The 576,716-nt window shown below is 39.9% G+C and overlaps 3 protein-coding genes, 4 long non-coding RNA genes and 1 pseudogene across 29 annotated transcripts; 5 read left to right on the forward strand and 3 right to left on the reverse strand.

Annotated features, from left to right (window-relative positions):
- Positions 1-9,091: 9,091 nt before the first annotated feature.
- Positions 9,092-78,763, reverse strand: SLC17A5 (solute carrier family 17 member 5). Of its 12 annotated transcripts, none has more exons than XR_011522501.1 (12): positions 78,530-78,761; positions 69,758-69,954; positions 67,794-68,027; positions 57,949-58,036; positions 55,933-56,019; positions 55,050-55,168; positions 46,819-46,977; positions 42,886-43,018; positions 41,129-41,276; positions 40,574-40,686; positions 14,276-14,366; positions 9,092-10,470 (listed from the first exon to the last, which is right to left on the reverse strand). XR_011522501.1 is itself a non-coding variant. In XM_070558940.1 (12 exons), the coding sequence occupies exons 1-11, from the start codon at positions 78,624-78,626 to the stop codon at positions 14,292-14,294; spliced, it is 1,404 nt and encodes a 467-aa protein (XP_070415041.1). In that variant the 5' UTR covers positions 78,627-78,739; the 3' UTR covers positions 9,092-10,470; positions 14,276-14,291. The 12 variants fall into 12 exon arrangements, 9 of the variants coding, with proteins under 9 accessions (XP_070415041.1, XP_070415042.1, XP_070415049.1 ...); XR_011522502.1 differs by lacking the exon at positions 78,530-78,761 and adding an exon at positions 70,489-70,659; XM_070558940.1 differs by lacking the exon at positions 40,574-40,686 and adding an exon at positions 15,385-15,451 and having other exon boundaries at positions 78,530-78,739.
- On the forward strand, positions 13,708-24,971 carry LOC139073601 (uncharacterized). The gene is made up of 2 exons (XR_011522506.1): positions 13,708-13,815; positions 19,982-24,971. It is a non-coding gene; the product is annotated as an uncharacterized lncRNA (long non-coding RNA).
- Positions 70,815-72,929, forward strand: LOC139073599 (uncharacterized). The gene is made up of 3 exons (XR_011522504.1): positions 70,815-70,948; positions 72,083-72,198; positions 72,484-72,929. It is a non-coding gene; the product is annotated as an uncharacterized lncRNA (long non-coding RNA).
- CD109 (CD109 molecule) lies at positions 78,764-273,819 on the forward strand. Of its 12 annotated transcripts, none has more exons than XM_070558925.1 (35): positions 78,806-79,096; positions 80,134-80,183; positions 84,686-84,939; positions 129,488-129,660; positions 147,944-147,972; positions 154,000-154,230; positions 159,942-160,067; positions 181,793-181,832; positions 184,364-184,448; positions 197,354-197,450; positions 197,718-197,859; positions 198,532-198,641; positions 200,212-200,436; positions 201,275-201,376; positions 201,464-201,526; positions 202,137-202,313; positions 211,745-211,897; positions 220,659-220,733; positions 221,250-221,310; positions 225,531-225,672; positions 226,556-226,673; positions 228,200-228,313; positions 229,777-229,995; positions 230,754-230,898; positions 233,516-233,692; positions 242,864-242,945; positions 245,463-245,691; positions 246,729-246,894; positions 248,441-248,631; positions 249,086-249,241; positions 250,280-250,345; positions 253,119-253,261; positions 265,863-266,010; positions 267,106-267,208; positions 269,286-273,819. In XM_070558925.1, the coding sequence occupies exons 3-35, from the start codon at positions 84,800-84,802 to the stop codon at positions 269,459-269,461; spliced, it is 4,404 nt and encodes a 1,467-aa protein (XP_070415026.1). In that variant the 5' UTR covers positions 78,806-79,096; positions 80,134-80,183; positions 84,686-84,799; the 3' UTR covers positions 269,462-273,819. The 12 variants fall into 12 exon arrangements, with proteins under 12 accessions (XP_070415034.1, XP_070415035.1, XP_070415036.1 ...); XM_070558929.1 differs by lacking the exon at positions 269,286-273,819 and adding an exon at positions 267,659-268,656; XM_070558927.1 differs by having other exon boundaries at positions 78,814-79,096; positions 84,682-84,939.
- Positions 144,624-145,064, reverse strand: LOC139073598 (small integral membrane protein 30). Its single transcript, XM_070558949.1, has one exon. The coding sequence runs from the start codon at positions 144,920-144,922 to the stop codon at positions 144,743-144,745; it is 180 nt and encodes a 59-aa protein (XP_070415050.1). The 5' UTR covers positions 144,923-145,064; the 3' UTR covers positions 144,624-144,742.
- Positions 163,733-164,166, reverse strand: LOC139073597 (small integral membrane protein 29-like; annotated as a pseudogene).
- Positions 273,820-283,952: 10,133 nt separating the features above from the next.
- On the forward strand, positions 283,953-285,141 carry LOC139073600 (uncharacterized). Its single transcript, XR_011522505.1, has 2 exons — positions 283,953-284,082; positions 285,006-285,141. It is a non-coding gene; the product is annotated as an uncharacterized lncRNA (long non-coding RNA).
- A 98,867-nt stretch (positions 285,142-384,008) lies between these two features.
- Positions 384,009-420,420, forward strand: LOC139073602 (uncharacterized). The gene is made up of 2 exons (XR_011522507.1): positions 384,009-384,195; positions 418,845-420,420. It is a non-coding gene; the product is annotated as an uncharacterized lncRNA (long non-coding RNA).
- The last annotated feature ends 156,296 nt before the right edge of the window (positions 420,421-576,716 follow it).

The raw sequence follows: 576,716 nt of genomic DNA on the forward strand, positions 1-576,716 counted from the left end.
CCTTGGGAAGAAATGCCAAGTCAGTCTGGAACACAGGCTAGTTCCACTTCCCCCGTGACACTTGCTAACGTTGCTTCGCTGATGTCCACAGAAATTGTTGCAGTGTTTACAAATAAATCTCCAAATATTTAACAAAAGTGGTGCAAAATACGCTAACTAGGTCTCAGTGTTCTTAACGAAACGGGACATTTTTCCAAACGCAGTGCTGAATTGGGCTTTGTTTCTTTTTAAAATCGCTTCACTTCCTCCTTCCTTCCGTTTCACCGGCAGAGTGTGAGGGGTCAAGAATGTTTTGTGAGTTTAGATACATTTAGATAAATTGCTCAAATCGCCCAAGGTGACCCTATAGACTAGTATCCTGGTTCGCCCAGACAAGCGTCCCGCTGCCGTCAGCGCGCGGTTATGAACAGCATCCCCTCGCTCTTAAAGGTCTTGGTGTGGACGGTCCACCACCTCGTACATAGGAAAAGGAGAGGCACCTGCACGTGGCGGCGTATCTGGAATCGAGGTGTTAGTGTTTGGGGCTTCCTGTGTTCTTGGAGGCGGGAGGGCGATTCAGCGGGCGACTTTCGGTGCGGATGGCCTCGGGCTCCCGCGCGGGCAGAAGACTGCCCTGGACGGGCCGGGGCGCCGCTCCCGGACGGGCCGCTCCTGCCGCAGCCGCGCCCGCGCCCCGAGGCAGCTCCCGACGCCGGCGGCCCGCGGGCTCGGCCGTGTCCCCGGGGCAGACCCGCCCCAGCCGGAGGCCCGGCCCCCGCTGGCAGGCCGCGCCCCACTGTCCGCGCTGGACGGTAACCGGAGGACCTAGTTCCGCATCTTAAGTTAAAAAGCAAGAAAAAAGAGTTAAGAAAGAGTCACTTTTTTAAAGCGCCCGTGCTGCAGCAAGCTGCGGGCAGCCCCGCAGGAGTAGATCCCGCGGGGCGGAGTGGACGCTGGGGGGGCGGCGCGGTCCCAGCCCCTCCTCCGCTCCCGCGGCGCGCAGCCGGGCGGCGTGCCAGGCGGCTGCGTCCCCGGACGGGCGGCATCCGGTCTCCGAGTACCGACTCGCGAGGCGGCGGCCTCTGTCCCGAGAGCTCAGCGGTCCGCTCCGCCCCTCCGGAAGGCAAGTGCCCGCAGTGCGCGTGTGGCCACCAGGCGGCTTCAGCCTGCAGGATTTCTCGGGGTCCGGGGCAGCCCGGGCCGCGCGCGGCGAGCAGCTCTGAGGGTCGAGCACCGCCGCGTCCCCCGCCCCTGCAGACGGAGCGGCGGGCGTGCGCCTGCGCTGTGACGTCGGGGCGGCTGCCGCGGTTGACGACAGACGCGGGGCGGCTACGCAGGGCTGGAGGAGGCGGCAGAACTGAATGGCGCCCTCCCCGAGGCCTGGGGTCTTGGCGCTTGGCACGGCCTGCGGCCGACCTGAGAGCCGCCGAGGGCCGCTGTGTGCGCGCAGGAGCCGCCCCCGCCCGGCGGGCGGTGCCCTGGGGGGCTCGAGAGCTGCGGCCCGGGCTCCAGCGCCAAAGACCCTGGATTCGAGGCTCAAGAGCCAGAGCAACAGTCAGTTCTGGGGCTGAACCTGAGTCTTTTTCTATTTTTTTAAACAGTGTGTTTTTTCCTGATTTAAGAAAATCAAATTTTATTTTCGAGAATTTAAAATAAATAAAAAAGCTCGAAGGAGAAAAAGTTTAAATAATCTATTATCCCAATATCCAGAAATAACCACTGTTAACATTTTGGTGTATGCAGTCAGTTTTTTTCTACGCATGTTATATAAACAAAAATGGAGTCACTGTACTCACGAGAAGTGAAAAGATAGACTCACCCCAAAACACCCGCACGTGCACGTCCACTGCAGCGTTTTTCCTAATTGCCCCAAAGTGGAAAGAATCCAAACGCGCCGACACCTGACTAGTGGGTGAAGGAAGCCCAGGGTGTCCATTCGGTGGAATATTATTCGGGAGAAAAAAGAATGAAGTGCTGATACACGCTGCAACACGGACGAACTTTGAAAACGTGATGCTAAGAAAGAAGCCAGACACCCAGGCTGCATGGTGTATGATTCCATTCCTAGGAAATGTCCAGAATGAGCACATCTATAGAGACGGAAAGTAGATTAGCGGTTGGCAGGGGCTGGGGGGCGGGAGGGGGGAGAAATGGGGAGCGGCTGCTAACGTAGATGGGTTTCTTCTTGGGGTAATGAAATGTTCTGGAATTAGATATGTGATAGTTGCACGACTCAGTGAATATACTAAAAACTACTTAATGGTACTCTTTAAAAAAGATGGATTTTATGGTATGTGAATTATGTCTCAATAAAGCTGTTATTAGAAACAAAAAAATAAGACACTGTTGGTGGTGGTGCCATCAGGAGGCTTGCGACTCCTAGTGCCCTGTGCAGGGCACAGTGGAGCCCTGTGGCCTTTCTGCACCATACTTTCCCCTTCCTGTGCTGTCTCAGACATGCTCTGCTGCTAGTCATGGAGTTTTCCTGGCTGATTTTTTGGAACTGGGTGGCCAGGTCAGGTCCTTCTTCCTCATCTGTCTACTCTGGAAGCTTGGATGAAACCTGTCCACCATGGGTGACCCTGCTGGTGTTTGAAATGCTAGTGGGTGGCACAGCTCTCAGCATCCCAGCGACAGGAAGCTGCCACAGTGTGACAGCCCACAGACGGGGTGCGGTTCCCTTATGGGGAAACGAACCGGGCCGTGCCGGTGAGAGCACCAGATCTTAACCACTGGACCACCAGGGCTGGCTAGCACACTGTACCTAGTAATACATTATGAATATTTCCCTAATATTGCCAATAACTACTCTTCTGCAACATTTTTATTTTTAATTATCAAAGTAGTACACATTCATTATTAAAAAACACAAAAAATTAAATACTGCAGGAGTGGAAGTTAGAAAGTAAAGTATTTCTCCTCCTGCCCAACTTCAACACCTTCAGAATACCCGCTTTGAAATTATTTTGATCTCACACTCTTCTGTTCATAGAACCTTATGTTCAGTGCAAGCCCACCGTCTTGTCTTATTTTTGTTTTTCCTCTCCCCTGTCTCTACTCTCATTCTCCCCTGCGTTGGCACTTACTCTAATGTCTTTGTTATATGTTCTAAATTACAAAAGTATCCTTGGAAAACATTACATTTTTTTTGTATGGGTTTTTAATTTTAGGAAGTGGTTTTGTGCTATAAATCTTTTCACTTAATAATTTTTGAGGTCTGTTCATATTCCAGAGTGATCTTATTCCATAGTACACATCCACCACATTTAACTTGTGCATATTCGTAATGCGGGACATCTGGGTGCCTCCAGCTGTGTCACAATGAATAGTGTGGTGTATACACTGCCTTAGGTACTCGAGCAAGGATCACTCTGGGACATATACCCAGGTGTGGGGCATTATATGGGGCCAAAGACATATTCCTTAATTTAAATACAAACATTTTGCTTTGGGGATGGATATGCCAGTTTATATTCCCTCCTCTTCCCTCGTGAACAAGAATTTTCATCTTCCCACATCCTTTGCTGACACTTGGTAGCATCAAACTTTCTAATTTTGGCCAATCTGATAGGTCTAACATAGCATCTTATTATAGTTTTAGTTTGCATTTCTTTTTGTTTCTATAATTACCAGGGAGTGTGACCATCTCTTCATGTACTTGTTTGACATCTGGTCTTCTGTTAAGTGAATTGTCTATTCACTGTTTGCTCATTTTTCTGTTGGGTTTTCTGTCTTTTTCTTGTTGATTTGCAAGAACTCTTTGCATATTCTAGATATTAACCTCTTATACTGACAAGATGTTGCAATCTCTCTTCCAGTCTCTCATCCGTTAACTTTGAGTGGTATCTTTTGCTGAACAGAAGTACTTAAGGTAGTGAAATCCATCTAATTTCCCTCTACTCCTAGGCTCTAAAGATATTCCCCAACTTTTTTCCTATTCACTTTCTAATTTTACGTTACTACTATTAACAGATCTTTTTCTATATATATATCAACACATACATAATTTGTTTGTTAACAAAAATAGGATAAAATAATGTATATTGTTAGGGAACTCTTTTTCGTCCTCCAACAAAATATATGGACATTCTCCTATATATCTCTCTCAGGTCTTTCTCACTTTTTAATGGCTGGATATTCTTCTCCTTTATGAATATGCCATAACATTTAACAATTTCCTTATTGATGGAAAATTGACACTATTCCAAAAAATGCTTTGTGCTTGTTCAAGTATTTTTTAGGCTAGACAACCATAGGTGGAATTGTTGGTTCAATGAATATATTTACTGACTGACTTACTGCCAAATTACTCTCCAAAAATGTTGGAATGATTTTTATTCCCATAAACAGTGTTCAAACATGATTTTTAATGGAGGCAGTATAGCACAGGACTAAAGAGATTCTGCTCTAATGTCAGAGACACCTGGTTTGAATCTTGTGTCTGTCACTTAGCTGTATGATTTTCTCAGTTTCCTCATCTGTAAAATGGTGGTACTGATAGCTCCATGATGGGGCTGTGGGGAGAGTTAAATAAACGTTAAATGGAGAGCCCTCATACAGTACCTGGCACCAATTCTCTACTCTGGGAAATTTATAAATATTGTTACTTATAATAGTATAATACTAGACACTACAGCATCCAATTTTGAACATATCTTTACTATTTTCTCATCTAATTTAGTTTTTATTCAGTTGAGAGCCTCAGATAGTCCTGATTCAATCCATTCCATTCTCCTCTTCTTCTTTCCAACCTCCTTAGACTTACCGCGGAAGAATGAGGACTCCAAAGATTTAGTAATGTGCACCCCACATCTGCTTGCATCTCTGGCCAGTCGAAAGCTGGTAAGGGAAACTCACCGTTGTCCCTCGTCAACCTCGTCAGGTCTGTTTTACTGTGCGGGTCAAAAGGCAAGGCGGAAAGAAGGACTGGTGCCTGAGGAAGGCTTCCAGGAGGAACAGAGAGGCCAGGGGCTCCGGCAGCGACTCTGCAGCTACCATTCCTGCTATCAGCAAAGACTGAAGAGGGGTGATGGGAGAGAGGCCCGCGGCCGCCACAGAGCAAGGAAACCAGAAGGATGGTGGGAGGGGAGGTGTAGAAAACACAGTGAGGTTTCTCGACTTATTTTTCTCCTGCCTTCTGAACATTCAATTCCCACTGGGAACTAAAGGTCCTCTCCCCAATCCTTGCTTCCCATCCCACGAACTGAAATAACAAGGTCCGTGAAGCCAAGGATGGGATGGGACAGCTCCTCCGAAGGAGCTCATTTCAGTAACAGCGCCGAGTGGGAGGGCCGGTCTTTTGTACTTCACCAAAGTGTCCCAACTGTTGAAAATTTCAAACTGGTCCGTTAGTAGAAATAATGAGTTAAATTTTTTCATGGAAGCAACTGAATTGTGTACTGGCATGCTTAGGTTTATAGAAACGACAAAATTTATTGTCCTCTAGAATAAACATGGAATAATTAAATACCCTGAATGTCCCCCATCGAGCTAAGGCGGTGATACAACAGTCCCCGCCGGCGTTGCTCTGAGGCCCAGGGCTAATACTCACCAAGGGAGAAGTAAAAGCCTTGCGTGCCCTTGTGCACAAGGCTGCTTCTAGGATTTCTTCTAATTAATAAGAGACGGTTTGTCCTTTGAATAATAGTTTGATTCCGTGCTGGGGACAGATGTCGTCAAGGGATTTCCTTGGCTTAACGTGGTGGTCTGAGCCAGGGGCTTCTTTGGCAGAAGCTGGCGCTGGGAGCCAAGGTCACTGGCTGGGTCTCTGTAAGGCAACGACCTCTCCATCAAAAGCCAGAGAACGTCTCTCTGATCCCAGTTTCAAATGGGTCTTGCTTCCTGCATATTCAGGGTTATTGTTACGTGAGGAAATGTATGTGACCGTGCATGCAGGCGCTGTTATTTATCACTTGTTCTCTGTAGCTGGTGGTGATGAAAAAGAACATCCTGTGGATGCCCCGGGATAAACTTCCTGCCGCTGACGACAGAGCAGCTCCAAGCACTGCAGACATCTGACGCCGCTTCTCGGTGTTAAAAAGAAAAAGTGCATGATAACAGATGTTGTATAGGTAATTTATACAATATACACACTTAAATTTTCTCTAATAGCATCCCAATACTTCACACGAAACACTTCTTGAGCATTAAAAACAGCAGAATAAATCCTATCAGGTCGCTGTCAATCTCACCCACAGCTGCGTGGGGCGCGGGGGTTGCGGGCCGCCCGGCGCGGGAGCTCCCCCCGCGGGGCCGGCTCTGCGCGGCCGGCGCTCGGCGGGACGCCCTCTGCTGGCCGCGCCGGGGGACGCGCTTCCTGCCGAAAGGAGCCCGCGGGGCTGGGGCGGCCGGCGTGTGCGGGGACGCGGCGCCTCTGAGCCCCCCCCTCCCAAACGCAAGATGCAGTGAGAGGAAGCAGGTGCTCGGAACGTCCCCGGTGTGCTTCGCCATCGACCACGGGACCAAGGCGCGGAACGCTGCTCGCGTCGCCGTCCTCCTCGGCCGTGCCCGTCCTCGCCGCTTTGCACGGCGGCGCGCCGAGGCGGTTTCTGTGACCCCGCGCGCAGCACGGGCTTTGGGATGGGCTTTTCTGCTAGGGTTGCTCTATTGGCTGAGGCATCTGAAAAGGCTTTGTGGTCCATCTTAGTTTACGTTCCTGTGAGAAAAATCATGTATTCTTCAGCCGAAATCGGACCTTTGCCCCCCATCTGTTCCTCGGAGGCAGCGACGTGCTTTTCCTGAGCAACCAGGCCATGGCCAAGTGCCCCTTCTGCCGTCACACGTACATTCTCTATCGGTATTTTCCTACTGCAGGAATTTTATTCTGAACAGTGATAAGCTGCGCGCAGACAGATTAGATTATTTACTTTACAACAGAGTCTAAGTTCAAACCTGTCGTTCTGATTTCTTGAAAATGAAACAAAGGCGGAAGTAAGGGCACCACGACGGCTCACGGGCTGCTGACCGCGGCGCTGGGCTCCTCTTCCTCCCTGACCCTGACTCTCAGGGTCAGCCAGCACGCTCATTCCCACTGGGTTTGCTTGTTGGGTGGATAACGACGTTTCACATGGAAGGTTTCAAAGGCTGGCGCCTCTGAAGCAGAAGGTTTGATAACTCAGAATGTGAGCTGCATGAGAAAAGCGGTTTGCTTTTTTTCACTGCTGTATCCTGGGCACGGGAATGAAGCCCGGCTCAGAGTCAATGCTCAATAAGTATTTGTGGCATAACTGGCAGGAGAATTATTTTGCCCATAAAGAAGTAAGCTATTCTCAAATACTTTCAAAACCGCTTACCGATAACTGCTACTTCTTTTGAGTTTAGCGTATCATTTCTTCATTGAAAGATATCCGCACATTCTTTTGAGAAGAAAAAAACATTGAAAAAATATGAGACAAAAAATTCAATTTATAGTCCATTTAACCAAAGGGATATTTACTAAATATTTATTAAGCAACTAAAACATTAAGACAAACACATGCTGCTCTGAGGTGGGCAGGACCCTCGTGGTGCCTCTAACAGGGAGACAGACACACACGTGTTCACACGTGTTCTTAAGAGAAGGTCATGGGGAGAAGGGAATCGAAGAGCCTGACTGAGCTCCAGGGAGCCCTCGGGAGGGGAAGGACTGTCGAAGGCATCTCTGTACCCTTATTACCTAGCAAAGAGTAGATGTTCACATTTGTTGAATGAATGATTTCTTCCTCATAACTGAGCTTGAGCCCTTGAGTTTAAGATAAACACTCAAAATAAATAACGTGGTGTTTTAGTGGGTCAAAGGAGGAGACCACATTTAGATCATGGAGAGTGCAAGAAATCAAGGGTCATGAAGGAGGTGGAAGGGTCATGAAGGAGGAGGATGAAGAGCGACCTTTCAGGCCCAAGGAATGACATGAGTAAAGGAAGGGGGCAGGGAAAATGAAGAGCTGGTGGGGAAGGGTTGAGCAGCTTGATGCAGAGGCAACAAGGTGTGGCGGGAGATGGGGAGATTGGGAGCAAAGGAGTGCAGGCTGCAGGTAAGTTTCATTGGGTAGGCAAAGGGAAAGCAGGGGGCTCGCCTGAGGGAGCATCCTGATCAGGGAGATGGGGTGTATTGGAACTGACAAGCCAGCACGGGTAGGAAGTCGGACAGAAGAGGACCAGACTAAGGCACTGAGACCACTTAACTTTTCTATTCCAGGTGGAAACAAAAGCCACAAAATTTTATTTAGATGGCAGAGGAATTAAAAAAAATTCCAGAGACCTGGAAAAGTGGAATGGCAAAGACAGGTAGTTCCTTACACACAGGGTTTGGGGTGGGGTGGGAGACTAGGGAGGAGGAAGAATGAAAAATGACTTCAGGTGTCTGCCTGAGTGACTGGGGAAAGGAACTTTTAACAGGAAGACAGAAAGTGGCAGAGACAGCTGGCTTTATTGGGGATGAGAGTGGAGGAGTGAGGCCAGATTTAAACAAGTCTTAGTGCAAAGAAGACAGCGGCTGGGGATGCCCTGCGGGCAGCTGGAAACCTGGTGGTGAACACGTGGCAGCTTGAGTGACAGCTGTTTCGCTTTGCTTTTGTTTGTAAACGTTTTTATTTGAATGGGTTATACTGCCACATGTGGTGAAGTGAAAAATCACTCTCCTTCCTACCCTGGCTGCCTGTTCTTCTCCAGAGGTAACCCTGTGCCCAGTTTCCTGAGCATCATTCCAGAGATATTCTGTATATACATAAGTGTTTTTACGTTCCCAGGAGAGTTTTGTATTTTTGTTTTCTAAAAGCTAGAGAAGACTCGTGTGTCTTTGCGACAGAAGGAAAAGAACGAGAAGAGAGGTAGAGGTTGAAGAAGCAAATTACTGGAGGAGTCACTGGAGTGAGGTCGTAGAGGCAGTGGGAGAGGATGGGGCTGGCGACGTTGCTTCAGCAAGAGGAGTGGACCTGCTCAGGGCTAGGAAGGGGGCAGCCTGAGGGCAAGAGAGATTTCTGATGCTGCACCGCTCAGACGGCCCAAGTGCCCTCAGCCTGGTGCTGGCAGAGATGCGTGTAGGGGAGATGGGTGGCTTGAGGAGGATGGCAGGATGATGTAAAATTGCCACTGTGGACGCTGGAAAATACCACAGAACTGTCAGAGCCAAATATCCATCCAGAAAGGTTTATTTTGATGATTTGTAAAAGAAATATCATCATACCAACTTAAAGCTATTTACAAATTAAAAAATAATTTTACAGAAACGTATTCATGTCATATTACATTAAATAGTTTTAGTTAAAATGGTACAGGTAGTGTTGAACAAACACAACAAAACATAAACCAAGTTCTAAATCACATAAATGCCTTCAAAGTGTGCTTGAAAACCACTTAAGATGCTCCAGGAAAAACCTGGAAAAATATGATTTCGGGAACCAGCGGTAAAGAGATCACATCACTGGGTGCAGGTGACGTGGCCGACTAACAGCCACTTGAACCTTGAACTGCAACCAGGAGCTCAGACGCAGGCGGAAAAACACCTAAGAGTTCTTCTTCAATTTACTTAGTCTGGTGTAGCTCACAGAACACAGGACTTGGAAATTTACACTCTGATCCATGTGAAGGTAGTTTTAATCAAGGAGGATGTTATTTGTGGCTAAGTGGGCATCACACTCTTTTTTTGCAGGCTACCTGCCAATCTCTGTTCCAGGGAGCCGGATGGGGCAGCCCTCACGGCGTGGAGCCCGCTGCTCCTGCCCGCCCTGCTTTAGCACACGTGAACGGCCCCAGGGGAAGAACGCCGTCCAAAGTCCGGGTGCTGACCTTGCTCTCGGATGCGGCCTCTGATCAACACTGGCGCTGTCCCCGAGGCCAGGGCCGGAATGCCTGGCAGCTGCCCGGGCACGCTGCCCTCAGTGCAGTTGCCAGGCCACATTACGCAGTGGCCAGCAGCTCCGTGGAGATGCTAAAGTTTGAGACCTGAGTGTCAGGGATTGCTGCTGACAAATAATTTTTATGAGGAAAGTGAACAAAAACAGGTGTTTACCGAGACCTGAGAATTATTATCTACTTTAATTAAGCAAAGGTACAGAGAGAGATCTATTTCAGCTCATTCCTTTAAGTATGGCCCTTAAAAATAAACAGAACTCCCCTACTTCATATTGCCTGACTTGCAGCCAGGTATGTGACCCTAAAGTGTAAGTCCCAGCATACATGTCATTAATAATTAAAAATAGCCATTTTTACTAATCTGGTAACTAGTGACATTTCATGATTACAAGCCTTAAAAATTTAATACAAGTACAATTTTTTCTTGTACACAGAATGCTCACACATTAAAATATTGAAGGCACTTTTAGGTTACATGATAAACAAAAATACATCAATAGAGAGGACTGTTTATTGGTTCCTTCAGTTTCTGTGTCCATGGTAATCGCTGAGAGCCCAGTTCTGTACTTCACCTTTGGCGAACAGTGTGAAGAAAATGGCACCAAATACATTGATAGCAGCAGCGATACAGAAAACAGTTTGCCATTCTGCAATAGTGTTCTATAGAGAAAGAAAAAACCGCAAAGGAAAAAAATGTTTGTTTATAGTCCACTTTATAAAAAAGACTGTGTCACAAGAATGTCACAACAGCAGCATTATTCATAAAAGCCTCAAGGTGAAAACAACACAAATGCCCATCAACAGTGAGACTGTCGTGTATTTGCTCAATGGAATACTATACAGCAATGAGAATGAATGAGCCACAACAACACAAATACATCTCACAAACAAAAGGGTAAGCAAAAGAAGCCAGACACAAAAGAGTACATGCGGAATGATTCCACTGATATAAAGCTGAAAATTAGACAAACGAATTGATCCTGTTAGAAGCCAGGACTGTGGCTCCTCTTGGTGAACGAGGAGTGCTGGGGAGGGACACCTGGGGGCTTTGCAAGGAAGGCACTGTTCTGTTTCTTGATTGGGTACATGGATGTATTAACTTTGTGAAAATTCATCCAGTGGTATACTTAGGATTTGTGCATTTTTAAAATACACATTATACTTCAATAAAAAGTTTACTAAAAATAAAACACATGGCATGTCCTGGAATCACGTGTTAGCAGGAGAGTATTATGCTCACACATCATCTCCCAAGTCCTTGGGTGGGAGGAGTCAGGTAGATAAGTAAGGAAGCATGGACTTTGAAGTTCAAGCCTGAGGCCCAGCCTGAAAGATTCCACAGGACTCTTGAATGGCACACAACACAGGACACATGTGGGATTTGTCAATAAGAGATGAACAAAACACAGCCGTTCAGTGTATAATCCAGTGGTGTAAAAATATTAAGCAGTCATCTAATTTCTGGGTCACAGGACTAATTTTAACAACCATTTTTCAGATTTTTACAATTTCAATCTAATCAGAGGGCTACATTTGCAGCATTTGAAAAAGAAAAAACAAGCAGTAGAATTGGCAATGAGGAAGGATAAGGAAAGGCTCTAGGAAGCTAGAATGAGGCCGCTCACTCAGGAAGAAAGGAGAGCTCTGTGGTTGTTGTTACACTTATCTGAGATGGACGTATCGTGATGAAAAAGAAAATCTTACAAATCATCTTAAATTTTAGGAACTGTTTAGATACACTAAGAATGTGTCACTGTTCTAGAGGAGGAGTCAGGCAATGATTACTTCACGGACCAGAAAGGAATGTTTAAGACAGCTTCTCATAACCCCTAAGACAAAGCTGCTCTGTGTGCCCTACAGGATATAAAACACCTCAATGTTATTTGGAGGCAGCAAGGGACTTAAAATCAATCAATTGTACCAGAAATCTTGCATAACTCCTAGTTTGTTTTTTAACGAAAATTCTACCAGTTTTTAGAGAATGCTGTTTTGTAATAAAATAGACTCTCAGACACACTTTGATTTTTTTTCTTTTCTGAGGAAGATTGGCCCTGAGCTAACACCTGTTGCCAGTCTTCCTGTTTTTGCTTGGGTAGTGTGTAGGTCCACCCTGGGATCCCAAGCTGCTGCTGAAGTGGAGTGCGCCAAACTTAACCACTATCCCATGGGGCCAGCCCCGCACTTTGACTTTTAATTATTTCATTATTTATTTATACTCTGACTCATTCCACAAAGTTTTTGAGGTACTGCAGTAATTCTAATTGTAAGAAATTACAATTATAAAGGCGAATGTGTTTCTCCTTCTTAAAAATAAGATCCTTTTACTAACATTAAACAAATGCTATGATAACATATGCCAAATCCAGTTCAGTTCCCACTTTACAAACACTCAAGACGTTAATTTAGGAATCCGTATTTCCCTAGCAGAAGTGCTAGGATTATGAATAATAAGTAAAATTAATACATAGTGATGTGCTGTCTTTGGTTCTTGCATTGCCACAGTGCTCCATGAAGATAAGGCTAAATATTTCTTTTCTTTTTCTTCTTCTTCTCCCCAAAGCCCCCCAGTAGATAGTTGTGTATTTTTAGTTGTGGGTCCCTCTGGTTGTGCTACGTGGGACACCACATCAGCATGGCCTGATGAGCGATGCCATGTCCGCGCCCAGGATCCAAACTGGTGAAACCTTGGGCCACCGAAGCGGAGCGCGGGAACTTAACCACGGGGCCGTCCCCGAGGTTAAACATTTCTGATGTGTCCATATTTGAGGCATAGGTTTAGAAAAAAACTTTCCCAACATCCCTTCCTATTAAATGAGAGAAAATAGTAATGAGGAGGCACTGATTCATTTAAGGAAGCAATTAGAAATGGCGGAGAAGAAACAGGAACACCATCTGTGGTGAACACATCCATGTCTGAAGTCAGTATATTCAGTAAATAAGAAACTTTGTAAGCATATCCTGAAATTCTAAGGATTAGATAGTGTTCATTTGATCACAGAAACAAAACAAAGAGAAAATTAAGTCTCTTTTAGAGGTTTAAGTCAGCCTTTTAAAGAATATATTTCACCAGTCCTTGAGTTTTGTTTTTTTTTGGTGAGGAAGATTAGACCTGAGCTCACATCTGCTGCCAATCTTCTTCTTCTTCTTTTTTTTGGTGAGGAAGACTAGCCCTGGGCTAACATCTGTGCCAATCCTCCTCTGTTTTGTAGTGGGTTGCTGCTACAACATGGCTTGACAAGTGGTGTAGGTCCACACCCAGGATCCAAACCCACAAACCTGGACTGCTGAAGCAGCATGCTGTACCTAACCACTAGGCCACGGGGCCACCCCGAGATTTTTTTAAACAGTAGAAAACTGGAGACGGGACTCTAAGGTGATTTACTTTGATTTCTTTTTTTTTTTTTCTTCTTTTTCTCCCCAAATCCCCCCAGTACATAGTTGCATATTTTAGTTGTGGGTCCTTCTAGTTGTGGCCTACTTTGATTTCTTATATAACTAGGCAGCCTTTGAGACTGCCGAGCCTTTGCTGACTGACCTGGTCCCGTGCCGCCTTCCAGCTTCAGGCTGGCCTGTCCCCAGCCCAGCCTGCTTCTCAGGGCTCAGTGCCCGGCCAGGGCAGCCCTTCCCACACCCGGCTCACTCGTCCAGGGCTCCTTCTCACAAGCGGTGTTCTCTCCTCTGGGCCATACTCTGCACACACTTCTTGTGCAGCGTTTGTCACATTGTACTTTATTGGATTACATGGAGTCTCTAAATGATGAGTTTCTCAAGTGTAGAATAGTCATTTTGCCTTGGAATCCTCAGTATCTAGCATATTAATAAGCACTCAACCCATGCCGGTTGAACACGTTTGACTACTTCAGGGCTCACTGACTCATGAGGCAGCCCATTCTATATAGAAACAGCTTTAAACCGAGCGCTCTCCTGTTGTCCCCTCATAACTCCCTTCTCTCTGTCTCTGTGGAACTGCCGAGGAGCCCCATCTTTCACGTGGCAGTCCTTCAGGTATGTGAGGACATCCCCGTGTCTTCTCACCCTTCTGATCCTCTAAGATTCTCTGTTGTATCAACTGTTCCTTATTCATTCTCACAAGATTCCCTGATGCCTCTCTTCTGTGGATCCACTTCTGGAATAATTTTACATTGCCAGTTTTTATTCGCTCAAACCAAAGACACAAGGTACTTGTCTGGTATAATATAACAACTTTTAAGTACTTGTGTGGTTTCAGCTACAAGGTCTTCATGTAACTGAGTTCTCTGGTTCTGTCTAAAATCTAAAGAGTGTTCTTTGAAAACAGACTCTCCCATCCATTAAGGCACTTAGCTTTTTGTTGCTATAAGGAATTGCATAGGAATAAACATCCGGAATTTTACCCCAATTAAGAAATACTCAACTTTGACACAGACGGGCAGCTTCAAGTGAACTGTTTAGACCTTTTCAGTTTACAAGCAAATCATCTACTTACGCCAGGTGTCAGACTCTTAGCGATGACAGGCCCAGCCATCCCTGGAATGGTGGCGAAGGTGTTGGTGATGCCCAGGAGGATGCCGGCGTACCTGCGGAAACAGTGCCACAGAGCTCACAGCTTGCTGCACATTTAAGCGGCTTCCTTCAAAAGACAACTGTACCACTGTCTTCTTGGGACATTTTATGTCTAAACGAAACGTCTTTTTGACATAGGACTGAATATTTAGCTGGTGAAAACCCTGCATTTCAATTGTCAATTAGTGTTCTAACGTTATCTAGGGGAACTCGGCCACTGAAACGATCCCTTTCGTAGTGATGTAGAAAAGTGCTGGCATAGGACTTTCACAGGCGACTGGATCTAGACAGGAAGCCTGATGAGTCTTAAAATTCTTTTGAGTTAAAATAAAGAATTTATTTCCTGATTACAAAATTTATTTCATTGTTGAAAATTGAAAAAAATAACATTAAGAAGAAAATAAAATTACCTATAATTGTTCCATATACTATTAACATTCTGGTAAATATCCTAATTATTTTTGTTTATATGTATATCTTTCATTTTTAAATAGGCTTTTTTTTTTTTTTTTGGGTGAGGAAGATTGGCCCTGAGCTAACATCTGTGCCAATCTTCCTCCATTTTGTATGTGGGATGCCACCACAGCATGGCTTCACAAGCAGTGTGTAGGTCCATGCCAGGGATCTAAACCTGCAAACTGTGGCCCGCCGAAGAGGAGTGCACAAACTTAACCACTATGCCACTAGGCTGGCCTTGTGTTTTTCTTTTTTTTTTGGTGAGGAAGATTTGCCCAGAGCTAACATCTGTTGCCAATCTTCCTCTTTTTTTGCTTGAGGAAGATTAGCCCTGAGCTAGTATCTGTGCCAGTCTCCCTCTATTTTGTACGTGGGTCACCACCTCAGCATGGCTGACAAGTGGTATAGGTCTGTGCCTGGGATCCGAACCTGTGAACTTGGGCTGCTGAAGTGGAGTGGGTGGAACTTGAACCACTCGGCCACAGGGCCAGCCATATATTTCTAGTATGTTATCACAGAAATGAGATTATATTGAACATACAATTTCACAACTTCTTTGTTCCACTTACTACATACCTGCCTGTAGCTAAGTCCTTGCAAACTGGCCGAGAAATAGACAAGGGGGGCTGCATCGAGTGTGTGTCTGTATGACAAAAAGCATTTTTAATAAACTCAGAAAAAGTTCTCATTTATTTTAAGGGTAAATCTTAGGGAAGTGGGATATTCCTATCTATGTTTAGATGCAAATCTTTAAAGCAAGAATTCCCGCCTGTATTTGGGAAATGCTAATGATCTGTTGATTTCTCCAGTACCTGAGAAATATATGCAGACGAAGGAAGGCTACCCTAGCCAAGATCTTAGGTACCATCCTAAGAAGAAGGAAATGCTTATCATTTTCTATAAAGAAGTCTGACTGGACTGGGAATCGGAGACCTAACAATTTCCGACCTACCTCCACCGTTAACCATCTGCGTGACTTTGGGCAAGTTAGTGATGGATTATTATTTCCCTTATCATTTATGGGTCATAGATGGATACATGTAACATATCTGGTGGTCCCAGCTGAGCTCCTCTACATCCCAGCAAGGATACTAAAAATTTTTTTTGAGTGTAACACACATATTGAAATGTGCACAAATTGTAACCGTACAGCTTGGTGAATTTTCACCAAGTGAACACAACCATGCCCCTAGCATCCAATCAAGAAACAGAACCTGCTCGTATAAACATTTTAAAGGACATTTTACACACCGTTGAACTGCCTCTCAGTAGTTATAAACTTTAATTTGAATAATCCTAATTTTGTCAGGTCACCCCTACTCAGAAACTGCCATGGATGGTTTAGTGCTCACACTAAGAAGGTGCAATCTTTTGCCTGGCTGCGGTGGCCTGGCCCGGGCCCATGTGCCCAACCTCATTTCCTATTTCTGCACAACGCACTTCAGATCCAGACAGCTTTATTCCAGCTGCTCACATCTGGCTTGCTCATTCCTGCCACTTGTCTTTATTCACACTATACTACCTGACATCCACACCCTTTCCATCCAAACCTCTTGCTTGGCACCTCTTCCATGAAGTTTTCTCTGTCTAGTTCAGTTCATACTGAGCTCTGCCTTCTCAGGATCTTTACTGTTCTTCAAGCTTGTATCACATTTTCTAAGAGGAGACTGTTCTCTAATTCTAACTCTGCAGTCTCACTGCAAACCCACTTTTACTCCCCTTTATTACTTCCAGCGGCCAGTTCAACATATATGCTCATTCAATACGTGCTGACGAGAGAAGTGGCACGTGGCCCACATTTATTCTAGGCCCCAGGCCTGGACTCCTGGGGCTCTGGTCACACTGACTGCTGGAGCTCTGTCCCATGAAGACTAGCACCTCCCTTGGGCACTGGCTCCAAAGGGTGCCGATTCCTGATCAGGAATTTCATATAAATGGAATCATACAGTACACAACCTCTCGGATTTCATACTAGGGTCACTAAACATCGTTTCAAGTTGTGTGTATCAACAGTTCATTCCTTTTTTGTTGCTCTCTCTTTTAATTGAAGAAACTGTGATTTTTGTCCTGTAGATAGTCCTACATTCTGGATTTTGTAGATTGCATGTATGAGGCATCATTTAACATAATCTCGTCCTCTGTATTTCCTGTACACTGGTAGTATCTAGACTCTAGATCCTCAAGGGTTCATTAGATTTAGGTTTGATATTTTTAGCAAGAAAACTTGGGGCCAGCCAGTGGCCGACTGATTAAGTTTGCATTCTGCTTTGGCAGCCTGGGGTTTGCCGGTTTGGATCCTGGGCGTGGACCTACACACCACCATCAAGCCATGCTGTGGCGGCATCCCCAGAACCAGAGACTTAAACTAGGATATACAACCATGTACTGGGGCTTCGGGGAGGAAAAAAAAAGGAGGAAGACTGGCAACAGATGTCAGCTCAGGGCCAGTCTTCTTCATACACAAAAAAAGTTAAAGGTGGTAGTGGAGCTAAAAATTACTTAACCAAGTAAACGGCATTTCTTAATTTATTTTTCATAAAAGTCACTAAGACATATACAAAGTTCAATTAGAACTTTTAATTTTTCATGAAATAATCAGTGTTATTATAAAATAAAATTTCAGTCAAAATTAAAGAAGCTTAATGTTTATTGTCCATATAGTCTTATTGTGGGATAATACTATTTCTAATAGGGTGTAGGATCCTCAATACCTTTGCTGTGGACTACTGATCTGAAATTCCTCTTCCCATTTTGGATGTGGAAAAGTGCCTGCTAAGGACTGAACTGTGTCCTCCCAAAATTCTTATGTTGAAGGCCTAACCCCAATGTGACTGTATTTGGAGAGACGACTTTTAGGAGGTAATTAAGGTTAAATGAAGTCATAAGGGTAGAGTCCTAACCTAACAGGACTGGTGGCGTTACAGGAAGAGGAAGAGAGAGACTGCTCTATCTCTGTGAGCATGTACCAAAAAAAGGCCCCCTGAGGACACAGGGAGAAGGCGGCTGCGTGCCAGCCAGGAGGAGAGGCCTCAGCAGAACCCGACCCTGCTGGCAGCCTGATCTCAGACTTCCAGCCTCCAGAACTGTGAGAAAATAGATTCTGTTCTTTAAGCCACCCAGTCTGTGGTATTTTGTATGGCAGCCTGAGTGGACTCACACAGGGTCTAAATAAAAAATCCTGCAGAACCTAATTCAGTTATCTATAAACACCACAAATTTTTATGTTCAAAACTCACGCATACAGGATGCAATAACAAAGCCAGCAGCACAGATCTTTCCGGCTTGTGCCCTTTAGGGAGTGTATCTTAAACTAACCAAGCTTGGCAGAACTGTCTCTCCTTTTGAACCATTAACACCTTGGCAGGAGGAGGAGCCGACCGCACTGTGGCAGCCTTTTCAGCGGCAGGTGTTAACGCCGCCGATGAGTGCTGTGAACTCTGAATGTCAGCACCAAGAAGCTCACTCAGGCATTCACACTGCACTTGGCCAGGAAGGGCCAGGAAAGATTGATGACTGCTCAGAGAAAAACATGTTGTACCGACTCAGTCTGGATTCCGTGCTACTGGAGTACTAGAATTCTGTGGGACTAACAGTTAAAAATCTATCTAATACCCTTGAATCTGGGCAACAAAATTATCCATAGAAAATCCCCACTTTAGTCTATAGAAGAAAAGGCTTAGAAAATACCATGTACACATTTATATGTTAATAGGAACACTGACTGTTTATTAAGAAACATTATGTCAGGCACGGATCTAAGTATTTTATGCATATTATCCCATTTTAATAGTAAAATCAACCCCCTGAGGTAGGGATTATTATCTTCATTCTATAGATGAAGAAAGAAAGACTGTAAAATGTTACCCAATTTGTCTGAATCCAAATCGGTATTTAAGAATTTAGTTATAATCTATAACTCTGCCTTGTTAAAAACATAGTCATCACTGAATTCAATCTGTAGGAAAGATCAATTTTCTCATGCTTAATTTTTCACCAGAGGCCTCATTGCTGAATGCTTAAAGGTCTGTGGTCCCTGAATGCTTGTGTTCTGACCGGCAGAGTGTCACCCACTGCATGGCACTCTGGTTACCAGAGACAAAAAGTGCCTATGCAACAACACAGTCATGAGATCTGTAACCCCAGTTACTCAAAGATACAGGGAACTAGAAACAACTAGATGCTTTGAACCAAGAAATGCTAGTTGGAAAATAAAAACTGAGAGCTCATCTGAAAGGTTGAATCAAAATATAAGGGAGACAAATAATTTTGACTTTGACTAGCGTATCTTACATTTGTACAGCTGTATAATTTTAAAAGTTACGTATGCTGTTCACAGCACACAGACACACGTTGACCACAGCCAGAAGCCTGGTGCCTTATATGGCACCACTCTTCCTCTGAGGCACACAGGCACCACCCACTCTCCTAACTTCTACAACCATTTGCTGGCATCACTTATGTCATTAAGTTTGGCTTCATATCCTATCTAGATAACTGTCTTTTTTACTTATAATACTCACACAATGTCAGGGCTGCACCAGGATCTTTAAGATGTAGAGTTCAACCACTCAGCTGATGCTTAAAACCTAGTTGCAGGATCCCGCCTAGTACTGTCCAGGAGATGCCTCTGGACATGGCCGGATCACCCTCCAAGCCAGCATAAGCTTGCACAGATGCGAGCAGGGACCACGCTACTTTTATGATTGTCTTAACATTTGCTACTTACTTGAAAGATCTTAAAAACTGCTCATCGTAGATGCACTAGTAGTTATTTTGAGAACTCAGGGAACAGAACTCATTGCAGAGAACGGACACATACTCTGGCTGCCTCAGTGAACGTGGACCATGCAGCTGGAAGACGGGAGTTGAGACTTAGGTCTGCCATGTACTAGCTGTGACTCTGGAAGTCACGTAACTCCTCCGTGCTGGAGTTTCTTCCTTTCAAAATAGTCCTTTGTGTTCAGATGTTGAACACAACCTCCTGTGTTATCTTCACATGTGGTAGTGGATGTGACTGACGGCCTCCTCAGCAGCCATTCCATGAGGTTTGAGGGGCACTGGCTCGTTCACCTCTAACTTGAGGGGTGGGTGCTGATCCCCATAAAGTCAAATGGTATTCCCTTGGATATGTGACAGTTTTTTTTTTAAAGCAAATTTATTTTATTTTTTTCAGGAAGATTAGCCCTGAGCTAACATCTGCTGCCAATCCTCCTCTTTTTGCTGAGGAAGACTGGCCCTGAGCTATCACCCGTGCCCACCTTCCTCTACTTTATATGTGGGACGCCTACCACAGCATGGCTTACCAAGCGGTGCCAAGTCTGCACCCAGGATCCGAACTGGTGAACCCGAGGCTCCGAAGTGGAACATGAGCACTTAAACGCTGCGCCCCTGTGACTCAGTTTGGTTCGAGAATGAAGCCCAGGACTTATTTCCACATTGGGAGAGGAAAAGATCCTTTTCTTTCTTGATTGATGTGAATGCAAAAGCAGCTAACTCTTGTCATTACTGGCAATCATTTCATTGTGTGATTTTACAAGCAGACCCAGCCTTAGGGTAAAACCAGCATCATGAAAGGCAGAGTAGAGAGTGGAAAAGAAACAAGTCTTTGGTGATATAAGTGGACAGCTGGACAGCAACTCTCGCCTGGAGCCTCTTGTCTCTGGACTTCACACTAAAGTGCATCCGTAGGTCAGGCTGCTTAGCAGCTGACAGGAGGATTTCCATCACTTCAACTAAAGTGTCTAGGAGACAACACCGCCTAGAGCTCTTTTGTGCCAAATTTCTCAATTCCCACATCCCTCTGACTGTTCATCAACCTTAAGCGTGTTAAAATCTCAATGCTAGATCAATCCAACAGCATGTTTTCAGTCTCCCACTTAGGGTACTGAACACCACTGAAAGAAGTAACTTTGTAAAGAGTGAGCGTACAAAATTAATTCCCACTTCAGCTTATCCTCATCGATGCCAACAATCCCTTCTATGAGTTCTTAGTGACGGTTTTTCTCAGTAATCATCTTGAACCTTTACCATTCTCAAGTCTCTTACTCCGCCTATCCTCTTTCCCATGCTCAGCAATGAGCCTGACTCCCACGCCAGAGGTATCAAAGACAAACAGTTAAGATTCTTCTTAGATATTGCTGCATAGTAAATTACCTCAAAACATAGCAGCTTCAGAGAACAAAGACTGATTATCTCACAGGTTCTGGGGGTCAGGAATACAGGAGTGGCTCAGCTGGGTGGTTCTGGCTCAGAATCTCTCATGAGGTTTCAGTCAAGATGTTGGCCGGGGCTGCAGTCAGCTGAAGACTTGACTGGGGCAAGAAGAATCCACTTCTAAGCTCATTCATGTGGCTGCTGGCTAGAGGCCTCAGTTCCTCCCCATGTGGGCCCTGTCACAGGGGTAGGTGTCCTCACTACATGGCAGCTGGTGCTCCCCAGTGTGAATCACCCGAGAAGGACGGAGAGCAAGGAGGATGCTGCTACGCTTACTATGACCTTGTCAGACACAATCACTTTTGCCACATTCTGTTCATCAGGAACAAGGTGCTGGCCCAGCCCACGCTCAAGGGGAGGGAAAACAGGCCGCCTTTCGAAGGGAGGAGCGTCCAAGAATGAGTGGACATATTTTTAAACCACCGCAATTCTAAACAACTCATCTCACCTGAAAACTTATTCAGCTGAACCCACCTGACTCTCTCCTTCCTCAGTTGAAAGCTAATCCCTCCACTTGGACTCCGGATCTCATTCCTTCCTGCCTTCTACCAACCAGTAATTTTCAATTCTTTCTTTCAGCTTTAATCTCTCATCTTTTTTAAAGATTTTATTTTTCCTTTTTCTCCCAAAAGCACCCCCAGTACACAGTTGTGTAGTTTTAGTTGTGGGTCCTTCTGGTTGTGGCATGTGGGATGCTGCCTCAGCATGGCTTGATGAGTGGTGCCATGTCCGCGCCCAGGATTCAAACCAGCGAAACCCTGGGCCGCCAAAGCCGAGCACACAAACCTAACCACTCAGCCACGGGGCCGGCCCCTAATCTCTCATCTTTTATTGGCCTTCCTTTCTCAGCATATTAACAGCTTGGGTCTCTTTCATCTTAAAAAAAAAATCTTTCATCAATATGTGTCTATCATCAGCTTTTTTCCCTTTCCTTCATAGTTTTGAAATAGTTGTTTATTGGCAGTGGTCCTCTAATTTTAATGTCCATGAGAACCTGGCAGAGCAACAAAATGCAGATTCCCTTGCCCTATCATAAACGATTCTGCTTTTTTTTTTTTAACAAGCACTCCTGATGACTTTGATGTGGATGGGCTAAAGATCACACTTTCAAAGTCACTGCTTTTGCTGTCTCCATTTCCTCATGTTTCCATTCATTCCTTATGCCAATGCAGCCCCGCTTCCTTCTCGTTGCTCCACCAAGATGTTTAATAAACTTCTCCCTCTGGTTGTCCAACCCAAGGGACATTTTCATTTCCACTCTACTTGCCTTCTCTCTGGCATCTGACGCTGCTGATCAAGCTCTCCCTTGGGGGAATCCCAATTCTCTACTTATTCCCTTCTCCTTCTCCTCAATTATCTCTGCATCAGGCTCTTCTTTCTCCTAATGGATTCCCAAGGTTCTCATCACAGTTTGCTGAGTAATTTTATCTAATTCTGTGGCTTCCTCTACTACTTATATGTTGATGACTCCTAAATCTTTATTTCTCATCCAGATCTCATTCTTGAATTGGAGACTAGATAGTCTTGGCTTCCCTGATACCACATTCTTGATTTTCCTTCTATCTCTCTGTTACTCCTTTTTAGTTTCTTTGTCTGGTTATTTTCCCTCCTTCTGGTCTCTAAATGTTTGTCAAGATCCAGTCCTGAGACCGCTTGTCATTCTACCTTCTCTCCCCAGGAAATCTTGAAGAATTTTGCTATGTGGATTACTATTCTCTCATTTTCCCTTCCAGTCAGACTGCTTTTCTGAGTTCCAGATCCATACATCAAACAGCCTACAACGGCTGTTTTCTAGATGTTTCCCCAAATATCTAAAATTTAACATGTCTGAAATTTTTATCTTCCCCCAAGACTCTTCATCCTTCAGGCATCCCAATTCCGGTAAGTCCACCACTCAGGTGCCCGTGCCAAATACCTGGAGATCATCATCCTTGACATCTTCTTCCCTGTTCAGGTCTAATCTATTGCCAATTCCCACCTACTGTATTCACAAGACATCTCAAATCTATCTACTTCTTTATACTCCATCCCCTCTTAACTAGGTTACTGCAATAGGTTCCTAATTGGTTGCTTCTACTTGTACTCTTGTCCACACAAGAGTGATCTTAAAATACAGAGAATGTCATTTCCTGCTTGCTCTGGATACAATGTAAAATGCTTACCATGGGCTCCTGCTTACTCCCCAGTGGCTTTCTTCTCTGCATCTCAGCCACAAATGACCTACTCTCAGTTCACTAAAATACACTGTTATGGGGTGAATGTTTATGTTCCCTTAAATTCCTATGTTGAAGCCCTAACCCTCAGTGACTATATTTGGAGAAAGGGTCTCTGAAGGTGATAAAAGTTAAATGAGGTCATAAGGGAGGGGCCCTGATCTGACGGCTGGTGCCCTCGTAAGAGACACCAGAGCTCTCTCCCTGTCCACATGCACACACACACTCACGCCTGTGTGCACACCGAGGAAAGGCCACGCGAGCACACAGCAAAAAGGTGGCCCTTCTGCAAGCCAGGAAGAGAGCTCACACCAGAAACCAACCTTGCTGGCTTGATCTTGCACTTCTAACCTCTCAAATTGTGAGAAAATAAATTTCTCTTGTTGCAGCCAGCCGTCTACAGGATTTTGTTATGGCGGCCCAAGCAGGCTGACACACACCGATTTCTTTTTCCACTTGTGTAAACTCTTGTGTCAGTAATATTATTCCCTTTTTGCCTGGCTAACTTCTTACTCATTCTTCAGGCTTTAGCTGAAATATCACTTCCTCAGAGAGACCTTCCCGTACTCCCTGACCTACATTATATCTCCTTATTATATTTTCTTACTTTTTCTTCAAAAAGTTGGTTTCTATTTGTGTGATTCTTTTGTGTCTACCACTCTAGACTAAGAGCTTCGCAGGCCAGGGCTGTATTGCTGGCACTTGGCAGGCATTTGATAGTACTTGCCAAAAGAATGAATTATCGCAATAGATTACAATTGTTTACTTTTTTATTGTTTCTTTCCTAAACTAGGTTATCTCCTTGCAGCAGAAGCTGGGACTTATTTGTTGTAGTGTCATATCAGGGCAACATGTATAGGAGACACTCCATAAATGCTTGTTGTGTGAGTGAGAGACCAGGGCCTCGCCTTGAACATGCACAAGAACCACATGAGGATCTTAACATGAGAATTCTGGTTCAGTAAGTCTGTGGTGACGCCTGAGATTCTGCATCTCTCACAAGCTCCCACACGATGCTGATGCCACTGGACTCTGGACCAAGCACACTTTGAGTAGTGAGGGATGAGATTACTCTAAATCCTTCCTAGTTCCAACTTTCTATGATTCTAGAGACTACATAATTGGACGATGTCATCTATTTAACTGAGTTCATGTGCAATCTTTTCTAGATTCCTTTTCTAATCAAGAGCATAAAGGAACATATTTCAGTGCTGTAATTATTTGCTATTTCCTTGGATCCTCTTTTGGGTACTCAGGCTTAGTTTCCACTTTGCAATCTCAAATACATTTCTCAAGTCCCTGTGCAGTGACTGGTTCACATTTCCTCCTGTCCTTGCTCACAGAAATGGCTTCTTGTGCCTTTATTCCTTCAACTTTAAGGGGATCTTTATTATATCAATTATGTCTGTATCAGATCTTTCAAATTATCACTAAATTTAACAAAGTTTTCTTGAATTTAATTTGCCTTTCAAGTATGCTTCTTTTCTTTCCTCATTATGTTAAACTCCATCAGTTTTTAACTCACCAATATGTATACTCAATAAATACTTCCTAGCTTGTAAGGCTCACAAAATTCTTCCCTCTAATTTCTACTTGACAAAGTCTCTGGTATATTGTAAATACTTCCAGTGCTAGACATTTGGTCTTTGTGATTAAAACCAGAGGTTCATTCATTCAACAAATATTTACTGAGCACACGATGTGAAAGGTACTATAATAAAACTTTCATGCATGACCAATCTTGGGATGTGAAAACATGATTATATTGCTACATAGGATAAGAGATATATTAGAAGAGTTTTTTGATCACAGTAGACTTCTCATGTACAGTGTAAAATTTTTATTATTCTGATTATCAGAACCTTATGCTTTAAAAAATCTAATTCAGCCACTACATCCATATTGAAAATATGAAAGGTTTTATATTTAACAAGGATTAAGGTAAACATGTAGTTTAAAAATAAAAATCATATAAAACTATACAAAGAATGGTTGAACTTCAAAATGTAAACACTTCAAATATTTTAGTAAGTTTAATAATTAATCAAATCTATTTCTGGTTCTGAAAGTTTAAATTCATTTTAACTATATGAAACACTATGAAGATAATAACTCAAGAAGGTACCACTCTCTCTATAAAATGAGTGGCTCTTTGGTAGTCAGTATACAAGCAATTATTGTTCCTACAAACGTCAAATTACTAAAAAAAATATTACTGTTTAAGCCAAGTAGTTATCATTGTCAGATGAGCAACTGCCAGATTCCTAGCCACACAGAAGACCGATAGGCTCTGTGGGCTTCTGCAGTGTAACTTCTGTGGGAATTCTGAATCTTAGGGGGCCTTTCCATCCCAAGACTGTGATTACATTGGCAAGGCATAAATTACTGAGGTGAAGTAATATGCAGTCATGTGTCATTATTAATATAATTAATTCCACAAAAGAATTATGTGAAAGTAAATATATATGTGAAAAGTGAATATATAACATAATATCCATAGACTATGGCTGAATACTAAAGTATGTCTATTGAAATTGTTTTGAGATTGGTACAGAGTAGAGAAGTTGAGAGGGCAAAATATCTTAATGAGATTGCTGAGAGGATGGTGGCATAGATGTACTCTGAACTCATCTCCTCCTACAGACACAACAAACTGACAATTACTCTTGGGACAACTAACCCTGAGAGAGAACTGGAAACTGGATAAAAAGAACCCCACAAGAAGTGACACAGCTAACTTGTAACGAGGGGAAAAGGCAGAAATTCCTTGCTGGAGAGAACAAAGCCACAGTCTAGCTGCAGTGCTTCATGGCCAGGAGCAATCCCAAGGTACGAAGCCTTCCCTGGAGGAGTAGGGGATCTGAGCAGGAGAGCTAGACCAGAATAAGCAGCTTTTGGACTCAGCACAACTGAGAAATGTGTCATAATACCTGGCTTTGCTGGCTATTAACAACAATGGGAAATACCCCCAGAAAAGCTATCAAACATAAGAGAAGGAAAAGCCTGCTCTTAAAGGGCTCACGCACAAATTCAACTGTTTCTGAAAGCAACCTAAAATCACTAGAGAGAAAGGTGCACGGTCCTTTTCTTTGGTGAAAAGAGACTCACTTGACAGACTCTGGGTGCATCTTGGTGCGAGGTGAGACCTCCCAATGCTGAGAACACCTCCCCAGGGACTGAGACGTTGGTGGCAGTCATTATTGTGACCTAGTACAGGCGTGCTCACATAGATGCTAGCAGATGCCACTGGAGTCCTTGCCCTGGCCTGTTGCCACGGGGGTCTGCCCCAGCCACCAGAAGACTGATTTAATCCAGCTCAGCCAGGGAAGGCAGTCCACCCTAGGGACTGGTCCCACCCAACAGCAAGCCCTTGGGCAACCTGTGGGCCTGCATAGACGGTGTGTGTGGGGCCTTTGCTGTGGGGCGAGTGGGGGTCCACTTCAGTAGGTCAGGGCGTGTGCATGGGGCAGGACAGCGTTGAAGGGTGTGTGGCCCTGAGGGTGGTGGGGCTTGTCAGTTGCAGCAGACTTGTGCTTCTCAAAGAGCCACATAGGAGATCAACCGCACCTTCCAAAGCCTGAAACAACTGCGTGCTCCCACACGTGGGGCTGGCCCCAATCAGCTGCAATCCTGAGAGAGCTGACAACAGCCTTGCATGCTGGAGGCCTACAGCAACTGTAAGCCCCTGAGCCTCGCAACCAGCCACACTCGGAGCCTACTCACTTGACAGAAAAACTGCAGCAGAAATGTAGTATTAGACCTTGCAGCCAACTGTGTTGGGGCTCCCTATGCCTGAAAAAGTGACTGAAGGGTCCATAGCAGGCCCTAATAGCTGAGCATTACAACCAGCTGGCCAGGGGGACAGTCTAGACACCCTGGGCACCTGCAGCAAGAGAAATCCTGCCACAACAGAGGGACACATGTAGCCCATACAGGGGACACTCCTGGAACGTTTGGAACTGGTGACAAGAGGGAAGCACATGGCTGGGCCTCATAAGGCATCTCTTACATAAGGTCACTTCTCCAAGATTGGGAGCCATAGCTGACCTACCTAATACATAGATATAAGCACAGAGAAAGAGGCAAAATGACGAGACAAAGGAATATGTTCCAAATAAGGGAACAGGACAAATCCTCAGGAAAAGAACTAAACGAAACAGAGATAAACAATCTACCTGACAAAGAGTACAAAGTAATAGTCATAAGGATGCTCACTGATGTTGGGAGAAGAACAGATGAACATAGTGAGAACTTCAACCCAGAAATGGAAAATATAAAAAAGAACCAATCAGAGCTGAAGAATACAATAATGGATTGAAAAATTCACTTGAGGGACAGAAAGTAGATGATACAGAAGAACGGATCAGTGAGCCGGATGAAAGACTAGAGGCAATCACCCAAGCTGAATAGAAAAAAAAGCACTGAATGAGGACAGTCTAAGGGAAATATGGGACATCAAGCACAGTAACATCCATATTATAGGTGTCCCAGAAGGAGAAGAGAGAGACAAAGGGGCAGAGAATCTATTCAAAGAAATAACAGCTGAAAACTTTCCTAACCTAAGGAAGGAAACAGACATGCAGGTACAGGAAGCACAGAGAGCTCCAAACAAAATAAACCAAAGAGGCCCACACCAAAATACATTACAATTAAAATGTCAAGAATTAAAGATAAAGAGAGAATCTTTTTAAAAAATTATTTACTTATTTATTTATTTTTTGAGGAAGATTAGGCCTGAGCTAACATCTGCTGCCAATCCTCCTCTTTTTGCTGAGGAAGACTGGCCCTGAGCTAACATCTGTGCTCATTTTCCTCTACTTTATATGTGCACACCTGCCACAGCATGGCTTGACAAGCAGTGTGTAGGTCTGCACCTGGGATCCGAACTGGCAAACCCCAGGCCACTGAAGTGGAATGTGTGAACTCAACTGCCGTGCCACCAGGCCAGCCCTAAAGAGAGAATCTTAAAAGCCACAAGAGAAAGGCAAGTGACATACAAAGGAAACCCCATATGACTATCAGCTGACTTCTCAGCAGCAACCCTATAGGATAGAGGAGAGTGGCATGATATATTTAAAGTGCTGAAAGGAAAAAAACCTATAGCCAATAATACTTTACCTGGCAAGGTTATCATTCAGAATGGAAAGAGAGATAAAGAATTTTCAAGACAAAAAACTAAAGGAGTTTATCACGAGGAAACCAGCCTTACAAGAAGTGCTAAAGAGACTTAGTTAAGTGGAAAAGAAAAGACCACAAATAGGAACAAGAAAATGATCCAAAAACAAACAAAGAAGCTAATCATCAGGGAAATGCAAATCAAAACTACACTAAGATATCACCTTACACCCGTTAGATTGGCAAAAACATCCAAAACCAAGAATGACAAATGTTGGAGAGGTTGTGGAGAAAAAGGAACCCTCATACACTGTTGGTGGGAATGCAAACTGGTACAGCCACTATGGAAAACAGTATGGAGATTTCTCAAAAAGTTAAAAATAGAAATACCCTATGACCCAGCTATCCCATTACTGGGTATCTATCCTAAGAACCTGAAATCAGAAATCCCAAGAGTCCGTTGCACCCCTATGTTCATCGCAGCATTATTTACAATAGCCAAGACGTGGAACCAACCTACATGCTCAGAAACTGATGACTGGATAAAGAAGATATGGTATATATACACAATGGAATACTACTCAGCCATAAAAAAAGACAAAATTGGCCCATTCGCAGCAACGTGGATGGACCTCGAGGGTCTTATGTTAAGCGAAATAAGCCAGTCAGAGAAAGACGAACTCTATATGACTCCACTCATAGGTGGAAGTTAACATATTGACAAGGAGATCTGATCGGTGGTTACCAGGGAAAAGGCGGGGTAGGGGGAGGGCACAAAGGGGGAAGAGGTGATCCCACAACATGACTAACAATAATGTACAACTGAAATCTCACAAGGTTGTAATCTATCATAACATTAAAAAAAAAAAAATGAACTGGAAAAAAAAAACAAACAAAGAAAACAAAACAATAAAATCACTGGTAAAGATGAATATATAGTAAAGGAAGCTATCAACCACCAATGAAATTAACACAAAGGTGAAAAGACAGAAGCACTAAAATTATCTGTTTCCGTGATAAGAGTGTAACAGATACACACACACAAAAGAGGTTATAGATGATATCAAAAACATAAAATGGGGGAGGAGAGGAGTAAAAGAGTACAGCTTTTAGCAAAAAGTCAAACATAAGAGATCATTGACAATATAGATTGCTATTTATGTAGGTTATTATACATGAACCTCATGGTAATCAGAAACCAGAAATCTATAATAAATACACAAAAAATTAACAGAAAGGAACCCAAAAATAATACTTAAGAAAGCCATCAAACCACAAGGGAAGAGAGCAAGAGAAGAAAGGAACAGAGAAGAACCACTAAAACACCCAGAAAAAATGTAACAACATGGCAATAAGTACATTCTTATCAATAGTTACTTTAAATGTCAATGGACTAAATGCTTCAATCAAAAGACACAGGGTGGCCAACTGGATAAAAAAACAAGACCCATATATATACTGCATACAAGAGACACACTTCAGACTTAAAGACACTCACAAACTGAAAGTGAAAGGATGGAAAAAGATACACCACACAAATGGCAAGAAAAGAAAGTGGGGGGGTAGTAATATTTATATTAGACAAAATAGACTTTAAAACAAAAACTGTAACATGAGACAAAGAAAGGCACTACATAATGATAACGGGAACAATCCAACAAGAGGACATAACACTTGTAAATATCTATGCACCCAACACAGGAGCACCTAAGTATACAAAGCAATTATTAACAGACATAAGAGGAGAAATAGATAGTAACACAATAATAGTAAGGGACTTTAACACTCCACTTACACCAATGGATAGATCATCCAAACAGAAGATCAATGAGGACACACTGGCCTCCAATGACACATCAGACCAGAGGGACTTAGTAGATATAGAACATTCTGTCCAAAAACCACAGAAAACACACTCTTTTCAAATGCACAGGGAACATTCTCCAAGAAAGATCACGTTAGGCCACCAAACGAGTTTCAACAAATTTAAGAAGACTGAAATAATACCAAGCATCTTTTCTGACCACAACAGTATGAACACAGAAATCAACTACACAAATAAAACCAGAAAAGCCACAAATATGTGGAGATCAAACAAAATGTAACTGAACAACTACTGAGGCAACGAAGAAATCAAAGGAGAAACCAAAAAATTCCTGGAGACAAATGAAAATGAAAATATGACATGTCAAAATTTATGGGATATAGCACAAGTGGTGCTAAGAGGGAAGTTTATAGCAATATAGGCCTACCTCAAGAAACAAGAAAAGTCTTCAATAAATAATTTAACAGCACACCTAAAGGTACTGGAAAAAGAAGATCAAACAAAGCCGCAAAAGAGTAGACGGAAGGAAATAATAAAAATCAGAGCAGAAATAAATGAAATAGAGACTAAAAAAACAACAGAAAAAATCAATGAAAATAAGAGCTGGTTCTTTGAAAAGATAAATAAAATTGACAAATCTTCAGTCAAACTTAAGTTTCCTTAAGGCACTGATCTTCAGAGAAGGTGAAATGGCTTTAGACAGCTAAGATTAGAATGAGAAACCCATTCAACATCACTATGAGGGCAATGCAAACCCAAACTACAATGAGATATCACCTCACTCCAGTCAGAATGGCTGTAATTAACAAGACAGGAAACAACAAGTGTTGGAGAGGATGTGGAGAGAAGGCAACCCTCGTGCACTGCTGGTGGGAGTGCAAACTGGTGCAGCCACTATGGAAAGCAGTGTGGAGATTCCCCCCAAAATTAAGAATACAGTGATGTCAGCAACATGGTGGATTGAGCTATTCCCTTTGTCTCTCCCCCTTTCGAATCTCAACTAAACGGACATTCACTGACCAACAGAGGAAGCCCACACAGTACAACAGGATGCCTGAGAGACACATGCAGCTATAAATCTGAGGGTGGAAGGACTGGCCCTCTGGGAAGTGGCAGAGAGAGGTGAGCACTCCCGGCCCCTCCCCCGGTAGCCCTGTGCACATGCATGAACACTTTCCAGCTTGGTGCAAGTGCCCTGAAATTGGGAACATGCACTGGATTGACTGTAGGAAGAGGTGGTGGCTGCCCTTAGCCCACTCGTGATTGCTTTCCTGGTGGTGGGGAGGAGCCCACTGTGCCCGTGTGGGCCCAAGGAGGGGCCCCAGCTCAGTGTCAGGGAGGAAGCCCCACCTACCAAGCACAGTGGCCGGCAGGACCCCAAGCAGAAACCACAGCAGAGGTATATGCTGGAGCAAGTGCACTGCAGGCCTGCGTGAGCACTCACAGTACTACTGAGCCCCAAAAGAGGGAATGTGCCCCTGGGGTGACTGTAAGAAGAGGTGGCAGTCCTTAGCCTGCTCCTGATCGCTTTCCTAGTGGGGGAGGAGCCCACTGGGTCCCTGCAGCCCCGAGGAGCAGCCCGAGCTCCATCCTGGCAAGGAAGCCCTGCCCACTGAGCACAGCCCACACCAGCACCTGAACGCTCCCCTGGAGGGTCCAGCACTCACAGTACCACCACAGCTTCCAGCAGATGAGGTTGCACCCGAAACACTGCTCCTGCTCCCACCTAGCAGCAACAGGTGGAATGTGCGACCTAGTACTGCCACAGATGCCCCAACAAAAGACCAGTTCATCAAACACCACGAGAAACTGCAGCAACAATTCAGGCCAGAAGGAAAAAGACGATTCTCCAGAAACCAACCCTGAAGGCACAGACATTTACAACTTAAATGACATAAATCAAAACAGCTGTCATAAGGAAACTCAACGATTTACAAGAGAACACTGAAAGATAGTTCAATGAGCTCAGGAATAACAGGAATCTCTTCAACAAGGAGATTGAACTTATAAAAAAGTATCGAGCAGAAATTCTGGATATGAAAAACAATGAAATAAAAAATCATCTACAATCTTTAAGAAATAGAGCTGATGTTATGGAGGAAAGAATTAGTGATTTACAGGATAAAAATATAGAAATTCTACAGGTGGAGGAGGAGACAGAACTAAGACTTAAAAAAAATGAAGGAATTATCTGAAAAATATCTGACTCAATTAGGAAAGGCACCATAAAGATTATACGTATTCCAGGGGGAGAAGAGAGGGCAGAAGGAGCAGAGAGGTTGTGCAAAGAAATAATTGCTGAAAATTTCCCAAACCTGGGGAAGGATCCAGATTTACAAATGCATGAAGCTATTAGAATGTCTAATTACATCACTGTCAAAAGACCTTCACCAAGGGATATCACAGTAAAACTGGCAATAGACAATGACAAAGAAACAATATTAAGGGCAGCAAGGCAGAAGAAAATAACCTACAAAGGAATCCCTATTAGGCTTTCAGTGTATTTCTCAGCAGAAAACCCACAGGCTAGGAGAGACTCAAAATACTAAAAGACAAAAACTTTCAGCCAAGAATACTCTATGCAGAAAAAATGTCCTTCAGATATGATAGAGAAATAAAAGCTTTCACAAATAAACAAAGGCTGAGGGACTTCATCGCCACTAGACCTCTCCTACAAGAAATGACTAAAGATGCCCTCACACCAGCAACAAAAAGGAAAGGTCTACAAAGCTCTGAGCAAGGAGACAAACAGAGAGACATGATCAGAAACCTGCAGCTCTCAACCAGAACAGGGAGGCAAAGGCTCAATTACAACTTAAAAGAGAAAGGGAAAGAAAGCATCAAACATAATGATAAACACTTCAACTCAGCCACAAATGCACAAAATTCAAAACAGAACAATTTCTAACAGCAGTTACTCAGAAGGGGAAGAGGAAGAGGATAGAACCTGCTTAGGTTAATAGAGATAAGAGGCTACAAGAAAGTGGACTATTTCATCTATGAGATCTTATATACAAACCTCACGGTAACCACTAAACAAAAAATCAAAGCAGAGTTCACAATTCACAAAATGAGAGAAAACTGAGAAAACCTCCTCAGAAAACCAACAAAATGAAATAGCAGTCAGAAATACAAAGGAGAGAAGCAATGGAAACATAGAACAACCAGAAAACAACAGATAAAATGGCAGTATTAAACCCTCATATAACAATAATCACTCTAAATGTAAATAGATGGGGTTCGCCAATCAAAAGACACAGAGTAGCTGGATGGATTGAAAAACAAGACCCAACAATATGCTGCCTCCAGGAAACACACCTGAGCTCTAAAGACAAACACAGGCTCAGATTGAAGGGATGGAAGACAATATTCTAAGCTAATAGCCAACAAAAGAAAGCAGGTGTTGCCATACTTATATCAGACAAAGCAGACTTCAAGTTAAAAAGGATAATGAGAGACAAAGAGGGGCAGTATATGATGATAAAAGGGACGTTCCACCAAGAGGACATAACACTTGTTAATATATATTCACCTAACACTGGGCCACCAAAGTACATAAAGCAATAATTAACAGACCTAAAGGGAGAAATTAACAGCAACACAATAATAGTAGGGGACTCAACACCCCACTTACATCAGTGGACAGATCATCCAGACAAAAAGTCAACAAGGAAATAGTAGATTTAAACAATACACCTGATCAGATGGACTTAACAGATACATAGAGAGCATTCCATCCCAAACCAACAAAATACACATTCTTCTCAAGTGCACATGGGTCATTCTCAAAGACAGACCATATGCAGGGAAACAAGGCATGCCTCAATAAATTTAAGAAGACTGAAATCATCTCAACCATCTTTTCTGACCAGAATGCTATGAAACTAGAAATCAGCTGAAAAACTAGGAAAGTCAGAAATATATGGTGACTAAACAACATGCTATTGAACAACCACTGGATCATTGAAGAAATCAAAGGGGAAATAAAAAATAACTGGAGACAAACGAAAATGAAAATACAACATACCAATTCTTATGGGATGCAGTAAAAGTGTCATAAGAGGGAAATTCACAGCAATTCAGGTGCATCTAAACAAACAAGAAAAATCTCCAATAAGTAATCTTAAACTGCACATAACAGAACTAGAAACAGAACAAATGAAGCCCAAAGTCAGCATAAGGAGGGAAATAATAAAAATCAGAGCAGAAATAGAGACTAAAAAAACAGTAGAAAGGATAATGAAACTAAGAGCTGGTTCTTTGAGAAGATAAACAAAATTGACAAACCCTTAGCCAGACTTACCACAAAAAAAAGAGAGAAGGCCAAACAAGTAAAATTAGAACTGAAAGAGGAGAAATGACAACAACAGATATTGCAGCATACAAAGGTTTATAAGAAAATACTATGAAAAATTATATGCCCACAAATTGGTTAACTTAGAAGAAATGGGTAAATTCTTAGACTCATACAACCTCTCAAAACTGAGTCAAGAAGACATAGAGAATCTGAATAGAAAAGTCACAAGAAAAGAGATTGAAACAGTAATGAAAAATCTCCCCAAAAACAAAAGTTCAGGACAAGACAGCTTCTCTGGAGAATTCTACCAAACATTCAAAGAAGATTTAATAACTATCCTTCTCAAACTATTCCAGAAAATTGAAGAAGACAGAATGCTTCCTAACTCATTGTATGAGGCTAATCTTACCCTAATACCAAAACCAGACAAGGAGAACACAAGGAAGGAGAATTACAGGCCAATATCACTGATGAACATAGATGCAAAAATCCTCAACAAAATATTGGCAAACTGAATACAGTAATACATTAAAAGGATAGTACACCATGATCAAGTGGGATTCATTCCAGGGATGCAGGGATGGTTCAACATCCGCAAATCAATCAATGTGATACACCACATTAACAGAATAAAGAATAAAAACCACATGATCATCTCAATAGATGCAGAGAAAGCATTTGATAAGATCCAACATCCATTATGATAAAACCTCTCAATAAAGTGGATATAGAAGGAAAGTACCTCAACATAATAAAGGCCATATATGACAAAGCCACAGCCAACATCATACTTCATGGTGAAAAACTGAAAGCCATCCTTCTGAGAATAGGAACAACACAAGGGCGTCCTCTCTCGCCACTCTTATTCAACATAGTACTGGAGGTTTTGGCCGGAACAATTAGGCAAGAAAAAGAAATAAAAGGGATCCAAATTGGAAAGGAAGAAGTGAAACTCTTGCTGTTTGCAGATGATATGATTCTATAAATAGAAAACACTAAAGAATCCATCAGAAATCTATTAGAAATAATCAACCACTACAGAAAAGTTGCAGGGTACAAAATCAACTTACAACAATCAGTTGCATTTCTATACACTAATAATGAACTAGCAGAAAGGGAAATCAAGAACACAATCCCATTTACAGTCAAAACGAAAAGAATAAAATATCTAGGAATAAACTTAACCAAAGTAGTGAAAGACCTGTACACTGAAAACTATATAAGACATTATTGGAAGAAATTGAAGAAGACATAAAGAAATGGAAAGATATTCCAAGCTCATGTATTGGAAGAATAAACATAGTTAAAATGTCTATACTACCTAAAGCAACCTGCAGAGTCAATGTAATCCCAATCAGAATCACATTCTTCAGGGAAATAGAATAGAGAATCCTAAAATTTATACCGAACAAAAGACCCCAAATAGCCAAAGGTATTCTGATAAAAAAGAACAAAGCTGGAGGTATCACAATTCCTGACTTCAAAATATACTACAAAGCTATAGTAATGAAAACAGCATGGTACTTGCACAAAAACAGACACACAGATCAATGGAACAGAATTGAAAGCCCAGAAGTAAAACCACACATCTATGGACAGTTAATTTTTGACAAAGGAGCCAAGAACATACAAAGGAGAAAGGAAAATCTCCTCAATAAATGGTGTTGGGAAAACTGGACAGCCAAATGCAAAAGAACGAAAGTATACTATTATCTTGCTTGAGTTAATACAAAAATTACCTCAAAATGGATTAAACACTTGAAGGCAAGACCTGAAACCATAAAACTCCCAGAAGAAAATATAGGCAGTACATTATTTGACAGTGGTTTTACCAGCACCTTTTCAAATATCATGTCTATGCAGGCAAGGGAAACAGAAGAAAAAATAAACAAAAGGGACTACATTAGGCTAAAAAGCTTCTGCAAGCAAAGGAAATCATGAACAAAATGAAAAGACAACCCACCCACTTGGAGAAAATATTTGCAAATCATTTATCCAACAAGGCATTGATCTCTAAAATATATGAAGAACTCATACAACTCAACAACAACAAAACAAAAAACCCAATCAAAAAATGGGCAGAGCAGGGGCTGGCCCCGTGGCCGAGTGGTTAAGTTTGCATGCTCCGCTGCAGGCGGCCTAGTGTTTCGTTGGTTCGAATCCTGGGCGCGGACATGGCACTGCTCATCAGACCACGCTGAGGCAGCGTCCCACATGCCACAACTAGAAGGACCCACAACGAAGAATATACAACTATGTACCGGGGGGCTTTGGGGAGAAAAAGGAAAAAATAAAAAAAAAAATCTTTAAAAAAAAAAAAAAATGGGCAGAGCATACTAACAGACATTTTTCCAAGGAAGATATACAGATGGCCAATAGACACATGAATGATGTTCAACATTCAGCAATTATTAGGGAAATACAAATAAAAACCACAATGAGATATCACCTTACACCAGTCAGAATGGCTATAATTACTAAGACAAAAAAACAACAAATGCTGGAGAGGATGTGGAGAAAAGGGAACCCCCATACACTGCTGGTCGGAACGCAAACTGGTGCAGCCACTATGGAAGCAGTATGGAGAGTTCTCAAAAAATTAAAAACAGAGATACCATATGATCCAGCTATCCCACTACTGGGTATTTATCCAAAGAACATGAAATCAATGATCCAAAGAGATTTATGCACCCCTATGCTCTTTGTAGCATTATTCACAATAGCAAAGACATGGAAGCAACTGAAGTGCCCTTCCATGGATGAATGCATAAAGAAGATGTGGTGTATATATATATATATATATATATATATATATGCACAATGGAATACTATTCAGCCATAAAAAGAGAAAATTGTCCCATTTGCAACAACATGGATGGAACTTGAGGGTATAATGTTAAGTGAAATAACCCAGAAAGAGAAAGATAAATACTGCATGATTTCACTCATATATGAAAGATAACAAATACATGGATAAAGAAAACAGATTAGTGGTTACCAGAGGGGAAAGGGGTTGGGGTGAGCAAAAGGGATGATGGGTCACAAATGTATGATGATGGAAAAATTAGACTACTGGGATGAGCATGATGAAGTGCCTTCAGAAATTGATAATAATGTACATCCAAAATTACACAAAGTTATAAACCATTATGATCTCAATACAATTACTGGGGAAAAAATCAAGAATAGAACTACCATACAAGCCAACTATTCCACTGCTGGGTATTTATCCAAAGAACATGAAAACACAAATGCATAAAGATACATGCACCCCTACGTTCATTGCATCATTATTCACAAGAGCCAAGACTTGGAAGCAACCTAGGTGCCCATCAAGGGACGAATGGATAAAGAAGATGTGGTATTCATACACAATGGAATACTACTCAGCCATAATAAATGATTAAATCTGGCCATTTGTGACAACGTGGATGGGCCTTGAGAGTATTATGCTAAGTGAAATAAGTCAGAGGGAGAAAGTCAAATATCATATGATCTCACCCATAAATAGAAGATAAAAACAACAACAAACAAACACATAGATACAAAGATTGGCTTGGTGGTTACCAGAGGGGAGTGGAGGAGGGAGGAGGGCGAAAGGGGTGACTGGGGACATGGCTATGGTGCTGGATAGTAATTAGTCTGTGGGTGGGCCACATGATGTAATCTATGCAGAAATCGAAATATGATGATGTGCAGCAGAAATTTATATAATGTGATAAACCAATGTTACCTCAATTAAAAAAAACGGGAGGAAGCAATCAAAACAAATAGGTAAATAAACAAATCTTAATGAGTAAAATCTCATTTAGATGTACTATTTCCTTTGGACTCCTAATCTCTGCAAATACCACATTTTTGACTTCAATCTCAATTTTATTGTTAATATAAACTTACATAGTATTCTGTGGAATTCACTATTATGTGTTACTTTTAACTGCTATTTAAATACATATACATGTGGCTTATATACAAACTCAGCTATTTAACTCATCAATTTCTCTAATTAATAACTGTGGTTATAGAAATGAAGAGATAACTAAACAAGTTTCATATTTCATTTACTAGAAATAGGAAATAATGACATAATAATAAAAGTAATATTCATTTAAAGCTGTCATCTTTACTAATTTTGTAGAGAAAGGCATCACTACAATTCACTTTAGGAAGATTTACATGTCTACACTGATAACTTCATAATTCTATGAGGGACTAAAGAATCACTTTTCAAAATCCCAAAGCTAGGAAAAGTGGAAACGCGCGTGTGTGTGTGTGTCTGTGTTGCGGGATATTTTTTGAGAATAAAGAGTAGTTTAGTTCAGCTGGGGCAGAGAATACACAGAAGGCAAGGCAGGGGAGGCAGAAATAAAATTATAAAGATAGGTTGGGGCCATAATGTGGAGGATTTCGCAAGTTGGCTAAAAATTATGTATTTACATTTAATAGAGAATACAAAAATTGATTTTATTATACATGAATAGTAAAGAAAGAGCTTTAAAGAAAAGTGTTAATATAATAAGATCAATACTCAAATAGTTTTTAGAAAGAATTTTAACATGGTACTGAATAAGAAAATCTATTTTCATTCCTCCATTCATGCACTTGACGGAGCACCGACCATGGCCCAGCACGTGGAGTGAGTGAGACAGACTTGGCCCCTGCACTCTGGCAGCTTACCATTCCAGAGCTTTTGCTTAGATTACCATTTATTTCAGATGGTTTCTTGGTCCGATGCCTAAGTGCTACTGGTTTTCTTTCCTTGGTTCCCCATTGTGAAGGGACATGTAGCACTGAGGCTCCTACTTTTTTGGTATGATCACATAGCCACTTGACAAGTATGGACCGGGTGTGCCTCTCCTTGTGCAGAAGCTGTGATATGGATGTATAAAATGTCTCTGTCTGAGGGAGCTTACATCCAAACTGGGGAGATAGGAAAGGTAAGAGTCACCTTTAGAAATGATTACATATCAAGGTAAGGTAGTTAATATGAATGCATCTAGCATAAAATTATAAATGGAATGCATTGAGAAAAGGAGGAGAAAAAAGCAGGCAGCAATGGTGTGGAAAGGCTTAATGAAGAACTGAGGGAGTTGGCCCAGTGGTGTACTGGTTAAGTTCGTGTGCTCTGCTTCAGCGGCCCGGGGTTTGTGGGTTTGGATCCCGGGTGTGGACCTACACACTGCTCATCAAGCCATGCTGTGGTGGCATCCCATATACAAAGTAGAGGAAGAATGGCACAGATGTTAGCTCAAGGACCATCTTCCTCAAACAAAAAGAGGAATATTGGCAACAGATGTTAGCTCAGGGCCAATCTTAAGCTCTGTTAATTAAAAAAGCAAACAAACTAGGGTGTGACCTGGGGAGGACTCAGGGATGGAGAGGAAGAGGCACTGCCCCAGGGGCCGAGAACGGGCCTCAGCAGACAGCACTGCAGAGTGGCAGACGGGACTCAGCCAGGAGCTGAGCACACTAGGACTTGAATCCCGTAGAACCTTCTTGGACTTCTTACATAAAATGAGAGACTAGCCGAGAATGATTTCAAAGGTCTCCTCGAATTCTGTGACAGTCAGGTTGGAGGAGCTTATCTTGAAGTGCTGACTGAAGGGACGGAAGACTGGGGATTAACAGAAATCAGAAGGATTCTGAGGTCATCTAGGTGTAGGGCAAAGATAGGACACCACCTGTCTTTTCTCCAAAAATACATTCATATCTATCATCTTAAAAAAATTAAGTGTGCCAAGTCTTCTGGGTTAAACTATTTACACAGTTTCCTCTTCTACCTTGTCAACTGGCACAAAAGAATTCTTAGAAGTATGTGGCCCAAAGAATATTTTCATAGAGCTAGCTGTAGGAGGAATTCTGGGCTTCAAAGAATTTTAGGTTCAAGTTTTGGCTCTGTCATTTATCAGCTGTGTGGTGTAAGGCAAATCACTTAACTTCTCTGAATCTGAGTTTCCTTAGTCATAAAATAGGTCAAGAACACCTTTCTCATAGGAATGCTTTACAGATAAAACATGATTACGTTTGTGAAAGTGATTTGTAAGCTTTCAAGCGCTAAACAAATATGTGTGCACATAGGGAAGACAATAATTGCACAAATACCTGGGTCTGGTCTTGGACATTCATCCATCCACTAAATGCCCACTATGTGCCACGAGTCATGGTGAGCCCTGAGGAGGGGAAGACAGTCTCTGCCTTCAGAGTTCCCATTCCAGCTGGGTGGACAGACACAAGTTATAATGTGTTCTAGGTAATGTGTTTATGGAAACACTGTGTACAGAGGTAATGATAGTTAAAAGTTTAATTATAAACAACTTCATGCTTTAATTATCATGTAAACTGAAACCTTGTTTAACAACTTAAAATCATTCCTAGAGCAGTGGAATTCAGAGAGAGAAAGTACAGTGGTGGTTGCCAGAGGCTGTGAGGAGGGATGGGAGCTAGTGTTTAATGGGGATAGAGTTTTCCTTGGGGAAGACGGAACAGTCTGGAGATGGATGGTGGTGATGGATGCAAAACAATGTGAATGTACTTAATGCCACAGAACTGTACACTATTTTAAAATGGTTAAAATGGTAAATTTTGTTATGTATATTTTACCACAATTAAAAAAGATGAATTTAGTCAATCACAGCCAATCTCTACATGAGTACTCACGAGGGTGCAATGTCCAGATGGTTGATGCTGAATCCAGAAGAGCAAAAGCCCCCCAGCGCTGTTGATATGGTCAGGAATGCAACAGCCAAAGAATAGTCACAACCAATAAATCCCGCGGCTACCAGGAACACCGCAGGTCCAATCATTCCTGGAGTGAAGAATTAGAAATGAAAACGAAGCCCTAGCATTAGCATTTGCTTGCTCTACCTTAACAGAGTATAAATCTGAGATTTATTATTACTGCCACCTACCGTAGAAACATTGTACTGCCTAGAAGACTCTAAATTTAAATTATGTAGTTTCATGAAAAAAAAACCTGCCAGAAAACATATAGGCATAATGCAATATAAAAGTAAAAGGAAAATTTCATTATGCAATGTTCCTAAATCTACATGTGACTAGAACTCAGCTAAATGTCAGAGAACGAGGAAGACGAGAAAAACATGGCTCTTGAGAGAAGCAACAGTTGATACACAATGTGATTTAAAATCTGTATAGCGAAAGAAGATACACTAAATAATAAACTCTGTTGGATAAAGTTAGAAAAACACTCCATCTAAGATTTGACAATTGACAACAATAAGCATAGTTTATTACAGGCAGTTAGGCATGAAATACAAGTCACAGGAGGGACTGAACCAGTAGGCTGCGTGTCAACAGCAGTGGGATCCAACAGCTCTCTGTGATGATGGACATAGCACTGCAACTGAAGAACTTAACTTTTAAAAATTTCAATAGCCACTTATGCCTAATGGCCAATATACTAAGCAAAGCAGGTCAACAGGAAGCCAAAAAGGAGAAAATTGGATTGAGTCTAAAGGGATTTATTTCAGTTCCAAGTGTGGAAAAATTTCTTTTTTGAAGTGAGCAAGCAATGGAACAGGACGGCACCTTTGAGCAGTTGGTGCTCAGAAGGTGTCTGCAGAATTATCACAAATAGGGTCCTTTCACAATGTAATTACTCAAGTCCAGCCATTAGCGACTTTCAGGGTCTCTACTCACTCAAGATCTTTTAAAAAACTGAATAGTTGTCCTAGATAGTCTTAAAATTTGCCTTTCTGAAAGCAGAGTCTGCAACACATAATTATTTAAGGTTCCTTTGAGTTCTCTGATTTATAGCTCCTCATTTGATATAATGATGTTAGTAAATACTTTTGGATTGAAATTTAATATGTATTCACTTAGAAAAGGGATGGAGAGGGGAAGGGGGGAAGGAGGAGGGCAAAAGGGATGATTAGGCACATGTGTGGTGATGGATTGCAATTAGTCTTTGGGTGGTGAACATGATGTAATCTACACAGAATTCTAAATCTATTACGGTGTACACCTGAATGTTATATAATGTCATAATCCAAGGATACTGCAATAAAAAATAAATTAATGAAAAAAAGAAAAGGGATGGATCTTAAATAACACAAATAAAATTAAAATATTTAAATTAAATAATATTTTATTTTCATTGCAAACCTAGAGCTGAAAACAAAATGATTTTTAAACTTTGGGAATGATATTCTACAAAGCAAGCCATTTTTTAATAGTTATGAGACTATGGTGGAGATAACAGGATATTATAAATCTTAATTCTCAATATGCGTGGCTCAAAAAGAATCTTGTGCAGAAATACACTACGTGCATTAAAATATACTGTTTTGATATGTGAACAACATAAATGACTAATATTACCACTTTTATTTGCCTTGTACTATAAACATAGTAAACAACTGTAAACCAAACAAAACCCGATTCACCTCATTTACCTATAAGGGTAAAAACTCTTCGAACACACACAGTTGAAACATTCCATTTTGCCCTTAAATTGTCAGCAGCTTGACCAGACAGGATCATACATAACCAACAGCCCAAATAAGGCAGTGCCGATAAAAACCCATTCTGGAAAGAATAAGAAGATACAGGATTAATTATGGTGGGAGGAAGAACCAAAACAACACACACACATCCACTACCACTCGAAAACAAAGGAAACACACAGCAACACACTGCGGACGTCCACACGGTCCAGTCGGCTCGAGGTCATCTGGAACGTTATTCTGGGACTTGGGCTGTGGCCTCAGTGGGAGAAGACAAGCATTTCTATTCGCCTATGGATTCTCCCCAAGGAACAGTTTTTGTCTTCCATTTTTACTTATTTATTTATCCTAAAAATATTTTTTATTATAAAATAAAATATAGATACAGGAAGCCCCACCAGTCAAATGTACAGCTGGATGAATTATCCTAAAGTGAACGCCATGTGGACGAGGCGCCTGGTGATACGTGAGAGCAGAGGACGAAGGCAGCGAGGAGACAGGGCGCTCGATTCTTCCCTCTTCTCTTCCTTCATAAAAGTTACCACCCAAACAAAATGAGACCACCAGAAGATACGGAACAGAATTCATAGTGGAGATGTGTTATTTGCTTTGTAGAAAATGATTTGAAAAGTCAGCTTTTTAGGAAACCACAAATTCTGCAAAACGAAGAACACATACTACGAAAAAAAGAGAGACATTTCTTTTTTCTAATCTTTTTCCCCAGCATAAACCCCAGGTGCCAAGACTAAATGGCCTAATTCTGATAAAAACAAATGTTTTTAAAGTCTAAGAGAGATGGGTACACCTCTTAGCGTTTTTCAAACACACAAAAAATATAGAAAGATATTTTATCAGTGATATTTAAATCTGGTAATAATTCCATCCGTGTCATTAATGGTAAAGACCAGCAAAATTTGTTAATACTTAATTTAAGTGTGCTTAAGAAAAGATTTAATTTTTTCCATCACAGTTTGTGGTCCTCTAAATTCAGATGTTGTATGCTTCCAGTTGTCTTTCTGTAGCTGAAGATTTTTGTTTCTTTTTGGCATTAAGCTCAGTAATTTCCTCTTTAAATTTTATTCCATTTAGACTTCTGCATAGTGGGATCACATCTATAATTATTTGTGGCAGAATCCTACACATGAATAAACTGCAGCAAAGAGAGAAGTAAATTTTCTGATCTTGGTTTTGTTCCCTAGTGGGATGAGACTCATAATCCCTCAGTGTTAACAAATTTTTCCACTTAAAGTTCCAACGTTAAAAACTCGCTCAACAACATAAAACTATTGAAATCTTCAACATCTATGCATCCATGGGCATCTTCCACACTTGTTCTGCTTTCTGTTCAAGTATATGATTCCTTGCTTTTAAAAATTATTTAAAAATTGATTACAAAATATTAACATCCAAAATAGGTAACAGATATTTCCCCAACCTTCACTGAGCTGTAAGAAATAGGGACACTGGAATTGGAAAAAACTAGGAGAAGAGAAAAGTGAGGATAACTAATGAAACTAAGCTTATATGAAAACGAAGCTTATAATGAAGGATCAGAACCTTAAAATTTTAAATTAATGAAATTATAATTTTAAATACAACGCTTCTCAAAGCAAGCTTTATTTCGAACAAAGACCATTATATGAATGTAATATACTGATCTTCAAGAAAAAAAAATCCATTTTAAAAACAGGCTTCCATACAACTAGGGGATTATTTTCAAACTCTATTCACATTTCTCTTAATTTTGATTCAAAAAGAAAATGCCTTTTTTGTATGAAAATAAAAGATTCTAGTTTTATAGTCTCTTATTATAGAACTTAAAAAAACAATGAAAAATACATGAAAGCAATTAACACTAATGACCAGCCAGCTGTTGATATTTCATTCTTTCCATAGTTCTTCGAGGATGGTCTCAAACAGAGACGTCAATGGAATGAGCTTTAAGTGTGCACGCAGTTCACTGCTACATCGTACACTACATCAGGCGTCACTCACAGAGAGCTTGGGGAAAGCAAGGCTGCTCACAACGAAGCCATTGCCAAAGCCCCATTTCAGTGTCTGCCGTCAGTGCAATTCAAGGCTCTGTTTCAGTATAACTGATCTTGGTGTTCAAAAGTACCCAGATGAGCTCTTCACAGCTTAGCTGCCTGGATGAAGTTTAAGGCTCAGTTCACCTGGCCAATGTGTCTAGCATGCTTTGAAAGGTAGGTGACTGAGACTGACTGGAACGCTGCTGAAAGCTGAGTCCACGAAGCCCACGCAGCTGTGCAGCCATCCTTGCAGTCTTCAGGTGCGCCGCCCAGGCTGCTTCTCCACCTCTGGGCTGTCCATCACTCGTGGCTGAGGAACATTCCACCATAGGACAGACCACATTCTGCTTATCCATTCATCAGACTTTTAGGTTGTTCCCACCTTTTGGTTATTACGAGTAACGATGTTGTAAACACTTGTGTACTTGTTTTCATGTGGACACATGTTTTCAATTCTCTTGGGTACAGACCTAGGAATGGAATTGCTGGGTCATATGATAACTTTATGTTGAACTTTTTGAGGACTTGCTAAACCGTTTTCCACAGAAGCTTTACATTCCCACCAGCAACGTATGTTCCATTTCCTCTACATCCTCACCAGCTCTTGGTATTTTCCGGTTTTTTGGATTCTAATAGGTGTCAAGTGGTATCTCATTATGGTTTTGATTTGTATTTCCCTAATGACTAATGATGTTGAGTGTCTTTACATGGGCTTATTGGCCATTTGTATGTCTTCTTTGGAAAAATGTCTATTCAAATCCTTTGCCCATTATAAACTGGGCTGTATTTTTATTATTGAGTTCTATGAATTCGTTATTCTGGATACCAGATCCTTATCAGATACATGATTTGCAAATTTTTTCTCCCATTCACTGGGTCTTTATTCTTGGCCTAATCGTTAAGTTTGAACGCTCCACCTCAGCGGCCTGGGGTTCACGGGTTTGGATCCTGGGTATGGACCTACACACTGCTTGTCAGGCTATGCAAAGGAGGTGTCCCACACAAAAAACAGGAACACTGCCACGGATGTTAGCTCAGGGACAATCTTCCTCAAGAAAAAAGAGGAAGACTGGCAACAGATGTTAGCTCAGGGCCAATCTTCCTCACACACACATAAAAAGTTTTAAATTTTGATGAAGTCCAATTTACCTATTTTTTTTCTTTGGTTACTTGTGCTTTTGGTGTCATACCTAAGAAACTGTTGCCTACTCCACGGTCACAAAGATGTACACTTCCTAAGAGTTTCACTGTTCTAGCTCTTACATTTAGGTCTTTGATCTATCCTTCATTTTGAAGGCAAAAATACCACCAATTTTCCCTACAAACTGTGCCTCTTTCTTTTTAGGCTCTTCCTCAATCACTTTAAAGACAAAATCTGTCAAGGTAGAGATATTAGGAACAGCCTCAATTTGATGAGTTCAGCAGGAACAGGCAGTTTCAGGAAGGCCCTTTTTATCTAGCTTTACAACCATAGCTCTGCCCAGGCCTAACTAGCACCCGCTGCAGAGGAGCTCTGCGCGAGCGCCCGCGCTGCCCGCTCCCCACGCCGAGCCCTCTCACATGGGACACTGTACCACTTGAATCTGTCATCTGATATCCGGGCATGTTACGAGGGACTAGTAAGACCGTTATGGTTAAAGGGGATACCTGCCAAAAGATACCTTGAATCAAGAGTTAACACACACTGAGAAAAGGAACAACTGTGAGGCCAAAAAGAGAAGTCTCTAGAATTTAGTTTATCAGAATAAAATGGAAGACACAAATAACTGTATTTCATACAGATAAAAACAAATACTGTGTGCAGTTTAAAATGTACACTCTCTATAAGAAGCAGATGATTACTTTTTCTTACCTCTTGAATGTTGAACCTTAGGATCTCCTTCATATAAGTAGGCAATAACGTCAACAAAGTATAGAAAGTCCAGTTGTAAGAAAAATGTGCCACTACAATAGCCCAAAGTGGCAGTGATTTTAGCATGGGCACCCATGGCACTGACTTCTGTGAAGAAAGCTGAAAAAACAAGTACAATTAGGATAAGCTACAGCTATGTTTAGATCTATGCCTTTTCAGCTGAACTTCCATCTAGAACATGTAATCAGACTTGATTAGTAAATTCTAGACTTTTAAACCAAGTCTTTCGAAATATTAAATGTCAATAGAGTCCATGATTCAGATTAGAAGAAAAAATAGAGATGCAATCTTAGAGCTATCATGTCAACCCTAACCACTCTTCATGAACATCTGCAGTCACCTGCAGTATTAATTTGTCCATCTAGAAGATAGAGTTTCAGAACCAAATTCAGAGATTAACATAAGTGAAAAGGAAAGAGACTGGAAGTCCTACTAGAATTCATATTTCATTATCCAATCTTTTGAAATTAAAATGATTTATAAGAACTGTGTCACAGCAGGTTTTGGGCAGCCATTTGGAATGATGGTCTTCAGAGTCAGGTATGAACACTCCAGAGGGGTGTAAGATGACCCACTGAGGTGAGGGAGACAGACTTCCAGCTATACTCACTTTCATTCTGAGAAAAGAAACCAGGCTTCATGAATATTTAATAAACAGGTTGTTCCCTGAGTATGCCAGACAGTCACATACGGTACGACCTCCCCAGTGCAGGGGGGTTAATGGCACCCTCACCTGTTGGTTTGCCTTCAGTGCACTGCAGCATGTTACAGTTTATACGGACCTTTTCAAGTGGAATAATGGATTTTATTAGCCAGTTTTAAATAAAACAAATTTACAAAATCAACAGTGTCTTCAAAAGATTCTTATAGAGAAAGTCAAAAGAAGAGAATTCTAATAACGTAAGCATTGAGAAGATAGTAGAGCCGACACTTCCTCACATGAGTCCTCTGTAAGCTACCTCATCAAGCGAAACAGTGGCAGGCTCATCAAATACAACTATGAAAACATACTGTTCCCATTAATTAACATCATTATTACTAATTTTTAAGTGATAAAAAGGTTTTCCTATTAAAATTTATGCATACACTGTTTAATCTTATTCACTCTTTAACAGTCTATTTTTACATGTTTTATAATGTATGTAAGTACAGTAGTAGATAACCATGAATAAATACACATATGTTCAGATCGTTACCCCCACCTTTTTATTGGTGCATGATTACGAAGGACACTGGTCTAGGGCATCAGATTATTACACTTCCTAAATCCTAAGGCTCTGCGGTTTCTTTCTCAAACGCTGGAGAAAGCGGTTTCTGCCTCCAGGGTTCACTGTTATTTCAAAAAGAGGAAGAACCAGCATCAACCTTCTTGTGGCCTTTTTCCTAGAGACTTTTCAATTGACTTGGTAGATATGCTCGTGTGTTTTCCACTATGTATCAAAGATGTAGGGGACATGGCGGGGAGAGAAGGCGAGGGAACATTCATTTTTTTTTTTTTAAAGATTGGCACCTGAGCTAACAACTGTTGCCAATCTTATTTTTTTCTCCCCTAATCCCCCCAGTATATAGTTGTATGTTTTAGTTGTGGGTCCTTCTAGCTGTGGCATGTGGGACAGCGCCTCAGTGTGGCCTGATGGGGGGTGCCATGTCAGCGCCCAGGATGGAGCGTGTGAACTCAACCACTTGGCCATGGGGCCGGCCCCGGAACATTCATTCTTATATAGCAGTGGTTCTCAAATCCAGTTATGTTTCAGAATCACCTCTGACACTTTAAAATTACAGAAAGCTATGCTCTACCTGATGCTACTGAATTGAAAACAAAAACAAAACCTCTGAGTGTAGGAGCAAGGCGTCTATTTTAAAAGGCTTCACTGGTGAGTCTAGAGAGCAACAGTTCCCAAAGTTTGTTACACATTAGAATCACCTGGGAAGCTTAAAAACCTTGAGGCCAAGATCACACTCCAGGCCAATTAAGTTAGGTTAGGGGTGGGTGGGGGGTAGGTGGTAGCAGTTTTTAAAGATCTCCAGGTGATTTCAATGTGTAGCAAAAGTTAGAACCCATTGCTGTAGAAATTAAATAAATCTGCAGCCTCCCCCCCCACCCTCCTTGCTTGAAAAGCTGAGGGCAAAGTGGAAGGAAAAGAGCAGTCTAGAGATTTAGAGTTTAAAGGAATTTGGCACAGAGCCCTTTTTATGCAGCTTTGAAACCCACAAAGGAGGTGAAGTCACACTTGTACGTTGAGACGTACGGGCTTAAACGGATCTCATCTCTGAAAACTAAATTTACTGAATAATGTACCCCTCTCCTGGGACATAAACTTTAACCTGAAATATGTAATAATTTTGAGATTCCTGCTATATGTATTTACACTTATTGACGATGTTTCAGAAGAATGTATGGCTCTGATAATAGCTTTGTAGCTTTTCACCAGCATTTAGGCATAATCTTATTTGTACAAATGAAGCAAATTTAGCTAAACTGGCGTATTTTCACAGCCTATAAATATCAATTGAATTTTTGATAACCTGAGGTTTTTGGAACATCCTCCAAGCAAGAGCAGCTATATGTGGAGAGTGACATCAGCAAGACAGCGGAATAAGGTGTCTCCGGCTTGCGTATCTCCCCACCCCTAACCATTGGGCATCCATCTACAGACAAAAGTTCCGTGGGAGTTGTGGGATCTGGCACCACATGCCAAGGGGCCTTAGAGGAGTCTTGGACCCTGCGCACTGGCAAGAAGACACTGAGACCTCGGTCCCATGGGAACCCGAAGTGGCTGTGAATCAGGTCTAACCCCTCTTGGCCGAGGTCTGGGAGCCCAGAGAACAATGTCTTAGACAATCAGCCACGGAAAAGGAAATATACCATTTTCAACAACACGGATGGACCATGAGGGCATTATGCCAAGTGAAATAAATCAGAGAAAGACAAATACTGTATGATGTCATTTACATGTGGAGTAAAAGAAAATGGAACTCAAAGAGACAGAGTAGAAAGGTGGTTGTCAGGGGCTGGGCAGGGGTGTGGGGGAAGTGCAGAGATGTTGGTCAAAGGGTAGAAATTTTAGTTGTAAGATGAATAAGTTCTGGGGATCTAATGTGCAGTACAGTGACTAAGTTGCTAAGAGAGTAGATCTTAAATGTTCTCACCACAAAAAAGCAATAGTAATTATGTGAGGTGATGGAGGTATTAACTAACCCTGCTGTGGTAATCATTTCGTAACATCTAAGAGTATCAAATCATTCCATTATAAACCTAAAACTCACACAGTGCTATATGTCAATTATATCTCAATAAGGCTGCGGGAAAAAGAGGCCAGCTTTATGTCCCACACATAAGCCTGACATGCGGCAGGTTCTCAATCGCTATTTATTGCACGAATACAAGGCCCACAGAGTTGGCGGTCTGGGAAGACGAATAGGATATGTACACGTTATGGCTTAGTGTCATCTGTAACCTGGGTTACAACAGTTTTCTTTTCTCCCAATAAGAATTGTGAGATCAATTTATAGTATTTCCACATTATAAGTTATATTTTGGGGCAAAAAAATCTTCATTTATAAAAACATTCAAGTTAGAGATGAATTTTTAAATGTTACTAAGAGAAACTATCCAAGTATCCAGCAGACATTAAAAAAATCCTTTAAGGTCGTAAGGCAGCACTGTCTAATAGGACTTTCTAAGATGATGGAAATGTTCTATTTCGGCATCGTCTAATATGGTAGCCAGTAGCCACATGTGCCTATTAAGGCCTTGAAACATGGCTAGTGTAACAGGGGAACTGAATTTTTAATTAAATTAAAATTTAATAGCCACATGGGCTAGTGGCTACCACAATGGACAAAATAGGCTTAAGGTAAGACCTTAATAAAGTACAAACCAACTTTTTTCCTGATATTCTAGATCTAGAAATTATTCTCTTGCTATTGTTTCTAAAACATTACTGTCAGAGATGACTTGCCAATCAAGCAATATCCACGCACTCTCCATGGCTTCATTATACCTGTATGTTGGCAAAAACATTATGAAAGTTCTTATCAGAGCTCTAAATTCTTTGAAAATGCCACGCAATTTTTAAATTGCTCAGATCATTTTCCCAGCCAACATTCTGAAAGCAAATTTTCTTTAGATATTTGAATGATGAGAGAATTTCTGAAGGGACAATCAATGAGGTCTTGAATCTTATATAGAGAATGTATCCTTAAATTTGTAATAATAGCTCAATCAGCTTGTTTTATTACAAGTTGAAACAGAAAAGGAAAAACTACAAAAAATTATTTGTTGTCAAATGTGTGAAATCGTCTAGAATATAGGGAAGGTAAGGTCATTCAACAAATATTTGAGCATCTTCTATGTGCAACTACACAAAAAATGTTTTCCTGTCAAGTGCAAGTAACAGCAAATTGATTTAGAAAAAGTTGCATGCAATAAGCGTTCTTAATTTATGTCAACTAAATATTCAAACCAAGGCCCCCATTTCCTTCATAATGTTGCAAAATTGTGTACTCTTTCTAAAAGGTATAAAAGAGAAGTAAACAGTTATAACATTTGCTGTGTTCAAGAATTAAGTAAAGAAAAAAACCAACACCAGATCTCTGGGAAAGAAAGCTTCAGCGGATGGAGTGGTAGTGTCTTTCAGTTTATCAGAGAGCACCAGCACAGAGTAGCAGCTGACAATCTCAGAGCACTCACGGCTGCAGGCAGCCTGCCCACGAGCTCAGCCTGAGCTGGCCCTGTGAACTTACCTGCCGAGTGCCCTGAAGATTTTATTTCTCTTTTATAACAATTTCTGAGTCAGAATTGGAACTAGATATGCTGTCACAAATGTAAAATCTACTTATTGTAAGAATGAAATCACATTTCTGCCTCTAAGTATTGACTTTTTCTTAGCTGGATAACCGAGGGAGCATTCTAACTGGAGCACCTGCTTGTTTGGCTGAGGTTTTCCCTCCACATAGCTGTGGGCACAAGCTTTCTACAATGCAAATCTCATTCTGTCGCCTCAAGCTTACAGCTAATTCATGGTGTTCCAGCGCCTAGAGGATGAAGTGTAAGCTCCTCAGTGGACCTCAAGAGCCCCACGGGCTGACTCGTGCCTACCCCTGCACCTCCTGCGCTGTCTGCCTGTCTTACGTTTAGCTGTTCCTCACTGCTCACTCCCTGGCAGCCTTCACTCTCTCTCCTGTGCCTTTGCTCACCCCATGTCCTTGGCTGAAATGCCTGGACGTCTCTCACTCCCCCAATTTGGCTGGTTCACTCTAATTCCCTTTCAAGACTATTCAGATACAGCTTTTACCACTGAGAAAGAAAAAAGCAGCCGTTGTCACCTGAGCTGGCCTAATTCTAGTAACTGGGCTGCGGTGCTCTCCCTCTGAGCGTGAACAAAGCCACTCTATCAGCTTGAGGATCGGGACAAAAAGTAAGAGCCCTCCATAACCAGGGCCGAGGGCAGACAGAAACAAGAATGCTCTACACCACAATAAGGGGCACACTTCCTCTCGCCGTGGCTTCTTCACCACGAGAGCTCCAGCTTCACCTTCGGGATCAAGAGACTCAATCCTAAATTGCTACTGCTTCTGACAGCACCAATTCCAGAGCAAAACTCTGGTTCTTTACAGTCTCCTCAGGTCTAAACTCCTCTCAACTCCCTCACTGAGATGCCCAGTGGGTCCTCAGGGCGTGCCTTCTCCCTCACTGCAACACGCCAAGGACCCCGCCTTTGTTCAAGCACAGATGTTCCTTATGGTCTTTGGCTGGAGGGCGTCGACACCAGAGGGCTTTCCTATCTGCTCCCAGGCTGGCTACACACCTTGCCTCCTCTGTTCCAGAGACGCAGCCTGTATTACATTGAAATTCTGTTCATCCATGCCTGTCTCCCTCTGGAGATGATGGGTCCCACAGGAACCAAGTCTTGTTCATTTTCTTTGTCTTATTAATTTTTAAGTCCTCAGTACCTGACAAAGAACCTAGGGCATAGGAAGTTCTCAGAAAGTGTTTACAGAATGAATGAAGTACGGCACACACTGCACATTACTCGCATCCAGGATTTAAAGAATGAATGAAGTACGGCACACACTGCACATTACTCGCATCCAGGATTTAAAGGTGGAGCTTCATGTAACGCATCATCATCTTATGACATTTTCAACTACAACCTCATCTGGTTAAAGAATGCAGTCTCGGGTTCTATGAGACCTAGTCCTACTCATCCCCTTGCTTCTGAATATTCCATTTTCTGAAGCATATGGGAAAACAAATTAACCTTAGCTTTGGAGAATGGACAGATTTAGACACACGTCAAGGTAGAAAAAGCTTTTGAAAAAAATCTAAACAAACTAAAAGTTTTCATAAGTCCATAAAAATGATGATAAAAATGCAGTATTGGAAGAAGCAAGCTGTTGACCATCAACACCGAGGAAAAGAGACAAAACATATCAAGTTTTACACGGCAAGACCTGTTCACAATGCATTAAATTCTTTTTCTCTGTTCCTTAGGGGAAAGAAGTGCATGACTCATTTGATTAACATCACAGAGGACACTAAGACCTCAAAGTAACTTTCTATATTGCATGGCTGATTTCCGCTAAGTTTTTGCCAACCTTTGACAAAAACCAAGAGTGGCTGTATTTTTTAGACTTCAGCAGCTTATAGACATTTGTAGCAAAATTTAAAAACTTAAAAAGAAATGTGAATGAGTAACTATTTAATTACTGCCCGGTTATACTATACATAAAAATTAAAGGGGCAGCCCCAGTGGCCTAGTGGTTAAGTGCAGCGTGCTCCGCTTTGGAGGCCCGGGTCTGGTTCCTGAGTGCGGACCTACGTCACTCATCTGTCAGTGGCCATGCTGTGGCGCCGGCTCACATAAAAAAGAGAAAGATTGGCAGCGGGTGTTAGCTCAGGGTGAATCTTCCTTAGCAAAAAACAAACAAACAAAACAAAAAACATTGAAAATATCAATAAAGTAACTTAATGGGCAAAAAGTTTTATGCAAAATATTTTATGTTCTTAAACTAATAAAGTGACTATGAAGCTACTGCCAATGCTAAGAAAAGACTGTATATATTTTAATTTTTCCTACTGTTCTCATCTTCTTTCTGTTATTCCTCCTAAAAGGCAAATATTTTATTTCCATGGCTTGAAAATTTACTATATTAAATATACTAGATTTTTACTTCTGACTTGCTATTGTGCTTAAGTGATACAAATCTAGCTTTAATAAGATATGTTTTTTAAAGATCTACTCTAGAGGAGCAAACAGGTATATATCATATACTATTATATATAATAAATGTGCTGTTCTCCTCATTAAATTATTCTCATTTAAAATACAGATAAAAACACACTAGTTAGTTTTTTAACAACTAACATTTACAATGTAACTATAAGATTCCTTTCATAAATAACATGTTTTATTTTCTACTAATTAAGAAGAAAAGACAAACCAGACTTACTTGATAATTATTACTCTACAAGGTTTAAAATGACTTAAAAAAGTAATTTTTCAGGGCTGGCCCTGTGGCCCAGTGGTTAAATTCGCATGCTCTGCTTTGGTGGCCCAGGGTCTTGCTGGTCTGGATCCTGGGTGCAGACATGGCACTGCTCATCAGGCCATGCTGAGGCGGTGTCCCACATAGCACAATCAGAAGGACCCACAACTAGAATATACAACTATGTACTGGGGGGCTTCAGGGAGAAGAAAAAAGAAAAAAAAAGAAGATAGGCAACAGTTGTTAGCTCAGGTGTCAATCTTTAAAAAAAACAAAAAGTAATTTTTCATAGATTTCACCTAGGACAAACGGAAATTTCTTAGACAAAACAAACCAATACTTTGTGCATTTATTTCATTGGCTTGGTCTACTTTGCCTGGAACATGCACAATAGAAATACGTATTAAAAAAATTAGTATCTTAATTCTGAAGAAAAAAAGGTTCTGAAATTATTATCTTTTTTTTTAGAAAGACTGGTCCTAAGCTAACATCTGTGCCCATCTGCCTCTACTTTGTATGTGGGATGCCGCCACAGCATGGCTTGATAAGCGGTACATAGGTCTGCACCTGGGATCTGAACCGGCAAACCCTGGGTTGCCAAAGTGGAGCACATGAACTTCACCATTACACCATTGGGCTGGTCCCCTGAGATTATTTTTAAGATGTGCCAAAGTCCATACCTGATTTCTTAATGATGAAAGAATGTATTCCTTTTCATACTGGGAGATTCTCATGTGAGTTTCTGGTGTATCACTGACTAGTGAGATCCATAAAATAAACCAAATGATTCCAACTATACCTTAAAATAGAAAAATAATAGTTAAAATTAAAATGCAACAACAGCAAGTTTTACATGCCTTGAAAAAATTATGCAACAATACACTCATTGTAAAATTGGTTTCAGCTTAGTTTTCATTTCAAGTTCCTCTCCAAATTCTTTAATAGGATAACTGCTATCTGTATTGTTTCCTATAAATTTTGAAGAGAACAACTTTTAACCACAAGACCCTGTCTATCAGGGTCTACCAGACAAATCTTTAAAAAAATAAACTTCCACAATCTATTATTTCCACAGGGACCTGTTTTTGTTTATTGATTTGTTTTTTGTTTTGATTGCAGATACAGTTCTGGCATGAAATGTCTATGTGGCAATCTAATTTACTAAAAATGTGTACCATCCTGCTAATGAAATTGAGAAACGAAGGCCCTGGGACTAAATACAAAGAAAAAAAGATTAAAACTACCAAGTGAGAGCACCTTACTTTGCTCGAGAAGAAATATTTTCAAAATACACATTTTAATAATATTCAACATAGTAATTTATTCAGTAGCAATTTCTATTGAGAAATATTCCAAAACTAACACCAGGTCTAACTCAGCTAGAGCCTTTCAACCATATCAAATTTAAAAACAAGTTATCAGTAAGTGTTTTAGAGCTTTGTGGTTTAGGAGGTGGTTATTTCAGTGAGTTAAAATATATATGTTTTTAACCAATTATTAGGCTACTATTACATTTTGGGTTTGTTACATTATAATTTAGGTTAAATTTTTGAATAAACTTACCAAAAAGGTAGAAGACATAAGTCCAATTCATATACAAGCAAATTATTCCAGAAAGAGGAAGAGAAACTACTGTTCCAAGCTGTGCTCCTAGAACAACAACAAAGACTTCATAAACTTTGGAGAGAGAGGAACAAAGAAGGGGCAGGTCTCCTGCTAAAAGAAGAAGCTAACAGATAATGGAGAAAAGAAAGAATGAATCAGATCCCACAGGAGGTGAATTAGTCACATGTAAACATAAACAATCCATTCTCTTAAAGGATTATTAAAAAACTCACAATACATAAAACATATACATTAATAAGTAGTTACCTCAGTTACAACTATGTAGCTATTGATGAATTAAAAGGCATCAATCAGTATAAGACCTCCTACATAATATGAGCTAGTAAAGCACAGTAGTCGTAAATGTGTTAGAAATCAGGTGTTTGGGGAAAGGTTCAAAGATGGTCTCTAAAGCTGATAAACATAACCTGCAGCATACTTGATGAAATAAGAATGAAGCTTCCAGTAATCTGATTTGCCCCAAATATATTACAAACAATTATTTCAGATAAACGAATAATAAAATTCATTTTAACCACCAAACACAAGACATCTTAGTAGGTACAGTGGGAGCTAAAATAATCAGACATTGTTTCTAGTCACAAGTTTTAGTCTTACATAGGAAATAAATATAAACAAATAATTATTATGTGTTAAGCGTCACTGAGCAATACGGAAGTTCAAACACGGGACAGATTTCCTCGGACTTCCAAAGGTCAGGGAAGGATCTCAGAGGTGGCAGCAGACTTTGAAAAGATGAGTAAGATTTGGTCTCATAGAAATAAGGTAAGAAAGAAGACTCAGAGGCAGATGTAACAGGATGAGCACAGGAAAGGAAGTAGGAAAGAGGGTGGGTTTGGGAATGTCACTTGGGCGCAGGAAAGGAATAGAAGGTAAAGGCTGGAAACATAGGTTGGATAGTTACTGAATATCTACTCCACGTCAGCCACTGTGTGCCGGGACCAGACTAGCTGAAACCAAGCAGTGAAGACTATAAAGAATCCTGGCCCCTGATTCATGCTTCGACTTTATTCAATATGTAAAGGGGGACCACAGATGGTACCTGTTCTTGGACTTATCATCACTTTCTCATGTCAATCTCTACATAGCTGCAAGAAGCACCTTTTTAAAATGTAAACTGGGTCGCGTCTCTCTCTTGATTGAAACCTCTGAAGCTCCCCCATTGTATTTTGGAAACAAAACACAACTACATTCCTTCCTGTGGCCTGAAAGGCCTGATATAATCTGGCTCTTGTCTGTCTCTCTAACCTCATCTTCTGCCATTATCCTCTTGATCCGTGATGTTCTAGCCACCCACAGTGGTTTTCACTTCTCTGAGACCTGTGTTATCTCCTGCCTGGGCCCTTGTACATGCTGTTCTGGTTGGCTGGAATGCTCTTCTCTCTGCGTAACTGGCTCCTCCTTATCCTTCAGATTTCAGTTTAGAGTCACCACAGAGAGTCACTGTATCTAAAAGTAGTCAGGTCAAAATATTTTCATTCAGTCTGTGATCTGGGAAAATTATAAATTCACATGTAAAGCTCATGCTATCTCACCCATAGATCAAAATGACGGCAAATAAATGCACAGGAAAAAGACGTATGAAGAGAGAGGCTGTGAGCCATGATATGCTCACTAAACAATCAAATTTAATCACAATTTAAGGAAAAAAGTGTTCAATTTTCCAGCTGTTGGACCAAAAAAAACAGCATCCTCTATACCAATATACGAAAATGCAACATGTTTTGAAACAAATGATGATGGACGGAGGAAATGAAATTAGTCAATTAAGCCACATTGCCCTATGTCACTGAGCCAAAGAGAAAAATTAATAAAGTTATGCCCCCAAAACCTTATTTTCCCCCAGAGGAGGCATCTGCCATTGCATGATCTGGTGTGCAGACACTTCTTCCCCGAGGCTGATATATACATAACAAGTTGTAGCAAACACTCTTACAAGAACAGTTATCTCACCTGCATATGAAATGCTAAGAAGCTTGCTTCTCTCAAGCGGGGGAGCCCAAGAAGACCACATGGCATGCATGGCTGGAAAAGTGACACCCTGAGGAGGGAAAAAGATATTTTTGATGAAATACAAGGTAGTTTTGTTAACGTTTTAAGTTCAGTTGAGTATTTTGTTGCAAGAGACATTTCTGGATAAAAGTCAAACTAGAATCAGGTTCCATGAAGTGAGATGTCTTCACACTGCTGAGTGAAAATGCCGCATACCGAAGTACTTTCCAAGTACCATAATGAAGCACTTTGAAAATCTGAACAAAGATCTGTGGATTCTCTCAACTGGTTTGAAGACTGCAAGGTAAGGGTTACAGTAAATCTAAAAGAACGTTACTCATTCACTTTATTAACGGCCTGAATGAAATGGGAATGTCACCAATACCTAACCTACTGAGCTAATACTTTGGGAAGCCAGTCCTGGTGGTCTAGTGGTTAAGATTCGGGCTCTCACCTCCACAGCCTGGGTTTCTTCCTGTTCTGCTCAGGTAACCACACCACCAGTCTGTCGGTTGTCATAGTGTGGCGGCTGCACGTTGCTGTGATGCTGAAAGCTGTGCCACCAGTATTTCAAATACCAGCAGGGTCACCCATGGTGGACAGGTTTCAGCGGAACTTCCAGACTAAGACAGACTAGGAAGAAGAACCTGGCCACCCACTTCTGAAAAAATTGGCCATGAAAACCGTGTAAACAGCAGTGGAGCATCATCTGATACAGTGCTGGAAGGTGGGAGGATGCTGCAAAAGACCAGGCGGGGTTCTGCTCTGCTGGACACAGGGTCGCTAAGTGTCAGAATCCACTCGATGGCACTAACAACAACACTGTGGGATACTGGAATAAAATTCAAATTGACCTCAATCAACAGGAAAAATGGTCCTACCAAAAAAAGGGTGAATTCAATTGAGTGTTTATAGTCTTTTTTTGTTTTTTCTAGTGATAACTAGCCTAGTAAATGCCAATTACTCATGTGGAGAGGCAATGGAGCAGTGTGGGCAGGGAGGCTCAACGAGACTTGGGAGAGGAGCAGATGCTGCAGGAGTGGAAGGAAGAGGTTTTGGCAAATTCGAAGCAGAGGTTCGTAGCTCTCCTCGGCCGCTCACTAACTGTGGCTCAGATAGATTAGTTACCTTCCTTGAACTTCAGGTTCTTTATCTGTAAAACAGATAATACTCTATCTTGCATGACTGTCGTAAAGATAAATGATGGGAAGTGCTATCATAAATGGAGAGAATAAGTGCTTTAATACTTTGTACTTTCTGCTGATTCTTTCAAAAACAAAAAAAGAAAAAAGAAATACTAATGGAAGGCAAAAATGATTTAGGCAGCACTGCAACTCGATAAGAATCTGTATCATGGAGCATCCACAGGATGAGTCATTAGAGAATAAAGCATAAGATGTTCAGAAATGTCCACAGAGATTCTGTTGTTTACAGACAATGCAGGCATATTTATGATGCTAGTGATGAAAGTGATGAGTTAGATGCTAGTGATGAAAGATGCTGACCTAAGTTCATGAATCAGGCGATGTACATGTGATACATACTGGAAGAATGGAGAAAGATGAAAGAACCGAAGAATAAACACAACTTAAATTCTATTTGGAAATAAAATGGTCACTTGAGATAGCAGTTGTAATATAATCAACATATTATAATGCTAAATTAGTGGCATAAACAGGAAGCTAAAATATGGGAATACATTCAGCAAGGAGATTCCAATATCTGGGTCAGAGAAAATATACTACAATTAAGTATATTTTACTCAGGTGAGAAGAGGAAGCTGGTAATAGAGGGGTTTTTTATCTTGTAGTCAAGAGGGTTTATTTAGTACACCTCTGTTTGGTAAGGACAAAATAAGAACGTTCAGATGAGTGACCAAAGCTTAAATTGAAATAGCACTTGGCAATTTCCAAAGTATTCTAGCAATCCTCACCCCACCTGAGCTGGGACCGAGGATGCGGCAGGCGCTTAGTCCCAATTTTAAAACTGACAGAACTGAGGTCTAGAGACTAGGACCCACCTAAGCTTTCACCCTTACATACAGTGGAGTTATTACTCAAACTCTGATTTTATGACTCCAGTCAGTGTTTTTCCAACACCGCACGAGACCCTGTTACCTAAAATAATCTTGCTATACACAAAACCCAGAGGTCACTATCTTGCTTGGGTAAAGAAATGTTAAGAGAGAGCAAAAGAAACCTACGGCTCAGTTTCACGGGTAGAAGTTCAAAGTTAGAAACAAAAAAAGATCATTATTTAAAGATGGAGGTACACACGATGAAATGCAAAACAGAAGTGGAAAGGAAAAGAAAGATAAGGAATTTAAAACATTTTAAATAAAAATCTTAGAAAGAGAGGAAAAAGAGATAAAAATGAATAAAAACAATTCTAAAAGCAGCAGAAAGGCCAGAAGAATCACAGAACTAAAGAAAGACAGTTACATAAAATGACAAATTGTTTGTCTCTAGGACCAGAAAAAAGAACAAATGATAAAGAAGAAGTTCTATGAATAACAACAAATGTAAAGGTAAGACAAGGCAATTCAACAATCTATTGTGTAAATATGTTTAGATCTGAGCAATCAATGATCGAGCAGAGATAAACTGTGACAAAAGTTCAAGAGGTTAAGGATGGTCTCTCTCACTATTTTAATAGGGGCTTATTTTCTTGTCTCCTGAGGGAGGAAAGAGTAGGGAAAGCTGTGAAGTGTTCCCTGGAACATGTTTGCTCTAGTCTTCCAGCAAAGCCTCCAACTTTGGGGTGCTCCTGATGTGGATCAAGGCTGCCCCAGGTAGAGAAGCCCAGGGCATCCTCACCTACATGCCAATCTATATGACCCGATGGATTTTATGGTGTGGATTAAGGCTGCCCCAGGGAGAGAAACCCAGGGCATCCTCACTTACATGCTGATCTATATGATCAGATTCATATCTAAAGTTATATGACCGCACAATAACCAGACCCCATCTGCACTGAAATCATTTAATGACTTTTTACATCATCTTTTCTTTTTCCAGTAAAAATAAGTCACGTACCCCTGCCTTATAAATTTAGCCCTAACCCTCAACTCAGGGCAGCAGCTCTTTACTGCCCATGGGTCTGTCCCCACGCTATTCCACACGATTTTCTAAATAAAAGAGCACTACTGGCAGACCTTGAGAGTCCAAGAAATCTTTCTTTCGATTCTTCAGCTTGCCGTCCGCACATCATTTCTGGTGGCCCGAACGGGGATCTTGCTTCATCGGCTTGTGAGCTGGAGTTCTGGTAAGTGCCCTTTTCTTCCTTGTGCCTTTCTCTTTTTCAAGGATGGATCTAAATTCACTTCTTCATTGGGAACTTTCTTGGACAGCTGTATGAATCCACGTTTGCTGCCCATGGCTACTCTATGGGACAAATCGTGGCATTCAGCTTGAAGAGAATCAGTACCTTAAGCCTCAGGGTGATGTAGAATGAATTAATCCATTCCTTCCTGACTCTGTCTCTAATATATAAATTTTACGTGGGCACGGGTCAACCACTTAAGTCATTAGGATGGTCGCCAATCTCCAAGATTCCTGTGGAAAGTTTCTTTTCCTAAGGCTGGATTGGTATCCCTCCCTATGCTCCTGACCACATTCTGAACTGCGGGAAAGTCCCAATTGGGATTACGGTTCAAGGAAAGTACCAAACTCTAACCTTTGCTTGAGTATGGGAACCGGTTCTTGGGAGAATGGCTTCAGGCTGCAATTGGGTAGAATGTCCCCCAGACTGGCGGAAAATTCCTCACTGTTTTTCTCTATCCTTTTATCTTGGGGACCATTTACCAGGCACCTATTACTGCCAGGCAGAATAGGGAAGATGTTCAAGGGATGCCCCCATCATCCCTTGCTACAGGAACCCCACTGGGGGGATTTTCAAGGTAATGGTTCCTTTTCTCTCTGGGATGATTCACCAGGCACCTATTCCTGCCAGGCAGAATAGGGAAGATGTTCAAGGGATGCCCCCATCATCCCTTGCTACAGGAACCCCACTGGGGGGATTTTCAAGGTAATGGCTCCTTTTCTTTCATCTCTCTTAAAGTTCTCCTTTTCTCTCGGGGACCATTCACCAGGCACCTGTTACTGCCAGGCATAACAGGGAAGGTATACAAAGGATGCAATGCCAGGGGACGCCCCCATCACCCCTTGCTATAGGAACCCCATAGTAGGAACAATGGTAGGACGCTGCCCTAGGTTCGGGGGGATTTTCAAGGTAATGGACCCGTTTCTTTCATCTCTCTTAGAGTTACAACGGCCATTTTGGTCTCCTTTTGAGCTTTGCAACCAGGAAACAAAGAAATCTTTAAAGAGTCAAAGGCTCCACCCCTGGGAGCCCCAACTTTGGGTTTCCGGGCCTGATCACCCCGGTGACCCCAAGTGGGGTGCCCTCTCTTGATGGTTGACTCAGAGTATTTTAGTCAACTACTGAGTTGGCTATGAAGGTAGGAGACCTGTGATTTATTCTGTGAACTGTCATGCTAGGATAGTGTGCCCCAGCATGGGAACTGTTGTGTGAGTCTTATCTTGATAACCCTCAGGAAGAGGCCATGAGGGTGAGGTCTGATCTCTTCTTTTCCTTTCTTTGTCTGTTTTGTTTATCATCTCTGTTGTTACCAAGGCAAGGTTAAGTTCAGGCTGGACGTGACCAGAACCTGGACCTTCTGTAAAATCGAAAACTTGAGAACATTTTGTCAGGGACTTAACTCTCAACCCTGGCACTGGGAGCCCCGGCCTCCAGCCAGTTCCAGGCCTTTGCCTCCTGCTTCCCTGCCTCAACCGTGCTGGCTCAGGGACAAAGTGCCCTGGCTAAGTGGGACTTGACTAAATCTTATAACTATGTTGACACCTGCAATCGGGCTCTGCACCCTTCTCCAGTCCACTGTCAGTCGGACACTGGCTTTACTGCCATGAGGAACGCCGTAAGCATCCCCAGAGACTCACCACTCGGGTGCATTCTAACTAATTGGAAACACTTTCAATTGCATGGGTTATGCCCCAGAAACTCCAGCCGGGAGAAAACTTGAGGGGTTTCTCTGTGCCTTTACGATGTAGTTGGACAGGTAGATCAACCTAGAATGTCATTCAAGTTACAATCCAGTTTCTAGGAAATCAAGAGCAACTGTCCTTAAAAATCCTTTCAAGACTGGAAATACAGCTCTAGAGGCAGTTCAGATTCCACCCAGTTCCTTTATCTCGAAAAAGGATTATCATCTCCCCTCTCTAGGAACTACTACCTAGCCCATCACTAATTCCTAAGACTTAAAAAAAAAAAAGGGGTGGGGAGGAAAAAAACAGCCATAAGTGTGCCCTTGCCAAAAAATCGAGCATCTTGAGTATCTTCTCCACAAATATTGGTAAAACAATAGCCGTGCAGTCTCTGTATACGTGTGTCTATATGTATGTTATATGTGTGATATTTTACCTCGGGATGGTATGGCCAAAATTAAGAGCTCTGTTTAATTGGCTTAAAGTAAGTGCTTACATAAATTCTAAATGTAGGAGAAATTAATCCAATGTCCTTCAAGTTAACGTGATGTGAATTAATCTTTGGTAAATGAAAGTTTGTTTAAGTTTGTTGGTTTGATTGAAAATAGTCTTGCTGTCAGAGCTGCTGGTATTTGCATATGATGCAGGCATGCAGCCTGGGTTTACTAGTCAAATAAGTTCACGTTGTCTGTTAGAAATTTGTAAGCAAAATAATAGCTTTAAATGAGGACCAGTTTTGTCTAATGTCTCATGACGTTTTCGTAGGTAATCTGAACATAATTGTTGGAAACAAATAATTTAAATAGATAAAAGTGGGTACAATATCTGTTTTATGGTCTGTATACTTGGGGGGAAAAAAAGAGCTTCCAAATTCTTTTTGATAGCAATCTTGAGTTTTGCCAAGTTAAGTTAAATGATAAAAATCTGAGTATCTGGGTCATCTTTGGATTGGATAGAACACAAACATTATTGCTAAACATATCTAAGTTATCTACTTTTGGCTTCTTATTGCAGAGAGGCTAAAAGTCTTTGGGTCTGTTACTGTAAAGCGGCGTGTTTCCAGAAATTATGAAGTGTTTAGAATGCTGATATAAAAGACAATTCGTAATTGCTTACCTTTTTAGCGTCCACTAGGGTCTGTTAAGGGTTAAAAGTTCTAATTAACATATATAACTGAAGCTACTGGAAATTAATAAGGAAAACAGCTCTGTATTCAAGGAAAGTTAAAATGTATGTTTTCAGTAAGGAGGGTATAAAGAATGGAAGTATTTTTGTTTGTTGGGTTAAGAAAGATAAATTTGTCCTAATGTACTAGAAGGGAAGAAAGCAAGCATGGGACAAATTCTGAAGGCAAAAGAAAGTTGAGGAAGGTTTGTGAAAGAGAAATTCAGAAAGGAGTTTTACGCCTGCTCAAGTAGACTAAGATTAAAGTAAATCTAATTAAGTAAATGAGTTTTAATGTTAAAAATAAGCTGGTGCAGAAATTAAAATTTGGTTTTCTCTCGAAGGATAATTTTCTTGAACTTTTGGCCTGCTCTAACTCTACCTAAGAGATAAAAATCTATGTTTTGTTAAAATAATTTCCTATATTCAGAAAGAAAGAGGTCTCTCCTAAAATTTTTTGACTGTGTTGTTTGCTCTTGACTGTTTCTGTTGTCTCTTTGAATGGATACCTGAGCATTGTTTCACAGTGAGTGTTGTTTCCTATCTGAACGAGTGTTTTAAAAACTTTTGATATTTTTGACAAGCTTCTCCCTCAAAAATATTCACATTCTGAATGAAGGCTTTCTTTTGACCTGGTGGATGGAAGAAAAATTTCTCTGAGGATTTTCAGAGGGCCCCTGAGACTTCTCAAAGAAATTTGTTCTCTCTCTTTCTATAAGGAGGAAAATACTAAACTAATTAGGCTTATTTGGTCTATTAAACTACATGGGAAGCATTGTCAGATAAGTGATGATAAACTTCCTTAGGTGGTATTATGTGGGTAAATGCTATTAATACAGGTGTCTTAAAATTATATAGCATTCCTAAAATTCTGATCTGTCCTGGTTATCAGTCATAATTCTAGCTATTATCTAGAAGTGTTGTATGTCACAGAAGTAGCTAAGTTTCTTTGTCAATTGCCCTTTTGAGTCTTTTGTCATTTGCAGATAGTTGCTGTTTTACTCTGATGCTTTTTGCTTTTGCCAATATTTTTTGTCTTCAGAGAAATTCCTGGAAAGGATTCTGACACAAGGTTCTAAACTACAGGTTTATGATAAACTTTCAGATTATAAAACTGAACTGGGTAAGAAATTAGAGAATTCTAACGGAGAAACTGAGCTCATAGACCTGCTAACAGAAGATTAAGTTCAAGAATTGATTATACAGGACTGTGTGAACTGATGAGGATGATTATAATTTTTTTATGACTTCTGTTGGAAATATTGTTGAGTTTTGATTTCTCAGATTTAAGGAAATCTTTTCTCTTATGCTAACTATGACTTACAGCAATTTAGTGAAATTATACCTTTATGAGCAAAACTGAAACATTTATCTTTTTCTCCCTACCTGATCCCTCCAGAATTTGGAAACTCTTTGTGAGTATGATTATTTCGTGGTAAGATAGTTATTGCATAAGTTCACTAAGAATCTGTTCTCCTTATAACAGGACACATTGGTTATCTTACCAAAGCTTTGACTGGAATGTCATATTTGAGAGAAACATACAGGCTCAGACATGACAAGACAGCTTTTCAGGAACAAAGATTGGACTTTCTGGAAATAAAGCCACTTGGAAATATGGGCCTGGTACCTTGTTTACAGAGATTCTTGCAATCTTGCCTGGTAAGTAAGGAAGCTTGCTTATCTGGCAGGTGCAAGGAACCTCAGAATATTTTGGGGGACCTCGAGAAGAGAGGAGTCCACCCAAACTTGTAGGTATTGCAGGCAAAATCTGATGGCAAGTCCTTGGCTTGGCTTTTCTGGCCTCGAGAGGCCTTTACAGTTCAATCTGAGATTCCTCATAAAAAAATTCCAGCAAAGCAGATTTAAAAGAGCCTGTATAATCAATTGCTATTCTTGCTGCACTTATGTAAATACTTGGATCAAGTTTTATTGAAACTACACTTATTTTGCAAACCAGTTAATCTTAATTTGCCTATCTTTTGTAAAAATGAGGGTGATTTTAGAGAGAAAAAATTATGTTTCAGCAGAAGCTATAGTACGCATTCATGGATATTAGATTCTAGCTCTTCTTTTCTACAAGATTCATCTATTACTAATCATAATGTCTCCTTGTGGCCATCCATCTCTGATACCTGGGAGCTCCCTGGCCACAATCAAACCTTTTCCTTCAATACTACTGCCCAAATACTAACTAGATTGGCCTTGTCACAGGTGGATCATAAACAACAAGTTCCAAAGGTAAAGTCCCCAACTTATCGATACACACAGGATGGACTATATCAAATTTGGGACGAATATATTTGTCTCACTCCTATTAGTGGTCAACTCAGTCAAAAGGCCACTCTATGTTGGGAACAAACCAATCACACCTGTGACACATGGCCTAATAGCACCTGACCTATGGGGAAAATTCCCCGTTACATGTGTTCTCATATCATAGCCTTAAAAAAATACTGATTGGTTTGGGCCTGACTGGGATAGGCGGCCCAGCATACGTTGGTTAGCCCCTAATGGCACTCAGTAGTTATGTGGCTCCCACTTATGGCCTTGGCTACCACCTGGATGGATTGGACGATGCCCCCTAGGCTTCGTCTGGATGCAGGGTAGAACTACATTTACTATATCTCCTCCTGCTAACCTACCCAACCTGCAACAGCACTGGACCTGCTCTGTCTTCCACTGTTTCACCTCCTGGACCACCTCTCGTCAAACGATTCTCTCGTCTCCAGAGGATCTGTACACCTTGTCAGCCTTGGACTCCACGGGTGCAGCCTTCCGGTCCTCTGAACCTCCTTCCTATACCTATGGCCCCATTTAGGGACAGCTCTACGACTTTGTACAGCCGGAAGTAGTTACAGAAGATTGACCATCATCCATATCCCCAAAAGATTTCGGGGCCAAATGGGTTCAGGGGGGATTTTATGATGTGGATCAAGGTTGCCCCAGGGAGAGAAGCCCAAGGTGACCTGGCCTACATGCCAATCTATATGACCCGATGGATTTTATGGTGTGGATTAAGGCTGCCCCAGGTAGAGAAGCCCAAGGTGACCTGGCCTACATGCCGAACTATATGACCCGGTGGATTTTTATGTTATGAATTAGGGCTGCCCCAGGGAGAGAAGCCCAGGGCATCCTCACTTACATGCTGATCTATATGATCAGATTCGTATCTAAAGTTATACGACCGCACAATAACCAGACCCCATCTGCACTGAAATCATTTAATGACTTTTTACATCATCTTTTCTTTTTCCAGTAAAAATAAGTCACGTACCCCTGCCTTATAAATTTAGCCCTAACCCTCAACTCAGGGCAGCAGCTCTTTACTGCCCATGGGTCTGTCCCCATGCTATTCCACACTATTTTCTAAATAAAAGAGCACTACTGCCAGACCTTGAGAGTCCAAGAAATTTTTCTTTCGACTTCTCGGCTCACCGTCCCCGCATCACTCCCACTTGAGACTTCACTGACCACACACAAAACCTACTTGGGTTATTTTCTAGTTAATCATTTTTCTAATTAAAGAATAAATCCCTGTTATCCTCCAATGTCAATTTTAGGTTCATATTCGTACCAAAGAATGGGCAAGGAGATGATATAGGGTAAGAAGAAAAACAAAAGAGAGAAAAAAATTACCTCTCCAAGTCCTTCTAGTGCTCTGAGCACAACGAGAGCTCCAACTCCAAAATCTGCGGCAATGGGCGTGAACAGGGTGAAGACAGCAGTGCCAAGGATCCCAAACCCCAGCAGCCGCTTCCCCCCGACTTTGCGAGCAATGTAGCCCCCGGGAACCTGCGTGACGATGTAGCCGTAAAAGAAGGAGCCGAGAATCCACCCCTGGGTCTCTGCATCCCACTGGTACCTTTTACCCTAGAAAGAGCAGCAGGAGAAAAACCAGCTTTTAAGACCTTTACTAAACAGCTTCTTTCTTTCACTGGCATGTAAGTACACATACACGCAATTCTGAAGCACCGTTTTAGACTGAAGCACGTGCAAACTTTCCACTCGGCAGGTAAGTCACCATGACACAGACATGCAGTTTCCAGGACTGAATGGGGAATAACTGAAAGCTATAAACCTCAGGAAGGCCTGCTATTTTATAAGCTAGGCTATCAAATGAGTTGTAGAGGCTTTGTAGGGACCACGACCAACAAGCCTCAAACAAGAGGGACAGGCTTAATGCAGAAAGCTACTAAACAGGGGACTGAAGTGGCTGAACCAGGCTTGTGAGACAGGCCTGGGTTCAAGCCCAGCTCTATTCCTTACTGGACTTGTGATCTGGGAAGAACAAATGACAAAGGCACATGAAAGCAGGCCTGACACACTAAGGGTTCACTTAATGTTGGCTATTAGTATGCATAGATATAGATCATTAATATCTCCCCCATTTCAGACCCAGCACTTGAAGAAGCATATAGAACAATACAAAAGGGCAAGAATTTAAACAAAGCCATAAACTTCCCCTGACTAGGAAATGTCCTTGAATTAGCAGCAGCACATACTAAGGTAATAGTGAAGATTTAGGGACTGATCTGAATATCTGACATCTTTAACACCTGGAGCTGTATAATCGAGCCAAGGTGTCAAGAACTGTTCCAGGATTTCTTTCTATTGTTGACACAAGGCAGGTGAAGAAAAGGAGCTGGATCAGCAAAGCTCTCGCCAAAGGGAGAGACACAAAGCAAATCCTTAATTATCCTTGTTTAGCTACCAATTTGTGGCTCATCCGTAGTACTCTAGGACTGCATGAACTGTCCAGCAATTACAGGTCACGGGGTGGAGTGGGGAAAGTGGGTGACATGCACCCAAATATGTATTCAGCTACGGTACTGAAGTCAGACATAAGCATTCTTGACAAGTCATTATTTTGTCTGTGTGCTCGTCTGGGAGAAAACCTCTTCCCTGCCTGACGCTCTTGTTTGTAAAGGGCGGAGGAGACATGCCCAAGTGTGATCCATTCCTCTGCAAGCACCCACAATGGACGAAAACAGACTCGTAACAAAGGACACAAGTCCTTCTCTCTGTACTGTCTCCTCGTGTGATAAGCAAAATAAAATACTTCAAGATTGTAAAGTTCAATTTTGAACAAATGATAAACGCACACTTATCAATTCCACTATAACATGAGGCAGGCAAAATGATTTAAGTAGCTTAGGTTCGGCATGTGTAAATTTTGGAAAAGAATGCCCCCATTCTTATCTTTCATTCTGCAGTTGAGATGATCTAAGCTGTCCTTCCACAGGAATCTTGTAAGTAAAACAGGTACTAAAATAATAGTCCTACAAAAACTATTTAGCAACATCTAAAACAACCCAATTTTCTGGTTATGCCAAACAGGTTTTTCCAAATTCTCTTCAAGGATGGTATGTTAATAGAAGAAAGTGAAAAACAACTTTCAAAATGTGCGTTACAGCACAGCCACAGGAGCTATAGTGACAAGTTACTGTTCAACCAGATGCCGGGAAAACACAAAAGACAGCGCCTCAGAGGGGACATGAAGAAAGTGTTCGTGGTTTCTGGAGGATACAGAAAGGCCTTTCAATACCTTTACTTGGACGTATTTTAGGATTAAGATTGTTTGCTTAAAAAATATCACTTACCGTTTGCCTACGAAGGATTTTCACGGGAGCAGAATGCTCTGCACACTCCTTGGAAGTTACGTTATCTGCTGAAGTCGTATTTGAATCGACCATATCCACCAGCGCAACACTCAGATTCACACGCAACGCGTAGAGAACAAAGAACCCAAAAAAGGCCAAAACTGCTAAGTTGTAACGAGCAGAGCAGCACACCGGAGCTGAAAGAAAGATTAGGGGAAAACTCTCATTAAAAGAATAACAGATGATACTCTCCAAATCACTGAAAGATGACCTTTCAGAAGTGCACAAATTCATAAACCATGAATATTTTTCTGAGAATATTCTCAGATTAAGCATATCTAAAAACATTTATCAGAGAGAATCTGTTCCCAGTATCTGTAGTTTTGATACACATTTAAGACACGAGAGCCTGACCTGTAAGACAGTTTCTTAAAACTAGGAGGCAGGAACTTTATGAACTCTGCTCAGAAAAATCTCCATTCCAGAGTCAAAACTGAATCCCCAGTTTCTGTTGGCTGGCAAAATATGAGAAAGTAGGTAAGGGGGTTTAATGGCATCATTATTTCTGAAAAACTCTCTAAAACATGGCCAGTAAGTACTCGAGTGCTCACTATAGCACAGCACGTGTACTGCTGACCATGGGTTGGTGGCCAGCCCACCATAAACATAGCACAGCACACAAAATGCACAGCCGAAGCTAGCGCACGAAAACCCTCTCCACAAATTCTTACCTTGAAAAGTATCCTCAGAGGCTGGGCTTGAATCAGAAGCCATGATTAATAGTTAGGGCTCTCCTAAACTAAATGTGTTTAAGAATCCAGAAGCAAACTTGCAGAATCTACGACAGTTGCAACTTCTGTGACAGTTGCTCAGTTGATCATGCTTAAAGGGCCCCGAGCAAAAAGGAAAATAAGGGAATGCACCACAACAATGGAAAGGGGAGGCAGAGCAGGCTGGAGGGACCAATGAGAGAAGGACCACGTGAGAGGAGGAGCCTGACTTATTTTTTACTCTAAATATAACTTTAATCTTATGCATATATTTTCTTTTCTCTTCTTTTACTGAGTTGCAGAAATGACGAGGGGATGGGACTTCAGGAAGCTGACTAGTGTGACAGACCCCTTAGTGACAAAGAGAAAGCGGCTAATCCAGGGTCTTACACCTTTAAGTGTGGTAAACACAGAGTGTTTGGTAAGTAGCTGTTGAAAGGTACGAACACCTATTTCATTTAGTAATAAGTTAAAGTTAAATACATATATATGAATATATTTGTGCTTTTATTTGGAAATGACATAGTAACATTATACATGTGTGTTCTCTCCTACTCAGGAATCCTTGTGATTTCACTCGCCCAACCTCAAACATGAGTACATTTTTCAGAGTACAAAGGTCTCGGTAACCTTTCAGACTGAAGCGTTAATGAATAAGGCACAACTATATTTAGGGATATGTTAATATACTATGATCTAACTCACTTTTCTACCAACCCTCACACACTTAACAACTGCTGTCACTGTTTCCCCTCTGTGCCAGATTTACATCTTTAACAGAGAACTTTTCCTCTGGCACTCTTGACTTCTTCCTTAGCGGGGCGGCTATCAGAGTGACGGCACTATCGCCACAGTTAGGTCCAGGCCTGTGAGAACAGGGTTTCTGAGGCTCTATTCACACTGTGTGCGTTATCTGAATCTAGACACATTTGCTCTCTGCTCCAGCCGAATGGGTAGCTGTCTAGTTCAGGACAGTCCGGATACTGCAAGGCATGCTTTATAGGAGAGCACAGTTCTTTATCATCGCTCTGTGTCAGACAATAATGCACAGAGTGTGGTCTGGGGTCTCACAATCTTGGCAAATTTGGGCACTTAAAATGTGTTACTTTGAGTAATTTGGAGCAAGAAAAATCCAGATTTACACACCGTCTGCTTCGCTAAGGTACTATTTACAAAGCTCATTACCTACCTCAGCAGAGGAGTGATGAGAGATTTTTGGTGTCAAGAGCTTCTCTGGGTGCTGCGTGGAGACGACAAAGGGGGAGAAGTGTGACAGGCGGTGGGGGATGCAGACCCAGGGAGATCACTTCAGCGACTATTGTAGTTTTCCAGGTCAAGACAAGGGTGGCTTAAACTAGAATGAGGCAGAGGCCATGGAGATAAATGGGCAGATTTGAGATAAAATTTAAAGGCAGAACTGACGGCCTTGCCTACATATTAGATGTGGGAGTAGGTGAGAGGGAGGGGTGGAGTTATCAGAAATTCTTTTTCTAAACACTTTATTTTATGCTACTCTGACTTGAAAGGTTTTACTCCATTCTGTCCCTATTTGCAGTGACCTTGTTTTACTGTATGCTATCAGTTTCTCCCCATGTGATGCTTGATTTGGACTACGATATGATTATCATGTGAATAGGATGTGGGGCTAGAAGCTTGAGAAGCGAAGGGAAGGTAAGCAAAATGATGTCAATTACTCGTGATATTACCTGAAAGTCTCACCTAGAAAAAGCTATGAATTGGGCAGCTTTAACTTTTTGGGGCACAGTCAAAAATCAGAAAATAAAAAGCCAATATAGATGTCAAAGTATATGACTATGCGGTTTCAAGAAATATTAAAAATAAATGACTTCTAGCTTTATAAGAATGGTTGTTGATTACAGATCAGTCAGAAAGATTTCATTTCAAGAAAGTATGGTGACAGAGCAAAACATGTCTGACTCTGGATCATGTTTGCAGTTGGTCCAACATAAGCATGCTTGCGTGACGAAGAGAACAGCCATTAAGCATCCGCCACATTGAAATCGAGTTCAAAGCAAAACCATGCTTGCGTAACGAACAGAGCACCCATCCAAACATCAGCTGCTAAAATATGGTATAAACTTAGGAATGTGGAATGGGCGTAGCTGAAAGGACACAGGCTAATTTCGGGTGAAGCAGGCCCAGGAGTGAATTTCAGTTCTAACTTTCACTGGCAGTGTGTCTTTGGGGAAGTGACTTACTACTTTTCACTTTCAGGTTGCTCAGCTCTAAAGTGAGGCGACCAGCATCCACCTCACTGGGTTGTGGTGGATTAAATGAAATGGTGTAGGGCAGTAGAGTAGACACTCAGGAAAGGGAGTTCCTTTCCTGTTCACCCTGGACAAAGTTATACCAATAAAAGAAGCTGCTACATACGTGTCTAACAAGGGACAAAAGAGTCACATTAATTTGCCTGTGTGTGTGTGTGTGTGTGTGTGTGTGTGTGAGGGCCTCTTGGAGAAAACATTTGCACAAAGTCTTCATCAATGAACGTGAAGTGACCAGGCAGGTGAGAGGAGGGAGAGCAATACAAGAAAGGCAGCAGCAGGTACAGAAGGAGGGAAAAAGAAAGATGAGCCCAGGAAGAGTGGGAACTCCAAGATCTGATGTGGTGGGACTGTGGTACTGTAGTAAGTGGCACAGTGGGTACTGAGTTTCCTAACAAAAAATTAATAGCTAATATTTATTGAGCACTTATTATGTGCTCAGTATTAGTTCAAGCATTTTGTCAATAAAAGGGGTTATTATAAGGATTAACTGAGTTGGTACCCGTAATAAGCCTTCAATAATTGTGAATTGTTATTATTATTGCTTTTTCTGGATATTAGGAATTGAAGTAATTTGTTAGGAATTGAGGTTCTCATTCGTGAGAAATTAGGAATTGGGAAAAGAAGAAAGAAGTTGTTGAAGAGAGTGGGGGTGTGAAGTTCCCAGTGAAACATATCGGATTGCTGAGTGAGTAGACACCCAGCCCAAACTGGTGGGCACAATCGGCCCTGGTGTGTGACCTTGAACCACTGCATGCCTGTACTCAGAGGCAGGCACTGGGAAAGCAGACAGCTGGCAGTGAGATGATGTGGTGACGAAGCAGAGAGCAAGGAAATTTAGAGTATGGACAAGAAAATACTGTAATTCCAACCCAAGAAGAAGTAAAATGGAAGGGGCTAATGGTTTGGGAAAATGAGCACTAGAATACAAAGGCTCAGGAGGGCAGGAGCTCTTCTGTCTTGCTCACTGCTGTACACCTCCAGTGCCTAGAACTGTGTCTGGGAGGGCTGGTATGCAAACATTTTGGAGGCTTAAAAGTAGAGAGGTGTCACTTGATTGAAATCCACAATTCTACCTATGAAGTACTCTTTTTTTTTTTGCCTCCCCAAATTCCCCCAGCACGCAGGTGTGTATTTTAGTTGTGGGTCCTTCTGGTTGTGGCATGTGGGATGCCGCCTCAGCATGGCCTGATGAGCGATGCCATGTCTGCGCCCAGGATCCAAACTGGCGACACCCTGGGCTGCCGAAGTGGAGCGTGTGAACTTAACCACTCAGCCACGGGGCCAGCCCCTGAAGTACTCTTGACAATAGATAAAAGAGAATTTTCTCTCTACTTTTGTATACGTGTGAATCTTTCCACAAAAAAATGAGGAGTCAGTGGGTGGAAGGTCCAGATGAAGTCAGAGAGTGGTCAAAGTAGAGTAGTTATGCAGAGAAGTAGGAAGGAAGCCTAGTTGTACTTAAAGCAATTATGGGAGACGACAAGGTCCAAGGGGTGACCGAAGGAGGCAAGCAAGTCATTAGACATGTAGGAGTCCAAAGAACTGAGGGGACATGGTGTTGGATGAGGAGTCACTCAAGATAATGGCAGGAATTAGAGTGTAGAAGATGGCAAAAAGAAAAAGTGTGTCTGCTGGCAAAGCCTTTAATGAATGAAGCAAAGTGCCAGAAGTGGGGAGAAGATGCAACAATGTAGGGGAAAAGTGGTCTAGTCCAAAGGCACCGAGAGTGGAGGGGTAATTATTGGAAACCACATGGACTAAGAAGGAGTCAATCCCATCAAATAGCACAAGGCAAGAGAAAATAATCACCGCTGGTGACAGCAGTGAGAGTGGTATGCCCAGAAGGCCAGGTTTCTGTTGAAGCAAGGAGGTGCAGGCAGTGAAGGGAGGCTGATGAAAACCTGAGGATGTCAGGCATTAATTCACTGTGGAAGGGTTTGGCAGTGGGGAGGAACGCGCCTGGGTGAGGAGCAAGGAGGTACTGAGCAGTGAGAGGCTGAGACTGAGGTGGAAAATCAATGGTTAGGGGCACAGACCTACACAAAGATGACGACCTTCTCCAGAGGTGGGGCACTGGATTGTGAGCGCCCTTGGCCAGGGAATTGCATTAAACAGATTTCCTATCTAAAATGGATAAAATAAGTTCTGCTTTTAAAAAGTGTAATATTCAACTAGTCTTACCCTGCCTTATGCATAATTAATTCCTGATAAACCCTTATATGTTCCTAGCTCCCAAATTAATACCCCTTTATGTAAACACCAAATTCCCTTAAAATGGACTCAGTCACTTCAGTATTAACACTGACTACCATAACATGTCCCAACGCCGTTTGCTTTCATCTGTAATACGGTTGGTTGCTCTCTACCAGCACTTCATACTGTAGTGTAAATCTATATACACGCACACAAAGCATATTTGTGAAACAATGCTTGTGTAACCGAACCTTGACTGCAACCCCCGTAATGGAATAGTAGAGGCAAAAAACAAAACCAATGAAAACAAAGCACAGGATGCACGACTATAAGCTAGAAAATCACAAGTTCCAATAGCGTGTGACAGTGAAGAAGGGGCCTCATTCTGCGGTGCCCAGCTTCTCTGGGAGATGCACAATCCAAGTGTCTTCACTGGTATGATGGTCACTGACACTTACTGCAGGCCCGTCTCTATTCTAAGCACTTTCCACCAGCTCATTTCATCCTCACAACAAGCCTGTAATCTGGGCACGTTACGCTCCCTGACTCCTTGATAAGGAAGCATAAAGAGGTGAGGGAATGGCTCACTCTCACACAGCCGGCCAGCTGGTGGAGCTGAGTTTGGCAGGTAGGCACTTTGGCTCCAGATCCCCGCTCTGCCTTTAAACACAAAGAAATGTCTCAGAAGCCCTAAAGCTGATTTCTCCTAACACGAATGAGCACATGTTTGATGCAACAGTATTTTGAAAATCCACTTAACTGAATACAAGACTCTTCTCATTCATACAAAAGTAAACCTTCAAATGGTGGAAAGTGTGAGGGTGAAAATTTTTATGTGTGGGAGGGGAAGTTTTGCTCTTCCTTGCCCAATCCCCGCCCTTTCTCCTACCTAAATTAGGCACAAAAATCTATAGGTTTCCTATTGTTTATCAGCATGAAGCCACCCTTCCCCCATCATTTTAGGATCCATCTCTGAAATTCACCAAGTTAAGTAAAAGCAAATGCTTGACAGGCAAACCATAGTTGCGTCACTGAGAATTCTGTCCTATTCTATCAACTTGAATTAAAAATTCATAACTAACACGAAAGAAACATATCCTAACTTTAGCTCTCTTAATAAATTAAACTATGCATAATTTAAAACCGTGTCCTCTTACTCATGGTGGAGTGGGGAACTTTCAAATTTGTGAAGGATCAAGTAAAAATGATTAAGCATTTTGCAAATAGGAATTTCTCAAATATAACACAAATATGGCAGGGTTGTGTCAAGGAAGGAGGATGGGACAAAAATCCATAACTCTCAGGTTAGTTCTTAATATGGCTACACGCAATCTTTGGGAACTTAACCTCCCCGGCCGTCTGTTGTCTACGTATAAAATGATGCGCCACCAGATGGCAGTCAGTCTCTGTGCTCTTTTTACTGCTGTATAATTTTATGACTGTCATTTTATCAGCCTTCCTCTTCTGCAAAACAAAATTATACACTTAAGCACAGATAAGGTACAGCTAATTTCATATTGGTCCGTTCCAGAAACAAATACACAAGATAAATAAAATGAATACATACGTATGGAAAGAGAAGTTTTAAAGACTGCTAAAGATTTACTCCTTCAGGCACTAAAATTTTTAAAAACTAATTCTGGATGGAAAGGTTTTTTTCTTAAACACCCACACCTTCTTAACTGTGCAGTGAATATACAGAACATAATTTAATTAAAAATATAACCAAAGGTCTTGTTTCCCCTACTAGATTGGACATGGTAGACACTATTACTAAAGCTAGGACATGCACAGTCAATGAGGTAACCCTTGGCACCTCCTATCAAGTTGTTAAACCCATCTTTATCTTCGCCATCTCTCTTCTCCTAGTGCTCCTCTCATGTCCTCCTGCTCACAGCACTCCAGACACAGAGCAGAATTTTGTGCTTTATTATGGTGGCTTATTTTGCTCAGTGTTTTTTTGAGATTCATCCACATTGTTATGTGTATCAGTAGTTTCTTTTTATTATTGACTAGCATTCCATTGTATGGATATACCACAATTTGTTTACCCATTTGCCTGTTGATGGATATCTAGGTTATTTCCAGTTTTTTACTGTTATGAAGAAAGCTACTAAAAACATTGTGTGGTATTATGGCAATGTATGTTTCACTTTAAAATAAATTGCCAAACAGTTTTCCAAAGTAGTTCCACCATTTTACACTCTGACCAGTAATGTATGGGACTTCTAGTTATTCCATCTCTTTGCCAACATTTGGTGTCTTCAGCCTTTTTAATTTTAGCCATTCTAGTGGGTGTGTAATGGCTCACTGTGGTTTTAATCTGCATTTTGCTGACAACCAGTGATGTCTAACATTTGAGCTAAAATTTGATTTTATATATATTTTTTTCCCCCCAAATTTCAACAGAATATAATAGTCTCTAGGGAATATCTTTATCATGGCATTTGTTTCTGTATTTCCATAGTAGACTATTTTACAAAAAAGATTTTAGAAATCTAACACTATATGCCATAGGAAAAGATCAGTTTACAGAACTAAACACAGCTTCCAGGTATAACGTCACCATGGTACGGTATTTACATTGGGCGTCCACTAAAATAAGCTCCCAGCTGCCGGATGGGGCTAAAACGTTGCCACCTCCACTCCCACCATCCGGTAATGTTAAAAACAAATACAAAAGATACCACAGGACTACGCACACTAGTTTTGGTCAGCAAAAGTCAAATTTCTAATTCAACTCTTTTTCACGCTCACATCTTTAAAACTGACTTATTCTTCAGGTTTAATTACTTTTACAGAAGTTACATTACACAAGCATCAAATAGCAAAATATTTTAATCTTCCCAAATTCAGGGAAGATGAGTTGCGAAGTACCTTCTCTCCGATCGCAGGACCTCTGGCAACGTACCGTAGAGCTCTAGAGATATCCCACCTTGAGGATAACCAAACCGTTTCCTAATTTAAATCGGAGAATGCTATACGAAAAAAAAAAATCTGTGCACTACTTTTAATCTTTTACTGCACAATTTCAAGATATTCGCTGGGTTATGCAGTAATTGTCCTCCCCATACTCACAAATGTTAACTTCAGTCCTTTTTTGTCCCCCCTCCTCGCCCAAGGAGCACCAGATCACGTGCTGGCGGACAGGCACTGCGGAAACCCGGCGGTGACAAGGGGAAGAGCCAGCGGCTCCGTCCAGCCCTTGGCCCACCGATTTGGAGATTCTGCCCCAACTGGTTCTTCCACGAGGTCCCCCGCTCGCTCCGACCGACCGACCGAAGATCGCCAGGAGCCCAGGCCCGCGGGACTGCGCCTGCCGAGGCCCCACCCGAGCCTGCAGCCCGGCCCGCGGCCTCGCGGACCCCGCCCGGGCCCGCACCCCGGGGCAGGCGGGGCTGAGAGGACCCTGACTGGGCTCCCCTCCCCGAGCCCCCCGCCCCACGGCCCAGAGCGCAGGTACTCTGGCCAGCCGCGTACGGGGACCGCGCGCCCGGAGCCCCGGGCCTCCGGCTGCTCACCGCCTTCCGCCGGCCAGGCGCCCTGCAGGAGCGGCGTGCTGTCCGAAGCCTCCTCGCCATCGCTGGGGGCCGGGTCCCGACCCGGGGACCTCATCATGCTGCAGAAGAGCAGGTGCGCGACGTGTCTGGCGGAAAGGAGAGGTCCTCCCGGACAGCCCAAGGCTGCCGGCGGAGCTGGCGCCGCCCCCGGCCCGGCCCCGCCCCGAGGCGGGCACGCCGACTCCGCCCGCCGCCATCTTAGGTTAGGGCAGCTCCGGGGAGGTCGGGCGCATCGGCGGAATTCTGGGAGCTGCGGCCGGCGCGTGCCGTCGGGCGCCGCGGCCTCAGGGGCAGTGCCGCCCGCGGCGGTTCGCGCTCCGGGGCGGGGTGAGCGGCAGCCTGGAGGCGGGCAGGGCCCGGGCGTCGCACAAGCTGCGGGGAGGGCGCGGATCGAATCTGGGCGGTGGACGGGGCGCAGCCGACGCGACGCTCTGTTATCCGTAGTAAAGTGCCGTGATTATTGGCAACCTGGCACCGTCCGCCGTGACTGCCTGTTGTCCCTAGAATCGCTTTGGAGGAGGAAAAGCAGTAAGTGGAAGCGTACTGCCGAGGCCTATGAAATTGCCGCTTTTGGAGGTCACGACAGCCTAACCTGGGCACTGTCACCTGGTTCAGCCTTCAGAACCTGGGGTGTGTGCGTCTCCGCAGGCCTCCCCCTGCGCGCCGCCGGGCCGGACCCAGGAGGAGCCGGGGAGGAGCGGGAGGAGCAGGGCAGGACCCAGGAGGAGCCGGGGAGGAGCGGGGAGGAGCAGGGCAGGGCTCAGGAGGAGCCGGGGAGGAGCGGGAGGAGCCGGGGAGGAGCGGCGAGGAGCAGGGCAGGACCCAGGAGGAGCCGGGGAGGAGCGGGAGGAGCAGGGCAGGACCCAGGAGGAGCCGGGGAGGAGCGGGAGGAGCAGGGCAGGGCTCAGGAGGAGCCCGGGAGGAGCGGGAGGAGCCGGGGAGGAGCGGCGAGGAGCAGGGCAGGACCCAGGAGGAGCCGGGGAGGAGCGGGAGGAGCAGGGCAGGGCCCAGGAGGAGCCGGGGAGGAGCGGGGAGGAGCAGGGCAGGACCCAGGAGAAGTTGGGGAGGAGCGGGGAGGAGCTGGGCTGGACCGGACCCAGGAGGAGCCGGGGAGGAGCGGGGAGGAGCCGGGCCAGACCCAGGAGGAGCCGGGGAGGAGCGGGGAGGAGCAGGGCAGGACCCGGGAGGAGCCGGGGAGGAGCGGGGCGGAGCCGGGGAGAAGCGGGGACGCCGCGGGGGAGCCGGGGAGGAGCGGGGGGGGGGGGGGGGGGCCCTGGGCGGAGCGCGGAGGGGTGGGGCCGCCGGGGAGGATTTCGTGTTCTTGGAATAAATACCCAGTAGCGGGATAGATGGGGTTTTGGGGTATTTCTCTTTTTAACTTTTTGAGAAAGCTCCATACTGCTTTCCATAATGGCTGCACCAGTTTGCACTCCCACCAGCAGTGTGTGAGGGTTCCCTTTTCGCCAAATCCTCTTAAACACTTACTATTTCTTGTCTTATTAATTATAGCCAATCTGATGTATATCACATCTTCTTTATCCATTCTTCCCTTGATGTGCACCTAGGTTGTTTTCAAGTCTTGGTCATTGTGAATAATCCTGCAGTGAATTTAGGGGTGCGTACATTTTTATGCATTCGTGTTTTCATGTTCTTTGGATAAATACTCAGAAGTGGAATAACTGGATCATATGGTATTTCTTTTTGTAATTTTTTGAGGAATCTCCATACTGTTTTCCATAGTGGCTGCAGCAGTTTGCACTCCCACCAGCAGGGTATGAGGGTGCCCTTTTTTCCACATCCCCTTCAACACTTGTTTTATCTTGTTTGGTTAATTATAGCCATTCTGAGGGGCATGAAGTGACATCTCGTTGTAGTTTTTGCCTTGCATTGCCATAATAATTAACTGATGTTGAACATCTTTTCATGTGCCTGTTGGCCATCTGTATATCTTTTTTGGAAAAATGTCTAACATCTTCTGCCCATTTTTTGATTGGGTTATTTGTTTTTTTGTTGTTGAGATATATGAGTTCTTTGTATATTTTGGATATTAAACCGTTACCAGATAGATGGTTTGTAAATATCTTCTCCCAGTTGTTAGGTTGTCTGTGGTTGTGTGTGTGTGTGTGTGGTGAGGAATATGCACCCTGGGCTAACATATGTTGCCAGTCTTCCTCTTTTTGCTTGAGGAGGATTGCCCCTGAGTTAACGTGTGCGCCAGTCTTCCTCTATTTTTGTTTTCTATGTGGGACGCCATGACAACATGATTTGATGAGCGGTGTGTAGGCCCCTGCCCAGGATCTGAACCTGCAGACCCCATGCTACTGAAGCAGAGTGCTCAAACTTAACCTCTACACCACTGGGCTGACCCGGTTGGGTTGACTTTTTGTTTTGTTGATGGTTTTATTTGCGGTGCAGAAGGTTTTTAGTTTGATGTAGTACCATTTGTTCATTTTTTCTTTTGATTCTCTTGCCTGGTCAGACATGGTACTTGAAAATATGCTAAGACCAATGTCAAAGGATGTCAAGGAGTGTACCCCCAATGTTTTCTTCTAGAAGTTTTATGGTTTCAGGTCTTACATTCAAGTCTTTAATCCATTTTGAGTTAATTCCTTTATATAGTGTAAGATAGTGCTCTACATTCATTCTTTTGCATGTGGCTGTCCAGTTTTCCCAACACCATTTGTAGAAGAGACTCTCCTTTCTCCATTGGATGTTCTTGGCTCCCTTGTCAAAAATTAGCTGTCCATAGATGTGTGGGTTTATTTCTGGCCTCTCATTCGGTTCCCTTGATCTGTGTATCTGTCTTTGTGCCAATACCATGCTGTTTTGGTTACTGTAGCTTTGTAGTATATTTTGAAATCAGGGAATGTGATGCCTCCAGCTTTGTTCCTTTTTATCAGGATTCTTTTGTAGTTCCATATAAACTTTAGGATTCTTTGTTCTTTTTCTGTGAAAAATGTTGAAACTTTGATAGGGATTGCATTGAATCTGTAGATTGCTTTAGGAAGTATGGAAATTTTAACTCTGTTAATTCTTCCAATCCAAGGGCATGGAATATCTTTCTGTTTCTTTGTGTCTTCTTCAGTTTCTTTCAAGAATGTTTTATAGTTTTCAGGGTATAGACCTTTCACCTCTTTGGTTAAGTTCTTCCTAGATATTTTATCCTTTTTGTTGCAATTGTAAAAGCGATTATATTCTTAATATCTCTTTCTGCTACTTTGTTGTTAGTGTATAGAAATGCAACTGAGTTTTGTATGTCGATTTTGTATCCTGTGACTTGACTGTATTCATTTATTATTTCTAAAAGTTTTTTAGTGGATTCTTTAGGGTTTTCTATATGTAAAATCATGTCATCTGCAAATGGTGACAGTTTCACTTCTTCCTTTCAAATTTGCATCCCTTTTATTTCTTTTTCTTGCCTGATTGCTCTGGCTAGGACTTCCAATACCATGTTAAATAAGAGTGGTGAAAGTGGGCATCCTTGTCTGGTTCCTGTTCTTTGATGCATAGCTTTCAGTTTTTCTCCGTTGAGAATGATACTAGCTGTGAGTTTGTCATATATGGCCTTCATCATGTTGAGGTATTTTCCTTCTATACCCCGTTTATTCAGAGTTTTTATCATAAATGGATGCTCTGTCTTGTCAAATGCTTTCTCTGCATCTATTGAGGTGATCATGTGATTTTTATTCCTCATTTTGTTAATGTGGTGTATCACGTTAATAGATTTGCGGACGTTGAACCATCCCTGCATCCCTGGAATAAATCCCACTTGATCATGGTGTATGATCTTTTTAATGTATTGTTGTATTTGATTTGCTAGTATTTTGTGGACGATTTTTGCATCACTGTTCATCAGTGATATTGGCCTGTAATTTTCTTTTTTTGTGTTGTGCTTGTCTGATTTGATACAAGGATAATGTTGGCTTTGTAGAATGAGTTAGGAAGCATCCCCTCCTCTTCAATATTTTGGAAGAATTTGAGAAGGATAGGTATTAAGTCTTCTTTGAATGTTTGGTAGATTCACCAGGGAAGCTGTTTGGTCCTGGACTTTTACTTTTTGAGAAGTTTTTGATTGCTGTTTCGATCTCCTCACTAGTGATTGGTCTATTCAAATTCTCTATTTCTTCTTGATTCAGTTTTGGAAGATTGTATGATTATAAGATTTGTCTGTTTCTTCTAGATTATCCAATTTGTTGACATATAGCTTTTTATAGTATTCTCTTATAATCTTTTGTATTTCTGAGGTGTCCATTGTAATTTCTCATCTTTCATTTTTGATCATCTTTACTTGAGTCTTCTCTCTTTTTTTCTCGGTGAGTCTAGCTAAAGATTTGTCAATTTTGTTCATCTTTTCAAAGAACCAGCTGTTGGTTTCATTGGTTTTTTCTATTTTTTAGTCTCTATTTTATTTATTTCTACTCTGATTTTTATTATTTCCTTCTTTCTACTGATTTTGGGCTTTGTTGTTCTTTTTTCCAGTCCCTTTAGGTGCACTGTTAGATTGTTTATTTGGGATTTTTCTTGTTTGTTGAGGTAGGCTTGTATTGCTATAAACTTCCTTCTTAGAACTGCTTTTGCTGTATCCCATGCATTTTGGCATGTCGTATTTTCATTTTCACTTGTCTCCAGGTATTTTTTGATTTCTTCTTTGATTTCTTCATTGACCCAATTTTTGTTCAGTAGTGTTTTGTTTAATCTCCACATATTTGGGGCTTTTCTGATTTCCTTCCTGTAGTTTTCTAGTTTCATAGCTTTGTGGTCAGAAAAGATTCTTGGTATATTTCAATCTTCTTAAATTTATTGAGACTTGTTTTGTGGCCTAATATGTCATCAGTCCTGGAGAATGTTCCATATGCGTTTGGAAAGAATGTGTATTCTGTGGTTTGGGGATGGAAAGTTCTATACATATCTACTAAGTCCATCTGGCTTAATGTGTCATTTAATGCCAGTGTTTCCTTATTGATCTCCTCTTTGGATGATCTATCCATTGGTGTAAGTCGAGTGTTAAAGTCCCCTACTATTATTGTGTTACTGTCTATTTCTCCTTTTGTGTCTGTTAATAATAGCTTTACATGTTTAGGTGCTCTTATGTTGGGTGCATAGATATTTACAAGTGTTATATCCTCCTGTTGGATTGTTCCTTTTATCATTATGTAGTGCCCTTCTTTGTCTATTGTTATAGTTTTTGTTTTAAAGTCTATTTTGTCTGATATAAGTATTGCTACCCCAGCTTTCTTTTCATTACCATTTGCATGGAGCATCTTTTTCCACCCCTTCACTTTCAGTTTGTGAATGTCTTTAGGTCTTAAGTGTGTCTCTTTTATGCAGCATATATATGAGTCTTGTTTTTTTATCCAATTGGCCACCCTATGCCTTTTGATTAGAGCATTTAGCCCATTGACATTTAAAGTAGCTATTGATAAGTATATAGTTATTGCTATTTTGTTACTTTTTCTGGGTGTTTTAGTAGTTCTTCTATATTCCTTTCTTCTTCTTGTGCTCTCTTCCCTTGTGGTTGGATGACTTTCTTTAGCATTGTTATACCCAGGATTGGTACAAACATTAGAAATAGAACTACCATTTGATCCAGCAATCCCACTTCTGGGTATATCTCTTGATTACTTGTCTATTTATTAAAGGTTTCTGGTTTGTGATTACCATGAGGTCCATATATAATAATCTATGTATATAGCAATCTATATTGAGTTGATGGTCTCTTTAGTTTGATGTCTTTCTAAAAGCTCTACTCTTGTACTCCTCTCCTCCCACATTTTATGTTTTTGATATCATATCTAAACTCTTATTTTGTGTATGGGTTTCTATTACCCTCGTATCATTGATATAGGTAATTTTAGTACTTTTATCTTTTGACCTTCATATTATCTTCATAGGTGGTTGATCTACCTTTACTGTACTTTTTTACTGTATTTTTTTGCCTTTTTGGGGGGATAATTTTCTTATTCCTATTTGTGGTCTTCTCTTTCCTGCTTAAATAAGTCCCTTTAGCATTTCTTGTAAAACTGGTTTCTTGGTGATAAACTCCTTTAATTTTTGCTTGTCTGGGAAATTCTTTATCTCTGCTTGGATTCTTTTCTTTTTTCTTTTTTTTTGAGGAAGATTAGCCCTGAGCTAGCTGCTGCCCATCCTCCTGTTTTTGCCGAGGAAGACTGGCCCTGAGTCAACATCCGTGCCCATCTTCCTCTACTCCACGTGTGGGAAGCCTGCCACAGCATGGCTCCCCAAGTGGTGCCATGTCTGCACCCAGGATCTGAACTGGCGAACCCTGGCCTGCAGAAGCAGGACATGCGAACTCAACCACTGCACCACTGGACCAGCCCCTCTCCTTGGATTCTTAAGGATAACCTTGCTGGGTAGAGTATTTTTGGCTGTAGGTTTTTTCCTTTTGGCACTTTAAATATAATGTCCCACTCCCTTCTAGCCTGTAGGGTTTCAGCTGAGAAGTCAGTGGATAGCCTTATGGAGTTTCTACTGTCATTTACATTGTAAATTTCTATGACTTCAGGATTGGTTTCTGGAGACTTGTCATTTTCCTTCTGCTCCGGAGTGTTAATGTATTTCTTCATGGTGTCTGAAGAAGTGACCTTTTGCCAGTGCATAGTGGTAGTATCAGGTTGCAGATTCCACCTGCCACCCCTGGGGGTAGGGGGAAAAAGCTGTGTTTTTTGAACCCGCTTTGTCTGCTGGAAGTTGTGCTGATAGGGCTCTGTGTTCTCCTGCTGATCACAGTTGCTTGGCACGTCACACATACACACAGGCACGTGCTCTGTTGTGGATCTGTTCCCTTGGCTGGGGATCAGCTGAGCTGGTCCGCTATGTGGGGCTAGGGGCTCTTTCTTTTCACTGCTTGCCTGCTCTACGTTAATGGGTGGTTCACTTGGGCTGCTGCACTGGGTGGGCGTGCCCATGTGGTGGCTGTGCTGCACAACTTGGTGTGGAGCATTCCCATGGGATGGGCTGCACTCCGAAAGTGAAAGCATTCACATGCACACCTGCCTGCTCCCCTGCCTCCTCTTACAGTCACGTACCACCTGCTGTGTGAGCACCCGTGACCTAGACCGCTGCTGCTGGGGATGGGGAGGGGATCTACTCACCTCCTTCCACTCCTTCCTGGGGATCCAGTACCCCATCCTTCAGATGTGTGGCTGCATAGATCTCTCAGATGTCCTACTATGCTTTGTAGGGAATCCTCTGTTGGTTAATGAATGTCTGTTTGGTTGTAACTTAGCGGGGAGAGACTAAGGAAACAGCTCACTCAACCGTGATGCTGAGGTCACTCCAAGAGTTGATTTCTTCAGGTTAATTTCTAAATTCTTTGTCATTTTATGGTTTTGAACCTCTAGGATTAGTAACTATTTTCTTTATATTATATCACATTATTATGTGGAAGAAACATTTCACTATTTGGACACCTTTTCCTCGCAGAATTTTTTGGATTAAATTCTAATGATCAGTTTTTTCTCATAGTTTCTTTGTAACTTAGTCAGTAGTATTAGTGAAAATATTTACGCAGAAAATAGACTTATGCAAAGAAGAAACACTAAAACTTGTACCATACAGATTAGCCTAACTAAAACAATGAGCTAATGTACTTATGTAAGGAGAAGTGTTAAAATATTTCAAAAGGATATGATTGACAGGAAAATTTCCATTAAGCCTAAGGTTTCTCTCTACTCTTGTATTCTCCTTGCAATATTTCTCCTTTTCAGGCATTGCTATGCCTGATTTCAACCTTTATTACAAAGCTATAGTAATCAAAATGGTATGGTACAGGCATAAAAATAGACATAGACCAATGGAACAGAATCCAGAGTCCAGAAATAAACCCACGATAGTCTAATAAATGGTGTTGGGAAACTGGATAACTACATGCAGAAGGATGAAATTGGATCTCTATCTTCTAACACTTGCAAAAATTAACTTGAATAGATAAAAGACTTAAATGTAAGACCAAAAACTTTAAGTCTACTAGAAGGAAACGTAGAGAAAAAAGCTTTTTGATATTAGTCTTGGCAAAGATTTTTTGGATCTGACATCAAAAGTACAAGCTAAAAAAGCAAAAATAAACAAGTGGGCCCTCATCAAATTAAAAAGCTTCTGCACAGCAAAAGAAACAATCAGCAAAATAAAAAGGCGACCTATGGAAGGGGGGAAAATATTTGCAACCATCTATCTGATGAAGGGTTAACATCCAAACTATATAAGGAACTGATACAACTCAATAGCAAAATAATAAAAAGTCCAATTTAAAAATGAGCAAAGGAGTTAAGCAGACATTTTTCCCAAAGAAGACATACAAATGACCAACAGGCACATGAAAAAATGCTTAACATCGGTAATCATCAGGGAAATGTAAATCAAAACCACAATGAGATATCACCTCACACCTGTGAGAATGCCTGTCATCAAAAAGACGAGAACAAGTGGTGGTGAGGCTGTGGAGAAAAGGGAGTGTGCACTGCTGGTGGGAATGGGAATTGGTGCAGCCACTGTGGAAAACAGTGTGGAGGTTCCTCCAGACGTTAAAGATAGAACTACCGTTTGATCCAGCAACCCCACTTCTGGGTATATATCTGAAGGAAATGAAAATACCCTCTTAAGAAATATCTGCATTCCCATGTTCATTGCAGCATTTTCACAATAGCCCAGACATGGAAAGAACCTAAATGTCTGTCTGTCTGTCTGTCTGTCTCTCCACCCAAATACACATATGTATACAATGGAATGTTATTCAACCACAAAAAATAAGGAAATCCGGTCTTTTGTGGCAACCTGGATGAACCTTGAAGACGTTACGCTAAGTGAAATGTCAGACAGAAAAAGACAAATACTGTGTGTTCTCACTTATATGCAGAATCTAACAAAGCTGAACTCATAGAAATAGAGAGTAGGATAGTGGTTGCCAGGGGCTCAGGGGTGAGAGAAATGGGGGATTGTCAAAGGGTACAAACTCCTAGTTAGAAGATGAATACGTTCTGGGCATCTAATGTACACCGTGGTGACTATAATTAACAATACTGTATTATACTGTATATAACAACTTGGAAGTTGTTAAGAGAGTAGATCTTAAATGTTATCACCACACACAAAAAGAGGGAGATGTGAGGGGATGGAGGTGTTAACCAAGCCTATTGTGGTAATCATTTTGCAATGTACACATGTGTCAAATCATCATGTTGTAAACCTTAAACTTACATATGTTATATATCAACAGCTCAATAAAGCTGGAAAAATATTTCCCCTTTTCCCTGTTAAAGTATCATCTACATGTACCTCAGTGTTCTCTCTCTAAAATATAGACCTGATGCTTTAACCTCTCTTTAAAAACCCTTTGATGGTAGCTTATTACCAAGGTCTTCACTTTTTTTTTTTGGTGAGGCAGGTTGGCCCTGAGCTAATATCTGTTGCCAAACTTCCTCTTTTAGCCAGACGAAGATTGTTACTGAGCTAACGTCTGTGCCAGTCTTCCTCTATTTTTTTTTTTTTTGTATGTGGGACACTGCCACAGCATGGCTTGAGTGATGTGTAGGTCTGCACCCAGGATCCAAAACAGCAAACCCCAGGCTGCCGAAGCAGAGTGCATGAGCTTAACCACTGAGCCACAGGCCTGGCCCTTCTTCACGTTTTTTGATTGTGTACTCCATCAATAAAGATTTTGACTGTGCAGCCAACCATCCATGTGTATTTTTCTTTACAAATTACACACACACACACACACTATACTCAACAAATATTTAAAGTTAAGAAGGATGAAAAAGATAAGTAGATGTTCTGATTTTTCTCTAAATCATTTTGCATATGCTCTTGAGTGAGTGCACCCCACTTTGGAGACTACTTGTCTAGAGGATAAAATCCAAATTCTTTCGTATAGAACACAAGACCCTTACAAACTGGCCCCAGTGTTTGTCTCATCTTCTACCACTTCCTGCGCCTGCTCTGTGCTTCACACATGGACACTCACTGAACCTTATATGCACCGTGTTCTCCCTGTGCCTTTTTGCTTCTTTTGTGTGTGGTGAGTTCTTATTTGTCCTTTGAGACTAAAATGTCACTTTTTCTTTAAAGGTTTCTTGTCAATCTATTTTCCATGCTCTCGTGTATATTGTACATACCTTTATTATAGCACATTGGGTTACAGATATCTAAGACATTGTCACAGTGTGTGAGTCAGTCCTTGAGGATAGGAACCTTGATTTACTTATCTTCCATTCCTAACTCTAAGCAGAGAGAACAGCTTTAAAAGGATTTATGGAGCCTCATGTTATGGGTGAGGCCCTGTCCTGGTTGCTATGGGTTATACAAGATATATAAACATGGTTTCTGCCTTCAAGGAGTTTATAAGTAAAATGTATCTTCAAGGAAATATTTCTTAGTTACTGTCCAAGGAAAGTATAAATATTCCTCTAGCAATTATGAAAGGTAGAGGACACATTTTTATTTATATTTTCTAGAGAGCAAGTAGTATATGATTAATGTATTCCAAAGGAAGAGCAATAATATATTTAGGAAGGAATTTAAAAAATGAGTAATCTGAACATACTTTTCCACATCCTGCTTCCTTTAGGTGGCTGTGCTGTTAGGGGTCCTCAGACTGGTCAAAATATAAAGATAGGTCAATGTGCACAGTTTGCTGGTATGCTTATATGATAGCATGCACTCGATTGTTTTCATGGCAGAGTTTAAATTTCCTCAGTGCTTTACAGCTTAACAATCGGGTGATTCTTGTAGCAGTAGTAGTATAGCCGTCCTACAGAGGGGAACAAACAAATGACAACTGAATGCAGTGATCTGAGGTCAATGAGAGCCACTATTACAACTCAGATCTATTGCCTTTCCTAGTATTCGCATCCTACGATAGTGCTTCTTCATAATTTCCTTAATTTTGTACACTTGATATGTTACAAAGTTTGCATCTTAAAACTTGAGTCATTTCAGTGGTAGGTATATAATATGTGAAGTTGTCAATTGCTGATTAAAAATTATATGGCATTTCCCTTGTCAATTTTTTTCATTTACTTGCTGTAGGGGAGCTGAGAAAGCAGTCACATTAAAAAAAGGATATAAGTAATGTTGCCTTTGTGAAAAGCCTGGAAGAGGCTGATATGTAAAATTTAAATACCCTGGAAAATTTAAGAAGATATGTCATAGTTTTATCTTTTCAACTTCAGGGAATTTAAAATAAATTTTTGCAAATGTGAAATATCAGTGGAACAGATAGTAAATAACCTGAGAAAAATCAACAAGAAGCATAGGACACAGAATGACTTTCAGAAATAAGCTAAAAGTGCATGCAAAGCAACTAAAAATTGAATGACTCAGGCAGATTAGAAGATTAGGGTTCATATCTGTTCTAATATGTGAAGCCACAGTGCTGTTGAGTCAGCCCTTCCTGTCTTTGTTGGTCAGAATTCTGTCCACATACATTTTCTGACTAATGAAAGATATACTGGGTTAGAAACAAGTTGTTTCATCACAGAAAAGACCTTCTGAGGTGAATAGAATCTTGGTATTAGAAAGTGTTATGGCATCGTGATAACCTGCCAATTAATACAATACCACCTTATTTTCCAATGGATGTGTTCATAAAGTTTTATATAAATTCAACCAAATTTAAGATGACAAATGAGAGTTTGCTATTTTTAGAGAAGCTATGAATAATCCTTTTGTTGAGGGATAGCTGAATTTTCCTGTTTTAGGTGTTCTTTTAATGGGACACATTTACACTGGTTTTCTCTTCCAGCAATTTAAGTGAAAAGAAAAATGCAGAACTAATTGAGTTCCTCGGGAATAAAAATTGCAGTCTTATAAATCGTTATATGCTAATAAATCAGAACAATTAAAATTCAATTATTTTACATTAAAGGAATCAAGAGTAGTTTAATATTAGGCAATCTATTAAAATCATCAATTGGCCCAACAAAAATCATATGATGATCGCAATATATTGTATAAAAATGAGTAAATTTTAACAATTATTCAAGGTTTTTAAAAAATTAGGAACATTATGACATTTTTCCTATGATAATGATCTTTATCTTTTAAGAAAAATTTTAACTAAATCCTTTTTGTAACTGAGGTAACATTGGTTTACATTATATAAATTTAAGGTGTACATCGTTATATTTCAATTTCTGTGTAGACTGCATCGTGTTCACCACCCAGAGACTAATTACCGTCTGTCACAGTACACATGTGCCCCTTTACACCCTTTTGCCCTCGTCCCTCCCCATGCCCTAACGTAACTGCCAATCTAATCTCTGTATCTATGTGTTTGTTTGTCATTGTTGTGTTTATCTTCCACTTATGAGTGAAATCATATGGTATTTGGCTTTCTCTGACTTATTTCGCTTAGCATAATTCCCTCAAGGTCCATCCATGTTGTCGCAAGTGGCAAGATTTCATCTTTATTTTTATGGCTGAGTAGTATTACATTGTGTGAGTGTATTTATATATATGTATACATACCACATCTTTATCCATTCATCTACTGATGAGCACTTAGGTTGTTCCCAAGTCTTGGCTATTGTGAATAATGCTGCAACGAAGATAAGGGTGCAAATATCTTTTAGACTTGATGTTTTCACATTCTTTGGATAAATACCCAGAAGTGGAATAGCTGGATCATATGGTGATTCTGTTCTTAATTTTTTGAGGACTCTCCGTGCTGTTTTCTATAGTGGCTGTACTAGTTTATGCTCCTACCAGCAGTGTATGGGGGTTCCCTTTTCTCCACACCCTCTCCAGCACTATTGTTATTGCTTGTCTTGTTAATTATAGCCATTCTGATGGGCATGAGATAATATCTCATTGTAGTTTTGATTTGCATTTCCATACTAATTAGTGATGTTGAACAGGTTTTCAGGTACCTGTTGACCATCTGTATATCTTCTTTGGAAAAATGTCTGTTAACATCTTTTGCCCATTTTTTGATTGGGTTGTTTGTTTTTTTGTTGTTGAATTGTATGAGTTCTTTATGTATTTTGGATATTAATCCCTTATCAGATATATGATTTGCAAATATCTTCTCCCACTTGTCAGCTTGTCTTTTTGGTTTTTTGATGGTTTTGTTTGCTGTGCAGAAGATTTTTAGTTCTGATGTAGCCCCATTTGTTTATGTTTTCTTTTGTTTCCCTTGCCTGGGGAGACGTGATATTCAAAAAGATAATGCTAAGTCCAACGTGAAGAGCATACTGCTTATGTTTTCTTCTAGAATTTTTATGGTTTCAGGTCTTACATTTAAGTCTTTAATCCATTTTGAGTTAATTTTTGTGTATGGTGTCAGATAATGATCTACTTTCATTCTTTTTCATGTGGCTGTCCAGTTTTCCCAACACCAGTTATTGAAGAGGTTTTCTTTTCATCGTTGTATGTTCTTGGCTCCTTTTTTTTTTTTTTTTAGTTGATTGGCACCTGAGCTAATAACTGTTGCCAATCTTTTATCCCCCCTGCTTTTCCTCCCCAAGTTGCCTAGTACATAGTTGTATATTTTGGTTGTGAGTCCTTTCGGTTGTGCTATGTGGGACACCATGTCATGGCTTCATGAGTGGTGCCATGTCTGCGCCCAGGATCCAAACCAGTGAAACCCTGGGCTGCCAAAGCAAAGCGTGAGAGCTTAACCACTTGGCCACGGGGCTGGCCCCCCTTGGCTCCTTTGTCAAAGATTAACTTTCCACAGATGTACAGTTTTATTTCTGGCCTCTCAATGCTGTTCCATTGATCTGTGTGTCTGTTTTTGTGCCCATACCATGCTGTTTTGATTACTATGGCTTTGTCGTATATTTTGAAGTCAGGGATTGTGATGCCTCCAGCTTTTTTTCCCCCTCAGGATTGCTTTGGCTATTCAGAGTATTTCGTGGTTCCATATAAATTTTAGAATTCTTTATTCTATTTCTGTGAAAAATGTTGTTGGGACTTTGATAGGGATTGCCTTGAATCTGTAGATTGCTTTAGGAAGTATGGACATTTTAACTCTGTTAATTGTTCCAATCTATGAGCATGGTCTTTGTGTCTTCTTTGATTTCTTTCAACAATGTTTTATAATTTTCAGTGTACAGGTCTGTGGTTCACCTCTTTCGTTACATTTACTCCAAGGTATTTTCTTCTTGTTGTGATTGTAAATGGGATTGTATCCTTAATTTCTTTTTCTGCTATTTCATTGTTAGTGTGTAGAAATGCAACTGACTTTTGTATGTTGATTTTGTGTCCTGCAACTTTGCTGTAGTTATTGAATATTTATAATAGTTTTTTGGCAGATTCTTTAGGGTTTTTTATATATAAAACCATGTCATCTGAAATAGTGAGAGTTTTACTTCTTCCTTTCCATTCTGGATCCCTTTTATTTCTTTTTCATGCCTTATTGCTCTGGCTAGAACCCCTAATACTATGTTAAATAAGAGTGGTGAAAGTGGACATCTTGGTCTTGTTCCTGTTCTTAAAGGGATAGCTTTCACTTTTTCACCATTGAATATGATGTTAGCTGTGGGTTTGTCATATATGGCCTTTATTATGTTGAGGTACTTTCTTTCTATGCCCATTTTATTCACAGTTTTTATCATAAATGAATACTGTATCTTGTTGAATGCTTTCTCTGTATCTACTGAGATGATCATGTGATTTTTATTCTTCATTTTGTTAATGTGGTGCATCACATTGACTGATTGTGGATGTTAACCATTTTTGCATCCTTGGAATAAGTCTCACTTGATCATGGTGTATGATCTTTTTAATGTATTGTTGTATTTGATCTGCTAGTATTTTATTAATGATATTTACATTAATGTTCATCAGTGATATGGCCTGTAATTTTCTTGTTTTGTGTTGTCCTTGTCTGGATTTGGTGTCAGGGTAATGTTGGCCTCATAGAGTGAGTTAGGAAGCATCCTGTCCTCTTCAATATTTTGGAAGAGTTTGAGAAAGACAGGTATTAAATCTTCTTTGAATGTTTGGTAGAATTCACTGGGGGAAGCCATCCAGTTCTGGACTTTCGTTTTTTGGGAGATTTCTGATTACTGTTTCAATCTCCTTACTGGTGATTTGTCTAATCAGATTCTCTATTCTTCTTGATTCAGTTTTGAAAGGTTGTATGACTTAAGGATCTAAGAATTTATCCTTCTCTTCTAGATTATCCAACTTGTTGGCATGCAGCTTTTCCTTGTCTTGTTTTATAATCCTTTGTATTTCTGTGGTGTCCATTTTAGTTTCTCCTCTTTCATTTCTGATTTTATTTATTTGAGCCTTATCCCTATTTTTCTTGGTGAGTCTAGTTAAAGGTTTGTCAATTTTGTTTATCTTTTCCAAGAAACAGCTCTTAGTTTCACTGGCTTTTTCCCTTGTGTTTTTTAAATCTCTATTTCATTTATTTCCCCTCTCATTTTTACTATTTCCTTCCTTCTACTGACTTTGGGCTTCATTTGTTCTTTTTTCTAGTTCTTTCAGTTGTATTGTTAGATTGTTTATTTGAGATTTTTCTTGTTTTTTGAGGTAGGCCTGTATTGCCATAAACTTCTCTCTTAGTACTGCTTTTGCTATATCCCATAAATTTTTGTATGTTGTATTTTCCTTTCATTTGTCTCCAGGTATTTTTTGATTTCTTCTTTCTTTGTTGACCAATCATTGTTTTGTAGCATTTTGTTTAATCTCCACATATTTGTGGCTTTTCTGGTTTTCTTTTTGGAGCTGATTTTGAGTTTCACACCATTGTGGTCAGAAAAGACGCTTGGTATTATTTCAATCTTCTTAAATTTATTGAGACTTGTTTTATGGCCTATTATGTGATCTATCCTGGAGAATGTCCATGCACATTTGAAAAGAATGTATATTCTGTGAATTTTGGATGGAATGTTCTGTATATATGTACTAAATCCATCTGGTCTAATGTGTCATTTAAGGCCAGTGTTTCCTTATTGATCTTCAAATTGGATTATCTATCCATTGATGTAAATGTAGTGTTAAAGTCTGCTACTATTATTGTGTTAATATCTATTTCTCCTCTTGTGTCTGTTAATAATTGCTTTATATATTTAGATATTCCTATGTTGGGGGCAAAGATATTTACAAGTGTTATGTCTTCCTGTTGGATATTCCTTTTATCATTATGTAATGCCCTTCCTTGTCTCTTGTTACAGTTTTTGCTTTAAAGTCTATTCTATCTTATATAATATTGCTATATGAGTTTTCTTTTTGTTTCAGTTTGCATGGAGTATCTTTTTTTTTAAAAAATTAACTGTATATTTTTATATTTAACAAAACTACCCACATTTTATTCTGAAGTAGGTTCAAATCTTCTCAAATAATCCTTTTCTTTTTTAATTGAGATTTGCAGTAGTTTCCATTGTACATTATTTCTTGTCTGTCACCACACAAGTGCTCCCCTTCACCTCCTGTGCTGACCACCCCCATCCCCTGCCCCTGCTAACCACTGAACTGTTAACTCTGTCCATATGTTTGTTTATATTCCACATATATGTGAAATCATATGGTGTTTGTCTTTCTCAGTCTGGCTTATTTCACTTAGCATAATACCCTCCAGGTCCATCCATGTTGCAAATGGGATGATTTTGTCTTTTCTTTTTATGGCTGAGTAGTGTTGCATTGTATGTATATACCACATCTTCTTTATCCAATCATCAGTTGATGAGCACTTGTATTGCATCCATGTCTTGGCTATTGTGAATAGTGCTGTGATGAACATAGGGGTGCATATGTTACTTTGGATTGTTGATTTCAAGTTGTTTGGGTAGATATTCATTAGTGGGATACCTGGGTTGTATGGTATTTGTATTTTTAGTTTTTTGAGGAATCTCCATACTGTTGTCCCTAGTGGTTGCACCAGTTTGCATTCCAACCTGCAGTATATGAGTGTTCCCTTTTCTCCACATCCTCTCCAACATTTGTTGTTTTTTGTCTTGGTAACTATAGCCATTCTGACTGGTGTAAAGTGATATCTCATTGTAGCTTTGATTTGCACTTCCCTAATGATTAGTGATGTTGAGCATCTTTTCATGTGTCTGTTGTCCATCTGTATATCTTCCTTGGAAAAATGTCTGTTCATATCCTCTGCCCATTTTTTGATTGGGTATTTTTGTTGTTGTTGAGGTGTGTGAGTTCTTTATATACTTTGGAGACCAACTCCTTGTCTGATAAATGATTTACAAATATTTTCTCCCAGTTGGTGGGTTGTCTTTCCATTTTGTTGATGGTTTCCTTTGCTTTGTAGAAGCTTTTTAGTCTGATATAGTCCCATTTGTTAACTTTTTCTTTCGCTTCCCTTACCCGAGTAGACATGGTATTTGAAAAGATGTGGCTAAGACCAATGTCAAAGACTGTACTGCCTATATTTTCTTCTAGGGCTTTTATGGTTTCAATTCTTACATTAAAAACTTTAATTCATTTAGAGTTAACTTTTGTGTCTGGTGCAAGATAATGGTCTACTGTCATTCTTTTCATGTAGCTGTCCAGTTTTCCCAGCACCATTAATTGACGAGAATTTCCTTTCTACACAGTATGTTCTTGGCTCCTTTGTCAAAGATTAACTGTCTATAGATGTGTGGTTTTATTTTCGGGCTTTGAATTCTGATCCATTGATCCGTGTGTCTGTTTTTGTGCCAGTACCATGCTGTTTTGATTACTATAGCTTTGTAATATGTTTCAAAGTCAGGGATCATGATGCCTCCAGCTTTGTTCTTTTTTTCTCAGGATTGCTTTGGCTTTTCAGTGTCCTTTGTTGTTCCATGTAAATTTTTGGTTCTTTTGTTCTATTTCAGTGAATAATGTCATTGGGATTTTGATTGGGATTGCACTGCATCTGTAGATTGCTTTAGGTAGTATGGACATTTTGACTATGTTTATTCTTCTGACCCATGAACATGGAATATCTTTCCATATCTTTGTGTCTTCAATTTCCTTCAATAATGTCTTATAGTTTTCAGTGTACTGGTCTTTCACCTCTTTGGTTAAGTTTATTCATAGGTATTTTGTTGGTTTTTTTGCAATTGCAAATGAAATTGTATTCTTGATTTCTCTTTCTGCTAGTTCATTGTTAGTATATAGGAATGCAACTGATTTTTTAAAATTGATTTTGTACCCTGCAACTTTGCTGTAGTTGTTGATTATTTCTAATAGTTTTCTGGTAGATTTTTTACGGTTTTCTAAATATAGAATCATATCTACAAATAGTGAAAGTTTTACTTCTTCCTTTCCAATTTTGATCCCTTTAATTTCTTTTTTCTTGCCTAATTGCTCTGGTCAATACCTCCAGTACTATATTGAATAGGAGTGGCAAGAGTGGGCACCCTTGTCTTGTTCCTATTCTCAGACGGATGGCTTTCAGTTTTTTACCATTAAGTATGATCTTGGCTGTGGGTTTGTTGTATATGGCCTTTATTATGTTAAGGTGCTTTCTTTCAATATCCATTTTATTGAGAGCTTTTAAAATGATAAGTGGATATTGGATCTTGTCAAATGCTTTCTCTGCACCTACTGAGATGATAATGTGGGTTTTTTCCCCCTTATTTTTCTCCCTAAGTCCCCCCAGTATATAGTTGTATATTTTAGTTGTGAGTCTTTCTAATTGTGGTATGTGGGACGCCACCTCAATGGCCTCAAGTGGCCTGATGTGCAGTACCATGTCCGTGCCCAGGATCTGAACCAGTGAAACCCTGGGCTGCCGTAGCGGAGTGTGCAGACTTAACCACTGGGCCATGAGGCCAGCCCCAATCATGTGTTTTTTATTCCTCATTTTGTTAATGTGGTGTATCACACTGATTTGCAGACGTTGAATCATCCCTGCATCCCTGGAATGAATTCCACTTGATCATGGTGTACAATTCTTTTAATGTTTTGCTGTATTTGTTTTGCCAATATTTTGTTGAAGATTTCTGCATCTAAGTTCATCAGTGATATTGGCCTGTAGTTGTCCTTCTTCCTGTTGTCCTTGCCTGATTTTGGTATCAGGGTAATGTTGGCCTCATAGAATTGTTAGGAAGCATTCCATCTTCTTCAATTTTATGGAATAGTTTGAGAAGGCTAGGTACTAAATCTCCTTTGAATGTTTGGTAGAATTCTCCAGAGAAGCCATGTGCTCCTGGACTTTTGTTTTTTGGGAGATTTTTCATTATTGTTTTACTCTCTGTACTTGTGATTGGTCTATTCAGATTCTGTATTTCTTCTTGATTCAGTTTTGGGAGGTTGTATGAGTATAGGAATTCATCCATTTCTTCTAGGTTATTAAATTTGTGGACATATAGTTTTTCATAGTATTCTCTTATAATCCTTTGTATTTCTGCAGTATCTGTTGTGATTTCTCCTCTTTCATGTCTAATTTTATTTATTTGAACCTTCTCTTTTTGCTTGGTGAGTCAGGCTAAGGATTGTCAATTTTGTTTATCTTCTCAAAGAACCAGCTCTTAATTTCATTATCCTTTCTACTGTTTTTTTTTAGTCTCTATTTCATTTATTTCTGCTCTGATTTTTATTATTTCCCTCATGCTGACTTTCAGCTTCATTTGTTCTTCTGTTTCTAGTTCTGTTAGGTGCTGTTTAAGATTACTTATTTGAGATTTTTCTTGTTTGTTTAGATGTACCTGAATTGCTATGAATTTCCCTCTTATGACACTTTTACTGCATCCCATAAGAGTTGGTATGTTGTACTTTCATTTTCATTTGTCTCCAGGTATTTTTTATTTCCCCTTTGATTTCTTCAATGATCCGATGGTTGTTCAGTAGCATGTTGTTTAGTCGCCATATATTTCTGACTTTCCTAGTTTTTTCTTGTAGTTGATTTCTAGTTTGATAGCATTGTGGTCAGAAAAGATGGTTGAGATGATTTCAATCTTCTTAAAGTTATTGAGGCTTGCCTTGTTTCCCAACATATGGTCTGTCTTTGAGAATGTTCCATGTGCACTTGAGAAGAATGTGTATTCTGTTGGATTTGGATGGGATTCTCTCTCTATATCTGTTAAGTCCATCTGATCAAGTGTTTCATTTAAATCTACTATTTCCTTGTTGACTTTTTGTCTGGATGATCTGTCCACTGATGTAAGTGGGGTGTTGAGGTCCCCTACTATTATTGTGTTGCTGTTAATTTCTCCCTTTAGGTCTGTTAATTATTGCTTTATGTACTTCGGTGTGCCTGTGTTAGGTGCATATATATTAATAAGTGTTATGTCCTCTTGGTAGAGTGTCCCTTTTAATCATTATATACAGTCCCCTTTCTCTCTCATTGTCTTTTTTAACTTGAAGTCTGCTTTGTCTGATAAAAGTATGGCAACACCTGCTTTCTTTTGTTGGCTATTAGCTTAGAGTATTGTCTTCCATCCCTTCACTCTAAGCCTATGTTTGTCTTTGGCGCTGAGGTGCGTTTACTGGAGGCAGCATATTGTTGGGTCTTATTTTTTTTTTTTTTAAAGATTTTATTTTTTCCTTTTTCTCCCCAAAGCCCCCCCGGTACATAGTTGTGTATTCTTCGTTGTGGGTTCTTCTAGTTGTGGCATGTGGGACGCTGCCTCAGCGTGGTCTGATGAGCAGTGCCATGTCCACGCCCAGGATTCGAACTAACGAAACACTGGGCCGCCTACAGCGGAGCGCACGAACTTAACCACTCGGCCACGGGGCCAGCCCCTGTTGGGTCTTATTTTTTAATCCATCCAGCTACTCTGTGTCTTTTCATTGGAGAATTCAATCCATATACATTTAGAGTGATTATTGTTATATGAGGGCTTAATATTGCCATTTTATCTCGTTTTCTGGTTGTTCTATATTTTCACTGTTTCTCTTCTTTTGTATTTCTGATGGCTGTTTCATTTTGTTGGTTTTCTGAGGAAGATTTCTCAGTTTTCTCTGTTTGTGAATTGCAGGTCTCCTCTGATTTGTTGTTTAGTGGTTACCGTGAGGATTGTATGAAAGATGTTGGAGATGAGATAGTCCATTTTCTTACAGCCTCTTCTCTCCATTAACCTAAGGAGGTTCCTTCCCTTTCCTCTCCCTCTCTGACTAACTGCTGTTACAAATTGTTGTGTTTTAAATTTTGTTAGTTTGTGGCTAAGTTGAAGTGTTTATCATTACTTTTGATGCTTTCTTTTCCTTTCCCTTTTAAGTTGTAATTGAGTCTTTGCCTCCCTGTTCTGGTTGAGAGCTACAGGTTTCTGATCATGTCTGTCTATTTGTCTCCTTGCTCAGAGCTTTGTAGACCTTTGCCTTTTTGTTGCCAGTGTGAGGGCATCTTTAATTATTTCCTGTAGAAGAGGTCTAGTGGCGATGAACTCCTCACCTTTTGTTTATCTGGGAAAGCTTTGATTTCTCTGTCATATCTGAAGGAAAGTTTTGCTGGAGAGAGTATTCTTGGCTGTAAGTTTTTGTCTTTCAGTATTTTGAATATATCATTCCATTCTCTCCTGGCCTGTAGGGTTTCTGCCAAGAAATCTGCTGAAAGCCTGATAGTGGTTCCTTTGTAGTTCATTTTCTTCTGCCTTGCTCTTCCTAATATTTTCTCTTTATCATAAACTTTTGTCATTTTTACTATTTTATGCCTTGGAGAGGGTCTTTTAGCATTGATGAAGTTGGGCGTTCAATTAGCGTCATTTATTTGTAAATCTGAAACCATCCCCGGGCTTGAGAAGTTCTCAGCAATTATTTCTTTGAACAAGCTCTCTGCTCCTTTCTCCCTGTCCTCTCCTTCTGGAATAGCTATAATCTTTATGTTGCTTTTCCTGATTGAGTTGGATATTTCTTGAAGAATTGCTTCATTTAAAAAAAAATCTTAGTTGTCTCCTCCTCTACCTGTAGAATTTCTATAATTTTATCCTCAAGAAGACTGTTTCCTCCATAAGATCGGTTGTATTTCTTAATGATTCTAGATTATTTTTTATTTCATTAATTGTTTTTCATATCCAGAATTTCTGCTTGATTTTTTTTATAGTTTCAATCTTTAGCCAAGAGATTCATTTTATTGTTAAGCTCCTTGAATTGTCTTTCTGCATTTTCTTGTGAGATATTGAGTTTCCTTATAATGGCTATTTTGAGTTCTCTGTCATTTAGGTTGTATATTTCTGTGTCTTCAGTGTTGGTTTCTGGATAATTGTCATTTCCTTCTGATCTGAATTGTTGCCACAGTTTCTCATGGTGTTTGACGAGCTAATCTTTTGTCAGGGCATTTGTGGTGTTCTTAGGACACAGATTCCCCCGTTACCTCTAGGGGGAAACAGAAGCAGCATTTCTGGCCCCACCCCATCTGCTGTAAGCTGTGGGGGTGTTATGGGTACTTGCCCCAGCCTGGGGTGCATTCAGGCACTTGTGTGGACTGTCCCTATCAGGTGGGGCTTCCTCGCTGGGCTAGGGTCACTCTTTGGCACCTCAGGGGCACTCTGAGCTTCCCCACCCCACCAGAAATTGATTACCAGTGGGCTCAAAGCTAATGCGCCTATTCCCACAGCTGTCCGGGACACGTTCCCTCACACACACTCCTGGGAAGCGTTTGCCCCGGCACATAGCTCTGCTGTGGTGCCTGTTTACAGTTCACGGTCCGTGGGGCCACTGTGCTTGGTGGGCAGGGATTCCTAACTGGAACCCGAACCATGGCTGCTCCTTGACAGCACTGGGTGCGGTGGGCTCCCCCCCTCCAGGAAAGTGAACCCAAGTGGGCTCAGAGCTGCTGCATGTATTCCCACAGCTGCCTGGGACCCATTCCCTCTTGGGGGCTCAGCAGCACTGAGCGCTCACATGCATGCCTTGGCAGCGTTTGTCCCAGCACGTAGATCTGCTGAGGTTTCTGTTTATAGTTTGTGGTCCACGGGGCTGCTGTGCTTGGCGGGCAGGGCTTCCTCACTGGGACCTGAGTTATGGCTAAACCTTGGTGGCACAAGGGCACACTGGGCTCCCTCTCCCTGCCAGGAAAGTGAACCTGAGTGGGCTCGAAGCTGCCCCTTCTATTCCTGCAGCTGCCCAGGACCTGTTCTCTCTTTGGGGGCTCAGCAGCACTGTGAGCACTCACACGCGTGCCTGGGAAGCATTTGCTCCAGCACGTAGACCTGCTTAGGTCTCTGTTTATGGTTCACAGTCTGTAGGGCCACTGTGCTTGGCAGGCAAGGCTTTCTTACTGGGACCTGAGCTATGGCTGTCCTTGGCAGCACAGGGTCACTGTGGGCTCCCCATCTCCACCAGGAAAGTGACCATGAGTGCAGGCTAAGTGTTACTGCTGCTTCCTCCTTTGGTCACCCCGGTGCACGTTCCCACTTTGTGGGGGCTTGCACCAGCTTGGAAAGCACTCGTGTGCAAGCACAGGGCTACCAGGGGAGAGCAGAGAGTGCCAGTCCATCTACCCTCAGATGTATATCTACATGTGTCTCTCAGACATCCTGTTGTGCTGTGTGGGCTTCCTCTGTTGGTCAGTGAGTATCCATTTAGTTGTAGTTCAAAAGGGAGAGAGAGAAGGGAACAGCTCACTCTGCCATGTTGCTGATATAACCCTCCATGGAGTATATTTTTCTATCCCTTCACTTTTGGTTTGTGACTGTCTTTAGTTCTCAAGTGTGTTTCTTGTATGCAGCATATATATGGGTCTTGTTTTTTTAATTGGCCACCCTATGCCTTTTGAGTGGAGCATTTAGTCCACTGACATTTAAAGTAGCTATTGATAAGTATGTACATATTGCCATTTTGCTACTTTTTTTCTGGGTGTTTTAATAGTTCTTCTTTGTTCTCTTCTTCTTCTCTTGCTCTCTTCCCTTGTGGTTTGATGGCTTTCTTAAGTATTATGTTTGGGTTCCTTTCTCTTATTTTTTTTGTGTACTTATTACAGGTTTCTGGTTTGTGATTACCATGAGGTTCATATATAATAACCTATGTATATAACAATCTATATCAAGTTGATGGTCTCTCAAGTTTGACCTCTAACTGAAATCAGCCCTAACTTTTACTTCCCTTCCCTGACATTTTATGTTTTTGATATCATGTTTAATCTTTTTGTGCGCGCACGTGTGTGTGTGTGTGTATCCTTTAAACTTTCATCATGGAGATGGATATTTAGTACTTTTTTCTTTTGATCTTCATACTAGTTTTGTAGGTGGTTGATCCACTACTTTTACTGTATATTTGTCTTTACCACTGACATTTTTCTTTGATGATTTTCTTATTCCTATTTGTGGTCTTTTCTTGTCCACTTCAATACATCCCTTTAACATTTCTTGTAAGGCTGCCTTAGTGGTGATAAACTCCTGTAGTTTTGCTTGTCTGAAAAACTCTTTTGTCTCTCCTTCCATTCTGAATAATAACCTTGCCAGGTAGAGTATTCTTGGCTGTCAATTTTTCCTTTCTGTACCTTGAATACATCATGCCATTCCCTGCTAGCCTGTAAGATTTCTGTTGAGAAGTCAGCTGATAGCCTTACGGGGTTTCCTTTGTATATAATTTGTTGCTTTTCTCTTGCAGCTTTTAGGATTTTCTCTTTATCTTTAATTCTTGACATTTTAATTAAAATGTGTCTTGATGTGGGCCTCTTTAAGTTTATCTTGTTTGGTGCTCTCTGTGGTTCCTGTACCTGGATGTCTGTTTCCTTCCTCAGGTTAGGAACCTTCCCAGCTATTATTCCTTAAATAGGTTCTCAGTCTCCCTTTCTCCTCTCCTTCCTGGACACCTATAAATCAGATGTTAGTGTGCTTGATGTTGTCCCAGGGGTCCTTTAGACCTTCCTGGTTCTTTTTATTTTTTCTTTTTATTTTTTTTCCTGGTTGCTACAACACGTTCTTCAGAATTCTTTTTTAAAAAATTTTTTTATTGAGTTTATGATAGTTTACAACCTTGTGAAATTTCAGTTGTACATTATTCTTTGTCAGTTGTGTTGTAGGTGCACCACTTCACCCTTTGTGGCCATCCCTCACCCCCCCTTTCCCCTGGTAACCACTAATCTGTTCTCTTTGTCTACGTGTTTAACTTCCACACGTGAGTGGAGTCATAGAGAGATTGTCTTTCTCTATCTGGCTTATTTCACTGAACATAATACCCTCAAGGTCCATCCATGTTGTTGCAAAGGGATGATTTTATTCTTTGTTATGGCTGAGTAGTATTCCATTGTATATATATATACCATATCTTCTTTATCCAATCATCCATTGATGGACACTTAGGTTGCTTCCATGTCTTGGCTGTTGTAAATAATGCTGCCATGAACATAGGGGTGCATGGGACTTTTGGAATTGCTGATTTCAAGTTCTTTTGATAGATACCCAGTAGTGGGATGGCTGGGTCATATGGTATTTCTATTTTTAATTTTTTGAGAAACCTCCATATTGTTTTCCATAGTGGCTGCACCAGTTTGCATTCCCACCAACAGTGTATGAGGGTTCCTTTTTCTCCACAGACTCTCCAACATTTGCTACTTTTTGTTTTGGTTATTTTTGCCACTCTCATTGGTGTAAGGTGATATCTTAGTGTAGTTTTGATTTTCATTTCCCTGATGATCAGCGATGATGAACATCTTTCCATGTGCCTATTAGCCATCTGTATACCTTCTTTGGAGAAATGTCTGTTCATGTCTCCTACCCATTTTTTTGATCGGATTGTTTGATTTTTTGTTGTTGAGTTGTGTGAGTTCTTTAAATATTATGGAGATTAACCCTTTGTCGGATATGTGACTTGCAAATATTTTTTCCCAATTAGTGGGTTGTTTTTTTGTTTCAATCCTGTTTTCCTTTGCCTTGAAGAAGCTTTTTAGTCTGATGAAGTTCCATTTGTTTATTCTTTCTATTGTTTCCCTTGTCTGAGAAGACATGGTATCCAAAAAGATCCTTTTAATGCTGATGTCAAAGACTGTACTGCCTGTAGTTTCTTCTAGAAGCCTTATGGTTTCAGGTCTCCCCTTTAGGTCTTTGACCCATTTTGAGTTTATTTTGGCAAATGGTGAGAAAGAATGGTCAATTTTCATTCTTTTCCATGTGGCTTTCCAGTTTTCCCAGCACCATTTGTTGAAGAGACTTTCTTTTCTCCATTGTAGGCCCTCAGCTCCTTTGTCGAAGATTAGCTGTCCATAGATGTGTGGTTTTATTTCTGGGCTTCCAATTCTGTTCCATTGACCTGTGCCCCTGTTTTTGTACCAGCACTATGCTGTTTTAATTACTGTAGCTTTGTAGTATGTTTTGAAGTCAGGGATTGTGATGCCTCCAGCTTTGTTCTTTTTCTCAGGATTGCTTTAGCAATTTGGGGACTTTTGTTGCCCCATATGAATTTTTGGATTCTTTGTTCTATTTCTGTAAAGAATGTCATTGGGATTCTGATTGGGATAGCATTGAATCTGTAGATTGCTTTAGGTAGAATGGACATTTTAACTATGTTTACTCCTCCAATCCATGTGCATGGATTTCCATCTCTTAATGTTGTCATCAATTTCTTTCAGGAAAGTCTTGTAGTTTTCATTGTATTGGTCTTTCACTTCCTTAGTTAAATTCACCCAAAGGTATTTTATTCTTTTTGTTGCAATTGTGAATGGTACTGTGTTCTTGAGTTCTTTTTCTGTTAGTTTGTTATTAGAGTATAGAAATGCTACTGATTTATGTAAATTGATTTTATATCCTGCAACTTTGTTGTAGTTGTTGATTATTTCTAAAACTTTTCCAATAGATTCTTTGGAGTTTTCTATATATAAGATCATGTCATCTGCAAACAGTGGGAGTTTCATTTCTTCCCTCATTTGGATTCCTTTTATTCCTTTCTCTTCCTAATTGCTCCGCCCAAGACCTCCAGTACTATGTTGAATAAGAGTGGTGATGGAGGGCATCCTTGTCTTGTTCCTGTTTTCAGGGGGATGGCGCTCAGTTTTTGCCCATTGAGTATGATGTTGGCTGTGGGTTTGTCATGTATGGCCTTTATTATGTTGAGGTAATTCCCTTATATCCCCATTTTGTTCAGAGTTTTCATCATAAGTTGCTGTTGGATCTTGTCAAATGCTTTCTCTCTATCTATTGAGATGACCATATGGTTTTTATTCCTCAATTTATTGATGTGGCGTATCATGTTGATTGATTTTCGGATGTTGAACCATCCCTGTGTCCCTGGTATGAATCCCATTTGATCATGATGTATGATCCTTTTGATGAATTGCTGAATTCAGGTTGCCAAAATTTTGTTGAGAATTTTTGCATCTATGTTCATCAGCAATATTGTCCTGTCGTTCTCCTTTTTTGTGCTGTCTTTGTCAGGCTTTGGTATCAGAGTTATGTTGGCCTCGTAGAATGTGTTAGGAAGTGTTCCATCCTCCCTAATTTTTTAGAATAGCTTGAAAAGGATAGGTATTAAATCCTCTCTGAAAGTTTGGTAGAATTGCCCAGGAAAGCCATCTGGTCCTGGGGTTTTATTCTTTGGGATGCTTTTGATTGCTGTTTCAATCTCTTTCCTGTGATTGGTCTGTTCAGATTGTCTGCTTCTTCTTGACTCAGCTTCAGGAGGTTGTAAGAGTCTAAGAATTTATCCATTTCCTCTAGGTTATCCATTTTATTGGCATGTATTTTTTTCATAGTATTCTCTTATAATCTGTTGTATTTCTGCAGACTCTGTTATTTCTCCTCTTTCATTTCTGATTTTGTTTATTTGAGCTTTCTCTCTTCTTTTCTTTGTATGTCTGACTAGGAGTTTGTCAATTTTATTTATCTTCTCAAAGAACCAGCTCTCTGTTTCACTTATGCTTTCTACTGCCCTTTTTGTTTCAATAGCATTTACTTCTGCTCTGATTTTTATTATTTCTCTCCTTCTGCTGACTTTGGGCTTTGTTTGTTCTTTTTTCTCTAATTCAGTTAGGTGTAACTTGAGATTGCTTATTTGGGAGCTTTCTTGTTTGTTAAGGTGTGCCTGTATTGCGATGAATTTCCCTCTTAATACAGCTTTCTCATATCCTATATGACTTGGTATGGCATGTTATCGTTTTCATTTGTTTCCAGATATTTTTTGATTTCTTCTTTAATTTCTTCAGTAATCCATTGCTTGTTCAATAGCATATTGTCTAGGCTCCACATCTTCATCCCTTTCTCAGCTTTTTTCTTGTAATTAATTTCTAGCTTTATAGCATTATGATCAGAGAAGATGCTTGTTAATTTTTTAAAATTTATAGAGGCTTGCCTTGTTTCCCAACATATGCTCTATCCTTGAGAATGTTCCATGTGCACTTGAGAAAAATGTGTATTCTGCTGTTTTTGGATGGAGTGTTCTATATATGTCTATTAAATCCAACTGTTTTAGCTTTTCATTTAATTCTACTGTTTCCTCGTTGACTTTCTGTCTAGATGATCTGTCCATTGAAGTGGATGAAGTGTTGAGGTTCCCTACTATTATTGTGTCATTTTTAATATCTTCTTTTATGTTTGTTAATAGTTGCTTTATGAACTTTGGTGCTTCTGTGTTGCATGAAGAGATATTTATAAGCATTATTTCTTCTTGATGGAGGGTCCCTTTGATCATTATAAACTGCCCCACTTTTTCTCTCTTTATCTGCCTTATCTGAAATCTACTTTGTCTGATATAAGTATTGCGACACCTGCTTTCTTTTGTTTGCCATTAGCTTGGAGTATTGTCTTCCACCCCTTCACTCTGAGCCTGTGTTTGATGTATGAGGCCTTAATGTTGTCATTCTGTCACTTGTTTTCCAGTTCTCCATTTCCTTTTTATCTCGTCCTGTGTATTTTGGTGAACCCATTGACTTCTGCAGTTTCTCATGCTGTGTTTCTTCCTTATTTATTTTTTGTATCTCTGTTCTGCTTTTTAGTTTAGTGGCTACCCTGAAGTTTGTATTCAGAATCTCGTGGATAACCGTCCATTTTCTGATGGCCTCTTACTTCCTTAGTCTAAACTGATTCAGTCCCTTTTCTCCTCCCCTCCTATGTTATTATTTTCATATCTTATTCCAACTTGTGTTGTGAGTCTGTGGTTAAAGTGACAAGATTGTCTTTGTTTTTGGTGTTTTCCTTCCCTTTACCCTAATGCTATAGTTAAATATTTGCTATCCTACTCTGATTCTATTTGTCTCCTTACTCTGTATTTTGTGACCCCTTTCTCCCTTTTTTTCTTTTTTCAGGTATGAGGGCCTTCTTGAGGATTTCTTGTCAGGGGTGTGTGTCTCGTGGCTATGAAGTCCCTTAGCTTTTGTTTGTCTGGGAAAGATTTAATGTCTCCCTCACATCTGAAGGATATTTTTGCTGGATAGAGTATTTTTGGCTGAAGATTTTTATCTTTTAAAGTTTTGAATATGTCATTCCATTCTCTGGTAGCTTGTAATGTTTCTGCAGAGAAATCCACTGAAAGACTGATAGGGGTTCCATTGTAGGTTATTTTCTTCTGCCTTGCTGCCCTTAGTATTCTTTCTTTTTCATTCATTTTTGTCAGTTTTACTACTATATGCCTTGCAGTAGGTCTTTTTACATTGACAAATCTAGGAGATCTGAAAGCTTCCTCCACACACATTTCTCTCATTCCCTAGATTTGAGAAGTTCTCTGCTATTATTTCTGAATGCGCTTTCTGCTCCATTCTCCTCTTCACCTTCTTGGATACCTATAATTCTTATGTTGCATTTCCTCATTGAGTCAGATATTTCTCAGAGATTTTCTTCATTTTTTTTCAGTCTTAGTTCTCTCTCCTCCTCTGTCTGGTTCATTCAACATGTCTATGTTTGATTATGCTGGTTTGCTCCTCTCTGGTGTCCACTTGAGCATTCAGGGAATCCGTATTTTGTTTTATCTCTTTCATTGTGCCTTTCATCTGTAGTATTTCTGATTGATTCTTCTTTATAGTTTTAGTCTCTTTTGTGACAAAGGTCCTGAACTCATTGAATTGTTTCTCTATTTTCTTTTACCTCATTGAGTTTTTTGACGATAGCTATTCTGAATTCATTGTCATTTAGTTTACTTATTTCTGAGTCCTCAGGTCATAACTCTGGGTATTTATTGTTTTCCCTCTGCTCTGGAGATTTGATGAATTGTTTGATGCTGGAACTATGGATTTTCCCCATTGTGATATTATTTGGTTTCAGTTACTGCCTATCACCAATGGATGGGGGTCGAGAGCCAAGTATTCTGTGCCCTCTGACCTTGGCCAAGATGGCGTGTCACAGCGTGTGTTGGGGAGGCGCTTTCTCTTGCGTGCAGTCCCGGGTTTCCTGATCAGCTCTTGCTATCTGGTCTCCTGGGGTCTTGGCTTGATGAGGTCACCCCACGTGAAAGCTTTTGCCCCGTTAGACGGCTTCCCTCTAGGCTGTGAGGGTGCTAGGGAGTCCTGGGTGATCCTGCTGATGCACGACCCCTCCCCTACTCCTTTCCTCATGGAGCCTCCCATGGCAGTGACCCCACTCTTTAGGGGAGGGAGCGAAGTTCTCTCTTACCCTGTTCCGGCTCCTCTCAGGGCCACTCCAGCCTCTCTGCCCTCCATCATTTGGCTGCTGTGGGTCTCCGAGGATTCTTGTGGTATTAGGATATTTTCTGTTGGAATATGGTTGCTCCTTTTTGTTGTATGTTGGAGGGGAGGGAGTCCTGGGCAAGCTCACCCCACCATGATGCTGACATCACCCCTCTTCCTATTTCTTTTTAATTCTTAATTCTTTTTTCTTTTTTCTGTTCAGCCAGGGTGGTTTCCTCTACTCTTTAATCCAGATAACTGATCTGTTCTTCTGTGTCATCTGTTGCGTTGTTGATTCTCTCTAGTGAATTTTTCATTTCTGTTATTGTATTCTTCAGTTCTGATTGGTTGTTTCTTATATTTGCCTATTCTTTGTTGAAGTCCTCACCGTGTTCATCTATTCTTCTGCTAAGATCAGTGAGTATCTTTATGACAATTAGTTTATACTCTTTATTAGGTTGATTGTTTATCTCTGTTTCATTTAGCTCTTTTTCTGAAGATTTGTCCTGTTCCCTCATTTGGAAGATATTTCTTTGTCTCCTCATTTTGCCTACTTCTCTGTGCTTATATCTATGTATCAGGTGAAGCAGCTATGTGCCCTGATCCTGGAAATGTGGCCTTCTGTAAGAGATACATTATGGGGCCCAGCAACGTGCTCCTCTCTCTTCACCCATTCCAAATGTTCCAGGATTGTCCCCTGTGTTGACTACGTGTGCCTTTCCATTGTATTGGGGTAGCTCTTGCTGCAGGTGCATGGGTAAGCTAGGCAGGCCCCCAGGCCAGCTGGTTGTAATGTTCAGCTTTGTGCAGCTGCTGTGGTCACTTTAGTCACTTTATGGTGGGCCACCCCCTGCATGGCTGTCTGCAGGGTCTAATAGCACATTCCTATTACTGTTTTGCTGTTAAGTGAGGCCACCAGCAAGGCTAGTTGCTAGGCTGAGTGGCTCAAAATTGCTATAGGTCTCCAGCCTGCAAGCCTTTTGTCAGATCTCTCAGGAGCACAGATGTGTGGAGCCAGACCCAGGCATGGCAGCACACATTCATTTTAGGTGTTGGAGGGTGAGGCAGATCCCCTGTGTGGTTGTTGGAGATGGCCAGTAGCACAAGTCTGCTGTGGCTGAAAGGTCCCACCACCTGAGGGCTCACACACCTTGCCAACAAAGGCTCACCCCTTGTGTATGCCCTGCTGGGCCCACTTGCCCTGCTTCAGAGGTCCTACAAAGCCATGTATGCAGGCCTACAAGTTCCCTGCTGGCTTGCTGGTGGGTGGGGCCAGACTGTAAGGCGGACTGCCTGCCCTGGCTCCATTGGATTAAATTGGTGTTCTAGTGGGCAGGGCAAACCCCTGGGTTAGCATGCTAGAGGAAGAAATCCAACAGTATCTTCCAGTTTCTATGTCAGCATGACAGTAATGGCTGCCGCCAGTGTCTCAGTCCTTGGCGAGGTGGGCCCAGCCACCTCCTGCCTCTCTGATATGCGTTCAGAGCTAAGCAAGTAAGTCTTATGCCAATGGACTATGCACTTTTCTTTCTGGTGTTTTCTGGAATGGGTGAATCTGTGCATAGGCCCTTTAAGAGCCAATTTCTTTCTGTGAAATTTGATGGGTTTTTTTTCTCTGAAGTTTGATAGTTTTTCTGGCGGTATTCCTTATTGGCTTTCAAAGACAGCAAAGCCAGGTATTATGGGATCTCATCTTGATTGAACTGAACTCAAAGGCTGGGATGTCTACTGTGGCACAGATCCCCTGCCCCAATCCCCATTCCTCTGAGAAAAGCTTGGTACCTTTAATATTGCTCCTGGCCATGAAGCAATGGGTCTAGGATGTGGTTTTTCCTCAGCAGAGGTGTATTTCTGCCTCTTCCACCTCTGTCAGTGTTGTCCCTTGTTGTGGGGTTCTTCTTATCCAGTTTCCAGATCTCTCTCAGAGGTGACTGTTCCACAGGTAGTTGTGGGTTTGTTGTGTCCGTGGGAGGAGGTGAGTTCAGTGCTCCTACACTGCCATCTTCCAAACTCCCTCCCAATCCTATTTTTAAAAATTCTGTCCGAACTGGTTACATTCGTTGGTGAGAAGACTCTGATCTCCATCAATAGACCCCTTTTTGTTGAAACAAACAAACAAGCACCAGAGAATAGAAGTCCAACAACAACAAAAATTCAATCTAGAGAATGTGATTGATTTATCCCAAACCCCAAATAAAAACAGGTAGTAGTAAGATACACAATTAATGGTCTGTAATGACATCCTTGCATATAAAGGAAGGCACTTAAAGTAGGTCTCTAGTTTAATTTACAAGATGTGGCCATGAAATAAGAAGACTGTGTGAAGGAGAGAGGTTTAATAGTTGGCTGTTAAGAGAGTTTTAGGAGGAAAGTTCCAAAAATATTTTGAGGGATAGACAAATAGGAGAAAAGATATTTAATCTGTTAAAATTTGCATTCTCTTTTATATTAATTTATGTTTATTTGAAAAACCCCAATAATCTACTGCATTTTTGTCTCTCGTGTAGCCAGGCTGCCAGCTGAGCTACAGTGATGTCGACAGAGGCAGATCCCACACAGCATTTTTCATAGAGAAGAGCATTAGTTAATTGATACAGAAAAAAAGATCTTCTATGGGGACTACACGGTGGGGCTGTGGCAGGCCCTTTACCTGATGGAGAAAAGATGATCTAGAGTAAGGCCAGAAACTAAGGTTATTAACTTCTTCTTTTTTAAAGATTTAATTTTTCCTTTTTCTCCCAAAGCCCCCTGGTATGTAGTTGTGTATTTTCAGTTGTGGATCCTTCCAGTTGTAGCATGTGGGACGCCGCCTCAGCATGGCCTGATGAGCGGTGGCATGTCTGTGCCCAGGATTCGAACCCGCAAAACCCTGGGCCACCAAAGCGGACTGCACGAACTTAACCATTTGGCCACGGGGCCAGCGCCTGGTTATTAACTTCTTAAAAGAACTGTGTGCCAGCAGTGCTTGTAAGCTTAGTTTATATTGTGGTTCACTCTTTGTGTTGTACAGTTCTATACATTTTGCCAAATGCATTATGTCATGTATCCACATTACAGTGTCGTATAGAATAGTATTTCTGCCCTAAAAATCCCTCGTGCTCCATGTAGCTACTCCTCCTCCCTCTTCCCAACCCCCCTGGGATCTATTTACTGTCTCTGTAGTTTGGCCTTTTCCAGAATGTCACAGAGTTGAAATCATACAGTATGTAGCCCTTTTGGATTGGCCTCTTTCCTTTAGTGATACGTGTCTAAGGTTCCTCCATGGCTTTTCATGGCTGCACGCTCACTTCTTTCTGTTGCTGAATGCTAGTCCATTGTATGGATGTGTTGTAGTTTATCCGTTCAGCTAGTCAAGGACATCGTGGTTGCTTCCAGGTTTTGGCACTTATGAGTAAAGCTGTTATAAACATCTGTGTGCATGTTTTTGTGTGGACATCAGTTTTCAACTCATTTGGGTAAATACCTGGGATCACGATTGTTGGATCATATGGTAACAGTATGTTTAGTTTTGTGAGAAGTCACTGACATGCCTTCTGAAGCAGCTGTACATTTTGCATTTCCAGCAGCAATGGCTGAAAGTTCCTGTTTCTCCACATCCTTGCAAGCATTTGGTTTGGTCAGTTCTTTGGAGTTTAGTCATCCTAATAGATGTGAATTAGTGTCTCGTTGCTTTTTAAGTTTGCAATTCCCTAATGACACACAATGTTGAGCATTCTAGGTCTCTTTTAACCTATAACACTTTTATACTTTTCTTCCCTTGTCATGCCATTTGTTTATTAAAGAAACCAGGCCATTTATTTTGTAGAATTTCCCCCATTCTGATAGAATCATGTGTAAGGTCCATGCCTTTCTGATAGTTTTAGTATCATCATCTTCATGTTTAAAAGAGAACACAAAAAGACCTTATTGGTTGGAAAAACCTTAAGACTCCACTATATTTTACATATTAACACTTAAATTTAATATTTTAAAGTATTTTGCCTGCATAGGATAGACAGGCATAACATTCTTTTGGAATTTCTTACACATTTCAGATGACAGGTTTCTTACTGTATAATGTGTCTGATTTTATGTTAACTGATAGGATAAAAAACCTCTGGCCAATGCAGAGTTGAGGCTCTTCAATTCTGCTGAGTGGTGTCTATTTCTAGGACTTTTAGTGCACATTAAAAAATATTCTGAAAATATTACTTTCTAAAGATGCTTTAGGGTAAGTATATGTTTTGGAGAAGCCATGTTCTAGCTCTCTGCAGGAATAATGAGAACTCAAGGAAGTACCTGATTTAGAATAGATTCAAGGGGTTGTATTAGAGTGTTTCCTTTCTGATTTATAGTGGATGTCTTGGCCATGATGTTCCTATCCCTTGAGGCAACAAGTTTTAGTAAATGGTGTACTAGTCATTGGTTTCTTACTCTTTCAAGTCTGGTGTTTTAAATGGTAATGTGGAAGAAACTGTTACTGTTGTTGATGATCTATGGACTTACGCACATAACAAATTGAAAGTTAAGTTATGAAGCAAACTTTGTGTTTCTAAAAGATACACATTTTGTTTGGACGCAACAAATTACTTAAAAAAATGAAGATTTCACTTAGTGAAAACCATAAAATATAATGTATATTGTTATCGCTAAACTTCCCATGTCATATATATATTTTGGGATTGACAATTTTTATCAAGACGTCTATTATTTCTTTGGAGACTGTCCTTCATTCAGAAAAAAACTGCTGGCACCACTCAGATCCATTTTTGCACATTTGGGGTCTCTTAAATTCTTTACGCCATTGCAAATGATGGAAGCAGTTCATTCTGCTGTGTTCTGACCAGGGTTGTGTATGTTAATTCATTTGCACTTAAGAATTTGGACCCTGTGTAAGTTCAAAAGGGATACTTACTGTGTAAGCACCAAAGCATTTCACAGAAATATACTTGGGACTCCAACACTGCCTAAGGCAAGCTGCATTTCTATAACTGGATCCTTACTTAGCAGTGAACGGACTTGCTGGAGATGGTTTTAGCTATCTTGAGGGAACAGGATCACACTAGTGATAATTTCTTCAAGTTTTAGGAACACTTAACACTTTCTGACAGGAGTTGGGGAAAGGCAGAGGAAAGATAAATCTTTTCCTTTTTAATAGTTCATTATAAGCCTAGTATATGTGAAAAAACAAAAAACCCACAAAAAACCTGGGTCACTTGAAAGTAGATTTTAGAAATGCACTAACATTTCATTTTATTTTCTATAGTAGTCAATGGAATGATAGCTGTTATGGTTTCCAACTCTAATTGTAGATTTTAGACATTTATTCTTCTCTCTTTTTAAAAAAGTTATAGTGAATTTAAAGCAATTTAAAACTGATATTTTTATCATCTATATAAACAGGATTAATATCTGGCTTCAATTTAATAGCTACTACAGTTTATTGTGTGGTTGTTCTGTGTCAGCCTCTTTATTTCATTTAATCCTTAAGGCTCCCTCTGAGGTATTATTTCCATTTGACAGGCAAGGCCCTTGAGGCTTGGAGGTGGTGAGCAATTTGCTTACGGACACAGATGACACCATTAAACACCAGGGGAAGGATCTGAACCTAGGTACTATCTTCTCAAGTTCCTAAATTTTTCTGAAGGTTTATGTAATACACAAGTTGGCAAAATGCCTGGAGCATGGTGGTATTCCGTTAATGTTGATTTGCTTCCTTTCTTTTCCCCTTAGACTGTGGGGAGGAGAGAGGTCTCCTTCATGTGTATTTTTCTCTCCCCACTGTTTTGCACTTAAACATGTAAGATCAGTTTGTTACTGAGAATTATCCTACAGTGGGCTTATTTTAATAGTGTACGATTTCCAGTCAACAAGAACTGAAAACTTTTTCTAGCCTAAAACTAAAACAATAAAAAAAAGAAAACCCCCAATACACCCAAGGGTAGCACTGATTAATAACAAGTCAGAGATAACACTGTCATGGAGTTTTGGGTTGATGATGCCTTTGAGTGCATACAAACTAGAGGTGAAGCTATGAATGGGCCATGAATGGTCCCTATGATGGATACATTTTCATGTAAAGGGCTCCAAATTTAGGTCCTGGGCTCCATATTGTTACTCAGTACTGCTCCAGAGTCAGCCTAGGGGCTTGCCAGCCTCCACAGCTCTGCTTCTGGAGATAACTGAAGCTGGGAGATCATTCAGGTCTACCCTGAGAATCCTTGGTTTTTGCCCAGAGTAGCCACTTTTCACAGCAAAGATATAAATACAATGGAAATTATTTTAAAATAAGTAACATAGTCTTACTTTCAGGTCCTGGAGAACGTGTAAAGTAAGGAAGTACAAGAGAAAGTTATTTTTAGGATGGGTGGCATTTATGCTAAGGTTGAGCTTGGTACTGAGTTGAGGTTATCTTCAATTTTTATTAAGGGAAACTGAAATTCTTTTGTCCACAGTGATGTCTACAGTGATGAACACAAGGCTATTCACGATCAGGGTGGTGATCCTGAATCTCTATGTCACTTTTATGCTGTTCCTAGCATTCTGCATGACTGAGCCAATCATCCAGCTGTGGTGTAAGCTGAGGTTATTGATGGTCTGTTTCCCTCATGTTTAAGCAAGTGACACTGAAACCACTGTCTTAGATAAACTCCTAATTATGTAACAGATATAAGAAATATATTTCTTTATAATTGGAAGGATCTTTCATAAAAGAATTTTATCAATAACTATTATCATTGTCACATTGTAACAGGAATGTCTACTCTCCTCTCCTCCTTGGTTTTACCTTGTAAACGTTGACTCAGGCACAAAAAAGGATGAGGCTATATAGTACATAGATCATGTGGTGACCCCTGTAACACGTTGCATCAACTGTTATGACCACTAGGTGGCAGGCTGATGCAGAATGGCGGCACCCTGGGAAACTGGACAGTGTTCTATGTCTGGCTTCTTCTCTGGGCACTGGCATGATGATAACTACCATTTGCAGCAGGCTTTTCCTAGATTCACAATGCAAGCGGGATGAATCTAAGCATCTGCTGTCTTATGAACCTACAGTCCCAGTTAACATTCCTCCCCATTTCTGCCTTTAGACCTTCGAACACAAAAGACTAAGGGTCCTATTCCACATAATAGAGCTATTTCCTCACTACCTTAATGTGATTCCAGGGCCCCCTAGGATAGAAATCTAGAACTCAGAGGAGTCACAGTTTAAAATTTTGAGTCCTTTCTGAAAACTCATATAACCCTGTAACAAAAATTTAAAAACACCAAAGAAGCCAGAAGTGGAGATGGAAATTGTAAAGAAAGGTTTATTAACGACAGTCCCTGCAGCCCAACAAAATTACCTTCCTTTTCAGGGTTTATGAGAAGTCAAAAAGTTTCAGTCTGAATTGGCTGCCAGTGGTTCATCCTTGGTTGGAATCCAGCCCTTTTCTCTCTCACTGTATTCTTTCCTGCTCTGCAGTGGTGTTGACTCCAGTAGTAACATTCAGTATCTCAACTAAAATAAAGCAACTTTTGTTCCCGTGTTTCTTCAGATTGGACAAAGTCTATTTTTGGCCCAAACTGATCTGCCTTAAATGATCTCCATGGAAGTGATGTTGTCTGGTTCAGTTACTGCCTCTGATGCCTGAATCTTTCTAGACCCTCTGCTACCCTCCCTGGCTCCACCCCAGCTCTTGTGTTTCACGGCCCTACCTCTGGCTCCACTAGTAGCATAACCTCCCTGAGATGTGCTTGCTTGTATCCTTGTTCAGAATTCCAATTCTGCCTTTCTAGTCCCGTTGCCACGTTACTGATTAGGCTCTACCATTAGCACCCAAACTTTTTGCCTATACTACTTGTCTTCTCTCACCATCAAGTCAACTCAACTCTATTTTCTTTTTTTTTTTTTGAGGAAGATTAGCCCTGAGCTAACTGCTGCCAATCCTCCTCTTTTTGCTGAGGAAGAGTGGCCCTGAGCTAACATCCATGCCCATCTTCCTCTACTTTATATGTGGAACGCCTGCCACAGCATGGCGTGCCAAGTGGTGCCATGTCTGCACCCAGGATCTGAACCAGTGAACCCCGGGCCGCTGCAGCAGAACGTGCGCACTTAACCGCTGCGTCACCGGGCCAGCCCCACAACTCTATTTTTTTCCCTCTGGTTGCTCGATGGAAACCTATTAAGAGACAATTCAAGAGACTCGAAAGATAAACTCTTAGAACTAATAGGAGTTCAGCAGGGTTGCTTGATACAAGATTAATACACAAAAATTAATGGTATCTTTTATACCATCAGTAACTCGTTAGGTAATGCAATTAAAAAATACCATTTACAATAACAGCAAGGACTATAAATCTGACAAAGGATATGCAAAACTTTACGGAGAAAAACTATAAGCCATCATTGTAGAACATAAAAGCATAAATATACAGCCATTACCATGCCCATGTATGAGAACATTCAATTTCATAAAGGTATTGATGCTCCCTAAGTTAATACACAAGTTAAATGAAATTCAAATAAAAATGCCATCATGCTTTTCCCCATGGAACTAGCCAGATTCTAAAGTTTATATGGAGGAGTAATAGTCTAACAACCAAAAAACAATTCTGAAAAGGAGCTAGGAGAGATGGTATGCCTATTACACCTCAAAATTTAACACAAGACTATACTAATTGAAGTATGTGCTGTCTGGCCCAGTGAGAGACAAATAGATCACAGGAAAGAAATGAGAGCTCAGAAATAGTCTGACACATTTATGGCAAATTGATATAAATGTGATATATTAGAATTTCTTTCTGTGAGAGACAGAAAACTCAAAATAGCAATCGCTTAAACAAGATGGATGTTTATTTCTCTCTCACCTGCTAGTCCAGAGGAAGTCTGGCACCTAAACTTCTATCTTTTTTATACTACTGTGCATGGCCTATTTTTCTAAACTCAATTAGTAGTTCAGGATGGCTTCTCCAGGTCCAGCCAACATGTCGGTGTTCCACCAGAGGGAGAGAAGTTAAGGAAGGGAAGGGGCATGCCTCCTTTCTTTGGGACATTTCCTGGAAATTGCATACACCAGTTCCACTAATAACTCCTTGGCTGGAACATAGACACATTCAGCTGCAAGTAAGGTTGGAAATGTAATTAATTATGGATGCCCATGCTTCCAGCTAAAAATTCTGTTGCTATAGAAGAAAGGCGAGATAGGATATTGAAGAACTAGAAGATTCTGCTACAGGTGGCAATACAAATCAATGAAGAAAGATTTATAATTTAATACAAGTGTTGAGACAGCAGATTCATATGGAAAAGTAAAATTAGATGTCTTCCTCACATTGTACATAAAGAAAAACTTTAGATGGCTTAAAAACCTAAAGGTGAAAAATAAAACTTGAAGACTACTTGAAGAAAATGTAGGAGAATATCTTTATGACCTTGCAGTAGGAAGAGATGATTTTTAACAGAAGACACATAAAGCACAACCCATCAGTAAAAATATGATAAATCAGCCCTAATCATAATTAAAAACTCCTGTACCACAAAGGTCAAAATAAACAATAAACAAGACACCGAGGGATATATTTGGAGCATATCTTACAATAGCATTTTAGAATCCAGCACATATAAAGTTCCTACAAATCCGTAAGAAAAAGACAACCTAATACAAATGAAGATGTCATAAGACAGTTTATAGGAGATGAAAATAAAACGGCAGTTAATACGTGAAAATATACTCAACCTTACTAGTAAAAGTATTGAGTGGAAGGATGCATTCTAAATTACAATGGTGGTGGCTTCTGGACAGGTAATATCAAATACTTAGTGAGGGAGAGGACTGGGAATGGAGAAGAGAACAAAGCGGAGTCTAACTCAGTACATAAGTCCTAGTCTTTAAGGTAAAAAAAGAAGGAACAAAGCCACACCACAATGCCCTCTCCAGGAGGCTCCTCTCAGTGTCATTTGCCCACTCTTGGACGAGGCCCACTGAGGTCTGCTCATCCATTATCCCCTGTCTGCACGACAAAGAAGAGAAGGGACACTCAGAAGCGTGTCAGCCCTCTCCCTCCGTGATGACAGCATTTGTCCCAGCCCTTTCCAAGGCCATGGCTGAGGAGGGCGGCCCACCATTTGTGCAGAAGCCTGTGGCTCTAATTCTTTTTGCTCCCATATCTCTGTGAAGGGAAACGCAAGGATCTTGTCTTGACTTCGAAGAGGACCCCTGCTCGTTCCTTAATCTTGCAAAAGGAAGAGATGATTCATGCCCTTTTCTCTGCCATCTTCAATAAGCTTCTGTTACTCTCTGACTCTTGTGCGTATCCAGGATACCTGAATCAATTTGTTCTCTCTCTTGGCAGGCTGTCTTCCTGGCTAAAGCCCAAGTATTCTTCCTTTTTTTTTTTTTTTTTTTTTTGAAGAAGATTGGCCCTGAGCTAACATCTGTTGCCAATCTTCCTCTTTTTGCTTGAGGAAGATTGTTGCTGAACTAACATCTGTGCCAATATTCCTCTATTTTATGTGAGATGCTGCCACAGCATGGCTTGACGAGCAGTGCTAGGTCTGCATCTGGGATCCAAACCTGCAAACCCTGGGGCCGCTGAAGTGGAGTGTGCGAATTTAACTACTATGCCATCGGGCTGGGGCCCCAAGGTATTCTTAATAAAGTATTTGATGGCCCTTGATCCATGGCTTGTGCCTAGATAATTGAAAAAAATTAAAAGGGAGTATGCAATCATAAATTGTTTCAGTCATTGAAAGAAGCATCTGAAATGCAGTCTTCATTAATACATGATTTATTAAAGTATCTAAAACGAAAACATCATCTTCCTGTGAGAGACCACACACAAGACTAGTTTGGTGTTGGTGGTGGTAGTGGGGTGACCAGCCCTCTACGAATCAAAGTGTGTATCTGGTGCCTGTGAAAGCAAGGAGCTGAGAACAGCAACCCTGTGGATCTAGGGCAAGCTGACCCTGGGAGGGGAGCAGAAGCCAAAGTGAGCTAAATGTGCAGAAATGAACACAGGCTCAGGACTGCCTGGCACAAACAAACCAAGCCAGGATGGATGAGATACCAGAATTGAGTCTAAGACCTGGAGGCAGGTGACCGAGGCGAGTAAAACTGGGGACCACAAAGCCAGGGATGTGAGTGGATTCATGATTCATTTGTAGTTTGTTTGTTACCATTTCAAGTCATTTTTATTCTTGTACGTTGACTATTTGGTTTATATTCTAAATATATTAGTTACAGATGTATGTCAGTAATTTTACATTGTTTTTTATTGTTTTTCCTTTATACAATTCCTTTTTGCAAAAACCTGTGATTTGATAGAAGTCCCACAAGCAAACATATTAGCACATGGAGGTAGACATACTCTTACAACAGCCCCTGAAGCTTGATTGGATGATACTTATGACCAAAATATGACAGTGGAAGGGCATGCCATACTCAAAAGAAAAAATGTTGAAGAACGGGTTGAGAACTTGCCCTCTATGCTAGGAAGGCTTAGCTTTGGTGGAAAGCATTGACCTCAAGGGTGTGCTGTATTTTGTGGGGGCAGATGGGAGATGAGCAATCAGCTTTCATGTTCTGCACAGGCGGCGAGAGGGAGTGGCGGTGGAGAGCTTAGTGGGCCTGCCACGCAGCTTGGCCAGCTTGCCCACGCGGAGGGTCCCCGGTGGGAAAGGCCTGAAGTGGGGCACTGGCTCAGGAGTCTTCTCCCACCAGGAGCTGCACTGATGCCCCCGCGGCACTTGGAGCAGCCGAGGGCTGCTACATCGGCTCTCCATCGCTTCACTGAGATCCTAACTAGATATCCGCTTAGGCTGTGGTAATGTGGGACAAAATTTTGGGTCTTAATTTTCATCTTCTCTGTGATAAAATTTTTTTCCTAAGTATTATTAGCCATTTATCTGTTTTAGTTTTTTTTGAACTAAATTTTCTTGTATCTTTGTATACATTTGTTTTGGTACAAAAAATAATTTTCATGATGGAAAATTTCAAACATATACAGAAGTAGAGAGAAGAGTACAGTGACTCTCCATGTACCTATTAGCAGCTTCAACAATCATCAACTCACAGCCATATAATTCCAGCTCTACCCCATGTGCTTGTCCCCTCCTCTATTATTATTATTTATACTAAAATATATAACACAAAATTTACCATTTTAACCATGTTTAAGCGTATGGTTCTGTGGCATTAAGTATATTCACATTGTTATGCAACCATCACCACCATCCATCTCCAGAACTTTTTAATCTACCCAAACTGAAACTCTGTCCCAATTAAGCCCTAACTCTCCATTCCCCGCTCTCCCCAGTCCTTGGCAACCAGCAGTAGGAAGCACTTTCTATCTATGAATTTGACTACTGTATGTACCTCATATAAATGGAATCATACAATATTTGTCCTTTTATGACTTGATTATTTCACTTAGCATAATGCCTTCAAGGTTCAAACATGTTGTAGCATGTGTCAGAACAGCCTTCCTTTTTAAGGCTGAGTGATACCCTCTTGAATGGATATGCCATGTCTGTTTATCTGTCCAGGGGCACTTGGGTTGCTTGCACCTTTTGGCTACTGTGGATAATGCTTTTATGTACTTGAGTGTACAAATATCTGTTTGAGTTTCTGCTTTCAATTCTTTCAAGTATATACCTAGAAGTGGAATTGCTGGATCACATGGTAATTCTATGTTTAATTTTTTGAGGAACTGGCATACTGTTTTCCAGAGTGGCTGCCCCACTTAACATTCCCATCAGCAGTGCACTAGGGTTCCAACCTCTTCACACCCTCTCCAACACTTGTTATTCTGTGTATGTGTTTTATAGTAGCCATCCTAATGGGTCTGAGTTGGTTCCCGTATTATTTTTCAAGTAAATCCCAGACATCAGAACATCTTACCCACAAATATTTCAGTATGTATTTCTAAAAGATAAAGACCCTTTCAAAAATATAACTCCAACTTAAATAATTAATGAAAATCCTTTAGGTGCCGCCCCCATGGCCGAGTGGTTAAGTCTGTGTGCTCCGCTTCAGGGGCCCAGGGTTTCGCTGGTTCAGATCCTGGGTGTGGACACGGCACCGCACGTCAGGCCACGCTGAGGCAGCGTCCCACATGCCACAACTAGAAGGACCTACAACTAAAATATGAAACTATGTACTGGGGTGATTTGGGGAGAAAAAGAAAAAAAAATAAAAGGAGATTGGTAATAGTTGTTAGGTGCCAATCTTTAAAAAAATAAAAAATAAAAAAATTCTTTAATTTCATCAAATATCCAGTCAGAATTCACAATTTCAACTGTTTGAGATATGGAATAATTATTTTTTTAGTTTTCTCTTTGGATCTGGAGCCAAATAATATTCATAAATTGCTATTAGTTGTTGTCTTTTAAGTGTCTTTATAGTTTCCGTCAATTCTCTTTATTTTGCCTTGCCTTTTATATGTTGAAGAAATTGAATTGTTTGATAAAGTATCCCACAATCTGGATTTTACTTACATCCATGTGATATTTTCCCTATATTTCCTTGCACATTTGTAGTTGAATTTGGAGGCTTGATCAGATTCAGGTTCAATGTTTTGGGAAGACTACTTCTTAGGTGATGCTGGATTCTTCTATCGGGAGACATACATTATCTGGATGTCTCCTTTTATGATACTAGCAGCCATTTATGATGACTGTTTAGGTTTGTGTGATCCCATATCTATCAGTATTGGTACTATTAGTATAGTATCTATTAGTAGTAGCTACTTAAATTTAAATTAGTTCAAATTAAATAAAATAAAAAATTCAGTTTCTCAGTTGCACTAGCTACATGTCAAATGTGCAATAGCCACATGTTGCTCATGGCTACTATATTAGGGCAGGTATAGAACATTTCCATCATCACAGAAAGTTCTATTGGAGGGCCGGCCCCATGGCTGAGTGGCTAAGTCCGCGCGCTGTGCTTCTGTGGTCCAGGGGTTTGCTGGTTTGGATCCTGGGCACGGACCTAGCACCGCTCATCAGGCCATGCTGAGGCGGCATCCCACACAGCGAAATTAGAGGGACCTGCAACTAGAATATACAACTATGTACTGGGGGGCTTTGGGGAGAAGAAAAAAAGAGGAAGTTGGCAACAGATGTTGGCTCAGGACCAATCTTTTAAAAAAAAGTTCTATTGGACAGCACTGGTCTGGATCTATTAAGTTATTAAGGGTTGTGATATGGTGCTATTTCCCCATATGTATTATTTGGTTATCGGTCATACAGTTCATGTAGGAAAGGCAGGATAGAGCTTAATTCTTTCCCTTTAGTTAGATTGATTCTAAAAGTTAAAAACCATGCTTACATCAACTTGATTATGTAACTCTTCTTCACTGCAGAGCCAACTAATGAATTATAGTTGTGCTTCCTTTTTTATTGTTTTTTCTTTTCCCTTGAGTTTCTAAATTCTCTTCCCTTTCATCACACTATTTTACACTATCATAGTCTCAAAATCTTCTCCCCTAGTTTTCCATCATGTTTATCCATTTTATTAAGATCCCTTTTCCCCTTGAGGGCTTATTGCTGGAATTATTCTTCCTGTTAGAACTGCTCTCTTCCTTGTCCTCTGGGGTTATATATACTTTTCCCCAAATCTTATATCTTCCTTTTTCTTGGTTTATTTAATTGGTTTGCCAAATAAGTTCTAAAATAACTTCCTAAAAAGAGTTTGTGGAAGGCAAAGTTTCTCAGCCATTCCATTTCTGAAAATGTTTTTATTCTATCTTCACTCTTGTTTGATAGTTTGGTTGCACATAGAATTCTAATTTTAAATTCTGTACTCTTATAAAGAAAGTTAAGGACAAGCCTCATTATTGTTATTTCTCATCAATGTCAATATCATTCCTTGTCTTCCAGTGGCAGGAATTTCCTCCCCTGCCCTTGGGTAAAAATGATTCTCAGGGAATATTCTGGTGTTCTGTGCAGGATTCTATCTAAATAGTTCTCAGATAGATGATGCATGCAAGTAGACAGTAATTTCATGCATAATATTTCTGAAATGTTACAGAATTTGAAGGTGTAAAGATCAAACAACAGATTCGAGGATGTGGTATATGATTTAAAGCAGTAACTGATGTTTCTCTCAAAGCCAGCTTCACTGGTCTGAGAATAAAAGGGTGGAAATAAGAGGGGTTCCTCTATTACCCCTAAGTGATCCACTACTGAAAATTTTGTTTCCTGTCCCGCAACATCAGGTTCTGCTGGTAGAGGTCTCAGTTCCAAGAGAGGAATAGTTCCACTAAGGAACACAGCAATGGTTCAGGTGAACTGGCAGTTGAGATTGCCACCTGGCCACTTGGAGCCCCTCATGCCGGTGAATCAAAAGCCAAAGAAGGGGTTACTCTACTGGCTGGAGTGATTGAATGATCCTGATTGTCAAGGAGTTGCCACTCCACAAAGGCAGTACGGAGTATTTCTGGAATGCAGAAGACATACTGGGGCATCTCTTAGTCCTCCCGTGTCTCATGATTAAAGCTAACAGAAAACAACAATACAATACAGGGAGGACTACTAATGGCCCAGACCCTTCAGGAATGAAGATTTGGGTCACCCCACCATGCAAAGAACCATGACCAGCCTAGGTGCTTCCTGAGGGCAGAGAATGGGTAGTGGAAGAAGGTAGTTATAAGTACCATTTACGACCATGTGACCAGTAGCAGAAATAAGGACGGTAATAGTTATTTGCATTTCCTTCTTGTTTTGCTATAAATGTCTTTGTGTATATATTAACCAGTATTTTGCCTTCTCCTCATTCTGCTACCATCTAACAGTGTTAATAGTCGCTAACTTTACACCTCAGTACTGAAGTTACAGGGTATCAAAGGGAGAATGGAATTCAGCTGGAGGAGGTCTGTGTAGCATCCACAGAGGGCACAGGGACTTTGTACCCTGTTGTGGAGCGAGGGTGATGTTGTTTTTGGTTGCACGAGGGATAGTTACATCATGTTAGGTGAAACCATGATTTTTCTATTGCCTTTTTTTGAAGTTAAATATGTTTAAAAAGGGTCTACACAGATGCCCAGTTGATGAGGCATGGACTTCTGTGGCTTTGTGCTGTGCCAACTTACCTAAGATGGAGCTAAATGTCTCCGAATTCTCCTCCCTGTGGTTCTGAGTTGCTGTTGGCTGCAGGAAACATTTTGTGTGGATTTGGAAGCCAGCAGTGAAGCAGAAGCCTTATTCTTTACTCTGTGAAGGTAGGTACAGGGTGCTAGGGAGGTGCGCTGCTTGCCACTATTGTTACTGACCTGCTTGCTCACTTTGTAGGTGTAGGGCGGCAATGGGGCCCATGGCTCCTCCAGTTGTGGGAGGATTTCCTCCTTGAGCTTTTCCAAATTCTGGGCCAAGTGGGTATGTGGCCCTTGGGGAAAGATAACAGCTTCTCCTGCAGATTACCCATGACATCCAAGCTGGAGGTGCTAAGAGGGACATGGGTTCCAGCTCTCCCTTGTATTTCCTTGTTCTTGTCCATATTTAGCTTTGCTCCCCCAACTGACTTAGGGCAATTTTAGGCTCAACACTAGATGCAGAGGCACTAATGACTGCTCCAGGAGCTCCCACAATTGTGGAGGATCTGTCTCACAGTGGTTCTGCTTTTCTCACTGAACTACTCTTCACTGACAGGTTGGGAGGGACACGGGAACAGTGAGGGTTCTTATGCCGAAGGCCATTCAGACTTCACGGGAGCAACACAGATAATTTTTTTGGTATCGAAATTCATGAATATTATTCAAAAGAGTTTCTAAGATGCTCCCTTAAAGACTACTTACTAAAACAATACCATTTTAGTTGTTTTCTTCTTTTTTTTTGAGGAAGACTAGCCCTGAGCTAACATCTGCTGCCAATCCTCCTCTTTTTGCTGAGGAAGACTGGCCCTGAGCTAACAGCCATGCCCATCTTCCTCCACTTTATATGTAGGATGTCTGCTGCAGCATGGCTTGATAAGCCGTTCGTAGGTCCACACCCAGGAGCCCAACCCTCGAACCCAGTGCTGAACTTAACCACTGCACCACCAAGCTGGCCCCATGTTGTTTTCTTCTTAAAGAAAAAATAATATATATATTCATTGTAGAAAATTCTGCAGATACAGGTAATTACTGGGATGCTGATAACATTTTGGTGAATATCCTTAAGTCTTTCTTCAATGCATATATCTAAAATGTATATGTACACATTAACACACTGTATTTTTATAAAAATGGAATCACATTTACATTATGTTTTATAAAATAGACTCCCCCTCCAGCAGTATATTGTGAATATTTATCTCTAGATAATTAAATAGTCTCCAATTCAAGAACGTAATTTTTAATTACTTTACAGTGTTCTGTTGCATGGGTAACCATAATTTATTTAATTCAATCTCTTATTGTTAATCTAAGGCTATTTTCAGTTTTTCTTAATTTAAAAAACCCCTAACTCTGAGATGATCATTTCTCATTAATCCTTTTAACAAATTTATCATCAAATAGCTACTTTGTGCCAGGTACGTAACACCTTTATCTCTATGCAAATCCACATGGTTAAATTTCTGCAAATTTTTTTTTAGATTTTTAAATTCTTCCTTCTTCTCCCCAAAGCCCCCGGGGAACATAGTTGTCTATTCTAGTTGTGGGTCCTTCTGGTTGTGCTATGTGGGACGCTGCCTCAGCGTGGCCTGATGAGCGGTGCCATGTCCGCCCCAGGATCCGAACCTGTGAAACCCTGGGCCACTGCAGTGGAGCAAGTGAACTTAACCACGGGGTCACGGGGTCCGTCACAAATTTCTGCAAATTTAAGCTTTTGGACAAGTGTGTATTGTGAGAAGGAAGGCATAAACATGGAGGTGCATCAATTTAAAATCTGCACAGATTTAACTTTATAGAAGTACTAGGAGGTTGTAAACCTTTCCAAAGGTCTTCCTGGAACGCAACATTTGGAGTCCCTCTTACATTTGCTTGCCTCTACAATAAACCTGAATTTATTGATCCAGCTCTATGAAGCAAAGCTTGAAAAGAATTTTCTCCACGTTCCCATTCCCTATTCTTCCTCAAAGTGTCCCAAATTGCCTCTACCTGGAGACCCCGTGTGGCCCGCTGTAAGCCGAAGTAAAGCAGACTCTCCGTGCCCCGCAGACCTGCCGAGTCAGCGTCTGCCTCTCAGGGTGATTCTCCTACACATTAGACTTTGGGAAGCTCTGATGCAGACCTGACGCTTCGCCCGCCCTTGACCCTGGACCTCCTCGCCGAACAACAGAGGTGAGGAGCCCAGGCCAGCATAACGGCTGTGTGAGGATCTGTGCCCAAGGCCGTCTCAGACGCTTCTCCCTGTGCCAAGCCCTGCCTGCACAGGAAGTCAGCCGCTAAAGACAGGCTGCCTGCAGGCGGCAGGCGCACGAGGGAGCTCTGCAAGGCGCAGCAGGGTGACAAGGGTGGGACAGGAAAGGCGGGAAAGCACAGCCCACGGTTTGTCCAGCGGCTGCTTTCCCCTTGTTTAGCACATGGCTTTGTCATGACACATCCCTTTGCTGACGTCTTTTTCTTTTGCATTTTGCCCTGTATTAAAAAGTCACCATCTAAAACTTTTCAGTTAGAAAGTTTAAGTTGTCAGGGACTGAATGTGCCTGTTTTCCAACAGTTCCTGCTTTCACGGTGTAGTCATGGTGAAGCCTGAGTCATCTGAAGAGGGTGGCGGTGCCAAAGAGCTGGGAAGGAGCTGTGGCCAAGCCAGGACGGTGAAGCCGGGGCTCAGGAACTGCTGGGCACTGCGGCCACTGACCGTCCTGGGGGCAGAAGAGCGGCCCCAGCCCTGACTGCGCGCGTGCGAATTGCTCCCAGCCGCGCAGCTGTAATGAGGTCTTTCTGGAGCAGTGTGTTTAGAGAGGGCCAAAAGGACAGAGCGCCTCCCGGGATCCCTGTTCCTCAGAGTTCCAAACAGCAACACCTAACTTTTGCGTGGGCCAGAGTTCTTTTTTTTTCCTTCTTCTTTTTTTAAGCTGAGAAACCACAGCATTTTCCTGCAGAGCCAAACAAAAGACCTCAATTTTTGTTTCAAGGACAAAGTTGTTCTCCCGTCCCATCCGCACGCATTAGCCAGCCCGCTGGAAAACACGCCCCCGGCCGGCGCGCGCGCTCCGCGCCCTGCCCGCGGCTGACTCACCGGCCGAGGGCGGCGGCCTGCGCTCCCTTCCCACGCCGCTCCGGGCCCCGCACGGACGGGCCTGCGCGCCGGCTCTCGGACCCGGGTCTGCGGCGGGCGCGGCGGCCGCGGGACGCGCGGGGAGGCAGAGCCAGCGGCGCGGAGACCGGCGGGGCGCGGGAGGCGGCGGGGCCCAGCCCGCGCGCATTTCCCCCGTGCAGACGGTCGCCCGGGCCGCCGCCGCGATGCGGGGCCCGCGGCCGCTGAGCGCCGCGCAGCTCGTGTGCGTGTGGACCGCCGCGCTGGCCGCCGGCCCCGGGTGAGGCTCGGCGGGGCGGCTGCGCGGGGCCTGCACCGGGGGTCTGCACCGGGGGTCTGCGCGGTGCGGCTGTGCGGGGGGCTGCACCGGAGGTCTGCGTCTGGGGTCTGTGCGGGGCGGCTGCGCGGGGGGATGCACCGGGGGCCTGCGCGGGGCGGCTGCACGGGGTGCTGCACCGGAGGTCTGCGTCTGGGGTCTGTGCGGGGCGGCTGCGCGGTCGTGGTCGCTTCGGCGGGTTCCGTCTGGGACAGGAACTTTCTCCGTCTGTGACGTTCTTTAAGCGTCTCTTTGGCTGTAACTACTTTCGGGAGAGAGTCATTTTATCTTTAGTCCACGTTGCCTCTGCATTTTCCTCAGCTTTTTGCTCCGATATAATGTGCCTTCTCGCAAAGACGTATGATACATTTCTTCTAAACAACGAATCTTGACTTTGGCGTTGGCCAAGTGTAGCTGAGGTGACTGAAGTATGGGTTCAAGGGCAGACTCTGTAGCAAGATGACTAAGGAGACACCCCAAAATGGAAAGTGGCCCACTCCTGAAGGTTTTTGAGGTTGAGCCCTAACTCCTGGCTTGGGCACAGAAAGTGCTGTTTTAGCGATGTTTATGCTCTACATCTGGAAATTTCACCACTAATAGTTTAATTTCAGCGGGTATATTTCCATCAGTGATACTGGTTAGATGATGTTTTCTTGTACAGATGCCCAAGCATAAAGGTTTGACTAGGAAACAGGCAAAATCCTAGCGTTTGTGTGAATGTCTGTATTTACACCAAGAGAAAAACCCGAATGGGATGAGGCATTGTGTAAAGGAGAGTTGAGAGGCTTGTGCTTGTCACTAACTTATGCATGCTGAGTGTGGTTTATAAAATGGACATAACAACACAGGCTCTCCTCTAGCGGTGCATGAATTACTGCATTAAAATTTATTTATGGAAATTATTTTGTTTCAGTAGCATTTCAGTGCAGTTGCTAAATGGAGCAGTGGGGCAATGTTAATTGGAACGCTTGCAATTGGCACAGTGTAGGGAGTCAGTCTCACTATCTTGAAATTTCAGGTTCACAAAAGAGTGGAGATGTAAGGATGAGAAACTTTGTTTTTCCCTTTTTGGGAATTCTTTAGGCCCAGGTTTCTAGTGACAGCCCCAGGGATCATCAGGCCTGGAGGAAATGTGACTATTGGGGTGGAGCTTCTGGAACACAGCCCCCCACAGGTTACTGTGAAGGCCGAGCTGGTCAAGAAAGCAGCAAACCTCACCGTCTCCGTCCTGGAAGCAGAAGGACTCTTTGAAAAAGGTAAGACAAACAGCATAGAGTCTTACCCTTCTGTGGTAATAATTGGAATATGTTAATAAAGCCATGTGTTAGGGTAACAGAGAACCTTCAAATTTGCAGTGGCTTACATAATACACTTTTAATTCTTAGTCACGTAAAGTCCAAAATGGTGTTCTGGATGCTCTTGCAAGTGGAGATTCACAGACCCAGGTTCCTTCCACTTTGTGGCTCCATCATCACAACATGTGGCTTCCAAGTCTGTAGGGGAGGAGCGTGGAGTTTCTCCTGTGGGAGGTTTATGTGGCTCACAGCGCTTCTGCTCCTCTTCTGATGGCCACCTTTAGCTGCAAAGGAGGCTGGGAAGTGTAGGCCAGTGTGTGCCCACAAGAGTAAATGGACACAGTCAACAGTCTGACACAAGACCATATTTACCTATGATTTATATAAACTGTGTATAACCATATTTCTTTATATTTATTGGGTGCAGAGGATTTTACTAAATAGGACTGTAGGAAGGAAAAGAAGAGCTACACAATAGTTAAAATCTAGTTTTATGGAATATTTCTTAATTTTTAAAGTAACAGGAAAAGAAGAAAAGTAATTTGGCAGTAGGAGCCATTTGTAAAAGAACTCATGTTTTTTGTTTTAAGTTTGGGTCATAACCTGGCCCAGGATTAAATTGGGTGAATGAATGTGTGTTCTTTTTCAATACTAAGGGAAAAATAACTTTGGGGGGTAAATACTTAAATGCTTAAACTTTTTTTCCATTAAAATGAACACATTGTATTTTTTTCCTAATCGAAAGAGTAACATATACTCAGTGCTTACAGTCTGATAAACACTGGAAGTAAAGGAAATAAACCAAAATCGCCTGTAATCCTATCACCTAATTAGGAACACTGTTAACTAGAAGCACATTTAGATGTTTAATTAGAGACCAGAAATTGAGACATAAATTCCTATAATGTTGAGTTATCTTAACAAGAAATGACTTAAGGGCCCATAGTGAGTGGGATTCCACAGTAGTTCGTTATATAAATGTTCTCTGCCAGCATAGAGAAATGAACGTTGTCATGAAAGGAGATAAAATCACAGTTTATCTACTTCCATGGTTCTTTGTCTGCAAGCTGCCTGACTGGGCGGGTGAGCTGGGGCAGGAGCCAGGAAGGAGGGATGTGTGTGGGGGACAGGCCACTTTGTCTTTCATGGGAGCAATGTCAGGAAAGTGGGAGACCTTGTGCCCTGGAGAGCAAATGCGGGTCGGTGCTCAAGATCTGAGATTGAGTCTTGGCGCTAGTTGTGTGATCTTGGGCAGGTTACTTAACTGCTCTGAGCCTCAGTTTTCTCATTTGTGAAATGGGGGTAATGAAACTTACTTCCCAGGGCAGGTATAAAGTTGAAATCAGCATCTAGCACCTAGCAGGCACTCAGTGAACAGCAGCCGCTAATGTCATGAGTCGTAGTGATAACACTGAAGAAGAAGATGCAGGGAGCATCGTTTCCTTCTTCATGGGGGCAGACCTCAACTTTCGTTATTGACCTATGATTTCTGAAAATGAGTGAATCCTGGTCTTATGATAATGGCTAAAGAAGATATTGAAATACTGAGTCCTAGCAGACAATACTTGCAGGTAGTTCCACATTCATTATTTATTCATTAAGAATGATCATTTTGACTCTATTAGTGTGACAGTTTTACTGCAATGCAGAGGTCCACAATCACATGGATCATTTTGGTAAATATTTGCTCTTTGCTTAGATGTTTGCATACTCTTATTTTAGAACTTCTCCTGCATTGTCTCTTCTGTAGTCTCCTTTATCAGTCGCCTTTTTTTCTGCAAACAAATAGTAACAACATTGGGGGTGTGTGTTATTGTGACTTGGTTTTTAACTTTATTTTTAGATTTTTCTTTTGGGAGGAGAGCCTGTCATATGCCTCTCGGAAGGCTAAAGCACTCAAGACTGGGTCAGACAACACTATCCTGGGAGCAGAATGGATCTCTTTTTAGGGGCTGTTTTTGACTCTGTTGACGTAGAGTTTCATTGAAAATACCATTGCAGGGAGCACTCTCCCTCTTTCAAAGGAGAATGTCACTCTGTCATCAGAGGCTGTGAGTCATTGTTCTCAGAGCAGATGCTTCCTGTAGTGTTAGGATTTAAGGATTAAGACATTTCTCCCTCCTTATCTTCACATCCTTTGCTTTATCTGACTTCTCCAGTTGCAACAATATGTAGATAAACGAGGACTTCTAAATCAGAGGTCTAGATCTTCCTAGAACTTATTTTTTTCCTTGCCACAAAAACAAACAAATACATACATTTTAGGTCTGATTATTTCATAACTTTCTTATGAGAGCCTCCAAGAAAAGGTTGGTTTTAATAAAGATTTATCTTCTAGCAGAAGTGGATAAGGAGGGCGACTGTTTCTGAGTGGCTATTTCTAACAGTCTTGATCATCTTAGAAATCCTTGGGGCAGGGCAGTTTTTCACCATAACCAGAATGCATTCCTAGCCTAATTTTTGTCAGAAATAGTAATAGCTAGAGGATTCAAATTGCACGGTAGACTTTAATAAAGGCAGCAAAGTATGGCTTGTCCTCAAGGAAGAGTTCATTTATTTGACAGACAATGGGGAAAATTTTGTTTACATTTTTTCCTTGAAGCCAATAGCATTGATCACATTACAATTAGTTTATTCATTTTTTAGTATATTAATTCTACATTTATTGGGTAATCAATTATGGGCTTTTTTGGGTGTGTGTGAACAATAGCCCTTTAGCAAAAGTCTTTCTACTAAACTTTGTGGAGTTCTTTAAAAGTGTATTAATGCCTCTTTAGTGCTAAGATGCAGACATTGAAGTGTACTTGTTCTTATCACTCACCACCATCATCACTACCACCACCATCACCATGATCACCACCATCACCACAACCATCATCACCATCGTCATTATCATCAGCATCACCATTATCCTTTTTATAGTGAATAGAACTAAGTTCATAATCTTATCTTCATTGTATGAAAGTTAGTAAAGTAAGCATAATTGACAAAACATGGTAAAAGTTCAGCAAGTAGTAATTCCCAGAGGAGAGAAGATGGAGCAACTACTGACATTTGAAATCAAGTCAGACTATATGTTGGGTGGAGAGTGAGCCTGTCCCCTTATTTCTTTTGTTTTTAGTTTTTATCTCTTCGTTTACTATGATATGGCCCTGGAGTTCCATACCAAATGAAGAAAAAACAGTTAAGAACATTTGAATTCACAGGTCATAAATGAGAACTCTCTTCTCATCTGTTAAGGCATGTGGGAATAATCATTTCTGGTGTCCTTGAAACCATCATTTCTGCTTTATTCCTTTTCTCTTTCTAAAGTTTGAAGTGTTCATTTGTAAGCTTTCAGTGTTTTTCTTGAGTGAGATTTGCTTCAAATAATGAAGAATACACACTTTCCCCCCATTAATGAGTTCATTGTCACCGGTTTCACATAAACCTGATTTAAGGAAAAAACCTAAATACAAAATGTCACCTGCAAACGTAGGTGCTGTGCAGAGCGTCTGGTGAGCGCCTGCCTTCCGGAGGCACCGTTCAGTTATTGATGGTGCCAAGCCTGTTTCCATCTTCCCACTGAGGTATTGGGGTGAGACATGCTCTGTGAGTGTGTCTACATCCTTTAATAACTTGCTTTTTCTTTTCGTCCTACAATCTTGGAGAGTCATTGGGGTGTTTACTTTCTATTTTTAAGAATTAAAAATTCTTTTTGGTGCTTGTCTTTCTCTCTTTCTCACATTGCCTATGAGTATTTTATTTTTCATCTTGGTCCCATAAGGGTGGGAAATCAATATTCCTTAAATTTGAGATAGCTGAAAAACTTAGAAAAAAATCATCCAGTTCAGTTTGGGTGGCTTTCTGTGGAAACAAAGCTCCTGAACATACGTTTCATGCCTCGTAGATCAAAATCAGTCCCACAGTGTTTATGAGAGTAGATTAATTAGTGTAGTGTGTGGGCGTGTTTCCACAGGCAGCTGTGCCTGTACAACTCGGTCTGAACTTGTAGTTACATGAGAATTGTTTTTAAAGGGTGTGGGCTCTCCATTCATGTGTCTTTGCCATTGTGTGTGATATATATAAATAGGTAGGTGGCGCTTGAGGAGAAAGGGCTGTAGTGTAATCACTGTGTGCCTGGGCTCTGTAGCCAGCCTACCTGAATGCCCTTCCTTTAGTGGTTGTGGGTTGTGAGCAGTCATGATCCCACCAGCCTTCAGTTTTATCATCTAAAGAATAGTGGTTCCTGCCTTATGCAATTACATGGTCATTGTGAGGATTAAATGAGGTAACATGTTTAAAGCACTTAACACATGAGAATTATTCAAGAAAATGGTAGCTATTGTTATTAGAAGAGAATAAAAACCATTGTGTCAAAGATGATTATTAATCCCCTACTGGGATGATCCTGAACTGGGAACTCTATAAAAGGCGCCTCACTGGGAGGGAATGGGAAAGAATTTAATGTATTAAATATTGAGTCCTTAGAGTGCCAGGGGCTTTATGGACAACATGTAACTGCAGTAACCTATGAGGAAGGCGCTGTCGTCTTCATTTTAGAGGTGAGGAAACTGGGGCGAAGACAGAATGGTTAATTTTCTGAGTTAACACAGTGAATGGTAAAGCCTGAATTTGAGTTGGTTGTGTTGCTTCTGAAGTTGAAGGCTTTCTACTGCTTGGAAAAGCATGAAAATATTTTTTGTTTGCTTTGCTTTTGGATGTTGATGCAGTGTGGTACCAGTCCTCTTCCTCAAAATCATTTTCACGTTTACTTGTGGTAGTTTAGTCAGGGATCTAATGAAATCTAATCTGGATCTAAAGAATCCCAAGATGCAATGCTAGCTCTCCTCCTAATTTACTTTGGGCTTCATAGAATTCTGGAGCTGGATGGGACCGCAGAGATAAGCCAAACCTTCACCCAAGTGATGGCTGCGGAGACTGAGGTGTGCTGTTTGGCGACTTGCCCAAGGTGAAATTGCTTATTGGTGGCAGAGGTTGAATTAGATTGCAGGTCCCCAAATTTGGAGTTCAATGCTATTTTCATTATACTCTAGAAAACTTTCCTAACATATGGAGAACTGTGTGTAAGACCTTGGATATATTTGTACATGTTGATTTTTCTGATATGGAAGAAAATAAGGCTAACTAAGGAGTTTAAAAATGCTTACCTGCATATTTGTGCAAGTTTCCTATTTCAGCTCAAGGTGGAGTTGTTCTTTATGGCCTAATGGTTCTGCATCAGGGGTGGGGGTGGGGCTAGGAGCCTCATGGATCTTTTGAAAACTAAATTCTGTTGCTGTGTTTCTCAAAGTGGGAGTGTACTTATTAAAAATGCAGATTCATGGGCACCCCCTCAAGATATGGGTAAGATCTAGGAATCTAACTTTATTTTAAGTGGTCTTAGCCACACTAAAATGAGAACAAGCGCCCTTTAGTATCTCACGATTGTTCTTGACTAAGTACTGGAAAGCCTGAGAGTGAGAGGCATGCCTTTGCAAGTCTGCGATGACTCATGGCCGCTGGAGAAGGCTCCTCCCGGACTTCCCTGTCTGCCTTATGGGCAGCCCCCAACCTGACACTGGTGTTAATTTTAAGCAGTGGAGAAACGTGTCTTGGGTTTGATTATGAATCAGCGATTGAATGAAGTTGAAAGTGAACATACTGATTCTTTAAACTCCAAGTTTGAAGGTGCTGCTCACCTTCTAACACAGAATGAGTCACTCTCCAGTGGCTCACCGAGGGTTTGGTGGGAATAGAAATCAGATCCTGTGAGAATTTGGGCTGGGTTACTGTTTGATGCTTTCTTATCGTAAAAATCCTGAAACTGCCGGTTTCCCCTCATTAGTTTATTATTTATTGATTATTTGCTGTATGTGAAATGTGAATAAGTGTGTGTGGGGGAGTGGAGAATAGGAGGAAGGCTGGCATTAGAGGGAATCAGAGGTTCCAGAGGATAAAATATAATATTAAAAGTGCAGAAAGCTGGAGAGTTGTTATTTCTTGTTTGTATAAAAAGTTCAATGTGGTTTGTAAATAGTGCTTCTTGTGCGTGACGCTGTGTCTGGTACTGTTGCCTTTAACATCAGGAGCTATACAGATGTCCATTTGTAAGTGTTCCACCTCCTCTGACATGTTTGGCATTCAGTAGAAACAGTCATTTCCCCTCCTGGAGGAGGGCAGGGGGTGCCGGGGGAAAGAGACCGTGGCTGGGAGTGGCAGTCCCGAGACAGAGCAAGAGGTTTGCGTGTGTCTTTTCTGAAAAAATGTTGTTTTCTGTTTTAGATATAAGTTTGGGGGACATCCAGATGGAGATGTCCAGCAGATAGTTTTGAAATTGTAGCCAGGGGCAGAGTGTAAGGCATCGTTTTCATGGGGGCAGACAATATTTCAAGTCTTGCTGGGAATGCATGAGATGCACAAGAGAGGCAGAGCTTATGGAAGGGATAGGACTGATGATTAGAAGCTTGAGAGGAGGAACATCAATGAATGAAATGGGTGGACCATGAGCATCCAGAGACAGGGTGTACTGAAGACTGTGAGATGTCTCAGAAGCCAAGGGAAGACAGAGTTACAGGCAGGAAAGTTTTAATAGCACCAAGTGTCCCAGAAGGTCAAAGCAGAGAAGATGAAGACAGAGAAGAGGGCATTGGTGATCCTCAAGTGAATGGTTTTTAAGTGTTGGGAACAAAAGCCAAGTTTTAAGTAATAATGGGTGGTGAGAAAATATAATCAGAAAGTGTAGATCATTCTTTGCTGAAGTTTGACAGTTGAAAAAAGAGAAGTAGATGGTCTCTTAAAAGGCACAGTAGAGAGGTAAAAGTCGTTGATGCAAAGGGGAGGGGTGGATAATTCATGGGTAAGAAGGGGTGGGAGCAGGATCAGGAGCACAGGAGAGTGGATTATCCATAAAAAAAAAAGTTGTGCTTTTCCTTTGATGTAAGAAATAGAAGAGAATGAGTAAGGAGAGAAATATTTTGAGGTATAAACTTGAAGAATGAAGTTGAAATATGGTTTTAGGAAAACTTTGCCATAGTTATCTCCCTGCCTCTAATTTGTATAGATACAGTCATCTCTTTATAAGAAGTGGGGATAAACGTTAAATGTAGTGGCCCATTGGAGAGAGAAGCACAGAATTGGAGCTATTCCCTGGTGGTGCCCTAACCTGGGTCACTGCTGGACTGTGGGATATCGGAGTGTAAGGATTGATACCTGTGTTGGTATCAGGAGAGGGAGCACAGGAGAACAGAGAAGACAAAGGGGCTGTTTATGGCGGTAGCATGCCTCACTTGAAGCTTGAGGACTGGGATAGAGTTATTTTATTGTTTGCCGTGGTTGCCAGTGTGAGTAAGAAGTGGAATTATAACTCATCGTCTCTTGGTCTGGGCTAAGATGACCATCATGCCAAAGGCGCAGTGACAAAACTTGAGGAGAAAGAAACTATAGTGGTGCCTGGTCTTGCCCTGTCTCTTCTGTTTTTCACTTCCCTTAGGAAAATGCCGTGACTTGACTTTCTTCCCTTACAAGGACGAGGGTGGAATTGGTCAGGATCTGGTGGATGGAGTTGAGCAGGGAGGTAGCGGGCAGGTCTGTGGGTCTTTAGTTCTGAACAAATGAATCGTGTTGAAAATCTGAAAACCAGAGTGGTAAAGAGCTTGGAAACAAACGGGGAGCAAAGATTTTTAGAGCGCCTAGGAACTTCCTTGTGGCAGGGCAATGTTAGGAATTTACATTTATGAAAATGTAGCTGGCAGAAATGATTTAGTATTATAAATTTTAATTTTACTGCAATAAATGTTAAGTCTCCTCAGGAATATAGTTAAGACAGGGCGTTTACTATTTTGAGAATTCCAAACTTTGATTAGGCACCAAATTGTATATGGCGTAATATTGGGGAGCATAAACGTTTGGTGACCACATAAAGTTCTTGTCTCTGTGCTCGTCACAGGGAAGCAAAGCAGGTTTCATTTCAACTCGAGCTGGTGCTTGCAGTGCTGTGTTGATGGATTCGTGGTCAAGTCTGAGTTTACTGGAATAGAGTACAGATGGCTTGGCTGTGTGTGCATGGGCATGGGAATGGAGAGATGCAGATGGGCCTGTTGCGTTGAAGAGGGAGGGTTGCCCACAGGACTACATGGGTGCTTGAGGTGATAACAACATGGATAAGAGAGAAAAGATGGAAGAGTCGGTGTGTCCACAGACTCCCATGAGAGTGCCCTAAGCTCCAGAGGAGGGACAGGGAGGGAATATGAGATTTTGTTTGGACTAATATTTTGGAAAGAATAGCTGGGTCTGTCCTGTACAGTTTGAGAGACACATTGGGTCAGAATGGGGGCTCTGGAGCCACATTGGAATCGAACCCTTAGCCCCACCTCTTACTACTTATGTGGCCTTGGGCAAGTCACTGCATCTCCTTTGGTCTCAGTTTCCTCATTTGTATAAGGCAGTAATACCAGTACCTACTTCAGAGCATTGCTTTAGAGTCGCACTGTCCAATATGGTGGCCACTAGCCACATGTGGTTTCTGAGCACCTGAAATGTGGCTCGTGGCAATTGAGATGGGCTGTGAGTGTAAAATACACACTGGGCTTTGAATACTTAGTACTAAAAAAATGCAACAAAACTCATTAATTTTTTAAATTGCTTATGTGTTCAATGATAATCTTTTGGATATATTGGGTTAAATAAAACATGTTATTAAAATTAATTTCACCCATTTCTTTTTTCTCTTTTTAGTATACTGCTTTAGAACATTTATCACAGTGCCTGGCACATAATAAACACTGGAGAATGTCAGCCGTGTTGTACCTGGCATTTCCTAGTGTCAGATATTAGTACAAACGCCTCCCTCCTGAGCACAAGCTTGTGGCATGAGGCTGGGTCTCTCTGTTGATGGTTGTTTGATTCTGACTCCAGTGGGCCTTCCACCTTATTCCTTATCCCTTGAGAAAGGAGGAAGTCTCCCTAAAAAGCAGCGCCATACCACAGGGGTTGGTAAGCTTTTCCTGTAGAGGACCAGATGGCAGACATCATAGGTTTTGTCAGCCTTATGGTCTGTTGTTGCAGCTGCTGGAGTTCAAGTCTGTGGTGTGAAAGCAGCTGTAGACAGCGCCTAACAAATGAGCATGCTGTGTACCAACGGAGCTGTATTTATGGACCCTGAATTTGGAGTGCATATAATTTTCTTGTGTTATGAGATATTATTATTTTTATTTTTTTCCAGCTTTTTAAAAATACAAAACCATTTTTAGCTCATGAGCTGTACAAAAACTGCGTGGGGCCGCCTTGGCCAGTGGGCTGCAGGTTGTTGGCCCGGCCATAGTGTGTGCCCGGACACTGAGCTCCCCTGGTGGGCTCTTGGTTTTCCATTTGTATTGAACCTAACATTTAGTTTATACTGTACCATTTTATTTATTTTGCCTTTAGTGGGTTTTTGATTGACCTACTTTATGCTCACTGGTCTAGGTGGAACAGAATGTTGTGTATGAAACTCATATTTATTGAGATATTTGTAAGCAAGTGGAGGCAGAGAGAGAAAAATTAAAGGAGTATGTAAGGGACCAAAGGAAATTTTTTTTGTTTTGTTTCGCTTATAATACTTGTGTTTTCTATATAGATTGAATTCACTGAAGAGTTACTTAGCTTTGAAGTGACATTAAACTATGAAACAGACGCATTATATTCTAAGGTTTTGTCTTCCACAGTTTTGTGGTGAACCCCATTTCTCACTTTGTCCATCTGCGATCAAAGAAAATGCTGAATAATCAGAATATTTAATAACGGGAAAGTGGTAAAAATTTTCAGCTAAAAAAGTAATATACTTAAGTTTATTACTGTATATCGCTGAATAGCAGAGAGCTGCCAGAAAGAATTAGGCAGTCAGTACTAAGTCAGGCATATATATGGTGGAAATCCATGTTCTTTTATAGAGAATATTTCTGCCCCTAGCTGGACTTCCAGTTACACACGACTCCTTCCCTTCCGTGACTCTCCGCTGAGCTATTTGGTGAGCACAGATGTCAGAAGAGGCAGCATATGGTATTATAGAGTGTGTTTGAAAAGTTAAGGAAAGGTTAGTTTTTGTGTATGCTTATTATACAATTTAAAAATAGCTTTGACTCTATTTGTAAATCAAACGGCCAGCTCTGAGGCCTGTGCCAAGCGTGAAGCCTTAAAACAAGGTTTCTTTTGAGTGGCTTCAGTGGTGTTGGGAAGGAGAAGACGTCTGAAAGGGTTTTAAGATTGGCTTCCTCTGGTTCAACGTAAAGCAGCATTCTGAGCTTTGCAGTTGTCTGCATTAACGCTGAGAAGGCCTGTGTGTCTCAAGTCAGAGGGTGCCTTACGGTTTGCAGAGGTGGGGACTCTCTCCTGAGTCTAAGCGGAGCCTCTCCAAAAGGGATAAAAAATGTTCACGCCAGTTTGCAAATACTATTTAATCCTCAACCTAGCAACAGCAGAGAAAGAGGCTACTATTCTTCATCCACACTCCCACCAGCCCACACCCAGGGTCATGTTTTGGCGGTGTAAATTACTGCTAGAATGTTAGGACTTTCAGATGAGACTTAATAAGTGCCTAGGAAATTCCTAGCTGCATTTGTAAATTTAGAGGGAAGACAAGTCGAAAAAAATGTTAACCTTTTAATGAGGACACTGGAGAGCTGTGACGGGCCTTAAATTGAATCTCTCTGCATATTCTCCAGCGTCCCGCCCAGAGACGGCCGGAGTTAGGGGTGGGCGGGCTGCTCTGCTTCGGGTACAGCTTCTGTTTCCGGCTCTGGGTCTTTCCTGGGTCTTCGAACGGACATGGTCACACGTCAAGCAGTGGGACGTGGACATGCAGTCACCCCCTCCTTCCAGTTTCTCTCTAATGAGGACACCCCTCAAAGATTTGGCTCTATTAAGAGCTACATTAAAAAAAAATAAAATTTCTACTATGAAGTGGGATTTCCTGCATTTCAAATCTGGGTAGCTTGTTTTGAATTGCTAAAATGCTTGCCCTGCACTTAATCAACCTACTGGATTTACTTGGATTGTACAGTCACAGCTGCCCTCCACTTTCTCCTTGTTTGGTGTTACTTAGACAAAAATAAATTATGTCTGTGACCGCCCCCCGCCGCCGCCGCCGCCACCACACACACTCCATCTGGTGGGTTTGCCGCTGGTGGGAGGTAGGCTGTGTCCGCCGCGCTGGAAAGGAAGCACATGGTTTCCTCCAGTCACTGGACTGACAAAGGAGGCAGCCCCGTGACTTATCCTGAAGTGAAAATGAGTAACTCAGTAGTCAAGCAGGCAGGTTTGTTGGGACCCAGCTCCCTGCAGTTCGGTGTTTTTGATTGCACCCGGCGTGGACTTCGTGGTGGCGGCGGTGCCGTGCCGCCCAGACGCAGCCTGCAGGCTCGACTGACGCCTTCCCGAGCGGCCGGGCGCTGGCGGCGCCCTGGAGACGCCCCGCTGGAGACGCGCCGCCCGGGGTGGGGGTCCGCCCTGCCCCGCCCCGCCCCGTCGAGCGCCTGGCTGCGGCCCCCTCCTCGTCCCCGGCCGGCCGCGCCCTCCCCCAACCCCGCGCCGGGAGCCAGCCTTCGACGGAGGGGTTATGGGTTAACTTTCCTTTGGAGAGGGATTTTTGAGAGCTTGAAATTAACCTGAAATGTGTGAAAACTGTAGTGTGAAGACCGGCGATCTCACCGCCCGGCGGCCGCAGGGTTGGGTCTGCGCTCGGCCGCGGTGCCCGGGCTTGGCCGGTTCGGATCCTGGGCGCGGACATGGCCCCGCTCGTGAGGCCCTGACGTGGCGTCCCACACGCCACAGCCAGAAGGACCTGTAACTGGAATATACAACTATGTATTGGGGCGGGGGGGGGCTTTGGGGAGAAGTGGAAGGAAAAAGAAAAATCTTTAAAAAAGAATTGCGATAAATGAGTTGGGAAATTTTCTAGTTTTCTTATCCTTCTCAGGAGTTCTTGTATAACATGAATTATTTTAAAACTAGCTCTGGGGCCGGCCTGGTGGCGCAGAGGCTAAGTTTGCTGGTTCGGATCCTGGGTGTGGACATGGCACTGCTTAGCAAAAGCCATGCTGTGGCAGGCCTCCCACATACAAAGTAGAGGAAGATGGGCATGGATGTTAGCTCAGGGCCAGTCTTCCTCAGCAAAAAGAGGATTAGCAGCAGATGTTAGCTCAGGGCTGATCTTCCTCAAAAACAAAACAAAAACAAAACTAGCTCTGCTGCCGCAGCGCTTCCGGTATTACTGTAAGGCTGGGAGAAGCGTTCTGGTGGTGACTGACGCAAAGCTGAGGAGGGCGGAGGGTCTGAGAGTCTGAGCCTGTGCGCCTGAGGGGTGGCGAAGTCGGCCTGCACAGAGAGGCCGCCCGGGCTGTGGACTGTCACACTAATCCACGGTGGGAGTGAAGGAGCAGAAGTACAGCCCCCTTCAGGTGCTGCAGGCAGTGCAGAGCACTGGTCCAGAGCTCGCACCCCAGAGCCGGGTGTCTGGGTTAGCATCTTGGCTCCGTTACTTCCTTTCCCTGGGACCTGGGCAGGTCACTTAGCGTCTCTGTGACTGAGGGTTTTAGTTGTAAAATAAGGGTAATAATACTTAATAGGATTATGGCGACGATTAAACCAGGTAATATATGTTAGCTTTTACAAAACTATATGTAGTATCTATAATTATTTTATTTACAAAATTTAAAAATTACGTGCAGTCCAATCTCTTGTTTTATTGCTTCTAAGCAAAAGTTTGTCTTCCATCCTCTAAACCAGCACTGTCCAACAGAAGCACACGATAGTGTTGCCACATATGTAATTTAACATTTTCTACTAACCACATTAAAAAGATAAAAAGAAGCAGGTGAGGCTAGTTTTAATACTGTATTTAACCCAATAATTCATAATATTATCAGTTCAGTGTGTAATCAGTATAAAATTATTACTGAGAGAGTTTGCGTTCTCTTTGCTGTTTTGAGTCTAAGCAGCATGGGGTGTGTTTTACGTCTGCAGTACATTTCAGTTGCTCAGCAGCCCCTCGTGGCTGGAGGCTTTGCTCATTAATCTTTTTCATTCCAAAAGTGTTCCATTTATCGATCGCTGTGAATGAACCACTCCAAAGCTTAGTAGTTTAAACAGCAACGGTTTATTATTTCTCACTAGTCTCACTCACCCAGCTTGTACAAACAAGATTGGTGATTATTGCCTGAATCAATTATTACCCTGATAGTTATAACATTTTCTAATTCCGTGATTCCTTCTACATTTATTAGTTGGAATTCTATGGTAAAGGAGAACTTTTCTTTCTCCCTCATTTAGTCGTCTATTTAATTAGACAGTAGCATGAATTTATAGATTCTTGTTTTGTTCAGTAGGTTATTATCCATAATTTATTTGAGTGTTCAAGTAGTCTGACCAATGGTCATTATGTATATAATAGTCAGACAACTTGAACTTTCAAATAAGTAAAATATTTTATTTTTTTTGCAGATTTCCCATATTACCCCTGCCACTATGCATGCATAGCCTTCCCATTATCAACATCACTCACTAGAATGGTACATTTTTTTTTTTTTACCAAGGATGAAGCAATATTGACATCATAATCACCCAAAGTTCATAGTTTACCTTAGGGGATTCACTCTTGCTGTTGTACATTCTATGGGTTTTTGACAAATGTATAATGACATCCGTCATTATAATATACAGACTATTTTTCACTGCCCTAAAAATCTTCAGTGCTCTGCTTTTTCATCTTTCCCTGCCACCTTCCAGCAACTGCTGATCTATTTATTGTCTCCATAGTTTTGCTTTTTCCAGAATGTCATTTAGTTGTAACTATACAGTATGTAACCTTTTCAGATTGGCTTCTTTCACTTAGTAATATGCATTTAAGGTTCCTCCACGTCTTTTCATGGCTTGATAACTCATTTCTTTTTAGCTCTGAATAATATTCCATTGTCTATATGTACCATAGTTTATCCATTCACTGGCTGAAGGACATCTTGGTTGCTTACAAGTTTTGGCAATTATGAATAATAAAGCTGCTGTAAACACCTGTGTGTAGATTTTTGTGATTGCTCCAAAGAGCGTAATTGCTAGATTGTATGGTAGAGGTATGTTTAGTTTTATAAGAAACTACCAAACTCTCTTCCAAAGGAGCTGTATCACGTTGCATTCCACCAGCAATGACTGAGAATTCCTGGTGTTTCACATCCTGGCCAGCAGTTGATGTCCGTGTTTTGGATTTTGGCCATTCTAATAAGTTGTTGTTTTAATTTGCATTTCCCTGTGATGTGGAGCATCTTTTCGTATGCTTATTTGCCATCTGTGTATCTTCTTTGGTGAGGTGTCTGTTAATTGCTTTGGCCCATTTTTTTTTTTTTTTTACAACATAATGGGTTTATATTTAATATAGTATTTCTCACTATGGAGATGTTAGTTAATATAAAGTTTTTTTAACATTAAATCGCTACTCCATTTCAACGTCAATATAAAGTATTTTTTTTTACATTAAATCTTTTCTCCATTTCACTGTTAGATACACTGAATACATTTTTTATCCTTCTTCCCACCAAAGAAATAAAATTTTAATTTCTGTCTGACTGTATGTCATATCTACGTACAATATTAACTTGGGAGATAACAAAAACAAAAATATAATAAAAATATGGAGAAAAGACTCCAAAAAGATGCAGGGGGCAGTGATTACAACTGAACAGTGGTGATTTCCTAGGATTCTGGGCCAGAGCTTCCTTCTTCCTATTTCATGTGCTTTGAGAATTCTGAAACTAAGAAATGTTACATATGCAAACTTCAGCCCTCTTACTTTGATCCTCTTTCTAAGCAGCAAATACAAATTATAGACTGCATTTGTCAGTACATCATTTGTTGGGAAACTTTTCTTTCCATTTAACATATATCAATTTGTTCCCATTTATAGTGAAACAGTTAATTAAGAATGTGAATTTACCCTATTCACTATTTCTTGGGAACTTCTAGACACCAAAGCTCTGTTTTTAGCCTCAACAGCACAAAGATTTTCAGGGCAAGGTTTGATTTAGGAGGCTCTTCAAAGTCACATCTGTCCATTTCTCTTTCGTGCATATATCCCCAAACAAGCACAAATGCCTGTAACGCTGAGTACCACACCTAACAAGAGAGCAACTGCATCTCCAGTTTCTACTGCTTCAACAACAGGCAGCACCAAAAGCAGTGAAATGAGGACTAAGAACACTTGAGTTGAAACTGAGGTCATGATGCTGGGGTCTTCAAGTGGCTGGATCTTGAGGGCTGAAGGTCTCAAAGAAACGATATATGTCTAATTCTATCTGACTTGAAATACTCCTTTCTTGGGGCTCCGGATGCTGAGACTAAGAGCTTCTGCGTGACACCGCCTTCCACGAAGCAGCCATTACAGAAATGGCGAGGAGGGCCGCTTTGGCCCATTTTTTAATCAAGTTGTTTTCTTATTGTTGACTTATGAGTTCTTTGTATATTTTAGATTATAGTCCTTTATCAGATGTGTCTTTTGCAAATATTTTCTCCCATTCTGTGGCTTTTCTCCTCATTCTCTTGACATTGTCTTTTGCAGAGCAGAAGTTTTTAATTTTAATGAAGTCCAGCTTATCAAATCTGTCATGAATTGTGTCTTTGGTGTTGTATCTAAAAAGGCATCGCCATACCCAAGGTCAGCTAGGTTTTCTCCTATGTTATCTTCTAGGAGTTTTATAGTTTTATGTTTTACATAAAACACCTTAAGTGTTGATCCGTTTTGAGTTTGTTTTTGTGAAGGATGTAAGGGCTATGTCTAGCTTCATTTTTTTGCTTGTTGATGTCCAAGTCCATCAACATTTGCTGAAGAGACTGTCTTTGCTCCATTGTATTTCATTTACTCCTTTGTCAGATATCATTTGACCATATTCATGGGAGTCTATTTCTGGGCTCATTATTCTGTTCCGTTGATCTACTCGTCTGTTCTTTTGCCAATACCACACTGACTTGATTGCTGTAACTTTATAGTAAGTCTTGAAGTTGGGTAGCATCGTCCCTCCTACTCTGTTCTCCTTCACATTGTGTTGGCTATTTTGGGTCTTTTGCCACTCCATGTAAACTTTAGAATCAGTTTGTTGATATTCATAAAATAACTTGCTGAGATTTTGATTAGGATTGCCTTGAATCTATATATCAAGTTGGGAAGAACTGATGTTGTGACAATATTGAGTTTTCCTATTCATGAACATTGAATATCTCTCCATTTCTTTAGTTCTTCTTTGATTTCATTTATCAGACTTTTCCTCATACAGATCTTATACACATTTTGTTAGATTTATACCTAAGTATTTAAGTTTTTGGTGTGCTAAGGTAAATGTTATTGTTTTTAATTTCAAATTCTACTTGTTCATTGTTGATATACAGTGACCATAATATTTTTAATTGAGAAAATACTGTCTCTGCATGAGCTGAGGTACATGGTAAGAAAAGAGCAAATTCTGCTATATGAAGGATATTCTCTGTTCCATTTTTTTCCATGTTAAAAGTAATGTTTCCATGTTAAAAGTAAAAATGTTTCAGCTCAAACATTTTACAGGATCTGTCTTTTTGCCTGCAGAGTACCATACCTATCTTTAACAAGTATTTTTGCAACACAAAACTTGTCAAGAAAATTGTCTCTATTCATGGTTCTTTTGAATGTTTCATTAAATTTAGTTGCTGCAATATCACAGGGTTTCTCAGTTTCACTTCATGTCAGTATAGACTATGCCTATCCCTTAAAAAATACTAACTTAATGAACAGAAGTTTGTTTCTACAAATGAGATATTTCCAAAGCATGATTACAAAATTTCCAAGTTAAATCTAGGGCAAATTAAGCCCATCTCATGTTAATATTTTGCTAAATCAAAAAAGATCCAGGAGAGGCCTGCCCAGTGGCATAGTGGTTAAGTTTGCACTCCCCACTTCGGCAGCCCGGAGTTTGTGGGTTTGGATCCCAGGTATGGACCTACACACTGCTCATCAAGCCATGCTGTGGTGGCATCCCACATACAAAGGAGAAGAAGATTGGCACAGATGTTAGCTCAGGGACAATCTTCCTCAAACAAAAAGTGGAGGATTGGCAACAGATGTTAGCTCAGGGACAATCTTCCTCACACACACACACACACACACATGATCCAGGACAAAAGCTAAATCAGGATGCTGGGATAACCTGGGACAGTCCTGGCAAGGGCTCACCCTCTGTAAAAGGCCTTTCATGATCTGGTCCAGCCACATTTCTACTACCCTCTCCCCGTCTGTGGTCTTGTCTCATCCAGCTCTTTGCTTTGGTAGACTCATGTTTACCTCCACTCCATAATTACTAATGTATTTTATGGATGAAAGACTGATCCTGGAGAATCAGGTAACTTGTTCAAGGATGAGAGTAGTATGTGGCTGATTCAGGGTGGAACCAATGTAGTCTGACTCCAGAGGCCCCTTGCTTGGCCCCTGTTCTGTACTGTGCTGTGCTCTGGTGCCTGTCTGCTCCCATGGGATAGACACATGTGGCCTCCAGGAGGAGAGGGACTGTGTCTGCCTTGTTCATTGTGGTAACTTTAATAAATATTTCTTAAATGAATGAAGGAACTGAGGGCCTGTCACCACCTCTGAATTCATGTCACTTGAGTGGGACCTTTGGATAAGTACTTTTTTATTTTTAATTTGAAACATTTTTTCCCTTGAAATAAATAGATCTGATGAGAAATTAGCATGAGTTAAATTAGCAGTTCTATATTTAGAAACTTTGCGTGAAAAGAAGTCCGCATCACTCTAGTACTGACGAGTCAGTTGTGAGTCCCAGCTCCCCCTGTCGTGGCTAATGCCTGCCTTTTCTCCCTTTTTCCTGGGGGTGTGACAACAGGAGAAATAATCTCAGGTTCCTTCTGTACACTGTATGAAGTGTCCCTCAAACGTGTATAACCTTAAAACAGCAACAAGAGCGGCAACAACATTGACAACAAAAATGATAGTAGAAAAGAGAAGCAGAGGTTAACTGATTTTGGGGGCTTCGCCTGATAGCCTTCCACGTCTGCCCAAGTTTTCCTTAATGCTTTAAGACAAGGATATGTAACAATCTCTCAGGTGTTTTGGGCTTTAATAACATTGTTTTGGTTTGACCAACTAAGTTTGTCATTCTTTAAGTCTGTGATTCCCTGTATGTCTGAAAGAGTATTAAGAGTTTTGTATTAATGTCATCTTATTCGAATTATGACTCTGTTTTCTTCCCTGTTCTCCTTTTAGGCTCTTTCAAGACACTTATTCTTCCATCAGTAAGTATCCCTTTAAAAAAATTTGGTTTCAGATATTTTGTTGGCTTTTCTATCAGTGTCTATTTCTTGTGAGTTTGGCTCAGTCCCATCTGCAGGTTATTTAAGAATGATATTACTTCAGGGAGCTTGCATCAGCCTCCTCAAACTCATAGCAAGGTTTCCTCTTGTAAAAAGGAGATCTTCACTGAGGGAAACTGACTGGACCATCAGCCAGGAGCCTGGGCCAGCTTGGTCCTGCTTCTGCCTTCTCGAGCCTGACTGCCTTGAACGTGGAATTAACAGTCCGTGCCTCAGTTTCCTTCTTGAAAAGGAATGCTCTGCTGAGCCATGTGGGAGCCTGAGGCAAAGGAAACGTCAGTGACGCTGATCTTGTCTTTGTTTAAAATTTTGATTTTTTTGTGCATGATTTAATTTTTCGCATTGCTTTTGCTACTTTAAAATATTTTAAATACTAAGAGAATTACTTATCTTGATTACTGACATTTTTGGTCCTCTGTTAAATTTTACACTTGAGGCAAGTGTCCTGGCGTTGGAAAAGGGGATCAGGATGCTGTCTCTGTTTCACAGGGACACCCTGGAGGTGAAAGGAGATGGGAAAGAATTTGCTGTAGAAGTGGAAGGTGTTATTATTTTGTTGAGAGAATCATAAAAACTGGTTATTCAGTGTTGTTTGTGAACCAATCCTATTTCCCATGGCTTTGATTTGGAAGTTCATACTTTTATTCTTGTGTTCTGTTTTGGAGCTTCACACATTTCATGTACAATAGAGTCGACACAGCATCCAGCAGGAGATGTGATCAGACAGACTTTCCTGAGAGCAGCTGACTAATGGCTCTGAGCCGACACGCCGCGTCCTTATGTAGGACCTGCGCTGCCTAAGAGGCCATTACCTCTTGAAGGTTCCTTGTCAAGCACATTCGGAAACCATGTTCATTTTAGGGGGTTCTTAGAGAATAGAGTCCTTTATAAAAATTGCTTATGTTCCATAGCTATTATGTTTCTTGCCTATTATGTTTGTACTTCCCTTACTAAGAAGTACGCTGCTGCTAACAATAGAAGGTGGGGGAAAAAGGCAGGAGCAGGCAGACATGGGGAAAACCCCAGTCCTAACTGATGATAAAGCATTAGATTGCTTAAAGTTAACGAGAATGTGTGTAATTCTATTGAAAGAGTATTCCAATGAGAAAATTAAAATAAATCCTCTGTGATATAGTTGTCCTAGAGCAGAAGGGGGTGAGGTTTAAGTTCAGGAATCGCAGCTTAAAGCACAAAACCATCTGGTTCCCTCAGAGCACTCTGCAGGTGCACAGGCTGGAAGTGGAGGCCAGCTGAGAGGAGAAGGCATGCCGTGGCCAGGGCCACCTGGGCTCATTCCAGCGATGCTCGTGCAGACTGTCCTCACCTGAACTGTCATGAGCTGGAAATTTGGCTCCTATTATTCTTTTAAGTCTTAATTATATGAAATACTAACTTCAACATCTTATATCTGTCTTTAATTTAATGCCATTTCTATTGTATGTAGATGTAGCAATTATTTATTGAAAGCTTTACTAGAGATTCTATTTAGGACTATATCCCTTTATAGTAAAACAAAATTTTAAAGACTTAGTCATAAAATGTCTGGGAAAATTTCAGTGTTTGGTGAGAATAAAAGGTTCTGCATTTTTATGAGATTTCAATTAAAATAGACCCAACTTTCAAAGTGTGCTTACATTCTGTTGTTTGTAAATGTAATACTTTAAATTATTTTGTAAGGTCCGTGTAAATTTTTTCTGTAAAGTATGAATATTTTGACTGCATTAGAACAAGTGTGGTTTTAATATCTGATTAGCTCATCATTTGTACTTTTAATACACTAAAATCAGCCTTCAATAAGAAGTAAATAAAAAGCATAATTGATGCTTAATGTGAAGATTATTTTTTGTACAAAATATATTAGAAAAAGCTTTTTCTTTTCTTTGTAAGTAAATCCAACTTAAAACAAGGGAGTAGTTTTTAAAATTAGAAATGTTTTTAAAGTTTATTTTAAGTAAAATTACTAATATATTTTTAATAGAAACTGTCATCTTAAATTTCTCATTTTTATTTTTTGACATTTCCATTACTTTTAGTAATTGGGGTTATTAATGAGGTAAAGGAGATAAATGCTCTTACGTTATCTCTGTTTCCTTAAGGCAATTGATCTTTCAGAGGAGGTGAAATGGCTTTAGACAGCCCAAATTAGAATGAGAAATCCATTCAACATCACTATCGGGGAAATGCAAATCCAAGTTACAATGAGATATCACCTCACTCCAGTCAGAATGGCTGTAATTAACAAGACAGGAAACAAGTGTTGGAGAGGATCTGGAGAGATGGGAACCCTTGTTCACTGCTGGTGGGAGTGCAAACTGGTGCAGCCACTATGGAAAGCAGTGTGGAGATTCCTCAGAAAATTAAGGATAGATCTACCATATGATCCAGCTATTCCACTGCTGGGTATTTATCCAAAGAACTTAAAAACATGAATGTATAAAGATACATGCACCCCTATGTTCATTGCATCATTATTCACAATAGCCAAGACTGGAAGCAACCTAGGTGCCCATCAAGGGACGAATGGATAAAGAAGATGTGGTATTTATACACGATGGACTACTACTCAGCCATAAGAAATGGTGAAATCTAGCCATTTGTGACAATATGGATGGATCTTGAGGGTATTATGCTAAGTGAAATAAGTCAGAGGGAGAAAGTCAAATACCATATGATCTCACTCATAAGTAGAAGATAAAAACAACGACAAACAAACGCATAGCAACGGAGATTGGATTGGTGGTTACCACAGGGGAAGGGGGGAGGGAGCAGGGCAAAAGGAGTGATTAGGCACAAATGTGTGGGGATGGATTGTAATTAGTCTTTGGGTGGTGACCGTGACGTAATCTACACAGAAATCGAAATACATAACGATGTACACCTGAAATTTATATAATGTTATAAACCACTGTTACCACAATAAAGAAAGAATCAAAAAAAAAAGAAAAAAGAATGAGAAATCCATTTATTGTCCACCAAGGACCTTTCTGAGTGGGGCTTCTTTATGAAGCCTGGCAGAGAGCTATCATCTGCTTAGAGAGTTTGCATTTGTGTGCACAAAAGACACTTAGTGTAACTGAGAATCAGCCATGCTCAGATGCTGATTGATATTTTCTTGCTCAAAGCCCTTCAATATTTTACACCCCAGCCTGTTGTCGTGTGCCAGACAGGCTCCAATTGTGGGAAGTACATCTTTCTCTATACCTGTGCCCTCAGCGCAACATGTAGGAGTTCAAACTCTCTGAGTTAAATAATTGGTCCTTGTATAAGAGATATGGGAGTCTCTTATCAGGGATCTCTTTATTACCAATTCTGGGAAGCCTTTTCAGTAATTGTGGCTGGCAGAAGGCAGTCGACCTGCAGAGATTCAGGAGCTTTTGTAACTTTCTGGTGTCCTCTCCACTCTGGGAAGCAGGTTACAACCTATTCCAGGTCTGGCACAGAGTGAAAATTCCATAAAGATGGCTTAAAATCCACAACATTTTCTCCAGTCTCCTCCTCATTGTGTCTCTCTACCATTAACAGTGGAGGCCCAGGGTCCACACTGACAACTAGAGTCTGGGCGACGCTCCAGGCCATGTGCTGATGCCCCATGGTTCATGGAGGTGCCCCAGGACTACTGATAATGCCACATCCATGCTGTCAGCTCTGACTTTCCAGCACTGAGATTAGCACTGAGGCTTTGAGGATCCCAAATTACCTAAATTTTACATATGGGGAGGCAAGGTTTCTAATGGGAGAGTTGAAAAAAAAAGTTAGGGACACAGAAAGCAACAGAATGATAGTGGATGCCGTCTCCCCTTGAGGCAGTGTCACACCCTGAAGGAGGATGGAGTAGGGGACAGAGTGAATGTTTTTGGACACGTTTGTGTTAATTCTAATTCTCTTAACTCTTTGACCACCTCATGGTTAATAGGCGTCTTCAGTTTCGGTCCTCTACAGCATGAATTTGACATAAGTCTTCAGTCTACTATCGGTTCTGGGGTCTCTGTGCCACTAAAAATGACCAAACTATATCGTCGTCATAAAGAGCAATCCCATCAAATATCGTATTTTTAAACATGAAATATTTATAAATCTTTGCCATATATAAACATGAGATACGCTGTTTTCTGACATATATATTTTCCTGCTTATAGTGTTAAGGAATCTGTTTAAAAGAATCTGAGGACTTGAAGTATTACTTGAGAAAATAGAATCTAAGAATGCAAGTTGCAGGCTGGACTTTCTGCCCCGCTGGGGCACACATCTTTGGTTCACATTGTATCCCAGAAGGTGCTCAATAAATATCTGTTTATTGAAGAAAAGCAAAAGTCAGCACTAGAGGTCATTTGAAGGTGACGTTACTGATTTTTTTCCTAATATTTTATTATGAAATTTTGAAATATACAAAAAACTTGAAAGAATTTCACAGTGAACAGCACTTGGAATCTGCCATTAGCATTTTCCCGTCCTTACTCTGTCACGTGGCCTCCAGCTACCCATCTCTTCATCAGTTAGTTCTTGTTATTTTTAAAAGGCATTTTCACGTAAGTTGCAGACATCAGTACTTTTCTCCCTAAGTATTTCCTGCTGACCATTTTATTGGAGGTTTGTTACATTTCCTTCATGTTCTTATCCATGTTGCCAGCTTTATGCTGGTCGCTTTTATTGGAAAATCCCCTCTGAACTTTCTGTGGACAAACCTTATTTGCAAAAAGGAGTCAGAATGTAGTTTCAGAACTTCAGGTTTATTAGTCTGAAAATGAACTAAAAGTCAGGTGTGCTAGTTACTTGTTGTGTAACCTGTTATCCCAAAACTTTGGTGTAACAGCAATAACCCTTTATTGCTTCTCACAGTATCTGTGGGTCTGGAGTGTGGGACCCACGTGGTTGGCCGGGTCTGACTTTGGGTCTCGTGAGGGTGCCATCAGGATGTGAGCCAGAGCTGCAGTCGTCTGAAGGCTTCCCCAGGGCTGGGTCCTCTGTCAGAAGGTTCATCCCCAGGGCTGCCAAGCTGGTGGTGGTGTTGGCAGAGGCCTCATTTCCCCCGCTGTGGGCTTCTCCATACCCTTCCTGAGTGACCTCATCATATGGCGGCTGGCTTCCCCCAGAGATGGATCCAAGAAAGAGAGAGCCAGCCAGAAACAACCCTTTTTATGATGCAGCCTCATTCTGTTTTTGAGAAGAGAGTCACTAAGTCGGGGCAATTAGGCTCTGTGTTTTGAACGGACAAGGGTCAGAGAGTTTTTGGACATATTTTAAAACCACCACGTGAAGTCTCTTGATAGTAGCATAGCTCATCTTGGGTTTGAATGTCAGCTGGTGACCTGGAACAGCTTCCTCAACTCCTCCAAGCCCCAGTTTCCTTGTTTGTAAAATGGTGTTAGTGAGAGCACCCAGCTGAAGGGAGGTAAAATGACATAGGTGTGCAAGCTGCTGAGGTGGGCTTCTGGGCTGTTCGCACGAGAAGGCGGCGTGTCTACTCATAATAGAAACAGGAAGTAGCGGTGCCATCATCTCTACCAGGGCTGTGACAGGTGATGAGCGAGATGCAGGAAGGGAGTGCACCACAGCAAAGAGCTTGGGAGAGCGGAGTGAGGACGCCCACCTCGTGCAGATGTGCCTTTCTCCGGCTGACCGCATCGGGGGGCAGGTGTGGAAGGGGATGTGGGGATGTCGGATGCTCTGACCACGAGGACCGTGAGGGAGGAGCTGGCACGTGGAGCAGAAGATGACAAGGCATCTACTGCTGAGAGAGCTGTGTGGCGTGCGTCCTGCGGGTTAATCTGAGAGCAAACCACAGGCTGTTAAGAGAGAGACAGTGAATTGTTTAACTTTGGTGCCTCAGAGGGGCAAATTTTTCAGCAATTACTTGTGATAATACTAGGTATTTAAATTTTCTAACTTGTAAGTAAGAACTTTTTCGAGGTAAAATAATGAGACCTTGATATGTCTGATCTTTTTTTCCAGCTACCTCTGAACAGTGCAGATGAGATTTATGAGCTACATGTAGCTGGACGTGCCCAGGATGAGATTTTATTCAGTAATAGCACTCGCTTATCATTTGAGACCAAGAGAATGACTGTCTTCATTCAAACAGACAAGTCCTTATACAAGCCAAAGCAAGACGTGAAGTTTCGTATTGTCACACTCTTCTCAGATTTTAAACCTTGCAGAACCGCTGTGAACATTCTCATTAAGGTGAGTGCCAGACAGACGTGATCCGGGAGTTTGGGCCGCCTCACTGCAGCTCTCTTGGAAGTCCTACTCACGTTCCTGATGCTGGAATACCTTAGAAGTCCCTGTGGATGAGCTTCCCTCCCAGCATGGGATTCTCTCTGGAAAGACAGACGGTGGAGCAATAGGTTAAGACCTCAGGCCCCAGAGTTGGCCTGTGGGGTCCAGTCCTGGCTTCTTTGTTGACTAGTTCATTTGTGGAGCATTTATGGAACTTCTGTGTTCTAGGTCCTGGGATAGGCCAGTGAACAGGACTGATTAGGCCCTTGCTCACTCTGACCTTATGTTTTAGTGGCTCCTGGGGAGATGGACAATAAATATACACACAGATGTCTATATAACAGGATTGGGGGGGTCTGTGTGTGTGTGAGAGGGAGAGAGTGGGAGTATTTGTGTGTGCTGTTTTCTGTCGGGTTGTTCGGGAGGGCCTATGTGAGCAGAGACCTAAAGGAAGTAAAAGAAGGAGCCCACGCAAAGCGTATGCAAAGGACCTGAGGTGGGAGCGTTGCGTGTTTGGGTAAACAACAAGCTGGCCATGCACTGGAGCACAGGAAGTGAGAGGACAGTGAGACGAGATCAGACACAGGAGGGCATGTTGGGGGAGGAATCATAGAGGGTCTTCTTGGCTGTGATGTGGACTTTGGATTTTACTTTGAGTGAAATGAGAATTCACTGGAGAATTTTGAGGCTAGACATGGTGTGACATAACATCTTAAAAGGATCACTGTCTGCTCTGTGAAGAATAGATGCCAGCTGTCAAACCTTGAGGAAATTAATTAACCTCTCTGAGCCTCAGTTTCCTTATTTGTAAAATGTGTAATAATAATACCTCACAAAGGTTTTTGTGAGGATTAAGTGAGATAATTCAGGTGAAGCACTCAGAGCCGAGCCTGGCACACAGCCCATGCTCACTAAATATCAGCTGTCATCATCCTGGGACCCTCCTGTGGCAGGGAGTCGTTTGGCCTCCACTGCCTGCACGCTCTGGTGATCCAGATGCAATGTCGTTAGCAGACGAGTGCTTTCTTGTGAGAGCCAAGTTGAAGAAGGCTGGGATTCGGCTGGACGTGGTTTCTACCTTCGAGCTGAGGGGAAGACTAGATGCTCGAGCCTGCCGGGGACATAAGGTGACCAACTCGTCCCGGTTTGCTTGGGACCTGAGAGTCTGCGGTCCTGGGCACCCCTGGTCCTGAGCCTTCAGTCACCCTCGATGTGCTGGTGGATGACGCAGAACGCAAGGCAAACGCAGGCTTTTCAGTGCAGGATCTTCCTACTCTCCTTAGCTTCTTTGTTGTTATAAATTAAAGAAAGTCGAGCACACAAACATGTATACATATGACTTGAAGCCGAGATGTGTTGTAGCAAGTGCGGCGTTGGCTGGCCTGTGCTCCGTGTGTAGTGCTGGGCTGCGCTGTGTCGCTTCGGAGTGTGCAGTGTCGTGAGTTCCTGTCCCGCTGTTGATTGCAGTGTCTGTGCAGCCAACTGATGTAGGGAGCAGCGTTTCTACGTTCATGTCAGTCTCCAAGCACGGTTTTATGGACTCCATTCATACCATCCTTCATCCTTTATCCACATGTACTGAGAAGTTACTGTGTGCCAGAAACTGTGTGTAAAATGGAGGATTTAGTAGTAAATGTCTGCCTGTCTCTGGCTGTTTATGTTCAGTCTGCCTCCTTCTGCCTCACGCAAATGAAAGGCAGCGCTGGATAGATTGCATGTTGTAGGCATTTACCCAGAGCTAACCCTGCTGATTCTGGCAGCTGGTCTGTGCATTTGTATAATTTTGCGTCTCTGTAACTCTGCTTTAGTATCTGTCTTTGAAACCTGTCATTTATAGATTCGTTGGGCTGTTCTCTCCAGTTTCTGGCTTGACTTCCCACATTCGGCTTTACCAGAGTACTGAGAGCCCTTCCTCTGCTGCCTCTGGTCCTGAGGGCACTACTGGCCTGGCCACCATGTGGCCCTCTTGGCCAGGGGAAGGGAGTTTAAACTAAAATTCCACCTGGAACCCAGAGCGTTTGGGATCGGTGAATGGGGGTGGCCGCCTTCTGCTCCCTGTGGCAGCAGTGAGGCTGGGACCTGAACTCAGGGGCAGCTGCCTCCTTCCTTGGAGCCTACAGAGGCCGGGTTGAGCACTGTGCAGACCCCCACGGCTGTGCTTCCCACCCGAGGGCAGCCATTTGGGCCGGGCTTCCCCACACGCTGATGTTTTCTACATCTGTCAGGGTGGAATAGCTGGTTTCTTAGAAAAACCTCCCAGGAAAAAGTGGGCTTTAGTGTGACAGGAGCTTGGACTCGGACCGAATTGTGCTTCCAGCACAGCAGCACCTGCAGGCTGCTGTGGAGAAGTGCGTCTGAGAGCGAAGAGGCCAACGTTTTGGGACCTTTTTGGGTCTTGCCCAGCCAAGAATGACTGCAGGGCGTGGCTAAAATATTGACTGTCACAGCATGTTCAGGGAAGTGCAGTGTGTTTTTGGGGGAGCGTTGGGTAGTATTCGTTTTGCCTGCGCCCAAAATATGCCCTGCCTCTGCTCTAATTCTGACCCTCTCCAGCTGCCTGGCCTCACACTATGGAAGCTGCCGACGCTGTGATGGCAGCTGGCTCGGCTGGCTTCCGCCCTGTCTTTTCTTCTTGGAGAAACTGTTGCTCCTGGTACAGGTGAATGACCTTGTGTTGGAACAGGCATTGTGGGCTTATTTGTGCCCTGCGATTGTGCCTTGACGCTCAGGCCTGGAGTCGTGCTGGCAAACCCAGAACCTCAGCCCTGGCTGGGGGAGGGGCTGCCTTGGGTAAGCAGTTTGACTTCTCTGATTCTACCTGCTGGACAGATGCCTTCTGCGTGATTCAGGGCTCCAGGGAGCGGCAGAAACACTCCTTGCAGACACGTTTTCCAGCTGGGGAGTGCACTACAGGAGAGTCTGGCAGAGGTGGGAGGCAGTGTGCTGTGCTGAGGCAGCTGACGGTGATCCAGAACCATCTAGAGGTGACCCAAAGGGTCCCAGGGCCCACATTTCCAGCGTCGCGGCATGTGGCTCTTCTACTTATGACAAGGGCACTTGTTTGCATTGTCTCTGGCTGTCCTGTGTGCGTCCCAGTGGGAGATGACCACATGAGGATGCTGGGCTCTGCTGTGATGTCACCGTGCATGGCCCATTCCACTCCTGATGTGCTCTGTAAAGACTTATGGTGTTTCTGCGTTCTCTATGTCTCTCTTGTTGGTGACAGGCCTAGGTCCAAGACAGGCTTGGGAAACCAGAGGGATTATCTTGTTCATTCTCAACCCTCCAGATCATCCAGGTGCAAAGTCATCAGACTTCAGTTCGGACTTCTTTCATTTGAGGGCCATGGCACCCCCTGGGAGAAATGGGCATCCTCACCAAAATAATACATCAGAAGAGTATGAACATTTTCCCTACATTTTAAATAACCCTGGGAATTGTCATTATTATTATTTTTTATTTTTGTCGGTGTGACAGAAGAAAAATGGTATTTCATTGTTTTCATTTGCATTCCCTTAATTATTAGACAGCATATATTTATTAGCTATTTGTGTTTCTTCCTTTGTTTTGATCCTTTAAACTCTGTAGCCCTCCCTGTTTCATGCTGTGGCAGGCATAGGAGAGCCCACTGCTGCTTACAGCGCCTGGCCCTGGAGTTGGCCAAGGACAGTGGCCTGCTTGGTCTTGACTTGCTTTTGGTCTTTGGTTTTAACAATTAGTTTCTGGCTTCCTAGACTACCCGCTACTCAGTTCTTAGCATTGTGCTTACCTCTGACTCATATTCTCCCCCGCTTGGGGAGAAAGGCTTCTTCTGGCTTCTAATAACTGGGCTAACCCACTACCTCTGGTAAAAGGATAAAGAAGAAGAGTAGGGGAAAATATTTGATCCCCTCCCTCAGGAATTCACAGTCTAGTTGGGGACAAAACCCCCCACATAACCCATGAGTACTTAAGCAGTACTGTGTCCTCAGGAGTGGTGAACTTGCAGGTGTGTTAGGGCCTCTCCAGGAAGGGGTCACTTCTGCATGTAGGAGGCATGTTCAGAAGGCCAGAAGAGGGGGCTTATTTTCCCTGTGGGTCAAAGAAGGGAGGGCCTTCCATGCAGCAATTCCAGAGGCTAGATGGCTTTTGGGGTGAATCGCAACAAATCTGCATGTTTGGAGGAAGATGAACCTAGAAATGTAGATGGGGTCAGATTACTAAGCCTAATAAACTATGCGAAGGAGTGTAGACCTCATTCTGTACGCAAACAAAAGCCATCGTTACCTAGTGGTCCAGCATAATGATGAGAGCCAGTGTTTATTCACTGATGTTCTATGCCGGGGACAGTGCCTAGCGTTTCAGCCACTTGGCCTCAGTCTCAGATGGGTAACACTGTTAGCAATGGGGAAAATGTGTCAGAGGGCAAGACCAGAGGAGGGAGATTAGGTGCAATAGTTAGAAAACAGGACATCACGTGGATGTGAGGATGGAAAGAAGGAGGCAGATTGGAGAGATGTTAAAGAGACAGAGTTGACAGAGTTGAGGATGTGAGAGGAATCTGAGATGACTTCTGACTCGGCTTGGATGAACGTTCGTGAAGGGATCGTTGTCTGGGAGAGTATAGGAAGACCGAAGTGTTTTCATTTCCTTGGTTTAACATCTCTATGATTCACTTTTTTCTTTTTTTTTTAATTGAGGTTACACTGGTTTATAACATTATATAAATTTTGAGTGTACATCATTATACCATCATGTTCACCACCAAAAGCCTAGTTTCATCCGTTCATCTGTCATGGTATGCATGTGGCCCATTAATCGTTTTGCCCTCCTCTCACCCTTTTCCCCTCTGGTAATCACCAATCTGTTTTCTGTAGTATGATACACTTTTTTTTTTTTTGCTGAGAAAGATTTGCCCTGAACTCACACCTGTTGCCACTCTTTCTCAATTTTTTGCTGAGGAAGCTGCACCTTGAGCTAACATCTGTGCCAGTCTTCCTCTATTTTGTATGTTGGTCACCACCACAGCATGGCTGACAAGTGGTGTAGGACTGCACCCAGACGCTGAACCCAGACTGCTGAAGTGGAGCATCTGAACTTAACCACTAGGACGTGGGGAAGGCCCCCTGATAAACTTTGGTTGAATTAAAAGACACATGGGTTTGAATCCTGTATTCTGTCACATATTGGTGCTGTGATACTGGACCATGCCAACTGCTTAGAGTTGAGTGCTTACCTAAATTTCTCCAGGCGTCGGTTTTCTCTGCTGTAACGTGAGCAAAATCCTGCCCTGAAGGAGAGTGGTGATGCCTGAGAGATGTGCGAGCTGTAATGATGAGGCAGAGTGCCTGGCACTAGAGGGCTTTGAATGCTTTAATAATCGTGGGGCCTGTCATGTCTACAGCAGCCTTTTCTTTTAACAATAACAGCGTAGGTTTGGTGATGTACACATTGTAGTGTTTTCCATGTCAAGAATTAAAAGGTGGAACAGAATAAAGATGTTCTCAGGAGAATGCGAAAAGAAGAAATTTTGATTTGTCTTCTTCAGTGGTGTAGAGCTGACATTTTCCAAAAACTTTCTTGGTGCCACATTGTGGATGTGCCTGGGAATGCTGCAGGGCACCCCTCATAACCAGATAGGATGGACGTGTACATGGGCAGTCTTTACGGAGCTAACGTGTGTGGTTTCATTGTAGGACCCCAAGTCGAATCTGATCCAGCAGTGGTTGTCAGAACAAAGTGATCTTGGAGTCATTTCTAAAACTTTTCGGTTATCTTCCCATCCAATACTTGGTGACTGGTCCATTCAAGTTCAAGTGAATGTGAGTATAAATATATTTTAAAGGGGAATTTTAAAAGGATTTAAATAGGTCAAGTGGGGAGATATCTCCAAAGTCATTTATTTGATTAACAGAAAAACATTAATCTGAACATTTAGATAAATTGAGTGGTTTATTTTTAATTTACTGTGTTTATCTATGGGTTAGCCTACATTATAATGTATTAGAGTTTTAATCATTACTGTTTTTTTCTATAATATAATGTTTGAAGGTTAAAACATTTCACATTTTAGTATAAAATTGATTAAATGTTTATTTCACTTAATTATTGCATACACAGAGAATTTGAAAACTGAATAAGGAATACATTACCTATTATTTTGGCACATTTTTATGTCTCAGAATAATGACTCCTGATGAGATTGGACTAACCTACTTTATCTTTGTTTTAAAAAGCACAGTGACTTTCAGTAGTGTGTCAGTCTTCTGTTCCCCCGTCCTTCTTTCTCCCCTGCTCCTCCACCTGCTTCCTTCCTTTGCTGCCAGTTCGGGCAGCTCTGAGATCTGACAGGGCAGGGCGTTCAGGTGCCCGTCTGTCTGCCCCAGGTTTCTCCTGTGCATCACTGTGTGATGTTTGAAGATTCATTGAATATTTTCCCATTTTTTTCTTTGAAAGTTATTAAAATATATATAAATTCACAAATAAGAGCTTTAAAAAATAATGCTACTAGAACAGGGCTTCTCACTGTTGACATTTTGGACAAAAACTCGATGTCACGAGGGCTGTCCTGTGCACTGTAGCATGTTTAGCAGCATCTCTGGCCTCTGCCCACTAGATGCCAGCAGCAGCTCTGCTTCCCTCCACGTGTGACAATCAAAAACATCTGTCCCTTGGGGGAAAATACCCTCCCCCCTCCACTGAGAACCACTTTATTAAGAAGGAATAATCATTCATTAGCATAAGACCTGAGGTAAGAGAAAGGTACCAAGTACTTAATAAATTAAAAAGAAATTTTTCCTTTAGTTAACATTTTTTGGGGCCATATCCTAAAAGCAGGACTAGTCCACCTTGGTCAGCACATGTTTTTTGAGCATCCACTAAAGAGGAAGAGCGTGCTGGGCTCTTAGAGAGGTCGTGCTACAGAGGGGGAGACAGACAGGAAGTGAGAAAGGGTAGAGACATGCACAAGGAGTTATGGGAGCCTAGAACAGGAGGTGGGGAACTCTGGGGAAGCCAGATGTTTGAGCTGCTAGAGAAGGACGGAGGGGTGGATGTTTGTGAGCCTTTGGAGAGAGAAGGGTTTGTGTAGAGGCTGGGAGAATGGAAGAGAACCTCGTGGGCCGGAGCATTTGGGAGAAGTTTGGAGTTACTGGAGCATGTGGAGAATGATGGGAGCTGAAGATTAGGAAGCGTATTGTGAGTTTTAAGGAGTTAGGATTTTATTCTCAATTCCCACTTTTTGATTTCATTATAAATTTTCCAGGAATCAGTTGTCCATCCGTTGGTCCGTCACCCATCAAATATGTGTTGAGGTCTTATAGCGCTGTGATGGATTCAAGGAAGCTAAAGATATGGTCTCTGTCTTCAGAGACCATTGTTGCAGTGACATGAATAATATGGCAACAGTTAAGTGACACAAGGGTGACTGAAAAGCACAAGGCGGTGCAATAGCAGTGGAATCGTAAGGCACTGAGTCAGTGAGCCTGTCAGGTGCGTCCAAGGGTGGGGTCTTACTCAGACCACCTTTGGGTAGAAGGTTTATGGTAAGGATGAGCGCTGACGCTTTTGGGGCCAGCTGCTCCGTTGTCTCTCGTAGGCTGCTCCATTTTCTTCTCACTCTTCTGCCAACCTTTAGGGTGTTCTGTAGTCTGAATCTAGACTGGGCACATTGGCTCAGCTAAATAGCCCTTATCTGCAGAGCCCTCCCTGCAAGCCTCTGCGTGGGTGGCTGGCGGCTGTGTGGGTCATTGGTCAGGTGTCTGTGGTTGGTTCATTCAGAGGCCACTTCTGCACAGTGACCAGGCAGGGCATTCTTAGCTGGGAGCAGCCTCTGAGAGGTTAATTTCTTCGATGATTGGTACACAGAGCGAGTACTGGAGGAGAGAGGAGAATAGAGTAGTGGAAAAAGACTGTAGGAGATGTGAGATTGTAGGATTTCTCATGTAGTAGTTTGTGAACTTGACCTGTTGTATTGCTTTGGTAGGAAAAAAAGATAATGCTCTTAAGGAAATTTAGGTGCTTAAAAAATTAAAAGTCTTCACAAGATCTGTCCCTTGCTCACTTCTTCAGCCTTGTGAAGTACCACCTTACCCTTGAACTCTAAGCTTTAGACATATGATATCCTTTAAGTTTCTTAAACTCACCAGTCTTCTTTATCCCAGAGCCTTCCCCTGCTGTTCCCTCTGCCTGGAATGCTGTTTTTCTACTGTTATTCTAGCTCCTTCCTATTATCCTTCAGGCATCGTCTAAAATAGCCTGGCCCCTCTACATGTTGCCATGGCACTCTGTGCTTCTCTTGGTTCATCCGTGTCATTTGTAATTGGTGGGACCTAACAGATTGTGGTGTTTATCAGGGCTCCTTCACTCCTGTGTCCCTGGGACCTAGCACAGTGCTTTGCATACAGGTGGAAGTCAATATTTATCAAACGTATGTACAAAAGCTACGTGATAGTCATTTGTCTATATGGATGAAATATAGTTTTCCCCTTTTCCACGTTCTATAAACGTCTTTATCCTTTTGACAAGCATATTGATCAGGTACTTATTATTGGTGGTATAATGTCCCCCCCCACCCCCCAGCTTTATTGAGGTATAGTTGACAAATAAAATTGTAAGATATTTAAAGTGTACCATGTTATGATTTGGTACACATTACCCTGTGAAAGGATGCCTCGGGTGATGTAATGTTAAGGCATACAACTAAGGAAAAATAAGCCACTTTAATGAAAAAAAAGAAAAAAAGAAAAAAGAGTCCTTCAAGGGCCACCAGGGGTCAGTATAATCAAAGAAATATGAGAAGCACACCCGGACCCAAACTTTGTCTCTGGTTTTATCTTTCCTTTTCTCCTGCACAACATTCAAGGACTGTATGTTGCTTACTATTAAACTCCTTTTCTTTTAGCAGTGAATAATGACTATGGAGGAAATATATTTATTATTTAAATAGTCCACCATTATAGACCATATTTTTATTTTCCTAAGGCAGCGAGCATTCTCACTATAAATCTCAGGGAGGGGAAAATACTTGTTTTCAGGAGAATGTGTTGAAATCCTATTTTGTGTCTAGAAAAAATATGGAATGATCCTAGTATTACTACTGAAGGACACTGTATTAAAAAATATAGGACTGATCAGAGCTTTGATTTGTACTGACTATATGGATAATCAGAGTGGTGCTTTTTATTTTTTATTATTTTTCGTTTAAAAATTTTTTTAGCCATAAAGCATTTTATTTACAAAATGTGTATACTGAGTACTATACATCAGGCCCTGCCATCATGGAAACAACCCCAAAGCCAAATCAGGGCGAGCTAGAGAAAGGGCCCCATGGAAAGGGCAAAGCTCTGTTTCCCACCACCTTTCCACCCCGAAAGGAAAAAGTTCCCATTAGCGCCTGGGAGTGGGTGGGAGTCCACAAAGGACTGAAGGCCTGGGGGGAGTGAGGTGATGGTAGGGACCAGCTGCTATGCAGGGGCTTAGGAAATGGGAGCCACTGAGGACAGATGGGAGGAGGAATGGAGACGCAGAACCCAGCAGGAGCTGGGTGAGCACAAGTGGGAGGGGAAGAGGCAGACCACGGGGCCCCACGGTTCTGAAGATCAGGGCAAGGGGGTCAGGTCATGTCTTAACATCCAGCCAGGGCATCCGCTTGTGCTGGTAGCAACTCTGCCAGCTGTGTGCCACCTTGGGGACCCCCGACAGAGTAGCTCCTGCTCAGCCTCCTCTTGCTCCTCAGCCGGGTCACAGCTGTGTGGGGAGCAGGTGATGGCGAAGCCCGTCCACCCCCTTTTTCTTCTGGACATACATTGCCACAGCCGCAACCAGCCCGACCGAGGGGATGAGGAAGAAAGGCCCCAGCATGTAGCCCACCGTGGAGTCTCTGTTGACCCGGAGGGCACTGGGAACTGTGCTGTTACTCATGACCTCGCAGCAGGGGCAGTGGTGCCTCGGGAGAGCCTCCACTGGGCTCCCTCCCGCCGCTGCAGCTTGGGCGTGACACCCTCGGTTGACTCCCGGGCAGAGTGGTGCTTTGTGATCACCCTCTCCACTGGGTCAGGAGAACGGTCCTTTAGGGCAAGCACACTCAGTGGCTCCTTGGCATTTCCACAACTGCAACATGTTCGTTTATAGAATGCCATTTAGCATACTGTTAACCTTTCTGGATTTCTTAAATTGCTTTCTAACTTCTAATATTGCTTTTCACCTTCAGGATTTTTTATGATGAGTAATTGTTTTGATCTAGTAAAATTTCTAGGTCTTTATTCTTATTTTTTATCTGCTTTATTGTGCAGTATATGATGGTGCAGCCCAGTAAGTTCCTGTGTCTTCATAGACTTATGTAGGTTTTACAATGCTAGTTTAATTAAATTGCAAAACAACCCTTGATGGTTATTATTTTTCAGCCCTCTTAAAATTGGTGAAATTTAATTTAACACTGACCTTTTTTGTATGCTCCTTACGCGTATGCTGAGTTTGTGCTTGTGTGGCATGTGGGTGGTTCTTTGCTGCTTTCAGGGTTGTGCTTCTGCTTTTGAAAGAAATGCCCTCCTCTCTGTGTCTCCTGCACTTTGCTCCCTTCCTCTCTCCCAGCCCTTTTCCATCGCTTCTTACTTACCTTGCTGGAGCACAGGGTCCTCCCCGCAGAGGGAAGAGGCTTGTTCCAGCTGTAACACCTCTCCACAGGCGTGTGTTTACAGGGCTGCTAGACGTCGGCTGCGTTACAGGTCGAACGGGGAAATGTGCTCCAGTTTGATAATCATCTCACAAACACACCTTGGCAAGGTAGTTTGTTTTAAAACTTAGACATTGCTTGTATTTTCATTTCTTTTGCAGTATTTCTCTGGGTGCTTTATCTCTGGGTATCTATCTCTTGACTGTATCCTTGGCCTTCCCAAAGAGTTACAAATTTTTCTTTTCAATTTTTATTGTGGTAAAATGTACATAACATGAAATGTGCGATCTTAACTATTTTTAAGTCTCCAGGTCAGTGGTATTAAATATATTCACATTGTTGAGCAACGATTGCCACCATCCGTCTCCAGAACTCTTCGTCTTGCAAAATTGAAACTCATACCCATTAGACAATAGTTCTCCATTCTGCCTTACCCCCTGCCCCTGGCAACCTTCTGTCTCTGTGAATCTGGCGCTCTAGGGGCCTCATGTCAGTGGAGTCATACAGCACTTGTCCTTATGTGACTGGCTTATTTCACTTATGTCCTCAAGCTTCATCCATGTTGTAGAATGAGTTAGAGTTTCTTTCTTTTTTAAGGCTGAATAATGTTCCATTGTATGTATTTACCAGACTTAGTTGCAAATGTCCTTGCATTTATGATTTTAATATTATATTCCAGCTTACTAGAAGGCAATTTTAGAGGTTCTTTAAAAGAAAGGCTAATGCTGGTGTTTGAACACCAGGCTCCTGAGAGCTGGGAGGGATCTGGCCACACCAGCTCTCTCCCTGGGGTGGCCCACGGCCAGAGTTCCAGGCCTCCGGGTGACCCAAGCGTGGGTGCTCACGTTCCTCTGAGAACCTGAAGGAAGAGCAGAGTCACCGAGAGGGCTCTGCTACTTGATGATTGCAGCCCTGTGTCCTCTCTCTTCAGTGGCGGAGGGGAGCCTGTCTTCCCTCCCAGAGTGGCGTATGCGGCTGAGTTTATCACCTGAGGCTCTAGTTGCTAGAAGTTACCAGAGGTTCTCAAACATCAGTGTGCCTAAGAATCAACTGATGGGGAGCTTGTTCAAGATGGACAGTCCAGGCCCCACCCCTAGATTGCAAGTCAGTATTGCTGGTATGGGACTTAGGAATTTGCATTTTAAGAGGCACTCCAGGAAATTATGTTTGTTCTCCAGACCACATTTTGAGAAGTGCTGGTATGTGCCCACAGCCAGGCATCTTTAGTTTCTGTCTGTTCCGTTGAGAGGCAGTCTTGGGCACTGGAAGAGGTGCGGAATGGGGAGGCCCTGGCTTGTTCTTTGAACTCCCTAGTGGTGAGGCTCAGCTGTGCACCTGCCCAGATGACCAGCCCTGTAGAGCTCCCTGGCACCCTAGACTTACGAGATCGGGTTGTTTGGGACAGTCTCTATTTTTACAACAGCTTCTCTGGTCATTCAGATGCACTTCCAGCTTGGGAACCACTGAACTAGATAATCTTGTAGTTTGTTCAGCTGTAACTGGCTGTAGTTTCTCAGCCTTGTCTCACCCTGAAGCCAGTGTTGGGTGGGGACAAGAAAGAGACGGAGAAAACTCCGCAGCCCTGACGCTTGAACTCACTCTTTCGGAGCCCCTCATAACATATTGTGGGCAGCAGATTGCCATGTAATTCCGAAGCAGTCTGCGTTGAATCGTGCCTTTGTTTATACAGTTTCATCTACTTTTTCTCCAGGTAGTTGTTGTGGAAAGGTTAGGTAAAGGTTACCAGCACCTCTCCACTTTTATAGCCTTCCAGAATGCTCCTTATCTTTCTGTTCTTGCTGCCCAGCTGTTGCCTGAGTCATTGCTTTGCTGTGAAGGTCTGTCTGGAGCCGTTTGTCCTTTGCAGAAGAGCACGTCTTTGTTCGGACAGTTCCCGTCCGTGAAGCGCTCCACAAGTAGCATCTGGTAACCCCGGCTTGTGATGACAGCCTAACAGAAAGCATGGCGCAAACCCTGACAGCTCGGAAAACAGGCATCCTCTCTGGAGTGTGGGTGTGTCTTCCCAGATACTTTTGTTGGCCTCTGCTTCAAAGAAGACTGCTTTTTTGGGAAAGACCTCAAGTTCTCACTTCCATGTGCAGTGGAAAAGGGAGGGAGGAGTCGGTGTTTGAATTTTGAAGTCTTAGTCCGCTGACTGGCAGAGGTCAGCACCTCACTCTCCATTCTTCCAGGGGCCTTGTACATGCCTCCACCACAGCACTGACCAGTGTCAGGGGTTTTTTTCTTTTCTTCTTTTTTGCGGTATGAGATACATAACATACAATTTGCCATTTTAGTGTATATAGTTCAGTGGCATCAAGTACATTCATGTGCAACCATCAACACCATCGATGTCCAGAATTTGTTTCCTCTTTCCAAACTGTGATCAGTGTAGTTTTTAAAAATATGACTACCTTACTAATTAGACTGTGAGTTCCTCAAAGACAGGAGTTCTCTTTTATTGATTTTTGTATTTATTCTGTCTAATATAGTATCTGACCTATATAGGTCAGATTGTTGTAGGAATGCTTTTGGGATGGAAGATGGAGTGAGCGGAGTGAATGCACGGTTCCCCCAGACTCTTGCTGTTGGTTGTCATGCTTTGTGATGGTTCACTTTTCTGTATGACGCTACAACTTAGTAGAACCATGTTCATGTATTTTCACTTTTGGCAGTTTATGTAGTCGCTGTATTTGATGCACCTGTGGGCCAGTGGAAAAACAGGCGTTTTGGATTAATGTGCTTAAGTTTCTGGTTTTGAAAATTAAAAAAGATTTCAGCCAAGAACTGAATATCCTAGTCTCTTATGAAAGTCCTGATGCGCTCACAGGCTTTGCGCCATATTATTCCTTTGACTTGATTGAGTCATTTGATCTGCTCTTGTCTGTGCATTTTAGTTTCTGGACCCTAAGCTAACTTTTGTGAGGAGTTCCTTGACTTCTTCCTCCCTGCAGAAGCAGCCCTTACACTTCCCTTCCTTTCAGGTGTCTCTTACCTACCCCTCCCTTCAGGTATATCTTTTTGGCATCAGCCAGATAACTTTGGGATTGGACTTTAGCGTGTCCCGATCGTCAGTGAAACACAGGATCTGAGGAACCACCAGCACGTATCGTAGGATGTCAGTGCTGGTGAGGAACTTAGAGATTGCCCAAATCCATCTCCTCATTTTATGGAAAAAGAATCTGAGAGAAGAGACATGACCTGGTTAGGCTCACACCATCCTGTGGTAGGGTCAGGCTAAAAGCTAGGCTTCCTGACACTTTCAGCTCTATGACGGTAAATTATTTATTATGTGCAGCACTTGCTGTTTCAAGATGGTCACTTTTGTGGTTGAATTTAGATGTCAGCAGGGCTTGCTGTCTGCGCTGGTGGAGAGGATGCCCACCTCCATTACCTGATTTGAGGGTGCCGTGTGGACCACTCCCTCACACGTGGGGTCATTTTCATTGTCTCAGATTCGAGTGCAGCAGTGGTGGCTTTGGATGAGGGTGTGAGTCCAGGACACACATGTTACAGCTTAGAGGTTACCCGGTAGGGGAAATATGCTAACATCCACTAATAGATTACTAAGGGTTAGCTTGCTGTCACCTAGCAGACTGTGTAATCTTGTGATATGAACCAGAAGAAGATTAATTTTTAAAATAGCTTTTTATTTTGAAGTAGATTCACAGAAAGTTGTGAGGATAGTACAGAAAGGTCCCGTGTACCCTTTACGGAGTGTACTCAATGGTTATATTTTATGTTATTATACAGTCATGCGTCACTTAACAACAGCGATGCATTCTGAGAAATGCGTCATCAGGTGCCTTTGTTGTTGTGGGAACATCATAGACTGTACTGAGGGGAACAAAATTTGCTACCTCAAAGTGTATCTCTTTAACATGAAGATTATTTTAGGCTGATAATTATTGTTATTTTTTTTTGGTGAGGAAGATTGGCCCTGAGCTAACGTCTGTGCTAGTCTTCCTCTATTTTGTATGTGGGTTACTACCACAGCATGGCTGACGAGTGGTATAGGTCCATGTGTGGGATCTGAACCCATGAACCTGGGCCACTGAAGCAGAGTGTGCCAAACCAAACCACTATGCCATGGGGCCAGCCCCCAGGCTGATTATTTTTAAGAAACAAAAGACTCAGAAAGTTTTTCTTGTTACCTACCCCTTAACTGCCTATAAGAGTTCAGATAAAAACACCCGTCTCAGGAGCCAGCCCTGAAGGGCTAGTGGTTAAAGGTCAATGCACTCTGCTTCTGCAGCCTGGGTTCGGTTCCCAGGTGTGGAACCACACCACCTGTTTGTCAGTAGCTGTGCTGTGGCAGTGGCTCACATAGAGGAACGAGAAGAACTTACAAGTATGCACAAATATGTACCGGGGCTTCAAGGGGGAGAAAGGGGGAAGATTGGCAGGCATTATCTTGGGGTGAATCTTCCCGTGCAAAAACAAACAAACAAACAGAAAACCTGTCTCAGGAAGCAGCTGTCACCTTAGCATCACGTGAACCAGGTGGTGGACAGGGAGGAGCCTAGAAAAGCCTGTTTCCTGGGCTCCCCTCTGTGTCTTCTGTTTCTTCCAAAGAAACCGTTATTTTCCAAACGTTTGCTGCTTTTCTCCTCCCTGTGAACTGCCTTCCGTCGCTCTGAATTCCCTGACTCTCTCCACCCACATCTTTGGACTTTAGCTGAGGATGGTATTTGAGGTGAGGGCTTCAGCCATTTTGGTGAGTTATTTGATTTTCCTGGGTTTCTCCCACCTACACATGTTGTTAATCTTTTGTTTGTTTTCTCCTGTTAATCTGTCTCCTGTGAACTTAGTTCTTCGACCAGCCAGAAGAACTGAAGGGTAGAGGAGAATTTCTGCACACCCAGACTGTAGGCGCCATCTGGCGGGACCGCGGTCATGTGCACGGTCTGTTGTTGGCCGGAGCGCCATGATGCAGTGCGTGACTGTAGTGCACTGTCAAAAGCAGGGACTTGATCCTGGGGTGATATGTGCATAGTTTTATATGACACTTAGTTTTCAATGACAGGGAGTTTTGGGAAATTATAACTTATTGGACTCTGACTGCTGGTGGTAGTGCTGGGTATCAGGGTGGGGAGCTGAAATGAGTTCTTGTCCTGGGTGGAGTGAGAAAAGGAGAACTGAGCAAGAAATAGAGTTATTTTGCCTCAAGGGTAACTTTCCCACTCAATGTGAAGCTGTAGCTACACTTCTGCTTTTTCCTCTTGCTTGAGATAGGTGCCCAAGAACGGTGCTCATGTTTCCTGTCCTTAAAAACCTAATTCTTCCCACTTTCAGTAGGAACACAGAAGGTTAAAAGAGTGATTTTTGTTTGTTTTTAAAGAGAATGTCTACTTGTTAGTACTTTTCTACTAAGAAAACCAGTTTGTCCCTTTTATAGCATAATACACTTGTACTGCAGGTGGTAAACTTTCCAGAAGTATGAAAGTACTGGTGGTATTGGATGCCTGGCCTTCTAGCTGGAGCCTGGTGTGGTCTGTGTCTTGGTTATTGGTTAGACCCATTCTTCCCATGTCCTATCACCATGAGTAACTATTGGGTATAGAACGACTTCAGTTCTTCAGATGTTTACTTCCAGTCTTGATGAGTACTAGAATGTTTGCAGTTCTTTCTAATGAGAGAAGGGATTCAGGAAAAGCTATCTCATGTGGAGATGGTCCCACCGTCATCACCCTCAGTGGATAATCCCCTTTGCTACTCCATAGAGAAAGCAGAAGTCATCAGATAGGAATTTAACCTCCTCTGCCAGATTTGCACGTCTTCTTGGGTCTGCACCCGTCTCATGCTTCTCTTCTTCTTTTACAGGAAAGATGTAATTCCTCATATCTAAGACCAAACCTCTATCTCTTCACTGGCTTCTGCCTTCTCCTACTTTCTCAGAAACCTTACAGTATCGATCATCTCTTCTCTCTCCTGACTCTGCAACTTAGATCGCTCTTTCTCTCCTTGATCTTTCCACAAAATCTAATACACTCAAATCTTGCACATTAAAAAAAAGGGGAAAGAGAGTGAGGAACTTTGAACATTGACACCACTTTCCCCTCCAGTGACTTCACTTTCTTTATCTTTCCCATTCTACCCAATCCTCTAAAAAGAAAATGTTATCTATCTCTCTGCCTACCGCTTTCCCTCCTCAGTCCAGTCTGCCACCTGGATTTCTGTCTGCATGCCTGGATTCCTCTCCTTGGCCCCTTTTGTCATTTATTCTCTCTTACATATGGGCGTGTTGTAAGGTTTGGTTTTAAGTTTCCTTCATTTCTCACTCTAGGCAAGTTCATCCATAGACATGGTTTCATTTTCCATCTATACACTAATGACTCTCAAACTTGCCTCTCTGAGAGCCCAGACCTCTGAGTTCCAGACCTATATAGTGTCAAGGAAAATAATCCATAACCAATCTATAAATGAAAATTTGGGAGAGTTTATTCTGAGCTGAAATCTGAGGACCATGGCTGGGGGCTTTTCTTCCCAAAGGAAGAAAGGGCACCAAAGAAATGAGGTGTACAGAGTGGTTATATACCCACAAACAGGACGTTTCACATATGATTGAAATGTCCCTCCTACAATAGTCACAAGATTGCCCTGTCAGCACAGCGCTTGATGGACACAGCAGGTAGTGGGGTCTGCTATCTCAGAGGGCGTAGCAGGAGGCAAGTCTATTGTCTCGAGCTGGGTGGTCACAGGTGAGCGCAGCAATCAGTTTCTAGCCTAAGGAAAGATGCTTATTGCTTGCCATTTTTATTTGTCAATAGCCATCTGCCTGATGCCTCTTAATGTCAAGTTTGTATGCCCATGTGCAGTGAGCCAGTCACTGAGACATCACTGCTCAGAGACGGAGAAAGGTTTATCCCACTTGGCCAAAACAAGAAGGTGGGAGCATAGGTTCTCTCAAATCTGCCTTGACAAGAGCAGAAAGCAGGGGGTTTTATAGAGCTAAGGGGCTTGGCAGGAGGAGTTTCAGAGAAACAAAAGGGATAGTCCGTGTTTTATTCACTCCTGAAAAGTCCCTGGGCAGTCTGACTTCGGGGCATCAATGGCAGCTAGGGGCTGGTTATCTGGTGATCCTCGAAGGCACTCCTTTTCTTCTGTGAAACAGGCTCATGAGTCCTTGTGACCCTTGAGTCACCCCCCAGGTTAAACAAGAAAACAGTAAACTGACAAAGGTAAATTCTTTTCATAACAAGGTCAAAGGGTAATCTTATTGAATATTTACAGTAACCTTTGGGTACCTGGATTCATGCCCACTTAACTTCTCTACTTTGATGTTTTTAAGACATCCCAAACTCCTCATGTCCAATATCATTCTTATGGTCTTCCCCCACCACACCTGGCTCTTCTGAAGCAGTTCTTTTTTTTTTTTTTTTAAATTTATCTTATTTATTTTTATTGAGGCAACAGCGTTTTCTATCTCACTGAACTACTCCACTATCTATCAGTTGCTCAAGGTGAAAACTTTGGAGTTTTCCTTGATGTCTCATGCTCTCTCACCACGCATATCCAGGCCTTCACCAATTCCCATAGATTTTATGCTTAAATATATTTTAAATCCATCTACTTCTCTTATGCCCACCTCTACCTTCTTTGTCCAAGCCATCATCATATTTTCTCCAGATATTTGCAGTGTCTCTTAATGGAGCACGCTAAATTTACTGTTTTCCCCTTGCAAGCAATTCTCTACACAGCAGCAAAAAATAATCTAAACATCAAACTAGATTAAGTTGGCTTAAAACTCTCCAAAGGCTTTCCATTGACCTCAGAATAAAATTCAGATGTTTTACCATGGCCTATATAAGGCCCTCCCCTATCTCACTCTACTTTTCCACCCTCACCTTCAGATTTCGTAATTCCTTATAAATGTAATTCACAGCTTTTATCATCATTTGTAACTATATACTTACATGTGTGGTTATTTGATAAATATCTTTCTTTCCACTAGATCAAAAGCTCCATGCTGGGAAAGTGCATCCCTGCCATGCAGCACATGCCTGGCGCTTGGGTGCAGTGACCCTCTGTGAGCGGATGGATGAATGAGTGCGCTGGTTATGTGTGGCTTGTGGCCTTGTTAATTCTGATTCAGTAGTTCTGGGGTGGGAGCTGGGTATCTGTATTTATTGAACCTATCACAGTTGATCCTGGTGTTGAAATCAGGTTGGAAACCTCTAGAGAAATATGTTGCAATTGCAGTTCAGGCCACAGATATTTAGACTAAACAGGAAAGGAAAGAACAGTGTAAATGTCGGTAAACATTCTCAGTCATTTTCACATTTACCATTTCTCTAAGTAGGTCATATACATCTGCTGACACTTCTACTGGATGATGTTTACATGCTGATTTCTTATTAATTTTAAGTTCTTTGCTAATTTTTTGGTAAAAATAAGAGAGGGAAAAAGATAGGATATTACTGATAGGATGATTACTGTTCTGTAGGTATTATGGTTAAGCATAGGAACATTAGTAGGGATCTGAATAAAGCTAAAAATATGGAACTTTCCTGTTGTGTGTTAGGTGGGAAGAAACACCAGTCAGTAAACATCTAAAGATGATAAGACACAGACCCTACTTTTGAGGAGCTTACAGTCAGGGAAGGCTTCAGGCAGTAAATGCAAACAGCATTAGATTGGGAGTTACCAGACCTGGTTCCTAGTGCTCTTGTCGAGGGACTGTGGGCCTTCATTTCAGGTCTGAGTCTTCATTTCCACAGCTGTAAAAAAAAACGGGGCTTGGATCAGAGAACTTAGAAGCATCTTCACATCTTTAAAATTCCGTGTTTCAGCCAGATGAGGGTGGAGGGCTCTGGCAGACTGGGATGGGGACCGGTGCGGGTGGGGTGGGGTGAGGCTTGGAGCTGGGTGACAGGGCTGCAGTCAGGATCAGGCGCTTGCCTGGAGTGGAGGCCTTGTAGAGAGTGTTTGTTGGAGAGAAAGTTGGAAGAGTTTGTGGGTCAAGCTGTGGAAGGTATTGGCTGTCAAGCTAAAGTTCTAGATTTCATTTTGTGAGACGGTGGGGAGCTCTAAAAACTTTTATTTTAGTTTGAATGTCAATTAATATTATAAATTTCATATGAGACTTCTGAGGACAAAGAAAGCCAAAATTATGTGAACGAGTCTCTCAAATTCTAAAATATATAAAAATTATACTTTTATTATTTTCCTTTGATTATAAAAGTGATGCATGTGCAATGTAAAAGCACCCAAATGTTATTTGGTAGAAAGAATGACACGCTTATGATAAACCCCTGAACAACAAAAAAATCATCAATATTTGCCTTGTTGTTGATTTTTGTAGAAAGTTTTTAGACAATAGTGTGACATGATTGCAGTAGTATTTTAGGAAGATTGTGGCATGTAGGCCAGTTAGAGGGAGAGGAAGTGGAGCTGGGGAGATGGTGAGGGCTTCACAGTGTTGCTGATCAACTGTGTGGCTGCCTCTGCATTAGGCTGCGGCGGTCCGGGTGGAGGGCAGGTCCAGGCGGAGGGCAGGTGGGCTTGCTTTAGAGCAGCACAGACTGAAGAGGGATGAATGGATTCAAGACACTTCGCAGGAAGAGTCATTAGGATTAGTGACCGACTGGATCATGACTGGGGCAAAGGAGAAAGAGGAGTAAGAGGTATTAAATTCATGAAACTAGGAGGCCATTAGACTGACATGGGTCTAATGCTATGGTGGCCTACGTAAGCAAACCAAAATCGAAGCCGATAAATGCCTCAAGGTTACGAAAATAAAATGCTAAGGACAACCAACTGCAAATAGTGAACTAGGCTTTAAGCTGTAGCCAATCAATAATTTCCTTACTTTGCTTCCCTCTTTTCTCTATAAAATTCTTTCCCCAAGCTCATGTGGGAGGAGTGTTCCTAACCACTGCTGGGTTGGTGCTGCCCAATTCTAATAGTTTTTTGTTCAAATAAACTCTTAAAATTTTTAATATGCTTCGGTTTATCTTTTAACAAAGATGCCTCTGGATTTCAAGTGTGGCCTTTGGGAGAATCACCCATTATAAGCTCTCGGGAAGTCAGGGCTGAAAGCTTGGTTTCGGGGAGACAGATGAGCAGGTGCTGTTTGGACTCATCTGTCAGAAATCACTCCATTCAGGAGCTAAGAAGCGGAGCCACTGAAAGCAATAGAGAAAGAACAGCCAGGCTTGGAAAGAGAGAATCAAGAGAGCGCAGGCACAGAGTGGAGGGGAAGGCATTCAGAGAGGGTGAGCACAGCGTCAGGTGCTGCGGAGTTCTCCAGGAGAACAAGACCCCAGAGAGGTCATGGGCAATTAGCAGAGGCAGGTGGCCATCACTTACTGAGCACCCTTCTGTGCCAGTGAAACAGTGGAGGCGGAATCCAGATCACAGGAGTAATTAAAGAGTATAGATAGATTGTTTACAACATTTGTTCCTAAGAAGGAGAGAATTAATATGGTATCTAGTAGGGACAACAACAAAGATACCATATATTCATTCATAGTGTGGATTGAGTAAACTTCGGTGGATCAGTCTAGAGCTCTCACTGTAGCTGTTTCGGTGGGAAAATGTCTTGAGTCAGAAATGTGGGTACCCTCTGCATCCTCAGCCTTTCTTAACGTGATTGGTTGGCCAGTTTGGTGTGCCCAGTTATTTGCGTGTAACTGTGAGGTTGAACACGTGTTACTTTTCAGGTGCAATAAAAAAACCACATTATTCTTTTGCCATTTAGTCCTATTCTTTGGGACCAATTCTTTGTTACTTCTTGGATCAAATGTAGGGCAAATCTCAGCATTTTTCTGGTTATTCCTTGGTAATAAAAGGTCCTGTCATTTTTGGTTGCTTGCACACATACAAAACAGTCTCCAATCAGTAATAATATGTCCAGTCCAATAAAATCCAGTGCCCTCTTCTCTCAGCGTGGGTCTTCTCTGGTCTGGCTGCTTGTTCCCAACCTACTAGCCTCGTTCAACTCCCCCAGAATTGAATTAGGTGGAAGGAAGGAAGGTGAGGGGTAAAACATTCTTACTTGATGTGTAAGGATGACACATAGGAATTTGCCAATATTTGTCCTACAGAAATTTGTCCTACAAAAATGGCAGTTTAGTATTACATTGAACCACAACGTAATACTGTTGTCATCTGGCATCAGAGCTTTCTGGGCTTGGGAGGTATTTAAAACTAATACCTTTCCTTCTTACAACTCTTTTGTGGGTTCTTTGGAGCGTCCCTACCATTGGCTGGGAGTTATCTCATTCAAAGTGTCTTTAATGCATTTGAATCTGTCTCCTCCAACTAGCAGCTCCTAACTCCATCTTCAGCTCCTGGGCATCTACAGTGTACCTCCAGCTTCCATCTCCTGAAGTTGCCTTACCCCTCTGGTGGTTGGTTTTGGTCAGGATGGAAGGCATCCCTGTGCTGGCTTTCTCTTTTTGCATATTTAGTTGAAGGAAAGTGCTCATGCTTTCTTTGCTCCTTGACACTCAGCTGGAGCAGACTACCCCCAGCACAGCACACGCTCTTAGCTCAGCCGTCTGCACATCTGGTCAGTAGCAGTATTTTGCTCTTCAGGTTGTTCAGGCATGTCAAGTGCCTGCCCACTGGCAACTTGAGGACGCTCCTGGGGACACATAGCCAGCTCTCTGGGTTGTCCTATTGAAATCCCATTCTAAGGCTTGAAGTGATGGGCAGACAATCTCACCTGAACCCTGGGGTGGGGCGTGTGTGACGCCTAGCACATCAACACTTTCTCTTAAAATTCCTTTCTAGTTTATTTTCTTCTCGACCTTTTTGGTTAAGAGTTGCAAAACTAGTTTTTGGAAACCTCCTTTGCCAGTCCTGCATGGTAGTGTTGTGCCTGCATTTGGAACGTGGATGTGTTTGGCATCTGTTGTCTTGGGGAACAAAGCCAGAACTGAGTCTGAAATATTTCCATTTAAATGTCCTGTTATGTTTGGATTTAAAAAATTTAATGCTTTTCTTAATCTTTTTAAAAATTTTTTGAATTTTTTTTAAGATTGGTACCTGGGCTAACAACTGTTGTCAATCTTTTTTTTTTTTCTGCTTTCATCTCCCCAACACCCCCTTGTACACAGTTGTATATCTTAGTTGCATGTCCTTCTAGTTGTGGCATGAGGGACGCTGCCTCAACGTGGTCTGACGAGCAGTGCCATGTCTGCGCCCAGGATCCGAACCCTGGGCCGCCACAGCGGAGCGCACGAACTTAACCACTTGGCCACAGAGCCGGCCCCTTAATCTTTTTTTTAAAGATTTTATTTTTCCTTTTTCTCCCCAAAGCCCCCAAGTACATAGTTGTGTATTTTTAGTTGTGGGTCCTTCCAGTTGTGCATGTGGGGTGCCACCTCAGCATGGCCTGATGAGAGGTGCCGTGTCCGTGCCCAGGATTCAAACAGGCAAAACCCTGGGCCGCTGAAGTGGAGCGTGTGAACTTAACCACCTGGCCACGGGGCCAGCCCCTTAACCTTTAAATAAAAATGAAATCCAGACACTGGAGATCAGTGCTGAGGCAGACTTCTGGGAAATTGAAATGATCGGAAGTGAACATAAAAGGATAAATGAAACAGTCCACCCTGTGCCTCAGTTCTGTTCCTGGCATTTCTTCCTATTCCAGAAGCAAGAATTGGAAGAAGCTGACCTGCATTTTAAAATATATATATTTTAAGTGGTCATGTAGTGTGTCACGTTCCTTCAAGTTTCTTAAAATAGAAACCCTCTCAAGACTTGGAGGGCTTCATGGTTAGAGAAGGGAAATTCTGTTGCTTGAATAGATGGTTTTGGTAATTCACGTGTCTCCAATTTGCACTCTAGTCATACCATATTGCTAAGGAAGGTAGTAAAAATAGTGTGTTTCCTCTCTTTCCCCTTTCATTTGATCAACTTCCACAACCTAATACTGTCACAGTGAACTATGGACTTAGGGATGAGGAGATAAGGAAATTACAGAGATTACTGAGAATACCTCCTTCTTCTTGTTTTACATTTCTGTTTAGAAGTTGCTTAGAAAAGCTAAGTGAGACAGGCTTACATGTGACGCAGCTAGAGAGTGAATTTGTGTGCCGAAGGGCAGGTTTGCTAAAGGAGCGCTCCCCCACTGGGACAGCGACCATGGGGGTGGGGGAAGGCAGAGCTCGGAAGAGGGCACTGAGTTATGTGTTGAGTTATGTGTTCTCTCCCGGGAAAGGTGTTTGCTTAGAAGACCTGCTGCCCTCCCCAGCTGCTGGAGTGAGCAAACGTGCGCTGTACTAGAGGAGCTGGAATAAACCTAAAAACTTATTTTGAAGCAGATTGTTCCTTTGAAATTAAAGGAAATTTGTTTAGTAAATGAAACTTGTACTTCCTACAAAAGGCCTGGGGTTGTTTTTGCTCAATGTTTTTAGTTAAGTTTAGTCAAATTTAGTTAAGTTTAGTCAAATTTAGTTTAGTTTAGCTAGAATTAACATAGAACAATTTGGAAATGAATTTTATTTTTTAGACCAGGGATCAGCAAACCCTGGCCTAAAGGCCAAGTGCAGCCCGGCACCTGTTTTTGTCAGCGGAGTTTTCCTGGAACGCAGGCAGCCTCGTTTGTTCCGGTGCTGTCTCTGGCCACTTTGGCACTGCAACGGCAGAGTTGAGTCGTTGTAATGAGGACTATATGGCTTGCAAAGCCTAAGATCCCTTATAGAAAAAGTTTGCAGATCCCTGTTCTAGAATAATGAAAGTACTTAGTGTGTTGTGGTTATATGTGGCATAAATTGCTACTAATTCTCTGAATTTTAAATATTTAAAATTTTTAATATTTAAATTTAAAATATTAAAATATAAATATTTAAAATTAGTATTAAAATGCAGTATATTCTGCTATTCTTGATTATATATTTTGTGAAAATATTTTTTTAAAATAACTAAATTCGCTGTGAAAGTTGGTATGGCTTGATTGCCTAATGGGCAATATGTTGAAAATTACAAAACTCATTTCTGCTTTTCAAACCCCTTGGACAGTAAAATAATTTATTTCTTGATTTGCATTTCACCACTTATAAATACCCTGGGAAAACCTCGTCTGGCACAAGACACACTATCAGCACTCACTTACAAAATGATTTCTTGATTTACGGGAACAATTTAAAATGACAGTGAAAAGAAGCACTTTGTTTCTGCTTTTTCTTCAGTTTTCCATGATGTCTGGCTTCTTCTAATCCTTGACATTCACATTCTTTCCAAGTGCAGGGCAGAGACTCAAGGTTATTCTGTGGGTTGCTTGACAGATGGCCGTGCCTCTTCAGGGGAGTGTGATTCTGGTCGTGAGAAAGTTATTTCAGTTACTTGCAGGAGATTCTGTGTGATGACTGGGGCTAATCTGATGAGCCCTGTAAGAACCAGCCTGGGGACAAGAATCAACTCGTTTGTTCCTTTATACCTGCATTCATTTAACAGACATTGAAGGCATGCTGAATTAGCTGCTGTGATCCCAATGATTCCATAGTCTGTTACAGGAGGTGGACACAAAGCAGATAATAATAATATGTTGTATTAAGTAAAACAATTGAGTTACATACAGATTACAGATTATTATGGGAGAGAAGGGGCATCTAATCCAACATGGGGAGATCAAGAAAAGGTCCCTGGTGGAGGCTAAATCCAGATACAGAAGTCCAGGACGTTCTATAGGACATTCAGGTGGAGCTGTCCAGAAAGTGGGTTTGAATCTGAATCTCTGGGTTGAGATATGGGCTAGGGATAAAGATTTAGGAGTCTTTAGTATAGAGACTAGTTAAAACAATGAGAGTTGATATCTCACCTAAGGTTCTAAAGAGTGAGAAGAGCATTGGGCTCAGGATGGGAAGGGCCAACATTTCAGAATTTGAAAGAGAGGACAGTTAAGGAAACAAGGAAGCAGTCAGAAAGATGCTTAAGAGTACCAACGGAGCGGGACTTGAAAATGTTTGTAAACTGAAGGGGAAGGAGACAGTGAACAGAGAGAGAAGATCCAGGAATCGTAAGGGGTGATTGGTAATGGAGGAGGCAGGAAGGGAGAATTCATTTAAAACATCACCTAATGTAACAGCTTATGTGTTAAACAAATAATTGCCTAAAATTTGTTTTCAAGGCTGTTGTTTAAAGTAGGCCCACACAAATTAGTTGATTTCCTACATTTGTCAAAGCTGGTAATTTTTATTTAATCTGAAATGTATTTATTGAGCCCTTTTTTTTGGGCATCAGGCACTCTACTGTCACCTCAAGGGATAAACTATGAAGGATAAAAAATGATCCCATATGGACCTGGCCTTCAAAGAACTTGCAGCAAGATAAACCATATACCTAAATACTTATGACAGAGGGTAAAAAGTGACCAAGAAGGAAGGACTAAAGTGCTTGGAGGCAGAGAGATTACTTTTAGATTGGGGATTCAGGGGAGCAGTCATATTTGAGCTCAGTCTTGGAAGATGGGTAGAGATGGGAGTATGTGTAAGTCCAGCGTGGGGGAGAGGAAGCAGAGGCCAGTCATGAAACTCAGGATGCTGTCCCTCTCACATTGTTGCTCTTGGCTCTGTCTATCTCCGTCTCTAGACTGCCCCTCTGATGCTGAGGGCTGTGGTTACTTACAGAGCCTCATATGGTGTTTCGCAGGTGGTCCTTACCCAGTCTTTGCTGTCTGAATTTAACCTGACAGAGACATCATCATGTCAGATTGCTTATTCCACAGCCTTACCTGTGCTGGCCTCAGAAGTAAAGCAAAAACTAATTTAAAGACTAGAATTCTGTTTATCAGTAAAACAGGTAATAAGGTAGATCAACCTCTTGATTTGGTTTTGAGGATGACAAATTAAAACTAATAAATGAATCAAACATGTAATTTATAACATTCTTATACATGACATGAAAACAGTTTAAGATAGAAGTCACAAATATGGAGTTTCTTAAAGACCGATCAACACAATTTTTTTGGGATCTACTTTAAATGACAACATTGAAGCCAAGTTTTAGACAATTATTTTGTTAGCATGATAGCAAATGTAGTTACATTTGTTTTATACTTTGAAATGAGCTATATCTTTCTTTTCGGATTAAAATAACTTGGTGTACAGTTGCTTTAGACTAATCGAGGGTGATTTTTTAAAAAGCTGATGTTTTGTAGCTGCATCTGTATTTGCTTTGATAAACGTGGGGAATCAGAATTAGAATACAAATTTCACTAGTGGAATTACTTAGCTATTTTGAAGTGGTTCTATTTAAAGTACTACGTATGAGTTAGAATGGACAGATAGAAAAAGGAGTTAGAAAAAAAAGATATAGTAGGCCATATGTTTTCTTGTTGGTCTTGGAAAAGGAAATAATTAACAATATCTGTTAAAATAGGGTACTGTATATTGATTTAAGAGTTACGCAAGAAAATAATTCAAGGAATTAGGAACGTAGAGGATGTTGGTCCATGATGATTTTGTATCCTTGATTATCATAAATGTTTGAATTATGTGTAACTTCATTTTCTCCGTTGTTTTTTTGATAGTGATATCCAAAACAAATTTGAAGTCATTTCCTGTTTGTTTGACATGTGTTATTCTTGCTTTATAAATTCCTAAATTACTTAATTTAACCTGGTTCTCATTTCACAAATGATGGGAGTCAGATTAAGCAGTTTGTTTAAATATCTGCGGGGAATTATATGGGCAAGTCACCTTTTATGTTAGTGAGTCGGCAAGAAAAACTCATGAAATCTCACAGACTGCATGTTGCAAATGACTAAAAATAAACTTCTACAAATTAAAATAAACCGTTTTTTCATTAAATCCTATAAATGTAATTAAAAAACTTTTCTAAATCTTTTTGTGAGTAGGTAAGCGAGCAAAATAATTAAATAAGAACTTAATATATTTTCTTGTCTTTTTTTCTTCCTCCCAATAGGACCAGATGTATTATCAATCATTTCAGGTTTCAGAATATGGTAAGAGTTGTTCAATTTATTTTGAAAGAAAAAACATTTATTGCCTTTTACAGAGATAGGAGAAATTTTCAGGAGATGTGTTATTTAAAGTAAAACTCCCAATTGAGGTAAAATCCTGGTGTTTCTTATAGGTCTAAACCTTTTTTATCTTGTAAAAATGAAAGTTATAAATAAAAGGTCATTATAAAGAATAGTGAAGAACTTCCTAGAAGAGGGAATAAAGAAGAATTTCCTCCTTCTTTGTTGTGATCATAACGTCTTTAAGCTTTTGCACGGTGCCTTTGGAGCACAGCTCCGTGATTCCCGTGTCTGCATTTGCACAGCACTGGTGGAGGCGGTCCATCTCACTTGTGTCGTCCTCGTTCTGCAGGTGCTCCCTGAAAATGTCACAGTGAGAAGCACGTAGGGAAACAGTGTCACCCAGCTGTCTCGTTGGGTCAGAGAAAGAGAGGAAGGAAAGATGGTAGTGAAAGCTTGGGATCTCTGTGTTAGTTACAGTCTGAATAGCTATTTTGAGGTTATACACGAGATTTTTCATTTGATTTGTATCATTATTTTGAGATTGTGTCTCATTTGGGCAGTAGGAATTCTGGAAAGTAGTTTGCTTACACCTTTGTGGCTCAGGATCCACACTTCTCATACAGCACCATCATGTGGAGGTCTCATGATCAGCTAGAACAGGCATCAGCAAAATTTCTTCCTGTAAAGGGCCAGATAGGACAGTGCTAGGCCCTGTGGGCCAGTGTCTCTGTCATAAGTACTCAGCGCTGCCATTGTAGCACAGGGCAGCCGTAGGTAATATGTAGGTGAATGTGGCTGTGATCCAATCAAATTTTATTTATGGACACGGAAATGTGAAGGTCATATAATTTTCACATGTCATGAAATATTTTTCCTTTTACTTTTTCCAACCAGTTAAAAATACTAAGACCATTGTTAGCTCATGCTGGTCGTTGTTTACTGACCCCTGATCTGAAACTTTGTGGTCCAATTCGGGGGTCACTCACCATGTGTGGCTATTGAACACTTGAAATGTGACTAGTCCAAATGGAGATGTGCTCTAAGTGTGTAAAATTTCAGATTTTTAAAACTTGGTGCAAAAAAAAAGAAAGAAAAATAGCTCATTAATAATAACTTTTTATTTTCATTACATGTTGAAAGGATAATATTTTGTATATATGGGATTAGGTAAAATATAAAAATTAATTTCACCTGCTTTTTACTTTTTAAAAGTGGCTACTAGAAATTTAAAATACACCATGTGGCTCACGTTTTATTTCTTTTGGGCAGCCCTGATCTAGAAGAATAAATCAGAGGCACCGTGGTTTTACAGGCTACTTTCATTTCCCATCCAGGTGGTGCTGGGTGGTGGCATGATGTTGAATGGGGAATAGCGGAGCTGGAGGGTGGATTTCTAGCCTATGATGTTTGAGGAGGGAACGTTTGAATTTTCTTGTTCTGAGGGAATTCTACCTCTGAGTGGCCCCTAAGTTCTGTGCTGGTGGAGGACCTAGTAGGAGGGTCAGAGTTGACCCATATGGCCTTTTTGGCCCTCCAGTCCTATCTTGTCTAGAGCAGGAGTATCTTGGCACATCAAGGGTCTGTAGCCTGGTCTGGAGCAGAGGTCTACCCTGTATTGTTGACCCCTTGGCCTTCTCAATACTTCTTGTGTGTTAATTGCATGGTGAGATGCCTTTTTATGAGACTGATCTCTTTCTTTGTTCAGCGAAGTTAGACAAAAAACATTTCTTTAGACTGCAAGTAAATAAATTTTTTAGTTTGGTGGAGTGCTTTATATCAGATAGTATTAATATTTACAAAATATTTCATATCTTAATTGTATAAAGCTGACCCAAATTGGGGTTTATATTTTTGGACTTCCCTGCCAGTAGCTGCCCTGCAAGAAAAAACATCATTACTTTGCAGCCGTGTCTTAGTTATTAACTAGGAATCCTACTACACAGCTTCCTCTTCCTAGCACTCCATTATGTTAGGCTGTCACCAAATTTGCCTTTGATGTCTCAAAGGACGAGGATTTGCCATGACTGCTTGTAAGGCACCATGCCGAAGAAGGAGCATCTTGGCGCTCCCAGGTGTGCTGTCAGCAGCCACAGTGAAGAAAGGCCTGGGGGAGGGTCTGCTCTGGAAGCAGCTCCTCACAGGGATGTGGGAGTGTTTTGACCAGTGGTGAGGCCACACTGGGCGGCAGCGAATGAAAGCCTGGCCTCCATGGACAGGAGCCTCTGCATCTCGGGTTCTGGATGCAGTAGTTTCCACCCACTGGTGAGAGTGTCCGCAGCAGCTGCCCCCGCTGTTGCTCTCTACTCAGCAGCCTTGTTGGGGTGTCTAATTTTGAGTGAAACGAAGTGCTTTTCATCTATATGTTAATGTGTATTTGGATCCTAATGAATCTAAGTTCAAAAAGTACCAATTATCAACTCCTTTAGAACTATTTGTTCTGTATTTTGTTAAGCTGAAAATGATAGTAAAAAAGATTCTTTAAAATATTTACCCATGCTTTTCTTTTGCAGTATTACCAAAATTTGAAGTTGCTTTGCAGACACCATTATATTGTTCTTTAAATTCTAAGAGTTTAAATGGTACTGTCATAGCAAAGTAAGTATAATTTTTCTTTTTATGACTGTAAACTGTTATAAAAATATATAACAAAGAGCTCATTATATACTAATATAACATTAGTCCAGAATATTAGCACATGTTTTGATTATTAAAATTCCAAATGGGCAGGAAACAAGTATCTGTAATAAATTAGTAAGCATGGCACATGTCTGCACCGGTCTTTGCGTCCATCTCTCTGTTTCTAGGCTGATCCAGTCCTAAAGTATTTCCTACGAGCTTGTATCTTTCTAAGACTAATCAAGGAATTTACCTTACAGATTGTGCCAGATTGAAAAAGTGTTATATCTTTATTTATTCCTCATTCAGCTGATTTGGATTGAGGTGACTTATCACTTCTTAAATCCTAATTTTTTTCTCTGTCAGTAATGGAGGTTGAATTTTGGGTGCGGGGGGGGGTGGGATTTGGTTGTCTTATTGCAATTAGCAGCTAAGTAAATACTCCACATTCGTCATTCATTTCAGCATATGTATGCAGAGACGTCCATTCCACCCCGTGTAACACATGTATGGTGGCTCTGATGATGTTGATCACTGGCTTGGACAGCATAGCATTTTGTTTTACTGAGGCAAAAGGCATCCTCAGAGTTCCAGACTAGCTAGTTCCAGACTATGTCTCAAAAGTATAGGCTAGGGGGTGACGTCAGTATCGTGGCAGAATGAGTGTTCCCAGTAATCTTCCCTTTCCACCATACAAGGAGAAAGACATTCACACTCCAACAGAGGACATCCAAACACAACACAAAAATGTCTGAGAGACCCACACAGCCATACAGTGGAGGGTGGAGAGGCTGGAGCCCCCCTAGGAGGAGGTGGAATGGGGTAAGAGAAATCTTCACTCCCTCCCTTAAAGACTGGGATCTGGGACCACGGATGGCCTCTGAGAGGGAAGGAACGAGGAAGGGGATGTTTGTTTGCAGGAACATCAGAGCTCCTGAGGCCCTTGCAGCCTAGAAGAAAGCCCTTACTAAGGTGAGAGCTAACGCAGGGGTGACCTCATCAAGCCAACACCCCAGGAGAGCAGAGAATGAGAAAACCCCAAGACCACGCAGGAGAAAGTGCCCCTCCCCCCACCAGCTCAGCCAGGCTCCAACCCCTGGGATTTTGGCTGAAGGCAGAGGGCTCAGAATACTCAGCTCCTGATCCCCACCCAGTGGCGAAAGGTGGTAACTGTGACCAAATAATACCACGATGCGCAAAAATAGAGCCACGCCCTCTGGCAGTATCAAAAATTATATTAAATTTACAGCCCAGAGAGAAAATGACAAGTACCCAGAAACCAGTCCTGAGGACACAGAAATATGTAATCTAAATGACAGAGAATTTGAAATAGCTATCATCGAAAAACTCGATGAGTTAAAAGAGAAACAATTCAATAAGTTCAGGAGCTACTTCACAAAAGAGATTGAAACTATAAAGAAGAATCAATCAGAAATATTAGAGATGAACAACACAAGGGAAGAGATAAAACAAAATATGGATTCCCGAATGCTTGAGTGGACATCATAGAGGAGTGTGTCAGCATAATCGAGGATAGACATGTTGAAATGCTCGAGACAGAGGAGGAGAGAGAACTAAAACTAAAAAGAAATGAAGAAAGTCTCTGAGAAATATCCGACTCAATGAGGAAATGCAACATAAGAATTATAGGTATTCAAGAAGGTAAAGAGAAGGAGAATGAAGCAGAAAGTGTGCTCAAAGAAATAATAGCATAGAACTTCCCAAACCTAGGAAAAGAGATGGATATCCACATGGACGAGGCTATCAGATTTCCTAAATATGTCAATGTGAAAACACCTCCTGCAAGGCATATAGTAGTGAAACGGGCAAAAGTGAATGACAAAGAAAAAATACCAAGGGTAGCAAGGCAGAAGAAAATAACCTACAAAGGAACCCCTATCAGGCTTTCAGCAGATTTCTCTGCAGAAACCTTATAGGCTATGAGAGACTGGAATGATATATTCAGATCTTTGAAGGACGAAAACTTTCAGCCGAGAATATTCTATCCAGCAAAAATATCCTCCCGATTTGATGGAGAAATAAAAACTTTCTGAGATAAACAAAAGCTAAGGGAGTTCATAGTCACAAGACCCTCCCTACAAGAAATCCTCAAGAAGGCCTTCATACCTAAAAAAAAAAGGGGAGAAAGGGGCTACTAAGCACAGAGTAAGGAGATAAATAGGAAGACAAAATCAGGAAATCATAGCTTTATGTCAGAACAGATTAGCAAATACTCAAGAATAGCACTGAAGATAAAAGGAAGGAAAACATCAAATACAAGGATAATCTTGTCATTTCAATCACAAGCTCACAACACAAGATGGAATAAGACGTGAGAAAAACAACTTAGGAGGGGAAGGGGAATGGGACTGAATTGGTTTAGTCTAAGGAAATGAGAGGCCATCAGAAAATGGAGTGTCTTATCTATGAGATTTTGAGTACAGACCTCATAGTAACCACTAAACAAAAAAAGCAGAACAGAGACACAAATAATAAATAAGGAGAAAACAAAGAAACACAACATAAAAAACTACATAACTCAATTGATAGACCAAAATACACAGGGCAAGAAACAAAGGAAATGGAGGAGAACTGGAAGACGAGTGAGAAAATGCAGCATTGAGCCCTCAAATCTTAATAATCACCTTAAAGGTAAGTGGATTGAATTCTCCAATAAAAAGACACAGAGTGCCTAGTTGGATGAAAGAACAAGACCCAACACTATGCTGCCTCCAGGAAACACATCTCAGCTCCAACGACAAACACAGGCTCAGAGTGAAGGGATGGAAGACGATACTCCATGCTAATGGCAAACAGAAGAAAGCAGGTGTTGCAATGCTTACATCAGACAAAGCAGACTTCAAGGTAAGGCCGGTAAAGAGAGACAAAGAGGGGCAGTATATAATGATCAAAGGGACGCTCCATCAAAAAGGACTAACACTTATAAATATCTATGCACCCAACACAGGAGCACCAAAGTACACTATTAACAAACCTAAAAGAAGATATTAATAATAACACAATAATAGTAGGGGACCTCAATACTCCATTCACATCAATGGATAGATCACCCAGACAGAAGATCAACAAGGAAACAGTGGAATTAAATGAAAAGCTGGACCAGTTGGACTTAGTGGCCACATATAGAACACTCCATCCAAAAACAGCAAAACACAAAATTCTTCTCAAGTGCACATGGAACATTCTCAAGGATAGACCATATGTTGGGAAACAAGGCAAGCCTCAATAAATTTAAGAAGATTGAAATAATAACAAGCATCTTTTCCAATCACAATGCTATTAAGCTAGAAATTAATTAAAAGAAAAAAGCTGAGAAAAGGACAAAGATGTGGAGACTAAACAACATGCTATTGAATGAGCAATGGATCATTGAAGAAATTAAAGGAGAAATCAGAAAATATCTGGAGACAAATGAAAATGAAAACATACCATACCAACTTATATAGGATGCAGCAAAAGCTGTATTAAGAGGGAAATTCATCGCAATACAGGCTCACCTTAACCAACCAGAAAAATCCTCAATAAGCAATCTCAAACAACACCTAGCTGAATTAGAAAAAGAATAACAAAGCCAAAAGTCAGCAGACGGAGAGAAGTAATAAAAATTAGAGCAGAAATAAATGCAATTGAAACAAAAAAGGCAGTAGAAAGGATCAATGAAACAGAGTTGGTTCTTTGACAAGGTAAACAAAATTGATAAACCCCTGGCCAGACTTACAAAGAAAAAAAGAGAGAAAGCTCAGATAAATAAAATTAGAAATGAAAGAGGAGAGAGAACAATGGATACCACAGAAATACAACAGACTATAAGAGAATACTATGAAAAGCCGTATGCCAATGAAATGGAAAATCTAGAGGAAATGGACAAATTCTTAGACTCTTACAACCTCCCAAAGCTGAATCAAGAAGAAATAGAGAATCTGAATAGACCAATCACAAGTAAAGAGATTGAAACAGTAATCAAAAGCATCCCAAAAAATAAAACCCCCGGACCAGACGGCTTCCCTGGAGAACTCTACCAAACTTTCAGAAAGGACTTAATACCTATCCTTCTCAAGCTATTCCAAAAATTAGGGAAGATGGAACACTTTCTATCACATTCTACAAGGCCAATATCACTCTGATACCAAAGCCTGAAGGACAACACATAAAAGGAAAACTATAGGCCATTATCACTGATGAACATAGATGCAAAAATACTCAAGAAAATTTTGACAACCCGAATAGAGTAATACATCAAAAAGATTGTACATCATGATCAAGTGGGATTTATACCAGGGACACAAGGATGGTTCAACATCTGCAAATCAATCAACGTGATACACCACATCAACAAACTGAGGAATAAAAACCACATGATCATCTCAATAGATGCAGAAAAAGCATTTGACAAGATCCAACAGCCATTTATGATAAAAACTCTGAACAAAATGGGGATAGAAGGGAACTACCTCAACATAATAAAGGCCATATCTGACAAACCCACAGCCAACATCATACTCAATTGGCAAAAACTGAGTGCCATCCCCCTGAGAACAGGATCAAGACAAGGTTGCCCACTGTCACCACTCTTACTTAACATAGTACTGGAGGTTTTGGCCAGAGCAATTAGGCAAGAGAAAGGAATAAAGGAATCCAAATAGGGAGGGAAGAAGTGAAACTCTTGCTGTTTGCAGACGACATCATCTTATATATAGAAAACCCTAAGGGATCCATCAGAAAACTGTTAGAAATAATGAACAACTACAGTAAAGTTGCAGGGTACAAAATCAACTTTAAAAAATCAGTTGCATTTCTATACTCTAATAACGAATGTACAGAAAGATAACTCAAGAATACAATTCCATTTTCAAGCACAAGAAAAAGAATAAAGTATCTAGGAATAAATTTAACTGAGGAAGTGAAGGACTTATACAATGAAACCTATAAGACATTATTGAGAGAAATAGGTGATGACATAAAGACATGGAATGAGATTCCATGCACATGAATTGGAAGAATAAGCCTAGTTAAAATGTCCATACTACCCAAAGCAATCTACAGATTCAGTGCAATCCCAATCAGAATCCCGGTGACATTCTTCATGGAAATAAAGAAAAGAATCCTAAAATTCATATTGGGCAACCAAAGACCCCGAATTGCTAATCCTGAGAAAAAAGAACAAAGCTGGAGGTATCACAATCCCTGACTTCAAAATGTACTACAAAGCCACAGTAATCAAAACAGCATGGTACTGGTACAAAAACAGGCACACAGATCAATGGAACAGAATTGAATACCCAGAAATAAAACCGCACATCTACAGACAGCTAATCTTTCACAAAGGTGCCAAGAAAATACAATGGAGAAAAAGTCTTTTCAATAAACGGTGTTGGGAAAACTGGACAGCCACATGCAAGAGAATGAAAGTAGACCATTATCTCATGCCATTCGCAAAAATAAACTCAAACTGCATCAAAGACTTGAAGAGTAGTCCTGAAACCATAAAACTCCTGGAGGATAATATAGGTACTACACTCTTTGACAGTGAACTTAAGAGGATATTTTCAAATACCATGTCTTCTCAGACAAGGAAAACAAAAGAAAAAATAAACAAGTGAGAGTTCATCAGATAAAGAGCTTCTGCAAGGCAAAAGAAACTAGGATCAAAACAAAAAGACAACCCACCAACTGGGAGAAAATATTTGCAAATCATATATCCGACAAGGGGTTAATCTCCATAATATATAAGCAACTTACGCAACTGAACAACAACAACAAAACAAACAGCCCAATCAAAAAATGGACAGAGGATGTGAACAGACATTTCTCCATAGAAGATATACAGATGGCCAATAAACACATGAAAAGATGTTCAACATCACTAATCATTGGGGAAATGCAAATCAAAACTACACTAAGATACCACCTGACACCTGTTAAAATGGCTATAATCAGTAAGACTAAAAATAACAAATGTTGGAGAGGGTGTGGAGAAAAGGGAACCCTCATACACTGCTGGTGGGAATGCAAACTGGTGCAGCCACTATGGAAAACAGTATGGAGATTCCTCAACAAACTGAAAACAGGAATACCATAGGACCCATCTTTTCCGCTACTGGGTATCTACCCAAACAATTTGAAACCAACAATCCAAAGTAACATACGCACCCCTATGTTCATTGCAGCACTATTCACAATAGCCAAGACATGGAAACAACCCAAGTGCCCATCGACTGATGATTGGATAAAGAATTTGTGGTATATATATACAATGCACACTACTCAGCCATAAAAAAAAAGACAAAATCATCCCATTTGCAACGTGGATGGACCTGGAGGGTATTATGCTAAGTGAAAATAAGCCAGACTGAGAAAGACAAACACCAGATGATTTCTCTCATATGTGGAATATAAACAAACCCACAGACAAAACAGTGGTTACCAGGGGAAGGGGGGTAGAGGGTTGGCACAGGGGGTGAAGGGGAGCACTTGTGTGGTGACAGACAAGAAATAATGGACCAGTGAAATCTCACATTGATGTAAACTATTATGAACTCAATTTAAAAAAGGATAGGCTGGGGTTGCCCTCAATTAATTCCAGGACTGATCTCTTGTAGCTTTTATTTTTGATGTGTCAATGTCTGTGCTTTGGTTTCTGAAATCTAGTTAGTTTGAGAATTTATTTGCAATAGCTGATAAAAACTGGACTCGATCTCGCTGCTGTCTCATCATGACATCCCTCTCCTGGTGAGGGTTTGTGGTGGCAAGTGATGGGCAGGGAGTCTCCTGGTGGACCAGAGTGTTCCGAGAGCTGCTGCTTCAGATTCTGTTTGGTAGGAAATCATGTGAAACCCATCCACCACAAAGGCAGAAATGTGTCCACAATTCGTAGACCAAATTTGTTTTCTACCCGTGTTCAACTAAGAGGTAGCTTCCAAAATGACTTGGGCACTGTGGATGAATTTATGGTTTAGAAAGCACATAAATGCCTGCATTTTAGATAATTAGTATCCTGCTGATCTTAGCTGAAGGTGAAGCATTGTGTCTGGGTTTTACTTTGAGTTGTTTGACTAACGCTTATAAAGCTCAGTGAGTGTGAACCCACATAAGCACCGACGTGCGCAGGGGTTAGGCTGAGTGTGGAGGCCTTCTGAGTGTGACTCTGCATGAAACCTGATGTCCACAGGGGTTAGTCTGAGTGTGGAGGCCTTCTGAGTGTGACTCCGCATGAACCCTGATGTCCACAGGGGTTAGGCTGAGTGTGGAGGCCTTCTGAGTGTGACTCCGCATGAATGCCGACGTCTGCAGGCTCAGGCTGAGTGTGGATGCCCGCAGGGTTTGGCTCTGTGTGGACACCTCCTCTGCTTCTGCTCTTAGTTTTCAGGGATATCTGCAGGATTAGGCTGAGTGTAGACGCCTTCTGAGAGTGACTCTGCATAAGTCCCGATGTCTGCAGCATCAGGCTGAGTGTGGACACCTTCTCTGCCTTTGTTCCTAGTTTTCAGGGATTTAATACTATGAGTTCAAACAGTGGTTCTTCAACTCTAGTAACTCTGCAGAAAATTTTGTATACACTTTTAGGTGGTGTGGATTCCCTGAAGCCACAACATCGACACCCTCTTCCCCTTTAGCTCAGTAAGAACCCTTGGAGTGTCATCCTGCTTCTCATTTGTAATACTCATGGCTGAGAAGGCTGTGACAATTGTGATGGCCCCTGGCATTTCTTCAGTGCTCACCACATTGTATTCTCGTCACTTTCCTTAGTCTGTGTATCAGTCAAGTTTCAACCAGGGAAGCAGAACCAGTAGGAGATTTATATTAAGAGATTTATTGCAAAGAGATGGTGTACTTGATTGTGGGGCCAGCTAGGCAAGTCCAGTCTGTAGGGCAGGCCATCGGGAAGGGCAGGCTGGAGCTCTCAGGCCTGAGCTGAAGTTACTTTCCACAGGCAGAATTTCTCCCTCTTCAGGGAAGTCTCAGCTTTGCTTTTAGGCCTTTCAACTGATTGAGTCAGACCTACCCAGAGTATCTGGGATAATCTCCTTTGCTTAAAGTCAACTGATTATGGACTTTAATCACATCTATAAAATACCTTCACCTCAACACTTGGATTAGTGTTTGAATAAGTGACTGGGGACTTTTGCCTAGTGAAACTGACACATCAAAAAGAGCAGCGTTCTTAGGGGCCAGCCTGGTGGCACAGTGGTTAAGTTCACATGTTCTGCTTCAGTGGCCTGGGTTGCCGGTTTGGATCCTCGGTGTGGACCTGTGCACCGCTTGTCAAGCCATGCTGTGGCAGCGTCCCACATATAAAGTAGAGGAAGATGGGCATGGATGTTAGCTCAGGGCCAGTCTTCTTCAGCAAAACGAGGAGGATTGGTGGTGGATGTTAGCTCAGGGCTCATCTTCCTCAAAAAAAAAAAAACACCTTAGTCTATTTGGTTTGTTGTGAGTAGTCAGCCTCCTTATAGCCATTTAAAGTTCTCGGATCTGGCTACTTCTGATGTTAGTCCATTCCAAATACTTCCTTCCTGTTACTTCTCCTTCCTTCAGGCTTCAGTTGCCCAGGGATGATGTCAGTGGTCACGGCAGAGGAAGGTAGTTGTATCCTGGGGCAGTGCAGACCTGTGTGATTTCAGGGAATCAACACCGACATCGCCTAGGCCCCTTTCGCCTGAGGTCCTCCACCCCCACCGTCATGAGTTCTGGGCCTACTAGTGCATTTCAGTAGGGTCTGCGTTCATTCAGACGGAGGACGTAATGTACAACTTTGCAACAGATTAAGGAAGTATTTTGACCAGCGGGGTCTTTTATCAGTCTATGAATATTGGCCTGGACCCCTTCTAGAAATGCTGCATCCCTGAAGAGATGGAAATGCTGCTGCTGCTCATCGTCGTCATCCTGTGTCTGCCATAGTTGAAGGTGCCGTCTCCTCTCCGCAGAGGCTGAGCCCTCCACGTGGACCTTGGACTCTGTCTGCTGTCGGAGCATCAGAGTCGCACTCCTCTCTCATCTGTCTCAGAGTGTCTCGACTTCTTCTGTTTGGTATCTTTAGCCTTTTGCTCATTAGTGGCATCTTCACTCTATGTTTAAGCATTTCTATGTTAAAAGAAACAAGCCCTGCTTCGACCTCCATCCCTCATCCGAGCTACTGCTGTCTCTCACCTCTGCACAGGCAAGTTAGAGTCGCATTTTTGACTTCTTCAAATTCCACTCATTCGTTAGCCCATATACTCTGCCTTTCACTCTCACTATGCCATTGAAGCTGCTTTCACCACGGGCCTTCTTGCTTAGTCTCAGGGGTACTTTTTTAGGCTTTTACAATTTTTTTCCCTTTGCAGCACTTGACATTGTTATCTTCTTCCATTGCTTTTCTCGTTTTTCTCCTTTCCCTTTGGCTACTTCTTTGAGACTCTTTGCAGGCAACTCTCTTCTGTCCATCTTTAAAAGTTTTGTTCATCAGAGCTCCATTTTTGGCTCTTTTTCCTTCTTTCTTTATACATTTACTCAAGAGTTTTCTTCTCCATGACCAGAGCTTCTGCTACTGTTTATAATTTGGTGACACCTAAGTTCATATCGCCAGCCCGCATTTCTGTTTTGAGAATCAGATCGCCGTGTCTCGCTGCCCACTGGCCATTCCCCACTGGGTATCCTACAGATATTTTAAACTAAACATCTTGTCTTCCCTCAAGCCTAATTCTTCTGTGCATCGCTGTCTTGGTGGACTGTACCACCATCTGGCTAGCTGCCCAAGTCAGCTGCACTCTTCCCACCCCCTCAATCCCAACATCCAACCAACATCTACTGCTACTGGTTCTGTCTCCTTAGCATCTCTCAAATCCATCTCCATGGCCACTTTCTTGATTCAGGCCAACATCATGACCTTTCTCTCCTCAACTACTGTTGTAGTTCCTTAAAAATTTTCTTGACTCCAGTTTTACCTCTTCCAATTTTTTCTCTACACTGTGTCTAGAATATTTTCTCCTCCTCCTTCTTCTTCCTTCTTCTTGCTAGGCAAATATGATTTTATGACTACTTTGCATAAAAATTTTCAGACTATCGCCTTGAGGATGAAGTTCAAATTCTTTTTTTCTTTTGGAGGAAGATTAGCCCTCAGCTAACTACTGCCAGTCCTCCTCTTTTTGCTGAGGAAGCCTGGCTCTGAGCTAACATCCGTGTCCATCTTCCTCTAGTTTATACGTGGGACGCCTACCACAGCATGGCTGCCAAGCAGTGCCGTGTCCACACCCGGGATCCGAACCAGCGAACCCCGGGCCGCCGAGAAGCGGAACGTGCGAACTTAACTGCTGCGCCACCAGGCCGGCCCCGAAGTTCAAATTCTTTAGCATATCTTCTAGAATTCTTTTCTAGTTTCGTGTCTTTGGAAACATCCCACCCAGCCCCTTCTCTACCCTCCCTAACTCTACTCCCAAATTTTACTTATGCTTCTAAGAATGCAGAATGCGTTTTCTGACCAGTAGGCCCTTACATAGACAATTTCAAGGTTTGACCACTTACCCCAACCCTCTATGCTATACCTCTCATAGCACTAGTCATGTGGTGTTGCTGTTTGCTGTCCACCTCTTTGAGGGTGGGTCTGTGTCTTGTTTACTACATACCTTGGTGTCTGGTACCGTGCCAGCCATGGAGCAGGCATCAGTAAGTACTTATTGAGAGAACAAATGGATAAACAACGTGATCTCTAAGGTTTCAGTTCCGAGCTGCATGTAGCATGGCAACGGTCTTCATACTCCATCAAAAGCCTGCTATTTGGGGTGAACCAAATTAAGTTGTATGGGCAATAGGCTTGGTGTTTGTCACTGAATTAGGGATTAGAGGGTAGGACTTGAAGTCCACTTGTTCCTTGGGTGTACTTTGAAAGATGAGTTCTGTTGTCTTACCACTTGGATAGTTGTTTTTAAGTTCTAGGGATGATTTTTAAATATTTGTTTCATATTAGCTATTATAGTCATCTCTATGAGTGATGGTAGACCATTTAGGTTACTCTTTTGCTGGTAGCCATCTGTCCCATCAAGACGTAGTTAATAAGCGGAGGATTGCTGGAAATTTCCCAGAGAAGAAGGTTAACAGTCCTTTTTTAGTTCTGAAATCTTTAACTGAGATGAATAAAAATCAGCATTTCTTTATTAGCTTTGATGTGAACGTCTCACTATTCCCACTTCATTAAAATAAATGATAGACTTTTTCCCACTAACCACAGTGGGTTCTAGAGGATAGTGAAGAAAATAACAGAGCATCCATCTAGTCACTTCTCTAACACCTGCACACTGCAGGATTTTTGAATTATTATTTAATCTAAGATTTATTAAAATGTGTTCATTATTTGATGAATTGAGACATTTGTATCCTGGAAATGACTTGGAAAAAAAGGTGGTGAGAAACTTGAATTATACCGATAGGTTCAACTTTTTAGGTATTATTTTTTAAGGCATTAGTGCTATGGCTGTTTTCTGGAAAAAAAAAAAAATCCTTGTTTTGTTAATGATACTATACCAGGCCATCTTTGCTTTGCTTTTTAAAATATTGTTAGGCTATTATTTTCTGAATAATTAGTTTATCCCAAGTGCTTCTAGGTTCTACTTAGGACAATAACTGTTACTATCCTTGCTTCACTTTATTATAATCAGCTTGGTGCTTGGAAAGCTAAATCTGCTGCACATTTAAATCGAATTTAAAAATACTTATGTCTGAGAATACTTTAAATTATGTCTGGATTTTCAAACTCTCTGTGCTATCATGTGATATAACTCTTTTAAAATAATAATGTTCTGGTATTCTAGTTATATGTTTATTTAATCTTTAACAAGATACAAGCAGTGTTGGGTTTTGAGACTCTCTTTTGAATGAATAAATTTGATGCTGAAGTTGCTAATCAGAGTTTTCATTCTGGTTCGGAAGGGTGGTGCATTTGAGGATGGATTTGTTTTATTCTTCTTAATTTGGAATATGCTATATTTTGCCATTAGCTTTGAGTTGAGTTGATCCAGATGAGAGATTGTTTCTGTCTTCTACTCGCAGATTCAGGAAGCAGGAGTTTACTGTTAGATTTATAGAGCGCCAAGCAAAGTTGACGTCCACGTTTGGCTGAGCATTTCACAACAGAGGTGGAAGGAACCCAGGAAACATTTAAAAAAGGCTTTCTGGCTGTAAAATGGTTCACCAAAGATTGCCTCTCCTTCCCACAAAGAGACAGTCCCATCATAAGAGGAGATAAAAGTAATAGATAGAAGGCAAGATAGCAGAGATGACATTTGCCTCAACAAGATAATTTTTGTACTATGGATAAAAAAATTACTCTTATTTTAAATTTTCCTGCAAAGAACCAATTTTTGGTAGCCACGAGCACGTTGTTTGGTCTAATAGACATTCCTGGCTATGACTGGAACAGGCTGCGGCAGTGGGCTGTGGTGATGGCAGTCTCCACTAACATCTACAGGTGTTCAAAAGCCATGGCGCCTCCTGGGCGTGCAGGTAGCGGGCCGGTTCGGGCTTCTAGGAATAAAAGATTTTCATCATCTTTTAAAAATCTTTGAACAGGAAACTGTCGCTTCCAATTATGATCAGATTTTCTCTGACGTCTGTAAGATGGCTAGAGGCTAGGTAAAGTGTGTATTGTGAAGTGTTTTGAGGTATTGTGGTTAAAAGTTTCCCAATTTTGGAGACTTACTTTCAAGGCTCACTATTTATTAAGGGTATTCCTAGCTTTGTCTAGTTTTAAAAATTTGTAGTCAGAGTATGTTTTTAATATAATTCTTTTAAGTTGGATGGACAGTGTATGCTCTTGACAGTAATATTTTTGTTGTGTAATTTTGATAATATCAAATTGAAAATGTAAAAAAAGTCCATTTATTATTTTTCAGGTATACGTATGGGAAGCCAGTGAAAGGAGATGTAACGCTTACATTTTTACCTTTATCCTTTTGGGGCATGAAGAAAAATATTACAAAAAAATTTAAGGTAAAACTTTTGCAGATATCTTATAATTTGTAATGGGGAAAAACTGTAAGTGTTCTTTTTCTAGAAATAAGATTTTATACTGAATTAACAAAAAATTGGGTGTAAGAAAATCAAGAGCCTTCTAGCTTTGGACAAGTGAGAATTTACCCATTTATAGTAATTAAATGGAATCAGAGCCGTCGTATTGTTGTGACTTAGTTTGAATTTTATCCCTAAAATTTGAATTGCTAATATGAAGAATAAAATTGAAATTTTTTAACAAAACAGATAAATGGATATGCAAACTTCTCTTTTAATGATGAAGAGATGAAAAAGGTAATGGAGTTTTCAGACGGGCTTTCTGAACACGTGTATCTGTCTTCCCCTGGGCCGGTAGAAATTTTAGCCACAGTGACAGAATCGCTCACAGGTTTGTGGACTTTGAAGTGGAGGTAACGCTGCTTGCCTGGGGCTGCTCTGTCGTCTTCCTTAGCGTAGCTGGCGCGTAATGCTGAAATTGTCGTGACTCTTAATTAGTCTAGCTTGCAGAATGCTTTCATCATGAAGGGGAAACTCCTTTTCTGTGACAGTCTGTACTTCAACCACATTTGATAGGTATTTGTAATGTTTTCCTTTCCTTCTCTTTCTTTTCAGCCTGAAAACTACATGGAATGGTTGACCTTCTCAGCTGACTAACCATCTTCTTGTTTTTAATCACTGAACATCTTCTGAAGTCTCACCCGCTCCTAGACAGTTTTCTCTTCTAATAATAAAATAAAGCTTAATCACTTGGATCTTTCTGTTGCTATTTTAACAGCTTTCACCACTCTCTGAAAGAACGAAAGACTGTTGTGTGAGGGCCTGATGTGCTGCTGCACGTGTCCTTGATGGGTATGGTGGGGATGGTGCCTTAGGAAAGGATCTGCACAGGACGCAGTGGAATCGTGTGGTTTCCTCAGTGGGCAGGCCAATGTGGGAAGGAGGCGTCTGCGCCCTGATAGCTCAGCCCTTTGGGGAAGTAGCTCAGATGGGGAAATTTGGTGCCTAGAAGGTGTTGGTGAAGCATAACTTTTGCTTTCTAAATGGTGCAACTCCAAAACAGGTATCTCAAGAAATGCAAGCTCCAATGTATTTTTCAAGCAACATGATCACATCATTGAATTTTTTGATTATGCTACTGTCTTGAAGCCATCTCTCAACTTCACAGCCACTGTAAGTTGGCGTATTTATTAATGATCTAAAGCAGTAAGTTCAATTTAATGAAACCCAATGGGAAATAATATTTTCAGTGCTTTTCAAAAACTTTAAGCCATGAGTAGCTAGATTACTTTTCCCTTTTAGATATATGAGGTGTATGAATTGTTTCAAAATAACCTTTCTCTAATTTTTCTAAAAATGTAGTTTCCAACAAAAATATTTTCCTTAAAATTTGTATATTTGCTGAGGAAGACTTGCCCTGAGCTAACATCCGTGCCAGTTTTCCTTTGTTTTGTATGTGGGTTGCTGTTACAGCATGGCTGATGAGAGGTGTAGGTCCACGCCTGGGATCTGAACCTGCAAACCAGGACTGCTGAAGCAGAGTGTGCCAAACTTAACCACTATGCTGTGGTGCTGCCCTCTCATAATTAATTTAATAAGCAATTTAAGTTAGATTTGGATTGCTATGTTGAAACTTTTATAAATTAATTGAAGGAATTAGATGTTAGTGAAAAACTTTCAGTTTTAATTTGATTTTTATAATCATTAGTTTTAGTTCTAGCAAAGATGTAGTATTAAAAAATTTTCAATAGGCGCCAACCCTGTGGTGCAGCAGTTAAGTTTGGATGTTCCACTTCCGTGGTTCCCGGGCATGGACCTATGCACCACTTGTCAAGCCATGCTATGGCAGGCGTCCCACATATAAAATATAGGAAGATAGGCATGGATGTTAGCTCAGGGCCAGTCTTCCTCAGCAAAAAGAGGGGGGTTGGCGGCAGATGTTAGCTCATGGCTAATCTTCCTAAAAAAAATTATCAACAAATCTCCTCATTTTTTCTTTGAGAGAGTACTGAGTTAAAACATTGATTGAGTGAGTTTTGACAATGTGCAAGGCATGGTGCTGGATGGGGCTTACGGGGCCAAGGAGGACCCAGTCCCTACCCTGGAGTCACAGTTTTTGTGATGCTGACAGGATGGTATGCACACAACCTTAAGGCAAGATAAGAGAGAAGTACAAGACTTGGCGTGTATTGGATTTGCGAGGTGGGAAGAGGGAGGGGAGTTCAGAGATGTTAAGTCTGACAGAATTGTAGTCTTAGCAAAAATAGGAAAGGTGAGATGGTGGCTCAATTTTAGAAGTGCTGAGTTTGAGATGACAGAGACACACAAGTAGACTCTGCTGGCAGGGCATTGGAGGTGTTGAGTAAGTGTTCCAGACCAAGGTGAGGATGGCAGCAGGAGTGCTGAGAGCTCTGAGGAGGAGAGAATGGATAACTGCTGATTTGGCCTTTACAAAGTCTCACATTTAGGGAGAGGAAGAGGAACCGAAAAGGACACTGAAGGGATGCAGAACAAGGGGTTTGAAGTGAAGAAGATTGTTGTGGTGCCATGGAAGGCAAGAGGAGCCATGATAGCAAGAAAGGAGTGGTCAGTGGTATTGGATGCCTCCGAAAGACACCACTTAATCTGGAAGTTAGGGTGCTACCAAGAGCTTTTAAGAGTTCAGTTTCATGGGGCTAGCACAGGTAGAGACTGAATTGAACTGAACTTAAATCCTTTGCTTTTCTTGTTATCTGTTAACTAGGTGAAGGTAACCCGTTCTGATGGCAATCAACTGACTCCTGAAGAAAGAAGAACTAATGTGGTCATAACAGTGACACAGAGAAACTATACCGTTTACTGGAGCAGGTGGAACAGTAGAGACCAGGAAGTAGAAGCTGTCCAGATTATAAATTATACTGTCCCACAAAATGGAATCTTTAAGATTGAATTCCCAATCCTGGACGATTCCAGCGAGCTACAATTGAAGGTGCCGTCTGTTTCCCACCATTCTGTTACTGCAACGACGTCATTAAAATTGTAATCTTGTGGTAGGCTCTCAAGGTTTTGGAGGTCAGAGTGCACAGGGAGTAGACACGTGTTTCTATTTTAAAAAATGGGGAAAGTGTTAAAAGTAATTTGATGACGGTGGCTGAGGGTTAGACTGGATGCTTCCGTGTGAGTTCATTTTGAAGAGCACAGCCAAGTAGAACAACCTGCAGGTGTGGTGGAGAAGCTCCCACACTCCCAGGCTAGCTTGATTTTCAATCATTTGAAATTGTATTTAGACAGGAGCTGAAATGAAAGATGAATATCTTTTTTTACACTTATGTTCCTTTGCTGAGCTCTTTCCCAGGTCGGCTCTCAAGACTCCCCAGCCATTCCTGCTCTCTTTCTTTTGGTCACTCAGCTCTGCCACAGGTGTAGCCTCTGAGGTTTACTCTGACTGTTGGTGGATCAAGTGGGCTGACACGATATCTTGCTTGTAGAAGAGCACTGAGTTGTGGAGACAAGGAAAGGAGTCGTTTTTCATTTCGTTCTCTCTTCTCACAGTGTTTCCTGATAATATGCTTTTGCTTCTGAAATGAGTTAGGACTATACTTTTTCCTCTTAGATTATGGCGATGAAGACCCTTCTCTGCATTTTAAAGCTGTCACTTTATAGAATAAGCTATAAAATGATGAAGATCCAGTATCTGGGGAGGGTATTTTTCCTGCATGAAAAAAAGTAAAAGTGAATTTGCCTTTCAGTATTGTTCATCAGAGAGCATCTTTCCTCAGGGTGTTATTGAAGATGAAAATTTATGCCTCCCTTTTCTTTTGTTCTAGGCCTCTTTCTTGAATAGTGTGAGCAGCATGGCAGTTCACGGTATGTTTATGTCTCCTAGTAAAACATATATCCAGCTGAAAACAAGAGATGAAAATATAAAGGTAATGCTAATGATCACTTGATAATTACAATATAATTGTACTCTTTTGCCATTAATATGCGTATATTAATTAATATGTTTTTTCTAGGTGGGATCACCTTTTGAGTTGGTGGTTAGTGGCAACAAGCAATTGAAGGAGTTAAGCTACATGGTAATCTCTTATAGAATCTTAAGTTTATGATCTGTTATAGAATCATCTTAAGTGATGTCTACCGTATGTCTACATTAAACTTACTGATTTTTAAAATTCAGCCACACAGCTTTTTATATTTTAGCCTGTCCTTTTTATATTGCAATCAAAATGTCTTTTTTCTTTTTTCACCTATATTTGCATTTCCAATTTAAGATGGATAATTAAATGTTGCATTGTGTTTAAAATTTAAATTTCTGTTAGATAAGCCACACACCTTCGTTGTAGAAAATTATAAAATATAAGAAAAACAAAAAAAAGCAAAGAAAGGTTGCCACCTGCAGCCTGGTGATCTTGCTCCTCCAGCTCTCCTGGTGGCACTGTTCCCCTTCCCCACGAGGCTGGGCTCTCGACTGTGCAGCTGCTGCCGCCTCACTGTGGCTTCATCTCATCCTTTTCCGTTTCAGTTTATTCTCTCTGTTGGTCAGGGAGGTTTTCTTGCATTCAGAGAGGCTTTCAAGTTGATTTAAGTCAAGAGGTTGTGTATTTGGTTAAAATTATGATAAATGTTCTTGCTGTTGAGATTCTCACTACCTTCAGCATAAGATGAAACGTCCGCTCTTCTTTTCAGGTGGTGTCCAGGGGACAGTTGGTGGCTGTAGGCAAACAAAATTCAACAGCCTTCTCTTTAACACCAGAGAATTCTTGGGCTCCGAAAGCCTGTATAATTGTGTATTATATTGAAGATGATGGGGAAATTATAAATGATGTTCTAAAAATTCCTGTTCATCTTGTTTTTAAAAATAAGGTAAGATTTAAGGTAATGATGTTTAAAAGAAAACGTCATATTAGTGAACTCTGAGAAATGGTAATATTTCTTTAGAAAAGTATCGTTAAACCAAATTGGTTAGAAATTTATATTCCTTTCTAGAGCTATGATTAAACCTCTTCATATTTAGTTGCTATTTATATATTTTTGCCTGTGGAATTACTGGGCACTGTGGGTCTTATTTGTCAGTTATGTATTCTTGGCTTTAAGACTTTAACTCAAATCCACTGAAGCTATTTCAGGATTTCCAAATAGTGGAGTCAGTGCTGCTCTGGGCCTGGGAGATACGGCAGTATGGAATTGTGTGGTTTGGATAATGGGGTGAGAGTGAGATGGAGGCTGTGGGAGGGAGTGAGGCCATTTGCAATGATGTGGGGAAGCAAAGCTGGGCTTTGGTTTATCCGTTTCATCAGCCGGGAAGCTGATTCAGGACAAATTTACAATAAACTTGGCTGCTTTGCATGTGGAGATCTGTGTGGAGTTTGGTCTCTAAACACTCAGTAGCCTAAAGGGTATAGCTCATGTGGGAAACCGCCTGGGAACCCAACTCTAGAAGTAACCTGATTGCAAGAGTGCCAGGTGGAATTGACATTAAAGGAGCCATGTGTATGGCTCATGCATATTAAAATGAGCCGTTGTTCTCACTAATAGCCGCTGCCTTCTCAGGTCCTCATAAGTGAAATAATCATTGTGTTAAAGTAGTGATTTGCAGAGTACAGTTCCTTTAATAGCATTTCCTTTTCCTTAATTTGTTAACATTTTGAGAAGTGGCAGTAGTTATCCATGCCATCTGTTGTTGAGAACTCTTAACTATAACTTTGATTGTCAAAATATAACATAAACTTCTATTTTTCATCTAATGAAAGGAAATTTTAAATAGACAATGCTATGTTCTGTTCCTTTCAGAGCACAATTTTTGACTTCTAGTGATTCCATTAATCACCTGACAAAGGTGGATTTTAAAGTAGGAGTCAGGCTTAAGTATGGAGGCACACATCTCTGAAAGTGAGACCAGGTTCTAAAAAAAGTTACAATGTAAAGGTCATTTTCTCTGAGGAAGCAGAGTGAATAAATAACATACTTCCAGAAAATTTTGTAGATATGAGAGACAAATTGTTACTGCCTACAAACAGAGGTTCTTTACCTGCCACACAAGAGGGGCCAAATAAAAACTGGAATGCTAGGCTTATGGCGAGGAAAGGAGGGTTTTTATTTTGGGTGATATCAGCCGAGAGATGAGAGTGAGCCCTCAAATTTGTCTTGTTTCATTTCATCTCCCCGAAAGAGGGGAGGTGAGGGGTTTTAAAGGTTTGTGAGGAATGTGGCTCTTGTGTGTGTGTGTGTGTGTGTGTGTGTGTGTATGTGTGTGTGGTGGGGAGGCAGTGGCCTTGCTGGTCGGAGCTTTCCCACCTGCCTGCGTTCGGCCTTGGGACACTGTTTACAGGGAGGAGGCTGATAAGGAGTCCAGATGGTGGTCCTTGGCTATTTGTCTCCATGGTGGATTCTGGAGCCAGGGAGTGAGCAGGGAAAGAGTGCTTTGGTTTTAGCCCCACATATGCTGGGTTTAATATAGGGGAACTGATACCAGGGCCGGTATCAATTCCTCCCTATTTTATGTTCATTTCTCAATCTTGAGGGATTTGGGGTGGTGACCAGTTTATCTACTTCCTGCTGAATTGGGGCATAGGTTGTTACATCTTGTTAACCAGCCTTTTAATAAGGCAGTGATGCAGGTGGGCTTCCAAAGGTAGGCCTGCATCATGTGAGTATATAACCAGGTATTTAAGAAGAAGCACTTTTAGAGAAACAAAAAGAAAAAACAAGGTTAATGGTTGGAATAAATTATAAACCAGTTCTTGAGCCCAGGGGGCAGTCAATCAAGATTCCCAGAAGTCAGGGCCGAAGCATCCTTTGCAGTTTGAATGTCTCTGATGGTGTCATCAGGCACTCAGGTAGCTTTCTGAGTGGCTTACACAGGAGCAGCCATGACTCTCTCTTAAGTTTATATCAAGTCCTCTAGCTTCAGTTTTTAGGAAAAAGGGTAGGTTCAGTTCTCAATGATTACAGATGACAGTGATGGAAAAAAATGGAAAATGTTAGTTTGGAGATTTATTTCAGATATTTTAGGAGACTAGAAGAATTCAGGATCTAGGCCAGTTTACAGATATAAAACAAAACCTCAAAGACAATTAATGGAACCAGAATCTAATATCCGTGAATGTATAGTATAATCTCTATTGAAACATAATTTTTTCCCCTAAAATCACCCTCAATTTTACCAAAGATAGCTAAATTAAGACCCACTGCTTTATAAAATAGGTTTAGTTTTAATAAACTTGGCCCAATTATTTGCATGAATACGGTAAGAATAGCAATTAATCATATAGGTTCTTTTAAATCTGCTTTGCTAGAACTTTTTGCAAGGAATCTCAGATTGAACTTTAAAGGCCTTTTGAGACCAAGGAAGTCAGACCAAGAACTTGTCATCAGATACTGTCTGCAATACCTACAGATTTGGGTGAATTCCTCTCTTCATGAGGTCCCCAAAATACTGAGGTTCCTTGTACCTGCCAGACGGAGCGACATTCTTTACTCAACCTTACCAGGTTACTGGGAACCCATAAGCAAGGTACCAGGTCAATATTTCCAAGTGGCTTTATTTTAGAAAGTCAAGCTTTGTTCCTCAAAAGCTGTCTTGTCATATCCAAGTCTGTATGTTTCTCTCAAATATGACATTCCAGTCTAAGCCTTTGTAATAAAACCAGTGTTTCCAATTGTGTCCTGTTATAAGAAGAACTGATTATTATTGAACTTACACAAACAACTATATATAGCCGTGAAAATAAGAATACTTACTAAGAATTTTCAAATTCTGGAGGGATCAGGTAGGGAGAAAAAGATAAATGTTTCAATTTTGTTTACAAATATATAATTTCATCAAATAGCTATAAGTCATAATTAGCATAATAGAAAAGATTTTCTTAAGTCTGGGAAAACAAAACATTTAAAAAATGAGCAATATTTTAAACAAAAGTTATAAAAATTATAATTATCCTCATCAGTTCATCCAGTCCTGTGTAATTGGTTCTTGATTTTGTCAGTTTCATGAGGTCATCAGTTTTCCTGTTAGAGTTCTGCAATTTCTTGCCCAGTTTAGTTTCATGATCTGAAAGTTTATCAGAAACCTGTATTCTAGAGTAAGTGCCAGAGTCCTTCCCATGAATTTTTCTGAAGATGAAACATATGTGTAAAGACAGCAGAGTAAATAACAACTGTCTGTAAATAACAAACATTTAAAAGTGGCAATTAACAAAGATATTTGACCATTTCTGTGATATACAACATTTTGAGATAATAACCAGAAGTATGGCTGATAATCAGAACAGATCAGAATTCTAGTAATGTTATGTAATTTTTAAAACATTTATATCAATATCATTTGCCCATGTAATATCATAGGTCCCCATGAAGCAATGTTTAATTTTCCCTTTAACCACAATGACAATTAAAGAATTTTAGGCAAATGCAGAGAATTAAATAGTTGTAAGAAAAACCTTAGCATCTGTGATTAAGGACCTGATAAAAACAATACAGGAAATTTATTTTGATAAAACATAAAATCTTTATCATTTTGGTAGACTATTCAAGGAAAAAACTCTTTCATAATTTTTTTTTATGAAGGGCAGACTAAAAGTTTAGCAAAATTATCTTTTTAAGAAAGAGAAGACCAAGTTTTAATTTTGTACCAGTTTCCTTTTGACATTTAAATTTATTTACTTAATTACATTTATTTTAATCTTAGCCAACTTGACCATACATAAAACTCCTCAGGGTTTTACCTTTATAAACATTTTGTCACTTACTTTTTACATTCAGAATTTGTCCCAGGTTTCCTTTTTTCTCTTCTAGTACTTTAGGACAAATTTATCTTTCTTTTTTAACCCAACAAGCAAAAATACTTTTATTTTTTATATCTTCTTACTGAAAACATGTATTGTATTTTCCTTGTATACAAAGATTTTTTTTCCTTAATAATTTTAGTAGCTTTAATTGCATATGTTAATTAGAATCCTTAACCCTTAGAAACCTTAATTTGCAAGTAAAAACCAAATGTAAGCAATTATAAACTTTCTTTTAAATTAGCATTCTGTGGCTTGACAAATTTACAAATACCTTCTATAATTTTTAGAAACATGTTACTTTATAGTAATAAAACACAAGGTTTGTTTATTAATAGACCCAAACACTTTTTAGTTTCTCTGTAATAAGAAGCCAAAAGTAGGTAGACATGTTCAGCAATAATATTTCAATGTTCCAGCCTATCTGAAAATGACCCAGAAACTGAATAGATTTTGTTATTTAACTTAACTTAGTAAAACTATAATGTTTGTTTCCAAAAAGATTTTGGAAGCTGTTTTTTAAGTACACAGACCATAAAACATAATTATTATACTTAAAAACTCTTACCTAGTTTTAACAATTATGTATTAATTACCCTTAAAAACTTCATGTGACATTAAAGCAGTTACCCATCATCTTAAGTTGTTTTAAGTACACACATCATAACACATAATTGTTATTCAAGTTTCTCCAAAAACCGTCATCCTTTACATTTATTCAGTTTACCTGTTCTCAACACTTATATTTGGATCATCTGTAAAAACCTCATCAGACATTAAACAAAATCAGCTGTTATGCTGAGTTATTAGTTTTGCTGGTAAATCTGGTAATGGATGACACAAGCTCCTTTGACCAGTAAACTCAGGCTGTATGTCTGCATCGTATCTGATGCTGATAACTCTGAGGACATGTCTGTGTTAATCAAACCAGCAAACTTACATAGGCCTTTAGTTACCAAAGGTCATTTTATAGCATGTTAAATCACTTCATCTTTTAGAAGTTTTGACATATTAATCAAAGACTGCATTCTGTTATGAGATATTTTGAATCCTCTCTTTTAAGGGTGACCCCTAAGGTGGCCATTACAATTCCAACTTGTCTCAAAGGTTGACTTATTTTCACTTGTTTAATTTTAGATGAGGAATTTGGGGAATTGAAGCACCGAATCTCAGTGGGAGAAGAGAGAGAAGCCACAGGTTGGCTTTGGCCGCCGGCATGTCTAATTATTTAATGATTTTCTCTTAAAGAGGCAGTAAAGTATTTCTGATTTTATTTAGAAGCCTCAAAAGATTAAAACAGGCTTCTCATTGTTGTAGCTTTCTTTTTCCATTTGTATATGTAAATACACCAGTTTGGGTAAACTGAAATTGCCCCATTTTGCCCATTTTAAAGTGAGATCTCCTCTAGCATGTTTAATTAACATAGCTGAAGGGTGGATTTATATATTCTTACAATATATCAGGCAGGTGAAAGGTTCCCAAATGAGACATAATGTTTATCCCCACAGCATAATCTATAATACAATTAGGCAAAAGAGATGTAATTATTTTACATAAAGCCCATTTAAATATACCATTTTTTACAAACCTTTATCTTAATTTTACCAACTCTTATACTTTTAATTATAACTTACATTAGATTCATTAACAGGTTTCAGTGTTACAATATTGTATAGGGGAAGCATTCCCATGTAGACATAACATTTATTCCCAAAGAAAACATCCAGGCAAAGTTGACATAACCTCTTCATATAATATTAGCTTAAACACTTTAATCTTTGTGGTCTTATCAACCTGAGCAGCCGAACTGTTGCCCCAAACAATTGCTGGTCAGGTTTCTCACTTTGATTTCTGTCTCCTGACCATTTAAATTTTTTTGAACTGGGGTGAACAAAACAGGTTTGTCTGATGTCCTTTAATGTTGGGGGGCTAATGGAGGGGTCCCTTTAGCCCATCCAACCTTAGGCAGTGTTTTATTACAATCTTTGTTCTAGTTTTATTTATATCTATTCCATTTATCCCATTTTGCTGTTTAATAACTAGCTAAAGATTTCCATCCTGTTGGGATGAGTCCTGTGACTCTTCCCTTTCTGGTTTCTCTTTGTTAACTTAATGTTTTCATTAGCATTTGTAAGACCACAAGAAGAAGCTGAGACCCCAAGTTTGATTAAGTTCTTAAGACTAGTCATTGTATTTTCCTTTTAATTTGGTCTTTTCATAGGTACCACTAAAACAGCTGTTTATGATGAAGCTCTCTAAAAATTTTCCAATTTAAGGATCCATTAATTGGCTGTTTTTCCTCTGGAGTTTAAAGAATATTGTGGCCATGCAGTGTTACAAAAGAAAATCATCCCTTTTAGGCATTGGCTTATGACTATAATTAGACCATCTACTCAGAATCAGGCCCACGGGGCTCTGCTTGGGGACAGACAGCCTGTTTCCCATTCCAATACACAGAGACAGACAGACACACAGATGCAGACACAGAAAAGCCGGACACCAGTGAACCGGTTCCCAGGTTGAGGGTAGAAAGTCCTACAACTGTTTCCACTCTGAATGCACACCAGATGGCCCCTCCATGAATGGAAGGGACCCCAAAGGAGAGGAAGGAAGTTCACGGGCATCCCTCAGGTGACTTGCCCTATTTCAGAGTCCATCGACTCCCCAGAATGAAGAACAAAGAAACAAACACACACAAATCTAGAGCCTCTTTCCTTGCCGTATGAACATGTGCCTAAGGTCAGCAGTGGCAGGCCAGACAGAAAGTACTGGGACAGTCCCTAGGGCAAGTCACCTAGGCAGCTGCTGGACTGCTTCCCAGGAAATCCCAGTCAGCCCAGGACTGTGGAGCCATGGCGAAAGCCTCCTGGCTGGCTCGCCAGATTGTTACTGCCTACAAACATAGGTTCTTTACTCACCACACAAAAGGGGCCAAATAAAAACTGGAACACCAGGCCTACAGCAAGGAAAGGGTTTTTATTTTAGATGATATCAGCCAGGAGATGAGAGTGAGCCCTCAAATTTGTCGTTTCGTCTTGTCTCCCTGAAAGAGGGGAGGTGAGGGGTTTTAAAGGTTTGTGAAGAATGTGGCTGCTTGTAGACAGGTGGAGGGAGTCGGTGGCCTTGCTGGTCGGAGCTTTCCCACCAGTCTGTGGTTGGCCTTGGGACACTGTTTCCAGGGAGGAGGAGGGGATGATAAGGAATTCAGGTGGCTGTCCTTGGCCATTTGTCTCCATGGCAGATGGTAGATTCTGGAGTCGGGGAGCTGAGGAGTAAGCAGGGAAAGAGTGCTTTGGTTTTAACCCCACATATGCTGGGATTAATATAGGGGAACTGATATCAGGGCTGGAATCAAAATTAGTTTCAGTTGGGTTTGGGAAGATAGATCTTTCTCTAATTTTTATATGATAATGTTTATCATATTTACTCACAAAGAAACTACATATTTGGAAATAGAATATGTTCAAGCAAGAGAAAATTAGTGGATCTTTGTTGAAGTTCAGTTATGACTGTGGAATAAATGAATGAGATGTGGAAGGGGCAAGCGATGTATGGTTAGAAATCATCCACTCAGAAGTGCAAGTTGAAGCCATGGGGTCTGTGAGGTGCAGGGTAGAGTGAGAAGTGCAAGGTTTGAACAAGTGTTACCAATTGAACTCTCTCTCCAGCTGGGGAGAGACCTGAGGAAGGGTCTCCTGCCTTTCCTCTTGGGGTTCTTCCTCTGTTCAGTGTCGCAACTTTGAAACAAGACTGAAACTGAGCGTTCAATAGCACAAGCTTTATTCAATGGCCAAAAGAATGGAGAAGTGGAAACTGAGTTTACAAATCATCTTCTGAGCTCCTGGGGTGATTAAGCAGCTGTTTTGAGGGGTCTAGGTAATGAAGGGGAGGAATATTCATAGATATTCGGGGAACTGGGCAGGCTTTTCTGGGGAACAAGGGTGCCACCTCTTGCTATGACAGTTGTAAACTGTCATGGTGCTGGTGGGTGTGTTATGTAGCATAGTAATGTATTATAATGAGGGGGGGATCTGTGTCAGGTCAGGTCAGGCTGCCTTGTTGCCTTCAACTGGTTTTAACTGACTTTGACTATATGTCTCAGCCATCTCCTCTTTCCTCTTGTTGTAGTTTCTTGTAAGCTAAAGAGAACACACTAGGCTGCTTCTGAACAGGGTTGTGGTTAATGTCTTATGGGGCCAGGGACCGAGGTAACACATGCTGTTCTCCCCTTCCCTTTGTTTAGGGTATAGGTGGAGAAAAGTAAACTAGATACAGTGACTTAAGAGGTATGTCAAAGAAACATTGCACTGGATGAGTTAAACAGGCAAGGAACATTTTATTTAGGACTGTAGCAATAGGGGCGAGAGTCTGAACTCAACTCCAGTGAAACAGAAGGCAGGAGGGTTTTAAGCACTGGGGTGAGCTAATGGAAAAGTACTGGGGGACATTGTGGGGAGGTTGCTGAATGGGATTAGGCCATCTGTGTTTGCTAATTGGCATTTATAAATGAGGCTCCTACCCTCCCACAGAAACTGGAGATCAGTCCAGCTCACTGTTTCTTGAGGATTACACTTCAAAAGGATGGTTCCCAGGTCCTTGAGAAAGACATTCCTAGGTTGTAAAACTGGCAAGAGGCTGGGAGAAGATTTACATCTCAAAGGGGCAGAGAAAGAATTTACAATTCCAAGTTTTCTAAAGTAAATGCTCTAGGAAAAGGGAGGTTAGGAGTTTATAGTCAGGAAAAAGCCTGTCTGAAATTCATCAAGCTTAGGGAAACATTAAGACCATCTTGGCCAGGTAGTACAATCACTGGGGAAATGCAATGTTGAGAAACAGCTAGACACGATGCAAATTCCTAGGAAGAACGGGTCTCAGGGTAAAGCCATTTGATTCAGTGAGGAGATGACTGGTGCTGTTTAAGCAGTGCTGGTAGGGCTGTGCTTTGATGAGTGTGATGGGCGTGTGGTGACTGAGGAAGTTCAGGCAGCCTTGGAGGCGCAGAGCCTCGGGCCTGAGAGGTGTTTGGTCTGATCACCTCCTTCCTTGGAAAGAGCCCCCCACCCCCAGCCCAGGTGGTGCTCTGGGTCCCCAGGGGGGATCTCATGTGCACTCACCTCTAAGTCTGGTCACCAGCACGTAGACATCTGCCATGTCTTTCCTCTTTCCTGCCCTTCTTCCTGGCTGCTGGCATTCCCCAAGTATGCCAGACGCTGCGTCTTCTCATAGAAGCAGCTGGGAGCTGAGGCGGGGAGATGGACAACGAGAAGAGGAAAGGTAGAGAACTGAAGGATCATTCAGATTTACGTCACTGTGAGAAGTTCCATGACTTGCAAACACTATAGGAATAAAGTTTTTTTGCTCCTTTCCCTGGAGAAGGTTTATTTATGATTTTAGAATGATCCCTGAGCCAGGGAAAATGTAGAATCTTTGCTAGATTTTGAGTCATTGATCTGCTATTGGTAATGCTTTAAAAAAGTGAAATAAATCAATCCTATTTTCTCCCTTCCTCAGATAAATCTATTTTGGAGTAAAGCGAATGCTGAACCATCGGAGAAGGTCTCTCTTAGGGTCTCTGTGACACAGCCGGACTCCGTAGTTGGCATTGTAGCTGTTGACAAAAGTGTGAATCTGATGAATGCCTCAAATGATATTACAATGGAAAATGTGAGTTTAGTTATTTTTTCATTACAAAAATACATGTTAAAAGAGAAAAAAGAAACTTTATTGCATTACTTCAAATATCGAAAGGAAATTTTATTAGTTCCTCTTCAAATATAAGTCAATAATCAGTAAAGCTTCCAAATAAAAAAGAATTTGCATTCCAGTTGTTATGTTGGAAAGAGGCTTGTGTGGTCCACTGTCTTGGCTTTCCTACGTGAGAAATGCCACCTGGAGTTCTTCCTCATTTTCATGCTATATTTTAATTTAAGATTCTTGAGAAAGTACTGGGAAATTGACTTACACGGTTCTGGGTGACATTGGAGGAGAGAACCGTAGATTATTTTGAAGTACTTTCTATTTTGATTTCCAGATTGTGTAACCTATGTCCCTTAATTGATTAAGTACAGCGATTAACAACATGTCAGGAAGAAAGACATGTATGTTTAGGCTAATTTGGTCATCTTGTTGTAAAATTAATCCACTCAAGAAAAATGATATGCTTTCTTCAGTCTATAACAGCTAATTTTTCTCATTCCTTTTTTTTTCCTTTAAAAACTCCTTTAAAATGAATTGGTCATTTTTTCTCTTGACTTTTCTTAAATTCACATTATTCTGTTCCATAGCATCTTGCATTTGCTTTAACTGAATATGGTAAGATCTCTTATTTTACAGCTTTCTAAATAGCTTAATAAATATTTTTTTTCTTTGCTACGTGTGTGTTCTTACACACATGCACACCTGTCCAGTGCTCATGCTCTCTCTGTGTCTCTGTCTCTGTCTCCCTTTCTCTCTGTATATTTACATTTAAAATTTTGTCAGATGTTAGGATTGCTATCCCAGCTTCTTTTGGTACCTACTTGCCTGGCGTATTTTTTATTTTCAGCGTTTTGTAAGTTTTTGTGTTTTAAGTGTATCTTGTAGATAGCATATTATTATATTTTGCTTTTTTTTTTAAAGATTTTATTTTTTCCTTTTTCTCCCCAAAGCCCCCCGATACGTAGTTGTGTATTCTTCGTTATGGGTTCTTCTAGTTGTGGCATGTGGGACGCTGCCTCAGCGTGGTCTGATGAGCAGTGCCATGTCCGCACCCAGGACTTGAACCAACGAAACACTGGGTCGCCTGCAGCGGAGTGCGCGAACTTAACCACTCGGCCACGGGGCCAGCCCCTATATTTTGCTTTTTTAAAACATCTAATAGTTACTATCTTTTAATAAGCTAGTGTAGTTAGTATCTTTTAATAAGCTTATTTAACCCATTTACAAGTATGGGTAATCCTTATTCTAATTCAGACTTATTTCTGATTTTTTATTTCATACTTTTAAATTTAGACTGCCTGTTCTCTTTTTGTGTCTTTTTATTCTTCTTTCCATAGGCCAGATCACATTTTATTCTGCTAGTTTGGAAGTTACACATTCTGTTTTTGTTTCTATGATAGATGCCTTTAAGCTCATGAACCATACTCATATATATTTACCCTTACTGATTTGTGAAGGTTATCAATACTGTATCTTCATCTAACTAGACAAGCATTTTAATATGCTCTCAAATTTTTGCATAGCCTTTTTGTCTCTCCCCCGTCCTCACCTCATTCCCCAACCATGGCCAGATCACGTTGCTATTGTATGGAATTTTAGTTCTGTGTCATTATGGATTGCCATCCCTTCCAACCTGTGCTCTCCTTTCATTTTACAGTTCTGGAAAATTACAACCATTATTTCTTCGTATATTTCCTCCTCTCCATTTTAATTTTTCTCTCCTTCTGGGACTCCTGTTATTCAGAGATTGGCACTTCTACTTCCGTTCTCCATGTCTTTTAGCTTTTTGTGCTATGTTTTCCATCTCTGTCTTTTCTCTATTTCTCTGGGAGAGTTCCTCAATTGAGACTTTCTGTTCACTGATTGGTTGACAGCTGTGTCTGTCTTACTTTCATCCCTTCTTTGGGTTCTTTATGTCAGCTATTATATTTTTAATATCTATTATTTTCATTTGGTTCTTATCTTTTGTTCTTGTTTTATATTGCTAATATTTCCCCTTTTCTCCTTATGTATGTTTACTGTGTTTATTTTAAATTCTTGAGCTGACATTTTCAGTGTTCTGCTTCACATGCTGCATGTTGTTTAGTTGGATGTTTTTCATGGCAGTTATGCTCTTTTGATCCCAGCTGATTTGGCAGCTGCTCTGACAATGTCTGTTGGGAAGGCTGAGCACCCCGTCCAATCTGTGAGAGTCCTGTGAGTCTGCAGAGAGGGAGGGCTGAGCTTCCGGGATTGGGAGCTGCTCTCCACCCTCCCTGGGTGCTGCCTACTTCGAGACAATGTTTCCCATTTACGCTCTTAGGGGAACACAGCCCCAGGAAGAGGCAGTCTCCCGAGGCTGTGAGGCTCTGATCCCCAGCCGTGAGGGTTTGGAGGAGTGGGCGGGGGGAGTGCTTGAGGCCAGGGGTCTGTCCACAGGTTTTCCTCACTTTCTTGCTTCAGAGGGCAGAGTGCTGACCTGCTGTTGTCTTTGCCATACCTGCACAGGTAGTCTGGGCTGCTCCCACTGTGGATTTGGGCAGTGAAATTGAGGGAATGATGGTCCTGAGGTTATCCCCTAGAGAGAAGCAAGAGTGGAATTTAAAACCTTTCTTCTAGCCTGTCATCAGACTGCTGCCTCTGGCAGCTTTCTGCCCCCTGCTTCCTCCCAACATACTGATTCAAGCTCCCCTTCAGTTTTCCCGGGCTTCCTCCCCTGCTCCTCCACGTTTCCTGCTGGCTTCTACTGTTTCTCCACACTTGGCTCTGGAGGAGGGAGTTGGGAGCCTGTGATACTAGACCCTGTTGGCTTCTTTTGTTCCTGTTAACTTTTTGGTGCTGCTGGGAGCCTCTTGAATGCCTTGGAATAATGCAAGTGCTCCAGATCTTCCAGGAATAATTTTCAGAAACCCCTTCCCCTCAATAGCCTGTGCCACAACTTTGGCAGTGCCTTTTTAGGGAGCCAGTAGAACAGGAGGACGTTTTTTGATGAGGTAGGTGCTTCTTCCTAGATAATTCCCTCGATGGACGCTGGGTGTCAGCAGAAGGCCAGCTGCGTGTGTTTGTTCTGTGGCGGAGGTCGAGTCATGAACTAAAGGCCATCTGCCTATTGTGTCTGGCTCTGGCTGCACTGTCTCTAGTTGGGGTAACTAGATTTGCCAGCTTGTTGTGATCGTGCTCACTCTGTTGTTTTCTTCTGGGAGCCTGTTGGCTTGCCGTGGAGGGAGCAGTGGTTGTTGTTAGTGGAGCAGAAGCAGTGGTTGTGGGTGTTTGATTTTAAACTTGGCGTGTTTTTTAAATTTGTACTTAGATTCCTTCATGATTTTTATTCCCACCTTTGTCTTAATTTGGCTGATTAAGGCCAGTGTAAATAAGGAGGACGTACCAAAATGTTACCAAAAGGGGTATAGGATCCTAACTTTTTTATTGTTGTAAAATATACATAACATAAAACTTGCCATTTCACCATTTTTAAAAGTACAATTCAGTGGCATTAATTATATTCATAATGTACAACCATCATCACTATCTGTTTCTAAAACTTTTTATCACTCCAAACAGAGACTCCGTACCCATTAAATGTAACCCCCCATTCTCCCTTCCCTCAGGCCCTGGTGACCTCTCATCTACTTTGGTCTTGATGAATTTCCCCATTTTGGAATAGCTTGAGAAGGATAGGTATTCAGTCTTCTCTGAAAGTTTGGTAGAATTCCCCAGGGAAGCCGTCTGGTCCTGGGCTTTTATTCTTTGGGATGCTTTTGATTGCTGTTTCAATCTCTTTCCATGTGATTGGTCTATTTGGATTCTCTGTTTCTTCTTGATTCACCTTTGGGAGGTTGTAAGAGTCTAAGAATTTATCCACTTCCTCTAGATTGTCCATTTTGTTGGCATATAGATTTTTGTAGCATTCTCTTATAATCCGTTGTATTTCTGTGGTGTCTGTTGTTATTGCTCCTCTTTCATTTCTGATGTTATATTGAGATATTTAGGAGATCTGATGGCCTCTTCCACATGGATTTCCATCTCCTTCCCTGGGTTTGGGAAGTTCTCTGCTATTATTTCTTTGAACAAGCTTTCTACTCCATTCTCCTTCCCTTCTCCTTCTTGAATACCTATAATTCTTATGTTGCCTTTCCTCATTGAGTCAGATGTTTCTCGGAGACTTTCTTAATTTCTTTTTAGTTTTAGTTCTCTCTCCTCCTCTGTCTCGAGCATTTCAACATGTGTATCTTCAATTATGCTGATACGCTCCTCTGTGGTGTCCACTTGAGCATCCAGAGAATCCGTGTTTTGTTTTATTTCTTCCATTGTGTCATTCATCTCTAATATTTCTGCTTGAGTCTTCTTTATAGTTTCAATCTCTTGTGAAGTAGCTCTTGAACTTGTTGAATTGTTTCTCTACATTCTCTTTTACCTCATTAAATTTTTTGATGATGGCTGTTTTGAATTCTTTGTCACTTAGATTACATATTTCTGCGTCCTCAGGACTGACTTCTGGGTACTTGTCATTTTCTTTCTGGTCTGGAGATCTAATAGAGTGTTTAGTATTTCAAGAGGCTCTGTTCTTTTGCATCCTGGCATTATTAAGTTGCAGTTACCACCTATGGCCAGTGGATGGGGGTCAAGAGCCACAGAATCTCAGCTCTCCGCTTGTAGCCAAGATCCCAGGCTGTGGAGCGGCACCGAGCGAGTCCGGGGAGGAGCGCTTTCGCCTGCATGCATGCCAGGCTTTCTTGCTCTGGTCTCCTGGAGTGTTGGCTTGATGAGGTCACCCCCCACAACAGCTTTCACCCCTCTAGAGGGCTTCCCTCTAGGCTGCAAGGGCCCTAGGGAGTCCTTGAAGTTCCTGAACGAATGTCCCCTCCCCCATTCCTTCCCTCTCAAGGCCTCCCACTGTCCCCATCACAGTCTTTAGGGGAGGGAACGAAGATCTCTCTTACCCCATTCTTCCTCCTAGGGGTGCTCCAGCCTCTCTGCCCCTTGTCATAGGGCTGCGTGGGTCTCTCTGACCTTTTTTGTGTTGTTTGGATGTCCTCTGTTGGAGTATGGATTTTTTGTTGTTGTATATTAGAGGGGGAAGATTTCTGTGAGACCTCACTCTGTCATGATGCTGACATCACTCTGAATTTCCCTATTTTAGATATTTCATATAAGTGGAATCATATAATATTTGTCCTTTTATGTCTGCCTTATTTCACTTAGTGTAATGTTTTCAAGGTTCATCCATATTGTATCCTGTGTCAGAACTTTCTCTTTGTGGCTGAATAATATTCCACTGTGCACATATATATACACCATGTTTTGTTTATCCATTCTTCTGTTGATGGATGCTTAGATTGTTTCTGCTTTTGGCTACTGTGACTAGTGCTGCAGTGAGCATTGGCATACAAGTGTCTCTTTGAGTCCCTGTTTTCAGTTCTTTTGGGTATATACACAGGAGTGGAATTGCTGGGTCATATTCTAATTCTGTGTTTAAATTTTTTAGGAACTGGCAAGTTTACTCACTTTTTAAGACTATGTTACTCACTCTTGCTAGCAATGACTACTGTTCTTGAAAAAATAGCATTGCTAATGTAATACATCCAAATATCTCATTATGGAAAAACCTATCTCAATGATGTTATAATTTGCATTGCTTTGATTATCAATGATGTTGACTTTTTTTCTTCTTATTAACAATTTGCATTACCTCTTTTGTGAATTGTCTCTTTGTATTATTTAAAAAAAATTTAGTTACCTGACATTTTTGCAGAACTTTATTAACCATGAAATTTAACCCATTTATCTCAGCCAAAGACTGGGTCATTTTTAATGCTGACCTCTACATGTATTTCTTGTCAACCAGTGATATTTAAGTTTTTCCTGGGCATAACTCAAGCCCACACTTGTTTATTTATTTATTTATTTGTTTTTGTGTACATCATAATACATTTTGAATTCTGTGTAGATTACATCGCGTTCACCACCCAAAGACTAATTACAGTCCATCACCACACACATGTGCCTAATCACCCCTTTTGCTCTCTTCCCTCCTCCCTTCTCCTCTAGTAGCCACCAATCCAATCTCTGTTTCTATATGTTTGTTTGTTGTTGTTTTTATCTTCTACTTCTGAGTCAGATCATACCATACTTAACTTTCTCCCTCTGACTTATTTCACTTTGCATAATGCTCTCAAGGTTAATCCATGTTGTCGCGAATGGCCAGATTTCATAATTTCTTATGGCTGGAGTACTATTCCATTGTGTGTATATACCACATCATCTTTGTCCATTCGTCCCTTCGTGGGCACCTAGGTTGCTTCCAAGTCTTCACTATTGTGAATAAGGCTGTTATGAACATGAGGGTGCGTGTATCTTTATGCATTTGTGTTTTCAAGTTCCTATGATAAACACTCAGCAGTGGGATAGCTGGATCATATGGAAGATCTATTCTTAATTTTCTGAGGACACTCCATACTGCTTTCCATAGTGGCTGCACCAGTTTGCACTCCCACCAGCAGTGAACAAGGGTTCCCTTCTCTCCACATCCTCTCCAACACTTGTTGTTTCCTGTCTTGTTAATTACAGCCATTCTGACTGGAGTGAGGTGATACCTCATTGTAGTTTTGATTTGCATTGCCCTGATAGTTAATGGTGTTGAGCATCTTTTCATGCACCTGTTGGCCATCCGTATATCTTCTTTGGAGAAATCTTTGTTCAGGTCTTTTGCCCCATTTTTTAATTGGGTTGTTGTTTTTTTTCTTGTTGAGATTTGTGAGTTCATTGTATATTTTGGATATTAACCCCTTATCTGATATACGGTTTGCAAATATCTTCTCCCAATTGTTAGGTTGTCTTTTCGTTTTGTTGATGGTTTCCTTTGCTGTGCAGAAGCTTTTTAGTTTGATGTAGTCCCATTTGTTCATTTTTTCTTTTGTTTTCCTTGCCTGGTCAGATATGGTACTTGAAAATATGCTGCTAAGATTGATGTCAAAGAGCGTACTACCTCTGTTTTCTTCTAGAAGTTTCATGGTTTCAGGTCTTACATTCAAGTCTTTAATCCATTTTGAGTTGATTTATGTGCATAGTGTAAGATAATGGTCTACTTTCATTCTTTTGCATGTCCAGTTTTCCCACCACCATTTACTGAAGAGAATCTCCTTTCTCCATTGTATGCTCTTGGCTCCCTTGTCGAATATTGGCTCTCCATAAATGTGTGGCTTTATTTCTGGGCTCCCAATTCTGTTCCATTGATCTATTTGTCTGTTTTTGTGCCAGTACCATGCTGTTTTGGTTACTATAGCTTTGTAGTATATTTTGAAGTCAGAGAGTGTGATATCTTCAGCTTTGTTCTTTTTTCTCAGGATCCTTTGGCTATTTGGGGTCTTTTGTTGTTCCATATAAATTTTAGGATTCTTTGTTCTATTTCTGTGAAAAATGTTGTTGGAACTTTGATAGGGATTGCATTGACTCTATAGATTGCTTTAGGAAGTATGGACATTTTAACTATGTTAATTCTTCCAATGCAAGAGCATGGAATATCTTTCCATTTCTGTGTGTCTTCTTTGATTTCTTTCAACAATGTTTTATAGTTTTCAGTGTACAATTCTTTCTCCTCTTTGGTTACATTTATTCCTAAGTATTTTATTCTTTTTGTTGTAATTGTAAATGGGATTGTATTCTTAATTTCTCTTTCTGCTACTTCGTTGTTAGTGTATAGAAACGCAACTGATTTTTGTATATTGACTTTGTATCCTGCAACTTGACTGTATTCATTTATTGTTTCTAAAAGTTTTTTAGTGGATTCTTTAGGGTTTTCTCTATATAAAATTATGTTGTCTGCAAATAGTGACAGTTTCACTTCTTTTCCAATTTGGATCCCTTTCATTTCTCTTTCTTGCCTGATTGTTCTGGCTAGGACTTCCAATACTATGTTAAATAAGAGTGGTGAGATTGGGCATCCTTGTCTGGTTTCTGTTCTTAGAGGGATAGCTTTCAGTTTTTCTCCATTGGCAATGATATTTGCTGTGGGTTTGTCATATATGGCCTCTATTATGTTGAGCTACTTTCCTTCTATACTTATTTTATTTAGAGTTTTTATCATAAATGGATGCTGTATCTTGTCAAATGCTTTCTCTGCATGTATTGAGATGATCATGTGATTTTTGTTCTTCATTTTGTTAATGTGGTGTATCACGTTGATTGATTTGTGGATATTGAACCATACCTGCATCCCTGGAATAAAACCAATTTGATCATGATTATGATCTTTTTAATGTATTGTATTTTATGTGCTAGTGTTTTGTGGACGATTTTTGCATTGATGTTCATCAGTGATATTGGCCTGTAATTTTCTTTTTTTTGTGTTGTCCTTGTCTGGTTTTGGTATCAGGATAATGGTGGCTTCATAGCATGAGTTAGGAAGCCTCCCCTCCTCTTTAATTTTTTGGAGCAGTTTGAGAAGGATAGGTACTAATTATTCTTTGAATGTTTGGTAGAATTCCTCAGGGAAGTTGTCTAAGCCTATACTTCTTAGGAACTCTCTGGATTGCTGAACAGAGTATGAATAAGTTTAAATAAGAAATATGATTTTGGCTGACTGAGTCATGACCAGGTCATTTGCATGTGTATTACTTCTCCATTTGTGTCATTCTTAGATTTGATAAGCATGTGGGCTGTGTCTTATCTAAGTTACATACACAAAATGTTGCAGAGGGTGGAGCAGCTTGAAATGAATCCGTCTAGTCCATGTATTCTTTCTTCTTCTCAGGTGGTCCACGAGTTGGAACTTTATAACACGGGATATTATTTAGGCATGTTCATGAATTCTTTTGCAGTCTTTCAGGTATGTTTAGTTTGCTATATAATTTGAAAAGATATTAATATCTTTTACTATTGCAAACACTTACAGAATTAATGATCTGAATTATGGAAAATTGACCTTTTATTAAATATGTTGCTGAAGTGCAGTGTGTTGTGTAAGTGTGATTTGAAATGGAAAGATAATTATCATTCCAGTTTTAAAAGCAAGTGGAAAAATTCGCCATTAGAGAAATTATTTACCTTGTCATAAAACAACCAATTTCTTTCCTTTATATCACTTTCCTTGACTTTGAAATGGCTGTTCGTGCAAGTGAGTGTGTGTGTATCTGTGTCTGTGTGTCATAGAGATAGAGAATGTATGCTCATGTGCGTGCCTAAACTCTCAAAAATGAGCAAGAGTAAAAAAAAAGCAGGTTCTTTCACATTCTGCATAAATGCAAATGAGCAAGAGTGAGTTAGGTGTATGGGAGACTGCTGAAACAGTTAAGAGAGCATTTAAACTCTTATTTCAGAAGAAAATTAAAATTATTCTTTCTAGGAATGTGGCCTCTGGGTATTGACGGATGCACACCTTGTGAAGGATTCCATTGATGGTGTTTGTAAGTAAAACCTGGCCATGTGCTTTTAAAGTGTTCAAGTCTTTTATCTCAGATATCAAAAATTGCTTATATATGTATGAATACTTTCTGCTTGAACATGGATATTTCGATTTTCATTTTCTGTTCTCTTATTCTAAAATGTTTGGAGTTTAATGTACTTGGAAAGTATATTCAGGCCATGACATGGAATGTTCATCTGGGCTCCTGTCTGGATCTTCGAAAGGAATGTTTTCCATTTGCTCTTTATAATTCTTTGAGGTGGTTATATTTTTGGACATGTTGGAAGATCTTATGCTTTCAATTTGTATTGCAAACTGTGCTGTTATTTTGGAATTAGATAAAAGCAGTGTATTTTTGAAACATTTTTGTTCTCTGGCTTTTTGATGTTCACCTAGAATATGACCCAGATGCGCATGCGTGCGCGCACACACACACACACACACACACACACACACACACGTCTCATCAATCTGAGTTCTTCTTGGGCAGGCTCACATCTGTATATCTTAGTTCCCTGGATTGCTAAATAGAGTTGTCCACCCAACTAATAATAAGTATGCTTTTAGAAAGAAGTTGTAAAATGTTTTGACTGAAAGAAATGTATAAATGCGAATGGTTAACTCTAGAAATTGTTCTCTTTCCTTTCAGGTAGAATTATACTAATATCATCTTGAGAGGCTCCAGAACTGTCAGTTTCTACCCCTGAATTCCCTATTTCTGTCAGGTGTTCTCACTTATTCCACACCAGGCCCCAGGCTCTCTGGCTTTGGGTTGGTTCTTGCCTTCACAGGACACCTGAGCCTCTGTCTTGAATCTAAAAAGATAATTTTATAGTCAAAGATTTTATGAGGGGCCAGCCTCATGGCCAAGTGGTTGAGTTCGTGCGCTCTGCTTCGGTGGCCTAGGGTTTCGCTTGTTTGGATCCTGGGTGCGGACATGGCACCGCTCATCAGACCATGCTGAGGTGGTGTCCCACATGCCACAACTAGAGGGACCCACAACTAAAATATACAGCTATGTACTGGGGCGATTTGGAGAGAAGAAAAAAAAGATTTTATGAGGTCATTATGACCTCTGTGTATTAAAGACATGTGGTACATATAGCTTTTTTCATATAATCATTTGTCCTAGACAACCTGCAGAGAAGTCTGTCTTTTTCCATTCTGTCAGTCTCAGCTTTTACCCGTCTATGTTTGTCTTTACTTATCAAATGCTGATGCCCACTGTAATGCTCCTTCTGTCGTTAATAACACTTGTCTCCTTTGCCTTTTCTGAGAACCTTTCCCCACCTTTTCATTGTAACCAGAAGAAACCTGATAGTCCTACCATCATCTTGTGCCCTAGAAACCTTCTCAAGTGATTGACATTCGTTTTTCTGCCTCTCTCTCAGATCAGGATCAGCAGGTACATAGGGTTCAGTATTTTCTTGGCTACTTCAAGACCATTGTTCAACGACTCTCAGTTAAGAGCCACTTATTATTTGAAGCTCAGAAATTTCACTTCTAGCTCCTTCAGTCAACATTCTGGTCACCTGCTTTCCCTTCCCCTCTCTATACGTTGATGACTCTCACAAAAGATTCAAAGTCTTACTCCTGCTGTCATCCTGGGGGGTTTGAATGTCCCTGTGGTTGATCCATCTAATGTGCACATCCTGCGATTACCACTATGGCAGCAGTAGTCACCCAAGGTCGTATTATCAGCTGAACATTGCTCTACAAGCATTTCAATTGCCTCTCCTTCCACCTTGTATATTCCCTCACTCCCATAAATCTATTAGATGTCTTCTTTGGTCTTGACTTCTCCTGGTTCTTCTGAGTTTTTGGCTTCTCCTGCCTTTATTTCCCTCCAGTATCTGGCTGGACCACATAGATAATCACTTTGGTCGAATTCTTCCCTAGTCCCTTGTCCTTCCATGGTGTCTTCCCCATTAAACCCAACTCTGGAACATCTTGACTGGTTTCTTTTTTTTTTTTTTAAAGATTGGCACCTGAGCTAACAACTATTGCCAATCTTGTTTTTTTTTCCTCTGCTTTTTCTCCGCTAATCCCCCCAGTACATACTTGTATATCCTAGTTGTAGGTCCTTTTAGTTGTGGCATGTGGGACACCGCCTCAGCATGGCCTGACAAGGATCCAAACTGGTGAAACTCTAGACCGCTGAAGCAGAGTGCACAAACTTAACCACTTGGCCACAGGGCCGGCCCCTTGACTGTTTTCTTGCCCCTCTGTTTCTGCACCCTGATGCCCCACAAATATCTTAAATTCAATATGTCACAATCAAGTTTTTGATCTTCTCTCTCCTCATAACCTTACTCATTCTTAATATGACTTGATTGCTATATGATTCCTCAAATTGATGTGATTTCATAGCTCTGTTATGAAATCATAATCTACCCAGTTGTCTAGATCAGAAACTCAGAACTCATCCTTAACTCCTTCCTCTCTTTCTCTCAGATGTGGAACAGTTTAGTGGTTAAGAAAGGAATTTATCATCAGGTACCTCTAGCTTGAATGCTGGCTTTATGACCTTGAGAAAGTCAGTTAACCTCTCTAAGCCTCAGGTTTCCCCCTGAAGTATAGGACTAATAATAATGTCACTTGTATCACAGAGCTCTTATAAGGTTAAATCTACAAGTAAGTAAGATGCTTAGCACATGTTTGTCATTTGTAAGCCTGCAGTTACCTCTTATCTTGTCCCTCAGATCCAGTTTGTTTGTTCATTATTCAGTAGATAGTGATGATGTTAATTGTATGCTTAGCATGTACGAGGCAGTGGAGATTCCAACTTGGTCTAGTGGGGCAAACCAACTCACAATTAGAAGGGTGTGCCAAGGGCTGTGATGTGCATGCTGTGGGTGCACACACAGGTCATTTAGCTGAGAGGCAGAGCAGAATTTTCTAGAGTGTCCTTCCTCTCCTCTGCTTGACATCAGGCCCTTATTAGTGTCTCCTTGACCATCGAAGTAGCCTCCTAACTAACTGTTTGCCCCCATTTCCCCCAGCTTAAACCATTGTTCACATTGAGGCCAAAGTTATTGTTATAAAACATGTGGTAGGTGACGTTTCTAATTTATTTTAAAACCTTCAATAGGTTATCATTGCTTAAAGGATTAAGTGCAAATCCTTCAGCATGGGATATTTCATATTTTAAAATCTGGAGTCAACCATTCCTTCTCTTCTCATTTTATGCCACTCTTACCTGATACTTGCTGTCATATTCTGGACATGCATTTGTACTTAACTTACTCCCCCCCCCCCCCATATGGGATACTGTTTTATCTAGGGACTTAGGGAAAATGGAACTGCAAAAAACAACGCAAAATGGATTTTTTCCTCCCAACCATAGCTATACTCTTTTCATCATTCAGATTCTGTGTAAAATCAACCATTCTCTGCATAATAGACATTTTACGTATGTCTATTATTACTCTTATGTTTACTACAGTTTTCTATTTGTCTCCTCCATAGACAGTGAGTGGAGTTCATTGCATTCACCTTTGTATCCTTGGTGCCTATTACGTTTTTTGATATTTTATTTTGAAATAATTTTAAACTTATAGAAAAGTTGAAAAAATAGAGATAGGTGATCCAGAGCCTGTATGGAAACATGGCTTTTTTTTTAAATAAGATAAAAGCTAGTAAACTGGATGATTGTAGCATCTTATGGCTGGTGTAGCCAATGGTAATCAGCACTAGGGAGGTAAAAAGAGGAGAATAGCAAAATTGTAGGTAGCTTTAAAAATATGATTTAACTTGGGGGCCAGCCTGGTACCATAGTGGTTAAGTTCACGTACGCCACTTCGGTGGCCTGGGGTTCACTGGTTTGGATCCCAGGCACAGACCTAGCACTGCTCATCAAGATAACATAGAGGAAGATGGGCACAGATGTTAGCTCAGGGCCAATCTTCCTCACACACACACACAAATATATGGTTTAACTCATTTTTTAGTAACTGAACTCTGAGTAGTTTTTCAGATATCGGCCATAGGTGCAGGGAACTGTTTTTTTTTGGTTCTGACTGTGCTGAACTGACCCCATGGCCTTGGGTTAGTCACTTGACTTCTCTGGGTCTCAGGATTCTCATCTGTAAAGTGAGAGGATTGGGCCGAGTGAACTCTAAAGTGCCGTTCAGCTGGGAGGTGCTGTGATCCTGTGGACTAAGATTGTAATCATTCTCTCTGGTGACTTTTCTCCTAACAGTCCTCACTGTTTGTTCTTAGATGACAGTGTAGAGAGTGCCGAGAGGTTTGTGGAGGAGAGTGAAGCGTACATGGTCGATCTCCGTGACTTTGCTTTGGGTGGCCGTCCGCACGTCAGAAGGCATTTTCCTGAGACTTGGCTTTGGCTGGACGCCAACATGGGGTAAAAATTGATGAAGTTCTTTGCCCGTGTGTATTCTGTTTAGTGTCAGTTTTAAACAAGTTTTGCCCTCTTGCTAATGTTTAAGTGCAAACATGGTGTGATCAGGAGCTAAGCAAAGAGGTTTTTCTTTTGGAATGCTGTTTATGGTATGTAATGTAGCGTTTAATAAAGCCGCAGACACCTTCTGGCGGTGAGAGCGCCGTGGAGGAGAGGAGAGCCCTTTCCGAAGGAAGGCTGACGTTAGTGTCCACGCAGTCTCGTGGTTTTTGTGAGAAGAGCTGCTGAGACGATACTGCTGCCTTGGGGTGGGAAGCACTCTGATACCCGCTCCACCTTGTGTCTGCTCGTCAAACATCCCCATGAGCACAGGGCGAAGCGGTGTGGGTGCTGGCGGAATTCAGCTTGGTTGACAAACCCTGCGCTCCCTGGCCTGAGGGCTGAGCAGGCGCATCCTGAAATCTACACGTATTTCATAGCCAGCTATTTATGAAGACACAAGTCAAACCTTAAAAAAACAAATAATAGCATTGACTGGGATACAGAGGGAAACTTTTATGCAAATTGAGAGAAATAAATTGGAGTCAAATTGAAAATACATGTTTATTATCTATGCAAATTTTATAAAAATAATGTTCATTCTGAAGATATATACATTGTAGAAAGCTTTGATTGGAATATGGATCAATATGCAATATTATGACCTTGTTATGACCTATAATGAGAACTTTGGATCTACTGTTTTATACTTAAATTTTTTAAAAAATTTAGATATGTAAATTTTTTGGAAAATTAAAATTCTTTCAAAAAATGTTTTCGGTTATGTTGACATTTCGAAATGTGTCAGTTCTTGGTTTCGTGATTTTTCTGTTTATTTTGACTTCAGTTCCAGGATGGACGAAGAATTTGAAGTTACCGTACCCGATTCTATCACTTCTTGGGTTGCTACTGCGTTTGTGATCTCTGAGGACTTGGGTCTTGGACTGACAACTACTCCAGTGGAGGTAGTATATTAAAGGGCTGCTTATAAATGTCGCAGTGCCACGAGGCCAAGGATGTGTCAGCTCCTCACCGAATTTTTAAAAAATGATTGCTTATGGTGTTGGTCACAGTTTAGAGGCTCCTTGGCTTTTCCTTTTTGTTTTTCATCTGTTTTATATTTTAGAATGTGAGCTGTATTAAACTGCAAAGTGTGCTAGGTCCGTATTAAGGTTTGGGGAGGAAGTTTATTATTGACTGAATCCAGAGAGAGAGTGTTTCCACGTGGCCCTCTTTCAGGAATGAGCGGAGCTCCTAGATGTCCCCTAGTAGACATTCCGTCACATCTCTTTGGTCAAGGTGCATGACGTGTTGCTTCCTAACCAGTCACTAGCAAGAGGAGTGTAATGCCTGGCAGTGGCCTTCGACCAGTGGCTCTCACCTGTCATACCTGAAGCCCCTTCTTTATAACAGATAGTTTGTTTTGCCCTTTTGCTATCCAAAATGAAATTCATGGAAAATATAATATACCTACATACTCAATTAAAAAAAATCAATATGATGCCCTAAGTGAAATACTAATGAGAAATAAAAGGAAAGTAATGTATAATAAAATATTATTTATTTCAGTATGTAGGTGCCCAGGCATAGCTGCACTGGGAGGCACAGGGACATGTTCAAATATTTGTGCCCTATGTAGGGTCACCCTGTGTGACAGCTGCAGGTGTGGTTTGAGACACTTGTATTGTTTTAGCAGCTCAGAAACCTGGAGTGGCCTTGCTGTGGTGATATGAATTTCTGAAACCGTGAACAACTTTTGGTAAAATTATAAACAAAACAAAGTACAATCTTCTCTTGATTTATAAAATAGTTGTATTCACGAAAAATTCAGAGAACCCACTGGCCTGAATTAATAATAGTTTATCCTCAGGGGTGGGGGAGAGGTCTAGCCTCCCCTGCAGGATTGGTGACAATATCAAAGTTGGGTCACCTCTGAGAAAGCACATGTGTATGTATATGTTACCAGGTAGTAAGCAGAACATCATTTGGACTTTCCACGTGAGTCTAAAATGGGAGCTGTTTGATTGTGCCAGTGGCTGTTAAAGCAGATTGCTGGAGTCAGTGTAGTGCAGCGGAAGAGGAACTTGGCTTTGGCCTCAGACATGCTGGGACCCAGTTCTGACGCCTCCACTTACCAGCAATGTGATCCTGTACTAGGTACAGAGATCTCTGAACTTCAGATTTCTTTTCTGTAAAATGTGTGTATAACACTTGCCTCATAGAGTTGTGATGATTAAACAAAATAATTTGTGTAAAGTACCTGGTTCCTAGTTGGCGCTTAATCAAATGTAGTGGTTGCTATGTTAAATAACATAAGTCAATTTACTAGCGTTTATTTGGAACAAGTTGTTATCTGCTTTCTGTTGATAGGCAAGTGAACATTTCTTTGTGACGTTATAAGCTTCACGGTTTTTGTGAGATTAGCTTTTAATTGCATAAGATGTGAAGCATTTGACTAGAATAAAATATGTATTCATTTTCTTCTTTCCAGCTACAAGCCTTCCAACCATTTTTCATTTTTTTGAATCTTCCCTACTCTGTTATCAGAGGTGAAGAATTTGCTTTGGAAGTAACCATATTCAATTATTTGAAAGATGTCACTGAGGTAATATATTAAAGGCGTTGTTAACCATTTACACTTCAGGAAACATGGGAGAAAGCATGCAGGGCTTGGGTTGTGTAATGTTTGGGCATCTGGGCATCTCAGCATTTTATATGTTTCTGGGAGATTGAAAATAGACATACTTTTTTAGCGGTTTCTTCTGCTTATTGATTTCTGAGGGTGTGATGAGCGTGTCTATGCACTCTCTCCTTGATTTCCAGCACATTCTCCACTGCAGTTGAGTACTTCCTTATGTCTCCGAGGCATGCCTTTCTCTTTCCTGCTGCGTTTTTCCTGGTCTTCCCCACTTTGAGGATGGGAGAAGTGAGAGAACTTGTCATTGCCATTCTGTGCCCCCTGCAGTTAGCAAGAATTTATCCCTTCAGGACTCAGCTTCAGCTCAGATGCGTGTTCCGAGGAGCCTCACCCATTCTGCTGTGTGGCTGTCCTCATGTTCATACAGTGTCTTCTGTTTTCAAGGCTTTGTTTTTGAGTCTTGCGCCTTGTGTCTCCTTAGCTAGTCGGTTCCCTGGAAGGTGGGGATCAGCCTCTGGTTTACGGGTTGTGCCTGGGGTCATGGTAATGAAACGGTTGAATTTTCCCCCCTGGAGTAAGTAGGGATATGTAATTAACTTTATTACGTGGAAATGCCATAATCTCTTTAAACACTGTGCCTCTAGGGTAAATTTTATTGTTTTTTAATTCTCCCTTTTAATCTACTCAGCATGGTACAGTGTAAAGAGCCAAAGGTCTGGAGTCAGAAGGTCTAGATTCAATGTCCAGCTCTACCACTTAACAGCAAATACTTAACTGTCGTTTCCTCATCTGTGAAGTGGGAATAATAAATATGATTCCTACAGAAAATGTTTGAGAAACAAATGAGAAAATCAATGGGAAAACAACTCATAAATTGTAAGGCCTGGAGCAGTGCTATTCTCGATGAGACTGGGGCCTTTGACGACCTTCGCAGAAGCTCACAGCTACCGTAGGCTTCAGGCCTGCCGTCTGAGTCATGCTGTCCTGGGAATGATGTTTGCGGAGTCTCTCAGGGAATGTCATAACACTGCATCCTGTTTGTCTGAGGGTTTTCTAACGGGACTAGTGTCCCAGCATGACATAGTTAAGTCAGGCTGGTGGCAATACCATGACATGAAATAACCTTTCTGGGCTCATCCTTACCAGTCAGAGTCTTCAGATAAAGAGAGAATTTAATGTTGGCGGAGTTTAATGTTAGAGATGGAACTGAAGAATGCCCTTTCCATACATATCATGAGGTTCAGGGAAAGCATAGGAAAGAAATGAAGTTTCTCCTGATACCCTTTCATCTTCTGCTTCGGCTACATCTTCCTGTCTTATCTTCTCTAGTCTTGGGCCTCACAGATTTAACTGTACTTAAAGTGGTGATGAAACAGCACTTTACTGAGGAGCATTTATTATACAAAACCTTTGATAACTTTTTCTCCCAGGTTAAGGTAATCATTGAGAAAAGTGACAAATTTGATATTCTAATGGCTTCAAATGAAATAAATGCCACAGGACACCAGCAGACCATTCTGGTTCCCAGTGAGGATGGGGCAACTGTTCTTTTCCCAATCAAGCCAATACGTCTGGGGGAAATTCCTATCACAGTCACAGCTGTTTCACTGGCTGCTTCCGATGCTGTCACCCAGAAGATTTTAGTAAAGGTAAATATTTGAAGTCTTAAATAAATGAAATGGAAATACATAACTGAAAAGGAAACAGAAGATGGTTTTCTCTTGCCTGAATTTAATGGCAATACCCAGTAGGACATCTCCTCCACCTGCCTGGTGACACCTCATTGTTTTCTTATCTGTATGTAAAAATATATCACATGTATGTTTTGAAAGTAATTGCCAATTTTCTTTTTAAATTTGTAGTATGACTCCTTTGCAGTCAATTACATTTACAAACTGGGTTACATTGGGATCCTATTAATGCCAAGTTGATACATAGATTTTGAATTTTGGAATTCCTACAGGAAGAAGAGGTTTTGTAGATTTTTTTTTTTAGAGAAGACATTATGCACAAAAAGACGACTATGCATAGTGGATGAACACTTGTGTTTTGGGCTGAGACTGCTGTGTTCTGGGTTCAAATCCCAGCCCTGTCAAATGTGACTTTGGACAAGATATTTAATCTCTCTCTGGGTAATAATAGGATCTCCTTCAGAGTTTTCTTCTCATCACCTTTTTATGTTCTCCTTTGTCATTTCCATTGCCATTCCATGAAGTGTTTTGTCGAATTAACTAGAAAGTAAACATTTTCAACAGATTTTAAGCAAGAATCAAACAATGGCAGGTGCTTACCTCACTGCTCACACACCGCAGACACAGCAGGCCAGGTGTTGGTCTTTTTATCTGCGCGCACTTCTCTGTAAACAGGTGAGTCAAGACCGTGTTAACTGTGTTCCTTTTTTTCACAGGCTGAAGGAATAGAAAAATCCTATTCACAGTCCATCCTATTAGACTTGACTGACAACAAGCTCCAAACGACTCTGAAAACCTTGAGCTTCTCGTTTCCTCCTGACACAGTGAGCGGCAGTGCGAGAGTCCAGGTCACTGCAATTGGTGAGCACAGAGCATGTCACCATCACCGCTGCTTTACTGGTAGATGATAATATATACTTTTCATCCATTTATGGGTGTATTTTCTTATTTAGTCCTAATGAGAAGAGGTTGCAGAAAGTTTTTATTTGGTACCATCTGCGGATTACAAAAGAAAGGCTAGCAAGATATGTTTTCTAGACTGGTTCTTCTCGGTCTTCAGTGTGCATATGCATCACTGGGCACTATATTTAAAGGCAGATTCTGGTTACTGGGTCTGAGGTGCAGCCTGGGATTCTGCATTTCTAACACTGCTGAGTGATGCCGATGCTTCTGATTTGCAAACCGCTCTTTGGGCAGCGAGGTCCCGCTATAGTGTGGCTGGCAGGAGCGCTGATTTTTAAGAGCAGAGCTTCTGGCTTCTGTGGCCCTCAGCCACGGGTGAATATCAGAATCTTCTGTGGAGCTTTATGAAAACATAAATCTCTGGGCTCTACTCCCAACCTTCTCTATCAGAATCTTTTGGGCTATGGCTAGGGTATGTATATTTTGAAAAGGTTTCACGAGTGATTCTAATAACCAGAGGTTGAGAACTATTGCTTAGAGCAGCTCCCTGCAGAGCGCAGGTGACCTTGACAGTAGGAAGCTACCCTCTGACATTAGTCACCCTCTCCTAGGCACCTTCCAGTAACCTAAAAGGAATTTTGAATCAACTATTAAACTTAGCTTCCACACAAATGGTTTGTTTATACAGTCGTGCTTTACACATAACTGAAGGAAATGTTTAGATTAATGACATCTAAATAGTTTGTCGGGTCTTCAGAGTGTCAGGATCTAAGGCACTGTTTTAGCAAGTTCTTTTAAATCTTATCTGTAGGTGTAATCCTTTTTATTATAACCCCAAACAACCAATGCCTCCATAGAGGACTTTTTTTTGAATCTTAAATATAATTCTTTTTTTCTTCTCTAAACATTGGCACCTGAGGTCACAACTGTTACCAATCTTCTTTTTTTTTTCTGCTTTCTCTCCCCAAATCCCCCTAGTATATAGTAGTATATTTCTTTAGTTGCAGGTCCTTCTAGTTGTGGCGTGTGGGACGCCACCTCAGCATGGCCCGAGGAGCGGTGCCGTGTCTGCACCCAGGACCCGAACCAGCAAAACCCTGGGCCGCTGCAGTGGAGCACGTGAACTTAACCACTTGGCCACGGGCCTGGCCCCTGGAATCTTCAATATAATTCTTAAAAAGAATTAAATGAGCTCTCCTTTTAGGGGGATCAGTTCTACCTAAGCATCTCCTCCGGTGTGGGGATGCTGGGACATGGAGCATATGTGCGCAGGCATACGCGCGCACACACACACGGGGAAGGGGCTCGGATTTAAAGTGTAGACCACTACTGCCAACATCACGATGAGTGTGTCTGTGGTCATTGAAGTACTCTGAAGCTTGATGTAAAGAATGATTTTTCAAGTTTTATTTTTATTAAAATTTATTTTTAAAAAATTTATTAATTTCAAACAAAAGTCTATTTGGAAGCCCAGAATGTGTGAATATTAGCTTACTTCTTTGAATTTTGAGAGTCTAAGTTTATGTTCACTTTGAATATTAAAAACATAAGCTGCTGTGGGAGTATTATAACCTCTATTAATTTCTCTGCTAGTGTCTAAAGTTTAAGACATCGTGTGCTAGCCTGACTGCAGCCTACTCACGTGAAAGAGGTCTTCCTCTCTTTTTTGGATTCCTGTTTTTTAGGATCAGATTTTCACTAGGTATTTGGACTTGGAATGGTGTAAGTTTCTAAAATAAACTGTACAGAAGAATATTCTTCTCCGTACAGCTCAGCCCACATTGGAGTTAGAATTAGAATTCGACCTCTCAGTTTATAAATCTGTACTTACTTTCCTGAGTCGTGGTGTTACAATGCGGGCAGAGGAGACTTTGAAGTACGTGTTTTGTTTAATTTTGTTACTAATTTTGAAGAATAGTTGTAATCCTTTTTGATCCTAAGATTCATTGATTCATTGAAATATTTGTACTTGTTAGTTCTACTTTCTTGTTGCTAAATAGAGCATATTGAAAAATACTACAATCCCTGCCCTTTAAAAACAATCATTTATCAAATATTTGTAGTCTACTAGTAGGAAATCAGAATAAAGTTCTATTTATGTGAAGAACACCAATAATAAAACATTTCTTTCCTATATGAGACTGATGGTTTCCTAATGGCCAATTCCTGACATTTTGTTCAAGAATTGTTTTTTAAACTCATGTTTTGCCTAGTGTATGCTATGTCTTTTTTTTTTTAAAAGATTGGCCACTGAGCTAACATCTGTTGCCAATCTTCCTCTTCCCAAAGCCCCCAGTACATAGTTGTATATTCTAGCTGCTAATCCTTCTGGTTGTGCTGCCGTATCTTTAACTGAGCTAAGTCTCCTAATATGGCACATAATCTGCAAGTTCAGTACCACTGTAGTGTCATTTATTTGACCAGTCTTCCTACGAGCTGGATGTGACGTTTCTGCCCTGTTCCAAGCGTCGTGTTGCTTCACTGTTGGCTGCCTTCTGTGTGCAGTGGACGTCTCTCCGTCAGCAGGGACGGTCACTGAGGTTTGCTGAATGTATTGAATCTCTGTTGCTTTCAGGAGATATTCTTGGCTCTTCCATCAATGGCTTAGCCTCATTGATTCGGATGCCTTATGGCTGTGGTGAACAGAACATGATAAATTTTGCTCCAAATATTTATGTTTTGGATTACCTGACGAAAAAGAAACAACTGACAGAAAATTTAAAAGAAAAAGCCCTTTCATTTATGAGGCAAGGTAAGTATTTTAGAAGCATACTTTTCTTTGTAAAAAAAAATTTGTTTTTGTTTTATTAGGCAGAGTTCACTCTAGAGCATATTTCAGAATAGACAGATTTTGTCTTTGCTGTGTGATTGTGGGACAAGATGGTGTTGAAATGTGCTCGAGGTGTAAGTGGGGGAAGCTGTCGCCTGCCTTCCTTCTCTGATTCTTCCCTAATTGCTGCTAAGCTGTTTGTTACCAAGTGAGTTCCTGGAGGGCTTTGCATTTTACTAAGGGACCTGAAATTTAAAGTTACTTAAAAATCTAAAGAAACGAGTGTTCATTTATCTATTACACGTTTGTGGAGTATCTTTCCGTGCCAGGGCCCGTGCCAGGGCGGCAGACGGGGCAGGGCCTTCCTCCCGGGGGTGCCTGCTCAGTGCAGAGCACATTCTGTCCAGAAACACACGTGGTGCGGAATGGTGGGGACCGTTGCATGGTGGGGACCTTCGCACGCATTGAAAATGTCAAGTAGTTGGGGGTTAGGCGAGAAATGTTTGTGGCAAGGCCCTGCTGGCCCCTCAGAAAATGTACGCCAGGGATTACTGCATGCCACTGGTTCCTGCACGCCGACTCCTTGAGAGTCTGACTCTGTTCGCAGACACCTAATGCTTGGTGTTACTTGAGTTCTTACCATGTGGCAGGCAGTGTTCTAAATACTTTACATCTAATATCTCATTTATGCTCACAATGAGTATTAATATTGTCCTCCTCCTTTTACAGATGAGGAAACTGAGGCACAGAAAGGTAAACTAACTGGCCCAGGGTCACACAGCAAGTGAGTGGCAAAGCTGGGATTTGGATTCACTGCCCCTAGAATCCATGCTCTTAATGTCCATGCTTAGGAGAAAATGAAAAGTTGTGACACATTTTTAATAATAATAATGTAAATTTGATTTCCTCAAATATCCCAGGAGCCAGCCACCCAAAGTTACAGTGTCAGTTTTGTGCTTCCTCTTTAGGGGACCTCTAGCAAGATCTCTGCAGCTGAGTTTGTCTGTCTGTCTGCACAGTTAGGGAAATGTGTTCATAAAACTCATGAGGACTAGAATGGCTCATGCAGAAAGAGAGGAAAATGCGTGTTCAGTGTAATCTAAAAATCGAATCAACACTTTCCAACTCCTCAGTCTTTTGTTTTTGTTTTTGTTTTTTACAATGAATGGGTTAAATGCAAAGAGAGGCAAGCTGTGATTGGTTTTGCTCACTTTTCCATAGGTAAGAATCAGAAAACTTAATAAAAATACTATTTTGATGTGAGCTTTTCTTGCGTGTTCCCTCGTTGTATAGAGACTTGTTTATCCTAAACTAAGTTCTATGTGATAATATTAGTAACTAACCCTTTAAGATGCTTTACACATGTTTTCATTTAATTCTCACAGAAACCCTAGGAGGTAGGTATACTGTTATTATTTCCATTTTACAAGTGAGGAAACTGAGGCACAGGGAAAATGGCCACCCCGAGGTGGTCTGGCTTCCAAGTCTGTGCTCTTCCCAGAACACTGTGGGATAAGTCTACTTTGCAATGTTCTTAGGTTGTTAGAAGCAATAGGATACGATTGGAAGAGGACCAGAAATGGGGCCAAGATGCTTGGGTATGGCCAACATGCGAGAGGTTTCAGTGAGCGTTCTGATCAAACAGTATGGGAAGAATGGGGTCCTGTAGGGAGGGGACACCCAAGGTCAGAATCTGGGTTTCAGGTTAGACCAGAGTGAGCAGTAAGATGGTGGATCCAAGGGGATGAGCTGAAGTCCACATCCAGAGTTCTCCTGGGGTGGGCTGGTGCAGACCAAGGCGAGTGGGAGGAGGGGGCTTGAGAGTCAGGAACCATGCGCTACATGAGAGGACAAACTCCAGGAGACCAGGGGCTGGACTCAGGGCTGGCCATGACCTGAGTCCTCCTGAGGGGAAGGAGATGGTGGTGTATTTTCCCTCGGAGTGGAGCCAGGCCCTGCAGGAGGTGTTCAAGTCCTCTAGGAAATTCTCAAAGACCTAGCAATTGGTATTTTCTGCACAGAGTGGCCCATTTAAAATTGTCCTCCTTTTTACATGTTTGTGGATCAGTCATATTTTAAATATTTAAATACAAGAGCTGCTTCTTTCAAGTTCTGTTATAATTAAGTTTAAGAAGTGGTACCAAGTGCTCTTTGTGGTATAGTGTGTGCCACACTAAAAACAAATGAGATCTTTGCACAGTGCCATAATGGTTACATTTAAGGAGATGAGTGAAAAATATTTGGGATGTTCAGAATTTAACCTCTGCACCTTTTGGAAACAAGATTCTGACTTGTGTTCAAAATTTAGTTTGGCTAGTTTCCAGTACAAAGTATGTAGGAACTAGATTGGTGCTTTATAATTTGATATACATTCTTTGGGATAGTTTAACAAAATAATGTATTTTAGAAAATGGCATATATTTCATATTTTATGTGCTTTATGAACTATAATATTGGCTAATCAAATATTAATGCTTTAAAAAGACAGTACATTTTGTCATTTGGACTATTTAAAGAATGATTTGCTTATCCCTTAAAAATGCTTAGAGTTTGTATCCTGGACATTTTGCTCTGGGTCAGCAGATGTCCTGAAAAGTGAACAGCCAAATCCTCAGTATGTATTTTCTCCCGAAAGGAGTGCTGGACCCTCCAGCCGGTCCTAGCTGGGAGGTGCCCAAGAGCAGGTCTCCCTGCAGCCCTCCAGGGGCGGCCGTCTACCTCACTGCTGGAGAGCCTCGCTCACATTTGCTGGCTGGTGGGAGGTGCAAAGTGGCCCGAGGGCAGAAAAAGCATTCTTCTCTAAATGCACCGTCTTCCAAGCTGTGAAGAGCGCTCTACTGTACAGTAGGGGAGGCCAACCTGGGAGAGAGCGCAGCGCAGCGGTTACTGCACTGGTGGCTCTGGGGGCCCGCAGACCTACGCTCTAAATCCTGCCTCCTACTTTGGGCTGATTTCTCTGAGCCTTGTTTTCCCACTTGTAGGACAGGAGTAATGAAAATACCCACTTCATTGGGCTGTTTTGAAGATTAAATGAGATATTGTAGCACTTTGTTTAATACATAGGAAGTGCCCAATAACTGTCAGCTGTAGTATCGTTAGTTGCACCTGACTAGGGACTTAGGGTTTAAGGTCAGTAAGTAAATCCTGTCCATTCTACATTTGTCTAAAAACAAATGTGAAATTCTTCTCCCCTCTCCATCCCACGGCTAATGGTTTCATTCACACAGCATCATCGCTCCCCTGGATGACTCCAGTGGCCTCCTGGATAGACTCTCTGCTTCTGTGCTTGCTCCCTTTCAATACTGTCTCCTCGTGTTGTAAAAGGGGTCTTTTGATAATGTCAAAATCCTCTCGCTTCCTTGTTTAAAATTCTCCAGTGGGTTCCTGGCCCTGGCCTTCAAGGCCCTGAGTGGACTGACCTGGCCTCCATCTCTCCCCACTTCTGGAGCTGCCTCTCTTGCTGCCCTCGGCTCCCTCAGGAGCACTCCCAGCTCCATGGTGCTGCAGGCCGTTAAGCTTCCTTTTCCTTGTCCTGGGATGCTCTTCCCTGAACCTTCCATGGCTGGCTCCTTCTCGTCATGCAGGTGTGTTTTCTTCTGAGTGGCCTTCCCTGACCATTTAGTAGCTCCCATTTACGTTACTCCATTTTCTTTTCTTCATCACACTTAGTATTACTGAAAATGATCTTGTTTGCCTATTGTCTGTCTCCTGCACTAGCAGGCAAGCTTCCTGACAGTGGGGACTGTGTCTAATCTCTCTTCCACTGTGTCCCTGGCCACATAGGCACCTCAGTAAGTGCAGAATGGACGAATGCATCGTCATCATGCTCACTTCTTGCCTGAGGTTCGTCCTCCTAATGTGGAGATTGGGCCTAGAACGTCCCCCAAGCACTTCCACGGTGGAGCGGTCGTTTGTAAACACCAAGGTTCGCTGGGCTTGGCATGTTCTTATCAGCTAGGAAATGTGCCCACTGGTGAAGTGGCTGATGGAATCAGCACAAGGGGGCTCCCAAAAATACTCCATTTCACATGATGAACTAAATTGTATTTCAAAGTAGTGAAAAAGGCTTCTTGGTAAGATGGTTTTCATTATGAAATCAGTGTCTCACTTCAGAGGCTCTGTTTTTCTTTTGCCATCACATTTGCCAAAATCCTTTAAGTATACCGTAGTTGTTTTTAGTTTTTAAGAAATTAAAGTGGCTTTGGCATGAGTCATGATTATATTATTATTTGAATGTCATTTATGAACAGTGCATTGTTTTCCTTAAATCATGCTTGGCCCAGGAACTGTGTAACCTAATCCATTGTTTTTTTGGTCAAAACAACAGCTACATCATTGACTGAAGTATCTTTTGCTGTCAAAAAGAAAAATAGAACCATAAAACGAAAACTGTTTTTGATAAAGACTGGAAATTCTGACCCTGTTAATTTGAGATTGAAACCACTTGTTTTCCTCAGATATTTAAATCACAGTGTCTCTGGCTCAATTTTTCGAGTGAGACTCAGACCAAGCCTCGTTGGAAACACATTATGTGTTTTCTGTTGAAATAAAAACAGCAAAAAAATAGGTTTCAGAATTCTAAAGTGTATTTGGTCATCACAAGAGTGGCTAAAGGCAATTGTGAAGACGCTAAAAACCCCTGGTCAAGTTCTCAGTTTCCATTTCGTGTCATAGGGATTAAGGAAGTTGATAATGATTACTTTTCTTTTTGTACAGAGAATATTTTTATTATCTTTTTACTAGAGAAAGTGATTCACATGGTCACAAGGAGCTGACTTGACTTCTTCATTTATGTGCAGTTTTGATACTTGAGGTAAACCAAGTCAAATTATGTTTAGAATTTGTTACTTTTCTATGTGTTTCTATAAAAAATACTTTCATCTTTGTTATGGTAAGCTGTAAATGTTTTACATTGATGGCTATTCCAATGAAAATTCATGAGCCAGGAGCTATGCATCTTATCTGACCCTTTATAGATAAGAGCTCATGGGTCATTATCCTAATAGCCTCTCGACTTCCGTATTTTAATTTGTACAAGTGTCTCTAAATTCTGATTATACTAATACTTTCTGACTCAAGATCTATTCATAAAACTATGAACTTAAGGGCACAACACTTATTTTCTCATAAACTCCTGAGAAAACTGTGTTTCTGCCTTTCTCACCTATCATGATGAGAAGTGTCCAGTTTAGATGACTACACTGGAACACTGAACTGCTGTGTTAACAAGGACCGTCCCAGCCGAGTCCACCGTGTCCTTCTCTGCTTATGGAGTGGATGAGCTGGAGGACAAGCAGCGAGGGCTCTCTAATAGTGCATGGCCAGTGTAAGACGAGGAAGGAGCCGCACGGGAGACTCCACCGGGAGACTCAGAAGCCCTCTCTAGGCTCTCATCTCTCCTTGGTTTGGCCAGGGAAGCAGAGCTGGAGGTTTGGAGGCTTAGTTTTGTCGAAACCAGCTTGGGAAATGCAGCCACCTGGAGGTTATCAGTGAGTCCTCCCCGTCCTCTGGGCCGGCTGCCCTGGTGGAAGAGCCGTGCTGGTTGTTGCTGTTGGTGGGGACTGTTGGAGGCCTGCCAGCTGAGGGGTGATTTCCATAAGCACTGACCTCACTGCTGTGAGCTCAACTCCCTGATGGTTTTACAGTCACTTGGACTTGGACCTGCAGTTGTTGATGTGCTGTGGGGGCTTAGAGGCACACGCTGTCCTCCTCAAGCTTGGCCCTTCTCCCCACGGCAAAACCTCCTGAGTGATGGAGGCCTGAACCTTTTGTTTGGGCCTTTGTTTTTTCTTTTCTTCTCTTCTTTCACCTCCCCTCCCCTCCTCCCTTCTACTCTGTCTCTTCCCTTCCCCTCTCTTCCTCTCCCCTGTCTGATTGAATTCATACTTAAACTCTGCTGTCTGATGGATTTAGTCCTGAACTGGAAACCAAGGGAGAATGTCTTAGACTCTTTTGCTATTTTCCTTTGTGAATATTAGAAAATTATTCTGCTTCTGTGTGATCCTCGACCAGCTTTGAAAAAGGAAGAGATTATATGTTGTGTTTCTTCTTTTTTTGTTTGGTGAGGAAGATTGGCCCTGAGCTAACATCTCTGCCAGTCTTCCTCTACTTAATATGTGGGATGCTGCCACAGCGTGGCTTGATGAGTGGTGTGTAGGCCCATGCCTGGGATCCAAACCTGCAAACCCAGGGCTGCTGAGGCGGAGTGTGTGAACTTAACCACTAATGCCACTGGGCTGGCCCTTTGTTGTGTTTCTTTCAAGGTTAATATGAAAACTACAATGTGTAAAGGTAAACTGTTGTAGTGTTAATAATGCCTATCTTTTAATTTATTTGATTTTTTGAATACGTAGAATACTAATATCCTTCCAAAAGTCAAACTTACCCTAAAAGGTGTGTGCAAAGGGGTGTCTTTCCCTCTCCTACCCCTCTTCTCTGCCCCTTGTAGGGAGCTTACTTCCTTAGTTTCTAGTTGATAATTTCTTTTTCTCTTGGCAGAAATGAACATATACATATGTATTTTCTTATTTCCTAGTTTTCTTACACGAAAGATAGTAAACTCTATATGCTATTTTAGGCCTTGCCTTTTTCATTTAACAATATATCCAGGAAATTACTCAACATCAGTTCAGAGAGATGGGCCTCATTCTTTTTTCACAGCTGCATGGTACTCCATTGTGTGTATGTTTCACGGTTTATTCAACCAGTCTCCAATTTGGGGGCATTTAGGTAGTTTCCAATATTTTGTAATTAAAATGCTGCAGTGAATAATCTTATGCATGTATATTTTTGTATTGTTGGAGGTATATCTTCAGAGTAGATTCTTAAAAGTGGGATTATTGCGTCAGAAGTTATAGACGTTCTCCTGCATGGGAGTTGTGCCATTCCGAATGCCCTCTAGCAATGGACAGGTACTGGTTTTCTTGCAGCCTTCCCAACAGGATGAGTGGTCAAGCTTTTGAATCTTTGCTCATGTGCTGGGTGAGAAATGGTATCTCAGTTTTAATTTTCATTTTGCGTATTATGGAGTTGGACCTTTTTTCATATATGAAGGTCTTTCGTCATTTTTTATGAAGTGTCTGCTCTTTTGTCCATTTTTTTCCTATAGGATTTTTTGTCTTTCCCTTTAAATCTAAAAAAGTTCTTTATATATGTATATGTATAGATATATAGTAATAATATATAACCATATACATAAAATTTATGTATTTAATATTAGCCATTTATCTGTTTTATATGTTGCAAATAGTTTCTTCTAGTTTATCATCTGTCTTTTAATTTTGCTAATAGTGTGTTTTGCCATGAAAAGTTTAAAACAATTTTTTTTGTAGTCAAATTTGTCAAATTTTCTCTTAAAAATTGGATGGTTAGAAAGCCTTTTCCTATGCTTATATTATGGAGTGATACCTATTGTTTATTGAGAGCTTGCCGTGGAAAAGGTACTATGCTAAGAACTATTCATATCTTAATCATAGAAAGAGTTCTGAATTAGGAAACAGCGGCCTGGGAGACAGACCTTGGCTGAGGCCTGGCTTCAGTGCCCACGAGCTATGTGACCTTGTGCTTGTGTGTTCTGAGTTCCAGTCTCATCATCTCTAAAAAGGGGATGATAATGGCATCTACATCATAGGGCTGTTGTGAGAATTACCTGGATTAATACCTAAAAAGGGCTTTGAACAGTTCCTGACACATAGTCACTGTTGGATAAAGATTGGCTATTTAATTACCATACCCTATTTTGGTTTTAAACATAAAATTATAACCTAACACCCCATTCTTCAAATTAAGCAAAATTCTGTCATCACTTAGGTGTTGTTTCTACTTCTTTTACTGTAGGTCTTAAAGATCACCATGAAACATGTCTTGCTTTTTACATGCTTTGTTGTACTGTAGCTTAAATCAGATAACTCAGCTCTGGGGTTTTTTTGTGGAAAGGCTCGAGGATAACAGTTTGGGACATGGCAAGAGCAGATTAACTGTGATTTTAAACCATTGATGCTTATGTTTTGTTAGTCAAATATGAATAATTACTTAGAGTTATTGATGCTTCTAAAACGTGGTATTCATAAAGTAAAATTTTTTTGCTACTAGAGTTTACTAGGGAGTGAAGCCAACAATTTACAAATGACTCTGGTTGCCGGGCTCTCCATGGCCGCGCTGCGAGGCTCACGCTGTGTGCCCTCACCTGCCTGTGTGCAGTCCTGTATCTTCAGGAAAAGTTCTTGGTTATCGACAATCATTGATGATGCCTTGAGTTGGAAATGTCTTTGGCTTGTGCTTGATGTTCTTGCTTATGCTTGATGTTTGATCATGCGTACTGGCTACTTTAATTTCATTTTCAGGGGGTTAGTTCGTCGCAGGCCGTTTAGTCAATCTTTTAGTGTTTGGCCTATGATTTCTCAGTCACCGCACTTTGAGACTTGCGGGCATCGCTTTGAAAATATGAAACATCTGTCTCTTATTTGCAGCCATTTATTTGCAAATATGAAACAGCTGCTTTTCTTAAAGCAGCTACATGAGCCTTAAACGCCCTCCCCAATTTACTTCTATGGTGAGACTTCATTACTACCACGAAGTTCTCTTTTTAGTGAGAATTTGGAATTGCTGTGGTTGGCAGACTGTTGGTCTTTTGGTTTCCCTCATGTGGCCACAGACAGAACATTTTCGAGCCAGCATTGTCATAGATTATTTAGCAATTTCCCCCCTCTGTTGCTAGCTTGGAAATAGAAAGTATTTTTTCTTTCTGTTTTAGCCTTAACTTTATTTACGATACTCTAGATAGTTTTTTCCTTATTTAGCAAACAATTTTAGATGGCTCAGCATTGAAACATTTGTAGTGAAAACCACTGAATTAAATAAAACTCTGCCTTGAATTTGCTTGCTTTCGAATGGCTAGAATTCTTGTCTATGTTACAGTATTCTTCTGAATTTGCTGTAATTTGGGGATATCACAGTTCTTAATTTACACACTCTGCTTGAAAAGTCCTGGTATCTTAAGTCTCCCACGAGACTTATAGAAAGTGTTCAGTATTAACTGTGCTGTGATGCCGTCCTCCTGCCCGCTCTCTGCCGTGTGTCCCAGCGTGAACCCTGATTAGAAGCTTCCGCTCATCACAAGCTGACTGCATTGTCTATATGTTTTGGCGTCTCCAGGTTACCAGAGAGAACTTCTCTATCAGAGGGAAGACGGCTCTTTCAGTGCCTTTGGGAAGGATGACCCCTCTGGGAGCACTTGGTAAGTGTTTCTGCTGGTGGAGCAAATCCGTGTCACGGAAAGGGCTCTCGCTAGGTCATGATGGCCGTGACATTGATGGATTTGTCTCTGCGTATGGGCTCAGAGGCTGCTTTTCCCATGGCCTGGCTTTAAAAGAATACTAGCAAATCAAAGGTTTTTATTTAGAAAAGATAGATCATAAATCTTTTTTTTTTTTGGTGGGAAAAGCAGCAGTAAAAATACTTCATGATGGTGCTGTAGCTGACAGGAAAAATATGTTAGAAATACTGCATGGTTGTGACATAGTTCTTTCTTCAATCTGACGTGATCAGCATGAATTTTGTGTTAATGCAGTCAACATAGTTTCTTCAGGGTTATTTTTTATGAAAAACAGTGATGGAATTAAGAAATAAATGTGCAGAGTTTCCTCTAGAATGGAATCTCTGTGAGGCTGATTTTGGATGATTATACTCTTTCCTTGCTCTATCTTCAATTTCATACTGACTCAGAAAAAGATAGACCAGCTGTGTCAGTTGGGTTAGAGAAGGCATGCTGTGGGAACAAACAGCCCCTTGAACCTCAGTGAGGTCAACGTGTCGCTCAACAACGGGGATGCGTCCTGAGAAATGCACCGTTAGGCGACTTTGTTGTCTCAACATCATGGAGTGTACAGAAGGGAACAAAATTTGCCACCCCAAAATGTGTCTCTTTAACAGGAGGATTATTTTAGGCTTTTTTTTTAAGGAACAAAAGACTCAGAAAGTTTTTCTTGTTACTACCCCTTAACTGCCTAAAAGAATTCAGATAAAAGAACCTGTCTCAGGAAGCAGCTGTGACCTTAGCATCATATGAACTAGTGGTGGACAGGGAGGAATCTAGAAAAGCCTGTTTGTTGGGCTCCCTTCTGTGTCTTCTGTTTCTGTGTGGCCAAACACTTGTTTTCCAAATGTTTACTCCTTTTCTCCTCCCTGTGAATTGCCTTCTTCCCTTGGAAGTCCTTGACTCTCCCTGCCCCCATCATCATCTTTGTCTTTAGCTGAGGACAGTATTTAAGGTGAGGGCTTTGCCATTTTGGTGAGTTACTCAGTTTTCCCAGGTTTCTCCCATACATGTTATTAATCTTTTGTTTGCTTTTCTCCTGTTAATCTGTCTCATGTCAACTTAATTCTTAGACCAGCCGGAAGAACCCAGAAGAACCCAGAAGGGTAGAGGAGAATTTGTTCTTCTCCTGCAAACCCATGGCACAGCCTACTGCACACCTAGACTGTATGGTACTAATCTTACAGGACCCCTGTCGTGTATGCTGTTGTTGGCCGGAAGGCCATGATGCAGCACGACGGTAGCTTATTAACAACAAGGGTTTCTTTCCTGCTCGGGCTGCATTTCCATTGTGGGTCAGCAGGGGGCTCTGCAGTCTTGCTTCAGCTGCCGCCTTCTCGCCGTGACTCCAGGAGGCTCCAGGACGGCCACTGCTTGGGGAGAAGCCTGTAGGGTCCAGCACTGGCAGTTAGACTGGTCAGCCTAGGTGTAACATTTCTTTCCACTTTGTTATTGTCAGAGCTGGTCACGTGGCCATCCCTAACTTCAGGGAGGCAAGGAAGTGGATTCTTCTGCACAAAGTAAAAGAGAACTGGATATTATTGAATGTTAGTAATGTTTACCACAGTAAATCTTTTATAGGGTGGAACAGATCTGCTTCAAATTTTGTTTTGGCATAAGTCAGGATATAGATCCATAAATAGAAAGGTTTCAATGTTTTATTGTCTGATGTTCTTTTCAGCTCAATATTTAGTGTTCTGTACCAGGGATCAGCAAACTTTTTTCTGTAGTGGGTCAGATGGTAAATATGTTCAGCATTGCAGGCCATGCAGAGTCTCTGTTTCATAGTCTTCCTTCTCCCCTCCCCTTTCTCTTTTTCTGTTTCTCCCTTGAAAAGCCATTCTCAGGTGTAGGGGCGGGGGAGAGGTACATGCAACAGACACTGGGCTGTATTTGGCCCAGACAGATTTGGCCCATGGGTTGTAATTTGCTGACGCCTGTCCTACAGGAGAGAAAATATTCATTTCCTCTACTTAAAAGTACTACAGCTTGATTTCGAACTATATACACTTCATCCACAGCTTTAGGGCTGAGCAAAGTGCGTAATAGGATCTTCCTCGGTAAATACCAGAACAGTCCAAAGATGAATAACCTTTGACAGTTTATTGAACTGTCTCTGAGTGTCGAATTCTCAATCTATAAAATAATGTGGCTGGATTAGATGATTTCTAAATTCCTTTCCAAATCTGATATTTTGTGAGTTGACCTGGAATTTCTTGGCAACACTTAAATTGAAACTGTGTGCACCTGCTGGGCAGAGTTGTTCACGTTGTCCCTTTGTTGTCTTTCTTCCCTTTGTTCTTTCTTCCGTGATCCTCCCTTTGGTGAGTCTTCTGATGGGGAAAAAAGTATTGTTGTTGTTGTTGTTTTTCTTGCTAAGTGTATTTGGAGAACTTTATAAGGTGTATTTTACATAATTCTTTTCCCTTTTTCACCAAGGTTGTCAGCTTTTGTTTTAAGATGTTTTCTTGAAGCTGATCCTTACATAGATATTGATCAGAATGTGTTGCACAGAACATATACTTGGCTCAAAGGACGTCAGAAATCCAGTGGTGAATTTTGGGAGCCAGGAAGAGTGATCCATAGTGAGCTTCAAGGTGGCAGTACAAGTCCAGTAACGCTTACAGCTTATATTGTGACTTCTCTCCTGGGATATAAAAAGTATCAGGTATTTAATCTTTAATTTAATCACTCACGGGAGGGAAATCACAAGGAAGGTTGATCTTGATGGGTCAAATATGTGTCTGGAAACTTGAAGAGTTTTGCAATTTTACATCACATTTGAAGTTAGAATTTGGGCACCCTTTTGCTTTGCATTGTTTACCACATTCCAAAATAAGAGAATAAAAATATTAACCCACTTTTTCAGAGTAACTAAGAGAATTCTAAAAATGCCTTCTAGTATAAATGTTATAATACTTGCAATTGGTAAAAAAAAGTCAATATATATTTTATCCTTGAAAAGGTTTTTCAATTTCTTAGGGGATGGAAGATTCTTCAGAATTTGGGGGTACACTCAAGCAAATGCAGGTTGTGAAGGATTTTTTTATTTCTAAAATATTATGGAGCAGTTACAATGCCTGCTACTTGAGTACAGAGTACACCACACTCTGAAGAGCGTGTTAAATGGGCGTGAATGTCTGGATGAGAGTGAGTGTGCATGGAAAGTTCTGGTAATAAGCCTCATTTTGCTCTAGAGTCATCTCAGTCGTTGATGTGTTTACTGCTTAATGCTGACTGCATTTCACATGATCAGAAAAACAGCTATTATCTACGTTAAGCTCCTACTGTTTTCCTAGACCAATACTAAGGATATAGAAGATAAACTGTCACTTGAATTTAGAGCTTCAATTCCCCAGGTCAAATATGAGAAACATCTTTCTCAAGCTGTATTTTCTGCTCTCATCTGAGTTTGTGATATTCACTGGGAGAAACGCTTGCAGAAGTTCTACTTCTTATTTCTTATTCCTTCTAAGGAATGGTGCCTGTTTACTTATAAAAACTGAAAAGCAATGTTATTTTCAAAATGTATGGCAGATCTTTAAATGTCAGTGATCATCCTTGATTCCCGTTGCCTAGGACAAAGGCAGGCACTGACTCTGACCCTGAAATTATTTTTTGAATAAATGTTTGGGAATACTTTTTATTTAAATAAGTGGTAGTGGGTCATTTTGAATTGTAAAATATGTATTTTTTTCTTTCAAGCCTAATATTGATGTGCAAGAGTCTATCAACTTTCTGGAGTCTGAATTCAACAGAGGAATTTCAGACAATTACACTCTAGCCCTTATTACTCATGCGCTGTCATCCGTGAGGAGCCCCAAAGCCAAGGAGGCTTTGGATATGCTGACTTGGAGAGCAGAACGAGAAGGTAATGCGTGGGATCCGTTTGGGATTGTTCAGTGTTATGCATTATGAGATGTATAAACTATGTGAGAAAGTTTTGTAAACTAGATTTGAAGTTGGTCACATTTACATCCTGTGAGAGGGATGAAAAACGGAACGCAGATGAGATCAAGGCGGGTCTGACATGGCTGTGCTGTTTCCACTCTCTAGAGAACTTCGGGGCTCCTGTGTTTCCTTCTTTCAGATATGCTCTTCCCTGTTTTAGTTGCCCTTTGAATTCTCTGACACATTTCTGGTTTGGTGGCCTCGAGTGGTCGTTACGACCTTGGGTTGTGGTGAGTCTTGGGTTCAAATTCTGATTCTGCTACTTGCCTTTATGACCTTCAGTGTCCCTTCCTGTAAAATGGGAACATTTATTTTAGGGTGCCATGAGGACTGAATGAGAGAATGTGCAGTCCCTGCCACATAGCAAGTCTTCAAAAATGTGGGCTGAAATGCAAATGCCAAAAAATGCTGTTAGTGAGTTGTGTGTATGATTTTGTTTTTGTTTCCTTTTTTGAATGGGGCTGCTTTTGGGCTACAACAGGACAAAAAGCACAGGTGTTGTTACTTTGCAAATGGCCTCTGCAGGCAGGGATCCAGGGTGTGTGCGTGTGTGTGTGTGTGTGCGTGCGTGTGTATGAATGAGAGAGAGATGGGATGGGTGGGCAGAAATAATTTTAGGTAATGTCCATTGATTCTAAGCTCTGTTAATTCAAGAAGGAATAACTGTAGGAAGTAAACAGAAACTTCTGAGACTGTAAAAAATATCACTATTAGCAGTAACTTAAAGATTGAGTTATTACCTTATTACCTGTGCAGTGCTGGGGACCTGAAGACTGTTGCATAGAGACTGAAGTAGTCCTTGACGTTACTTCCTCTCTGCTTGGCTAAGTGGTACTCATTTCCCCTCCACCCAAGTGCAGTCATCATCTACATAGTGATATTTAGATGCTGGCCCTCTGGGGGCCAGCAGGACTATTTCTAGGAAGATTGTTGAGTTGGCCAGCGTCCCTCATTTTTTCTTGGGGACGTGAATTTTGAACTTATAACACCAACTTTCAGATAATGAAAAAAAGACAGGTTTCCTGGAATATTAGAGTTGGTTAATGGCAGATTCCAAGACCCGAGTTCTTTCCGATGTGTCCTAAAATATTTTTGGGATGGTCTGGTCAGAAAAGTTATGTATATTATCTTCTGGAATATAGTATGTTTTTTCCTTTTATTTATAGCTGTTTAGGCTTGTGCTGAACATATGGAATTTCTCTTGGGAAAATAGTTTCATCAGAACATCTTCAAATATAAGCAATAGGGAAAGGACGAGAAATTGTAAGTTGCAATAGTTTAAAAAGTGACAGATAAGCACATGTTTATTTGTGTGTGTGAATATACATGTATTTGCTTGGCGTAAATATTCAAACATATAGAAATACATATTTTTATGCTAGTCAAGTAGAACTTTGGACCAGTGTAGGAATATTCAATTGTAATTGCTCTGTAATTGCTCAGAATGTTGTTGCTTTCTCTTGCAGGAGACACGCAGTTCTGGGTGTCATCAGTGTCCAGACTTTCTGAGTCCTGGCAGCCAAGCTCCCTGGATATTGAAGTCGCTGCCTATGCCCTGCTCTCACACTTCCTGCAGGGCCAGCTTTCTGCGGGAGTCCCAGTTATGAGGTGGCTGAGCAGGCAGAGGAATCGCTTGGGAGGTTTTGTGTCTACCCAGGTGAGTGAGGAGAGTTTTTAATTTTTAATCTATATACATATATATATATATTTTAGGAAGTATGTGATTGCTTTTTTTCATGGCTTCGTAAAATTGCTTGGCAGTTTAAAAGTTTAGTAACATAAGTCAAAGGTTTAAGTTACTAATGTTGGTTTTTCTCATCATCAATTATAAACACCTATGTGCTATTGATATGGAATACATTAGTCCCCTGTCTATCGCAGCCGTTTTCCTTCAGTGGTAACTAGTAGAGTAGATGCTCAGTTCCATTCAGCAGATGTTTTCCGAGCCTCTCCTGTACTCTGGGTCAAGGAGATTCAAAGATGAATGAAGGAGAGCTCCACTCACAAGGAAGGTGTATGAAAGTGTAGCGGGTGTCCTACTGTTACTAAATGTGCTCTTTGGAGACCTTGATAGACACTTATATGCACAAATGTTTTTCTTTCCTCAACAGGACACCATTGTGGCCTTGAAGGCCCTGTCTGAATTTGCAGCCCTGATGAACACAGAAAGGACAAATATCCAAGTGACTGTGATGGGGCCCACTTCACCAAGTCCTGTAAAGTTTCTTATTGACACACAGAACCGCTTTCTCCTCCAGACGGCAGAGGTGTGGACAAGGGGGTGGTTATTTACAGTTCCGTGTAGATGATTCCTTGTGCTGGAATACTGCTTTATTTCCATTCAGTTGACTTCAGCAAGGACTTGTTCCCAGAGCCCCGTGAAGAGACTGGGAGGAAGGTGTGCCCTCCTTTGGTTGAATTTGCTGAGCTGAGGAAGGGAGGAAGGGATGGAAACTTTGCAAAAGGAGAAAACAGAGCACTACCATATTGGGAAAGGAGTGAACACCCACCAAGTCCCTGTTCTTTGCAGGCATTGTGCCAGATTTCTTCACATGTGCTAGTGCATTTGTTTCTCAAACCAACACTGAGAGGGAAGTACTTTCATCCCATTGTACATGTGATGAAACTGAGGCTGAGAGAGGTGAAGTAACTTGCTCAGGATCATGTGACTGTAACATTAGAGCTTGGCTTTGACCCAGGCTTTCAGAGCGTGTGCCGTTGTCAGCTGCACCACATGTCCTGAGGAGAACTGATAGAACCGGCAGTGGAATTCTTACTGCAAAAGGGAATAAAGGACCACGCTAGACCCTAACTTTATTCCCTTGGTTAACCTTGTGGGAAGTTGAGGGTAATGGATGGAACTGAGAGCTTCAAGGCTAGAACTGAGGAAGAGGAGTGGTGGCAGAGGAAGAAGGAGGAATAGTGTTCACCATGGTCAGTGATGGCGTGCCACTGTATTCTCAGGAAGGCCGGAGGACTAGGTGCGCCCAAGGGAGGCTGGAGGAGGGAGCTGACTTTTCCTTCTTTCTTTCATGCTTCAGCCCTGGCAGAAGGGCAGACCTGTTCACAGCACTAATGCGCCTTGCCGAAAGCAGGGGTGGGGTGGCCTTGAGGGTGTGCATCCTCCCCTCTAGCTCTCTTGCCTGGTGGATGCGTAGCTTTTGACATGTGAGGCCATGTAAACTTCTTGGAGCTTTCCACAGATCGCTTGCTTCTGATGCGGGATAACACTGACCTCTGTGCTGTTTGGAAGGACCTAGATATGGAAAGTCAGCTTTACTCATTTTTTTTCCACCTTTATTCAGCTTGCTGCGGTACAGCCAACTACAGTTAATATTTCCGCAAAGGGTCTTGGATTTGCTGTTTGTCAGGTATGTAATAATGATTATTTTTGTTTAGTTAAATGTGACTTGCTATAATAATTCTTCGGTTTGGGGCACTGCTAAGTCTTTAGCTTAGATAACATGTAAAATTCTTAACTATTTATTTCTATGACTTAGGCAAGATAAATCACTCTCTTTAATAAGGAGTATCAGAGATGTTACTAGCTAGTGAGTAGGCAGCAACTATGTGGATTGATAATCTATTGGAAAAGTATTTCTTGAGTATTATATGCTTTTTGAAGTGATGATTAAACTCTTCTAATAGGATTCATGTGAATTGTTGAGAACTTCCACCTTTTTTGTGAAAATACAGCTCAGAAATTGTAATGCTGGTAGAGTTTCCTCTATGACTTGATAAACAAATATGCATTTTACTTACAACTTCTTAATATTCATCTAACATTATAAAAGTCAACAACATATTACATGTAATTGACTTGAAGATAGGATATGTGTTCCTTTAATGTAAAGTCTTATATAATAGTAAATAACACAATTAAAGCCTGGTATGTTCTGTGTTCTGGTACTGGAAGAAAATACAAAGAAATCTATTGTTATGGTGCCATAGGGCTAGAATAAAATGGAAATAATATGTAAAATACTCAACGGCATAGTTATTATACTAAGCAATACATGAAAATCCTAGGGACTTAAAATCATCTTGTTAGAAACCCAAAATAATATGTGATAGGACCAAAAATGATTGTGTGCTTGGTTAGGAAAAAAAAATCCAAGCAAATCTGAAAGATTTACTGAGAAAGTAAAAAAATGGCTATTATAGAGAACAGGTACTTTTTCAAAAACCAGTGCAGCTGTCGAGTCGAGAGAACAGGTATGCTTGATGGTCAGCTGTAATTTGGAAACTTCCAAATATTGTAAGGTTATGTGATACTCAAAACACAGTAACTGTTTTTTAACAATCAAGGAAAAATGACCACAGTTAAAAGGAATGGTATTCAATCAAAAGGACAGAAAGAGAAAAGAGTGAATAATTTGTATTGGTCTTTAATAACAAAGGCCATGCGGAAATTCTCATTCCTAAGCCATCTTTCAGAGAAAACAGTAAATCCAAAAGTAAATACACAGGATAGTTCAGATACAACTGAAAAATTATGTATACTTAAATCACTAAATTGGTTGAAATTCATTCTTGATAAACCAAATGTAGATAAATGACTGAAGGCCAATGATTTTTATATGAAGTTTGAAGGAAACAGCAGTAAGTGTAGTATCTCCTGGTCATAATGTTCACCAGTCCTGTATCTGCATTAACTTGCAGAAAACAAAAGGTAGGGACCAATAGGTGCTTCTCATGGTGGAAAGAACATTGCAAAAAAGTTGGTCACCCAGGAAGAGGTATCGAGATTTCCTTTAGCTGATATTTTTGTCAGTGTTCTGGAAAATGGAGGGCAAAGAAAACTCTCTGGTATGAGGTAAATGTTAACCTCTTTTGGATAATAAGAAGCGAAGCTGTTGGAAATGAACTGCAACATCTCCTGAAGCTCTCAGTGAGCAGTCGAGCTTTGCTGCGGGCCCAGTGTAAACCCGAATACTTTGTTATGGGTGGGTATCACTGTGACCCAGGGCGAATCCAGTGGTCCTTGTTTGTCTCCTGATGACGTTGTCTCTAAGGACAATTGCGCCACTGGAAAGGGGATGATGAACATTACAGAGACCGTTTCTCCAATTGCGTGAAACTTCTTCAGCTGCTCAGGAATGTTCTGTAATTTTAATTGTTTAAAAAAGAGTCAGAAAATATTCTGAGTGAGATAACCAGAAGACTGAGGGGGTGAAGGATTGTATAAGCTTGGTGTGGCAGGATAAGAAGTCAGAAGTCTTAGGTTTGAAAGATGAAGGCTTAGAGAGAGGAGTTTTTAAAAGCATGTAAATCCACGATGACTCCTAGATGTTTAGTTCTGAGAGGTGTGTGTGTGTGTGTATAAGTGACTTAAGTCTAAGTGAAAGAAAGTCCAATGTTGTGTGGCAGTAGTTAGGCCTATGAACCTTGGTATCAAAAAAAGTAGAAGAGGTGTAACTTTAAATAGATTCCAATCCAGCTTGGCATGAGGCAGGCCTGGGAAGTTTTGAGTACGTTCCTGAGCTTCTGATCTTAGGATCCCTTTGAGGAAAACACTGGTCCCCGCATTCCTCAGTGTCCCCGAGCACCTTTCTCATTGGTGGTGGGAACAGAGTATATGCTGAAAAAGACCCAATTGACTTGAAATCCATCATTTATTTTATCTTCTTTGAAAAACGTTGTATGATCAAGAAGAAGCCTTAGCAGTTGAACAGGTTTCTGTTCAACCAAAACTGTTTTAGTTTTGATTTATCTACTGAGTTTCTAAGTTTCCAGTTTCTGAACAATCACTCCAGTTGGGCAGCAGAGCATGGAAATTAGTGGATGCTCTCAAGAAAGTTGGCAATAGTTGCACTTTTTTCCCTGAAGAGAATGTTTTACATTATTTGAAAAAATGACACTCGTGAATATCATCCACGATGGTCTGATACTTGTTTTGGATATTACATAACAATTTTCTTAATTTTTAAAATCATTGTTTATAAACTTTTGTAACAGTATTTGTTAATAATGATACTTTGTTAGCAAGTAAAACTAATTTCTTCTAGGTTAAAGATTGCAAGTCTAGTTGGATATATGCCAAAGAGAATCATTACCTAATATTTAGAATGCATAATGATGTCAACTTATTGCTAGTAATTTATTGCTAATTTATTATTTATGATAATTTTTTATTTATTGCAGCTTAATATTATTTATAATGTGAAAGATTCAGGGTCTTCCAGAAGTCAAAAATCTATCCAAAATCAAGAAGCCTTTGATTTAGATGTTGCTGTAAAAGATAATAAGGATGATCTCAATCACCTGAATTTGAATGTGTGCACAAGGTTTGTATCTAAGTCTCTCTTCCTCCTCTCTACTTAAAAAAAAACAGATTTGACGGGGCTGGTCCTGTGGCCGAGTGGTTAAGTTTGCGCACTCCGCTGCAGGCGGCCCAGTGTTTCGTTGGTTCAAATCCTGGGCGCGGACATGGCACCGCTCATCAAGCCACGCTGAGGCAGCGTCCCACATGCCACAACTAGAAGGACCCACAACGAAGAATATACAACTATGTACTGGGGGACTTTGGGGAGAAAAAGGAAAAGAAATAAAATCTTTAAAAAAAATATATATGTAACTGTATATGATATATATTTAACTATATATTATATAAACTATTTATGTAATATATATACACAACTATATAGTTATCAAACTATATCAGTAATAAGTTGCATTTAATAAAGATTTCAGTTATGCATTACACTCAGGTTACAAACTAGAAATAGTGCTAATAATATTTAAGCAGTTCTCAACATGTCCAAATTACTTACAAGTTTTCCTTGTATTTATAACAAGTTTAAATAGAAAAATTTAATAAAGCTCAGGACTAATTTATGAAAACTTTAACCAATCATGTTTAATATTCAAAATTTGGTTACTTCTTGTTTTTAGTCATTTTTCTGTTAAATAATTATTCCAGGTTCATATTTAACCTTTAGTGTCATGCGTTTAATGTAAAACTTCATAAAAACATGCAAGTTCAATGAAAAGGATAGTTTTTAAAATTGTTTAATTTTATTGAGGTCATAATATTTTATGAGATTGTGAAATTTCAGGTGTACATTATTATTTGTCAGTCACCATATATTTATGGCCCTTTACCCTTATGCCCACCCCCAACCCCCTTCTCCTCTGGTAAACTGTTCTTTTTGTCCAGGTATTTGTTTATCTTCCACATATGAGTGAAATCATATGATGTTTGTGTTTCTCTGTCTGGCTTATTTCACTTAACATAATACCCTCAAGGTCTGTCCATGTTGTTGCAAATGGGACAAATTTGTCTTTTTTATGGCTGAGTAGTATTCCATTGTGTGTATGTACCACATCTTCTTTATCCATTCATCAGTCGATGGGCACTAGGGTTGCTCCCACATCTTGGCTATTGTGAATAATGCTGCAATGAACATAGGGGTGCATAAGTCTCTTTGGATCATTGATTTCAAGTTCTTTTGGATAAATACCCAGTAGTAGCTTAGCTGGATTGTATGGTATTTCTATTTTAAATTTTTTGAGAAATCTCCATACTGTTTCCCATAGTGGCTGCATCAGTTTGCATTCCTACAGCAGTGTATGAGGGATCCCTTTTCTCTAGATCCTCTCCAACATTTGTTGTTTTTAGTCTTGGTAATTATAGCCATTCTAACAGATGTAAGGTAATGTGTCATTGTAGTTTTGATTTGCATTTCCCTCACGATTGGTGATGTTGAACATCTTTTCATGTGCCTGCTGGCCATCTGTATATCTTCTTTGGAAAGAATATCTGTTTGTCTGTTCATATCCTCTGCTCATTTTTTGATTGGGTTGTTTGTTTTTTTGTTGTTGAATTGTATGAGTTCCTTATATATTTTGGAGATTAATTCCTTGTTGGAAATATGGTTTGCAAATATTTTCTCCCAGTCGGTAGACTGTCTTTGTGTTTTGTTCCTGGTTTCCTTTGCCTTGCAGAAGCTCTTTAGTCTGATGAGGTCCCATTTGTTTAATTTTTCTTTTGTTTCCCTTCGCCGAGTAGACATGGTATTCGAAAAGATGCTTCTGAGAAGAGTGTCAAAGAGTGTACTGCCTATATTTTTTTCCGGGAGTTTTATGATTTCAGGTCTTACCTTCAAGTCTTTAATCCATTTGGAATTAATTTTTGACGAAACGTAATTGTCTACTTTCATTCTTTTGCATGTGGCTGTCCAGTATTCCCAACACTATTTATTGTTTATTGAAGAGACTTTCCTTTCTCCATTGCATGTTCTTAGCTCATTTGTCAAAGATTAGCTGTCTGTAGACGTGTGGTTTTATTTCTGGGCTTTCAGTTCTGTTCCACTGATTTGGGTGTCTGTTTTTCTGTCAGTTTCGTATTGTTTTGATTACTGTAGCTTTGTTTTGGAGTTAGAGATTGTGATGCCTCCAGCTTTGTTCTTTTTCCTCAGAATTGCTTTAGCTATTCGAGGTCTTTTGTTGCCCCATATGAATTTTAGGATTCTTTGTTCTATTTCTGGGAAGAGTGTCATTAGGACTCTGATTGGGATTGCATTGAATCTGTAGATTGGTTTAGGTAGTATGGACATTTTAACTATGTTTATTCTTCCAATCTTTGAGCATGGAATATCTTTCCATTTCTTTATGTCATCATCGATCTCTTTCAATAATCTCTTATAGTTTTCATTGTATAGGTCTTTCACCTCCTTGGTTAAATTTATTCCTAGAAATTTTATTCTTTTTGTTGTGATTGTAGATGGGATTATATTCTTGAGTTCTCTTTCTGTTAGTTTGTTATTCGATTATAGAAACGGAACTGATTTTTGTAAGTTGATTTTGTACCCTGCAACTTTGTTGTAGTTGTTGATTATTTCTAATAGTTTTCTGATAGATTCTTTAGGGTTTTCTATATAGAAAATCACGTCATCTGTGAACAGTAAGAGATTCACTTCTTCATTGCCAATTTGGATAACTTTTCTTTCTTTTTGTTGCTTAATTGCTCTGGCCAAAACCTCCAGTACTATGTTGAATAAGAGTGGTGAGAGTGGGCATCCTTGTCTTGTTCCTGTTCTCAGAGGGATGGTGTTCAGTTTTTCTCTGTTGAGTTTGATGTTGGCTGTGGGTTTGTAATATATGGGCTTTATTTTGTTGAGGTACTTTCCTTTTATACCCATTTTATTGAGAGGTTTTTGTTAATCATAAATGGCTGTTGGATCTTGTCAAATGCTTTCTCTACATCTATTGAGATGATCATGTGTTTTTTATGCCTCATTTTGTTGATGTGGTGTATTACATTGATTGATTTGCGGATGTTGAACTATTGCTGTGTCCCTGGTATAAATCCCATTTGATCATGGTGTATGATCCTTTTAACTTATTGCTGTTTTCGGTTTGCCAATACTTTGTTGAGAATTTTTGCATCTATGTTCATCAGCAATATTGGCCTGTAATTTTCCTTCTTTGTCTTGTCTTATTTTGTTATCAGGATGATGTTGGTCTCGTAAAATGTGTTAGGAAGTGTTCCATCTTCTTCAACTTTTTGGAATAGTTTGAGGAGGATAGATATTAAACCTTCTTTGAATGTTTGGTAGAATTCTCCAGACAAACCATGTGGTCCTGGACTTTTATTTTTTGATTACTGTTTCAATCTCTTTATTTGTGATTGGTCTGTTCAGATTCTCTATTTCTTCTTGATTCAGTTTTGAGAGGTTGTATGAGTCTAAGAATTTATCCATTTCTTCTAGATTATCCAATGTTGGCATATAGTTTTTCATAGTATTCTCTTACAATCCTTTGTATTTCTGTTCTATCTGTGTCTAGTTTCTTCTCTTTAATTTCTAATTTTATTTATTTGAGCCTTCTCTATTTTTTTCTTAGTGAGTCTGGCTAAGGGTTTCTCACTTTTGTTTATCTTCTCAAAGAGCCAGCTCTTAGTTTCATTGATCCTTTCTCTGTTTTTTTTTTTTCTTTTGGTTTCAGTTTCATTGATTTCTGCTCTAATTTTCACTATTTCCTTCCTTCTGCTGACTTGGGGCTTTGTTTGTTCTTTTTCTAGTTCTATTAGGTGTAATTTAATATTACTTATTTGAGATTTTTCTTGTTTTTTAAGGTGGGCCTGTATTGCTATGAATTTGCCTCTTAGGGCCAATTTTGCCACATCCATATGAATTGGTGTGGTGTATTTTCATTTTCATTTGTCTCCAGATATTTTTTGATTTCTCCTATAATTTCTTCAATGATCCCTTGGTTGTTCAGTAGCGTATTGTTTAGTTTCCACATTCTTGTCACTTTCCTAGCTTTTTCCTCTTAGTTGATTTTTAGTTTCATAGCATTATGGTGAGAAAAGATGCTTGATAGGATTTCAATCCTCTTAAATTTATTGAGGCTTGCCTTATTTCCTAACATATGTTCTATCTTTGAGAATGTTCCATGTGCACTTGAGAAGAATGAGTATTCTTCTGTTTTTGCATGGAGTGTTCTATCTCTATCTATTAAACCCATCTGGTCTGGTTTTTTGTTTAATTCCACTATTTCCTTGTTGACTTTCTGTCTGGGTGATCTATCCATTGATGTAAGTGGGATGTTAAGGTCCCCTACTATTATTGTGTTACTGTTAATATCTCCTTTTAGGTCTGTTAATAGTAGCTTTATGTACTTTGGTGCTACTGTGTTGGGTGCATATATATTTATAAGTGTTATGTCCTCTTCGTGGAATGTCCCTTTTATCATTATATACTGACCCTTTTTATCTTGCATTGCCTTTTTTATCCTCAAGTCTACTTTGTTGAAGTCTGACAACACCTGCTTTCTTTTGTTTGCCATTAGCCTGGAGTATTGTATTCCATCCTTTCATTCTGAGCCTGTGTTTATCTTTAGTGCTGAGATGTGTTTCCTGGAGGCAGCATATTTTTGGGCCTTGTTTCTTATTCTGTCTAGCTACTCTGTGTCTTTTGTTTGGATAATTCAATCCATTTACATTTAGAGTGATTATTGATATATGAGGGCTTAATGCTGCAATTTTATCACTTGTTTCCCAGTTGTTCTGTATTTCCCTTGTTTCTCGTCCCATGTATTTTGGACTGCCAGTTTAGTTCAGTGGTTTTCTATGATGGTTTTCTCAGTTTTCTCTTCATTTATCCTTTGTGTCTCTGTTCTGATTTTTTGTTTAGTGGTTACTGTGAGGTTTGTATAAAAGATCTCATAGATGAGACTGTCCATTTTCTGATAAGCTCTTATTTCCTTAGCCTAAGCAGATTCCATCCCTTTCTTCTTCCCCATCTTTGTTATTGTTGTCATAACTTGTTCTGTTTTGTATTGTGAGTTTGTGGTTAAAATGAAGTGATTATAGTTATTCTTGATGTTTTTCTTCCCTTTATCATTAATGTTATAATTAAGTGTTTGCTAACTTGTTCTGATAGAGAACTGCAATTTTCTGATTTTATCTGCCTGCTCATCACCTTCAGGTTTTGTAAACCCTTTCTTTTTTTTTTCAGGTATGAGGGCCTTCTTGATTATTTCCTGTAAGGGGACATTTTGTGGTGATGAACTCCCTCAGCTTTTGTTTATCTGGGAAAGTTTTTATTTCTCCATCATATCTGAAGGATATTTTCACTGGAGAGAGTATTCTCAGCTGGATGTTTTTGTCTTTCAGAATTTTGAATATATCATTCCACTCCCTCCTAGCCTGTAAGGTTTCTGCTGAGAAATTTGCTGACAGCTGATGGGGGTTCCTTTGTAGGCTATTTTCTTCTGCCTTGCTGCCCTTAATATTTTTCTTTGTCATTGACTTTTTTAAAAAAAATTTTTATTGAGTTAATGAGAGGTTACAATCTTGTGAAATTTCAGTTGTACGTAATTGTTTGTCAGTCGTGTTGTAGGTGCACCCCTTCACCCTTTGTGCCTGCCCTCCACCCCCCTTTCCCCTGGTAGCCACTAATCTGTTCTCTTTGTCTACATTTTTAAATTCCTCATATGAGTGGAGTCATATAGAGATTGTCCTTCTCTATCTGGGTTATTTCATTTAACGTAATTCCCTCAAGGTCCATCCGTGTCATTGCAAATGGGACGATTTTGTTCTTTTTTATGGCTGAGTAGTTTTCCATTGTATATATATACCACATCTTCTTTATCCAGTCATCTGTTGATGGGCACTTAGATTGCTTCCATGTCTTGGCTATTGTAAATAATGCTGCAATGAGCATTGGGGTGCATGGGACTTTTGGGATTGCTGACTTCAAGCTCTTTGGATAGATACCCAGTAGTGGGATAGCTGGGTTATAGGGTATTTCTATTTTAAATTTTTTGAGAAATCTCCATACTGTTTTCTATAGTGGCTGCACCAGTTCGCATTCCCACCAGCAGTGTATGAGGGTTCCTTTTTCTCCACAACCTCTCCAACATTTGTTACTATTAGTTTTAGATATTTTTGTCATTCTAATGGGTGTAAGGTGATATCTTAGTGTAGTTTTGATTTGCATTTCCCTGATGATCAGCAATGATGAGCATCTTTTCATGTGCCTATTGGCCATCCGTATATCTTCTTTGGAGAAACGTCTATTCATGTCTCCAGTCCATTTTTTGATCAGGTTGTTTGATTTTTTTGTTGTTGAGTTGTGTGAGTTCTTTATATATTATGGATATTAAGCCTTTGTTGGATGTATGACTTGCAAATATTTTTTCCCAGTTAGTTGGTTGTTTTTTTGTTTCAATCCTGTTTTCATTTGCCTTGAAGAAGCTCTTTAGTCTGATGAAGTCCCATTTATTTATTCTTTCTATTGTTTCCCTTGTCTGAGAAGACATGGTGTCTGAAAAGATCCTTTTAATACTGATGTCAAAGAGTGTACTGCCTATATTTTCTTCTAGAAGCCTTATGGTTTCAGGTCTCACCTTTAGGTCTTTGATCCATTTTGAGTTTATTTTGGTGAATGGTGGGAAAGAAAGGTCAATTTTCATTCTTTTACATGTGGCGTTCCAGTTTTCCCAGCACCGTTTGTTGAAAAGACTTTCTTTTCTCCATTGTATGCCCTCAGCTCCTTTGTCGAAGATAAGCTGTCCATAGATGTGTGGTTTTATTTCTGGGCTTTCAATTCTGTTCCATTGATCTGTGCCCCTGTTTGTGTACCAGTACCGAGCTGTTTTGATTACTGTAGCTTTGTAATATGTTTTGAAGTCAGGGATTGTGATGCCTCCAGCTTTGTTCTTTTTTTTCAGGATTGCTTTAGCAATTCGGGGTCTTTTGTTGCCCCATATGAATTTTAGGATTCTTTGTTCTATTTCTGTAAAGAATGTCATTGAGATTCTGATTGGGATGGCATTGAACCTATAGATTGCTTTAGGTAGAATGGACATTTTACCTATGTTTACTCTTCTAATCCATGTACATGGAATGTCTTTCCATCTCTTTATGTCATCATCCATTTCTTTCAGAAAAGCTTTGTTATTTTCGTTGTATAGGTCTTTCACTTCCTTAGTTAAATTCACCCTGAAGTATTTTATTCTTTTTGTTGCAATTGTGAATGGTATTGTCTTCTTGAGTTCTTTTTCTGTTAGTTCGTTATTAGAGTATAGAAATGCTACTGATTTGTGTAAATTGACTTTGTACCCTGCAACTTTGCTGTAGTTGTTGATTACTTCTAAAAGTTTTCCAGTGGATTCTTTGGGGTTTTCTATGTATAAGATCATGTCGTCTGTAAACAGCGAGCGTTTCACTTCTTCCCTCCCTATTTGGATTCCTTTTATTCCTTTTTCTTGCCTAATTTCTCTGGCCAAAACTTCCAGTACTATGTTAAATAAGAGTGGTGATAGAGGGAATCCTTGTCTTGTTCCTGTTTTCAGGGGGATGGCACTTAGTTCTTGCCCATTGAGTATGATGTTGGCTGTGGGTTTGTCATAATTGGCCTTTATTATGTTGAGGTAGTTCCCTTCTATCCCCATTTTGTTGGGAGTTTTTATTATAAATTGCTGTTGGATCTTGTCAAATGCTTTCTCTGCATCTATTGAGATGATCATGTGGTTTTTATTCCTCAGTTTGTTGATGTGGTGTATCACGTTGATTGATTTGCGGATGTTGAACCATCCGTGTCTCCCTGGTATGAATCCCACCTGATCATGATGTATGATCCTATTGATGAATTGCTGAATTTGGGTTGCCAATATTTTGTTGAGAATTTTTCCATCTATGTTCATCAGCAATATTGGCCTGTAGTTCTCTTTTTTCGTGCTGTCCTTGTCAGGCTTTGGTATCAGTGTGATGTTGGCCTCATAGAATGTGTTAGGAAGTGTTCCATCCTCCCTAATTTTTTAGAATAGCTTGAAAAGAGTAGGTATTAAATCCTCTCTGAAAGTATGGTAGAATTCCCCAGGAAAGCCATCTGGTCCTGGGGTTTTATTCTTTGGGATGTTTTTGATTGCTGTTTCAATCTCTTTCCTTGTGATTGGTCTGTCCAAATTGTCTGCCTCTTCTTGAGTGACCTTTGGGAGATTGTAGGAGTCCAAGAATTTATCCATTTCCTCTAGGTTATCCATTTTGTTGGCATATATTTTTTCGTAGTATTCTCTTATAATCCGTTGTATTTCTGCAGAGTCTGTTGTTATTTCTCCTCTTTCATTTCTGATTTTGTTTATTTGAGCTTTCTCTCTTTTTTTCTTTGTAAGTCTGGCTAGGGGTTTGTCAATTTTATTTATCTTCTCAAGGAACCAGCTGTTTGTTTCATCGATCCTTTCTACTGCCTTTTTTGTTTCAGTAGCATTTATTTCTGCTCTGATGTTTATTATTTCTCTCCTTCTGCTGACTTTGGGCTTTGTTTGTTCTTCTTTCTCTAATTCAGTTAGGTGTAGGTTAAGATTGCTGATTTGGGATTTTTCTTGTTTGTTAAGATGTGTCTGTATTGCGATGAATTTTCCTCTTAATACAGCTTTTGCTGTATCCCATATAAGTTGATATGGCATGTTATCATTTTCATTTGTCTCCAGGTATTTTTTGATTTCTTCTTTAATTTCTTCAGTTATCCATTGCTTGTTGAATAGCATATTGTTTAGTCTCCACATCCTTGTGCCTTTCTCAGCTTTTGTCTTGTAATTAATTTCTAGCTTTATAGCATTATGATTGGAGAAGATGCTTGTTATTATTTCAATTTTTTTAAATTTCTAGAGGCTTGCCTTGTTTCCCAACATATGGTCTCTTGTTGAGAATGTTCCATGCGCACTTGAGAAGAATGTGTATTCTGCTGTTTTTGAATGGAGTGTTCTATATATGTCTATTAAGTCCAGCTGTTTTAGCTTTTTGTTTAGCTCCACTGTTTCCTTGTTGACTTTCTGTCTGGATGATCTGTCCATTGATGTGAGTGGGGTGTTGAGGTCCCCTACTATTATTGTGTTATTTTTGATATCTTCTTTTAGGTTTGCTAATAGTTTCTTTATAAACTTTGGTGCTCCTGTGTTGGGTACATAGATATTTGTAAGCGTTATTCTTCTTAATGAAGTGTCCCTTTGATCATTCTATAATGTCCCTCTATGTCTCTCTTTACCTGCCTTATTTTGAAATCTGTTTTGTCTGATGTAAGTGTTGTGACACCTGCTTTCTTTTGTTTGCTATTAGCTTAGAGTATTGTCTTCCACTCCTTCACTCTGAGCCTGTGTTTGTCCTTGGGGCTGAGGTGTGTTTCCTGGAGGCAACAAATTGTTGGATCTTGTTCTTTAATCCATTTTGCCACTCTGTGTCCTTTTATTGTGGAGTTCAATCCGTTTACATTGAGGGTGAGTATGGATGCATGAGGGCTTAATGCTGTCATTCTGTTGCTCATTATCTGGTTTTGATGCGTTACCTTTGTTTCTCATCCTGTGTGTTTTATCCTACCCATTGACTTCTGCAATTTCTTATGCTGGGTTTCTTAGATTTTTCCTTATTTATGTTTTGTGTCTCTGTTCTGTTTTTTAGTTTGGTGGCTACCCTGAAGTTTGTGTTCAGAATCTTTTGTATAACATAGTCTATTTTCTGGTGGGCTCTTACTTCCTTAGCCTAGACTGATTCAGTCTCTTTCCTCTTCTGCTCCCAAATTGTTATTTTCATCTCTGATTCCAACTCGTGCTGTGAGTTTGTGGTTACAGTGATAAGATTGTCTTTGCTTTGGTGATTTCCTTCCCTTTATCCTAGTGCTATAGTTGAATATTTGCTATGCTATTCTGATTCTATCTGTTTGTCTCCTTACTCTGTGTTTTGTGACCCCTTTCTCCCTCTTTTTCTTTTTTCAGGTATGAGAGCCTTCTTGAGGATTTCTTGTGGGGGAGGGGGGTGGGTCTTGTGCCTACGAAGTCCCTTAGCTTTTGTTTGTCTGGAAAAGATTTAATTTCTCCCTCATATCTGAAGGATATTTTTGCTGGATAGAGTATTCTTGGCTGAAGATTTTTATCTTTTAAAGTTTTGAATGTGTCATTCCATTCTCTCCTAGCTTGTAATCTTTGTAGGTTATTTTCTTCTGCCTTGCTGCCCTGAGTATTCTTTCTTTTTCATTCATTTTTGCCATTTTTACTACTATATGCCTTGCAGTAGGTCTTTTTAAATTGACAAATCTAGAAGATCTGAAAGCTTCCTCCACACACATTTCTCCCTCAATCCCTAGATTTGGGAAATTCTCTTCTATTATTTCTTTGAGCATGCTTTCTGCTCCATTTTCCTTTTCCACGCCCTCAGGGATTCTGATAATTCTTCAGTTGGATTTTCTGATTGAGTCTGCTAATTCTCGGAGATTTTTTTCAGTTTTTTTTAATCCTTAGTTCTCTTTCTTCCTCTTTCTGGAGGCATTCAACCTGTCTATCTTCAATTATGCTAATTTGCTCCTCTATGGTATCTACATGGGCATTCAGGGAGACCGTATTGTGTTTTATCTGATCCATTGTATTTTTCATCTCTAGTATTTCTAATTGATTCTTTTTTGTAGTTTCAATCTCTTTTGTGAAGTAACTCCAGAACTCGTTGACTTGTTTCTCTATATTTCCCTTTACCTCACTGAGTTTTTTGATGACAGCTACTCTGAATTCGTCACTTAGTTTACCTATTTCCAAGTCCTCAGGACATTCTTCTGTGTTTTAATTGTTTCCTTTTGGACTGGAGCTTTTATATATTGCTGGATGGTTTTGAAAAAGGCAAAGAAGTGTCTTATGCATCTGTGAGAGAGATTGGACCTCTCAGGGAGGTCAGGTGAAGACACAGATGAGGAAAATGAGGGGAAAGTAGGATTCAGACTATGAAGGAGCCACATTATTTATAGGGGCTCATGTAAGGATGCAGGATTCCAAATGTTAATCCTACATCAGAAATCAGATGGGCAATAGACTTTTATAGGTAGAGGAGTATCTATCTATCTATCTATCTATCTATCTATCTATCTATCCATCCATCCATCATCTTATTTTCTTTTTTTGGAGGACCTGGAGAAGGGAAATCATGTAGGTAACCATTGACAAAGCTATCATTTATTATGTTCAAAAGCCTTACTTTACATGCTTTCTTTAAGTCATTATTTCAGCTTTTTGTGTCCCTGAATGACTTTCACATGGCAAAGTCATGTAAGGGTCACAGTTTTATAAATAGGATTTACATGCTGCTACTAGTTTTCTGAGAAAAATCTGGTATGAAATACAAATAACATTTTAAGTGAATTTTTTCAGTGGCACGTTATAAAAAGAGTAACTGATATTTGAGGCACTTTATTCCCGTCAATAGGGTCCCACCCCTTACTCACCTTAGACAAGGTTTTTAGTGTGGCATGGTGATTTATCAAATTCTGCCAGTGACCAGTGGAAGACCAGGTCAACCAGGGCACTTTTGATGATGTACTGAAAGTCATCATATTTAAGCAGATTGGCTGTTTTTCTCACCTGTAGTTTTTGCTCAGATTCAAACCCCTCTCATTTCAATGTGCTTGTTAGTTTTCAAGAGCGCCTCTTTTGGTGAAGTGCAGCACCCAGCAGATGATTTCAATTGCTTGGGTCTGCTGAGCCCGCAGTCAGCACTTGTACATGTGGCTTTTCAATCAGGCATGTTTGGCAGACATCAGATTTGTGAAAAGCAACATTTTCATCAGCCTTTCTTGCTTTTGCCATCTGAAAGAACAATGGGAACTAACTTAACAATGCTGTGATCCTTTCATGTTGAAGACAAACTCCTTTTCATAACCACGCTCCTTTGGGCTCCTCTGCTCCAAACAAAAAGCTTGCTGCCTGTTCATTTTAGAAAAAATATTTATTTTAAAGGAGACAAAATGTAGTTGGTGCACAGACCATTTGAGGCTCGCATTATGTGCAACAGGGTGAGAGAACGATGCGTGTGATAAAACTCTCTGAGGCTTGTTCTGTCAAGGTTGCCAAAGAAAGCACAAAATGTGCTCCCAGTGTGTGAGAGAACAAAGGGCAGGACTCTGCCTCCTGGTCTTCTTTTTATGCAACCAAAGAAATAGTTGCTAACGACTTGGCTGCAGTCTACTGCCAAGTGGTCCAGAGATGCCTCTTTTTCCATTCCTAGCTTTCAGCTGGAAAGTTCAGTGCTGTCAACTTTTGAGAAGATGAAAAATGGAATTCAGTGTGGAATCCCCACTGGAGAACAGAGTTGCAAGCTGGACGGGCACCCAGATTGTACTTATTACAACTACAGGCACAGCCTGTTCCATTACAGGCATCTCATGCTGCCTGTCAAATGAATACATTGCTATGTCTTACTCCCTATGTCGCTGAAAGTTATAAGAATTTCACACCTGTAAGGAAAAGATTACCTGTTTTATGATTTTCTATACTGATTTTTATTTCAACTAAACAGCAAATATTTAGAATAACAGTTGGCAGTTTGAGTTTTCATATGAAGATAGTTTGCCAAGAGCTTTAGATTTTTCCTAAAGGGTTTTTTCCATCCGTTGCTCTTTGACTTAGGTTTTTGGGCCCAGCTAGAAGTGGCATGGCCCTTATGGAAGTTAACCTACTCAGTGGTTTCATGGTGCCTTCGGACGCAATTCCTCTGAGCGAGACATTGAAGAAAGTGGAACATGAACATGGAAAACTGAACCTGTATTTAGATTCTGTAAGTAGCAAAAGTTAAGTTTCATATAGGTAACCATTGAGAAAGCTACCACTTATTTCGTTCAGAAGTCTCACTTAACATGTTTTCTGTAAGTCATTATTTCAGCTTTTTTGTGTCACTGAATGACGTTCACATGGCAACCATATATTTATCCTCACTGAAAAGACATCGTTATGCAATTAGAATTATTATTAATGATGAGCCTGATCAAAGTCTTGATAACTATGTCATTATTTCATGTCAGATGTGAAATATATAGAAATTGCCATATTATAATTTTAAAAGTTCAGTCCAGATCTCAGTTTGAGAACCGGCTGCCTCAGGGAACGGCTAAACATATATGTTTACATGCTGCTGATGAAAGCTTTAATTATATGTTAATTACAAACTCCAAGGTATTGGTTTTGGAGTTTTCCCTGTATCTGTGACGTTCTTGTTAATGATTATCTTAATTTGAGTGTTCATTACATTTTGACTGATTAATTTGACTTTTCTTTTACTGCTAATTGGTATGTAATGGAATGTTTGAAGGCATTTATCAATTTCAGATTCCTTAACCAGTATTGTTTGCCAAACTGGCATAAGCTGCCCCTTCTGTAGGCAAGGAGGCTGGCCCTTTGTACCTCATATCAGTCAGTTATTGGTTGTGGGGTGCACCCCCTGCTCTAAGGTTACCTGCCTTGCTGGGTGCGGTGGCTCCCTTGAGCTGAGGGCGCATCTCTGGAGAAGGGGCTGCAGTGAGCCCTCAGCAGCCTTTGTGGTGGTGCACTGCCTGAGCGGGGTCTGGGCGAGGCACCAGGGCGCAGAGCATACTGCTTGGGTGGGCTGCTTACCTCACTACCTTAATTCTCACTATCCCTTTCAGTAAAATGCGAGTAAGAACAAACCTATCTTGTAAGGATTGTTTTACGAGTTAAGTGGTGGTGTTCATGTTGTTTATATCAAGTGCTTACCATATCAGTGGGCACATAGATGTGCTCCCTAAATGTTAATTTCTATATCTGTTTCCTACAATGATAAGAAAAAGAAATGTTTTTTACTTTATCATGAACATGTAGTCTGCCACCCCGTTAAAAGTCTTTTGTGTTTTTCAAGGTAAATGAAACCCTGTTTTGTGTTGATATTCCTGCTGTGAGAAACTTCAAAGTTTCAAATACACAAGATGCTTTAGTGTCCATAGTGGATTACTATGAACCAAGTAAGTGTGTTTTGGAGTTCCTCATCCTTTAGGAGTTAAGCATTTATTCATTCATTCATTCATTTGAAGTGGCCACCTGTTGGATTGGTTTCATGGGAACGGGTATTGTTGGGGGGGTGGAGGATGGAGGAGAGCAGAGGAGCTTCCCATTTAAATGAAGACAAGTGATAATTGACAAGGGCCGCATGATATGTGTAGCATATGCTATTAAAAGTGATGTTTTTAGCACAACCATAAGGACCTACAACTAGAATATGCATCTGTGTACTGGAGGGCTTTGGGGAGAAGAAGAAAAAGAAAGAAGAAGACTGGCAACAGATGTTAGCTTAGATGCCAATCTTTAAAAAAAAATGATGCTTTTGCTCATAATGTTTTAGGTTTTTAAGTCACAATTACAAAATGTACAAGGAAAAGTTGACATAGAAGTCCAGTTTATGTTCAATTTCCAAGGTTTTGCTTCTGTTGCAAGCACCCATTCCATCTGGTTCCTTTATGAAATGGGAGCTCTTCAGGAGATGGCGTGAACGGAGTCGGCGCTGGAAAAGCCTCACCTGGGTTTAGGTGTTTCTTCACTGAGGGAGTCTATTGTTTTGCTAAAGTGTATACATTATAACATATTTTTTTTAGCATATCAAAAAATATAGTCCGTTTGGAAAATAACTTGAGCTTCTTTGATTTTGCTGGTGACTTGTTTATAAAATGTTAGAAATTCAGGATGTGGGAGTACAGATCTGGTTTGGAGATGACCTAAGTTAATTAGGACGAATTGACGTTCAGTCACAGAGTGACTTTTTGTGGGTGTGCGATCTCCGGGCTGAGGTTTCTACTAGTAATAAAACATATTCTGAGTAAGCACTGCTGCTGGCTCAGAATCGTCAGGGTGCACGAGGATTGTGGATGTTGCCATGTGTTAGGCAGTTGTAGATGGTTACACTTTAAAATAAAGTGAACTTGTTCATGTTGTTGGTAGTGTTTGATCGAGTATTCATTTAAGACTAGGGCGCAGTACCACTTACTCTCTCTCCTTCTAAGGCCACAGGCCCATTCCTCCCCTCCTTTGCCTCCTGTTGGAACTGGAGGGGAGCACGCCCGGGGTCTGGCGGGCGTCTTGGAGACGGGGGCGGCGCTTTCTCCTGGGGGGCTGCCCAGTGGAGGCGCCATGGCAGTGCCTCGTCATCCGGCTGTGTTATCATACCTAGGTGAAAAATCCTCCAGCTATTTCTTACGTGTATGGAGAATATTTTAAACATTTAAGAAGCAAAGAAGCTTCAGTCTATGTAATTTCTTTGTAGAAAAGAACTTTTTTACAAAGGAGATATTTTAAAATGAAAACATGGGAAAGATCAGAATAATAAAAACCTACCAACCCATTTTTGAGAATCCTAAGGTTACAAAATATGTTTATAATATTAAAAAAATCAATGAAAAATCATGAAGAAATTTGAAAATAGAATGTTTTAAGAAATTATAAAAATTAAAATCATTTATGTTTTGCAGTAAGTTTACTGTAGTGTTTTAGATGCTTTATGTAGTTTTTTTTGTGTTAGCTTGTACCATAAAATTTACCGAAGTTGAATAGTTTTTAGAGACTGAGTGCTCAACATCTTAAAATATTGAAACAACGCATTGCATGGGCCGAGTTCTCTGTACTTATGTATTTTTCAATGAAGTGCACGGTAAGTATTTTTTTCAGAAGTGTAATGATTAGACTCTGAAGGCATGGGAAGTGTCACGCTGCACCAGACTCTCTTGAGGTGAGGAAGTCCTCCATTTCACTCCTCCCTCCTCCAGGCAGAGCTCCAGCCGTGCTGCACTGGCAGCCGCAGCCTCTTTTCCTCGTGGCGCCAGCCAGCTGCTGGTGGTGGAGAGACTGGACTGGAAGCCTTGTTTCCCTCTTGGATTTGGTTAGCAGTTTGGGCCCCTCTTGAGCATTTTAGTTGTTTCTTGTAAAAAAAAAATAAAATTATGTGAAGAGTGGAAAAATCAGAAAAGTGTATTGAAATGCTCTTAAGTTTTGGCAGACTAAGTGTTTCTAAACAAGGGAGCTATGTAGACTGTTGTCCTTCTCTTTGCGCAGGGAGACAAGCGGTGAGAAGTTACAACTCTGAAGTGAAGCTGTCCTCCTGTGACCTCTGTGGGGACGACCACAGCTGCCGTCCTTGTGAGAATGGGGTGGCGGCCTCCTGTTGTCACTCGTCTGTCGTTTTCGTTTTCTGTTTTGTGCTTCTGTTCTCTTTGCAGTGTTGGCTGTGATTTAAATTTTAAGGACTCCATGTAGTACTTAGATTTCCGGAAGTCACATGTGATTGTCTTGTTTCATAACCAAATGTTGCCTCTGACTATTTCAAAATACAATTTTTTTCTTTTTATGGGGTTGAGGGGATGCTTGGTCTTAGTATGGGGTATGGGGTCTCAGTACATGTAGCTGCACAGATTTCTTCACCTGACTTCTGTGTGGAACAAAACCCAGAATTATTGCAGTTGTGTATCCTTATTTCCTCCTCTTAAAATCTTTTAGGATCTTTTTTGGAGGTGTTGTTTTCTCCAGAATAAATGCATTATTTTAGATTATTCTTTTCATCTTCTAGAAGAGTCGAGCCCAGGTTCTTAAGCGCTATTAGACACCAGAGCTTGCTTTAGTATTAAAGGTAGATTTCTGGGAACTGGGGGACTACAAAAGAAGGAGGAGCTTGTTCTGTCTCCTTCCCACAGCCACCCTCCCTGCTCTCCAGCCCAGCCCACCCCGGTGGGCTCAGTATATCCTTCTTAATTGGATATTACCTCTTTCTTTTTAGAATGTAGGTGGTGAAGTGTCTTTTCAGGAAATGATGTTTTTCCACTTCACATGTGATTTCGTATCCAGCCATTACCCTTCTGCTGTTTTTCTCCTGTAGAGAATGAGAGAGGGCGTGTGTTTCTGTGCTTTGCACTCTAGTTCAGAGGTTGAGGAGTGTCCAGGAGACCGCCCTTGGGCTCTGGCTGCGCTGCGCTCCCTCCCTGCCTCAGCCCCCAGGGATCCGGTCGGGGTTGCAAGGCAGGAGTGTTGCGGTCTGTGCCTCCAGTGCCTTGGACTAGAGGAACCTATGCCAGGAGACACAGGTTTTGTTAGTAATGGGGGACCATAAGCTGAGGGTACAACAAAATCCTGTCTAAGATGCCACAGGTTGATCTCCCTGTGGTCTGGGAAAGAAGCTGAGGTTTGATGGGGCCCAGAGAGTCTTGACATGCATCTGAGCTGAGTGTCATGGGCTGTTGCCCAGGGTCCTGGAGAAGCTCTTCTAGACTCGGGTGCTGGTGACATCTAACACTTGCTGGGAGCCTTTAGGAAGATTTCTGAATTTTGAGCACCTGGATCATTGGTTACCCTGTATTCTGAAGGACAGTATTCATTTATCTGGGTGAAAATTTTAAAGAAAAATTCCTTTCTTCTCCCCCCTCATTTTCCTCCCTCTCTCTCCTTTCTTTTTTCCCTTCTAAACATATTAAAATATTTTAGATATATCCAAAATTAATTAAAGCTCTTTTCCTAAATCTAAGAAATGGTTTAATTTGGCCTCTTAACTCCATGGCATTTCTTTCAAGTGGATGTGGGGAAAACGATTGCCGTGGGCTCCACGGAGTCTGTGCTGCAGTATTTTCAGCTGTTTCACAATAAATCCATCAAAAATAAAGTCTGCAAATATATCTTTTAGAGTTAACATTTTAAATGTTTTTATTTTGGTGAATTTTAAGAAGTTATAGTGCAGTGGGTATTCATGTATTGCTTATGGATATTTTAGAAACCAAGGTAGGAATTACCAACTTGCAGTTTAAACTTGAAGTTTAAAGCTTGAAGCATATATGTAGGAGACAGATCCTCAGAGAGTGGTCTGTGGAGAGAGAAGATAAATGTCAAATAACCTTCTTTCTTTGCTTTCAAGCGAAGAACAGTCTTAGTTCTCTTACACCTTTGAGACAGACTGACCTGAAAAAGGCGCTGGGTGCCTTGGGGCTGCCTGGGTGGCGTTTCCACTTTACGCCCTGAAACTTCTTTAGAGATGAAAGTGTCTTGTAATGAAGTTCCGGAGGGTGTTGGCAAAGGATGCTCCCTCTGCTGTGCTGCCTGGGGAACTTTATACCAACCATCAATACCTTACGTTCCTGGTAAATAATTTTTACCGAACTTCTAGTAGTGGTGTATTAGGAAACACTACAATGGAAAGGCCATTGGAAGACAGCTTGTATCTTTTTTAGATCATATTTCCTCATATAAAACCTAAAGCTCTAATACTTTTTTGTGAAGTACTTCAGATTTCAGATTAAAACGTCATCTTGTAACACGTCTCTTTTTATTATAAATTTATCAAAAGTGAGGAGGAGGAGGAGGAGGAGGAGGAAGTGACATCCAGCGAGCTCTGACTCAGGCGCACGGGGCCGTCGTCCTCCTTCATGTCTTTCTAGGAGAACTGGCTCTGCCACAAGCAGTGGGTTTGGATTAAAAGCAATTAAAAAGCCACAGGCATGGGGAGAAAGGAGGATATGCAGTAGTAATAATAGTGTAGACGATTTTCTTCATATGCTGTAAGCAATAATAGTAAAACGCTCATTTTACTTTGCTTATGCGGAAGCTCTTCCATTTAGAATGCCGTCAATTTCGTTTACTGATACGGACTAATTTAAAATCCCCCTTCTCTCCCACTAACTGGGAACCTTATTGAGACAGTAGCATATGTCACTTACAGTGTTGACTGGCCAATGGTTCCAGAGACTGAATGCTGGAAATAGTTAGCAGCCAGACAATTCAAGGACAGAACAATGCTTTTGTATTTGGTTCCACCATCTTGCTACCATCAGTTATAATTCTGAAAAAGAAATTAAAATAACCAGCAATCTGTTCTCTGTATCTGTGAGTTTGGCTAAAATAGGCCCAGTTAATGAAATACTTCCTTTTATTGTGTTGTTCTATTATACTTTATAGTTTTCAAAATTTTGTAACAAGAGTATCTTTGGTTTAGTATTTTGGTTATATTATAATCTGAGGAGCATTGTGCTAATATAAAATCCAGATATGCATCTATTACCTGTTTGTTACTTATGTATGCAATACCAAATCCCACACCTAGGGGTTTGCAGAATTGTAGATAGCATAATTCTCCCTGCTTCCATTCTTTTGGGCCTGGGTATAGTTATCTTTTAAAAAATGTTATATTTAGCCCTAATTTCTGTTTATGTTAAATATAGTTATAAATAGTCTGGCAATATAATATCAGTTATCTTTATTTTGATATAATTTAGTTATTTCATTCAACATTTCTGGCTGTCCTATGATATTTTTTAAAAATGGGAGTTATGATTTTTGTCATTTTTTTAAAGAAACCGTTTTATTAACCTGCTGACATATAATCTGTTCTTTGTAACCACCTTATTTTTTCTAATTTGCTTTATTGAAGTTTAATAGTGATCTCTATAAAAATGTGTTGTAAATACCTTCTTGACAAGGTTTCTTAACATAAGGGCAGTACTTATTCTGACTTTGCCAAGTGGCTCCCGTGGGCCCAGTGCCGTTGTGCATTCTGGGGCATCATTTTCTTGCACATCGTAAGTCTGAGACGCTCGCAGGAAGTGGACTCACTCCTGGATAAGCTTCGGCACCTTCTACACTCTCAGTGGAGGCTTCTGTTAGAAGAGTATATTCTTCATTTTTCTTTGTTTTCAAATTCCAGTAAGGCATAGCATTTTTAAGCACTTAAAAATTTCCTATCATCTATTCAAATGATATTGATGTTCATGTTAAATGTCTTAAGTTGCATTGGGAGTAATTTGAGGTGTAGCTCTTTTTGTCACTACTTTGGATGGAGCACCATTATCCTACTTTCTTTGGGAAACTAAGCAGTAAATATAAATCTTTAATTAAGCATATATCAGTGAGAGTAGGCTTGTTTCAAAACTATTCCAGCCAATGAGTTGTGTTTTCATTACCTCATCAAAAGATAGTGCCACATCACATCATTCCATAGAATGTCATTTTCATTTCAATTATTGTCACACAGGAAAATAGATATTTTCTAGATGATTTCTGAATTTCTCACTTCAAAGGGCACTGATACATTGGTATGTGTGGGTCTCTGTAATAGGGATGGTATTGACACACGTGTTGCTACGTATTTAGGAATAATTCTATCTCATGTTGTCATGAGGCCACAACGTACCCCTCTCCTGCGCAGTGTCTTGAATCAGCGGTGGAGGGTGGTTCCGTGTTCCATCCGTAGGTCTTCACGGTTTATCTTTGATAGCTTCAGTACAGTGTGGCTCTGTTGTAGGCCTTCACGCCCTTATGTTTGGGTTTTCAGTAGGGTGCAGTTGATGTGGTGGGGCCAATTTATTTTGTACACAGGGAGCTTTATATAGTTGTATTTGTAAATCCCCTATTTTGAGAAGCCGTTTTGCATATGAGAAGAATACTGTTGAAATAAAACATTATTTTCCCAGAAACTAAAGTTTTATATATTGATCAAGGTGATTCTGAAAGTTTAACTTTTAAATGTTAGAATGTTATGTTATCATTAATTGTACACTATTATGTATTGAATAGGAAATTATGGTTTATCAATAAAATATAAAGTTCACATCTATTTATTATCAGTATTCTTTTTATTTTGTCTTAAACCATGTCTGTAGCACGTCTCCTGTACCTAAACCTATTTAATTGTGAGAAATGGGATATCTGAGGGTAGGGTCGAGTAGGCCTTATTGTGTTATAAGAGTTTGACATGAGTGAGGTGAAAGAAACTTGACCACCGACCCCTTCACCTCTCTCCTCATTCTTTGGTTTTGGTGTTGGGGTGGGGTCTGTGGAGAGGTAAGTGATACACAGAAAAATGTGAGGTGAGGACTTGCTCACTCAGCATCTGGAAATCATGTAGAAATATAAAAGGCACAGTTTGTGTACACAGGACTGTGGAGGCACGGATTGTTGCCTCCACAGTGAAACACTTCAGGTACGTTTTTCGCTTGATTCCTACGCAGTGTTTTTTTGAACAGTTTTCCTACTGTGAATTTTCTGGACTTCTGCAAAATCCTAAAGATAGTATAGTGACTCTGAATTGGGGATGATTTTGACCCCAAGCGACATTTGGCAACGTCTGGAGATAGTTTCCATTGTCACAACTGGAGGTGGTACTCCTAGCTTCTAGTGGGTAGAGGCCAAGGATGCTGCTAAATGTCCTGCAGTGCACAGGACAGTCCCCAACAAAGAGTTATCTGGCCCAAATTATCAATAGTGCTGAGGTTGAGAAAATTCCTAGCTAAGTGATGCTAGGCACTTCTAGATCACCTAGTAATGTCAGTTAATTTAACATGATTGATTTATTGCCATCCTTACACAACAATAAACTCATTATTAATTTAATGTCTTCTTTAAACAACAGGAGAGTCATTAGAATCAGTGGACAGATACTTAGCTTAACAAATAAGTCTATATCTCAACTCTAGGAAGCTTAGGTTGGAGACTGGGGAAAGATGTAGTAATTATTTTTTGAAAATGTCTGTATTGGTAGTTTCCAAACTTGGTTGATTATTAGACTCCCCTAAAGTACTTGGCTTAGCAAAAGAACCTTGGTCTTACTTCTAGAAATCCTAATTTAGCAAGTGTAGGATTGGGTTCTGAATCTAAGTTGTTAAAGCTTCCTAGTGATTCTGATGATCATTTCAGTCTGGAAACCACTGGAATGTGAAATGGTTTTCATGCCATTGTGGATCCTCTGCCCTTGAGTGTGGGTGTAACCTGTGACTTGCTTCCAGCCAGTAGACTATGGCACAGGCGGCAGGATGCAGGTGATTGTAGCGCCCCCTCGCTGGAGTGTCTCCTGCCGTCCTGGCTTTGAAGAGGTGAGCTGCTGTGTTGGGAGGTCCCTACGGACTGAGGGCAGCCTCCAGCTGACAGCCAGCAAGAAAAGGAAGCCCCTACAGCTGTAAGGAACTGAGTTCTGCCCACAAAAGTGGATCCTTCTCCAGCTGAGCCTCAGTGGAGACTGCAGCCCCAGCTGCTGCCTTGGCCATGGCCACGTGAGACCCTAAACAGAGAAACCTACTACTTGCCCAGACTCTTGACCCACAGAAACTGTGAGATAATAAATGTGTTTAAGTTTGTAGTAATTTGTTACACAGCAATACAAAACTAGTACACAAGTTTAAAAAGCAGTTAGTTCTGCTTTATGTACTAACTTATTCATAACTGGTACACCTGGTGTCACCGTCTCTCTGCAGTGAAGGGGCCTGCAAGCACGTCTGTGTTAGCCCTGGTGCCCAGCACTCCCTCCGCTGCCGCTGCCACTTCTGTCGCTGTACCGAAGAGGAATGGTGCCCTCTGCAGTCCTCACTGCTCGAGCTACACTGACTTCCACACTGAAGTGGGCTGTCTCCTCTCCCTGACTCCGTGCCATACACGTCTCCCTTGGAGACAATGGGGCTGCTTGTGCCTCAGTGCTCATAGAGTTTTCAGTGGAAACTGTTCTTTCAGTTTCTGCTTATAGTGTCCCCCTCTCTCTCTCTCGTTCTTTCTATTTCTCTCTGTGGCTCAGACCTAAGTCCAGGAGGCCAGGCTGCATGTTATGGGGTGCAGATACTACACTGTCCTCCCCAAATGTCTTGGTTCTGACATCACAATCTCTCTGTGTTTCTCTCTCGGTCATCTCTTCAAAATCCTTGAGCAAAGTTGACTCCTGGCAACCCTCTCTGCCAGTAGTTCACTAGACACATTCATGTATAGACACCATGGTGGGCTTTGGTGCCAGGCAGGCCTCGGCTCAATCTTGGCTCTTCCTCTTATCAGAGAGGAGAGCATCTTCTCCTCTGGAATATGTGACATGGAATGTTCCCTAAATGTTCTCGGATTCTCTCTTTCCCTTAACTCACTCCACCTAGAAGGAGAAGAATGCTGCTCTGAATTGTCAAGTTGGAGGAATGAATTGGCAACAGTGGACGCATCTCCCCCTTGTCCATCTGGGGTCCCATGCCGACATCCTCCTCGGTTCCCTTGTGCTGACATAGGTCTTGCTGGGCCCAGTGCTGCCTGGGATGGGTGAGGAAGTCTCACCAGAAATGGGCTTCAGTGGGTAGGTCCATTAGGTTCCCACACCCCAGGCTGTGTCCTCCAACTTAGCCTTTATCAGGAATAGAGTGAATATTCTGATTCTTTCACCTGTTGAGTTTTGTACACCGGACAGGGATGAAGGATGCTATTTATTGCCTTCCCCCAGAGACCCTATACCTCTACCAAGAGTGTGATTTTGCACACTCTTGCAATATCTGGTACATATGAGGTGCTTAATAAATTATGGTGTGACTCTATGTCTGCCTGTGTCAGTGGATGTAGTTTAGGCTCTAGCTGTAAATGCATGCCTTCTGGTGGCAGGGGAGGGAACGCTCCCATTCTCCAGCCAAGCTGTTGCCTGTGGTGGGTCCCTTTGATGCCCCTAGCCTGTTCTGAGCTTATCTCTAATGCCCACATGGACCAGAGGTTGGCTTGGAGGTTGATGGATTCTCTTCTCTGCTACTGCTTGGGTCATCATTTCTGCTAAAATGATTCTTAAATGGGATCTCGAAGAAGATTCACGTAACAATTTATTCAAGGTCACCAGTGATAAATCCAGATTACAGAGATTCAGATCTGGGGGTATTGAGCCCCTTGACCTAGTTACGTAGTCCCATCAGGCTGTACAGGAACATGAGGCATCACCTCCCAGACTCCTGTAGTGTCCCCACAAGGACATTTCCTATGCTGGCAGGGAAATGTGTAGCTGGATTCTCATGGCTTTCTTTAGGCCATCTCTCTCTTCTTCCCTGGTCTTTTATCTCCGTTCTTCATTCTGAAGTTCCCACCATCTCCTCTTTTCCTGTCAGTTACTTCCTCTCAGAAATCGGCAAGTACTGGCTCCCCTTTTGCCTTCAACTTTCTCTTCTTCTCACATGAGCTGTGAGTGAAAGCTTTCTCTCTGTCCGCTCTGCGGTTAGGTCACATCCCTAAGGTGGATGAGAGAACTTTGGATGATTCTCCACTCTGTTTGGTAGTTGGCTTTTATTCTTGTTTAGGTTACCCCAATTATCTCAAAGATTAGACAATGGCCTGAGTTCAGGATGAGGGAGACATTAAATGGCAGAATACATAAAAAAGACTTGATGGTTAAACAACGTATGAGTGATGAGAACGAGTGCCTCAGGTTTCTCAACAAGAGAGGTATTAGTTCTAGTATAGCCTGCGTGTTTCAGGGTGTTATGCCTGGTTACCAATATCACGATATAAGAAGGTAGACCAACTAGAGTTCATATGGGACAGAGTGGCCATAATGACGTGAGGATGAAAGATGAAAGGATGTGGGGATGCTCAGCTGGTGAAAGAAACTATGTGGACTCCAAACACTTCAAATATCTGAAAGGCTACCACCTGCAAGCTCATGTTGCAGAATCATTACAATTGGGTAGGTTTTGGTGCAATATTAGGAGGACTCAAACAGAACATGTGTGTTTCAGAAGATAGTGACTACAGAGTTCCTAGCGTTATTTGGCAGAGACTGATGATCATTCGGGGCTGAAACTTCTTAAATTGGTATCTTGTCTGTTACATTTTTTTGTAGAGTGTTAAAAATGGTCAGGGTTAAGAGATTTTCTGGTTTAGTTCTTGTTACAGATCGAATTGTGTTCCCCCCAAAAAGATATGTTGAAGTTCTAACCCTCAGTACCCCAGAAGATGATTTTATTTGGGATTGGGTTGTTGCAGATGTAATTAGTTAAGATGAGGTTGTACTGGAGTAGGGTGGGCTCCTAATTCAATATGCCTGGTGTCCTTATAAGATTAGAAGAAGATGGCCATGTGATAACAGAGACACAAAGGGAGAATCCGTGTTACAACAAAGGCAGAGATCGGAGTTATGCAGCTGCAAGCCAAGGAAGACCAAAGCTTGAGAGGCGAGGAAGCATCTTCTACAGGTTTCAGAGGGAGCGTGGCCCTGATTCGAGACTTCTGACCTCCAGAACTGTGAGACAATAAATTTCTGTTGTTTGAAGTCCCCCAGTTTGTGGTACTTGTTATGGTAGCCTGGAGAAACTAATACAACTCCCCAGTTTTACTAAGAACCCCCCCAGAGGTTTTCCCTTCACAACTTCTTAACAAAATTGGAACTTCCGTCTAGCAAGTAGCAGGCACTCAATAAATATTTGTGGAGTGAATAAACCCACTGCTTCACCGTGATTTGAATTCTAGCGTGTCAGTGGCTTTCCCAGCCCCTGCTTCTGGCGTGTGGACCCAGTGGTGATGGCTAAGCCCCTAACATTGACCCTCTGCTCTTGTCAGTCCTGCCTTCGTGCCCCTACACACAGGTGGGAGGACCGGAATCACTATCCATTGTAGGCTAATTCACTGAGTTTTTAATAAGCTCTATCAGAGTGATGGAAGATAGAGTTCATCTTCAATGCCAGCTGAAATCATTTGGAAATGACAGCCCAGAGGGATTCTGCCAGGGATTTTGAGGCCACTTCTGAACCCTAGAGGAACAGGAGCTAGGATCTGCAGTGAACGTCTGCATGGATGAGGCGGGGTCAGATGGTGGGATTTGAGCTGGGAATTTGCCATTCCTGATTTAGGGTCTGCATTGTGCAATTTAGCTTTTAATTATATTGCCCTTCACTGTGAGTTAATTGTTTTCATTGTGTTGCTCTTGGTTCACTTACCACACTGTAAGCCTACATTTTTAAAATTTTCTACCCTATACCACAGACTCTCTCTCTATGTATATATTATCTCTCTGTCATCCATTTCTCTCTCTCATCTACTTATCATTTGTCTATCTATATGTCCATATTTATGATAAATGCTGTCTGACTGATGGACCCAGTGTATTCTGTAGGTTCTGAACTATAGATTTATAAATAGTGATAACATAATAATAATAAGCTTATGCACTAGAGGTCTTGGCATTCCAAACAAGTGAGAACAGACAAGTTCCTCTTTTTCTTAAAGGCTTTGATTCTCCAGTTTTAGTGTTTTTTTTTTCTTTGCAAGTTACCACACATTTTGTTTTCTTAGGAATTGGTTAACAGATATTAAAGAACAGGAGGAGTTATTTAGGCATATAAGATAATTTGGTAAATTGTCAAGTAAACGCTTGTGGTTCGAAGGTTTTTATTTTTCTCTTTCATTTTAAAGAAGCACACTGGAAAGGATCTTTTCTGTGTTCTTGAGAAATTCAATTAGGTTTGTAGCATTTTTCTCAGTAGCTTCTGAGAGTCTTATGCTCATTTCCCCCCCCCCCCAATTTTATTGAGAAATAATTGGCATACATCACTGTATAAATTTAAGGCATACAGCATGGTGGTTGATTTACATATATTGTGAAATGATTACCACATTGGTTCAGCTAAGATCCATCTTCTTATGTAGATACAATAAAAAGAAAAGAAAGAAGATGAGAAAAAGAAAAAAAAATTCTTTTTGTGATGAGAACTGTTAGGATTTACTCTCTTAACAAGTTTCCCATACGTCTTCCATACAGCAGTGTTAACTGTAGTCATCATTTTGTACATTACATCCCCAGTACTTACTTATTTTGTAACCGGACCACCTTCCTCCAGTTCCCCCTCCCCCAACCCCCTGCGTCTGGTAATCACACATCTGATATCTTTTTCTATGAGTTTGGATTAAAAAAAAAGTTTTTTTATTTTAGATTCCACATATAAGTGAGATTATACAGTATTTGTCTTTCTCTGTCTGACTTATTTCACTGAGCTTAATGTCCTCAAATTCCATCCACGTTATCACAAATAGTAGAATTTCCTCATTTCTTATGGCTGAATAATGTTCCATTGTATGTACCATGACTTCTTTACGCGTTCATCCATCAATGGGCATTTTGGTTGTTTCCATGTCTTGGCTATTGTAAACAATGCTGCAATGAACATGGGGGTGCAAATATCTTTCTGAGTGAGTGTTTTCATTTGCTTTGGGTCTATTCCCAGGAGTGGAATTGCTGGATCATATGGTAGTTCTAGTTTTAAGTTTTTGAGGATCTTCCATACTTTTAAAAAGATTTTTTAAGTTTCAAAATTTCTTTTGAATTATTTATTTCCTTTAAATTTATTTTTATTATTTTTTTATTGAGGTAAAGGCGGTTTATAACATTATGTAAAAACTCTAACAAACATACTGTTTTCCATAGTGGCTGTTCCGGTTTACATTCCCACCAACAGTCTGTGCTCATTTCTAGTACTGTCCCCTTCATCATAATTAATCTCGTCTCTCCTCCACACATCAGAAGCAATGAGAAGCAGGCTGCCTGAAGGGCAGGGATTGTGCCTTACTTGGTTTTTAATTTTCAGCATCTATACAGAGTTTGGCATATAGTAGACGCTCAATATGGTAGATACCCAAAAAGTTAATTTTTTATAGAATGAAGGGACTATTACTTATGTTTTAGGCCCGTTGCCTGATTCCCTCTAGGACCTCAGTTAATTTGTTTTGTCAGTGTGAATAATCCATAATCAATCTAAATAAAAATTAGAGTGAGTTTATTATGAGCCAGATCTGAGAACTAGCCTAGGCCTTCCTTCCCCAAGGAAGGAAGGGCACCAAAGAATTGGGGTGTACAGAGTGGTTATATACTGTCTTGGAACAAAGAGCATACATCACATATGAAAGGAATGTCCCATTTACGATTGTCGTGAGATGCTTAGCTAGCACAGCAGATCGGTGGTCAGCAGGTCAGTGGTCACAAGGTGAGCACAGCAGGTCAGTAATTAATCCTTAGTTTCTGGGACGAGATGCTTATCTTTAAAAAAAAAATGCTGCTTTTGGGGGTGGGAAACTACATCTCTGTCTTTAAGGGCACCATTCTTATCTTTGGGACACAGTAAATGTTTAAAGCAGATGTACAATGCATGCTCAACAGACCATATCAGGACCTTTTGGAAACACAAGGTCAGGCTTAATTAGTTTTAACCCAGATGGCTTCCTCATATACTCCAATATATCTTATTGCTTTTCATTTATTTATCATTTAGATAGTAAATATTCTCTGATCACCAATTCTAATGTGTGTAGGGGAGCATTTCCCTGCCACCAAGTGATTCTCAGGCACCAGCTGGGTGTCCTACAATTCAACTCAATTCTGACAGTATCTACCCGGAGATAGCATCAGATCCCATAGGTTAAGGCTTCAGTCCTACAAGACCGCCCCCCATCCAGACACCAGTCAAACGTGCAGAACCTGTGCTTCCGACCTACCACTTACAAACTGGAGGTTCCAGTGACCCTCTCCTGGGACTTCAGATGCCAGAGGAAGTCTGGGTTGTCACCTGTGCTTCTGGCTGACTGGCTGTAAGTCAGGTTCCCACAACCCCTCCTTGGGTTTAATTAATTTGCTAGAACTCAGAAACCCATTTACTCACTAGATTACTGGTTTGTTGTAAACAGATGTAAGTGAGGAACAGCCACATGGAAAAGATCATAGGGCAAGGTATGGGGAAAGGGCACAGAGCTTCCATGCCCTCTCCAGGCACCACTCTCCCAGCACCTCCACGTGTTCACCACTCATGCTTTATCTCTCGCAGCACTGAACACTACCTTTAACGCTGCAGATATTCAGAAGTGTTTAACTGAATATTAGAATTTCAAGTACCTGCAATTAAGAACTTCTCCCCATGGATAAATAAAAGATATAGGAATAGAGATAGAGGAAGTAAAGGGGGAAAAGAGTAGAAAGAAAGAAATGCAGGAGACTGAGAAATGTGGAATAGTGCTAAGCACAACCATTATGTGACTCACTAAGTTCAGTTATGGGGATTTGGAGAATTTCAGCTGATTCCAAATACTATAGATATTTAAATCATTAAATATCTTTTTAAGTGCTAAATAGAAAGTTAAATTTAATTTATAAAGTCATGAGCAAATGCAGCTCTGTGTGTTTTTGCACTATCTAATTTCTGGCCTTGCCCAAGTCTACAGAAGTAAAAAGGTTTCAATTCTTTGTTTTAAGTAATTTTAGTAATAAATATTATAGCTAGGAATTACTGAATATACTTTTGGAGTATTAGCATAATTGTAAAATAATTATATCATATTTATAATTATAGTTATAAAATAAGTATATCCTAAAAGAATAGTAATTATGACTCCTTACTAGGAGAATTTTTAAAAATCTTGAGAGTTTCACATATTAAAAACTATGTCCCTGCCAGCTGTGACTCTTTCTTCTTCCTCACAGCCCAACTTCTTGATATTATTGTCTATGTTTATTATCTATACTTTGTTTGTATCTGTTCTTCAAACTGATGTGGGCTCGGCAAGCCAAGGAGTCAAAAGAAAGATTTCTTGGACTCTCAAGGTCTGGCAGTAGTGCTCCTTTATTCAGAGAATAGCATGGAGTAGCATGGGGACAGGACCCAGGGGCAGTGAAGAGCTGCAGGCATGGGGACAGGACCCGTGGGCAGTGAAGAGCTGCAGGCATGGGGACAGGACCCGTGGGCAGTGAAGAGCTGCAGGCATGGGGACAGGACCCATGGGCAGTGAGAGCTGCAGCATGGGGACAGGACCCAGGGGCAGTAAGAGCTGCAGCATGGGGACAGGACCCAGGGGCAGTAAGAGCTGCAGCATGGGGACAGGACCCAGGGGCAGTAAGAGCTGCAGCATGGGGACAGGACCCAGGGGCAGTAAGAGCTGCAGCATGGGGACAGGACCCAGGGGCAGTAAGAGCTGCAGCATGGGGACAGGACCCAGGGGCAGTGAAGAGCTGCAAACATGGGTTGAGGCTAGGGCTAAATTTAAGGCATAGGTATGTGAGTTATCTCTTTACAAGACAAAGGAAAGATTATATAAAAAAATCATTCAAATGGTATCAGTGCAGGTGGGGTCTGGTTATCAGGTGGTCCTATAACTTTAGATAAGACTCAGATCAGATTAAGTCAAGAGGTCCTATGCTTCCCGGAGGATGATATAGATGGGTATGTAGGGCAGGACATCTTGGGCTTCTCTCCCTGGGGCAGGGGCAGCCTTGATCCTCAGCAATACCATTGACACCTGGACTTACTCTGTAAAAGGTACTCTGGATAAAGTGATCCACTCTCTTCTTTTTTTTTTTTTTTTTTTGTTGGAGGAAGATTAGCCCTGAGCTAACATCTGCTGCTAATCCTCCTCTTTTTTTGCTGAGGAAGACTGGCACTGAGCTAACATCCATGCCCATCTTCCTCTACTTTATTTGTGGGATGCTTACCAAAGCATGGCTTGATAAGCAGTGCCATGTCCGCACCCGGGGTCTGAACCGGCAAACCCGGGCCACCAAAGCAGAACGTGTGCACTTAACCGCTGTGCCACCAGGCTGGCCCCAGCTCTCTTTTTTTTTTTCTGCATCTATTGGATAGTTTCCTTCCTTCTTTTCTTGACATCTTAGTAGCATTTGACAATGTTGACCACTCTCTTTCTGGAATCTTCTTTGTCCACCTTCTATGTCTGCACGCTCTTCTGATTTTTTTCTCATCTGTCAGATGCGTTGTCTCAGTCTCCTTTAAATTCTCATTTTCCTTTGTATATTTTTTAAATGCAGACTTGAGGTATTTTGGAGGTATTATCAGAAAGACTTGGGAATAGATTGGATGTAGGAAGTGAGGAAAAGAGGAGTCAAAAAGTCTAGCCTTAGCAACCAGGTGATGGGGGAGAGGCATTTATTGAGATGAAGAAAAAAGCCTGGAGAAAGAGGAAGTGTGTATTGTGTATGTGTGTGTGTTTCTCAACGATTCCATTTGGGTCATTTTATCTCATTCCATTCCCAGTGAAGAGGAGCAACATATAGTTATGACCCTTGAGTAATCTGCTGTGGAAAACGAGACAACAGGCCCCAATGGAATTGCTTATGGTAAGCGCCACATCACCAAACCGAGACTTAATGTAATTACCATTTTGGGTCCCCCAGAAATGGAATCTTAGACTCGCCAGGCAGGAATCGCATGGTCAGTGTGAGTTAAGTAAGCTGCCCGAGAGACTTCCGCTGTCCCCTACAGGAGAGTGACCCTGCAATAACCAACCCACTTTCTTGCCCAGTAAAATCTCCTTGTTCCAGCTCCCTTCTGCCTGCGAAAGTCTTTCATTTTGTTCAGCTCCTCGGAGCTCCTTTCTATCTGCTAGATTTGGATGCTGCTTGTTTTGAATTGATTTTTGCTCAAATAAACACAAAAATTTTAGTATGCCTCAGTTTATCTTTTAACATTGCCAATGCAAAGAGTAACAACAACATGTTATCTAATTCCCAAGCACTGCTCTACTTCTGTCTCTCTCTTTTTCAATCTAGAAGAAAAAGCTAAAGGAATTCATATAGCAAACATTGGTGTGGACCAAAGGTTTTGATTTTAAAAAACATTTTATTTTGAAATAGAGTCACAGAGGTTGTAAAGTAGTACACAGAAGTCCTATATGCCTTTTACTTAGCTTCCCCAATGGTGACCTCTTGAATGACTATGGTGCACTTATTGAACCAAGGACATTGATAGGCACAATACGATTAACCAGAATACAGACCGTACTCCATTTTCATGATCTTTTTACATGCATTCATTTTCTTATCCGTCTTCATGTGTAATTCTAGGACAGTTTATCATGTGTATAGTGCTATGGTCTGAATGTGTCCCCCCAAATTCATTTGTTGAGACCTAATCCTCAAGCTGATGGTATTAGGAGGTGGGGACTTTACGAGGTGATTAGGTCATGAGGGCAGAACCCTTATGAATGGGATCAGTGCCCTTATCAAAGAGACTGAGAGAGCTCCCTCGCCCCTTCCTCCAGGAGAGGTTGCAGAGAAGACAGCCATCTAAGAACCAGGAAACGGGCCCTCACCAGATACCAAATCTACTGGTGCCTTGATCTTGGACTTCCCAGCCTCCAGAACTATGAAAAATAAATGTTTGTTGTTTATAAGCCACCCAGTCTATGGTATTTTCTTAGAGCTGCCCAAATGGACTAAGACATGCAGATTCCAGTAAACACTGTGACAATCAGGACACAGATCCTTCTTATCAGCACAAAGGAACTCCCTCAGGCTGCCTTATATTCATACACTTGCCCTCCCTCCTTAATCCCCAGCCACCACTCATTTGCTCTCCATCTCAATAACTGTCCTCAGGAGAATGTTATACAAATGGAATCATACAGTATGTGACCTTCTGAAGTTTTCTTCCATTCAGCATAATGTGCTTAAGATCATCCAAGTTGTTGTGCACATCAGTGTGCATTCCCTTTCACTGCTGAGTATGGCTTCAAGGATTGATTTTGAGAGCCTCCAGGAGTCCTAGGTATGGAGTGTGCATCACCTTGCCAACCTGATATAAAGTATTCAAATGACGTAACTGCAAGTTGATATAATGGGGAATAGTGAGTGTGGCAAAGGAAGCAGAACAAGGAAGGAAATTCTTAGCCATTCTCAGGAAGAAAGAAGGGGGTTGGGAACAATACCTGCACACCAACACTTCCCATACCTTATAGAATGCCAACAGGTCAATGTGGAAAAATTGTATAATTGCAAAGTTTAGGAAATCACAAAAAGTGTCATTGCTGTGAGATTGATCTTTAGAATATAACATATATTTTGAATGATAAGAGAAGGACATGATATTCTACTCTTTCCAAACCCTTAGACCAGCACAACAACGTCCTCTTCCTGGGATGTTTCTCTCTGGAAGTTTTCCAGGGAAAATATTTTGGGTAAAGCTGTTGGAAGTTAATACCCAATATATAAGTCCTAAAATGATCATAAAGTTTTATCACACAGTCAAGTATGTTTATTAAGTTGATTTTAAGGTTTGTAATAGGCATAAAATACAGTAAAGTTACTCTAATAGGGGAAATATAACAACCAAATATTCCTAATGGCAAAAAAAAAGTCAAACTCGTAGAGAGTAGAGCAGTGGTCACCAGGGACTGGGAGTGGAGAAAATAGGGAGATGTTGGTCAAAGGGTACAACCTTTCAGGTGTAAGTTAAGTAAGTTCTGAGCATCTAAAATTTGCTAAGAGAGTAGATCTTGTCTTCTGATCACATAAAAAAAAAAGAAGTACCTGTGAAGCAAGGGATATATTGACTTGATTATGGTCATTATTTCACAATGTATATGTATATTGAATCATCACATTGTATGCCTTAAATATATACAATTTTTATTTGTCAGTACCTCCATAGAGCTGGAAAAAATTACATAAAATATGATGCCACCAGGGGGCAGAAGAGGATAAGAGCAAAGAAAATGTCCCCCAAATAGTTGCCTGATTTTAAAATTCCTTTTGTGTACTAAAAATAAAATGAGATCTGAGAGGTTTTCCTCCTTCCTTTGAAAACAGATAATAAAGTTATTAAAGTATTCTGCTTGCTCTTATTACCATATACTTTTTAGGATGCATTCTGACCTTTGGCATGTAATTTGTGCATAATAATTTATTTTTAGAGTAGAAAAACATATCCAGAGTTGGAGCTATTTTTTGTTTTCATAAAAGCAAATCCTGATTTTCAAAACTTTGGGTAGTTTAGAAAGAGATGCTACTACCATATTCTACGATCATTCTTCTGTCCTGCTTTGGTTAGGGAATAAGTTATGGCAGGTAAAGTGTGAACCAGGATTTGTGATTTTAATCTCCTAATGGAATCAAAGAGTCTCCATTAGTCCTTTAACATGTATTTATTGCTATCTTTTTCTCCTACTTCTGCTTTGTGCTTGAAGTGTTGTTTTTCCTCCTAGTGCTGCTGCTTTTATAATCACAGCTGGAGAAGAACATGTATTACCAAAAAGACAGAACAACGGACTTGTTAGTGGAGGTGTGGTTGCCTGGTGAGCTTCTCAAAGCCCATCTTCACTGCACAGCACCAGACTCCCACGTGTTCTTTTGCATCGTGAACTAGCTTATCAGCATAGAGATGTTTTCTGAGAACCCAGGAAACCCCTCTCATTTAGAGGGACTGTCTAGAAATTCCCTAATAGGAAAGTGCAGTATTGGGCTTGATACTGTAATGAAGCGACCTCCCCTCCAGCAGCCCACCCCCTTTCTTCTTCCTTTCCCTAAGTGAACACTTGTTTGTGATACAGTTTTCCTGGTGAGGCAGGTTCTAGGATGGCATTTGCATCTCCCTGAAGGGGACAGGTGTTCCCAGGGGCCATAATCTGGGGAAGTAATGGGTCCTCAGACAGGAAAATGGAAATGGGGAGGTGGGAGAAGGAACTCTTGCCTTTCTCTGGGTAGTGCTATCTTGGATCTGAGCTTGGAGGTATTCAGACATACTTGAGAATGCTCCCAGATTGGGGGTGTTTAAGATGGCCTCTGTCACACAGAGGAAGGCTGAGAGATGGGGAAGTGGCTGAAGATGAGTGAATTATAGCAAGCAAAGCGGATTATCTAGTTTACCATTTGTTCTCCTCCTGTTAGGTCTTAGATGTTAGTGATTTCTAAATGCTTTGACCTTATTTCAGTTGCACCAAAGGGAATTTAAGGAAGACTTAAACCGTAAGGTGAGAACCGTGCCTCCCTGTGAGAACCAGTGTAGAAATAGCAGCAATAACGGACGAGTCCTTGAAAGCAGGAGTTTGAATGTCAGGGTCACAAGGCCCAGCCCTCCCTCTCCAGGAAAGCCTTCGCTCATTGCCACCTTGAAGAGTGGAGTCCCCTCAGGTACCCAGAATAGGACATGTGGAAAGAGCAGATGTGGGGATTTCTTCCACACAAAATGCTGCAGAGAGAGGCCCTCTAAACTTCTCCGTTGACAGTGTTCTTTCAAATCTATCAATCCCCAGGATGAGAAGATCAAGTAGATGATTTATCTATATTTATTATCAACTCAGAATTGACTTCCTCACCCAACTTTTTCAGGTGAGAAAACCAAAAACTGCTTCTGAGAGGTTAAGTGACATTCTCAAAGCCACAGAGTGAAAGTCGGGGTAGGGGCTAAAACTCAGGTTTCCTGAGTCCAAGTTGCTTTGCCACTCCCCAAATAGGGATGTTTCACCTTTCTTGGCCAGCTTTTACTCTGCAATGAGATAGAAATTTCAGGATACGAGGAAACAGAGACCAGTCAAAAAAAGTTTCTACTAGTTCATTTCCACTCGACAGTGCTAAGCAATATTGGATAATAATTGCGTAGTCTCCAGCCCTGCATTGAGAGAGGAATTCTTTCAAGGACTCTGGGGACCCTGAGCTGCATGGCTCATTGATTGAAGGGGTAGACACAGAAAGATTCCTCTGCATCCCACAGCAATCCTGAGGTGTGACAAGGTGAGTGCTTTAGAGGAGTGTGTGTGTGTGTGTGTGTGTGTGTGTGTGTGTGTCTGTTTTATTGCCTTCTTGTGAAAGAAATGGTGGGCTGGGGGACGTCAAATCGTTACCCTCTTCCTTCATCTGGTACACTGAAGGACAAAGTCCTCTCTATTATTAATTAGATATGAAAGAATTAAGCTATCTCAATTCTAAACGAAGGGGCATTGATCCAAAGTGTCCAGGAGCTCCATTTTCTCCTCCTCAGTGCCGTTTATCTCTTGGGAAAGGGACACCAAGATATTGATGAAAATTACGTAATAATCACAGATTATTGACCCCCTGTGTTCCTGTGAAAAAGGAAAATCTTTGGCATGGCATTGTTGGTGGCTCTCTGTAACACTCGTCCAGTCCTCTCTCCAATATGGCAGCTCTCTGTGGCCAGCGTGTGTCACTTGTGGCAGAAGACTAATTGCTTGCCTACTACGCGTCTGGCACTGTTCTAAGTTCTTACATGTTTTATGTCAGGTAATCCTTCCAAATGCCTTATAAGTGCAAGGTTATAGATGAGGACACTGATAAACGAGGTGAAGTATACATCACGTGATAGTAGATGGAGACCCTGGACTCGAATCCCAGCAGTCGGTTCCAGAGTGTGTGCTCCTAACCAACACACTCTGCCACCTGGTAGCATTCACCTGACTGCCACAGAGCCCTATGGACCTATATTAAGTCTTGCAGATTTTACCCATCATTCCCTAGGTTCTGGCATGGTCACATGCATGGAAGTTACTCTTGTTTGGGGAAAGCAATCCATAGTAAAAATTGGAGTTTTCTGATAAAATCACTCTAGTACCAACTTAAGAATAATGTAACCCAGGATGTCATTCCTTATATTTGACTCAATACTATTTTCAAATGTATTGAAATATTATTTAGTGCAAGTGCTTTATATGTATTACCCTTTAATCCACCCAGCAAGCAAATGTGGTAGGTACCTTTATTGTCCCTAGTTTAAACATGAACTTAAGGTTATCGAGTAATTTCTCAATGGTATATAGCTTCTTAAAAGGCAGAAGTGAGATTTGAACCCAACACCGTGACTCCAGTGCCCACATGCTTAACCGCTGAGTTATATCAGTACCATACTCAGCTGTTGAGCAGCTCAGGACAGGCATCTTTTCAATCAGTAAGCTTTCCTGAAAAATTGGGAGCGGTATAGATTGGGTCTCTGTGTTCCTGCATTTTGTTTTGCTAATTCTGTTCTGCTCTTGAACCATCTGTGTACCATTCTTTCTTTCTCTAGTATTCAACTTTCATCATGTGGCTTTAATTTGCTTAAACTCTTTCCTCTATGTGATTTGTACTGTTTTAGTTTTTTTTTTCTATGGAAACAATTTTTTTGTAGTTAATTTAATAATATATGTTTCACTACTTTGAAGTCTTATTTTTCCACTGCAATAATGAAATTTACATAGCACTATGACAAATATTTTGAGTAAAAATTATATATACATATATATAAAAACTTATAAATTTTTGGCCCTACAATTAGCCTTGCGAATTGTTTGTCAAACACCACTGATCCAAACTCACTTGCCAATGTCACTTTTTCCACATGGTGTGATTTGAGGTGTGTAGAAAAGTGTCTGCCTTAAAATACTTGTTAAAGGCATAGAGAAATAAGGTATTATATCCAGAAAGGTCCATGAAAGTGAAAATAGGGTCATCCCAGGAGGATCACGTATTAAGAGTGTTGTATTAGCCTAATGAACTGCTTCGAGTTGCAGAGAGTGGGGCGGAATCCTTGTTGAAAGGGGTCTGGGACAGGTAACTTCATCACCAGTACAGAGCATCTTACTTTAGGCATGTATGGCTGGGTCAGTTAACTTGGAGGGTATGAGAACCTTGAAGAAAGTGAGTGGCAGTAGGAGCAAGGGGTGGGGGAGAGAAAAAGGGAAATTTGAAAAAGTGGGAAAAGCTAAATATGTATGGAGACTTGTAGTGAACATCCATGTAGTTGCCTGCCTAGCTCACAGTATTTCCCTTTCTTTGGTAACCTTCCATCCCTTGCCCCTGCTCTCCCCCGCCTCTTCAAGTGATTATAGTGGGACAAGTCAAGTTCACACAACATGTCTTTGCCTTCACAGCTGGTTGGGTGAATATGAGCCAATACGTCCATTCTCAAATCTCTGAGACCAAGAGATTCTAGACAGTTTGCTGTTCTCCCAAACAGAAGAGTTAAAAAATAGGACTTTAGTGAGAGAGAAGAATGAGGCAGATGCTTGAGAGTGGCAGAGATGAGAAACAGAATTTCTTGGTTGTCTCCAGTGTTGTAGTCACTGATTTTTCTAATCCATTCCCTAGGACCATTTGTAACTCTGTCCTTGGCATTGACATCCTCTGTCTTTTTGCTTAAAGTTATTGAACTTCTTATCATTTATAACTAGATATTTTTTATTGTGGTAAATATATAACATAAAATTCATAATTTTAACTATTTTAAAAGTGTTATAGTTCAGTGGCATTAAGTGCATTCACATTGTTGTGCGACCATTGCCACCATCTATCTGCAGAACTTTTCTCGTCTTCCTGAACTGAAACTTATACGCATTAAACAACAACTCCCCAGTCTTCTCTCCCCCAACCCTTGGCAACCACTATTCTACTTTCTGTTTCTATAAATTTGACTACTCTGGGTATCTCATGTAAGTAGAATCAACAGTATTTGTCCTTTTGGCTTATTTCACTTAGTATGATGTCTTCAAGTTTCATCCATGTTGTAGCAAGTGTAAGAATTTCCTTCTTTTTTGAGGTTGAATAATATTTCATTGAAAACATGTACTACATTTGGTGTATTCATTCATCCATTGATGGACACTTGAATTACTTCCACATTTTGGCTATCATTAATAATGCTTCTATGAACATGGTTGTACAAATATCTTTTTGAGTCCCTAATTTCATTTCTTTTGGTACATACCCAGAAGTGGAACTGCTGGGTCAAATGAAAATTCTATGTTTAATTTTCTGAGAAATTGCCATATGATTTTCCACAGTGGCTTCACCATTTTACATTCCCACCAGCAATGCCCAGATATTCCAATTTCTCCACATCTCCGCCAACATTTCTTATTTTCTGTTATTTTGATAATAGTCATCCAAATGGGTGTGGAATCACATTGTGGTTTTGATTTGCATTTCTCTAGTGATTAGTGATGTTGAGCATCTTTTCATGCACTTATTGGCTATTTGTATATCTTCTTTGGAGAAATGTCTATTCAAGTACTCATTTTTTAATTGTTTTTTTTGGTGGTTGTTGTTGCTGTTGTTGAGTTGTAGGAGTTCTTCATATATTCTAGATATCAATCCCTTATCAGATACATGATTTGCACCTATTTCTCCTATTCTATGTACTGCCTTTTCACAGTGTTGATAGTGTCATTTGATGCACAAAAGTTTTTAGTTTTGCTGAGTCCATCTTACCTATTTTTGCTTTTGTTGCCTGTGCTTTTGGTGTCATATTCAAGAAAGCATTGCCAAATTCAATGTTGTGAAGCTTTTACTATATTTTCTTCTAAGAGTTTTAGCTCTTACATTTAAATCTTTGATTTATTTTGAGTTGATTTTTGTATATGGTGTAAGATAAGAGTCCAACTTCATTCTTTTACATGTGCATACCCAGTTTTCTCAACACTATTTGTTGAAAAGACTCCTTTCCTCATTGAAAAGTCTTGCTACATTTGTGAAAATCATTTGACTATATATGTAAGGGTTTATTTCTGGGCTCTCTGTTCAGTTTCATTGGTCTACATGTCTGTATTTATATTAGTACTATAACTTTGTAGTAAGTTTTGAAATCAGAAAGTGTGATACATCCAACTTTGTTCTTCTTTTCCAAGATTGTTTTGGCTACTCAGGATCCCTTGAGAATCCATATGAATTTTGGAATGGATTTTTCTATTTCTGCAAAAAAACATTATTGGGATTTTGATAAGGATTGTCTTACTTGAACTCTTGCTTCTTTGCTTTGAACTTCTGTTTTACAGAAGTAATTAGTTCATTAAGTTTTAAAATTTACTTTCATCTGCTTCATGAAAATATTTTTCTTGTGAGTATTCTTTGCCATTTGTTTTCCCAGTCTCCTCCCTCCCTCCCTATCTTCCTCCCTCTCTTCTCTCTCTCTCTCTCTCTCACACACACACACACTTTGTGGTGGTATTTTGTTGAGGTTTATCCAATGATTCCTTTTTATTTTTTCTTCACTCATCCTTAAATGAGTAGAGTTCTTTCTGCACCATATATTACAGGAGGTATATGTGAAAGAAGGGTTAGGGGATTTTCCAAGCGTCCATAAAATTTCCACTACAAGTAAAATTACTTATGAGACAGAGCTGTGTGGGTAAATTATTTTGGCTTTTATTTCTTCCCAGCTACCTGAGATTGGCAGTCATAGCACTGTCCGTAATGTGGTCTACTCTCCTTACCATTTGAAAGCTTCCTACAAATCCAGTGCATATGAGTGATTTCTGGCTTACCCCTACCTTCCTAAAACATATTATATTTTGGAATTATAAAAGCCTCTGAATTTTATTAAAAGTGGAGCTTAACTTTCTGTTTCTCATTCTCCTAGTTGTTTTTGGGTGATTTCCTGAAGGAGAAGAGACTAGCATTATAGTTTCCAATGAGTTTGAGAGGCAAGAGCTTTAACCAGTTGAAATAACAATCATACAAAGTTGACTTTCATGAGCAAGAAATGTGAGGAGAATGGATAATATCAGAATACCAAACAATTTCTGTATGGCGAATTCTAGCTAAGTAAAGACACCCACGTGGTTTTCATGAATGGCGGCACATGGAACGCAGAACTGATGTGAACTAGCTGCGATCGCCCTTCGCAAGCTGCTCTAGAGATCTCTGCTTTAGGTTTATGTGTATTTCTCAGATTTTGTTTTTGAATCTATTATTGTCATTTGGTGTTTCCATCTCTAAAATTCCTGGCTCAAGTACTTTCCATATTCTTCCCTGTGACTTTTTTTGGGCCTTGTCTAGCCCATTAACTCTATTACCCTTTCTTCCTTCCACCTACCACCAATCAACAAGTATCTGCCTGGCAGACTGGGTGGGTTTCTAGATTTTCAAGGTAATTTGAATATGATAGGGGAACAGTTAGTCTTCATTTCTGATAAGGCTGCTGTAAACGGAATCATAAAGAGGAGATAAGAAAACTATGGATATACCTTACATTCAGGATACAAGTAGAAGTTGGAATCAGGTATGAATAAGGAAGGTTATGAATTCTATGTAAGATCAGAGATGTTTGGGTAACAATAGTGTTTGGCCAGCAAAGAGTGACATCCTAAGGGAGGTGGTGTGACAAAGAGGCTTGGATGACGGTTTGTTTCCTTTGTAGTTGGCACCTTCAGGAACATCATCTAGGACAAAGTGCTCCATGAAATGCATTAATGAATAGTATCAAAGTGGCGTGAGGTGGAGTGGCTGAGTAAAGATTCACTGAAGCAGTGCCTTCTTCCAGGTATTGGCATAAAACAATCCATAAAACATTCCGCAAGAAAATGGGTGGGACTTTTCCCCTTTCCTTTTCTAACTCTGCCGTTCTCTTATGCTTCTCCTTGTTATTGCTTTTCCTGTTCAAATCTGCCTTAAGTGTTCATTTTGCCTTGTATAAAACTGCAGATGATCGAAGAGGTTAGTGAACTCACACCTGATGGCGCTATCTTAAGCCACATAACTCCTTATATTACAACAGAATATAGAAGAACTATTCAACCAAGGTCATAAGATTAGCCTTTGAAATACTAGAAATAGAATACTTACCTTAAAAGTTTGCCTTTAGACATGGTTGCAATTCCATAGTAATTATGTTAAAGCACATTGCTTCTAGATGTTGCTTTTGGAGACAAATAATGTGGCCCTTAGTCGCATATATTAAGGAGATAAGAAAGGTGTATAGGCTGTTATCAGGGCAAACATAAATCAAGTACATATGTTCCAAATTCTATATTCAATTATTTAAATTTTTTATAAAGAGCAATTTCCATAATATCCATGTTAGTTTCTATGTAGCTTAGGGTACTGACACTTATGCACTTTTGAAATGAACAAAATCGTTTATATCAGAACAATTAAAGGAGAAATCATGTATATGTTTCTTAAATGAAGTAATATTGTCACATTCTTTTAAAGTTATCTAAAATCTCTCATATGCTGTATCTCTTGACTTGATCTCATTCTTCTGCAGCTATGTCCCTTTTTATTGTGCTGAATATATGTTTTTCAAGTTCCAGGAAAGGTTCTTTGTCAAATTTATATTTGGCTTCTTTAGTCCCCAGAGCTTGTGAATGATATCAGAGTGGGAAATATTGTGAATTATTCCAAATAACTGGAAATTTGGAAATGAAATTAGTGCTCCATACAAGTAAAATAAAATTTTTGCCTGGAGCACATTCATTCTAATTTTATTACCCATCTAATTTGTAAAGTTTCTTTACTTTTTATGTGGAAAAAGTAAGGAATAGAATGGCTACACAGATTTCAATTATGAGAAACTCTAGAGTAAAATAAGCCAAAAATTAAAGAATGTCTTCCACTTTTAGAGCAAATATTTCCATCTCTGTTATATAGGAAAAGGAGTATTTCCATCCCATTTCCCCAATGAGACATCCCTTTTTAAATAGCACATGCCACAATGATGTGATGAGGAATCCGGATTCTGGACAAGTAGTTCAATTTTTCAAATGTTCCAGGTGAGATAAAATCCAGAGTTCTAACCAAGCTCTCCTCCTCCTAGAGGAGAAATAGAACTTCTAAACTTTCCCTTCACATAACATAGAATCTTAGAGTTGGCAGAGGTCTAATTTACACGTAAAATCCTGAAAGCTGATTTTTTTCCCCAAATTATTTGATCCAAGAATAATGGGCTTCTTCCTGATTGTTTAAATTTGGGTATTTTGGAGTCTGATTCAGAAGTTAGGAAGTCCTAACTTAGTCAAGGGTTGCCAAAACTATAACATCAAATAATTAAGCCTGTTTCCAAAAAAAAAAAAAAAAAAACCCTGTGAATTCTGATTGAGTGCTAAACTTGGCATACATCTTCGTGCAAATCATTTGCCTTACATAAAATAGGTTTTATATATCTCTAGGAAATGATGCCTGCTAGCTTCTTACAATGATTAAATGCAGTCCTAGTTCAAAGCTGACATTTTCTTTTTTTTTTTTGAGGAAGATTAGCTCTGAGCTAACATCTGCCGCCAAGCCTCCTCTTTTTTTCCTGAGGTAGACTGGCCCTGAGCTAACATCAGTGCCCATCTTCCTTTACTTTATATGTGGGATGCCTGCCACAGCATGGCTTGCCAAGTGGTACCACGTCTGCACCCAGGATCCGAACCTGTGAACCCCAGGCCACCGAAGCGGGATGTGCTAACTTAGCTGCTGTACCACCAGGCCGGCCTCTCAAAGCAGACAATTTCATTAAGCATTTGTAGTGTAATTATGAGTAGTTAAAATCTGGGCTGTATCAAGTAGAAGAAAGTGAATATAACAAGATGAATGTCTATTTACTTTTAAGTATTACGTGATCATTAGAAAAATTTGAGTGCCTAATAGAAAAAAAATCCCTTTTATTTGCATATTATAATCATGTATGCTTTTACATAACACACTATTTCCATGTGCAAGATATGCATTTAAAAAAACATACTCTACCTTATAAATATAAATTTATGGTAGATTTATAAGTATTTTATAAATCTTATAATTCAAGCTTATAAACTTCATATAGTTGATATATCAGATCATGCTTAGTATTTCAAAAAATCTTTAAAAAACAAAATATACACAAAGTAATACAATGATTATGAAGCTTGTGAACACCAGTACTTAATTCAACCTGCCCCTTTCCCCAAAATTAACACTATATGATTAATTAATTTCATCATCTCTATAATCACTTTTATCCCTTGGTAGAGTTGCAAGGCTACATACACAACCAAGAGGAGAAGTCACCATCTCAGGGTGCATAATTACTGGCTTGGAGATTTGGGACTGGCATATGGTATCTCAGTATACCTTCCAGGATGACTTGATCCAAGCAGGGCTTCTCAGGATAAGCCTAGAAAGGTAGATTGGTATGAAATTGTGTTGAGTCTCAAAGGCAAGACTAGGAATTTGAACTTATTTTTGGTGGGAACTATTGTGGACTTTTGCGTCGGGGAAGCACAGAATATGGGCTGTGCTTTAGGGAGCTGATAAAGCTTCAGATTGTTTTCACTTACTTCAGTGTACAAATTCTACTTTGCGTAACTGCAGAGAACTGACTTTTGTTCTAAAAGTTTTCCTCCAGCTTTATTGAAGCATGATTGACAAACAAAAATTTAAGGTGTACAAGTGTACATACCTAAGGTGTAGAGTTGTATATATTTAAGGTGATGTTTTAATGTATATATATATACACACACATTGTGAAATGATTACTATAATCAGGATAATTAACATATCTATCAGCTCACATAGTTACCATTTTTTTGTATGTAGTGGGAACACTTGAGATCTACTCTCTCAGCAAATTTCAAGTCTACAATACATTATGTTCTGACAAGAAAATCAGGATATTTAACAGGAAAAATCAAGAAAATAGTAAAGAATTAAAAAACACCTGTCTCTCTCTTGTTTTTGGTCAGTCAGTTTACACCAATGGTTCTCAGATAGGACAGTTTTATACTTTCCTCCACAGAGGATATTTGGCAATGCCTGGAGACTTTTGGTTGTCGTGACTGGGGAGGGGTGGAGGGTATGTGCTGCCGGCATCTAGTGGATAGAGGCCAGGGATGCTGCTAAATATCCTACAATGTATAGGGCAGTCATCCACGACAAGAATGATCTTGCCCCAAGTGTCCAGTGCGAAGGTGGAGAAGCCCTGGTGCTCACATATTGGGGGCATAGTCTAGGCAGAGCACTGAGCTAAGCTTGTGGCTCCCCTGTGCTCCATCCTCTTTGAATGACTTGGGTGATTGTTTGTATTTTCTTTTGACATCTATAACATCAGCTGCAGTTATTATATAGAATGTATTTTGAAATTAAGTTTTCAGAACATTATGATATTAATAGTAGCTGTTTATCTTTATTTGGATATACTTTTGTTTTAGTCATATTTCCTGAAATATAAGACACGAATGTAGTGAAAAATCATTAGCTAAATAGCTCACATCACAGGTATTTCTGGGGTTCCACAAAATATAAAGTGTTGAATTTTATATGGAAAGACTGCCTAAAGATCATATATTATTTCCTCCAACCAATAATGTTATAGTTATTTTTTTCCAAGGTAAACTTTTGATGATTTAGAAAGTAACAAGAAGTGGTGATCGTATTTTAAAAATATTCTTAGAAAGTCCATCTAAAGATATATTTGATTTTGAAGTCACTCAAATTTTAGAAATGAGAAGCTTAAAGAGTCCTGCATCAAGACATGGGACTTTATCATTTTGTTTGACTTTTGAACTTTCATTTGGAAAAAATTTCAAACTTGTAAGAATAGAATAATGAATGTGTGCATACCCTACACTAAATTCACCAATTGTTAACATTTTGCTCCATTTTCTTTCTTCTCCTCTTAATATGTATGTGTATACCTATTTTATATTTACTTATTTTATTGCCTCCTAAAAATAAGGGATTCTCTTACATAACAATAACCACCGTTTAAGAACCAATGGTGTAGACTGACCACCAAAAAAAAGAAAGAAAAGAAGAAAGAAAGAATGTGTTAATTCTCTACTGTTTTCTTGTTAAATATCTGGACTTAAAAAAAAATTTTAGAACATAATGTATTTTATGTATTTTAGAACATAATGTATTGTAGACTTGAAATTTGCTAAGAGAGTAAATCTCAAATGTTCTCACCACCAAAAAAGGTGAATGGATGGATATGTTAATTTTCTGGATTGTGGTAATCATCTCACAATGTACACATATGTCAAGACATCACCTTAAATATTATCAATCTTCCTAAAGCCCAGTTCTCATTCTGTACTTCCCCTACTCAAAAGTCTATGGTTCCTATCAAAGATAAGTATAATGATCAAATTAAGGAAATTTAAAATCAAAACAATATTATCTAAATATAGTCTTTATTCAAAATTGCCAACTGTGCCAACATTGTCACTTATAGCATCTCCTTTAATCTGGAATATTTTCTCAGTTTTTTTTTGTTTTTGTTTATTTGTTTGTTTTTTTGATGAGGAAGATTGTTCCCAGGCTAACATCTGTGCCAGTCTTGCTCTATTTCATACATAGGATGCCACCACAGCGTGGCTTGATGAGCAGTGTGTAGGTTCGTGCTGGGGGTCTGAACCTGTGAACCCTGGGCTGCCAAAGCAGAGCGCACAAACTTAACCACTATGCCACTGGGCCTGCCCCAGTATTTTTTTTTTTTTGTCTTTTATGACTGATATTTTGGTAGAGGACAGGTGAGTTGTTTTGCAGAATATCCCTCAGTTTGGATTTTTCTGGCTGTTCTGCGTTTTTCTTTAGGTTGTGTGTCTTTAGCAGGGGTATCACCATGTAAGCGGTGCTGTGTCCTCACTGCATTACACCAGGTCATACCCCCTGTCAGTTTCTCCCATCGTTGGTGCTATCTCTGATCACTATGTTAGGGTGGTATCTTCCAGATTTCCCTGCTATGATGGTATCATTTCCCCCCTTTGTAATTAATAAATCATCTGTGGGGAGAGATTTTGGATTGTGCAAATAATCTGTTCCACATGAACTTGCATCTAATCATTTTAGCACCTAGTGATGGTTCTTGCTTGAACCAATTATTAGTATAATGATTGCAAAAGAGTAATTTCCTAGCTCTATTATTTCCTCTAACCTTTATTAATTGGCTTTCTGCTTTCAAAAATATTTTCCTCTTAATTATTTTGTTGTTTGTTTTGGCATCAGCATGAACTCATGGATTGTTTTTTTAATGTGCTATAATCCATGACTTTCATGATTCATTTTGATGCTCAAGTTATTGCAAGTTTGGGCACTGGGAACCCTGTTCGGCTGGCTCCTGCAACCTTTTGATAAGTTCCCATCAGTTTTTGAGCCCTATCTTGCTTGCCAGCACAATAAGATATTCCAGGTTCAACTTATACTTTTTCTGGGATCAGTCTCTCTCCTTTCAGTTGAAAATGGTGTTTAGAAAACAAGATATGGGTACCAGGTGTGCCCACCACTACTGGGGTGTCTCTGCTTTTAGGTCCTTTCAGCAGACAGAGTTAGAAATTGATTTATTTCTTTTTTTTAATTTTTAAATTATTAGTTGTGGTAAAATATACATAAAATTTATTGTCTTAACCAGTTAAGTAGTGTTAAGTACATTCACATTGTTGTGCAACGAATCCTCAGAACTCTTTTTATCTTGAAAAACTAAACCCCTATCCCCATTAAACAGCTCCATGTCCCCTCTCCCCAAGCCCTGGCACATTCTACCTTCCGTCTCTATGCATCTGACTGCTCTAGGGACCTCATATACGTGGAATCACATAGTTTTTTTTTTTTTTTTTTGTGATTGGCTTATTTTACTTTAGATTTCTTTTTAAATCATGAATTCAGTAAGAGTATTTTTGAAGCATTATGTAATGGGTTTTTATTAAAGTTGGTGAAATTTTTTTGACAAGTGCCATTTTAGAAATAGGTGAAGCTTTCAGGTATATTTTTGTAGTTGAGGATGTTGATCAAGTATTTGGTATCTAAATATTTGTTGGTTTCATTAAATAATAACTATTTGGCCTTGGTAACTTATGAAGCTCATCTACTTTTCCTATACACACATTATTTTTTTCTTCTGGAATTGTGTGACTACTTAGAAAAGAGAATATTATTTAAGATCTATGCCTTGTAAATAGGAAAGGGATAAATGAATTTATAAGTAGTTAGTAAAACTATCCCAGATAAATATGAATTTTATGTCATATTTTTCTAGCTGGAGCACTGAAAAGTAACCTAATCACTTTTAAAGAAATAGCATATATATCTGCACATCTATGCGAGGACAGACAGATATATTGAAATGTGAAATATCTAACTTTCTAAGGAGTGTTTTAAATATATGAAGTGATGCTTTTTGTAACTGACCAGAGAGGCCAAAACTTGCTGAGGGCTGTGAAAGATGGACACTTTGGAATTGCATGTGATTCAGAAGACTTTTGGATGGATTCCCAAAGTCTGTGTTAGGCAGAATATTTGAGCAAATTTGGATTTGATTTGTGAAAAAATTTCCTAACATATTATACAGTTATGTATTTATCATGAAATAGTGAAAGTTGCTTGAACACCAGTTAAATATGAGCAAGACATTCTAACCACTCTCTTTCTCTTTATATAGCTAAAATGTTCAGTTATACTACAATGTACTAGTTCTTTAAAATGGCGTAAATTAGCACTATCTTTTGGATTTGAACAGAAGAGATCTGATGAAATTCACTGTGAATATGGGACCAGGCAGTGGAGAGTGGGAATTTGTTCCCAAAGCAAGGTTTTCATTAGGGCCAATTAATCACTGGGCTAGAAGGCACTTGGCACCTTAAAGATCATCTAGTCCAAAGTTCTTTAACTCTTTCTGACAGAGATTGCCAAACCTACATCCTTATTCTTACCTAAGGCTTATCATTCCATCTGTACAGAACTCCAACTGCTAGAAAATGATCCCCTTATAGCTGTCACCCACCCATCCTGGTCCAATCTGTTGGAGCCACAGAGAAATGTCTTCTCTCTCTTCCACATGACTTGTCTTCAAATATTTGAAGACAATATGATTTTATTTTCATAAACTGGAATCTTTCATCAGTATAACTCAGGGCTCAATTCAAGAGGTAGAAGAGATGCATAAAAAGGAAACAAAGAGAACTAGCAGGGTTTAGGAACTGTTCCTCCATGCTGTAAATAAATCAGAACTAGATTTACTAGTTCCATCAGCCAGGTGGAACTAGTCCCCGCCCCACCGCCCCACGGCCTCCGTGAAGGCCCTGTTGTCAGTCAGCCTCGTGCAAGTATACTCCAGATTCCACAGCAAACCCTTACAGTGCTTTGTTGCTTTTAATGGAAAAAAGTTGGTGCTTGTGGATAAATGAAATATATACTTTTCCTGTGGCTTTTTGGAGATGAGCATAACTTGCTGTTCACAACTATCATCCTTGTCAAAATAGTATGAACCAAGTGTGAAAGTCATTACATCCATCCGTTCATTTTATTAGAACATTGAGTTTCCTACATGTATCACGTTTGAAGTGCTCATCGTTTAAAATCATGTAAAACTGTGTAAGACATGATGTGTGAATCTAAGAGCTCAGGAAGAAAGAATATCTTGAATTAGCTTCCAGTATTCTCACTTTGTTAATGGTCTCACTGGCTACCACTCCATAGCAGGTACTGATGGTGCTACCCACCCAGCAGAACACTGTTTGCCTTCCAGAACCCACGCTTCACAGGACCATGTGGTTCAGGGGAGGCAGGCCCTAGATCCAGCCCCAGGGTCCAATGCTGGTGATTTTCAAAGTTGGAAGGAGGATACTTTAGACATTTTTGGTAGGTTAACTCTGTGTTTTGTGGGACTACTTCAGGCATTGCAGGACATTTAACATCCTTGATCTTCATTATCTAAATGCCAAAGCATCTCCCATCACTGTGACAATTAAAAATGCTCCCAAATATTTCCAGATCCGACACAATTTCGGCCAATGAGATGAGATGGAAAGTCGGCTGGAGTGCTTCTGGGAAAAGGTTAATCCATTGATAAAACAGTTTCTTGTCTGTGTCTGGCCGTTGAAATAAAAATATGATGTCTAAAAACTGATTTCTATTTGCTTGTGGATGAGGTAAATTTGCTGAAGACAGCTGAGCAAAAAAAGGGGAAAGAACCTGATCCTTAATGGTGCCAGTGAGCTGCTAAATCAATCAGTCCTGGGACTGTTTTGTATTTTGACTTCTTACTATGTGAAATAATAAATTCCTTATTGATTGAATCAATTAAGCCAAAGTTTTCGGTTACTTAAGTTGAAAGCATATTAAATGATATGCCTTATTCTACTTTCACCCACTCTCCAATCTTTTATTTATTTATTTAATTGCAGTAACATTGGATTATAACATTATTTAGCTTTCGGACTATATTTTTATTTTCATAAACTGGAATTGTAATGTATTTAGATTTCTGTGTAGATTACCCAAAAACTAATTATAGTCCATCCCCTCACATGTGAGCCTAATCACCCCTTTTGCCCTCCCACCTCCTCCCTTCCCCTGTGGTAACCACCAGTTCAATCTCCATTGCAATGTGTTTGTTTGTCGTTGTTTTTATCTTCTACTTATGAGTGAGATCATACGGTATTTGACTTTATCCCTCTGACTTATTTCACTTAGCAGAACACCCTCAAGGTCCGTCCATGTTGACACAAATGGCCGGATTTCATTGTTTCTTATGGCTGAGTGGTAGTCCATTATGTATATATACCACATCTTCTTTATCCAGTCGTCCCTTGATGGGCACCTAGGTTGCTTCCAGTCTTGGCTATTGTGAATAATGCTGTGATGAACAAAGGGGTGCATGTATCTTTACGCCTTTGTGTTTTCAAGTTCTTTGGATAAATACCCAGCAGTGGGATAGCTGGATCACATGGTAGATCTATTCTTAATTTTCTGAGGATACTCCATACTGCTTTCCATAGTGGCTGCACCAGTGTGCACTCCCACCAGCAGTGTACAAGGTTCCCATCTCTCCACATCCTCTCCAACACTTGTTTCCTGTCTTGTTAATTATAGCCATTCTGATCAGAGTGAGGTGATATCTCATTGTAGTTTTGATTTGCATTTCCCTGATAGCTAATGATGTTGAGCATCTTTTCATTTGCCTGTTGGCCATCCGTATATCTTTTGTGGAGAAATCTCTATTCAGATCTTTTGCCCCATTTTTAATAGGGTTGTTGGTTTTTTGTTGTTGTTGTTGAGCTGTATGAGTTCTTTGTATATTTTGGATATTAACCCCATTATCTAATATATGGCTTGCAAATATCTTCCCTCAATTTTTAGGTTGTCTTTTCATTTTGTTGATGGTTTCCTTTGCTGTGCAGAAGGTTTTTAGTTTGATGTAGTCCTATTTGTTTATTTTTTCTTTTGTTTCCCTTGCCTGGTCAGACATGGTACTTGAAACTATGCTGCTAAGACCGATATCAAAGAGCGTACTGCCTATGTTTTCTTCTAGAAGTTTCATGGTTTTGGGTCTTACATTCAAGTCTTTAATCCAATTTGAGTTGATTTTTGTGTATGGTGTAAGGGAATGGTCTACTTTCATTGTTTTGCGTGTGGCTGTCCAGTTTTCCTAACACCGTTTATTGAGGAGACTCTCCTTTCTCCATTGTATGCTCTTGGCTCCCTTGTCGAATATTAGCTGTCCATAAACATGTGGGTTTATTTCTGGGCTCTCGATTCTGTCCCATTGATCTGTGTGTCTGTTTTTGTGCCAGTACCATGCTGTTTTGGTTACTATGGCTTTGTAGCATATTTTGAAATCAGAGAATGTGATACCTCCAGCTTTGTTCTTTTTTCTCAGGAATCCTTTGGCTATTCGGGGTCTGTTGTTGTTTCAGATAAATTTTAGGATTCTTTGTTCTATTTCTGTGAAAAATGTTGTTGGGACTTTGATAGGGATTGCATTGACTCTATAGATTGCTTTAGGAAGTATGGACATTTTAACTATGTTAATTCTTCCAATCCAAGAGCATGTAATATCTTTCCATTTCTTTGTGTCTTCTTTGATTTCTTTCAACAATGTTTTATAGTTTTTGGTGTACAGGTCTTTCTCCTCTTTGGTTAAGTTTATTCCTAGGTATTTTATTCTTTTTGTTGCAATTGTACATGGGATTGTATTCTTGATGTCTCTTTCTGCTACTTTGTTGGTAGTGTACAGAAATGCAACTGATTTTTGTATGTTGATTTTGTATGCTGCAACTTGACTGTATTCATTTATTAAATCTAAAATTTTTTTAGTGGATTCTTTAGGGTTTTCTATATGTAAAATCATGTTGTCTGCAAAGAGTGACTGTTTCTCCTCTTTTTTTCCAATATGGATCCCTGTTATTTCTTTTTCTTGCCTGATTGCTCTGGCTAGGACTTCCAATACTATGTTAAATAAGAGTGGTGAAAGTGGACATCCTTGTCTGGTTCCTGTTCTTAGAGGGATAGCTTTCAGTTTTTCTCCATTGAGTATGATATTTGCTGTGAGTTTGTCATATATGACCTTTATTATGTTGAGGTATTGTCCTTCTACACCCATTTTATTTAGAGTTTTTATCATAAATGGATGCTCTGTCTTGTCAAATGCTTTCTCTGCATCTATTGAGATGATCATGTGATTTTTATTCTTCATTTTGTTAATGTTTTGTATCACACTGATAGATTTGTGGATGTTGAACCATCTCTGCATCCCTGGAATAAGTCCCACTTGATCATGATGTATGATCTTTTTAATGTATTGTTGTATTCGATTTGCTCGTATTTTGTTGAGGATTTTTGCATCAATGTTCATCAGTAGTATTGGCCTGTAATTTTCTTTTTTTGTGTTGTCCTTGTCTGGTTTTGGTATCGGGATAATGTTGGCTTCGTAGAATGAGTTAGGAAGCCTCCCCTCCTCTTCAATTTTTTGGAAGAGTTTGAGAAGGGTAGGTATTAAGTCTTCTGTGAATGTTTGGTAGAATTCAGCAGGGAATGCATCTGGTACTGGACTTTTGCTTTTTGGGAGGTTTTTGATTGCTGTTTTGATCTCCTTACTGGTGATTGGTCTATTCAGATTCTCTGCTTCTTCTTGGTCCAGTTTTGGAAGGTTGTATGTTTCTAAGAATTTATTTATTTCTTCTAGATAATCCAATTCATTGGTTTATTGCCTTTCATAGTATTCTCTTATCTTTTCTATTTCTGAGGTGTCCGTTGTAATTTCTCCTCTTTCATTTCTGATTTTATTTATTTGAGCCTTCTCCCTTTTTTCTTTGTGAGTCTAGCTAAGGGTTTGTCAATTTTGTTTACCTTTTCAAAGAAGCAGCTCTTGTTTTCATTAATTTTTTCTAATTTTTTTTGGTCTCTATTTTGTTCATTTCTGCTCTGATTTTTATTATTTCCTTCCTTCTGCTGATTTTGGGCTTTGTTTGTTGTTCTTTTTCCAGTACCTTTAAATGCACTGTTAGATTGTGTATTTGGGATTTTTCTTCTTTGTTGAGGTAGGCCTGAATTGCTATAAACATCCCTCTTAGAACCACTTTTGTTGTAGCCCGTATATTTTGGCATGTTGTATGTTCAATTTCATTTGTCTCCAGGAATTTTTTGATTTCTCCTTTGATTTCTTCATTGACTCAATCGTTGTTCAGTAGCATTTTGTTTAATCTCCACATTTTTGTGACTTTTCTAGTCTTCTTCAGTCTCTAATCTTAAAGATCACTTTATTGAAATAAATTATTAAAAATTAACACAAATTAAAAATGAAAAATATCGACTCCTCAAGCGAATACCAATGCTATTTGAAAGACAGACCTGGGTATTTCTTCTACACTATTCATTTGTCAGATTGAAATAGGTCAAAATGAGAAAGGCTGTGTCTTAATTGCAACAAATGATTCCAAAACCAGAACTAATTCTATGAGTAGCTAAATATTTTTCTTTTAAAAATTTACTGGAATTTGAATGATATTCATATGACATCATCTTGTGTCACAGTGTTCATTCGTGGTGGCCTTTTCCTTTTATCTTTGCACTCTTACTTGAATCATAGTGTCATTTTTGATGTTTTTTTCCAGCTGCTCTTTTCCAATTCAACCATGGCTTTTGCCTGAAAATAAACACATACTTGGAAACCAAGGCAACGTCTCATGAATGAGTGAATCTATTAGCTGAGATCGTAACTTTTATTTTAACAAGTTTTAAAAAATTTCACAGATCTGTGGAATTTTAGTGCTTGGGTGAACATCAGAGGTAATCTAGCCTACATCAATCCTTTTTGAGTCCTTAATCAGAAGGGGGAGATTGGATAGTAGAAGGTATTTTAAAGTTGGTATAAATTCTTTAAGTGAGAGCATGTCATGGTGAAACAAAAGTCACCAGTACTGGGATCAGAACACCAGTTCTTCTAATCCTGGGTTTGCCATTTCCCAGGAGTATGATGTAGACAAACTATTCACTTCAGTTTCTTTATATATAAAGTAGGTTACAAAATATTAGCTCTGCTTATCTTGGAGGGTTGTTGTGAGAATTAAGTGGAACAGAGTGTTATCCAGATAGCAGGTATTAACAACAACCACAAAACAATATCCTGTTGGGTGAATTTATTTTGAGCAAGAACCATTGCAGATTAAAATAAAAAAAATTAAAACTCCATTGCTTTCTGGGACTACCTTCCCTCTTTTGTTATTTGATTAACTCCTTTATCCATCGTCACCTCTGCTCAGACATCCCTCCATCCAGAAGATCCTCTGCTTCCCCTCAAAAGCATTCCATCAGCTGCTCCTCCTTGTTCTTCTCCAGTATTGGGTTCATAACTCGATCTCAGCACTTCCACATCTTCATTTTGCTCTTCAGCAGTGGTTCTCAGTGAGCCTAAGAATCCCGGGAACTCATTTAATAAGAGATGACTGGGCCCACTCCCGGAGATTCTGATGCAGTAGATCCTGGAACCTGGGAGTCTGAACATTTACCAGCTGGTGACTCTGATGAGACAGTCTATGGGCCACACTTGAGATCTCGCTCATCTCCAGGTGATCTCATGAGAGCCAGGCTCTGACCTTCTTTGTATCCCCTTTCCCTCAAATGGGGCCAGGTGTAGAGCAGGTGCTCAGTAGACAAAGACATCAAGAATGCCAAAAGTGTTCTGAGGTCAGGTTTGCAGAAATACGTAATTCCTTTGACTTTCCACACACAATTTATACATATTGCAACAAGCAATACACTGCTAGAAATTCTACCTTTCGTGGTCCAAACATTCATATTTCTGAAATTATCATTTTGTTAAAATAGAAAGGAAACATTTCAGCCTTTTTTTAGATGTCAGAGAAAGTACCAATTTATTAAAAAATAATTTATCAAGTACTTTCAACATGCGTGCATTATGTTGGGTGCCACAAAGATGGAAGAATTACAAAATAAATGTGAGTTGCTTAGGAACTGGACATCCTGGGAACATAAGATAAAGCCATATAACTAGTTTTGCATTAGCATGAATGCTGGAAGGGGGATTAGGTGGGTACTGGAGGCAGGAACGTTCAGCAAGGGAGTTGTGGAGTTGCTGAGTCTGAAGAACTGGAAAATGAGCAGGAAATACTTTTGAGGAGGGTGGAATGGCCTTAATAAAAGGCTTAGAGTCACCAATAGCTTCAGCAGACAGGCAATATTAGAGGAGTAGAGGGAGCCTCAGTAGACGGTGCTGCCTCCTCCCTCCCCCAGTGCTGAAGGAAAACAAAGGATGAGAAACCAAGACATTATCTTCATTTCTGATAAAGGCTAAATCTGAGATTCTAGTTTAGGGTGAGAGTCAATAGGCTGCTAACTGATCCCGGAGGAGTAGCACGATGGATGATGTCCACAGGCAGCTTATTCTTAAGAGGAGGAAAGGACTGAGCTGTGCATACTGCCCAAATTTGCTGATCACATTAGTCACTGCCTCTCACTTGCTTTGAGAAAGGGAAGTGGCAGCAAGAGGTCAGAAGTGTCACCCCGTGGCGCTCCCTCCACGGGGAAGGAAACAACAGGCAAGTGGAAGCAATGTTCCTCCTAAAATTCCCCAGCTTCATATTCTCTTGATCTTTGGGCTTAACCATTAAGCTCAAGGTCAATTGGGGGCATAATTATCCCCCCTGAGTGAGATGATCTGCTATCTTTCAGGGCAGTCCTAATCCCATTTCATATTGCCACCCCTCAATTCCAACCACTGCTCCTTGAGGTCTCGTCCTGGGACCACTGGTAGGCAATACAAATTTTGACCCAGAAGGTACAGAAGTGAGTTGAAACACATATTACCTAAATAAACACAAGGAAAACTTTGCGTCCAAAGGTGAAAATCATTTCCTGTTCTACTTCGCATTCCAATTTATATCCAGCTGGTGGTCCATCAACATCTATCAAGTTTCAGTGAGATTAAATGGGACTATTAAATAAATCTAATCCTAACACCCAGCATAAATCCTTTGCCTTTGTCTTGTGTGCCGACATTTAGGATTGGGGTGGAGCTTGACGGGGTGTTGTGGTGAGGTGCTTGGACTTTACAAACAATGTTTTTATTGCTGTTATTTATTTAATCGACTAGTTAATAAATGACTTATTATTGAGTTGGAGAGTCAAAATGAACCGTGTAAACTTTTTTGTGGAAACAAAGGCAAATGTGATATGTGGGTTGCTTTGGAGTGGATAAGAGAGTTGATTTGGAGTGGATGTGGGGCTTTTGGGGGGCTATTCCAGTAATCCAGGCCAGGGAGGTGGCATGGACAAAGGGCGTGTTTTTGAGGCATTTCCAATAATTAGAATGAATAGGTGACAAGATCGGTGGGATGCGGAATCCTGCATAGCAGTCCTGACTGCAGATGTAGGGATGCTCCCCATTCCCTTCTCTCTGCCCTTACCGCTCTTGAGGGGGAAGGGCACATCGCCTAGAAGGTCAAAGGGGAAACATTTATTAGGCATGGTGGAGTGGTTGTAGCAGATGTCGTGGAAGATTCTTAGCATGCTTTCAGTTATTCTGATGTACAGCGTTGGAATGCATGCCTGTTTTTCCCTCTCGGGTAGTTGACAGATGCCCTGCTGGCCTGAGACACGATCCATCCTGAAGGTAATTCTAGACATCTGGTGCTGAGACAGTGCTCTTGACAAATAGCTCACATTTTAAATAAAGGAAAATAGTACTTCAGGGGATTCCACCTATTTCTCAAAAACAAATGGCACTGAGGGCACAGCGTGTCATTGTTAAAAAGTCCTGTGGACTCGAGGGAGGAGGTAGTAATGAGAATTTTGAAATTTCTCCAAATTTTTAGGCCCTAATTTAAAGAGCATTCCCAGACAGACCCATCTCCTTGCTTCCTGCAAAGGGGGAGAAGTGCATCCAGTGACTATTTGGCAATCAGTTAATGATGTCCACCTGCTTTCTACAAACACAGCTGTTTTCTTTCATTCCAGGAGAGCTGGGCATAGAGTGTCTCACCACTGTCAGCACTTGGCTTCTTAACATGCCCAGAATCCAGACCGACATAAACTTCCAGCCATCTCCTAATGAAATGCAGCCTTACAGTCCATCACTGATGTACAGGGTCCTGGCCAAAAATGGGCCTCATGCAATTCACCCCAGAAGAAATGGGGATAGGATTTTCCCACTTCTGTCCTCAGGGCCATTTGTAACCCATCACTGAGTATTTTGGTTAATAAAATGATTAACTAAACTCCTAGTTAGAAGGGAAACACCTTGGGAAAAACAAGAGTCCGTTTTTGTGTTTTTTATTTAAAGGAAAATACCACTTGACAGTTATTGCCAAAGTAGGCGTGAAGAAGAACTGAGCATTGCAAGTGGGTGAGGCATTGGGTATGATGCTGAATGAGACACAAGCATGGAGAAGATCTGGTCCCTGTCAATAGGAAATTTGCAGTGTAGGTGGGGCCTCCCTACTGTTGGCCACTGGCTGGATATTTAGGACACAATCCCCTTGACAGGCTACTGACCCCCATGTACCCCACAGGCTTCAGTGGAGACCCTTCATGTACATCCTGTGCCTCAGTCTCCCTGACACCCACCAATCCAGCTGTTCAAGTGTTTGCAACCTTCTTTATTGAAGGGTCCAGGCAATTTAAAAAAAGAGAATTTAAACAAAGGAAGGGGAAAGTAAAATAATGTACTTAGGAAGACTTTCTCTAAGTTCAAATGGCAAGTAGTTAAGAAAAAAGTAAAGCCCTTCTTCCCAAGAAGGCTTGGAGCACAAGTCTCTTGTGGGTCCAGGAGGTGCGGGGGCCCCTTTCCAGCCTTGTATGCATTGTGATAGACGGTATGATATCGACCCTAATATCAGTTTCCCCACACTAAACCCAGCATATATGGGGTTAAAACCAAAACACTCATTCCCTGCTTACTCTCTGGCTTCCTCGCTCCAGAATCCACTATGCTCCATGGAGACAGACACCGTCAAGGACAAGCACCTGGACTATCTCCTCCCCACAAAGAGATACAGACTGGTGGGAAAGCTTCTGACCAGCAAGGTCATGAGCTCCCTCCTCTCTGCAAGTGTCTCAAGGCCAAAGACAGGCTGGTGGGAAAGCTCCGACCAGCAAGGCCATATGCTCCCCCTCCCCTACCTAAAACCCCAAATGAAAGCCCTTCCTTTTAGCTTTTTCGGGGAGTTTGGGATTTCACTGTTAGCTGCCCTCTCTCCTTGCTCAGCGCTGTGCAAAAATAAAGTTCCTACTTTCTTCCACCACACCCAGTGTCAGAGATTGGCTTGCTGCGCAACGGGTGAGCGAACTCACTTCAGGTTCCGTAACAGGTATGTGAGCTGCAGGCTGATTTCCTCACCATTACTCCTGTGAAACCCAGCGAATACTCATGTATCTTCTAAGGTCAAGCTTTAATTCTCAGGCACTGGATAGTTTAAACACCTAAAGAAGACAAAATTGTTTTCTTGTCTTATAATTTGCAAACTGTTTCTCTCTTTCTGTGCAGGATACTATTCTTTCTGTGCCTGTTTCCAGTCATGCACTTTAGGCCTTGCAGGAATAGGAAAGGATCTACTTTCTCTTTTTTGTCTCTTTCTTTGCAAATATGAAAGCAATCTGTGAGATGACAGTTCTAGCAAAGATTTTTCATAGTCAAGGAATTTATTCTCCTCTGTTTTCATCTGGAGGAAGGCAAGAGGAAGGCCACTGGTCCAGTCACATCATCTCTAATCTTGTCATTAAACCTAAATATCTTCATTATTTAATTAGCGCTTTTCTGTTTACTAAGGAAACTGAACACTTTTCCATGCATTTGTCCACCCTTTTGTATATCTTTAAAAAATTGCTTGTTTGCGCCCCTTCCCATTTTCCCGTAGGCATGTCATATTTTCCTTATTGATTTGTAAGAGTCTAAACACCAAATTTGATAGTGCATGCTGTCTTGCAAAATTAATGTGTTTTTTCCTCTCTAATTTTTGGTAACTATTGTGTTCTCAGAAGCGTATGCCAGATAAAGCCTTCCAGCTCTGGTTGTGGTAGAATGTCTCAATGTGAAGGAACAGGATGGAGGATCTCTATTGGATAAGAAGTACGATACCTTATTTATGTATTGTTTTACAATTTAAAAAGATTTTTTTGTACACACATCGCATTTGGAACCAAATGAGGTGTTCTCTGAGTTCTTAAACCTAATGGAATGAAGTCTCTTCGTATGTCTCACAAGGATTTGAGCTGTACCAGCTCACTATTGTTTATATTTCATGGGACTTTGGCTTGTTTGGCACTGGGCCTTGTGTAAGGGCTATGTGCTAGAACTTGACCCCTTGTTAGTGCTAAGTGGTCAAGAGAATGGAGCCCATTCTTCACTCTGATGTTCAATTTGGCAGATTCAGGATTGGGCTGGGATTCAATGTATCTCACTTGGAGGCACTATTGCATTTTTTAAGAATTATTTTTTAATTGTGGTAAAATACACATAACATAAATTTACCATTTTAACCATTTCTAAGTGTACAGCTCAGTGATATTAAATACATTCACATTGTTGTGTAGCCATCACCCCATTGTCCATCTCCAGCGCTCTTCATCTTGCAAAACTGAAACTCTGTGCCCGTTAAATAATAACTCCCTATTCTTACTCCTTGGCAACCACCATTCTACTTTCTGTTTCTATGAATTTAACTACTCTAGGTACCTCATATAAGTGGAATCATAAGTATTTGTCTTTTTGTGGCTGGTTTATTTTACTTAGGCCATTGGCATTTGGGGCAGGGCTATTCTTGGTTGTGTGCACCTGTCCCTCATATGATATTTGGCTTCTTGAGTGACCCTCAGACACTAGATGTAGACGGACACACCGCTGCCTTGTGACAATCAAAACTGGAGGATGGTAGCGCTCCTTTGGCTGGGTCTCCAAAAAGTCACTTGAAACCATCTGAAGTTGATTCTTTCAAAAGCAAATATGCATTTGAAATGTAAATAGCTTCTCATCCCAATCTGTGTAAACAAGCCCCAGACGCCACTCTCTTAGACCTGAGAAAGCCACTCCAAGTTTCATCAAAGGCTCTTTCAAAGTTCAGTTCCTTACCAGGCATTTGTAACCAAGTTTGGATGCTCTGCTTGGAGTGCGCAGTTTGTATCCGAGTTGTTAGAATCCAGAACCTTTGACTTCTTCTGGCGGAGCAGACTACACAGCCAGCTTCTCTTCCTCAAATCCCTCCCAAAGCAACCGCTTTTGATAGTTCCACTTAATGCTTTCGGTGTAAACAGTTTACCACCATGTTTATTACTTATTGCACTTTTGGATTTATTTATTTTAGAAGAAATACCTCAGATATCTTTGAAATGCTGCAAGTAGTGAGCTTGTCTTAAATACCAGAGTGGAAGTCTGACTTAAGGTGAACAGTCTTCCTGGTAGAAATGGGCACCTCTGGTGACTCTGGGCTTTCATGAGGCTTAGGTGGCAGGTAATCTTGAGGGTCTTACCATTATCGCCACACATACTCATCAACTAAGCATTTATTTTTAAAAACATGTTTATATGATGAAAGTAGTAAATGCATATTATTAAAAAATTATGAAAAGAAAGAATAAGAAAGAGAAGGAAAAGTAGATCATGTGTAATCCCAGCATCTACAAGTACTTATGGCTCACCTATTGGTTTACTGACTTCTGGGATGTTGAATGCATTTAAAAAACACAGTTTCCACCAATTTTCCACCTTCCTTTTCAAAGGGAGCATTCTTGCATTCAGTTGTGCTAAATTGATTGATCGGGCAATTGTGGAGCTAAAATTGAATTCAGGGGTCAGTCAGTCTACCTGGCTCATTCTGTAATGAAACTCTTTGGAGGCAGTTAAGTGTCTTGCTAGTGGTCACACTACTTTCTGTAGCTGTGTTTGGTAACCTTCAAAATTGGCGTAGTTGGTAATTTCAATGGTACTTTAAAGTAAGCTGGAAAATTATAAAATCTGCCTCTTCAGGCTGTGTTATGACATGTGTCATCTGCTGTCTGCCAGTCTTTGTGCTTCTGACTCTCTGCCTCTGAGGCTTCATCCTAATTCTTCTTGGTTAGATCTTATAATGCATTTTTCCCTGCTCACCCTTACTAACTGCTTTTTAAGGTTATCTCCATGTTATACCAATGCTGCATATATTATGCCTAGAAAGATAAGTTGCAATAAGTCATGCTTCAATTCAGTATAAAAAACAAACTCCAGAACAAGAAGGCTCAAGTCCGCTTTTACTTTGAGCAGTCACAGGATTTCTATAAGCCTCAGTTTCCCTTTCTGTAAAATAGTATAATAATGACTACGTATGAGTTTCTGTAAGGATTAATGAGGAAATTATATGAGTACTTTGTAAACAAATGCTCGTGCGAATGATTATGCCCAAAGCTGTTATTCCTTCTTTCCTGTTATTTAACATCAAGTATGAGTCTTACGTAAAACTGGTGAAATTATGGATAATCTGTTATAATAGCAAGTTAGTCTTACTCAAAATTATTTAGTTAATAAGAAACAAGAACCTCAAGGATGTTGAAAATGCTAAGAGGGGCTTAAAGTTATACAGAAATATTAGATGTGATTCTCATCTTTGAGAAAAGAAAAACCCATGGTCAAAATAATGTGTTGAGGTTAATACAGCCATTAGCTACCCATGGTGATGTTTCCTTTTCAGGAACTCCTATTAATGTTACTTAACCATGGGGTTGGTCTTTACCACATGGTTAATGCACATCTTCCTGAGGATTCTCGGATGGTTATTTGTGCCTTGATTCTTCCTAACCAGACTATACATATCTTGAGAGCTCGACCTATAACATATTTTCCATATATGCCTTGTAGCATACAGCACAGATTGGGTATGTGCAGGGCCATACCTGCATGGGTTCATGTAGCCCTGCAGTGGGGTTTTCAGTGGAATAGTTTAAAAAGCACTGCATCATAATGTCACACTGCATGCAGGGCTAGCTTGCTGGTAGAAAGAAGAAGATAATGAGTGATTTGGGGATACAAGCTTAGGTATCAATAAAGAATAGAGAAGTAACAAAGGGGTGAGTAGAAAGAGTTCAGGCTCCCAGGACAAATTTCGCCTACATCCAATTTTGCCCAGAAGCAAGCGTGGAGGTAGAGTTTGCCTCGCGTCTGACCCTTTGAAGAAGAGCTACTTTGAGAGAAGGACAAGTGTGCCACCTCACAGGTCATGCCCTGCCCTGCTAACTCTGCTGGAATGTTTGTCTTGCCTCATCTTGTCATTCAGAGCTGGGCTCAAATATCATTTTTCCAAAGAGCTTTCTCTGTCCACTCAGTCTAAGGTTATCCTGTCTTCCACATTCTTGAAGTAATCACTTTCTTCTTCATCGCTAATTTATATCTATGTCATCCTTATCATAAGTTGAAATGATACAAATTCCTTTATAAATTTACCTAAGATGTCAGTGATTTACTCTCTTGTTCATGGTAAAGGTGCCAACTCCTAGAAGAGTGCCCAGTACTCAAAAACCGGTAGTTGAATGAATAAACAGATGAATTACATGCAATCACAATTAGTTATAAGGAGACAGCCAAATATTTTGTTGACTTAAAATTTTATCAAATATTTCTTTAAAATTGGACCATTTGGATAGGAGTTGGAACTGCTTAAGTACAATTTTTTGTAGGATAGTGAAATTTAAACTATGTTTATAGTACCTATTATGTTACTGCTGGATGACCACAAATTATTGTGGTTAGTAATGAGGATGAGTAAAAGCAATACAATCTTGGGGAACAAGAAATGGACAGGCATAAGGCTCTCTTTATCTCAGTTTTCTCATCTCTCAGGTGGCATAGTTGGAGTCCTGATGGCCTCAAGGGGCTTCTTTAATTCTGTGAGCTTTTTGTAAGAGGAAATAAGAAGGAGCAGAGAGTCTTTAATATGTGCATGAAAAGAGACATGTTAAAACGTTTCTTTAGAAGAAAATAGGACATCCTTTTATGCCATTGTGAAGCACGTCAGTTGATGAACTGATTAGGGCTCAGTCATTTATAGGAAGAGCATAGAGGGAATATGAGATAGGAAACCATTTCCAACAGCTTTCATTACTGAACAGACAGCTGTCTAGTCAGTACAGGAATTTTCCTTTAATTTAGACCCTAGTTGATGACATAATTTGGCTAGTCCAAGCATACTGGGAAATTTGTAGCCAAACCTGAAGATTTTTTTAATCATTTATTTTAATCAGAACTCACGCCTCTAAGTCAAAGAATAAGTTGCTTCTGCTCTCCTCCCCAGCCGCAGGCCACTGCTTTCCATTTTATCTGATGATCATTTTGGCACTGACACCAGAAGTGGTATGAGTGCCAACAGAAGAATTTGAAGTAGAAGAGTAAAGGCCAATGCTTCATTAATAGATGTGGACAATTTGGACCCTTTCTTGCCTTTTTAAATCCACCACAAATGAATAAACAAAATAATGGCAATGCTTTATGAATGGAGTAGTTGGAAAGCCATGTACAGCAGTGTTGTGGACTGTGATGGAGATTGACAAATGAAGACTTGATATGATATTTAACTTAGACGGAAGGTCTCTGGGCAGGTGTGACTCACTTTTATTAGATACTAGTTCATTTTTACTTTCTCTGTAACATATTATATTCATGATTAAAAAAATGAATTTTCATCTTTCTTATGTTTCTAAATGTTAATAAACATCAAGGTGATTTTTCTCCAAATAAGCCAAAAACATTTTCTTGTACAGTACAAATCCCAGGCAGGGAATTCTGATGTTATTTGTCATTTATTCCTACTGTGTTTGTTTAAGGAAATCTGTAAATATCATTGGTAGTTGTATAGGGAGACACAGATGTATTCCGATTGTTCAGCAAAATTATTTAGTTGTGAATTAAAACAAGATGGCTTTAATAAGATTTCTTTTAAAAATTTATCTTCAGGAGTATGTATATGCATCATTCCCTGGAAAGTGACTTGTAGAGCGGAAAGGACTCTGGACTGTGGTCAGAGCATGTGGGCTCAATTCGTGGCTCTGCCCCACAAACCAGGGGGATTTCTGAGTCTTTCTGCAGCTTCCTTATTTATAAAACGGCCTGATCTGGACCTCTTCCTGTCATACAATCCTATGGATTTTAAGATTTATATAAAAATTATATTGATCTTTGTAAAAACAAATTTGAGGAAATGAGAATGAAAGTGGTATTAAATGGTTTTAATATTGCCATTGATTCTTTTTATTAGGATTTCCTAATTCTCACCCCATCTTTTTGCAAAGGAGCACAACTCCCTAATAAGCTTTAGGGTAAAGAGATTTTTTCTACCCAGGCGAGGGGTAAATTTGATTCATCCCGGAAACAGTGCTCCTGGTCAGAAACATCATTCAAGTGAATATCACTCTTCCTTTGGCCTCCACCTGAAAGGCAGAAAGAAACTGGAGAATAAACCATAAAATCTTGAGATGTGGTTTGGCAACACAAACATCAGTGCCTTCTGGACTCTGTGCTGTGTGGCTTGGAGGTTGCGCCAGCAGCATGCTCTGGTACAGCCGCCTTGGTCTGATGTGTGTGTGTGTGTGTGTGAGTGTGTGTGTATAGGGTGGATGGAAGGGAGTGGAGCGATTCATCTTTTTGTGTGTGTGTAGAAATTCATCTTTGTGTGTTGTGTGTGTGTGTGTCTGGAGGGTAGGTAGAAGGGCTGATGGAATTCATCTTTGTGTGTATCTGTGTGTAAAGAGTATATGGAAGGGCTGGGGGAATTCATCTTTGTGTGTGTGTGTGTGTTTATGTGTGTAGAGGGTGGATGGAAGGGCTGGGGGAATTCATCTTTATGTGTATGTGTGTGTGTGTGTGTGTGTGTGTGTGTGTGTGTGTGTAGAGGGTGGATGATCTTGGTCTGCTTGGCAGGATAGATTGGTTTTGGCTTTCTTTCTTGAAGAATTGGCTTCATTAAATTTTTTAAGGAATTACTCCTAAGAAAGGACAAATGCCCAGTCATTTGCAGAGTGTCTCTGTGGAGCCAGCGCTCAGACACTGCTCTACACGCCTCCCCTGACACAGGAGGGGTCTGACAGTTCACCTGAGTATATGCCCACTTTTTTCTGGATGCAGGGAAGGGACTGTCATTGCTTCTTAGTTATCGAATGACTTCTTAGGAAACTGCTTTCTGTCCTCTTAAAAACTAGAATTTCTCAGATAAAGATGAAAAAAATCAATGCTGCTGTTTAAGCACTCGCGGGCCCCAGCAACAATTTGGCAGGAGCTGAGGAACGTGTCGTAGCGGTTTCGTATTTCTGGAATGTGCGCAGCGTCCATCTACAGTTGGGGCAGCAGAGTTGTCATTGGGACCTTGCACCAGCTGGCCTGCCGACCTGGCTGCAGCATCCTGTCTTGCTGGGAGCATAGCCTACACCTATCAACTGCCCTTTAATATTTCATTTCCTCAAATCCTACCCCAATGAAAATGGCTGGTATTGGGATAAGTGAAATGAGTGGTATAAACCAATCTTTCAATTCATACATGTTAGCCATATGTCATGCTTCTATGTAATAAAGTGCCTTGTCAGTTGTTGCACTTAGCTAGAGTTTCAAAATTGATGAGGAGGTATTTCTTATATAAGGTCATTTGAATGCCCATCAAGTCAAAGCAATATAGTTGTATTATTTGCCTACAGATGTGAATGGCTATTAATATTTTCATTAATTTGCTGACAAATTAACAAAACAGAACACCAGTGAAGTGGCAGAATGGGTAGTCCCCAACTTCTCTCTCCCTCACAGAAAGATCAACAAGCAACTATCTATAGACATGACACTTTTGTGAGAATCCCAGAACTGGGGGTGAGGCTGAAGTAACCCATGCACCACAGAGACCAGGAAGCACTGCATTAGAAGGATAAGAGGAGCATTTTCACTTTGCATTGTCTCTTCCCCAGGACAGCACTGCTCCACACTGAGAAGGCCTCCCTGGGCCTATGGTTTCTCTAGGGGGCAAAAGAGAGCACAAGGGGATATCCCGTTTTCCCTGCATGCTTCCTAGGAAGCCCACTTGGGTTTTGCCTCACAGGGATCACTGGGGGAATCTGTGGGACTGGATGCCCCGGGATCAGACAGGGATGAGGAGGGGCTTACAGCAATCAGCCTAAAGATCTTGGCCAAGAATGACCACATTCTTGCTGGTGGTGGTTACTGAGCAGAGATCCCAGCCAGTGGCTCTGCCCATTTGCAGAGTGGAGCTGGTGGCCCCATCTGGCGAGGGAACCCAGTCACCAGTTCTGCCTGTTTTGGATCCCCAGACCATGGGCAATACCAGCTGTGGAGTCCATTCTATGCCCCTACCTGGACAGGGAAGCAAGTCAGCAGCTCCGCCCACCTGCTGAGGAGAGTCTCCAATCCTGCTCCACCAGGAAGGTTGGCCAGAGACTGTGGGCAACCATAGAGCCCATCCTACAGCCCCACTCAGGCAGAAAACCATGTCAGCAACTCTGCCCAAGGGAAGAACATAAACTCCTGCCTTGCCTGACCAGGAAAATTGAACAGTGACCTCAGGCAGCCTTGGAACAAAGCCTACAGTACTGCCTGGCTGTGGGTTCCAGCCTACAGCCCTGCCCAGCGACAAAGCCTAGCCTATGGTTCTGCCTGATTGCTGAACACAGCTGACCAGGGAGCCTGGACAGTGACCCCGCTCGATCATGGAGCATGGCCTCCAGCCCCATCCAACTGAGGGGTATAGCTGGAGGCCCACCTGACCAGGGAGCCTGGCCAACAACCTTTCCCGTAGTGGAGCACAGCCAGCAGATGATTCCAAACTATAGTACAAAACTATAGTAATTAAAACAATATGGTGCTGCCATAAAAACAGACACATAAACCAATGGAATAGAACAGAGTTCCCAGAAATAAACCCCTGCATAAGGGAGCCAGGAACACTCAGTGGAGAAAGGATGGTCTCTTCAATAAATGATGTTGGAAAAACTGGATGACCACATACAGAAAAATGAAATTGGACCCCTATCTTACACTATTCACAAAAATTAACTTTAAATGGATTAAGGACTTAAACATAAAACCTCATGCTGTAAAACTCCTGGAAGAAAATAGGAAAGAAGCTGCTTGAATTTGGTCTTGGCAATGATTTTTTTGGATATGACACCAAAAAGCATCTAAAGCAAAAATAAATGGAGCTACATCAATCTAAATCACTTCAACACAGCAAAAGAAACAATAAAGAAAATGAAAAGACAACCTTTGGAATGGGAGAAAATATTTGCAAACTGTATATCTGATAAAAAGTTAATATACAAAATATATAGAGAAGTAGAGCTCAACAGAAAACAAACAATCCGATTAAAAAATGGGAAGAGACTCTGAATAGATATTTTTCCAAAGAAGACATACAAATGACCAATAGGTACATGAAAAGGTGATCAACACCACTAATCATCAGGGAAATGCAAGTCAAAATCACAGTGCGATATCACCTCACACCTGTTAGAATGGCTGTCATCAACAAGACAAGACACAACAAGTGTTGGTGAGGCTGTGGAGAAAAGGGAACACTTGTGCACTGTTGGCGGGAGTGTAAATTGGTGCAGCCACTATGGAAAATAGTATGGAGATTCCTCAAAAAATAAAATAAACTACCAACCCCACTTTGGGCTATATATCTGGAGGAGATGAAAACAGGCTCTTGAAAAGATGCATGCACCCCCATGTTCATTGCAGCATTATTTACAATGGCCAAGACGTGGAAGAAACCTAACTGTTCATCAGCTGATGACTGGATAAAGATGTGGTGTATATACAGATGCAGTGGGATATTATTCAGCCATGAGGAAGAAGGAAATCCTGCTGTTTGCAACAACATGGATCGACCTTGAGGACATTATGGTAAGTGAAATAAGTCAGACATAAAAGGACAGATACTGTATGATATCACTATATCTGGATTCAAAAAAGCTGAACTCATAGAAACAGTAAAGTGGTCGTTGCCAGGGGCTGGAGTTGGGGGAATTGGGGAGATGTTGTTTAAGGGTACAAACTTACAACTAGTGGGTAAATAAGTTCTGGAGATGTAATGCACAGCATAGTGATTATAGTCAACATTATTATAAGCGTCAAGTTACTAAAAGACTAGATCTTAATTGTTCTCACCATAAGAGAGAATGATAATTATGTAATGTGTTATAGGTGTTAGCTGATGCTGTGGTAATCACATTGCAATATATAAATGTGTCAAATTAACACATTGTACTCTTTTAACTTACACAATGTTATATGTCACTTATATCTCAATTAAAAAAATATTTCTGTATCTTAAAAATATTCTGTCATACAAGCCTGAAAAATTTTTCAGCCCAACTATCCCTATTGCACAACTTTTTAGAAGTTCTCAAGTGAAAGAGGAAAAAAATACAAGAGATGCTACAAGAAATATAGGAATAAAGAGTTATTTAATAAAAAAAACTAAACCCAAGAAAAGAAAAAGAGAAACTGTATTCATTAAAACAAGGAACTAAAATTCTGAAAGATATTAACATTTGGAGAAAGATAGAGAAGAAAAAGATTGAAAACCAAATGGACCTGGGTGCACGAATACTTGTGATGGGGCAAGATAGACATAGTGATGAGGTGAAGAAACCAGCAGAAATGAATAAACATGAGGATGAGTCTTATGTTAAGGAAAATCACTACCAGAATGAAAAATACATATATAATTTTTAAACTAGAAGGAGAAGACTTGACCAATCTGATTGAAAACAGGAAAACAGAAAAAAAAAAGAGAAAACTCTGTGAAAGAAAAGTAAATGGAAAATATGAGATCAGATAACAGAAAAAAGGCCTAATATAACAAGTAATTACAATAAATTCAAATGATTAAACTTACCAAATAAAAAGGCAGGACTCTTAGTTTGAATTTTTTTAATACTGTATTTTTGTCTATAAGAAGTATATGAAAAACAATAAGATGCAGAAAAATTGAAAAAATGAGAAAGATATGCAGATAAACATGATATAAGAAAGAGGGAATGACAAACATAACATCTAAAAAATTAAAACGTAGGATAAAAACTATCATAAGGGATAAAGAAGAATTTTACTTACAAAAAACCCCAGAAATAATTGAGAAATATATCAGTCAACAAATGAGTGTATTGTAAGGAGAAATAGATAAATCAATAATTTTAACTGTAGACTTTAAAACATCTTCTCAGAAGCTAATGTATCAAGCAGGGAAAAAATATGCAGTAATATCTATGACCTAAACAATATAAATAATAAGCTCCAACTATTAGATATACAAAGAACTTTTCATCTAACAGAGAATACTCAATCTTTATAAACATTAAAAAATTAAATCTTATATTGGGTCGTAGGGAATATTCAATACATTCTACAGTATCAAAATTCTACATACTGCATCTTCTAGCATAATACAATAAAATTAGAGAGGAAAACAAATAGATACTTTAAAAAACTCATCTGTCTGGAAATATATGTTACCAGATTATCTTCATTTTAAAGAGGAAATCAAGAAATATTTAGAGCTGACATAATGAAAACCCTGTTTTTCAAACTCTGGGATGTGGCTAACAACCTACTTGAGGGAAATTGAAATACATTTATCAAGAAACAAGAAAGATTAAAACAAGCTAATTATTCAACGCAAAACATTGAGGAAAGAACTACAGAGTTAAGGAGCAAGCAAGAAATAATAAAGACAGTGAGAAAACTCAGTAAAATAGACAACAAATATTAAATAATGAGAAAAGTAATAAAACCAAAATTTGGTTCTTTGAACAGATTAATAAGATCAACTTCTGGCAAGACTTGAGAAAAAGAGATAAGCAAATAAAATGCAAGATGAAAAATGGAGACTAACAGAAATTTTGGAAATTTAAAAAATAAAATATTTTTAGTGAACAATTATATGTTAGAATTTTTGAAAACGTAGATGAAAGGTTAAACTACTAGAAAATTTTAAAATGTCAAAATAGGTGCAAGAAGAAATAGATAACTGGAACAAACCAAATAGCATTAAAGAATCTGAAAAGGTAGTTAAAGATGTTCTCTTTACCACAAAAAAAAGGAATAAAGGAAAAGAAAAACAAACTCAAATAGTTTTGTATGTGAGTTATACCAAACTTTCAGTGAATTATTAAATTCGTTACATTACATTAATGCAAGCTGTTCCAGAAAACAGTAAAAGAATGTAAGCCTATCCAATCAGACCATTTTTTTAATCCGAAACTAGGTAAGGACAGTGCAAGAAAAGAAATACATAGCCTCATGTCACTTAAAACATAGTTATAGCCTACAGAAATAACTGCAACAATATAGGGGGGTAAAACATTGCCCTAGAAATTTTCAAGGCTCCAGAAAAGCTTTCATTTAATGATTTTGGGTTTCCCCCCCAGCTTTATCACGATAATGACATATATCATTGCGGAAGTTTAAAAGTAAAACACGATGATGTGATACACATATATATTGGATGATTACCACAATAAGGTTAGTTACATCTATCACCTCACATAGTTACCTTTTTGTATGTATGCATTGAACACATTGAAGACTGACTCTCTTGGCAACTTTCAAGCATGAAATACTTATTGTATTGTTAATGATAGTCACCACGCTGTACTAATAATAGATTCCGGAACTTACTCATCTTATAAATGGAAGTTTGTACCTTTGACCAACATCTCCTCATTTCCCTTAACCCCAGCAGGGAAAATTACAAACCACATTTTCTTCATCCTTTCATCTGTTGATGGACGCAGGTTGTTTCCATATGGTGGCTATTGGGAATAATGCCACAATAAACATGTGAGTCCAGATATCTCTTCAAGATGGTATTTTCATTTTATTTAGATATATGTCCAGGAGTGGGATTGCTGGATCATATGGTAGGTTAGTTCTAAATTTTTGAGGAACTTCCATACTGTTTTCCATAGTGGCGGTTCCAATTTATATTCCCACCAACAGTTCACCAGCTTTCCTTTGATTCGCCATAGCCTCACCAAAACTTGTCTTTTGTCTTTTTGATAATAGCCATCTTGACAGTGAGGCGATATCTCATTGTGGTTTTGATTTGCATTTCCCTGATGATTAGTCATGTTGAGCATTTTTTCATGTACCTGGTGCTCATTTTTATTTTTTTCTTTGGAGAAATGTTTATTCAAGTCCTTAGCCCATTTAATCATGTTATTTATTTTTTTATTGAGCTGCAGTTCTTTATATGTTCTGTATATTAATCCCTTAAGTATAAAGTTGGAAATATTTTTCTCCCCTTCTGTAGGTAGCCTTTTCATTTTTTTGGATTGTTTCTTTTGTTGTGAGGAAGTTATTTAGTTTGATGTAGTTCCATTTGTTTATTTTTTCTTTTGTTGCCTGGGTTTTTTTGTGTCTTATTAAAAAAAAAATTGCCAAGACCAATGTCAAGGAACATTTTCTCTATGTTTTGTACTAGGAATTTTATGGTTTAAAGCCCTGTGTTTAAGTCTTTAAATCATTTCAAGTTAATTTTTGTAAGGTTGGGGTTCAATTACATTTTTCTGTATGTGTTTTAAGGATATCATTTATTGAAGAGACTATTCTTTCCCCATTGATTGTTCTTGGCTCCCTTGTCAAATATTAATTGACCATAGAAGCAAGCTCTATGGTCTCTTCTGAGCTCTCAGTTCTCTTCCATTGGTCTACATGTCTGTTTTTATGCCAATACAACACTGTTTTGGTCACTATAGCTCTGGAATAATAGTTTCAAATCTGAACGTGTGATGCCTCCAGCTTTGTTCATTTTTCTCAGGATTGCTTTGGTTATTCATGTTCTTTTGTGCTTCCATACAAACTTTAGGATTGTTTTTCTTATTTCATGAAAAGTGTCATTGAAATTTTGATAGAGGTTGCATTGAATCTATAGATGGCTTTGTGTGGTATGGCCATTTTAACAATATTAACTCTTCTGATTCATGAACATGGATTATCTTTCCATTTATTAGTGTCTTCTTCAATTTCTTTCATCAGTGTCTTGTAGGATTCAGTGTACTGATCTTTTATCTCCTTGGTTAATTTTATTCCTAGAATTATATATTTTTTGATACTACTGTAAATGGGACTATTTTCTTTATTTCTTATTCAGGCAGTTCGTTGTTAGTGTATAATAATGCAACTGATTTCTGTACGTTGATTCTGTATCTTGCAACTTTGCTGAATTTGTTTGTTAGTTCTACCAGTTTATTGGTAGAGTCTTTAGGGTTTTCTCTATATAAGATTATCGTCTGCAAAGAAACAATTTCATTTCTTCTTTTCCGACTTGGATGTCTTTTATTATTTTTTCCTTGCCTGATTGCTCTGGCTAGGACTTCCAGTATGATGTTGAATAAGAGTGGTGGGAGTGGGCACCCTCATCTTGTTCTTGGTCTTAGAGGAAAAGCTTTTGAGCTATGTTCTTTCTACATCCAATTTGTGGAGGGTTTTTTTTTTTTTTTTTTGTCATGAAAGGATGTTAAATTTTTTCAAATGCTTTTTTGGCATCTCTTGAGATGATCCTATGACTTATCTTTCATTTTCTTAATATTTTGTATCACATTTATTGATTTGTGAATGGTGAACCATCCTTGCATCCAAGGAATAAATCCCTGTTGATTCTAGTGTATGGTCCTTTCGATATGCTGCTGAATTTGTTTGCTAGTATCTTGTTAAGAATTTTTGCATCTGTATTCATCAAGGTTACTGGTCTATAGTTTTCTTATCTTATGGTGTCCTTAACTGGCTTTGTTACAGGATAATGCTGGTCTCAGAAAATGAATTTTGGAGTGTTCCTTCCTGCTAATTTTTTGGAAGAGTTTGAGAAGGATTGGTGTTAATTCTTCTTTACATGTTTGGTACAATTCACCAGTGAAGCCATGGGTCCTGGCCTTTTCTGTGTTGGGGGTTATATAATTACTGATTCAATCTCCTTAATTGTCATTGGTCTGTTCAGATTTTTTATTTCTTTGTGATTTAGTCTTGGTAGGTTGTACTTTTCCAGGAACTTACCCATTTCTTTTAGGTTATCCAATTTATTGGCATATAATTGTGATCCTATGTATTTCTGTCATATCAGTTGTAATATCTCCTCTTTCATTTCTAATTTATTTATTTCAGTCTTTTCTCTTTTTTCTTAGTCTAGCTAAAGTTTTGTCAATTTTGTTTATCTTTTCAAATAAGCAGCTCTTAGTTATGTTGAATTTTTCTATTGTTTTTCTGGTTTCTATTTTATAAATTTCTGCTCTGATATATGTTAATTTCTTCCTTCTACTAACTTTGGTCTTCTTTTTTTCTTCTTTTTCTAGTCCCTTGAGTGTAAAGTTAAATTGTTTATTTGAGTGCTATTTCTTAATATGTATATTTATCACTGTCAACTTCCCTTTAAGAACTGCTTTTTCAACAATCCATAGATTTTGGTGTGTTGTGTTTCCATTTTCATTGGTCTTGAGATATTTTTGATTTCCCTTTTGATTTCTACTTTCACTCATTGGTTGTTCAGGAGTGTGTGGTTTAGTTTTCACATGTTTGAAAATTTTCCAACTTTCCTCTTGTTGTTGATTTCTAGTTTCATACCATTGTGGTTGGAAAAGATACTTGGTATGATTTCAATCTTCCTGAATTTGTAAAGACTTGTTTTGTAGCCTATCATATGATATAACCTGGAGAATGTCTGGGTGCACTTAACAAGGATGTATATTCTTCTGCTATTGGATGGAATATTCTGCAAATGTCTGTTTGGCCCATTTGGTCTAATGTATGATTTAAGTCCAATTTTTCCTTGTTGATTTTATGTCTTAATGATCTATCTATTGCTGAAAGTGAGGTGCTGAAGTCTCTTACTGTTATTGTATTGCTGTCTATTTCTCCTTCAGGTCTGTTAGTATTTATCTAATATTTTTAGGTGCTCCAATGTTGGGTGGATATATATTTACCATTATTTTATTTTCTTTATGAATTGACCCCTTTATCATTACATACTGACTTTCTTTGTCTCTTGTTCCTATTTTTTTGTTTAACATGTGTTTTGTCTGATTAAATTATAGCTACCCCTGCTTTCTTATAGTTTCCACTTGCATGAAATATCTTTTTCTACTCTGTCACTTTGTGCCTATGTATGGCCTTAAAGCTGCAGTGAGTCTCTTCTAGGCAGCTTATAATTGGATCTTGTGTTTTTATCCATTGAGCCACTCTGTGCCTTTTGGTTGGTGAATTCAATCTATTTACATGTAAAGTAATTATTGATTTGTAAGGGCTTACTAATGCCATCTAACTGATTGATTTCTGGCTGTTCTGTAGTTTTATTGTTTCTTGTTTCTCCCTACCTTTGTGAATTGATGATTGTCATCGTGGTATGCTTTGATTCCTCTCTCTCTATCTTTTGTGAATCTACTATAGGTTGTTTATTTTTTTTCAGGAAGATCAGCTGTGAGCTAACTTCTGCCAATCCTCCTCTTTTTGCTGAGGAAGACTGGCCCTGAGCTAAAATCTGTGCCCATCTTCCTCCATTTTGTATGTGGGACGCCTACTACAGCATGGCTTGCCAAGTGGTGCCATGTCCACACCTGGGATCCGAACTGGCGAACCCTGGCCTGCCAAAGTGGAATGTGTGCACTTAACTGCTTTGCCACCGGGCTGGCCCCTACTATAGGTTTTTGACTTGTGGCTTACATAAAAATTCTTATAGATAAAACAATCCCTTTTAAGCTGAAAGCAACTTAACTTTAAGCCCATGCTAAAGCTCTACCTTTTTACTCTTCCTTTTTCATGTTTTTGATGTCACAATTTACCACTTTTTATACTGTTTATTTGGTAACAAATTATAGTAGTTATAGATATTTTTAATAATCTTTTCCTTAAACGTTTATAGTATAGTTAAATGTTAACCCATCATCATGTTACAGAATTAGAGTTTTTGAAATCTAACTGTATATTTACCTTTACTAGTGTGTGGTATATTTTTGTATGTTTTCATGATACTAATTAGCATCTTTTTATTTCCACTTAAAGAAGTCTTTTCAGCATTTCTTCCAAGGCATGTCTTGTGGTGATGAACTCCTTCAGCTTTCATTTGTCTGAGAAATTCTTTATTTCTCCTTCACATTTGAAGGTTAACTTTGCCAGCTAGAGTATTCTTGGTTGGCATTTTTTTTTCTTTCAACACTTTGATATGTCATTTCACTTTTTCCTAGCCTGTACATTTTCTGCTGAGAAATCCACTAATAGCCTAATGGGGGTTTCTTTGTAGGTTACAATCTTTTTTTTCTCTTGCTGATTTTAGCATTCTCTTGTCTTTGATTTTTGGCAGTTTCATTATGATACATTTTGGAGAAAGTAATTTTGTATTGAGATAATAGGGCAATGTATTAACTTCATGAACTTTGATATCCATATCACCCTCCAGGTTTGGGAAGTTCTCAGGTATTATTATATCTTTAAAAAGACTTGCTGCCCCCTTCTCCCTCTCTTCTTATTGTGGAATTACAATTATTCTAATATTTGAAACTTTGACAGTGCCTCATAGATCACACTGGCTTTCTTTTCTCTATTTCATTCTTTATTCTTCTCTGCCTGGGTTATTTCAAAGTTCCTATCCTCTAGTTAACTGATTCTGTCACCTGTTTGGTTGATTCTACTGTAGATTCTCTCTATTGCATTCTTCATTTCATTCATTGAATTCTTCAGCTGAAGAATTTGTGTTTGGTTCTCTCTCTCTTTTTTTAAAAAATGATTTCTATCTGTTTGTTAAATTTCTCATTTTGTTCAAGAATTGTTATCCTGATTTCTTTGACTTGTCTTTCTATGTTTCCTTGTAGTTTGTTAAGTTTCCTTGAAATAGCTATTTTGAATTCTTTATCAGCTAAATCACAAAATTCTGTCTTTGAATTCAGTTACTGGGGGATTATTATCTTTTGGTGATTTTTTTTTGTTTCTTTATGTTCCTTGAAGTTTTCTCATTTAAAGTAGCAGATACCTCCTCAAATATTTACTTGTTGCCTTTGGTGGGAGACATTTTTCATTGTTCCTGCCTATATCTGGGACTTTCTCCAACCTTGTATGGATACACCTGGTCTGCACTTCTCTCTCTTGTGGCAGAATTCTTAAGCTTGTATGTCTTCTCTCATCCTTACAAACCACCAGGCAGGTGCTGGAAATGGAAACCTCTCTTGTTTTCCTCCATCGTGGATTTCCCACTTCTATACTCTAGATGCTGTGGGAGAGAAATGGGTTTTTCCAGCAGTGTTCCACACAGTAGAGGTAGCTGGGAACTCTCTCACAACTCTCCCTTTCCCCTGTGGGATAGGGTGCTTCTGGCTAGTTCATCCCTGCACTGTGCTGCCTTGGGAGAGGAACAGTGTTGGCAAAGTTCTTTTCTCCCTCTCCAATGAATCAAACTCATTTTTTTTCCCAACAGAATGCTGTTATCTCTCCTCTGGAAGGCTGGACTTCTCAAAGGCTCTCTTTTCTGTGGATGTCTACCCAAATCACCACTCTCCTGGTTTTCCCTGATCCCAGCTGAGAGGGGCTGTGGCCAGTTTGCAAGCTTCTGCTCATTCCACAGCCCACAGTGAGGTCTATTTCTCTATTACCTAAAGCACAGTGGGTAAGACTCCTCTGAAGGTCCCTTGGCATATGATACTGGACCCCACAACTACTACAGAGGTACTTTTGCTTATGGAGGGGGATGCAGAATTAGTTGTTAAAAAGCAGGACAGGAAGGAGGGACATCTTATACCACCGTGATGCTGATGTTGAAGAAGGAACACCTGTACTAAGATATTTTGAGTGACATTTTGACTGGATATAAAATTCCAGATACAAATCTTTTGCACCATTACTCTAAGAAATAACTTTATTATTATTATTATTTTCATCTAATTCTGCTGTTGAGAAGTCTGAGGTCAATATGATTCTTATTTCTTTGTAGGTGATCTGCTCTTTCTGGAATCTTTAAAAGTTTTGTCTGTTTTCAATATTCTAATTTCATTTTAAGATTTCAGTGTGTGGTTTTCTGATTTCTTCTCTTTGGCACAGAATTGGCCCTTTCAATATGAGGTCCTTCATCTGTGTTTAATACTAAAACATTTAACTCTGTTACTTTTTCCAATGTTTCTCCATTTTTGTATTTTATCTCCTTTTAAGACTCTTGTTAATGGATGTTACTACTTCTACTTTTGCTCTCCATATCTCTAACTTTTCCTCATTTTATCCTCCTTGCTGCTTTCTAGGGGACCTCCTCAAACCAGTCTCCTTATAATTCATCTTTAAATTAACTGCGTCTCATTACCTGAATCCACTATGTTGTTTATTTTGACTACCTGATTTTCATACCTAATATTTCCAGTGGGCTGTGAATTTTTTATTTTTTGCATTTTTTATTGCAATAACATTGGTTAGTAACATTATATAACTTTCAGGTGTACATCATAATACATTTTGAATCCTGTGTAGATTACCTCATGTTCACCACCCAAAGACTAATTGCAATCTATCACCACACACATGTGCCTAATCACCGCTTTTGCCCTCCCCCCTCCCCCTTCCCCTATGGTAACCACCAGTCCAATCTATGTTGATATGTGTTTGTTTGTCATTGTTTTTATATTCTACTTATGAGTGAGATCATAAGGTATATGATAAGGTATATCATAAGGACTTTCTTCCTCTGACTTCTTTCACTTAGCATAATACCCTCAAGGTTCATCCATGTTGTCACAATTGGCTGGATTTCATTGTTTCTTATGGCTGAGTAGTATTGCATTGTGTATATATACAACATCTTCTTTATCCGTTTGTTCCTTGATGGGCACCTAGGTTGCTTCCAAGTGTTGGCTATTGTGAATAATGCTGTGATGAACATAGAGGTGCATGTATCTTTATGCATTTGTGTTTTCAAGTTCTTTGGGTAAATACCCAGAAGAGGAATGGCTGGATCATATGGAAGATCTACTCTTAATTTTCTGAGGAAACCCCATACTGTTTTCCATAGTGGCTGCACCAGTTTGCACTCCCACCAGCAGTATATGAGGGTTCCCTTCTCTCCACATCCTCTCCAACACTTGTTGTTTCCCGTCTTGTTAATTATAGCCATTCTGACAGAAGTGAGGTGATACTTCATTGTAGTTTTGATTTGCATTTCCCTGATAGTTAATGATGTTGAACATCTTTTCGTGTGCCTGGTGGTCATCTGTATATCTTCTTTGGACAAATCTATGTTCAGATCTTTTGCCCATTTTTTAATTGGGTTGTTGGTTTTTTTGTTGTTGAGCTGTATGAGTTCTTTGCATATTTTGGATATTAACCCCTTATCTGATAAATGGTTTGCAAATATCTTCTCCCAATTGTTAGGTTGTCTTTTCGTTTTGTTGATGATTTCCTTTGCTGTGCAGAAGCTTTTCAGTTTGATGTAGTCTCATTTGTTTATTTTTTCTATTGTTTCTCTTGCCCAGTCAGAGATGATATTTGAAAAAGTGCTGCTAAGACTGATGTCGAAGAGCGTACTGCCTATGTTTTCTTCTAGAAGTATCATGGTTTTGGGTCTTATTGATTAAGTCTTTAATCCATTTTGAGTTGATTTTTGTGCATGGTGAAGATAATGATCTACTTTCTTCCTTTTGTATGTGGCTGTCCAGTTTTCCCAACACCATTTATTGAAGACTCTCCTTTCTCCATTGTATGTTCTTTGCTCCCTTGTAGAAAATTAGTTGTCCATGTATGTGTGGGTTTCTTTCTGGGCTCTCAATTCTGTTCCATTGATCAATGTGTCTGTTCTTGTGCCAGTATCATGCTGTTTTGGTTACTATGGTTTTGTAGTATACTTTGAAATCAGGTAATGTGATACCTCCAGCTTTGTTCTTTTTTCTCAGGAATCCTTTGGCTATTTGGGGTCTTTTGTTGTTCCATATAAATGTTAGGATTCTTTGTTCTATTTCTGTGAAAAGTGTTGATGAAAGTTGGATAGGAATTGCATTGAATCTGTAGATTGCTTTAGGAAGTATGGACATTTTAACTATGTTAATTCTTCCAATCCAAGAGCACAGGATATCTTTCCACTTCTTTCTTTCTCTTCAATCTTTCAACAATGTTTTATAGTTTTCAGTGTACAAGTCTTTGTCTTCTTTGGTTAAATTTCTTCTGAGGTATTTTATTCTTTTTGTTGCAATTGCACATAGGATTGTATTCTTAATTTCTCTTTCTGCTACTTTGTTGTTGGTGTATAGAAGCACAACTGACTTCTCTATGTTGATTTTGTATCCTGCACTTGACCGTGTTCCTGTATTATTTCTAAAAGTTTTTAGTGGGTTCTTTAGGATTTTCTATATATAATCAGGTCATGTGCAAATAGTGACAGTTTCACTTTTTTCTTCCCAATTTGGATCCCTTTTATTTCTTTCTCTTGCCTGCTTACTCTAGCTAAAACGTCCAATACTATGTTAAATAAGAGTGGTGAAAATGGGCATCCTCGTCTTGTTCCTGTTCTTTGATGGATAGATTTCAGTTTTTCTCCATTGAGAATAGTAGCTGGTGAGATATTTTCCTACTATACTCATTTTATTCAGCGTGTTCATAATAAATGGATGCTGTATCATGTCAAGTGCTTTCTCTGCATCTATTGAGATGATCATGTAATTTTTATTCTTCATTTTGTTAATGTGGTGTATCACGTTGATTGATTTGCGGATCTTGAACCATCCTTGCATTGCTGCAATAAATTCCACTGGATCATGGTGTATGATCTTTTTAAAGTATTGTTGTATTCTATTTGCTAGTATTGTGTTCAGGATATTTGCATTGATGTTCCTCAGTGATATTGGCCCGTAATTTTCTTTTTTTGTATTGCCCTTGTCTGGTTTTGGTATCAGGATAATTTTGGCTTTGTAGGATGGTTTAGGAAGCTTCCCCTCATCTTCAATTTTTTGGAAGAGTTTGAGAAGGAAAGATATTAAGTCTTCTTTGAATGTTTGGTAGAATTCACCAGAGAAGCTGTCTGGTCCCGGACTTTTATTTTTTAGGAGATTTTTAATTACTTTTTCAATCTCCTTGCTGGTGATTGGTCTATTCAAATTCTCTACTTCTTCTTGATTCAGTTTTAGAAAGTTGTTTGATTCTAAGAATTTATCCATTTCTTCTAGATTATCCAATTTAATGTCGTAAAGCTCTTCATAGTATTCTTTTATAATCTTTTGTATTTCTGAGGTGTCCAGTGTAATTTTTCCTCTTTCATTTCTGATTTTATTTATCTGAGCCTTCCCTATTTTTTTCTTGTTAGTTTAGCTAAGGGTTTGTCAATTTTGTTTATCTTTTCAAAGAACCAGCTCTTGGTTTCATTAATTTTTTCTATTTTTTTCACCTATATTTCATTTATTTCTGCTCGGATTTTTATTTTTTCCTTCCTTCTGCTGATTTTGGGCTTTGTTTGTTCTTCTTTTTCCATTTCCTTAGGTATGCTGTTAGACTTTTTATTTGGTATTTTTCTTGTTTGTTGAGGTAGGCCCGAATTACTATAAACCTCCCTCTTAGAACCACTTTTACTGTACCCCATAAATTTTGACATGTATTTTCATTTTCACTTGTCTCTCAATATTTTTCATTTCTCCTTTGATTGCTTCACTGATCCAACCATTGTTCAGTAGCATTTTTTTAATTTCCACATATTTGTGGCTTTTCTGATTTTCCTCCTGTAGTCAATTTCTAGTTTCATACCATTGTGGTCAGAAAAGATGCCTGATATTATTTTGATCTTCTTAAATTTATTGAGACTTGTTTTGTGGCCTAATATGTGATCAATCTTGGAGAATGTTCCATGAACATTTGAAAAGAATGTGTATTCTGTGGTTTTTGGATAGAATGTTCTTTGTATATCTACTAAGTCCACCTGGTCTAATGTGTCACTCAAGGTCCAGGTTTTCATACTGATCTCCAGTTTGGATGATCTACCCATTGGTGTAAGTGGAGTGTTAACGTCCCCTACTATTATTGTGTGACTGTCTATTTCTCATTTTATATCTGTTAATAATCAGTGTATGTATTCAGGTGCTCTTATGTTGTATGCATAGCTATTTATAAGACAAGTGTCTTATCCTCTTGTTGGATTGTTCCCTTTATCACTATGTGGTGCCCTTCTTTGTCTGTTACCGTTTTTGTTTTAACGTCTATTTTGTCTGATATAGTATTTCCATGCCAGCTTTCTTTTCTTTGAAACTTGCATGGAGCATCTTTTTCCATCCCTTCATTTTCAGTTTGTGAGTATCTTTAGGTCTGAGGTGTGTCTCTTGTATGCAGCATAAATATAAGTTTTGTTTTTTATCTAATTGGCCATCCTACACTTTTTGATTGGAGCACTTAGTCCATTGACATTTAAAGTAGCTGTTGATAAAAATGTACTTATTTCTATTGTGTTGCTTTTTTCTGGGTGTTTTAGTAGTTCTTCTCTGTTCCTTCTTTCTTCTCTTGCGGTTTGGTGGCTTGCTTTAGTATTATGTTTGGGTTCCTTTCTCTCAATTATTTGCCTATGTATTATAGGCTTCTGGTTTGTGATTACCATCAGATTCATATTTACTAATCTATGTATATAGCAATCTATATGGAGTTGATGATCTCTTTAGTTTGACCTCTTCCTAAAACCTCTACTCTTTTACTCTTCTCCTCCCATATTTTGTGTTTTTGATATCTTACCTAACCTCCCAGTTTTTTTGGTGTGTGTCCATTACCCTCTTATCATTGAAATATGTAATTTCAATACTTTTTAGTACTAATTTTTAGTACTTTTGTTCATATTATCTTCATCAGTATTTGATCTGCTACCTTTACTGTAATTCTGACTTCACTAGTGATTTTATTGCTTTTTATATTTTTATCTTTCTAGGTCCTATTTGTGGTCTTCTCTTTCCCACTTAAATAAGTCCCTTTAGTATCTCTTTAAAACTGGTTTCTTGGTGATAAACTCCTTTAATTTTTCCTTGTCTGGGAAACTCTTTATATCTCCTTGCATTCTGAATGATAACCTTGCCGGGTAGAGTATTCTTGGCTGTAGTTTTTTTCCTTTCGCCTCTTTGAATATATTGTGCCACTCCCTTCTGTCCTGTAAGGTTTATGCTGAGAAGTCAGCTGATAGCTTTGTGGGGTTTCCTTTGTGTGTCTTTTGTTGCCTTTTTCTTGTGGCTTTTAGGATTCTTTCTTTATCTTCAATTTTGCACATTTGAATCATAATGTGTCTTGATGTAGGCCTCTTTGGGTTTCTCTTGTTTGGGGCTCTTTGTGATTCCTGTACTTGGATGTCTGTTTCCTTCCTTAGCTTAGAAAAGTTTTCAGCTATTATTTCTTCAGATAGATAGATTCTCTGCCCCTTTGTCTCTCTCTTCTCCTTCTGAGACACCTATAATATGAATGTTAGTGCACTTGATATTGTCCTAGAGTTCCCTTAGACTGTTTTTGTTATTTTTAATTCTTTTTTCTTTTATCTGCTCAACTTGGGTGTTTTCCTCTACTCTTTTGTCCATCTCACTGATATGTTCTTCTGTATCTTCTACTCTGCTTTTGATTACCTCTAGTGAATTTTTCATTTACAGTATTTTATTCTTCATTTTGGCTTGGTTATTTTTTCCCCCCTCCCATTGTTTGTTGGTGTTCTCACTGTGTTCATCTACTCTTCTCCCAAGATCAGTGACCATCCTTATGACTTTTTGTTTGAACTCTTTGTCCAGTAGATAGCTTATTTCTGGTTTATTTACTTCTTTTTCAGGGGTTTTGTCCTGTTCCCTCACTTAGAATGTATTCCTTTGTCTCCTCATTTTACCTCTTTCTCTTTTCTTATATCTCTATATTAGGTGAGTCAGCTATGTCTCCTGGTCTTGGAGAAGCAACCTTATGTAAGAGATGCTTTTTGAGGCTCAGCAGTGTGCTTCTTTCTTGTCAACAGTCCAAATGTTCCAGGAGTGACCCATCTGTGTGCTACTTGTGTCCTTCTGCTGTGGCAGGGTTGCTCTTGCTGTAGGTATCCAGAGAGTCTAGGCTTTCCCTCCCTGGCTGGCTGTTTGTAAATTGGGTTTGGGGAGCCCCAGCACAGTTGGCTGTAAGATCTAATGCCACACTCCTGTTGCAGTTTTCTGTTAAGTGTGTAGGCACCCAGTGTGGCTGGTTGCTAGGCTCAGGGGCTTACAGTTGCTGTAGGCCTCAGGCCTACAAGGCTGTTATCAGATCTCTAGACCGGGGCTGGCCCCAGGCATTGGAGCACTGGATTGTTTCAGGCTTTGGAAGGTGGGGCTAATCATCTTTATGGCTATTTGTGAAGCACAGGTCTTTTGCCACTGATAAGTCCCACCCCCCAGAGGTCCACACACACCATGAACACAGTCCTGGCCAGTGCACACTTCCTGATCCCTTGGAGTGTACCCCAATGCCACACTGCAGAGGCCCCTACCTCTCCACCAACGCCACCAACAGTTCACCTGGCCCTCACACAGGCCCTGCCCAACAGAGGCGGACACACTCGCTTGTTTGGAGAGGGGCAAGGCACCCAGTCTATGCAGGCCCACAATTAGCCTGACAGCTTGTTGTTGGGTGGGGCAGGCCCATAGGGTGGGCTTCCTGCCCTGGCTGAACTGGATTAAATCTGTGCTCTAGTGGGTGTGTCAGACCCCTGAGCTAACAGGCCAGGGGAAGAACTCCAATGGCATCTGTCAGTGTCTGTGTCAGCACACCTGTACTAGGTCACAGTAATGGCTGCTGCCAATGTCTCAGTCTCTGGATAGGTCTCACCTCTCACCAAGATGCACCCAGAGCCTATATCAGGTGAGTCTCTTTTCACCAAGGGATGGTACACCTTTCTTTCTGGTGATTTTAGGTTGCTGTCTGAGACAGGTGAATTTGTGTATAGGCCCTTTAAGAGCCGGCTTTATTCCCCTATGTCAATAGCTTTTCTGGGGGTATTCCCCATTGCAGTTAATAGCCAGCAAAGCCAGATATTATGGGACTCGTCTCAGTTGTGCTGAGTCTGAAGGACAATTATAGCAGTAATGTGTTCCTGCTTAGGTCCCTGCTCCTCCAGGGAAGGCTGTGTACCTTAGGGTGGCTCCTGCCCAGCCAGCTGTGAAGGCCAGTGGCTCAGGAAGGTGGCTTTTTTCTCTCCAGAAGGAATTTCTGCATCAGTCAGGACTGTCCCTTGTTGTTGGGGTTCTTTTTATCCAGTTTTCAGTTCTCTCTCTGGGATAATTATTCCAATAGTAGTTGTAACCTGGTTGTGTTCATGGGAGGAGGTGAGTTCAGAGTCCACCTATGCTGCCATCTTGATGAGATACTGGGCTTTTTTCCCCCTTAAAATTGCCTCACCTTTTATCATTTTATTCTCCCCTTGATTTGTCTGTTCTAATAATCCTACTTGGAATGAGATATGTTTTACAGTTTGTTCAGTTTTCAAAAAACAGGTGTTATACTCCTCATATGTCTTATTTGCTACTTGAGCCTATGAGTTCTTGTTCATCTGGGACAACCTGCTATTCTGTGGCAATGGATGTTGGAAAGGGGGTGACGACCAATCCTTAGTCAGAGCCAGCACCAGCAAATTAGGGAGAGGGGAGGGGAGAAATTCAAGAGCCACGGAATCCTCATCGATAATTCCTGCTTGCTCCATTCCTCTCACCCACTGATCAGGGGCTTATCCTGAAGTCCTTGAGGAGAAGCAGTATTGGAGGGGACAGCCTCCTGGATTATAATTCATAGCCCTGGGGTCCAGAGAGTTGAGGATGGGTGGTCAGTCACTATCTGTTTTACAAATCTCTTTACCACAGCTGGGTTTGTGCACTGTCCTGAGATTTTCTCTCCATGATCACAGCGATTGCTACTGATACTGTGATACAGAGTCAGAGTCAGGAAACGAGTGTCTTAAGACAAAATAGGATGAGGCAAGCACTGAATTAAAAAGGTTTTCCTCCAGCCCATCCTCTCACTGCTGGCTTCTGGGCTTCAGCCACCCAACTCTCACACAAACCAGTTTATGACGGGGTTCAGTCTCTGGGGTTTTCTTATCTTTTTATTTTTTGCTAATCACCACAATCTGTGTTCCCCTCCAGCACGTATAATTTTTCTAGAGTTGTTTTCAAAGGAGGGAGCCAGAAGCTTGTCCTAGGCTGACTCTCAATAGGAACCAGAGTTGTCTTGCAATTTCTCCTCCCATCACGCTGCCTTCATTAAAAGCTGTTACAGAATAGGAAGCACATATTTGGGATCAAATTTAAGAAGCCAATTTGTTTTGATTCCATGAAAAGTAAATCAGCCAGGCAGATGGGGACCTCCAATCTCTTAGTGGGAACATAGAGCCTCACTTTGGCTGTAGCATTTGGTAGCAAAACCTTCCCCATCCTACAAGATATCTAGGAAACACATTTAAAAATGGAGGAAAGTGAAGTGGCTTGGTTGGAGGTGGAGTCAGTTTTTACCAATGAGAGGTAGGGGACACCTGCCGAGGGTTTCTGGGGGAGATCTTCTCTGATAAGAGCTCTGTGGGAGAGGGCCACTTTCCATCTGCTCTTTTCATCCTGATTGGGATTCTGAGAGGTGATACTCAGGTCTGTTGCAGCCACTCTGTAGTCAAGAGTGCAGGCACGGTTGTGGTGCTGAGGATGGCAGCCATGAAGAGCGAAAGGGCCTGGAGTATCAGTCAATGTAATTGACTTGCTAAATCCACCTTGAGACTTGAGAACACCTACCTCTGGACTTCTTGTCACATAAACAGTAAATATCATTATGGTTTAAGCCACCATTGTGTATTCTGTTACCTATGACCAAATAGATCCAAGATTAAACAAAATCTATCTAAGAAGTAAATAAAGCATGTTTCCTCCAATTCCTATCTTGACTTAATATGCATAGTAAGTTTTTATCACAAATAAAACATCAGCTAGTCATCACAAATTCAAATGTATGAATGAATACCTTTTCACTATATTTTTCACTTCTCCCTTGGATACCCCACTGTGCTATAGATAGGACTGGTTTTGTGGGAAAATGCTTTGGGCAGTATTCTAGAACCTCTGTCTCAGAATGATAAAGTCAGAATGGTGTTCCAAAACCTTGTCTTTGTCATATAGCAATTGCGGATTTGAACAAAATATAATGTTTAAATACATAGTAAAACATATTGGTTTGTATCACTGTCTTTTTGATAAGGAGAATCGTCTTTTCCTCTGATGCATTTTCATAAGTTGGTGTGCAGCACCTACTGCTTTTTCTCAATCTGGTGTGAATGTTTGTTTCAAAATCCGCATTACACCTCTTGCCGTCATTGGTCTTGAGTTCTCAGATTGGTGAGCCTCCACTTTCAAATTTTGTGAACGTTGGGACTTTAGGTGGGGGAAAAGGGACTAAAGTCTGGAAGATAGAATTTTGAACTAGATGAATCAGAAGTGTGGTGAGTTGAGGACTTTGGTGGTGAGATTTCATGGAACAAGAGACAGTATAGATGCTTTCTGTTCATAACAAATGTTTATTCCTAGATATAATTAAGTGTACTATAGATGATATATGTATGCAAAAAGGTGGTTTCTTTTCATTCTTAACTCTTTTTTTTTTATTACTCCAGGTGTTCTTAGTCTCAAGATGATTTGCTTTCTTCCATACTTAATTTTATGCAAAAGCTAAACTCAGTATTTTTAAAATTAAAATAAATGTACATTAATATTCTCCCTACACCTCTCTCCCCTCATTTGCTGGGTTATATAACTTAACAGTGACAGAAACTATTTCTCTGGAAATATTTCCCCCAAATTATGCTTCAGACAAAGACCAGCAAAGGGAGCACCAGCCTTATGACAGATTTCCAGACAACTTTGAACAACTAAAATATGTTACTTTCTAGAAACATTTTAAAGATTTCCTTGCTGATGAATTTATGGCTTCCGATACCAATTTCACATTGTTCATACCTTCTTTTGGGGGGGCTCACTTCTTTTTTTCCAACTATTTTATTGAGATCATAATGGTTTATAACTGTGTAATTTCAGCTGTACATTATTATTTATCAATTTCTGTATAGACTGCATCGTGCTCACCACTAGTAGTCTAATTTTCATCCATCACCGTACATATATGCCTTTAATCCCTTTCACCCACTCCTGAGCCCCCTTCTCTCTAGTAACCACTAATCTGTTCTCTTTATCCATGAGTTTATCTTCCACATATGAGTGAAATCATGCAGTCTTTGTCTTTCTTTATCTGGCTTATTTTGCTTAACATCATACCCTCAAAGTTCATCCATGTTGTTGCAAATGGGATGATTTTGTTTGTTTTAATGGCTGAGTAGTATTCCATTGTGTGTATATATATATATATATATATATCACACTGTCTTTATCCAATCATCTGTAGAAGGGCACTTGGGTTGCTTCAACATCTTGGCTATTGTGAATAACGCTGCAATGAACATAGGGGTGCATAAGTCTCTTTGGATTGTTGATTTCAAGTTCTTTGGATAAATACCTGGGAGTGGGATAACTGGATTGTGTGGTATTTCTATTTTTAATTTTTTGAGAACTCTCCATTCTGTGTTCCATGGTGGCTGCACCAGCTTGCATTCCTACCAGCAGTGTATGAGGGTTCCCTTTTCTCCATAACCTCTCCAACATTTGTTAATTTTTGTCTTGGTAATTATAGCCATTCTGACAGGTGTACGGTGATATCTCATTGTAGTTTTGATCTGCATTTCCCTGATGATTAGTGATGTTGAACATCTTCTCATGTGCCTGTTGGTCATCTGTATATCTTCTTTGAAAAAAAAATATCTGCTCATATCCTCTGCTCATTTTTTGATGGGGCTGTTTGTTTTGTTGTTGTTGAGTTGTATGAATTCTTTATATATTTTGGAAATTAACCTCTTGTTGGATATATGATTTACAAATATTTTCTCCCGCTTGGTGGATTGTCTTTTCATTTTGTTTATAGTTTCCTTTGCCTTGCTTTCTAGTCTGATTTATTCCCATTTGTTAATTTTTTCTTTTGTTTCCCTTGCCTGAGTAGACATGGTATTTGAAAAGATGCTGCTAAGACTGATGTCAAAGAGTGTACTGCCTAAATTTTCTTCTAGGATTTTTATGGTTTCAGATCTTACATTCAAGTTTTTAATCCACTTTGAGTTAATTTTTGTGTATGGTGTAAGATAATGGTATACTTTCAGTTTTTTGCATGTGACTGTCCAGTTTTCCCAACACCATTTATTGAAGAGATTCTCCTTTCTCCATTGTATGTTCTTGGCTCCTTTGTCAAAGATTAACTGTCTGTAGATATGTGGTTTTATTTCTGGGCTTTCAATTCTGTTCCATTAATCTGTGTGTCTGTTTTTGTGCCAGTACTGTGCTGTTTTTGTTGCTATACCTTTGTAGTACATTTTGAAATCAGGGATTGTGATGTCTCCAGCTTTGGTCTTTTTTCTCAGGATTGCCTTGGATATTTGAGGTTTTTTGTTGTTTCATGTAAATTTTAGGATTCTTTGTTCTATTTCTGTGAAGAATGTCATTGGGATTCTGATAGGTATTGCATTGAGTCTGTAGATTGCTTTAGGTAATATGGACATTTTAACTATGTTTATTCTTCCAATCCATAAGCATGGAATGTCTTTCCATTTCTTTATATCTTCAAGTTTTTCAATGAAATGTCATAGTTTTCAGTGTATAGGTCTTTCACCTCTTTGGTTAAATTTATTACTAGATATTTTATTCTTTTTGTTGCGATTGTAAATGAGATTGTATTCTTGACTTCTCTTTCTGCTAGTTCATCATTAGTGTGTGCAAACGCAACTGGTTTTTATAAGTTGATTTGTACCCTGCAACTTAGCTCTAGTTGCTGATTATTTCTAGCAGTTTTCCAATGGATTGTTGAGGTTTCTATATATAGAATCATGTCATCTGAAAGCAGAAAGAGTCTCATGTCTTCCTTTCCAATTTCGATTCCTTTTATTTCTTTTTCTTGCCTAATTGCTCTGGCCAAATCCTCTGGCACTATATTTAATAGGAGTGGCCAGAGTACGCATCCTTGTTTTGTTTCTGTTCTCAGAGGGATGCCTTTCAGTTTTTCACCTTTGAGTATGATGTTGGCTGTGGGTTTGTCATATATGGCCTTTGTTATGTTGAGGTACTTTCCTCCTATACCCATTTTATTGAGAGTTTTTATCATAATTGGATAGTGGATTGTGTCAAATGCTTTCTCTACATCTGTTGAGATGATCATGTGGTTTTTATTCCTCATTTTGTTAATGTGGTGTATCACATTGATTGATTTGTGGATGATGAACTATCCTCGCCCCAGTATAAATCCCACTTGATCATGGTGTGTGATACTTTTAATGTATTGCTGTATTCATTTTGACAATATTTTGTTGAAGATTTTTGGATTTATGTTCATCAGCGATGTTGGCCCATAATTTTCCTTCTTTGTGCTGTCCTTGCCTTGTTTTGGTATCAGGGTGATGTTGGCCTCATGGAATGAGTTAGGAAGAGTGCTGTGTTCCTCAATTTTCTGGAATAGTTTAAGAAGGATAGGTAATGTCTCCTCTGAATGTATGGTAGAATTCTCCAGAGAAGCCATCTGGTCCTGGACTTTTGTTTTTTGGGAGGTTTTTAATTAGTGTTTTGATCTCTTTGCTTGTGATTGGCCTATTCAGATTCTCTGTTTCTTCTTGATTCATTTTTGAGAGGTTGTATGAGTCTAAGAATTTATTACCATTTCTAACCATTTCTTCTAGGTTATTCAATTTGTGGACATATAGTTTTTCATAGTATTCTCTTATAATCATTTGTATCTATGCTGTATCCATTGTAATTTCTCCTCTTTCATTTCCATTTTTATTTATTTGAGACTTCTCTCTTTTTCTCTTAGTGAGTCTTGCTAAAGGTTTGTCAGTTTTGTTTATCTTCTCAAAGAACCAGAGCTTAGTTCCATTAATCCTTTCTGCTGTTTTTTTGTGTCTATTTCATTTATTTCTGCTCTAAGTTTTATTATTTCCCTCCTGCTGACTTTGGGCTTTGTTTGCTCTTCTTTTTCTAGTTCTGTTAGGTAGAGTTTGAGATTACTTATTTGAGATTTTTCTTGTTTGTTAAGTTGGGCCTGTATTGCTATAAACTTCCCTCTTTGTACTGCTTTTGTTGTATCTCATGGATTTTTGTATGTTTTATTTTCATTTTCACTTGTTTCCAGGTATTTTTTGACTTCTCCTCTGATTTCTTTCTTGAATCAATAATTATTCAGTAGGATGTTGTTTAATGTCCACATATTTGTGATTTTTCCAGTTTTCTTGTAGTTTATTTCTAGTTTCACACCATTGTGGTCAAAAAGATATTTGATATTATTTCAGTGTTATTAAATTTATTAACACTTATTTTGTGGCCTAATTTGAATCTAATCTGGAGAATGTGCCATGTGCATTTGAAAAGAATGTGTGTTCTGCAGTTTTTGTATGGAATGTTCTGTATATGTCTATTAAGTCCATCTAGTCTGATGTATCATTTAATGCCAACCTTTCCTTATTGGTCTTCTGTTTGGATGATCTATCCATTGATATAAGTGTATGTTAAAGTCATCTGCTATTATTGTGTTACTGTCAGTTGCTCCTTTTCTGTCTGTTATTATTTGCTGTATATATTTAGGTGCTCCTATGTTGGGTGCATAGTTATTTACAAGCATTATATCCTCTTGTTGGATTGTTCCCTTTATCATTATGTAGTGCCCTTCTTTGTCTCTTCTTACGGTTGTGTTTTAAAAAGTCTTTTTCTGCTATAAGTATTGCTACCCCAGCTTTCTTTTCATTGTAATTTGCATGGAGTATCTTTCTCCTTCCCTTCACTTTCAGTCTGTGAGTGTCTTTAAGCCTGAAGTGTGTCTCTTATAGGGAGCATATACATAGTTCTTGTTTTTTAAATCCACTCAGCAATCCTATGTCTTTTGATTGGAGCATTAGGCCATTTACATTTAAAGTAATTACTGATAGATGTGTACTTATTGCTATTTTATCACTTTTTTTCTGGATGTTTTTGTAGCTCTTCTCTCTTCCTTTCTTCTTCTCTTGCTCTTTTCCCTTGTGATTTGATGGCTTTCTTTTGTTTTATGTTTGAGTTTCTATCTCTGTATTTTTTGTATATTTATTATAGGTTTTTGGTTTGTTATTACCAAGAGGTTTATATGTAATAACCTATGTACATAGAAATCTATATTAAGTTGATGCTTTCTTAAGTTCAACCTCATACTAAAAGGCTTACACTTTTACTGCCCCCCATTATGTGTTTTTGATATCATATATCCCTTAACCTCTTATTGTAAATATAGGTGATTTTCATACTTTTGTCTTTTGTTCTTCATATTAACCTTAGAGGTTGTTGATCCACTACCTTTACTATACATTTGCCTTTACCAATGATGTTTTTCTTATTTATATTTGTGGTCTTTTCTTTTCCACTTAATGAAGTCCCTTTAACATTACTTGTAAGGCTGATTTTGTGATGATGAACTCCTTTAGTTATTGCTTGTCTGGAAAACTCTTTATCTCTCCTTCTATTCTAAATGATAATCTTGCCAGATAGAGCATTCTTCATTGTAGGTTTTTTCCTTTCAGCAAGTTGAATATATTGTGCTACTCCCTTCTAGCTTCTAAAGTTTCTGCTGAAAGTCAGCTAATAGCATTATAGGATTTCCCTCATACATAACTTGTTGCTTTTTTCTTGCATCCTTTTTTTTTTTTTTTTTGAAAATTTGGCCCTGAACTGACATCTGTTTCCAATCTTTTTTTCCCTTATTTCTGCCAAATCCCCCCAGTAAATAGTTGTATATTCTAGTTGTAGTTCCTTATGGCTCTGTTATTTGGGATGCCACCTCAGCATGGCTTGGTGAGCAGTGCTAGGTCTGCACTCAGGATCTGAACTGGCAAAACCCTGGGCCACTGAAGTGGAGTGTGCATACTTAACCAGTCAGCCATGGCGCTGGCCCCTCTTGCAGCTTTTAAAATTCTCTCTTTATCTTTAATTCTTGACATTTTAATTATATGTGTCTCGATGTGGGTCTGTTTGAGTTCATCTTGTTTGGTACTCTCTGTGCTTCCTGTACTTGGATGTCTATTTTCTTTCTTAGGTTTGGGAAGATTTTAGCTATTATTTGTTCAAAAAAATTCTCTGCCCCTTTGTCTCTCTCTTCTCCTTCTGGGATACCAAAATGTGAATGTTAGTACTTTTGACATTGTCCCAGAAATCCCTTAAACTGTCCTTTGTTCTTTTTAATTACTTTTTTATGTTCAGCTTGGGTGATTTCCTCTACTCCATCATCCAGATCACTAATCTATCATTCTCTGTCATCTACTCTGTTTTTCCTTCCCTCTAGGGAATTTTTAATTTCAATTATTGTATTCTTCAGCTATGATGGTTTCTTTTTAATGTTTTTAAATTGTTTATTGAAGTTCTTGCTGTGTTCATCTAGTCTTCTCCCAAGTTCAATGAGCATCCTTATGCCCACTAGTTTGTACTCTTTATCAGGTAGGTTGTTTATCTCTGTTTCATTTAGTTCTTTTCCTGAGGGTTTGCCCTGTTCTTTTATTTGCAACACATTCCTTTGTCTCCTGACTTTGCCTACTTCTCTGTGTGTATTTCTACATATTAGGTAGATCAGCTATGTCTCCTGAGATTGGAAATGTGGTCTTATGTAGGAGATGCCTTATGGGGTCCAGCAGCGTGCTCCCTTCTCATCACTGGGGCCAAATGCTCCAGCAATGTCCTCTGTGTGGGCTACATGTGCCCTTCTCTTGTGGCAGGACCACTATTGCTGTGGGTGTGCAGGTAGGCTGGGCTGGCCCCTGGTGTGGCTGGGGTTACAGCCCAGTGATGCAGCTGTTGCTAGCTCATTATTGGGTGGGGCAGGCCTCAGGCATGGCCTGGCTATGTGGCCAGGTGGTGCACAACTTCCTTTGGCACACTAATGGATGGGGCAGGCCCTCAGCACAAGCTGGCTGTGGGCCCAAGGGTGTGCAGCTGCTTCCCTTGGCAGCAAGGGTGTGCTGGTGGGTGGGACTGGCTTCGAGTGTGGCAGCACTCAACTGTTTCAGGTATGTTGGTGTGAGGCTCATCCCTAGGGTGGTCCCTGTCTGCACTGCTGGCTGTGCTCAATTGCCTCATATGCTGGGCACTAGCAGGCTAGAGGGAGGGTTCCAAATGGTACCTGCCAGTGTCTGTGTCAGCATGGCTGAACTAGGTCACAAAAATGACTGCCACCAGTGTCCCAGTCCCTTGGGAGGGGGTGCAAGCCACCTCTTGCCTCTCAGGGATGCACTCTGAGCTTAGTAAGTGAGTCTCTTTCACCAATGGGCTATGCACTTTTCTATCTAGTATTTTTGTGCTGGTTTCTAGGTTGAGTGAGTCTGTGCATGGGCCCTTTAAGATCAGGTTTTCCTTTCCCTGAAGTTCTATAGTTTTTGTGGGCATATCCCATTGGTTTTCAAAGCCAGGTGTTTTCGGGTCCCTCCTCTCTTGTGCTGAGTCTAAGGGCTGGGGTACCTAATGTGGAGCTCAAATCCCCTGCCTCTTCAGGAAAAGCTCTGTACTTTTGAGATGCTCCTGACTGTGATGCATAGTGGCTAGGGTGTGTTATTTTCCTCAGCAGGATTGCATCTCTGCCTCTTCTACACCTCTCTGTGTTGTCCCTTGTTGTAGAGGTTCTTTTCATCCAGTTTCTAGATCTCTCTCAGAGCTGATTGTTCCACAGCTAGTTGTAGGTTTGTTGTGTCTGCGGGAGGAGATGAGCTCCAGATCCTGCTATGCTACCATCTTCCAAAAACTCTCTGTTCATACTTCTGAAATAAAGCACCACCAAGACCAGAAAACTGTCCTGGATCCCCAGAGACACCTTGAATGATGTAGTAGGCAGAATTCTAAGATGACCCTCACTCTTGTGTAGTCCGCTCCTCTTTGAGTGTGGGTGGAAACTATGACTGTGATGAGACATCACTCACATGATTATGTTTTGTGATATGGAAAAGGAAGATTATCCTGAATGGACCTGGCTTAATCATGTAAGCCCTTTGAAAGTAGAGGGTTTTTTTTGACTGGATAAAGAATAGGAAGTCAGAGACATGCTCTGGATGGCTTGGAAGAAAGTAAACATGTATGTTGTGAATGCCTATGGTGGCCACATGGTGAGGAGCTGGGAATGGTCCCTGACTGACAGCTATCAGGAAATTGGGGACCTCAGTCCTACAACTACAAGAAAATGAATTCTGCCAATAGCTAGTGAGCTTACAAGAGGCTCCTGTGCTCCAGGTGAGAACTGTAGCCCTGTCTGACACCTTGATTTAAACCTATTGAGACTCTGGGCAGAGAATACAGCTATGCTATGACCTAGAGAAACCGTTAGATAATAAATTTATCTTGTTTTAAGCCACTAAGTTTGTGGTAATTTGTTATAGCAGTAGAAAACTAATACAAATGGGAAAAGGGCATTCAGAGCAAAAGGGCAATGACAGTTCTGCATTTGCTCTTTGGTCATAATACCTAGCGTGATGCTCTATCCTCACGTGGTTCATTTCAGTGATGTTGGCTCTTGTAGGCTGGATGTCTACATCTTGTGACTAAGCCTAAAATCACAGGTTTAGAAAGCTGTTTGGAGTTTTCTGTTCTCTTTGGATCCTTATTGAGGCTTGGCAGCACAAACATCACACCTTACCCAAACATTCCCAATTGAATATAATTAAGAAGGTGGTTATATAGATGCATGGTAACAGCAAAGACATTCTATGCCATTTCTTGCCACTCCTTTTATGCCTCTTCAAAATTCCTAGGTGGGGAAAGTCAATATGGACAATATAAGGTGCTTTATTGCAAAGTGAACAAAAAGTTGGTAAACTTATTTGCTCTCACAATAAGTAGAATATAAGGTTTATAATATTCTGGATGAGAGTCCAAAGTTAGTAACTTGCAATGTAACTATACATAAATAGGTTAAGAAGACAACAAATTCCACAAGTAAAAGTGTAGAGGTCTTGGGAGACCCTTCCACAAGAAGATCTAAAACCTTTAGGACCAAGTCCTAGAGTTCTGATGTTACAGACTCAATTGTGTCCCCCTCAAAAGATGTATTGAGAGACTGGCCCAGTGGTATAGTCATTAAGTTCATGCAATCTTCTTTGGCAGTCAGAGGTTTGCAGGTTCGGATCCCAGGTGCAAACCTAGCACCATTTGTCAAGCCACCCTGTGCAGTGTCCCACATAAAATAGAGGAAGATTGGCACAGACGTTAGCTCAGTGACAATCTTCCTCAAACAAAAAGAGGAAGATTGGCAACTGATGTTAGCTCAGGGCCAATCTTACTCACATACACACACACAAAATATATTGAGGTCCTAACCTCTAGTACATCAGGATGTGAACTCATTAGAAATAAAATTTCTGCAAATATAGTTAGTTAAGATGAGGTCATACTAGAGTAGGATGGGTCCCTAATCCAATATGACTGATGCCCTCATAAGAAGATAGCTATGTGAAAATGGAGGATTGGAGTGATGGAGCTACAAGATAAGAAACCTTTACAATGTTCACGTGTATAGGGAATCTCTAAGGCACAGGATGGAGGTGGAGAGAGACTTACAGGGTCTTTCAAAGTTATTTACATGCTTACACTTTTTATTTTGAAGGAACATCCTGAGGGCCAATGTTCTCTGATGTATACTTTAGACATGCTGGCTGAATCAAGGATTTTTAGAGCTGGAATATAATCCAGAGGTGATTTATCCCAATCTTGAGATTTTAAGTTATCTAAAGTCACACAAATAATTAATAGACCTGGAACTCAAAGCTCAGGTCTTCTAAAGTTACTATCAACCATTTTGTAAAACTTACACTTAAAAATGTAGCTTTCAAAATAACATTTTATTTTGTTAAGACAAAAGAATTAAACCTGTATTTTTCAAGTTTAAATATAAAACTGATACTCTCATTTTCTTTATACTATCTGAATAACACTCTTTAGAATTGTTAGCATTTTCTTTTTGATCAGAACTATGCCTGCTTTTCATGAGAGAAAGTGTTGCCATTAGATTTTGGCATTGTCTCGCCATGCAGAAGGCAATTTGGAAACAGATGGGGACCAGAAGGTCTAAGGATGGGACTGAAGAGAACGGAGGAGTGGGAGACAGTGAGAGCTTTCCAAGTGACTGCTGTAGGAACAGCTGAGTCAAACCTGAGCTTCGTTAAAGTTTCCCATTTCTGTCCTGAAATTTGGAAATATTAGCATTCTGCCTTTCCCTGGGGGTTTATCCTTTCTTTTTCACAGACTGAGGAGGCAATGGCAAGCAGCCCTGCTCCATTGTCAGTCCCAGTGAGCCTGCATTTCCAGCACTCATGTGTGCCTGCCAGCAAGCTGATATCTCCAAGAAGCTGATCTTATCTCAGGCACTTGGGAAAGAGTGTGTGTCCTAGGACAGGGAAAATCTTTGTCAGCTCAGTCTATTAAGAAACACCGAAGATAACCATGCCAGTCTTCTCAGAACATTTTCCTTCTGTCTCCTCTTCCTGACCTTATAGGAAAGCTCATAAAACTTTATGATTAAATAGACCTTTGGAGATGTCTAGGATCTAGTCCACAGGCTCGAAACATCAGTCCATGGACCATTTGAAGGACCGTGAATGAGACTTCAGTGAGTCTGAGGATCCCTGAAGTGATATGCAAAACTTTGTGACTATGTTCATTTTTCTGGGGAAGGTCCATAGCTTTCATCAGATTCTCAAATGATTGATATCCCCCAAAGTTTAAGAACCACTGATCTGGCCTAACTTACCTAAGCTTACAGAGTTGAGGAAACCGAGTCTCTGAGAAGCTGAATGACTTTACTTAATAATAAAATCACACAATTTTTAGTGGAGGTTAGGCCTGTAGTACTCTTTCAATCCAATTTAAATTAATCTTCTAGCATTAAATGAGTGACTTTAAAAAAATAGCGTTTCTCTATATTTGGGCATTAAAATTTTGGAGAATCTGGGCTCCATATGGGGTTATTTATCCCATATGTGGTTCTTTTTTTTTTTTTTTTTGAGGAAGACTAGCCCTGAGCTAACTACTGCCAGTCCTCCTCTTTTTGCTGAGGAAGACTGGCCCTGAGTTAACATCCATGCCCATCTTCCTCTACTTTACATGTGGGACACCTACCACAGCATGGTGTGCCAAGCAGTGCCATGACCGCACCCGGGATCCGAACCAGCGAGCCCTGGGCTGCTGAAGCAGAATGTGCGCACTTAACTGCTGCACCACCAGGCAGTCCCCCCAGATGTGGGTCTTTATAATTGTTTTTAAGATGTTTAGAAGTGAAAAGATAGAGTTGCTTCCTCTGCTATTTTATCGCTTATACTTTTTCCTTCACGCCTTTTCTCAGCATCTATTCTTTCCTAGTTACGTAAAAATAATCATAATGAGGAATAAAAATTGCAGGGTAGTCTCATTTTGTGTGTGGCTTAAGTTCTGTATCACTCAGAATCCAGCTGGGAAACAATATAATCACTGTAGGCTTTTCAGTGGAGGGAATTTAATAAAGGGAGTGGGTCACACAGGTGATGAAAGAGCTCAGCAGCTAATCAGGGGATGGGGAGGTGATCCAGAGAATAGCAAGTGCAGCACACTGCTGTCTCCCACGTCAGAGGGACAGTGGGAGAAGTGGTGTCTTCAGATTCTAAAATCTGGGGCTCTCTTTAAGGATCTAGAACTATGGTGAGGACTGTCTAGTGGGAGCTGGAACCACACAGGAGACAGCCATTGCCAGTGGCACCACCAAAGAAAGAGGGAGAGAGACAGAGAAATACTCTGCTCTCTCCAGCACTCCAGTCTTCTGCCAGTGCCTCCCATTGGCCAGACCTACCTGGAAGGCTGAGGGCAACAGACTCTGGGAGCTGTAGTTCCCGGAAATACCGAGAACAGTAGGAGGTGGGGGTAGGAGGGATACAAAAGGGGGGCAAAAAGCATCTGGCATTGATTCTAAAACTAACAGGAAAAACTAGGCTGTGAAAAGTCAAAAGCTCTTAGGAAAATGTCACTTTGGAGATGAGCTCACATCTCTTATGAAGTTTAGCACAGCCAGTTTTACCTCTGGTGTTGGAACAGAAAATTCTCCTTTTGATTGGGCAATAGATGACATCTTTGGCTTTGCTCTGGGGTCATCTTGTACGAACAATATGAATATTTCAATGCTAAAATCATTCAGCTCAGTGACATGCTCATAACTTGAGAAGTTGCCAGAAACTGAGAAGAAGAACCAGGGTAAAAGCAGTTTCACACCTCCCATTTCGTCCTTACTCAGAAATCTCAGTCTCTCTCTGTTTCTATCTCTGTCTCTCTCTCTTTCTCTTGATAGATGAGATAGATAGATAGATAGATAGATAGATAGATAGATAGATAGATGGATAGATATTGATATAGATATGTAGCAGAATGAGTGAAAGAATTACTTACACTATATTGTTGCTAATTCTCTCCTTTTCCTTTTTCTCTTTTTCCAGAGACCATTTGCTTGAAACTTGTGTAAGTTAAATGCTGCTATAATGCTGACCAATTCTGTTGAATTCTACTGTGTACTAAGTATTCTGCTTAGGGATAGAAATAAAAAATGAGTAGGACATGGTTCCTGAATTTAATAGGCTTGTTTGGAATCAGGAGAGTTTTATGCAGAATACAGAAAAAGAATTCAAGAAAAGAAGTGCAAGAAGCTAGTTTATTTTGTGTGGTATTTTTTTGGGGAAATATTTTAAGAAATTCATAATTTGAAATATGTTGATCCCTCATAACACAGACCAAATGACACATTAAGGAACCAAATACCATATATAAAGCAATATTCAGGTGAAGATTGATAATTTGGATGACCCCTTGCCCACACAAAAATTATTCTAAAAGAATGATATAATATGCTACTCATGATTTATTCCTCATCGGTCTTACTCATCAGTTGGTAAAATAATGTATCAAGGGAGTGACAGTAGAGAAGCAAGAATCTTCATTACTGGTCTAGTGGGTAGTCTTCACTATTAACCAGTTAGTGTTAATCAGTCACTGATTGTTATTTAACATGGTGTACATTAAATAATACAGTGGCATAATTTCCATTGATCATCGCCACAGGAATTCTAGGTGGGTATTTCCTATTTTCAGGTGAGAGAACCACGGCTCAAATGAATTGAACAATTTGCCAAGGACCATGCAATTATTTGTGGCAAAACAGGCTTAAATTTGTTTTCTGTTTCTACTGACCTTGTTCCATGAGAGCACATGGTTTCATGAAACCTATTTCTGGGGCATAGGCAAAGAGGGTTATAAATGCTAAAGCTTGATAATATAAATGATTTGATAAAAAGTGTTTGATAAAATATTTTTGTCAGATTCACCTGCTTTCGTGTAAGAAAATGACTGATGTGAATTTCAGCCATTAATTATTAAAATGAGAACATAGGGAGAATATGTATCATCCTTTATAAATCTTTTAACACAAATTTAAAAAGTATTTTGAAAAATCTTGCCCTCGGAACAACCAGAATGTAATTTTATCACAGGAAAGATTTGAACATGTGTTCGTCACACAAAAATTTCAGTGATTTCCATAAAGTGAATATAATACATACTACATTTTCTGAATATATGAAAGAAAGGTAAAAACTAATAAAGTAGTTTTCGACATTTGAATAGTTTTGTACATTTGAAAATTTATTCGTTTTTATCACCCAAAGTTCATAGTTTATTTAGGGTTCATTCTTGGTGTTGTACATTCTATGGATTTGGCCAAATGTGTTATGACTTATATTCATTATTTTAATATCATCAGCATATTTTCATGGTCCTAAAAATTCTGTGCTCTGCCTGTTCATCTCTTCCCTTGCCTGCCCCTACCCCAAACCTGCTCTTTTCACTGTCTCCACAGTTTGCCTTTTCCGGAATATCATAGGGTTGCGATCATACAGTATGTAGCCTTTTCAGATTGACTTATTTCACTTACTAATATGCATTTAAAGTTCCTCCACGTCTTTTCATGGCCTGCTAGCTCATTTCTTTTAAGCTCTGACCTGTTCATATTTTGAGAGAAACAAGGGGTTCAATGATTGTGACACCCCATGGGAAATGACAGGGAAGCGAACTCCTGTCAACCTGCCACCTTGCCGCCTGGTACAGTGCTTGCAGTTTGCATCTCATGTGTGGCGTATGCCCCACTTCTGAGATGCGTTCTCTTCCAGGGTCAGCAGGCGGTGTCAGGCCTCTCACTTCCCCTTTGGTAAAAGTTCTAGCTAAGGTCTGGTTATCCTCCTCCTCCTCCTCTTCATCACGGCAATATAATTAATATATCATAACAGTATGCCTCTCATTAAGTGATCATATTCTGCTAAGCATTTTACATGATGATCTTACTTAATGCCCTGCTCAGCAACTCCATGAGGTAGACATTGTCATCATCCTCATTTTACAGATGTGGAAACTGGGGCTTAGGGTGAGAATTTGCCAAGGTCACACAGCTGGTAAGTGGCAGTGCCAGTATTTGAACTGAGGACCGGGGAGGTGGAGCTCTTAAGCCCTGGCCTGGACTGCTTCTCCTTCCGTCCTAAATGGCTTTAAGGGAAGGCTGTTGTCTTCACGGTCACTGTCTACCAGGCTGGACTACTATAAGCTGATCCACAGAAAGAGCAGATAGGGAATATATGTAGATTGAACTAAATCACTGACAATAGAATATTTTGAAGTCTCAAATATATTTTCAGAAATATAAAATTATACCAAATAGTGTAAATGGGAAAATATAAACATGAAGTATCATTTATGTAAATAATGTGTGAGGAATTCTAAACCGTAAGCCAGAGTACTGAGAATAAGCTACATGCTTTTAGCAAAAACTTTAGATTTAAAAATGATAAAAGTTTATATTAATGTAGTATGTATACTGTTGACACCTATACAGTGATAACGTCATCATTTGCATCAGACTAGCATACTTGCAGAGTAAAGTTTTCTTTCTGTTTCCTGGGAAGATGTCCTGCTCCTTCTGTCAGTCATAGGCAGGGCTGGGAGAAGGGTATTCTTCTGGAATCTGAGCTCAGTCACCTCTTACCTCTCTCTGGGTACCCCCTTGTCTGTAGTGCCACATAGTCATTTAGTACAAATATGTCCTATCAGACAGCCAGCCCGCCCCTTTGGAACTGCTCACTGTGGAGATGGCCTTCTCAGTGGTGTCTGTTAAGACCCGCTGCCGCTCTGATCTGGATCTGCTGACAAGAGCCCACTATAAATGCACAAGAGTCATCTCTCTGGAATCCTGGCCGAATCAGAATCTCTCTTCTGGAGGTTTGGAATCAGGGTGTGGAGAAGCCCAGGCAGTTACCGGGAGATTGCCCTGCGCCTGGGGCAGAACACACCAGAGGGGAGGAAGGCTGCGTGCAGGAAGGATTGGGAAGCCCCTTAGAAGAGGGGTGCTGAGGAGAGAAATGGAGAGCTGCTGGTTCACTGCGAACGGCTTCAAGTTGCTAATTCAGGGCAGTCTTGAGTTCCAGTTCTTTCTACTTCCTGCTGATTCCCTTTTTTTTTTTTTTTTAAACCTTCTCATTTCTTTAAATAAATTCCTGTATGTCAATTTGATAATGTTTTGGTCACAACCAAATCAACTTTGGACAGTGTGACAAACTACAGAGGGCTAAGTATCTGCAGTTTGATAAATTTACAGATACGTAGTCTATTCACTGATTTTGACTTAACTCGGCTTAGTTTCTATTTCAGGGTATCTCCTGCGTGTTCTCCAGACTGGCTACTTCTTAGGCCTGTCTGTATGAAAATAGATCATGTGTGTCTGTCAACATGGTTTTAGATAAAACTGGTCTTTTAAAGTCACCCAAACCTGAATCTGTTGCTGTATTCCCGTAACTTTATGACTAAAATTTCTTTAACTTTCTTCTTGAGTTTTGTCTTCTCAGACCAAGGTTTAAACAAGAGCTGCCTTTTCTGTCAACTCTCACATAACTTCTTTTTTCTGGGTCATGGTTTTCCGAGCTCTTGGTCTCCCATCTGATATACCCATTTCATCCCCCACTGCATCTCCACCTCTCCAGGGTGGTCCTCTGGTCTGCCATTCAGTGGGTCAGCTGGCATTTTAGGGTTCATTCCTACATCTGACATCCTTCTCCTCTACCTAGAGCAACAGTTCTGAAGCTTTATTACATTAGGACCCACTTTGAAAATTTTTTTTTTTTTACTTTTGTGTGTTTATTTATTTTTTTAATTGAGGTAACATTGGTTTATAACATTATATAAATTTCAGGTGTACATCATTATATTACATCAGGTTTACCAGCCACCTAATTACCATCCATCACCACACACATGTGCCCAGTCATCCCTTTTGCCCTCCTCTCTCCCCTCTTCCCCTCTGGTAACCACACATCTAATCTCTGTATCTATGTGTTTGTTGTCATTGTTTTTATCTTCTACTTACGAGTGAGATCGTATGGTATTTGGCTTCCCCCCTCTGACTTACTGCATTTAGCATGATACTCTCAAGGCCCATCCATGTTGTTGCAAATGGCAAGACTTCATCTTTTTTATGGCTATGTAGTATTCCATTGTGCATATATAGCACATCTGCTTTATCTATTTGTCCCTTGATGGGCACCTAGGTTGTTTCCAAGTTTTGGCTATTGTGTATAATGCTGCAGTGAAAGCAGGGGTACATGTATCTTTATGCATTTGTGTTTTCATGTTCTTTGTGTAAACACCCAGCAGTGGAATAGCTGAATCCTATGGTAGTTCTGTTCTTAATCTTTTGAGAAATCTCCATACTCTTTTCCATAGTAGCTGCACTAGTTTGCATTCTCATCAGTAGTGTATGAGAGTTACATTTTCTCCACATCCTCTCCAACATTTGTTATTTTTTGTCTTGTTAATTATGGCTATTCTGATGGGTGTAAGGTGATACCTCATTCTAGTTTTTGGTTTGTTTGTTTGTTTTTTGTGAGGAAGATTTACCCTGAGCTAACAGCCGCTGCCAATCCCCCTCTTTTTTTTTTTTTTTTTTTGCTTGAGGAAGATTGTCCCTGAGCTAATACCTGAGCCAATGTTTCTCTACTTTGTATGTGGGATACCTCCGCAGCATGGCTGATGAGTGGAGTAGGTCTGCACCTGGGATCTGAACCTGCAAACCTGGGCTGCCAAAGTGGAGCACATGGAACTTTAACCACTTAGCCATGGGGCAGGGCCCATCTCATTGTAGTTTTGGTGTGAGTCCCCTAATAATTAGTGATGAACATCTTTTCATGTGCCTGTTGGCCATCTGTATATTTTCTTTAGAAAAATGCTAAGATCTTTTGCCCATTTTTTAATTGGGTTGGTTGTTGTTTTGTCGTTGAAATGTATGAGTTCTTTAGATATTTTGGATGTTAACCCCTTGTCAGATATATGGTTTGCAAATATCTTCTCCCAGTTGTTAGGCTGTCTTTTTGTTTTGTTGATGGTTTCCTTTGCTGTGCAGCAGGTTTTAGTCTGATATAGTCCCATTTGTTTGTTTTTTCTCTGATTTCCCTTGCCCAGTCAGACATAGTATTTGAAAATATGCTGCTAAGACTGATGCTGAGAGCATACTGCCTATGTTTTCTTCTAGAAGTTTTATGGTTTCAGGTCTTACGTTCAAGTCTTTAGTCCGTTTTGAGTTGATTTTTCTGCGTGGTGTAAGGGAATGGTCTGCTTTCATTCTTTTGCATGTGGCTGTCCAGTTTTCCCAACATCATTCATTGAAGAGACTCTCCTTTCTCCATCGTGTGCTCTTGGCTCCCTTGTCAAATATTAGCTGTCCATAAATGTGTGGGTTTATTTCTGGGCTCTTGATTCTGTTCCATTGATCTGTGTGTCTGTTTTTGTGCCAGTACCATGTTGTTTTCATTACTATACGTTTGTAGTATATTTTGAAATCAGGAAGTGTATCACTCCTCCAGCTTTGTTCTTTTCCTCAGGATTGCTTTGGCTATTTGGGATCTATTGATGTTCCATATAAATTTTAGGATTCTTTTTTCTATTTCTGTGAAAAATGTTGTTGGAAGTTTGATAGGGATTGCATTGAATCTGTAGATTGCTTTAGGAAGTATGGACATTGTAACTATGTTACTTCTTCCAATCCAAGAGCACAGAATATCTTTCCACTTCTTTCTTTCTCTTCAATCTTTCAACAATGTTTTATAGTTTTCAGTGTACAAGTCTTTGATTTCTTTGGTTAAATTTATACCTAGGTATTTTATTCTTTTTCCTGCAATTGTAAATTGGATTGTATTCTTAATTTCTCTTTCTGCTACTTCGTTGTTAGTGTATAGAAGCCCAACTGATTTTTCTATGTTGATTTTGTATTCTGCAACTGTATTATATTCATTTATTATTTCTAAAAGTTTTTTGGTGGATTCTTTAGGGTTTGCTATGTAAAATAACGTCATCTGCAAATAGTGATGATTTTACTTCTTCCTTTCAAATTTGGATCTGTTTTATTTCTTTTTCTTGCCTGATTGCTCTGGCTAAGACTTTTTTCCATTGAGAATGATATTAGCTGTGGGTTTGTCATTTATGGCGTCTATTTAATTCAGGTATTTTCCTTCTATACTCATTTTATTTAGAGTTTTTATCATAAATGGATGCTATATCTTATCAAATGCTCTCTCTGCCTCTATGGAGATGATCATGTGATTTTTATTCTTTATTTTGTTAATATGGTGTATCATATTGATTGGTTTGCAGATGTTGAACCACCCCTGCATCCCTGGAATAAATCCCACTGGATCATGGTGTCTGATCTTTTTAATGTATTGTTGTATTCAATTTGCTAGTATTTTGTTGAGGATTTTTGCAACAATGTTCATCAGTGATATTTGTCTGTAATGCTCTTTTTTGGTGTTGTCCTTGTCTGGTTGTGGTATCAAGATAATGTCAGCTTTGTAGAATGAGTTAGGAAGCCTCCCCTCCACTTTAATTTTTTGGAAGAGTTTGAGAATGAGAGGTATTATGTCTTCTTTAAATGCTTGGTAGAATTCACCAGGGAAGCCATCTGGTCCTGGACTTTTATTTTTTGGGTGATTTTTGATACCTGTTTCAATCTCCTTACTGGTGATTGGTCTATTCAAATTCTCCATGTCTTCTTGATTCAGTTTTGAAAAGTTGTATGATTCTAAGAATTTATCCATTTCTTTTAGGTTATCCAATTTTTTGGCATAGAGTTTTTAAGATATTCTCTTATAATCTTTTGTATTTCTGAGGTGTCCATTGTAATTTCTCCTCTTTTCATTTCTGATTTTATTTATCTGAGCCTTCTCTCTTTTTTTCTTAGTGAGTCTAGCTAAAGGTTTGTCAATTTTGTTTATGTTTTCAAAGAACCATCTCTTGGTTTCATTAATTTTTTCTGCTCTTTTTTTTAGTCTCTATTTCATTTATTTCTGCTGTGATTTTATTTTTTCCTTCCTTCTGCTGATTTTGAGCCTTATTTGTTCTTCTTTTTCTAGTTCCTTTAGGTGCACTGTTAGTTTGTTTATTTGGGATTTTTCTTATTTGTTGAGGTAGGGCTGAATTGCTATAAACTTCCCTCTTAGAACCACTTTTGCTGTATCCCATAGATTTTGACATGTTGTATTTTCGTTTTCATTTGTCTCTTGGTATTTTTTGATTTCTCCTTTGATTTCTTCATTGACCCTGTAGTTGTTCAGTAGCATTTTGTTTAATCTGTACATATTTGTGGCTTTTCCAATTTCTTCCTGTAGTTGATTTCTAGTTTCAGAAGTTGTGGTCAGAAAAGATGCAGTATTATTTCAATCTTCTTAGGTTTATTGAGACTTGTTTTGTGGCCTAATATGTGCTCAATCTTGGAGAATGTTCTATGAGAATTTGAAAAGAATGTATATTCTGTGGGTTTTGCATGGAACTTTCTATGTATATCTACTGAGTCCATCTGGTGTAATCTGTCATTTAAGGCCAATATTTCCTTATTGCTCTCCTGTTTGGATGATCTATCCATTGGTGTAAGTGGAGTGTTACAGTCCCCTATTATAATTGTGTTACTGTCTATATCTCCTTTTATGTCTGTTAATAATTGCTTTATATATTTAGGTGCTCCTATGTTGGATGCATAGATATTTACAAGTGTGATATGTTCTTGTTGGATTGTTCCATTTATCATTATGTAGTGCCCTTCTTTGTCTCCTGTTATTGTTTTAAAGTCTATTTTGTCTGATATAAGTATTGCTACCCTAGCTTTCTTTTCTTTGCCATTTGCATGGAGTATCTTTTTCCATCTCTTCACTTTCATTTTGTGAGTGTCTTTAGGTCTGCAGCGTGTCTCTTGCATGCAGTATATATATGGGTCTTGTTTTTTTATCAAGTTAGTGGCCCTATGTCTTTTGATTGGAGTATTTAGTCTGTTGGTATTTAAAGTAACTATTGATAAGTATGTGCTTATTGTCAGTTTGTTCCTTTTTTTCTGGGTGTTTAAGTAGTTCTTCTCTGTTTCTTTCTTCTTCTTTTGCTCTGTTCCCTTGTGGTTTAGTGGCTTCCTTTACTATTATGTTTGGGTTCCTTTCTCTTAATTATTTGTTTATTTATTATAGGTTCCTGATTTGTGATTACAATGAGGTTCATACATAATAACCTAAGTATATAACAATCTATATTATGTTGATGGTCTCTTTAATTTGAGCTCTTGCTAAAAGCTCTACTCATTTACTCCCCTCCTCCCATATTTTGCTTTTGATATCATATTTAACCACTTTGTGTGTGTGTGTGTTTATCCATTAATGTCTTATCTTGGAAATGGATAATTTTAGTACTTGTGTCTTTTGCCCTTCATATTATCATCATAGGTGGTTGGTCTGCTAACATTTACTGTATATTTGCTTTTACCAGTGATTTTATTATTATTATTTCTCATAATTTTCTTATTACTATTTGTGGTTTTCTCTTTCCCACTTAAATAAGTCCTTCCAGCATTTCTTGTAGAATTGCTGTCTTGGTGATAAACTCATTTAATTTTTGCTTGTCTGGGAAGCTATCTTTCCTTCCATTCTGAATGATAACCTTGCTGGGTAGAGTATTCTTGGCTGTAGGTTTTTTCCTCTCAGCACTTTAAATATATCATACCACTCCCTTCTATCCTGTAAGGTTTCTACTGAGAAGTCAGCTGATAGCCTTATGGGGTTTCCTTTGTATATAACTTGTTGTCTTTCTCTTGAAGCATATAGGATTCTTTCTTTATCTTTGGTTCTGGGCATTTTAATTATAATGTGTCTTGGTGTGGGCATCTTTGGCTTTATCTTCTTCAGTGGTCTTTGTGCTTCCTATACCTGGATGTCTGTTTTCTTCTGTAGGTTAGGAAATTTTTCAGCTATTATTTCCTTGAATAGATTCTCTGCCCCTATGTCTCTCTCTTCTCCTTCTGGGCCACCTATATTACAGATGTTAGTGCACTTGATGTTGTACCAGTGGTCCTTTAGACTGTCCTTGTTCTTTTAATTCTTTTTTTTCTGTCCAGTTTGAGTGATTTCATCCAGCTTGCTGATCCATTTCTGTATCATCTACACTGCTGTTGATTCCCTCTGTTGAATTTTTCATTTCCATTATTGTATTCTTCATTTCTGATTGGTTCTTTTTTATATTTTCCAGTTCTTCATTGAAGTTCTCACTGTGTTCATCCATTCTTCTCCCAAGATCAATGAGAATCCTTATGACAGTTAGTGTGAACTTTTTATCAGGTTAATTGTTTATCTTGTTTATCTCTGTTTTGTTTAGTTCTTCTTCTGAGAACTTTTCCTGTTCCCTTATTTGGAACATATTCCTTTGTCTCTTCATTTTGCCTCTTTCTCTGTGCTTATATCTATGTATTAGGTAGGTCAGCTACACCTCCTGATCTTGGAGAAGTGGCCTTATGTAAGAGATGCCTTCTGAGGCTCAGCAGTGTGTTTACTTCTCATCACTAGTTCCAAATCTTCCACTGGTATCCCCTGTGTGGCCTATGTGTGTCCATCTGTTGTGGTGGGGTTACTCTTACTGCAGGTTCCCAGGGAGGCTAGGCTGTCGCCATGGCCAGCTGGTTGTAATGCTCAGCTGTGTGTGGCTGCTGTCATCCCCTGAGTCACTTTATCAAGCATAGGGAGCCCCACAACAGTTGGCAGCAAGGTCTAGTATCACATTTCTATTGCAATTTTTCTAAGTTAGTAGGCCCCCAGCATGGCTGCTTGCTAGGCTCAGGGGCTTACAATTGTTGTAGGCCTCCAGCATGCAAGGCTGTTGTCAGCTCTCTCAGTAGTGCAACTGGCGCCAGGCATAGGAGCACCCACTAGTTTCAACATTAGAAGGGGAGGGGGTAAGATCCTTTACATGGCTGTTTGAGAAGCACAAGTCTGCTGCAACAGACAAGCCCAATGCCCTGAGGCCCACACACCCTGTTCATGCTGTCCTGCACCATGCACCTGGCCCTACCCCACTCAAGTGGACCCACTCGCCCCACTGCAGAGGTCCCACACACCCTGCCTATTTGGGCCCACAAGTTGCCTGCAGACTTGCTGCTGGTTGGGACCAGTCCCTAGGAGAGGCTGCCTGCCCTGGCTGAGCTGGATTAAATTGATGCTCTCATGGGTGGGGCAGACACTAGGCTAACAGGCCAGGGGAAGTATTCCAATGACGTCTGCCAGTGTCCATGTGAGCATGCCTGTACTAAGTCACAATAATGGCTGCTGCCAATGTCTCAGTCCCTGTGGAGCTGGTCCTAGCCACCTCCTGCCTCCCTGAGATGTGCCTAGAGTTTATAAAGTGAGTCTCTTTTCACCAAATGACTATTCACCTTTCTTTCTGGTGATTTTGTGTTGCTTTCCAAAACAGGTGAGTTTGTGCATGGGCTCCTTAAGAGCAGGCTTTTCCTTCTCTTATGTTAAATAGCTTTTCTGGGGTTATTCCCCATTGCTTTTAATAGTCAGCAAAACTAGATGTTATGACACTCATCTCAGTTGTGCTGAGTTTAAAAGCTGCTTATTGGGGCTAAGCTATCCCGCTCATATCCCCCACTCTTCCAGGGAAGGCTTCGTACCTTAGGATTGCTCCTGGCCATGAAGCGCTGCAGCTTGAATGTGGCTTTGTTCTCTCCAGGAAGGAATTTCTGCCTCTTCCCCTTCAGTCAGCTGTGTCCCTTGTTGTGGGGGTTGTTTTTATCCAGTTTCCAGTCCTCTCTCAGGGGTCATTTTCCCAAGAGTAGTTGTAAATTTGTTGTGTCTGTTGGAGGAGGTGAGTTCAGAGTCCTCCTATGCCACCATCTTCCCAGCAATCTGAAAATTTAAAAATATGTCTCTTAAAGCCTTTGTACTACAGAGTTAAATAAAAATTAAAATAATTATCTGTTAGAAATAAATGAAAATTAAACCATTTAATACCACAAAAGGCCTATAAGATGCTGCCTAAATAGCACTAAATATTTTATTCTTAAAGGAATTTGTTAGGAAATGAGTATTTTTATAATTTTGGGATAAGGACAGATTATGAAAGCTAGATACCTGGAAGCCACAGAGAAAAATATTGACAGATTTAATTGCATAAAAATTAAAAATTTTAATATGGCAAATGGCATCATAACCAATGTTAAGAAATAATTGGCAGACATTCAAGTTTGCATATTTGCAACATGTAAATCAAAGGCTTAATATGAAAAAAATATAAAGATGTCATAATCAAGAAAGAGGTTGTCAATGTAATTAAATATGGGTGAAAGATATGAATAGGCAGGTCAGATGAAATATGAATGACCAACAAAACTTGGAAAATATGTAAATTAAAAGAAAATGAGGTAATATTTTTTGCCTGTAAAATTGGCAAACATTTTAAAGATTGACAATAGTGATATGGAGTGAGCATATGGAGAAATATACACTCTTATAGACTGTTGGATGGTGAATAAATTAATGCAGCATTTTTGGTGGGCAAATTGGCAGTACCATTATTTATTACAAATATGAATGCCCTTGAAACCAATAATTTCAATTTTAAAAATTTATCCTACTATATTTGTACAAGCCTGTTCATTTTAGCATTATTTGTAATTGAAAAGAAAATCTAAGAAATCCCTCTTATGAACATAAATTTAGAAGTTATTAAGTAAATATGAGATATCTATTTTATAAAATGCCCTGTTAGAAAGAATGTGTAGATCTATGTACACTAAAATAAAGATGACCGTCTTCTACTTTTGAGAGATAAAGGAAGTGGCAAATGATGCTGTAATATGATTTTATCTAGGTTAACAAATATGTATAGATATCAAATTCCCACAGTTCTAAGATGTGCATTTCACTCTTCTTAATATATCTGCAATTGGGGTGCAATGTGGAAAAAGTCGTCTGCATGTATGGGAAAACCTATGGCCTAGTTGTCATTGTATGTGCAAGCACTGTACTATGCACAGATGCCATCTGTTCTGATTATTACCTCGGTGTAATTATACCATTGTTACCTCCACACATGGTTGAGTTTTAAATTTGGATCCTTAATTGTTATGTAAAACAACTCCAAAAGAAAATCATATTATAGTGTAGCAGTAAAACAAAAAGTTGTTTCTGCCAAAGAATGTATGTCATTCTATGGGCAATGCAATGAGAAATAGTAGACATTGGCAAGTATCTCAGAATATATCATAGAATTTTCAAAGCTAGAAGAGGTTGCTATGCTCTTTTTATGTGTTATGAGGGATTATTGCACAGATAGGTAACACCTCTCTGTCAAAAGTTTGGCTTTCAGGAAAGATCATTTAGCATTACTTGATGTGAAAGTCATTAAGGGAAAAATAAATAGAAATAGAGATGTGCTTCAATGTACTTTGAGATTCTATTGTCAGTCCTAAAGATTCTAAAAAGTCAAAATTGTCATCTTGGGTAATAAAGAGCAGAAGTCACCCATGGTGCTATGCACAACTGTGATGGTCAGAAGCGATTCAGAAGAATCTTTAGACTTTATCTATGAAGAATCCTTGAACTAATACCTTAGTTGTGACTTGATTGACCTTGTGATTATGATTTCTGGAGAACAGAGTTTTAGTCAACAACCAAGTAAACTGTTGGAGCCACTTTCAGCAAATGAGCTACAGTACTAAACCCAAAATCTCATGTAGGTGTACTCAATAAATTTAGCTTGATCCAAGGTTATAGTCTTTTCTCTTTGGTCTCAGGTTTATATCTATGTATATTAGCAAAATTTTTCAATCTTTGAGTATATAAGCTATTTCCTCCCAGGTCAACAAGGCATAGTTGGGGTGGGTCTTGGTAAGAATGGACACCCCTTGCAAGACATCTGCCCTAGATGAGGCATTACATGAGCTTCAAGCAAGGAGTGGCTAGTGCAGTGTCCTTGGGCCTGGGAGGGCAAGCTGCTTCCACTGGCAAGGACAGGTAGCCCTGCCTGGATGTTAACTACTCAAGTAGGGGTGTGGTGAGACTGAAGCTGACACAGGGTCATGTAACAAAATATTGACTATCATATGTGATAGAGGACAGTTTCTGGGTGAATTATACTTCAAAAGTCACGTTGTTGAACGTACTTCATGCCATCTTTCTAAGAAAGATGATTAGAAAGATAGTGGAAAACCAAAACAAAACAAATAGAAAAATCCTGAGCTTAGGGTCACTTTCAAGATGACAAGTGCTGCACTATCCACTCAGCCTTGGTCCATTCAGCCTTAGGACTGCTTCTCTTGCTAGAATGCCATCTTTAGAATAGTTCAACCTGAATACTCATAGGGACCAGGTTCAAATACAAAAAGGATAACTTACGTTTATTTTACTGTATTCATTTGCACAACAGAACATTCACTTTCTGTTAAATCCACTTATCTAAGCAGTTATTGATAATAGAAACATCCCCTTAATAATCCCTTTGTTTCCTACGTTCTTCATGGTTTAATCCTCCCCAAAACTTGCATCCCTCCTGTCTCCATCCTGGCTGAAATGTTAGCAGACAGCATGTAAACCAGAAATGCTTTTGGATATTTCCATTTTTTCTTTCTCAAGCAAAAAGAAATGAAAATAGTTATCACCTCTTGCCTTTTTATTGGAGTATAATTCTCCCTGTGTACATTTCAAATTCAGCTGCATTCTAATAGCATAGCAGTTACTTTCATTCTTCTTGCCTCCACTTTTTCTTTTTAAAAGTTCCTTTAAAAATGATTCACCCACTTTACAGATTCATCATTTTTGGACAAGGAAAAGACCCACCTAGATCATGTGGCTTCATCCTCCCACCTAGTGCTGGAGGAGTTCCCATAATGCATTTGCCAGTGATAATCTTGCTTCACTTAAAAAGTTTCAAGCACTAGCATTTACAATATTCCCTTGGGGTATGATACACAGAGTAAGAGGCCTCATTTAGGAAAATTTTCTTCTTTTCCCATTAGGGATATACTAAACCCTCACAGAAAATTTAAGAATAGATGCACATGAGTAATATTTGACTTGGTTCCTATTTTAAGAATTTTCATCTTCTAGGACTTTAAATTAAATAAACTCCCTTCTATAAATTCTCTTGAAGTTAGAGCTTTTCTTCCTTACATGCAGCTAGCCCGTTTTACTCTCTTTCTTTCCTTTTTTCTTTTATTTTTTTATTTACCATCTGTAGAACCATGGTAGGTGCTAAAATGTCAAATATACCCAGTAGCATTTATTAGTTTTCATTTATTTAAATGAAAATTGCCCCACATGATAAAGTTAGAAACAGTGCGATGACATTCATGATTTTAGCTTTCTCTGTAGCGTGTTGGCTGTTCCAGAACTGTCCTAAGCTTCTCCTGCAAGATTCAGCTTGCTCTCTGTATCCTTTATGAAGTTTACCTTGCTAATTAGACCTTATTAATCTCTCTCTTATCTGCATCTCTTACATCATTCTTACTTTGGCCAAATGTATTGGTATTTGCAATTTCCACGCATTCCTGTGTTTTAAAGTGGAATGTAACCTATGGAACTTAGGGACTTTGTCTTGTCCACCCCTGTCAATAGGCAATACAATAAACCAACACAATAAATGTGCTGGATGGCTAGGCAGATTAACGTCTTATTTTCCTTTCTTCTTACAATTTGATCACTTTCTCATGACTCTGGCTTAAAAATAATCTTAGTGATCTAATTTTTAATCTAATTTAACACAGTTAGATTTATAGTAAAATACTTGAGGAGTTTGGACTTCATCATTTGAAATCCCATTAAAGTAGAGCCACAGGTTTTGATTTATCTCATTTTCCTCAGTAAGAGTTTTTAATTTGACATACGATTTTCTTATTTAATGGATACAAATTTAGTTGTGTGCTAGGTTAAACTTGAGCACAAAAGTTGTAGAATGTAATTATCTACATGCTGAACTATATTTCCACTAACTGTGGAAAACTTATTCAGAGTTTTCCAAGAAAATCCAGTCCAATTCAGTGATTTATTATTTTTTTGAGGAAGATTAGCCCTGAGATAACTTCTGCCAATTCTCCTCTTGTCGCTGAGGAAGACTGGCTCCGAGCTAACATCTGTGCCCATCTTCCTCTACTTTATATGTGGGACGCCTGCCACAGCATGGCTTGCCACGCAGTGCCATGTCTGCACCCGGGATCCCAACTGGTGAACCCCGGGCCGCCGAAAAGCGGATCGTGCACACTTAACTGCTGCGCCACTGGGCCAGCCCCAATTCAGTGATTTTTTGATAGAAATTCAGGATTATTTTCTTATGTTACATTTCAATTTCATCCAATTTATTAGGCTGTTCTCTCTCTTCCTAGTCCTGCCTGCTGTCTGATGGAGATGTGTGTGTGTGTGTATTTCAGGTGTAGCTGTGTGTTTGTGGGGGTCCATGTGTGAGAGTGTGTTGGTGGAAGAACGTACTTCCATGACTGGCCACACACTGGTGGTGCAGAGGGCTTGTTTTGTCTAGTCTCACAGGCTTGTCTCTTCCGTGTGGTGTCTGTGTTTGCTTTTCTGCTGTTGTCCACTGCTTGTGTCACCATCTGCTAGGATCCCTTGTGTGGGTGGTGGTGTTCAATGCAGGTTCCATTAAGTGGTCAGTAGGTGGTCTGTGGGTTTCCTCTGGGACCTCTGCATGGTTTCCTGATGTGTGTTAACGCCCACAGATGCAGCATTCCTGATCCCCCCCACCTTCAAAGGTAGACAATCCCTCACTCTGCTGAGAGGATCCCGGGTGTTTTGCCTCATTCTCTCGGTTAATTCTGGGCCCACAAGAAGTGTACAGATTCCCCTACACGAAACTTAACTGTGGGGGAAAATGTAGGGGGTGTATTTTAGAGTAAACCTCCCATTTCTTGGAGCCCCAAACTCCACAGGAGAGACACTTGTACCTACTTCTTTTCTCTGAATCCCCCCACCTCCCACACAGCTTTAGAAGTGGGGAGAGAGATGATTAGTGGCGACAGGGACAAACCCTTCACATTTCTTCTGACTCTTCTAAAGTTTCCCTACCTCAGCTCCTATCTCTTTTCTAGCTCCCTTTCTAAGAGCAGGGGAGAAAAAGCCCCATTTGATGGGTTTGCCTAACTATATAGCTGCTTTTTTTGTCTCACACCTGTTATTGTGTCCTATGAATCCAGTATTTTAGAATCTAGTAACTTTACCTTCAACGGCTTATGCAGGGTGGTTGCTGGGAAGGAAAATAGAAGACGTCATTTTGGGTATCAAATTTAGTGTGCTAAAAATGTCCTTCACATACCCTATTCCATTTGAATTTTGTAGCGGTTAGTCTTTAACAAGTGGCTGCTCAACCACTCTGAGCAGGTCAGGGCATGAGATTCCAGATGGGTGACTCTCCTCAGTGGAGTGAACACTATTCTCTAACAATCAAGTTTCCTGATGATATCCTGTTTCATGGAATTCTCCCTCTTCATTCCCTGACTCCCATTCTCTACTTCTTGAGGGCCATCATGGACAAGAACAACTACCAAGTCAGCCTAAAGGGGGTTTTCTAAAAGTTTTTGTGGAAATGAGTGTTGTACTATCCCCAAATAGCCCTATTTCTATCACCCTAAAGAGGTCCCAACTGCTCTCAAACTCTAGATTGCTTTCTCTTCCACCATCTTTGGAGTCTGAGGGAAAGGGGAGGTACAAGGATTTACCCTGGAAGCAACAAGCCCATGGGTGGTCTCGGCTGTGGCTGTTGAAGAAATTCATTCCATGCTGGGGAGAATGAAAAACAACTAGTGGTGAGAAGGTGCTGGCAATTTTGAACAATAAAGTTTTACTCTACTTGCTTTCGATAATGAGTTTATTTATTCATCTATTAGTTTATTCATTTACTTATTAATTTGACCATTAAATATGTATTGAGCACCTGGCATAGGACTGGATTCTGGGGACGTAGAGGTAAGGAAGATTGAGGACTCTACGAAAACGTTAAAAGTGGTTTTCCCTGTATGATTGGTTATGAGTGATTTTTGTTTTCCCCTCTTTTTCAGATTTTCTAAAATGAAGACATTAGTTTTACTGTTAGGACAAAAATGCGATAAAGATTTTTTCTTGTTCCCTCTTTTAATAAACTTGTCTAAGAAGTGGAAAGAATAGATGGACAGTAGTTAGAGGGAGATTGAGAGTCAAGGGGAGGGACTTAAACTTGGAATAGGCTTGCTCAAGGGTATAGGCTGAGAAAAAGAAGGCAGTGGTGAGGAAGAGGTATAAGATTGTCCAAATGTGATAGGGTTCCTGAAGAAGAGGAAGGGGTTGGGTCACAGAATAGAGAAGAGGTGTTCACTGAAAACAGAAGGAAAGACAATTGTTGTATGGAGATGAGAGGGAAAAATGGGAGGATAGATGTAGAGAGAAGAGTTGTACTTTCTCACCCCAAACACTGACCAGGCAGAGCAAAGTCAGAGACGAGGATGTTCCTCCAAGCTGCTCTTGACTGTGCATAGGCATTAATTCGGACAGAGTCAGAAAACCCACTGACATCAGCTTGTGTTAGTGACTTTTATTTTCTTTGTGAAGTAGGTAAGACCGTCAACTAGGCAAGGAAGGGAGAAGTGGCAGGACTGAATACTTGATCAAACTGACAAAGACATGGAACAACCGCAAGAGGGAATATCAGAAGAAGCCTCTCAAGGACACAGAATTGTCTCGAAGCACTGAAAATCCAACTAAGGTTCTAGATCATAAATATATAGGTGTTCAAATTCTTTCATAGCTCATTTGTGAAATCTTTTTATCCAATGGCACTTAGCAAGTTGTATATGGAGGAAAGAAGATGAACAGCTAGTTTGGTCTAGAGTTAGAGTATTTCTAGGAAGGCAAAACGGAATGGCAAATGGCTAAAGAGTTTGGGTTTTAGTAAAAGTATGTTTTAAGTGATTGATATAGCAAATAGGGAAGAAAAAATAGAAAGTGGAGGAATAAACCATATTGGAGCACTCAGTGAGTCTGAAGAATAAGCTCAGCAGGAAAAAGGCAATGAGAGGGCAAGATTGACAAGACAGCAGAGCACTTAAATGAACATCTCAAGGCTGGGGAATGTAGGTGAGGACAGGATGCCAGGCAGTGGCCAAGGGAGGAAATGGGGAAAGGAGGGTGGAAGTGAAAGTTATGAAAGAAGAGGTTAGAGAAAAGAGACGTTGGAGGGCCCACCAGGTACTGAATTCCTTCAGGATCATGACCACCAGGAAGCCATATAGCCCTGCTTATTGCCCAGAAAATAAAAATAGCTATTCCCCAAATGCTGCCCAAGCAAACCATAGGTTTGTGACTTATTCATGTCTGGAATCTCCAGTGCACAGGACATTGCCTAGGGCAATATTAGTGCTCAGTAAATCTTTGTTGAATGAATAAGTGACCTAGAGGCGATAGAAAAGTTTATGTTATTCTAATCCATTTATTTCTCATATGAGACAAAGCAAATGGTATTCATTTTTGTCCATCCAAGAAAGGAGTAAAAAAGTAAATGAAGCTTAGAATATGCAGAAGTTAATGAGGGTTCCTTACAGAAGAATCTGGTGATCCTGGCTCAAGTATTTGTGATTGTCACCATTATTGATTGCTGTACCTAAACTTATAGTAAAAAAAAGATTGTAAACTAGGCAAACCAATGCAAAATTCATATTTTCCATGAAATGTTTTTTGCATAAGGCCTTTGCCATCAAGATCTGGAAACATAGGGTAGTAATTGGGAGTAGAGCCAGGTGAGGGTCTTTTCTATGTCACACCTGCATCCCCCAGTCCTTTGTGCTTGAGAGGACAATTCCTGTACTTGGTTCCATGGAACAAGAAGTTGGTCTTTCAGCTTCTGATCTTCAGCTTCCCTATCCATGTGTCCACTGCTTTCAGCCAGTGTCAATGAGTGGTTCTTCCCCAATATCCCCTCTACTCCCAGCCCTTAGGGTGGAGAACCAGAATAGGAACTGCTAGCAATGGCCTCTTCGCAGGAGATTCCATAGGGCTAGAGACGAGCTGGTTTGGTGCAGTGGTTTAAGGAGAACGGGACTGTGGGCCTTTAGAGACGCAGACTGAAGAAGTATGACTGGGAGCCTGTGGTTAAACTTAAATAAGCCCTGGACTATAAGACAGCTTTTCAAAAGATGAAGCTGGGAAAACATCAGCCTCTCCCTGTTTGTATGGCAGTTTGGGTGGTGGCAGGAAGCTCAAGGGCAAAGATAGTGGCACATTTAGCTCCTTAACAAGTCAGGGGTTATTCCAGTGCAGCATGCTGTCCCACACATACCAACTGCACAGCTGATGTTCCCAGAGTTTCTACCAACTAGTCTTCATGTTCAATCTCAACCTCCTACTTTCTCTGCTGTTGGCTTCCCCTACACTTGTTGTCCTGTTATTGTTTTTGTCTAGTTTTGGCTTAGTTCCTCTAGCTTGCAATTTCTTTGGCTCCTTTTTCAGTTTTTGACATTTGGCTCATTCTTTTGGCAAATGTGTTTGCAATGACCTATCCTTTGGGGACAGTAATGGCATGGATGATGTGAGAAGAGGATCTGAACAGCTCCAGGAGATATTTTACTTACTTTATTATGAGGATGTCATTGATATTCCAGTTATAAAGAAGTTGTAGTAACACCAGACTTTAATAGCTGTATATAAATATTATTGCTTTCATTGTCTTTTGTAGTATTTGCTTAAATATCAAATGCAGTTTCCCCCACTATCCAAAACTAGAGTGAAATCCTTCATTAAGCTGAAATGACTGAAAGTGAAGAAGCAATTACCAGTAATTTATATGAAAAAAATTTTTGAGTGCTCCCAGACTCCCCAAAAATCTACCAAATCAATACCAAATAACACATAAAACTTAAAATAACACTAACAAATAGTCAAAATGGGAATGATGTGATAAATACACAGTGTATGTAAAGTAGAGATAATGTCTGTAGCATGTAGTTTCACTTATCAGAATCAGGAAGTCAGTGGGCACACTGGAAGGCTGAGAGGTGCTGGTGGTGGAGATGGCGGTGTGTCCTCGGAGGTTGGGTGGTGGGAGGTACAGGACACTGAGGTGTAGGAGAGAGAGGAGCAGGGTCATCTGTTAACATCTCATCATCATCTGAATCCATCAGGGCAGGCGGATTACTGATGTCTGCACAGTTTTCTATGTCTGTCTACCTCGATGTGGAAGGTCAAGGTTTGTCGCCTGCTGCGGCTGCTGTGGAAGGCTTGAAATACGACAGTATGCTCGACTGCTTAGCCTCCATGATGACTTGATGCAGAACAAACGCTGAACACTATTTTAACTTCTTTTCATCAAAGCGAAAATCCTCTTCAGATTTCTTTCTGTTAGCAAAATCAGGTACTAATGTAGGTCTTTTGTAAAAGCAAAGTGGTGTAAAGCAAACTTTCGGATATTGGGGGAAATCTGTATTTGGAAAGCATTCACAATGCATTCAGCGGTGTGGCTTCTGTGATTCTCAGGCAATCTTTCTGTTTTCTTTCTAAGGCTTTGAACTACAAGCACACCTTTAGATATTCAAGGAGAGGTCCTCACGCTGGGTAGATCTTAGTTTATTTTCAAAGACTGTGGTCCAAAAAGGAGCATCCAACGGAGAGGTGCCTGACAAAGGCTTGGCTGGTGGCTGTGCCATGTGTGGAGTGGTACCTGCTTTTTTTGTGAAGGAAATGTATTCTACAGTGCTTTCACTGTTTTCACAGGAGTCTCTCATAAGAATTTTTCTTTTTCCTTATTTAAATATTTGTAGAAATAGAAACAGCATGAAGCATTCAAATAGAATGTTAGTAGCTTTTTCTAAGATAGTTTTCCATATTTTAGAGATGCTTTAAATAAACATGATTTCCCATAATGATATTCCATAAACTAAAGGCCAGAAGACATTTAATAGCATGAATAAAGGTCAGTCAGTCTGTCCCAGCTTTTAAAATATACTTTCTTTTCTAGATGATAGCATTTTGGTTTTGTGCTTTCATACATGTTTTCTGCAAGTTACAGAAATGTAAAAGTCATTTATTTCATATTCATGAATATTCCTTATTCTTATTTTATATTTCAGGATTGTCCTTGTGTCCTTAAGACCTTACCCAAGATTATTAAGATGTTTGAAATCATGCTAGAAGCTTTAGATTTATTGTGTATCATTTTTATCTTTCACAGCCATTCTTTTTTTAAATTTTTTATTTATTTGTTTTTTAATATTTTCTTTTTTTTAATTTTTATTTTTTTCGGATGTACATCATATTTTGAATTCTGTATACATTACATCATGTTCACCACCCGAACACTAATTATAGTGCATCCCCTCACATGTGACCCTAATGACCCCTTTTGCCCTCCTCCCTCCCCTCTTCTCCAATGGTAACCACCAGTCCACTCTCCAATGCTATGTGATTTTTTTTTGTCGTTTTTATCTTCTACTTATTAGTGAGATCATATGGTATTTGACTTTTTCCCTCTGACTTATTTCACTCAGCATAATACCCTCAAGGTCCATCCATGTTGTCACAAATGGCCGGATTTCAACATTTCTTATGACTGAGTAGTAGTCCATCGTGTATAAATACCACATCTTCTTTATCCATTCATCCTTTGATGGGCACCTAGGTTGCTTCCAAGTCTTGGCTATTGTGTATAATGCCACAATGAACATAGGGGCGCAAGTATCATTATGCCTTTGTGTTTTCAAGTTCTTTGGATAAATACCCAGCAATGGAATAGCTGGATCATATGGTAGATCTGTCCTTAATTTTCTGAGGATACTCCAAACTGCTTTCCATAGTGGCTATACCAGTTTGCACTGCCACCAGCAGTGAACAAGGGTTTCCTTCTCTCCATACCCTCTCCAACATTTGTTGTTTCCTGTCTTGTTAATTATAGCCATTCTGGCCGGAGTGAGGTGATACCTCATTGTAGTTTTGATTTGCATTTCCCTGATAGTTAATCATGTTGAGCATCTCTTCATATGCCTGTTGGCCATCTGTATATCTTCTTTGGAGAAATCTCTGTTCAGATCTTTTGCCCATTTTCTAATTGGATTGTTGTTTTTTGTTGTTGTTGTTAAGCTGTATGAGTTCTTTGTATATTTTGGATATTAACCCCTTATCTGATATGTGGTTTGCAAATATCTTCTCCCAATTGTTTGGTTGTCTTTTCGTTTTGTTGATGGTTTCCTTTGTTGTGCAGAAGCTTTTTAGTTTGATGTAGTCCCATTTGTTCATTTTTTCTTTTGTTTCCCTTGCCCGGTCAGACATGGGACTTGAAAATATGCTGCTCAGACCAATGTCATAGAGCGTACTGCCTATGTTTTCTTCTAGAAGTCTCATAGTTTCGGGTCTTACATTCAAGTTTTTAATCCATTTTGAGTTGATTTTTGTGCATGGTTTAAGGGAATGGTCTACTTTCATTCTTTTGCATGTGGCTGTCCAGTTTTCCCAACACCATTTATTGAAGAGTCTCTCCTTTCTCCATTGTATCCTCTTGGCTCCCTTGTCGAATATTAGCTGTCCATAAACGTGTGGGTTTACTTCTGGGCTCTGAATTTTGTTCCATTGATCTGTGTGTCTGTTTTTGTGCCAGTACCATGCCGACCTCCTCGACAAAGAATTCAAACAAAATATAATGAGGATGCTCACAGATATGCAGAGAAGAATGGATGAACACAGTGAGCACATCAGCAAAGAATTGGAAGATATAAAAAAGAACCAATCAGAAATGAAGAATATAATACTTGAAATGAGAAATTCACTAGAGGGACTCAATAGCAGAGTAGAGGAAGCAGAAGAACGGATCAGCAAGCTAGACAAAAGATTAGAGGAAATCATCCAAGCAGAACAGAAAAGAGAAAAAAGAATTAGACAGAATGAGAACAGCGTTAGGGAACTCTGGGACAATATCAAGCGTGCTAACATTTGCATTATAGGGGTCCCAGAAGGAGAAGAGAGAGACAAAGGGGCAGAAAATTTATTTGTTGAAATAATAGAGGAAAATTTTCCTCACCTGAGGAAGGAAACAGACATCCAAGTTCAGGAAGAAGAGAGAGCTCCAAACAAGAGAAGCCCAAAGAGGCCCACACCAAGACGTACTATAATCAAAATGTCTAAAATTAAAGACAAAGATGGGGCTGGCCCCGTGGCCGAGTGGTTAAGTTCACGCGCTCCGCTGCAGGCGGCCCAGTGTTTCGTTGGTTCGAATCCTGGGCGCAGACATGGCACTGCTCATTAAACCACGCTGAGGCAGCGTCCCACATGCCACAACTAGAAGGACCCACAACAAAGAATATACAACTATATACTGGGGGGCTTTGGGGAGAAAAAGGAAAAAAAAAATCTTTAAAAAAAAATGCTCTATAAAAAAATTAAAGACAAAGAGAGAATCCTAAAAGCAGCAAGAGAAAGGCCACAAGTGACATATAAAGGGAAGCCCATCAGGCTATCAGCGGACTTCTCAGCTGAGACCCTACAGGTGAGAAGAGAATGGCATGACATATTTGAAGTGCTAAAAGGAAAAAACCTACAACCAAGAATACTCTATCCATCAAGGCTGTCATTCAGAATGGAAGGAGAGATAAAGAGCTTCTCAGACAAGCAAAAATTAAAGGAGATTATCACCAAGAAACCAGTTCTACAAGAAATGCTGAAGGGACTTAAGTGGGAAAGCAATGACCACAAATAGAGATAAAAGAAAAAAATTATCAAAAAACCCCCCAAAAAACAACAAGAAAAAACAGGCAATAAAATCACTTGTAAGGTAAAAGTACAGTAAAGGCAGCAGATCAACTACCTGTGAAGGTAATATGAAGGTTAAAAGGCAAATGTACTAAAATTACTTATTTCAATGATAAGAGGGTAATGGATAGACACACACTAAACAAAAGACTATATATGATGTGAAAAACATATAACATGGGAGGAGGGGAGTGAAAAAGTAGAGCTTTTAGAAAGAGGTCAATAGACTGTTATATGCATAGTATATTAAATAGGATCCTCATGGTAACCACAAACCAGAAACCTATAACAAGCAGGAAAAAAAGTAAGACAAAAGAAATCAAACATATTACTAAAGATAGCCATCAAACCACAGCCATTCTATGAGCAGAAGTTTTGTCTATATTTTGCTAATAATGTATTTGATAATGATCAATGAAATCTAAATATACAGATTCGAATATTAGATTTCTTGATATTTTATTCCTTTACTACTCCCATATTAGAGGTTAAAATGGTTTTATGTACTCTGCTCAACAGAAATGTGTAGGGACCCAATTTTGTTCATCCTATAAAATGAATTAAGAGCCTGAAATCTCAGTTAGGGTAGTTTTTTTGGATACCGAAGGTTATTCCTGAATTGAAACTTCTGAATATACCTCACTCCTTTGTGGAATTCCAGCGCACTTTGATGCACATTCATGTTCTGATGCCAAAAGTTAGTCTGGTTGGTAGTATTTTTCATTTTGATTTTGCTGTCTGCCTCCTTCAGTTACCTGACCAGGCCAGTGAAGTTTCGCTTAAAACAAGTCGACAGCGTACTTTCCCACCTACTTTCTCCAGCATCTCTACTTTACATTTTGGTACCACAAAGACAGTTTGGGAATACAAATCCATCTCCTGTAGGTTCCTGAGGCGCCCTTTTGACCAAAACCCTACAATAATTTCACTGTTAATTTCCAATAAAAGTTGAAGGCCAGGGCTCAAGGTTTCAAAGAGAGTGCGTGGGCCTCAAAGCTCATAGAGCTCAGGTGCTACCATACTTCGTCTCCAAAGAGTCTCTGTGGGTTAGACTACTTAAGCTGCTATATACACAAGCAGCTCTTTGATTGGCTAAGTTATTGATCAAATTCCTTGGTTAAATTCTTGAAGCAAGATCTCTCCAATAAGTGGAATAGATTTCAAGGACATTTATTAAATAGAGAGTCTATTAGAGAAGTAAAATCCCCAGGTAATCTCTATCCTATGGTGGCAGACTGCTCATGTGTGTGGCAGAAGGAGTCTCATGTGTGTGGTGGTGGTGGGGGTGGTGGGAAAGGGAGTCTGGCTCCTGAGTGATGGTAGGATGTTCTGTGAGGACTGCACATTATAAATAAACTGCAACTGGTATGTTTTAAACTTTAAAGCACTGTTTCTCAACATATGTCTATGTACCACCTGCAGCAGATTCCTTGGGGTGCTCATTAAAATGCAGATTCTCAGACTTTACTCCATACCACTGAATCAGAAACCGAGGGGGTCAGGATTTCCAACGCTCATGTCCAACAGGCTCCCTGAATTAATCTGATGGGTTGCGAACAACTGCATTCATGGGAAATTAGACCTTTTCTGCTTTCTGTTACTCCAACCACTAGAACACCACCTGCTGTGCTTGGGTAGTCAGAGAGTTCCGCTCGCCACTTCAGAGTGCAGCCCACCGACTCACCACAGAACAACCACCCTGAGATTTTCCTCCAAGTAAAATGCGAGGGTCACAGAATCCTGAAATCCCTGTTTGGGAAGAAGCTCATTGTTTTTGCCACAAAGCAACGTGATCTCTCATGTGGAATACCTCCTTCAGAGAAGCTCCCATGTTCCTCTGTCTGCTGTGCAAAATGCAGACGTGACAGTCCAGGTTGACACAGAACAGAAAGTAGGAGGTAATTATATATTTTAAAACAGTGTTGTTTGCATTCCAAAATGATTTAGAATATTATTCTTTTAATAGCAAGCAAATTTAATACATTTAAAATGGAATTCAGCTTGGTAAAATATAGAATTTGGAAGCCATTTTTTTCAGTACCACATCTGTTATGTAAATGCTATGTAAAACCTTTTAATGTAGTTGGTTAGAAAATGGCTTTGTGTTTTGAGGAACCTGGAAAAGTTGGGAGGCTTTGGTGGGAAAATGTATAGACAGCTTAAAATTACGGGGTGCACCTAGTTTCACCATCTCTGCCACAACCATGTGTGGTGTGTCATTGCTCATTGGCTGTTGACCTGCTCTCTAACATCCCTGTGCATTTGGGACATATTATTTCTAGAGGAACAGTCAAATTTTCTTACTTGTGCCTCTTTGGACCTTGCACAGGTGATGCTCAATTTAGCGCAAATCTGGCATTCTGAGATTCTTTTTCTTTAAAATTGTGGGCCTTTAAAAAGACTTTCCTTAAACAATAGAGAGCTCAGCTCAGATGCTCCCTGTCCCAGTGCTTGCCGTAGACGACCTCCTTACGGACAACCTGCACACACGTTTTACCTCCGCAGATCTGCTTTTAGTTTGAGTCCTTTATGCTTCTGTCCTGGCATGTGTTTGTTCTAGCGTCTCACAGCAGCAGAGAAGGAGAAGTTGGCCTTGGGCAGTTTGGAATCACCACAGCATGAAAACAAAGGGGCTTATTGTTTTGTTGTGATGGCATGTTCAAGATTTCACTAGTTGGTCTAGTAATAAATTCTAAATATTTAAATATTTTAGGAGTTTAAATCTATTTTCCATTTTATCTTTTCAAAAATTGCTTTTACTATAAGCATCTTATTCTGGATAAGACCTGTGAAAACAAAACTTTCCTGTTCTCAACACTGGCTTCTCCCTAGAAAAAGAGCCAAGGATTGAACTTTAGTAACTTATATCTGTTGTTTGAGAGCTTGATTGCATTTTGACTGAAACCCATTCACTTTAAAGTGTTACCACAATTAGCATACGTCTGTTACTACTTTCACTCTAATTAAGAAATTAAAAGGTTTTATTTTTCCTTGTAAAGCAATTTTAGGTATCAGTTAAGTGAGGAGATAAAATGTAGACAACACCTAAAGGTTGGTGCTTTAAGGGTAATGGGGATGGGGGTGGAATTGGTAAAGGCTGAGATGGCACAAGGCATGTTCTCCAGAGTGTTCCCTGCGCCCCAAGGGAGAGGAGCTCACTTGGTTTAGTGGAGGATACTGGGAGTCTTTAATTTGTCACCAGATTCTTCCAGAACCAGAACTACTTGGCCGTGAGAAACAAAGACCCCAAATAATGGTGCCTCAACCAAGTTAGAATTTTTTCTCCAGCATACAATTTTGTAGGTAGACCATTGTTGTGGGTTGAATTGTGTCCCCACAAGACATATGCTGAAGTCCTACCCTCAACACCTGTAAATGTAACCTTACTTGGAAATAGAGTCTTTGCAGACATAATCAAGTTAAGAGGAGGTCATACTGGATTAGGGTGGGCCCTAATCCAACGACTGAAGTCCTTGTAAGATGAGGGAAATTTGGACACAAAGACACAGAGGGAAAATGCCATCTGAGGATGGAGGCAGAGATGGGAGTGATGTATTTACAAGCCAAGGAATGCCAATGATTTTAAGCTTAAAGGCAAATACAGATAAAAATAAGATGCTTCATTTGAAAATAGGAGGATGCTCCTCTCTTCCCTTCCCTTATAGCATTTACTTTAGAAAACTTTTAATTATAAGTTCTTTCTCTCTCTCTTTGAAGTGTACGTAAATCTCTTTAAATGCTAAATAAGCCTCTTGCTAGCTTTAGCTCTCCAGGAATGTCTTTCTCAAGGACACGGGAGCCATCTCTTTGAAATGCAATCATTGAGGAAGACAGCATCCCTTTTTTCCAGTTTCTTTGGGAGGGTAGGAGCCTTACTTTGGCAGGCACCTCGCTCCAAAACTACCTCTTATCATAAAGATATAAGAAGTTTATTTTTCCTTTGGATAAAGCCAATTAGCAAACACAGATGACCACTCCAGTTACCAGGTGAATCTCAGATGAACTGTATGTGACAAATGGAGTTGTCAAGTCCTTTTATTTGAGGACTAGTCATTGTTTGCCTCATGAACATGTATGGGATGAGTTGTGTTGTTTGGTTAAGGGTGAGTTTCTTTCTGCCCTTGCAATATCTTAGCAGATTGCTTGTGATGTGTATCACATTCTGGATTAATCCTTATTCAATAATAATTGTTTCTTTCTCTTCTACCTTTATGGAGAGGTTTCCTGGGTTGGGAGAAGATTTTATTTTTAATTATATTTCCCCAATACCAACAACCACTAGAAGCAAGGAAGAGGCAAGAAAGGATCCTCCCTTAGAGGTTCTGGAGCGGGCATGGCTCTGCCAACACGCTGGTTTCAAACTTCTAGCCTCCAGAGCTGTAAAAGAATAAATTTGTTGTTTAGAGCCACCCAGTTTGTAGTACTTTGTTATGGCAGCCCAGGGGAAGGAATATAGCAATCCAGGACTAGTATGGCAGCTCTGCTCCACAAAGTCCTCAAGACTGAGACGTCAAGCCTTTTGTTATGTCCTCCTGAGGGTGTGTTCCTTGTCTTCATAGTTGGACATGGAGAACAAACCATCACATTTGCATTCCAACAGCAGGGTAAGGCTAGTGCCAATTGTTTCTTAAGGAAGAGTCCCAAAAGCTGTCACAGTAACTTCTACTAAAATTGCATTAGGTAGAGCTTAAAGGTGACATAGCCATATCTAGCTTCTCAGAAATGTAGTGTTTATTCTAAGTGGCCATGTCCACAGCTATAAATTAGATTACTCTGGAAAAAGAAGGATGGATATTTGGGACTACTTGCACTCTCTGAATATTGCCACCTGCTCTTCTTTTTTAGTTTCTCTGCTTGAATATATTACAAAGTCTTTCTTATTTTCCTAAACCAAATTTACTACCTCTCATAGTCTTTATCTCCCCAGGACAGTCAGAGCAATATTTTGTAATTTCCTCTATGTCTAATGCTATTTAGTTAGTTTAAAAATATTTTCATATATGTAACACTTTCCCCTCAATTTGACATCCTGAAATATACTCCATGACTGAAAAACTCAGGTAGTAAGATTTCCAGCCCAGCAGGGTGTTGCTGGACATTCTTCATTAATATGGTACTGTTACCATGGACGTATTTTCTTAATTAAAAGATAAATTCAAAAAGAAATGAAAAATAAAACTGTCCTTAAATAAGCCAAACATGACCTAACTAAAAAAAAAAAAAAAACTACTACATGCAGCATGTGGTACAGATTTTAAACTAACCTCTTTCTTCACACAGGCATGGATATTCTAGAAAATATAAATAAGAAGATCTTCAGAGATATTCTAAATTTATGTGAGAATTTATAGACAAATAATTTTAGCTTTTATTGCACCCTAAAATCAAATTGATGTACTCTCTTAAAAATGTCTGTCTAAATTTAGTTTTTTATTGAATATCAATTATGGGGGGTGGAATACGTGGCTGTGGTTGGCTTCCTGTGTTTCTAAGCTTTGTTCTTCCAATTCACATTAACTCCTTACACCAAATAAAGTTCATATCTGTTTCACGAAGTTTTGAAGGACCTTTGATATGTGTTCGTAGGTATGGCTTTGAGTGGAGAGAGTTCTTCCTCTTTTCACATGTGTCGAGTCCTCCTCTGGGCTCTCTTCTCCCTGTATTTTGGTGAGCTTCTACTTTGTTGCAGCAGTGTGTACAGCACATTCTCATTCAGCAGTGTGTACAGCGCATTCAGTTCAGCAGTGCATACAACGCATTCTCATTCAGCAGTGTGTACAGCGCATTCAGTTCAGCAGTGCATGCAACGCATTCAGTTCAGCGGTGCGTACAGCACATTCTCATTCAGCGGTGTGTACAGCACATTCTCATTCAGCAGTGCGTACAGCACATTCTCATTCAGCGGTGCATACAACGCATTCAGTTTAGCAGTGTGTACAGCACATTCTTGTGTGCACTATAAAGTTGTCATATGCATGTTTTGACTGTTTTGAGGACATGCAAATGGGCAAGGATTTTAAAAAATATTCTTGACCGTAAAACAAACCACATTTATTTACACATCTAGGTAATCAGATGTCCTCTTAAATGTATCATTTGTTCTTCTTCTAGCTAAAAGAGAATATTTTAGTACTTCTATGAGAGATTGTCAAAATGCCTGTTAGGTCTCTGACCTCCTGCTAAATATCACTGTGGACTTTTACCTGGTTTATAGCTTTTTAACTATTAGTAGTGCTTTGGACAAAGGCTACCTGAGGCCCGCCTATAGCCTTTGGACAGAATTTCTATCTAGTAGTGAGTATGGGCTAATGAGGCTAGAACCTCAGCAGGGAACAAAGGGCCTTGAGATTTCCACAACAGCACAATTTTCTGAGGGATCTCTAAGGACCAAACTACCAGTTTGGAGTAGCAAAAAGAGGAAAATGGGAGATGAGTCCATCCAAAGTTAGTATCACAACAAATGATACTGCCATGTCTGACTGAAAGTCAGAGCAAGTTATGCAGATTTGGGACCCATTTGCATAGAGATGATAAGTTGAAGCTTTCTGAAAAGGAGAAGAGTTCAAACAAATCCTTGGGGAAACCCTGAGGAGAAGGAAGTGGAGTCAGAGAGGTCAGTGACAATCAAGACTGAGATAAGGCTCCTATATCTACTGCTAAGAGATTAGTTTCAGTGGTGTGTGGGAAGACAAGGCTGATTTTCAGTAAATAAAGAAACAAGCGAATGGTGAGATGCAAACAGGGGAACAGATGGCCTCTTGAGCAGGAGTGTGGTGAAGGGAACAGGATGGAGTAGCTGCTGGAGCTTCCCCAGAGGAGGAAGATTTATTCCAAGCTAAGAAGGTTTCCTGTGTGCAGAAGTAGAGAAGGAGAGAAGCATGATGCAGGAGAATGGAACAAGGTCAAGGACAGGCTGTTTTGAGTGGGAGAAAGTACACAGGCTTTAGACCCTGACAGTGCTTGCTAGAATCCCGGAACTATACAACACTGGGCAAGTTAATCAACTCCCCACATCAATTTCTTCATCGGTAAAATGCAGATGAAACATAGCATAGTAGACTGATTCCTAGTAGGATGAGGGCATGAGGAGGGATAAGAGATTTTAGAATTGTGTAACAGCAATGTGCTTATTTTATAAGCAAAGAAGCAAGCCTGAGAGGAATAGAGTGATTTGCTTAAAGTTATGCAAGTAGAGATCTAGAATTTCTGCTGGAATTTCTGATTCTTAGTCCTCTTCTATCTTGTTGTATCCTTGACGGGTTGGAGAAATTTACAAGATGAATGTTACCAGTAAAGTTTTATCCTTGGCTTAAAAAGTGAACTGTGTGAGGATAGGTTTGGTTAAAAAGGTGGAGAGCGCACCTGGTTTGACTCCACTTTATATGGGAAAGACGTAGGGGATTTTAGTTCCACAAGTACCATATGAGCCAACAGCCCAACCTATTGCTGAAAAAGGCAATGGGGGCGTGGCCCCTACCACCATGGGAGAATGTCCTGAACCGATGTGGTCAGTCCTCACCAGGAGTGCTCTGTCTAGTAGGGCGCCTTGTTTCAGAGGATAACCATCAATTTGATGTAAAGAGATGGGAGAGGAGGGGTTTGAGGTGGAGATTTACTTTGAAGAGGAGTGTTAGGGATGAAATTATAATATTAATAAAAACTCTTTTGGAAATGTAGTGAACTTATTCCATTCAGCTGCACAGAAACCTATCTGGGGCCTTGAAAAGGAAGCTTTGGACAAAGGAGAGTTTGGCTGAAAATGAGGAAGAACTAAGAATTTTAGGTGTTAAAGCACGGAATGGAGTCACTTCCCTGTGAAGTAGTGCTTTTGAGAAGACTGAATGAGCATCTGTTAAAGGCTGTGTAAACGGCCACTTTCTGTTTTAGATGAAGTTGATTTTAGAATAGTTTTAGGCTTACATAAATGTTTTAGAGATTGTTCAGAGAGATCCTGTCAACCCCACACCCAGATGCTAGGCCACTTAGAAAGAGGAAAAGCCTATCCAAGACAGAAAAAGTGAAAATCCACTCAGAGTGAAAAAGGAAAAAGCCGCCCTGTTGTTCATCAGGCCAGGCGGACAAACCCTGATGAGCCAGCTGCAAAATTAACAGAGGCATTATCTCTCCCAAGGTCACGCAACAGTGGTCAAATACTGTAACCAATCATCTTTGAGTGACTGAGTTTTTCCGAATGTTCCCCCAGAGGTAGGCTTTTTATACCCACCTACTACTGGATATCTAGTTGCTAAACTGATCTAACCTCATGATAGCACCTAGTCCCTTGTTAATCTACTTTTTTCCTAATCTTGCCCCAGAAATGGGAACCAACACAGAACTTGTCACTGCTCCCCTGGATCTTCCTCAGAAGCTTTTGAAAAAGTCAAACTTTGGACAAGACGCGTCTTCTTCCCTCCCTCTTGCTGGGCGGCATTCCATGGTTGCTCTGGAGTGCCCTCCCTTGCACAGCTAGTCAATAAATCTGAGTTGTCAGACTACAGGATAGTCCCAGGTGGTCTTTGCCTGATGAGGCTATAGAAACTTTTATTAGTACTTCTGGTGGGATCTGCGGTTCCTTTTAAAGACTTGAGGCTGACTTTTGTGCATGAGAGTCTTGGAATGGCCTATTTGATGTAATTCTGGGGGTGATAGGTGAGTGAGACATCAAGTAACCTTGCAGAGCGTCTGCCAGGATGGTTTGGTTGGTTAAGATGGAGCAAGACTCTGTTCTACCAGCTTAAAATTTTTAGATATTGCTTTTGTTTTGGTCGGTGGACAATTAGTGATGGCCACAACAGTAACAGCTCCCTCTTTTTCTGTAAATTCCATTTATTGAGCACGTAGAATGTACCAGGCAGTGTGCCAAGTGATTCAGGTATTATTTCATTTAATCCTCACAACATTCCGGTTGTCAGATAGGGAAACTGAAGTTCTGAGAAGAAGAGTCTCTTCTCCAGGTAGTAAGTCTCAGAGTTAGGATTTGAACTCAGGGCCATGTGAATCTGTGCTCTTAGCTACCTACCATTAAGCTATTTCTTTACAGATTCTTAGGAGCTCCCATTATGGCAGGTTTCAAATGTGGATTCTCCCCACTTCACCCCTTGCCCCTTGTCTCAGTTACGTTTTAGAAAATTTTTTTAACTTTTGTTAATCGCACAGTAGGTCTTCAGGAGAGACAGTCCCTGATTTTCCCGGGTATTCCCTGTGATAGTGGAGAGGTAGCAGCCTTTGCCACCTGTGTGTCAGGTCTGGCTTCTGCTTTCCACGAACTCCTCTGCTGTCTGCATGCAAACCAGCATCACCAAAGCAGTTCACCCTATCAAGCTGACCTAGCATCCCTTTCAAGGTAAGTGAGTTAAAACGTGTATTTAAAATTGTTGCAAGTTTTAAAAATGTCTTCTAAATCTCCAATACTTTTTTATAAATGTCTTGTTTAACTAGGAGAATCTAGGGGTAGATTCTACTATTTTGACTTTGGGTTATTTCCTAGAAGAAGCTTGAGTTACCCACATCCTGGTAGAAGTTCCTTAGGACATATTATAGGTTGGTTCTCAGTGTAATTCGTGTGATTGTTGGTCCAGTGAAATAGTTCTTTTAATGTTTGGGAGACGGCCAAAGGGAACCAGAACTTTGTTTTCCTTAGGAACCCTTCACTAACTTATGCTATTTCAGTGGTCTAGCCGGTAATTCCTCAAGGACCAGGAGGACTCACGTGGCCCCTTTCTCCACCTCTCTTTCTTAAGGAACTCTGGAAGCAAGTGCTTGCCAGAAATGTTCCTACTGACAGAGTTCCTGAGGGTGCCTAGCCCTCATCAGGTGTGAGTTCAGGTCACCTTCTTCTTTGTCAAAGTCTCGCTGGTGACAGAAAGTCTCTGTTAACCTTGTCTCTCCACTGGAATCAAGTGACAGCTTCGCTACTGAAGAAACAATTCTCCTGAGTAGAAATGGCAGAACATTTCCATCCAGTCAGTAGAGAAGTTGGAGGGTGGGGAACTATAACTGCGAGAGGCTTGAGACGGGAGATGGGAAATGTTTGATAGTATTTACGTGACAATCTTGGATATTGGCAGGATGGTTTCATAGGGGGTATCCAATTGGAAAATGTGACATTTATTATAAATGTGTTTGGAGCAATAAATGCTTTATAGGGAAAAATCCCATTCTTGGCAGGAAGTTGAACTTTCTGACCTGAAAGATCTTTTGCCATGTCTAATTCATCTGATTAAATCAAGATTTGTGAATTGTGAAGAGATGTATCTAGAGACCACAGTTCCAGAAGAGAAAGGTCAAAAGAAGATCAAATATTCCTTTAAAATATATTCTTTAGTAGAAAACAGTGGAATCCAGTAAAATAAACAACAGACACAAGATTTGAAGTCAGAAAGATCTAAAATCAAATCCCTACCTTGCTTCTCTCTGTGTAATATTATACAATCTCCATAACCTCTCTGAACATCAGTTTTCTTATATAAAGTGTGGGACAATAATAACCTTGTAGGGCTTTTGTTAATGTTAAATAAAAGAACATAAGAATAGGAACATAAGTGTAGGAGGTGTATAGTGGAAAAGAAATGGTAATTTTAATTATTATAATTTAGGTCCTATAAATAAGAAACAGTTCCACAGTCAAAGAATAGATGGATGACCACAGAAAAAATTCACTCTGGAATTAAGACTCTCTTTAAAATATAAGGCACACTAAAATTCCTGTTAAAATGAGATGAACAGTAGTTTAAAGTAGCAGAAGCTGTTTTGGGGGGAATGAAAGGAGAATAGTTGTTGGCCCTTGATCAGGGTGAGGGGCTCCACACTGGTTCTCCAGGGAGCGGTCTCCAGGGGGCCAGGTGGTCCCATACTTTGGTGGAGGGAACACCTGGATGGATGAGTGAGGAGTTCACTAATACACCTGTCTCTATAAGCTCATATTTCCCTTCCCAGACATTTTAAGAGTCTGGCAATCAGGAGCTTCTCTTTGGTTAATAGGAATGCTTGCAAGGGTATTCTTGGAGTCCAATTACTGGGATTTGGGTTCATTTACAATTAGCCAGTAGTTGCTCAACTAAGGGCAAATAAGGAACGGTCTAATGATCAGATGGTAGTAGCAACATAATTAACTCTTTCCTAAAGATTTTCGTGATGTTGCAAAGTTTGCTCAGGCGATATTTGATCAGTGTACAGTATCCCCCAGAGCCACGTGGTATGGCCACTCTAACAAGTCTATTTCATAACAGTCCAGTTTTTCTCCCCTTCATTTTAAGATATAATTCCCCACTCTCATAAAAAAGCATCTCCACTGTCTATATGGATTTGATCATCTGTCCCCAAATTATATTTACAATATGCTGAGAATGTACTATTAAACTTTCCCCAGTTCCTCCAGTCCTCACTGATCTTGCCTTTCTTTGGACCATGTAAATTAGCATGGCTGCTAATTGTTGCATTCTCCCCCTGACCAGATTGTAAGTCTAAGAGCTGGCCTTAGATATCTTACTTTTTTGTATTTCCCATAGCATCTATCATTGGAGGTGTTCAGTAAATAGTTATTAATTATATGATTTTGGGCACAAATGTTAAAATTGTAGTATGCTAAAGTGAAATAAATTCACTTATTGAATAAGCACAAAAATCACATGCAAAGAAAGTATGAAAAATAGCAATCCTCTTTTAACTTACTTTAATTTTGCTTGGATTTAATGGGAATAGGTTTTTGATTAGTCAAGCACAAAAATGATCTGTTTTTCGAAAGTCTTGGTAAGAAAGGACTCCACCAAGGTTCTTTTAAGTCTGTACCAGATATGGTTTATATTGGGGTGTGTGTACTAGTATAAGCTTCTGTCCCTGTTCTTATTTAAAAAACATGATTGCATTATTATTCAGTGAGCACTGCTGATTGTTTTTAAAGAAAGCACTTCATGATTAGACTACATTACATCCACTAGATGGCAGGCGATTGTTAGAGAAAGAAGAAGGAGAGCCTGAATTATGATTGTTTTTTGGGATTGGTATATTTCCACTGAGCTGTCTCAGTCAACAAACCTTGCCAATAACTCCTTAATTTCTATAAAGTTCTTCAGCATTAACTTTCCAGAGATTTTAAAAGTGATTGCAAAACATTCCATGAAATATACTGGCCAGATATTTTTCCACTACCACATCTAACTCTAGACTGACCTTTTATTCCCCTCAATTTTCTTAAACTATAAATGGTGTCCTAACCTACCATGGGAATTAAAATAAATTATAATGAGAAGAAATGCATTATTCAGAGAAGTGGAGAAATTACACAAGTTCTTATTTATATGAAGCCTACAGTTCAGAGTTTAAGGATTATTATTTTTCAAAACAATAGAGTGAACTACAGCTTTGTCTACAAGTGTCTATGACCCTTTGAGAGAGCTTGGTGATGTTGTCTCATGTTTGTCAGCTTTCTACTTGTCATGTCTGTGAATGTTCGAGATGTCAGAGAGTCTCCACTCCACCTGTGTGCTCACCTCCAGAATAATCAGAAAAGTGTGCTGGTGCTTGTACATCTTGATTGGCCTGGCTAGGCTCCCTGTATCCTAGTTATGAATATTTCTTTTGCTACATTTTACATATGTGGTCAGTTTTCTAGGGATGCTAATAAAATTCAGAGAAGAATTTAAAAACTTGTATTTCTAAATACAGCAAAATGAATGAGACCAATTCAACTGTGCTGCTCCCATAGCTTCTTTAGAGTCACAGAATTCCCCATCACTATGAATGAGACTTGAGGTGAATTAATTCACCAATTAACTTTGACATTCAGAATTATTCATTAGAATTTACGTGTTATATATATATAATTTTTGTTTTGGTGAGGAAGATTGGCCCTGGGCTAACATCTGTGCTAATCTCTCTCTACTTTGTATGTGGAATGCCACCAGAGCATGGCTTAATGAGCAGTGTGTAGGTCCATGCACCGGATCTGAACCCATGAACCCTGGCAGCCAAAGCAGAGTGTGCCAACTTAACCACCATACCACTGGGCGAGCCTCTATATATGTTATATTTAAAAAGCTACTGAGGGTGTCAAGATGGCACTGTAGGTGGACTCTGAACTCACCTCCTCCCACGGACACAACCAAGTTACAACTATTCTTGGAAGAATTACCCTTGAGAGAGAACTGAAAACTGGATAAAAAGAACCCTGCAACAAGGAACAGTCCTAACTGAGGTGCAAGAAGCAGAAATTCCTATCTGGAGAAAAAGAAAAAGCTACCTTCATGAGCTGTGGAGCTTCACTGCTGGCTGGCCGGGAGCAATCCTAAAGGTATGAAGCCTTCCCTGGAGGAGTGGGGGATCTGAGCAAGGGGGTCTTACTGTTGTAGGCAGCTTTGGGACACAGCATAATCAAGACGAGTGTCATAATATCTGGCATTGCTGGCTATTAACTACAATGGAGAATACCCCTAGAAGAGCTATCAAATGTAAGCAGAAAAAAGCCAGCTCTTAAAGGGCCCATGCACAAATTCACCTGTTTTGGGAAGCAACCTAAAATCAACAGAAAGAAAGGTGCACAGTCCTTTGGTGAAAAGAGACTCACCTGATAGGCTCTGGGTACATCAAAGCTATCTCCTACATAAGGCCACTTCTCCAAGATCAGGTGATGTAGCTGACCCACCTAATACATAGATATAAGCACAAGGAAAGAGGCAAAATGAGGAGACAAAGGAATACGTTCCAAGCAAGGGAACAGGACAAAATGCCAGAAAAAGAATTAAATGAAACAGAAATAAAAATCTACCTGACAAAGAGTTCAAACAAAAACTCATAAGGATGCTCACTGATCTTGGGAGAAGACTGGATGAAGACAGTGGGACCATCAACAAAGAATTGGAAAATATAAAAAAGAACCAGTCAGAAATAAAGAATACAATACTGGAAATGAAAATTTCACTAGAGAGACTCAATAGCAGAGTAGATGATACAGAAGAATGCATCAGTAGGCTGGACAAAAGACTAGAGGAAATCACTCAAGCTGAACAGATAAAAGAAAAAAGAATTAAAAAGAATGAGAAGAGCCTAAGGAAACTCTGGGACAATATCAAATGCACTAACATTCATATTATAGGTGTCTCAGAAGGAGGAGAGAGAGACAAAGGGGCAGAGAATCTATTTGAAAAAATAATGGCTGAAAATCTTCCTAACCCAAGGAAGGAAACAGACATCCAAGTACAGGAAGCACAGAGAGCACCAAACGGGAGAAACCCAAAGAGGCCCACACCAAGACACACTACAATTAAAATGTGCAAAATTGGGGCCGGCTCCGTGGCCGAGTGGTTAAGTTCGCGCGCTCTGCTGCGGCGGCCCAGGGTTCGGATCCTGGGCGCGGACATGGCACCACACGTCAGGCCACGTTGAGGCGGCGCCCCATATCCCACAACTAGAAGGACCTGCAAGTAAGATATACAACTATGTACGGGGCGGGGAGAGGGGGGGCAGGGTTGGGAAATAAAGCAGGAAAAAAATGTGCAAAATTAAAGATAAAGAGAGAATACTAAAAGCTGCAAAGAGAGGCAACAAGTGACATACAAAGGAAACCCCATAAGGCTGTCAGCTGACTTCTCAGCAGAAACCTTCCAGGATAGAAGAGACTGGCACAATATGTTAAGTAGTGAAAGCAAAAAGCTACAGAAAAGAATACTCTACCCAGTAAGGTTATATTTCAGAATGCAAGGAGAGATAAAGAGCTTCCCAGACAAACAAAAATTAAGGGAGTTTATCCCCAAGAAACCAGTTTTATAAGAAATGCTAAAGGGACTTATTTAAGTGGGAAAGGGAAGACCATAAGAAGGAATTAGAAAATTATATATAAAAAAAAGCAATAAAATCACTGGTAAAGGCAAAAATACAGTAAAGGTAGTAGATCAACCACCGATGAAGATAATATGAATGTCAAAAGACAAAAGTACTAAAATTACATATTTCGATGATAAGAGAGTAATGAACACACACAAACAAAAATAAGAGGTTAAGTATGATATCAAAAACATAAAATGTGGGAGGAGAGGAGTAAAGGAGTAGAGTTTTTAGGAAGAGGTCAAACTAAAGGGACCATCAACTCAATATAGATTGCAATATATGTAGTTTTTTTTTAAAAAAAGATTGGCACCTGAGCTAACAACTGTTGCCAATCTTCCCCCCCCCCCCCCGCTTTTTCTCCCCAAGTCACCCAGTACATAGTTGTATTTTCAGTTGTGGGTATGTAGATGATTAAATATGAACCTGATAGTAATCACAAACCACAAACCTATAATAAATACACAAATGATTAAGAGAAAGGAACTCAAACATAATACTAAAGAAAGCCACCAAACCACAATGGAAGAGAGCAAGAGAAGAAGGAAGGAATAGAGAAAAACTACTAAAACACCCAGAAAAAAGTAACAAAATAGCAATAAGTACATTTTTATCAACAGCTACTTTAAATGTCAATGAACTATATGTGCCAATCAAAGGGTATAGTGTGGCCTATGGGATAAAAAACTCAACTCATATATATGCTGCATATAAGAGACACATTTCAGGCCTAAAGACACTCACAAACTGAAAGTGAAGGGATGGAAAAAGATACTCCATGCAAATGGCAATGAAAAGAAAGCTGGAGTAGCAATACTTAGATATCAGAAAAAATAGGCTTTAAAACAAAAAGTATAACAAGAGACAAAGAAGGGCACTACATAATAATAAAGGGAACAATCCAACAAGAGGACATAACACTTGTAGATATCTATGTATCCAACATAGGAGCATCTAAATATATAAAGCTATTATTAACAGACATAAAAGGAGAAATATACAGTAACACGACAATAGTAGGGGACTTTAACACTCACTTGCACCAATGGATAGATCATCCAAACAGAAGATCGATAAGGAAACGTGGGCCTTAAATAACACATTAGGACAGATGGATTTAGTAGATATTTACAGAACATTTCATCCCCAAAACACAGAATACACATTCTTTTCAAATGCTCATGGAACATTCTCCAGGACTGGTCAAATAATAGGCCACAAAACCAGTCTCAATAAATTTAAGAAGATTGAAATAATATTAAGTAACTGCTCTGACCACAAAGGTATGAGACTAGAAATTGATTACAGGAAGAAAATCAGAAAATCCACAAACATGTGGAGATTAAACAAAATGATACTGAACAACAATTGGGTCAGTGAAGCAATCAAAGGAAAAATAAAAAAATATCTGGAGACAAATGAAAATGAAAATATGACATGGCAAAATCTACAGGATATAGCAAAAGTGCTTCTAAGAGGGAAGTTTATAGCAATTCAGGCCTACCTCAACAAACAAGAAAAATCTCAAATAAACAATCTAACAGTGCACTTAAAGGAACTGGGAAAAGAAGAACAAAAAAAGCCCAAACTCAGCAGTAGGAATGAAATAATAAAAATCAGAACAGAAATAAGTGAAATAGAGACTAAAACACAGTATAAAAAAATCATTGAAACTAAGAGCTGGTTCTTTGAAAACATAAACAAAATTGACAAACCTTTAGCTAACCCACCAAGAAAAAAAGAGAGAAGGCTCAAATAAATAAAATCAGAAATGAAAGAGGAGAAATTACAATGGACACCTCAGAAATACAAAAGATTATATAAGAGAACACTGTGAAATGCTATGTGCCAACAGATTGGATAATCTAGAAGAAATGGATAAATTCTTAGAATGAAACAACCTTCCAAAACTGAATCAAGAAGAAATAGAGAATTTGAATAGACCCATTACCAGTGAGGAGATCAACACCATAATCAAAAACCTCCACAAAAATCAAAGTCCAGGACCAGATGGCTTCCCTGGTGAATTTTACCAAACATTCAAAGAAGACTTAATACCTATCCTTCTCAAACTCTTCCAAAAAGTTGAAGAGGAGGGGAGGCTTCCTAATTCATTCTACGAAGCCAACATTATCCTGCTACCAAAACCAGACGAGGACATCACAAGAAAGGAAAATTAGAGGCCAACATCACTGATGAACATCGATGCAAAAATCCTCAACAAAATACTAGCAAATCAAATACAACAATACATTAAAAACATTATACACGTGATCCAGTGGGATTTATTCCAGGGATGCAGGGATGGTTCAATATGTGCAAGTCAATCAACGTGACACACCACATTAACACAAAGAAGAATAAAAATCACATGATCATCTCAATAGATGCAGAGAAAGCATTTGACAAGATACAGCCTCCATTTATTATAAACACTCTGAATAAAATGGGTATAGAAGGAAAGTACCTCAACATTATAAAGGCCATATATGACAAGCCCACAGTTAATATCATTCTCAATGGAGAAAAACTGAAAGCTATCCCTCTAAGAGCAGGAGTCACACAAGGATGCACAATTTTACCACATTTATTTAACATAGTATTGGAAGTCCTAGCCAGAGCAATCATGCAAGACGAAGAAATAAAAGAGATCCAAAATGGAAAGGAAGAAGTGATATTGTCACTATTTGCAGATGACATGATTTTATATATAGCAAACCCTAAAGAATCCACCAAAAAACTTTTAGAAATAATAAATGAATACGGTCAAGTTGCAGGATAGAAAATGAACATACAAAAATCAGTTGCATTTCTATATGCTAACAATGAAGTAGCAGAAAAAGAAATTAAGAACACAATCTCATTTACGATTCCACCAAAAAGAATAAAATATCTAGGAATAAACTTAACTGAAGAGGTGAAAGATCTGTACACTGAAAACTATGCAACATTGTTGAAAGAAATTGAAGAAGACGCACAGAAATGGAAAGATATTCCATGCTCTTGGATTGGAAGAATTAACATAGTTACAATGTCCATACTTCCTAAAGCAATATACACATTCAAGGCAATCTCTATCACAAATCCAGCATTTTTCACAGAAATAGAACACAAAGAACCCTAAAATTTATATGAAACAACAAAAGACCCCGAATAGCCAGCGGAATCCTGAGGAAAAGAACACAGCTGGAGGAGTGATTTCAAAATATACCACAAAGGTACAGCATGGTAGTGGCACAAAAACAGACACACAGATCAATGAAACAGAATCAAGAGCCCAGAAAGAAACTCACACATCTATGGACAGTTAATTTTCAACAAGGGAGCCAAGGTCATACAATGGAGAAAGGAGAGTCTCTTCAATAAATGGTGTTGGGAAGACTGGACAGCCACATGCAAAAGAATGAATGTAGACCATTATCTTAAACCATACACAAAAATTAACTCAAAATGGATTAAAAGCTTGAATGAAAGACCTGGAACCATGAAACGTGTATAAGAAAACACAGGCAATACCCTCTTCGTCATTGCTCTTACTAGCATATTCTCAAGTACTATGTCTGACCGGGCAAGGGATAAAATAGAAAAAACAAACAAATGGGACTACATCAAACTAAAAAGCTTGTGCACAGCAAAGGAAAACATCAACAAAATGAAAAGACAACCTAACAATTGGGAGAAGATATTTGCAAAGTAAATATCCGATAAGGGTTAATATCCAAAATATACAAAGAACTCATACATCTCAACAACAAAAAAACTAACGACCCAATTAAAAAGTGGGCAAAAGTCTTGAACAGACATTTTTCCAAAGAAGACATACATATGGCAAATAGGCACATGAAAAGTTGTTCAACATCACTAATTATCATGGAAATGCGAATAAAAACTACAATGAGGTATCACCTCACTCCCATCAGAATGGCTGTAATTAACAAGATGGGAAACAACAAGTGTTGGAGAGGATGTGGAGAGAAGAGAACCCTGGTACACGGGTGGTGGGAGTGCAAACTGGTGCAGCCACTATGGAAAAGAGTATGGAGATTCTTCCAAGAATTAAAATAGATCTACCAGATGATCCAGCTATTCCACTGCTGGGTATTTATCCAAAGAACATGAAAACATGAAGGCATAAAGATATATGCACCCCTTTGTTCATCGCAGCATTATTCACAATAGCCAAGACTTGGAAGCAACCTAGGTGCCCATCAAGGGACAAATAGTTAAAGAATGTGTGATGTATATACACAATGGAAAACTACTCAGCCATAAGAAACGATGAAATCCACCCATTTATGACAACATGCACCTTGAGGGTATTATGCTAAGTGAAATAAGTCAGAGGGAGAAAGTCAAATACTGTATGATCTCAATCATAAGTAGAAGATAAAAACCACGACAAACAAACACATGGCAACAGAGTTTGGATTGGTGGTTACCAGAGGAGAAGGGGGAGGGAGGAGGGTGAAAGGAGGGATTAGGCACATGTGTGTGGTGATGGATTGTAATTAGTCTTTGGGTGGTGAACCTGACATAATCTACACAGAAATTGAAATATAATGATGTACATCTGAAATTTGTATAATGTTATAAACTAGTGTTTCTACAGTAAGTAAAGAATCAAAAATTTAAAAAAAAGCTACTGAACAGATATTATTGTATATGGGCTGATTACCAGATTGTTGTATTTGTTGCCATCAACACTAGCAACCATCTCTGATTTAGTTGGTTGAAAATGAGAGTCTTTAACAATATCTAGGTAAATAAACCTTTTGAAATTTTAGAGTTAAGAAAATTTGACATAATTACTAAACTCTCCTCTTCACACAAATTTTGAATATCCATGAGGCTGAACATGAACTACACACACATCACACACCTCTGTGATCAAAGGTCGCTTCCTGGCAGAGTGCTGAGCAATAAGTGAGGAGTGAAGTGCTTGGGCTGAAGGTGCCCAAGGATGGCGTCTGTGTCTTACCATCCTCAGCTGTTAAGGATTTCTGATGGATGTGAAGAGATGAAAGCCCAGGATCATTGATTTGGCCTCTCCTCACCTCCCTTCTGGTAAATGAACAAATACTATTCGATTATATTTTGTGCATTTAATATCCATATTTTCAATATATAATAAACTTTAATTTCCCTCCAACTCTATGATGTGATATCTAGGAATAAAACAAACAGGTGATTACAACTATTACTGCATTTGTATATAGACCTAATAAAGAGGCTTTGCCCTGGCAGCAACTGATGCTTGCCTTTGGCGAAAACTGTTCATTTAGCTTAAGGAGTCATTGGAATAAAATACTTTGAGTGAAAACTAATTAGCCAATTTATTCTTCAATAAATATTTACTTAGTGCCCAATATTGCCAAAACAAAATAGTTCCTTGAAAGAAATGGAAGAGAATGAGCTCAATATTCTTGCAATAGATTTCTACCCTGGTCCTCAAGACTTTTTGACACCCTTAGCAGTAATCTCACCATTAGACTAGCGGACCCAGTCTCTGCCTGTCTTTTAAAGATTGTCTGCTTTACAGCCATCCTATCTGCTCATGCTCCTTATCCACAGTGTGTGTTCCCAGCATTCAGTACAGTCCCTGACACTCGGTGGGTGCTAAATTAATGATGAAAGTGCTGTTGGTCCTTAAAATGGATGTTGACCCTTTTGTTCACATTCTGATTTTTATTCAAAGTCCAATTATGTCTTGCTTTCTTTATTTTGCTTGTATTTTGGAAACCAAATTTTATTTTGGTTAACAGGCTTTCCTGGATGCTCTGAAGCCTAATTTGAAATTCTTTTTAAAAAATGTTACAAGGGTGATTTTCAGTTTGGCTTTCTGCCTTAACTCCTAGATCACATCTTTCTAGGTTGCCTAAGAGTATGGCGATTGTATAATTGGTTATTTCCAAATCAGGACACTTCTGAGAATGAAAGAGCATTTAATTAATAATTATGCTAGACAACAGGTGTGAATTGCAACTGTCCTTGTCAGATTGGGGTGTATGATCACCCTACTTCATAACCAATTTTTGGCCTGGCTTTTTATTATACTTTTTACTCATATTTTGGGGTAAATAAATTTAGATAATCAATTCCAATGTAGGTGATGATCTCACAAAAGATGCTGCGAGTTTTCTTGTCAGTTCATCAGAAAGTCTCAGTGCTGGGATGACTGATTTTTTGTTTTCCTTTTAATGTCTTTATCAAGGTAGAATTTACATACAACAACTGCACATGTTTAAAGTGTACAGTTTGATAAGGTTTGACACACACATACACCTTGAGACCATCACCACAATCAAGATAATGAAAGTATCCATCACCGCCAGAAGTCATCCGCCCTCCCACCTGTCTCCCCTGTCCTAGGCAACCAATGATCTGTGTTCTGTCACTATCAATTATTTCGTATTTTCTAGAATTTTGTATAAATGGAATAATACTGTATATTATCTTTTTCTTTCTTTTTGTCTGGCTTCTTGGAGATTCTTCCCTGTTGCATACCTTTTTTTTGTTGTTGTTGAGTAGCATTTTATTGTACGGATACTCCACAATTTGTTTATCCATTCATCAATTGATGACCATTTGTGTTGTTTTTAGTTTTTAGTTATCAAAAATAAAGCTTTCAGGGGCTGGCCCCGTGGCCGAGTGGTTAAGTTCGCGCGCTCCGCTGCAGGCGGCCCAGTGTTTCGTTAGTTCGAATCCTGGGCGCGGACATGGCACTGCTCGTCGGACCACGCTGAGGCAGCGTCCCACATGTCACAACTAGAAGAACCCACAACGAAGAATACACAACTATGTACCGGGGGGCTTTGGGGAGAAAAATGAAAAAAAATAAAATCTTAAAAAAAAAAAAAAAAAAAAAAAAAAAATAAAGCTTTCATGGGCATTTGTGTATACATCCTTTTATGGAAAGATGCTTTCCCTTCTCTTGGGTAAATACATGGGAGTGCAATGGCTGGATTGTATGGAAGGTTTATGTTTAACTTTTAAAAAACTGCCACTGTTGGTGGGAGTGTAAATTGGTGCAGCCACTGTGGGAAACAATATAGAGGTTCCTCAAAAAATTAAAAATAGAACTACCATATGATCCAGCAGTTTCACTTCTGAGTATTTATCCAAAGAAAATGAAAACACTAATTCGAAAAGATATATTCACCCCCATGTTCATTGCTGTGTTATCCACTATTGTAGGTAGTACCATACCAAGATATGGAAACAACCTATGGGTCCATCTATGGATTAATGGAGCAAAAAGTTGTGTATCCCATTGTGTGTATATATATATATATATATATATACACACACACACAATGGGATATTATTCAGCCATAAAAAGGAATGAAATCTTGCCATTTGTGGATGGCAACATGGATGGACCTTGAGGGCATTATGCTAAGTGAAATAAGTCAGAGAAAGACAAATACCATACAATCTCTCTTATATGTAGAATCTAAATATATGTGTGTGTGTGTGTGTATATATATACACCCAAGCTCATAGCTACTGAGAACAGATTGGTAATTACCAGAGGCGATGGGTGGAGGAGGCAGGAGAAATCAATGAATGGTTTTTGTTTTAGTTTAAGTAAATTGAATAAAAAAATTAAACTTAAAAAAACCACACAAACCTGCCAAACTGCTTTCCAAAGTAGTTGTACCTGTTTACACTCCCATTAGCAGTGTATGAAAGGTCTAGTTGCTTCGCATTCTTGTTGACACTTGGTATGCTAAGTTTTTTATTTGTTTATTTTTTATTTTAGCCATTGTAATAAATGTGTAATGATTCTAATTTGTGGTTTTAATTTGCATTTCCATAACAACTGACAACGTTCTACAACTTTTCATGTACTGATTTCTTATTCATATATCATCTTTGGTGAAGTGTCTGTTCAAATATTTTACCTATCTTTTATTGGATTGTTTCTTATTATTGAGTTTTATGTATTTGGAACATAAATCTTTAGTCAGATAAGTGACATGAAAACGTTTTTCCCAATCTGTTGCTTTTCTTTTCATTTGCTTAACAATGTCTTTTAAAGAGCAGAAGTTCTTAATTTTGATGAAGTCTAACTCACCAATTTTTTCTTCTATGAATCATGTTTTTTTATTGTATCCAAGCAATCTTTTCTTAACCTATAATGAGCGACTAATTTTTAACTAAGATTGACTGGGGTGAATTTAAATGAAATAAAAACTGATATTAGAAAATTGGATCATCTAGTAGTCATCTCAATCTAATAATATATACTATTTTATTTTGGTAACAATTGAACTTCTGGAAGAGTTTAGGAGTTAGTAATATAGTTATTTCTATTTGTAATATGGAGCATAATTGATTTTCACTTATTTAAAACACAAGCTGGGGGCTAGCCTGGTTGTGCAGTGGTTAAATTCACACATTCTGCTTGGGCGGCCTGGGGTTCGCTGGTTCAGATCCTGGGTGCGGACATGGCACTGCTTGGCAAGCCATGCTGTGGTAGGCATCCCACATATAAAGTAGAGGAAGATGGGCACGGATATTAGCTCAGGGCCAGGTTTCCTCAGCAAAAAACAAAGGAGGATTGGCAGCAGATGTTACTCAGGGCTAATCTTCCTCAAAAAAACCCAAAAAAACCACAAGCTGAATCAAAGTTCTTTAATTAAAGATGTGACCATGAATGGCCTGCCGGATTTTGAAAGTAAAACAACTCAAATGCATCTTTAAGATAGTCTTTTCCCTGGCCCAATTAGCAATTTCTAAATCTCCTAGGTCGACTTTAAGTCAGCCTCTGTGACTCCCTGGCTTCATCCATTACTGTCTTTCCTTAAGGCACTTCATCGTGTTTTGCTGAACTCGTGGGGCAGTTGTTTAGCTGCTCTGTCTTCTAGTACGGCACCTTCAATCCATTCTCTACTCAGAGACCAGAATTATCTTTCTAAAATACACACGTGATCATGCCACATCCTTGTTTATAGTTCTCCCAAGGATTTTCCTATATCTTTAAAATAATGTACAACTTTGCTAATTGAAGCCAGGCACCTGAGGGTTACTGTAAATATTCCATAAGAACATGGTTACCCCTTGACCTTGTTCCCAACACAGCCACAGATGAAAAGAACTTAGTACCCACATAAATCCTAGATAAATAAACTCAGTCCTCACTAGATGCATTTGTTGAGTCCAAGTGCTTTCTTTTAGCCCATGTATAATTATAGCTTGCTAATTTGCTGTTTTTTTGTCTAACCAGAGAGGTTACTCAAAGGTCACTAGGATTTATGAGCTTGGCTTATGGAAGGAAAAAAGTGCGTTTAAGGAAGTTATGATCACTGGTTAACCAGACCCCAGCTGCCACTGACCCCGAGAAGTCTGGTTGCTCAAGGTCTTATCTGAAGTGAAAGAAACATGGACTTGCCCCTTGTTTTCCTGAAACTCCTCCTCCAAAACCCCTTAGTCCTATAAAGATCCCCTGCTTTCTTCTTTTGTTAGGGCGGATCTGAGAGAACCTGCTCTCCTGCCTTCTTGTTTTGGCCACTTTGAATAAACCTTTCTCTATCTCCAGTCACTGATGTCTCAGTGATTGGCTTCTACTGCAATAAGGCACACAGACCTTAGATTAAGAGGTTTGGTATCATAATAAGAACCAAATTAGAGTGATCAGACATCTTGGTTTAAGCCACTGTTGTTCCAGTGTGGTTATTAATAGCAACTCCATTCTGTTTCCAAAGTGCCCTGGTTCAGTTGATACTCTATATGGTGACTCTACTTAGAAGCCCTCACCGCTTTGCACTCTGGTTATACTAAGTCCTTTCAGTTCCCTTTATTCATTGTGGTATCACTTACCACTGGGCTTTTGGGCACTCGCTTTTTCCTGCCTTACCCTCTTGGCTTGTTAGTTCCTATTTCTCCAATTTGTCCTTCAGGTGTCAGCCTGCATTGAGCTTATTCTAGAAAGCCTCACCTGATATTCCATGTGTTTACTTTTTAGTTCTCCTATTATTCTCTCATCATAGCATGTAATAGACCGTTGCAACAATTTGTTCACTTGCCTTTTCACCCCACTAGACTGTAAACTCTTTGAGGGTAGGGGAATTATGTGCTCCCTTCTCTAACATATCAGCACTTAGAACAAGTAGCTATTAATCAAATATTCACAGACTACGTCCTCTGCATATTAAGACTTTGAAGCAATGAAATGCACCCTTCCCTACAGGAAGAACCCAGAAACCTCCAATCTGGAACAAGAAAACTGGATATGGTCTAAACAAATGGATTGCTGATAAAAATACAAAACCCCTCCAGGACTGAGTACAGAAACCCTCTATGGGAACTGTCCAAGTGTGAGATGTAGTGCTATACAACATTTCCCCTGAGTTCTCGCCTTTCTGTGGCAGCACCACTGATTCCCTTTGCACTTCTTGATGCTCAGAGTTCAGTTTTTCTCTTTGTCCTAAATATGAAAAAGAGTTTTTTGTTTCTATTATCCTCAGCTGAAAGAAACTAGAGTTGTCTTCTAGTAGATAATACAAAGAGCAACAATGGTCCAAAGAAAGGAAAAGCCAAGAGGGAGTAGCAATAGCCACAAAATTTGAAAACATCATAAAAACAGGCAAGTCCTCAAGGTACAGTTTTTAATCTTGTGTTCCAGTAAAAGCAGCAGTAAACTGGACCATGCTTCACATTCCCTCCTTCCTTTATCTTCAGATAATGACTATATTCTAGCCCTAAATAGGCTGCCATACATTTGCCTATGTCTGAATTCCTTCTTTTCAAGTTCCTCGCCTCTTCATAGTGAAGCCCCTGAGTTTCATCTTGTTTCCTTAGAATCTGGAAAACATTCCATTTGGATATCTTACACAATTTAAGGCAAATACCAACTTCCTTAAGCTAAGTATTTTTCCTTATTCAACTTTCCTTGCTGGGATCTTCCTCTCGGACTTAGTTCCCCACAGAAGAGCTGTAGATTGCTAGTAAAGGACACCTTGAGGCACCATTGGATGACCCTAACCTTCCCAGTTTAAGGTTTTAGTTCTGCCCTCCTCTGAACTCTGGGGAACCGGCTCATCCAGTGAGTCCCTTAGCATACATACTTATATGCATACAACATACAGGAGAGAAACCCTGACCTAGTTTACCTATTGCATTTAAAAAATATAATAATCCATATTATGCCATAATCACAGCTTGCACAAAACAAGATTGAAACTAATCATTGCACATCATCCAATATCTAGACTTAAACTTTGCATTTGTTTATATGACCTGCAGAGTCTGGTAGGATATTCTAGAGCAGATCTCCAAGTGTGGTCTCTGGACCAGCAGCATCAGTATCACCTGGGAACTTGTTAGAAATGCAAATTCTCGAGCTCCATCCCAGACCTCCTGACTCAGAGCTCCGGAGGGAGGACTCACAAACCCCTGTTTCAGCATGCCCTTCAGGGGAATCTGAAACAGTCTAAAGTTTGAGAGCTACCACTTTAGGAGAATCATCTCCATTCTAGAGTAACCTAGAGAGAGTGTGTTCAAATGGCAAGAGCTTTGGTAATAGGGAGAACATTAAATAACAAGAAGTGAAGCTTTGCCTCTTTCAGCAAGTTTCTGTGTGCCCATTAAACATTTTTCCACTCTCAGTAGATTTGGCAGTAATGGAGTAAAGTCAAAGGAGGCAGATTACAATCTCTGAACCATCAATAAATGAAAGTTCCCTTCTTAGGATTTCAGAAAAGTGCAGGCAAGAGATGAAATGCTCTTTCGGAATTGCAATTTTTTTTCTATGAACGAGGCACCTAGCTTTCTCAGCCTAACATTTACTTCCAGCTAGTTAATATTTCTAAGATGCTGTTTCTCCATAATCATTGCAGGGAACATGGGTTATAATTAATCCAAGGGACAGATTCAGCATGGCTTCACTTTGACAAGAACTTTTTAAAAATTTTATATATTTTCCTTTATTTTGTCCAAGAACTTTCCATTCGTGATTGCTAATGTATGTTTCACATAGAAATTAGCTTAAGTCTTGCGCTAGTCAAGCAGTTGAAATGTAACAGAACTCCTCAGCGGCAGCAGGAGATGACTGGGAATGTGAAGTGGGTGTCCTGCCATGGCCACAGTGACCTGGCGGGAGAAGGGGAAACAGACATTTTTTCCACTTGTTGCCTATAGTGTCCCGTCATATCCCGTCTGGGATATATAATCATCTTGGCTTCTAAAACTGGCGTTTCATCTGGAAACCATGTTTTCCCTCATCTGACCACTTACGTTAGGATTCTTGTGATGAGGCATCTGGGATCTTACTTTATTGACCTGAATATACTAGGTTCATTCCAACATATGTTGTGGCCATCTATTTTTTTTTCCCCTCCAGTCTTGGCATTACACTTGGGAATTAGAAAAATGTTAGCTTGTTCTAGGAACAAATCTTTATGAGTGCTATATATGAAAAATGCATCTGGATGACTGTTTTTCAAATGGTACCCATCAAGCTTGAGACATGGTCTAAGGGTGTGCCTGGCAACATGTCGTCTCTGACACATAAGTCTGGGCTTCCTGGGGGCTTCTTAGGCTGACTGGGAGCCATTTAATTCTAGGATTCTGTCATTTTTCTCCAAGAGTGTGAGTAGGCATCAGATCCAAATCTATTCATTATTTTTGTTTGTTTCTAGATTTCATGAAATGCAGTGTTAGGACTGATATATTTTTAAAAAGCTGTAAATTATTTTGGTATAGCAGTAATTAGTAAAGAATACAGTCAGCTCCAAATAAATCAGTTGTTAAGTGGGACAAATAGCCATGGATCCCTGGGATGCTGACATTCCCCAGAACTTTATTTTGGTGCCAACTGCTTTGATGACAATGTCTCATGGTGTGATGTATGTTGGATTAAGAAGCAGGAGACTTTGTTTCTAGTCCTGGTTCTGTGACTGACAGGCTATGTGAATTTGAATGAGACAATTCCCTCCCTGTGCTTCAGTTTCCTCATTTAGAAGCTAATAGTTGGGACTCCTTAACTTTTAAAACCCTTCAGTTAAGTCTAGAAATCATACTAGTGCTATGGAGTGGTTGTTAATAATGAGTTCCGTTTCTGCTTTGCTTTGTTCTTCTCCACTTGAGTTCCACCCTCTACCTCATCAGAAGAACTTGGCAGAGGGGAAAGGCAGATTGCAAGTTATAGAGAAAGGAGGGAATTGTCAATAGGTTATTCATAAGTAGTATCAGTTGCTGCCTGCCCTGGCACCATCTTCAGGCTTATTGTCAAGAGGTTTATCTTCTGGCATCAGCTCTGTGGAGATCTTAAGACAGTGGAAGCCAAGCCAGATAGCCAACAAGAGCTCCATCTCCAGCATCCTGGCGGTGAGGGTGGGTGGGTAGATGATGAGAGGTGTCTGAATAACTCTTCCTAATTCCGGAAACAGCTGGTTTTGTGGAAGGCTCTGGGTTTACTGAGGTACAATTTTCAATTCCTAGGCTTCTCTCTTTCTTGAGGATGCCCCAGTTCTCTACTCTGGAACTAGAAGACTTTGACCTTCTACCTAGCTATTGTGGTCTCCCTACTTCTCTCTCTACAACAGATAATGGATTCTAGTCTTCACACCCCCAGTCACTTTCTGACATCTGATTTCACAGGGAATGGGCCTCAATGACCATGATGCTTTTACCTACCAACTAAAAGTATAGATGCACCCTGCAGACTTCTGCTATTGGCTTCTCTCCATCATATTGATCCTTGGGATTTGGACATAGTTTTGATTGAGCACAAGATTTATATGTCCTCTTTCTTTGCATTTTGGACTCAGATCATCCTTGACTTATAACTCAGTTAGGCCCCTAGCCCCATCCCTGAGCTTGGTTTTTCTGATGGACTGCAGTTGAAATCCTAGAATTTCTGCCAGGTGAGCCACAAGGAACAGTTGTTTGATACACGGGAAAATGAGCTATCATGTTACTGCCATTTTTTGGTTGTGCAGTGGAACCTCTAAAGGGTTTTAGTTGTTTTTGCATATATTTCCCCTGGAAATCTGAGAATAAAGCATTCTAGAAGCAAAACATTTTGGACCTGGAGTTGACCACATCAACAAAAATACACATTTTTCTTGTCTTTAATAGGTAATAAGTGAATAGCAAATTTCCCTTCCAGAGCTAGTGGGGAAGTTAATTAATTGCCTGTTTATAACACTTGGAGTCATTCCTGAATAGCTTCAACTCATTTGTCCAAAAATAACCTGAAAGATAAATTACACATTAGATTTACTGCCTATAATTTTGTAGCTTGTAGATGCTATTGTGGGAAGCAGTCAATAATTTAACAATTTAGAAACAATTTGGGAAAAGTTGAGTGGAAATAAAGGTATTTGACTCTGCTTTATGAACTCAAATTTTGGGGGAAAGTATTTATGAGTTTGACCAGAAGAAAGTTTTGATTCCCATTAGTGGTCACAGGTGCTCACTGTGAACGTGGCGAGTTTGCTACGTCGAAATGTTGCTGCCTAACAACTTATTTGTGAGGTCGAAAGGTGTGAGGGAAGACCACAAGATGTTTTTGAGCGTTTGAAAATCCCTGGAGAAATTATTCTTATTACAAATGGTATAAATTAAAAAAGAAACAAATATTTTTGTTATTTGACATAATTATTTGAGCATCATCACTTATGATTGCTGTAGCTCTTAGGCTCATTGCCAAGACAACGCCACATATAATGAGGACCCCTATGTAGTGTCTAAGTAGGAATGTTCCAGATCATGGAGGCTTGTTGGACTTCAGGATTTAGTGCCCAGTAGAACTGATTTCAGGGACCTGCAGAGGGTTAGAGCTGCAAATATGCTTTGAGATAATTTAAACCAGCCCCTTGTTTCAAAGTTGCAGGAATTAAGACTCAGGAGGTTAAAGTTGTTGATCAAGGCCACACATCTTAGCAGAATAAACGTTCGTAGAGTCTAGGACTCTGATTCCCAGTTTACCTTTCCTTCTTCCAGATGCTGAAAAGAGTTAGGACTAAAGGGGGAACACAAGTGCTAACACACTTGCTGTCTTAGATGCTTTTTATGGATTTCTGGTGATGAGGCTGAAACACATGACATTTAAAGGGTTTCACTCAGCCACTTTTCAGTTTATCCTCTTCTCTAAGGTGTGTCTGTTTTCTGTGTTCCCAGTTTAATACTTTGACCTCTTTGAATTTTGTGCATAATTAAAATGAATGTGGCTGTTGGATTTAGGGGTTGGCTTTTGTTTTCTGTCAGTTGAGCCAGATCAATGAGCTCAAATGAATTATGCAAAGTTTCTGTGAAGTGAGGGATAACTTCCCACATTTGAGCAAATGTGCTTTTGCCTTCTTTTCTAGTGGCTGTGTATTTAATTATGCACAGGATGTCCTACTGAGAGAAACTTGGACTGAATCCATTCTCCTTGGGAAAGGCCTGTTGGTGTCAGTGATCCTCTGAGCTGAGGCAAAGCTGGAGGCCAGGTGATAGCAGACAGAGGCAAGAAGCAATGGCACAAGGCTCTAGAGGGCAGCTCTAACTTTGGAGTCAGCCACTCACATCTGAGTCTAAGGCTAAATAGAATAAACAGTACTGAATGTCTTGGCCATCTATTTTTCCTGAGTTCTAGACATGCAAGGATAAATAATTATGTTCTGAGTTGGTGATTCTTTTGAGCCTGGATGTCCTGGACTCATTTTTCAATTCTAATCTTTGTAGTGTAGAAAAAAGGACTCAGGACAGACTATCAGCAGATCTGGAATCTAGTCCGAGTTCTGCTATTAATTAATTGTGTGCCCTTTGGCCTCTGGCTTCAGCTTCCTCATCTGAAAATTAAGTAGTTCCAATATTTCTTCTCTAAAATCTGTGAGTCAGCTGGTTCTTCTTTTCTGTCGCGTTTCCCTTGGCCCTACCCAATACTCGATTTTACCCCAGGGCTTATCCTCTCTGTGGATAAATCTTCCCGTTCTTTCTTGGCTACCGGGTCAGGCTTCTCTTCCAGGAGTGTTTCTTGCAGCATGACCCTTCCAAAGTAGCCACTGTGGTCTATCAAGGCTCACCACAACTTCTTGGCAGAAATGCTTAGTGACCCTTGTTATGGGTTGAATTGTGGCCCCCTTGGTCCCCCATTCATATGTTGAAGTCCTAACTCCCAGTACCTCCAAATATGACCTCATGTGGAAATAGGGCCGCTGTAGATGTAATTAGTTAAGTTAGGATCAGGTCATACTGAAGTCGAGTGGACTCCTAATCCAATATGACAGGTATCCTTAAAAAAAGGGAAATCTGGACACAGACATGCACACAGGAGAATGCCACATGAAGACTAGAGTTATGCTTCCATAAACCAAGAAACCGCCAGGAGCTAGGAGACAGGCCTGGAATATATCCTTCCCTAGTGCCTTAAGGGGAACACGGTCCTGCTGATACTTTGATCTTGGACTTTCAGCCTCAGGACTGTGAGACAATAAATTTATGTTGTGTGAGCTGCTCAGTTTGTAGTTCTTTGTGATGGCAGCTCTAGCAAACTAATACAACTCTAAGAGGAATTCAGGAAGTCATTGGAATATGTGGCTTTTCGAGGTGGCTAGGAAATCACGATGACTTGATCTTACCTCCTGAGATGCATCATGCTCACTCAAGGTCAATATTACGGGGTTGTTCAAAATAATAATAATTTTTCTATAACTTAGGACATGATAAACTTGGCAGGAAAAATGTGCCCATACAGGGGTAATATAATTTATCCTTCTTTAATATTTTATAACTGTTATGCTCCCCCAATTTAAACTTGCCTCAGAAGCAAATAAAATGTGCTGACATTTCAGTGATTCAAAACTGCCTTCAACTTAAAAAAATTTTTTTTTATTGTCATCATAATAGTTTGTAACCATGAAATTGCAGTTGTACATTATTATTTGTCAGGCACCATATAAGTTTTCCCCTTCACCTTTTGTGCCCACCCCCTGCCTGCCTTCCCCCTGGTAACCACTAAACTGTTGTCTTTGTTCATAGGTTTGTTTATGTTCCACAAGTAAGTGAGAATTGTATGGTGTTTGTCTTTCTCTGTCTGGCTTATTTCACTTAACATAATACTCTCAAGGTCCATCCATGTGGTTGCGAATGGGACAATATTGGCTTTTTTATAGCTGAGTAGTATTCCAGTGTGTATATATACCACATCTTCTTTATCCAGTCATTGGTTGATGGGCACTTGAGTTGCTTCCACATCTTGGCTATTGTGAATAATGCTGCAATGAACATAGGATTGTGTAAGTCTCTTTGTCCTGCTGATTTGGATAAATACTCTGTAGTGGGATAGCTAGCCCATAGGGTATTTCTATTTTTAATTTTTTGAGAAATCTCCATACTGTTTTCCATAGTGTCTGCAGCGGTTTGCATTCCCACTAGCAGTGTATGAGGGTCCCCTTTTCTCCACATCATCTCCGACATTTGTGTTCTTTTCTCTTGGTGATTATAGCCATTCTAATGTGCATAAGATGATATCTAAGTGTAGTTTTGATTTGCATTTCCCTGATGATTAGTGATGTTGAGCATCTTTTCATGTGCTTATTGACCATCTGTATATCATCTTTGGAAAAATGTCTGTTCATATCCTCTGCCCATTTTTTGATTGGGATGTTTGTTTTTCTGTAGTTCAGTTGTATGAGTTCTTTATATATTATGGAGATTAACCCTTTGTTGGATATATGATTTGCAAATATTTTCTCCCAGTTGGTGGATTGTTTTCTCATTTCGATCCTGGTTCCCTTTACCTTCCAAAAGCTCTTTAGTCTGATGAAGTCCCATTTGTTTATTTCTTCTTTTGTTTCCCTTGTCCAAGTAGACATGATATCCAAAAAAATCCTTTTAAGGCTGATGTCAAAAAACTATCTTCAACTTTAAATAGTATTTGAAATGTAGGAATTTCCATTTACCAAATAAATAAGGGCAAAAGTTTGATCTTAAACAGTTCCTAACAAAATGGGTCAATTCACAATGCTAGCTTTTGATCACAGCAATGAAAAGAGGAATTAACTGTGGTCACCTGTGTTACTAAGACCTGCCATCTACGTCTCTCCAAGGACACCCCAAAGCCACAATATACTGAGAAAACTAGGAGTGAGTTATATGTCAGGGAGTGGAAGATAGAGTGCGGTTAGAAAAGCCTCGATCAAAGGCATATTTTTGTCAGCATCTACATCTCTGCTGGAACCTCATTAACACTTATTAAAAAGAGTCATTTCTAGATAGTCCCTAGTCCCTAAGTGATGGGATATTTCTTTTAAATCAAACTGCTATAAATTTTAGATATTTTGGCAATTATTTGTAAATTCTATAGCTTTGGTTTATATTGTTTAGGTTGTGTGATACTCCCCGAAGCAGAGAGTCACTCTCTCTTCATGCTGCCAGTTACATTCTTCTCTGATTTCTGTACCATTTGGATCCCACGTACATCACTAAATGTTGGTCATTGCCTGGATGACTTTAGTCTGAGAGACTAAACTTGGCATGGCAGCTGATTCAAGTCCTAGGGATGGGTATGGTCAATACTATCTTGTTTTTATTGATTTGTCAACTTTGCTTTTGTCATAAGATACATTTTCAATGAGTTCTTTTACCTACAAGTGGGGAACTGAAGTTAGCATTATCTCTTTTTGGTACTAAAGAGGGAAGATATTTGTTTCAAAAATATTTCTGAGAAACTATAATCTAATCATCAGAAGAGACAATGAAGGCAAAAGGTATTTTCATGCTCTCTTCTTAAACCAACTGGATGGTTAAAAAAATGTACGTCTTTAGCTCAAGACAGAGTGTAGATCAACCACTACTTATTCAGATTTTGTTTTATTATTTTTCCATACTAAGCTTAATTCTAAATTTCCTAGCAGTAAAGGCAAATGAAAATATCATGATTATGAGCTTCCATTTTAGTAGAAGGAAGCGTCAATCCTAGTGAGCTGGATGAGAGGTGACTATTTTGTCCACTTTCACACGTCAGGCTAATGTATATGGAGATACCACCCTGGTCAGGTCAATTGCAAAGAGTGGGCAAAACAGATTGGAGACAGTGGGTTATTTGACAGAGTTAGCTTGTTTTATAGGGATTTTGACCAACATAACGTCTAAACCAGCTATGCATGTAAAAGCTGTCACGTTTATAGTCCACTTGATGAAAAACAGTAGCATATGCCACAAAAATTGTGGGAAAACATTTGAACTTTGTAGCCTCCTAAAGGTCATAGTCAGAATTTTTTTTTCAATTTTTTGCTAGTATTCTCATTTTAAATTATGTTTCTATGGAAAATAGGCTCAATTTTCTTCAATGTAGATGACTCAGTTACCTTCTAATGGGCTGTCCCATCCTCAGTCTCTGTGAGGTCCTTCCTACCCTACCCCTTGCAGTGTTACAAATCCTCCTAAAACACCTATGCCACAATCTGTACAGAGACACTTAATATCTTCTTATTCCTCCAAATTAATGGCCATATTCTTAACATTTATTCAAGGTTTTCACAATCTACATCAACTTTCCTGTACCTTTGTAACACTGCTTAACTAATATGTACCCGTACCTTGTAACACTTAATTTTCAAATCCACTGACTATTTAACATCTCACCTTAGATATAAACATCTCACATGTTACATGTCCAAAACAAAGACTTTTGATTCTTATTTCCCTCACCTGTTCCTCCCCTAGGCTTCCTCATCTCAGTATATGGCATTACCATCCACCGTCATGTCAAAAGGCTAGATGTCATCCTGGATTCTGTGTTTTCCTCATGACCCCATTGGAATCAACCCATCACCATGTTCTATCCAGGTTACCTGTTAAATATATACAAATTGAACTGTTTCCTATCACGCTCATTGCTCCATATAGTTTGAGTCACCATCCTCTCCTACTAGATGACTGTGATAGCCTCCTAAACATTTTCCTATTTCCGTGCTTTTCCCCTAAAATCTCAACTGCCACACATAAAGAGGAATCTTTAAAACATACACATCAAGTTATATCACTCCCCTTCTTAAAACCTTCCAATGACTCCCCAAGACACATAGATTCAAGTCTACATTCATTACTATGGCCCCTAGGCCCTGCGTGACTTGGCTCCCCCTTTCTGTCACCATGCATCCCACTGCTCACTATGTTCTACCCCATGGTCTTGATTTTATTCAGAACATGCAAGCTTGCTCCCTCACCATGGCCTTTGCCCTCCCTGTCCCTTCTGACTGGGGTGTGGGTTCCCCAGTGCTTCACATGGCTGGCTCCTTCTGATCATTTAGATTTCATCTCAAATGCCATCTTCTCAGAGATGTCTTCCTTGACCATTCAACCTAAGCAAGAGTGCTGTACACTTTCAATTCTATTTTCCTATTTTATACTCTTTGCAGAACTTATCACTATCTGAAATTATTATTTTCTGCTCGCCTATTTATTTTCTGCCTCTACCTACTGGTACTCCACAGCCTCCCTGGTCCTTTTCAACCTCTTCACTGTGATATCTCAGCACCTAGGACAGGGTTGGACTGCAGTCAGTGCTCCAAGCACTTTTTGTAAATTGAATTGCGGCTGTCTTTTAACCATATTTGTCTAGTTATGGATTCCTGAACATGGCATAGTTTATATTCTTCGCATTTTTAAAACCATTTCCTTTGGATTGAATGCCACATGCTTTCCCTCTCTACTTTTGAAAATCATTCACATCTTTCAAAGCTCCGTTCAAACACCACTTTTCTCAACCACTCTAGCACATGGTTGCAGCCCCTCCTTTGCAGTCCTATAACTATTAATGTTGGATTCATCAATTTTTTTTCATTGTCCGTATGTAACCTTGAAGTTAGATTATTTTTTTATGTGTGTATGTCTTATGTCTGCAACTGGACTGTAAGTCCTCTCCATACTGGGATCTGAAGACATTCCATGCATTTTTTTCTATTATCCATTGTTACTAAAATATGCCGTGCATATATAGATGTTGAATAAATATTTATTGATTAATTAATTTTCATTCTTACACCTAGGCATAGTTTTAAAAATCAATTTATAAATTTGAAATAATTCTTGCTCTTAGATGACTGCTAACATTTTCATTTAAAATGGCACTATTTTAAGGATGTATCTGCAGAAACTAATTTCTAAATAATTGGTACCAACTGGAAGCTTTAACAAGTTGCTGGTCTCTGTTATCCCTCCAGTTTGTGCAGGTAGGTGTGACTTTAGAGATCTGGCATAGACACAACAAGGCTTAAAGAATACTTGCAGAACAACTAAACAATACGTACGTGGACAAGAAACTTAAGAGATGCACCTTGTAAAGAAGAAATCCTTATTAGAATTCAAAGTTTATTTTATAGGAAAATCAAGTACCCCAGTCTTGTAGAATGGTCAGTGTTAAAAGAAATAGTTATCTTTGACCAATCAAAATTCATTCTTATCATTTAAGAATTTGCCAATCTGATATATTCCTCTATTCTTTCTCCTTCTTTTCCCCCCAAGAAATAACATTAAATAAAATCAAGTATCACAGCTATAAACTTCTCAACTTTCTACTCTCTGTTGATCTAGGCACTCATTTCTCCATGCTTGATTCCCCTCTGTTTCAAAGGTAGCAGTATCCCTGATTTCAAGGATCATCTACCATCTAACTATAGATCCCACTTTTTCCCAGATTGTATAGGACTTGATCCATAATTAACTCCACTCTTCCTCTACCTTTATCGTCTAATTGAAATGCCTCTTCTTTCAACATGTGGATGTGCTCACCATAGAGGTAAGTCTTGGCTCTCATTTTCCTTTTGGCTACCATCCTACCATTCTTATCTTCCCTTCACATCAGTGTATAGAAAGAATAGTTCACACTCACTTCCCCATCCTCACATTCATACCTTTTCCTACAAAGACACTGAGATCTTACCATCTCCCCATTTAAGTGATATTGTAATAAACAAATGGATGAATGTTTTCATCAAGTTTTCTAGTACAGTTGGTTCTTGTTATTTGTGATAGTCCTGTTCCATAAAGTCACTGCAGAATTAGCCAATACTGAATCAGGGCTCCTAGGGGAAATACAGTCAGGGTCCTTGTGAGCCTGTGGTCATATTTTCATCACTTGATCTATATGTAACCTTGTTTTTGTGTGTTTTTGTTTAAAGACACCTTATTTAATGTATATTGTTGATTTATCAACAACCCTAATGTCAGAAGTGCCATATTATCTCTTTTGTCTCACTGTAGTCATTAGAAGCAAGTCACCAGGTCCACCCCACACATGAGGAGAGGGGATTACACTGGGGGTGGAGATCTTTGGAAGTCCTTTTAGAAACCATATTCCCTCATCACCTTTTCCCTTTTGTCCTGCTATAAAATATCTATTGAGCAACTGTTTTGTTCTAGGTGCTATAGAATGCATTCTAGGCAAGTATAATCAAATCTTGTTGATTATCCAAATGACCCAAGGAAGCTCTGACAAATACAGACTTCTGCATCTCACTTCCAGATAGTCTGATGCCATAAATCTAGATAACGTCTGGGAATGTGTACTTTAAAAGCATTTGGTAGTTCTGTGAACATAGGCTAGAACAAAGCCAGGAGCTGCTTCTCAGAGGTTATACTCCTGAACAAGTCTTGACCTCCCAGTAGGATTAGCAAAGAACAGAGGAAGAGAAATAGATCTCAGGTAGGAATAATAATATGTAGAAAATTATAGATGCCTGAAAGAATGTGACAAGGAATTATAAATAGTTTGGTGTGAATGGGAAAAAGTGCCCCTGTCTGGAAGCACTCAGTGGCCTGGGTGTGAATGCAGTGAAAGTGGCCAGTTGTGTTACCCAAGGTTGAAACTTTGCTGTGAGGTTAGGGCAGCAGGTTATGAGGGTTGTGGATAATGCAAAAGAGCGATTGAAACAATGGATTTAGTGGACAAAGCAGTGAAGTGCAGCAGGCAGGGAGGTGAAGGCTGAGGAGAAAATATAGCGTGAAGACCTTGGCGAAGTTCCAGAGTACATGTTTGGAGGTTGGGGATGGGAGGGATGGCACGTTCATGAGTGCCACTGAAGGTTATAGAGGTGGAACTTTCACTCTATGGCTCTGGGAGGACAAAGGATTTAAACTGGCTTTAAGAAAGAGACTGGCTATAATCCGGACTGACGAAGAGGTGAAGGAAAGAAGTGGACAACAAGTCTACCATTCTACAATCAGTAAAGGCTGGCTATTTTAAACCAGATCCTGAGAGATTATAAAACTTTTTTTTAATAGGCACTAGCTAGTAGGTAGCCAGCCCTGGTGGGCTAGTAGTTAAGATTTGCACTCTCACCCCCATGGCCTGGGTTTATGTCCTGGTCAAGGAACCACACCACTCATCTGTTGATTGTTATACTGTGGCAGCTGCATGTTGCTATGATTCTCAAAGGTATGTGACTGGTATTTCAAATACCAGCAGGGTTACCCATGATGGACAGTTTTCAGCGGAGCTTCCAGAATAGACAGACTAGGAAGAAGGACCTGGCCACCCACTTCCAAAAAAATTGGCCATGAAAACCCTGTGAATAGCAGTGGAACATCATCTGATATAGTGCTGGAAGATGAGAGGACGATGCAAAAAGAGCAGGAAGGGTTCCACTGTGATGTATACAGGGCCACTAGGTGTCAGAATCTACTCAGGGCGCTGACAACAAAACCAGCAGGTAGAATCCTCATTTGTAGTGGGAGGAAGGTCTTTCAGGAAGTCACATACAATTTGAAGGCTCCTTTTTATCCTAGAAGGGTGAGTAGATTCAATGAATTCTATAATTTAAAAAATTGTTTTATAATATATACTGAATTGATAACTTCAAATTACGATTGAATAAACGATGAGAATAAAAACCCTTTGTTTTCTGTTGATAATCAAAAGGTTTTTTCTTTCTCCTGAGAGGAAAATATCAGGTTATCAGTGGGTGGAAGTCTGACATTTGGATATGACTCTACCCCCCATTGCCACAGACCTCTGGGGAGAGGCTTGTAGAGACCTGGGCCACTCTTACCTCCCACAGGGGCTATCCCTGGTACCAGAGAGGATTTCACATCCAGGTTTCACCCAGTGAGGCACGCATCATGAATGTTTCTGAAAACATTCTCCCTGGAGTATGTTGAAACCATCCCTAATGGATCCAAATCACAAATGCTTAGCTTCATTTGAAAGGAGCTTGAATTCCCCAGTTAGTCAGAATTAGACACCACGTTGTAAAATATATGATACAGTTTAGTGAACAATTGATGACAAATTCTGCTCCAGATGGCTTAGGATGTAAATAGTGATATGATCATTTACAGTCTCTTTGGGGATTTTGTTCTCACACAAAGCTGCTGGTTGTCATGGTTTCATGTTATTTAACATCTTCTAAATCAATGATGCTGTGTTGTGGTGATTATATAATGTATAAACTTAAACCAGAGATGGAATGCTCAAATCATCACAAAAAGATGGCTCCTGTTATTGTAGTCTCACCTCACGGATCCAGTTGCTTATGTGTTTTGAGCAGTCCAGAGAACATTTTCTTCATTTTCCATTCCTGAGACTGTGATTTCTGGTGCAAATAGCAAAGCAGAACTGAATGAAATTTGTGATGCCTGAGGATCTTCAAAGGAGTTTTCCAGATGATCCACGAATTGATAACTGATAGACTCAGCTATGCAGGGAGGGACTTTGTCTGTTGCCTCTGATGGTTTGGAACTTCCCTCTTATAAACAAATTCCTTTTGAATAATACAGGACGTCAAATAAAACCCAGGAAGCTGGCACTTTCTTGGCAGTTCAGCTCTGCTCTCAAGATTTATGGGGAGCTGCTGATTGTAATTAACTAAAAGCACTCAGAAGTTTAGCTTGAAATAAAAAATTCAGACAAGAAAGCATATTCTCAGAGTATTTACTTGTTACTGTGGTTGTGGGGAGATTTCAAACCAATAAATCTAACACATGGTCTTAGGGAACAAATGAGTCCTAGTGGTTTAAATAAGTATTTAAAACATTTGGTTTGATAAATCTGCCTTTGCTCTAAGGATAAATACTGGACCTTTTGAGTTATCTAAGAAGATGGAAAAAGCATTTCCTCTTAAAATGTATCTCTCATCACTGGCCTGGGTTGTAATAACAAGGGAGTGGGACAAGTAATCTTTTTTTTTAATGAAAATTCTTTCCATTTTAAAAATTCTTTAAAGCCTTACATGCCCATTACAGAAAAATCCAGAAAATACAGTAAAAAACAGCCTAAAATATTCTTATATTCTGATCCACAAAAGACAACAATATATTCCATCCAGTTTGGTACCTGTCCTTTTTGATTTGTGTCTCCTATGTTATCTTATCTTATGCATTGTGTCTTGACTGTCCCTGCCACAGCCTGTGTGCAGAGACGAAGGGTCCTACCCGTGCCCCATGGATCATGATGGCCTTTACAGTTTCCTCCTTATGTGTCCTTTTCATCTTCCTTCTTCTCCACTTTCTTTCACTCTCCCTGTGTGAGCAAACATAGGGAGCGGGTGTGAGCATGGGTAAGTTGCTTAACCTCTTTGTGTCTCAGTTTTTAAAAATATTTATAAATAAGAGTTGCTGTGAGGAAAATAATGTACTGCACCTGGCACACTGTCTACAAAGTGAGGGCTCAGCAAATAGCCAGCATGTAGTTGGATGTCCCTTAGTTGGGAGTCTCATTCTAAGAGCTGAGACACTTGGAGCCATGAGCAAATACACTGTGGAGACGGTATCATGTCACCAATGGCAATAAGCATGAAACAATCAATTTGCAACATGACATAATGGTTCATAAACCATTGAACAATTCTAGACAAATAAGTTTAATGTCTGTTTATCACGATTTTCCTGTGGTGAACTCTCCTCTTACCAAACCTCTTTATTGTTAATATCTCTTTATCTTTTCTCTGTGTTTAATATAAAAGGTATATTTTCTATTCTGGTTAGAATATCTTTTGTTTTAAGTTGTAGCGATTATTCTGAATGTGCCTAATAATGGTCATTGGATTATGGGTTCATCTCATACAGCTACTGGAAACTACACTGGACCAAGACAATGACAGCGGTTTTACTAGTAACCACCAGTCCTTGTGCTGCAGTGGCACCCTCCAGGGGCTCGCCGGTAGTGCAGAGGTCAGTGTGAGCCTTTTCTCAGAAGTGAGTGGTCTTGACAGGGCCCAGGACCTCGGGTACGTTTTGCTTTGACTCTCACTGTTAGGGTTAAGAACATTCAAATGGTGCGAGAACATAGGACTTCCACGGCTCTATAGATTATGGACACCAAGAGATCTGCCCAGTTCACTTCCCTTTAAGAAATGCAAGGAGCTTCAGAAGCCAAGCTGAGGACGTCAACACATTTAATTAGTTAAAGACAGTTGAGGATTCAAAAGAGAAGGCAGAGAGGAAAACCCCACAAGGATCCCCCCTCATACATCTGAATTTAGTCTTAAATTAAGCAAATTGAATAGGTTGTTCTGAAAATAGTCGTTGATGACATGACTAAGTTAGAACTGGCACGTGATCCCTCTCTCCTAGTTAACATAATGTGTTGCTTAATCCTGGAGGGGCCCTGCAGGCCGGCAGCACAACAGTTGCCTGATTGGCAAACATTGTGAATGATTGAGATAGTTTCAGTGAAAAATGTCAACTCCTCCCCTGGGAGTGTCTGTGATGCAGTTGTGTGGGCAGCAGCAGCACTGGGCTGGGCCGGCAGGGGTCTGGGAGAAGCCACACAGCTGTCAGCAGCTGAATTAAGCCAGTGATTTGAGAGCCAGGAAATGAAGGCTGGGGAGTCAGTAGTTTAATATGGCCAAGAACAAGATGGAGGTCAGGCAGCCAGGACATGAGGCAGGGTCAGGGGAGCAGCAGGTCTGGAAGGTGAAGCCTGGAAGGATCAGAGATTCAGGAGTTCAGATCACTTTCAGATTTGGCATAGCACAAAGAAGCAAAATACAAGTCAGAATCGAACCAGCAAATGTATAAGCCATTTATGGTCTTTTGCACTTCCTTGTCTGGCAGGGTTGAGCCAGTAGTATTTTACCAAGTAACCCCAGGGGACTAGAGTGATGTGGTCTGTTCCACATTCCTGTGCCCTCTACTCATCAGCTGTGTGCCCAAATCAAGTAATATCGTTAAACTTTAATTGCTTCACCTGTTAATGGAGATACCATTGTTCACATTCCACGGGTCTTCTGAAAGAGTGCTCATTTTGTGATCATTCACCTGTACACTTTACAATTTGTATACTTTTCTGATGATATGGTATCTGTCAATAAAATGTTTACTTAAAAATGTTCATAAATAAATAAATAAATAAAACGTTTACTTAAAAATGTTCATATGACTGGCAGATAGTAGAAGCTACTTGGTGGTTTAAAAAATGAAATATGATACAGAGAGCAGCAATTGTAAATAGATTCCTAAAAAAAGTCACAGTCACATTTGAGCAATTCTTTAAACTTGGTTGTACTTAACCCAGCTTGTTTGGCATATGGTCATTTGCTTTTTTAAACATAGGCAAATGCTGCTTTCTTTTTGAAGGTGGTACAATTACAGTTGGGCCTACACAACTTCAAACAGTAAAAAATTCAGGCAGTTAAGTGGGTATTTGAGCTGCTACAATGTATCAAACACCAAAAGAGGCAAACATCTACCTCAGTTTAGATAACTGTTAAATTTAAATTTTTCTGCTTGAAATTATGTAATTACTATTTCTCAAGTTATGGGAAATTATGGGATGTTGATAGGTGTTAATGGCCAACTGACTTTGGGAGACAACCAAGCAGAATTTTTTTTCCTAACATTCTGGACTTCTCAGAGTTCTTCACTTCTAAAGTACTTTGTGATTCTTTGGAGGTAAATGAACTTTTACATACTTTTTTGAAATGAAACCATAGTCTCATGAAATAGATTGGGACATACTGATATAGATATTTTTTGTCTCACAATTTGGGTTGAAAGAGAAGATACAGTTGGTTAATTGATATTGTTATTCCTCCAAAGTAAGAAGTTATCGTAATTTCCTTAATTCTTAGGCCACTGTTACTACTTTATTTGGAAATTGGGGATATGCTTCTATGACTTAGTCAAATACACTTCGAATTCTTCAAGGACAAGGAGCTGTGTCATGTATACATAATTTGTGCTCCCAGTTTCTGCGCTTGGTGGGTATTAAACAATTAAATAGGCTGATTTTAAGTACTTGAAAGAAGTTTGGGATTTTTAATGAAATTATATGAAAGATAGCCATTTTGATGACATTTTAATTCTTCTAGTAGGCAAAAGACTGTGGAATTTGGGAAGGTAATTTATAAGTAGTGATTCAGAGTTCTTTTGCCCTACATTTTACAAGGTACTGGCAGTGTTTGGTAAGAATGCAAATTTTCATTCTCAAAGAAGTCTTTTCTTACCCCAACTTTCATTGACTGACAATGCTGAAAACATTCACAAGTGATGAACCTCGTAAGTAGTCTCCTTGCCCTCTGTGCAACCTTTTCCCTGTTGCCACCAGAATTCTTTCTGAAACACTAGTCTAAATTAGGGGTCAGAAAATGTCTTCTGTCAAGGGCCAGAGAGTAAATATTTTAGATTTTAGCAGTTGTATAATCTTGATGTCTATTGCAGCTACTCAACTTTCCAGCTGTAGAGCAAGGGCAGCCATAGATTATACATAAAGAATGGGTATGACTATGTTCCAATAACACTTTATTTAGAAGAACACACGGGCAGGTTTGGGTCTTGAAATTTTTAGTTCTGGAAATGGTCAAAACCACAGTATAATTAGAGGGGATACAATAAAAGATTGGGATAATTGAATAAAAATGTTAATAAACAGTTTGTAGAATAGAAAAAACTTCTTTTAGTTTCAGACTTCTTAACTTTTGAGTGTTCATTCCTTCATTTCACAAACATTCGTTGCTGGCCTACTATGTTCTAGGAACTGTTTGAAATTCTGGAATCTTTGGTTGCTAAAGATGTTAATGAATAAATACCTATGACCAGTATTTCAAATATTAGCCCAAGGAACATTTGAAACATCTGCCACAGCCTGGACCTCTGACTCTGCTTTGGTTGTGTGTTTTTCTGTGGTGAGAATACGTTGGGGGATGGGCATTAAAGTGCTATCTTGTGTGGAAAAATGCTTAAAGATGATGTTGTTCTTATTTCAACGGAGTCCTCAGAGTTCCATTTGATTTGATGCTTTTTCAGTTGGCTTCTCAGCGTTCATGTCTCTGCCAGACTGAAATGGCCTGTCCCCCTCTGGAGCACTCTCCGCCCTTCCCCCTCTGGAGCACCGTCCACCCGACCCCCTCTGGAGCACCATCCGCCCGTCCCCCTCTGGAGCACCATCCGCCTGTCCCCCTCTAGAGTACTATCCAAATTTAATTAATTTAGTTCAAAACTGAAAGAAGACACAAGTAATCAAGGTACATACATTGGTGACCATTTGAAAATACATTTTTAAAAGTGACTTCACCAACTAGATGGTGTCTCCATGCAAACAGCTGGATCTTGAAGAAGTATTCTGTACAAAGTAAACCTGGGGTTGGCTGCTAGCAGGAGTAGATTGTCTTCCTTATTCTTTGCCCAAGGATGGCTCAGGACAATGCTTTTGAGCCCACCCCAGAATGGAGGTCCCTGCACAGGGTCAATGATGGTGACTAGGGTGTCAGTACTGGGTGTGGTCTGCTTTTGTCCTGAGATCCAACTCTTGGGAACCTCCTGCTGATGGCCAGCCAGTGAACAGCCTGTTTCCCAAGAGTAATCTGGGCTCAGACTTGCAGACCAGCTCTCACTGCTCTGGGCCTGGGCAAATGCCCTGTTGCCTTGACTATTTTTCTTCTTGGTGTGTTCTGTATCATCCTTCTTTGCTTTGGATTGGGAGGACCTCCTATTTGGTTGAAGGCGTGGGAGGGAAAGGGGAAAAAGAGGCTATTTTTTGGGTTTTGATTCTGAGTTACATAGGCTTACCTAACTTAGGCATAAGGAGTCTCCAGGTGGTCCACCATGGCTTAACAGACAGGGCCACAGACCCAGGGCAATGAAGTGTTGACTTGATGGCCATTGGCCTCTGTGGATATGTACGCCTCAGGGACCCTGCAGGGAACAGAGGCAGTTTAAGGACAGAAGTTCGAATTAGTATCCCATGCCTGAGCCACATTTTTCTTTCTTTTTATAAGCATAAATCTGTATGCCTTGTTGATATAACTTGTATATGCTTTGAAGGAACATACACCTTCAAAATATAGTTGAGTAAAGAATTGAATTTTGCTTATTTTCATATTATGAAATGATGTACACTTGGAAAAAATAAAACAATAAAAAAGTATATCCAGTTAAAAATGATTTTTGACCCTTAACCCATGGTACCCCCTCACCAGAGGCAATGCCTTCTAACAGTTTCTAATGTATGCCTCCAGAAAACTTTCCTGTGTGTGCATCAGTGCATAATTTAAAAGCATGTTAAAAAAGTTAAATAGCATTATTTAAAAAACACATATACACAAATGGGATTAAACCATTTTATAATTTGCTTTTCTAAATTTAACAATGTCTTCAAGATCATTTCATAGCAGCACATGGAGACCTATCTCATCCTTTTAATGACTGCATCATTTTTCGCTCAAGGGGTATAAAATAATTTATTCAATGAGAAATTGGTTGCTTTAAAGATAATAAATGTCCTGTTGAAAGGATTGTGTTGGGTTGAAGATATTTCTCCCGAGGTGAAGATGTAAACTTACCTCTTCCTTTTTTTTGCCCTGGAAAATAAAAATTCAACTCTACATATGTTTTTGGAAGTGTGAGTTTTGGAGATGCTAATGTTAATTTAATATCAGTTGGAATAACAACAACAAAAAGAATAACAACAAAAATTGTGGCTGGATAACACCCCATGATATTAATCTGTGTCTCCAATGTTTCCTTCTTCCACAGTACTCTGACAACTCCTCCTTCTCCAGTCCCTATCTACTTGTATTCATGTTATTCAAAAATAGTGATTGCAATTTTGTCAGCTATTCATTTTAATGACTTTTTGCCCCAATTAGAATCATAATTTGAAACTGATAAATTTCTAAAAGCATTATTTCTTTCCTTGAAAAATTTAGCTCATGCCAGAACATCATGCCTGGAGAAGAGTGATGAACGGAATAGAATCATCAAGATGGATTTAGAAGTTTAAGATCCTAGTCTCCAAGTAGACTATCAGACAAGTACTTTAAAAGTAATTTTAGCATTTTTTGCCTAATTACAAATAGGCACGTCCAGAGGTTGGTCCTCATTCTGTGTCTCACCCTTCTGTTGGAAGCGTTGGACAGAGCTGTTCACTCTTTCCTTGAAACACTTTCTTAATTGGGCTCCAGGGGAGCCTTTTCTCTCCAGTTTTTTTCTCTCACCAACTGCTCTTTCTCAGCCTCATTTGCTGGATCTTCCTCATCTTTGCCACCTTTAACCATTAGAGGGACTCCGAGGGTTGAGTCCTGGCATCATTTCTTTTCTTTACTTACTTTACTCCCTGGGTAAGTTCATCTAGTCTCTGGCTTTAAAGTCAACTGTTTGCTGACCACTCATCTTGACCTTTCCCCTGAACACCACACGGATAACCTTCTCTTCTCTGCCCAAACTTGCTACTTCCACAGTTGCCCCATCCCCTCCATGTATGACAACTCTAATCTTCCAGTTGCTCAGGCACAAACCCTTCAAGTCACCCCTTGATTCCTTTCTTTCATATCTCACATCCAATTTATGAGAAAATCCTCATGGCACACTCTTTGATACATATTCAGAATCCAATCGCTTCTCACCACCTCCTCTGCTATGACCCCAGTGAAAGCCACCACACCCTTATGTGGATTATTGCAGTGCTTCCAAGCTAGAATCTTGCTTCTGCCCTTGATCCAATGCAGTCTCTTTCCCACATGTCAGCTAAAGTGATCCTTCCAAAAAGGAAAAGAATTCAGATGGTCATTCTGCTTAAAACCTGCTGTGGTTTTCCACTTCTTGCTGGGTAAAACTCAGAGTCCTTACCAAGGCCTAATTGGCTTTGTGTTATTGTCTCTCTGCTACTTTCCAGTGTTATCTCTTATTACCCTCACATCTCTCTGCTACAGCCCTATGGGCCTCACAGATGTCCTCAAATACCCAGGCATGCTTCCATTTCAGAATATTTGCAACTCCCATTTTGTCTGCCAGAAATGCAGTTCCCCCAGATATCCACATGGCTTTCCCTCTCACATTTCTCAGATCTCTGCTAAAATGCTATTTTATTAGCGAGTCCCTCCCTTACCATCCTGTCTTGAATCCCACATTGTCTCTCCTGCTTCCCACTGCTGTCTCTCCTCTTACTCTGGTTCATTTTTCTTCAAGCACTTGACACCATCCAGCCTGTTTGTTTATGATCTGCCTCCCTTCATTAGAATGTGAGCCTCAAGTTCACTGGGTTTTGGTCTCTGTTTTACCCCAGGGCCTTGAGTAGTGCTTGGCACAGGTGGTAGGCTCAGTAAGTCAGTGTTGGATAAAAGAAAGAAGTTCATAAAGACACACATCTGGCTACAAATGGTTTGAAGAAGAATGTAGACGTTAAGCGTAGATTTTCTTCAGGGGCTGGTGACAGGGGCCTATATGGCACAGGACAAAGGAAGACATCTTGAAATTTCTTTCATCCCAAGGGCATTTGTCAAGGCTACTCCCATTTCTTTTTCTAGTTTTTTTCCTTTTTCCAGCCTCCATTTCTCTATATGAGTTTTCACATCCTTCTTACTTTCTCTGCTTCTCTTTCACCTATTCCTTATGAAAAGAATTCTAGCTCTAGTCTACTGGTTCTCTAAGTTTGCACTCTGGACCAGCAGCATCAATAATATTGGGAACTGGCAAATTATGAGGCCCCAACCCAGACCTATTGAATAAGAAACTGTAGGGTAGGACCTAGCAACCTATGTTTGAACAAGCCCTTCAGATAACCTCACTCTCCTTTCCATCTGTTATACCCACCTGGCCCCTAAAGGTCCAGTGGTTCACTGAGAAAGCTCAAAACACTTTCTCCTTGGAAGGTGTGTGTGCATGCGTGTGTTGTAAACGATTGCAAATTTTTAACATTACATATTTTTGCATGCCACAGATCAATTACCTGCCGCATTCCCAAATTGTCTATGGAAAAGGGTGATATATTTCCTGTTTCTGAAGTCCCTTGTGATCCCCAGGTGCGGTGTAAGTCACTGACGTGGGAGCTTGTGGTGATATGCTGGTGCTGACCGTGGGTCCAGGGCGTCGCTTCGGGTGCCGCTGCCCTCCTGGCACTGCTGGGAAGGATGTGGCGCTCTTGCTACATTCTGCTTCCCTCAGGCTTCAGGTCAATTTGCTATTAACAGTTTTTTTTGCAGTCTTGGACTCTTTTGAGAGTCTGAAAATTGTGTTTTCTCATAAAATTGTGCATATGTGCCTTCATGGACCAATGTTAGAACATCTGGATTAGTTGGTCAACTGTCAAGAATGCATGTTCTAACCATTCTGGTTAATAAAAGTTTACAATTCAAAACAATTATTTTATAAAAATGCTGCTCAGAAAAGATGAGAGGATTTTGTTTTTTCTGTGATAATAAAGTCAATAAGTTAGATTAAGCAACAGCAAAGCACTCATTTGATATTTAAGCTGAAAGGGAAAATTCTTCCATTTTCTGAAATGATGGAGAGGGCTTTTGATGGTGTCCCAATTGCAGATGCTGAAACAATTAGAAAATTCTTACTGTTGACATTTTGGTTAATATTCTTTGATTTTTTTCCAATACATATAAATATATCAGGAAAATTATCTACTATAAGCTTTTATTTTAAAAAAATATTGGCTTGTCCTATGAATATTGACTAATTCATCTCCTATTATTGAGTATTTGGGCTTTTTCCAATTTTCAGCTATGATGAACAAAATTGTACATGTACTCTTGTGTATTTACGTGGCTAATGAAATAAAGAAGTGAAATTGCTGGGTCAAAGATTAGATGTGCGTTCAAACTTTTGATAAATTGCCACAGTTACTTTCAGAAAGCCTAAGCCAGAGGCTAGTCCCAGCCACACTGGGGGAATCTCTTTTCTCCTTATGCTTTTGCCAGCAATAGACATGAAAAATCTTTAAATCTGCCAATTTGAAAAGTAAAATATGATGGGTTATTATTAAAGTTTACATTTATTTGATTAATGATAATGTTGAACATCTTGTTATTTATCAGCCATTGACACTTTTTTATGCATCTGTTTCTGCTTTCTGTCCTTTTTTTATTGGGATATTTGTCTTAATTATATTGATCAAATATATATGTATGTGATATAACGTGTGATTAAACTATAAAGGTAAAGCATATTAACAATATATTGTAAGGCATATTAAGTATACAACAAAGCATATTAACTGTTTATCACGTATGTTGCAAAACTTTTTACCAAATCTGTCATTTCCCTTTATCTTTGTTTAAAAGTGTTTTAAAATATTTTCTTGCCATAAAAATTTTTATGTTTTTAAATACGCCAGTCTTTCATTGTGAACTCTGCCTTTGCTGTCACGTTTAAGAGTTTTTTCTTCCATCTTATTTAATTCTCTTTTTTATTTCCAGTACTGTTTTCCACTTTTCTCTAAGTTTTCATTCTGCACACTCCTTTTTAAGACCAACTTTATTCCTGAACTCTTGCCCCTCCATGAAGATAATAAGGTGAAAATGATGCTTTCCAAAATATGGTTGAATCCTTTTAGTCCTGTGTGGGTTAGCAGAGCCTATGTTAATGTGCAGCTGAAACTTTGGTGATTTTATGTCCTTTATTGGGTCAAATTAAAAAGAAAAAGCAACAACCAAAAGCACAAGTCTCTTTTGCCCCCATTTGGTGTTTCCGTTGTTACAAGGTGAGGGTAAAAACTTTAAGACTTAAAATGGTCGTCCATTTCCCGGGGACTGGAGGGCAGCAGGGGCGCTGTGAGGATGTGCTAACTTACTTCCTTTCCACAGACGTTTCTTTGCACCTTTCTCAAGCACTGGCGTCTTTTGTCAGTTTTTCAGGGAACACAGAGCCTGCATCCTCTCTACTGGATTTCTTTCCTGAGGCCTCCACCACTAGTTTGAATCACGTAGACACTGATCACAGTGGCAGAGACTTGAAGAATATCAATTTCAAACTATGAATGTAATTCTTATGTGTTTATTCTGTAGAAATATTGGCATTATAAGTCAGGTTCAAGTACATTACTGATTACATAGTTTTTGGCTTATTGGAGAAAAGTTTTGAATACTTATTATTTGTAGTAGATAATTTAGAAAATTTCAATTAACATCCATGTATTGTTAAGGAACACAAAAAAATTTGCACTCTGCGCTCATCTGTTTTCTAATATGGGCACTGTTTCATCAGAAGAACTCAGAAGAATGAATTATTAATAAAAATCAAGGAAAGAAGTCGGAATATGTATCTCCTATTGGTTGAGATAGAGATGATTCAGAGGGGCAACTTCTAATGTCATGGACAAAATAAATTTTCTTGAAGGTCAGCTTCATTTTTCTGTCATCAAATGAGGTTTGTAACACCAAATGATATACTGTTTTAGAAAATTTAATGTCTAATCAATATCTAATTAATTTCATCATTTAAATAAAGATGCATTTCTACTGTTGAAATTTCATCCATTATACAATTAGAGAGTTCTGTGTTAGAAATCATCAATCTACAGCTCTTAGGCATTTTCTTCTTTTCTCATTTATTTAACTTCCTTTGTCTTTGCTTTTTTACTTTACTTCTCTGGAGTCATCTTTCTTCAGCCCACTGTCTTCAGTCTACAAACCATTCCAGGTATGATCTCATGTGTAAATTTTCTTCTGCCCTTTAGTGAAACATACTTATTTCCTTCTCTTTCTTTTCTTTATCCCTCTTATATGGCATTATTGAACTTGGAAATCCTCCATAAAACAAATATTATTGCTAACCACTGATATTGGTTAAATAGACAATCAGATAACACTCCGTTATTTAAAGGACTTTAAAAGGGACATGTTTTAAACTGAGAGATGAAAAATATACCTTTGCCATGCATTTTTGTATTGGTAATTTTTATTTAAGGATGCAATAAAACTGTTCTCAATTGTAATGTTCAATAAGATATTGTCGACCATTAACGCCTGCCCATTATCTAACTTGTTACCTAACAAGAGTGTGAGGAGCTGGTTCATTTTGAAGAGAGAGAAGTTCAGACAGGATAGCATGCAGCAGCAGAGCAAACGTGGGGAAGGCAAAGCTGGGAGCAGGATACAGAGCGAGATAAGGACTCTAGGAGTCTGGGGAAGTGAGGTCAATTTTTTATGTGGGGGATTCCTTAAAATGAAATTAATCAGAATAAAACAAAGTAATAGAAGATGTTCTGTCTTCCAAATTTTGCTCAGGGCAGACTCAGCCTGACTCATACTCATCTTCTTGGGTTCCAAAGCATGACCAGTGACCACCCACTTAAGACACAAAGAAGCCTGGGCTCATGTTTGGAAGTCTGGTAGCATGGAAATTTTAAATGACAAACAGTTAAATAGAGCTTACTGTAAAATAAAAATGATGCATCTTAACTTAGCCTTGAAATAGTTAAGTGAATGGACTCTAATAAACTCTCTAACTAGGCTTGATAAGGTCTTGGAAAATTGATTTCAGTCCAACAGAAGGGAGTACTATAAGGTTGAGTCATTCAAGACTGGTTTATTGGTCTTCATAATTAAAGAACTTTGTAAAAGATGAATTTTTTTGTGTGACAAAATTGAAAGATTTACAAGACAATGATATTAGTATTTGCATACATATGGAAAAATGGTATAAGAGGAAACAGAGATAAAAAACTTAACATACAATATATAATTTTATTCTTTTTAGATAAATATGGAGATGCAGAGTTTCTGATGTGCACCATCTTGGCATCGTGTCTAACATGTACAACATAGATACTTTTAGGTGTGAAAAAGACCCAACAAAATATGGACTGTAATTCATGATGTTTTTCTACAATGAAAGAAGATAAAAATTCTTTGAAGTATGTGGTAGTAAAACTTCCCTTATTTGCTTAAAACATTTTTTTTTATTAATGTTATGATAGATTACAACCTTGTGAGATTTCAGTTGTACATTTTTGTTAGTCATGTTGTGGGTACACCACTTCCCCCTCTGTGCCCTCCCTCCCCCTTTTCCCTGGTAACCACCGATCAGATCTCCTTATCAATATGCTAATTTCCACCTATGAGTGGAGTCATATAGAGTTCGTCTTTCTCTGACTGGCTTATTTCGCTTAACATAATACCCTCGAGGTCCATCCACGTTGTTGTGAATGGGCCGATTTTGTCTGTTTTTATGGCTGAGTAGTATTCCATTGTGTATATATACCACATCTTCTTTATCCAATCATCAGTTTCTGGGCATGTAGGCTGGTTCCACGTCTTGGCTATTGTAAATAATGCTGTGATGAACATAGGGGTGCAACGGACTCTTGAGATTTCTGATATCAGGTTCTTAGGATAGATACCCAGTAATGGAATGGCTGGGTCATAGGGTATTTCTATTTTTAACTTTTTGAGAAATCTCCATACTGTTTTCCATAGTGGCTGTACCAGTTTGCATTCCCACCAACAGTGTATGAGGGTTCCTTTTTCTCCACAACCTCTCCAACATTTGTCGCTCTTGGTTTTGGATGTTTTTGCCGATCTAACGGGTGTAAGGTGATACCTTAGTGTAGTTTTGATTTGCATTTCCCTGATGATTAGCGATGATGAACATCTTTTCATGTGTCTATTGGCCATATTCATATCTTCTTTTGAGAAATGTCTGTTCATGTCCTCTGCCCATTTTTTGATCGGGTTGTTTGTTTTTTTGTTGTTAAGCAGTGTGAGTTCTTTGTATATTATGGAGATTAACCCTTTGTCGGATAAGTGGCTTGTAAATATTTTTTCCCAATTAGTGAGCTGTTTTTTTGTTTCAATCCTGTTTTCCCTTGCCTTGAAGAAGCTCTTTAGTCTGATGAAGTCCCATTTGTTTATTCTTTCTATTGTTTCCCTCAACTGAGGAGTTACAGTGTCCGAAAAGATTCTTTTGAAACTGATGTCAAAGAGTGTACTGCCTATATTCTCTTCCAAAAGACTTATTGTCTCAGGCCTAATCTTTAGGTCTTTGATCCATTTTGAGTTTATTTTGGTGTGTGGTGAAAAAGAATGGTCAATTTTCAATCTTTTGCACGTAGCTGTCCAGTTTTCCCAGCACCATTTGTTGAAGAGACTTTCTTTTCTCCATTGTAGGCCCTCAGCTCCTTTGTTGAAGATTAGCTGTCCATAGATGTGTGGTTTTATCTCTGGGCTTTCAATTCTGTTCCATTGATCTGTGGACCTGTTTTTGTACCAGTACCATGCTGTTTTGATCACTGTAGCTTTGTAGTATGTTTCGAAATCGGGGATTGTGATTCCGCAGGCTTTGTTTTTCTTGCTCAGGATTGCTTTAGCAATTCGCGGTCTTTTGTTGCCCCATATGAATTTTAGGATTGTTTGTTCAATTTCTGTGAAGAATGTTCTTGGGATTCTGATTGGGATAGCATTGAATCTGTATATTGCTTTAGGTAGTATGGACATTTTAACTATGTTTATTCTTCCAATCCATGTGCAAGGAATGTCTTTCCATCTTTTTACGTCATCGTCAATTTCTTTCAAGAAAGTCTTGTAGTTTTCATTGTATAGATCCTTCACTTCCTTGGTTAAGTTTATCCCAAGGTATTTTATTCTTTTCATTGCGATTGTGAATGGGATTGAGTTCTTGAGTTCTTTTTCTGTTAGTTCATTGTTAGTGTATAGAAATGCTACTGATTTATGCACGTTAATTTTATACCCTGCTACTTTGCTGTAGTTGTTGATTATTTCTAATAGTTTTTCTGTGGATTCTTTGGGGTTTTCTATATATAAGATCATGTCGTCTGCAAACAACGAGAGTTTTACTTCTTCGTTACCTATTTGGATTCCTTTTATTTCTTTTTCCTGCCGAATTGCTCTGGCCAGCCCCTCCAGTACTATGTTGAATAGGAGTGGTGAAAGTGGGCACCCTTGTCTTGTTCCTGTCCTCAGAGGGATGGCTTTCAGTTTTTGTCCATTGAGTATGATGTTGGCTGTGGGTCTATCATATATGGCCTTTATTATGTTGAGGTACTTTCCTTCTATACCCATTTTACTGAGGGTTTTTATCATAAATGGGTGTTGGATCTTGTTGAATGCTTTCTCTGCATCTATTGAGATGATCAGGTGGTTTTTGTTTTTCATTTTGTTGATGTAGTGTATCACGTTGATTGACTTGCGGATGTTGAACCATCCCTGTGTCCCTGGTATAAATCCCACTTGATCATGGTGTATAATCTTTTTGATGTATTGCTGTAATCAGTTTGCCAAAATTTTGTTGAGGATTTTTGCATCTATGTTCATCAGTGATATCGGCCTGTAGTTCTCCTTCTTTGTGTTGTCCTTGTCAGGTTTGGGGATCAGAGTGATGTTGGCTTCATAGAATGTGTTAGGGAGTTCTCCATCTTTCTCAATTTTCTGGAACAGTTTGAGGAGAATAGGTATTAAGTCTTCTTTGAATGTTTGGTAGAATTCTCCAGAGAAGCCGTCTGGTCCTGGACTCTTATTTTTGGGGAGGTTTTTGATTACCGTTTCTATTTCCTTACTTGTGATTGGCCTATTCAGATTCTCCATTTCTTCCTGATTCAGTTTGGGGAGATTGTAGGAGTCTAGGAATTTGTCCATTTCTTCCAGGTTGTTCAATTTGTTGGCATATAGTTTTTCATAGTATTCTCTTATGATCTCTTGTATTTCATTGGCATCTGTTGTGATTTCTCCTCTGTCATTCCTAATTTTATTAATTTGCGATTTCTCTCTTCTTTTCTTGGTGAGTCTGGCTAGGGGTTTGTCAATTTTGTTAATTCTTTCGAAGAACCAACTCTTTGTTTCATTGATCCTTTCTATTGTCTTTTTTGTTTCAATATCGTTTATTTCTGCTCTTATTTTTATTATTTCCCTCCTTCTACTGACTCTGGGCTTTGTTTGTTCTTCTTTTTCTAGTTCTGTTAGGTGTCGTTTGATGTTGCTTATGTGAGCTTTTTCTTGTTTAGTGAGGTGAGCCTGTATTACGATGAATTTCCCTCTTAGGACTGCTTTTGCTGCATCCCAAATGTTTTGGTATGTCGTGTTCTCATTTTCATTAGTCTCCAGATAAAATTTGATTTCTTCTTTAATTTCTTCAATGATCCATTGTTTGTTGAGAAGCGTGTTGTTTAGTCTCCACATTTTTGCACCTTTCTCTGCTTTTTTCTTGTAGTTGATTTCTAGTTTAATAGCATTGTGATCAGAAAAGATGCTTGATATTATTTCAACTCTCTTGTATTTATTGATGTTTGCTTTGGTTCCCAAAATATGGTCAATCCTTGAGAATGTTCCATGTGCACTTGAGAAGAATGTGTAACCTGCTGTTTTTGGATGAAGTGTTCTATATATATCTATTAAGTCCATCTGGTCTAATTTTTCATTTAATTCTATTATTTCCTTGTTGATTTTCTGTCTGGATGTTCTGTCCATTGGTGTTAATGGTGTGTTGAGGTCCCCTACTATTATTGTATTGTTGTTGATGTCTTCTTTTAGTTCTATTAAGAGTTGCTTTACAAATTTTGGTGCTCCTGTGTTGGGTGCGTATATATTTATAAGTGTTATGTCTTCTTGGTGGAGAGTCCCTTTTATCATTATATACTGTCCCTCTTTATCTTTCTTTATCTGTTTTGCTTTGAAATCTACCCTGTCTGATATTAGTATAGCGACACCTGCTTTCTTTTGTTCATTATTAGCTTGGAGTATTGTTCTCCATCCCTTCACTCTGAGTCTGTGTTTGTCTTTGGGGCTGAGGTGTGTTTCCTGGAGGCAGCATATTGTTGGATCTTGTTCTTTGATCCATCCTGCCACTCTGTGTCTTTTGATTGGGGAGTTCAATCCATTTACATTTAGAGTGATTATTGAGATGTGGGGGCCTACCACTACCATTTTGTGTCTTGTTTTCCGCTTTTCTTCAGTTTCCTTTGTTTCTCGTCCCATGGTTTAATCTGTTCTGATGTAGAGCTGCTACTCTCTGTTGTTGTCCTTCTACTTATCTCCTCTGCTCTTGGTTTTGTAGCCCCTTTCCTCTTTTGGATTTTTCAGGAATGAGGGTTTTCCTGAGGATTTCCTGAAGAGGAGGTTTTGTGGCAATGAACTCCCTTAATTTTTGTTTATCTGGGAAAGTTTTTATTTCTCCATCGTATTTGAAGGATATTTTCGCTGGGTAGAGAATTCTCGGCTGTAGATTTTTGTCCTTCAGATTTTTGAATATATCATTCCACTCTCTTCTAGCCTGTAAAGTTTCTGCTGAGAAATCTGCTGATAGCCTGATGGGGGTTCCTTTGTAGGTTAGTTTCTTTTGCCTGGCTGTCCTTAGTATTTTCTCCTTGTCGTTGACTTTTGCTAGCTTCACTACTATATGCCGTGGAGTTGGTCTTCTTGCATTGATAAAGTTTGGAGATCTATTGGCTTCTGTCACCTGAAGATCCATCTCCCTCCCCAGGTTTGGGAAGTTCTCAGCCATTATTTCTTTGAATAGGCTTTCTGCCCCTTTCTCCTTCTCTTCTCCCTCTGGTATACCTATAATCCTTACGTTGCATCTCCTAATTGTGTCTGATAATTCTCGGAGATTTTCTTCATTTCTTTTTAGTCTTGCTTCTCTCTCCTCCTCTGCCTGCAGCAATTCTATATTGCCATCTTCCAAATTGCTAATTCTTTCCTCCATATTATCGGCCCTACTGTTCAGAGCATCTAGATTTTTCTTAATCTCCTCTATTGTGTTCTTCATTTCCAATATTTCTGTTTGGTTCTTCTTTATCGTATCAAACTCTTTTGTGACATAGCTCCTGAACTCGTTGAGTTGTCAGTCAGAATTCTCTCTTAACTCATTGAGAATTTTAATGATGGCTGTTTTGAAGTCATCATCATTTAGTTTATAGATCTCATTTTCTTTGGGATTGTTTTCTGTGTATTTGTTACTTTCTTTCTGTTCTGGAGATTTAATGTATTTTTTCATATTGCTTGATGTTGTTGATTTGTGCCTCCACATGGAGATAGAGTTTAGTTGCTCCTTTCACTTGTTTCAGCTGCTGTGGTGGGGGAGCAGCTCTTTATACTGCACCAACCAGGAACCCTGTCCGCAGTTGCTAACTGGGCCTGGGCCCCTCCTCGTAGCCACAGTGGCCCTTTGGATTCCCTCCTCTGCCGTGGGGGCCATCACAGCGGGGCTTCAGGCTGCTGGTGCCTACTGTTGCAGCCCACCTAGATGTGCTCTCTCCTTAGGGTCTGCAACGGTGTTATGGGCTTTTCCAGCGGCCAGGGGTGGGATCACTTATATTTGTCGCTCCGTTGCTGTTGGCACCCACAAAATCTCACTTGTCCTCTATGGGTCGCAGGAGAGCTATTGGCATCTTCTACAGTCTGTGGTTAGTTCACCTAGCTATGCTGCTTTTGCCCTGGGGTCTTCCAGCCTTGTGGCTGGCGGCTGGGTGCCTTCTACTGGTGCTGTGCAGAGGCTTTCCCTAAGGCTGCTGTGAGCCTGTAGGGTTTCCCCCTAAGCTACGAAGCTGGGACTCTGGAACTCACCCCAGCCCCAGTCCTCTCCGAGATCTCCGGCTATCCCTAGTCCCACGGGGCGGGCAACGGCAGCTGGGGGTCGCCCCGCCCTCTGGGATTCTCTCCGGGCCTCTCCCGGAACTGTGAATGCTGGGCGTGGCCCCTCTGCTAATGGCAGACAGAGAGCTTTGTCTGCTGCCCGGGCGGAACTCCGAGGCTTCCCCTCCGGGTCGCAGAGCTGGCCTTTGAAACTTCCCCCAGCCCCTGTCCTCTCCGAGATCTCCGGCAATCCCTAGTCCCACGGGGCGGGCAATGGCAGCTGGGGGTCGCCCCGCCGTCTGGGATTCTCCCTGGGCTTCTCCCAGAGCCATGAATGCTGGGCATAGCCCCTCTGCTAATGGCAGACAGAGAGTTTTGTCTCCTGCTTGGGCAGAACACCAAGGCTTCCCCTCTGGGTCGCAGAGCCGGCCTTTGAAAGTTCCCCCAGCCCCGGTCCTCTCCGACATCACCCGCAATCCCTACTCCCACAGGGCGGGCAACGGCAGCTGGGAGACCTCCGTACCCTCAGCGACTCTCTCTGGGACCCTCTGGGTGCCGCGAACACCAGGCGGGGTCTCCCCGCCAATGGCGGGGAGAGACTCTCCCCGCGGGCTCAGGTGTGCAACTCCAAAGTTTCCCTCTGCGTTTAGGAGTAATTGTGGGGGGTTTAGGTAGGGTTCTGGTCACCTGTTTCCACCGTCACTCCTCTGTTGTGTGCTCGCTCCTGCCCTAGATGTGTGTAGATCCTCTGGGGGCGTCCGTTGGAAGAAAGCCGCCCGCGGGCACTAGGCTGCTCGGTCGGGGTCGGAGAGTTTTCACCCATTTCCACATCCTCCCGGAGGAAAGTCCGTCCGCCTTCTGATGTTTAGTCGCGTGGGTATCTCAGACGTCCTGAGATGCTGTCTGGACATCCTTTGTCAAGCGATAAGTGTGCAAATAATTGCAGCCTCGAAGAGGGAGAGACAAAGAGGACTACTCTCGGTGCCATCTTGGATCTTCCTCTGCTTAAAACATTTTTGTCTCGTTTATTTCTCCTTTCCCTTTGCATCGAATCAGTTAACAGTTTCTGGCAATTCTTTTACATGGTCTCTCATACACATTCTGTTTCTTCCATCTCCACTGCTGTTGTCTGTTTAGACCAGTTGCTCCTGAAGTTGCATCTCTTTTGGGGATCACTGCAACTTCATCTCCCTGCATCCAGTCTCCTCAGGTTTCACATCTTAGTTAAAACGTGATATTTTCATTCACTTTGTTTAGCCATTCTGGTAGGTGTGAAATGGTATCTCACTGTGGTTTTACCTTGTGTTTCTTTAATGATTCGTGAGCTTAAACATCCTTTTTGTGTTTACTGGACACTTGGATATCTTCTTTGTGAAATGCTTTTGAAATCTCTTCCCCATTTTTCTATTGGATTGTCTGTCTTATTCCTACTAATTGATAAGAACTTTTTTTTATATTACAGATACAAGCTCTTTGTTGATTCTATATGTGATGAGGGTTTTCTATGAGTCTGTGGTTCGCTTTTGCAATCTCTTTATGGTATCTTTGATAAACAAAATTTACTAATTTTAATATTGCTCAATTAATCTTTTCCTTCATGATTGCTACACTTTTTGCCCTGTTTAGGAAATAATTACTGACTTAAAGTTCATAAAAATAATCTCCTAGAAACTTTATTGTTATTTTTCACATTTAGATGTATAATTCTTTTGGAATTGATTATTGTGTGTGGTGTGAGGTAGGAGTTAAGTTTCACTTTTTTCCGTACGGGTATAACATTGCCACTCTACCATAAAAAAGGCTTTAGTGTACTGCTCTACACTGCTAGCCTAGTCATCAATCATGTTTCCATACATATGTGGGTCTTTTCGTGACTCTCTATTCAGTTCCATTGGTCCACTTGTCAAAACTTTGCTAAAACCAGGCTGTTCTTGTTGATTTTTTTGCAGAGAAGAAAAGTACTTTTCTGGATTCATCTCAAGAAAACATGAGGGTAGTAAAATATTGTAACATTTTATACATATGTCATTTATTGAGGTCTAATTTATATACAGTAACATTCACTCTTCTTAGGTGTATAGTTCTATGACTTTTGACAAATGCATACAGCCATATATCCACCACCATAATCAAGACACAAAACATTCCCAACATCCCAAAAGTTCCCTCAGGTCCTTTCCCCTTCTCTCAGCCCTTGGCAGGCACTCATCTGTTTTCTGTCCATATGGTTTTCATTCTCTAAACAGTGTTTTTTGCAGAGCAGATATTTTTAATTTGGAAATAGTCTAATTTATCAACTTTTCCTTATGGATCATACTTTTGTTGTTGGATCTAAGGAGCTTTTGTCTGATATCACAAAATTTTTCTCCTATGGTTTTATAATTTTAAGTTTTATGTTTAAGTCTATGATCCGTTTTGAGTTAATTTTTGTATAAGATGTGAAATGTGAGGCAAAGGTTTTTTTCTTTTTGCATGTGGGTATTCAAGTTTTCGAGTACCATTTGTTGAAAAGACTATTCCTCCTCCATTGAATTGCTTTTTCACCTATGTGAAAAATCTATTGACTATGTATATATATAGGTCTTTTTTATATCTATTTGCCTTTCCGTATACATTTTAAAATCAGTTTGTCAATTTGTATAAAAATTCCTGCTGGCATTTGATTGGAATTGCATTGAATCTATAGATCAGTGTAGGAAGAATTGACGTCTTCACAATATGAGTCATCCAAACCACGGACCCAGTGTATGACTCCATTCATTTATGTCTTCTTTAATTTATCAGCATATAGATCCTGCCCTTATTTTGTTAGGTTTACACCTAAATATTTCATGCTTTTTGGTGCTATTATAAATGATACTTTTTTAAAAAGTTTAATTTCCAATTGTGCTTTCCTAGTGTGTAGAAATACAGTTGAACTTTTTTATACTGGCTTCTTATCCTGTAAACTTCCTAAACTCACTTATTACTTGTAGTGGTTTTTACAGATTCTTTTGGATTTTCTCTATAGATAATTGCTATGGTTTGAATGGCTGTATCCCCCCAAAATTCATATGTTGAAATCCCAACCCCCAAAGGTGATGGTATTAGGAGGAGGAGCTTTTGGGAGAGGCTTAAGTCCTGAGGGTGGAATCCTCATGAAAGGGGTTACTACTCTTATAAAAGAGGCTCCAGAGAGGTCTCTAACTCTTTCAACACTGTAAAGATACGCTGAGAAGACTTGAACCCAGAAGAGCGCCCTCATCTGGGCATACTGGCACCCTGACCTTGGAATTCCAGCCTCCGGAACTGTGGATGGGCTTAGACTGCTGAGGCTTGTTACTCAGTGTTTCCTGAACTGGTGGGGAGCAGGAGAGGAGGGGCCTCTATGGTTCTGGCCCAGCCTAAGGCTTAGGTAAGCCACTCGTGCCTGTCCTCTGGGGTGGAGTTTTCCCAGCGTTCCTCCTTCCCATGACAAGCAGTCAACTTCCTGCCTGCACCTGTGGCCTGTGCTGTAGGAGACTCTCTTGCCCCAGTCCAGTGGAGGAGGCCTCTAGCAGTGCTGGCACAGGGTCCTGGGCTGAGGACTACTTCCTGCCTCTCATCCAGGGATAGAGGTATTTTCTTCTCTCCTTTCAGGAAACAATGGGTCTGTGTTGCTGGAGGTCACAGTGTTAACTGCCTCTCCCCAGAAGCCTGAGCCTTTTGGGAGAAAGGTCCAAGCAGAGGAGCAGGGCTTCACGCCTTCCAACAAGGGTGGCGGACTCTCCCCTCCCTCCTCTCCTGCAGAGGAAGTCTTTCTCTAGTCTCCTGCCTTCCCGCCAATATTTCCCGTGAGTAGCAACTGAACATCTGTCAGAAACATCCTGTAAGTGTGTGGGAACTCCCTTGTGTTTGTGGCTCCTTCTACTATCATGATACTTCACGCAATGCTGGCTATTTTTTTTTTGCTCATTTTAGGTTTACATTTTTTTCCAGTTTTATTGAGATATAATTGACACATAACATTATGAAAGTTTAGGGTATACAATGTGTTGATTTATGCACTTAGGTATTGTAATATTACCACTGTAATGTTAGCTAACACCTCCCACATGTCACATCATTACCATTTTTTGTGTGTGTTTGGCAAGAACATTTAAGATCTACTCTCTTAGCAACTTTCAAGTATATAGCACGGTATTGTTAACTGCAATCCAGTGCTGTGCATTAGATCTCAGAACTTACTCTTCCTCTAATTGCAAGTTGGCTGATCTCTTTTTGCCCACTTTAATGGAAGCCTCAACTTCCTCCCGTGTTTTGCCACAGGTGAGACCATCCTTGTTCCAACATGTCCTTGGCAGGGGTTCCCCTCCTGGGAGTTTAGGTTGCTTGGTTGTCCTACAATGTCACCTCTCTGATGGATTTGAGAAAATTGATTTTGTACTTTATATGCTTTCTCTAATTCAGGTGATGAGTGACTCTCTTTTCAGGTTTCTACACTGTAGGTAGAAGTGGAACAAGATATTATGTTTCAAAGCTTAATCAGAATAAACTGTTACTCTTTCTGAGGTGATGTGCTAAATTCTTATTTGTCAGAGATCTAAGTTAACACCTTGAACATAAACGTTAATAGCACCACAATGTTTTCTAGAGTACTATATGATGATAATCAATGTTCATAATACTTACATTGAAGCAATTTTAGGACTCCAAATTGTCATTAGAATCATTAGAAAATATTAAATAAGTATAATTTTAGGGTTATTTTAATTTGAGGAACATTCCAATAGGAATACTGGTATGACATCTATGAGTATACTCTATTAATTTTGTAACTAACTGAGTTTGAATATATAAGATTTTACTTTGTTTTCAGGTAGTTTGGGGCAATAAATATTTTAAATATTCAGGCAACTGGAGAGGCTGCATGTAAGATTTTGTTCAATATCTGCCACATATGCCGTCAATACACTTGCACTGCATATTACAAGTTAGTTATGCTGTAGGCTACCTAATCGATAGGAGAATTCTAGAGTAAAAGTGAACAAAAATTTTTACTTCTTTAATTTTTTTCTATCTTTTAAGTAAAACTCTCTTCTAAAGGATGTCAAGTTTAGCAGGCTAGACAAGAAACTGAGATATATATAATATTACACAATCACTCAATTTAATTTTACTTTACTCTTATTGGGATTTATACTACTACCTTTGCAGAAATTAAAAGAAATCTGGATTATATCCTGTGAAGTAGAGACAATGTCTAATTTTACAATCTGTACTGTATCTAGAAAGTTGCAGAATGGAACAATGTGCTGTTGGAACTCATCAAATGTAAATAACTACACTTCAGTTGGCAAATGGTCATAGTTCAACATACACGTTGGATTAAGAGTAGTACAGAACATTCTGTGCTTTAGAAATTCCCACATCTATCAAATACTATGAGGAATTTTCTTGACATTTATTTATCCTGAAAGATTATATTCAACATCTGTTTTTTTTTTAATATACGTCCAGGATACACTTTAAATGATTACATCAGTCGCTTTTTTTTTTTTAAATGAGATGATTAATCTTTTTCTTATCCTGTAATGAGCCTTAGAATGAATTACAAGTTTGATTCAGGAGAAAAAACTTTGGCCATAGTGATTCAATTTTGAGTTCCACAGGGTGGAACTTATGTACTTTATGTACTTAGGGAAATCAGAGGAAAAAGGCAGCAGGCATGAGGCACAGGGGGCTTTACTTTTCTCCTTTCTTTTGCCACAATGAGACTTTTGCTACTGAGACTAGGAGGGGAAAAAGACACATTTGGATATCCAGCTTGGGGGAGAAGCGATGGTGAGGATTTGACCTAGGATACAAATAAAGTTAAATAATTCCTGCTTGTCCAGTACTGGTAGGTCCCTATGATATTGATCATTAAGCAGTTATTCAATACTAACTTTGTACCACTGCTCCTGGGGAACTATTCCTTGTGGTTATACAGAAACTGTTGTAGTGATCGGTAATGAAGAGAATTCGGTTTTATTTTACATCACTATCAGTAACTAATTGCTCACACCCCAAACAAGTGGACTGTATAATCCTTTTTATTAGTGAACCTCAATAGAGGGCACGGATTGTTGAAAGCCCCCTGGTTGTGCTAGTGGTTACAGCTGCAAAGGGAAAGAGCATGGTGGGAGAGAGAGGCAGAGATACATAGACTCTATTTGTAGTTCATAAAGAGAAGCAATGTCTAGCATGATGTACTACACTCAAGGAAACAATTGCTTGATAAAGACTTGGTATTTAAAGTGAAAGTTAAGAACTTGTAGAAGCACACTAAAGACTTTGTGCAAATGATCATAAAGGCAGCAAAGAGAAGACCTGATTTGTGCAGGCCACATGGGATGAGAACAAAGCAAACCTGAAGGAGCAGCTCAGTAGGGCCTAAAAGAGGAATCTAGTTGGACCATTACAGAAATCACAGCTTTCTCACACTGGTGAGGAGCTCCTTCTGCTTCCCCAGAGAGAGGAGTTCGGAAGTGGACACTAGAATCTACCATACACTTTTTGTATCTGTTGCCCATAATCAGGAATAAACTACTCAACAATACAGTGTATCAAGTCCACATTTTGTAGAGTGAGTCCAGCTGCATTTTAACCCCTTTTTTTTCCTCCACTATCATAAAGTTGACCATTGTAGCAAAAAGTACATATTCAGATTGAGGTTAAATGATCTCTCTTCAAGGCTATTGTTTGAAAACACTCATTTCTGTTTGGGTTTTCTGCACTTTACCCTTGATACACAGCCTCCTGCTTCCAAGGCTCTTTTGGCCGTGAAATGAGATAATCACAATCATTCGTTGCAAAGCCAGCCCGTTTAGTGTACCTGCTTCAATTACAGAAGAAACAGACTGCTCAAGTCACGCAGCTACTACAGGGCTGAGCTGGGTGGAAGCCCAGGTTTCTTGACTTCCTAGTTTACTGTGTCCTGTAACATTCCTTAAATACAATAATAACATTCCAAAACTCTTTGGAAAAAGTTGATAAAAAATTAAAGCAAATTAGTTATTACTCAGGAATACTTGTTAACAAATGTGTTTATACCTCCAAAAGTATTTTTGTAGGAATGAAGGCGTATGTCTTATTCTTTGGCTAGATACTCGAGCTGCTGAGAATTGCATTAGTCAGGGGTAGTGTCAGCTGTGTGTCATAGATTATGAAATAACCTTGTCTCGAACTCAAGACAATCAAATTCAGAGACAGCAGACTGGCCATTGCTGCTGTCACAACTCCACCATGTTTGAAATTCTGGAATCCAGGCTCTTTTCAGCTCCATGGGGCTGCTATTATTAGTGTGGCTCTCATCCTTATGGTCCGAGATGCTGCTAGCACTTTTGCCCTCAATACACGGCAATGACAGGTATATCTTTATACAGCCATCATTATAGCTCAAAGTAACACATACCTTTTTTTATAATTCTACTTCCACTCTAATTTACATGTTATTCCTGGAAATAGGAGCTCAGACACAAAACTTCTTGTTAAAATTGCCCTCTCAATTGGATATTTTTTCCACTAGTGTACCTCAGGGGCTCTGTCCTTTTTCTTGAAGCAGAGGATAGCCAGTAACAATAAACAGTCTCATAAGTCAGGTAGCAGATGCTCTGGGAGGGCATCCTCTCCTCCTCATGTTCCTCCTTGTAGAAAACCAGGTGTCTAATGGTGGTCAAGAAAGGAGTGGTGGCAACCCCTCTCTCAGCAGACACGCTGCACTGATGTGGTGTCCAAAGGGGTCAGGGGAAGCACTTCTTTACTTCAGGTCCAAGTCTGCAGGGCTTTGAGACTGGGAATGGTGCTTCCACAGGGAGGCCTGTGACCTGTTTTTATATGGTCCTTGAGCTAAGAATGGTTGCTGCATTTTAAAGAGTGGGGAAAAAGAAGACAAAGGAGGGGGAGTATGAGAAGGAGGAAGAGGAGAATAAATATAATAATAATTGGAGAAAGGAACAGTATATGACTTGCAAAGCCTAAAATATTTACTATCTGTCCCTTTATAGAAAAATTTGCCCACCCTAGCTCTAGATGATTCATCCCTGTGCCAGTTATAAGCACAGAGTCTCCTTCTTGAACTCTTGGGAGCTCCTGTGTGGATCCATGTCCTCAGCTGGCAGAGAGTTCATCCCTGGGTTGTCTTCTTTGCTTCCTTTGTTGCTTTCCCCACTGTCACTTGGCCCTTTTAACTATTTTTGCTTTCTCCTTCACCACCCATACAATCTTTTTTCCTTTTGTGTCAGTTTCTGACATTTAGTCATCCATTTTCTAATTCTCCTGCTCCTGTCGCTGACTGATGGGGAGGTGGGATGGGAACTTTGGATCCTGGGGTTGTGGAAGTAAGAGGCCACTTTGCTGGTGTGGCCCCAGAGCAGAGTGCACAGGTCATACATTGTTTATGGAGAAGACTAATCTCCTGCTAACGTAGCTCTTATATCTTAACATGATAAAAGAGTCTTTGTTAACAAATTTAAGGAAAAATCATTAGACCTATCTCTACAGATGCTGAAAGAGACTTTGACAAAATTCAAGTCTTGTTTTGAATAAAAATGTTTTAGAGGAATTCTAGGAATACTTCTTTAACATGGTAAAAAGTATATATACCTTAGCTCTAAAGCCAGCATTTTACTTAATGCCAGAGGCATATCTAAGTGATCAGGAACAAAGCAAGGATGTCCACTATTTGACTACTATTTATTATACATGATGTTTTAGCTTTCCATGCAATTAAATAAGAGAAATCAATTACAGGCATAAGATTAGGTAAAGAAGAGGGAAGGGTGTTTCTGTTTGTGGATGATGTGACAGCATACTTAGAAAACCCAGAGATCAATGGTTTTGAAAACAAATAATGAAATAATTCCATAAGCTAGAAGGATATAAAATTAAAATCCAAAAGGAGAGGATCTCATCAAGATGGCAGCATAAGCTGACTCTGAACTCATCTCCTCCTATGAACACAACCAGGTTACAACAATTTTTGGGAAAATTACCCTGGAGAGAAAACTTAAAACTGATAAAAAGAACCCCTACAACAAGGGACAGTCCTGACTAAGGCAGAAGCAGCAGAAATTCCTGCAGGAGAGGAAAAAGCCACCTTTAGGAGCAGCGGAGCTTCTCAGCTGACCAGACAGGAGCCACCCTAAGGTACGCAGTCCTCCCTGGAGGAGTGAGGTCCGGAGCGGGAGGCAATACTGCTATAGGCATCCTTCAGACTCAGCACAACTGAGATGAGGGTCTTACTGTCTGGCTTCGCTGGCTATTAACTACAGCGAGGATACCCCCAGAAAAGCTATCGGCTAAAAGCTGAAAAGACCCAGGTCTTGAACGGCCCATGCACAAACTCACTCATTGCAGCAACCTAAAATCACCAGAGAGACAGCTGACAGTCCTTTGGTGAAATGAGACTCACGTGGTGGGCTCTGGGGGCATCTTGGTGAGAGGAGGGACCTCTCTGGAGACTGAGACATTGGTGGGGGCCATTGTTCTGAGCTGGTCCAGGCATGCTGACACGGACCTCTGTGGGTGCCACGGAGGTTCTTCCTTTGGCCTGTTAGACCAGGGATCTGCTACACTCACCAGAGTGCAGATTTAATCCAGTTCAGCCAGGGCAGGCAACCCACCCTAGGGACCAGCCCCACCTAACAGCAACCCCTCAGGCTACTTTTCAGCCTGCATTGACTGGGTGCCTTGATCCTCTACAGGCAGGCAAGGGTGTCTACCTCTGTGGGGCAGGGCTTGTGTGAGGACCAGGTGAACTGTGGGAGGCATTGGGGGAGAGGTGGGGGTCTCTGCAGTGTGGCATCGGGGTATGATCCAGGGGTTTGGGAAGTGTGCATGGACCAGGACTGTGTTGATGGTGTGTGTGATCCTGTGGGGAGGGAAGCTTATCAGTGGCAGAAGACCTGTGCTTCACAAATAGCCATAAAAAGGATCATGCCCACCTTCCAAAGCCTGAAACAATTGAGTGCCCCTGTGCCTAGGGCCAGCCCCACTCATCTGCACTCCTAAGAGAACTGACAACAGCCTTGTAGGCCTGAGGCCTATCACAAATGTAAGCCCCTGAGCCTAGCAACCAGCTACCCTGGGTACCAACCCAATTAAGAGGAAAACTGCAATAGGAGTGTGCTGATAGACTATGTAGCCAATGGGGCTGAGGCTCCCCAAACCGGATTTACAGACAGCTGGTCAGGGAAGGAAAGATTAAACTCCCTGGGTACCTGCAGTAAGAGCAGCCCTGCCACAGCAAAAGGACACAAGTAGCCCACAAAGGGATAACTCCTGGATCATTTGGACTGGTGATGAGAGGGAAGCACACTGCTGGGCCTCATAAGGCATCTTATACATAAGGCCACCTCTCCAAGATCAGGAGACATAGCTGACTCACCTAATACATAGAAAATAGCACAGAGAAAGAGGCATAATGAGGAGGCAAAGGAATACTTTCCAAGCAAGAGAACAGGACAAAACCCCAGAAAAAGGACTAAATGAAACAGAAACAAGTGACCTACTTGATAAAGAGTTCAAACAAAATATCATGAGGATGCTCACAGATATTGCGAGAAGACTGGATGAACACAGTGAGCACATCAGCAAAGAATTAGAAGACATAAAAAAAAACCCAACCAGAAATGAAGAATACAATACTCAAAATGAGAAATTCACTAGAGGGACTCAATAGCAGAGTGGAGGATGCAGAAGAATGGATCAGCGAGCTAGGTGAAAGACTAGAGGAAATCACCCAAGCAGAACAGAAAAAAGAAAAAAGAATTAGACAGAATGAGAGCAGTCTAAGGAAACTCTGGGACAATATCAAGCATGCTAGCATTCAGATGATAGATGTCCCAGAAGGAGAAGAGAGAGACAAAGGGGAAGAAAATTTATTTGAAGAAATAATAGCTGAAAATTTTCCTAATCTGAGGAAGGAAACAGACATTCAAGTTCAGGAGCACAGGAGCTCTAAACAAGATAAGCCCAAAGAGGCCCACACCAAGACGTATTATAATTAAAATGCCCAAAATTAAAGATAAAGAGAGAATCCTAAAAGCAGCAAGAGAAAGGCCACAAGTAACATATAAACGGAAACCAACCAGGCTATCAGCAGACTTCTCAGCTGAGACCCTACAGGTGAGAAGAGAATGGCATGATGTATTTGAAGTGCTAAAAGGAAAAAACCTACAGCCAAGAATACTCTATCCATCCAGGCTGTCATTCAGAATGGAAGAGAGATAAACAGTGTCCCAGACAAGCAAAAATTAAAGGAGTTTGTCACCAAGAAACCAGTTCTACAAGAAATGCTGAAGGGACTTATTTAAGTGGGAAAGCAATGACCACAAATAGAGATAAAAAAGTTATTATGAAAAAAAAAACCCCCAAAACAACAACAAAAAACCAGGCAATAAAATCACTTGTAGAGGTAAAAATATAGTAAAGACAGCAGATTAACTACCTGTGAAGATAATATGAAGGTTAAAAGACAAATGTACTAAAATCACCTACTTCAATGATAAGAGGGTAATGGATAGACACACACTAAACAAGAGACTATATATGATTTGAAAAACATAAAATGTGGGAGGAGGGGAGTGAAAAAGTAGAGCTTTTAGAAAGAGGTCAAGCTAAAGAGTCTATCAACTCGAGATAGACTGTTATATACATAGAATATTAAATAGGATCCCCATGGTAGTTATAAATCAGAAACCTATAATAAGCAAGAAAAAATAAGACAAAAGAAATCAAACATTTTACTAAAGATAGCCATCAAACCACCAGGGAAGAGAGCAAGAGAAAAAAAACAGGAACAGAGAAGAACTGCTAAAACACCCAGGGAAAAAAAGTAACAAAATGGGAATAAATACATACTTATCAACAGCTACTTTAAACATCAATGGACTAAAAGCTCCAATCAAATGCCATAGGGTGGCCAACTGGATAAAAAAAACAAGACCCATGTGTATGCTGTATAAAAGAGACATACATCGGACCTAAAGACACTCGCAAACTGAAAGTGAAAGGATGAAAAAAGACATTCCATGCAAATGGAAAAGGAAAGAAAGCAGGGGTGGCAATGCTTATATCAGCCAAAATAGACTTTAGAACAAAAACTGTAAGAAGAGAAAAGACGGGTGCTATATAATGATACAGGGAACAAGAAAATATAACACTTGTAAATATCTATGCACCCAACATAGGAGCACCTAAATATATAAAACAATTATTAACAGACATAAAAGGAGAAATAGACAGCAACACAATAATAATAGGGGACTTTAACACTCTAGTTACACAAATCTGTACATTATCCAAATGGATGATCAATAAGGAAACACTGGCCTTAAAGGACACATTAGACTGGATGGATTTAGTAGATATATAAGAACATTGCATCCAAAAACCACAGAATACACATTCTTTTCAAATGCACATGGAACATTCTCCAGGTTGGTCACATATTAGGCCACAAAAAAAATCTCAATAAATTTAAGAAGATCGAAATAATACCATGCATCTTTTCTGACCACAAAGGTATGAAACTAGAAATCAACTACAGGAAGAAAACCAGAAAAGCCACAAAAATGTGGAGATTAAACAAAATGCTACTGAACAACGATTGGGTCAATGAAGACATCAAAGGAGAAATAAAAAGATTCCTGGAGACAAATGAAAATCAAAATATGACATGTCAAAATCAGTGGGATACAGCAAAAGTGGTTCTAGGACGGAAGTTTATAGCAATTCAGGCCTACCTCAACAAAGAAGAAAAATCCCAAATAGACAATATAAAAGCACATCTAAAGGTACTGGAAAAAGAACAACAAATAAAGTCCAAAATTAGCAGAAGGAAGGAAATAATAAAAATCAGAGCAGAAATAAATGAAATATAGACTAAAAAAACAATAGAGAAAATTAATGAACCCAAGAGCTGGTTCTTTGAAAAGATAAACAAAATTGACAAACCCTTAGCTAGACTCACCAAGAAAAAAAGAGAGAAGGCTCAGATAAATAAAATCAGAAATGAAAGGGGAGAGATTACAATGGACACCTCAGAAATACAAAAGATAATAAGAGAATACTGTGAAAAGCTATACGCCAACAAATTGGATAATCTAGAAGAAATAGATAAATTCTTAGAAACATACAATCTTCCAAAACTGGACCAAGAAGACGTAGAGCATTTGAATAGACCAATCACCAGCAAGGAGATTGAAACAGCAATCAAAAACCTCCCAAAAAATAAAAGTCCAGGACCAGATGGCTTCCCTGGTGAATTCTACCAAACATTCACAGAAGGCTTAATACCTATCCTTCTCAAACTCTTCCAAAAAATTGAAGAGGAGGGGAGGCTTCCTAATTCATTCTACAAAGCCAACATTATCCTGATACCAAAACCAGACAAGGACAACACAAAAAAAGAAAATGACAGGCCAATATCACTGATGAACATCGATGCAAAAATCCTCAACAAAATACTAGCAAATGGAATACAACAATACATTAAAAAGATCACACATCATGATCCAGTGGGTTTCATTCCAGGGATCCAGGGATGGTTCAACATCCACAAATCTATCAACGTGATACACCACATTAACAAAATGAAGAATAAAAATCACATGATCGTCTCAATAGATGCAGAGAAAGCATTGACAAGATGCAGCACTCATTTATGATAAAAACTCTAAATAAAATGGGTATAGAAGGAAAATACCTCAACATAATAAAGGCCATATATGACAAACCCACCGCTAATATCATCCTCAATGGAGAAAAAGTGAAAGCTACCCTTCTAAGAACAGGAACCAGACAAGGATGCCCATTGTCACCACTCTTATTTAACATAGTATTGGAAGTCCTAGCCAGAGCAATCAGGCAAGAAAAAGAAATAAAAGTGATCCGCATTGGAAAAGAAGAAGTGAAACTGTCACTCTTTGCAGATGACATGACTTTATATCTAGAAAACCCTAAAGATTCCACTAAAAAACTTTTAGAAACAATAAAGGAATACGTTCAAGTCACGGGATACAAAATAAATGTACAGGAATCAGTTGCATTTCTATACACTAACAACAAAGTAGCAGAAAGAGAAATTAAGAATACAATCCCATTTACAATTGCAACAAAAAGAATAAAATACCTAGCAATCAACTTAACCAAAGAGGTGAAAGATCTGTACACCGAAAACTATAAAACATTGTTGTAAGAAATGGAAGAAGACACAAAGAAATGGAAAGGTATTCTGTGCTCCTGGATTGGAAGAATTAACATAGTTAAAATGTCAATACTTCCTAAAGCAATCTATAGAGTCAATGCAATCCCTATCAAAGTTCCAACATGATTTTTCAACAGAAATAGAACAAAGAATCCTAAAATTTATATGGAACAACAAAAGACCCTGAATAGCCAAAGGATTCCTGAGAAAAAAGAACAAAGCTGGAGGTATCACACTCCCTGATTTCAAAATATACTACAAAGCCATAGCAACCAAAACAGCACGGTACTGGCACAAAAACAAATGCATAGATCAATGGAATAGAACTGAGAGCCCAGAAATAAACCCACACATTTACGGACAGCTAATATTCGACAAGGGAGCCAAGAGCATACAATGGAGAAAGGAGAGTCTCTTCTATAAATGGTGTTGGGAAAACTGGACAGCCACATGCAAAAGAATGAAAGTAGACCATTCCCTTACACCATGCAGAAAAATCAACTCAAAATGGATTAAAAAGACTTGAATGTAAGACCGGAAACCATGAAAACTCTAGAAGAAAACATAGGCAGTATGGTCTTTGACATAGGTCCTAGCAGCATATTTTCAAATACCGTGTCTGACTGGGCAAGGGAAACAAAAGAAAAAATGAACAAATGGGTCTACATCAAACTAAAAAGCTTCTGCACAGCAAAGGAAACCATCAACAAAACGAAAAGACAACCAAACAATTGGGAGAAGATGTTTGCAAACCACTTATCAGATAAGGGGTTAATATCCAAAATATACAAAGAACTTACAAGCTCAACAACAACAAAACCAACAACCCAATTAGAAAATGGGCAAAAGATCTGAATAGAGATTTCTCCAAAGAAGATATATGGATGGCCACTAGGCATATGAAAAGATGCTCAACATCATTAGCTGTTAGGGAAATGCAAATCAAAACTACAATGAGATATCACCTCACTCCGATCAGAATGGCTATAATTAACAAAACAGGAAACAACAAGTGTTGGAGAGGATGTGGAGAGAAGGGAACCCTTGTTCACTGCTGGTGGCAGTGCAAACTGGTGCAGCCACTATGGAAAGCAGTATGGAGCATCCTCAGAAAATTAAGAATAGATCTACCATATGATCCAGCTATCCCACTGCTGGGTATTTATCCAAAGAACTCAAAAACACAAAGGCATAAAGATACATGCACCCCTATGTTCATTGCAGCATTATATACAATAACCAAGACATGGAAGCAACCTAGGTGCCCATCAAGGGACGAATGGATAAAGAAGATGTGGTATTTATACACAATGGAATACTACTCAGCCATAAGAAATGATGAAATCTGGCCATATGTAACAACATGGATGGACCTTGAGGGTATTATGTTGAGTGAAATACGTCAGAGGGAGAAAGTCAAATACCATATGATCTCACTCATAAGTAGAAGATAAAAACAACGACAAGCAAACACATAGCAATTGAGATTGGATTGGTGGTTACCGTGGGGGAAGGGTGGGAGGGCAAAAGGAGTGATTAGGCTCACATGTGAGGGGATGCACTATAATTAGTTCTTGGGTGGTGAACATGATGTAATCTACATAGAATTTGAAATATATTATGATGTACATCTGAAAGCTATATAACGTCATAATAAAAAAAATTTTTAAATTTAAAAAAATAAAATCCAAAGGAAATAGGCTTTATAAACCTAATAGTAACCATTTAGTGGAAATAATGGTAGAGAAAAACTCCATTTATCGTACCAACAACAAAATGCTAATAAGCTTGACAAGAGATGTATAAAAACTTTATGAAGATGCTTTTTAAATAGTTCTTAAAAGCACAAACTAGAACAAATAAAAAAGGCATTCCTTCTTCTTGTATAGGATTGTTCAACACCATAATGATGCCAATTTTTCCTAGTTAACTAATAAATTTAACAGAAGCTCAATAAAAATACTAACAAGATTTTTAATGGAGGTATGTAAGTTTATACTAAAGTTCATATTGAAAAATTTACATTCAAGAAAGTTTGAAAAGAAAAGTTATGAAATTACTCCCCCCTGCAAGGTATTAAGAAATACTATAAACCCCTATAGGTACAACAGTGTGGCACTGGTGCATGGATAGACAGTCAGACCTGTGAATAGAATAGGAAGTCCAGGAAAAGACCCAAGTATGTATGAAAACTGAGTATACGACAAAGGTGATGACTCAGATTACTGAGGAAAAAAATAGACTTTTAAATAAATGGTCCTGGGGTAAATTGATAGTCATATGGAGAAAGCTAATTAGAGCCATACCTCACATCATATGCAAGAATAACTTACAAATGGGTCAGGGGTCTAAATGTAAACAATGAGACATCCGAGTACTAGAGCAAGACACAGTCAGATTAGTTACTAATTACAAAGGGAAAAATTGTTACCTTATAGTGCATGTCACTTTAACTGAGTGAGGAAAATTAACGTCTCCAATAATGGGCCAGAGTGACGTCCTGTGCTCCTGAATGATTCACTGATGAGGATCAACATCGCTTTTCTGGCTTTCCTGCCAAAACACATCACTAAATCTAATTATCAAGAAACACTGGCTGAACCCAAATTGCAGAGCATCCTTCTAAAAATTAACCTGTCTGTATTCTTAAAATAGTCAAAGTCAAGAAAGAGAAAGTTGAAGAAATGATTTCAGATTAAACGTAAGTAAATAGACATGACAACTAGATGTAAATGTTATCCTGGATTAGGTCCTAGACGGAAAAAAAAGCAGCTATCAAGCTTCTCATTGGAACAATTAATGAAATTTGAACATGGATTATGGATTATTGTATTCATATTAAACTTCCTGATTTTAATAATGTAATGTCATAGAATGATAATGTTATGTGAGAGAATGTCCTTTTTAGAAAGTTCTTATGGAGGTATTTAGAGGTACAGGGACACTGTGATGTCTATAACTTACTTGTAAATGAAAAATAATAAGGCAACTGTAAATAATTGGTGAATCTAGTTGAAGGATGTTGTGTTAGTTTTCTTGAGCTGCAGTAACAAAATACCACACACAGGGTGCCTTAAACATCAGACATTTATGCTCCTTCAGCTCTGGAGACTGGAAGTCCGAGATCAAGGTGCCATCAGGGCTGTGTCTGGTGAGGCCTCTCTTCCGGGCTTACAAACAGCAGCCTTCTCTCTGTGTCTTCGCATGGCCTTTCTTCTGTGAGTGCATGGAGAGAGAGAGAGAAAGCTTGTGTCTCTTCCTCTTCTTCTAAGGACATCAGTCCTGTAGGATTATGGTTCCACTCTTATGACCTCATTTAACCTTAATCACCTCCTTCAAGGCCCTGTATCCAAATATGGTCACAGCGTAGGTTAGGGCTTCAATACGTAAATATTAGGGGATGCAGTTCAGTCCATTACAGATGTAAAGCAGTCTTTGAATTATTCTTGCAACTTTTCTGTAAGTTTGAAATTATATACAAATGAAAGTTACAGGAAATAAGTGTCTCTGTCCTACCTCAAGCATTCAGCTCCAGTTCTACACACTTTTTATAGTTTCTGTATTACTGTGGCCTAGGGAGGCACAGGGCTACGGGAAAGAGGAAGGGAAAGATGAACCGTGTGACCTCATGAGCTCCAGCCAGCTTTGAATCCTACTCCTTTTTCTTATTATAAATTAAGGAAGAGAAGCTTTATTTGATGACAGAGGTCAAATTGCTCTCACATTTTTACAACCTGGAGAAGAAAACAGTTCTATGACGGATAATGTAGATGCAATGTAATTCCTCATCTGTCTTGAAATAATCCAAATGAAGGAAAATAACTTACGCACTCCAAGTGACTCTGTGGCCTGGTATGCAGGGTCAGCTACTTAGGAGGGCAAGAAAACCATTTGCCTGGGATCTGGGGCAATGAGATCTCTGAACAGATTTTGAATTGGGAGAGTTGTTACATGAAAATAGCTTGGTCCTCCTGAGGCTAGTTTGTAAAGCTTGGTTAAGCAGAACCAGGGCAGCCTTTGGTCTCGGGCCAATTTTGCCCCACTTCTGAGGTGGTCCTCAAGGCTGTATGAGTTGCCATGTTCTCCACTCTGGCTGGTGGTAGCACAAACTACTTCAGACATTGTGTGAGCCCTGGGATTGTTCCTCTGCTCCTTTTGGATGGTGATTTACCCATCTTTGGGGAGTTTCCTCCCACATACACTAATCAACACTCGTCCGAGGACCTGAAGACCTCTGTGTGGCTCTCTCCTCTCCGGCACTCTCCTGCTGGACTCTGGTGAACCGGACCTCGCGGATGCCCCTCTCTGTCTTCTCAACTTGTGAGGCCACTGGGCTCTGCCTTGGTTCTCCCTCCCTGAGCTGTGGCCTGGAGACTCTCTCCAGTCAGCAAGATGGGGCAATCGTGAGGCACCACCTAAACCCTCTCTCAGGGATTACTGTCTTGTGCAGGATCCAACGTCTGAACACTACTTTTTCTTTTTTGTGTATTTTGTCCGGGTTTTTAGTTGTTTCAGATGGGAGGCTAAATTCAACCCCTGTTATTACATCTTGGTCAGAAGCTGAAGTCTCCCTAGTAACTTCTTCATTATTTTCCCACTTAGTTCTTCTCTTCCTGATTCCCATGTAGTCTGTGGCTCATCCAGAGTTGAGCTGAAGGAAGAGGTGAAGTAAAGGGCTGAAAGGTCTTCCTGGTCTGGTGCAGCTGTGATCTGATGTTGGTTTCTCTGCTTTATCAGGTGTCTAAATGCTGACTCCCTGTCTTGTGGGTGCTGTAGCTGCTGGGGTTTCTTGCCAGCAGCTTCCTCACAGGGCTTGCATGCCTCCTTTTTCTTGCTGCTTACAATTCATGCCTTAGCTTCTGGTTTCCGGTGTTTCACCTCTCAAGAATTCCTCTTTGGGGTCACCTTACCCTCCCAGCTGGTTCTCTTGAACAGTGTCCCTTTCAAGGAGAACCAACTTGCTCCAGCTAGTTTCTCATTAGGCTTTTCAGGACTATGTCACATGCTGGTCTCTGTGACTCCTAATCTCCTGAGGTCACATATAAAATTTTTTGGGTGATTCTCTAATCCACTTCCTCACTCATCTTATGGAAAGGGGAAAATAAGAAGAAGAAGGAAAGGACTACAATACGCTGACAGCTCTTCTTTTAAGAAAGTTAGTACTGAGCCAGCCCTGATGGCCTAGTGGTTAAAGTGTCATGCTCTCTCTGCTTTGGCGGCCCAAGTTCATTTCCCAGTCACAGAACCAGACCACACCTCTGACAGTTGCCATGCTGTGGTGGTGGCTCACATGGAAGAACTGGAAGGACTTACAACTAGAATATGCAACCATGCACTGGGGCTTTGGGAAGGAAAAAAAAAAGAGCAAGATTGGCAACAGATGTTAGCTCAGGGAGAATCCTTCTGTGCAATAAAGAGAAAAAAAAAAACAACAAAAAAAAGGAAGTTAGTACTGCCAAACTCTCCCTCAATAGTTAAGACTCTCCTTATATATCCTTGATGTAGATGTTCAACTAAGGATCTACTTTTGGGGTGGGATGGATTGGGGGGTGTAATTAACTGCAAATTCTGCATAGATGGTCTGGCTCATTTTTCTAGACTATATGGGCCTTTAACATCCTTTATTTGTGGTTTTGGGTCTTCCACAGGAGTTGAGAAAAGGCAAAGTTCAATTTTAACAACTTATTCCATGTATGATGCATTTTGTTAACTGAGTCATAAAGTAAAGTTTCTATTTTTTAAAATACCTATTGACTCTCTTTCCATATTTCCTCAAATATATTAATATGTCCTGGGAAGAAAAACTATAGATATTATGAATTCAGTTCAGTCTATTTTTCAACAGATGGTTCCCAAAGCTTCAGAAAACAGTCCTTCCCCCACAGCTGTTTCTTCCTCTGCACATTCACACACAAACACTCACACGTGCACACATTTAATATCTAGCCTTGAAACTGAAGTCTTAGTCAGAAAATAAGGAAATGGAGTTTATCTGGGAACTCCTCAGCCGATATCTTATTGGTGTTAGTAGCAGTTGGCCTGGCACTGTCAAATTGTGTTTTACTTTTTATAAAATTGTTTCAAGCCTCAATCTCCATTTTGAATTTGCTCCATGTCCTATATTCACTGTGCCCTTTTGAAGTGTCCTAAATGCAACCTGCTTTCACACCTTTGTGCTTTTGCATGTGATGTTCCTGTGTATGAAAACCCCTTTCCTTGATTCTTTGGCTCATTTCCTGAGACATGGCTCAGGCATCTGAGAAGCCATCTCTAAGCACTGCCTGCACTGAGGCTGGTGTTCATTCACTGTGCTCCTAAGGTATCTGCCTCTACAAGGTACTTAGCAAGCTGCCTTGTTGCAATCATCTGTCTCTCCTACCAGACTATGAGCTCCTTGAGCACAGGAATTTTTCTGTCTCAGCTTGTGTTCCCTGTGTTTGGCAGGAAATCAAAACAGTCATGACAGCTAACATTTTTTTGAGTATGTATCCTACTGCCATGTTAAAATGCCAATCCTGGGTGAGGAATTAGAGCTGTTTCTCTGATGTTACACATTGAAAATTGGCCAAGGGTTACCAACATACTTTTGAAAATATTTTTTTTAAGTCAGAGAGCAAATATGATTAGGCCAGTGTGGTAGGCAAAATAATGGATTCCCTCAAAGTTGTTCACATCCCAATCCCTGAAGCCTGTGAGAATATTGCCCAACTTGGCAAAGGGATTTTGCAGATGTGGTTAAATGAAGGAAGTTGAGAGAGGGAGACTACTCACAATTATGTGGTTGGGCCCAATCTGATCACTTGGGTCCTTTATTAACTGTAGGGAGAAGCTGTAAAAGGTAAGGACCTGGCTTCTCCCCCAGGGCCTCCAGAAAGGAATGCAGCCTTTGGAGACATCTTGATTTTAGCCTTGGAGCCCCATGTTGGACTGTAAGACAAATCTGTGCTGTCTTAGTTTGTGGTAATTTGTTATAGCAGCCATAGAAAACTAATACAGCCAGTGCTTTTCCAAGTAGTTCTCTCAACTAGTGTCTTACAATCAAGCTGTGTCTCAGAGCAGGGAAAGAACCAGGGAGAAGGGGGTACTACATAATGATAAAGGGGTCAGTTCTCCAAGAAGACGCAACAATCTTTAGTGTGTATGCACCTAACAGAGCATCAAACTATGTGAGGCAAAAACTTGTAGGACTGCAAGGAGAAATAGATGAATCCACTACTCACAATCAAAGTTGGAGATTTCAAACCCTTTCTATCAGAAATAGATGGATCCAGCAGGCAGAAAATCAGTAAGGACATAGTTAAACTCAGCAGCACCATCAATCAACAGGAGATAATTGATATCTATAGACTACTTCATCCAACAGCAGAATACACATTCTTCTCAAGCTCATATGGAACATTCATCAAGACAGATCCCATAAAACATGCCTGGACCATAAAACATGCCTTAACAAATTTAAAAGAATAGAAAGCATGCAACGTATGTTCTCAGACCATGATGGAATTAAACTAGAAATCAATAACAGAAAGATAGCTGGAAAATCCCAAAATAGTTGGAGATTAAACAATGCACTTCTAAATAACATGTGTCAAAAGAAACATCAAAAGAAATTTTAAAAATATTTTGAACTAATGAAAATGAAAATACTGCTTGTCAGAGTTTGTGGGATGCAGTGAAAGCAGTGCTTAAAGGGAAATTTACAGCATTGAGTAACTCAGTTGTTAAAAGTGTACATTCTGGAGTCTTGCCACACATTTAATTAATTGGATCTCTGATTGTGGGTGGAGCTTGGGAAACTGCAATTTAAATAATAGACCCAAGAGATTTTAATGCATCCTAAAATTTGAGTGTTCCTGGATTAATTTTTTTCCAATTTGTTAATTATAAAAATGAAGACAAATCCATTAGCATTAAACTTTTTTGAGGAGCCTAATTCATTTGGGTACAAACAGAAGCACCTCCACTTTTTTTCCCCCAATAACAGCCCCTTTCCACCCCATACTATATACATTTCCTACCAACTACCAACTCTCGAGATAGCTTACGCCAGGTTCTGTAACTTCTCACTTTTAGACATTATTAGAATGGTCTCATTCTGGATTACTTGCTTAAATGATCTTCTCTTCCTCAACCCAGGGTAGGCTTGGGTGGTGCTAGGAAAGAAGAAAGCTGAAGGCAGGACAGAGGAAAGGCAAATGCCTTCTGACTTGAGGATGGACCTTCCCCTAGGTTAGCTGCTGTTGAATTTATTGCCCAAGGGCTTGGCTGGGATGGGTGGTGGTTCCAATGTGCACCTCTGAGCAGCACCCTCAGGCGCTGGTGATTACTGAGGAGATTTGTTCCCATCTTCTGGATTACGCCCAGCTGATGGCAACATGTGTATCCTTCCTTGCCCCAAATACCACATTGGCCCTGACAGGACAGGATCCTGCAGTCTCACCTACCCTCATAGGCCAGTGTTCAGACTTGTGGGCATACGGGGATGCCTTGAGCATATCTCTTTGGAAATAGAAACTTGAGGCATTCCCGTTCTCTAGCATTTTGTCTTCTCATGTTGTCTTTCCCTTGTTTGGCAAGACTTCTGGTCAAGCATTCTGGGGCTCCTATCTTCACATCTGAATGCTTTGGCTTTGGACAAGGGATATACTTGGCTTCCCTCAGGCACAGGACAGAAGGAATGGTCTCCAAACATACATACCTCTCCCCTCCTCATGAGCTTTGCTAAGCTGACCTTAGTTACTTCTCAGTTGTCTTCCTATATTTTGTGGTGAGTGTGTATGGGAAGTAGAGGTTCATTGTAAAGCCGTATTTCTGAATTAATATCTCTTATTAAGCCCCATAGGGATATCATAGACATGCAGAACCTGGAAGATGGGGTAGCCATCACTTATTGTCCTTAGCTATGGGCCTTGATCTTGCATCCAGGAAAATAAGAAATATTTCACTCAGCATCCTGTATGTTCCCAGGTAGAAGGTTGATATCCATTTCTGAGCCAAGAAATAGCAATTGTCATCATAGCTGTTCATGCAATATACTAACCTCTTCTATATATTAATGGCATGAATAATAACAAATAAGCTTACTTATATATATAATATAATATACAATAAATATAAATATATATAAAAATACATACGTATAATAAATATAATAAATGAGCTTATCCTCTCAGAACCAACTGGAGACTGCAAATCATACCCAAAACTTAACCCTGTACGGATTAAGATAGCTTCAAAAATCTGTCTTAAACTAAGGCATGTATGGATGCCCTGCCCAATATTTTTCTAGTAGATCAGTTTCAATACGGCACTAGCTGTTCAGGTTCTGGAATATGAGTATTATGTGGCTAAAACTTTTTTTTTGAGGAAGATTAGTCCTGAGCTAACATCTGCTGCAAATCCTCCTCTTTTTTGCTGAGGAAGACTGGCCCTGGGCTAATGTCCGTGCCCATCTTCCTCTATTTTATATGTGGCATGCCTGCCACAGCATGGCTTGACAAGTGTCACTTAGGTCCACACTCGGGATCCAGGCGGTGAACCCCGGGCTGCTGAAGCAGAACTGCGAACTTCACCATTGTGCCACTGGGCTGGCCCCCTACAACTCTTCATGTTTGGGAAACTGGCCGTCTACTGAAAGATGGTTGGGGGCAGAGGGTGGGGTGGGCATATGTAAAGCCTGGGTTAACTCTGAGAAGTGTCTCGATACAGTAAACTCAGCCTTGATTCTAGCCTATGCAATTGGATTCTTTTCTGCAGTCAAAACTTTTTGCAAGCCAAAGCATTCCTTCTGTTTGTTGTTATTTAGTTTTATTTTAACAACACTTTCTACTGTGATGGGTTTTCTCACCTTTACCTACTGAAATATGGGGAAAAATGGAGTTTTAAAGTTTTTTCCTAGCTATAAAAACAAATTTGAACACATCAGTGAACTAAAAATTTATAAAATGATTTTGTATACGGCTTAAGGCTTAAATGGGATAGGAATTATTGAGATTGAGATAAAAATGAGATAATTGAAATATGTATGTGAGCAGCAAGGAAATATCATCTAAGGGGCACATGATCTTCTGCGTGTACAAATGTCACACGCTATTTAAAAATATTTGACATTTAATAAAGTCAAAGTTCATTGTATGGAGCACTTACCCCCTTATTTATTTATTTTTAAGCCATATGTAATTTTTTAAGGGAAATTTAGTTCATATGTTTTGGACTCATTTGGCTATGTCATCAAAATTGTTTTTTGTAGGAATTAAATTCCATCCAAGCAGTCTTTTAGTGTATTTGAAAATATGGTTTTTTTATTACATCTTTTTTTCCCTTGTTAAATAGGACCATATTTTTTCTCTGGTAGATGAATTCAAACACAAAGAGATTTGTTTTATTGATGATTCTGTAACTACAGATGCCAGATTATTTTATTAAAATAAAAAATTTATTTCTTATAACAAAAATAGTCAATTTTGCTTACTGTCTGCATTCAGAGATCATTTCACTAGTGGTAATGATAAATAGGACAAAGCAATTGTGAGTACAATTATAAAGATTCACATAATTATTTTATAAATTATAAACTGAAAGTCCCAAGCCAAATTCTACTTTTGACACATGAAACAGGATCTAACTAATATTATTCAGAGCATACTGTACTATATGTCAGGTAACGAGTTCAACACTTTATGTATAATTTTAAACCATTTTATTTTTACATCATTCTGAAATGGGCATGTCATAAAAGAGACAGCCAAGATGCAGTCTGGTTGGGGTTGCCCAAGGCCACGCAAGAAGTAAGTGGGGGAATCAGGATTTGGACCAGGGGAGTCTACTTCCAAAGTTGATTCTTTCTTGCAGAAAATAATTCACATCTGCATTAATTATTGTAACTAAAATAGAAATGTATTATTGATTTTCCTAGAGATTAAATCAGTTTGCATGCAAGTTATACTCTATACAAGTTATAATTAAAGACTCAGTACACCCGTGAACCTGAGCATGTTTGCCTAAATAAACATTGCTGTCCTTTAGTTAGACAGCTTCTTAAATTCACTTGCTACATATTTATTGAGTGTCTACTATATGCAAATAAACTATTATTAAAAAATAATTATTGATTCTTGGATATTCTGTCACAAAAACTTTGCATAGAAAGTATCAGTTAGTTTTAACAGAGAATTAGTCTTAGCAGATGACAATAGCAAAACAACAACATTACTGCTACCACTATACTGCTACCACATTTTAGGAGGGATGCGTTGATATGCTACAGAGCAAGTTTTCTTATCTAATTTTATTTTTCTGTATTAGTCAGTAGAGGTCAAATGACAAATGTAGTAAGAAATAGCCCTCAAATCTCAGGAGCTTAAAATTACAAAGGATTGTTTCTTGCTCGCGCACCGTGTCCAATGTAGGTTGTGGGAGGAAGCCTTGTTTTAGCTGCCCAGGAACTCCTACTGATGGAGGTTCATCTTTCTGTTGGGAAAGCTGGAGAGTTACTTTTACTAACAGTGCGTTTTCCAGAGCTAGTCACATGGCATGCTAAACTGCAAGGGGCAGGACTACAACCACAGAAGCAGAAGGGAAGCAGAGCTCAGTGAAGAGTACTACGTCTGCCACAGCACCTAACCTTTGTTTTTAATGAATGAACTAATTTATCTAGAATTTGTGCTGATTTAGAATTGCTTTTGGAAATGAAAAATAATTAGAACAATCAGGACCAGTATAGATCAAATTTAGTTAATATGTAAGTGAATTTCTTCATGTGTTAGATACGCATTTTTTAGTAGTTAAAATTACAATCTGGAATGTGATTTATACATTAAATGATTCAATACGTACACTTAATATAGCTTCTGCCAGTGTCACCATATTGTTTTAGCAATCTGGTAGTTGTTTAGTTAAACGTTAGATGTGTTAGTTAGGAGGTGATGCTCATTTCTACCATCTACGCTGGTTCCATCTTCCTCTCTATTAATTTTATTTCTATTCCACCTTATTATATTTTAAAAATCTAGTTTTTTTCTCCTTTGTATGGGCTTAGAAATTAACTCTAAGGTCAAGATAAGACCACTTTGGGTAATGCAGCAGAAGAGGCAGAAAGTTTAATTTGGTACATTTCTCTTGCAAATGCAAAACCAAAAACTTGCATTTTCCCTATGGCCTCACCATCTGTAGTAAAGCTGAATGGAAGAATGCCAGAAAGTAAAAAAAGACAAATGTTGGAAACTGTAGAAGAAGATTTTTTTAACCCTAAAGTTTCCTCTATTTTGTTTAAGCAAAGCCTTTCTTTTCCAAACATCCTTGGCAACCATTAAAAGTTCCAGTATTGAAGTGAATTGCTGTACACTATGGAATCAAAATGTTATTAGCTGAGAAAAATTATTTCATTTTCTTATAATATAATAATAGTTTGCCACACTCTTAAAGAAATATGTTTCTTGATCTAAAATATTTCAGGTGTCTTGGGTCTAAGGTTCTTTCCCTCCATTTGTGGGAAAGCATCTCGAATATAATGATGGGAGTCAATGAGACATTATTAATTTATAAAAATTGTTATCAACTTTTTACAACTTTTTTCAAAAGAAAATCAAAGTGAAATGCTTTCAAGATAAGCCACCTTATTGTACAGATTGTTGGTGATAAAAGCATTGCTTGAAAAGAATAAATTCAGATGTGGGAGGGGAAAACATTTGTATAAATGATTATGCAAATAAGATAAAACACTTGGATAAAACACATGAAGGAAAATGATAGCATTTGGTGTTTTCCATGTTTCTTTATTAAGTAGTTATTATTTTATTTTCCTCCAACTTCAATGCGCTAAAATTGTTATGTGCTCCTTAAGAGGTTTAAGAATAAGTATGAAGAGCAATGACTCAAAGAAAACTATAAATAACAAAAACAGAAGCAACTTGTTAAGTCTGTTTAATATAATTAAATATTTTATTTGGAGAATAAACACTGATTTGTGACCTGGCAGTCGTGTTCATTTGTTTTCTTTATTTGTGCTCTGTGGGGATCAGACCGTACACAGCTCAGCAGTGATACACTTGGTAATTGTTCCCCCGAAAAGGTCATTCTCAAAATTCTTGTACTAAAATAACTTTTTGGTCATTATATTCAATTACAATTTTTGAGAAAAACATAAATTCTTATACGAGTCACATGGATGACTAATGTAATTAAATTATCACTACATTCTTCATATTTTATCATTACTTTGGATGTTTAAGGAAATTTACCAAACTCAGTGGATTTCTCAATGGCCCTGGTTGGTAGCCATAGGGGGGGAACTCAAATTTCTCTTTTTCCTTTTAACATTTTTGCTTTAAGATCTGTGGTCGAAACCCTTTGAACATTAGCAGTGAAATGATTACTTTTATGTTTTAAAGTTAGTTCTGTTACTGTCACTCATTTTTCTAGTAGGGTGTTGAAAAGGAAGCATGACCGACACCATGAACAAGAACATTTATACTTAAGAGAGATAGGCGATAACCTATAGGATTATTATCTGTAGACTCTTGAGAGTGTTCACTTCTCTCCAGATTTTTTCTGTTTTTGACTGGCTGACACCTACCATTTTACCGTATGCCCTTCATCCCTTTGGTTATCATTTTGTTACCTATTGAGAGACAAGGAACAAAGAAACACTTGTGCCTCCTTTGTTGTTTCTACCTCTCTTGAAATCCTTTTTTATGTTTTATACAAATGAGAGAAGGACATAAGTATGCTATGGGTAGAGTCTGGTGGAGAAAACATAAGGAACCCAGTGAAAGGAGGATAGAGAAGGGCCCTATTAAAATATCATCTACTTCCTAACCTTGCTGGGAAATGACTTTATGTGTTAATAGCCAGGTTTGCAGAAATAAGGAGACAGTCAGTGGGAAGCACTTTCTGGATCCAGGCTAGGCTTCCCTTCATTTTCCTAGATAGATTTAAAGTTCCTTTAAATCACTTTTGGGGCAGTGTTGATCTAACTTCTTTCCAAACCAGTAAAATGTGTTTCTCAAATGCTCCAAATGTCTTGCTTTCTGATCCTGTTCAGCTACACAATGACTGAGTCATTTGTAAGTCAGTGGCTTTCAATTTTCAGGGAAATGGCTCTCTTCAATAGTCTACACAAAGATGCTAAGAGACTAGCTTGACTAAAAGTCACACATTGCTAAGCACATGGATGCAGGCTGGATGGCATATTTACAATTCAACTGCTAACCAAATATTTGCTGAATATTTGAATAATATATGAATAAGGGAAGGATTAGGTTTAGGCATTTAATTTTTTTATAGCCATTAAAAGATGGGTATGTGATAAACAGCATCACCACCTGTCATCTGCCACTTAATTCCCAAAGCAAACATTTCCCCTTCACAGTATCAGAGCAGTAAAACCAGGATGTTATGGGAGAAATGCCCTGGGTGCTCATTCTGTTGCCCTCATTAGCTGCTGTGAGGAAGCAGTGTGAGACCCTGGGAAGTGACTGCAGTATTAACCAGACTTTCCAGATGCTCTTGAATACTCTCACTCCTGTGCTAGAAGGAAGAGAGCCCCTTGAAACAGGGTCACTTTCTGCAGCTGGTCGCTGAGTCTGAGGGGCAGGGGATGGGGTCGGGGCTGATTCTAGTTCCAGAAGCTACACAGGAAACACATTTCCTTTCATGGGCTTAAAGAAATTCTGTGAGGGAAAATTTTTTTTCTAATTTTACCTTATTTTAACAATTCTGAGAATTATAGAATTAGACAACTATGGAATTGGAAGATTCCTTAAATGTCCAAGTTCCTAATTTTATAGGTGAGAAAATTAAGATCCAGAGATGGTAAGTGATGGGCTTCAGGGCAGGCTGCCCTAAGATGCGCCACTCTGGTATGTGGATTGAGCTGAAGACAATAAAGGCTCGGACTCAGGAAGAACATTCGACCTTTCCCCGCTAACTGCCTAAAAGAAATTTAAAATAAAAGCCTGTCCCCAGGACAGGCCATCACCATAGATAGCTTTGGGTTCCGGTAGGCTGGGAGGATCCTTGCTAAGCCTACTCTTATTAAAATTCTATTTACCGAACATTTGCTTTCCCATTTCCGTGTGTGTTATGTTCCTTCCCTTTGAAGCCCCGAGTCACTACCCCAACGTCCTCCTTGTCTGTAGCTAAAGATACTTAAATAGGCAGCCTCGGCCAGTTGGCTGAGTTACTCAGTTTCTTCTGAGCTTCTCCCATGTATACTTGCTATTAAACTTTGTTTGATTTTCTCCTGCTAACCTGCCTTTTTAATTATTTGACCAGCCATAAGAACCTTAAGGGAAAGTGGCTGGGGGCGGGGTGGCGGGCAGGAATTCTCCCACTTCTCCGACAGTTTTGGCACAGTTGGCAGGATCCCCACTGGCTGGGAAGTTGCCTTCTCTGGCTGGAAGAACTGATTCCTTCTGGGACCACTGTGGATGAAAAGATCCCAGGTCGCCTGATGAAAGCCGACAAAAGGTGAGATTTCTCACCACGTCAGCCTCCTGGAATCTCTATCTGTGGGGTCCGGGGCAAGCAAGTGGTGAGAATTTTTTCTCTTTCTAAATTTAGGTTGGCAGGAGAAAATATTTGGGAAACTAGTTTCTTGTGTGACTCCGGTAAATTTGGTAGAGTACTCTTGGCATTTGATCCTTTTCCTCCCAGAGCTAGCTACTGTGTCTTTTCTTTTGCCCTGTCTTCTGTGTCATGTGTCATAAGAAGGAAATACCATAGGGCAGGACACAGGCATAGGCCCTATAAACCTGTTGTCCAGGCTGGTCCCACATGCTGATGAGTTTGTGGTCTCACCAGACCGGCGTCTAACTAGACAAACTTTGCTGTGGGTTAATATGCACATGAGGTTGAAGTTGTTGCTAACGGCATTTTGGAAGCCAAAAAGGCAGCAACTTTGGTGGGCGTGGGTGGAACACTTAAGAGCCATTAGGGCACTTGCCACCTCAAGAAGTCTCCTGTGGAAGGGTAAATTGTTCACGGAATGGGGTAGAGGACACAGGTCCCCTGCCAACTTCAAGAAAATGTCCCTGCAGCGATGAGGTACTCTGTAAAGCATCCACGATCCCCAACCCCACGGCGCCTCCCTCCTAGGTATTATTCTGGCTCCAAAAGACCCAAGGCTTAGCTAAAGCTGTCATTGTGCATATAAGAAAAAAAAACAGATGAGGTCTTCCCTTCCATCTTGTTCTGTGTCCTGAGAATTTGGCTTCTTGACCAGTGAGAATATTCTCCATGGTCTCCACCATACAGAAGGTGCATTTATTAGGGTGTACCTTGCTGGCCAGTTAAATAGGCTGAGGTTCTGAGCTCTGTCTCTGTCCGGCTGTGTTAAGCTCCCAGGGGAGTCTGTCATAAAGGGTCCGAACCATATGGGCCTTTGTCGTCTCAACCTTCGTTGCTTGACAGTGCTAGAAAATCCCATTCTAGTAGCACCTGCCTGGTGTCACAGATTAGCGGGTCTGTTACTGGAGGCATCCCCCGCTCTCGTGGGAGACAAGAGACACCGTTTTCACTACACCATCCTTACCGCCTGTGCCACGAAGGTCTTCCCTTTCTCTGACTAGTTCTGCGAGTGAACTTGTGGATCTTGGGGCTACATCATCTGTGCCCTCCCCAGGGACGCCTCTTGTGTCCATGGTAAAGGTTTATCCTAAGCCAGGAAAGTTACCTCTGAGTCTTTCCTTAAAAAAAGCTTGTGGATTGAGTCACTATTGGAATAACTATACAAATGGAGATCCTACTCATCAATGGTCAGACAATGGATCTTTTGAGTTGGAAAAACTTCTATATTTGAAAAATATTTTAGAGGGCTCACATCCCAAGCAGCTGCCTTATTGGTATTTATGGGAAGATCAAGTTGAAAAGAAAACCCAAAAAAGTATACTGGCTAGCCTTAAGAGATCTCTTAATAAGTTGAAAGAACAGAAGTCAGACTTAGAGCAACGATTAAGAAGCAAATTCAATGAAAACTCCCTTTCTCCTCCCTCCTCTGTTCCCCTATGTCCCCAGCTCCCTGTCCCTGATTCCTAAGATCTGTTGGATCTCTGGGCTCCTGGTTCAAACCGTCCCCCTCAGGACTTAGCTCCTCAGCCAGTTCCCCTAGATCCTAGAATGCCAACTTCCCCAAAGGGCATTCAGCTGCCTGTTTTAACTTCTTTCTTTCTAGAAGACTTATGGGGGCTCTCAGGCCTGACTTCCAAGTAAGAGGCACAAGGGTCACTTGTGTAAATGCTGAAAGCCAGGAAGTGAATTCTGTGGAAGCATCCAGAAATGGCAGGAAGGCTGGCTTTGCTGTCCCTTGTAAGTCCTCCTGCTTTCCAGGGCTCTGCGATCAGGCTCCGCCAGCTTGAGGGATTCCTATGCAGTGCCCATTGTGGACGTATCCTGGACCTCCGCTGCAGAGAATTCATGTCCTCTGGACATCAGCCAATCTCTTGAATTATAAAACTCTTCTGCTTCCGCTGTCAGAAGATCCTACTAAATTTAGGAAGGAATTAGAAAGATTAGTGGCTGTTCATAACCCCACCCATGGAGATCTTGACTGGCTGCTAAGGGGCGTTCTTCCAGCCCAGGATTACACTGTAGTTATCAGACAGGCCAGACGACCCCCTGGAGAAGACCCCCCTTACAGGGGAAATAGATGGCCAGACCCTCTCCCAGGCCCTCCTGCAAATAACCAGGAAGTGGTGCAACTAGAGGCTGATATTCAAGGCTTAATAGGAGCGATTTTAGAGGCATTTCCTCCCAAAGTTAGTTGGTCAAAAAATGAATTATGTACTCAGAATGAAGGGGAACCTCCAAAAGCTTGTGTTGAACGTTTTATACAAACTTTTCAATGGCACACTGCGTTAAACCTGGAAGCCCCAGAACACAGGAATCTCCTAATTTCTGCTTTAGTTGGAAACGTCCTTCCTGATATAAAAAGACATTTCAAAATAGTGTGGTTGGTTGGTCGGGGCAACCATTAAGTGTAATAATGGAGGCTGCTACACAATTCTCTGAAAATAGTCAGCAGGAGAGCAAAAGAAAAAGAGAATTAAAGGCAACTCTTCTCGCTTTACAAGTTGAACGTTTTGAGAAGCAAAAAGGCAACCCTGAGAGTAAACTAAAGCCCGCTCAGAGGCCTCCCTGTTGGCCCCCAGACACTTGCAAGTATTGCAAGAAATCAGGGCATTGGGAAAGAGAATGTCCTGCTCTTAAGAGAAGGGAAAGTTTGAAAAATACCCCACTCGGCCCCAGAACCCCCAGACGTCTCGTTTTTCTCCTCTTGAGGGGCATGTCTCCCTAAATTGATGGGGTCAGCCGGTCCTCAGTTGCACCCCTGAGACTACCATGAACCTTAATTAGAGGATTACGAACTGGATGCTTTAGTTGACACTGATGCGACTTTCTCTACTATCCGTTTGGAGGATTTATGTCTACCTGTCACCTCTGAATCTACTGAAGCTGTGGGAGTCTCTGGGCAGCCTATTTCACTGCCTGTATCTCAGCCCACTCCAGGATCTTTAGGCCCCCTTAACACTCATCGTGCCTTTCTGGTCTATGAATGTTCACCAGCAAACCTCTTTGGCAGAAATTTATCTAAATTTAATGCCACTATAAATTGTAATGAAAAAGCTGTTTTTATCTCCTTGCCCTCTGACCAAACCCCAAGTCTCCTACTTTCCTTGCTAGAAACGCATCCTGATTTACGTTCTTCTGAAGAAGATGAGTCTTTATAAGATGTCCCAATTAGTCTCTGGGCTACACATGCAAATGAGGTGGATTGTTGCTTAGTGCAGAACCTGTGCCCATTACTTGGAAGAAGAAGAAACCATTTCCATCAGTAGCCCAATGCCCGCTCTCCAGAAATGCAGAGTGAGGAACTGATCCCGTAATAGACTCCCTTTTGCAACAGGATGGAATACTTTTTACTTCCTCACCCTGTGACACTCCAATCTTGCCAGTAAAAAAATAAGGCAAATTTGACTCAGACGAGAACCAGATCTATAGATATGTAGAAGACCTCAGAGCCATAAACTCTTTGCAATTCCTCGGCATTCTGTGGTTCCCAATCCAGCTGTCATCCTGACCTCAATACCTGCTGATGCAGCCTGGTTTACAGTAGTTGACCTCTGCTTTGCTTTATTCTCAATCCCATTGCACCCTGACTCGCACTTTCTTTTTGCATTTACATTTAAAGGGAGACAATTAACATGGACTCGCACACCTCAGGGAGATTGTGAGCCCCCTCAATATTTTCCAAAGTCCTTAAAACTGACTTGGATTCTGCAGCCTTCACTCAAGGCCCCACTCTTGTTCAATATGTGGATGACCTTCTGCTCTGTAATCAAACTGAGCAGGGAGCCCTCACACACCCCTCACTCTCCTGAAGGCACTTGCTGAACGAGGCCATAAAGTCTCCAGATCTAAACTTCAGTGGGTGCAAATGACTGTTACCTACTTAGGGCATGAGATATCTCAAGGCATTCCAAAGCTAACCCCCAAATGCCTCGAGTCACTTCTGTCCATCCCTCTCCCCAAAATGAAAAAATAGTTATGTGAATTTCTATGGGCAACTGGTTACTGCCACGGATGGATTCCTCATTCTGTAGCCCTTGCTCAACCCTTATATGCTCTTCTACTGGATGTCACACTAGAGCCTATTTCCTGGCCTTCAGAGGCGTTAACCTCCTTTGAAGGTTTAAAATTAGCTCTGTCCAGGCCTCTGGCTCTTGGCTTACCTAGTTTTGACAAACCTTTTCATCTACACTGCCGTGAAAATAGTGGAATTGCTGCAGGTATCCTAGCACACCTACGAGCAGGCTCTGTTAACCAACCGTTCCATCATCTTACGTTGTTGTAACACTAAATCCAGCTACTTTACTGTCCCTCCGTGATGATAAAGAGCCCCACTCCATTCCACATGATTGTCTCACAAGTATAGAAATGGTCTCAAAGCCATGAGAGGATCTCCTGGACATCCCTTTAGACAATCCAGACTTACTTCTGTTTTCCGATGGCTCCTGTAAGTGAAATTTCTGGGGAAACATAATAACTGGTTATGCCATAGTTTCCCCGCATGAAATGCTTGAAGCTTATTCTTTACCCACTGTAAAATCAGCCCAAGCTGTTAAACTCGTAGCTCTTACTAGAGCTTGCACATTAGCAAAAGGGAAAACTGCCACTGTTTACACAGACTCTAGATATGCTTTTGGAGTCTGCCATGCTGTTGGCAAAATTTGGAAATACCCTGGATTTCGTAACTTCTGCAGGAACTCCTATTGCTAATGGATGCTTAATAGCAGCCTTCTTACAAACTATTCACCTGACTTCTAGAATTGCCATGGTTCATTGTTCAGCCCATACTAAGGAGAGTGATGTCATAACAGGGCTGACAGAACTGCTAAACATTCAGCTCACAAGGGACCCCATTATCCTTTCTCCAACCAACTTTTAAACCTGCCTTTCCCCCTGACTGATATTATGAACTATCAGACAAGTGCCCCACAGTTGAAAAAGACAATTGGATAAAAAAGGGTGCGAAACAATTATCAGAAGGATTATATATTGGGACAAAAGGACTTCCTGTAGGTCCTTTTCTTTTGACTTTTTGACTTGCTCTTATTTCACACCAATTGGGACATATGTGCAAATGGTGGACAGTTAAGGAACTAAAAGTCAATTGGTTTTGCCCTGGCATCCATAAAATTTCTGACCAAATTATTTCCCAGTGCGCTACTGCAAATCTTACCAAGTTTCTGGGAGAAATCAGCATACCCCAGGAAGTCCTCCCGGGCCCCCACTGCCCTTTGTGGGGCTACAAATGGACTTTATAGACTTGCCCCCAGCTTTAGGCTACTGTCACTGTTTGGTTATCATCTGCATGTTTAGTGGGTGGACCTTATGCTATTCAAGCAGATGTGCAGATGCCCCAACAGTGGTGAAGAAATTGATAACTAAAGTTATTCCTCGTTTTGGCTTTCCTTTATGGATTCAATCAGACCAAGGAACTCATTTTACAGCAGAGGTGAACCACTTTCTTGCAAAAACTCTGGGGTACTCATTAAAATTCCATACCTCATATCACCCCCAGTCATCAGGGCAAGTGGAACGTAAAAATCTAGACATAAAAAGGACTTTAGGAAAGGTCTGTCGAGAAACTGGACTTAAATGGGCAAAAGTTCTGCCCTTGGCCCTTATATAGACTCAAAATACTCCAAATAGGAGACATGGACTGACTCCTTTGAAGTGGTTTTTGGACGCCTGATGCTTACTGGTATCTCTAAACCTTCCATGTCTGGATTAAGTGAATATTATGGGAACTTAAGTGAACAATTTGATGCTATGAATAGCTATATACAGAAATTAACTAGCATACTTTAAGCATTTCATCAACAGGTAAAAGAGGCCTGGCCTCCACCTTCTGACATGCCTTACCATCCCTTTTGACCAGGAGATCAGGTGTATATAAAGGCCTTTGAAAGGAAAAACGTGCTGTGACCTCACCGGGGAGGATCTTCTGAAGTCCTACTGACCACCTACACTGCCATCAAAATAAAGGAAAAATCTTCCTGGATCCATGCCAGCCACACCAAAATAGACCCAGGACATCACTCTCAAGACACCTGGGAGACAGTCCCCACAGGTGACCTTAAATTAAGGATTTCCAGAGCTAATGCCAGGCCCCAGAAGCAGCTGACATCACGAAGTAGACAGCTTCTCCCAAGATCACGGATCAAGAAAACTTGCTTTCACCCATTCCTTTCCCTTTGCATTTAAAGACTCCCTACACACACACACACACACACACACACACAACCACAAACTGTTAGCAAAAATATTCCTTTAATCATTTATTAAAAAGCTGACTGAAGAGTGCTGGTCTCTATTTATCCTACTTCTCTCTAAGTCTTCACTATGGGCTCTTTTCCAACCTGTGTCTTGCTTTTATTAACCCTCTATTTTTCAATAAATTCAGCACAGACCAAACACCCCCTTGTGCCAGTTTACCAATCTTTGGCCACTTTAACTAATCAGTCTGACTGTTAGTTATGTCACAACTAGACAGAGCAAAACAACCTGAACCAGTCATTGTTCTGGCTGAGTAAACATCTGGTGGACTAAGTACGGAAGATGGATGAACAACAGTGTATGGTATCCATGACAAGGAAAACTTCACTCTGCCTCTTCTCCTGGTGAGCCACTTGGGACCCAGAAAGTCTCCATAGAAGCTCAAGGACTGTCCCTTGCCAGGTAAAGACAATAGGTGAAAGTTTTTCTCTCTGCATTGAAAGTAAACATGACACTGGACCTTCCCTGGGTGACATACCAGGACAATATTGCAATCAGATTCTGTGGTTTGATTCTACAGGTAGCATCTTCAAATCTCTCAAGGGAATTAAAGTGATTCTAAGACTACTGCCTTTGGCACAAACATCTGACAAATCACCAAATGTCCTGGATGGCTTATGAGCCACCCTTGTGGAACTTAGGGTATTGCAGCTGCCCGCATGGTTAAGCTGCCCAATACCACAGACTTCATATGGGTGGGTCAAAAATCTGGACTCACTTGGTCAGGTGAAAGGACCAGGCTTTATAGCTGCTGAAATTAGACTGCAGGCCTCCCGTATCAGCTATTCTGCAATCTGTTCTGTTCTCACAGATTCACAGGAATGCATGGAAAATGGAGAGGTTTAGGCACTAACAGTACCAGTGGCATAGGTCATGGAATTCTCTAGACTGTAGGAACTATAGATTCAGTTCTACCCTTGTCTATAAACCACACTGGTCTTTTCATTTTACGTGGCAACAAAGTATATAAAGGATTCCCACCTAATTGGTCAGGACGCTGTGGACTCGGATACCTGGCCCCTTCTGTCACTAAATACTCCACCCTAAATGTAAGCCAATTATAAAACTGGGTTCCTTTGTTCATAAGATTGTGCCACATAAACATGCGAGTTGGGAAATCGTGGAGAATCCGCTTGTGTATCGCAACTCCAAGTTCTTTTCAGCATTGAGAGTCTTATTCCCCAGCTTTGGCGATTACGAGTTGGAAAAGGCGATCTTAAATCTCTCCATGGTAGTGGAACAAGAGTTCAACAGCACCATGAAAACTTTGAAAATACTCCAGTCAGAGGTTAACAGCCGAACCTCTGTGGTCCTCCAGATCGACGTGCTCTGGATACAATGACTGCCCAGCAAGGAGGAGCCTGTGCAATCATTGGTGAAAAATGTTTCTTTTATGTGAATCAAACTGGGCATCTAACTTATATCTACTAAAAAAGAAGATTGACATTTTCTATCAGATAAATGAAGCTCACACATTTTATTGGACTGACTTATTTTCAGGATTGGGGAACTGGTTTAATGGAGTGTGGGGAAATGTGCTATGGTTTGTTCTTTTCTGCTTGTTTATCCTTATTCTAATCTATGTTATTTTCTCTCTTTACAGATTTCTTACCACTTGGCTACTAGCTCAATTTTTCTCTTCACAGCCACCAGCTCAGCTTTTTATGTGTGAAACTTCCACGGAAGTTTCAGAGGAGGGAACTGATGGGGTTCAGGGCAGGCTGCCCCAAGATGCACCACTCTTGTATGTGGATTGAGCTGAAGACAATAAAGGTTCAGACTCAGAAAGAACATTTGACCTTTCCCCGCTAACTGCCTAAAAGAAATTTAAAATAAAGGCCTGTCCCCAGCACAGGCCATTACCATAGATAACTTTGGGTTCTTGTAGACTGGGAGGATCCTTGCTAAGCCCACTCTTGTCAAAGTTCTATTTACCAAACATTTGCTTTTACATCTCCATGTGGGTTGCCTTCCTCCTCTTTGAAGCCCCAAATCACTATCCCCAATGTCCTCCTTGTCTGTAGCTGAAGATATTTAAACAGGCAGCCTCGGTCAGTTGGCTGAGTTACTCAGTTTCTCCTAAGTTCCTCCCATGTATACATGCTATTAACCTTTGTTTGATTTTCTCCTGCTAACCTGCCTTTTTAATTATTTGACCAGCTATAAGAACTTTAAGGAAAAAGGGGGATTCTCCCACTTCCCTGACAGTAAGGAATTGCCAGACTACAGAGCCAAGTCTGTGAGGGGCTAATGATCTTGTCTCTGTTGTTTGTTGAATAGCTTTACTAAATGAGAGTCTCTATTTGGCAAACATAGGAATTTTGGTTCTATGTTGTGTTAAGTTATGTTACATTATCACATTATGCTTTATGCTATGTTGAATGTTCCATTGTGAAATGCAAAAGAGACATCATTTCTTGAGCCATTTTCACAGTCAAGAGTCCACAAAGCTGTTTGTTTAGTACCTCCCTCTCCAACAATAGGATTACTTTCTTCTTTTCCTTTTTCAAACAAATTCCTCATGGCTCTAAACATTAAGTAGAGCTTGAACAGGAAGCAGAAATAAATTTCAAGCTCTCTAAAATGTGGTTCTGCCCAGCCCTGTCCACACATGTTTAGGGGAGGAAGGAGATTTCCTCTACCCACTCCAGGTCCTTCTGGCTGGGCTATGAATTTAGTTGGCCTGAGACAGAATAACAGGAGAAAATCAAGCAAGGCATTATAACATGTATACGCAGAAGAAACCCAAAAAAGCTGAGTAAGTCGCCAAAATGGCTGAGGCTGCCAGCTTAAATACCATCTCAGCTAAAGACAAAGGAGGATGTTGAGGGCGGTGGTTTGGGGCCTCAAATGGGATGAAGGCAATTCACATGGAAATGGAAAAGCAAATGCTTGGTAGATAAGAGTAAGCTTGGCAAGGACCCTCCCAGTCTATGGATACCCAGAGTTACCTATGGTAATGGCCTGTCCTGGGGACAGACTTTTTATCTTAAATACTTTTAGGCAGTCAGGGAAAAGTTCAAAGTTTCTTTTAGAGTCTTTTTTTCTTAAAAATAATCAAGTCAAAGAGACACACTTTGCCATGGATTCTGATCTCCCATGGTGTCCCAGAGTGCCCACTTACTCCTCCCTGAGACCGTCCCTGGACTCTGCTGCAAGTGGAAGACTGTGCAGTGGTGAGAATTTTGTTCCAGTTCCTGGTGCTGCATCAAATATCTGGAGCCTCTGGGTTTCTATTAGGCCTCAAGGAAGGACCTCATGTCCTATGGCCTGGGTTCCTGTGTGTTTCCTGCCGTTTGCTTTTCTTACCTGTCCATTCTCTCAGGCTCCACTGAGCAGCCTGCTCCTCCTTGTTCCTGCATAGTGAGAAAGCAGAAGCATCCTTTCCTGTCCTGCCCTTGTCTCCACCTGTGAAAAGTTATACTTTAAAATGCTTCACCATGATAGACTCTTTCATGTCTTTACAATGAAATAATTGAATCTCACATTTCCCATTATTCTGTTAATATTATCCAACTACATTAATGAGAACTACTAAAAGAATCTCATTTGCTTAGTGTACAAATCCAAAGGGTTTTTTAAAATATCCTGATTCAACTTAATTATGGGTTAAATTGCTAATTTTTCCTTTAGCTAAATATCTCCAGCTATCTCTAAAAATGACAGCCCATTAAAGACTTGCCATTTCAAAGGTACAGTCAGACACCTTTGTAGTAATTTTTCTTTTACTCTAAGATCATGTGAAGTGTTAGTCTTTTGAGAGCTGTTTGTCAGACAGTGATATAGAACAACTGCTTTTTATCCTAGGCACTGTGAGAAAAGATATTTCCAACCCAAGTTTTTTAATGTCTTTTATTAAATCTTGCTCAGAAGCAATCTTACACAAATCCATAAAAGCTAAAGCTCTGTTTTAGCTCAAATCTTTAAAAAGAAAAAATGAACACCCTCTCCTCCTTGTCTCCTCCTCCAGGTCCTTGCTCCTTGAGAGAATAAATCAGAACACAGTTTAAAAATCACAACTTTAAAGAACTAAAACATTCACATGGGCAGTTTCAAAACTGGAAGTGGGTTATATTCCAAAATAATGTAAATTAATTGTTTTAAACCCAGAATTTAAGATGTTTCTTGTTGGAGAGTAAATTGATATAGTATTTTGGGGGGAGAAGGAGAATTTGGCAATATAAATTAAAGTTATTTTTCTACTCTAATAAGATTTAGTAATTCCATTCTTAGAATTTATTCCTTAGAAATAAATGACCAGAAAAATGTCCGAAATGTATGTATAAGTATATTAATCACAGTGTTGCATGTGATAGTGAAATACTGAGAACAATAGAAACGTCACACACGGTGTTCAATAAATCATGATGCATTCATGCAGTGGAATGCTAAGCAGCTTTAAAAAATGGCAACATAGTTATATCTTCTTTATTCGTGTTTGGCATGGAAACATGTCCATAATATATTAAGCAACAATATTAAAGACAGTATGTATGCTTTATAAATTCCATATTGGAACATACTAATATATGTGTGTGCATGTATATAAAAATATAAAATCTGGATGAATGTTGACCAAAATATTAAGTAGCAATTTTTATGCAGTTGAATTAGAGATAGTTTTCTAATTATTTTGTTGTCTTTATGCATTTCTTATTTTAAGATAATGAATGTGTTGCTTTCATAGTCAGAAAAAAAGCAATGGCATTAGTTTTGGTATTTTTGTTAATAAAAGGTTGTTATGTTACCAGAAAGTTTCCATAGTCGATTATTTCACACAGAGAATGGAGAAAGTGCTGATGGCAGTGCTTCCTTCTGTCCACAGGGTGTGCTTTCCTCCCCTTTGCATTCTGAGATTCGACCTTGAATCTTTCGAGCTTTTAATCCTGTGCCCACTATGGGGCTATAGGGGGGCTGAACCTGCAAGGGATTAGGTGGACTCTTCTTGGTGACAGTCACTGTAGGAGTCAGGGGACACTTTGGCAGGCATCTAGAGGGGCAAGGAGCCTCCAGTGATGGGGACAAGGTCATTCAAAAGTCGCACGTTCATAAGACAAAAGCTGCTTATATTAAACATTACCACCAAGTGATATCAACCCTAAATTAAAGTAGAAGCTATTCATTTTTCATCTGAGCCCCTAACTCTGCTTACATGAAGTCAGTGAAGGGCTATTCTGAAGCATAGAACATGGTTCTTACTGGCTTGAAAGAGAAAACCCTCCTTCATTATCTTGAGGCATTCCCACATCCAGATGGATAGTTTATATCTTCCAGCCCATATCTGTGGGAATTATTTCCTCCAGAAGTATTAAACTTTATTTTTTCAAGTTGACTGTTCCTGGCTGAAATTTAAGCCTCTAAAGATTTCTTAGAGTTATAATGCAAGTAGTAAGAGGTAAAACTACCAGAATCAGAGATGAATGATTATCTAAGGAATAGAACCAACAGGTTATATTCTCACCCAATATTTCAGCCAAAGGACCCAAACAGTGTCATCCTTAAGTGAGAAGACAATGTTTCTTGTGTTTATAGAAATAGATCTAATGTATATGTCTATACCGGCATCTATAGCCAGCCCTGGTGGTCTAGTGGTTAAGATGTGGTGCTCTCATCCCCATGGCCCTGGTTCATTTCCTAGGCAGGGAACTACAGCAGTCATCTGTCAGTTATCATACTGTGGCAGCTGTGTGTTGTTATGATGCTGAGAGCTATGCCACTGGTATTTCAAATACCAGAAGGGTCGCCCATGGTGGACATGTTTCAGTGAGCTTCCAGACTAAGACAAACTAGGAAGAAGGACCTGGCCACCCACTTCCGAAAAAATTGGCCGCAAAAACCCTATGAATAGCAGCAGAGCGTTGTCTGATACAGACCTGGAAGGTGAGAGGAAGGTGCAGAAAGGCCAGGCAGGGCTCAACAATGCTGTCACACAAGGTTGCTGGGAGTTGGAATTGACTCGATGGAACTAACAACAGATCTGCATCTATATTTATACCCATATCAATGTAGGCACACATGCGTATTCACATACACACACATGAGAAAATTCTCTCAATAAAGCCCAGTAAGGAAGTTCAACTATGGCTGAGTCTACATGACTACAAACATCTCAATAAAAAATGTCAGCTGGGGTTAATTAATCAGTTTCTGTGTACACAAATTATCTTGCAGTACATGTAATCAGGGAAATAAATGTGAAATAACGAGGCTATCAGAAAGCTTCAGGAGTAGATAAGAGTTTGCTATGGAGGTCAGTCCTTGAGGAAAGAAAGACCTGAGGTGGACCTCTCCTCTTATTGAAGAGAAGAGGTAATAAGGAAACACAAGTAAAGAAACAGTAGGAGAAAAACACAAAGGTAAGATGGCTGTAATTTGTAGGGGATGATAGAACTGGTGGGACGTGGTGGTTACTTGTATGAACAGGTCTTCATTTTATGGGAATTGCAGGATATGAATGATCCTTGGCTGCTGGGTAATAAAAGTCAGTAGCTCTTCCCAGCCATTATGATAACCAAAAATGTCCCACAAGTTTCCAAATGTCACGTCCTCAATGGGAGATTTATCATTCTGCCTTAAGAACCACTGGGCAAGATAGTGCGAGCTTCTGAATGCCAGGATGAAATGCCAGGATCTTGTCAGGTTTTCCTGTGTGAAATAACTCTGTTTTTATTTTCCTATTTCCGCTATGCAGACATACTGTAAAACTATGCTTTTCTCCAGGGTGTTTATACCACCTCCAAATCCACTATTCTCTGTGGTTAATTCAGTTCAGAATTAATTCTGATTCCTATGGCATCCATTACATGATGCCTTAATTTCAGTTTATTGCTGTTTGTAATTATCTTTATTTATGGCAGATTTGGGAGAAACAGGGGCATCAGGGGGTTCATCAAACATCTGGAACAATTTTTCAAAAATTTTGGATTAACTAAAACCCAAACATTCTGCTAAGCATTTCTTCTCACCCTCTTTCTCCAAACTTTAAAAACATGTATATTTTAGAGAACACTGATTCCGTGTGTTTTTTATTCATTTTAGTTCATATCATCAAAATATTTAAAAAAGTGATTTGGCATCCAGGAATCTCATTGAGACTTTAAAATAAATAAAATTTTAACGACTTAAAAAAAGGTTCATAAAGACATTGAAATAGCAAAAGAATAAGGTCTTGGTGGAGACTGGAAATGAAATTTGGTAAAATTATTTTTCCACTCTAATTTATAGTTTTCCAACCAAATTCCAATCTACAAACCTGGAGAGAATGAATTGGGTTAGTTAATCTAAAAAAAAAATACTGCATCAAATTCTATACGCCATGACATATATCATCATGGAGAAAATATTAAGAAATAAACTTGAATCAAATGGTCTATTAATTCTTAAATATTGGAGATTATTTTACCATATAGTTGGTAATAATGATGTACGAAACTCTTGGGGCAAACCAGAAAATGTAAGAAGTAGCAAGAGTAATAGTAATCTAAGAAAGAAAATAAATTTAATCAGGAGTAGCTTATGATTGTGACCTGTCACTTATTCTCATGATTTGAGAGATTGAAGATGAGCTTGCTGATGTCCATCAATGAAAAATGTGTAAACACACACACACACACACAGAGCTATGTCAATACATCTGTCCATCTTAGTGTGAACATGCAGCAGCACTGACGCTGAGGCAATTGAGTCGAGTGAGATAGAATGATCAAAAGCCCCATTTAAAATCTGTCCATTTAAGTAATTGAAGAAAATTTTCAGGAAAATTACAGAGATGACTTTTGAGGGTTTAAGAATAAGAACTGAAGTTATATTAAAGAGTAGTGATATACCTTATTTAACAAACTTGGTGAAAAATGTTAAATATAATTAGTAAGGAAACACAAATTTAAATGAGATACCATTTTTCATTTCACAGAAGAGAAGATGTTTAAACTAAGAATGTCCTATGATCTTTCATATCTTTTTTCAATATTACCCAGGGTCTCCAGTGGGAATGTTCATGCATTGCTGATGGAAAAGTAAAGTAAATTTGAAGATGCATATCAAGAGTCTAAAAATGTTAATAATCTGTAACCCACTAACTCTACTCTTAAGAATAAATCTAAACACACACACGCACACACAATTTTCTATGTTTAATTGAGGCAAAAATGTTGAAACAATTTAAATGTCCAAAACCAGGGAAGGATTAAACATATTATAATATGCATACAATGGAAAGTTGTACAATGTTAAATATGATGTTGATGAAATGTTTATGATAAATGAGAGAAATAGTTATGTAAAATGAAATGCAAAATATTATGTTATCAATTTTTTAAGTTGTATAGAAAAAATATGGTGTATAAAAAGCAACAGTGATTTTATTCTATCCATTTCACAGCTTTGAGTCAGCGTCAGTGACAGAACTCAAGTATCCAATAATTCTCGACTTTATTTTTGAATACAGTAAGTGCTCAATGAGTAGAGACAATTTTTCATATTAAGGTGGTCAATTTAATTGCATGCAAAGTTAATTTTCTTCTTTAATATGAAAGAGGAAATTTTTAGGGAAAAAGTAAGACTTTTTTTCATAGTATTTGAGAATAAAACTTATGCTGTTAATTAGTTTTAGAGAAAAGTAAAGATTTTTGAGAGGAATAAAGTCTTCGTACTTTAAAGTACAATTTGCCTAGGTTTAATCATTGTGAAAATTAGTTTCTCCACAGAAAGGTAAATTTTTATCATTAACATTTTTACTGTGTAGAGCTGGAATATTGAATTTTAAGGGTAAATTGCATGTCTTAATCAGGCCAGAGTGGTCTACCACTGCCAATGGGAGTAAGAAGCTCAGTATATTCCCCTTTAAGGTCCCATTATTCCCCCTTTATACTTCTAGAGGTCGTTATCTATTTTTTGGTGGCCTGAGAAGCAGAAGAAAGTTCTCTGATTCAGTCCACACTGCTCTCCTAGGGGTTCCTGCCTGCTGAGTAGAAGCTGCCTTGGTGGGCTGTGTTGCAGACAGATGAGGCAGGGTACCCTGTGCAGCACTTATCCTGAGTTCTGGAAACGGTGTTCTGCCTAGTTCTGGAAAGTCGGACTCCCTCACTTTCTAAGGTACCTCTGATTTTAAAGAGTTCTGCACAAACTGACTGATGCCTTCAGGGTCAACACTCTATTGATTCCTGAACCAAAGCATTTTCACGAGCAAAGGCTCCACCAAGGGAGCAAAATCAAGACTAGTTTTGATGTATAGCATCTTAGGTGAGCAGTGATGAAGAGCTGGGCTCCTAAGGAAACAGGCTCATTGATAAGGCTGATTAAGAGCAGCCACGCTGTCTCCTGAGGGAAACGTTGGCAACGGGAAGCAGCAAAATTGTCCTGAGCCCAAGAACTGGGCTACCCCCCTGGGTCTAGCCCTCCCAAGAATGAGAGTGCAGAGCCCTATTTCAAGCTCAAGGAAGTGCTATGCTTTGGAAAGCTAAGCCTCCAACGTTTCAGCTCTGTCAACGTTTTGCAGTACTGTTAGGTTGAGCCATATGAGACTGTTATTTTTGTAGGTCGCAAATGGTTGGATATTGGAAACTTCATAAGATTCAATCTATTAGTTCATGAGACACAGTGGCTCCAAGAAGGGTAGGAACCTTGCATGTTAGTTTGGGTCCCTTGAGAAGCAGACGCCAGGATGTAATTAAATGTACAAGGATTTTATTAGGGGGAAATGCCTATATGAAAGGAAATAGAGAGAGAGCTGGGAGAGTCATCAGAACTTGATACTAGTCTGATCCCAAGTGAAGGAGAGAGGGAGACAAGCTTGGATTCAAGCCTCCTAGATTGCCAGATGTTCTCAGGAAGGTTTGGTAAAACTTTAGGGGACTTCTCAAGTCCAAGTCAGCCAGAAAAGGAATCCTGTGTCTCCCAGAAATATGTCTCTGGCTGGAGGCAGCCCATGGGAGGTGTGGCCTTGGCACAAATGCGGGGAAGAGTTTCAGAGTGCAGCCACTGGGGCCTCAATCGTTATGCTCCTGTAGGTGGAGGTCCATCAGGTGCATTTCCATGACCACGTCTTGAGACTCAGAAGTGCAGATGACACCCTGATATAGCCCTCGTCTTGCTTCTGTCGCTTCACCCTCAACTCTTGTTTTATCACTGCTTCTTGAGGCTACGTAAATCTACCTTACCCTTTATGGAGAGGAAGCTGGGGACGGGGAAGGGGACTGTGGTCCTTTCTATTCCAGAGAGTCATTGGCTCCTTATTCAAATTGGTCTATGTCTTCCCAGAGCTCTATGTAACAGAGGAGGGACTGCTTTAATAAATAAAGCAAAAGTCGCCCATTCCTTACGTCCAAGAGCGAGGTTCAGTGTGACAAAAGTCTGCAAAACTAATAGAAGTCCTATGGGTTGGATGACCTTTCGAATGCCTGCATAGAGCATCTGGCCACTTTGTTTCCTCTATGAAGGGGAAAAATAGCTCTGATATGGCTTCCAGCTGCATAGCTAACAACCTATTATAACAAACCCTACAACAGTAATAAAATAAGCACATACCAAATGCGAAAATAAAACCTTGTATTATTAAACACTCTTTATAGGTAGCATTTAATTTTCATTATTGAAATGTGAAATTTGAAAGTGAAATTTGTAAACAAATAATGTATAAATGTGCTAGAGTGTAAGAAATACAAGAAGATTCACATTAGGGCTAAGTTTTTACTAGGAAAGTTAAAAGAAATTGAACAATTATTGAGGTAAATCAAACAGAAGCTTATTTTGACTCCGGCTTAGTTTTTTGCTAAGGACAAAGCTATGTGTGTGGATTTGGAGAAAACAGGTTAACCAAGTTATCTGGGTAATTTCTCTCCCTGGCATAGACCAGATCCTTTGGGGGGAATTTTAATCATGATCTTAAAAAGCATGTGTAAATTAAACTTATTAGCAAAAAAAAAAAAAAAAAAAAAAACCAAAAAACAAGGAAGGGTAAAAACAGAACTTGAACTTTTTTTCTTGAAGAGGAGACTAAAACCGTCCCCATAAAGCATCAGGCAATCTGGCAAACATGCCCTTGCACGATCCTTACAGAAGATGCAGTCTTACACAATTCTTCCATTCACTCATGGGTTTGCATCTCTTGGCCACCCATGCTCCCTGAAGACAGCTCATGGCACTGGATTGCATCAGCAAGGCATGATGGATGATGGGGGACATCACCAGGGAGAGAGTACTCTGCCTTTGGCTTAGTTTACAGTCAGATGTGAAGAAAAGAAGAGCCGTAAAGTTGGAAACTATGACGGGAGAAACTAAAATTTATTTTTAATCCCTGTAAGTTCCAAAGAAGGAATAAAACCTGCAAATATGACGATGAGATGATTGGACTAATTTGTAAGGTAATTTATCAGAACACGGGAACTGGGAGTTCAGCTCTGTAGGTCTGGGGAGGTGCCTAGGAAGGACTGCATTCTCACTTCCTCATTTGGGAGTTCTTAAATAGACCTCAAACTCTGAGTCTACAAGTGCAGCTGGAAAGGCAGAGAAAGAACAGACTTCTTTATGTTCTGCTTTGTGATCTGGCTAGATTTTGATGTGATGTTGGGACAAAATCTCCTTCAATAGGAGGTTAAACAGAAATGAAATGACAACATACAGCACATAAATTTAATTAAAGATGCTAAAACCTAACAGCATCAAAGAAAGCTTAAATCAACAAATTTTGGAGAAATATGTCAAATTCTTTTGGCCCATGCCACACATTAATGAAGCTGTACTTATGCTGAAAGCTGTGAAAAAAGCTATTGCAAAGATGATTGTGAGATTTCTTTGATTCTTGTGTTATCTTGCTGCTGAGTTTGTGCTTCTGTCCAAGGCTTTGTTGACTGCATTTTTGTGGCAATGTCTCTCTACTGATTTTTAAGGAATTTTCAGTAGACTGTGCAAAGACCACATAATAATCCAAGGATGCGATACTCTCGTCCAGGTGAATAAGGTCCTGAACTGGCAATTAAACTTATGCTTACAGGATAAAAGTCATGCAGGGCATTTCATAGCTATTTTGACAATTAAAATAAGTTGTTAGTTATGTGGTAGATATAAAATCCTGTGCTGGGTATAATGGTGAATATAAAATTATATCATTTATAGATCCTGGCCCTATTGATCTGCAGTTCATATAGAAGATAAGACATGCATCCAAGTGATTAGATTAGAAAATATAAAGGAAAAATATTGCAAAAATATTATGGATGGTTTGAGAAATTCAAAGGAGGTGAAATTACTTGCATGAGTGGTGGAGGTGAGAATCTCATTAGAGATGGGGAAAAGATTCAAGGCAGAAGAAAGCATGAACAAACAGTGATGACAGAAATTTCAGCGTGCATCAGAATGAGCAAGTGATTCCAATGAACTGGAGTAAAGGAGTCATTAAGGAGAGCAGGTAGGAAATAATTTTGGAAACATAGGGTACGGGTCATATCATAGGGACCTGAGAATGTCAGGAAAAAAGGGCTGGTCTAGGTAATAGAGAGTCAGAGAATGTGTTTGAGCAGGTAAGTAGCTTAATGCGAATTGTGGTTAAGAAGAATATACTGTAAAATGGATTAGGATTGGGAGAGATTCCGAGGGCAGAGAGACTCATAGAAGGCCTTTCCAATATTATAGACAATAGTGACAAGGACTAAATTAAGAGGGAGAGTGCTAACAGAGATGAAGGAATTATTTAGAAAGATATCACAGAGGTAGAATTTACAGAATTTAGCTAAAACTTGGGTATGGAGGATAAGAGAGAAAAGAGCAAGAGGTGATGCCAAAGTTGTACGTCTTGATGCCTAGGAAGATGGCCACACTATTAGTAGGAATGGAGGAGTCAAGAGGAGGAGCTGGTTGGGTGAAAAGGTGGAAAATATACTGAGCGGGAAGTGAAGATGGGACAGGTGGAGAGCTTCGAGGCAGTTAGGAAGACAGAACTGAAGCTTAGAGAGAACATGATTTGGATTTCAGATTTGAAGACTGTCTTCATAGAAATGCTAACTAAAGACAAGGAATTGAATAAATTGTTCGAGGGAGAGACTGTTGAGAAAGAGAAGTGAAAATGGAATGAAACATGGATCATAAAGAGCTACATTTCAGAAGCTGAAGAAGGAAAGACGAGAGAAATTATCAGAGTTGTGAGTGGAGAGACCGGAGAATAGTCTCTCATTGGACACCAAGGGAAAAGAAGAAGGTGATCAACAGGCGAGAATGGAGACCGGGGAGAAGATTGTTGAACTGTGGTATTTGTCCATTTAGATTTCAAGTCGTCTAGATGCTTCATTTGAAAGATTTCTTTTTTGACCTGGATCATTCTTAATGCATATTAAGCTGGGTCTGACCTAGGCAGCTTTAAAATTTGCTTTAAAATTTGCCCTAAGAGGCACAACTGTTTTAATAATGTATAAAGCCTCATTTTCAGCTTCTTCACTAATAAATAATAACTATACATTAACTTTTTAGGGGCAGACATCATACTAAGTTCTTTATAAGAATTATCTTAATTTAATCTTCTTAATGAAGTGTGTAGCATTATTCTGCCATTTGACAGATTAGCACCAAGAGATTAAATAATTTGTCCAAGATCACAACAGGTGAACGGACAAGCCTCTCCCGCTCCTGGTCCTTATCCACGAGTCTATATTATTTCCCTATTTTCATGTGCTTTTACACACATGAAAGTACCAACAACCTGGAAAATGCGTATTTTTGACATTGGTAGGTACAGCATTTTTGTTAAGATGCTTTAGAATAGAAGGTTAAATTGCTTCATGGATGATATTTTGTATACATTTTCTTATAAATGTATCTCCTTTTTCAGGTTTCCTTCACTTTCTCTAATCCAAATCGTATGAGCCAAATGTGCATTTTATAATGGAAAAGTCTTAGTTACACAGTCTAAGTCTTTATAATATCAAGATCTAGAAATTGCCAAGAGAATTTGGATATATGATATGTGGAACATTAAATGAAAAACCAAGGCAGTTTATTACCTGGTCTTTCAGAAATGTGACATCAAGGTCTCATTCACAATTTACAAAGCCCAGAAATCTGGCACTTTGAGCTCACATAAAAAGACAGAAACATTTCTATTAAATTCAAAACATACAAGAAAACAGCAAATGTGCATGGCTATAAAGAACTTTAGAGTGAAGTAGGAAGCAAAATAATAGTGTAAATAATTTTCCACTTTTAAAAGCTATAAAATACTTTTAGAAAAGACCACATTTTGATTGAATCCCTACTCATAACTCACTTATGACTAGAGAGTTATTTGAATCTTATGATGGTTTTTCATTCTTCTCTATCACTGCAACAGTGGACCTCACCATTTTGTCTGTTGCATTAGTTAGTTATATGGGCAAATAGTCATATTCATCCAGAAATAGATTATGCAGGATGTGAATTATCCTGGTCTCTTGTGTCTCCACCCACCCTTTCTTTCTGCCATGCTGACTCCCCTTTTCTTTCTTCAGTGCTCTTAGTATTTCCGTCAGAGAACAAAACCAAGAGGAAAATCTTGGAAGACTGGAGAGCAATCTTGCTTTGGTCGTCACCCTGCAATTCAGGGATTTAAACATGTGTGATCACTCTCCTCATCTTCAGACCCAAATCAAGAGTTGGTTGTTCTAATGCTTTGATAGTGTCCACTTGTGCCAAGTAGCCCATTGAGTGGACACTACCTGCAATTGGGATTTATACAATGTGAATTTTCACTTGATAAAAACTATATTTCTCTTTTACTTTGAGGATAAGATTACAGACTTATCCTTTTGGTATGTTCAGAAAAGAGGGAGATGAGTGATATAACTTTATTCAGTCATTCACTGACAGAACATTTACTGAGTAACTGCCATTTGCCTGGCACTGTGAATTCAAAGATATGACTCCTGTCTTGAGGAGCTTTGACCTCAGGTGTCCTGATTTTAAGTATAAATACACACAAATACATAATTCTGTGTTCTCATGCTAATATCTTACATTAACCAAACTTTTTAAAATTTTATTCTCTGTGCATTTAGCCTCACAGCCGTATTTAAAGAGGAGACCTCTATCACATGGGGCCTTAGGAAAAAGGACTTGACCTAACAAAGATCATTTGAGAATTGTTTTTTATACATTTAAGTATCAGTGCTTATCAGTAGTGGAACTAACTAGTAAATGTCATAGAAAATAATTGGAAGATATAATAATTTAAATTAATTTACATAATTTAATAAAAAATAATTGAAAATAAATATCAGGTAAACTTTCTAGTAACAAGTTCTCTTGGAAGGGGAAATGATTTTCTGAGTGTGATGGTGAGAATACAACTCTCCTCAGACATTTGGACAGGAATTGATGAAGTGCTAGAATATACAGCAGGAAAGAAAGGCCAGACTCAACGACCCTTGGGTGAACAATTCATTACGTCTTTTCCATCTGCTTTATGCTGCTCGCTGTTGCATTTCTCCATGTAAAGTTAGTCAGCCACTGGAGGTCTCTGTTTCTCTGTACAATTTTAGCAAGATGCGTGTGTGCTGCCATTTATAAATAGAACGCTTCCCTTGAAAAAACATTGATATTGAATAAGGGAGGCTGATGGGCTAGATTTCTACTTTTAATAGCTAGAAAATGTATCTACCTTCTAGATGTTACAGTCATAGCTTTAATTTAAACAGGGCAAGAATTGTAACCGTTACTGTAGTGTGCATGAGATTAGATGGACATCAACATTCAAGAATATTTAAGTAGCTTTGTCCCCAGAGAAGCGACAAAGCCCCAAGTATAATTGGTTAATTGATTTGACCTTATCTCATTTTACATGTGGAAAAACTCATGTATTTGTCTTCAAAATAAATAAAATAAGCTGGGTATAAAAATCTTTTTCTTAAAATAAGGATTTGAAGGAATTGAGAGAATATTTGCCTCCAAGCTTTAAATGTCTTTCCAGACTAATAAAAATTCTAGTTGAAACTGTGTAAGATTTGAAATATTGAAAACATTGTTATTCCTGGAATCAATGCCTCATAACCACAGACACTAATGTTGAAGGTTCATTTTAATGTAAATGTTATTTACTGAACACTAAATGTATGTAAGACAGCATGCTGTTGTGTAGGGTACTCAGGGGAAGAACTTGTCTGTTCTGAAGGAATTTCTAGCAGGTGGGGAGTGAGGATAAGGCAAAGATAAAAGAAATTATGACAACACAAATAGGGTGCTACGGAGACTCAAGGATAGAAGAGATCACATCTGCACCAGGAATATCAGAAAAAATTTCATGTGTGCGGGCGTGGAGGTAGGTGGGACTTTGATAGACAACCATTCGGGAGGACAGGGCTGGGAAGTATGGAGTAGATTTGGGGAATGGCAGGTGGTACAGATTGATTGAAGGATGGAGAATGTGACCCACCGCGATGTGATCAGAATTTTAAATATTAGCTTGAGAATTCTAGAGAGGCAAAGGAAAGAATGAAATTAATAATTAATAAGCGCCTATCATAAGCCAGGCTCTGTGCTAATTACTTTGTTCATAATAACACTTCTAAATATTATTGCCATTTAATGGATGAAGATGCTGAGGCATAGGGAAATAAAGTTGCTTACCTAAAGTGATAATTTTGTAGTCAAAATGGAATAAGAGAGGAAGAGATATACACATAGCATATTTCACAAAATCTCACGTCATCATTCTTTTTTGTTCTTATCATTTTTTTTACTGCAGTAACATTGATTTATAACATTGTATAAATTTCAGGTGTACATCATAATATATTTCAAATTCTGTGTAGATTACATCATGTTCACCACTCAAAGACTAATTGCAATCCATCACCAGACAAATGTGCCCTGTCACCTCTTTCACCCTCCACCCTCTCCGCTTCCCCTCTGGTAACCACTAATCCAATCTCTGTTGCTATGTGTTTGTTTGTCGTCATTTTTATCTTCTACTTATGAGTGAGATTATACGGTATTTGACTTTCTCCCTCTGACTTATTTCACTTAGCATAATACCCTCAAGGTCCATCCATGTTGTCACATATGGCCAGATTTCATCATTTCTTTTGGCTGGGTAGTATTCCATTATGTATATACACTGCATCTTCTTTACCTATTCATCCCTCGATGGGCACCTAGGTTGCTTCCAAGCCTTGGCTATTGTTAATAATGCTGAATGAACATAGGGGTGCATGTATCTTTATGCATTTGTGTTTTCAAGTTCTTTGTATAAATACCCAGCAGTGGGATAGCTGGATGATATGATAGATCTATTCTTAATTTTTTGAGGATACTCAATACTGCTTTCCATAGTGGCTGCACCACTTTTCACTCCCACCAGCAGTGAACAAGTGTTCCCTTCTCTCCACATCCTCTCCAACACTTGCTGTTTCCAGTCTTGTCAATTATAGCCATTCTGACAGGAGTGAGGTGATATCTCACTGTAGTTTTGATTTGCATTTCCCTGGTAGTTAATGATGTTGAGCATCTTTTCATATGCCTGTTGGCCATCTGTATATCCTCTTTGGAGAAATGTCTGCTCAGATCTTTTGCCCATTTTTTAATTGGGTTGTTAGTTTTTTTGTTGTTGAGATGAATGTGTTCTTTGTATATTTTGGATATTAACCCCTTCTCTGATAAATGGTTTGCAAATATCTTCTCCGAATTGTTAGGTTGTCTTTTCATTTTGTTGATGATTTTCTTTGTTGTGCAGAAGCTTTTTAGTTTGATGTAGTTGCATTTGTTTATTTTTTCTATTTTATTTCTTGCCTGGTCAGACATGGTATTTGAAAAAATTCTGCAAAGACCGATTTCGAAGAACATACTGCCCATGTTTTCTTCTAGAAGTTTCATGGTTTCAAATCTTACATTCTAGTCATTAATCCATTTTGAGTTGATTTTTGTGCATGGTGTAAGATAATAGTCTGCTTTCATTCTTTTGCATGTGGCTGTCCAGTTTTCCCAACACCATTTATTGAAGAGACTCTCCTTTCTCCATTGTATCTTCGTGGCTCCCTTGTCGAAGATTAGTTGTCCATAGATGTGTGAGTTTCTTTCTGGGGTCTTGATTCTGTTCCATTGATCTGTGTGTCTGTTTCTGTGCCACTACCATGCTGTTTTGGTTACTATGGCTTTGTAGTATATTTTGAAATCAGGGAGTGTGATACCTCCAGCTTTGTTCTTTTTTCTCAGGAATCCTTTGGCTATTCGGGGTCTTTTGTTGTTCCATATAAATTTTAGGATTCTTTGTTCTATTTCTGTGAAAAATGTTGGAACTTTGATCGGGATTGCATTGAATCTAAAGATTTCCTTAGGAAGTGTAGACATTTTAACTATGTTAAACTCAAGAGCACAGAATACCTTTCCATTTCTTTGTGTCTTCAATTTCTTTCAACAATGTTTTATGGTTTTTGGTGGAGAGATCCTTCACCTCTTTGGTTAAGTTTATTCCTAGATATTTTTTTCTTTTTGTTGCAATTAGAATGGGATTGTATTCTTAATTTCTCTTTCTGCTACTTTGTTGTTCGTGTATAGAAATGCAGCTGATTTTTGTATGTTGGGTTTCCATCTGCAAATTGACTATATTCCTTTACTATTTCTAAAAGTTATTTAGTGTATTCTTTAGGGTTTTCTATATGTAAGATCATGTCATCTGCAAAGAGTACAGTTTCATTTCTTCCTTTCCAATGTGGATCCCTTTTATTTCTTCTTCTTGCATGATTGCTCTGGTTAGGACTTCCAATACTATGTTAAATAAGAGTAGGGAAAGTGGGTATCCTTGTCTGATTCCTGTTCTTAGAGAAATAGCTTTCAGTTTTTCTTCATTGAGAATGATATTTGCTGTGGGTTTGTCATATATGACCTTTATTCTATTGAGGTATTTTCCTTCTATACCTATTTTATTTAGAGTTTTTTTTTTTTATCATAAATGGATGCTGTATCTTGTCAAATGCTTTCTCTGCATCTATGGAGATGATCATGTGATTTTTATTCTTCATTTTGTTAATGTGGTGTATCATGTTGATTGATTTGTGGATGTTGAACCATACTTGCATGTCTGGAATAAATCCCACTGCATCATGATGTATGATCTTTTTAATGTATTGTTGTATTTGATTTGCTAGCATTTTGTTGAGGACTTTTGCATCAATGTTCATCAGTGATATTGGCCTATAATTTTCTTTTTGTGTGTTGTCCTTGTCTGGTTTTGGTATCAGGATAATGTTGGCTTCGTACAATGATTTAGGAAGCTTTCCCTCCTCTTCAATTTTTTGGAAGAGTTTGAGAAGGATAGATATTAAGTCTTCTTTGAGTGTTTGGTGGAATTCACCAGGGAAGCAGTCAGGTCCTGGACTTTTACTTTTGATTAGTTTCAATCGCCTTACTGGTGATTGGTCTATTCAAATTATCTATTTCTTCTTGATTCAGTTTTGGAAGGTTGTATGATTCTAAGAATTTATCTATTTCTTCTAGACTATCCAATTTTTTGGTGTATGGCTTTTCATAGTATTCTCTTATAATCTTCTATATTTCTGAGGTGTCCATTGTAATTTCTCCTCTTTCATTTTTGATTTTATTTATTTGAGCCTTCTCTCTTTTTTTCTTGGCGAGTCTAGCTAAGGGTTTGTCGATTTTGTTTATCTTTTCAAAGAACCAGCTCTTGCTTTCATTAATTTTTTTCTATTTTTTTTTAGTCTCTATTTCATTTATTTCTGCTCTGATTTTTATTATTCCCTTCCTTCTGCTGATTTTGGGCTTTGTTTGTTCTTATTTCTCCAGTTCCTTTAGGTGCACCAATAGATTGTCTATTTGGGATTTTTCTTCCTTGTTGAGGTAGGCCTGAATTGCTATAAGCTTCCCTCTTAGAACTGCTTTTGCTATATCCCGTAGATTTTGGCACATTGTATTTTCATTTTCATTTGTCTCCCGGTATTTTTTGATTTCTCCTTTGATTTCTTCATTTACCCAGTAGTTGTTCAGTAGCATTTTGTTTAATCTCCACATATTTGTGGGTCTTCTGATTTTTCTCCTGTAGTTGATTTCTAGTTTCATACTTTTGTAGTCAGAAAAGATGCTTTGTATTATTTCAATCTTCTTAAATTTATTGAGACTTGTTTTGTGGCCTAACATGTGACCAATCCTGGAGAATGTTCTATGAGCATTTGAAAAGAATGTGTATTCTGTGGTTTTTGAATGGAATGTTCTATATATATCTACTAAGTCCATCTGGTGTAATCTGTCATTTAAGACCAATGTTTCCTCATTATCTCCAGTTTGGATGATCTATCTATTGGTGTAAGTGGAGTGCTAAAGTCCCCTACTATTATTGTGTTACTGTCCATTTCTCCTTTTATGTCCGTTAATAATTGCTTTGTATATTTAGGTGCTCCTATGTTGGATGCATAGATATAATAAGTGTTATATCCTCTTATTGGATTGTTCTCTTTATCATTACATAGTACCGTTTTTTGTCTCTTGTTACAGTTTTTGTTTTAAAGTCTATTTTGTCTGATATAAAGATTGCTACCCTAGCTTTCCTTTCTTTGCCATTTTCATGGAGTATCCTTTTCCATCCCTCTACTTTCACTCCGTATGTGTCTGTAGGTCTGAGGTGTGTCTCTTTTATGCAGTATATATTTAGGCCTTGTTTTTTTATCTAATCGGCCACACTATGCCTTTTGATTGGAGCATTTAGTCCTTTGACATTTAAAGTAGCTATTGAGAAATATGTATTTATTGCCATTTTGTTCCTTTTTTCTGGGTATTTTAGTAGTTCTTCTCTGTTTCTTTCTTCTTTTCTTGCTGTCTTCCCGTGTGGTCTGATATTTTTCTTTAGTAATATGTTTGATTTCCTTTCTTTTACTTATTTGTTTATCTATTATAGTTTACTGGTTTGTGATTACCATGAAGTTCATATATAATAACCTACAATACAGCAATCTATATTGAGTTGATGGTTTCTTTAGTTTGATGTCTTTCTAAAAGCTCTACTCTTTTACTCCCCTCCTCCCACATTTTATGTTTTTGAAATAATATCTAATCTCTTATTTTGTGTGTGTCTCTCCACTACCCTCTTATCATCGAAATAGGCAATTTTAGTACTTTTGTCTATTAAGCCTTGATATTATCTTCATAGGTTGTTGATCTGTACCTTTACTGTATTTTTGCCTTTACCGGTGATTTTATTGTCCTTTTTTTTTCTTTTTATAATCTTCTTATTCCTATTTGTGGTCTTCTCCTTCCCACTTAAATAAGTCCCTTCCGCATTTCTTGTAGAACTGGTTTTCTGTTGGTAAAATCCTTTAATTTTTGCTTGTCTGGGAAATTCTTTATCTCTCCTTTCATTCTGAATGATAACGTTGCTGCATAGAGTTTTCTTGCCTGTAAGTTTTTTTCTTTCAGCACTTTAAATATATCATGCTGCTCTCTTCTAGCCTGTATGATTTCATCTGAGAAGCCAGCTGATAGCCTTATGGGGTTTCCTTTCTATGTCACTTGTTGCCCTTCTCTTGCAGCTTTTAGGATTCTCTGTATCTTTAATTTTGGACATTTTAATTATAATGTGCCTTGATTTGAGTCTCTTACAGTTTATCTTGTTTGATGCTTTCTGTGCTTCCTGTACTTGTATGTCTGTTTCCTTTCTTAGATTAGGAAAGTTTTCAACTATTATTTCTTCAAATAGATTCTCTGCCCTTTTGTCTCTCTTTTCTCCTTCTGGGACACCTATACTGGAAATGTTAGTGCACTTGGCCTTGTCCCAGAGTTCCTTTAGACTTTTCTCGTTCTTTTTAATTCTTTATTCTCTTATCTGTTCAGCTTGAGTGATTTCCTCTAGTTCTTCTTCCAGCTCACTGATCTGTTCTTCTGTATCATCTACTCTGCTTTTGAGTCCCTCTAGTGAATTTTCCATTTTCAGTATTGTATTCTTCTTTTCTGATTGGTTGTTTTTTATATTTTCCAATTCTTTGTTGATGTTCTCACTGTGTTCATCCATTCTTCTCCCAACATCTGTGAGCATCCTTATGACTGTTTGTTTGAACTCTTTGTCAGGTAAATTTCTTATTTCTGTTTCTTTTAGTTCTTTTTCTGGGGATTCGTCCTGTTCCCTTGCTTCGTATATATTCCTTTCACTGCTCATTTTCCCTTTTCTCTGTTGTTATATCTATGTATTAGGTGAGTCAACTATGTCTTTTGATCTTGGAGAAGTGGGGTTATGTAAGAGACACCTTTTAAGGCCCAGGAGTGTGCTTCCCTCTCGTCATCTGTTCCAAATTTTCCAGGAGTGACCCTTCTGTGTGCTGTGCCTTCTTCTGTGGCAGAGTTGCTCTTGCTGCAGGTATCCAGGGAGTCTAGGCTTTCCCCCTCTGGCTGGCTGTTTGTAAATTGGGCTTGGGGGGCCCCAGCACAGTTGGCTGCAAGGTCTACTACCACACTCCTATTGCAGATTTTCTGTTATGTGAGTAGGCCCCAGAGTGGTTTGTTGCTAGTCTCAGGAGATTACAATTACTGTAGGCCTGGGGCCCAAAAACCTGTTGTCAGCTCTCTCAGGATTGTAGCTGAGGGGGGCTGGCCCCAGGAGAGGGAGAATGAAATTGTTCCAGCTTTTGGAAGATGGGGCAGATCCTCTTTGCATCTGTTTGTGAAGCACAGGTCTTCTGCCATTGATACACCCCACACCCACAGGCCCACACACACCATGAACACAGTCCTGGCTGGCTCACACTTCTCGACCCCCTAGAGTATATCCAGTTGCCCCACTTCAGAGGCCTCCACCTCTCCACCAATGCCCCCCACAGTTCACCTGCTTCTCTTGCAGGCCCTGCCCCACAGAGGCAGACACACTTGCCTGCCTGCAGAAGATTGAGGCACCCAGTCTATGCAGGATGACAAGTAGCCTGAGGGCTTGTTGTTGGGTGGGGCTAGTCCCTAGGGCAGGCTCCCTGCCCTGGATAAGCTGGGTTAAATCTGTGCTCTAGTGGGTGTGGCAGACCCCTGGGCTAACAGGCCAGGTGAAGAACTTCAATGGCATCTGTCAGTGTCTGTGTCAGCGTGCCTGTACTAGGTCACAACAATGGCTCTTGCCAATGTCTCAGGCTTCAGGGAGGCCTTACCTCTCACCAAGATGCACCCAGAGCTTATCAGGTGAGTCTCGTTTCACCAAAAGACTGTGCACCTTTCTTTCTGGTGATTTTAAGTTGCTTTCTGAGATGGGTGAATTTATGCATGGGCCCTTTAAAAGTTGATTTTTTCCACTTATGTTTGATAGCTTTTCTGGGAGTATATATAAAGCTTTTCCCTGTTGCAGTTAATAGCCAGCAAAACCAGATATTATGAGACTTGCCTCAGTTGTGCTGAGGCTGACAGGAGTAATGTGCCCCTGCTCAGGTTCCCACTCCTCCAGGGAAGGCTGCGTACCTTAGGGTGGTTCCTGCCTGGCCGGCTATGAAGCTCTGCCACTCACAAAAGTGGCTTTTTTTTCCTCTGGAAGGAATTTCTGCCTCTTCTGCCTCAGTCAGGAATGTCTTTTGTTGTGGGGGTTCTTTTTACCCCATTTTCAGTTTTCTCTGCAGGGTAATTTTTCCAAGAATATTTGTAACCTGCTTGTGTTCATGGGAGGAGGTGAGTTCAGACTGCCTGTACCACTATCTTGACAAGACCCCAGATACCAACATTTTAAGATGCATTATTATTTTATGTGCTGTTAAGAAAGAAAAAAATGCTGCCAAACTAAACTAGGAAGTACTATTGGTTGTAATAGACATCGATAGTATTATAGATATTTTTTCTAGAAAAACATCTATAGATTTTTCCTAACATTTTGGAAATGTTAAAAAAATATTTTTTTAAAGATTGCATCTAATTGAGGAAAAAGGTTATTTTCAAGAAACCAGAGGAGGGGCCAGCCCCATGGCCATGCAGTTAAGATCGCGTGCTCCCATCCAGCAGTCCAGGGTTTTGCTTGTTCGGATCCTGTGCGTGGACATGGCACCTCTCACCAGGCCATGTTGAGGTAGCATCCCACATGCCACAACTAAAAGGACCCATTAGGGGCCTTCCCGGTGGCACAGCGGTTAAGATCCCATGATCTGCTTTGGTGGCCCAGGATTCGCAGGTTCAGATCCCGGGTGCGGACATGGCACCACTTGGCACGCCATGCTGTGGTAGGTGTCCCACATATAAAGTAGAGGAAGATGGGCACGAATGTTAGCTCAGGGCCAGCCTTCCTCAGCAAAAATAGGAGGATTGGCAGTAGTTAGCCCAGGGCTAATGTTCCTCAAAAAAATAAAAAAATAAAAAAAAATAAAAGGACCCACAACTGAAATATACAACTATGTACTGGGGGCATTTGGGGAGAAAAAAGCAACAACAACAAAAAAGAAGATTGACAACAGTTGTTAGCTCAAGTGCCAATCTTTAAAAAAAAATAAAGAAACCAGAGGAAAGAAGGAAAGCTGGCCCCCCCCCCCAGTACAACAGAGCAAGAGTCAACCATGAGCAAAGGACTTAGTTATAACAAGAACATGATGCCTTTGAGTAGTATGTTGTAACTGTCAAAGTGCTTTCACACACACTATTTCACTTAAGCCTCACAAAATTCCATTTCTATTGTGGTTTTTATTTGAAAACACGAAAAAGTAAGTTGCAGAATATAATGTCTAGTATGTTCTAGTTTTTAAAAAGATTGCATACTACGTAACATAATACATATTTTTTATTTGAAAAACTTATATACTGTTTTACATATCTATATATTTGTATAGAAAAAGTGTAGAAAGATAGCCCCTGTAAAGAATAGCTTTGATGATGGGAGAGGCAGAGAGGAACCAAGAGTTTCACTTTATGTGATTTCACATTGTTTGAGATTTTTACAATATGCATCTACTATTTAAAACTCAATACAGGTTTTCCAAAATGAAAGTGAAAATCAGAAGTGAAGACTTGGAGACTGGAAAGTTGCTGTTATTTTCCTAAGGTCACATTGATAGTGGCTGAGACAGTTGAGGAGCCCTGAGACCTGGAGAGCCTGTCTTACAAGCCTCAGTCTCATGACTGTCCTGTAGACACAGGAGAGGCCAGCCCCTGCTGCTTCACTCAACAGGACACAGGAGAGGAGGCATGGAAAGCAATTTTGTTGGAAATCTGTCATTGAAAGGGAATTGATTTTGGGGGAATTATGCTGGATAATCTGCTGGCTTCTTCAAGGAGCCATTTTAATGCAGCTGAAATAAATAAATATGGATATAAGGGGTAGCTTTGAAGGAGAAAGTCAATACACAGAACTCCATATGCAGATGTATACAGCTAAGGGTGTTGAAAAAAAGGGAAGCTATTTTATCTACAAAGCTCAGTTTACAGTCATGGGTGTTCATCGACCAAGTGTGTATGGAAGCTAAAGACAGCAGGAGCCAGGGCAGTCTTAGCAAGGTGTCCTGTTCAAAACGAACACCACTTAGATATCTCAAAAATCTTTGAAAGGCTGTTTACATGTGTATTAAAGCCTAGGGAAGACTTTTTAAGGGTGGATTTCATTTACCACTCATAGAAAACTATCTTAAAATACTTTCTCCATTCATCTCACAATATCTCGAACATTACTGTGTGTCAGCTACTTCAGCCTCCCAGAACACTTTCTAGAAACTCCCTAGTATTTACTCTCCAAACTCAACCCATCCTGGCTCTTCCTCTTCTTTTCACCCCCTTCTATCTTTCTGGGTTTAGTTTCTCCCACTGGAGTGGTTACTCACTAGCCACAACATGCCAGAAGGCTAGGGAAGCATACACTGAAAACCCCTTGGAAGGGAAGGCTCTGTGAATACTTACATGATCAGAATATAACTGGGTCCCATGTGGCCCAGGGTCTGTGTCATATCACTGTCAAAGAAACAGCAGTCTGAATCTAGAGACCAAGACAAATAGTGTTCATCTTTAAGTGTTTTGAAAGAATATAGTGCAGAGGTTTCAGACAGCACTTTATGTAGAAAGCTTCCTAAAATATATTTCTACATCTCTCTCTGTCCCTGAAATATTCCATTTGGGGCAAATGTTAGGAATCCCCAAATAGAGGAATTGGTTAGATCACCTCTAGGGGAAGTGTGAAGGAGTGGGAGAGCAGTCTGTGAAATGCCTGATAAAGGGTTCATTCAGAGCATTCTCTCATTCATTCAATCATCATGTTCATTAACCCTCAACTAGGGGCTTGGCACCTGTCATAGGGAGTAGGGACACTGCAGTGAATGCAACGCCTACATTCTGTCAGGAAAGTAGACATCAAATATTAAATTATGATGAGTGTTATAATATCTTACATATATTGATGGCTAACCCTGTGCTAGGTATTGTGCTAAAAGCTATACATTTAATTGCCTAATATTTTCAAGAATCCAATGTGATAAATACCATCATTACCTCAGTTCTATAAGTAGAGAAACGTGGTGTTACACAATAACTTACCCAAGGTCACACATTTAATAAGTGTTGGAGGCAGGATTGAAAGTTAAGTTTACCTAACTTCTGACTTGAAGTTCTTAGCCAATATTAAATTACTGTTGCTTTCTGGGAAGGAGGGAGGAGACGGAGAAAAAAAATGGTGCCATCATGGAAGGGAACTGAAAAGATTCTGCCGGTCGGTCCATTCAGAAGTTGGGCTGCCTGGCAGCGGCTGACCTCAGTGAATCAAGAGAACAGAATAGACAGAGGAAGGTGCTTTGGGCAGGTCCCAGAGAACTCTGCTGAAGATCTGGCAGAGGCCATAAAATGAGCAGGTAGCTTGACCCACGATGTGCGAAGCAAGGTAAGGGCATGGGCCTCTGTGAGAGGAAGCCTGGTCTGTGGAGAGACCCTGTTGCCACTGTATGAATGAATATTTAAAGGATTGGCATTTGGTAGGATTCCTGATTTCTCTCTGGGATGCAATAAACTGAGTAAAGCATATAGTTAATAGCATCCACTCTGGCCTCGAACAGGCTGGGGTAAGAAGCAACTCACCAGCTGTATGACTTTGAGTAACTACTTAGCTTTTCTGTGCCTCAGTTTACTTATGCATAAGATGAGTAATTTCAGGTTTAAAATGAATAGGTATAGGGTAGTTGTAAAGATTGTATCAAGTTATTCATAAAAATCGCTTAGTCCAGTGATGGGTGCCGAGTACACCTGCAATACAAGATGGGTGTGATTATTGCAGTCTGTTTGCAGATTAAATGATTGCTATAGTATTTTCTATGAAGCAAATTTCTTTCTAGAGCTTTACTTTTGAGGATGCATACAAAAAGATCCTGTCGGACTACCGAATATGCAATGTGTTTTTGGCATACTAGATGGGGCATTGTTAATTTTTGTTATTCTCACCAATACCTGTAGCTAATGTTTATGGGGCACTTACCATGTCAGACAGTGTTCCAGGGAGCTAACATACACCATGGCATTTCACCGTCATAGCAAGTCTGTGAGGTGGGCACTGTTATTAAGCTTATTTTATTTATTTATTTATTTTTATTTTTACTTCTTTTTGAGGAAGATTAGCCCTGAGCTAACATCCACCGCCAATCCTCCTCTTTTTGCTGAGGCCCTGAGCTAACATCTGTGCTCTGTTTTATATGGGGGACCCCTGCCACAGCATGGCTTCATGAGTGGTATAGATCTGAACCAGCGAACCTTCAGCCACCCAAGTGGAGCGTGCAAACTTAACCACCATGCCACTGGGACAGCCCCTTTTAATCTTATTTTAGAGACAAGGAGACTGAGGTTCTGAGACCTAAGTGACTTGCCCAAGGCCACATACTGGTAGATTTTAGTGCTAGAGTTTGAACTCAGTTCTGACTCCCATGTTTGAAAGAAGATCTTTTCAGGGAGGTGAACTGGTCTCGGGTGAGAGCTGCTCCCTGTGCACGTCTGCGGCTCCTTCCTGACTGCCTCGGGACAAACCCCTACTTGATGGGCATCTAGGTCATTGCAGAGGAGCAGGCTCACCCACTGCAGCAGAGAGGAGTGGAGGCCTGCTCTAGGAGGGTGGGGGCTTGTAATGTGAGTGAAGCATTTCAGACTCAATGGCTCATCTAAAACCTTTTAAAATGCCGTGGCCTCTGAGGTGAAGTATCAGGAAAGGATGAATGTCCAGGGAGTGGCCAGGCTTGTGGCAATTCAAAACTTTCCCTGTAGTGAGAGCATCCAGCCACTCAGGCTCCATTTCTTCCTGGAAAGTTTTCTTTCTTCTTTCTCTTGGATACTCTATCTGACTGGGATTATCACGTTTTGATTTTCTTGGCATGCCTCAGAGCTCAGTGGAAAATGGGAAGCTAGTGTGAACGTTCTTTCCCTTCTCAGGGACTTGAAGTCTTATTATTGTGTGGTTTTAGCTTTCCATGATTTGTTTTTTAATGTCGTGGTCTACATGGAGCTAAGGAATGTGAAATACTATCATTTTGCTTTCCTGGGATTTCTTTCAGAGCTGTTATTGTTTATAATTTTTAACTTATTCTATTTCCAAAAACTGCATGTGAGATGGTTTCCAATATGAAATCAATACAATACAGTACAATTATAAGCAAACATTCAAATACAGATCTGAAGTTAAGTAGAGGGTATAAATAAATGTAGTGATTATGTGGGATGAGTAAGTTATTACATCTGAGATTTAAATTTAGCTTTTAGCTTCTTGGAAAACAAGGTAAAGGCAACATGATGGATTTTACAGTCTTTTTGAACTGAAAAAAGGAAGTATACTGTTGTCCTTGTAGAAAAAAATTCTTCCTGGATGAAAATTCTAGTAGGAGAGATGTGTAAGTTTATGTTTATAGAAATATATGAGGATATAGATACACATTTACCCTTATATACATATATAGACATATATGTACAGATATGCAAAAAAATATATATGCATATTAGTCCCTGTGTGTGTACACACATACATACACACCTATTGTTGTGGGCAGACCAAGGGCAACCCAAAGATGTCTACATCCTATTCCCTGGAATTTGTGAATATGTAGGATTTGGGGAATTATGTTGCTAATCATCTGACTTTAGTATAGGAAGATTATCCTGGATTATCTGGGTTGGCTCAATGTAATCACAAATGTCCTTAAAGGTAGAAGAGGGAGGTAGAAAGGAGGTCAGAGTGATGCTCTGTGAGAAGCACTCCATTATTGCTGCAGCTTTGAAGATGGAGAAGGACCCCAGCCAAAGAAGGCAAGCATTCTCTAGAAACTGGAAAGGGCAAGGGAATGGATTCCCCCCAGAGCCTCATGAATGAAGCACAGTCCTACCAGCAGCTGGTTTAGCCCTGTGAGCCCGGTCTCAGACTCCTGATCTGCACCACGGAAAGACAATACATTTGTGTTAAGCCATTAAGTTTGCGGTAATTTGATTCAGCAGCAAAATAAAACTAATACACACACCCCCACACATACACACGCACACAGAAACTTACACACACACAAATAAAACAGGGAGAAGAGCAGAAAAAGAGGAGGGAGAAGAAAGGGAAGGGTGAAGATATTTTTATAGGAAATTAAAATAATGCAGTCTAGGTACCTTGACCTTAAAAATACAACTTAGTTTTCATATATAAACACAATGAATTTCCTGACTTTTGGATATCTAATAGGGTTTTTAACTTTAGTCTAGACTACAATAGAATTCTTGATTTTATTCCCTCTTCTAAACTTGTTACCATCAATGATGTGCTGGAGCCAACTTCTCCCAGGTCCTGAAAGCTGACTTGGGACCATCTTTCATTCACTGACATCATGTTTCTAGAATGAATTAGGCAATGGTGGGAATATTTACATCCTGAAACCAAACACAAGTCAGGGATTTTCCCTCCTGAGAGTTGATTGTTAAATATTTACCAGCATATCACTGTTTTTACAAAGTTATCCATCTCAGGTAAGATCATTCACCCAGTTGCTAAAAACCTAGGGTTTGTCTTTGATTCCTCTTTCCCTTGCGGCCTATATCTAATGAGTTATCTAGTCCTGCCACCTGTACCTCCAAATCATATCCACTGTTTCCTATCTGTATGGTTACTGCTCTAGTCTAAGATACCATTACATCTTGCCTGGACCATTGAAATGGGCTTGTAATGGATCTCCTGGGTTCTACTCTTGTCTCTCTACCATCTTTTAAAATGTAGATCAACATGTCACTTCACTGCTTAAAACCCTCCTCTACCCTTAGAGTAAAACCCAAGCTCCTTAATTCTAGCCTACCACAACCTCCCTTCCTTGCCTCAACTTAACTCTCCAGTTTCACCTTGGCTCCTCTCCAACATGCTCCCTGGGTTCTGACCACCTTGTTCGTTCTATTCCTCAATTCACCAAGCTCATTTCTGTCTTAAGACCTTTGCCATAGTGGTTCCTTTTGCCATGAATGTCCCTCTCCTTCCCCCTAGTTCTTTATATGGCTGCCTCCTTCCTATTAGTCAGGACTTAGCTTAAACATCCTCACCTCAGCTAGGCTTGTCCTGACCACCCAACCTAAAGTAGTAAGTCTTTAAGATACCACCCTGTATCATATTCATCTAAGCACCTGTTCCTACCTACTCTTTCCTTGTTCATTTATAGTGCCTGGCACACAGTAGACTCTTAATAATTGCTTGTTGAAAGAATGAATTAACTTAGAGTGTTTAAAACATTGGCTGGAAGTATGTTCCACAGTCAGCTTCTTTCCTATCTGGGGCCTAGTGGCAGGGGGTGGCTAGTAAAAACTGTCAACCCTAGCCTGGGACAAGAAAGTGGAAAATGGTTGAGGTGGTGAAAATCTAAGTTAGAAGGTCAAACAACCAAGGGAGCTTGGGTGAGAATATTGCAGCTTTGGTAAAATGTGTCTAAGTGTTAGAGACCAGGATGGGGATGGTGACTAAGAAACGCTGAACTGTAAGAGGGAACAGTATGGAGGCAGAATGCGTGGGTCAATCCTGGTCCAGACGGGCAGGGCTAGTGCCGGGCTCAGGCCATCCCGCTCAGTTCTGTCACATGGTCCTTACTCATCCAAAACTCTTTCTGAAACCCCCTTCCAGCCCCAATTTGCCCATTCCAATGGCCTAACTCTCACATATCAGATAACACAACAGAATTGCCACCTTAGAGAAGTTTCAGGAGAGACAAACACTCCACTGCTGGAGTTCATGGCTCTTCCCACAACAGAGTGGCAGTGGTGCTCATGCATTGATTTTCATACTCTCTAGGTATAAAAAGGCAAACTTTTCTTTTTCATTGTTACATTAATGATTTTTTAAACAGAACTTTCTAAGAATGACTGTTCTTACCATTACGGATTCTTATTGTAGAAAGGTACTTCATCAATTATTTTGACAGCCTCCTTATTTTACAAAGAGATCATAGGAGATATGCCTTTTGTTATAGCATATTATATCATTCTCTGCTTCTGTGGGCATCTGTGGCATCTGGCTGCTATGCATGCTTCACCTGGACGCTTGATTAGCCAGAGGTCTCCATTTCTTGATTACTTCAGATGAAGGGAACCTGACAATTTTAACAATTTTTAACAATTTTTGTTAGTACTATATCATCTTTACTCATAGACCCTTCCCCTGTAACCTCAAGGTTTTAGTTGATTCTCTTTTCTCTGAGAAAAGAGCTTACAGCACACCAGGCACACAGTAGATATCGTGGTCATGAGGGAGGAAAACTCAAACCATTCCTGTAAAGCAACCAGAATAGGCCAGATATATAATAAAGACTTAGTTATATGATGATGGTGGCAATATGGTAATAAAAATTCTCTTCTCCAAGTTAAGTCTCAGTTTGGCGGAAAAATTTCATTTCCTTTAGCATTTCTCTTCATGTTTTCGCTTTTAATCCTTTAATTGCCTTTTGATAATCTCTGGGTTGTTGTGGTGGTTGTTTGTTTTTAAGAGTTAAAGTCCTAAAGTTCTTTATTAATTAGCTAAGTTTGGGACATGTCAGTGTTCTATTAAGCCAGAGAATTGCTTTCTGAGATGGGCAATTTAATAAGATTTTGGAAGTTAAAAAAGTCACAGAATTTCTATTGTACACAAAGTGCTGTGGAGAAATGGGCTTGTCTTCCAGCAGCCTCTACTTTAGTCAATATTTTCCCACCATATTTGGAAACATGTTTAATAAATGGAAAGAGAAAGAGCATTTTTTGATTCCTTTGCCAATGCCCTCAGCTGGCAATGCCTCATAAAAAAGAGGAAATTATACGATAATGGAAATGAAAAATTGGGCATTTTGCCACATTAGAAGGTAGGATACTTCAGGTTCCACTTAGAAGCTGAATCATTCTCTTGGTTGTTTGAATAGTACCTAAAGTTGAATTATAGCAGATGAGAAAAATCCTCTCAGGATTTCTATTGTTAGTGCTGTGGGGTGGATTCTGACTCCTAGTGACCCTGTGTACAGCAGAGCAGAACCCTCCCCAGTCTTTTTGCACTCTGCTGCTATTCACAGGGTTTTCATGGCCAATTTTTTTAGAAGTGGGTGGCCAGGTCCTTCTTCCTAGTCTGTCTTAGTATGGAAGTTCTGCTGAAACCTGTCTACCATGAGTGAACCTGCTGGCATTTGAAATACTGGTGGCACAGCTTTCAGCATCCCAGCAACGTGCAGCCGCCACAGTGTGACAACCAACTGATAGGTGACGTTGTTTGTTCCCTGACCAGGAAACAAACCTGAGCCTTGGCAGTGAGAGTACCAAATCCTACCCACTAGACCATGAGGGCTGGCTCCTCTCAGGATAGGAATAAAAAATGTGTCTTATGAACACAAACTTTGGTATACTAAAAATGCAGAATGCTTTATTTTTAAAATTTTATATCTCTTAATGTTTAAAATAATTTGATATGTAGGTAGTTAGAGGAGATAAAGAAGAGGCTAGATTTGGCAAGTGTTATTTTCTTTGGCTTTAGGTGGTGATAGGTGGAGAACACTCATATGTATTATAAATAAAAGGCAACCAAATCCCGGGTAGGTGAGGTTGAATGAAGGACATAATTATATATGGTAGAAGCCAGTGCAGACCTGCTGGTAATTATCTGTTTGTTTTTTACATGGTGGCTTCCTCTCCCAAGGTCTAAATATTGGGTGAAGTGTTGTGGCCAGAACATTATTCCAATCACTAACACTCAATACTTCAGGATTTCATTCATTTACATAATAAACACCTTTGGTATGCAAAATGTATTCCAAGGCACTGGATTGGGTACTGTAGATATAAGCCTATAAATGTCAATCGCTGTCTCTACGGGACTTACAGTCTAGTGGAGACGTAGATATTGCATAAGTGATTATGAATGTGATGGGTAGTTCTTGGAAACTCAGAATGTCATGGAATCACACAACCAGGCAACCTTATCTAGTTTAGTAAAAGAGAAAAGGTTTATATAAGCAAGTGAAATTCAAATCGAGAAACCAAGAATTAGTGCAAGTTAGCCAAATGAAGTGGGGTGTGTTCGAGTGAAAGAGAGACAGAGAGATCCAGAGCTGACTCAGGAATGCAAGAATGAGTTACAAAAATTCCAGGCAGGGGAAGCTACCTGCGAAGAGACCTAGATGCAGGTGGACTGCGCTGAGCGAGGCTGGAGAGGAGGCTGCAGAGGGAAGCAGGAACCAGATCCTTCAGAGTCATGCCAGGGTTTTATGCCTTGTCATGAGGGTAATGGGGAGGCCAGGAAGGCTTTTAAGGAGGGGATTTTGTTTTGTAAGAAAAGATCCCGCTGGTGTCAGCATGGCAAATGTGGAAATGAGAGCATCAGTTGGTGGCTGTTGTAGAAATCAAGGTGAGTGGGCATTCCCAACTCCTTCTCCTCTGGCCTCAGTTATTAAGTCCTGTCCATCCATCCTTTGGACTGTTTCTTTCATTCGCTCTCTCCTTTTTCATTTCTATTGTGCTCAGAAAAACTACTTTCTTCCCCAGGTCTTTCCCATCTCTGATCTATTTGTAAACCACAGGCAAATTAATCTTCTTAAAACATCGAAGATACCATACATATTTCTTCCTCTTTTAAAGAGCGTCTAGCAGCCCCTGTGATGAACTCCAACTCCCAAGGCATGTGTTTCCGGCTTCTTCCTCCTCCCGATGATCTGACCCTCTTCTGGGTGGGCTCGTGGGTCTCCCCAGTGGCCTCGAGCGCATCCTGAACACCAAACCCTCCTGACAGGCTCTCTCTGCCTCCCCTGCCCAGGATTTTCTCTTGCCATTTTGCTGAATCTCACCTGATCCTAATGAAGTCCCAACTCCTCCGTGAAGCCTTCTCAGTTACTCATTTCAGGGAACCCTGTGGAACCAATTATCTCAACCACCACCACCTTCAATTGTTCTTCATTGTTTCAAGTATGTTTCTTGGCTCCATAATTGTTATGGACTGACGAGCACCTCCTACTAACATTCCTAGGTTGACACTCTACCTTGCCGTGGTGATAGGCCTTCAGGAAGTCATTGGGACTGCAAGAGGTCCCGAGGGGAGAGCACACGCGAGTGGGACTAGTGCCCTTGGAAGAGCCCCGCGGGCTAGAGGAGGCTGCAGCTGTGGCTCGGAGGAGGGCTCTTGCCAGAGCCGCAGTGCTGGTGTCCTGCTCCTGGACCGCCAGTCTCCGGGGCTGTGAGAATACATCTCCATAGTTTATAAGCCACTCGGTCTGTGGGGATTTGTTACAGCAGCCCGAACTAGGGAAATTGGATTGACAATTTCTTCTTCAAACACAAAATAAACAATAAATGATGAGGACTATTGCTGTCATCAAAAATAATAATTCTGTCAGCACTTTAGAATAATAAAAAAATGTTATTTAAACATAATTTATGGCTTCTAAACACTTTATAATTTTAGGTTAAAATTGATTAAGCTTTTTCTAAAAATGTAATTTTACTTTTAAGTGAATTATATACATATACCTCGTTAAGTACATGCTTTTGTTTGAAGAGTAAATCACTTTTTAAGTAAGATAAGAAAATGATGAATACATTACATATATTGCCTTAGTACAGATGAATAAATTCTTTTAATATTTTGGAAACAAGAGTCTGTGATTAATGAAGATGTTTTATGGAAATATTTAAAACTGTCTTGTGTTTATATATGAACTAAATCCCTCTTCCCTTTAGTATAAATATTTTTGCAGAACAGAGAGAATACTCAGTGCTGGGATGTTCCTTTCTGCTCCACCTATGCTGTGCTGGACTTAGAGAAGCATGCGCTCTATCAAGCCAGAGTCGGCCTCATCCATCATTTTGATTAATCATGACTTTCTGAGCTTCCTAGAATTTCTTCATTGAAGTGCGGCAAGGTTACTTTAGGACTTGATTGTTTTGTATCTCTTCAAAGCCTGAAAAGAGCTATATTCAACTAAGTATAAGCAAGTTTATTTTATTTGACTAAAAATGTAAAAACAAGGTTTGAAAAATTCACTCACTCATTACTTCAACAAACAGCTATTGAGAATGACAGAGTGTCACGCACTGTATTAATTCCTGGAAAATCCCTGACTTCATTGAGCTTTGTCTAGAAGGAAATTAAGGAAAGAAAACCAACACACGTAGTATGACAGGGTGAAAAAGAAGAACTAGAGTGCTCTGGAGTACACTGAGCCCAGGCATCAGGGAAGACTTCTAGAACATGACCTCCGCAGACAGGATGGCAGGTGCTGAGGTCCTGTGGTAAGAGGACATTCCTGGAGTTTAGGGGTGGAGAGGTGGGGGCAGCAACAAAGGGAAAGGCAAGTTGAAGAAGTGCAGGTGCCAGCAGGCTGTGGATGGAGCTGTGTCGGAGATGTTTGGAATCCTGAAGAGAAAGTCTTCCCCAAGGAAGCTTGCCTGTTTTTCCTTTTTCACTCTTTATGCTAAGAAAGATTTTTAAGGAGGAGTTGCCTTTGAGCTAACCAGCCAAGATTTTCAGAATGCAAAGCTTGTTAATTCTTTACATCAGAAGCTTTAAAGATTCTGTCCTTTTCCTGCCTTTTAGGGATTTTTAAGCACAGGGGCATGAGCTACAGTTACAGTCAAAAGGGTTACCAAGCCAAGTTGTTGGAAAGGACAACATCTGCAGCAAGACTCCATTCCCTGAAGGAGCGTTTGCCTGTCCATAGAAAGGAAGGTAGAGCTGTGGGAACACTGCTTACACGGAGCTCAGAACTCTTTAATAAGACAAGAAATGTGATGTCTTAAGAGGAATTGGAAGTAGTGGGTGTTCTAGCTCCTGAAGAATCTGACATCTTGTTAGCTGCTTTAAAAAAGATTTTTCACATCAATTGCTGGTAGTCATGATCATAATTAGATATTTTTCCCACCACTTTTCATTTTTAGTGACTGAAATCCCTGACAATTGAATTTTATGGATAATACGAGCAGAGAGAGAGTGAAATGAAGAGGGTGTGAGGTGCCACCGGGAAGCTTTGCCTCATTTCTCACCCGATGGCCACAATTTGAAGAATGCTAGTGTGATGTGTGGAGTTCTTTAACTGCTTCCAAGGGACCGTCGAGTCCGATTTGTATGGAGAGATGGAGTAACTGAGACAAGTTCCAAACTTCCTTCTAGGGATTTAGAATATAGAATGCTTATTTTAGGAAAAAAATTCTGCCAAGTTTTCTTTTTTCTTCCTTTTTCCTTAATGTTGATGTAGATTTAAGCTTTGGCTTTTCAATATATATTTGAAATGACTGTCCATATGGAATACTATCCAGCAGAAGAAAGAAAGTATTTCCAGATGCTGTTCCTTTGTAACTAAATGTTGGACTTGGCAGAAGTCGGAGGGGTTTTGCCACCTGACGTCGCAGCTCTCTGGAGGGACTGCTTGCTTCTGCCACTGTGGGGGCCCCATCCCCACAGCTCGTCTCTCCATTTTTTTTCGCAGAGACTACCGAGCCTTAGGTTGGGAAGCCAGTGTCTCTTCTGATCTTTGGGCGATCCACATGCCTCCATCCTTACTGTTAGAAGAAACTACCTTCATCAGTGTGAAGGAGTCAAGCGAGAGCTGCACAGTTTGGCTGTAGGGAAGGTGATAAATTTTAGTTAACGACTTTGTAAACTTTCAGAAGTACTGTCCCTTAGAGCCATGCAGAGTTGAAATAGAGGCAACACTATGTAGGATGTGCTGCTCAGCTTCTGGAATTTTTTGTCCTGGGAGGTTACCAGTCCTTGACCAAGTTTTTCTTGCTGTGTCTTTCATTATGAGGTTATATCTTTTCTATTTTCTTTCATATAAGGATGGTGATAGTAAATGGTAGAAATTTTTATTTTTAAATTAACTTTTAGGGAATTAAAGACTTGGCAATTATTTTGGTCAGTATTTTTTAAAACTGTCAAGAACCTTGAAGAGTCTGAGATTTTACTATATTTGCAAGCTATTAAGTTAGTGTGTCACAGCTTCATGGACACTGGCAGAATACAAGAGACCCCTGAGTCAGAGACAAAGGACTTTATTTTTCATGGCACACAAGCAGCATGGGCATCAGTTCTCTGAGTCCTACGGGCAATGCAAGGGGAGCCGGATGATACCAGCACGTGCAGTGGTTGCGTGGGAAGAGAGGAATCCCGAGTCCAGGGAACTTGAATCTTTTGTAATGGACAATACGCATGCCTGCCCTTGGTCGGGAGAGAGATGCCATCCCTATCCTGAGAGGCTATTTGCTGTCTAGGCCTTCTCAGAAAGAGTTTGAACAAGAGACAGTACGTGTCACATGTTGAAACACAAAAGAACCAAGGCAATTTCCTCTCAACAAGAAGTAATTTTTCCAGTTGGTCAAATATCTAAGTCTGGAAACTACTGAATTGGATGTAATTCCCGAGAATAAGGAGAAAGGAAAAAAAACCCAAAAAGGATAGGACAGTTATTTTGTGCAAGTGTGTGGAGGTGACAAAAGTCCTTCCTGAGATTCTATATCTAACTGACAGTTCTAAGCAATTAACCAGCTTTTAAAGTTACTTTATACTCTTTGCTATTAATAGAAATATTAGCTTTGATTATTTGTCAACAATTAATTTATTGCGATGATGATTGTGAAAAGTGGTCTGTGGTAATGTAAACAATTTGGACCACATCATATTTGTTGAATCAGTAGCTTTGCACTACTAAATTTTGAGCTCCAGTTAATAATGTGAATATTAGCATTCTGGGATGAAAAAGTGTGATAATCTTACATTTTTGTGAAGTATTCATTGCAGTTTTCAAAACAATTTCAAAAAGTACTATGAAAGAGGGAATGTGCATCTTTTGGGGAGAAAAAAGTATGAGAGTTTACTACAAGCGTTTTACATGAAGTCTTCCCCTATGTAACTACACTGATTTTTCATATTAAGATTTCAGTTTTGTTAGGACTAAATCCAGTCAGAAATAGTTGTGCGTTTCCAAAGAACACAGGCTAAGGAAGGTTCTGGGTACTGAGTGTGTGTCAGACCTACTTGCTTGAAGAAAGAGGAAACTTCTGTAGAAGCTGGAAAAAAGACTTCAGGCTTTTGTGGCAGAAGTTATTTAAAGAAAATAGATTTCCAGGAGGCACTTTCACTGAAGATACTAGAATACATATTCTGAAGCTTTATATGAAATTTGGGTACTTGGATAATCTGTCAAGATTTTGGGATTTCTAAATTACTTTGGTAAGTGTATACAAACTTGATTTTCAATAGCAAAGTTTCAAAAAATCTTCATGACAAAGTATTCACAAATTCCCGGTAATATGCATGTGATGGATAAGAGACACAAATAACACAGTTTTTATCCTTTTGGGAGCAACTACCATGAACTACAAAACAGAGAAGAAATGGCTAAATAAAATTTTTACATCTTCTGTCCAAATAGTGGAGATGCAAAGTGGTTAAGGAGAAAGAAGCAGAAGAAGGAAAAACAAAAAGCAATAAACAATGCTGTTTTTCCAAAGGGAATTATTCTGTTTGATGGCTGAATGCCAAGCCACATGATCCTAGTGCATTCTTTCATCAAACGGGGAGGCTGGACATGCTGCCATTTACTGTTAACTACAGCCCTAGATGAAGGGGCTTTCACTTTAAGAAATGCAAGAAGCCTTGACTTGAAAACATTAGTAGGGCTGGTGACATTGTGGCTTGGGGGCAAAAGATGGAGAAAGATAGTGTAAGCATGTGAAAGAATCAGACAGTGGTCTTTTCTCATGCCAAACAAAGTATGTTTGTGAGAGATATATTACTAGTACATTTTTTAAAATGAGGACACATGATATACGTAGTCTAACTGCCATTTCCTTGATGGGAAACCCGATTACAGAGATAGATGGCGATAGCAGCGGATGACCTGGGCTGCTCTGTGATGACTGTGAACTGAAAGTCTGTGGGAAAGGGGTGGGCAGGAGAAAGACACATGTGCTGCGTTTCATCCTGCCTGGTATGGCTCAGACTCAGCAAAGTGGGACCAGGCCTTGGTTGGAGGAAAGCCTCTGAGCACAACAGTGTTGGCCCTACTCTCCGGTGTCTACAGTGTGTAAACCTTTGGGGTGGGTAAGTTCAAAGCTCTCTTTCTTTCCTCATTCTGTGCCTCAAAAGAGATAGAGTGGAGTTCTCAGTGAGATACCATGGTACTTTTGGTGGGAGGAATAAGGGATTATCAACAAAACCTTCCTAAAGAAACTTTCTGATGAGGTACATACTTTCATTCTTTTCCCTCCAATCATGCTGATGAGTAAATACCAGACTTTTTGGCATCTCCCAGTCAGGGAATAACCTAACTCCTGGAAGTCTTAATGAGCATCAGGATGAGACCAACGGGAAGTGGAATTGTTCACTTGCACTGGCTCAGCTCTTTGGTTTAGGGACGGCTCTCTTGTCTGGGTCTCTGTCCTCTAGCATAAGGGGAGAACTAGAGTTACAAGACCAGCATTTGCATGTGGGCAGGCTGCTTGCCTGCTTGTATGCTGAAGGGGAAGTTGGTGCTCTCGAGGTCCAATAGGCCCAACTATTCAGCACTGTAGGAGTTTCTACTGGAATTGTATAAAGTGCTGAGCACAGTGCCTAGTATCTAAAGCAGAATTCAATCCATCTTCTAGAACATGGTAAGTTCCTGTAAATATCTGATGACTGCATGGATTACTGATGTCCCTTTCACTAGGGATCTTGTGCTGTAGTAAATGGTTGGTCAAATATTTCAGGATTTGGGCTTCGGATCAAATCTTTGTTCATCAGACATTTAATAGACAGTTGTCTATTTCTAGAAAACTCACAGCATATCTATGAGCATATCTCTATAAACCTGGTTTCATGAACAATTAAGTAACTCTCAGGACTAGCGTAAGATTCCAGTCAAGCTCCAGCCCTACTTCACATTTTAATTTATTTTGGGATGATCAAGATAAATTCTAATTTGCCCCAAGACTCATTGACCTTTTCTAGATGCCATTAGAGAAAGAAAAATTGATTTTTACCTTTGTCTTTTATCTGATATTCTTGAGACATTTAGAATTCACCAAGTCTAGAATGAGAAGAGGTAATACGTGTTTACTGGGCACTTACTGTATCCCCGTCGCTGTGGCAGATTATGAGGAAGCAGGAGGACTGTTATATTGTTTCTATCCTCAAGAGTTCCCAGTCTGGTGGGGGAAATAATCAAGGCAACAAATAATATAACACGATACACGTGTTTATGAAAAATTTTCCCCAAAGATGCTCAAATCTTGACATTCCAGCATAAAACGACACCTGGACTATGAATACCCTAAGGGCATTGATTAGTATTGATGGCGTATTTCCAATACCCAGTATAGCTCCTGGCATATAGTAGAAGCTCAATAAGGGATTGTTTAATGAGTGAATGAAGGAATTACAGATGCCAAGTAATTAGTAAGGTAGCCATTATAAAGAAAATGTAAAACACAGGAGGAAAACCAAAGACCAGTAACTAGTGACAGTGAGCAACGTTATAAAACACAATTTTGTCACAAAATCAAACAGTAAAATAAACAAACTCAGCTATCCAAAATAAAACCAGAGATCTCATACTCTGTAATGACACAGCATAAGTTTTTGTATTCTGTAGCAAATGTGTAACTGAAATTAAAGTAATGAGCAAAATATATAGTTTTTTAAAAAAGAAAACTTTAATATTCTTCTGTTGAAGAATCAAGTTACTTTGAAATTTATTTGATCTTTGTAGTATCTGAATACATTTACATTTGGGAAGTTAATATTTTGTAGGAAGCATAGGATAAACAGCAGAAACTATTCTCATAAAAGACACATTTTTGTCTCTCCATTTAGCAAGTTGTATTTAAAACAAGTAGTTAGAACACTAGACCTTGCTAATTAACAGTTTTTTCATTACCTGATTCCAGCTAGCACCCGTCATTTTCAGCAGAAGCTAAACATGTAAACTATTTTCTGTTGAGTAAAGAATGCTTTCTATTTCAAAGATGGAGATACAAATTTGTCTTTGAAAGTGTATTTCTTGGTTATAGGTCTGGTTCCTTCTTTCTTAAGTTGTGGGACCTCCTGACAGCCCAGGGATAAAGACTGACTATTTCCCCCAAAAGCTCCCATAAGCTTGGAATGGAAGGATTGGCGTTTTGACCAAATGCTCTCAGGAAAACCCATTGCCAGGAAAACACACTGACGCTTCTATATGTTGCTTTCAGACTTCCTTACCTTAAAATGTCCCTGGAACAATCGGTTCATGGTGTGGCTACTATGCTCATCTGCTTAGGTGGCTAGTGATACCAGAAAAAGTAGTTTTGCTTTTAAAAATCAAGTGTGTATTAGTGTGGACCGAATGTACTGGCAAGCAGTGTTTCAAAGGATACAATTTATAGGTTTCTGGAGTGGAACTAAGGGAAGAGGACTGGTGTGATCTGTCAGGTAACAAATGATGACGTTGACAAAGTTCAAGGTTGTAGGACATGGCGAGATGGTTGTTCTTAGAAAACTAAGAGCAATGCAAGGGAGATGAACAGGTCTAGCATTTTTTTTTAATCCAGATCTGAATTTTGCTGGAAACCAGCTGATTGCTGGCTGGGAGATAGTGCCTTTGATAACTGAGTATGCTGAAAAGTGATATGCGTCTATTCACTTATTCGCTTTCCAGATAGTACTTGTGAAGTTATAAAACAATAACTAAGAGTTTAAAGTGTTAGTAAAAAGTAATTACTGTTGCTGTATCAATAGCTTCAGCGACCTGCAACTCTATTTGTGAGTACTTCCACTTGCAAGCAAGAAATGCTTTTTAGAATGTGAGTCCTAAAGAGATGAAATCAGGGAACATCAAAAGCAGCAGGGAGCTCTTCCTTGATTTCTTGATTCATTTATTCATTCTCCTAGGCATTCATTAATCTGACAAGTATTTATGATGCCTGCTATGTGCCAGGTACAGTTCTAGGCACCAGAGAAATAGCTATGAGCAAAGAGACAAGCTTGCATTCTTGCTTTTTGTTTTGTTTTGTCACAAGTAAGGAAAAAGTATACGTACTTATATGGTGAAAGGTTCTATGAAGAAAAAGAAAGTTAGTAAAGGGGTAGGGAGTGCCACGGGAGGTTAGGTCTGACAGGACATGTCCAGATTTGCTGATGGTTTGGGGGTCCAGAGAGAAGGAAGGGGAGCAGCTGTGGAAGACAGGAAGCTGCTGGGTGGATGGGAGGTGTTTTTATGACATGGGGAAGGTTGGAGAAGGAGGAGGATGGCAGAGGGAGCTGGGAATGGTTGGTGGAAAGTCAAAAGTTCATGTTGGGTATGTTAAATTGGAAAGGCCTGTTAGATATTCAAATGGGGACGTTGAGTTGGATAGCAAACCTGGTGCTCAGGAGGAAGTCAGGGAGTCAGGGCTTCGTGTGTAAATTTGGGAGTCATACGCATATTAACGATATTTCATATTTGGTATTCTGCAGCCACGGGACTGGATAAAATAATCTAAGAGGTAAAAGAAATTAGTATAAGTGGAGGAGAAGGTTGAGGGCTGAGCCCAGGGGCACTCCAACATTTAAAGGTCAAGCAAAGACGAAGCAATCGCAATAGAAACTGAGAGGGTACAGCCACTGTGGTGGGGAGAGAGCCCAGAACGTGTGGTATTCTGACAGCCAAGCAGCTCAAGAAGCAGCAAGGGACCATCAATGACAAGTGCCACGACAGCAAAGTGAGTTGTGAGAAATAATTTAAATTTCTTTAAATGGGAGATACACAAAATAATTCAGGAAGAAAGAACACATCATAAGGGGTGAGGGAGAGAAATATTAACATTAGTAACTGGCTGTTCGCTTTCTGCAACTCTCTGATGCAACTTCCCTTTGGAGCATCATCTATCGTGATTTAAATCTTGAAAAGAGGCATTTACCTCAAAGAATCCCAAAGGAAACTTTGTTATGTAGTACAAGAGGCAGTTATATCAGAAGTAGCCCAATGCCATTTGATAGAATTTAAAATCCTCACATTCCACCTTCCCCCACGTCTAATCACACAGCAGACAGGTGCCATGCATTATTTCACTGGAATACCTGTCACTTCTGTCCTCTTCTTTCCATCTCCATTGCCAACATCTTCCTTCAAGCTGGCATCATCCCTTGCCTGGACATCTACAACTACTTCTGTGTTAGGTCATTGGAGAAGCAGCTACCAAGATGAGACTCCATGTACAGGAGATTTATTTGGAGAAGCACCTGTGCAGGATAAATGGGGAGGGAGCAGAAGTAGGCAGAAATAGCCTGCAGACCTTGAGACAGGTCTGACACCTATGAAAAAAGGAGGGCAGGAAACTGTCAGAAAATGGGCAGTTCTAAAAATGTTCCTACCAGGTTGGTGGGGAGTCCCCAGCCAGAGTTGCCTATTAGCAGAGTCCTGCATCCCACAGGAATGGGCTGGTACCAGCACTGCACCGTGCCTAGGCATTAGTAGGAATTGACCAGGGCTTGAGGGGCAGGAGAGAGGGAGGAGGTGGGTGTTTGACCTCAGCTTCATTGTGATGGGCCACAGTGAAAGCCACAGCTGGGGCTGTCTAGTCAACTAAGCCCCTCATAGCCAGTTCTCTTAAAAGAGATTTGAGCTTTACATTATTAGAATCATTAAAACTTAGAAACTTAGAGAAAGGGCCCCACAGAGCTGAAACTCAAAACTTCTCAGGAGGTACCAGCTGGTTGGTGCTGGTACGTCTGAGGCTGGTTTTCAGTGCTGGAAAAATTGCGAACTCAATTCGGATGCTGTTGCAGGAAGGCCCTGCTGTTGCCAGGGTAAAGAAGCATTGCTTCGAAGGAACCCCCGTGGACAGAATTCCTCAGGAGACAGACAGGGAAGAGCAAACCCCTTCTTTCTCCTCCAGCCTTGAGTCTCCTTCTAGAGCTCCTGCTTCAGGAGCCTAACAGGGAAGGAGCTGGCAAAGAGAATGGTGGTTTGCAGAGTCCCAAATGCAGCATTATAAGGCAGAGTAAAGAAGGGGGGGTTGGGGCTGAGAGACACTAACTTGATAACTTAATAACCGGCACACCGTGTGATCTGCTTTCCATGTTTTGCAGTCAGGGGACTCCTGTGTTTTATCTCATCCTTTCTGGTGCATCTGTAGTGACTCCTGGGTCCTCCTGATATGAACAGACTTGGGCCACCTGTCTAGATCCAGGCAGAATGCAATCAGATAGCACATCAGAGATGTTTCTGCTCTAGAGATTATGCCCTCTGTTTCTAGTTCCCTCTGGACTGAAACCACCATGCTTTCCTTTGGATCTTGATTTTCATTAGTGAGTCCTGTTCCTGAGGCCCAACTCCCTTCAGCATCAACATCCTTTACCAAGGAGCCTCCCTTAGCTGTTATGGCCACTTCCAGTTTCTCCAGTTTACTCCCAAGTGAGCACTAAGAGCACAGTCTCTCCATATCTTCTCCCCAGGGTGCTGCACATAGTCAATGCTCATTGAGTGTTGCTTGAACTGGTGGAATTGGTTCAATAGCCCTGGACAAGCAGGGACATGTGTGCAGAGGGGTCATTTATTACAGGAGATTAAAAAACCCATTTCCTTTCCTTAAAGGCCACAGATTACAAATTTTAGAATTTGCAGGCCAAAAGGCAAAGTCAAGGATATTATGTAGGTACTTATATTAGGGTTGCCAAGTAAAATATTTTTCAGTATGTCTTATACAATATTTGGGACATACTTAAAAATTACTCGTTATTTATCTGAAATTCAAATTTAACTTGGCATCTAGTATTTTTATTTAACAATCTGGCAACTCTAACTTACATAATAATTTAAAATGTGACCATTTGAGAATGTGAAAACTGGGGACGGCCCCATGGTGCAGCAGTTAAGTGCGTGCATTCTGCTTTGAGGGCCCCGGGGTTCACCGGTTTGGATCCCGGGTGCGGACATGGCACTGCTTGGCAAGCCATGCTGCGGTAGGCATCCCACATATAAAGTAGAATAAGATGGGCATGGATGTTAGCTCAGAGCTAGTCTTCCTCAGCAAAAAGAGGAGTATTGGCAGATGTTAGCTCAGGGCTAATCTTCCTCAGAAAAAAAAAAAAAAGAATGTGAAGACCATTCTCAGCTCCTAGGCCATAGAAAACAGGTGGTTGGCCAGGTTTGGCCCAACGGCTGTAGTTTGCTGACTTCTGACTTACTGGATCATTCAGGCTTCAGTTTCAGGAAGCAGAAACCATCTGCAGAAAGGGATATAATATAGAGACTTACATGCTCATGAAAATCACCGGAATAGCTGGAAGACTGGGCTTTACACTGGACCTCCAAGAATGAATCAAAGATCGACATGGTAGTGCCAGCCTGCCAAGGAAAGTTTGCCCAGTCTGTCTCCAGCGTTACGCTCCTCAGTCCCTGGAGAAAATCCTTCTCATCAACCTGATTCTCCTACAAGTTTTCATCCTATTTCTCCCCTTGCTTTCACTTCTAGAATTCTTGAAAGTTTAGTATGTCTATACTCTCTTGACTTTCTTGTATGTGATTTCTGCAACTTCCTTTTCTGCTTCAGCAACATACCATGTTACCTCTGATCGGGGAACCTGGAAGTCACTGCCAGAACTGTTGGTTTCAGAGTCACACAATGTCTGCTGATCAGCACCAGTGTTATTGTCTCTCTCCCCATCTAATTCAATTCTGAATGTAAGTCCCAAACACACACGCATCTGGTTGGCAGAGCCTAAGTCACACCCAGAACAGCCGCTGCAAGGGGAGTGAGAACCAGAGCTCTTAGCTTTCTGCAGATTATGGAAAGCTGACTATAAGAAGAGCAGATTTGACATGGAACAAGCCTATTTACCACGCCTGCTGCTTTCCTCCTCCCCAGCCTTCTCTTTGGTCTCTTGCTACCTGGGCTGGCACTGCTTGGAGGTCTTTGACTTGTATCTCTGAAAATATGAGTCAGGTGTGCGATGCTAGACCAGTGAACATAAATATTCTCCTTTCTATTCTGGAGCCTTACCATTCCTCTTTTTATTTTTGTTGTGAAGAAGACAGAGCCTTTGTTCCCCATGGCTTTGTTTACTGCAGTGAGTAATTCCCTAAATCTTGTGTTTTTTTGCTTCATCATTATAACCCCAGCCTCTCAATTTAAATTAAGTATATTATTCTTTATCAATCTAATTCAAATAAAGCATAGAGACAAAGCAGAATTCAAACAAAACCATTTAAATGAAAAATTCAAATGAAATATGAGATTGTATGCATGATTTATACTTGACATAGCTGATTCGTTAATGACAAGCATTCATAAAGACTTCAGGAGAATTTGGACTAAGTTTGAAGTTACTCCCTTTCTCAGAACATCTCAGAACATGCATTCCTTGAATCTTCTTTTTGTTCCTTCTCAGAGGCAAGCTGTTTATGCTCCCTCCAAGACTAACCTTTCAGTCTGTCCTCTGGGTGCAATTTCTTCCCAATTCCTCCACGCCTTGCTCTAGCCCTCATTCCTTTCTTTTCAGCACCTTGATTCTCTCCTTCTCTATTGATGGCTTCCTCTCCTATGCAAACACACTCAGTCCCCTGACTTTGTATAAATCTTTCAATTCTGCATCTTTCAATTATGCATTCTTCTCCTTTTCTTCACAAAAATTCTCAAGAGTGGCCTACATTTATCGCCTCTACCTCCTACCTTTCACCTCTTATCCTTCTATATTCTTGCTTCTGTTCCCAACAACCAGTTGAAAATGCTCCTTCAAGGGCAATCAGTGGTCCTTTCTCAGATTTCCTTATTCATCTTTATCTAACTTTAGAAGCTGTTAATACCCCTTTACCCATTTTTGAATGTCCTTTTCTTCACCCTCTGTGATCTACATTGTCTTATTTCCTCCTAACACGTAGCTATAACTATTTTTGATTTCTTCCCCTTTGCCAATCTTATGAGCTTGTTGCATCAACTATTCCTTCTCTCTCATTTTATCTTCAAGCTTTCGTTTTTCAATTACTATATCATTTCCCTTCTCTACTCCTTGAAATTCTTTCCTCACTTGGACTCCATGACCTGCCATATACTGGTCATTTTACTGTCTTTTGATGGTTCCTTTTATGCACCATTTGTTCCATGTTCTCCTTCTCCTGCCTAAAAGTGGATATTTTCTAAAGTTATACAATTCTTTTATCCCTCTCCAATCTTGCCCTGGTGGACTCATCCATGCTTTTGATTTTGACTCTTGGATGACTCCTACATTGCCATCTCAAGCTCTTTCTAAATTCTTTCATCACGGTTGTTTGGGTAGACCCAATTTGAACGCTTGGAAAATGGATGAGGGTGGGATCTTGGATGAGAGAATGCTCTCAGGAGCAGCAAGAACTTCTAGGGGTTATGTCAAGTTAAGTCCCTCAGGAAGAGTCAAAAGTCAAACTGGGAACACCACAAATAAATGTTAAGTGCTTAGATTAGGAGCAGGAATACAAATGGAGCATATAGCCAAGAGTCAGTGTCAGCTCATAAAAAGGGCTAAATGTGAGCAAGTTTAAAACAAGCAATGAGCATCCAGAAAAATTTTTGTCAATGGCTTTGGGGAATCCATGGGTCATCTCAGATAGCAGATGATATGTGGTAGGTGATGTCAGATTCACCTCAATGTGCAGATTCCAGGCAATCAAGTCCAAAATTCTCTCTGGTCCCTCATTTCCATCTGCCTGCTACGCTTTTCCATGTAGATTTCACTCTGGAAACTACTGTACTTTTTTTCCTGACAATAACACTGCCATTCTATTATCAACATCATCACAAACCTTTCATTTTTGATTTCTCTCTCAACTCTCACATCCAATCAGTTTCCAGATCCTGCCAACTCTTTTTTTTGGTTTTTTTTTTAGGAAGATTAGCCCTGAGCTAACTGCTGCCAATCCTCCTCTTTTTGCTGAGGAAGCCTGTCCCTGAGCTAACATCTGTGCCCATCTTCCTCTACTTTATATGCGGGACACCTACCACAGCATGGCGTGCCAAGTGATGCCATGTCCACACCCAGGATACGAACCAGCAAACCCTGGGCTGCCGAGAAGCGGAATGTGCGAAATTAGCCACTGCGCCACCGGGCCGGCTCCCCAGATCCTGCCAACTCTTCATGATATTTCTTGTATTTTTTTATTTCTAATGTTTTTTTCCCCCTCATTTACTCTTGCCTGGACGTGTGAGTGGTTTTTTAATTGATCTTTTCATGTGTACCCGAGTTTGAGCTTTTGAAAAACAATGATGGGATTGCACGTGTACCAATTGCTTGCTTCCAAGGCACAAAAGAATTAGGGAGTACTAATTGGATAAAGATACTGCATTATAGTGTGGTTTAGGAAGGCATATTCTCTTGGTTGTCCCTTGGTATATTTCCCTGATGTCCCTTCATCCACTTAGGTGCCCTGAGAAGTGGACTCTTATGTTTGACCTCATGCTGTTGGTCTGTAGCCACTTATGCCCTCTCCCTCTAGCCTTTACTTTGATATACAGCTGTTTATAACTTTCACAAATTACAGCATAAAATGAAAGAGTTGTACTATGGATGCACACAAACACATTTTCATTACTTGTAATATAGATTGAAAAGATGGTCATCCCTCTTAAGTGTACTCCATAGAAATTAATCTTGGCATCTGCTTTTATATATATATATTGATCAAACACAATTTTGATTGACACTCTTTATTCTTCACGGAATAATAAAGAAATCTTATTGCCTAAAATTCAAGGTCCTACACAATTTGATCCCAATATAATATTCTTATAAGCTGCCACAAATCTTTTTTGGAACAAGACAAGATATAAATACATAAATAAATAATTCACCAACATTTCTTTGCAAAGGCCTCCTTACCAAACTGAGAACATAATAAGCTCTCTTCTATTTCTGCAACTCTTTTTTTCTCATAATGCTCTCCTGCAGTGCCCACTTCCATCTTTTATTTTGCAGGGGAAGATTCACCCTAAGCTAACATCTGTTGCCAATCTTCCTCCTTTTTCTTCCCTCCTCCCAAAGCCCTAGTACATAGTTGTGTATAGTTCTAAATTCTTCTGGTTCTTGTATGTGAGCTGCTGCCACAGCATGGCTACTGACAGACGAGTGGTGTAGGTCCACTCCTGGGAACTGAACCTGTACCACTAAAGCAGAGTACACTGAACTTTCACTGCTAGGCCATCAGAGCTGGCTTATCGCCTCCTGCTTTATCTCTTTTTTAAGAGTTAGGTTCAAACTCACCTCCTTCTTCAAGCATTTTCTGACCGCCCCATCATATGACTCTTAATGTGGTACAAATCTTTCTATTGATTGTAACCTTTGTTCTTTTACCACAGCTTCATTTCACTCCCCAAGTTTTAATGAGTCCCTTGTCACTGCGTCCAAGAATTATTGGGCCATTGGAAGTTTCTACTATTAATTAATTTTTACCCAACTGGTCAGACCTTTGAAAGTTACCTTGTATCACTTGTGTTAAGGTCTTAGTTATCGCAAACCATGGAAAGTCAGCAAAACAACTAGGAATCAGTTTCATTCCTCTGCCCTCCATTATTCCAGAATTTTCTCCTCAGAGATGTAGCCATGATAGGCCTCAGAGTTTTTGCATTAATCCCAATGTTGCCACCAATCTGCATAACCACCATATTGAAAATGTTAATAATAGGCTAGATTGCTGAAAGGAGCCATACATGGGTACCACTTGGGTAAATCAAACAAGATTTAATTATCTAAAGTAAACATAAGGAAGTCAGTTCAATCAGAGAAATCATGACACTGTTTAATGATAGATGGAGGTGTAAGCTTATGGAACCCTCAAATGTGACTTACCAGGGGACACACAGTTGCACGTGTTAAGTTTGAATGAGCAAGGGCCACATCAGATCTTATAAATTTCAGAGTTGCACAATATACAATTATGATTCCAAAGGTACAGTGCAGTGTGCACTCAGTAAACTTAGCCCTGAACATCTATTTATCATCCTCAACCTCCCAAGCTATCCTAGCTTGGGCCAAACACATTCCTAAGTTAATTTCTGTGGAGCTATAACAAACGTCTATTATCCAGATGTCTTTGGGAATCTGGAATTTGGCAGGCCTTCAGAACTGTAATTGGGCCCATTCCACATAAGATTTATACTCCTGTAGCAATTTCTGCTTGTGCCTTTTCCTGTGTCACCCAGGTTTTGTTACCTAACAGTGTCATTTATATTTTCATAAGATTTGTATGACCAAATAAGTAATATATTTTTGTACATTTTGCATCCATAATGCCTAACTCACCATATTTCATTAAAAAATGTCATTTCATCAAGCATTTGTTGTACACTTACTGAGTTTCAGGCACTGTAATAAATGCTGGAAATACAAATAGCCTATGAGTTGATCTGTGGCTTGGAAGAATTCAGCATTTTAGCAAGTCAGACTGGAGCAGACATGAACGTGCACCTCTCAGCTCTCTCTGCAAGAAGAGAGCCTGCTGCTCCTTGCAGCTATCTGACTGTTCTCGGGCCTTTGGGACCTAAGGCAGTATTTGAGCTGAGGTCAAGCTCTCCCAAAGTAGCTCCCAGTCAATGATTGAGAATGGTGGAGGTGCTAGGCCTGACCATTTTTGCCTGAAGCAAGAGTCCTCCACAAGTAATCTGTGTTCTGGATTTCCTCATTGGCCTGGCCAAGGCTTTCTCAGCACTGCCCTGCAGTCTGAAGCTCTTCCTACCTAAGCCTTCTCCTTCTCCTTTTCCGTTTGCAGGCGTCAGCCATGCGTCATAACATAAGCACTTTCCCGGCCAACCCCTGCTTCTTCTTTCCTTATGTTCCGTAAACTTTATCCTCAATAAATTTTTTGTACTCCATCTTGGCATCTACTTGTCAAAGTACCTGAGCTGATAACACACAGACACAAAAAATAACTATAAAAAATGTGGTAACTATTATAATTAGGAGTATGTGCAATCTGTTATGGGAAATTTTCTTGCCTTCCACAAACAGACTTAGATAGTTCTCTCCTTATGTTTTTTACTTTACCTGGTACAAGTGCTGCCTTTATTATAGAACATCTCATATTGTATTACACTTGCTTCTTGGATGTTTGTCACTCTATTAGACTGTGAGTTCCTTAAGAGACAATGACAGTTTATCTTTGTATACTGAAGGTTTTTTTAATCGAGCTCAGTGGTACCAAAAATTCTTGTTGAGAAATTGATACGGCTTTGGGGAAAGCATCACAGAGGAGGAATCAATGATCTGGGTTTGAAGAATGAGCTGGCACTTTCCAGGTGAATAAGGAGAAGGATGAGTATTTGATAGAAGGATCATCATCTAGAATCATGTGATAAGCACAGAAGCTTGAACAAGTATTCAGGAAGTGGCAAGTCATTTGGAAAGGCTACAGCTTACTGTGCTTGGAGGTGTTGAGGAATGGTAGACGACGAGAGAAAGATAAACCTTGTGCATCATAGGTACTTGCTGAATGTTTGCATATAAAAACCATATATGACACTTCTCAAAAAATGTTTGAGGAATTGTGTGTGTCTGTGTGTGTGTGTAGTAAGATGAGGTGAGGTGACTGAAACAAAAAGTTCTGGCTATATTTCATTCCACGTGAAAAACGGAAAAAAATTATGATGAAAAATTATCTGTGACCACGAATGTTTCAATTTTCTATGTAGAGACCAAGAGAAAAAACAATTTCTAACTGTTTGCTTATGATACTATAGCAATGAAAATACATTCTCTAGTCTCATAACCTCAGAGCTATTTCTGACTATTTCTCCTCCTTTGGCACATGCATCCTGTTATGTGCCAAATCCTTCTGAGTTTTCCTCTAGAATAACTCAAAAGAGTCACTCCTTTCTTTCCATATCCATAGCATCACTCTTCTGCAGGCACTACGAGTCCCCAGTTGAATCTCTACACTGAGTCTCAACATCTATAACTCAGGCGTTGCAGATCCTTGATCACAGTTGCAAGAATATCCCACAAGAACTGCTTATATTACATTGCTTTCATTGGTCAGGAAGTTATGGTGGTTTTCTGTTATCAGTTATGACATATATAAAGTCCTGAGCCTGACCTTCAAGATCCTCTAATTCCTACTTCCATGTAGCACCATCTAACCCTTTTTAGCTTCATGTCTTGGGTACTTCCCAATGTGGCCAAGGACATCCCTCAATCATTTTCTATACAGTTTTTATGCTGTTTTTCCCTGTTTGTAAAATTCTTTCATTTCAACCAATATATTGTCTTATTAACCTGTCCACCTTTACTCTGAGTACATTCAAGTATTTACATATATGTACGTGTATATATGTATACATATATATATATGTATATATAGCATATATTTTATATTTATTCTCTCTTATTTCATTCATATATGTTTTATTTTTCCTTCTTTTCCTAGATTAGGCAAAAACTGAGTCTTTTAAGCTTTTTTTTTTTTTATTATTTTTTATCTTTTTTTTCCTTTTTCTCCCCAAAGCCCCCCCGCACACAGTTGTGTATTCTTCGCTGTGGGCTCCTCTAGTTGTGGCATGTGGGACGCCGCCCCAGCGCGGTCCGACGAGCAGTGCCATGTCCGCGCCCAGGACCCGAACCGACGAAACACTGGGCCGCCTGCAGCGGAGCGAGCGAACGTAACCACTCGGCCACGGGGCCAGCCCCGAGTCTTTTAAGCTTTTTGAGCGTGTCTGATAATATTAGTGCCTGTTGTAAATTCCACAAGCTCTTAAAGAATGAAGAAGTGGATAAATAAGTGCACCTCTCTCTGATAATATATTTTTAGACCTTGATTGCCTTTAACTCTTTCATTTTCAATCCTCTACTATATACAGCTAAGCTTTTTTCTTTCCCTACAGATCTCAAAGTTAGTGATTCTGCATTTCATATGGGAGGATGCAGACGGTGAGCCTGGGGCAGAGAGTGCTTACGGATAGCACACCCTATGGGACCATATTATAATCAAGGGAACGCATGAAGAGTTTGAAGACATTTTCTCAGAATTAGGATTTGCTCTCCCCAGAGTATATCTCTTCCCTCCATCCTGCCAAAAGTCACTAATAACCACATTAGATGATTGTTTAGACTACTCAACAGCTGGATTTACTTTGAGATTCAATTTTACTATGGTTAATCATAATATTTTATGTATAAAAATTAGGTTTAATTGAATTTTTTGAACATAACCAATGAGCTAGAAACAGCCAGTGCTAATAATTAGGTAAACATCAGAGAAGTGTTTGTCCTTTTTTTTAACCACAAGATTGACAGCTAATATTGAGCAATTTGATTCATAAAGTGCCGTATTAGTCAACCAGCAAATATTCTAAAAACACTGCACTAAGAGGCAAGACTTTCGGTTTTTCTTCTCAGCTCTGTCACTGACTTTGTGGGCTTGAGCCCCAAGGCCTCCTTGCTTTATCTGAGACATGAACCTGATGTGCCTTACTTACATCTACAAAAAATTTACAAATTTACAAAGACTGCAAATACACTAACAACAACTTCTCAGAAGAGAATATCTCTTTCTATTTATTTTTTACTTATTTATTTTTTAAATTGTAATAACATTGGATTATAACATTATAAAGCTTTCAGATGTACATCGTAATATATTTTGAGTTCTGTGTAGATTACATTATGTACATCATGTTCACCACCCAAAAACTAATTATAGTCCATCCCCTCACATGTGAGCCTAATCACCCCTTTTGTGCTCCCCCCCTTCCCCTATGGTAACCACCAATCCAATCTCCATTGCTATGTGTTTGTTTGTCATTGTTTGTATCTTCTACTTCGGAGTGAGATCATACGGTATTTGGCTTTCTCCCTCTGACTAATTTCACTCAGCATAATACTCTCAAGGTCCATCCATGTTATCAAAAATGGCCGGATTTCATCATTTCTTATAATGGCTGAGTAGTAGTCCATCGAGTATAAATACCACATCTTCTTTATCCATTCGTCCCTTGATGGGCACCTAGGTTGCTTCCAAGTCTTGGCTATTGTGAATAATGCTGAATGAACATAGGGGGTGCAAGTATCTTTATGCCTTTGTGTTTTCAAGTTCTTTGGATAAATACCCAGCAGTGGGATAGTTGGATCATCTGGTAGATCTTAATTTTCTGAGGATACTCCACACTGCTTTCCATAGTGGCTGCACCAGTTTGCACTCCCACCAGCAGTGAACAAGGATTCCCTTCTCTCCACATCCTCTCCAACATTTGTTGTTTCCCGTCTTGTTAATTATAGCCATTCTGACTAGAGTGAGGTGATACCTCATTGTAGTTTTGATTTGCATTTCCCTGATAGCTAATGATGTTGAGCATCTTTTCATATGCCTGGTGGCCATCCGTTATATCTTCTTTGGAGAAATCTCTGTTCAGATCTTTTGCCCATTGTTTAATTGGGTTGTTGGTCTTGTTGTTGTTGAGATGTATGAGTTCTTTGTATATTTTGGATATTAACCCCTTATCTGATATATGGTTTGCAAATATCTTCCCCCAATTGTTAGGTTGTCTTTTCGTTTTGCTGATGGTTTCCTTTGCTGTGCAGAAGCTTTTTAGTTTGATGTAATCCCATTTGTTCGTTTTTTCTTTTGTTTCCCTTGCCCAGTCAGACATGCTACTTGAAAATATGCAGCTCAGACCGATGTCAAAGAGTGTACTGCCTATGTTTTCTTCTAGAAGTCACATGGTTTTGGGTCTTACATTCAAGTCCTTAATCCATTTTGAGTTGATTTTTGTGCATGGTGTAAGGGAATGGTCTACTTTGATTCTTTTGCATGTGGCTGTCCAGTTTTCCCAACAACATTTATTAAAGAGATTCTCCCTTCTCCATCGTATGCTCTTGGCTCCCTTGTCCATAGATGTGTGGGTTTATTTCCGGGCTCTCAATTGTGTTCCATTGATCTGTGTGTCTGTTTTTGTGCCAGTACCATGCTGTTTTGGTTACTTATGTCTTTGTAGTATATTTTGAAATCAGGGAGTGTGATACCTCCAGCTTTGTTCTTTTTTGTCAGGAATCCTTTGGGTATTTGGGGTCTTTTGTTTTTTAATATAAATTTTAGGATTCTTTGTTCTATTTCTGTGAAAAATGTTGTTGGAAGTTTGATAGGGATTGCGTTGAATCTGTAGATTGCTCTAGGAAGTATGGATATTTTAATGGTATTAATTCTTCCAATCCAAGAGCGCAGAATGTCTTTCCAATTCTTTGTGTCTTCTTCAATTTCTTTCAACAATATTTTATAGTTTTACAGATCTTTCACCTCTTTGATTAAGTTTATTCCTAGGTATTTTATTCTTTTTGTTGCAATTATGAATGGGATTGTATTCTTAATTTCTCTTTCTGCTACTTTGTTGTTAGTGTATAGAAATGCAACCGATTTTTGTATGTTGACTTTGTATCCCGCAACTTGACTGTATTCATTTATTGTTTCTAAAAGTTTTTGAGTGGAATCTTTAGGGTTTTCTGGATATAAAATCATGTCATCTGCAAAGAGTGACAGTTTCACTTCTTCTTTTCCAATGTGGATCTCTTTTATTTCTTTTTCTTGTCATTTGCTCTGGCTAGGACTTCCAATACTATGTTAAATAAGAGTGGTGACAGTGGGCATCCTTGTCTGGTTCCTGTTCTTAGAAGAGTAGCTTTCAGTTTTTCTCCATTGAGAATGATATTTGCTGTGGGTTTGTCACATATGGCCTTTATTATGTTGTGGTATTTTCCTTCTATACCCATTTTTTTTTTGAGGAAGTTCAGCCCTGAACTAACTACTGCCCATCTTCCTCTATTTTGTACGTGGGATACCTACCACAGCATGGTGTGCCAAGCAGTGCCATGTCTGCACCCGGGATCTGAACCAGTGAACCCCGGGCTGCTGAGAAGTGGAACATGTGAACTTTACCGCTGCGCCACTGGGCTGGCCCTCTATACTCATTTTACTTAGAGTTTTTATGATAAATGGATGCTGTATCTTGTCAAATGCTTTCTCTGCATCTATTGGGATGATCATGTGGTTTTTATTCTTCATTTTGTTAATGTGGTGTATCACATTGACAGATTTGCGGATGTTGAACCATCTCTGCATCACTGGAATGAAACCCACTTGATCATGATGTATGATCTTTTTATTGTATTGTTGTATTCAATTTGCTAGAATTCTGTTGAGGATTTTTGCATCGATGTTCATCGGTGATATTGGCCTGTCATTTTCTTTTTTTGTGTTGTCCTTGTCTGGTTTTGGTATCAGGATAATGTTGGCTTCGTAGAATGAATTAGGAAGCCTCCCCTCCTCTTCAACTTTTTGGAAGAGTTTGAGAAGGATAGATATTAAGTCTTCTGTGAATGTTTGGTAGAACTCACCAGGGAAGCCATCTGGTCCTGGACTTTTATTTTTTGGGAGGGTTTTGATTGCTGTTTCAATCTCCTTGCTGGGGATTGGTCTATTCAAATTCTCTACTTCTTCTTGGTCCAGTTTTGGAAGGTTGTATGTTTCTTAGAATTTATCTATTTCTTCTAGATTATCCAATTTTTTGGTGTATGGCTTTTCATAGTATTCTCTTATTATCTTTTGTATTTCTGAGGTGTCCATTGTAATTTCTCCTCTTTCATTTCTGATTTTATTTATATGAGCCTTCTCTCTTTTTTTCTTGGTGAGTCTAGCTAAGGGTTTGTCAATTTTGTTTATCTTTTCAAAGAACCAGCTCTTGGGTTCATTAATTTTCTCTATTTTTTTTTTTAGTCTCTATTTCATTTATTTCTGCTCTGATTTTTATTATTCCCTTCCTTCTGCTGATTTTGGGCTTTGTTTGTTCTTATTTCTCCAGTTCCTTTAGGTGCACTGATAGATTGCTTATTTGGGATTTTTCTTCTTTGTTGAGGTAGGCCTGAATTGCTATAAACTTTCCTCTGAGAACCGTTTTTGCTGTATTCCACAGATTTTGGCATGTTGTATTTTCATTTTCATTTGTCTCCAGGAATTTTTTGATTTCTCCTTTGGTTTCTTCAGTGACCCAATCGTTGCTCAGTAGCATTTTGTTTAATCTCCACATTTTTGTGGCTTTTCTGGTTTTCTTCCTGTAGTTGATTTCTAGTTTCATACCTTTGTAGTCAGAAAAGATGCGTGGTATTATTTCAATCTTCTTAAATTTATTGAGACTTGTTTTGTGGCCTAATATGTGATCATTCTTGGAGAATGTTCCATGTGCATTTGAAAAGAATGTGTATTCTGTGGTTTTTGGATGGAATGTTCTATTTATATCTATTAAATCCATCTGGTGTAATCTGTCATTTAAGGCTAATGTTTCCTTATTATCTCCAGTTTGGATGATCTATCTATTGGTGTAAGTGGAGTGTTAAAGTCCCCTACTATTATTGTGTTACTGTCCATTTCTCCTTTTATGTCCGTTAATAATTGCTTTGTATATTTAGGTGCTCCTATGTTGAATGCATAGATATAACAAGTGTTATATCCTCTTATTGCATTGTTCCCTTTATCATTACATAGTACTGTTTTTTGGTGTCTTGTTACAGTTTTTGTTTTAAGGTCTATTTTGTCTGATATAAGTATTGCTACCCTTGCTTTCTCTTCTTTACTATTTGCATGGAGTATCTTTTTCCATCCTTTCACTTTCAGTTTGTGAGTGTCTGTAGGTCTGAAGTGTGTCTCTTGTATGCAGCATATACATAGGTGTTGTTTTTTTATCCAATTGGCCATCCTATGGCATTTGATTGGAGCATTTAGTCTATTGACGTTTACAGTAGCTATTGGTAAATATGTATTTATTGCCATTTTGTTACTTTTTTTCCTGGGTGTTTTAGTAGTTCTTCTCTGTTCCTTTCTTTTTCTCTTGATCTCTTCCCCTGTGATTTGATGGCTATCTTTAGTAATACGTTTGATTTCTTTTGTCTTACTTTTTTGCTTACCTATTATAAGTTTCTGATTTGTGATTACCCTGAGGATCCTATTTAATATTCTATGTATATAACAGTCTATATCGAGTTGATAGACTCTTTAGCTTGACCTATTTCTAAAAGCTCTACTTTTACACTCCCCTCCTCCCACATTTTATGTTTTTGAAATCATATATAGTCTCTTATTTAGTGTGTGTCTATCCATTACCCTCTTGTCATTGAAATAGGTGATTTTATTACATTTGTCTTTTAACTTTCATATTATCTTCTCAGGTAGTTAATCTGCAACCTTTACTATATTTTTACCTTTACAAGTGATTTTATTGCCTGTTTTTTGTGGTTTTTTTTTTTAAAGATTGGCACCTGACCTGACAACTGTTGCCAGTCTTTTTGTTTGTTTGTTTGTTTTCTGCCTTTTTTTCTTTTTTTGACTCCCCAGATCCATCCGGTACATAGTTGTATGTTTTAGTTGTGGGTTGTGGGTTTTTTTTTTGATAATTTTTTTAACCTATATTTGTGGTCATCACTTTCCCGCTTCAATAAGTCCCTTCAGCATTTCTTGTAGAACTTGTTTCTTGGTGATAAACTCCTTTAATTTTTGGTTGTCTGGGAAGCTCTTTGTCTCTCCTTCCATTCTGAATGACGACCTTGATGGATAGAGTATTCTTGGCTGTAGGTTTTTTCTTTTTAGCATTTTAAATATGCTGTGCCAATCTCTTCTCACCTGTAGGGTCTCTGCTGAGAAGTCCGCTGATAGCCTTATGGGCTTCCGCTTGTATGTCACTTGTGGCCTTTCTCTTTCTGCTTTTAGGATTCTCTCTTTGTCTTTAATTTTGGACATTTTAATTATAATGTGTCTTGGTGTGGGAGTCTTCGGATTTATCTTGTTTGGAGCTCTCTGTGCTTCCTGTACTTGAATGTCTGTTTCTTTCCTTAGGTTAGGAATATTTTCATCTATTATTTCTTCAAATAAATTTTCTGCCCCTTTGTGTCTCTCTTCTCCTTCTGGGACACCTATCATCCAAATGTTAGTGCCCTTGATATTGTCTCAGAGTTCCCTTAGACTGCTCTCATTCTGTCTAATTCGTTTTTCTTCTTTCTATTCAGCTTGGGTGATTTCCTCTAGTCTTTCATCTAGCTTGCTGATCCGTTCTTCTGCATCCTCTACTCTGCTATTGAGTCCCTCTAGTGAATTTCTCATTTCCAGTATTTTATTCTTCATTTCTGACTGGTTATTTTTTATATTTTCCAGTTCTTTGCTGATAAGCTCATGTGTTCATCTAGTCTTCTCTCACTATCTGTGAGCATCCTCATGATATTTTGTTTGAATTCTTTGTTGAGTAGGTCACTTATTTCTGTTTCACTTAGTCCTTTTTCTAGGGTTTTGTCCTGTTCCCTTGATTGGAAAGTATTCCTTTCTCTCCTCATTATGCCTCTTTCTCTGTGCTTATGTCTATGTATTAGTGAGTTGGCTATGTCTCCTGATCTTGGAGACATGGCCTTATGTATGAGATGCCTTATGAGGTCCAGCAGTGTGCTTCCCTCTCATCACCAGTCCAAATGATCCAGGAGTGACCCTTTTGTGGCCTAGTTGTGTCTTTCTGCTGTGGCAGCATTGCTGTTACTGCAGGTATACAGGGAGTCTAGTCTTTCCTTCCCTGGCCAGTTGTTTGTAAATCCGGTTTGGGGAGGCTCAGTACCATTGGCTACAAAGTCTATCAGCACACTCCTATTGCAGTTTTCCTCTTAATTGGGTTGGTACCCAGGGTAGCTGGTTGCTAGGCTCAGGGGCTTACAGTTGTGATAGGCCTCAGGCCTACAAGACTGTTGTCTGTTCTCTTAGGAGTGCAGCTGAGTGGGGCTGGCCCTAGGCACTGGGGCACTCAATTGTTTCAGGCTTTGGAAGGTGGGGCTGAGCCTTTTTATGTCTACTTGTGAAGCACAAGTCTTCTGCTACTTATAAGCCTCACCCCCCATGGGACCACGCACACTGTCAACACAGTCCTGGTCTGTGCACATTTCTCAACCCCCTGGAGCATACCCTGATGTCGCACTGCAGAGGCTCCCACCTCTCCACCAGTGCCTCCCACAGTTCACCTGGTCCTCACACAGGCCCTGCCCCACAGAGGCAGACAGACCCACCTGCCTGTAGAAGATCAAGGCACTCAGTCAATGAGGGTTCAAAAGTTGCCTGAGGGCTTGCTGTTGGGTGGTGCCAGTCCCTAGGGTAGGCTGACTGTCCTGGCTGAACTGGATTAAATCTGTGCTCTAGTGGGTGTGACAGGCCCCTGGTCTAACAGGTCAAAGAAAGAACCTCAATGGCACCCACTGGGGTCTGTGTCAGCATGACTGGACCAGGTCAGATCAATGGCCCCCACCAATGTCTCAGTCTCTGGAAAGGTCTCTCCTCTCACTAAGATGCCCCCAGAGCCCACCAGGTGAGTCTCATTTCACCAAAGGACTGTCAGCCTTCTGTTTGGTGATTTTAGGTTGCTGCAATGAGTGAGTTTATGTGTGGGCCCTTTAAGACCCGGGTCTTTTTGGTTTTTGGCTGACAGCTTTTCTGGGGGTATCCTCACTGCAGTTAATAGCCAGCGAAGCCAGACAATAAGACTCTCCTCTCAGTTGGGCTGAGTCTGAAGGATGGTTATAGCAGTATCAGCCCAGCTCTGGACCTCACTCCTCCCGGGAGGGCTGCGTACCCTAGGGTGTCTCCCACTTGGCCAACTGAGAAGCTCTACTGCTCCCAAAGGTGGCTTTTTTCCTTTTCAGCAGGAATTTCTGCCTCTTCTGCCTTCGTCAGGACTGTCCCTTGTTGTGGGGGTTCTTTTTATACAGCTTTCAGTTTTCTCTCCATGGTAATTTTCCCAAAAATAGTTGTAACCTGGTTGTGTTCATGGGAGGAGATGAGTTCAGAGTCTGCTTATGCCGCCATCTTCTACTTTATCCCAGAATATCTTTTTAACAAAAAATTAGAAAAATCACCCAACCTTTAAAAATTCACAGAATCAATTATATTGTAAAAAACAAAGTTACATCCTCATTTGTAATAAGGCATATATTTTTTAAAGATCTGATCAAGATGAGAAAGAAAAATGTAACACCATCATGTCTAAGAAATCTATGCTTCCCCTCTCCTTCCCTCTGAAAGAATATGCTAGCAACTCTATGTCTAGGATGCAGAAGGAGGAGAGAAGGGGAAGGAAGCAGAAGGAAGCTGGTGTCTCCAGAATTGACACCCTCCGCGAGCTGCTCTATCGAGCTCCCCAGACTATGCCTTTCCAAAGAGGGAGATTTTGTCTTTTTTATCTTTGTTTCCCCAGAGTACCTGGCAAAAGCTATATGGTCAATAATTATTTGTTGTTGAATAGACAAATTGAAATGATTTGAGAAGTACATCTCACATTTGTGAGTCAGTGTCTCAGGTAATGCCCAGATTTTAGATAACTGTTTCCTCCAGTTTGCTTGTGTTGCTCTCCTCCCATCTTTTCCCAATTCCTACTTTTTTCTGTGTTAAGTTAGGGTCACTTAAGCTACTTGAACAAAGAAATTCCAGGGACCGGACCCATGGTTCAGTTCGAGCACTCCGCTTTGGTGGCCCAGGGTTTTTCCGGTTCGGATCCTGGCCACAGACATGGCACCGCTCTTCAGGCCACGCTGAGGTGGCGTCCCACATAGCAGAACTAGAAGGACCCACAGCTAGAATATACAACTATGTACTGGAGGGCTTTGGGGAAAAGAAGGGAAAAAAAGATTGGCAATAGATGTTAACTCAGGGCCAATCTTTAAAAAAAAATAATAAAAACAAGAAATTCCAAAATTCAGTGGCTGAGAGACTATGGTTTATTTCTTTCTCACTTTCGCTGGGGTAAGTGCTCCAGGTTGGCAACTGGTTCTACTCCATGCAGGTATTTTAGGAGCGGAATGAACAGTGGTGTTGCAAGGATCAACAAGTGACTTTCAAGGTCCCTCACCCGGAGGGAAGGGGAAAGAATGAAAGTCTGGGGCAAGAGAGTTTCACTTAAACAGTAATATGGAAGTTAATCACATAATGTTTGCTCCAGGCCACTGGTGAAGCTGTGTGTCTAATCCTAGAGCCACACTAAGGGCCCAGGGCCCAGGTAGCTCATTTCCTGGCCTGGAAGCCACGTCACAGCCACAACTCTATGATCCTGGAAGAAGGAAGAACCTTCTTCCCTTTCTTGCTGGACAGCTAGGTGTCTGGCATATCTTCTTTTCTCCCGGCATTTTGCCATACTTTTCTTATAGACTTCAAGCTCTAGAAAACATTTCAAGGAAAACCTGTGTTTTTTGCTCTAGGCACTAATTCCCATGTCCTCACGGTTTTGGTGGTGATATTATTCAGGTAAAAGATATTATATCCTGTCTCAGTTACGCTGATAAGTTGATGAATCTAGAGTTTATTTCTGAAATCTTGACGGCTTTTAGTTTTACAGTAAAACAACTTTAGATTTATGTTGCCAAATTTTCAGAAAAAAAATCCATGTCAGTGGTCTAAAGAATGCAAAGTGCTTAAAATAATTGTGGACTTCCCTGAGCTAAAGTTTAAAGCTAATATGGTTCCCTGGGCTCATTAGCATAATTGGTTTTTGGTGGAGACATTCCACGTGCAGTTTGCTGTAACATGGTAACTGTGATATGCTATTCTGTTGTCATTTAGAATTTAGTAAGGAAGAGTCTTACTCAGTTTTGTCATTCTGAACTATAATCTATAAATATATATTTTTTAATAACTCTAAAGTAAGCTAGAGTTTATAAAGGATCAATTTTGGGTGCATTTGTACCATTGTGCTCTAAGAAGAATGGCTGAGTACGAGAGAGATATCTATAACGATTAATTTGTGTTTGCCCAATTCAAAGGATTTTCCTATTTCTCTTTATGTTTTCCCGATATGTCCTCCCACCTAACATTTGAGGATACTGCAACTCCCTTTCCTTGGCAAAATAATTTCAAGGAGATCTGGAATGAAAGATCACTTATGTTTTAATGGCTCTACCTGTCAACAGCTGACTTTCTGTTAATAGCAGAGCATGCTGTATTTGCACACAGAGGGGAGTGCCAAAACTTTACTTGATTTGTATACACTTGGGGCCATCATGAATTATTGACTGCCAATTTTAGAGATGGTGACAAGTGTAGACAGAGGTGTAGAAGGTTTTTTTCATGAACTTTTTCTTTGAATTATAAAGAAATGTCTTTACATCTGATGTCTGCAGACTAGGATGGAAAGGATTCCTACTTACTTTTCTTCATAACACATTTCTTGGTCCAGAACAATTATCTTTCATTATGGAATTATAGAAAAGATATTATGGGAAATACTTTATTAATTGCTTAAGGGTCATGACCTAAAACCGAAGAACTTTTAGGCCAAGGCTAGTTTGATGTGATTAGTATAGTTGAACATAAGAAAGTATTTACAGAAGTTTATGTGGGGAAATAATAACAGTAGTTACAATCATGAGAGTTGCTTATATTTCATATATTGTGCTTATACTTTATACCCACTCCTGTTTATGCAAAGATGGCTCAATCTGTAATAGTCTGTGCTTTCTTTGAGGAAAACAGAGTGATGAGAATGTTGTCAATACTCTTTAGCAGAAGCATTTAAATCACTGCTAATTTTCTTCTAATGGGGTAGAAAAGCTTAAAAATCCAAATATTTAGTCCTCAAGATTCTCACTTTGAAGTTTACCTTCACTATTTTCATTCCATTAACCCCAGATAAAATAATTTTTTTCTCCAAACTCTGTATTTAGAGTTTTCAAAAAATACAAACCATGATAGGTTGACAGAGCAGTCCTGCTCCCTAATATTCGCATCTTTGTAATGAAGACATTTGCAGCAGGCTTGTGAGGACTTCATACAGAGACAGGTCTGCAGGGAGGGGCAGCTGATTCTCTCTGGTGCAGATCTAGTGGGGAAAAGGAAGGGAGAATTCTTTACCCAGAGTTTGAAAAGAATACCTTCTGCTGCCCTTTTTCTGTTTGGCTCTGTATTTCTTTAGTCTCCGTGGGCCTGGGGAAGGCGATTTGGTTTCATCCCCACATGGTGAGCCACACAGGCTGCCAGCCCCACTGGGGATTTTGCAGAGTGTCATTTCATGTTGGATGCATGGATGGTGTCCAATGGAAGAAATGAGCTAATGCATTTTATTATAGAATGTTGCTTTTAAAAAGTGTTTATTCCTAATGGTTCTCTGTCAAAACAGAATGTAGCATATGGAAAAACTGAAAGTTTCAAGGGAGTGGAAAGGACCCATATACACAGATCTGATGCCAGTGCTGCGTAGCCCTGTGGACATTTGCCACAGGGCTTCAAAGGATGAGGTCCTGTTCCTGGAACGGGGACTGGAGACGGTTCTGTGGTTAAATATTCTTTACATTTTTATTTTTAGAATTCAAAATTTATTTTATGAATTAAAAGTTATATAAATAAAATGTACCATTATGTAATCTTAACCTGAAGATGACATTCCTTTATAAAAAGGTTTGTCTATAAAGGAGAAGTTGAGAGTCAAGGCATGGATGAAGCAACTTTTTAAAATGTGATGGCTTGAACTGCTTGGTCTCAGTGTCCTTTGTGATATTTCAGAGAAAATGGAAAGAGGCTGTGGCTTTTCATTTATAATAAAGGTTTGGTCTTCAAGAATGTTATGGGAAAAGTTTTGTGCTTTGTTCCTGATTGGTGGTGTGACTTTGGAGATGTTTGATAAGATAGGGAGATTCTTTGCGGGGCAGGAAACAACACTGGCACTGACAGATGAAGGACAGAACTCCTCGTTATTCACAACTCCCGAGGGAGAGAAGGCTGCCCTGGGTGGGCCACCAGGGGCTTGCACCTGGGGAGAGGGCCACAGCAAGCTGGAACTAGAGGGAGCTCTTGGGCGAGCTAGGTGGGATCACCTAGGTTTCCATGGCTCCCCATGGATTGGCTAATTTAAATAATGTCACCTGGCTCGGAGGCACAGGGGTTGACCCCAGTTGTCTGGTACCTGGCTCTGGGGCGATAAGTGCCATACACAGTGGGCCTGAGAGTGAGAACCTGATAAGGAGAGTGGTTGGGATGTGGACTTGATTGATTGCTCAAGCAAGGGGAGCAAACTGACTAGGGCCTCAAAACTGAGTCGAGACAGCACTAAAACAACAAAAACAACAACAAAACCCCCAAGACCCCTACATTACAAGGGGTGACAGAGTTCCTATTTTAAAGCTGTTTAAATATTGGTATTAATTAAAAAACGTAGGTTATATTCAATGTCTAGGTTCTGCCTATGCCTGCACGCACTCTTGCCAGAACCATATAAACAAGCAGATAAAAATCAATGCCTGGGTGTTGATGGTAACAGCACTAAAGTATACTCTACTCCCGCATGTTTCCTTCCTCCTGTTATTTGTTTTGTTTTGTTTTACTTTCCAAAGCAGCTTGGAATGGAAGGAAAGGAGGAAGGCTTTGCCTGTGTGGGTGTCAATGTAGGTGGCTTCAAAGATCACGGTTCTGCTGTGAGTAAGGAATAAAAACTCAGCTCTACTCCAGAGCACCCTTCCTCTGGTGTAATAGGGGCCACTGAATTAGCCCTCCAGTTTAGGATTAGGGAGGAATTCCTGAAAACCTAAGAAGTGAGCTGTAGGAAAATTAAGTTGCATATCCAAGACCAGGTGAGAAAAGATGGGATTTTTCTCCTCTGTTTCTGCTCCTGCTTGGGGCTTTCGTTGAGCCTGTTCCTGGACATGCGTGACGGCTCTGGGGGCCTCAGAGGACCTCTGCCTGGACTGTGGGTCGATGCTTGATTTTCAAAAAAGTGTAGGATGCTCATTCATGAACTATATTCCAGATGCCCAGATAAGAAGATGAAAAGGGAGAGCTCACACAAACCAATCGAAGACAGCCATATTTTCCTGGGCTGTTGTAAGGTGGGAAGGAGTCTAATGGGGAAGCCCAGAACTGCGGTCCTGACTGATTTTCACCAATCCCTGTGAAATTTGGCTCTGTAAAGAAAATGCTGTATTGCTCTAGTGCTCTACAGCACCTCACCTCTTGAATTCAGGTGCAGACAGGCTGCCTTATTTTGAGGCAAATCTTTGCATTTAATGTTTAAAGATTTCCTGGGGTCCATGCGAAAGAAAGATTAGTCGGATGACTCTAGCTTTTTCTCAGTTAGCTTAGGGACTAGATGGTCTTTACTCTGGTGTGAGGTATTTGGTGACCCCAACTCCTGATTGAGTCCCTGTAGGAAATGGCTTAGGGTAGAGCTCCATTCTGAAAGGTGTACACAATTTTTTCAGTGACAAGTACATTTTCATATTCCATCCCTTTGAATCTTGAAGTCCAAACCAATTTATAAACAAACAGGGAAAACAGCATGTTTTGTCTTTTCTCAAACTTATTTATGAGGCTTTATTGCCTGAAAGTGCATTCAGGATCTCTAAAAATCATTTGTTTGTACAAATAGCCTTTAATAAGTATAATCTGTTCAGATACAGAAGACATAGAAAAAATCTGAATAAAATGATACCTTCTGGAAATGCTTTATAGGAACCATTGAAATCTTTGCCAGAAATCAGAATGATATGAATTGAACATTCTTAGCCATCCATGATGCTGAATTAGAACTTCAGTAGTGGAATTCCAGAGAGCTTATTGGAGGATTTTTTCTACCCTAATTTAAATCCTGCAGCAAGGTGAGATGAATGTAGAGAACAGACATTTCATGACAGGGAAGCTGGGAGGAGGGTCTGTCTTATAAGGGACGCAATGATGAATTAGATCTGGGGGAGCCAAGGGGTGCGAGTGGTGTACCTAAGTGGCACTGGACACTTCCTGTGCACAAGGATATACCCTCTCAGCCTCTCACAGTCTAGCAATGGCTGTGGTGACTAGTTCTGGACTGAATTTGACTCTTTGGAGCAGATGTACCTCACATAGGCTCACCCCAGGCCTGTGTTGTGAGCCTCTCTCTTCCTGCCCTGTGGGCCCACAGAAACCATCCAGTACTGAGGTGTACCCAAGCTCCAGGAAGTGTGGGAGAATGCACACTCAGCAAGGCCACCCTTGGCCACTGGGAGACCTGCGCCCATTGCTTCCCCTTCCTTCCTGAGGCACATCCCATAGAGCTTCTCAGAAGTCTGTGGGTCTCTCCCAGCTGGAACTTGAAAACCACTTTCTGTACTCATTCTGTCTTCTTCCTAAATAAATCTTGCCTGCATTAACTTTTTCCTCCAGACTGTGCTTTCAGAGGATCCCAGTGGAAGATTATTAAAAAATTCTATAAATTTGAGCTAAATGACCATTAGCCCACTAGAAAAATGAGCAAAGAACATAACCTGGCAGTTTAACAAAAAATATATAAATTTTAATTAATAAGAGGTGTAAATTAAAACAAAAATACAAAATTTGAGATAATAAAATTTGAGATAAAAATTTATTTTATCAGGGGCTGGCTCGGTGGCTCGCACGTTCCAACTTCTTGGTGGCCTGGGTTTGCCAGTTCGGATCCTGGGTGAGGACATGGCACTGCTTGGCAAAAAGCCATGCTGTGATAGGCGTCCAACGTATAAAGTAGAGGAAGATCGGCATGGATGTTAGCTCGGGGCCAGTCTTCCTCAGCAAAAAGAGGATTGACAGTAGTGAGCTCAGGGCTAATCTTCCTCAAAAAAAAAAATTTACTTTATCAGAATGGCAAATTAAAACAAAATAGCTAACATTGTTGTAGTAAATGTTTGAGGAAACAGTCTAAAATTAGTGGTGAGGATGCCAAATTGGAGGCAAATTTGCTAATATCCTTTTGGGAGTCAGTTCTCCAAGAACATTCTCACCTTTCTGCACAGTCTGGGCTTTCTGAGAAAGAGGTATGTTTGAATAACAAGGGTCTCAGCAGCTGGAGGTTGTGAATTTCTCCAGAGAGATGTAGAAACTTGTCTTACCGGAGAGAGCTTTGCTCACCTCCCAGGGTTGTGAAGTTCCCCATCTCCCTTACTCTCTGCAGAGGGGAGAGGAACAGTTGGGTCAGCCACCCTGTGTAAGCCAGGAGTCTCATCATTTCCAGGATCTTCTCCGGTGGTGCAAGACCTGCCTCCTGTGCAGGTGAACATCTGGTCCCTGTCGTGTCCCTGTGGAGACCTTGGGTGCTCTCCTGGCTGCCATTTTTGCTGTGAGTAATAAAAGGTCTGTCCTCTGATCCCAAGGTATGAGGTTCCTGTCAGAGCACATACATAGACACACACGTAGGTGGAACCACGGCAGGCCAACTTGTAAGTAGAGTAAAATCTCTGAACTTTGGCAGTTTTGTACTTAAAATGTCTCTCAAATCTAAAAGTGAACATAACATTTTGACTTAGTTTTAAACCTCTAGAAACTTATTTTATGTGAGAGTATGGGGTACATGCGTTGGGTGCCTGCCCAGCATCTATTCTTCCCCTTTGCAACAGCACAGGGTTTGTCTTGGAGAACTACTTGCCCTTATTTCATAGAAACTGTGCAGTTTCTTTGATGGACGTGGAAGATTGACTTCATTCCAGTTCCCAGAGATAGTCCTCACAGGCCTAAGTAAATCTGCTTCATGTGACACAGCTGCCATGGTGATTGGCTCAGCAACAGTCCTTTGACTGCCAGTTCATGTTATTTACCTGGACATTGTTATTGCTTAAGATTGACTGGGCCAAGAAGAGTGAAATAGAGGACCTCTATTCTAAGGTAGGATGAAGAGAAAATCTCTTTATCTGGATGACGTATGACATAGATGTGTGACCAGGAACTGCTACAGCCATTTGTAAACATTGAGAGAAATTAGGCTAAGGGTTAAACTGTTAATAGAAGATTGTGAAAGAATTAGAGAAAAATGGAGCCAGCATGCTGATTAAACCATACCTGAACTCCCTTTGAATGTTCAAGTTATGTAAGTAAATAAAATCCTTCATTGTTTATGTCAATTTGAGCTGGGTTTTCTAGTATGTGTAGTGAAAACCTACCTTGCTGTTAAAGGGGGTGAGAGAGGAAGGGAGCAAGGAGTTTAATACTCAGTCTCTCTCTCAATAGATTCTCTATCAATCTACAAATCTGTTTGAAATTCCTACCCTCAGAGATAGCCCTTCGTGGTAAACTATTGATCTAGATTAGTGCCATCTAATAAAACTTTCTGCCTTGATGGAAACGTTCTCTATCTGCACTGCCCAATTATGGTAGCTGTGAAGCACATGCAGCCATTCAGCACTTGAAATGTTGCTAGTAAGACTGAGGAAGTAAATCTTAAATTTCACTTATTTTAATTAATTTGAGTTTCAATTTAAATAGCTGCATGCAATTAGAATTATTGTATTAGACAGTGCAAATATAGATTGCCCTGTTAAAAAAGCAAAGTACCTAGGAAAATAATAAGATGGCCTTATCAGGTTTTAAAATGATTTACTGAAAGCTTCTTCTTAGAAAACTTAAATTTGGGGCCTAGAACGCAGGAGGTTTGGTGTGTTTGTTATTTGATTTTTATTGATTTTGGGGATGGGTCATGTCAGAGAGATCCAGAATAGGGAAACACTTTCACCTTTTCTCTAAATTGGTAAATCTTACCTTTCAAGGATCCACCATTCCATGAAATTACGTTCAAAAGGGAAAATAGTTGCCAATTTTTCTTGATATAGGCAGTGTATTTTCTTACCGCTTGGTTTCACATCAATGGGAATATAAACAAGAGCAGTAGAAATAAATATATCAGGAATTACTTATAAACAAGGTAAATGATGTGTTCCATATGTGTGGATTTTGAAAACAGACTATATTACATCAGTGAACCCTGATCAAGAAATAAAAGGGAAGTCCTGTCATTTTCCTTCTCTCCTTTCCTCTTTTCTTCCTTCTTCCCTTTGTTTCCCCCTCCCTATCTGTGCTAGTCTGCTCAGGCCCCCATAAGAAATACCACTGACTGGGTGGCTTAAACAGCAGGCACTCATTTCCTCGCAGTTCTGGAGGCCAGGGTCCCACATGAAGGTGTTCCCAGGCTTGGTTCTCCCGAGGCCACCCTCCTGGGCTTGCAGATGGCCACCTTCTTGCTGTGTCCTCACATGGCCTTTTCTCACATGGCAAGCACATCTCCGATGTCCCTTCCTCTTCTTATAAGGGCAGCAGTTCTTCTTATAAGGACACCGATCCTTTGACTCATTTAATCTTAATTACCTCTTTAAAGGCCCTATCTCCAAATACAGTCATTTTGAGGGCTAGCGCTTCAACATATGAATTCAAGGAGAACAAAATTTAGTCCATTAAACTATCTGCCTTCCTTCCAGAGATATTTGTTATGGACTTATGGTGTGAAAGGCACTGAGATTGTAACTGCCAAAGGAGGTCTTCTACTCATTGCAAGACAAGCCAACAGTCAGGAGGGAAGGTTCTAGAGAGAAAGGGTCTTTTTATTACACCCTGCCAGCAAGGGGGAAGATGGTAGACTCATGTCCTAAAGAACCATCTTAAAACTACAAAATTTTGAAGCAATTTTTAGGGAAAATGGGCTGAAAAGGGGCGTCTTGGGATGTTGACCATCTGGAGCTATAGTCCTTGAGACCACAGAATGTCCCTTTCTCTCTTCACGGGCGGCAGATATCAGCAGAGGCTTTTTCCCGAAGGTCATTACACCCCTGGAAAAGCTGAGAGAACAAAGTTATTGCCTGATTGGAATAGGGAGGTCTATATATAAGCCAAGGCTACAAAAATAGCAGAGCAAGAAGATGTGTACTTCTCTAAGCTATGTGCAAACTAGAGCATTGCTAACGAGGAAAAGGGGGTGTCTTGTTATAGTCCAAACATAGTTCCCCTCTACAAGATGGCTTCCCTTATGCTAACCTGTGTTAACCACTGGCTGTATTTATCTTAGCTACTTAGGTGGCACTAACAAGATCACAATATGAGCAAGGAAGATATAGTCTCTGTCCTAACAGAGTCCCAAAATGTATGGAGGAGAGAGATAACTTAACAAGCAACCTAGTTAAAAATGTAATCATGTGTTATGATGGGGGAAGCACAGGCCATTATGATAGCAGATGAGAGGGGCATCTAAACCTCTTGGGCAGATATGAGTGAAGGCTTTGGGGAGCAAGTGATACCAGGATGCTATCTGAAGAAAGAGTAAGAATGAGCCCAAGAAGGGGGTGCCAGAGTTAAAGGATGAAGTCAGAGGAAACAGAAAGCATGAAGGCCTGCTGGTGAGACAGAGCACAGTGAGAACAGGGCGAGGGGACAAAGAGTCAGAATTGAGAGAACCTTGTGATTGCTTAGATGAGGTTGGAGAAGAGCCAGGGGATGAGTGATGGCCAGGTCAGCCACAATTGCCTGTAAGTCCAGGAGAGGGAGAGAGGGCGAGAGGGAGGCAGACAGGGTGGGAAGAAGAGAGAGGCCACTCAGTCACGGCCTGTCATTTGAGGGGTCATATGTTGGTAACTCAGGACTATTTCCTTTTTTACTTCTCTCCTCTGTATTCAGGGACTGGAATCCTGGAAACTCCATTTTCTAGACTCCTTGTCAGTAAGGTTCCTGCCTAAATTCTGTCAGTGACAGGCACTTACATTAGATTTGGGAGTCTGGGAGGAACAAAGGCACTATTCCAAGGAGGAAGTGCTGGGTATCTTGGAGTTTTGTGTCCTGAGAACTCCCCCCTTCGTTGCTGCAGGAGTTCAGATCCTTGGTGCAGTCTCCCGTAATTCCTATACTTCCCATGCCTCCCAACAGTTTTATGTCTCTAATTCCCAGAATTAAATCCCTTCCTGCTCAAAATATCTAAAATGATTATTGTTTTCCTCATTGAACTCTGACGTGTAATATAGCCTCAAGTTGAGCACTCCATATCACATGCTCGAACTTCATTCTCCAGGCCTCTGAGACACTTTCAGAACTAGCTCCGTTATTTCTCACACCCACGTTTGGCTCACTTATGCCCAAAGATCCAAGGGTCCTTGTCCAACGTTACCATCCGGACTTTCCTTCCTGTTCTAGCCATCATCAAATTGAATCCAATATCCTTTCCTTCTCTTTCTCCTAAACTTGTGTATGTACTTTCTGGAACTCTCTAGCTCTGTTTATCACACGCTGCTGCATTTTCAGTATCTCTTCCGAATTCTCCTTTTACCTCTTTGCTAGATTAAAATTTGGCTGTCCTTGAGGACATTGCTTTCCCTGGAGCCAGGAAATGGGGCAATGTTTTTCTTGCTTTGCAGCATCCCATGGCTGTTTCCAAATCATTTCTTCTAGTTTCTTTGAAGTAATTATTATCTGCTGATACCATGCCCCATCTTCTCACTGCTGATCTACAATTATAGTCACTTGGTTGCATGAGCCATCCAACTCTCTCCTCACTCTTTGACATTTGATTGGCAATGTTCCCATTCAGTGTTGTTGAAAATTCATTACATGTAAAACATTTAGAAAAGTGGCACGAAGTAAGTTCTCAATGAGTATCATTATCATTGTCATCATCTGCATTTTTTCCTGCTTGCACTAGAACAAATAAACATTATTGGAGAAAATCAAACAACTGGGATTATTGATTTCTCTCTGAATTCATGATTATAATTCTCAATTGGCCCTGAACACTATCAGCCATCAATATTGTTCTTTATTAAGCTGCTTTTCCACTCAGGGAGATGACTGACTATTCTCTCTTCTTCTTTTTTTCTATATTCCATACTCTTTCACTCTAACTCTCAATGATCTCAGCTCAGACTTAATTGAGACAGTACAGATAAATGTGGAAACCTTCTCGTCTTCCCTTCACCAAATTGTTTCTCCTGAGTGCATCTGCACCCACTCCTCTTTTTTCCTTCCTACTTTCATGAGGGAAGTGGCCCTCCTTTGATCACAGCCAGTCCTTCTGCTTGTTCTTGCATCCCTTTTCCCATCCTCTCTCAGAACCCTTCCCCTCCCATTATCCACTCCCTCACTGGATTGTTACCATCAACCAACAAAACCCAAAAAGCTTCAATAGCAAACAACTCCCTGAAAACTCCCTCTGTCTGTTCCTGTCTGGGGCAAAACTTCTAAAATAGTATCCTTGCATCGCTGTCCCCATTCCCAGACCTCCCTTTCACTTTCAACCCTTTCCACTCTGGCATTTGATCCCACACCTCTGCAGAGACCAAGATCACTCCTGCTGAGGTCAATATCTCCATGCAGCCAAACTCAATGGCACCTGCTTGGTCCTCAAGTTTATCAGCCTCACAGTAGCATTCAGCCCAGTTGAACTATTTTCCCTTTCTTAAAGCATTTTCCTATTTTACCTTATACGACCCCACAGCTCCTTGGTTTCATTCAAAAGGCTGTTCTTTTCTATCCAGCCTTTAAACTGAGGTATGTTTCTGGGCTATATATTCAGACCTTATCCTTACATCATCCTTAAAGTCCTGAGTCTATGAATACCAGAATACTAGCTATACTCTATATTGTATACCGTATGCCAGTATACTGGAATATCAGCTATACACTATACGGTATACCACATGCCGGTATACTAGGATACTAGCTATACTTTATACGATATACCACATGCTGGTATACTGGAATACTAGCTATACTCTATACAGTATACCGCATGCCGGTATACTAGGATACTAGCTATACTCTATATGGTATACCGCATGCCAGTATACTGGAATACCAGCTATACACTATACAGTATACCACATGCCGGTATACTGGAATACCAGCTATACTCTATACGGTATACTGCATGCCGGTATACTAGAATACTAGATATACTCGATATATGTGGTATACCATATACCAGTATACTAGAATACTAGATATACTCTATATAGTATACTGTATGCCAGTATACTAGAATACTAGTATAAACAGTGGAGGATAAGAGCATGGGCTGAGAAGCCATAATGTCTGTACACACACCTGGCTCCACCACTTGCTGGATGTGTGACCTTGGGCAGATTACTTGACTCCTCTGTATCTCAGTTTCTTCACCCACACAATAAATATAATAGTGCTCTAGTTACAGCGTTATTGTGAGGATTATATTAACAGTGTGTGGCTTGTAGCAAGCACTCAATAAATTTTAGCTGTTATTATTTCTAGCTGCTGCCTGGACTTCTCACCTAAAGTTTGGAGTCATATGCAGCTGCTTAAGTAAGAACTCCACAGGGATGACTAGTAGGATCTCAAAATTAGCATATTCAAAACAGAATAAAAAACTAGTTGAATCCCCAAATTAACATGTTTAGAACAAAATTCATAATTTTTGATGAACACTTAAACTTGTTCCTCTCCTTGGTCTTCACTCTTTCACTAAATGGCACTGTCTTTATCTATTCAGCAAAAGATTATTTTTGAAACTGGAGGTGTCTGTCAATGCTTTCTACAGTTTCTAACAGTCTGAAATTAAAAAATTGAACTGTAAGTAGTTTGGAGAAATTAGAACCACTGTAGTGTTTCTTGGATAAGGTAATTTTACCATCAGCCAAAACTTTGTATTGAATTCCCATTATACAAAACTCTCCACTGAGTGTGTGCGTGTCTGCGTTGGTGTGTTTTCCTGCTAGAGGTTGGGGGAAACTGACATGCATCCTAGAAATAGAAAATCTGGCCCCACGACTTCTATTCTAGAAGGATATTTTAACTCACCTGGGCAGATAAAATACACAGTTCATACAGAATCACACGTATCTTTCAAACACTTGTGAAAAAAACATATATTATCAAAGTAATCAGTAAATATCTGCCATGTCTTCATGGTTACATTTGCCACTTGTTCCATTTCTAGTATTTCTTCCAGATGTTTTTATAATGTTTTTTCTTAAGTGGTTACTTACTTTCTACAGTGTTCAGTTTTGCTGGTTCATATTTTTATGACATTTTTTTGTTTGCTTTCATAATGACTCCAGATATAGATACAACAATATTCTTTTATGATATAGTTATCAAAGGTAAGGAGTTTTGGATTTACAAAGAAAATAAATACCCTGGAATTTATGATATTAGAAATTTATAATCTAATTTTATTAGATTAGTGATTGTTACAACCACCACACAGTATCATTTACTAAGCATGCACTACATTCCAGCCACTGGACTAGCAATTTTCATGCATTATGTCATTTCAGCATCATGAGAACTCTACCAGGTAGGAGTGTTTCTAACGACAAATTCCAGATGCAGAAAATGGGCTAAGAGAGGCTAGCTAATTTGCTTAAGGTCACATAGCTAGTAAATGACAAAACCAGCATTCGACCCCATGTTCTCCTATTCCCAGAGCCAGTGCTCTTCATCATGCACTTAATTTAAACCTTTTAATTTAAGTGATCACAAAGAAATGGTTTATTCAATATTATGCCCTAATAGTTTATTGTGGCCTACCCCATCTAGTTGTAGTCTGTCTTTTTCCAGTTGATGAGTTCCTAATTTTTTTGAGATTTTCACATGAGCAGCTTTATTAACTTTTTTTTACACACTGGATGGAAAACTTCATTACCTCATTCTCCATTATTTACCCAACTGTAAGATTTATCTTCCAAGTTCCAGCTAAGGGTTTATAAATCAGTTTTTGTTGTATTCAACCATTTCTCTTAGTACTATGGTTTCATTGTATGGTGATCATTTTGAAGTCTGCATTATTGCAAAGGTAAGAATTTCCACATATTAGTTCTTTTAAAAACTTAGTTTGATTCCCAGATCATGTCCTCGGGCTGCCAGAATGGCTCTGTGGCGATGCTGAAAACTGATGATAAATAGGGAATATTTAGATTGAGACTTGCGAAGCTGGACTGAAGCACTTATATCTTTAGATCCAATTTTGGTGATGTGTGTATTATGATTCCTGGCAAGGAGAGAGCCGTTTCTAAATGACTGAAGCTTTTTTCTGAAGTACACTCTCACGGAAACTCCCTAGGTGGCAATGAAAAGAAGAAACTGAGCTCTCTGACTGTGCTGTTGAAGAAGAGAACAAGCACTGTGTTCCACAGCGGCTTTTCCCATCATGCAGGCAGTGCCTTGATAGCGCTGTTTCCACAATGTCAGCTTTCAGTGAACATCAGGGAATCATTTTTACATTATAGTGCTGAAGATACTCCCACAGGAAGCTGACACGACGGAGGCCAGGGAAGTAACTTTCTTATGACCAGACAGGATCAGGAATAGGACTGAGGTTATTGAGCCAGGGTGATCTGGCTAGAATATTTCTTAAATAGTTTTCTTCTGTCAGTCTTAATTAATTAATTAATCAATACCCCAGATTATTCTGTAAAATATCTAACAAAATGCACATATACAGTTAAAAAAATCAATTGAACAAATCTGAGTAAGGAGAAAAGCTGGGTAAGAAATTAATAAAGACAGCAGCAATATTGATGCCCAGAAATGCGTAACATGCCATCCTGAAGAATGTGTGGAGGATGACTGAGAATTTGGCTCTAAATTTCCTTGAGGTCAAAGAAAAAGTGAAAGATGATTATAAAACTCAATGTCTATTATAAAGAAGCCAACTTATGAATTCTGAGAAACATAGATATTTTTGATGCCGAGACTTGAGAAAATTTTCTCCCATGAGTATTCATAAACAGCCTAAAATCCCTAATGACATCATAATTGATGCAGTTACACACTGCAATGTCTGAATATATTCCTTGGAGTAAGGTGAATATATGATTCAGCCTCATCATTCAGTGAAAGTGATACTGTTGTTAGATTTGGGAGTGAGTGCAAAGTAATTTGCCCAGACAATTAGTTCTGAGATAATATGGTTTATTTCAAGGGAAAAGTTAGACCACTTAGTTTCAGCATACATGAATGGACTGCATAGTCTTAGGATCACAAATATTTTCTAAGTAAAAATAATCTTTTGAATAAAATATCTTGGAATAAATTTAATGAAGGAAGTGAAAGACCTATACAATGAAAACTACAAGACTTTCCTGAAAGAAATTGATGACAACATTAAGAGATGGAAAGACATTCCATGCACATGGATTGGAAGAATAAACATAGTTAAAATGTCCATACTATCTAAAGCAATCTACAGATTCAATGCCATCTCAATCAGAATCCCAATGACATTGTTCACAGAAATAGAGCAAAGAATCCTAAAATTCATATGGGGCAACAAAAGACCCCGAATTGCTAAAGCAATCCTGAGAAAAAAGAAGAAAGCTGGGGGCATCACAATCCCTGACTTCAAAACATACTACAAAGCTATCATAATCAAAACAGCATGTTACTGGAACAAAAACAGGCACACAGATCAAAGGAACAGAATTGAAAGCCCAGAAATAAAACCACACGTCTATGGACAGCTAATCTTCAACAAAGGAGCAGAGAACATACAATGGAGAAAGAAAAGTCTCTTCAGCAAATGGTGTTGGGAAAACTGGACAGTCACCTGTAAAAGAATGAAAATAGACCATTCTTTTATGCTACTCACAAAGATAAACTCAAAATGGATCAAAGACTTAAAGGTAAGACTTGAAACCATAAGACTTCTAGAAGAAAATATAGGCAGAACACTCTTTGACATCAGTCTTAAAAGGATCTTTTCAGACATTGTGTCTTCTCAGACAAGGGAAACAATAGAAAGAACAAACAAATGGGACTTCATCAGATTAAAGAGCTTCTTCAAGGCAAGGGAAAACAGGATTGAAACAAAAATACAACCCACTAGTTGGGAAAAAATGTTTGCAAATCGTGTATCCAACAAAAGGTTAATGTCCATAATACATAAAGAAGTTACACAACTCAACAACAAAAAATCAAAGAACCTGATCAAAAAATGGGCAGGAGACATGAATAGACATTTCTCTGAAGAAGATATACGGATGGCGAATGGGCACATGAAGAGATGCTCATCATCACTGATAATCAGGGAAATGCAAATCAAAACTACCTTAAGATTTCACCTTACACCCGTTAAAATGGCTAAAATAACCAAGACAAAAATTAAGAAATGTTGGGGAAGCTGTGGAGTAAAAGGAACCCTCATACACTGCTGGTGGGAATGCAAACTGGTGCAGACACTATGGAAAACAGTATGGAGATTTCTCAAAAAATTAAAAATAGAAATACCATATGACCCAGCCATCCCCCTACTGAGTATCTATCTAAAGAACTTGAAATCAGCAATTCAAAGAGACTCATGAACCCCTATGTTCATTGCAGCATTATTCACAATAGTCAAGACATGGAAGCAACCTAAGTGCCCATCGACTGACGACTGGATAAAGAAGATGTGGTATATATACACAATGGAATACTACTGAACCATAAAAAAGGATAAAATCGTCCCATTCAGAACAACATGGATGGACCTTGAGGGTATTATGTTAAGCAAAATAAGTCAGATAGAGAAAGAGAAACTCTGTATGATTCCACTCATATGTGGAAGATAAACACATGGACAAAGAGAACAGATTAGTGGTCACCAGCAGAAGGGGCATGGGAGGTGGGCACAAAGGGTGAAGTGGTGCACCTATAATTTGACTGACAAATAATAATGTAAAACTGAAATTTCAGAAGGTTGTAAACTATCATAACCTCAATAAAAATAAATAAATAATCTTTGTTATTACAAAAGCTGTATATGTATACTGTATAAAATCAAAAGATAAGGATAAATAAGAATATGAAAGAGAAACCATTTTATCCCCACCTAGAAAAAATGATGGTAGTTAGTATTTTGTAAAAAAGTCATATTATGCACAATACTTTGTAAATGACTTTTCCCAGTTAAATTGCTAGTTAAAATATTTACTTTTTCATGTCAATGAAGTTTGATGTTTTCTAATAACCAGTCTCTATTCCATATTCTCCAATGAGTCCCAAAATTTCCTCTATAGAACTGGTTTGTTTAAATCAGAATCCAGTTTAGGTCCATGAAACAAATTTTGTTACTATGTTGTTTAAGTTTTGCTAATCTCTAACTGTGTGTGTGTGTGTGTGTGTGTGTATGTGTGTGTGTGTTTTGTGAGGAAGAGTGGCCCTGAGCTAACATCTGTGCCAATCTTCCTGTATTTTATGTGGGATACCACCACAGTGTGGCTCGACTAGCCATGCCAGGTCCATGCCCAGGATCTGAACCTGTGAACCCCGGCCGCCAAAGCAGAGCATGCAAACTTAATCACTATGCCACCTGGTTCCCCCTAGAACAGCACTTTTTATCGTGACACTGCCTTGCTGAAGAGACTGCACTAGTTGTCCTGTAAAATATCTTATCTTCTGGATGTATCTGGCTGTTCTCTTATAGAAAAACACCTATATTTCATAATGATTGGAATGAATTCCAATTAAACAATTTTGGCTGGAATACACCATGTGCATCAAATTCATGTTGCATGAAATCAGGGAACACATTACGTCTGGCTGCCCCATGCTTAGCGATGCTCTGACTGGCCTGTGGGTTGGGCTGGTGACAGCTTGATCCTCTCTATTCAGCTGTTTCTCTCATTTAGTCATGTAAGTTATCAGTAGGGTGTTCCTTTGTCACTGTATAAATGTACGGTTCTCCGTCAACCATTTACCTAATGGTTTTAATGACAATTGATAAACCTTAAATGAGTTACTATTTTTTCTATCATATGATAATTATTTGCTGGCGTTCTTCTAGAATGGGTCCAACTTGTCTATTTAGTTACCCTGAAGTACAGTTTCTTTTAGAAAATCAGGATACCTACTTAATTCTTTCTTGTTAATTACCAATTTTTAAACTACAAAAGGTTGGCTTAATAGACACCTTAGATTATAAGAACTAATTTTTCTGGTGTTTTCTTTTTGAGTATAATTTTATATTCATTGATTTCTAGGAAATCCACATGTGTGAATTTACTAGGACCATCATTCTTTGTGTTGTTCAAATGTTCACAACTTCAGCCAGTGGGAGCCCATTCATATTAGCTCTCATATCCTTTTGACCAACCCCACTAATCTTTGAAAGCTTCTCCTTTCATGTCACAACACATCTCAGACTCACCTGTACCATGTCTACCCTAGTCTTGGAACCAGCTGAGAATGGTATTATAGATGAAGATACAATATGAGAGGTACTATGGTAATATTGTTCCTAATGACTATAAATATCATTCTTCCGAATTGATTTCTAAGAAGTACTGGTAGCTGAAATTTCAAAGATTTTTTATTGGTTATTATCTGGAACAGCTATGGTACTTATTAAAGGCAGCTGTTTATAATATAACAACCAGTCCAAAGGTAGGATAAGGTCCTCTTATTAAAATGAAGAAGGCTTAATCAAGATTGATGCCTGAATGGATAAAATTCTCACCTTTGCATAAAGGTGAAATTAAAGGTAGCAAGTCTTCAATTCCTAGTTGATTTAGTTATTATGTACATCAGAATTTATCAAAGTCTAATAATAGGAGAGTTTTGCCTAAGTCCAACTTTGTTTTCTTATCTAGTATTTTGGTTAAAGACACAGTTCATGACAACCTTATAATTTGAGAGGCCCATTCATCAAAAGGCTAAATCTGTAAGTTTGGCTGAGAGACAGGAAATGGAACTTTTGCAAGCAGGAAATTTGCTCTATGGTCATCATTAAATAATGTCTCCAGAACCTCTTACTTATATTTGTAATGATCCATTAAAAAAAGAGCAGAATATAAAAGTGTTTACATTTAATGAATACTTTCCTTGGATTCTACTTGAAATGGGGTCTTTTTCACTTGGCTAGACCTTTTTTTAAAAAAATTCTTAGACTTCTGAAGACAAGAGATTATATGACTAATTCCTAGTGTCCCCTATTGTCAGGGAAAGTATTATATCATCTTTTTGTTTTCTTTATTCTTTTGAATTTTTTTTGTGGCTTGTGATTGGTGGGTGAATACTTCCCAGAAATTTTGGGGGTAGAATGAAGCAATTTATTAGGAATATAACTTAAATATTGTTTAAATAAGTCCACACTCCACCTCAAACTTCTGAACTCTGTCCATCCTTCAATCTTGTTATTTCAGATATGTGAGATTAAACTCACAAGACAGAATAAAAACCAATAAAAAATTCACTTATGGACGAAATGAATACTTTGTCTAAGTTGTCCACCTGATAGTAGGAGATACATTGGAACATTTAATTATTAAATAACAAGTAACTCTGGCTTCTTGACATAAAATTGAATAGCCATAGGTTGGGATTATAGATTTTTGGCTAAATATTTTTCTGTTTGATTAAAAATATATATTTATATTCATATCTATGTCTATCTATATCTCAGTTGTCTATTACCAAGTATTGAGATTAAAAACCAAGTTATTAAACTTCTCCAACCCTAGAACTCTCTGACTTATTCAGAGCCTAGTAAGGAGGAATCCCTAATGCTGCTATCTCAGGAAAGTGTTCCCTTATTTTTGAACCAATTTTATTGCTCTCCAATACAGGGATGTCTTCATTTCACTTTTTGTTAAGCCCTTGGACTCGGTTGTTTCCATGTTTCCTTTTAAAGTCATTCTCATGATTTAAAAGCCAAATTCTTGTATTTCAGGTGGGTTGATGCACACACAGCCTTCATAACTGTGCACGGAAGGCTTGGTGTCAAGCATACCAGGAATCTTGACCACGGGGAGGCCAGTCTGTTCCGAGTAGAATAGTACTAAGAGAAGCTATTCCTTATGCTCCCTAAGGTGCTTCAATCTAAACAACAGAAACATGTTCATCCATAACTATTTTCTGTGACTTAAACTATTTAGAATTTTAACCAAAATATTTATTAAATAATACCAATAGTTTAACAGCCTCCTACTTCTACTTTGAGAACATTTACATTCAAGGTGAGAAATTGTATTACTAGAAAAATTCTACTTTAAAAATATAAATTTCATGGAAAATATATTAGTGAAATAAACAGAATATTATCTTTGGAGTTAATATTTTTCAAAAGCTTAATCATTTATATTTCTTTATTTGTTAAAATGTAATTAAATGCAATTTCTCTAGAATTAGTGAGAAATAGAGTTTAAATCACAGAATCTAAAATCTCAGAGTTTTAGATATTGCAATATCTTGTTTTGGCAATTTTACAATTGTTATAATGCATCTTGGTAATAAAAATCTTTGAAAATCTGAAAAATGTTTCTAAGAGATAAACTAAATCTTCACAGATGTGATGAAGTAATTTTCAATAATTGACAGAAATTTAAGTAAAGACATTAAAATCGTAGAAAAGAAGTACACACAATAGTGCTTGCCCCCAAATCTAAATTTGCAAATGGATTTCATATATTTTGGGAGAATTTTTAAAGAATATTCCAAATTAACCTAAAAGTCAATACGCTGAGAAAGATGTTACAGGAATGTAAACATGTAACTGTCATCAACAATAAGCTCATTAGAAGATATTGGGAGAAATTCAAATTTGCAAAAATTTGTTGACTTCTGAAATTGTATCTTAAATTTAGATTGGTTTTATATCTTAATATTCTATAAATTATAGTCATATACACATTCATTCAATGAAGACTTAATAAGTCCTATGTTCCAGGCACTGTAATATTGGGGGTATGAGTTGGCATAAATGTGCTCTGTTGGGGGTTGAATTCTATAGCAGTTAAAAGCAATTTTGACTGTAGGTGAGGAAAACCTGACTAGTAGTAATCTAAATGGACAGTTTATTGTTTTATCTTAAAACACTGTAATTAAGGAGTTTTGCTTTCAGTAATAGTAAATTAGCAGTTTTGGACTAACCGTGATTCAGAGACAAATGATAAATTCTTGATGAAATAAAAAACAATTTGAAAGTGCTGGAGAGTGGCCAAAAGCAGGCAGAAACTGAAGGAGTGTAAATCCTTGAAAAGCGGAATTGCACCAAGTGTTTTGCATTTGTGAATTTTCTGCCTGAGAGTGTTCTCCATTAACAGTGACATGGAATGGCTGGAACTCATGCAGAAAGTTATTGTCTTACTGGCTTGAGGAGTCAAAGAATGGAGTTCAATATTACCAGGTTGATGAAAAGTGAGGGAGAAGATTCAGGATTCCTGGAAAGGAAGGAGCTAATTGAGATGGAGGCCCCTAAACCAGCATATAAACACATGTAAGTCCTGATTGGTCCCTGAAGTGTGCATACATGAGGAACACAGTGGACCTGGTGGAGAGCTGAAGTGTGCATACAGGGGGGAATGCAGTGGACCTGGTGGAGAGCTGAAGTGTGCATACAGGGGGAATGCAGTGGACCTGGTGGAGAGCTGAAGTGTGCATACACGGGGAATGCAGTGGACCTGGTGGAGAGCTGAAGTGTGCATATAGGGGGAACACGGTGGACCTGCTGGAGAGCTGAAGTGTGCATACACGGGGGAACGCAGTGGACCTGGTGGAGAGCTGAAGTGTGCATACACAGGTGAATGCAGCAGACCTGGGAGAGAGCAGAACTGAGTGGAGATTTCAGCTGCTTACAGGGGAGTTTGGAGTTTGAGTTCAACAAAGTTAATTGACTGCCAGAACAAAAATCAATACTCTACAGGAGAAGATGACAGAATATGGCATATTAAAATACATAATTTGGGGCTGGCCCAGTGGCATAGTGGTTAAGTTTGTGCACTCTGCTTCAGCAGCCTGGGGCTCATGGGTTCAGGTCCTGGGCATGGACTTATACACTGCTCATCAAGTCACACTGTGGCAGCATCCCACATTCAAAATAGATGAAGATGGGCACAGATGTTAGCTCAGGGACCATCTTCCTTGAGCCAAAAGAGGAGGATTGGCAACAAATTTTAGCTCAAGGCCAATCTTCCTCACCAAAAAATAAATATAAATAAAATGCATAATTTGTGGTGATCAATATAGAATAAAAATTACTTGACACATGAAGAAACAGGAAAACGTGACAGACAAGACAAAAAGCAGTAAATAGAAACCAACAACAAGATGACTCAGATGTTTGAATTAACAGACAAGTTCTTTTAAAGATATCGCAAATATTTTCCTAGGCTGGAAGAAAAATATGTCATAATGAATGAACAGATGGGAAATCTCAGGAAAGAAATGGAAACTGTAGAGAGGACTAAATGGAATTTGTAAAACTGAAAAAATATTTTAAATGAAAAATTAAAACTGGATGGGCATAGTATTAGATTGGAAATTGCATAAGAAAGGTTTAGTGAATTTGAAGAGAGATCAATAGAATAGGGGAAAAACTGAAAAAGAAAGTGAACAGCTCAGTGACCTGCAGAGAAATATCAGGTAGTTTAAAATGTAATTGGAGTCTCAGAAGGAAAAAAAAAAAAGTGAGAGCATGGGGACAGGAAGTGTTTGAAGACATGATGGCTAAAACAATCCAAGAATCTCATCAAACCCCAAGGAGGATAAATGCAAATAAAACCACACCTAGGAACATCATAGTCAAACTGCTGAATCTGAAGATACAGAGAAAATCTTGAAAGCAGCTTGAGGAAATTCACATCATACAGGGAACAAGGATGCATGTAACTGCTGACAGTAATACAGACAACTGTTTCTTAGAAGCAAGGGAGGCCAGTAGACAATGACACAGCCTATTTAAAGTGCTGAAAACCAAGAAGAAAAAAAGATTCTTTCAATCCAGTATTCTATAATCAGTGAAAATGCCTTTCAAAAGTGAAGGCAAAATTAAGAAATTTTCAGGCTTAAAATAGAACTGAATTATTTGCAGCAAACCTTCACTACAAGAAATATCACAGGAAGTTCTGTAGCCCAAAGAAATGACACTAGATAGAAATTTGGATCTACAGAAAGAATTGAGTGGTATTAAAAATAATAAATATGTCAGTAAGTATAAAAGAAAAATATTTTTTCTTCCCTTAATTTCTTTAAAAGACATACGACTATTTAAGGCAAAAAATTGTAACACTGAATGGTGAAGTTTATAGCGTACATAGATGTAGAAATGTGACAACAATAACACAAAGGCTGAGGGAGGGAGTGTAAGCAGAACTGTAATATTCTTACATTGTACCTAAATAGTATAATAGTAACACTGTAAACTGTAAAAATTTAAGGATGTACATTTTAATCCATACAGCAACACCAAAAAATAATGCAAAGAGATATAGCTTCTTAGCTAATAAAGAATTTAAAATGGAATACTAAAAATATTCAAATCAGTTAAATGAAGGCAGAAAAATAGTAGCAAAGAAAAAAAACAAATGGTACAAATAAAAAATAAATAGCATAGTAGAAGATCTAAATCCAAATATATAAAAAGTTACATTAAACATAAGCGGACTAACATTCCAGTGAAAAGAAAGAGATTGTATGACTACATAAATGGTAAGACTCAATTATATGCTATTTATAAGAGATACACTTTAGATATTAATACTGGATAAGTTGAACATTTTTACTTTTCTATCTTTTTTTTCTCCAGTCATTTGGATAGATAAAGATATACCATGAAAACGTTAAGCATAAGAACAATATTAGACCAAAGTGACTTCAAGTCAAAGAATTTTATCAGAGGTAGAGAACGACAAGTCATAATGATACAAGAGTCCATTCAACAGAAAGAGTTAATATTTTTAATTGTATATGTGCTTAATAACAGATCTTCAGAATATGTGAATCAAAAACTGAGAGAAGAAAGAGAGTAATAGGAAAATCCACAGTCACAGTTAGGAGATTTTTTTTAAACACCAATCTCTCAGTGATATTTAGTACAAATAGGCAAAGAACCAGGCAAGATATAGAAGACTAGAACAACACTCCAACCATTTGACTCTACTGATATTCATAGAACATTATACCTAACAACTGAAGAATACACATTCTTCTCAAGTGTTTATGTAGTGTTCATCAAGACAGATAATTCTTGGCCATAAAACAAGTCTCAGTATACTTTGGGAAATTAAAATCTTACAGGGTATGTTCCCTGATGACCATGTAATTAAATTAGAAATCAGTAACAATGAGAAGTTTAGAAAACTCCAAAATATTTTAAAATTAAACAACATACTTCTGATAACCCATGGGCCAAAGAGGAAATCACAGAGGATTTTAGAAAAATTTTGGACTAAATGATAATGAAAAGAAAACATATGAAAATTTATTGAAACACATCTAAAGCAGTGCTTAGAAATTTATAACTTTGAATACTTATATCAGGAAAGATGAAATGGTGTGAAATGAAAGAGTAAAAAAATAAATAGGAAACAGATAAAAACAAAGAAAATTAATGAGGAAAAATGTTGATTCTTTGAAAAGATTAATAAAACTTGCTAAACCTCTCACACGACTGAGCAAAATAAATAAATAAATAAAAGCAACAGGAGAGAGAGAGAAAGAGATAAAGAGAAACAAATTACCAAGGTACTAACGGCAAGAATGAAAGAGGGAATGTCACTGCAGACTCTGCAGACTCTACACAGATAAAAAGAGGCTATTTCAAACAACCAGGAAAGTCAACGCATAGATGAAATTGAGAAACTCTAAAAAAACATAAAATACCAAACTGGCATAAAAGATTATAAAAATCTGAATAGCTCTCTCTATGTTAAGGAAATAGAATTTCTTATTACAAACTTTCCCATAAAGAAAACTCCAAGTCTAGATGAATTCATTCTTAAATTCTATCAACTGATAAAAAAATAAAGAATCCCAATCTTACACAAGCTCCTTCAGAAACAGGAGGAATCACTTCCCTCCTTGTTTTATGGGATCAGCACAACTCTGACACCAAAATATGAAAAAAAACTCATAACAAATTTGCTACTCAACATCCCTAAAGAACATACATGCCAAGTCATTAAAAAAATATTAGCAAGCCAAATTCAATAATATATAAAAAGGATACATTATGACCAAGTGGGGCTTATCTATGAAATGCTGGGTTAGAATTAATATTTGAAAACCAAATAGTATAATTAATATGCTAACAGAATAGAGGAGAAGCACTAAATGATTATCTCAAAAAACTTTGCAAAATTCAACACCCATTCATTATAAAAACTTTTAGCAATTCCAAGAAAAGAACTTCATCAGTCCAATAAAAGGCATCTATAAAACAGAAACTACAGCTAACATCATACTAAATGGTGCAATATTCTGTAATTTTCCCCTACGATGAGGAGGAAAGCAAGAATATCTAGGCTCAGCACTTCAATTCAACATTGTCCTAGAGATTCTAGTCAGTAAAATAAGGCAAGAGAAAGAAATAGAAAGCATAAAAATTGTAATGGAATGTGTAAAACAATCTCTATTCACAGAGGACATGATTGTCTATGTAGATATTCCTAAGGAATCTCAAAGCAATTATAAGAAATAATGTGTGAATTTAGAAATTTCAGAGGAATGAGGTCAATTACAAAAATCAAAATCATAGATGTATACTAGGTATAAGTAGAAAATAAATTTAAACAATGTTATACTTAAAATATCAAAATAAAATATTCTGGAATAAATTTAACAAAATATGTGAATGTCCTCTGTACTGAAATCCACAAAATAATCCTGAAAGAAAAGGAGTGGAGAAATATAACATATTCATGGGCTGGAAGACTTAATTTCAGTAATTTGTTACTTTTTTCCAACTTAATTTGTCAATTCAATGTAATATCAATCATAATACCAATGGAAATTTTTATAAAATTATCCAGTTCGTTATTTGAAAATATGAAGGTCCTGGAATATTAAAAATAATTTTGAAAAACAATGAAGTTGGATGATATAAACCACCTCATTTCAAGATATACCATAAAGAATCATTATTCAGGAGAGTGTGGCATTGGCATAATGACAGACAAATAGATCAATGGAACCAAATAGAAAGTCAGAAACTATCCACACGTATATAATTGGTTGATGTTTGGCAAAGGTGCTAAAGCAATTCTATGAGTAATGGATGGTGCACCTCAATGGAAAAGCTAAATCCCTGATATTTTTAGAAGAAAATCTCAGAGATTGTCTGTGCAACCTGGGGTTGGCAAATGTTTCTTGGAGAGTAAATACAGAATAATAATAATAAGATAAAATGATTAATTAGAATTCTTCAAAATTAAGAGCATCTTCTCATCAAAATACACTATTAAGTGAATTAGAAGGCAAGCTAGACTGGGAGAAAGTATTTACAAAGCACATATCTGACAAAGAACTTGTATCCAGAATATATAATGAAATAATGCAACATAACAACAACATAGGCAATCAATAATAAATGGGCAAAAATTTGAACAGACAATTCACCAAGGAAGATTTATCAAATGGTCAACAAGCACACTTGAAGATGTGTTTAACATCCTTAGTTATCCGGGAAATACAAACTAAAACCACAATAATATAATGCTAGGCAATTAAGAAATTCACTCGCTTCAATTGGCTAAGATCATACAACAAATTCTGGCCAATGGATTGGGGGGCAAAAGTGACTTGCATTACTTCTGGGCTGGCATATTTAATTGTTGATGCAAAGCCCTCTAATGAGATTAAAGTTTGAATCGTTAGACTACTAAAGAAGATTGCCCTCCCTAATGTGAGTAGGCCGCATCCAATATATTATATAATAAAAGGCTGAGTAGGAAAGTAATTTCTCTCTCTCTGCCTGTCTTCAAGCTAGGACACTGATCTTTCCCTGCCTTCAGACTTGGACTGGAACTTACATATTGGCTCTCCTGGGTCTCCAGCTTGCTGGCTGCAGATCTTGGACCTCTCAGTGTCTACAATGATATGAGCCAATTCCTTATAGTAAATCATACATACATTTGGAAACCGTACATATATCCCACTGGTTCTCTTTCTATGGAGAATCCCAACTATACAGATTTTGGTACTGAGAAGTGGGGTGCTGCTGCAACAAATAGCAAAAAATGTGGAAGCAGCTTTGGAACTGGATATGGGTAGAGGCTAGTGGAGTCTTGAGGTCATGCTAGAAATGGGGACATTAGAGTGATTCTTGTGAGAGCTCAGAAGGAAAGAGAACTGGAGAAAAACTTCCATATTAGAGAAAACATAAATAATCAAGATTAGAATCTTGGTAGAAATATGGACATTAAAGCCATTCTGATGAAATATCAGATGGAAATAAGGAACTTGTTATTGGCAACTGAAGGAAAGGCAATCCTTGTTATAAAGTGGCAAAGAATTTGGCTGAATTGTGTTTGTGTTCTAGTGTTTGTGGAAGATGGAACTTGTGAGCAATGAAATTGGATGTTTAGCTGAGGCTATTTCTAAGCAAAGCGTGTTTGGTTCCTTCTTACTACTTATAGTAAAATGTGAGAAGAGAGAAATGAATTGAAGAAGGAATTGTTAAGCAAAAAGGAACTAGAACTTGAAGATTTGGAAATTCTCAGCCCGTCCATACTGGAAAAAATGAGAAAACACGTTTGGAAAAGAATGCCAACTGTGTGATTGGAGTATCACTCAACAAAGAGATTATGGAATTATACAAGCAGAAACACTGCCAGTTTTAATGGAAGGAGACAGAAGCAGGACAAAATGAAGGAAGGCTATTGGACTTAGATTCTGCAGGACCAGACGATAGAGATATTTGGCTGTCAATATGTGCTGTGTTTCAAGACTAGGAAAGAACGACCCTGAAGGCCACCTAGTGCTATATGGGTAGGGTCCCTGCCCAGCAGAGTCTTAGGAACATGACCCCAACTGGCAGAGCCCTCAGAGTGTGGCCACCAGCCAGCAGAGCCTTGGCAGTGTGATCCCTCCCAGCAAAGCTGTGGAGGTGAGTCTGCTGGCTCCGGGGGTCTCAAGACTCAAGATCTGATGGAATTTGCCTTGCTGGGTTTTGGATTTGCTTGGAACCCTTTGCTTCTCTCTGATTTCTCTCTTTTGGAATGGGAATGTCTGTCCTACCCCTGTTCTACTATTGTATTGTGGAAGCACATAACTTATCTGGTTCCAGAGGTTCACAGCTGGAGAGGAATTTTGCCTCAGGTTAAATCATACTACAAATCTCACCCATATCTAATTTAGATGGTATTTAGCTGAGATTTTGAATTTAGACTTCATTTATTTTTATTGAGATAACATTGGTTTATAACATTACATAAGTTTCAGGTGCATATCATCATATTTCAACTTCTGTATATGCTATATTATGCTCACCACAAAAGTCTAGTTGCCATTCATCATGTGTAAATGTGCCCCTTTACCCCTTTTGTCCTTGCCCCACCACTTTTCCCCCGGTAACCACCAATCTTTTCTCTGTAGCTATGTGTGTTTGTTTATCTTCCACATATGAGTGAAATTATATGGTATTTGTCCTTCTCATTGTGACTTATTTCACTTAGCATAATACTCTCAAGGTACATCCATGTTGTTGCAAATGGCAAGATTTCATCTTTCTTTGTGGTTGAGTAGTATTTCATTGTATATATTACACCACATCTTCTTTAACCATTCATCCATTGATGGGCACTTAGGTTGTTTCCAAGTCTTGGCTATTGTCAATAATCCTACAATGAACATAAGTGTGCATATATCTTATTGAATTAGCGTTTTTATGTTCTTTGGATAAGTACTCAGAAGAGAAATTGCTGGATCATATGGTAGTTCAATTTTTAATTTTTTGAGGAAGCTCCATACTGTTTCCCATAGTAGCTGCACAAATTTGCATTTCTACAAGCAGTGTATGAGGGTTTCCCTTTCTCCACATCCTCTCCAACACTTATTATTTCCTGTTATTTTAATAAGAGCCATTCTGATGCGTGTGAGGTGATATCTCATTGTGGTTTTGATTAGCATTTTCCTCATAATTAGTGATGTTGAACATCTTTTCATGTGCTTATTGGCCATCTATATGTCTTCTCTGGAAAAATGTCTGTTCATATCCTCTGCACATTTTTTAATTGGGTTGTTTGCTTTTTTGTTGTTGAATTGTATGAGTTCTTTATATATTTTCAATATTAACCCCTTGTTAGATGTATGATTTGCAAATATATTCTCCCACTTGGCAAGTTACCTTTGCATTTTGTTGATGGTTTCCTTTGCTGTGCAGAAGCTTTTTAGTTTGATGTAGTCCTTTTTGTTTATTTTTTCTTCTGTTTCCCTTGCCTAAGGAGACATATTCAAAAAGGTACTGCTGAGACCAGTGTCAAAGAGTGTATTGCCTATGTTTTCTTCTAGGAGTTTTATAGTTTCAAGTCTTACATTCAAGTCTTTAATCCATTTTGAGTTAATTTTTGTGTATGGTGTGAGGTAATGGTCTACTTTCATTCTTTTGCATGTGGCTGTCCAGTTTTCCCAAACCATTTATTGAAGAGAGTTCCTTTCTCTGTTGTATGTTCTTGCCTCCTTTGTCAAAAGTTAGATTTATTTCTGGGCTCTTAAATCTGTTCCATTGATCTGTGTGTCTGTTTTTGTGCCAGTACCATGTTTTTTTTGGTTACTATAGCATTGTGGTAGATTTTGAAATCAGGGAGTGTGATACCTCCAGCTTTGTTCTTTTTTCTCAAGATTTCTTTGGCTATATAGGGTTTTTTGTTCTATGTAAATTTTAGGATTCATTGTTCCATTTCCCTGAAAAATGTCATGGGGATTTTGATACAGATTACCTAAATTGCTTTAGGTAATATGGACATTTTAACTATGTTTATTCTTCTAATCCATGAACATGGAATATCTTTCCATTTCTTTGTGTCTTCTTCAGTTTCTTTCAACAATGTCATAGTTTTCAGTATATAAGTCTTTCACCTCCTTGGTTAAGTTTATTCCTAGGGTGTTTTGTTCTTTCTGTTGTGATTGCAAATGGAATTTTATTCTTGATTTCTTTTTCTGCTAGTTTGTTGTTAGCATATAGAAAGGTGACTGGGTTTTTTTTTCCACACTTGTTGCCAATCTTCCTCTTCTTTTGCTTGAGGAAGATTAGCCCTGAACAAGCATCTGTGCCAGTCTTCCTCTATTTTATATGTGGGCCACTGCCACAGCATGGCTGATGAGTTGTGTAGGTCTGTGCCTGGGATCTGAACCTGAAAATCTGGGCTGCCAAAGTGGAGTGTGCTGAACTTTACCACTAGGCGAGGGGGCCAGCCCCAAGAGGTGACTGATTTTTGTATGTTGATTTTGTACTCTGCAACTTTACTGTATTTATTAATTGTTTCAAATAGTTTTTGGGTTTTTTTAAGGGTTATCTATATATAGAATCACGTCATCTGCAAATAATGACAGTTTTACTTCTTCCTTTCCATTTTGGATCCCTTTTATTTCTCTTTATTGCCTAATTGCTCTGGCTAAGACTTCCAATGCTATGTTGAATAAGAGAGGTGAGAGTGGACATCTTGTCTTTTTCCTGTTCTTAGAGATAGAACTTTTAGTTTTTCACTGTTGAGTATGATGTTAGCTGTGGGTTTGTTGTATGTGGCCTTTATTATGTTGAAGTACTTTCCTTCTATACCCATTTTATTGAGAGTATTTATCATAAATTGATGCTGAAACAAATGCTTTCTCTGCAACTATTCAGATGATCATGTGATTTTCATTCTTCATTTTGTTAATATGGTGTATCACATTGATTGATCAGTGGACACTGAACCATCCTTGCATCCATGGAATAAATCCCACTTGATCTTGGTGTATGATCCTTTTAATGTATTGATGTATTTGCTTTGCTAACGTTTTGTTGAGTGTTTTTGCTTCCATGTTCATCAGCAATATTAGCCTGTAATATTCTTTTTTTCTGTTGTCCTTGTCTGGTTTTGGTATCAGGGTAATTTTGGCCTTTTAAAATGAGTTAGGAAGCATCACCTCCTTTTTAAGTTTTTGGGAGAATTTGAGAAAGAAAGGTATTAAATCTTCTTGAATGTTTAGTAGAATTCACCAAAGAGGCCATCTGGGTCCTGTACTTTTGTTTTGGGGGTTTGTCAATTTTGTTTACCTTTTCAGCAAATCAGCTCTTAGTTTCATTGATTTTTCTATTGTCTTCTTAATCTCTGTTTCATTGATTTCTGCTTTGATTTTCTTTTTGTCTTTTTTTTTGCTGAGGAAGGTTTAGCCTGTGGCAGTCTTCTTCTATTTTGTATGTGAGCTGCAGCCACAGCATGGCCACTGAGGAGTAGTGTAGGGGTGTAGGTCCATGCCTGGGAACTGAACCCAGGCCACTAAAGTGGAATGCACCAAACTTAACCAGTAGGCTATTGGGGCTGGCCCAACTGTTTTGCTTTTTATTTTCTTCCTTCTACTGACTTTCAGCTTTGTTTGCTCTTCTTTATCTAGTTCTTTTAGCTATGATGTTAGATTGTTTATTTGAGGGTTTTTTGTTACATAAGGTAAGCCTTATTACTATATACTTCCCTCTTAGTACTGCTTTTGCTGCATCCCTTAGATTTTGGTATGTTGTGTTTTCATTTTCATCTGTCTCTAGGTATTTTTTGATTTCCCCACTGATTTCTTTACTGATCTGATAGTAGTTCAGTGGTATGTTGTTTAGTCTCCATATATTTGTGACTTTTCCAGCTTTTTTCTTATAGTTGATTTCTAGTTTCATACCATTGTGGTTGGAAAAGATGCCTGATATGATCTCAGTCTTCTTAAATTTATCAAGGCTTGTTTTGTTTCCCAACATGTCATCTATCTTTGAGAATGTTCCATGTACACTTGAGAAGAATGTGTCTTCTGTTGCTTTTGGATGGAATGTCCTATGTATGTCTATTAAGTCCATTTGGTGTAGTGTTTCATTTAAGGCCAATGTTTCCTTGCTGACTTTCTGTCTGGATGATCTATCCATTGATGTAAATGGGGTGTTAAGATCCCCTACTATTATTGTGTTGCTGTTAATTTGTCCATTTAGGTTTGTAGATAGTTGCTTTATGTATTTGGTGCTCCTATGTTAGGTGCATATGTTTTAATAAATGTTATGTCTTCTTGATGGATAGTCCCCTTTATCATTACAATATGTCCATCTTTGTTTCTTATTATCTTTTTTGGCTTGCAATCTATTTTGTCTGGTCTAAGTATGGCTATACCTGCTTTCTTTTGGTTGCTATTTGCCTGAAGTGTCATATTCCATCCCTTCATTCTGAGCCTATGTATGTCTTTAGAGCTGAGAAGTGTTTCCTGGAGGCAGCACTTTGTTGGGTCTTGTTTTTTAATCCATCCAGTCACTCTGTGTCTTTTTATTGAAGAATTCAATACATTTCATTTAGGATGACTTTTGATATAAGAGGGCTTAATACTGCCATTTTATTTTATGTTTTCTGGTTGTTCTGTATTTCCATTGTTTCTTTTTCCTTGTGTTTCTGGTGTCATTTCAATTTGGTAGTTTTTTGTGAGGTGTTTCTGTTTCTTTTGTGTGTGTGTGTTTCATAGCTCTGCTCTGAAGTTTTGTTTTGTGGTTACCATTAGGTTTGTATAAAGCAACTCACAGATGAGGCAATCTTTTTTCTGTTGGTAGCATCTTATCTTCATTTGCCTATTTGTCCTTTTCCTCAACTCCTTCTATGTTTTTGTTGTCACAAATTATCTCTGTTTGTATTGTGAATTTTTTCAACCAAATTGAAGTGGTTATAGTTATTTTTAATGCTTTATTTCCCTTTAATCTTTATGTTGTAATTAAGTGTTTATTAACCTATTCAGATATAGAGTTGTAGTTTTCTGATTCTTTCTGTCTATCACCTTGCTTGAAGCTTCGTATGCCTTTGTCTTTTCATTTCTGGTAGGAGAGCTCTTTTCAAAATTTCTTGTAAGGCAGGTCTGTGGCAATGAATTCCCTCAGCTTTTGTTTGTCTTGGGAAGTCTTCATTTCTCCTTCATATTTGAAGATAACTTTGTTGGTTAGAGTTCTTACTAACAGTTTTTATCTTCCGATATTTTGAATAGATCATTCCATTCTCTCCTGGCCTGTAGAGTGTCTGCTGATAAATTTTCTGATAGCCTAATAGGGGTTCCCTTGTAGGTTATTTTGTTTTCCCTCTGGCTGTTCTTAAAATTCTTTCTTTGTCACTGAGTTTTGACGTTTTCACGTAATGTCTTGGAGCAGGTCTTTTTATGTTGAGGTAATTAAGTATTCTATTAGCTACATGTACTTGTATATCCAGTTTCTTCCCTGGGTTTTTCAAAGTTCTCAGCTATTATTTCTTTAAATAAGCTCTCTGCTCCCTTCTCTCTCTCTTCTCCTTCTGGGATACCTATTATTCTTATCTTGCTTATCCTAATTGAGTTAGATATTTCTTGTAGAATTTCTTCATTTTTTAAAAATCTTAATTCTCTCTCCTCTTTCACCTGAATTATTTCTAGATTTCTGTCTTCAAACTCCCTAATTCTCTCTTCCATATTTTCTGCTCTATTTCTGATGTTTTCTACATTATGCTTCATCTCATTTATTGAGTTCTTTATCCCCAGAATTCATGGAGTTTTTTTTTAAGAGCTTCAATCTCTTTGGCAAAGAACTCTTTCTGTTCATTAATTTTACTCCTGAGCTCATTGAGTTCTTTCTGAATTTTCTTGAAGTTCATTGACTTTCTTCATGACTGCTATTTTGAATTCTCTATCAGTTAGATTGCAATCTTTCATGACTTCAAGTTTGGTTTCTGGAGAATTACCACTTTCTTTTTGTGATATCATGTTACCATAATTTTTCATGGTGGTTGATGAGTTGTCTCTTTGCTGCCACATTTATAATAGTGAACACCTTACTTATTTGAGTAAAACTTTGTTTACTTTGATTCTGAGATGTTTATGCTTGTATTTGAGAGTCTCTGCTTTCCTACCTCGACTGTCTCTTCCAGAGGTGTCCTCAGTGCCCTCCTTGTGCTGCTTGTGCTTCTGAGGTTGTTGGTGCCTTGTTGCTTCCAGTGTTGCAGTTATGGGCATGACCACTGGGGTCATCAGGCTGCTGAGCACCTTTGCTGCTTCCCATGTCACCTGAGCCACAGTTTTCCTTACTCTGGTTGGGGTAGGGGGAGAGTGGGGCATGAGCCAGGGTCATAGGCACCTTCATCACATCTGGGGTTGTTGGGTCTGTATTTGCCATTGCTATGGGTAAGGGGTCTGGGGTTTCAGGTGCCAGTGCAGCTGGGGGTACCAGGGACATGGGCTCCACCATCACTATTCTGGGCTCTCTGTGGCCTCAGATGCTGCTGCTATGTGCCACCTCTCCTGTTGCTTCCACACTTTCTGGGGGAGCTGGCACTGCCACTGTCAGGGGTGCTTGGGTTCACAGGTGTCACCACCACTGCTAGGCAGGCTGAGTCTGTGGGTGCCACCACCACAAGGGGAGGGGTACCTGGATCATGGGCACCACCACGATTTCTGGAGCCTCCAGTTGCAGGCACCACCACGGTTCCTGGACTCTGATCCAGGCACTGCTGCCACTGCTGGGGTAGGGGGAGAGGCTGGGTGGTAAGTGCTGCCATGGTACCTGGAGACTCTGATCATGGGTGCTGCTGCAGTTCTTGGACCCTTCTGGTCTTGGGTCTTGTTGCTGTTCATGGAACCTCAGGTCATAGGCACCGCCATTGCTGCCAGGGACACCAGTGTCTTGGATGCAGTCCCTGCTGCTGGGAGGACCAAGGTCAGAGGCACCACTACTGGGGGAGGGGGAGAGAGCTGGGTCATGAGTGCTGCCCGGGTTCCTGGAACCTTCAGTTGCATGCACTACTTTAGTTCCTTGAGCCTCTGTTTGTGGGTGTTGCTGAAGATCCTGGAGCCCCCAGTTGAGAGCCTTGCTACAGCTCCCCTGGTTCCACTGCCTTCATGAGGTCCAGTCCACCCATCTTCAGATGTATAGATGTATCAATCTCTCAGGTGTTCTTCTGTTCTATGCAAAGGATCCTTTGTTGGTCTATGGATGTCCTACTGGTTGTAGCTAGAGGGGAGAGACAAAGGGGACAAGTCATTTCACCATGATGCTGGTATCACTCTCTTTGGACTTTAGAGTTGACGCTGGAACATGTTAAGACTTTTGGGGAGGTTGGAATGGAATGAATGTCTTTTGCATGTAAGGACTTGAATTTTTAGGGCCAAGGGGTGGATATCCTGGACTAAATATCTATGTCCCCTCATAAATCGTATGTTGAAGCCCTAATCTCCAGTGTGATGGTATTTGGAGATGGGGCCTTTGGGAGGTAATGAGGCTTAGATGAGGTCGTGAGGGTGGGTGTCCCATGATATCATTAGTGTCCTTATAAGAAGAAGAAGAGAGACTAGATCTCTCTCTGTCTCTGCCATGTCAGGACACAGCAAGAAGGTACCCACACACAAGCCAGGAAGAAGGTTGACACCAGGAGCTCTATCAGCCAGCACCTTGATCTTTGATTTCTAGCCTCCAGAACTGTGAGAAATAAATGTCTGTTTTTTAAGCCACCCAGTCTATGGTACTTTGTTATGGTAGTTCAAGCTAAGACAATGGACATAGAATTAACTTTTGTTCTTTAACAGACTGAGATTTGAGAGGTATTTGTTACTTTAGCCTAACCTAGCCTGATGTAATAGAATGGTTGTAAAACCTGATTTTGGCTACTCACATTTCCTGGATCTAACATTCAGGTTCAGAGCACAATTTTTACTGCCCTACCAGGGTTATCCTGCTACATTGTTAACAGGTTTACAATAATGAGTATTGTCAGTTGGTATATCACAACTCTCAAATGTTGACTGCTGAGTGGTAATGCTCATCAATTGTCTCTTGTGATGCAAGGCCTGGGAGAGACTGAAAATTGATGTCGGCCCTAGCCAGGGCCTACCACAAAGAACAACCCTCTCACTTTTTATTGTGAAAATAGGTCATCATGCCTGTTATATGCTCTGATAAGATGATTTCACTAACTCTGTTACTTCTCAAATAAATCATGAAATTCAAGGATGCCAATATTTTAGATAAGGCCAATTCTTATATATTATTTTCTAATATTACTAATTGTGTGGTTCTGCTTTACATACTTTTCTTTGTTATTCTCTGGTTTAGTCATCTTTCTTAAACATAATATAAGAGATGCTATCCTAAAAACAGAGTGGCTACATCTTTCTAAGACTTTATCCTATTGGAAAAAACTAATTTAAGTAGGAACAAGTAAGATTTAATTTGTTAGGTTGAATATTTAGTGTAAAAATTAGAACTGGGCATTTCTTAACTTTAACTTTGTGTGCATGCTTCAGATGCAGCCTGACTATATAAAATATTGTTGAAAGTAGTTAAATTATTTGTAACAGCTGAGATTTACACTTTGACTTGCCAGACATTAGGAGGAGAATGTTTTCTACTGAAGCCAAACTTAATATTATTAGAAAAAAATCCCCAATAAAAAATTCTTTTCACATTTATCATATGACTTAATGTGACAAAACATGATTAAATATAATTCCATTTTCTCTTATTTATTCTACCATGTCACAGTGTACTATATTAAAGTTATTTCTCTTGGAAGAAAAGCAAACTTCTGAAGTGTTTGTGGTATGAACTGATAACTATTATGTAGTGTTACAAGGCTACTTCTGTTCTAAGACTTTAGAATTTTGAAACAACTTTTTCTGAACTTCAGAGCAGACTAAATAGAATTCTGTCACAAAGGACCCTGGGAAAGGCTCAAGGATCAGCCCACAGGAGCTTGTGATATTCTGTATGATATCTGGAATGGAAAAGAGATAGTACAAGTCACTTGAGAGGCAAAATAACTAAGTATAGATTGAGAAAGTTCATGTGTTGTCTAAGGTATTCCCATGCAATCTGCCTAGTCCTTAGCCTCAACAGTATTTTAGGTGAAGAGGTCAAAGATATTTATTTGAACAGAAGCAGAATGAGGTTCCAGGAGCATTTCACTTTTAACACCAAAGATGTGTACTTGAAAAACCTGTATGGCTAATATTTTAAGCCACTGAGGTTTTGAAATTATTTGGAACTTTTGAGAGTGACAAGCGGACCATATTAATAATTATGCCAAGTAACATGAGTAAACCTGGACTTTAAAAAGGCGAACTAGGATTATGTATATATTTTCTCACTGAGTTTAAAATAATTAAATAAATTAAAATAATTACATAAATAGTACAAAATCCATACAAAATAGTACAAAACACAAAAATAATTACATAAAATAATTACAGAGGCACTTACACTTCTTTTAACTTTACACTCGAATCTGGTGTTTAGCACGTACATAGCTTTCTACAAAGGTTGGTTAATCTGAGTGATAAACTGAAGCAAGAAATAGACTGAAGTCTTCCTGTTGTCTTTCTTGTTGAGACGTGCCTGAGTGGATCCAGCTCTAAAAAAATCCATAGTTAAGAATTCAATGGAAATATCAAAAGAGGTTAGACGTGTGAATACTTAGTGCTGGGGTTCATTTCCAAGGATGCCCTGCCTTATGAGATGGGCACCAACCCCCGACTCTTGCTGTTACTTTACAGATAGTAAAAGAAGCCACTATAGGTGCCACAGAAGAAAAAATATAAGCAGCGAAATTTTCAGAAATGCTTTTGCCCTGATTTAAGAAATCCAGTACGCAGTTGTAGAAGTAGAGAGTAAAGTAATTATTTTCTTTACCATCAGGCAAGGTTGATTCTTGATTAACCAGAAGAATGATGGTGGATCGTGGTGAATATTCAAATCCATGGTTAGAATAAAACTGCTCAAGCATGATATAAAATAGAATGATTATAAACTCATTTGGTTAAAATTGCATTAGATGTTTGAAAACACATTCAGTATTCAAATATTATCCATATATGAAAATGATAGATATATAATAGCTTAGGAATATGAAATATCATATAAATTCTTTGATTAAAAAAATGGCCAAAATTCTCTATTTGTTGAGAATGCCTGTTATTATCTGTTTTTTTTCCTGCCTGACTTTCTCTCTCTCCCCCTGCCTCTTTTCCCCTTTCTCTCTCCTTCCTTTTCTCCCCTCTCTTCCTCCCCTCTCCTTCTCTGTAATAGAATGAGACTGAGTTGGACAGAGATGCAGAGATATGTATGTGTTCCCTTCCTCTCCTTTTCCACCATCATTTAATGCCCCGGATGCTCCTGTTTCTGTCGTGTGGCTGTGCTGTGGCTCTCCGACTGCTTGGTAGAGGATGATGCATTTTTTTGCATGGAAGTGAATACAATTTGGTGTCTATCATTGTGGTGCAGGGCTGGACAATAGAGGTGAGCCTCCTAATTTAACTGTCTCTCTGTGTGGAGGTGCTATCAGACAGAGAGGGGTGGGGGAGATGAGGGGATGCCTACTAAGGAATGGAGCAGCGGCTGAACTAGGGCTCTATAGGGGTATTACAGCGTGGTTTAGGGGCTACTTTCCCAGGACAGTGCACATGGTTACTCTTGGGTTCTCAAACATGCTCTGGAATCAGGATGATCCTCTGCTCATCTTCTTACTACAGCCGTTCATGTAGTTTTCAATCCATGACCCTAGACCTCAGTAATATTTTATGATGCTCTTTATAATGCCAAACAGTTCCTACCAGTTGCTAGACATCTTCTGATCTTTACCTCTACCAGATCCTTGAAGGTGCCTGAGGTGCCATGAAATTGGAATTTAGTATTCTTGATGCTCTTCTTTACTTTGGTCATACCTACATCTTTTAATCAGCTATTACAGATCAATGTGGTTCTCCAGATCACAAAATAAATGGCAGAAACAGAAGTCTAAGTGGAGTAAACATGGTCCAGTGCAAAATTTCCTCACCAGGGGTGGTGAGGTAGAGTGCACACTGGCAGAGGGCATGGCTGCAATATGTAGCTCTCATTGGCCGAGACAGTAGGAACTCTGAGAGCATGGCTCAAACATACATTATCAGTGCACGGTAATGAATATGATCACTGTCACTGTTCAGAATCAAGCACTTTTATACACGTTTATTTCATATGTGGGCATACGCATACGGCGTTCCTGGAGAAGAGGCTGTGCAGTGGCCTCTTTCTTCTTTGGGCCTTCTTCTCCTGTGCCCACCCATATAGTTACTTGCGTTCACATCTATCCTTCACAGTTTCCCATCTCAGTAGAAGAAACAGACTTTCAGATTAAACCCACTTCCTCCCTGGGGCCTCTGGGGTAAATCCCTTCTTCTCACACTCCTCAGACACCTCACTTGATTATTTCACAAAGAGTGGGGATTGCTACTGCAAGTACAAATCTTGGTGGTAGTAGCAAATATTCAACTAAAAATTGAAGGTCATGTCTCCATTTTCCTTGTTGCTTGATATTGAGAGATTCTCTTGCTTCCTTTTTAACTCTAGAGCTCACTGTAAGTGGACCTCTTCCAGGACCCAGCTTTTCTGGGTCAGCTGCTAAAAGCAACTTCTGTGATATAGAGTTCACACTCTTCCAGCTTATGTCTCCTAACTTTTTCTCCAGCAATTCTGAGCTATTGACAGTAGAGAATTGTTTATAGAGGGAGAACTTAAAGCTTCTTATCTCTTTTTTCACAGTCTCAAACTCATGAAAAAAAAGTGTTTTTTTCCTAAAACTTATTTTGTTTTGGGTAAAAAGAATAATATGGAAAAGAGTATTAAAACAAGCAAACAATTAATGCAAAAGAGCCACAGACTCACATATTTGAATCCTACCTCAGTGATTCAGAACTTGTTTTAGGATTGTAAATTAGTAGATGACTTAAATGGGTTAAGTTTAAAAACAGGCCTCTCTCTGTCAGCTTTAATGGAGTAAAGGGTCGTAGGTCACACACTGGTCTTTGTAGCTACACACCCACACACGGATACTACTGCCAGAGGAATCATCTTTGCATAAAAAAGGAAATATTTGTATTGTAATTAAATCTAAGAGGGATGATAATCTCAAAAGGGATTTATTGTAGTCTGCCACTTTTAATGGTCTTTCCTTTTAAGTGTCAGTGAAAGTAAGGGATCATTTTTTTATGGAAATAAGAAAAACCTCAAGTAAAATCATAGCATAGCAGGATGAAGATTGTAGAGAGTAAAGATTGAACAGCGCATTAGAGATGTTTGGGGAAAGGGGAATGAGAAATTAAAGAGAAGACCATTCAAAGAATTACTTTAATATGATTTGGAGCTGGAATCAAAATAGCAACAACTGCTCATCGTTACCTGATTAATGCATAATTATACATTTTATATGTTGTTTTCTTTCTCACATCAGCTCCACAAGGTAGATGTTATTCTTCTCATTTTTATAGAGGAGGAACTGGGATTCAGAGAGAGCAAATGACCCAAGCAAATTCCAGCTGGCGGCAGCCTTTGAGTCTAGTGCCTGATTCGTGGCCTGTGTCTTTCTCTTTTCTCAACAAGGCTGAGGCTGAATGGAGAACTGAAGGGCTGACAACAAGGTGACCTCCAGGCTCTTTCCGGCTCTGACTAACTACTCAAAATTTCTATGTACACTTAAAAAATTTTCTTCAACATTGTTTAATTAAAAGTTACATCAAGTAAAATTGTAAGGGACAATTTTAGATTCTCTGAGAACATTTTAAACAATGCTTTTTAAGTCAACAGCCAATACTATCAGAAAACCTCATTTTGAAGATAAATGGGTCATTTTTAACACTGGTAAATTGAGAATCTCAACATTAAAAAACTTGAACAGTTTTCTGCTAAGTTAGGGAGGTTGTAAATAGATTTAGAATCCCCCTTTTTAATAATTTCAAATCCATTTCTCAAGCTTGATAATCATTACATTTCTTGCTATGTTGTAGAGACTGACTTACATTTTTAGAAAGTTTTGAGAGCCTGGAAATTACTTTTTGAATACAAAACAGTAAGTCACATTTTTGCTAAAGAAAGGCTTGTGTAAAGCATGTACTATTGCGTTTCACCAGCCCTTGTCCCAGTGCTATTGGTGAGGGTGGATAAGGGAGACCCCCAATAGTAGTGTGAATGCTTGTGACTCAGGAAGGGTGTATTGCTAGCATGCTTCTGGGCAGAGAAGAGATGCTGAATCCGTGAGAACTTGTCCAAACTCCCCATTTCGTAAGCAAGGTCTGTGATTTCTAAATAACTGGTTTCTGCTTTAATCTAACATTCCACCAGGAGCACATCATGACATCTCTGATTTATTGATCCATTTATTACTGAGTTTATATATGGTGCCTTTTGTCCAAAGTTTTCTGAACAATGAACAAACTTCAAAAAGAGATTGTTCTTAAAACTGCGCTTTCAACAGCAAACAAAATATAAAATAATGTAAAAAGAACTTTGTGTCGTTAGTTCACCACAGTCATCTAAAGATGAATTATGTGGTTCATTTTTGTGGAATTACATATGAGTGTAAATACATTTATTTTAATCTATATATGTATATGATGAAAAATTATTAGTCCATTGCTGTGGACAATAGAGAGCTGGGGAACTAATCTTACTTCTACCACAAACTGGTTGTGTGCCCTGGGAAATTTAATGAAAGTCTCTGAAGTCGAGTTTCCCATTCTGGATTGTTGAAAATACTTGCGGCTGGACCAAGATCCCTCTCTTGTCCTCCTTTCTCCTTTACGCTTGTCAAATGCTACAAACCTTTCCATTTCTCGCTTTAGATATCCCGGATTCCTCTCTCTGAAACGCCTTCCCTTCTTGCAAGAAACTTACCCATGCTTTATTTTAGAATATCAATAAAAAAGGAAATGTTCCAATGAGAAAGTAAAAATTGTACATGGACCAGTGGAAGATAACAGTAGGTGAACTAGACATTGATACGTGAACATATATGTTCTTGAAGTGGTTTCATTCAATTATCAAATATTTATTGAGCAATTTCCATGCACCATACACTGAGGTGAAGATACAACTGGAAAACCAAACACAATCCAAGCCCTCATGTTGCTTAGGGGGTAGTGTGGAAGTCAGTAAGTAAGTCAATAAGAAGTTTATGCAGTTTGCTCTGTGGTGTCTTAAAGGTTGGTATAGATAATATTTTTCTAAAGTGACAGAAGAGGAAGTATCTTTCTGATAGTCAAACACAAACATTCAATGATGTTAACCATGTTCTAGATACTGTGCCATTATAGAGATTAAGTGATGAATTAATATTTGTGTCTCTATCCTTACCAGCCAGGATGACATGTTACTCTGAATTAAAGTGTATCTTGCTGCATCCAAGCCAGGTAGACCAACTAGAAATTACTTAAGTTTTTATCAAAGAGATAAATGCACAGAGTTTAAAATCAAATGGTGCTTCAAGGTTTATAATGAAAAACACCAGCTCCCGACCAGACCCCACCCATCATCTAGTTTCTCTACTAGAGGCAATTACTGGTGGAGACTTTCAACTCTTAAAGCAGTTTATGCTGGTATTTATCTACATATTTAAAATAATATACTTATTGTTATTTATTCATTTATCAATCTTAAGTGTTCTATATCGACTACTTATTACAGTAGATGAGAGTTTACTCTTCTAATAACACCTGTCTCCCCTCCCAAATGTTATATCACAATCATTGATTAAATAAATATTCAGTGTTTGCATTCTTATGACATTATAATGACATATTACTGCTAAGTGAAGTCGTGTATTCTGAAGACGTTTACTTTTTCATACAACTTTTTTTTTCCCCTGGAGTTTTAATTGCTTCATATTTTCATTTGCTTGGTTTTCTATGTATTTATTTATTCTTATGATATTTAGGATCATATTCAGTTAGAGTGACAGAAAAAAATAGCAGTGGGTTGAATAAGGTAGAAGTTTATTTATCCCTTGGAAAATAGAGTCTGTGAATGAGCAGTTCAGAGCTGTAACAGTAGCACTGTGAGCATCAGTGTTTAAGGCTTCTCCTTTTATCTTACTGCTCGTCTTTCGTCAATATATGGCTTCTACCTTGTGATTCCAAATAGCTACTCAAGTTCCATCTATTTGCCCACATTACACCCAGAAGCAGAGTGAAAGAAAAAAAAATAAGAGCATACCTCCTTTCTTTGAGGATACTTCCCAGGAGTTTCAAACATCACTTCCATCTACATTCCATTGACCAGAATTTAGTCATATAGCTGCCCCTAACTGCAAAAGAAGCTAGGAAACTCTTCCTTTTTGTTTCAAGAAGCCATGCGAGTAAGAATATGAGAAATGAAATTGTAGGACACTTAGAAGTTTCTGCCAAACTTCCTAAATGCTTCAATATAATTGGAAAGCCTTCCAATATTATACTTAATAGGCTTGAACACAGGAGATAATCTGTGAGTGTCTTTTTCTCTGAAGAATTGCCTCCAGGAGTTTTCAGTTCTTGTACTCCACATTGGCTTGATTGCATCCTGCAAGTTTCCTCCTGAACTTTCTCTGCTAATACTCCGTCTGAAGGTTCTTGGTTCCTAGATGCTATGTACTTCTCCTTCTGTTTTCTTGTTCATTTGGATGAAGCACATCCTTCAGTAATTTCTTGAGAAAGGGTACATAAAAGGTGCATTTTTTGATATTTGGCAAGCATGAATATGTCATTATTGTAGCCGCAAACTTGGTTGATGTTTTATTCGATACAATATTCTAAATTGAAAATTATTGCCGGTCAAAGTTTTGAAGAGAAAGATTAGTCAATGAAATTAAGCTCAAGGATGTTTGAAAGATGGAGACAACTGCATAGTTTTTAAGTTTCAGTGAATTTCCCCATAAAACAAACAGAACAACTAGGATAGAAAAACTAAATTGTAGTGAACAGCATCAACAACAAAACTAGGTGACAAAATATTCCAGAATATGCAAATATATGAATAAACAGGAACAGACTACTAATAGCAACAGAATATGTGGTGTCAGAAGCAGTTCAAGAGGAAGAAGAGAGAAGACGATGAGATTGTGATGATCCAGGGAACTGGAGAACACTATCACAATCAGGCACTCTGGAAGGCTTCACAGGCAGCTCTGAAGACAGTAGCTGAAACTCAGAGAGAACTGTTCAATCTTGAGTTGAGTACAGGAGGCTAAGGGAAATTCTGATGCTGCTGGAGCAGTTTTGTGGCATAACCTTAGAGAGATGAATTATTACAAGTGACTTTACAACACATTGATTTGACTATACATTCCTAGTTCTGTAAGGACAAAAGAACTGCAAAAAAGTCTTAAACTGTTATAGTACTTACAAGGTTGATGGTAGTGTTAGCACTGTTACTCTTGGATAGTTTTGTATGCATGTGGGATAAAACAAATAGTAATTATGTCAATGTCTTTTAGAATGGATTTTTGTTGTTGTTATGAGAGAAGGGAAAGAGATATGTTAGATTTGGCAAGGGTTAGTAAAAGCCCTAAATAGTGAATTTTAATTGGAAGCATCAATGATATATCTTTGATATATTATATCATGATATATTTTGTCTTAAACATTACATATTATATATTTTCTAGGTCTTTCAATAGAAAAAGTCTAGAAACAATGAGCAACCCGTATCAATGTATTCACCCAGCACCCAGATTATGTCCTTTAAATGCCATTTCCTCTGAAAGAAACCAGAATCCTTAGACAAATGGCTGATTCCAGGTCTTAGTCAGGAAACATAAAAGATAAGCCTAGAATTTTTTATTATACCAGAGCAAGGACACTGTCAAAACTATTGGAACATGTCAAAAAGACTCAGTGGCCGATTTAAATGGTTTATATGGCCAAAGATGGGACAATTTGAGCATTAATAAGAATAATAACCTCAATGAGTTGAAACACATGAACACATCTAATCTACTTAAATTCTTAAGTTCATATGAGCTCCCCAAAATTCATTGGTTATTATTGGAAGATACCAGGAAAGTAACTCATTATTTTGAAAATTGGCAAATAGAGAACAATCAAGAATTTATCCTGCCTTTCCAGTAGGAACTATGTTAGATAACTAAACAGTTGATAAGAGGAAATTTATTTTTCTCTTTATATAAATATTCCAGTTAACAAATTAAGAAGGAAAGATAGAATAAGAGTAGTGGTGTTTTGCAATCACCAGAGAATGAATAGATGCAGGCCATAATCATTACCGGCTGCTAACATCATCATTATATAGCTCCTGATTCAAATACAAAACACAACCTATCAAGTAGTCTAGCTAAAAAAACTTGAACCTAAATCTGTTAAAACCTCAGGATCTAATGACCAGTTTACAGGGATTCCAAGGGAGAGAGGTACACAAACCGACACCATGGTGAGGCAATAAGCAAAATCAGGCAGTGGGAAAATTTAAAGGAAAAATGACTCAGTTTCTTCAACAAAAATTTTGCAAGGAATAAAAGAGAGATGGAGAGGGAACCTTTGATTAAAAGAGATCAGAGACATGTTAACAATGGCAATGCATGAATCTTAGTTAGATCCAGATTCAAATTGTTAAAAACAAAAAGAAAAAAGAACGTTTAGAAGATAGTCATGGAACTGTGAACACTGACTTGTTGGTTATTGAAGAATTTTGCATAACTATTTGGGATGGGATAACAGTATTGTGGTTATGTTTTAAAAGGAGTGTTTTTTTTTTTCATATGTACTAATGTATTTACAAATGATGTGTGTCACCTAGATCTTATTCAAAATATTCAGGGAGGAGGGAGAAATAGTTGGGGGTAAAGAGAAACAAGACTGGCCATGAGTACGTAACTGCTGAAACTGAGTGAGAGGTACATTGAGATTCCTTAGATTATGTTCTCTACTTCGTATATGCTTGAAATTTCCCACAATCAGAAGTTAAAGTACAATTTGTGGCTGTTTTCCACTGTCTCCCAGTTTCTACTGGTCCTACTCTGAAGCCTCACTCTACTCTCACCACCAGGACTGTGGATTTGACCTTTCCAGTTTCTCTCCAGGGGCTGTTCTGGTCTTACCAGTATCCTTGGTGTTTCTAAACTTCACAACCATGTACCCTGGTCTGGGTCTTGGTTAACCCATTGTGCTGCACACTTTTTGACACTCAATTGAGAAACACAGTTGTCAGTTCTGGGAAATTTTTCTCTTATTATTTATTTGATAGTTTGTTGCCTTCTGTTTTACCTGTTATCTATTTTTGTGACACTTATTAGTCATATGTCAGATTTATATTTATCATTTCTCTCACGTTATTAATCTCTTGTTCTTTAATTCTGCTTTCTGGAAAAATTTCAACTTTGTTTTCCAATCCTTCTATTGAATGCTTTTCTTTCTTTTATCATAATTGTAATTTTTAAGAGTTTTTTCTTGTTTCTCCTTCATTGTCTCCTACTCTTTTTTTCCTCCCTCAAATGTAACAATTTATCTTTGAAAGTTTATATTGCAAGTTTTCTTCTGCTTTGCATAGTGTTCATTTTATTTGAGTATTCTTTTTACTTGAGGGGGATACCCTTTCATATTGAAGGCTTTCCTCAAATATCTGGCAATC

This window comes from Equus przewalskii, chromosome 9, assembly GCF_037783145.1.
Source record: "Equus przewalskii isolate Varuska chromosome 9, EquPr2, whole genome shotgun sequence".
Lineage (NCBI taxonomy): Eukaryota > Metazoa > Chordata > Mammalia > Perissodactyla > Equidae > Equus > Equus przewalskii.

What these genes read in the sequence shown, in the direction of transcription:
- LOC139073598 (XM_070558949.1), bottom strand. Translation starts at nt 144,922, where the DNA reads ATGACCTCAGTTTCAACTCAAGTGTTCTTAGTCCTCATTTCACTGCTT.
- SLC17A5 (XM_070558948.1), bottom strand. Translation starts at nt 78,626, where the DNA reads ATGATGAGGTCCCCGGGTCGGGACCCGGCCCCCAGCGATGGCGAGGAG. An exon ending in TTATGTCTTCTACCTTTTTG is followed by an intron (nt 55,169 to 55,932) that starts GTAAGTTTATTC and finishes TTCTATTTTAAG; the next exon opens with GTATAGTTGGAATCATTTGG. An exon ending in AAGAGTTTTTACCCTTATAG is followed by an intron (nt 41,277 to 42,885) that starts GTAAATGAGGTG and finishes TCTTCACTCCAG; the next exon opens with GAATGATTGGACCTGCGGTG.
- CD109 (XM_070558925.1), top strand. Translation starts at nt 84,800, where the DNA reads ATGGCTCCCCAAGTGGTGCCATGTCTGCACCCAGGATCTGAACTGGCG. An exon ending in GGATTCCATTGATGGTGTTT is followed by an intron (nt 221,311 to 225,530) that starts GTAAGTAAAACC and finishes GTTTGTTCTTAG; the next exon opens with ATGACAGTGTAGAGAGTGCC. An exon ending in TGGCTGGACGCCAACATGGG is followed by an intron (nt 225,673 to 226,555) that starts GTAAAAATTGAT and finishes TTTTGACTTCAG; the next exon opens with TTCCAGGATGGACGAAGAAT.